Source organism: Homo sapiens, chromosome 8, assembly GCF_000001405.40.
Source record: "Homo sapiens chromosome 8, GRCh38.p14 Primary Assembly".
Taxonomy (NCBI): Eukaryota; Metazoa; Chordata; class Mammalia; order Primates; family Hominidae; genus Homo; species Homo sapiens.
The window spans coordinates 138084146-138575655 of record NC_000008.11 but is presented as its reverse complement, the minus strand read 5'-3'; the positions used below and the strand labels follow the sequence as shown (position 1 = coordinate 138575655).

The 491510-nt window shown below is 42.2% G+C and overlaps 1 protein-coding gene across 18 annotated transcripts, besides 2 other annotated features; it reads left to right on the top strand.

The window, feature by feature from the left end:
* Positions 31093-32292: an enhancer, noted in NCBI's record as "CDK7 strongly-dependent group 2 enhancer chr8:139555607-139556806 (GRCh37/hg19 assembly coordinates)". NCBI's record gives its function as "activates an origin of replication core promoter dependent on BRD2, BRD4, P300/CBP, MED14 and CDK7 cofactors, with strong dependence on CDK7, by STARR-seq in HCT116 cells {active_cell/tissue: HCT116}" and the evidence as "EXISTENCE:reporter gene assay evidence [ECO:0000049][PMID:35650434]".
* On the top strand, positions 77926-445633 carry FAM135B (family with sequence similarity 135 member B). 18 transcript variants are annotated; one of them, XM_011517061.3, is made up of 21 exons: positions 78395-78985; positions 133872-134016; positions 207654-207749; positions 264736-264815; positions 309814-309953; positions 318897-318967; positions 324642-324815; positions 332588-332714; positions 377987-378140; positions 380349-380398; positions 396966-397121; positions 398236-398309; positions 407607-407761; positions 422440-424462; positions 426958-427136; positions 429606-429697; positions 432547-432644; positions 434307-434458; positions 436560-436670; positions 438396-438509; positions 442858-445633. In XM_011517061.3, the coding sequence occupies exons 3-21, from the start codon at positions 207673-207675 to the stop codon at positions 443061-443063; spliced, it is 4233 nt and encodes a 1410-aa protein (XP_011515363.1). In that variant the 5' UTR covers positions 78395-78985; positions 133872-134016; positions 207654-207672; the 3' UTR covers positions 443064-445633. The 18 variants fall into 18 exon arrangements, with proteins under 18 accessions (NP_001349894.1, XP_011515363.1, NP_056996.2 ...); XM_011517060.3 differs by lacking the exon at positions 78395-78985 and adding an exon at positions 98228-98321; XM_017013471.2 differs by lacking the exon at positions 78395-78985 and adding an exon at positions 98228-98339 and having other exon boundaries at positions 309814-309896.
* Positions 230245-230744: an enhancer, noted in NCBI's record as "NANOG-H3K4me1 hESC enhancer chr8:139357155-139357654 (GRCh37/hg19 assembly coordinates)". NCBI's record gives its function as "activates a minimal SCP1, AML or CMV promoter by ChIP-STARR-seq in naive H9 embryonic stem cells {active_cell/tissue: H9 hESC(naive)}" and the evidence as "EXISTENCE:reporter gene assay evidence [ECO:0000049][PMID:30033119]".
* Positions 445634-491510: the final 45877 nt, after the last annotated feature.

Genomic DNA, 491510 nt, shown 5'->3' with positions numbered 1-491510 from the left:
TCTGAGTTCCTATGTATGCCCAATACTCTGCTAGCATCTTTCACAAATGTGTTTTATCAGACTCCTTCAACCACATAGTGAGGCCAATTTTATGATGAACCTTTCCACACTGTAGACACTGAAGAGGTGGAACGACATGTCTAGGAAGAAGCCCGTGCTGAGTGGAAGAGCAGGAATGGAATGCAGGCCTCCTGGCTGCAGGTCCAGAGAGGTCATCTCACCTGGGAAAAGCACTGCCTTCTCTCCAAGAATATTATGTTACCAGCACTGCCTTTCAGAAACTGGGCCATTTCCCTAAGGTGGTGTAGATTGGTTTTAAGCAGAAAAAAAAAAAGTTAAGTCAGGAAGGAGTCACTCACTTCTTCTTTCCCTCTGTGGGTCAATTAGCACTTATTCAGTGAGCACTGTTTTTCTGCTCAGCACTGAGTGAGGCCCAAGAGAACCACAAGACTTTATTGCTGCATAAAGGACCTAACAGCCCAGATGGAGAGAGGAGCTGAAGCAGCCAAGTGGTCTCTCTGGACTGGGTGACATGACTCCAGCTCCATGTGAAGGTCTGTGTTGCACACCTCTCTGCCATCCGTGGGTGTGTGTGACCAGTAATTCATTAAATGACTGCCCCTCCTGTCCTTTCCATTGTCCCTGCTAGGGCCACATGTGGATTTTATAGAAGAGGAAGCCCAGGCATGCGGGAGCAAGTGTTTAACACTCATCTGACTGGCTCCGCAGACCGGGAAGCCTTCCTAGCATAGCTGTTCCTTTACTTGCAGTCCTTCAGGTATTGGAGGACCATGGTCAAGTGGGCTCAGTGAACCACCTCTTCTCCTCCCTAAGAGGCATGCCAGAAGAGCAGTTTCCTTCCATAGTGGATGGTGGAAGTTAGGAGGAGAGATTGGGGCAGGAGATCGGTAAGCTTTGCTACAGTTTGAATGTTTTTGTACCCTCTAAAATTCATGTTGTAATGTAATCCACAATGCAAGAGTATTAGGAGATGTGGCCTTTGGGAGCCTATAGATTTATGTGGCCTCTGCCCTTATGAATGGGATTAAGTGCCCTTTGAAAGAATTTGATTGACAGAGCTGTCACCTTTTTGCCCTTCTACTTTCTGCCATGTGGGGACACAGAGTTCCTTCCTCCAGAAGATGCAGTGTACCAGGCATCATCTTGGAGGCTGAGAGCAGCCCTCATCAGACACAGAACCTGCCTGAGCCTAGACCTTAGACTCCTCAGCCTCCAGAAATGTGAGAAATAAACTTCTGCTCTTTATAAAATCCCAGACTCAGGCAATTCTAGTAAAGCTGTGCAAACAGACTAGAACAAGCCTGTTTTGAAGCCTACTCTTTGCTGATTCCTGCCGCCTTACATTCTCCTGGAAGGGCCTTCTGGGAAAAGGGGAGTTGGTAGGAGGGGATGGAGCTCCTGTCTTCCTTGCAGGGTCAGTGCCCTGGACCCTACCAGTTCACAATCAAAGGGAGAAAGCTCTTGTTTTTCAGATAAGTGAAAGTGAGAGATGGCCACTACTGTGCCTTAACCACATAAAAATATATAATCTTTAGAGTCAAGGTCTCTGATAGGTGAGCTTATTATCCACATTTTACAAATGATGACCCTGAGGCTCAGAGGAGATACCTGTTGAAGAAAAACGACCTGACCCAGTTTTCACACAGCAGTAAGCAGAGAACTCAAACTGAGGCAAGGATGTCTTTTCCCTCCAGGCAGTAGGTTACTATTGGAGTTTTTTCCCCCTTATTTTACAGTGTATGGGTGCTTGATGATAGCACTTAAAGACGATGCACTTATTCATGTATTGGAGGATGCAATTGAACACATAGCTGTGAGCTTTTCAACTGGCTTTGTGGGTTACATCCAGGAGGGCTGCCTTTGGGCTGTGTCTCTATCAGCAACCACATGATCCATAACTTACTAGAGAGGAATTTATTTCTACAACAGGCCACTGTTCTAGGCATGAGAGATACAATAGTTAAAAAATAATTATGGCTCCTTTCAAGAAAGTTTTATTCTAGCAGAGATAGGCGGTATAACTCTTAAAGACACACAGACACACAGCCAATACATAGATATTGAAAAGGGCTACTAGTAAGACAGAGTATGTTATTATGATAGAGTACTTGTCTTAGGGAGTTTGGGAAAATCTTTGAGAAGATTACGTTTGAGCTGAAACTTGGATGTTGAGAAAGAAACTAACAAGCACAAGTCTGTTGGGGAAGAGAGGGGATTTAAAACAAAGAAACAGTATATGCAAATTTCCTGTGGTAGGAAGCATCATGCCTTGTTTGAAGGGTACTGAAGAGAGCATCTGTGGGGCAAAATAAAGACAGCTGAGATTAGAAAGAGAGAGGAAACTGGTTGGGAAGGCCAGTGAGGGATGGAGTCAGGGGCTTGGATTTTATTCTAGGAGTAATTACATGGTCGAAATAATTGTGTCCCCCTACAATTCATATGCTGAAATCCAAAACCCCAAAGTGATGATATTAAGAGGTGGCAGCTGTGGAGGTGATTGGCTTATAAGCATGGAGCCCTCATGAATGGGATTAGTGCCCTTATAAAAGAAGCCCAAGGGAGCTTGTTTTCCCTTCCTCCATATTAGGATGCAGTGAGAACAGATCCCTTTATAAAGAAAGAGGCCCTTGCCAAACACCGCATCTGCCGGCACCTTGATCTTGGACTTCCAAGGCTCCAGAACTGTGAGATATAAATTTCTGTTGTTCATAAGCCACCCACTTTATGATGTTTTGTTATAGCAGCCCAAATGGACTAAGAAAAAAATGAAACACCAGCAAAAGTTTTTCAAAAGTATTCCTCTGGCAGATTTAGGGGAGCAAATTGGCAGGTGTGGGGGCCAGGTGGGAGGTGGCTGCCTGAGTCCAGGTGAGGAGGAAGGACTGGGACCAAGGTGGTGACTGTGCAGGTGGTAAAATGAGCTATTTGGGGAAGGTTTTGGAGATGCCACTGAAGAGCATTACTGATGCATGTTGTGGGGCAGGAGAGGGGTTCTTCTATATTTTGGCCTGAGCATTGGGAATACATATCTGGAGTTCAGAGAGAAGACCCAGCTAACCATGTAAATTTCAGAGTTTTTAGCATAGAGATGGTGTGATGGTCTGGATTTGGGGTTCCCCGCAAATTCTTATGTTGAATCCTAGTCCTCAACATGAGTATATTTGGAGGTGAGGCCCCTGGAAGGTGATTAGCACATGAGGATAGAGGCCTCATGAATGGCATTTAGTGCCCTGGTGAAAGAGGCCCCAGAGAGCAACCTTGCCTCCCTCCTCCATATGAGGTTACAGTGAGAGATGGCCCTTCCCAGACACCAAATCTTCCTGCCCCATTATCTTGAACTTCCCAGGCTTCAGAGCTACAAGAAATGAATTTATGTTGTATATAAGCCATCCAGTCTATGGTGGTTTGTTATAACAGCCCAAAAGGACTAAGAGACAGGGCATGTACCATCTGGCAATGGATACAATCTCTTCTCCTTATGCATTCACTCTTCAGAAAAGAGAGCTGAGCCCCAGTCCATTGCAACTCCTAGAGGTCCTAGAGGAGGAAGAATCTAAGAAAAGCTTGAAAAATATTCAAGTAAAATAGGCCGAAGCCAGCTTGGTTGGTGTCAAGCAAGCCCATAGAATAGAGTTTTTCATAAAGCAGTGAAGAGTCAGACATGTCAACTATTACTGAGCGGTTAGTGTATTATTATTCGGGGTTCTCTAGACAGACAGGACTAACAGGATAGATGTATATATGAAAGGGAGTTTGTTAAGGAGTATTGACTCACGTGATCACAAGGTGAAGTCCCACAATAGGCCATCTGCAAGCTGAGGAGCAAGGAAGTCAGTCTGAGTCCCAAAACCTCCAAAACAGGGAAGCTGACAGTGCAACCTTCAGTCTGTGACCAAAGGCCTGAGAGCCCCTGGCAAATCACTGGTGTAGGTCCAAGAGTCCAAAAGCTGAAGAACTGGGAGTCTGATGTTTGAGGGCAGGAGTATCCAGCACAGGAGAAAGATGGAGGCCAGAAGACCCAGCCAGTCTAGTCTTTCCACAGTCCTCATGCCTGCTTTTATTCTGGTCACTCTGGCAGCTTATTAGATGGTGCCTACCCAATCTGAGGATGGGTCTGTCTTTCCCAATCCACTGACTCAAATGTTAATCTCCTTTGGCAACATCCTCACAGACACACCCAGGAAGAACACTTTGCATCCTTCAATCCAATCAAGTTGACACTCAATATTCACCATCACAGTTTGGTAGGAGAACAGAGAATTGGTCCTTGACTTCAACCAGCAGGAAACCACTCATAAAGTTAATAAGGAAATTTCAGAGTCATGATAGATGTGAGGCCTAATTTAGTCACCTGGGGACACATCAAAAGTGAGAGTGTAGAGAAATTAATACAAAGAACTCCCTTAATGGGTTTTACTGGGAAGAAGAGCAGAAAGGGATGTAGGGATGGATATGTATCTATGTATCTATCTCTCTCTATATCTATATATCTCTGTGTAGATATCTATATCTATACTTGTACCTATTCAGATATACATATATCCAAATATACATATTCAAATCTAGGACCTAGGAGTGCAAATTCATTTCCTTCAGCTTTCTAGTCTTGCTTTTGTCCTCTTTCCCAAGGGTTGTCATCTGTTCCTCTGAGTCACTCTTACTAGTGAGGGTTTCCCATCTTTGTAGGCCTTGCCAGTCATTAGGGCCTTGGTTCACGTATCAAACAAAATAAAGAAGGTTAGGTGCACAGAGTTTAGGTTTCTTGCGAAGTGTGACAGCAAAGACCTTTTGAACGGTAAATGGCAGCTGATGATGGAGCATTTGGATAGACTGTTATGAGGCTATTATTCTATAGGTTAAAGCCAGTAAAAGGTTTTTTTAAGCAAGTGAGTAATGTGATTAGCTTTGTGTCTTAGAAAAGTAGTCACTTACTACATGTTAGGAAGTGATCTAATGAGTAAATGAGAGAGAGATTAAGAGAAGTTAATGAGTAAGGACATAATTGAGAGAGATTTAAACATAGAATAAAAACAGGGTAGCAGGTCATTCTAAAAACAGCTAGGAGGCTGGAGTGGAGGGGAAGAGACCTGAAGCCAATTAGGAGGCTCCTTTGAGATGGAAAATGAATGTGAGATGGAGAGATTCATTAATCCAGGTTGTCTGAAGAGCAGAGAGCTGGAGAGGCAGAGTGTGCTGGGTGTAAAAGCCTGGAGAAACAAGCCACCTTTCCCACTGGTAGAACAAGTATTTCCCGCTTCGCACCAACCTCATTAGTCAAGGACTTCTTGCCCTTTTTAAAAAAAAATTTTTTTGAGATGGATTCTCACTCTGTTGCCCAGGCTGAAGTGAAGTAGCGTGGTCTTGGCTCACTGCAACCTCTGCCTCCCGGGTTCAAGCGATTCTCCTGCCTCAGCCTCCCGAGTAGTTGGAATTACAGGTGCCTGCCACCACACCCAGCTAACTTTTTTTGTATTTTTAGTAGAGATGGGGTTTCACCATCTTGGCCAGGCTAGTCTCAAACTCCTGACCTCGAGGACCGCCTGCCTCACCCTCCCAAAGCACTGGTCTTGCCCTCTTCTCTTGCCAGTGTGACTTTTTGTCCCCAGCCTTCTCAAGCACTGAATAATCACAGCTCCCCAGTTGAGAGAGTTTCGTAAGAAGATAAATAGCATAATTACCCATGTGTCAATCCACATGATGTTATTGCACCGAGCAAACATTAACTTGAGCTGCTGCTGCTAAAACAAGATTAAAATCTAATCAGGATGTTCAAGAACTACTTGTCCTACCTTCAATTTGTGGTATGAATCATGGTTAATGTTTCTTTTTTTCCCCAATTGCTCATTATAACCTATGCCATTCACTTCAGAAATGCGATTATCCACCACAGTAGCCCCAGTTGTAAAGACCAAGTGATATTTCACATTTTTATGAGTGGAGGGGTTAAGTGTCTTTTAATAGTTCTTGTTGAGAAACTTGACCGGGAGTTGTCCTTGGTCCAGTCTAGGGGATATTCTCTTGTGCAGGGCGAGCAAGTAAAAATAGCAAGAAAAACCCTGAGCTTGCTATCCATCCAGAGCTATTGATTCAGAAACAGCAGTAGGACATCTGAAACAGGCCAGCGTTGAGGAAGAGGTTCAAGGGAGGGAGGAAGATAGGAATCCGGTAAAGAAAGAATCCTACCAGGAATGCCTTCATCTAAGAGGAAAGAACCCTGGGTCAGTCCGGGGTCCAGGGACAGCAGGAAGAATTGGAAGCTTTGACAAAAGAATAAAATGTGAAGTCCTTTAAAAAATGTTGAGTGAGTTCCCACTCTGCATGATACCTTCGGTGTTGCAGATTTAGGGATAAATGGAAAATTCACCATCCCTGTTTTGATGGAGTTTACATTCCTTAGAATAGAAAAGTCTGGAACAAGTAATTAAAAGTATGTTGAGCATTAGAAACTTATTCAGAAGTAATTCTCTTGTAGCTCAATTGTGTCTGACACCTCTTTTGAAGACTCCAGAGTTCCTATTGTCTGACTTAGCTTTCAGATAATACAGGGGCATTCTAGATACATGGCTCCACCCTTCAACAGGTAAAACATACCCACCATCCTGAATGTACTCCTGCTCACAGGCACAGACTACATTCATCCAGACCCTGGCAACACCCCTACCTGTGCTGCCAGTATCTGCCCCTCTCAGTACTCAAAGTTGCTTCATCTGAAAACGATTTAAATTCCTATTTCTTCCAGAAACTTTCTTTAAAAAATTGGGAGATCATGAACATGTTTTCTCAAGTTTTAGCTAGTTACTTCCCTCCTTCAAATGATATTTGGCACATAACACTTATTCCATTATGTGTGTCTATCTATCCATTTATCCATCTATGCATTTATGCAAACAACCACCCATTCATCCATCAATCCATTCATGCAACCACGTACCCTTTCTTCCTTCCTCCTTCCTCCCTCCCTTCCTTCCTTTCTTCCTTCCTTCCTTCCTTCCTCCCTTCCTTCCTTCTTTCCTTCCTTCCTGTCTCCCTTCGTTCCTTCTTTCCTTCCTTCCTGTCTCCCTTCGTTCCATCTATGTGTCCGTCAATCTATCTATAGAATGTTTCTACATTTGATATCTCACTTTCTTTCTACAACAACTTCCCCAGTACAGCAAGGCAGAAAAAATACAATTATCCCCATATCGCAAAGGAAGTTGGGGTCTCCAGGCCACTGCTTGGGAGAATCATTAACTATTGTTTTTAATATACCCCCAGCAAGACACTGGAATGACCAAAGATCTTGTATGAAATTTAGACCCCTTTTGTGACTTGATTGGGGGTCCCTTGTCAAACCCACGTTGTTGTCCTTTGACTTGACGCTCTGGGCAGGGTGATGAGGATTCCCTTATTTTCTGGATATGCTGGGAGCTGATTGCCTGTTCCCATAGAAGTGCCCCCAGGACCTCCCATGGTAAATTCCTGCAGGCCAGAGTTTGAATTGTAAGTCAGACTTTTTTTTTTTTTTTTTTAATGTAAAACCTGGTTAGAGCTTTCTGAAACATTAATGCTTTAATGTTTTCTAAAGTAAATTGTGAACATTCTAGGCAACATATTTTAGATCAGATCATCCCCAAACTGCTTTTATTAAAAAAAATCTGTCCTTGATGGGATGACAAACAAATGCCTAGTTCAGAGAGGTTAAGGGTGTTGCTCAAGGTCACAGCTAGTAAATAGCAAAGCAAAAATTCAAACAAAGCTCTTTTGTTTCTTTTCTTTCATGTTCTTGTGGGTCTTACTGTTCTGAATGGCAAATTTACCCAGTGGAAATGTGTATTTGATTTGTAGTTTGAATTTTCAATGCTACAGGCTTATGGCACCCACAAGTAAAGTGTGGAAATGATAGCCCAGTTCTAGAGCAGACAAATTTTGTATTCTGTTCTATGGTGGGCAAATTTCAAATTCAATGTTCCCCTACATATGGGACATTCCTGTTCTTTGGAAAATCATGTAAATAATTCTGTGCATATCATGATGACTTAACATGAATTTAAAAGGCAAAAATTGGCTTCATGATAAGCAGCATGAATATGAGCAGATAATCCAGAGTAAAGGAGGTGAAGGTTCATCGATGGCTGTGGCTCATTCTCAGACCGCATCTGGAAATGGCTGCCATTTGTGGTCACTGGTCATCAGAAGGACATACATTGCTATGCATACTCCTGAGAGCTATCAGAGGAGAGGGTCTGAGACCCAAGACAGTGAGTGATGACTGTAGAAAATGGGATTGTTTAACCTGGACAAAAAGAGGCAGGAGCTAGCAGGAGCGTGGAGCTTGAGCTTCAACAGCTTGATGGCCATTACCTTAGGAACAGATTAAAAATCATGGTGTGTGTGACTTTTGAGGGCAAGGATATACATGTACATTTTTTTGGATCAATGTAAGAAATACACGTCCAGCAACTAGAGTTGATTCGCAATAGATTAGGCTGTTTTGTGAGGAAACAATCTTCCTGATACTGCAAGTATCTAAGCAGAGCCTGGAAATCACCCAGCGTGGAGCTTTCAGTCCTGCTGAAGAACAAGACTCAATAATCTCTCCAAGGCTTAAAATGGAACCATCCCTCCTCAAGCATGAAAGAAGACAGGGTCCCAGAGTTCTCTAGCTCATGGCCAAGACTCTCCAGTGTCATTCCTCCAGCCCTCTTGTAAGACCATCTGGGCGAACCTTTCCTGCCTGAAACTTTGGTTAAGTGTCGTTACCACGGGAAGCCTGGGATGCCTGGTCATTCCTCTTCTGGACTCTCCTTCCTACTGGCCATATGTATCCTCTGATCTGATCAAAATTCTTTCCCTCTGCAGCCCCTGAAATCACCCACTCTGCCCTCTGAACTCACTGTTGTCCATCAGATGAATCTCCTATACCCTCAGTGCTTCCTCTGAACATCCCCTTTACTACCTTCCCTTACACACACACACATGGTTTCCTCTGCAGCTCTCCCCATGGTAGATGTTTTCTCCCCTAGCCTCATGCTATTAATCCTAGAGAAGGAAAGGGTGACCTTCCTTCGTGTTGCTGCTTCCGGTCTATTGTCACCTCCTCCCCTTACCTTCCCCACTAAACAAGTCTGTGAAGCACGTGTTATCAGACCCTCCCTCCATCAAGCCTTCTTGTTGTAGTCATCTTCAGATGTCCTCATTATTTGATGAGTTTAATGCTTTGTTCTCTGTTGTAATTCTTGGTAATTTCACTATCCTCATAGATGATCTTTCTAATATGTCATCCCTGGTGCTCCCTAATCCCTTCTCCTCTTATGGTCTTGATTTCCACTTTCCTTCAGTCAGTCACTCCAGTGAGACTTACTCTAGCTCTTAACTTGACAATAGTCCCCTCTCCATAGTCTCACCCTAAACATTCCACTCTCTAACCACCTCTTCCTTTCATTCAAATCCATTTTCTCCGCTGTTCCACACCCAGCAATTATTCCACTGACAGAGGTCTCCAAATCTGTTGACCCAACACTTCTCTTCTTATGAAGCTTATATTCCACAATCTATCATCATCACAGCCTCCATGCCCTGGGCCCCTTCTCCCTCATGTAACTCTCAGGAGAAAATGCCAGCTGTGTTTAGATTCTTTATTTTTCCTGTGTTCTCTGTACTTCCCCTACAACAGCTGTTCATGATAGAGAAAAATTTTAAAGTCATTCTGTTTGGTTGCCTCCTTTAAAATTAATGATCACTAATACTAGATAAACTCTCGGGGCTACCTGGCAATGCTACTTATTTTCTTTGTCTAGTCACCATCTCATATTCCTAGATGGCTGTTTTATATGCTTTCATTGCCCACAAACTTCTGACACCTTCTTCTCATCTTTGCTCTCAGATGATGTCTTTAATTTCTGTTTTATTCAAGTGATGAAACAAAAACTTCCACACACTCACCACCATAGCTAATAACCTCTTACATCTTTGCCCATCATCTCCATGTCCCCTCCTATTGCTTTGGATGAATTGACTTTGTTCTTATCCACAACGACCCTTCTACATATGCCTTAGTCCTATTTCCATTTCAAATAAAAAAGGACATTCTCCAGCTATTTCCACCTTGTCTCCTGCATTAAATATCTCCCCTCCCTTTAGACGACTTACACCAGCACGCACTACAGCATCTCCCAATTTCAAAACAATTACCACTTCTCTTGACTTCCCTATCCAGTTACTGCTCACTTTCTTTGCTCTTTTTTATAGTAAATTTCTCAAATATTCATCTATATTAATTGTATCTCAATCTGTTTTTAACATTCTCCAGTCAGCCACTATTCCAATAAAATAATTCTTGAGATGGTCATTCATTCTATCTCATTATTGATATTCCAGTGGTCAGTTCTCAATCCCCATTTCACTTAAAAAATCAGTAATGTTTGACAGATATCACAATTTTTCATGTTATTGAAAGACTGTCTTCATTCGGCTTCTAAGAAACCATCTACCTATCATGTCACTTTAATCTCTGTCTGTCCCTCTCCCTCTTCCTCTCCTTCTTGTTGCTTCTTACTCTCTTCGACCCTAAACACTGAACAGAACTCAGTTCTTAGACCCCATCTCTGTCTTTATGACCTCTTTCTTGTGTGACTTCATCCATCTCACCATCTGCAATGCCAAATGCATGCTGATGACTTCCACATTTCTGCTTCCAGCCAAGACTGAACATCATGTGCTTTTTTTCTTAACCTTATCGCATGGCATCTTCATTTGGATGTAATAAGAGGCTTTTAAAATTTAACATGCTTGAAGACAACCTTCTGATCTATTCCCATATACATGCACATATTCATGCTCTTCATACATTGTTGCCCATCTGTTTTGACCACCTCTTATCCCATTGGTGAAGAAGTGATCCTCTGCCCTAAATGGTACATGATGGCTGAACACATGCCACCCAGGACTGGGCAGATGAGACTGGCAGCAGTTTGTTAGCTGCAAATACTGACAGCCTGGGGAAGGTGCACACCACAACACCCATGCAGGGCTCTACTGGGGTTGCATTTAGGAGCAGAATAGAATAAGTAAGCGTAGGCTGTGGGAGGCAGGCTTGCAGTGATCAGAGGGATTGAAAGGTGAGCACCTGAGCATGGTGGCTCATGCCTGTAATCCCAGCACTCTGGGAGGCTGAGGTGGGTGGATCATTTGAAGTCAGGAGTTTGAGACCACCCTGGCCAACATGGTGAAACCCCGCCTCTACTAAAAATATTTTAAAAAAAATTAGCAGGGCATGGTGGCACATGCCTGTAGTTCCAGCTACTAGGAAAGCTGTGGCAGGAGAATTGCTTGAACTCAGGAGGCGAAGGTTGCAGTGAGCCGAGATTGTGCCACTGAACTCCAGCCTGGGCAACAGAGTGAGACTCCATCTCACAAAAGAAAACAAAACCAAACAACAACAAAAACAAACAAACAAACAAAAAACCAGTGAGATGCTCCCTGGCTCCTGTGGGAGGATATAATGGGCTGGCAGGGAGATGAAGCCCGTTAGTTTGAGAACCTGGTGGAGTGCAGCTGGTCCAGCTGATGGAGAACTAGCCAGTGAGGAGCCTTTTCCTCTTAGTGGCGGCATATCTGGCAGAAGCAGTGGAACTAACAGTGAGACCTTTACAGTCCTGTGGGGGCACAGAGATGTCAAAGCAACACATGGAGCACTTAGGTCTTATAGTACCATCCACATTGAACAGCTGCATCCTTCTAGTTGCTTAGGCTAAAGTCATGACGTCATTCCTGACCTCTCTTGTCCTCTGGAATTCCACATCTAATTCCTCAGCAAGTTAGCTTAATTCCCATGACAAATCTCTGAGTTAGGTTTTACTATTATTGTGTCTTGTTTTACTATTGTTGTGCAGTTTTTTTTAAACCAATAAAGTAAAAGAATAAACAAAGGCACAGAAAGGTTAGGCAGCTTACCCCAAATCCCACAGCTAGTGAATGAAAGAGCCCAATTCCAGAGTCTCCCTTTTTATCCACAAGGGTGACTGTAAGTGCTGTCACTAAAGACTTCTAGCTTTTCTCTTTTTTGAGCACAGAGTGTGATTTTATTTCCCTAAATTCCTGGAAGTTAGCCAATGCCATTGGATTCTCTTTGGTCAAAGAAATGTGAGCTGAAGTAAGCAGTGCTATTTCCTGGGCTGAGGTTTTCAGCATGTTTTAGTTGCCTCCCATTCGCCCCAGTGTTGAGGAGGGATTCCTAGCCTAAGGTTATGGGGATGGCTACACACATGACATGCAAACTGGATAAAGGAGATAAACAACATTTATTAGTCACATACACTCACAGCTCAATGGTGAGGACACTGCACGCCATGCAGAGACATAAAATGGCTACCCAGAGAACAACCAGGGGCTGTTGGGGGCAGGCTTTCTAGTAACAGGCAGGGGAAATGCCCCCTGGTCCACAGGGAGATACGATTGGCCTGTTCGAATAATTGCAGACTGGCAGGGAACTGAAACCCGCTATTCAGGATAAGCAGGAACTGTGCCTGGCCTGCATGATAAGGAGGCTGGGAGACCTTATCCAGGAGAGCAGAGTGAGGTGGGAAACATAGAATGAGGCCATTCAAGGTCCTCCTTATCTCTCCAGATGTCAAAGCAGCACATAGCATTAAGCCTTGATTTTAGCCCTAACACCTTGCAGAGCCAGTGTGGGGCTGCTTGTGCCCTTTCTACTCTTGTGATAATCATGTAAAGACACAGGGAGACAGAGTCTATGGCCCTCCCCCTGGCCGACTATGGCCTGCAGCATAGCCTCAAAGATCCAAACCAAACCAGACTCATGCTGTGAGAGAAAACTACACTTCTGGTGTCGTGACAAGCCGCCTTCTAACATGGCCCCTAGATTCCTGCCCCTACTGATTACACACCTTCTCTTAGTTATTTAATGAAACCATGGTCTAAGTGTGCTATGAAGGGATTTTGCAGTTGCAATTAAGGTCCCTAATAAGTTTGAGTTAATAAAAAGGGAGGTTATCCTGGATGGGCCTCACCTAATCAGGCAAACTTGTAAATGTGACCAGACATTTCCTGAAGACAAAGATTCAAAGTGTGGAAGGGTGTGTGGAGGGGGTCACATGGCAAGGACCTCAGAGCAGCCTCTGCAAGCTGAGAGTTGTTCTGGCTGACCACTATCAGGAAAATGAGTACCTTAGTCCTACAACCACAAGGCAATGAATTCTGAATTCTTTCAACAACCTGAAGGAGCTTCTAAACAGACCTTTCCCTAGTGGAGCTCACAGATGAGAATACAGCCCCAGTTGATAACTCAGTTTCAGTCTTGTGAATTTCTGAGCAGAGGACCCTGCTGAAATGTTCTGGACTCCTGAATGAGATGATAAATTTGCATCTTTTTAAGATGCTAACTTTGTAGTTACACAGGTTAATTTCCTATGAAGAGGTTTTGCCAGTTAATTACATCTGCAAAATCTCTTCATAGCAACACTGAAACCATGGTTTTATTAAGTAACTGGGAGAAAGTGTGTAATCAAGGAGCAGGACTCTAGGGGCCACCATGGAAAGGGGCTTGTTGCAACACCAGAAGTGTAGTTGTCTCTCACAGCATGAGTCTGGCTTGGTGTGGGTCTGAATCTGCTCTGCAAGCCATGGTCAGCTGGGGCCAGTCTGCAGACCTTGCCTCCCTGTGTCCTTCCATGATCACATTACACATTACACGGTGATATGGTTTGGTTCTGTGTCCCCACCCAAATCTCATCTCAAATTGTAATCCCCATATGTTGAGGGAGGGACCTGTAATCCCCATGCGTTGAGGGACAGAAGTGATTGCATCGTGGGGTTGGCTTCCCCCATACCGTTCTCATGATGGTGAATGAGTTCTCATGAGGTGTGATGGTTTTATAAGTGTTTGGAAGCTCTCCCTTCGCTCTTCTCTCTCCTGCTGCCTTGTGAAGAGGTGGCTGCTTCTCCTTCCACCATGATTGTAAGTTTCCTGAGGCCTCAGCCATGCAGAACTGTGAGTCAATTAAACTTCCTTTGTTTATAAATTACCCAGTCTCGGGCAGCTCTTTATAGCAGTGTGAAAATGGACTAATACACACAGAAAATAGTAAACTATAGTTGTGTTAGTTGTGCTAAGCTGAGATACGGTGTTTGGTCATGACAGTGTTACCACAGCATAACCTATTCATTTGACTGGTGAAAACATTATAAACAATTGCCTTCTCTGAAGCATTGAAAACCCTTGTAGTTATACAATAATCCAATTATTTATTTTTCCAACTAAATGGTATGCTCCACAACTTGAGGAAGACCTTGTCTGTTTTATTCACCTTTGCATCCTTAGTGTTTATCAATGAAGTTGTCACATGATGGACATTCAATAAGTGTTTGTGAAATGGACGTATGAAAGGAGATGAGAAAATCATATCCAGTAGTGGCACCAAGCAAAGATTAATCAATTCATCCTGGGTAAAGGAAGCATTCAGGGGGAAGATCACGTAAGAGGTGTGAAGAGGAGAGAGAAGGTAGACAAGATGGAGAGAGGATTCTGGGCAGAGGTGACAACACATATGGAGGGGGCTGTCAACTGCCTGTCCCATGCGAGCCTTTGACAGAAGTTGAGTAGGGCTACAGTATGTGGAGTTGGTGAAATGCAAAATTAGTTAAAGCCAGAGGCTTAGATTGTGAAAATCTGCCTGTGCTCACTGAAAACATCAACATTTTAAAAATGTCTCACCTCGTCTCTCAATGACACACTCAGAATTCCAATCCAAATAGTGAAAGCTGTCAGAAGGTAGCAAACAGTAGCAAGCAAGTGTGAAATTACAGAGCTCTTTTTCCCAATAAAAATACATAACTAGAGCTTGACAAATCATTTTAGGCCAAGATTTAAAAAAAAAAAATGTCTCAAAGCTGAAATCCTGGTAAGGACTATTTTGGTCTGACAATTGTCTGTGATGTGACACTCAAATCACTTGGGCTGCCAGGACACAAATATCTATTCCTTTGCAGTACAGTTGCTATTTCTTTTTATCTTTTCAAGACTCCAGTCTAAAACATTGAGCCTAGTCACTTGTTTTAAGGATGCACCCCCCAAGACTCATGGCTTAAAGAAAAACAATAATTTTATTCCTCTATCTCCTACCATGTGTCAGGGGATTTGCATGCATTGTCTTATGGCATCCTATTGTGCTTTGGTTTAAATGAGTCCCTCAAAGTTCATGTGTTGGAAATTTAATCCCCAATGCAACAGCATTGAAAGGTGGGATGTTTAAAACATGATTAGGTCATGTGGGCTCAACTCTCAGAAATGGATTAATGTTGTTATCTTGGGAGTGGGTTCCTGAGAAAAGTAGGAGTTTGGCCTCTTCCCTCCTCTATCCTTCTCATTCTCATCCTCTATCCTCCCAAGATGATGGAAACATAAGGCCCTCTCAAGATGCCAGTACCTTGATATTGGACTTCTCAGCCTCCAGAACTGTGAGAAACAAATGTCTTTTCTTTATAAATGTGGTATTCTGTTATAGCAACACAAAACAGATTAAGACATATTGGATCCTCTTGTATAGTTGGGAAAATAAGGGAGTGGGGAAAAATCCGACTTTCCCAAGTTGGTAGAGGGGCACACATTACACCAAGGTTTTGACTTAGGACTGATAAATTGCCAAATCCTTTTTCTTTCCACTATAGCAAACTATTCCGGAATTGTCTCTATTTAAATAATAATTTTGGATGTATGAATCATGTTTATTTTATCACACGATTTTTCTAAATATTTTGGAATAGGCAGAGTATTTTAAAGATGAAGAAATGGATTCTTGGGGATGTTAAATTCTCTATTCTCAGTCTTCTTTCGTTCGTTCCTTCCTTCCCACAGTCACTGATCATCTAAAATGGATTAGTCAATGTGCTAGACAATAAGCATTAGGAAATAAAGAATACAGTCTCTCAACTCAAGGAGCTCAGAATCAGTGGCAAAGACTGATTTAGAAAATCAGATAGTTACAGTACAAAGTGGCAAATGTTGTGATGGAAGAATGTGAAATATTTAATGGGACCACAGAAGTGGGAATAAACAACTGAGTCATGATATCAGTGAAGGTTTCAGAGGGTGGCGAGTGAGTTACAGTGGATGAATGGAGCTCTCCAAGTGGCTAAAACACATGAGGGGCTGTCCCAAGAAGAAGGAAAGGCATGCTCAGCAACAAAGACTCTTCATTCATTCACTGGTAATTTATTGACTACTTAGTATGTGTCAGAAGCTCTGTGAGGTCCCAGGGTCAGTGGTATCCTAGAGGGATGCTAGCTCCTGACCCTCAGGGAGTTGAACATACAGTCACAAAAAGGAACTGCATTAGCTTCAGGTCCTCCAAGAAACAAATGCCAATGTGGGATTAAGTGTGCAAAGATTTAGTTAGGGGAAAGGCCTCTGTGAACAAAAATAGAGAGGAAGAAGGGAGAGGCTAGAGAGCTGCAGATGGTTATATAAGTCCAATCTTGAGTGACAACAAAAGAAGAGAAGGCTGGGCAAAAGCTTCCTAGACTGCCACGTAGTCTAAATAGGGTTTGGCAGAACTGCTGGGGGTGGTCCTTGAGCCAAAGGTAGCGGTCTAAGGAGTCCTGTGTCTCCCAGGAGCAAGTTGGCTTTAGCTTTGCTTCTGTGCCCAGTTACTGGCCAGTGGGTAGTTGCCTGTTGGAGGCATGGCCTTGTTGCAAACACAATGATGGATATCAAATCACAGGAGCTGGAGCCCTAGGTCTTGCAGGGGTTCCCTGTAGTTGGAGGATAGCAAGGTGCAATTCTTATGGCCACCCTAGGGACATTAACGAAGGAACCACACAGAAGCTTGTGAGAGTCCATCCACATTAAGCACTAGGTAAAGATAGAAGGTTCTATGAAAACCTATGATGAGACTCAACCAGTGAGAAGGACAGAAAGGGCTCTCCAGGACATGACTGAGTTTAGGTAAGAAGGATTAGGCAAAGGGATGGGAATAGAATGAAGGAGGAGAATTTCAGCCAGAGAGAACTGATGCACAACGGACGCATAGAAGGAAGGATCTCATTGAAGGAACTTAAAATATGCCTGGTGGGAGCAGAGACAGCAAGGGGTGAGTGGGAGCTGAGGTTGGCAATGTAAACACTGGCCAGCCCTGCAGAACCCTGCATGCTAAGGAAAGATTTTTAGTGTCTGTTGTAAAGCAGTGAGAAACCACTGGAAGGTTATACATGTAATCAAATGTGCATTTGACAAAGAGCAAGGAAGCCAGTAGTGGCTCAGTCTGAGTCCTGAAAAGAAATTGCGTTCTTTTCTGTCAAGCTATGGAAGGAGAAGTGGGAAGATTTAGGAGTATATATCTGCCTTCATTGCTGCAAGAAGTCTCCATGTGATCTAAAAGTAGTTAGAATTAACTTTATCTGCCCACAAAATATACTTATATGAGCAATATTTAATGACACGCCAGTGAAAAGCAAGTAGACCACTGTCCCCCAGTCACCTGGCTCTCCCCCAAGGGGCAGTTGCTCTAATCTGGTTCACGTGCGTGCCTCCTTCAGAGCTGCTCCTCATATGAACAGCAGCACACCCTGGCTCCGGCACCTTATATTTTTTCACTGAATGTGTCCTAGTGATGCTGGAAGTCAACATGGTGAGGACCATTTCCACCTGCACCCTGGACACCAGCCCTCCATTATAAACCCTGGGATGCCGCGAGAGCCCAGATTTATGTCTGTGTGTGGAACACTGAGCTAGGCTCTCTTAAAGCTCTGCCTGGCCCACTTCCTGGCCTTTTTCCCTCTACCCAGATTCTATGGTTTACAGGAGGTCCCGTGGGAAGCACCGTTTCTCCTCAAATCAGCAAAGGTTGCAACATCAGCTTCCTCTCTCCAACCTGTCTTTGGTGATCTCAACCTTTATAGAAAATTAAGTCTTTGTATTCTTCCCAGAAATGGCAGAAGGATTCCCTCTGTGGCTTAGGGTAGGTGGAGGAGGCTAGGATATGGGTGAGGTGAAATAGGAAGCAATTTCTTTCCCTTCCTCTTTCTTCCCTCCCTCCTTTCTTTCATCTTTCCCTCCTTTTTTCCCCTCTTCCCAGGAGTGTTTCTTGAATACTTCCAATGTCTCAGACTTGAGTCTAGACACTAAAGACTAAAAGTACAAAAAAGACTATAGTTGACACCATAGCAGACCCCACAAATCATGCTTCTGTCCACATGGAGTTTATATTACAGTTGTGGAGAAAGACAAAAAAAATGTTTTCAGGAAATAAGTCTCCTGAAGAAAAATTAACTAGAGTAAGTGAATAACATACACCACCAAGGACTATTGTTTCAGTAAGACCAGCCAAAGAGGCATCTGAACTTTATGTTCATTGCAACACCATTCACAATTGCTGAGATATGAAAGCAACCCAGGTGTCCAACATCAAGTGAATGGATAAACTATGATTTTAAATCTATAAAGTAGTATTTCATGTCAATTTTTAATATTTCCAAGTCAAGGGCCTTGGGTTATTGAAGGTTTGATCAGAGAAGTAGGACAACAATAAGTAATGGATACTAAAGAATTTGCCATGGGATAAGACCTTTATACCATTATGGGAGCTGGTGGAGAAGCCTATGCAGGGCTGTTGTCTCAGTGACTGTCACTACAGCTCATTCAGGGCACTAGATACAATTGTATCCCATTTTAAGGGTACAAAGTATCATTTTGGCAATAGATACATTGCATCTCATTTTTTGTCTCAGTTGAAGACAAAAGCTAGACTCAAAGCAAGACAGAAAAGGACAAACTGGAATCCATAAGGCCATTCCTTCCAAGCTCAATGATTTGATGACAATACAGGAGAGCTGTGCCAAGGGGCTGCGCACATACCTGGCCCAAGACTCAGAGAAGCCTGAGGAAGTGATCTGGTGGGAGCTTTGGGAGTCATGGGCCTGTGTTCTGCCTCCAGAAGATCTCTGAGGATGTGAGCAAGCTGCCACAGAGCCTGGTGCCCCGCGGTAACCTTCAGAGCAAAACAATGGGTGCTGCTTCTCGTCCTGCTTCCAAATCCCATGGAGACTTACTATTGCAGGCCCTAGATGAGAACCAGGCAGGGAAGGGAATTCTGAAAAATGTGGCTCCTGTTTGCTGGGTTAACCCAGTACAAGTCTCCACAGACTTGCATTTATGTCTGAAGTACCTTCTTCAGAACCAAAACCAGAGGATGGAGGTCTCCAAAGAGCCACTCATAAAATTAGCTAATTAAGGGGGTTCTGTCACAGGGGAGACTATTTTGTTTCCTAGTTGGAAGCCCCTTATGCACTGTGCTTGCTGATATGGCTGGGGTTCTTGGAGCAAGCAATGAAGCTTTGGGGGATGTATTAGTCCATTCTCACGCTGCTATAAAGAACTACCTGAGACTGGGTAATTTATGCATATAATTTTACTCATAAATATTTTAAAACATTTCTTGTTAAATGGATTATTGCCTATTATTTTGTTGTCATTGTAGGTAGGGATTTCTGCATTATGTTTCCCAATTATTTGTTTCTTCTATCTTTAAAGATGATGTACTCATGAATATTGATTTTATACATCAACTTCTAAGTGAATTATCTTTTGCATTTTTTTGTTTATTCTCTTAGAATTTCCACTTTTATAACCAGCTCATCTATACATAGTAATAAATATACTTCTCTTTCAAATATTACACCCCTAATTTATACCCAGAAGTGGGATTGCTGGATCACCTGGTAATTTGATTTTTAGTTTTCTGGGGAACCCCCATACTGTTTTCTATATTCATTAATAAGCCTGATTTAATCATTCTGCATTGTAAATATATATCAAAACATTACATTGTATCCCATAAACATATACAACTCTTATTTGTCAATCAAAAATAAGATATTAAAAAATTAGAAAAAAGACTATAGTTGACACATGCCTAAATCCATGAGTCTTCAAAGAAGTGAGGTAGGTGGGATAAATACTATGCTATATACATATGTGTATACATGGTTCTGCTATCATGTTATACATGTGTTACTAAAAGTCACTGTACTATTCACAATCATAGAACAAAAATCAGAGTCACAACACTAAAAAACTTTATCAGTGACATATTAGAAAAGAAACACTGTAGCACCATTTTATATGTACAAAATGGTTAAGAAGTAATACTATAAAAATATGCTTTACATATTTATTATACTGGTTTACTGTGTATGGGTTACTGAGACGTGTAGAAGGAAGACGATCTGATAGGGGATGAGTGCCCCAGTTGGATGCCCCTATCCACAGGCTTCAGCGAGGTCAAGGACCAGGAAGGAGGTCATTGTCATACTTCCTCAAGGTGAGAAGTGGCACTGGCTCATGACAGGCTGGTGGCTGTGGAGGAGGTGAGGAGTGTGGGAATTGTGGATGCATTTGATGGTGGAGCCAATTTGATTTGTTGATGAATTGGACATGGAGTGTGGCAGAAAGGGCAGAGTTGTAGTTAATGTCAATGACAGGGAGGAGTAAATGATTTCAAGATCTTTGCACATGTTTAATCTCTAGAACAGCTCCCTTTGTTCATAAAAGGAGATGAGTTTAGCGTATAAACTCATATAGAGCAGGTCACATGGCAAAGATGCTGAGCAAGCAGGTCCTGGCATCAGGCAGGTCTGGTCTTTAAATATTCTGGATCTGGGTGACCTTGGGCAACTTATTTCATCTCCTCAGGACTCTCAATTTCTTTAGCTATAAAATAGGTCATAATAGTCTCTACCTCACATAGCTTTGACAAGGATAAAATTCAGTAATGCCATAAAGAAACAAAACTATGCCCTGCACATGGGGGGAAACACCAAAAAAAAAACCACCCACATTATAATGATTAAGATGAAAGAATTCACATTTTGTTTGAATTACCTCTTGGGACAGAGTCTGACTATCAAAAAGGGGAGACAGATTGATCTGGCAAATGCTCAGGATTGGACAAAGTATCAGGAAAATGGGTTGACTCTGTCCCTGGATAAGGCAATTTGTTTTTCTGGCATCAGTTGCATCATCTGTAAGTGCATTGTGAATCTCTATCTCATATGGGTTTGGGTGACCATCAAGTAAATACAACCCCATTTAAAGTGTCCAGCACCATGCTTGGCATATAGCACTCAATTGATGTTAGCTGACTCTTAAATTGAATGAGTATATTAGGCACTAGTCAGGGACCTTTTATGTGGTTTAATGAGAGGAACATCTTGAAACAGGATTTAAAAATCTGCACAATGTAGCCTTTTCCAAATGACCGTAATTATAATTGCTAATAACTCTGCCCTGGCATTTCCTAGAGCCATAGCCCTGTCAGGTTGAAAAAATAGTAATATTTAAAAAGATTGGTCATCAGACCTTAATATATTTATTTCACAAAGTCTTCAGGCTGCCTAGCAACCATTGAAGTTTCTATTCTTTTAAATTATTTTCCAAATGTCACCTAGTCACTAAAACCCACGTTCCATCCTGCTGGAGGAAAAAAGAGTGTTTAGTGGTTCGTGATGCTGATATTACCACTCCACTTCCCACCCTTCGTTAGGGAAACAAAATCCTGCCACAGGGAGCACTGTTGATTAGCAAGTCTCCCTCTGAATTAGTATTTTTCATCTCTGCCACGTGTCCTGTTCATACATTGATTATTTATTCTGCTTCCTAGGATGATCTCTGAATAGCACTAGAGAAAGTATTAATAAGTACCTCACATGAAAAGGTAGAAGAAACAACCCCTCAATCCTATCTGTACCTCCTTCAAGGCACCACATGGAGCTGAGGCAGAGTGGGTATTCCCAGAGCACCTGCTCAGCTCACACAAACTGAGCCCTGGAGAGAGGAGGGCCCTTGTCCGGGCAAACTTACAGATCCAGTGCCAGAATTGAGGTTAGGATTCATGCCCTTTGGCTTCCAATTTCCTAGTGTTCCTGTGATCTGTGCTGCCTTTTGGAATATGTATAGCATTTTGAGGAGCTCAGTCTTGAAGATATTTGGGCATGAAAACTCGGTGTGCACATAAGCTTCAGATATGACCACAGCATAAGCTTGTCAGGGTCGGAAAGCAGTCTAATTCATCCATCTTTACGTAACTCTGATATTGGCTGGAGCATTCCTGCAGCTTTCTAGGTAAAATTGTCTTGGCATCCCAAATTCCACAGCATGTGGAAGTCCAAAAATCTCCCCCAGCTTTAGACAAATTTATAAAAAGTGTTAACTTTCTCTTCCTCCTCTTTCCACTGGGCTCTACTTCCTTGTATTCAGTCTTGTTATTCTACTGTATTAATTCAAATATGACTCATTCCTTAATCTGTTTTCTCAGAGAAACAAAAATACACGAATTTCAACTGCAAAATACACTTCATAAGAAGAATTGGTTCTACTGAAGATCTGGGGTGGGAAGATTGATGGTGATAGCAGGAAGAACTCAGGTTGCTTGACATATCATAAATAAAATCACAGTAAATATTTGAGTTTAAAAACATTATCTTAGAGCATTGTCCCCCCAGAAATTCCACTTTAGTCTGTGCTTCTCCTAGTACAAATACTTTTGGGTACCACTGAAAGCCAGACACTAGGAGCTGAATATACAGAACAAAATAGGCAGGATTTCCCTGTTTGATAAGTTAGAATATATTTTAGGGGGCAGATTTTAAGCATCATGTAAATAGCAACACAACTGTAAATAGTTCCTAAGTCCTGGGGAGAATTCCAAGAGTGAAAAGGAGTGCACAAAATCTCTTAAGGTCTAGGCTCAGATGTAACACAAAATTCCACCATATTCTATCTTATTGTAAGTTCAGCCCATGCTCAGGGGGTAGGGAAATAGATGACACCTCTGTACAAGAGGTTCTAGCTGAGGGTCTGATTGAAAAGTGCATGGCTATAGGAACGAGTGGAGAACTGGGTGAAAATCCTAGAGTAGCTTCTTCAGAACCAAAACTAAAGGATAGAGGTCTCCAAACAGCCACTAATAAAACTGGCTAATTAAGGGGCTTCTGTCACAGGGGAAGACTATTTTGTTTCCTAGTTGGAAGCTCCTTATGCACTGGGCTTGCTGACATGGCTGAGGTTCTTGGAGCAAGCAATGAAGCTGTGGGGGATGTATTAGTCCATTCTCACACTGCTATAAAGAACTACCTAAGACTGGGTAATTTACAAAGAAAAGAGATTCAATTGACTCACAGTTCCAAGGCTTAACAGGACACATGAATGTGAGGCCTCAGGAAACTTACAATCATGGCAGACGGTGAAGGGGAAGTAAGGACCTTCTTCACATGGTTGCAGGAGAGAGAGAGGGGAGTGCTACCCACTTTTAAACAACAAGCTGTCATGAGAACTCACTCACTATCATGAGAACAGCAAGGAGGAAATCTGCCCCCATGATTCAATCTCCTTCCACCAGCCTCTTCCCCTTACAGGTGGGGATTACAATTCACGATGAGATTTGGGTTGGGACACAGCCAAACCGTGTCATTCCATCCCTGGCCCCTCCCAACTCCCATGTCCTTTTCAAATCTCAAAACACCATTATGCCTTCCCAGTAGTCCCCCAAAACTTAACTCATTCCAACATTAACTCAAAAGTCCAAGTCCAAAGTCTCATCTGAGACAGGAGAAGTCTCTTCCACCTATGAGCCTGTAAAATAAAAAACCAGCTCGTCACTTCCAAGATACAGTGGGGGCACAGGCATTGGGTAAATGTCCCCATTCCAACTGGGAGAAATTGGCCAAAACAAATGAGCTACAGGCCCCATGCAAGTCTGAAACCCAGCAGGGCAGTCATTAAATCTTAAAGCGCCAAAATAATCTCCCTTGACTCCATGTCTCACATCTGGGGCACACTGATGCAAGGGGTCAGCTCCCAAGTACTTGGGCAGGTCTGCCTCTATGGCTATGCAGGGGACAGCCCACATGGCTGCTTTCACAGGCTGGCATTGAGTGCCTGCAGCTTTTCAGGGCTCACAGTATGAACTGTTGGTGGATCTACCATTCTGGGCTCTGGAGGACAGTGGCTGTCTTCTCACAGCTCCATTAGACCATGCCTCAGTGGGAACTCTGCATGGGGTCTCCACATTTTCCCTCCTCACTGGCCTAGTAGAAGTTCTCCATGAGGGCTCTGCCCTTCCAGCAGACTTCTGCCTGGACATTCAGACATTTCCATACATTCTCTGAAATCTAGATGGAGGTTCCCAAACCTCAACTCTTGCCTTCTGTGCATGTGCAGGCCCAACACCACGTGAATCCAGACAAGGCTTGGGGCTTGCACTTTCTGAAGCCCAAGCTGTACCTTGGCCCCTTTCAGCCATGGCTGGAGCTGGAGTGGCTTGGACACAGGGTGCCATATCCTGAATACAGAGCAATGGGGCTGGGATCATGAAATCATTTTTCCCTCCTAGGCCTCTGGGCCTGTGTTGGAGAGGTTGCTGTGAAAATCTCTGAAATGCCCTGGAGACATTTTCCCCATTGTCTTGGCTATCAACATTCAGCTCCTCAGGACCTATGCAAATTTCTGCAGCTGGCTTGAATTCTTCCCTAGAAAATAGATTTGTCTTTTCTACCGTATGGTCAGGCCACAAATTTTCCAAACTTTTATGCTCTGCTTCCCTTTTAAATGTTAAGTTCCAATTTCATGCCATCTCTTTGTGAACACATATGACTGTATGCTGTTAGAAGCAGCTAAGCCACAATATGAATGCTTTGCTACTTAGAAATGTCTTTCTACTAGATACCCTAGATCATATCTCTCAAGTTCAAAGTTCCACAGATTTCTAGGGCAGGGGCAAAATGCTGCCAGTCTCTTTGCTAAAACATAGCAAGAGTGACCTTTACTCCTGTTCCCAATAAGATCTTCATCTCCATCTGAGACCACCTCAGCCTGGACTTTGCTGTCCATATCACTATCAGCATTTTGGTCACAATTATTCAACAAGTCTCCAGGAAGTTCCAAACTTTTCCACATCTTCCGGTCTTCTTCTGAGCCCTCCAAAGTGTTCCAACCTCTGCCGGTTAACCAGTTCCAAAATTGCTTGCACATTTCCAGGTATCTTTATGGCAGTACCCCACAGCCTGATATCAATTTTTTTATATTGGTCCATTCTTACACTGCTATAATGAACTACCTGAGACTAGGTAATTTATGAAGAAAAGAGGTTTTTAATTGACTCACAGTTCTGCAGGCCTAACAGGGAGCTTGATCAGGAGCCCTCCAGAAACTTACAATCATGGCAGAAGGTGAAGGGAAACCAAGGACCTTCTTCTCATGGTGGCAGAAGAGAGAGAGAGACAAAGGGAGAAGTACTGTCCACTTTCAAACAACCAGATCTTATGAAAACTCACTCACCATCATGAGAACAGCAAGGGAGAAGTCCACCTCCATGATTAAATTACCTTCCACCAGGTGCCTCCCCTGACATGTGGGGATTACAATTTGAGATGAGATTTGGGTGGGGACACAGATCCAAACCATATCAGGTGAGTCTGGTCTGGTAGCAAGTTCAGGCAGAAAAAGGAAAGAGGACCACTCTCCTCATGTTTCCATTCCCAAGAATTATAGAAATGGACCCTACCAATTCATAGGCCCCAGAGTTTGGGTCCATGATAGTGTGAGATTGGGGGTTTCAGGCTGGCTGAGGACTCCCACACATGGGGCTGACAGGTGCTTGCAGCAGTGGAATGGAGTGCACCATGAGTCAGCCTTTAGAGGGCGAACAGGAAAAAATAGGCCTGTTTGTGAGGGAAACCTGTGCAAAGGGGGAATTGTAAAGCCAATGCTTGCCTTCCTCAAGCCCATCAGCAACAATCTCATCACAGGCAATCACTTATGGAGCTCCCTGCTCTTTGCTCCTTTCCCCAAAATGAATGGGAAGGAGGTGAGGGAACACTACATTCCCTAGCCTGAACACTACATTCCCTAGCCTCCCCATCGTGTTTGTGGGGCCACTAATGAAGCACCAATTGGCTTGCACAGATAGTGGGGTAATAAGGTGGGGTGTAGGGAACCTTGAGTAGGATACGAAATAGAAGTACGAAAATGAATAGATGAGGTATAATAATTTAAACATGATGGCTTCAGTAACCAAAAATGACTAAAAATACCCTTGAACCTTACTCGGATGCTAAAAACCAAAAACAAGAACCTGAAACACAGCCCAAGGGGAAGAAAGATTTTTCACCAGAGAAAAAGTATAACTGTTTCATGTCTGTCTCCAGCATATTTAGGCTTCTTCCTAAAACTGCAACTTAATGATTATAATATCGATTATCATCATAATGATATGTCAAGAGGCTTTCCTGGGTAACATCAATCTCTTATTTTCTTCCTTTGAAATTACCTCCACGTTTATCCTCTTTAAATATCTACAGGTAGAGGCTACAGGGAATGAATGAGGACTTTTGAAATGGAATTTTATTTTTTTCTCTTACACTTCTGCTGTGAGTTTTAAGTTATCGCAAAGTAGTAGCCTTAAAATGTCTCATCTTCTGACGGTTTATCGTTAATCATAATATCCATGAGTGTCTTTCTGGAAAGAAGAGGAGGAAAGATATTTTCCCAGCAGCAGAAGAAATTAATGGAAAAAGTAGATGAATATCAAGGGAAAGATTAGTTCTGCTGGAAACAAAACAAAAAACCATTTAAGAGACAGACATGAATAAAAGGCAATGCAGGCTTTTGTGGAGAATTTAATCCACTTCTCACAAAGGAATCAAACTACAGAAGAGTGAGGACCAAGGGCATTCTTAATGAATTCATCATTTTTTGTTCATTAAAAATTTAAAGTTGATAAATACTAGATAGTTAAAGTAGTAAGTGGAATTCATTACATATAATAAACTGACACTTGAATACTTGATGTATATTGAATCTGGCTGGTGCTGATTTTCTATAAATACTAACATTTAGTGATTGTCCCTGAGCTATTCATTAAATTTCAAAAACCAATGAATAATGAATAGAAAATCCATTTGTTCATTAACTTAGAAAATAAAAAAAAATCTCCCTCCCTGTTATGTCTTTGATTAATTTGGCTTGGAAACAAGTTAGCAGGTCCATAAATATTACTTCAGGGTAGTATCTGGCTCAGGAACCACTGTTTTATGGATTTGAGAAGGGATGTGAGCCTGTCTGTACTTAATCAGTTAGAACCTGGCCTGGCAATGGTGGGCTACCTAGGACTTGATTCAAGTCAGTTTTGCTACAGTGAAGAGCTGAGGATCATCGCATAACACAGTTCAGTATGTACCTCTCTGGCAGTGCTTTAGTAAAGCATGGTCATTTTTCTAGAAGCAATTTACTGTCTTTAGTGGTGGAAATCTCCACATGGACCGGGAGTAGAAGCATATTTCAGATGCATCCAACAGATCCAGATCCAATATAGGGCACCTCTGCAGACTCCCTTTATATTTGTCGTTGCAAAGATGCCCCCATCACTTTGGCCTGGTTTAGTTTTATTAAAAACTCTTCCATTCATGCGTCTATGTATTGATCCGTCCCTGCATCTATAAATCCATTCAATAAAACAAATACTTGTGGAGAACCTGCTGTGTGCAGACACTCTTCTGAGTACTGTGAGCAGAGCCACAGACAAAATAGGCAAAGTATTTGACCCAAGGAACTTACATTCTAGTGGGGACAAATGATCAGAGAAATAAACCAGACAATTTCATATGGTGACAGATGCAAAGAAGAACACACACAGGGTTCTAGGATAACAGGGATAGACTGTACACAGACTTCAGGGCATTGTGTGGAATAGCCAGAGCCCAGAAGTGGGGAACATCAGGGCGGTCCCTTCCTCCCTCTCCAGCCAAGCTGAAAAGAGGTAGCAAAAGAGACACGGAGAGAACAAGACAGAGAGGGAGAGGGTGAAACAGGAGTCATGGGGAAAGGTTAAAGAAAGCAAGGAGATGGGATGAGAGGAGAGAACAGAGATGGGAAGCATTTCACACATTGTCCTTTTTAATTATTATGAACCAGAGAAAAGAAAATTGAATATCTGAAAGAGAAATCAGTTACTAAAGGCTAGGTAAGTAGGAGGGAACCAGAGGGGAAAACGGCTTTCAAAGGGAAGAAAACTGGACAGAAGGAGAAGGTGAAAGAGAAGTGGGGTAGTGAGGACTGAGCAAGGTGTTGAAGGGGAGCAGAAAAGGGGAGGAGAAAGGAGGGGGAAGAGAGGAGACAGAGGGAGACAGGGAGAGAGAACGGAGATAGGGAAAAAGAGAGGGAGATGGAGAGAGGAAGAGAGAGAAGGAGAGAGAGGAGAGTGAGAGGGGAAAAATGAGAGAGAGAGAGAACATGAGCACACTAGAAAAGGAAGAGTCAAGTGAGAGCTTTTAGAGAAGAAATGATAAGGGAAAATCCCAGGGAAGAGAATTATTTGGGTGGGAGATGAGAGAGTAAGAGAGGAACAAATTAAAGAGTGATGGAAAGAGAGACAGTTTATAAAAGTTAAGGAAGAAAGAAACACATAGATGTAGCAAAGGAAACACTGGGATTTAGGCAATGAGGCAAAGTAAGGGAGAGTGGGATAAAGAGAAAATGCAAATGAAAACAAGAGAGCTAAAGACTTAGAGCAAAACCAGGGGCATGGGCAGCAGCACCAGGCCATCGTTAGAACTTCCTGGGGAAGGCCCGGCATGGTGGCTCACACCTGTAATCCCAGCACTTTGGGAGGCCGAGGCGGGCAGATCACGAGGTCAGGAGATCAAGACCATCCTGGCCAACATGGTGAAACCCCATCTCTACTAAAAAAATAGAAAAAGTAGCCGGGCATGGCGGCATGTGCCTGTAATCCCAGCTACTCCTTGGGAGGCTGAGGCAGGGAGGTGGAGACTGCAGTGAGCCACTGGGGAAGGTAGGGAGGACGGAACCATAACCAGGGCCATCCCTGCTGTGCACTGTCCCCACCAACATTGTACCCCCTTTCCTGCTTCTGTCCTCTCCTCCCTAGATTATTTCTGAGTGCCCTATCTCACCCTTTCCTTTCTCCCCAAGCATGACCCTCCTGCCTTCCTGGGGCTCTGGGTTAGGCTACTTCTCCACACACCCCAGGCCCCATTCAGCCTGCATGGCTGCTGTGAGGTGGAATCAGGCACAAATTGCAAAGAAAACAATCAGAAACTTAGACTGACAGCTCCACTGGAGGCTTCCCTATGACACAGTGATATGGCTTGGATGCTTGACCCCTGTAAATCTCATGTTGAAATGATCCCTGATGTCGGAGGTGGGGCTTGGCAGGAGGTGTTTAGGTCCCAGGGATGGATCTGTCATGAATAACTTCGTGCTGTCCTCACAGTAATGAGTGGGTTTTCACTCCATTAGTTCACTCGGAACTGGTAGTTGAAAAGAGCCTGGCACTTCCTCCTCGTTCTTGATTCCTCTTTCACCATGTGATGGACTTGCTTCTGCTTCACCTTCTGCCACGAGTAAAAGCTTCCTGAGGCCTCACCAGAAGCTGAGCAGATGCTGGCACCATGTTTGTAGAGCCTGCAGAAATGAGAGCCAAATAAACCTCTTTTCTTTGTAAATTACACAGTCTCAGGTACTATTTTGTAGCAATGCAAAACAGACTCATACATGGAATTAACCTTTTCTCCAGCCACAGCGACTCATGGTCCATGCTAGAGTATCCTTTCTCCAGCCCAAAGGCTCACCAGCTGTTTCTTCATTTGTGTGGTTGCTGTCTTTCTCCACCTGCTAGGATTTCATTTTGTCTGTTGTTTGTTCACTTCTGTATCCCTAGCACCGAGACCACCACCTGGTGAAGGTCAGCTGCTTAGTAACTATACGTAGGCTAAACAACAGGAAATTCTTTCTACCTCAAGCTGGATAAGATCTAGGGTGATTTTCAGCTGGAATATCCCACCAGGCAGAATTCTAAAATGACCCTCCTCTTTAACTTGTATAGTCCCTTCTCCCAAGTGTGAACAGGACTGCAACCTGATTCTAACAAAGGGAACTTTGCAAAGCTGACGAGGTACCATGCCTGTGACTATGTTCCCTTACTTGGCAAAGGCCAAAGGGTTTCACAGACATAATGAAGGTCCATAATCAGTTGACTTTATGCTAATCCAAATGAAGGTTGTCCTGGGTGCTCATGACCTAATTGAGTTATCCCTTTAAAAGAATATCTGGAACTCAAAGACTTGTTCTCCCACTGGCCTTGAAGAAGGAGGCTTCCATCACTTATTCAGCTTCAAGGAAATAATTTTTTTCCAACAAACTGAGAGAGTCTGGAAGTGAATCTTTCCAGATGAGAAGGCAGCCCAGTCCAATCTTGTGGAGCTCTGAACTTATGCCCATACTCCTGACCCAAGCAATAGGTCAGGAGACCTATTTTAAGCCTCTAAGTTTGTGGTGATTTGTTATGAAGCAATAGAAAACTGATAACACCATTCCATTCCATGCTGTCCACTGTGAATAGGAAAAGGAGAAACTTATTTCCCATTGCAGGTCAGAAGTAGGGGAGCCATGATTCCTAGATTCTGCAAAAGAGGATATGTCAAGCTGATGGCAGGTGTATGTTATACCTAGGAATATACAGATTTTTCAAAATGTGACTTTATTCATCCCAAAGATACACATTTGTGGCCAATAATCAGTTAGAGGTGGACTGAAAAACACAGATTGTTGTTTGATAATAGCTGATAGATCTTGGTTATGACATTTCATTTTCCTGACTTTCAGTTTCCTCATCTGCTTTAAACAAGAAGAAAAGGAAAAATAAGAGTGTATTATTTTCTATGGCTGCCACAACAAAACTACCTCAAATGTAGTGGCTTAAAACACACATTCATTACCTTACTTTTCTGAAAGTTAGAAGTTGTGCATGTCTCTCGCTGGGCTAAAATTGAGATGTGGGAAGGGATGTGTGCTTTCTAGAGGAAAATCAATTTCTTTACTTTTAAAAATCATTCTCCAGCTTTTAAAAGCTGCCACACTCCTTGGCTCATGGCCCCTTCCAATATCTTCAAAGCCAGCTTCAGCAGGTGGAGCCCTTTTCACATCTTATCATGCTGACCTTGCTGCCATGTTATTGTCTCTTTCTCCAACTCTCTTTTCCTTTTTAAAGAACAATCCTGCTATGTAGGGTCCACCTGGATAATCTCCCTATTTTAAAGTTGGCTGATGAACAACCTTAATTCCCCTTTGCCATGTAATCTAGCATATCACAGCTTCCAGGGATTAGGATGTAGCCTTCTTTGGGAGTGGTATTATTCCACTTACCACATCTTACAGAATTGCTATAAGAATCAAATGAGCCATTGAAAGTCAAATGCCTTGTATAGTGTCTGGTACACACTAAGGGCTTAATAAATTGTAGCAGGCATTGCTGTCTGTGGTTTCCAAATCTGATCCTCTTATTGAACTTGGGAAGTAGGCTGCATAGGTGTTATCACCCCCATTTTATAGAAGAATGTATTGCAGCTCAGAGAGGTGATAAATCTTGCCCAAGGTTACCAGCCTGCCAGCAAGTGGAAAGGTAGGCTTTTTCAGATCTGCCACAATAGATCTTGCCTTAGAATTCTGGGGCAGGATGAAAGCAAAGTCCTGAATGACAAAGCAGTTTCTGGCTTTTAAGAAATGACTTCAAAGCCCCCAGTCGTGCCTCTCGGCCGGGCTGTGCCAAAGCTCTAATGGAAGGCATTAGTCAAATTGGAAACAGGCTGTTCTCATTAACCACAGAGGAAAACCCCATTTCACGCCCAGATGGAAAGCATCCCGCTGCTATCATCGAGCCTTGCTCCTCTTGCCTGCAGTCTCTCTGGGATTTATTCCCCGACCCTTACCTCTGGGCATTCACGGAAGACCCCACTGAGGATGTACAGCCTGAGTTTGGGAGGCACTCGGGCCATCACATGGGACTGAGCGTCCGATCCTCCATGCGCCATTCTGTGCTAACGGCAAGTTCTTGGAAGGGTTTGGAGTGTGGGCGACATGCTCACAGCGGGGCTGCAGGAACTGGGGTTTGCTGACAGCGGGATAAGTGGAGGCACCCCACTACAGTAGACACTGGGAAAGAGAAGAGAAGACAGAATCATGAAGTTTTTCACCAAATACTTCCTGAGTGCCATCTTGGGAGCTGAGCACTGGGGATGTAGAGATATTGAGACCCTGTCTTGGCCCTTAAGGAACTCACAGTCCAGTGTCCATCCAGGGCAGACAGATCTCTGTACCTAAGAAAGCCTGTGGAGGCCAGCCATCAGCTTTCCTCTTAGAGGTTATGGGGTGGTGGGTGCAAGGAAGGCAAGAAAGCACACTGGATTTATATCCAAACAATAGGTTTCAGTATCATTCTGTCATTTGAATCTCTAAACTCTGCGTGCCTGAAATGGCAATGACAGCAAGTCCCTGCAACCCTAGGTAAATGTGATGGCTGATGAGAGGGTGTGTTCCATCTTTCCAGAACCTATCTCCACTGAATTCTCTGTTGTATTCCTAGTCCCTGGAGCAGTGCCTTGCATGTTTTTCAAATGACGGAATAAAAGGAACTCCTGTGCAAACAATAACACGCTCATCAAATGCAAAGAATTTCCTAAATTTTAAAAGAAAAACTATGCACAAATTTGCATAGATAGTTCACTCTATCATTACTGAAAGCAATAAAATGTGGAAAAAACTTAATAATGATTAAATAAAAACAGGCATATACACTTGAGATATTTTGCAGGCAATTACAATTATGTTAAAAAATCTAGGCAAAGATGGAGAAAACATTTATCTTAAAAAGTAAAGAGAATAAAATGTAAATGTTAAATCTTATATACCATATTATCACTGCTGGGTAAAAAAAATTCTACAGAGTTTCTTGTCAAAATTTATAAAGAGGAAAATAAAAAGCTAAAGGAAAACATATTAAAATGTTAACAGAGTATGTTTCTGGCTGGTAAGTGAGTAATTTTATTTTCTTCTTCCTGCTTTGATGTAATTTCCAAATCTCATTAAATGAATATATATTACTTTTGGAATGGAACAAATAATGAACCCATTAAAATCATTGCAATGTTTCTTATTATGGCGTGTACAGTGAATATTTTCTTTATGCTCAGCTAACTAGGTGTTCTTATGCTCTGACTCATTGAAGATTGTACCTCCTTTACCAAGAAAATAAATTATAGACTCAACCAGTCAACCCATTAGCGTTTAGAATTCTAATCACTAGCATTTATTTGTCATTGAACAATAGCAGTTCGACATATTATCTCATTTGAGTCACAATTTCCTGCGGGGTTAGCCTTCTTTCAGTACCATAACTACTTTATTTTTGAGTTTTTCTTGTGTCCTCTCTGTACCAGGCATTGTTTGTAAGGGATTATTTTTATTCTGATAACAAACATGTGAGTAGAAAACAGAACTGATGCTCAAGAAAGTGACAGTGTCAAAATCATGAAGCTAACTGCAGGGTGCTGATATGGTTTGGCTGCGTCCCCACCCAAATCTCCACTTGAATTGTATCTCCCAGAATTCCCACGTGTTGTGGGAGGATCCAGGGGGAGGTAATTGAATCATGGGGGCTGGTCTTTCCCACGCTATTCTCGTTATAGTGAATAAGTCTCACGAGGTCTGATGGGTTTATCAGGGGTTTCCGCTTTTGCTTCCTCCTCATTCTCTCTTGCCACTGCCATATGAGAAGTGCCTTTCACTCTCTGCCATGACTGTGAGAACTTCCCCAGCCACGTGGAACTGTAAGCCCAGTTAAACCTCTTTCTTTTGTAAATTACCCAGTCTCTGGTATGTCTTTATCAGCAGCATGAAAACGGACTAATACACGTGCAGAACCAGGATTTGAACATAAACCTTTTGTCATCATTCATTCATTCATTCATTCATCCATCATTCATCTGTAAATAATGCATTTTCCCATATTTTAAAGGGCCGAATGTGTATCATGCTGAGAACTGTGTGAATTATATGAAATACCCAAGGAGATGGACTTGGTGAAGTGTCACCTCCCATCACTGTGAGCCTCTCTTGCTGCTTAGGCTGATGAGCAGCTGCCTTCCAGGAGTATTAGAGCAGGGCTCTGCCAAGTATCATAGGAACCCCTGGCTTTAGAGCCTTTCGCTGTTGCAAGATAACTTAGTAAACATCAAGATCATATGTTGGCATGACCGAGCCTAGCAAGGAGGTCTATCACTGGAATCTCAGCATCACACAGTCTTAGGGATCTGGGTCCTTAGGGAATCCTGGAGTTCCTTAGACCTGAGAATTAGACTGAATAAGACATTCCCACATTCTGGAACAGGGCCCACTCCCATGCCTACCTTGTGCTAGGTGCTGAGCTACCTCCTTATACTCACCTTCCTAGTAAATTTCCACAGCCCTATGAGGCGGGCATCATCCCCATTTTACAGATGAGAAAGGTCTGAGAGATGTGATGTGACGTGTGCAGGTTCATGGGGTCTCTAAGGGTCAGATTTGGGATCCAATCCCAAATCTGCTGGCTACAAAGCTGCTGCTCTTTTTCTCATTTCATGTGGCCTCCACCAGGCAGTGCCCCAGGGAGCATTGACCACTGGATGGCTGAGAGGATGCTGAGTGTCTCTCCAGGCATTGTAGGACAGCCCTAGCTTTGATTTCACTTGTTTGAATTTCCTGAGTTTAACCCTAATATGTAATTTTAAGAGCTACTGTTTTTCTGGCCTATTTTTGTTGGTGTGGCTTTAATTGCTGCTATTGTTTGTTTGCTTCTTGAGGGGATAAAACTGCAGGCCTTACATGGGAAGCTTTTTGATTTAATGTTGGTTCTTTGTTGTTTGGGTGCCTCCTTGCATCTGTGAAGAACCAAATCTGTTATACAACACATCACCATAGACCTCTGCACTCTTAACATCCTCATTACCACAACTCCAGATAAAGACCTTAGAAGGTTGTAGGCACTGAAAATAGTATAACGCTTTATGTGGGATTGAAATAAAAGCAGTAATAAACCATAAAAGTAAATGGAGAAAAGTCTCATTTGTTCTTATTCTGCTGCTGCTTTTGAGCATTCAGACATAAAATCTCTCCAAAAAAGTTTTTTCAAAGATTATTTTTAATGCCTCTGCTTTGCTGGTATCCCAAGCATGGAGCTAGTGTCATTAATATTGAATGATTAAACACAAATGAATTGAAAACTTCACGATATGATTTTCAATTAATTATTGTTTTGTTTGTCCCAGAATGTAGGTCAATGCGCACAGGCATGTGAGTGTCTCATACACACACACACACACACACACACACACACACACACTGGGCCAGGGCTTTCCTCCAAGGCCTTACTAAAACTCAGAATGTGCAGTTGACTTTTCACCCCAGTGCACTGTCTAAGGATCCTCTAGAAGAAGGAGATCAGAATAGATGACATATTCCTTGTAATCATAACAGTGTCTGTTGATTGAACACATGCTATGTGCTAGTCCTGGTACCAGGAACTTCTCATTCTCCAGCTCATATAGTCTCCATTACTTGCAGTAAGGGATGTGGTTATTAAGCTTTCTCGTAAGTGAGAAAATTGCAGCTCATAGAAGGAAACTTCTCACTCATGGGTGATTTCTTACCCAGCAGAGGTCCTGAGTGGGGACTTTGGGACACTAGGCCCACCCACTTTCCCTTTAAGTTCAGTGAACTCCTTCCAGCTCCCTGGGATCACAGCTTCCTCTCCTAGGCTCTCACACTTCATCTCTTTGGTGATTTCTTCTACAACACTAACTAGGGGCATCCCCCAATGGCTTCTGTCCCTTTCTTCCGTAGAATATGGGGTTGGCTAATACACTTTTTCTATAAAGAGTCAGACGCAAATAGTTAAGGATCTATGGGCCACACAGCTACTGTGACAACTACCCAACTCTGTCGCTGTAGCAGAGATGGCCAAAGTCAATCCATAAATGAATGGGTGTGGCTGTGCTCCAAGAAAGCTTTCTTCATAGAAACAGGCGACCAGCCCACTCACTATAGTTGGCTGACTTCTCTGTAGAGGGGATCACGCGATGAAGCTCTGATTGAGATGAGAGTGAGAGTCAGTGTCAGCTTCCTGCCATTTTCCTTAGAGAGGGCTGCCTCTTCTCCTTCCCTTCCTCCATTCTGTGGCCTAGAATCCAAATGCCACCATGTTGCACCGTGTGGATCACATTGCACTTTTGGTTGAGTGTGAGTTGCCAGGAGCCTGGGTCCCTGAAATCTTTGTGAATCCAAGCTGGACTGTAAGTCCTGAAATGTTTCCCTCATGACTGAATAAAATTGAGAGAAATAACTTTGCCTTTTACCAGCCACTGCCATTTTGGGTTTTCCTTCACTCAGAGCTGAACTGTATCCTAATTAATATTTGGGTGAAGCCAGGTTCACAGGTCCCCAACTTATAATGGTTCAAAAGATTTTTCCCTTTTACAATGGTGCAAAGTGTTACACATTCAGTGTGTTCCTCAACTTACAATGGGGTTATACCCAATAGATTCATCATTAATTGAAAATATCCTAAGTTGAAAATATGCTTCTATAAGTTGAGGAGCATCTGTATATGTTTTGTAGAGTCCACCTTCTTCAGATCTTTTAAACACCTAGAGTGACGTTTCGGCCATCTCTGACCTTCCAGCACCCTCTTCATGATTTCCTAAACTTCAGCTTAGCAATTGCATTTCCACATTCTCTCAGTGCCTTACAATATCCTGCCTTCCTTCCACTCTTGAACAAATATTTATAAAACATTGTATGCTGAGAGCAGCTCAAGACATCAGGGACGTAACTATAAATGAGAGAGGCACGGTACAGATTCTCGTGGAGCTGCTCTGGCAGTCCCAGGAGTGACTCCTTTCATTTTCCTACTGCTCTTGGGCTTGTCGTTTATTTATTGATCTCATTTTTTTCTTTTCATTTTTTTCCTGTTCTCCCCTTATAAAGCCTTTGCCCTCTGACCTGGGTATGGCTCTAACTCACTGTTGCATCAAAGGTTCATCTCTTTGTCCTTCTTGACCTCACTCTTTCCATACCTGTGAGCTTTATAAAACATAAACCAGACGATGTCACTCAATTGCTTAAAACCTTTCAAACACTTTCCATCACACTAAGAATAAAATTCCAAAATCCTACCACATGGCCTATAAATGCCACGCAGTGTTGGCCTAGCATAGTGTCTGATACAAAATAGGTGCTCATTAAATACTACCAAATGTTGACAAGGTAATGATGAGCTTGAAAAGGATTATCCCCAGATCTAATATGTGAGACTTTACTTTTTTCCTTTCCTTTTTCTTTTCCCTTTCCTTCCCTTCTTCCTTTCCCTTCCCTTCCTTTCTTCCCTTCTTCCCTTCCTCCCTTCCCTTCCCTTCCCTTCCCTTCCCTTCCCTTCCTTCCTTCTTCTCCACTCTCAGTTTGTGTTTATGTATGGAGGAGAACATAATTTGATGGAAAGGATGTTCCCTTCCCCTTCCCTATCCATCCGTCCTTCCTTCCTTCCTTCTTTCCTTCCTTCCTTCCTTTCTTCCTTCCTTCCTTCTCCACTCTCAGTTTGTGTTTGTGTATGAAGGAGAATATAATTTGATGGAAGAGGACGTCTTTAGGCTGAGCCACTCACTTCTTAGCTGGTGGTAGTGGTAGTAGCAAGATTTTGAACCATGGGGTCAGTGATATAGATTCTACTCTTCATGTCTGAGTGCTCCTGGGCTGGACGTTACATTCATGAGTCTTGCTCTCCTCATTTCTTAAATGGGTATGGCAATGTCTACTTCACAAGGTTAGTGGAGTAGTTAAGAAGCTCTTGTATATGTGGCACTGAGCATAGTTTCTAGCAAGAGTGGGCCCCTAACATACATCCTTCTGTGCCTCTTCTGGCTCCAGTTTCTATTCTTTTTTTTTTTTTTAAATGTTGGCAACTAAATTTTATTTTATTTTTTTATTATACCTTAAGTTTTAGGGTACATGTGCACTACGTGCAGGTTTGTTACATATGTATACATGTGCCATGTTGGTGTGCTGCACCCATTAACTCGTCATTTAGCATTAGGTATATCTCCTCATGCTATCCCTCCCCCCTCCCCCCCACCCCACAACAGGCCTCGGTGTGTGATGTTCCAGTTTCTATTCTTTATCTGCCCTTCAAGGCCGAGATGCAGCTACTTAAGCTCTCTCCAGGATGTAGCTGCTGAACAAGCTCCTCTCTGGCTTACCAAATCAATGGAGTAGGATGACTTGGAAAGACCTCCCCCTTCCCATGGAGTATACCATGAGTACCAGATCAGCCTGAGGGAGAATGGGGTATGGGAAGTAGCACTTCAATGACAGGGCTGCAAAAACCCCAGGAATCAAAACAGGTGGTTCACCTCTTTGAGTTCCTTGGGGCAGGAACTGTTAGTTACCCATCTTTGTACCCCTGTTACCTGGCACAGTGTTGAGGTTGATGCCAGTATTCCCAGGCAAGGTCACATAGGTTGAAGGCTATGCAAGTCGACAATTGCCACTCATTATTACAGACCATGGGAAAGGTGCCCTCCCAGCTGTGCAAGCCACAACCTCTGTGGCTGTCTGCTGCATCCTAGAATCAATGGTAGCAATTGTTGTTATTCCAAAGTGCTGACATTGCCTTGGGCATGGGGGATGGGGGAGCTGAACTAGAACTTGGGTTTTGCTGAGATGTTAATGCTGATGGCATGACTCACTGTGGCCCTGGCCAGGTCCATCAACTGCTCCCAATTTAATCAGATCTCAGCTCAGGGGGGGCCTTTTCCTGGCATCATCTAATGGAAAATCTCTCTTAGATCTTAATGACTTTCAGCCATGGTAACTGGAGTGCATGAGCCCATGCATTCATCTCCTATTGCTGCTGTAGCATGCTACCATGATCTTAGTGGCTTAACACAAATTTATTCTCTAACAGTTCTGGAAGTCAGAAGTTCAAAATGGGTCAGAGGGTCTGGGTTCCTTTTGGAGGCTGTCGGGAAATGTCTGTTTCTTGCCTTTTCCAGCTTCTAAAGGTCACTTGCATTTTTGATTCATGATCTTGCATTAATCCATCCTCTGCTTCTATCCTAACATCTGCTCTGATTCTCACTGTCTGACCACCCCTAGTAAGGACCTTTGTGATTACATGGAGCCCAGATATTCAGAATAATCTCCCCATCTCAAGATCATTTCACTGAATTACACTGGCAATGCTTCTTTAGCCATGCAAGGTCACATAAACAGGTTCTGAGAATTCATATGTGGATATCTTTGGGGTGGGGCATTGTACATAGCCCAACTGCCCCTCACCCTCTAACTCAAGTCAGAGGGCTCCACTTTGTTTCCCATATCCAATTTCCAGTTTAGCTTTTGTTCAAATAAATAGTTATGCAAGAGGAACAGCAAGTTGGTTTGAAATGTCAGGTGTCCGGGTGACCTACAGCTCTGAGATTACAAATCTCTTTGATTCAGAGCCTCACAATTGTCTCTCTCATGAAGTCTTCAGCAGACTGAGCATGCTGTCTTTGCCAGGCCTCTCCTCCAGAAAATAAGAGTCTAGTTCAGTGTGTCTGGGATGGGGCATGGGGCATGGGGCATGCTCATTACAATTGTAAGAACTCTAAAGGTGATCTTAGCACAAAAGGAGTTTAGAAGACAACTCTCCTTATACTGAGCATCCATATGGTTCATCTCTGAACCCCACCCTCTTGCACACCACCTCCTGGAAGAGGAAGAGGAAGAGGAAGGGGCAGGGGCGTGGGGACGCATTTACTAGAACCCACTGGATGCAGAGCACCTTGTCATACATACATAAACAATTTCACCCCCTTCTTACGACAATCTGAAGTGTTAGCATTGTCACCTCCATTCGAAAGAAAAAAGATAGGAGGTACTCAGATCTGCCTCCGAGTCACACCAAGTAAAGGGTGAAGCTGCAACGAGACCGGTATCTGTGCAAGTTAAATCATACTCTCTTTCATTCTACAGAAAACAGCAAAAATTTCAGTGGAATCTATTCCCGGGCAAGCAGACATTAAACTGAGATTCATATGTCATGTACAATAAAGTCTCTGACCAGATAACCCACTAGAGAAAATCTATGGAATAAATCATTGGGAAAATGAATTTGACTGATACAGACAGCCCATTTGTATAATGTCTGCTGAAACATGCATTATTTTCCACTCGATTATCGTCTCTTTAGCCAAAATTTTCTGAATAATTGTGTCAATTTTCCACTTTACTCATTGTGTTTAAACATAGCATGGCTTGCTGTTGCTCTCAAAAGAAAATTGGACCACAAACAACCAAGCAGAGATTAGACCCGTCATTATCTAGAAAAATGGACAGGCTGGTAAATGATGTAATTTCAGCCAAACCTGAGACCTTGATTTCATTCAGAGAATGAAGCAGCTTAATTGAAAAGCACTACTTGCAAATGAACAAAGAGGGAGTAAGAGGTAGGAGCCTGGTTGGAAATAATGGCAGGGAGCTGAGTTTCTTAACCAGGTACTTTAAATTTATTTGTAATTTCTTTAAAAATTAAGGGAACAAATGGCAGAATAATGTACCTTTAAAGTGAATGGTTAAAACCATCTGCATGGATTTCAGAAGAAGCACTGGCATAATGAAACTGTCAATTCAAGCTCATCCTAACCAGCAGTACGTATAGAAAACAATTTTTCAATACTTACACATAAGCAAAGAATGACTGCATGTCCTTGCAATGCCAGGCTGGAACATTGCCTAACAGGCATGTCCAAGGAATATCTCATTCTCTAGAGGATGTTTTCTCTGGCTTACTATTCACTTTGATTAGGCCCAGACTCTGGAGTTGCATGTTAATTTGTAGGTTTCTGCCAAGTTATGTAAGTGATTTCTTTCTGGTAAGGAAGATAACTACAAAGCTTAAGGTTTTATTGACCTATAGCATATTAACAAAACATTAAGTTTTGTCTTTAACTTAACAAATTTGCTTCATGTGAAATAAGTTTTTTCCTACAAAAACACACACACAGAGGAGGTAATATTGTTAGATGCTATTACCTCCTCTGTGTGATATACATATATATATAATTATATGTATTATTATATATGTAAACAATCTCTCTATATATAGTTTCTCTCTATATATATTTCTATATATATTCTCTATAGAAACTATATATAGTTTCTCTCTATATATTTTTCTCTATATTTTATTTATATTTATATATAAAAATAAAAATAATAAATATATAAATATATATTTACATATTTCTCTATATATATATTTTTCTCTATATATATTTTGTATATATAGAAAAACAAATATATATATTTGTTTATATAATTTATATTATTATATAATATATATTAATTATATAATATATAATATATAAATCATATATTATCATATATATTTCATATGTTATATATAATATATTTATATATTCATATATTATAGGTATATTATATGTAATAACTATATTCATATATTATATATATCATATTATATATATCATATATATATTTCAATATTATATTGAAAATAATATTTTGACAGATGGGAAACCAGTAAATTTATAGGGCTAGGTAGGTGAATCCATGCAGGAAGTAGGGTAATACAATAAAGGGTGCATTGGCCTTGGGAGGATGATGATGCAGAGTGTTTTTCTAGTGTAAAAGTCAGCCACTTATCAACTCCAGCAAATAGTTGCCAAAGAAAATTGTCATTCAAATATTAACAAATCTGATTTTTCCCAGTTAATACAAAAATTGAAATTTTTTACATAAAATTTCTTTTGCAGTACAAAACAGCCTGTCTGTTGGTGGAATTCTTCCTGTAATTCATGTATTTATAACCTGTCATCTAGTTCTGCTATGTCAGCTAAATGCTTTTCCTTGCCTCTTCTCTATGTTAATTCTCAGTTTCATAAGTCGGCCCATTTACTTCTGTGTCCACGACCATTGAATTTGTCTGCCCCATTGTCCAGAGTGACTTCATTTGCTTCCTAATGGGTATAGCTAGGGCCAGAGTTGGCATTGGACATAGTAGCCAAACTGTTGTCTTCAAAAAACACATCTAATCCTGGTCTTCCTTCTGAACTCAGTATTAAAACCCACAATGCCATCCTATTGATTTTAGGATAATGTACAAAGCCCTTGACCTGGAAGGGCAAGTCTGTTTCCAGTATTATTTCTGGCCAAGCCCATGGATGGCTGTGCTCTAGAGATGCACTCACCTTCATTGTGTTCCTCAAGCTTGGCAAGATCCAACCTACCAGGAAGCATTGACTCTTATTCCTCCCATTGTCTGGAATTCCCTATCCTACCTGCCAGCACTGGCTGACTTAGCTCCTGCTCATTTTTTAAAAACCTGAATTTAATAATCACTTCCTTTACTACGTCAATTTTACTTGCTAAATGTAGCTATAAATATATGAGACTCCCATACTTATGAGTTAGCCTTGATTAACATTTTATTATAAATCAGAAACCACAGTTTTCATTGGAAGTGTATAAGACCATTTAAAAAGATGAAAATGCAAAGCACTTAGCCATTATTCTTTGTTCAGGAAGATAAGAGAGATAGTCACAGAATTTTAGTCTGTATCTTGTCATCTTAAAGTTTAATTTCTGTCTCTTTTCTAATAGGACAAAGAACTTTCTGTTATATTCAAAGATTTATTTTTAAAAATATCTTCAGACCTATTTGCTTATAACTTTTAGATTATAAAAATTTATTTGTTGTTATGAATTATTATTGTTTATTTAATGTGGCTGTATTTGTCAAAAGAGGTTAAATTTGTTATCCATCCTTGCAATAATTAACCTGCTTACCCTGAACTCACTGTACTTATCATAAATTACTAATCATATATGAATTGCTAACTCTATTTTATTTTGTTTTTGGAGATGGAGTCTCACTCTGTTGTCCAGGCTGGAGTGTGATGGCACGATCTCAGCTTACTACAGCCTCCGCCTCTCCGGTTCAAGCGATTCCCCTGTCTTGACCTCCCAAATAGCTGGAATTAAGGCACGCGCCACCATGCCCAGCTAGTTTTTGTATTTCTCGTAGAGACAGGTTTTAACATGTTGGCTAGGCTGGTCTCAAACTCCTGACCTCAAGGGATCCGCCCACCTCGGCCTCCCAAAGTGTTAGGATTACAGGTGTGGGCCACCAAGCCCAGCCTTGAATTGCTAACTTTAAATTAACATATGAACATTATTTGAAAGCTTTCTTTCTAGCATAAGTACTAGCTAGTAAAAAGTAAAGAAAGGTCACTAACAGGTTAGTAACCAAATCTTATTATTCTACATTGAATGATTATTTCTGTCATAACCTTTCATTGTGCTTCGAGTTCCCTGTGGTAACCTTACAACTGATAGAAGAAACTTATCCAAAACTTGGAAAGCTGGCTGAGAGCGAGCAGCAAATCCTTACAGTGTCAGAATGGGGCATTTTTTTTTTTATCAAGTCCACTCAGTCATTATTTAATTATCTGGGGGAATTGACCTCTGCTTCATTTTGAAATTTGGTATTTAAGGTATCGAACTCTGTGTGGCATTTCCTTTCAACTTGTCCACCTTTGCTAGTAATGATGCAAATGACATTTGTCCTGTAGAAAAGATGACTCCAAAGGTTATGGTTTTATTACATTGTAGAACACTAACCCATTTTTTTGCTAATGCAGACAATTTATTTTCAGCAGGACTTCCTGGGGGCCATTTTGCCTACTACATGAGAAAAGTCTCTTTGATGAACGTGGCCAGATAGAGACAAACAGAACCAAATTAGGATTAAGTCCTCTCCAGGCTTCACCATGGGACTTCCTATTTACAGGAGGCAACACATTTCTATTGATTTGTGTTGTTACTTTGAAAAATATTGTTTTAAGTACTTTAAGTTGGGTACATGCAACGATGACTTTTGACTTTCACAGTGCATAGCAAATATGGTAGGAAATCTTATTGTTTGGCTTTTTAAGCAAGAGAAGTCATCAGCTACTTCTTGGCAATCATGAGAAAAATAACCTTGAATCACATCTTCATCGTTCTGCAAAGATGCACTTGACTATTCTCTTTCATGCAAGTGGAGTAAATGTCTTCTGTTGCAGGAGAAATAATATGCAAAGCTGATCACTACAGAAGGGGTGTAATGATCCGTGGAAGCAGTCCAGGTAAACTGGAGGTGATCAATAGGAATGCACGGAAGGGCCATGAAACTTCTGAAGTCAAGTGAATCTTGAAGAAATGAATAAAGCAGTCTTACTCCTTGGTCTTAAGTCAAGGTCTCACTAAGGAGGGCTGTGATGGATCGATTGTATCTTGGCCCTGATTTGTACATACCTCCCTGTTGCCCTTCCATTTGTAGTGCCCTTCCACATTGAATCTGAACTTGGGGCCACATTTTTGCTTTAGCCAAAAGAACTGTAGCAAATGTGACATTAGCAGAGATTGAAAAGCCCCTGCATATTGGGGCTTACTTCTTATTGCTCCTGGAATTCTACTGTCATGTAAACAAGCTCAGGGTAACTTGCAAGAGGACAGAACCCCTGTTGCTCCCATTACCCCCATACCCCTATAATCATAGTTAAAATTAATATCAGAGCCCCCAGAAACAGAGCTTTGTAGCTGATCTGCAGCTGTTCACAGATACGTAAGTGAACCCAGCTGAGACAAGCAAAAGAACCACTCAATTGAATCCAACTTCCCAATGCATAGACTTATAGTGGCTTTAAAGCCCTGAGTTTGAGGATGTTTTGTTATGCAGCACAAGCTAACTAATACAAGACCTACTTGTGGCATGTGGGTGGCTGAGGCTAGAATATCCCCAAGTCAGAGTCACCCTGCCACAATACTGTGCCTTGAGGAACAGAATTGTGAGCAGTAACCATGGAATCTGGAGCAGGCAGGGTTCTGGTTCAGAAAGTATACCACAACAACAACAGGCAATATTTGTCTGCTGCATGATACGGGCACCGTCTTCATCTGCTGCATTCCCTAACAACATGCAATAGTTATAGGCTGATCAGATCCAAGTTTCTTCTCCAGTTGACAGTTAAATGCAGGTTTTTAAATCCTTTGAGACCAAGTAAATACATGGATATCTAGAACATTCAACTTTGGATGAGGCAGGTTCTAATTGTACATGCAAGTATCTGAACAATAACTGAAAAAATAGAAGAGATATAACCATATCTATTCCCTGAGCATTTGGAACATGTCATACTAGCACCAAGAACTGTTATTTTATTGCATACTCTGGAAATGGAATCTTAAGTGAGACAAAAGGGGGCTTTTAAAGATTAGAGGAGGCTTTTAACTACAAATAAAAAACAGTGAGGGATGAGGAATGAGACATTCAACTTCAGGCGTATATTTAGAGGAGGAAGAAGGCTACTTTACAAATAGCTTGAACCTGTAAAAACACAGAAAGAGACATGTATTAAGAAGGTGGTGGGGGTGCAATGGAAAGAATAGGGGGATTTAGATTCAAATCCAAGTTCTGCCATTGCCAATGTGTTAATATGTATTTAGAAGAAAGATAATGAATTGATCTGAGTTTCCAGTTAGTCATTTGTAAAATAGGTTTTATGTATCTCAGCAGTGGGAATGTGACAGATTTGGAGAAAACACATATGAACATGTCACCTGTGGGGCATGGGGCAGAGCAGCTGCCCAGTTGATTTTGCTTGGAGCTGCTGCTGATGGAAGGCAACTGCATCAGGTATTTTTGCAGCAGAGAAGGGGATGTTGGTCCACAGGGTTAGAGAAGGTTTGCCTATACATAAGACAGAAGTGAGTTTAGGTTCATGGTCAGAGCCAGATAACAAAAACTCAGAGGTCAACGTATACTCAAGAGATTTTAAAGGTACAAGCCAATGACACAGGGAAAAGCAAGCGTAAAGAAGTCTTGAAGCTCAGAGATGGGTGGTGGATAAGTTCTAGAGTGGTCTCCATAATCCCTGCCTTCTGGCCCTCTTGAGTGTTGTGGGCAAGACCTGGGACTTTCTTCTAACCCAAAGAATATAGCAAAAGTGATGGGGGCGTATGTGATTCGTGCACGCGATTACATTACAGAATGTTGAAATGCCTGCTCATCTTGCAAGGAGACCGGCTCTCCCTTGTGAACTTTGAAGAACAAGTTCCCATGTTGTGAGCTGCCTCAGCAGAGGACCATGTAGCAAAGACCTAAGATAGATGGAACTCAAGTTTTTCCCCAGGGCAGCCTCAGATGAGTTGTAACTTGATTACAACCTTGTGAGATCTTGGAGCAGAGGGCCCTGCTAAACCATACTGGAGTTCCTGTCCCCACAGAAACTGTGTGATAAACATACGTTGTTTTACTCCTTTGAATTTTTGGTAATATTATTATGCAACAATAGGTTAAAAATAAATGTTTTTATGTCTAAAAGTGGGGTCCTGCCACAACAAATGCCTAAAAGTGGGAGTATTATTCAAATCAAGTAGTGAGTGGAAGATGGAAGAATTTTGCAGATCATGATATAGAAAGCCATGGACAACCTATTTTTAATCACAAACAAAATGTAATTCAGAAGCGCTTTGCCAGAAAAGGAATCAGGGTGCACAGGTGGTGGCCTTTCCTCTAGACAGTAACAATTATCATGATGTATTTGCATATTTTTTCATAATTTTAACTTGCATTTTGGATTCAGGGGATACATATGCATTTTTGTTACATGGGTATTTTGCACGATACTGAGGTTTGGGGTATAAATGATCCCATCACCCAGACAGTGAGCATAACACTTGCGTTTTTGATAGACCAGTTCTTCTTACTGAAATACATGTACATAGGTTTCATTATCATTTTAAAATGAAGAAATAGAAATGTACATAAATATAACAGACGCCAAGGCACTCGCCACTCAAGTCTAACAAAGGCGAATATTTTATTGTATTTGCTTCAGTTATTTTTTTTAAAGAAACAGTCATTACAGCTAAATTAGCAAAAGCCTTAGCTCTCATACTTTCACTTCATCTACTTCCCTAAATGCAACCATTATTCTGAAATTGTTGTGTACCATTCTCATCTATAGTTTGGACTTTTGCTACATATATATTTAGCTATAAGCCGTATCTTGTATTAGTTGGTGAGTCTGAAACTTTTCCAAAAGTGGCATTCTATTTTATAAATCTCTGATAATTTCTTCTTTTCCAACCAATAATGGATAATGTAGGCCAGTCATTTTAGCTACTTTAAAAATAATTTATATTTAAACCACAGTTTATTTCTCCATTCCTTGATTTTTTTCCCTGCATTAATGTCATTCAAATCAATTTCCTTGTGTTCTTTTGCAAGGCTGGTAGGAGTGTTAAAAAGCACAGCTGTAGTGGATAGCCTTTGCCAATACTCAGTAAAGACACATAGTCCCAAACAACTGGCAGTCTACTTGTAGGTGTCTAAACATGTCACCAAGGAGTTTTAATTTCACAAGTGATTGTTGCTTGATAGCATGTGTTGGCTAATTCCCAGAGAGATAACAACCCCAGGATTGTCTTTCTTCCTTCATTTTCTCAGTCCCCCTTTCCTCAGATTCCACCCTCCTCTCCTCCCTGTTCTTTATCCAATCTTCAGGGCTCAGTGGAAAATAAAGCACAGACACATGTGAAAGCACATAAGCTTCCGAGCACCATGTTCACAGTTTACAGTGGAGCCAACTGAGAGTCAGAGGCAAAACTTGCCCCAAATCACAAAGGCTGCAATGCACGTAAATGTTACACATAGATTTCACATCCGCAAGTGCCTAACGGGAAACCAAAACTTAGTCCATCGTCACTTCTCTAACTTTCAAAGGCTGGCTACTGAAAAGCTGGCTCACAGGAAATGCTCAACAAATGCTATTGGTATGTCGTGCCTATATGTTGTCATGACACATTATCTTCTGTTTTGTATATTTTTCAATATATATACACACATATCTACATTTATACATATGTATGTATATCTATTTATATACATACATATCTTCTTATGAACATGTTTTTAATCAGTTTTAGATATAATTCTTTGTAGTAGGAGCTTGGCCCTTGTGAGTTTCAAATCTTGTTTAAGAAAAAAAGACTGTAGCATTTTGTTGAGGAGAAAACGAATAGTAAATGCTTTTCTCTTACAGATAAAGTGTTTTTGGTTTTCCAATACTTCACCTGATCTCAAGGAATTTAGCACTTTAATGTCAGACTCTCATGAAATTGTTTATTATGTCCTTGTGGTGGGAAACTGTTAAATTGTTAGGACGAGGTGCCATCTCCAGTCTGTTGCTTTGAGACAGGTGCTACATGCCCCTCCTTTCCACCACATATCCACAGCCACACTTCCCACATTCTTGTAGACACCTACACACAATTCAGCTTTACCTTCTGAATCACTGGCACCGTAAAATTAGTGTGCGGTAAAATGACTCACTACACATGGAATGCACGAACACACTTTCACATTCCACATTTAGGAAAGACATCACTAATGAGTTTCTATTTTTCAATGAACTTTCTGAGTACTCTCAAAGTTAGTAGCCTATTGTATACTATAGGTATAGAACCTATAGTAGCCTATTGCTGGTTTTGTCATTATTTATAAATTAAATACAATCTGTGACTTATAAAAGCCATGATTTTATCTTTTCAAAGATAATATCATTTTTATAGTTTGGGAAGTCATCCATTGAGATGCCCCTGGATTCACCTGACAGAGCCAGGTAAACCGTGTTGCCAGCAATGGACACCTTAAGCCCAGGTGCATCTTTTCTTGGCTTACAGAGGTGAATTCCAAGCATAGTGAAATTTTGCTGACCCTTTGTTTTGTGACATTATTTTCTACTAATTTTGTGTTTTGTTTTTGGTTCATTGACAGCTGATAAATTTGCTTCCTATTGGTGGCAGCAATGATTGGGAATTTGGTTTTATAATCTGACCATTAGGTGGTTTCTGTAAATAGATTAGTGAAGTATAGAGGTCTATTCTCTGTTGGATGGGAAATGACAGATAATACAGTTTTTAGGCTCTTTGTGTGTCTGTTTATCTGTTTAGGCTCAAATTTAATTAAGTATTTTGTGCCCATTGGGAAGAACTGCTGTTTGATATTTGGATCTGTGAACTGTGTTTCAGTGTCTCTTGTGTCTCTTCATCTACGGCTAAAATGGAAGCTGAAAACCCAGCTCTCTCTATATACCTGTAATTCAAAAAGGACTTTACTCCTCATTATGTGCCTGGGTGATACTTTCCTAGTACTAATAAATTAGATTATGAATTTTCTTAAATTAAAGGTACTGTGTTCTGATTGGTTTATAGAGATGAAAATTTTCTCAAATAAAATGAGTATTCTTAAAATTCCTGGAAAGCATGAACATTGAAATTCAAAAACTTTAAATGTGCAAGATTTTTTTTTTTTAATCTTACTGGAACTGACTCCAGTTAACTGAAATGTTTCAAAATACAAGGAAACAATACAATTCACCATGAATTGCCATTTACATTATGAGCTCAGTTTGAGTCTCAAATATTTGTCCAGGCAAGGGCACCTCCTTGTGATTTTGCCATAGTCCAGAACCCATCAATTACCTCAAGGAATACCAACAATTCCTTAAAGTAAATTAAGGAAATTTTATTTGTATTTTAAGTAACAGTAGTATTGGTTGTTTTATTATTATCCAATATCTGAATAAGGTGCCACCTTCAAAATCTAACTCAAATAGAAATATCTTACCATATATACATATGAGATGAAGACCCCAATAGTCAACTAAAAACTTCTTGATGACAAGATTACTTAATTTTTTTTTTTTTTTGAGACGGAATCTCGCCCTGTCACCCAGGCTATGGTGCAATGGTGCGATCTTGGCTCACTGCAACTTCTGCCTCCTGAGTGAAAACAATTCTCCTAACTCAGCCTCCTGAGTAGCTGGGACTGCTATCTTCTAAATTTTATCTTTTCCTTATTCATCAAGCAGTATAGGAAACACTCAGTATTTGCAAAATTAATGGAAGATGTCCCCTAGTATGGGAGCTGTTTAATTGGTAGTAACAAAGCTCTGTACCAAACTGGTTTAAGTGAAAAGGAACCTCTATTGGGTCCTGTAATGGATAAGTCCAGGAGAGAGATATGACTTCAAACATAGTCCAATTCAGGGTCTCAGTGATGTCACTGGGTCTCTGTCTTCATTCTCAGGTATAACTTCTCTGAGTGGCTGCACAATGCCCCCAGCCCTGAGAACAAGGCAAGTCCCAAGCAAACCTCAGGGACTAAATGGGGTTATTAAGGATGGAGGAGGGATGGCTTTCCATAGCAAAGAATCCTGAGTAGGTTTAATTAAAAGCCTGTATGGAGCACACCTTATTTTTTTCTCCAAGTTGTAGTTAAATGCCTTTCTTCTGTTAAAAACTTGCTCCATCCTCTGGTGTTCTATAAAATTGTATCCTTTTCTCGCTGCTTGGGGATTATGAGATCATCTTTCTTTCTCCATGAATAGAAAATGAGAATGGCGTCAGAAGTGGGCAGCTAGCTTTTGGTGAGTATTATTTTTGCTTAAATGCTCACTTCATTTAAATTAATCCTGAAACAACCTGGTGGGAATGTACTCTTATGCCCATTTTCCAGATGAGGAAACAGGGTCAGTGAAAGATCAGACAGCTTGGAGATGGCAAAGACAGCGTTTGAAACCCGGTATATAAGGCTGCCTTTTGGGGTCCCACTCATCTTTATAGCTACAGGTCATAGTGCCTGGCACATCCCAGGAAGTCAACAAATGTTGAATGAATGGGAGGAAGGGAGGACAAGGAATCGGGATAAAAGTTAATTTTACCTTTCCAGAGTCTTTGTGCTTGTTTCCTTCTGTGTATCGAAGTCAAATGATCGCACGGTGCTTGTGTCCATTTCTTGGGTCCCGCTGTTCTTCCCAGATGCTCTCTCATAGGTACTCCTTGTGGCCCCGTAGCAGACACCCAGGTTCTGGGGCAACCCCATATCGATGGTACAAACTAGCTGTGATGTGTTCTGCTTTTGGATCTGTGTGGTGCACCCATATCCTCAGAGACAGAGCCTGCTGCAGGTGGTATGGGGGCCAACGCAATGCCGTGCTTGGGGGCCCATTCTGTAGGGAGATAGAGTTTTGTGTCCTTTTGGTGTAGATTACCAGATAAAATAGAGAACGCCCAATTAAATTGGAATTTCAGGTAACTTTTCAGTGTATTTCCCATTCATGATTTGGAGCATATTTCTATTAAAAATTATCCTTTACCTGAAATTCAAATGTGATTGGCCATCTTTATTTTTATTTTCTGTAATTGGAAATACAGAAAATATTTGCTGAGAAGGATGGATGGTGGGCTTCTTTGGGGACCCTCGGAGTCCTATCCCCAGAGATCATTTGACTCCTTCCATTCCTTTAACTGCAATCCCCTACAGGGAGCCAATTTCAGAGCCTTTCAGAGCCTTGTAGGAATTACTCCTGAGATAGCTGAGGCCTTTCCCTGAGCCCTAGGTCAGGCTGCACCTCTTATGTCACAAAGTGAAACCACTGGCTAAGACCTCGTGCCTCCGTTGTCTCTACTGCAATCCTTCTCCCACAAGGATAGAGCTTGCACAAATCTCAGAGTGTCTTGCACTCATTTCTACTCAGACATCCTGAAGGGCTCAGGGTTCTTTGCCAATAGAGGTGCAGGTTGTTCTAGGTCCTCTAGAACCTGCTTGCAACCCACCTTTATGCATACACATGTGTACTAAGCAGCCCACCTGGACAGCGCAGAGATCTTGCTCCATGCTCGCCACCTCCGTCTTGAAAATTGTCTACCCCACTGCCTTCAGCCCAAGCCTGTCCCATCCTCCCACTCCTTTTAAATACCACATGCCCTATGGAGCTTTTCAGTACTTGTTGCTCTGACGCTGCTCCCACCCAGAGCCGTGTATTTCTTCTTCGTAATTCACGTGAGAGGAAGCAATAGAGGTGCAGGTTGTCCACCTCAATGGCCTAGAACGACCTGCACCTCCCCTGGGCATCTGCAAATTTCCAACCTGCTCTCTGTCTCAGTGATATCCCAAGGGCTGCAATGGACAGGGCTAATAGCATGAGATATGTAAGTGACAGAAGGTGGGCATTTGAATCCAGATGATTCTTTTCTTGCTTCTGTTACCTGTTTTTGAGTATGGTGATTCATCTGGCTGTGACTCAGTTTTTTGTTTCATGTGTAAAATGGAGCTAATGATACCTATTACATACTATTGTGCTGAAAATTAAGTGAGACTATGTTTAAAGTGCTTGTTCATAGCTGATCCTTAAAACTCTTTTCCTTTACTCATTTCTGCCTTTTCCCCAAAGGATTTAAAGCTAGACTGTATGAGGACAATCTGTGCACTGGTCTCATGAACTTTCTGCTTCATAGTGGTGGAGATATCCCCTTGAAGATTATAAACTCTGTAACAATCTCTCCTTGCACATGACAGGTGCTTAATAAATAAAAATGGCCTTGGATGGGATATTTTCTTATACTTTTAGCTGAATAGCAGACCTCTTTTTTTTTTTTAAAAAAAAAAAGAAGCATTGGAACAATCAGTCACATGGTTTCAAATCTGTTCCACACACTCCATGGGAGATGTGATGATGTGTCAATTAAATCGTTGATTATGCAGCGAATATATAATTTTCATATTCATAAAGTAATCATCTATTATTAAGATTTCTTCTCTATTTAAATGAAAAGAATCCTTTATGTAGGAAGTTAGTAAATTGCTTTTACATTAGAAGAGATGGTATGCATTTTCTTTTAGACATCAAAATCCTAATTGGAGCCTTCACTGCTTCCAAAAATGCATTTATATGAAAGCTATTGTTTGTGGGATGGTTTGGGTTTCTGCAAAATGAAGTTGGTGAGCATGAAACCTGCTTGGAGAATGAAAAGTGCAGGTCACACACTTGAGGAGTAGAAGCTTTGAATGGGTTTCCCATCCATAAGTCTTTTTGTTCCTCAAAAGAACCCTTAAAGGTACGCAAGGCTGAGGCTACTGTCCCCATTGCCAGATGTTTTAACTGAGGACAGAGGTTGAGCTATTCTTTGGCAGTCAGGATGCCAATGAGTAGTATTCAGTATCAGTGGGGTCCTGGGGAGGGAGGTGGGGATGGGGGTTCTCATCAGCACTTGCCCTCCCAGGCCTTGCGGTGCATGGTCTCTCTGAGTTTCATTTCCCTCCTCTGTATAAATGAGAGGCTTGCACATGGCTAGTGAAGCTCAGGGTCTTGAACCTTGTAAAGGGCATGGCACTGTCAGTTATCATTGGCACAGCCAGCTCCTACTTCTGACACTCCCATCTAGTGATCTTTCCACTGGCATTCATGGTTTCCTAAAAGTCAGCCCAGGGTCTGCCGCAGAAATCATTTAGGACTTTCCCATCGTGCCTGTGCCAAGATTCCCACATCCTGCTGCTCCTGGTCTGCTCTTGGCAGCTGCTGTCCAACCTTCGTGGATGGAGCAGAAGGCCCCTGTTTATTTTGTGTAGGGCCCTCAGGTCTCAATGCTAAGCAGAGCCAGCTGTAGAGGAAGGGTCCCTCCACAGGCCCAGCACCTCCCCTGCATATCTGCAGATCTCCAACCTGCTCTCTGCTTCAGTGATATCCCAAAGGCTGCAAGGGACAGAGCCAACTTCGTGAGATACATCAGTTTTCTTAGGATGGATGAATGGATGGATGATTATTAAAATAAATGAAAGTCTAGAATACAAAAATTTGAGTCATTTGAATCAAGGTGATGTATAAAAACACATTTATTTTTGCCTGGTGATTTCTTATAGGATATTTAGAAACTGTAGAAAAAACATCATGGAGAGAATTAAAATCACCTATACTCACTGTGCCCAGAGTTTATCTTGGCTTTGTGTACTTCCACGGTGTTATGGTTTCTTTGATTAGGTTTGTACAAAAATGAGATCCCACCATAAAGTATTTCATAAATCTATTTTTTCTACTTAATAGAACATTTCCCTTTATTCTTAAATACATTTAAAGCATCACTTTAATTGTTGACTCATAGTTTATTATCTATTATTCAAACAATCTCCTCTAATATTATACATTAAAATGTTCTTCCCTGTTTGTGTTACTGCAAAGAACATAGAAATGGACATCCTTGTACTGCACAAAAGGGTTATCCATGAATTCACTGCCCTGCGTTTCACTCTGATTGAGAATTTGCAGGTAGAATCAGGAACATGAGACCTAACCAAGACTCTTTCAGAGCCTCTGGGTTATCAGAACCAGGGGGCTTCTTGAAAAAATGACTTAAAGGTTGTTTAGTGAATTTAGTCTTTCCTGACTTAACCTTGAGGTCAGACAATTTGTCTAGAAGACACAGCTAATGGTGCCTAATTTGGGTCTGTGCGGATGCATATACATGTGGGATGATAGGAAATGTCAGTTCTGACAAGTAAGCATGTATTTGCCAAACAGCAAGGGGGCAGGCATCTAGGGTGCAGGGAGCAGGTGTAGAGTGTGGCCAGGTATGGATGGCTTGAAAAATGGTGCCTTGCCCTATGTATGTGGAGAACAGACTGCATGGCACAGTGACGTAACCTGAGTCAGACGTTTAGCTGCTTTGGTTGTCATGCTAAGGAGTGTGAACTGTATCATGCCCCAGAGCAATCACCTTCTTAATAATAACTAGCATTTATAATGCAATTGCAACATACAGAGTGCTTCTGTAACTCTCATGATTCTCCCAACTGTGCTGTGTGGAAGGACTTGTCAAGGGTTACACAAACAATAAATGACCCAAATCCCCGCCTTCTGAAATCTCTTTGGTGGGCAGGGGCTGAGTGAGACACCCTCTGGTGAGCTTCCCTGCAGCACACGTGTCTGTGTCCTGGTGCCATTCCTGTTGGCTGTGACGTTCCTGTGGGTTCACGGTCAGTGCCCCCACCCAGACAATGGGCTCTTCTGTGTTCTCAGAGCCTCCCACTGTGCAGGGGACATGGCACATCCTCTGTCTAACACAGGAATAAACAAGTACATGGACATGGTATTTCCTCCTGCATTCTTTAAGTTGAAACACACCCACACACACACAGTCACTGAAATCGGCCTGTCAAATCGCTCTCCATCTATCATTCCCAGCCTCCCTCCCTGCAGCAGCAGAGACATGAGTTGCCTTCTGAGGTGCAGGCTCTGCTGTAGTGTGAGGGCAGAAGGGACTGGCAGGGGGTGTGTGTGCACTAGATACAGGGGCCACACATTGCATCATAGATGGTCAGAACTGAGACACACTTTAACACATTTTTTGCCATCCTCTTGTTCGCTGGCATGCCAAGTGTTACAAAGTCCCTGGTCCTAAAAGAAAACCACAATAATGGACAGGAACTCCACCTCCTCATGCTGACCCCATTCTCTGAGAATTGAAAGGGAGGCATGTTACTCTGTCTTGGCCATTTACCTATAGATAAGAAGGGCAGGCACTCCATGAAAAGGAAATATGGTTGGCCTTAGGATAAAGGGAGTGGGAAAAGGCCCTGGAGAATAGCAGAGGAGATCAAATGCATCCAAGCATTGTACATTATAGATACACAGAAATAAAAGTGTTTTCGAGTGTTTTGGGGTTTTCTGTACATGGAGGTGGGGCATAGATTGGGTCAAACTCAAGTCTGATCTCTTTGCCCCCAAAGAGAGGGGCTCTAACACCCAAATTATATGATGCTTTCCACTGAGCACTGCTCCATACCACAGACAGATGGGGTTGATACCTAGGTTACCATCCCCGGCTGCATTGTGGTCAGACATTAATGTCTGAGCAAAATCACATGCTGGGGTAGTATAGCAGGGATTCTTCCACTCAGTGCTCATGGGTCTGACCAATTTTGCAACAACATGAATGAACCTAAAGACATTAAACTAAGTGAAATAAGCCAGTCACAGAAAGACAAATACTACATGATGCTACTTATAGGAGGTGTTTAAAATAGTCAAACTCATGGAAGCAGAGAGTAGAATTCTATTTCCCAGAGACTAGAGGAAGGCGGCAATGAGGAGTTGTTTTTCAATGGGTATAGAGTTTCTGTTATACAAGACAAGTAAGTCCTAGAGACCTGCAGGACCACATAGTGCCTGTAGTTAACCACACGGTATTCTGGCCTTTAGAATATGTTAAAAGATAGACATCAGGTTAAGTGTTCTTACCACCCCCCCGTCAAGAAAAGTAGAGCACAGAAGAACACAAGGAAATCTTTGCAGGGGATGGATATGTTTAATATTTTGGTTGTGTTGATGGTATCAGGGTATATGCATGTGTTTAACCTCATCAAAATGGATATATTACATGTGCGCAATTTTTTGTGTGTCAAGTAGACCTTGCATGATGGTTAATTTTAGGTGTCACTTGACTGGATTAAGGAAAACCTAAATAGCCGGTAAAGCATTATTTCTGGGTGTGTCTGTGAGGGTGTTTCTGGAAGAGATTGGTATTTGAATCAGTGGTTTTGAGTAAGGAAGATCCATCCTGACCAATGTGGAAAGGCACCATCCTGTTGCCTGAGGGCCTGGATAGAACAAAAAGGCAGAGGAAAGGCTAATTTGTTCTCACCCCCTCTCTAGAGCTGGAGCACCTATCTTCTCCTCCCTTTGGCCTTCAGAACTCCACGTTTTTAGGCCTTTGAACCTGAACTGAGCCTTATTACCAGCTCCCCTGGCTCTCTGGCTTGCAGATGGCATTTCATGGAACTTCTCAGCCTCCATAATTGAATGAGCAAATTCCCTAATAAATTCTCTCCTATCTATGTATCTTTCTATCTATGTACCTATCTGTCTATCTATCATCTATCTATATATCTGTCATCTCCTATTGATTCTGTTTCTCTGGAGAATGCTAATACATCTTGATACAGCTTTTTCAAAAACCAGCTCTATGAAAAAAAATGTTACAGGGTTTGTCATTTTGCAAAAGGAGCCTGACGGTACAGCAGGCTTGTGGAACTGTGTGATGTTCCCTGCAGAATATGTGGAAAAGGTTTAAGGGGCTTCTGCTATGTATGTTACACAAACAATGGATGTTGACACGAGGATTTCATTAAACTCTAGTGACAAGGCACTGTAGTAACCATGCTGTGTCAATAGCAGCTGATATGTTTTAGCATCTGTTCTCTGCCAGAATCAGTGACAAATTCTTCTTATGGGCTTAATTAAGAGCCCCTAAAATTCATATGTAGAGGTTCTAACCTCAGAATGTGGCTGTCTTTGGAGACAAGGTCCTGTTTTTTTAGGTAGATTCTTGCTCTGTCACCCAGGCTGGAGTGCAGTGATGCAATCTCCACTCACTGCAACCACTGCCTCCCAGGTTCAAGCAATTCTCCTGCCTCAGCCTCACAAGTAACTGGGGTTACAGGTGTGTGTCACCATGCCCAGCTAATTTTTGCATTTTTAGTAGAGATGAAGTTTCACCATGTTGTCAGCTCCTGACCTCAAGTGATCCACTCGCCTCAGCCTCCCAAAGAGCTGGGATTATAGGCGTGTGATGGTTAATACTGAATGTCGAATTGATTGGATTGAAGGATGCAAAGTATTGATCTTGGGTGTGTCTGTGAGGGTGTTGCTGAAAGAGATTAACATTTGAGTCAGTGTGCTGGGGAAGGCAGACCCACCCTTAATCTGGTGGGCACTATCTAATCAGCTTCCAGTGAATAGAAAGCAGGTAGAAAAATGTGAAAAGGCGAGACTGTCCTAGCCTCCCAGCCTAGACCTTTCTCCCATGCTGGATGCTTCCTGCCCCTAAACATCAGACTCCAAGTTCCTCAGTTTTGGGACTCGGATTGGCTTTCCTTGCTCCTCAGCTTGCAGACGGCCTATTTTGGGACCTTGTGATCATGTAAGTTAATACTTAATAAACTCCCCTATATATATATATGTGTGTGTGTGTGTGTGTGTGTGTGTGTGTGTGTGTGTTATATGTTTTATATATATATAGCTGTTGTCCCTCTAGAGAACCCTGACTAATACAAGGCATGAGCCACTGGGCCCAACCAAAACTAAAAGTCGGTTTTTTGTTTGTTTGTTTGTTTGTTTTTGAGATGGAGTCTTGCTCTGTAGCCCAGGCTGGAGTGCAGTGGCACGATCTTGGCCCACTACAACCTCCTCCTTCTAGCTTCAAGCAATTATTCTGCCTCAGCCTTCCGAGAAGCTGGGACTACAGGCACCACACCCAGCTAATTTTTTGTATTTTTAGTAGGGTTGGGGTTTCACTATATTGGCCAGGCTTGTCTCAAACTCTTGACCAACAGGATCCACCTGCCTCAGCCTCCCAAAATGCTGAGATTACAGGTGTGAGCCACCACACCTGGCTTAGGAGATAAGGTCTTTAAAGAGGGAACTGAGTAAAATGAGGTCATTAGGGCAGGCCCTGCTATGGCTTGAATGTTTGTGTCCCCTACAAAATTAATGTTGAAACTTAGTCTCCATTGTGGTGGTATTAAGAGGTAAGGCCTTTTGGGTAGTGATTAAGCCATGAGGACCCAGCCTTATGAGTAGATTAGTGTCTGATTAAAGACCTGGAGGGAACTAACTTAGGCCATTTTGCCTGTCAGCTTTCTGCCATGTGAAGATGCAGCAAGATGCCGTCTTGAATCAGTGAGCCCTCTCTAGCCCTTAAACCTGCTGGAGACTTGATCTTGGACTTCCCAGCCCCCAGAACTGTGAGGAAATATGTTTCTATTCTTTATAAATTACTTGCCCTGTGGAATTTTGTTGTAGTAACACAAATGAACTAAGACAGGCTCTAAGCTAATGGGGCTGGTGTTCTCATGAGAGGAGGGAATTTAAAATACAGACCTGCACATGCAGAGGAAAGACCAGGTATGTGAGGGTCCTCATCAGGAGTCAACCTTGCTGACACCTTGATCTCAGACTTTCAGCCTCCAGACCAATGAGAAAGTAAATTTCTGTTGTTTAAGCTGCTCAGTCTGTGGTATTTGGTTATGGCAGCCCTAGCAAACTATTACAGTACTTTACCCATATTTACCCCAATTTGTCCTCCTAAGAGTACGTTACCCATATTTACCCCAATTTGTCCTCATAAGAGGAGGAAGTTTGCTGGGATGAAAAACACAGAGTTTTAGATTCTGGCTTGGTGTGAGAACTTGGAAATTCTATTGACTTCTCTCGTCTCAGTTTTCACATCTGTTTAAATAACAATAGTAACTATGATTATTATAAATGATGATTACCAAATGCTTATGTTTAAGGAGCATTTGTCATCATAACCCTGCACAGTAGGAATATTGCTGTAAATATTTAAAAACAAGGAAACTAAGGAATAGAAAGGTTCAGATCCCACTTAAGAGCATGTGGCTAGTAAATGACTTCACCTGGTGATTTACTGCAAGGGACTGGGCTAGCTGGTCAGTAAGATGCCCTCCTGCTGTCAAGTTTCTGAGTTCCAAAGCTGATGGGTACCCAACTCTGCCTCTGCTCACACTATTTTTTTCCAGTTCTCCCACTCTCGTGCCACTGTTTTTGTCTTGCAGATCCTTCCAGATTTATGCACAAAGGCTTCTCTGTTTTCTGAGTGCCAATGCCTGGCAGCCTCAACTGGATTCTGAGAGCCTTTTACAGGCTTTCCCTTAAAGCCCTACTGAGAGTCTGATTCCTATCTAATCCCTGTTTATTTCCTCTGTGTGTCTGATGTCCCCCTCCTGAGGACCCCTCAGAGACAGGGACCAGAGCCCAGGCATGTGTTACAGAGTCCCATTCAGAGGCAGTGCTCAGAAAATATTTGGTTGGATAAAGGGTAATGTAAATGGAAGGGTGCTCTTTTTACAAGGATTAACTCAGCTATGGAACTCTTGAAGTATCTTCCTCTGTAGCAGAATGAACATGAATTCTAGAACCTGGAAGGCCCAGGCTGGCATGTGAGCTGCATTTTCTTGGCCAAATTATTTCCCCTCTGAGCTTCTCTCAGTATTCATATTATTGATAATAACAACAGCAGACACATATTGAGTGCTTTCTATGGGTCAGTTATTCTTCTCAATACCTTGTGTGTAATAATTTATATAATCCTCACAGTAGCCTTATTATTATTAGTCTTTCTAGTTTATAAGTGCATGTGTTTTATGAATTATTTTATAAAATAAAAGTTCAGGGATATAAACCTTTTACAAACACTTATATGTTTTATAGTAGTTTTAAGTTTAAGGTAAAATTGAGCAGAAGATCCAGAGACATCTCATATAGTCCCCCCCTCCCTCTTGCATAGCCTTCCCCCATTATCAATGTCCTGTACCAGAGTGTTATTGCTACAGTAGATTAGTGATATGGTTTGGCTTTGTGTCCCCACCCAAATCTCATCTTGAATTGTAATCCCCAGGTGTTGAGGGAGGAACCTGTGGGAGTTGACTGGATCATGGGGACAGTTTCCCCCATACTGTTCTTGTGACAGTAAGTGCATTCTCTTGAGATCTGATGGTTTTATAAGTGTTTGGCAAGCTCCTCCTTCACTTGCTTCTCTCTCCTGCCACCATATAAGATGTTCCTGTTTTGCCTTCCACCATGATTGTAAGTTTCCTGAGACCTTTCCAGCCATGTGGAACGGTGAGTCAATTAAATCTCCTTTGTTTATAAATCACCCAATCTTGGGTAGTATCCTTATAGCAGTGTGAGAATGGGCTAATACAATGAGCCTAAATTGACACATTGTTATCATAGCATACATTACTGTTCACTCTTGGTGTTGGGCATTCCATAAGTTTGGACAAATGAATGATGATTTAACACCATTATAGTACCATACAGAGTACTTTCACTGTCCTAAAATTCCTCTGTGCTCTGCCTATTCATCCCTTCATTCTCCCTAACCCCCACCCCCAACATGCACTTTTAAGCCACAGTTGACCAGCTAGGAACTGGCAGGTTCAGAAATTACTTCTGGGTACTCAGACTCCAAATCTGTTCTCTTCGCTGTGTTCTAGTCCAAAAAAGTTGATAATCATGATGCAAGTTTAGTGAGAGAAGTAAATGAAAAAACAAAGCACTCTGAAAGAGCTCAATAGATGGCTGGCTTCCTTTCTTAGCATGCAACACAGACCCACCCTGAGGTGAACATCTGCATGCTGAAAACCTCAGTTTCTCGGTGCCTTTGAACTGAATCCACTAGACTAATGCCCCTACCTTATCCTTATTCCTTTATCAGTCGCTGGATAAATCTGCCATTTGCCTAAAGAGGAGGGAGTCTTTAGGGTTCGGAGTCTTTAGGGTTCGGGGCCTTGGCATTCTCTCCTCTGATCTGTGCCTGACTTCTGCAGGACCCACTGGTGGTCCCTGAACTGCCTCTTGAAGTAAAGGTGAACCAGGACATAGGGAGGGAGCCCCACTGAGTGCCAAATTTTCTGGAAGCCCTGAGCCAAAGTGATAAAATTCACCAGGTTTAGCCAACATTCCTGCATGAAAATATACCCTTTGCTTCTGGTTGTGGAAGTACTACAGTGATCCTTGTGAAAATATCACAGGATAGCAAGCCAAAAGTCCAGCATTTATTGGTGACATGTCTTGGAGCAAGGGGCACTACTTCTCTGCCAGTGGAGATAACAGGAACAAAATCACAGACTATGGATACAAAAGCATGCAGTAAATATTCCCTTTAAAAAAAGGTCTACAATTGCAAGGGATGTTTGTACGTAGCCAAATCTCTTGATCTCTGTGTGCTTAAGTTTTGTGGCTTGTAAAATGAGGATAACAATATCTAACTCATGGGGTAGAAGTAGGGATCAAGAAAGATGCTAAATGTGGAATGCCTCATTCAGTTCTCTCATCAATATTGGGAACTAATAAATGGATTTGTCGGAAATAGGGTAGAGGAGGAGAGACTCTCATATCATTTATATACAAATGTGCATGGGACCTGGGTCTAAACCCACAGGACGTGGGTCTAATGGCCCTATCCTCAGCACCTTAGTGGAAGCAATGTGGTGTCATGCAGGACAGGCTCACTTTGCCGATGGCTTAGGAAGGAAATACACACAAGGATCTATTGTGTTGCTGCTGGGCCCACCTAAGCCAGGAAAGAGGATGCTGCCTTAGCCAGCAGGTGTGTGTTTTCACCTCTCAGTGATGCTTCCTGGGAACTGGAAGGTCCCCTTCCCAGCCATATTTCAGTGCTCTAGCATCCTGTCATGGGGAATGTTTTCCTCACCTCCTCTTATCTGCTTGGCACTCATTCATCTAGCATCTTTTTAGATTCTGTGGAAATATCGCCTTCTCTATAGAGCCTTGCAGGCAAAGCCACCTCCTCACAAATGTCCGCAGTGTTCCTGCTACAGTGGACTGCTCGTAGTTTCTCCACAATCCACACTGCTCTACACCTCTAGGTTTCCTCTGTCTGTAATCCCACTATGCTTCCTGGAAGTGCTGATGCTTCAAGTCCAAGTTCAGATGTCACCTCCTCTGGGAATCCTCCCTTGACCTCTCAATGCAGAGTCCCAACCCAAGATCCCAGGCCAGCTTGTCTTGGCTGCCATTGCACATTTTCTGTTGCATGATGACTGCTTGTTAGCCCATGCAAGGAGTGCTCATACAGGAGCTTGAGTTGTTTTGAGTGATGAGATGTCCCTCGAGAGCTCCACAGGACAGGGCCCCCACCTTAACTGAAACCTGACTCTCCCTTGGGGATTTCTTTTCTCCTCTGCCACCTCAAGTGAATGTAGTGCTCTCTTCTGTCCCCATACTCCTGTTCTCCATGGAGCTCCAGGTCCCTGTCCCCGGCCTTCAGCAGAGGCTCTTGGAGTCTGTGCCATCTGCTCCTCCGCCCTTCACCTGCTCTCGCTCTGGCATTTGCTGGCTCAGGGGCTTGCTCTCCACCCAAAGTCCTGCTGTTTCTCTGGGAGATTTTAATGTCTCCGGAATGAGTGGCTAAACTTCCTGGCCTCTCTAGCATGTGGAATACTGGTTAAATGTCATGACTTTGGGATCAGAAAGATGTGGAATTAAATCCCATCTCAGAAATGTCCTAGCTGAGCCTGGCATACCAACTTTCTAAGCATCAGCTCTCCATCTGGAAATTAGAGATAATATTAAAGCCTACCTCATTATCCTGTTGTGAGGATTAAATTACATAACATATGTAAATTTCTTAACACTCTTTGGGGCAGACAGTAATGGCAAAATCAACCACTCACTGCAGATGCTTCTCTACAGCCCTGGCTTCACTCTATCTTGCCACAGAGTCTCCTTTCATTTCCCCTCCCATGATGTCCCTGGGTATTTACCCTAACCTTAACCCAATCCCAAACTCAGAGCACTCCACCCTGACAAGCATGTACATTCAGACCTGTTCTTTCTGATCATAGTAGCTGCATTTTTTAAAAAATTTAATTGAATTTAATTTTAAGTTCCGGCATTTTAGCGTCCTCTTTCCCTTCCACACCACCTCTTTTTACTTTAATATCACAGACACCTCCAGCCCCCACTTCCCTCATCCTCCTCCAGCTTATCACGATTCAGCTCTTCAGCCAGCATCCGATAATTACCCTAATTCATACAGTGAGCTCTCTCCACTCCAGTCCTGCTGTAGATCCTCTGGAATCCAAGCCACAGCCCAGCGACCTGCCCGTATCTGTCATATCAAGCCATCAGCCTGTGCCTGATCACCTATTCTTCTACACCAGTCCAGGTTTCCCATTTTCCTCAATCTCTGATTCCAAATCTTCCTCTCTAGCAGTAAAGCCTTCCTCAGGACCTCGCTGTTCTTTCTTCCCTCCCTCTCTTTTTCTGTACTCTCACTCTTTCTGGTTCCTTCAGTTTATAAATAGGCTCAATTTGCTTCAATCCTGGAACGTCCGTCTTCCACCTCTGGAGCTTCGCCTAATAACTATATTATAAAATTTATTATAAATTTTTAAAGAAAATTTATTAAATTTTAAAAAATAAAAATTTATTATAAATTTATTTATTATAAATTTTTCCATAAAAGCTGCGACTTTGTGACAACTTCAGGAGGAGAAAACAGAGTTAGAGAGAAGACTGAGTCGTGTCACTGCTCAGACCTACAGCAAGTATAAAATGAAGAAAGGAGCTTACATAACATGATAGAACTCAATAGGTTTTATAAATGAAGACAATGATCCAGGGAGAACCAGTGATTTATCCACTTTTACACAGCAGGTTCCTCTGTGAGGAAACTAAATCAACAATTAAATCTCTTCCTGTAAAGAAAATTTTAGAACCCCCCCCCCTAATTATTTTATAGTTAAGTACTCGAGAAGCAGATATTATTCATATTATATAAAATATTTCAAAAAAGTGAAAAAGAGAGTGTTGGTATAACTTTGATTCTACAACCAAGCAAGATTAGTAGAGTCAAGGAAAATTGTATTTGAATCTCATTCATAAACATAATATAACATTTCTAAATAAAACTGGCAGTCTAAATGGAAGTGTTTGCAAAAAGAAGGTGAATAATGACCAATTGAGGTTTATTCCAGGAATACAAATTTACATCAATATAATAAAACATATTAATGTAATCTACTCTATTCACAGAAGTGAAAAAGAAAAATCACCTACTTATCTTAATAGATGTAGAAAAGAATGGTAAAATTTCAATAATCATTTGGTACTAAAAAGTTTAGTAATATAAGAATAAAAGAAAACTTTCTTCAATCATTTATGGGTATCTACAGGTAAAATAATGGAATGATATATACAACATTGAATTGTTTAAAAGCATTCTCTTTAAAATAAAGATCAATGGGAGACTGCTCACTGTCGTCTCCTGCATTCTATGTTCAGCCAGGGACCTATGACATGAAAGACAAATCATTTGTATAAAATATGAAAAGAAGCAATCAAAACTACCATTATTCCCAGCTAACACAACTGTCTGCATAAGAAATCAAATGAATCTATAGACAAATTATTGGAATTAGTAACAGATCATAAGAATATGGCTGTCATGGTCTGAATGCCTTTGTCCTCCCTAAATTCATATGTTGAAACCTAATCCCCAAGGGTGCTGTTAAGAGAAGGGCCTTTGGGAGGTGATTAGGATATAAATGAAATTAGTGCCCTTACAAAAGAGGCTCAAGGGAGCTTGTTTTCCCTTCCGCTATGATAGGATGCAGTAAGAAGAGGTTTCTTTATAAAGAAGCCAGGCCCCCAGCCCCCACCAGACACCACATCTTCCAGCACCTTGATCTTGAACTTCCAAGCCTCCAGATATAAATTTCTGTTGTTTATAAGCTGCCAATTTCTGTTGATTATAAGCTACCAATTTTATGATATTTTGTTATATCAGTCCAAATGGACTAAGCAATAAATTTTTTTTTTTTAGAAAACTAGTGTAAGTTCTTAAGATATGTCTCTCTGGAAGATTTATAGGGTAAAGATGACAGGTGTGGGGGCCAGGTGGGAGGTGGCTGTGCAGGTGGTGAAGTGAGCTATTTGGGGAAGGTTTTTGAGGTGCCACTGAAGGGCGTAACTGTTGCAAGTTGTGAGGCAGGAGAGGGGTGCTCCTATATTTTGGCCTGAGCACTGGGTTTGGTGTTGAGACATTTGCTGAATCATAGAAGCTGTGAGTGAGGGGGATGTTGGGAAGTGGTCTGGTCGGGGACCAATAGATATGCTTTAGAACGGTTACTTTGGGACACCTGACGATTCCTAACAGGACCTCCAGGGAGTTGGTTATACATATCTAGATATCAGGGAGAAGACCCAGCTAACCATGTAAATTTCCGTTTTTAGCATAGACATGGTGCAATGGTCTGGATTGGGGACCCCTCATCAAATTCTTATGTTGAATCCTAGTCATCAGTGGGAGGACATTTGGAGGTGAGGTCCCTGGAAAGTGATTTGTTCATGAGGATGGAGGCCTCATGAATGGCATTTAGTGCCCTGGTGAAAGAGGCCCCAGAGAGCAGCCTTGCCTCCCTCCTCCGTATGAGGTTACAGTGAGAAGATGGCTCTCACCAGACATCAAATCTGCTCACCTCTTGATCGTGAATTTCTCAGACTCTGGAACTAAAAGACATACATTTCTATTGTTTATAAGCCACCCAGTTTATGACATTTTTGTATAGCAGCCTAAACAAACTGAGTAGACAGTAAAAGCCAATGCTATAGTCAGTTGCATTTCTACCTACTGATGGATAAAAAATACCTTTAAAATAGCCAGGCCAGGGCCGGATCCAGTGGCTTACTCCTGTAATCCCAGCACTTTGGGAGGCTGAGGCGGGTGGATCACGAGGTCAGGAGATCAAGGCCATCCTGGCCAACATGGTGAAACCCTGTCTCTACTAAAAATACAAAAATTAGCTGGGCGTGGTGGTGCGTGCCTGTAATCCCAGCTACTTGGGAGGCTGAGGCAGGAGAATTGCTTGAACCAGGGAGTGGGAGGTTGCAGTGAGCCAAGATGATGCTACTGCACTCCGGCCTGGTGACAGAGTGAGACTCCATCTCAAAAATAAATAAATAAATAAACAAATAAACAAATAAATAAATAAATAACTAGGCTGGTCAAGGTGACTCATGCCTTTAATCTCAGTACTTTGGGAGGCCGAGGCAGGCGGACTGCTTGAGTACAGGAGTTGGAGACCAGCCTACGCAACATGGCGGAACCCCATCTCTACTAAAAACACAAAAAATTAGCTGGGTGTGGTGGCACATGCCCGTAGTCCCAGCTACTTGGGAGGCTGAAGTGGGAGAATCATCTGATTTCAGGAAATGGAGGCTGCAGTGAGCTGTGATCACATCACTGCCCTCCAGCCTGTGCAGAGTGAGACCTTGTCTCATAAAATAAAATAGCCACAAAAAACATGGCACCTAGGTCTAAATGGAATACAATGTTTTCAAGTGGCTTAAGAAGAAAATTACAAACTTTTATTGCATTAGAAGATTGAAATAAATGTATACTCATTTTTGTAAATATGTTAGTAACCCCCAAATTGCTCTCTGTAATTATTAGAAATCTCAAAAAAGAACCCTAAATAGTGTTGTTATGAAACTTAGCAAAGCTTATTCTAAAGTTTAAAGGAAAAACACATTTTTGTCCTATTCCTTCCAGAATCCTGCAGTGGTGTGTTGTCAGGAATCACTGACATACCTGAATAAATTCTTCCTGAAGAAGAACCAGATGAGTGACAATACAGTAGGAAATAACAAGATTCATTGCAAAACTATAGTATTATGAACAGTAACATATTGTTTATAAGAGGGGAAACAAATTACACTAATGGAGCGAAATCAAGAGCCCAGAGCCAGACCCACTACACTAATGGAACAAAACAGAGAGCCCAGAGCCAGACCCTCCTTGTATGCAAACCTCGTCTGTCATAGAGTTGGTGTGGCCGATTACTCAGGGGAGCATGGCCTGGACAATGAATGGTGCTGAGTCATTGGATAGAAAAAGTAAAAATCAAAGTCCTATAATTAAAAAATAACATAGGGGAGGATCTTAATGGCTTTCATGATGAGGAAGTGTTCTTAAAAAGCAACACAAAAGCAAAGATAATGAAAAATATAAAGATCAACATATTAACACAAAGTTCTATTCATCTGAAGACATCACGGAAATGTGGATAAACAAGAACCACACATCGTGAGAAGGTATTTGAACACATAAAACCTAAAAAATACTATGACTACATAAAACACTCCTACAAACTCATAAGAAAAAGATAAATGACCCAGTAATAAACATCAGCAAAACAGCAAGCATTTCAGAGTACAGGAAACATGAATGGCCAGTAAGCACAAAAGGAGACCTGAATATCACTTACAATCAGAAACATGCAAAGAAAAACCATTTCTGCACAAAAGGCCATTTCCAATTCATTAGACTGGCAAAATCAGAGTCTGACCTTATCAGGTATTAGGAAGACACGTAGCCATGGGAACTTGTGCCCCCTGCTGATGCGAGTTTAAAATGATACAATCCTTTCAGAAAATAATGTGGGACTACCCGTACATTGGAACATGTATGTACTCTATAATTCAGCAATTGTCCTCTTAAATGCATAGAGAAAACAGGCATAAGTGTACCAAGAGGTGAATACATTAATAGTCTTAGCACCCTTATTGGAAATGTGCATGCTCAGACACATACACACACTCTCACACACACACTCACACACACACTCTCACACACACACACTCACACTCTCTCACACACTCACACTCACACGCACACTCACACACACACACACACACACACCCTCCATACTCAGAAGAAACTGAATATAGCTGTGGAATCTCATAAATTCTGGTTTATTCTTATAATGGAATATTATTCAGCAATAGCAATGAGTGAATTTAGAGTTACTACATCAACATGTCTAGCACCAAAAGAAAACATGTTCAGAAAAAAAAATTAACAGGCCTCAGAAGAATACAAATAACTTACTTCCTTTGACTAAAATAACTAAACAACCATTTTATGTGATATATACATATGGAAAAACGTAAAACATGGAACTTAATAACACAAAATTGAGAAATGTCAGAAATGTCACCTGAAGGGGGAGAGAGATGGGAATGGGATCAGGAAAGGGCACAGAGGACACTGCATAGGTACAGACTATGATCTCGTCCTGAGACTAGATTGGGTGTACTAAGTTTTAATATTGTTATAATGAAGATGTATGTGCCATCTCTGTTTATCTATCTCTCTCTCTCTCATATATATATATATATATATATATATATAGTTACATATATATGTAACTATTTTATCTGTCTGATTCATTTCATTAAAAATTTTTAATTTTGAAATTAAGTTTAAAATGTTTATTTAAGAATACCTTAAAACAATAGGAGATGTGTTTAATTACATTCAATTAGGGGAGACAGCACTGATATTGAATAAGAGTAACATATTTGAGCTGAGTTTCTTATTGAACTTGTACTTTTTTCATCTAAGGCAACAAATGTTTGCATGGAATGGAACGCATGTCTGATGACACATTAAATGTCAAAATTAGAAGGGAACTTAGTGCTTCTCTTATGAATACTGTCCCTTATATGGATGAGAAACTGAGAGAATCCACACGATTTTTCCAAGGTCACTGAGCTGATTACTAGCAGTTCTCAGTAATAGAGCCAGGCTAAGGGTTTCCTGTCTACAGTATTCTCAGGAGGTTGTTGCCTGGTCACTGAGTCTTTTATAGGTGAGCCACAAGGTGCTAGTGGCCGAGGAAGCAACACGAGACTGTAGGAGCCTGAAAGGAATGGGCCGAAGATGTACTGGATGCCCATTAGCTGCCAGACCCCATGCTGAGCCCCAGCTTGCACACTGTGGTGCCACTGAATCCCCCAGTGCACCCAGCAAGGGCAGTGCACCTACTCTATTACACAGAGGGGGAAAAAGTCTCAGAGCAAACACACATAGCAACTTTGTGCTGAAGACAAATTGCTCCCCCTTTATAATTCACCAAGGGCAGGCCTTGGAACAGGGCCTGGAGTTTCTGCAGACAGGAATGATATTGAAGACTTAAACACTTTGATCAAGAGAAGAGAGAATGCCCTGGACAACTCCCAAGGCTGTGTCCTTTATAAAAGGAAGAATTTGTTCCCAAAGTACTGTAGCCATTTAATAATTCACCAACTTAAAAGGATGAATATGTACATATATATTCATCATTTCAACTCAATAAAGAAGACATATATATTTGTAACTTTAATATATACACATCTTCTTTATTGACTTGAAAAATAATATCATTGTTTGACCATTTACTAAGGACATTTGCTTTTAATGTCATTAGGCTATCAACTCAATAGACATCCTCACCCCCTTTTCTTCAAAGTTGCTGATGTTCTCAAAGACACAAATGATTTATTTGTTACCAACTGACCTTTTTTCTTCAGTAATGAATCAAGCTCTTAGCAGTAAAGAAATGGGCATGATTAAGTGTGATAAGTAAACACAACATAATGTGCCCCCAATTCTATCAATCATTCATTACTCAAACCTTTACTGGGGCTTCCCAGAGGAGAAAATCCTGGAACTAGACTGCTAGGGTCAAATTCCATCTCTGCCACTTTCTAGCTTGGAGAAGTGCTATTAGCCAGCTATGCCGGTTTCCTTATCTGTGAAAACTCTGGATAATAACAGCACCAATCTTGTGGTATGGACATGCGAAGTCTTGGTGTCATTTTCAAGGTGATTGTCTACTGGTTTGGAAATCTGTGACTCTACCTAGATTACTCAGAATTGGCAAGTGTATGCTACATAAGCAGATAAGCCCTGACATCTCAGGGATGTGAAATTGAAATGAGAGTTAACTTCTTGCCCCGATGTGGGTCAGGCGATTGTCACTAGGAGCCTCAGAGGTAACTTCAGGGGCCCGACCTATCTCTATTTTGAAATTTGCTGTTTTATTTTGTTGCTGTTGTTGTATATTTCTTTTTTCGTTCTCATTTGCAGAGATAGAAGAGAGGGTGTGTGTGTGTGTGTGTGTCTCATGCCCACTATTTCCTCACACAAACATGTCTGCTCATTTGACCACTGACTATTGGGGAGTCATGCAGTTCCCATCTGGCTGCAAGGAGGGCTGGCAAATGCAGGTGGTTGTTCAGCTGAATTAGAGTATCTGCCATTACTGAGAACATGCCAGAGGTTAGACCTTTTTCATATAACGATTAATTCTCATGTAAAGCAGCAGAGGAGGAAGCTGAAGTTCAGGGAGATTTTATATCATGCACAAGGTCAAACAGGTAGAGAGGCTAAAGTTGGGGTCCCACTGGGTCCCTTTGATTCTACTGCCCATGTGCTTTCTTTAATTTAATTAATTAGGCATGAGCAACTCCATATCCCCATTGCACTGAAGGAGGTAAACCACTGCCAAGTTCTGCTCATGTGTGATTCTCAAAAGTAGGCATCCCTCAAGAGTGGGCAAGGCAGGTGCCCACCAAAATGCAGACAGAGTTATGGTGCTGCTGTCTGAAATATGGGAAATCTTGTGCACAGCCAGAATATGTTAAGATGTTCATTTATATTGAACTTTGTCTTAAAAAGGAAAATGATTTAGTTTCACGGATGTTTAACATAAACATTGACAGCAGCACCATAACTCTGTCTGCATTTTGGCGGGCACCTGCCTTGCCCACTCTTGAGGGATGCCTACTTTTGAGAATCACACATGAGCAGAACTTGGCAGTGGTTTACCTCCTTCAGTGCAATGGGGATATGGAGTTAGTCATGCCTAATTAATTAAATTAAATATCATAAAAATGCTGTAATTAAGCTAATCCCTGCAAAGTGGACAAATGTTTTAAAAAGACCCCTGCAAACAAATGAAATAAAACACACACACACACACACACACACACACACACACACACACACACACAGATTTAAAAAGAATGCAGGCTGGGCGCGGTGGCTCACGCCTGTAATCCCAGCACTTTGGGAGGCCGAGGCGGGCGGATCACGAGGTCAGGAGATCGAGACCATCCTGGCTAAAGCGGTGAAACCCCGTCTCTACTAAAAATACAAAAAAATTAGCCGGGCGTGGTGGTGGGCGCCTGTAGTCCCAGCTACTTGGGAGGCTGAGGCAGGAGAATGGCGTGAACCCGGGAGGCGGAGCTTGCAGTGAGCCGAGATCCCGCCACTGCACTCCAGCCTGGGCGACAGAGCGAGACTCCGTCTCAAAAAAAAAAAAAAAAAAAAAAAAAAAAAAAAGAATGCACAATGCACATGGGCCGGGTGCAGTGGCTCACGCCTGTAATCCCAGCACTTTGGGAGGCCCAGGCGGGCGGATCACGAGGTCAGGAGTTCAAGACCAGCCTGGCCAACATGGTGAAATGCTGTCTTTACTAAAAATGCAAAAATTAGCCAGGAATGGTGGCAGGCACCTGTAATCCCAGCTACTTGGGAAGCTGAAGTAAGAGAATCGCTTGAACCCAGAAGGCGGAGGTTGCAGTGAGCCGAGATCGTGCCATTGCACTCCAGCCTGGCTGACAAGAGCAAGACTGTCTAAAAAAAAAAACAAAAAAAGAAAAAAAGAATGTACATGTAATGGAAACACAAGTGAACAGAAAGAAAAAGTCAAGCAAACACATCTGCCAGGAAAGCCTTTGCCAGCCCAAACTACAATTGAAAACAGTGTTGATTCAATTATATCTACGAATATTGGCCCCTTTTCTGGTTGCGGGGAGGTCTTGCTGTATCACCCAGGCTGAAGTGCGGTGGTTCTATCACAGCTCATTGCAGTCTCAAGCTCCTGTGCTCAAGAGATCCTCTCTCCTAAGACTTCCAAGTCGTTGGTACTATAGGTAGCCACCATCATACCTAGCTAATTTGTTTTTGTTTTTGTTTTTTGTAGAAACTAGGGTCTTGCTATATTGCCCAGGCTGGTCTCAAACTCCTAACTTCAAGTGATCCTCGCTTCTCAGCCTCTTAAATTGCTTAGATAACAGGTGTGACCCATGGCACCCAGCTGATACTGGCCTATTTGAAAATATCAGTAAATTTATTTAAGTTGGTTTTATATTCATTATCTTTTACAGTAAATGATAATGCCCTTAATCTATTTTTCAGATTAGTGGTTCTCAATTTTGCTCCCCAGAGACATTGCCAATGTCTAGATACCATTTTGTTCATTGCAATTTAGGGTGAGGGAAGGTGCTACTGTTGGGCAGAGGTCAGGGAGTTTTTCAACATCCTGCAATGCATGGGGAAGCCCCCTCTGGAAGAGAATCACTGGGTCTCAACTGTCAGTAATGCTGAGGTTGAGAAACACTGTGTTAGATAATGATAGTAAGACACCTGTATAACTTATAAATGTAAACCACACAGGAAATGGAAGCCAAGCTCGAACAGAGGATGTAGGTGGTGATGCTTAGTGGGAGTAAACAGGGACTGGCTGTTCAAATCCTGGCTTGGTAAATTTTGTCAAGTTCCACACCTTCACCTGTGTTTCCTCATAACAGGCTTGTTGACCCTATGAAAGATGAAATGAGTTCCACACAAACTGTTTAGAATAGTGTCTGGTTCCTGGTAAGAACACTGCTGCCTGAGAGTTTGGCTGTAGTCACTGTTATATGTGCCCCCAAATAAAGCACTGATGGAAAGAAGTGATAAACATGGGGATACCTCTGGGCTGAACTGCTGACGAAGTATTTTCATTGAAGACCTGCCCCGAAGCATAACGAAGTCAGCCTTCTCTTAATTTCCCTTCTCACCCTCCTGTGCCAATCAAGCTGGTTCTTAGGTGAACCAATCCCTCATTTCATCAGTTAATAAAATTAAACGCAATAATCGAATGGCTGTCATAACTACATTGATGTTTAAAACAAACTTTTGATTTTTGGTTGGCTGCCACAAGTCAAATACATGATGTATTAGGCCATTTCACATTGCTGATAAAGACATATGCAAGACTGGGTAATTTATAAAGAAAAAGGTTTAATGGACTCACAGTTCCACATAGCTGGGGAGGCCTCACATTCATGGTGGAAGATGAAAGGCATGTCTTACATGGCAGCAGGCCAGAGAGAATGAGACTCAAGTGAAAGGGGTAACCCCTTATAAATCCGTTAGATCTCGTGAGACTTATTCACTATCATGAGAACGATATGGGGGAAAACCACCCCCATGATTTAATTATCTCCCACTGGGTCTCTCCCACAACATGTGGGAATTATAGGAGCTACAATTCAAGATAAGATTTGGGGACATAGCCAAACCATCTCACATGAGAAGAAAATCAACCTCAAATCTATTCAAATACTTTTTTTTTTTTTTTTTTTTTTGAGACAGAGTATCACCTTGTTGTCCAGGCTGGAGTGCAATGGTGCAATCTCTGCTCACTGCAACCTCCACCTCCTGGGTTCAAGTGATTCTCCTGCCTCAGCCCCCCGAGAAGCTGGGATTATAGGCGTGCACTGCCATGCCCAGATATATATATATTTTTTTTTTGCATTTTTAGTTGAGACAGGGTTTCACCATGTTGGCCAGGCTGGTCCCGAACTCCTGACCTCAGATGATCCACCCACCTCAGCCTTCCAAAGTGTTGGGATTACAGGCGTGAGACACCACGCCCGGCCTCAAATAACACTTTTGACATGTACTGAGAACATCCTCTGTATATTCCAAACACTGTGCTATAGTTTGAGTAAAGAAAGATAAAAAGACACAGGCCCCTTTTAAAATAACTTAATTCAAAAACTTCTCTGTCTAGTGTGGGAAATCTATTTTTATATTAAATAATTATATTACAGGCTCTGACTACGTGTGAGGTTCAGAGGCAGCTCCATGGAAGAAGGGATTAACTCTAAGGTAGGTCTGAGAAGCTTTCAGGAAGGAAGTAATAAGGAGACAGAGGTTTGAAGGATGAGTAAGAATTCATGGATGTTCTAGACATCGTGAGGCTTTCTGTGAAGTACAAACACTTGCGTGTTGCTGGACCAAATAGAGCAGGAGTCAGACCTTAGCTACCCATGAAGGCCAGACTCTGGGGCATGGAACTTATTCTGGAAGTCCAGAGTCACTCCTGAAGGATCTTAAGAGGAAGAGGATGGGATCAAAGTTGCATTTGTAAAAGGTCCACAGGAGGTATACAGAAGAGTATGAAAGGGGACAACACAAGATTTGGAGAGATCAGATAAGAAATTATTTCAGATAAGAAGCAGGATGGTCCTGGGTCAAGGTGTGGCTAGATAAGAAAGTATAACTAATAAACATGGCACCCAGACACCTCTTCTATTTCTTCAACTAATCTCAGTATTGAAAAAGATCATAATAACAGCTCACGCCTATATAGCCCTTCCTTGGTCTGAGGCAGGGTTCTAAGTTTCAATCCATTTGCATCCACATGTGTTCATTCATTTAATCTTCACAAAAAAGCTCTGAGGTCCATTTTATTATTATCCTTGTTTTAGAGAAATGGGAACCGAGATGCAATTAGGTCACACTGCATCTTTAAGGACAACAGGAAGACAGCAGCGAAGCCAGGGTTCCAGGCCTGGCAAATTGTTTCCTCTGTGTCCTTCTATTAGCGGGAAGTGAAGTTGCTCCCTCTTGGCGTCTGTTCTTCCTGAATTGTCCTCAATCTGCCGGGGTTTGCACACAGTCCAGTCCCCAGGGAAGCTGCTCGGACTTTCTCTCCGATATGTAGAGCTGTGGAGTCCGATTAGCATTTTAGGACAGTTGCTTCTTGCTGCCACAGGATGTCACCATTGAAAACCTGCCTTCTGCAGGAAGAAATGCTGGCCCACTTGGCTGTGATCCCTTGCTCACCCTGAAGGGGCTCAAGCCCCTGTGGTCCCTATGACGGAGGACAACCTCACACCACATCCTTGAAACCCACTCAGCCAAAGCATCTCAGGGGAGCTCCCCAGACTGTACCTCTCAGCACTCAATTCTTTCAAGTGGGCTCACCTTCCACCTGCAGCAGAACCAGGGCCTGGATTTGGCTTGTATCCATCTCAGAACCAGTGTCCATCTGTCCTATCTGTAACTGCTCATGCCAAAACACCATTTCTCTTGAAAGACACGTCATCACTCATGACCCCTTTTTGAAGAAGATTTTTAAAAATCTCTCAGGGATCCCCTGTCATAGATGACTCTGAGAGCTATTTACATGGTGGAATTGGCAGACGTTGGCAATTAATTCGGTTGAGGGAGATGAGAAGAGTCGAGAGAACGGGAGAGAGGGAGAGGTTAGGAAGCCTAGGATGATGGTAGGTTTCTGGCTTCTGTGATTTGATGGGCAGTGGGACATTTTCTTGGTGGGAGATAACAGTGGAGGGCTATTGCTGCTTTTGAGTCAGTTCCACCAAGGCCCAACCTGGGCAGTGGCAGAGGCTTTCCCTTCCAGACCTCCCCCAGGCCCCAGCTGTTCAGGGCCTTACCTTGCACAAGGCCCATTCATTAAGAGGACAATGGGTAAGGGGATCTCGGGGCCAACAGTGCATCACTGCAGCTGATTGATTAATGTCATGCCGGGCAGTCCATGAGCACAGTTTGAAGAAGACTTTGCAGTCATAATTCATAATACTATTTTACCACATGGGGAACAAGGATTGGGGGCATCTCTGGGGACATAGGGTCTCACTGGCACACGTTGCATGTTGCCTTTGAGGTTATTTCAAGATTCACTGAGATTCTAGTCATGGATTATATATACAGATTATGTGTATATGTATATATACACACACACATACACACACATATACACACATACGTATGTGTGTGTTTATATATATGCACATACACACTTACATATATGTGCAATTTCTTTTTGGCTTAAACATCAAAATGTTTTATAAAAGTGTATGTTGAGGTCAAGTGCAGTGGCTCCCACCTATAATCCCAGCAAGGCTGAGGCAGGAGGATCATTTGAGCCCAGGAGTTTGAGACTAGCCTGGGCAACATAGCCAGACCCCATCTCTACAAAAAATAAAAACCTTACCCAGGCATGGTGGTAGGTCTACAAAAGATAAAAAACTTTACCCAGGCATGGTGGTAGGTCTATAAAAAATAAAAACATTACCCAGGCATGGTAGTCCTACCTACTTGGAGGGGCTGAGGTGGGAAGATTGCTTGTGCCCAGGAGTTAAAGGCTGCAGTGAGTTAAGATTGTGCCACTGCACTCTAGCCTGGGTAACAAAGTAAGACCCTGTCTCAAGAAACAAAAAAATAGTGTATGTCAAAATTCTCACTCTCACTCTAACCTCGTCAACCTAGTTCTTCCACCCATCTTCACCCTCATAGCTAATAGCTACTTCTCCAAGTTTCTTACATAGCCTTCTAGCGTATTTTTATGCCAATGCAAGCAATACAAATATGTGTATCTGTCTCCTTGTTTCACAACAGTTGTCTTATTTTAATATTATCTTATTTTATCTATTCTGCACTTTGCTTTTTCACTTAATAAATCATGGAGCTGTTTTATCCAGACAATACATCCAATACAAGTAAATCCTATGCTCCTGGCATATCTCTACTGCTGGGGACTAGAAAATGCAGAGGAAAATAATGAGTGCTTGCACTGACTTTCAAAAATAAGGTTGCATAAAAATGCAATGTCAATAGCAAAATAAATGCCATATGGTTATGAACACATTTAAGAGACAAATATTGTAAAAGAAAAGCACCCATTTTCTCTATTGAGAAATTCATATTTATTTGCCATTCACCAAACATTTACTGAGGGTATGCATTGCCCTGGGCTTGCTGGGTGCTGTGGGGAGGACAAGCAGGGTAGATAGCTCAGAGCCTCCATCTGCCCAGGCCCACTATGTCAACAGCCTCCTTAGGACACCTCTTTCTGCAGCCTTAATCCCCACCCTAGCCAGCACCACACACACTTCAACTAAGGTGATCTTCCCTTCATTCCCACCCAGCCTTTCTCCTGCTTAAACTGCTTCACTGCCCTCCTCCCCACCACCTTCCCCATTCCCTTCCCATCCTAAGGGTCACATTGTCAAATTCCAACCCCTTCACTTGGATCGCAAGGCCTTTGGTGTGCAGTGCCTGCCCTGTAAACCTCACCACTCGCCTGCCTCACCTCTCCTTGCCTGCTGCTGCTAGGTTCCTGCTGTTCTGTCCTGCCTCCAGGCCTCTGTACCCTGCTCCTCTTGTCCTGGAAAGAGCAGTCTTCTCTACCCTTCACCGCCCCACTCATTTGTTCTTATACCTTTTTTTCAGGTATCTTTCCCCAATTACTTGCCCCTGCCCCCAGCCTGACAGGGTTAGAGACTCCTCCTGCCAACTGCAATTGCCTGGTTCCATTCCCTGCTTCCTCCTGGGGTGTGAGTTAGTGCAGCCCAGTCTAATGGGGGACATAGTCATCCTCTAATGCCTGGTTCCATTCCCTGCCTCCTCCTGGGTGGAGTTAGTGCAGCCGAGTCTAGTGGACGGGTCACTGGGCTTCCGAGTCCCAGTCTTGGCTCCTTCTCTAAGGCTGTTTTGTCATCTGTCACAGGCATGCCACGAGAACTTGCCAGCACAGTGGTGGTGATAATTAGAGTTCCCAATGCCCCTTAAGAATGCTCAGTAGACGGGAGCTGGCTTAACCCTCCCCAATCTTCCTCTCCCTCCTCCGTGGACAGAATCTCACACGTCTGTGAACCCCCACGTTCAGCATGAAGTGAGGAGCCCATCGGATGACGGGCCGGCTGGCTGGTTGAAGGCCACTGCTGACTTCGCATTGGAGGTATGGGTTGCTCAGCGCTTTTACCCTTTCTCAGGCATCTACTTGTTGCCTGGGCTTCTCTTCCAAGTTCAACAGTCCCCTCCCAGCCAGTTCTCCGCCGCGCCCCGCCCCCGGATATCTGCAGGGACCCTTTTCCTGCCCGAGGCCTGGGGTCTTGGCTCGAGAGGGGAGCCCCGCCGCGGGGACTGAGCATGCTCGCGCCGGTCAGTCTGGGAGGGCCGCACGCGGGGCCGCAGCCTGCGCCCTGGGCACCCGGGCGGCCGAGCGGGCGGGGTTTGGCCGCCGGGCGGCCCGCCCCGGGCTCCCATCAGGGCCTCGCGGCGGAGAGGGACCGAGGTGGGAGCGCGTGAGCCGCGCCGCCAGCCAGTCGCGCAGCGTCTACCCACGCGGTGCGCAGCGGCTGCGGAGCGGAGCCAGCGGGAGCAGCAGGGCGGGCTCTCCCGGCCGCGAGGGCGCGCGGCGCGGCGCGGAGGGTCTGGCCGCGTCCCGGCGGAGGAAGGAGAGGAGTGAGGGCGCCAGAGGTGAGCGCAGCCCGGGAGGCGCCAGCCCAGCGGCGCGGGCGCAGCCGGTCGGTCCTTGCTTTCTTGCGGCGCTGGCGGCTGCGTTCCCCCGACCGCGCTGACAGCCTCGCGTCCTGGCGCCTGCTCGCTGGGGCTGCCCGGAGGCCGCGGCCGGGCAGCTGTTGCACGGAGAGGGGGGCAGTTGCGGGGTTCCATAACCATAGCAACCGCATCAGCACCGGCGGCGGCGGGCGAGGGCAGCATCCGCTCGCTCCTCCTCCAGGCAGCCTCGCCGCGGGGACCCAACACCAGCTCGCAGGTGCTGCGGACTCCCCAGTCCGCCCGCCGCCGCCGCCGCCGCAACTGTTGGCGGCCAGAGACGGCGAAAGAGGAGAGAGAGGGACCCAGGAGCGCGGCCCCCGGGGGAGAGAGAGGGGAGCCCTGCAGTGGAGACAGGTAGGTGAGAGCGCTTCGGGGTCGGCAGCTGCAAAACTCTCTCGTCGGTGGTAGTGACGCTTCTGCAAGCGTGGTTGCCAGTTGGATGGCTTTCTGTCACGGAACAGCGATTCCGCCGCAAAATGTGGTTTATCTCCCTCGATTTTCCCCAGTCTCTCTGCCCTCCAGGTTTGCTGCACATCTGGACAGGTCTTGAGGGGATAAGAAGGGCCAGGGCTGTGAAAGGAGCGGAGAGGCTGGGTTAATGAGGGGTTCCCCCCAGGAGTCCCAGATGGAGGCTGAGGGGGCGCATGCAGACCTTGGCCATTGGGGTCCTTGGAGCCAGGGAACCCGGGGGCCAGGCTCAGGAGAAGACCGCACTGGGGTGGAGGGGACAGTGGCAGCGATTCCCTGTGATCCAGGCGAATGCACAGACCCGTTCTTCCTGTGGCTTGGCTGGGGACAGGGGTGTGCGGGGACACTGCAGCTCAGCTGTGACATGGAAAGGGACCAGCTCTTGATCTGTAGAGCCAGCTTCAAGCCCAGTCACTGGAGGGGATGTTTAGACGAGGCAAGTAGTAACTGTTATTATTTTGGGACACAGGAGTATCATGTTATTGCCGTTGACTATTAGGGATAGGATGGGAATAGAAATAAAATTTTGAGCTAGCAGTCAAGACTATGCCCTCCCCTTCTCCCCACCTCATTTCTAGCTCCCCACCCCACTTTGCCAGCAAAACAAGAATCACATCGCTCATAGTGACAATCCTTGCTCCTTGGCCACTGGCAAACTATCTCGCTTTCAGACAGCTGGAGACACCGCTTCAGTTGTCCATTTGAACCAGGGGGCATTGTTTTCCATCAGGTTATGATGCTCTTGATGTTAAGTGATGTGTCAAAGCCGAGAGGCACCTGGGCTGTCCATACAGTGTGATGGACTGTTAACTACATCTGCAGGCTGGAGAGAGGGCCAGAGCTTGGGGAGTGATTACAAACTCAGATCAGCTGGGACCAGGGCCCCGGAAGAAGGAAGATAGCATGTGAATAATTAGGGTCTGAAAGTTCGTGCATGTAGGTAAGTAGGCCTCTGAATAATATCCAGGATAGGCAGCCATTGACTTTGAAAGGGCTCTTCCTTTATATCGTGGCCTCGGGGGACAGTCTAAGTCCCAGTTAAAAGGCTATGTTCTTTAATTGGGCTTTTAATTTATGGTGTGGTTATGTTACCCAAGGGGATGTGATTTGGCCAACCTCTCATCTGGAGATTTATGTCATAATATGGATGATGTTATCAGAGCTTAGACAGATGGTTAGGTGTAGAGGAAAGTGGACCAGATTGGAGGGTCAGAAAACATGGATTTGAACTCTGATTTCCTCATGCACCTGCTGTGTGACCTTGAGTTGTTCCACCTCACTGAGGCTTCTTTCTCTCATCTGGAGAATGGGGATACTAACTAACAAGTCTTGCAGTTTACCAGGCTCAATCACAATCCAATGGGATGTGGAGAGGATGTTTGGGAAGGGCTTTTTAAAACCTGATGTCTTGTGCAAGTAAAAGGGATTATTGTTTTCTAAAGAATCTCTCTTCCTCAGATTGGCAAATCATTAAACATCCATCAACTACGAAAAGAGAGTGGAAATATTAGTCAGTGACTCACAGTGGAAACACTGTAGTCTGGTCCAAGATTCACTCAGGGCAACATAAAGAGGGCTTCTCAGGGGAAAATGCTGCATGCCATCCACCTTGCCTACAAGTGCTGAAGGTCAAGTGCTTTGCCATCAAATGCAGCACTCGTCTAGTTTGAAACAGTGAGGCCTGCTCACAATGGGTGGATTAAGTTTTTTTTTTTTTTTTACAGTATAAACAGAGATTTAGACAGAGTAGGGACTCATTTAACTGTTCACCTCGGGTTGTGGGTTTCTCGTGGGCAGGATTACTTTCATCCAACTCTGCTCTGTAATGTCAGGTGTTTACCAAATATTTGCTCAATTTGACTGAAATAGACTGAATGCTGACAGGTTGATTTTATTGCTGAAGGAATTATAATTTCTGGAAGGAACCAAGACTGTCTTATACTATTCTCTGCTCTTTTATGCCCCTGATTTTGCTCATGGTGGTGTCCCTGCCTAGAATAACAATTTCTCACTTCTTTCTTCCTTTAACAACCCAACTCAAATGCCCCTTCCTATAGGAAGCTTTCCCATATTCTCTCATGTGCTCCCACAACACTCTGGACCTCCTTTGTGATGGACTGTGCTGTGTCATCGCTTGCACACATACCTGTCCTTTCTGTTGATTTGATGCTTCCCAATGATAGGTGCCTCTCCCTATCTGACTTTGGTTGTGGCTGCAGCACCTGGTGCAGCCATGGCCATGATGAATGGTTGTTGAATGAGTGAATGAGCCTTACTTCTAACATGACCACCTGTGCAGACGTAGGCTGCAGAAAGGCCATTCCTGGCTGCTTTTGCCATCTCGGTCTGTGTGGCAAGCCTGGAGGATGCTCCATGGCTTGTTGTGCATTATTTAGGGTCAACCCACTGAGGCAAAGTGAAGGAGAACAGAAGCACATATTTTGCTTTAAAATGCTCATTTTTTTTCAAGTGGGCACTTTAGGATAACTGAAATCTGGTGTTGAATGGCCTTCATGTAACATTTGCTGAAAACATCTGATGGAATATTTTAAACTTGAAATATCTTTTTCTCGCTTCAATTTCTTTCCTTGATTTCAGCTCCAGTATAGTAAAAAAGCACAAGCATTGGATTAAGATAGCCTAGATTTAATCTCAGTTTTCAGGGTACCTGGAACTAGTGCACTTGATTGTCTTGTGCCTCAGTTTCCTCATTCATAAAGTGTGGATGTGAATACCCATCTCACAGGGATGTCGAGTTTTGGAGCGAATTAATAGCTGTGCCATAAAAGTAGTTCATTAACTGTAAAATATTAATACTCTAAGTAAATTTGTTCTTTTCCTTAATTTTCGTCCTAGAAAATGAGCAAAATCCTTGTCTAATTTCACAGCATCACATGGGCTTCAAATGCTGGCTCCTTCACTTACTAGCTCTGTGTGACCTTCAGTAAATCATTTTGCTCCCCCAGCCATCTGCCTTATCTGCATAGCATTGTAATGATAGCCACCTTTCAAGATAGATAGGCAAATGCACAGAAAGAAAAATGCCATGCCAGGCACTCAATACGTAATATCTGTAATTTGCAAATGATAGATGTAATTGCCAATAATAGAGGGTTCCAGAATTTTTTGAAATGCCCCAAATGAGTCTCCTCCCTGTATTTCACCTACAGTTCTACAAGAGAAGAAGAACTAAGAAGATGGTCATGGTCCCAACCACCAAGAACCTCCTTTGGTTACACATGGGAGACACCAGGAGGGAGCAGAATGACCTAAAGATTTAGATTCAGATTCAAGTCTGATCTTACCTGAGAGAGCTGGCAGAGATTCACGGACATCGCTAATATCTGCTGAGCTATCCAGACACTGGGTGCTCAGAAACGTCAAATGTTTCTGCTCAAACATGAATAATTTCTAGGTGGCTGCACACCCATCTCAGGAGTGACTCGTGAGGGAGATTTTAGCATCACAAAGGAAAGTGGCACTGTGAGCCTGGGATCTGTGGCCCTCCCTCCACCTCCGGTGTGGATGGAGTGGTGCTGTGATGTGCCTGGTACAGGGCATTTGCATAAGTAGCCTGCCCTGCGTCACTCATCATGCCAGACTCTGAGAATCAACTGTAGACAACACAAGGTCCTTGCCTTTCAAGAGCTTAATATGTAGTTGGGGGATCAGGCATGGAAATCGGCAAGAACAAACCAGGCAATGCCGGGGGTCTGCGGGAACAAAGAGGAGCCTCCGACATATTTCCTAGGTGGTGGCTGTCAAGGATGCCTTCTTAAAGGAGAGAGAGTCTAAGCTGAGTCTGAAGGAATCTCCACATGCAGACCTGAGGGAAGGGCAATCAGAAAGGGAGAGCAACATGCAGAGACTTGGAGACAAGAAGTAGCAAGGAAGAGAAAGGAACCGCAGGGCTGGAACAAGAGGCCAAGGGGTGAGGTGGTGTCCGTTGAGGCTTGGGAGATGGTAGGGTTACACGTTTGAGAGTTTTGCAAGCCAGTCTTTTCCTCTAACAGAAGGCCATAGGAAGTCACAGAAAGGTCTAGACCTGGGCAGGATGCTCTCCCCAGCTGTGATAGAGGCCAGGTTAGCGAGATCCAACAAAGATTTTATGGCCTCTTAGGAGGCTCTGCAGAGATGCTTGACTTCAGGTAATGAGAGGTGGGAAAAAGAGAAGGACAGAGAAGAAATAGTGTGAGAAGGAATAGTAGAGAGGAACAGAAGGAAGGTATCAGAGAAATGAACAGATTGCTTCCTATCTCACAAAAATATCAGTGAGACATTCTAGGGACCTTTGACCATTGATAGGTCAAGAGGAAGGAGGGGTCATGGTTGATACTCAGGCTTTCTTTCCATCCTCCCACCGTGAGAGAAGAAGGCAAGGACTAATAAACCAGGCTCTGAATTGATGTCCCTGCCTCTATTCTGCTTCCCAGTGTCTACTGTGCACAAGGCAGCCAGAGAGATCTTTATAAAACTAAAATCAGATTAAACTCTTTGCTCAAAGCCCTTTTGTGGTTTTCTAACTCAGAGTAAAATCTGAAGCATTTCCCATGACCTGCAACCTACACGACATTCAGCCCCTGTTCCAACCCGGCTCACCACCTTGTGACCTGGTCTCCTCCACAGCCACTCACCTCTACCCACCCTGGCCTCCTGGCTGATCTTCAGCAGCACATGCTACTCCCTCCTCCTGGGACATTCTTCTCCCTGGTAATCACTGGGTGTCCCTACTTTATTCTGGCTGCAACTCAAATGTCACCTTAGCATATCATTAGCCCACCCTTACCACCTACTTCTACAATGACAGTCTCTTATTTTGATGTTTCTTTCTTTATAGTACTTATCAATATATTACGTAGTTCACTGTTGAACTCCCACTGGTAGAACAAATCCTCTCATATAATATGCACTCAGTAAATGTTTGCTGAATGAATGAATGAATGAATGAATGAGTGAACGTAGGATTGCCTCCGTGCCAGAGTAGATGCTGGTCCCAGCATTGACTGGGAATTAGAAAATGAGGAAACGATTGAGGGAGAAACAATGACATGTTCCAAATTGTGGGTTAGAATTAAGTGACTATTTCCTACATAGCTGCAATATTCCAGGCATTACTAGGCAATTGGATAGCAAGACTACCAAGATCAAATTTCTTATGAAACATTTCTTGGGACACGGAAAACTATAGATTTATTGTTAGAGGGGTCTCCAGCTAGACACTGGAGGGTGTGGGCCTGGTTGAGTTCTGCTGTTCACTTTCTTTGTCACTTTAGACATATTCTTTCCACCCCATTCTTTAAAGTCTTGCCCTATGTTTTAATTGATGATATAGCTTTTGTTGTTGGGCTTTGTGATATAGGAAATATTTTTCTTTTCTTGTCTTTCTTTCTTTCTTTCTTTTTTTTTTTTTTTTTGAGAGAGAGTTTCGCTCTTGTTGCCTAGGCTGGGAGTGCAATGGCACGATCTCGGCTCACTGCAACCTCCACTTCCTGGGTTGAAGCGATTCTCCTGCCTCAGCCTCCCAAGTATCCGGGATTACAGGCATGTGCCACCATGCCCAGCTAATTTTGATTTTTAGTAGAGACAGAGTTTCACCACGTTGGTCAGGCTGGTCTCGAACTCTTGACCTCAAGTGATCCACCCGCCTCGGCCCCCCAAATTTCTGGGATTACAGGCATGATCCACCGCGCCTGGCCTATTTTTCTTTCTCTTCTAGAGTTTTTTCTTTAATTTCATTATATTTAGCAGACGTTGAAGTGACGTCATATTCTCTAAGTCATATTCTCAGTTACTTAGAATAACTGCAACTTACAGTCTTTAGTTTTCAGTTATTATGGGGAAGATGGGCAAGGAGAGTGAAGAGAAGAGGTGAGTGTCATCCCAGGTAGCTGGAGGGAGGTAGTGGTGGGATGAACTCTTTGCATATGGATAATCTAGAGGCAGAGTGGTGTAGGCTTCCTTTGTGGGAGTGTCTTCCTGGTGCAGCTGTTTCGACAGGAAGTTCCTGTGGTGGAAGTTCTCTTGCTAGGATGGCAGATAAGGCCCTTATCCACCCGTCTGTCTGTCTGAGCATGGCTCACTCTGTTCTCCCAACCAGGCATGCCCTCTTCCATGTCTCCAGGGCTAGGCTCACTTTCCTGATGGGCCCTGCAGGTCCCTGTGTTCCTCTCCAACACTCAGTGCAACCCTGTGGCTTGACCTTCGCAGTCTGTAGCTTTCTTGTCTAGATCTTGAGTCCCTCCTAGACTCTGTACTTATGAGATTAAGAACTAGGTTTTATCTTTTATGTGGAGTCTGGTATCTGAAAGAAAATTGGATCAAAACTTGAATACAGGTACTCTAGGGTTAACTCTGATATGAATTAGCTGTGTTCTTTAAGCAGGAACTTAACCTCCCTGGACTTCTTTTCCCAATTGTGAAATGAAGGCAGTCAACAAAAATTTTATTTCCAAAGTGCCTATTATGCCCCATCCTCTGTTATAGAAGCTTGAAGGGGGCCAAGATAAAGAAGATAATGTTTATATGCTTAAGAAGTTTATAACTTCTAAAAAAGACAAACAAGTAGAGAAGCAGTTATAATATACAGTGGCAAAGCTATGATAGAGATAAGACCTGAGAGCAGAGAAGGACACCTAACCCCACTTGGGAATGCCACGAGGGGCTTCCTGGAGGAAGAGGTATCGAATATGAGACATGAATGGAAAGTAGGAGTTACATAGATAAACGTGGGATAAGGAGTCGGGGGAGCTGTTTCACATGGAAGAAAGCCAGGGTGGAGAGCAGGGGTTGAGAGAGTATTGCAGGCAGTAGGATGTGTGGGCTCAGAGAGAGTGTGGGTGAAGAACTTGAGACAGGGGTGGGAAGCTAAAAGGCTGGAGAGGTGAGTAGAGGCTGGGTGTGCAGGCCCTTGGACACTTTGTGAATGGATTTATTCTTTATCTGGAAGCTAATGGGAGGGGTGGAAAGATCTTAAACTGGGAGATGACAGATACAAACATGCATTTTGGAATGGTCCATTCTGGTTGCAATATAAAGAATGCATTGGAGAAAAGTAAATTATACAGGAGGCATGGAGACTGGGTGGGAGTCTATTTCAGGAAATTTAGGGTACCTAGACATAAAGATGGCCCAAACCTAGGTTAAGGTAATAGAGACGGAGACAGGAGGACCAACTTGAGAAATATTCAGTCAGTAGAATCTTGACATACAGGGTCCAAGAGTGAAGAATACCTCTGCTCCAGGATGATGCTCCATTTTCTGACCTAGTCTGATGGATTGGCTTTGCTGCTGTTCACTGGCCTGGGGACACAGGGGAAAGAACAGGTTTTCAGGAGGAAATGATGAGTTCTGTTTTGAATGCGTGGAGTTTCAGGTCTCTGATGACATCCACATACATTTTAGGCAATATCAATCAAACTCAGAAAAGAGTTTGGCGGAATACACAGACTTAGGGAATCCTCAGCACGTAGATGATAACTGAGAACCTGGGAGTAGCAGTGATTGGCTAGGAGAAGTATAGAGGTAGAGGAAGCAAAGGTGTTCCTTTAGACCCACAAGGGCTACACTACTGCTCATTCAAAAAATCAAACAAACGCCGGGCGTGATGGCTCACGCCTGTAATCCCAGTACTTTGGGAGGCTGAGGCGGGCGGATCACCAGGTCAGGACCTCGAGACCATACTGGCCAACATGGTGAAACCCCATCTCTACAAAAAATACGAAAATTAGCTGGGTGTGGTGGTGCGTGCCTGTAGTCCCAGCTACTTGGGAAGCTGAGGCAGGAAAATTGCTTGAACCTGGGAGGCGAAGGTTGCAGTGAGCCGAGATTGCACCACTGCACTCCAGCCTGGCGACAGAGTGAGACTCCCTCTCACAAACAACAAACAAAAATCAAACAAAAACACTCACACACAAAAAAACAAACAAAAACGCACACTATCTGGCTTCCTCTGGCCTTAGGGATTTTTCCTTTTGTGTCTACACTGCTGGTTGGGACAGATCATCCCCTGATGTTCCTGTGGCTCACTCCCTTTCCTCACCTAAGTCCCCTCTTTGTAGTGATGTCTCTGGACAACCTAGTTAAATAACCCTGTGTAGTCTCTAGCCACCAAGCTTGCTTTTTTTTTTTTCCTCAAAAGAATTCATTATCATATCATTATCTGAAATAGTAGAGATGCATCGGTTTATTTGTTTTCTATTATCTCCTCTGCAAGATGTGACCTCCCCGGTGCAAGGACTTTGCTGTACTCATAGCTGCACAAAACCCTTAGAATAGTTCCTGACACCCATTTAGCGTGCAATAAATGTTTGTCAAAAAATAGAAGGATACATGCAGAAATCATCAATAATAAAATAATACTTTTACGTTTAAAAAGTAATAACTGCAGCCCTATTTAAGCACCATTTACAGTTCCTGGGTCAGAAGGTGGCCTTCCAGTTCAGGGGCACCTTGTAGGCTGGTTGCTTGCTGCTGGACACCTGCCCCCTAGGGATGACCTCCCCTGTCCATCTCCTCAGATGACACTGACAGGCGTCTTTTTTTTTTGTTTTTTTTGAGAGAGAGTCTCACTCTGTCTCCAAGGCTGGAGTGCAGTGGTGCGATCTCAGCTCACTGCAACCTCTGCCTCCCGGGTTCAAGCGATTCTCCTGCCTCGGCCTCCCCAGTAGCTGGGATTCCAGGTGCCCACCACCACGCCTGGCTAATTTTTTTGTATTTTTAGTAGATAAGGGATTTCCCCTTGTTGGCGAGGCTGGTCTTGAACTCCTGACCTCAAGTGATCCTCCCACCTTGGCCTCCCAAAGTGCTGGGATTATGGACATGAGCCCCTGTGCCTGGCTGACAAGTGACAAGTGTGTTTTAAACTTCAGTTGAAACAGAAAAGAAGTACCACCCCTGCCCAGCCCCTGCCCCGCCCCCACCCCCACACACACCTAGGGCTTGGATGAGAGTAGTTTGAGGAATGCAGTGGACAGCTCCCACCCACCATGCTGCTGTGAATGCACGGGTGGGTGCTGGGCCATTTACTGGGAAACAGCTCTGCTTGAGACATTAAGCATCAGATGTAAGTACAGCACCCCACTGTTCTGCTTAATCCAGAGATAAAAGCAATGTTTTCTTAGACAATTGTTCTTAACCTTAATTAAGTCCCGGATCACTTTGAGCATCTGATAAAATCTGTAGCCACTCTTCTCAGAAAAAAAAAAAGTAGTCCCATGGGGGCTGGCGGGAAGGTATGGATCTCCTAAGTCCTCCGTGACCAGCTAAGAATGCCTTTTCTGCAAGTGGGATGGGGCTGCTTTGGAGCCTGCAGATGTCCCTGCATGGACTTCACAAAGTGATTGTATTCTCTGGTGAAAACTAAAACAGCAGGTCTTCTGAGTATTAGTGAGACAGGGTCATGTAAATGAAAATCGCAACCTTTAGAGTGAGGCAGACTTTGGTTTGAATCCAAGTTCTGATTAGAGTAATCAACTTGTACCATTTTGAGAGGGACTGTTCCAGTTTGAAAACTGGCACATGTATACATATGTAACAAACCGGCACGTTGTGCACATGTACCCTAGAACTTAAAGTATAATTAAAAAAAAAAAGAAAAGAAAACTGAAAGTCCTTCATCCCAGGAACCTTCTTGGTCCTAGACAACACAGATGAGTTGGTCACCCTATTTCTGATATTTGTTAGCCAAGGGACCCTGGGCAGTTACTAGGTCTTCGTGGAGAGGTCCTGCTTACTCCACCTTAGGTCTGGTTCCTCAGATGCAGAAACTGAAATGGAGATTCTTGTGCAAGTGATTGGCTGAGCAGGTACCTTCAGTTGAAACCTCAGAGAGAGAGGGAAGCAGTATTAGACAAGGGAGAGGACAGCCATGGATATCTAGTCTCAGCCTGATGGCACAGGATGCCCTGGGACACACATGGCCCACACAGTCTTCCTCCTTGAGGCCAGGGCCCAGGCTGTTGTCACTGTAGACTCAGCTCTGGCAGCGTATCCTCCCAAGTATTTCTGGGAAAAGCAGCTCCCGTCAGCTGTGGGCAATTCTCGGAAGAACAAAGCAACTGCAGGCTGCTAGCAGCCAAAAAATCAACTGGGTGATAGAGTGCCAGCTCAGTAGAGGGGACCAGGTGGGTCAGCAGTAGCATCCACTACATTAATTAGTATTTCAATTACAGCCCTCCAGGTCTTCCTTTAAGACACACACATTCCCCAGGGCTCATTCTTTGGGACTCATATCATTCAGCCCTACTACCCTCTGATCCTCTGAAAATGCCTGTGCCCTGAGGGAATGAGTCATGAAATACTGCAAAAATGTCTCCTGAAACTTTGCCATGCTTGGAACCTGAGGAACCCTACGTGGATTTTCATCCCGACTTAGCCACTCCTTCTGCTTGTCTCTTAAAAGCATCTACTGACCAGCAAAAGTGCAACGGGATGCCAGCTACACCAGTACCTTCCAGCCTGGTGGGGTTGCATTAGCTGTTCACACATTACTCTCCACTCACTGATCATTTTGGTACCTGAAGCTTGGTTTTGTTTACCAGCCACTTCTGCAATTACCTAGGAGGCTTTCCAAGTCTAAGTAGGTGACCCCTAAACCATCCTGGATCCCACCTTCTACTCAGATAGCTTTTCTTCTACTCCCCTTAGCCACACACTCACTCACATATCATACTTGTTTTGCATTCCAGATGATCTGTCGAACATGGCCTCGTCTCTTAGCTTGCTTTTTGAGTTTTCCTACTATTGCTGTTCTTTGATTGCCTGGATTCCTCTGGCCCAGTGATCTCCCCTATTTCCCTCAGTTCTTTAGCCCTCTTTTTTATAACTCCCCTCCTTACCCACATGGGTTTCATGGTGTGGAATTTCAGCAGTACTTTTCCCAATAACCTGATTGTAACCTCAGTTTCTCCCTAGGAGATTGAAAGACTTCAATCGTGTTGCTTTAACTGTATTAACCTTAGTTCCTTTATCTCTAAAATAATGATAATACACAACCTATGAGGAATTTTTAATAAAATTTGCATAAAAATAAAATTAAACAGCTTCTATTGTAATACTTGGCACATAGTAGGAGATTAATCAATGTTTATTCTGACTAAAGGCTGATCTGTGTATGTACTTAATATCAACCAAGAGGATGGCGGATTGTCATTCCACTCTGAAAACTGAGGAACCTCGATGCGACTCTTCCTTGAATGGAAACTCTGGATGGGATGGACGAAGGGAATATCATTAGGGAAGACTCTGGGACCTTGTGTGGCTTTGGAAATGGTTATGCCTTAGGGATCTTTGAGGCCATCAACCCATGACAACACTGAGCAGTAGCTTATGTTCAGAAGTGTGACAATGAGTCATAAAAGAAAATCGAAATTACAGTCTGTAAACTCTGCTGAAATAAGAGTATAATTTCTAAAATAGATTACATCAGAAATTACTAAAATTAAATATAAAACTATTTGGTGTTTAAAGGACTTGATATTAGTTATCTGGAAAATTAATTTCTGGAGCACACATCATCTTAGCTGAGGTGTTGTTGCAAGGGGAGAGAAGGCAACTGAATTGGTGGCTTTGGTGAAACCTCGTTGATTTTAACTCAGAATATAAAATGCACTGAATAATAAATTGCATTTTTAGTTTGTTTAAAGGAAATGTATAAAGATAAGATTATCCATGGACTCTTGTGCCCAAGGTAGAATTCATCAAGCTTGGTATTTTAACAGGCCAGCTTGTGTTGGCCTTTTGGGAGAATAAAATGAATATTAATATAATTGCTTCTGAATAACAGAATGAGATTCTCCCAGGTTTCTTTTTTTTTCTTCCTTTCCCCTCTTCTTTTCAAAAGCATGTGGATGTTGGAGAAAAAGAATGATAATAAAACCATTTTTCAGCGACAGATTAACATTGAATTAGGAAGTGGTGTGCGTGAGAGGAAAAGGAAGCTCTTTCTAAGCCCCTACTATGAGCTGTAGACTGTAGAAAGTACTTCCCCAGGTGAAACTTTTATGTCATCTTCATGCAGGGCCATCATTAGCCCTAAAAAAATAAAAGCCAAGAGGGCAAAATACTGTTCACAGTCACACAGTCGCCAGAAGCTGATCCCCAAATTTGTTTGATCTCAAAACTTATTCCTTCCCGGCTGCACTGTAGATATCCCCTGTGAAGGGTATTCAAAATTCAGCTATAAATCATGAAAGTAAAACAAACCATTTCCCTCTCAGCCAATAAAGAAACCCAAATAAAACCTCAAAATACCCTATTTACTCAAGATTGCTTGCCTTTAGCCACCCAGCTGTGTGAACTTGAGAAAGGACTAGAGCTCCTGTTTAACTTGGAGGAGGGGATTTATTTGAGGATCCCTCATATCAGGTCTGCGTGAAGGGTTGCAGGCACATTTACTTGAAAAAAACTCATAGAATTAGAATCCTGCTTAGGCTAAAAAAAGAAAAAGACATCCAGAGAAATCTATGTCCTCCCTGCTTGCTCAGATGAGCAGTCAAAATATTAGGTGTTCATCCTTTCACTTTATACTTTATTGACTTTCTTGAAACAAACTGGAAAAAAGGAGCATTTACTAAAATTGCAGATCTGCTCTTTCTTATTTGTATGGCTTCATTCAGTGTCCCCCTAGATATTTTTATTCAAAATTCAGTGATTAATGTATGTGTCAAAACTCCTGGGATGCAAATGTAACGTATAGTGTATACCTAGACTGAAAATCAATATACTGCTTTAAGAGGCATCTCATTCTAAGTTAAAACTGAGACTGGATTGACACCCAGTGGAATGCAATTGAGGCTTGCATAGGGTCACTGCAGGAATGAGCAGTGTGCCCTGAGCTGGAAGTTGTCCTTGCAAGTATTTTTGGGGTCCTGATTATGGCTTCCAGGGGTACAGAGGGTGAGGTACCCCCAAAGAGGGAGCTGGTACATCTATTTATAATTTTAGCACAATATGATATTATTGCCTCTCCTGTCTCTCTCCCTCTCTCTCTGTTACACAGGCACCTGTAAACACATGTACAAACCCCACCTTCATCTGGGCAGCCTCCTCATGGATTCAGATTCACCTCAGTTGCCATCTTTTCTGAAAAGGCATTTCCCACCCCTCTGATGGTTGAATTCATTGTCTTTCTGCTCCCACAGCAGCTTGGCTAAGACCCCAGCTTGGAGGCCTGACAGCCTGTGGGTTGTGTGGTAACACGTCGCTCAAAGCCTCGCTCCTCTCCTGGTTAGCTGTGTTACCCAGGACAGGTTGCTCAGCCTCTCTGTACTTCCATTTCTTCATGTGTAAAGTTGGGATAAAAAATAAAATGGTGCCTCCTTCAAATTTTTGTTAGGATTAAAGAACAAACACAAGAAGAAATGTGGTTAGAAATGTGACCCATAGCAAGACTCAAGAAATGTTAACTTTTGCACTTTAAGCATTGATTTAAGTCCATCTCTGTTTCTTAGAGACAGTGAGATTTTTTTTTTTCAAATTTTAAATTGATTGTTCCTGAAATATAGTCTCTTCCATTTATTAAAGCAAAATTCATTGAGGCACCTAAGTCTAGGTACTATATTGGCACAGGTTTTGTAGAAAAATGTGGCTTATGGAGTCATTAAATGAATTCTTGGGTAGATGGATGGATGGGTGCATGGGTGGGTGGATGGAAGCTAAAATAGTTTAACAACATTTTTTTCTAAAAATGTGGGTATCTCAGAGTACTACTCCATGGTGAAAATGTAAAATGAAGAGACCCAATGTGAGTGGATAGGAACACTGGCTCTGAAGCCAGAAAACTGGGTTTAATCCTAACTTTGCTACTGGCATTGGTCAAGTTTGTTAACTAATCTGAGCATAAATCCTTTCATCAAACAATGCAAGAACAATATGTCTACCTAATGGAGTATTTTGAGGATTAAATGAGTTAACATATGAAAAACATTTAAACAGTGACTGGCATACTATATATAAACACTAGGAAGTGTAAGCTACTGTTACTAGGTAGGACCTGGGATTGGCTACAAAACTTGCAGGGCCAGCTGCAAAATGAAGAGGTGGAGCCCCTTGTTAAAAATTATTATTAATATCAAGATGGTAACAACAGAGCAATTAACCGAAGGGAGGGCTCTTCTAAGCATGGTATGGGATCCTCTGTGACTACATAGGGCATGCACTCATAAAGTCAACCCTGGTAGGATGCTCATTTCCCTAAATTACAGAGTCTGACAAAGATTACAGGCATCTTCTGAGCAGGCTCTTGATGGCCCTCGTGGCCACGTACTTCAACACGCTCTTCCCTATTTCCCTCTTCCCTACACTTCCTCACCCCATGCAGATACCCTATGGACCTTGTTGTTTCCCACATCTTTGGAAACCAGCAAGGTGTCACTCCTGCACGGCCTACACTCATGCCGCCTCTGCTGAAGTGGCACTTCCTTTCCATCCTCCCTCTATAGTCTGGGAATCTCTTTTGCATCTTTCAGCTGAAGCTTGGGCATGATGTGGTATGGACTCCTCTGCCCTATGTGCTGACAATGTAGCCCATACACTAATGTCCATCTCTGAACTGAACAATTCCACACCCTCCTTCTCCAGATGGTGAACTCCTCCAGGGGAGGCCATTGACTTATTTATCTTGTACTCCCATCTAATGCCTGACTATTCCAATCATTTCTTCTAAAGTTAGGTCTGGCCTTGGCACTGTTAGATGCACAAACTCATGGTAAAATGTTGGTTTCTGGAGCTGGTCTTATAGGACAATTCCCTGAAGAGGCTGGGAGAGACCAGTTGCTGGGAGAGACCAGTTGAACAGACACTGGATTTGATGGGACAGAGGCAGGAGCAAGTGGAAAGTGAAAATGATAGAGTGGAGGAGCTGTCATTCAAGCGAGAATAAAGCAATAAAGCATGACCAAAGGCTGGCTGTGTTACAGCCGCATAACTGGGGCAGGCAGTGTGGAAGCCAGCCTTGAAGGGCTAGACTCCCAGGACTATGCTAAAACATACCCAGTTCAATCACTGTCCACCTAAGGGAATGGTGCAGCCATCGGTGCTTTCACAAAAGCCTGCTCCACTGGCGTTAGCTCAGACCCACTCTCTGCCCTGCTATGCTCAGCTGTAATATGCAAGCTAATTGACCTGAAGGATGCAAACAGAGCATTTGAATTCAAAAAATCCTGTTCCAGTTTCAACTGTGCCACTCACTAGCTCTGATTTGCAAAACCTTTAACTTTTCTGAATCTGTTTTCTTGTCTGTAAAATGGAGATAACAAGACTATTTTTGTCCTAGGTGGCCTGGATGATTGACTGATGTAACCACTGCATACACAGACTTAACAAAGTGCCTGATACCATGTGACATAATTGAGAAAGAATATTTATTTTATTAGTAAATGAAATTTAATCAAGTCTATAGCATGTGCCAAGTATCATCCTGTGTGCTGCGGATGCTGTTGAGAGCAAGGCAGGCATGGTCTCTATCTCCTCAAACTTAAATTCTTTTAACAGGGAGAGTAGGGAGAAGTCAGAGGTAACAGACAGTAGTTTCTTTTTCTTTTCCCTTCTAAACAATGTGTTCAAACACATGTTCATTCAACAGACAAGGGTTTTCTCCTGTAATCTTAACAACAGTTTTATCAGATGAAAGCATTCTTACTGGTCTCTTTTCACAAATGAAGATTCTGAAGCTCAGAGAGTTGAGTGCCCTGCCAAGAGTCACAAAGATGATCAGTCTCAGAACCCAAATTCCAACTTAGAGGCATCTGATTCCAAAGCTGTTTCAGAAGGCTAACTTGTTAAATAGAGACGGACTCACAGTCCTGCAGAGCAATCAGTGCAAACTAGGACAAGTTGACTTGCTTCTCAAAATGACGAGAGATGCAGAGATCATCCTAGTGTTGTTTCATGTTGGCTTTCTTCCATTAGGAAATATTTTCTCTTTCCTTTGAATTTGTTTCTTCCACTGAACCTCTCTCATTTTTTCCTATTTCTCTCATATATTCTTTATTTCTCTTTTAGTAGAGATACTTATTTAGATTAAAAAAATCCTATTTGAGTGTGGACAACTTGAATATTGAGCCTATTTCACAGTCTGTCTTTCTCCACAGGGCTTCCACACCATAGCTGTACAATAAATGTTTATATAATTCTGCCATTAGGATTTTATTATACAACCTGATGACAACAGCCTACAGAAACAGAGCGATCCCATCATGTCAAGGTAATGATGTTTTGGAACCAGATAGATCAAAATAACTAACTTTGAGGTTTCCCCTGAGCTACTAGCACAGGCTGAGAGCTAGTCTCCAAGTTAGGCTCTCCTGAGCTGAGCACTAGTTATAAATGGCTGCTCACTTCTCTCCAGCCCTCTCTTGTCCCAGGGAGTCCCCATGGAATTCACATGAGGAAATTAAATTGTTAAGAATGGTGGAGCCAGTGCTCAACTCCCAGAGGCTCATGGACATCCAGATCCAATGAATGACCGTGTTGTTTAGCTGTGTTTGTTACTGACCCAGTCCTGCCAGCACAGTTGGCACCACTGAGAACCTCCCTGCAAAGTGGCAGCCCCAGGGCCTCACTGTGCTCAGAAACAGACTGTCTCAATGAGGAATTGAGCCTCCCTGATGGGGTAAGCCTTGGGGGATAAACATCAGGAGGTAGTTTTGTGGGAAAATTAGGTGCACAGGGATATCATTTGGTTTTTGTGTTCTTTTGTATTGAGATGTTAGAGCTCTATGTAATTTTGAAGCAAGAACAAAAGACCTAAATTTTGTTTCATTTATTTATCCAAAAAATATTAATAAGCACCTACTATAGTCCAAGTCCAGTGCTGAGGATACAAAGATACAATCATCATCATCATCCCCAAAACTAATATTTGTTGAATTTATTTTAGCAGGCATTATGTTAAGCACTTTGCATGCATTATCTATTGAATCCCTAGGGTGCCCAACTCCAGGGTTGTATGATATTGTGATATAAGAAATATAAATTTTTATTTTAGTCCTCAGTTATGGACGCAGAGCTCCTAAAACGTTTATAATTTCCTAAGTGGTAAGAGCAATAAAGATGAAAGTAGCAACTTTTGTGATTCATAACAAGCCTCTATCAACATTGTCTGAATTGATATCAATGGCGTGACTTTTGGAAAGCCCCTAGACGAGGGGAGTGGGGGCTGGTTGCCAGGGGGATCAACCATGTGATTAGAGGGTTGGAACTGCCAGACCCCCGGCCTCCCAACCTCCAGGATGGGGTGAGGAGAGGGGCTGGAAACTTAATTTATTACCAATGTCAATGATTTATTCAGTCATATCTATGTAGTGAAACTGCCATAAAAACCCACATGGACAGGGTTCAGAGGGCTCACTGGTTGGTGAACACGTGGAAGTGCTGAGAGGGTGGCTGCCTGGAGAGGGCATGGAAGTTCCACACCGCTTTCCATACCTGGCCTGATGTATCTCTTCTTTTCAGTGCTTTTTGAGTTGCATCCTTTGTTATAAAGTGATACATGTAAGTAGATGTTTTCCTGAGTTTTGCCAGCTGTTCTAAGAAATCATTAAACTTGATGAGGAGGTTGTGGGAACCTGTGACATAGAGCTGGTCAGTCAGAGGCACAGATGACAACTGGACTTCCCATTGGCATCTGAAGTTAAGGGTCTGAGCCCTTAACCTGCAGGGTCTGCACTGACCCCAGGCGGTTAGTGTCAGAATTGCTCAGTGTGCAAAACCAACACATCTGCCGGCAGAGATGTTTTATCTGTGAGTGTATTGAAAAATGGTTTGTTTTTCCCCTCCTTATGGGAAATGTCTTTTCATGTCTTCCTCAACACTCACCCAAGGGCAAGGCCCTTATTATTTGTAGCATTATATCCCTAGGGTTGTCTTATGTGGCTAACCTAGTGCCATCCCAATTTTATCCGTAGAGTTAGAGATCAGGGTCACCACTTTGGTAGGTAGAGCCAGTGTATTTAGAAGCACCCTTCAACACTATGTTGAATGTCTGATAAGGCAGGATCACTGCTCTCTGTGGTTTCAAGTTCTGGTGGAGAAGGGAGATGATAAAACAAATAATTTGGAAGTTATTTATTAATTGCTGCGACAAAAGCAACCATAGGGTGCTCTCTGGAAGTTCAGGGGAATGAGGGACTATGGAATCAAGGAAGGCTTTAAAGAGGAGGTAATATGCACCCCCATGTTGATAGGCCAGTTGGATACTTTTGGGTGAAGCTCATGGGGAAAAAGGCATTCCAAGGACAGAGAAGAACCTTTGCAAAGACAAGGACCTATAGCAAAAGACAGGGTTTTCAGGGGCGCTTGTTAACACATTTAGAATGACTAGGGCTCAGAGAGCATGTGTGACTAGTGGCAGGAGGTGGGACTGATAAGGTACACAGACCCTGAGATGCAGGGAGTGTCAGGGGGATGGGTTGGGATTTCATCTTGTTTTGGGGGAAGAAATTATGTGTAGTTTTCTTCCAGTTAACATGGGGTTCCGCTGGAATAACAAAAACCTCACGACATGGCTTATCCAAATAGGGTTTTATTTCTCTCGTGCAACAACAGATCTGGCTCATGCTGCTACTTGTGGGAAGTCGTCAAGAACCCAGGCTTCCCAGGATCTCTTCTCTGACATCTTTACTGTATGTCTGTCTTTTTCTGGTTCATGACCATGAGATCTCTGCTCTATAATCAGACATGATGTCCATATTTCTGATATATAGGAAGCAGGAAGGGTGAAGGGCAAAAGCATATGGCAGCAAAGTTTATTTCTTTGAATCAGGACAAAGTATCTTTCTCCTAATTCCATTCACTAGACTTTCACTAACATCTTCTCAGACTGAACTGGCCCTCATGGCCACCACTGACCAAAAGGGCATCTGAGGAAGTGCCTGTCTGGGTATAGGTGTCAGTTAATATCACCATTCTGTTTAGTGAGAAAAGGAGGATAGATTTTGGCTAAGAAACTAGTAGTGCCTGCTAGTGTGAGTGACAGGATCAGCTTACATTTACAAAAAATGGGATTGTCAGCCATCTAAGGTTACCATGACCTTGTAGCCATGACGATCAAGCAGCTCATAATGAGGCAACAGATAAACAAACAGATGATGAAAACATAGGGTAAGAGGGATCTGTGGTGATTTGGGAGCCAAAGGAAGGAGCTCTTCACCCAGTGTAGGGTATGGTTTGTGAAGGTATCCCTAGAGAAGGTGACTCTGCGGCTGAGCTTGAAGGAAGAGAATTGGTAGGTGACAAAGAAGAGGTAAGGACATGCAAGAAAGCTCAGGGAAAAGAGATTACATGATCCTGGCTGGCAAATGTGAATAGTTTGTTCTATTGGAGAAGGGTAAAAGGGGAGTGGGTTCTTCTTAGTCTCAACTAGACACATAGGACAACCATTGGTGACACTTGACATCTGCCAACTCAGGAATCACGGGTGTTCCTCATTAGCAAGAGCCTTTGCAGCAGCTACATGGCAAATAGCTCAGATGCAAGGAAGGACGATGTATATTGGATGGTTCAGGTTCCACATGGCTTAAAAGTCTCATGCCTTTCAGGAACCATTTCTCTCTCACAAGAACTCCATAGGCATTGCTTCTTGGTTCTTGGCTTCTTCTCTCATGCTAACTATAGGAGTCTCCATAATCGGGAAAACCCAAAGTAAGGAATCTTCATCAGGTATCTATAGTTATCCCAGTCCAGCTCCAGTCCTCTTAACAACAGGGGTCATTTTACAAGAAGCAGTACTGTTTTGTTTAAGTGATATATCTGTTTCCAGGAAAACAGCTTAGAAAATTTATCCAGTGGTCAGATTCTTAATGCACAAGGGGAAAAAAATGCTAACTGTTTGCCCAGAGCCCTTTAATTTATAGGCTAGGCTATGAAAAGCATGAAAGGAGTTTCTGAAAGTGGGTTATACTGATTATATTTTTTATTTAAAAATTATTCCTGAGTTCTGCAGGAGATTGATTCAATAGGTTCATGATGGGTTCATATGGCTAGATGAAAGGCTATTTTGTGTTTATTTCCTTTTCTGTTTTTAATAGACTTAATTTTTTAGAGTAGTTTTCAGTTCACAGTAAAATTGAAAAAAAAAAAATAGAGAGATACCCCACATCCCCCATCCCCATACATGCACAGCCCCTCATCAGCATCCACCTCACCGTGGTCCATTTCTTATAATTAATGAACCTACACTGACAAATCATTATCACCCCAAATCCATGGTTTACATCAGGGTTCACTTTGGTGTTGCACATTCTGTTGGTTTTGATAAATGTTTAATGATATGTTTCCACAATTGTAGTATCATGCAGGATAGTTTCACTGCTCTAAAAATCTTGTCCTCTGCCTTTTCATTTTTCAATCCCCCCAGACCCTTGGCAACCACTGATCATTTTACTGTCTTCATGGTTTTGCTTTTTCCAAAATATTATATAGTTAGAATCATACAGTATGTATCCTTTTCCTGTTGGCTTATTTCACTTAGTAATATACATGTAAGTTTCTTCCATGTCTTTCCATGGCTCCATAGCTTATTTCTTTTCAGTGCTGAATAACATTTCATCATCTAGACGTACCATAGTTTATTTATCCACTCTCCCACTGAAGGACATATTGGTTGCTTCCAAGTTTTGACAGTTATGAATAAAGCTACTATAAACATTCATATGCAGATTTTTGTGTGGACATAAATTCTTAACTAATTGGGTAAATGCAAAGGGCATGATTGCTGGATTGTAAGGTAGGAGTATGTTTAGTTTTGTAAGAAACAACCAATTATGTACCACTTTGCATTTCCACCAGCAATAAAAACATGTCTGTTGTTCCACATCCTCACCAGCATTTTGTGTTGCCAGTGTTTTGTTTTCAAGGTAAGAAAATACCTATACCATCAATGAGGTAAGAATTAGTGAGGTCCTGAACTAAGGCAGAGGCAGCGGATATTGAGTAACTAAATTCTAGAAATATTGCTGATTTAGAATTGACAGATCGTGGTGATAGATTGACCTTGGGTGTTGAATCTTGGCTGACTCTGAGGTTTTGGGTTGGATGACAAGATGGTAGATGGTAGTGATGCTACTTGCAGACATGGGAGAATGGAGGACAAAAACTGAAGTTTTGAGAGCTGGCAATATAGTGCCTCATTAAGAGCTCTCTATAGTCTGTGGCTTTGGGCGACGTCTGGGTTGGAAGTAGAAATTCAGGGGTTATTGATGTGAAGATTGTAGCTGAATTCATGAGATCTGATGTGACTCCCCAGTTAGAGCATTTCCTGTAGAAAGATAAAAGAAAGGGCAGGAGACAGAATTGTGGGTGGTGTGAAAACCAACTTGCAAGGGGTCAGGGAGAAAGAAGAGCCTGCAGAAACCAACAGAGTCTTGCACAAAGTTTGGTGCCTCAGTTAATAGATGCTGACTTGAACTACCCAGCTATTTCTGTCTCCCTGTTATCCTTAGCAAATATAAGCTAAGGATATACTTTCAAACTGTATATTTTTCACTAACCTAGAAGCAAAAAACAGCAAATGTTACAAAACTTGGTAACAGCACAAGGTTTTGTCCCAAAGTGAGTGATACTGAGAATGCGTGTCACAGACAGGTCTGGAAAAGCATCCTGCAAGAGGCTGACAATGAACCGGGTGGTTAAGGATTAGTAGTATGTGAATTACTTTATTCATTTACTGCTGGCAGATACTTCCTGGTGCTTACTCTGGGATGGTTGCTGTTCAGCACACTGGGAATAGAGAGGGAAGAGTCCAGACCGAACCTTCATTCCCCCAGATTCTCAGCCCTAGTGGAAGGAGTCAAACAGTACATAAATATTTACAAAATATAACAGAAAGTAAAATGCATAATGCAGTAAAGTACAAAAAGGGAAGAGGAGGCAGAGAATTGCTGCTTTAGTTAGAGTCGTTGGTTGAGCAAAGACCCAAATAAAGTTAGGATTTGAGCTGTGTGACTGTGTGTAGGAAAGGCATTCAATTCAAAGGAAAGGAGACCAGGGGATTCTCAGGATGACAACTTCAGTTCTTCACAGTAAAATCATACCTATGTCCCCAACAAGCTTGCATCTTTTATACCTGGAATAACACAGAAATAAAACTGGCATGAGGGAGGAAGTTATGATTGATCTCTACTATGTGCTGGTGTCTATACTGAACTCTTGACCTTTTCTCACTTGTTCCTTACAAACATGTATCATAAGTCATGCTGTTACTCTCATTTTGCAGGAGAGAAACTGAGGCTCAGAGAGTACATAATTTGCCCTAGGTTCCACCGTTAATGGCCGGTAGAACTGGAATGTTCGTGGGGGTCTGTCTGGCCTCAACGTCCTTACTTTTTGTTCATCCATCTATGGCATCCTCCGCAAATGACTCAGGCGACACTCCCGACTGTGTATTCCACAGGACAAATTTAAACTCGCTGCACTGCAAGGAAGGAACTAGGGCTATAATTGTTTTCTGTTGACTAGCTGACTCTACAATGGTTTTGCAAACCTCAGATAGAATCACTGAATCTATTTAAAGTTCTGCCTGAGACACGTTGATATAGTCAAATGAAAGATGGAATGCTGATCTTTATGTGGTGTGCATAACAAACAAATGTATCCCAAGGCACTCACTTGTAGTGCCAAGGTCCCCAAGGATGGCTTCTGTTTATAGTTTTATGCACACTTATACAATGCTTGGACTGAATTAAAACAATAAAATTATGATTGAAAAGTCTCTCTCTCTCTCTCTCTCTCTGTCTCTCATATGAGTGGATAAAAAATTTAACATGACTATCAATAAGTCACGAACAATTCTGTTCTTATTTGTTTTCACTATTGTATCTTAAAGCTGCTGGTGACTGGGCTGATCTCCTGATTGTTTAGCGAATTACCAGTGCATTATTCTCATTGGCAATCAATAGCTGTCTTTAGCATCTAGAGAGCCTTTAGGAAATTGCTTTTCAGGATGAGGATATTAGGCTGAATCTGGTTGGAGCAATGGCTTTTACTGCTTGGGATATTGTTTCCATTACAAAAACTACCATCTTTTAGAAGTTAGGAAGGAAATGGCTGTATGAGTTTAGAATTCTCTGAGGTATATATTTCCGTGTTACAGGAAGATGGGATCTATGTGGGAAGGAGTAGGATGAGAGATTGGAGAAGCAGCAGGGACTTTATCCCCTTATACAGGAGGGTTGTGTAAAGCATTCTAAGGATGCTGGGCTTGATTCTGTAGGCACCACGGACTCTTGAAGGATTTTTAAGTAAGGGAATGCTATGAGAAGACTTTAGATTTTTGTGAATTATTCTGGGGCAACGAGGGTGTGGCTGTCTGTTGGGTCAGGCTAGACATTAGGTCAGCATGTTTTATTCTTAGTGCTCACTTTGAGGTTCTCCTACTAGATCCTGCTTTCTCTCATTATTAATGCAAGGCCTTAAGTCGTCACGAGAAAAGCAGATCACATGATCACAGTCTAATGTGGAACAAAAGGTGGAAATGGTTTGAGTTGAGAAGAAATAATTCATCTCAGTTTATTCCTATTTTTCCAGAATGTAATAATTCATATTAATGACTGTGCTTCTGACTAGAATTCCCAATATCCACGTGCCCTATCATGGATGTGCAGGACTTATATGTGACCTCCAGATAAAATGTGCTCCATTTGTGATAAAACATGCATTCTTGGTCTTGAGGGGAGACATCAGGCGGTGTCAATCAATGCATCTGCATTAACAGACCAATCAGCAGGGACAAATCATGATACCTGCATCTACTAGCGCTCAGTCTTGAGTCCTTCTAAACGTGGGACTCCCCTCGCTGAGGCTGTCAGGCTGCCAGTGGAAACAATATGCACGTTGTGGAATGGTGCCAATTGAAATCCATAGTCTCTAAAACTTAGCTCAGTTCTTAACATTGCTGGACAACCCTTTAACACCTCCTTCCTCTACTCTTTATCTTCCACTTTTTCTCCTTCTGCTCTTTCTCTACTGGAATTTGAATTGTTCAAAATCTTCCAAATTATACCCTCCTTCCGTTGTCTACCTCCCACCACGTGTGCTCAGACCTGACAGGAGACCCACTTCACTTCCTGCACTAGGGAAACAAAATGAAACCAGAACAGCGCAGGGACTGTCCCTACATAATCTCCCTGTACTCCTGCATACCACTTCATTTGTATGTGGCTCTTCCTGGAAAGAATGGACCTCTTTCTAAGGCCAGATCCTCCCTACTCCCTCCTGTTTTGGATCTCAGCCTCCTTCTCTTCTTCAAGGAACTTGTTCCCTGTGATATTCCTTCTTACTTCAGAATGGTCAACCTCTTCCTCTATTGTAGCCCCAGTTCATTAGCTCATTAACGTATACATATTGTAGAAATTTCTCTCTCTTATCAAACCAAATGGCCATCCCTACATTCCCCCTCAACACACACTTTGTCCCCTCCTGTCTCTGTCCTCTCTCTCGGTCCTGCACACCCAGTCTTGACAAGGTTGTCTCAACTTATTGTCCTCATTTTCTCATTTATTCTTTTCCCACTGAACATGCCCTTTTGCAAATCACCAGTCTTCTAATTGCCAGTTTCACTGGAAACATTTCACTCTTTAGATCTTTGGAAGGATGCCCCTTTGCATGGTGACCAAGTTGACCATGTCTTCCTTCTGTGAATCACTTCTCTTCACTATTTTTTTCCTTGATTTCATTCTTTCCTCAATTTCCTCCTATCTGTCATATAATACTTGTTTTCATTGTGGTGTACGTTATCTCTAATTCTTTGCTTACTCCTTAAATGCTAAGTTCCTCTCTGGTATATACTTTGATCCTTTGATGTTTTTATGGTAAATGCAAATCCCAGGTGTTCTTATCTACTTCAAAGGTTTAAATTACCATAGGTTTCTCACTTTTAAATTGTGCTTGCATTTCTATAATTCCATGCATCCTGCTGGATTTCTTTAGGAGTGCATTTCAAAGCACCTTAAACTCAACAAGTTCCAAACTTACTTCTACAATCTGTCCTTCTTTGAGGTTCCTGTCTCAGTGGGTAAATGGTACTTTTGTCCATCTGTTTCCCTAAGCCAGAAGCAAAAGTCATCGTTTCCATATATGCCTGTGTCACCTTACTATCACCTGTCCATCTCTGTCCTTCTAATCTTCCTCCATCTTCATCCTTCCCTCGTGAGGCCACCATCATCTCTCAGCTCTATTGCAGTCATATTCTCTTAATGATTTCCTCATGTATGCCAGCCACACTCTGCCCCAAATCTGTGGTGCATTTGATATTCTCAGAATGGAGATGAGATCCTGCTCCTCTCACCTTTCCCTAGGAACCCCACAAGGCTTTGCAGTTTCATAAAGACTAAGAAGCATACATTTCAGCATTGTCTGTGTGCATGATAATGTGTTGCCAGCCACACTCTGCCCCAAATCTCTGGTGCATTTGATATTCTCAGAATGGAGACGATATCCTGCCCCTCTCACCTTTCTCTAGGAATCCCACAAGGCTTTGCAATTTCATGATGACTAAGAGCATACATTTCAGCATTGTCTGTGTGTATGATAATGTATTTACCTCTCAGCCCCACACAGTGCTTTCCCAAAACAGTGGCTTCCAGAGTGAGAGGCATGTATTTCAGGGAATGTTTAAGAGAGTTCATTGGAGCACAGAGAGAAAATGCTAGAACTTTCCTTTATATTGGTTTTGTATAAAATAAGTGAGAAATTGGGCTCTTTAATATTTATATTCTGCATGATTTCAGTACCCTTGCCTGTCTACTTGTCAGACGTCACATGTAGTGTGACCAGTGTCTTGAGGGAAGGGGGACTCCTAACAAAGCAAGTTGGAGTGATGTCCTCACTTGTCCTTTCAAATCCAGCTTTATTGTGACAATGCATTGTCTCTAGTACCCAGTTGTGTAGATTTGTGGATTATAATATTTAGTTTTAATTAAACAGCCTTCACAAAATGAACAAGTGACTCTGAAAGATTCCCGCAAGGAAACTGCAGATTGAAGACAATACTGATAATTACACAACGAATAGAAATCAAGTAAAAGCTTTTTTCCAGACACATCACAAGTTAAAAAACAAATTCAATCTAATTATATTTGATAATACGTTATAAAAATATCATCCGCAAGACCATCTGAACCAGGGCTTTACACTGATTCATAGCCACAGTGAGCTCCTGCCTTTAAATATACTGAGACTTAAGATATTATTTAATGTATAAATATAAAATGTACAGAGAATATAATATCTATGTCTGTGTATATGGGTGTATATGGTTTTTATACCCACCTGGTCTCATTGCCTTTCCTGGTGCATTTGTTCCTGCTCTTGTTCCTGGGCTTGTGATGTGTGTTCTAAAATGTTTAGGAGACATTTCTCTAAAGTTTTGTGTTTTCTCCTGTCTTAGGGCTCCTGCCTGAGAGTCAATGCTTCTTTCCACTCATGTCTTTTATATTTCAGTTCAGATATTATACCTTTCAAAGCAGTTTTCCTTAAGTCTTGCATTTATTTCTATAATTATTTTATTACCTCATTCACTAGCCTGCATACTCCATGTCGAGGAGAATGTGTCTGCTTTTGCTAATCTCTGGAATCCAGCCCCTAGCCCACTGGCCACCACATCCAAGGTGTTGAGTTAATAACGAATGAATGAATGGATCAGTGCATACATGTCAGCCGATGTGCTAGTTGCCTTGCATTTATTATTATATTTTCCCAATTAATGCTGCTAGCTTGAGAATGTACTGAGAGCTCTGTGTTGGGGACTGTAAATGTAAGCCTGTTAAAAAGCCAAAAATAAAATCCCCAGCCCTTCTTCTCCCCAAAATATTAATCCTTAGTTAGGTAGCATTAGCATGACAATTCAGAGAAGTTGTATCTTCTTTCTAATCTTGTATTTGTCCTGCTATGCCACCTGCCTCAAGACATATACAGTTACATAATTAATTGAGGAATCTCTAATATTTCTTGGCAGCAATCTCTGTAACCATCTCTTGGTATCAGTATAAGCCCATTGTCCAGTTGTAATAGGTGAGCTTAATGCTTTCTGTTTCCCTGATTTTTTTCTTCCTACTTTGCTTCCCTAGTTCCTAAGATGTCACACACACACCCTGCTCCTTTCTCAGGGTCCTCAATCAGCATTGGCTTTATATTAAGTTAGTTGTCACCTAAGGCACCTAGGTCTGATCAGAGATGTGCCTAGTCACTAGTTGCCTTGTAAAAAATTGTCTTCTGTTTCCTAGGTCTAATCAATCATGCTAGTTCCTTTTTAACCCTTCATCATCGAGTTCCTTAATCCCAGGAACTTGATTACCTTTCATGTTTTCTTCTTCTTTTCCAGTAACTTTCTTTCTCTCTCTCTTTCTTTCTTTCCTTTCTTTCTGAAACTTTAAAAACTGAAAATTTCAAAATTTTAAGCATTTTTTCCATTACTTTCAAAGGGAAAAACCACAATCCATCCTTCCTTCCTTCTTTCCCTCCTTCCTTCCTTCCTTTTTCTTTCTTTCTTTTTCTCTCTCTTTCTGTCTCTCTTTCTCTTTCTTGACAGAATCTTGTTCTGTCGCCCAGGCTGGAGCGCACTGGCTGTATCTTGGCTCACTGCAACCTCCGCCTCCTGGTTCAAGCAATTCTCCTGCCTCAGCCTTCCGAGTAGCTGGAATTACAGGCATGCGCCACCATGCCTGGCTAATTTTTATATTTCTAGTAGAGGCGGGGTTTCACTTTGTTGGCCAGGCTGGTCTCGAACTCTTGACCTCAGGTGATCTGCCCGCCTTGGCCTCCCAATGTGCTGGGATTACAGGCATAAGCCACCGTATCCGGCCTCCAATTTTCAATTAATATATTTATTAGGTTGGTGCAAAAGTAATTGTGGTTTTTCCCTTTGAAAGTAATGGAAAAAATACTAAAATTTTTAAATTTTCAGTTGTGATGTTTAAGAGGAGGCTCTCTGGTTAGAGCTGGCTGAATCAAAAGCAAGTTGTGACAGATACAGGAGAAATGAGGTGCCGGGTATTTAATGGGGAAATGTAAATATTGCATGTAAATTGCAACACCCTATTCAAAAAGAAAAAGGAAGAGTGATGGGTGGCAAATAAAGAAAGTTTATCAAGTGATAAACTCATAATGAAATTGATTGTCTTGGGATTGGGAGACACAAGTTGAAAGTTTCGTATTAGTGAAATATGCAGGCTTTCTTCTGTCCATAGATAGAGAGTCATGAAGAGCTAACAGCAGACTCAGAAAACGCAATAAAATTATTCCTCTCATTTGATCTCCTGACACCCATGTAAATAAAACAGGGTTAGAGGAATGGAAATGTTCCATTACTAGGTAAGGATAGCAAAAAGGGCTTTCAAATACAAATTGCCTTGGAGTTTTGACACATGTCAGGCTCTGTAAATTCCATAGAGATGTTGTTTCACAAAAATTTATTATGAAAGTTTCAGTCATCCAGAAATGTTGAAGAAAGGCATGATGAATACCCATAGTTCCTAGTCCCAGGTTTAACAATTGTTAACATTTTGTCATATTTTCTTTATCAGCGCATGAATGCCTATTTTGCATAAAATATGCATATGCATATTTTTCTAGATCATTTGAAAATAAGTTGCAGACTTTAAGACAGTATACTCTAAATACTTCGCCAGGCTTCTCCTAGGAATAAGGCATTTTTCAGTGGAACTCCAATGACATTATACTGAAGTAAATAAATGATATTTCATAATACTATTTAATGTATACTCTACATTCATAATTTCCCAATTTTTCAAGAAATTTGCTTATAGATATTTTTGAAGCAGAATCCAATCTAAGTACATGAATTTCTTTTGATGTTATATCTTTATTCTCTTTAAATCTACAACAGTCCTCCAAATTTCCCTTCTCAACACTGCACCCATAACATTGACTATTTGAGAGTGTGAGCCAGTTTGCTTATACAAATTTCCACATGTTGGAGTTGTCTGATTGTTTTCTCAAAGTGTCACTTACCATGGTTCTCTGTACCCTGTATTTCAGAAGCACTAGAAGTGAGGTCTAAGGCAATACTGTCCAATGGAACTTTCTGTGGTGATAAAACATATCCTATACACCTTGTCTGTTATGGTAACCAGTTGCCACATGTGGTTACCGAACACTTGAAATGTAGCTAGTAAAATAAAGGAAATGAATTTTTAACATTTCATTTAATTAATTTTAATGTAAGTAACCACATGTGGCTAGTGACTACCATATTTGACAACACAGGCCGAGGGCCTTCAATAAGTTAAATAGTCCAGCAACTATGCCTCCGAGATGTTTGAAATTTGGTTCCCAATTTTAAAGGTTCTTGTTCTGTTCATCCCCTGGTGAACCCTGTGGTTAGACTGAGCAGCAATTGGTATAAGATAGCATGCAGTGAATCACAGACTATGTTCTCCAATTTCTTCACATTTATAGCACAGGCCAGATGGGATCTTCCAATCGTATTTCTGGAAGACAATGATTACCTAGAACTTTTAGTGACTGATGACTGATTCGGAGTTTGTTTTTTTGAGTGAGGGGATGAATTATGGGAAAACAATCAGATAGGATGTTTTATCACCATCTTTAGTTCTGGGATCTGCTTGGGATCCCACCTTGTCACACCTCCTTAATCCATATTTCTATGTGTTCATAGTCAGCATTTCACTGATGACACAACTGCCTGATCCTGAATCATCAAAGTAAAGTTTGTATAAATTTGCTGCACTATACTTATTCAGGAAAGGAAATAAAAAACCTTTTAACCGCTGAGGTTGACGTAAAACTTTTAGCTCATCTCCTGAACTAGACGTGAAGTAAATTAAACAGAACATCCCAGCCCTCCATACAGTTAACAAAGAGCGTTAAAAATAGAGTGGGTTTTGATACATCACTCATTGCATTGGCATAGATTATTAATTTGTCCTTACTGCTCATCTTGTAAGACACAACGTCATTCTTATTTAAATTCGGTTGTTCAGTCATGAATTTCTCCAGCTAACATTAGTGAACACATTCTAGTGCCAGGCCCCCACTCTTCCACGAAAGCATCATCAGGGGACATGAGGGTGGCATCCTCCACTCTGAATCTCAGGTTCTGGATGCAGCTGCCCACCTGGTCACATTGCCTTTCCTGGTGCATTTGTTCCTGCTCTCGTCTCCTCACAGGCATCATCTCTTGGGTTTTCCAGTTTCATCTTCAGGTTTGCTTTGCTCTCAGCCTGCCACTGACCTACTTCTCTCTCCTGACCGAGATTCTGACCCACTCTCTTTAACTGGGTCACAGTGCAGCTCTCTTGCTTGCTTTGATTTGTCTTAGTTTCAGTGCCAGACAAGAGGAGTCAAGAGCAGGGTCCAGTCTGTCTTCTTGATTCAGAGGGCCTTTACCCTCCACCGCAGGCCCCTTCCAGGTCCTCTGCATATGAGCAAGACCTGGAGCTCTTGTTGGAAGAGGGAAGAACATACTGTCCAGGCTAAAGCCATAGATCAGATTTAAAAGATCAGGTGAGACCAGGCGCAGTGGCTCATGCCTGTAATCCCAGCACGTTGGGAGGCCGAGGCAGGCAGATCACCTGAGTTCAGGAGTTCGAGACCAGCCTGGCCAACACAGTGAAACCCTGTCTCTACTAAAAAAAAGTTATCTGGGTGTGAAGGCACATGCCTGTAATCCCAGCTACCTGGGAGGCTGAGGCAGTATATTCGCTTGAACCTGGGAGGCGGAGGTTGCAGTCAGCCAAGATTGTACCACTGCATACTCCAGCCTGGGCAACGGAGAGAGACTCCATCTAAAAAAAAAAAAAATCAGGTGAAACTTGCACCAAGATGTACAGCAACAAGTCAGCAGCCAGGTGAACATGAGATGAGGGCTGAGCAGGAGGCTGGGTACAAGTCACACTCAGCTGAGAGGGGAGAGGCTTTTTGCTGTTGTAGGGCTGGGCTCCTGGAGTTCTGCTGGCTGCATGCAGTTGCATTAAGCAAAGAGTGGGTTGGGCAAAGGCACAAGCCTCAAACACTTAGAGAGGCCAAAGAATGGGCATTGCATTTCTGGGTGGTGAGAAAGCATGCATGGGCACGAGAGAGGATTTTAGAGAGGCAGCTCCATCAGTGAAAAGGACAAAGCATTTGGATTTGATCAGCCCTGAGTTTCTCTTGTGGTACCACCCCTTACTTACCATATGATCTTAGGACAAAGTGACCTTGAAGCCTGAGATGCTCCATCTGTAAATTGGGGATATGATGGACTCCTTGCAGCACCTGTGAGATCTGAGTGTAGGGCCAGGTGTAGAGTGGGCACTTCATAAGCATCTACTAGGAAAGGACCATGATGGGCAATTGGCAGATGACCTTTGGGTCTAAACACCTGATACGTGCAACTTCAATGAATGTCACTCCCTTCCTTTCCCCCTACTTTGGAACTACCTAAATCAGGTCCCAGCATTGACTTGGATACCACAAGAGCCCGGCTTGGTTTGTGTATCCCTTTCTCTTCCCGCTTTTGGCTTGACAGTTTGTCTCCTGAAACAGCAGCCTCCAATTTTCTTAATTGCAAAATTGCCCTCAAGTCTGTGATTCCAGCTTGTGGCTGTTTCTTCACTAATTGTTCTTTAAATAATGAGTAACGCTGATAGTTCTTCCCAACTTCTGAATGTATTCTTCTGCATTCGCAAAAGTCTTAAAATATGGCCAGGTAAATTCAAAGTGCCAAGGTACAGAAAGACACTGTCTGTTGTGCAGAGGGCCACACTCCAGGGCCAGCGTAGGGGGCAGTGCAGCTGGGGCAGTTACTGCGGCAGTACAGAATGATTGGATGCCTTTCCTGTGAGGATATGTGCTGACTTGTTTTTCTCTTCTGATGTTCTGGGCAGTGGGCCCACTGTCATCCAGCCGCAAGGATCTCTGTTGGGATGATGGAAGAATATCCTGAAATCCTTCCATTCTGGTTTTTTCCATTTCGGAATTTCACTGTCACTTTGGCAAACCTCCTGTCTTCCTCCCTCCTTTCTTAGAATATACACTTTGTCCAGAATTCTATGGCTAATGTTTCATGTGTTCAGAAGACACCCAAGAGGACTCTGTCTATGGAGATCACTGAGGCCAGAGGGCTCAGAAATGCAAATTAAACCTCTGTTCTAAGGGGTGGGTATTGTTTTTCTCTCTTGGCATCCTGTGCCATGTGTTGGGGGGGAGGTTTTTGAGAGGTCTGGAGGTCTGAAGTTCTGGATCTGAAAGGAGGTTATTTGGTAAGCCCCACCCTAGGAACAAAGCATACAGACCAAAGAGATGTCCATTTGTGTCTCAGGAGGGAGTGAAGAATCTATCCTGAGCATCAGGTCCAAGCCGTGTATCCATCGGGCTGACATTTGCTCAGTGACGTCTCAGCCATCTCCCCATCCACCATGATAGGCTGCAACCTTCTTAAGGTCTAGGGTGGTATGCCCGTTACTGCTGTCTTCACTTCCACTGTCTAGCAGTGCCTGATGCATGGCTCTGACAGTCAAATACTACCTGATAAAGGAATGAGTGAATACGGACATTTACGTGCTCAGCCTCATTCTCCTTTTCTGTTAAAATAAATGCAAGGTACTGATAATCTCATGCAGTTGTAGACAAATGAAATGAGATCATACAACTCAAAAATGCAGCATACTTGCTATTTTAAGTGCCCTATACATGTTGGTTATTTTAATAATGGTAATTACTGCCCATCAAAGGGTTTCTTGACTAGTCGGCCTTTCTTTATATCTTCAAATCTCATTCTACTCGACCCTTCTCCTCAGGATTGCTCAGGGGTCAAGTTCAAGCCTCCTCCTTCTGAAACTTCCTTCCCTTCTGCAGCATCTTAGATTACATCTTACTACTGCTTCTCTTTTCTAACTCCCTCCCTGAAAGAGGTGCCCATACCAGCTACTTCCTCTTTCTCATTGCGCGCCTCCTGAGTTGCCATTTGGTTACAGGACCTTTGGTATTTGTGGAGCGCTTTACGTTCACCCCAGAAATTATGCCATGGTGTCCTCAAAACACCCAGACAAGCCATTTACCCAGAGGAGCTGAAGCACAGATGCTGTGGCCTGGAGGTGGTGGAGCTGGGATTCCAGGCTCTTCCTGCTTCACCATGGCTATGAAACTTCTTACAGTGGACTTTGCTCTATCTGGAGGCCCCAACACCCACCCCCTTTCCTGATACAATTCTCTCCCACCCTTCTTGAGTTCCTTGATTCAGTGGTCTCTCCCTTTTCTAACTCCTGGCTGGCCCTGTCTTTCCTACTGTCACTGCTCTAACTGTGTGTGTTCTCCTTTGAATTATAATTATTTGCTACTTGGGCTTTTCATCCCCATTAGCTTTGAAAGAATTTGAAGATACTTACCATCTCTTTTCTATCTCTCTTTCCTCCAACCTGCTTAGCAACAGAACCCGATGAAGCAAGGACTCCATATGTGCTTTTCACCAAAAATTTAGGAATAGAAACTTCCTTTTAGAACTGAGATCTTCAGTTTTATTTATTAACACAGATGTGCTGGTGGACTGGGATCATAAACGTTTTGAGTGTTGTGATGTTCTTTTGGGAATAATTTATTATTACTTCTTGGTCTTTCAATTATTATGAAAATGTAATGTAAATAGCCTGCTGTTAGTTAATTTTTGGATGAGAATACAGAGGAAGCTATAGATACTGACCACTCAGAAACATCAGAGAAGTCGTGGTTGAAACTCAGCCATGGGCTGGGCGTTGACTTTCCCCAAATCTGGACCCAGCTTCAGATTTTCTCTGGACCTCCTTCCTCTCATTTCCACGTCTTGACCTATCTTGTTTCTTTGCACCTCACGCTGGTGCTTGCCAGATGCATAATTCCCTAGCATTTTCTTTGTTATATTAAAAGGCACCAACTCCCTTTTTTTCAAATGATGTTGAACAGAAAACTCCTATGTAGAAAATGGACACAGAGAAGAGCTACTCGGGTTAAATCATGAGTTGGGGTCCTGAGCCTGGCTCAGTTGTCCTGGCATTTACCCTGCCCTCCTCTCCCCAGTGACTCCAGGTAGCATTCTAGGACCTGCACACCCTCTGGGTGAGAGTTGGAAACCCACAGCTCTGGAGTTCTTTCTTGACTCTCTTTAAAAATATGCAGTCAGCAATAAAACTGCCTCCCTTGGAGTTGACTTCATTCATAGCAGAACACTGGAACCTTTATCCCACCCTCATGAATCCTTGAAAGAACTTAGATGTAACTTGCTCTACCAAATAGGAAAGTATTCTGCACAGTTACGAAAACAAAAATAAATGCCAAGATCAATGGAACAATGTGTTGTCCCCAAATGGCCTTTGGTATATGACAAGTAGAAATCAGTAGAAAGAGAAAGAAAACAAGTATTCCACATATATGTACATATATACATATATGTGGAATACTTTTAATGTATAACATATTACATAGATATGCAATACTTTGTTTTCTTTCTTTTTCTTCTCATTTCTACTTTGTTTCTGGAAGTATTTACATTGATGGATTTATCATCATCATTATCATCATCATCATTATTATCATCATCTATCAAGCCAACCTTGGATAATTGATTCAGCTGGTCATAGAGTTGAGTCAGGCTTCTGAGAGAAGGCTGACAGCTCATCTGTGTCATTCGGGCAGGATGACAGCCACATGAATCATGCTGCTCTGGGTGGGCGGTTATTAGCAACCTTCTCCCACCCTCGTGGGTTGAACGATACAGAGAGAAGATCAGCATTTTTGAGTATGTGCTGGTTTTAAAAAGAAATCAAGGGACAGTGCCAATGTGGCTATGTCTTGTAGAGGAAGGCAGGCCTGGGTTTAAATCCCAATAGTCATGGTTGTCTGTGAGGTCCTAGGATGATTTACATAGACTACTGACGTCTGAGCTTCATTTTTTATCAGAGAGTGATCCTATTCATTTCATAGTGTTCTGTTCAGGGTTAAATGCAATATGTATAAGGAACCTTGCACAGGTGCTAAATAGCTAGCTCTACAGAATTAGAGTATTGGCTTAACATTTCATTTGCATACCTTGACATGGACTTGAAAACCAAGAGAAGTTAAATGTCAATCCTGAGGTCATGTTTAAATATGTTTGTGGTAATTTATTGTGTGTGTACTCTGCCTTCATCATGTCACTGGGCTTCTCAAATCCTCTGGAAAGGAATTTTTGTAATCTCTTCACTACAAAAAGTCATAACATCTTAGAACTGAAACAGACCTTTGCTGACATCTGGCTTTATTTCCTTATTTTACAAATGAGAATTGGTGAGTTGTTTCCTTGATGACCAGGATGCATCCCCAGCACCCTGGTCCACTTCCTGGCTCAGGTGTGTGCTTAACACCCCTGCATATCTCAGCTGCCTTGCAGTGTGAGCCAGGACTGCTGTCAGCTTAACGTAAGAGTATCCATGACTAATAGTGGCTTCAACTCCTGTTTATTTAACTAGCCTGGAAGTGACCAGTGACTGACATTAAAAAAAAGAAACTTATAACAAAGGATTAACTCCCTGTTTTTTAAATGAGCATCTGATCCTTATCTCACCGGTTCCCTTTGCTGTGGATTGGAAGAGAAAATAGGAAAACCCAAGCTGTCTGAATACAGGAGCTTTGGCTGTATGATGCCAGGCCCCGCTCTGCAGGAGTCTGAGCCCTACCTCAGTCCAGATCTGAATCAGGGTCTATAAAGAGCTGAGGTTCAGGGTGGAGTTATTCTTTGCCGTCCTTAGCTATTGCCTTGTTGTCACATTGTTGCAGTAGAATGACCACAGCTCCCAACGTCACATCTCTGTTCAGGGAAGAAGAAAAGAGGAGTGCAGCACCAGCCATTTTTCTTCCTTGTCTGTTCTTTTTTTATAGAAAAAAAAATCCTTCCAGAAGCCTCCCAGAATATTTATTCTTTTATTTCATTAGTCAAAATGGAGTCACCTAGAGGAGCATCCTGGAAGAAATGCTGGAGAATGAATAACTGTCTTCTTTTCCCCAATCTTAATAGTCTGAAGCAGGCACAAATGTATACTCTGAGGCATGGGGAGGCCTGAGAATAAACAGCTCTTGGGTTAGACAGTCCCTGCCATGTTTGGGTGAAGGCCCTGTTGGTGTGAATTGGCTCTGAGACCTTTGCCATGTCCCTTTATCTTCACTTCCAGGGTAGGTGTGTTTCACCCTCCAGGCTGCTGTTTTGCATTTGGAAGAAGGCTTTAGCTTCTGGGGCTGTGGGTGTCTCAGGCACTGCAGCATAGCACTGGGTTGTTGAACTCATAGGCTTTGAAGCCAGACAGTCTATGGAATCTTCCATTCCTGGCTGCACTGCTTACTAGCCATGTGCCTCTAAGCAAATTATGTCCCTTACCTGTGCCTCAGCGTCCTCATCTGCAAAATGTAGGTATTGTGTCTGCCTTCTAGTAATAAATGTGATAATGAGTGGAATGGATAATGAACAGAAACTGCTTAGCATGGTGTATCACCCAAAGAAAGGGCTTAAACTATTGGTACAGCAAAGAAACAATAGTTAATCCTTACAGGATGCTTCCTATGGGCCGGCCTTATTCACAGTGCTTTTGCATATATTAAATCAGATCATCCTTATCTCAAATTGAGGAGGAAAGTTCTATGGTTCTATTCATTTTACAGCTGATGGAGCAGAGTACAAGGATGGGTGAAGTAACTCCCTTAGGCTGCCTGGGATTTAAACTGATGCATTCTGGACCCAGGGTCCATGGCCAATCTCTATTTTAAAGTGACTCACAGACTTTCAGAGGGGGCCTGCTTCTTATCTCTCCAGTTCCCTTTGCCATAGCTTGGAAGAGGAAACAGGAAAACCCAAGCTCTCTGAGTATAGGAGCTTTGGCTGCACAATGCCAGGGCCCCTTCTGCAGTAGTCTGAGCCCTACCTCAGTCCAGATCTGAGTCAGGGTCTGGAAAGAGCTGAGGTTCAGGGTGGAGTTATCCTTGAAGAGGATGAGACAGAGAAAAACTGACCATTCATCATCATCATCCCGCCAGTTTGAGTATTGAATCAATACAGCCTGTGTTTCTCATGATCGCCTGGTCCTTGAGACTGTTGATAAGGCATTAGAGAGCTTCATGGTTGTTGATAATCTGAGGAACGCCCTCTCTAGTGACAGACTGTCACGGACATGGAGGATTTTTTGAAGTGCCTTTTCAATTTTATGAGTTGAGGATCCTGCAGCCCTGGAGATTTATAATTGTCCCTGCCACTGCTGCTTTGTGCCTTCTTCTAGTTTCTGCCTTGTTTATCTGGTTTTCTTCCCCCATAGTATTTTGGCAATTGTGAAAAGTGGTTCTGGAGAAGTACCAACAAATGCTCTTACTGCCCGAGAACTGACACTTTTGGAGGCTACTGATGTTTACGGCAAAATAGCCTGAGTCCTTTAATGTCCTTCTTTGATTGTTCTACCAGCTACGATTCCTGCAAATCCCTGTCATTCTTCATCACAAAGTTATAGAGGTACTATGATCATAACTTTCCCCAGTTCCTTTGGCTGTGGGCTGATTTGGGGGTGGGGAGTGGCAGTGCTGCGTGGATTCAGACGCCCAACCTCTGCTGTATTCCCTGGGCTTGCCTGTGTAGGGAATTTCACACACATGTACTGTGTGGCCACCAGTACATGCCGGCAATTTCACAAGTCAGAAATCCCACACTTCACTTTGCTTCTGCTTAAATTAGCCATGTGCTGCTGGAAAATTATCATTTGCTACTCCCTCTGAATTCAGCGTAACTTCTACAACAGCAGAGAACTAAATGAACTCCTAAATCAGCGGTCAGCGTACGTTTTTTGTAAAGGGCTAGATAGATGGTATATATTTTAGGTCATCCAGGCCATATGGTCCCTGACTCAACTACTCACCCCTGCTTTTATAGTGAGGAAGCAGCCACAGACAATACATAAATAAGTGGCTGTGACTGTGTTCCAATAAAGCTTTATTTACACAAATAGACCGTGGGCCAGAGTGATAGTAGATTTGGTACCAGGAAGGAAGCATGGAATTCTCTGGACACATGTACTCTCTTTTGGTCTAATGGCCATTCCTGCCAAATCCAGGAAATATTTTCAGATTCTTTCTACTCTGCTCCTTCTTCCCCATAGCAACCTTGACCATCTTATTTCAGGCCATAACCCTCTCACCTGGAGTATCCAAGTTTCCCACCTTACTTCAGATCTCCATCTTCTGATGTGTCATTTTGACTCCTGACAGACTACATTTATTTGTGAATTTGTTCACTTAATAAATATTGAATTCCTGACATGACAGATCACCACTGTGTTAACTCTTAAGGCTTTGAAGGTAAACAGAAAAAAGACAACATTCCCACCTTCACAGAGCTTGTAATTTAGTATGGAAATATGTAAGTATGCTACTATATGCTCATAAGAATGTATGCTTTGTTTATTTATTTATTTGAGATGGAGTCTCTTTCTGTCACCTAAGCTGGAGTGCAGCGGCGTGATCTCAGCTCACGGCAACCTCTTCCTCCCAGGTTCAAGTGATTCTCGTGTCTCAACCTCTCATGTAGCTAGACTATAGGCGTGTGCCACATCCAGCTAAGTTTTTTTCTCTCTCTTTTTTTTTTTTTTTTTGAGATGGAGTCTCGCTCTTGCCCAGGCTGGAGTGCAGTGGCGGAATCTCAGTTCACTGCAAGCTTTGCCTCCTAGGATCAAGTGATTCTCCTGCCGCAGCCTCTCGAGTAGCTGAGATTACAGGTGCCCATCAGGGCGCCTGGCTAATTTTTTGTGTGTGTTTTTAGTAGAGATGGGATTTTGCCATGCTGGCCAGGCTGGTTTTGAACTCCTGACCTCATCCGATTAGCCTGCCTCAGCCTCTGAAAGTGTTGGGATTACAGGCGTGAGCCACTATGCCTGGGCAAAAATGTGTACTTTTTATATGAAATGGATGATTGTTGTAAATCCTATAAAGCATAAAGGATGATGAAAACCCTTGTAAAGTGAAACACGAATGTCAGTTTCCTGCTGCAAAGCCTTCAGTGGCTCCCCTGTGACTGATGGAGAGTCACCAGCTCAGTGTAAACAAGGATCACCACTGGGAGTTGGTGATGCCATGCTCATCATCTACATTCTGTCTTGTGAAATTGCTAAGCCTCAGGGAGGGCTTGGGATCTGAAATTTTAGCAACCATCTGGGGTGATATTGAGGCAGTTGTATGAGTATCACACCTTGAGAAACTCTAGCCTAGACACTGTGACAATATGACCCTGCAGTGGCTCACAGTACTTTCCATGGCCTACACCATCTCCAGCCGTCTCTGCCACGGCTCTCACTCCTGCTCAGTGTTGGAGATGCCTGGTGCCATGTCCCGTTTCCCACACCTCCACACCCTTCCCTCCCTCTGTGTGTCGGCACACACTTACATCCCATGCCCCCTTCCTTTTCTTCTGGCTCCTGCTTCTCTTCCTAGGTCTAGCGTGGAGGGTTGCTGGCCATCCCTTATCCCTTCTCTTTTCTAGAGGCATTTTGCCTATTATTTTATCACCTATATTTTTAATTCCACATGTAAAGCTTTTTTTTTTTTGTTCCTTTTATTTTTCTTTCACATCTTCTTTGTTGTCCCAGTTTTGTTCTCCCCAAAGCTTCCCAGGATGATTTTCCTGGTCCTTCCCCCGTTTTATCTTTCCATGTCAGTGGTGAGAGGAACGGGGTATGACTCCAGGAAAGGAGCGTGGTTTCTGTCTCCACCATCCAGCTTTCCCTTCATTTTACTAAGTACTGATGTATATAGACCATACCAGTGAGGCCTTTGCTTTCCCTTACAATATGAATGTCCTTTTCATCTTCTCTTTGATAGAGAAAAATGTGCTTCTAAAGAGGATCAAGGGAATATGGGGAAATCACCATTTGGTATATATTTTAGTGAAGATGATTCCTAGGAAAACTTTAAAATGAGCTTGTTTTTTCCAGCTGGAGGCATAATTGTTACCTAGGAATTGATGGAGCTGCCTATAGGAGACTCAGATAAACCCACCACCCACGAGCCTCATGACCTTGTGGGCAGGGATTTCCCACTGAAGCATTAGATAATGCCTTCTCCCTAGGCTGGGAGCATGGATTATATTGAAGGAGCAAAACACAGAAGCTAAGACCCTGTCCTAACCTTGTAGTCTCCCAATGAAAATACTTCCTCCCCACTCCCTTCACCCTCTTCAGAAATGCACTTGTTTTTGGCAAATTGCAAATCTGCAGTTCAAAGATACAAAGGATTAGGATTAGGAAGATTACCTGACTTTGTAAATTGCAATTAGCTCTTAGTTCATTTTGGTGACTTCAATGTCAGTGAAGCCAAAATACTTCAGCTACATACCCAGTGATATTTGTGAGGATTTAAAGTATAAATCTGGGGATTTTCACAGTTTTGTTGTGTTTGGGTGATTGTGTCGTTCAAACCATAACAGGGGAGACCTGTTGAATCCCTGTGGGCTGCCAGTGATATGTTGGTGACTTGTTCACTCAGTCTTTCAACACATTTACTGACCACCTACTATGTGCTGACATTACATTTGGTCCTCACGTACACTTCTGAATAGATAATTTATTTTTCCCATTTGAGAGACAGAAATTGAGGCTCTGAAAAGTCATACACAAAGACAGACAGCTTGTAGGTCTGGATCTGGCATATGGAGGGTGTAGATCTGATTTCAGAACTTGTGCACATAACCACCATTCCTGGCCTTCCAAACCAATCCAGTAGGACTCAGCCACTGTAACAGCTGTCTACAGCATGAATTATGGATGAAGTCAGGTACTTAGAAACTGTACCACCATAGTGGTGATGGACCCTTTGCTGATTCCCATCTCTTTCCATCCGTTTATTCACCCATCCATCTGCCCACATACCCACCTACCCATCCATTCACAAGGAGAATAATGCTAGACAAGAAAGAACAGAGCCAGAATGTAGAAGCAGTTGATCTCTTGGGCCTAGATACTTATTTCTTCCTCAGTTGTCTCTTCCATAAAATGGGGGTTATTATAGTAATAATAAAAACCTACATTTAGGTTTGTTGTAAGGATCAGATTAGGTAATACATGGAAAGCTCTCAGAACAATGTCTGGCACTTTATAATTATTATGATATTGTTATTGTTTATTATTATTTCATCTATATTATGCTTCATTTTGCATTGTTGGCTAGAATCTTAAGAGATGCTGTCAGACCACGTACTTGGAACATGAAGAATATGAAACCCTGGTTAATTTGGACTTTAGTAACTTTGAAATCTATGACAATTGTGCAACCCAAGGTCCCAATGCAGTTTACATTTCTCCTATCCATGATGAAAGAGAATTTGCTGAGTAAACAGGCAGAGCTAGTGTAATGGCTTGGAGACATATTTAACCTCCAGAGTATTTTGGAAGGTCCTATGTGCCAGCAACATTGTATTTGTTGGATTTGAAGCAATCTTACTTTTACATTAAAATAGATCCCCCAAAGACTTTCTCTTTCTGAAGGTCACAAAATCACACTCAGTTCCCACATTTACACTCTGAATGGCTTGAATACATCTTTCTGTCAATTTCAGCTAGGTTCCCTAATTTATAAGTCAGTGCTCATCTGTTATCTTAAGATTTAAGTGAGATCATTGACTCAATACGTTTATTGAATGTCTACTACATGCCAAGCCCTGGGCTGAGGGATAATGACACGAAGGTGAGAAACTGTGGACAGAGTTCTTGTTTTCGTGGATTCTGCAGCATTGTGGGCAACATAGGCTGTGCATGAGACAAGGAGTAGATAGATGCCTGGTGCACAGTAGGTCCGCAGTAGTTAGTTGTTTCCATTCCTTCCGATTATAAGTTTAGTGGAGCTCTCTGTGTGTGAAGCCACACTAACACAAAAGTGAGACTCCTCTAGATGGACTGAAACTAAATCTATGTTTACAGAATCCTGCCTGCCTCATCAACTTTTAAAATTAAGACCTGAGTGATGGAGGAAGAAAGGGTGCAGAGTGAGGCTTCAGTACTAGCCCTGGTTCTGCACTTACTTGCTCTGCAGTATCAAGAAATATTAGAACATGTTTGGCCTCAGTTTCTTCCTCTGTTTCGTAGGTGGTTCAGATAGCTAAACTCTCAGGTTCTTTCCAGGAGAAGAGGCTGGAATTTGACAGTTATTTTGCAACCTCTGCCAGCCGCACTAAGACTATAATATCCCTCAAAAGCCATCACTTAAGGGAGGCATCTAGGGCAGTCATTTTCCATTTGACGAATGAAGGAGAAAATGGGTCACTGAAACATGGCTGTGTTCCAGTCATCCACTTCACGTGTACCTGATCCAATTTTTTGGCCGGGAGAATTGGCCTTTGAAGAGAACCTTGGCCAAGTCCATGGCTTAAACACTTAGGCTGCTTTTCAAAAGGCATTTTCAAAATTACTTTTTTTTTTTAATTTTAAAAGCAGTGGACTTAAAAGGAGTTTTTGTGCAATTACCTTCATTTTTACCTGCCTTATTCTCCTCTCCTGCATCCCGTCTGGACTAACTCAGTGACCCCCACCTGGTCCTGGGAGTCAGTGCATGAGTTGCACGCATAGCTCGACCATCTATATTACCTTGGGGAAAGCCACACACTCTCCCCAAGAGTCAGATTTCTCTTTCGTGAAATAAAGAGAGGGTAAGTTTGGCAAAAGCATAGCAAAGATCCTTCTACTTTATGAGGATTACATAATTTAATCTGACCTCACCTGATGGAGTCAGTACTATTATTATCTTCACTATGCAGGTACTGAGGCCCATCAAGTTTAAGTAACTTGGAAAATATCACAGAAATAACATGTAAGGTGCTGAGATTTGAACCTAGGCAGCCTGGCTCCAAGACCTGCTCTCTGAAAAATCATCTTCTACCATTTCTAAAAAGGGGGCTAAGAACAGCAATATGGACCCTGCTGGTTCTATGGAGTGACCTGGACTCTGGACCCTGACCCTTAACTGTATGTGGTACCCTGGCTTCTGCTTATTTTTTGGACTGGTCTGTAGCATTCTGCTACTTGAGCAAATCCCCAACTGCAAGAGAAAGCTTCTTTTTGTTTGTGGAGGTGAGGGAGTCCGGGACCAGCAGGGAATGGGCATATACTTCTCTTACGTCATGAAGATAGTCATTTTGCCTCTTTTTTTTTTTTTTTTGTCACTTGGACCTATGTGAGAGAAGACAGGGGCAGGAATTTGTTAGAGTGCCTACAGGAAATATTCTTGTATAAATAATAGGTATTTTTATATGGGATATTTATTGATAACCTATCAGCACTCCTCCAAAAGCAGCATCTGTTTGTAATGTGAACTTTTCGCAAGTGGGATTTCTGAATGCGGGGAAAAAAGCTGATGTCCCCATAGTAGGCAATGATGTTACAGAGATAATGACAACAGGCCTTAGAGTGTCTTAGCTTTTGGTCTTACAGACTTGCATCTTTCCTGAAGCTCATTTTTTACTTCTGAGTGGTGTTCTTGTGCTGTCCGGCTGCTGAGATGCCCCTCCATGATCCCCACTTCCTGATATTGTATTCTATTCATGAGCTACTAGTCTTCTCCCACATTAACCCACATAAGTCATAGGACATTGTGGAAATGACAGAGCTGAACTTCCGAGGGTAGCTCACAGAAGACGTTGTAGCTTCCTCCTTCTTCTCTTGGATCATTTCTTCTGGCCAAACCAACTGTCATGCCATGAGGACATCTAGGGAGTCTCGTGGACGGGTGCACGGGAAAACTAGGGCACCTGCCACCAACCAGCACTATCTTGCCAGACAGAGGAATGAACATTCTGAGCATGGATTCTCCAGCCCCAGTCGAGCCTTGAGATGACAGTAGCCCTAACTGACATCTTGACTGCAACTTAATGAGAGACCCTAGACTAGAGGATCCAGCTAAGCCACTTCTGAATCCCGTGTCCACAAAAACTGTGAGCTCATAAGTGGTTATTGTTTATAATTGCTGAGTATTTACATAATTTGTTAACCAGTGTAGATAATTATTACAGTGTAGTGGAAAAGACACAGAAGGATGTCTATGTAGAAGCTGAAGCTCGCGCCACTTCTTTGTGTCTTGGTGTGGACACTTTTATTTTTCCTGGGCCTCTCAATCCTACTCTTTATCTGTAGACTGTGGTCACCTCCACTTTGAAAAGCAGATTGGGGCCAGGCGAGGTGGCTCATGCCTGTAATCCCAGCACTTTGGGAGGCTGAAGTGGGTGGATCACCTGAGGTCAGGAGTTCGAGACCAGTCTGGCCAACGTGGTGAAACCCCATCTCTACTAAAACTATAAAAATTAGCCAGGTGTGGTGGAACATCTCAGCTACTTGAGAGGCTGAGGTGGAAGGATTCCTTGAGTCTGGGAGGTGGAGGTTGCAGTGAGCCGAGATCATGCCACTGCACTCCAGCCTGAGCAACAGAGCAAGACTCCATCTCAAAAAAAAAAAAAAAAAAAAAAAGCAGATTGGGTGGATGAAATAGGAAATTGTGGGTCATAGTATAATAAAATTAATATTGTTTTGTGACTTTTATGCCTACAAAGTGATAATTTTTTATTAGTGTATTTTGTCTGCATTTAAATGCAACTTAATTATAAAAATTATGAGCAAGGTGAAAAAGAATGAAGGAGGAAAATATGGGCTGTGCCATCAGCCATCATTTTTCTAATATGTTAAATCTCACAGACTATACCGCAATGTCTTGAAACATCTCTCATTCCTGTATTTACCCATTCATTTGTTCACCCATCCATCCATAAGTCCATCTTTTTACCCAATATTTTTGGACATTTATCTGTGTCAGGCACTGTTGGGGACCCTGGGTGTGGAGTGCTGAGTAGCACAGATTCCATGGCTTTAGAGGAGCACATCTGCAGTGAAAGCAAAAGAGGAGTCATTTAAAGATCAGTAAACATGCTCATAGCAAACTCTATTCCAGTTGACGGAGGAGTTAGTTGCCCTTGTACTGAACACCTCAAACCTCTATGTTCATTTGATTCCCTGTGATTTTTCACCATTCAAGCTTGTTCATAGGAAATTCTGCTGTAGGGGTTGTCCCCTTACTTTAAACATCTCCAGGTGACTCATAGGACACCTGTACTCAGCATGTATAGCTACTGTTGTTTCCTTTTCATCCTTCAAGACCTTCTCTATTTTTAGGATTTCTTCAAGTATCTTCTTGCTGTCCAAGTAACTGCCCTTTGCTAAAATCCAAGAACCATTTCAAAAACTTCTACCCTAATAACAATACGGCATATGCAACAAGAAGTGTGTCAGTCAAGGTTCTTGGTAGCAAACAAGAATGCAACTTGATCATCTTAAACAAAAAGGGAGTGGTTTGGAAGAATATGAGGGAATTGCTGAATTAGTAACATGGTAGAGATTTAGTTCAGAACTTAGCAGAAGCTGCAGGGACCCCTGAGGCTAAGGGGCAGGGTTTATAATTGGTCAAGGCTATCCCATTGAATGAGCAGGGCCTGTGTGCTAGTCTGCGGCCACTTTTTAAAAGCAGTAGAATGTCTTGGTCCAGACAGCAGACCCTGGGGCCAGACTGCCTGGATTTGGATCACAGCACTTCATATATTAGTTTTGTGATAATTGTCAAATTACTTAAACTTTATGGGCCTCAGTTTTATTATTTATGCAGTTGAGATAATAATAGTACCAATTTTATCAGGTGAGGTGTAAATTAGATAATTCACGTAGTTTAGCACAGTGTCTAGGACACAGACAGCACTCAATAAATGTCTGCATTTTTGCATCATTCCTTCAAGATTGAAGACGACTGATTGACAGAGCCTGAGTCAAATGCTAATGAGCCCTTGCTGAGTAAGGAATGAGAAGGATGTTTGGTGTCCCAAAGACCATAAAACTCAACAATAAGAAAATAACCAACCACATTAAAAAGTGAGCCAGAAATTATAACAGACACTTCACCAAAGAAAATGTAGATGGCAAATAACCATATGAAAAGAAGCTCCATATCATAGTTTATCAGATAAATGTAAATGAAAACAGCAATGAGATACCACCACACACCTATCAGAATGACCAAAATCCAGAACATCAACACCACCAAATGCTGGCAAGGGTGGAAAAAAATAGGAACTCTCATTTGTTGCTGGTGGGAATGCAAAATGATATAATCCCTGTGGAAGGCAGTTTGGCCATTCCTTACAAAACTAAGCATACTCTTACAGGCAATCCAACAAGTGTGCTCCTCAGTATTTACCCAAAGGAGTTGAAAACATATATCCACATGAAAACCTGCACATGTATGTTTATAGCAGCTTTATTCATAACTGCCAAAACTTGGAAGCAATCAAGATGTCCTTCAGTAGTTAAGTAGATAAATAAACTGTGCAGCACCCAGACAATGAAATATTCAGGGCTAAAATGAAATGAGCTGTCAAGCCATGAAAAGACATGGAGGAAACTTAAATGCATATTGCTAAGTGAAAGATACTAGCCTGAAAAGGCATAGCTTTTCCTTGACATTCTGGGCAAAGAAAAACTATGGAGACAGCAAAAATGTTAGTGGTTGTCAGCAGGTAGAGAGGGAAGAAGAGGCAGAAGGCAGGATTTTTAGGGCAGTGAAACTACTCTGTATGATACCATAATGTTGGATGCCCTCATTACCTATTTATTCAAACCCATAGATTATATAATATTTATGTATATATAGGGATTGAACCAATAGAAGATATAACATCTAGGGTTTGATGAAGAATGAATCCTAATGTGAACTCGGAACTTTGGAGGATTATGATGTGTCACTGCAGTTTCATCAGTTGTAACACATGCACCACACTGGTGAGAAATATTGATAATGGGGGATGTTCTAATGTGTGGGGACAGGGGGTTTATGGGAAATCTCTATACCTTCCTCTTAATTTTTCTGTGATCCTAAAGCTGTTTGAAAAACATAAAGTCTTAGAAAAAGAAATCTGAGCAGATTCCTCTGTAGCTTAAATAGGCTTCCAATGCACTTAGTAGAGTTTGAATCCTGAAGTTGGTCTTGGCCTTGAGTGGTGGGCCCATGACTGCTTCCCAAGTTTCCACTTAGATGACCACCCCTTCGTATTGGTTACGGCTCCTGTTTCACTACTGCCCCCCTCCCCACGTCCAGCCACTCTCACCTCAACAATTTGACAGCTCTGAGCTCCGTCCTCTCTCAGAGCCCTTCCTCCTCCTGTGGGCTCCTCTCTCTGGAACACTCCTTTCCCTCCCTTCTTGCTCCTTGGATCTCAGCTGTAATCCGGGCCAGCCTCAATCCCTTTATGGCACTTTGGAGTAGGAAAGTTTCTCCAGCACAAGCTCTCTTAGCAGCCTGTGCTTGTCTTTTATTCTACTTAATACAGTTGTAATGAATTAATTATGTATGTGAGAAGCATTTGAATGCCTTTCTCACCCATTTGTAAGTTCTTTTTCATCCTGTATCCTTGGTGCTTAGCAGATAGCAGCTACTCAGATAATTTTACATTGTGAGTAAACCTGGGCCTGATGTGGCGTCAATTTATTTATAGTAAACATATTAGATAATTGTTTAAAAGAAATGACAATTGGACTGTATCAGCAATACAATGGAAGAGATTGAAATATGTATTTAGTCTCATGAGAAAAGATCTCCCAAACAAAGATTAGTGTATAAAGAGGGGTTCCCATAAAATATAGAAGATCATCTTTTAAATCCTGGTTTTCTCTCTCCCTCTGCTCTTCTTAGTAATCTCCATGGAAACAGCTACTATCTCCCAAGAACTTTTTTTTTCTGATTCCTAGCTTTTTTTTTTTTTCCCCCTGTGTTAGGTTTTCCAGAGGAACAGAAGAAAGGTATAGGCTTGTGTGATTATGAAATCTATTTCATAATATAATATGTTAGTTTCATGATATTATTATATGAGATCAGGGATTGGCTCATGTGATTATGGAGGCTGAGAAGTCCCAAGATCTTCACTTGGTGAGCCAGAAGCCCAGGAGAGCTGATGGTGCAGCTCCAGTCCAAGTGCTGACGGGCTCAAGACCCAGGAAGAGCCGATATTTCAGTTTGAGTCTAAAGGCTGGAAATAAGTGATACTCCAGCTTTTACAGTAAGTAAAAGATCCTTGCTAACTATGTCCACTCTTATGATCTAATCTGGTGAGCTGAACCAAGGTCTCAAGCTAATCTAAGGAAAAAATGACAGACAGAAGGAGTCCACCCTTATTCTTGGAAGGGGCAGTCTTTCTGTTCTATTGGGGCCTTCAACTGATTGATGTGACCCACTTACATTAGGGAGGGCAATCTGCTTTACTCAGTCCACCAGTGCAAATGTGCATCTCATCCAAAAGTCCCCTCCCCAACACACTGGGAATAAAGTTTGACCAAATATCTGGGCACCCCGTAACCCAGGCATGTTGACCCAGAAAATCAACCATCACACCTTCCCCAAACAATTCTGACACCCACCCCAAGTACTTTTTCTTTTTTTTTTTTTTCTGACCTCTGTTTCCTTTCTCTGCTCTGTGCCATATGACTTCTCTGCTTTCTTATTTTTTTTCCTTAGATTAGCTTGAGGCCTTGATTCAGCTTGCCAAATTAGATCATAGGATCTAGTAAACAATGATCTTCTACTTCCTGTGAGAAAAGGGTGGTTTGGAGACCTAAAGAGTATGGTCACGTATGATACAGAGGATGTTCTGTGATCACTGATATTCAAAACAGCTTCCCCAGCACTCTGTCCCTTTACCCTTCTTTGTCTTCATATAACCTGAGGCTTTATTTTTTCTTTTTTTTTTTATTATTATACTTTAAGTTCTAGGGTACATGTGCAAAACATGCAGGTTTGTTGCATATGTATACATGTGCCATGTTGGTGTGCTGCACCCATTAACTTGTCATTTACATTAGGTATATCTCCTAATGCTATCCCTCCCATCCCCCAATCCCCACCCCACAACAGGCCCCGGTGTGTCATGTCCCCCTTCCTGTGTACAAGTGTTCTCATTATTCAATTCCCACCTATGAGTGAGAACATGCAGTGTTTGGTTTTTTGTCCTTGCGATAGTTTGCTGAGAACGATAGGTTCCAGCTTCATCCATGTCCCTACGAAGGACATGAACTCATCATTTTTATGGCTGCATAGTATTCCATGGTGTATATGTGCCACATTTTTTTAATCCAGTCTACCATTGTTGGACATTTGGGTTGGTTCCAAGTCTTTGCTATTGTGAATAGTGCCGCAATAAACATATGTGTGCATGTGTCTTTATAGCAGCATGATTTATAATCCTTTGGGTATATACCCAGTAATGGGATGGCTGGGTCAAATGGTATTTCTAGTTCTAGATCCCTGAGGAATCGCCACACTATCTTCCACAATGGTTGAACTAGTTTACAGTCCCACCAACAGTGTAAAAGTGTTCCCATCTCTCAACATCCTCTCCAGCACCTGTTGTTTCCTGACTTTTTAATGATCGCCATTCTAACTGGTGTGAGATGGTATCTCATTGTGGTTTTGATTTGCATTTCTCTGATGGCCAGTGATGATGAGCATTTTTTCATGTGTTTTTTGGCTGCATAAATGTCTTCTTTAGAGAAGTGTCTGTTCATATCCTTCGCCCACTTTTTGATGGGGTTGTTTGTTTTTTTCTTTAAATTTGTTTGAGTTCTCTGTAGATTCTGGATATTAGCCCTTTGTCAGATGAGTAGATTGCAAAAATTTTCTCCCATTCTGTAGGTTGCCTGTTCACTCTGATGGTAGTTTCTTTTGCTGTGCAGAAGCTCTTTAGTTTAATTAGATCCCATTTGTCAATTTTGGCTTTTGTTGCCATTGCTTTTGGTGTTTTAGACATGAAGTCCTTGCCCATGCCTGTGTCCTGAATGGTATTGCCTAGGTTTTCTTCTAGGGTTTTTATGGTTTTAGGTCTAACATGTAAGTCTTTAATCCATCTTGAATTAATTTTTGTATAAGGTGTAAGGAAGGGATCCAGTTTCAGCTTTCTACATATGGCTAGCCAGTTTTCCCTGAACGATTTATTAAATAGGGAATCCTTTCCCCATTGCTTGTTTTTCTCAGGTTTGTCAAAGATCAGATAGTTGTAGGTATGCAGTGTTACTGCTGAGGCCTCTGTTCTGTTCCATTGGTCTATATCTCTGTTTTGGTACCAGTACCATGCTGTTTTGGTTACTGTAGCCTTGTAGTGTAGTTTGAAGTCAGGTAGCGTGATGCCTCCAGCTTTGTTCTTTTGGCTTAGGATTGACTTGGCAATGCGGGCTCTTTTTTGGTTCCATATGAACTTGAAAGTAGTTTTTTCCAATTCTGTGAAGAAAGTCATTGGTAGCTTGATGGGGATGGCACTGAATCTATAAATTACCTTGGGCAATATGGCCATTTTCACGATATTGATTCTTCCTACCCATGAGCATGGAATGTTCTTCCATTTGTTTGTATCCTCTTTTATTTCATTGAGCAGTGGTTTGTAGTTCTCCTTGAAGAGGTCCTTCACATCCGTTGTAAGTTGGATTCCTAGGTATTTTATTCTCTTTGAAGCGATTGTGAATGGGAGTTCATTCATGATTTGGCTCTCTGTTTTTCCATTATTGGTGTATAAGAATGCTTGTGATTTTTGCACATTGATTTTGTATGCTGAGACTTTGCTGAAGTTGCTTATCAGCTTAAGGAGATTTTGGGCTGAGATGATGGGGTTTTCTAGATATACAATTATGTCATCTGCAAACAGGGATAATTTGACTTCCTCTTTTCCTAACTGAATACCCTTTATTTCTTTCTCCTGCCTGATTGTCCTGGCCAGAACTTCCAACACTATGTTGAATAGGAGTGGTGAGAGAGGGCATCCCTGTCTTGTGCCAGTTTTCAAAGGGAATGCTTCCTGTTCTTGTCCATTCAGTATGATATTGGCCGTGGGTTTGTCATAAATAGCTCTTATTATTTTGAGATACGTCCCATCAATACCTAATTTATTGAGAGTTTTTAGCATGAAGGGTTGTTGAATTTTGTCAAAGGCCTTTTCTGCATCTATTGAGATAATCATATGGCTTTTGTCTTTGGTTCTGTTTATATGCTAGATTACATTTATGGATTTGCATATATTGAACCAGCCTTGCATCCCAGGGATGAAGCCCACTTGATCATGGTGGATAAGCTTTTTGATGTGCTGCTGGATTTGGTTTGCCAGTATTTTATTGAGGATTTTTGCATCAATGTTCATCAAGGATATTGGTCTAAAATTCTCTTTTTTTGTTGTGTCTCTGCCAGGCTTTGGTATCAGAATGATGCTGGCCTCATAAAATGAGTTAGGGAGGATTCCCTCTTTTTCTGTTGATTGGAATAGTTTCAGAAGGAATGGTACCAGCTCCTTCTTGTACCTCTGGTAGAATTTGGCTGTGAATCCGTCTGGTCCTGGACTTTTTTTGGTTGGTAAGCTATTAATTATTGCCTCAATTTCAGAGCCTGTTATTGATCTATTCAGAGATTCAACTTCTTCCTGGTTTAGTCTTGGGAGGGTGTATGTGTCGAGGAATTTATCCATTTCTTCTAGATTTTCTAGTTTATTTGCGTAGAGGTGTTTATAGTATTCTCTGATGGTAGTTTGTATTTCTGTGGGATCGGTGGTGATATCCCCTTTATCATTTTTTATTGCGGCTATTTGATTCTTCTCTCTTTTCTTCTTTATTAGTCTTGCTAGAGGTCTATCAATTTTGTTGATCTTTTCAAAAAACCAGCTCCTGGATTCGTTGATTTTTTTGAAGGGTTTTTTGTGTCTCTATCTCCTTCAGTTCTGCTCTGATCTTAGTTATTTCTTGCCTTCTGCTAGCTTTTGAATGTGTTTGCTGTTGCTTCTCTAGTTCTTTTAATTGTGATGTTAGGGTGTCAATTTTAGATCTTTCCTGCTTTCTCTTGTGGGCATTTAGTGCTATAAATTTCCCTCTACACACTGCTTTAAATGTGTCCCAGAGATTCTGGTATGTTGTGTCTTTGTTCTCGTGGGTTTCAAAGAACATCTTTATTTCTGCCTTCATTTCATTATGTACCCAGTAGTCATTCAGGAGCAGGTTGTTCAGTTTCCATGTAGTTGAGCGGTTTTGAGTGAGTTTCTTAATCCTGAGTTCTAATTTGATTGCACTGTGGTCTGAGAGAGAGTTTGTGATAATTTCTGTTCTTTCACATTTGCTGAGGAGTGCTTTACTTCCAACTATGTGGTCAATTTTGGAATAAGTGTGGTGTGGTGCTGAGAAGAATGTATATTCTGTTGATTTGGGGTGGAGAGTTCTGTAGATGTCTATTAGGTCCGCTTGGTGCAGAGCTGAGTTCAATTCCTGGATATCCTTGTTAACTTTCTGTCTCGTTGACCTGTCTAATGTTGACAGTGGGGTGTTAAAGTTTCCCATTATTATTGTGTGGGAGCCTAAGTCTCTTTGTAGGTCTCTAAGGACTTGCTTTATGAATCTGGGTGCTCCTGTATTGGGTGCATATGTATTTAAGATGGTTAGCTCTTCCTGTTGAATTGATCCCTTTACCATTATGTAATGGCCTTCTTTGTCTCTTTGATCTTTGTTCGTTTATAATCTGTTTTATCAGAGACTAGGATTGCAACCCCTGCCCTTTTTTGTTTTCCATTTGCTTGGTAGATCTTCCTCCATCCCTTTATTTTGAGCCTATGTGTGTCTCTGCACATGAGGTAGGTTTCCTGAATACAGCACATTGATGGGTCTTGACTCTTTATCCAATTTGCCAGTCTGTGTCTTTTAATTGGAGCATTTAGCCCATTTATCTTTAAGGTTAATATTGTTATGTGTGAATTTGATCCTGTCATTATGATGTTAGCTGGCATATAACCTGCGTCTTACCTGACATAAAGTATATTTCTTTGTTGATGTTGTTGTCTCCACAACAGGAGGGTTCCATACACCCTGTCATTTGTTTGCTCTCTAATTCCCAGTATTGGGAACAGCCCTTGTCCCTCAGTCAGTGCTTAGTAAACACTTGCTGAGTGAATTAATTTGATGAATGACAATTTTGAAAATAAGGATGTCTTGGATTAACTAATTAGCAATTTTATTTGTGTGAGTTCTGCCTTTCAGGTTTGGTGTAAGATTTTGAAAAATGTCCTTTTTTTTGTTTGCTTTTGGTTTCCTGCTTTTGTGCTTCATAGTGAAAGACCCAGGTATTTAAGTGGACCCCATATAATACTGATTTCAAGAGTTCAGATCATATTTTCTGGCTCCTTTTTGGAGAATGTCTTTGGAACCCACAGGATCTGGTAAAAAGAAAGAAAAAGAGAAAAAGAAAAGAATATTTGAATGGATAGACCAGACTTCAATTTCTGTCTCAATAACCTATTATTTCTGGGATATTAATTTCCTATTTTATTTGGGGGGATTGATAAAATCTGCTTTACCCAGATGTGATGAGCAACGAGGCTTTTATGGCCTGGCATCAGGGTGGATCATGGGCTATTTCTCTCCTTTGCACACAACTCCACAAACACACAGCCTTGAGATAGGACCTACTGGGGTCTTTACATTCCATTTAATGCAAGCCTTTGGGTGAGTCCTGACTCATCAGTAGCAGCAGCCTCACTGGGGTTGTAATCCCCTGACTTATTAAAGACAAGCCATCCTCGCACACAGGGACGAGGAGGTGCAGGGATGTTCTCCTGACAACCATCACGTAGTCCTTTCTGATTTGTCAGTGGCATTGCATTAAAATTGATCCATTTCCCAAACTCCATTGCTGTCCTTGTCTTATCAAATTATAGACACAGCTAGAGCCCATCAGTCCTTCCCCCTGGGAGTGGGAACTCCTCAGCACAGCAGGGCTTTCTGATACAATGTGGTTTGCTTGGAATTCATTACTAAGGGGACTTGGTGAATTGGAGATCTATTACTTTTTACATTCTGCTTTCTGTGGAGTGCCTGGGATAACATCCTGGCTACTCTCCAGAATGTTTTTGATTGTTTTTGTGCTCCTCTCTTTCTTTCTGTTTTTATTTGCTTTGTTTTATTTTGCTTTGTGTTTGGTGGTAGAGGTCAGGTTGAGACAACACAGTAGAAAAAATAGTAACTCTAGATCTGCGAGGTCTAACCTAAGTCTTAGCTACATCCTATCACTTGACATTTTTAAACCCATTGAAAGAGGATGTTAAACAGCATTCACTTCAAAGGATGTTGTATGTGCCTGACACATAGTAGTACGTGCTCATTAAATGTTTCATGTTGAACAAATAAAATAGTAAACACAGAAATATAGACACACAACCAAACATATACATTGTGCCTATAAAAAGATATTCAACTGCCAAGGTTTTTCATATATATATATATATATATATATATATATATATATATATGGTGTCCATATTCTTCACGTTAAATTTTTTTATTTCCAAATTGAAGATGCTAGGCTAAGACAAGCTGTATTCTAGTTCTATTTCATATACCTTGGACAGATTATGTAATAGTTTAAGACCCTCAGTTTCCAACATTTGTAATATTAAAGGAGGAGATAATACAATGGTCCTTCACATCGTTTGCCTGCTGCATAAGGACTTACAGAACTTGACATACAAAATATTCAACTAACACCAATCTGCATCACTCGGTGTGTGTGTGATTTCCCAACACTTCTCTCTTTTTCCCCCTTATTTCCTCCTTCCTTCCAAATTTCTCTCTCTTTTGCTCTGTAATTATTTATTTGCTGTCTCCTCACACAGCATATTCTCTGTCATCAAGACTGCACTCTTTGAGTCTTCAGACTACCCCCTTCTCACAGCTGCTGAGGGTAAAATATCCTTGCTTCCTAGGTCCACTCATATGATCGAATTTGAATCAAGGTCTCAAGCTAATCTAAGGAAAAAAAAAAAGCAGAGAAGCTATATGGCAGAAAGCAGAGAATTGGAAGGGAAGTCACAAAAGAAGAGAACATACTTGCAGGCATTGTTTCAGGTAGTGAGTGAAATCTGCAAACAAACAGAAATTCTTTCTCTCGTGGAATGTATGTACTAACTGGAGAAAGCATTGTTTAAAAAATAAGCAAATAGGATGTCAGGCTGTGTTCAAGAGAGTGTATTTAGTTCTTCACACAATAGTGATGCTGATGGATAAAGATTTCCAGTTTGGTCTCAATCCAATAAAACACCCCCATTCAAAGTGTCATTGTCCCACTCTTTCCAACTGATGCCCTAAAGCTCACAGAAGAGACTTGTTGGGTGTGCAAATTTGGCTTTCCTCATAATTCTGCAACCTGCATAAGAAAGTTTTAGTTCTGATTTTCAGCCTTATCTTCCCTGTGACTACATGAAATAAGAGATTATTTTAGGGCTACCCCAGAAACAAACTTGTTCTCTCATCAGAGCTGAGTTGATAGACAGTCTGAAGGCTAGATCTTGTTATTTTCCTCTGTTTACTCTCCAGTGCTGTAAAAAATATCCATCCCAGCATGCTTGTATTCATCATTAACATTGTAGCCACGTGGAGCAGCCACTCGGTCATCCAAGGCACTTGCTAGAGTGAGCACTTCCTCCACTGAGGCTGGAGGGTCTACGATGACTTCACTCACATGTGTGGGGGTCTTGGTGCAGGCGCTAACTGTTCCTCTCTTTCTTTAAGGTCTGTGTTTAGTATTCTAGTGTAGGCTTTGTTACATAGTGGCAGGAACACTCCAAAATAGCAAAGTAGAAGGCTCAGGAACTCACACAGTTTCACTTCTGCATATTCAGTTACCACCCAGACCAAGGGGCATGGAAATTGGCTCTACCTCTTGAGTTGCATGTCATGAAATATCATAGCCACTTTTTCAATCAATTAGAGGAAGCCTACAGTATGAGTATATCTCAGAAATGTGATAGATTTTAAATTGATCTTGCCTTTCTAAAGATGTTTCCCATCTATACTCTGTGAGAGACACCTCTAAAATATCTCATGTCAAAAAAGTATTGGGTAAGGTGTCCAGTAACCTAGGTTTGTGGTCTGGCTCTGGAACTGATTTATGTTATCTTGTAATGATAGCAATGATGATGATTTTGGTGATGACGGTGATGGTGATTTTATTAGATATGATTTAGACAATGCAGTTAGTACTTTCATGTGCATTATTATAAATATTTAAATTCTAATTTTACCTTTTTTGGACTTTTGTATGTATTATCTGTTAAATATAAAGCCCATATTTTACTTTTGTCCTAGATATTTGTCACTATCTTGCACCCATTTCTCCCTCCTAATAGCACCCAGACATTCCTCTAGATGAATTGTCTCTTGAATGTATGCTCTTGGTTGAAAGTAACCCCAGAAATATGCCTTCTTCTGGGGTGGCTTAAGGGTTCCTGAGACATTTATTTGCAAGAGCATAGCCAAAAGCTGGGGCGATGACCTTAATATGGCCAGGAAGCTACCTCTCACCTGGAACTTTAAGTCTTAACTGAGATGAGTCAACACAAAAGAAAACATTATAGTTCCTGCAGCCCAGTGGTGGGAACCTGGTGAGCTTGTCAAGTTCTCACTGATGAGACTGGCAAGAACACCCTGATAGCTCTTAGTTCTTAGCCTTGTTCATCACACTATCTTCCCTATGATCCTCGCACCTGCACTCCAGTTCTCCAGTGGGTCCATTCTTGCACAGGTAAGCCAGGATTAGTGTTGGCATCCCAGGAACCATGACTGCTTCAGTTATCTATTGAATTACTTTAGAAGTACCTGGAGTGATGGAAAGTGCTTGGCCAAAGTTTACAAAGCCCTGTAGCCAATAACTGGTTCCAAATTTCAGGTCTGCCTTTTCTGCTCACATTTCAACATTGGACAGTCAAACTTTCTAAGCACGAATTTCTTCAGTTGTAACATGGGACACAATAATACATCCCTAGCAGAGGGGTTAGGATTAAATTAGAGAGCAGCTGTGAAGCACCTGGGAGAGCTTCTGGCACACAGTAACAGTGGAAAGTTCTGGCACTACAGTAGAAAGTTCTTTCCCTTTCTGTTAATGTTAATGCTTCATCCCCATTCACAGAGACTGGAGTATCCCTTGACTACTCCAGTCAAAGGGAAACCCAACATGACATGTTCCCTCCCCCTAGGAAATGTCCTCCTCTGATGTTATGAGGTCGGCCTATGAAGCTTTACCTTGGAGTTTGAAGATGAGACTGGTGTTTGTAACCCATGAGGACTACTGAGGTCACATGGTGTAGTGGAATGAGAATGGGATTTGGGATCAGGCAGGTCTGAATTCATACCTAATGATGACATATGTGATTAGCTGCTTAATCTTGAACGTCATTTATTGTCCTATGTGCTATGATTCTCTCATATTGACCACACAGGGCCATTATGAAATGATAATTGGTAATTTACATGCAGGTTCTTTGTAACCTAGAAGAATATTATCTTTGTACTGGAGCCTCCTCAAAGATTTTCAGGTATATACACACCAGAAACTTTGCCTTGTACAGCTCCTGGTGGATAAATGAAGGCCTTCAAATGGGCAGGAAATAATCCAATTTCCATGAAAGTTAATTGAGCTCTGTGTTTTCTAAAGGCTAATAGCCTGGTGAGAGATGTCCTGAGTCAAGCTAATGTGATGACCCACTTGTTTTTTTAGGTACCAGTTATGGAACAGAAGCCACATCTGTCACTGATAACCTGTTTGTATAGTGACCTCTTCCACCCCACCCACAAGGTTGCCATGGCAATTTTAGGTCAAGAAGATCATCCCATTGAAAGACAGGAAATGCTAAGGAGTAAAATGCAGTCCCCAGGAAACCTGGTTTTAGTCCTTGCTACATATTATTAAATGGCTGGTCCAGTATCTGGTTGGGACTACTGTGCCAGGCATCATCCTCAGGTGATGTCTGATCATCCTGGCCTGTCTTTGGCAAGAATCCAGTTCAGTGGGTTTTGCCAGAATCCTTTTACTTCTGAGGTTTTCTCTTAGTTGTTTTCCATCCTCTGATCCCTCTCTTGTTCCTTGGTTATATATTTCCCCTTGCTTGTGCTGTATTCAAAATTGAACCCAGTTTTATATTGAAGCATCTTTTCTCCTGTTTCAATAATCCAGAATAGAGTCTGTTTCTACCACTTTAACTACTGCCTAGCTCTGTTTTTTTCTTTGATAGAGCTCAGAAGTGCAATTCAAATTTGATTTGTAGATGTAGCAGCAATCAAGATTTAGCTGGTATTTGAAGACACTCATATTATCACTCTTTCTACTACCCTTTATTATATTTTTTGATTCTGCCCCACATTATTTTTGCTAAGGAAGGAGAGTTCCAGGAACTCTCATGGAGTACTTGAGACATGGCTCTTCAATAGCCACCCGGCACCTTCTCTTAGATAAGAGGTGTGAAATTATAGGAGCTCCTTCTCGCTTGAGAGCCCCTTGAGTAATAATTATTTAAAAAAAGCTGTTATAATAAAACTTTGCATTTAAATTGCCTCTTATTCTTAGGATGTCAAAGTGCTTTACAAACATGAATTGCTAGAAACCTTTTAGGTTAATTAAAATGAGCAGGTTTCCCAGACAAAGAAGGTGACTGTTTTTGTACTCTCGGGTGTTTTTACAGGTGAGCGAATTGAAGCACAAATAAGTTCTTTGACTAATCAAATAGAGATGTTCTGAGAACAGGTGATTTCAGCATTAGCACATCAACCATGCTACCAAATTTCATTGCCCTTCGGAATTATAATGACAATAATGTAGTGATTCCTGAATTCTGGTATTCTTAATAAGAATATTTGTGCTACTATTTACTGAATGGCTGCAGTAAGCCATGCATTATGCCTGGCACTGGGTTTGTGGTAGTGTGTTGTGTTCTCACAATGCCACTGTGAAATAAGTCTTATCTTCACTTTATGCTGCTGTAAGATAGGATTTATCCTCACTTTACAGCCCTGGACACTCAGTTTGAAAGCAGCTGAGCCACTTGTCACGGGTCCTGCAGCTAGGAAATGGCAGAGTGTATTAGTCCATATTCACACTGCTATGAAGAACTGCCTGAGACGGGGTAATTTATAAAGAAAATAAGTTTAATTGATTCACAGTTCAGCATGGCTGGGGAGGCCTCAGGAAGCTTACAATCATGACATAAGGGGAAGGAGAAACAAGGCACCTTCTTCACAAGGCGGCAGGAAGGAGAGGTATCGAGTGAAGGGGGAAGAGCCCCTTATAAAACCATCAGATCCCATGAGAACTCACTCATTACCACAAGAACAGCATGAGAGTAACTGCCCCCATGATCCAATTACCTCCCACCAGGTTCCTTCCATGACAGGTGGGGATTATGGGGATTATAATTCAAGATGAGTTTTGGGTAGGGACACAAAGCCTAACTATATCACAGAGCTAGGGTTTTAACCCATGTTTGTTTGATTGCTGTGTCTATATTCTTCTTCTCTACCAATATCATTACCAAACGTTATTACTTTATTCTTCTCTATTTCTAAACCCCTGAGGAATATAACACATTCCTGTCATTAAGAGAAGCTGCTGACTTGAAATGGGAGTTCAGTAATGGCAGTGAGAGGAGATGAAGTAACACCGTTGGAGGAGGTCAGAGCACAGGGTGCCTTAAAAACAAGCCACAGCATTTGGACTTTATTCTCCTTATTTATGCCATCCTGTTTATCAGTATTGATCTGCAGCACTCCAAGGTCCAAGGGACAAAGGCAAGGAAATCTCCAACCTCTCAGAATATGAGAAGATACTATAGTAAATATGTCAATAAATTTTATTCTACAACAGCTCTATGTGGCAGGTTCTCATCTCCATTGTACAGAACAAGAAATTAAGACTCAGAAATCTTAAAGGATTTGCTGAAGGTTGCATGGCCCTTATAAAATGTTACCAGCTCATTTAACTTCAAGACCTCTTCCTGCTATGCTCACACTGTTTGGAAAGTCACATTCTAATCAGACTTGATGGCTAAATCAGTCAGAATCAAATATGCCCACCTATGTTGACATGCTGTGTAAAGATTTTCTGTTCAACGTGAACACATGGTTGCAAACTGATGCCTTAGAGTCTTTGATTGTGGGAGGAGGTCCCTGGGAACACAGACTAGCCTGTCATTGCAGTTCACAGAAGGCTGGACTCAGGACCTGGTGTTCACTGGCAAAACAAGCAGACACTTTGATTCCTGCTGCCCAGTGTGAATGAATACATTTCTACAAATATTTCTGTAGAGTGAGCCACCTTTCCACATCATATGATTGTCACCCTCTCATATCACAGTGCCGCTATGCATTGCATAAAAAAAAATGCTCAGGGGTATTTTCCAGATAAATGGAAGAAGTAACCATATAAGTGTGATTTTTTTCAGCAATTTATATCCATTGATCTTACCGAGTTCTTCCCAGAGAACATCTCTTGCAGATCCGGGTTCTCTCATCGTTTTAGCATTTGCTTAGCCGCTTGTTTGCCCTTCCCAATGCCCAGTTATCACATGTAAGATAAGCATTAAATTGCATATTCCCTGTATTTCACAGTGAGTAAAAGTGAAGGATCTGGTCTCCACCTCTCCACCTCTTTTACGACACTGTTATCATAACATGAGACCCAATGGAGCACATAGGCTGTCACAGATAGTATAGTCTGAAGGTCAGGAAGGGCAGGATGGTAGAAAGCTGAAATAGCCCTGATCAAAAAGACAAGGAGAACAAGGTGGTTTTGAAATATCTGCTAAATCCAGATCCCCAGTCTTGAATCATGATTGGAATTGCTTACTTCAGTTCTATTGATAAATCAGATTTGAAGTCTCCCCTCCTTTGCTTAAGTCACCCCTTAAACAAAGGGGTGATAGGATAAAATCTGCAATTTAGAAAGACAATTTTGAGAGCAGACCAGAGGGCAAGTTGTGACCTTCAAATATGTGTTTTGATTCATTTGTATGTGTTTTTTTTAGAAATATTTATTGTAGACCTAAATTTTAGAGAATATTGAGGCCTGATGAGATAATATAATTGAAAATACAAAAACTGTTCTAAAACTATACATAACTACTTATAGATATTGCTATTGTATTTGATAAATAATAAAAGTAATATTATTGCATTCTAATAAGTAATGTAATTCAATACACTAGTAGTCTTATTGCATTTAAATACAGCAAGGCTACTGCATCATAAAGCAGTACACCTGTGGACATGTCAACATTCAGAACTTCAGCTTTCTCATCAGTAACCTGAGGATAACACTCCAAGCTTCACCATTGGTTAGGGGCATCAATGAGATGAGGTGCATTGAGGCATCATCATGGAGTTTGGCATGTGGCTTCTTTTTTTTTCTTTTTCTTTTTATTTTTTTGAGATGGAGTCTTACTCTGTCACCCAGGCTGTAGTGCAATGGAGCTATCTTGGCTCACTGCAACCTCTGCCTCCCGGGTTCAAGTAATTCTCTGCCTCAGCCTCCCAAATAGCTGGGATTACAGGCGCCTGCCACGACGTCTGGCTAATTTTTTGTATTTTTAGTAGAGATGAGGTTTCACCATCTTGGCCATAAACTCCTGACCTCGTGATCCACCCGCCTCGGCCTCCCAAAGTGCTGGGATTACAGGCGCGAGCCACCGCGCCTGGCTGGCGTGTGGCTTCAGCCACACTTGCAAGATTGAAAATATGTACATTGTCTGATAGTGGAGCAGGTAATGTGCCAGAGGAAACTTGTATTCAGTAGCAGGAGGGTAGAACTGCTCAGGGAATTACATGATCATGTCCTGGAGCTGAGAGGTGTCCAATCTGACTGGTGTCACTGTTATTAGTGACACAATACTGGCATGTACCCCCACCTACTTGAACCGTGTGCTTCATGTCAACTGTAAGAGGCTGGTGGGATTGGTATCCCCATTTCATAGACAGTGAACATATTCAGAGGTAAGTAGCTTTCCACTGTTAATGCAGTGTCCTAAGATGACAGTAAACAACAAATGACAAGGCCGTCTTGGGAAGAGCTTTGAATGTCATCTCCAAAGAGAACTGTGACATGCAGTCAGTTGGCCTAATACCATATTTTTACACTGTAGCTAGGTAAGCTGGGGAAGGGTCATTGGAAGCATATAATTTGGTGTCTGACACTCTTTAATTGAAATCCTACCTTGTGATGCTTACTAGCTGTGTGACCCCAAGCCAATAAATTGCTTATATGAGCCTTAGGTTCCTCATCTATAAAATAATGGGAACACTTACACCCACCTTGACTTTGAAAAGTGGAGAGCAGTCATGGACAGAGCAAATGCTCAGTGTGTGTCACCTTGTCACCTTCTTGTAAGCTTTCCTGATTATTCTCACTCCCAAAGAATATGAAAGCTCAGAATTGAATAAATCAAAGAGATTCAGAAACAACATTAGATTCATATTTAGACAGCAATTGATTTTTTTCTTGGGTAAGAAAAATTATACATCTGCTTCTAAAATATGAAGAGTGGTGATTATGATTCATGCACACATGATTCATAGAGAAAGCTGGAGCTAAAACACAGCTAAACTAATAATATTTTGTCCTTGTGACTAAAGCTTGTCTAAGCTTAGAATGTGTGCCCAGAGTTAGAGCAAGAATCCCAAGGGCAATGTCAATGCTGCTTTTATTTAGTAATAGTGGCATAAGCAGAAATGCTTGTTTTCCCAGAACCCATCTCCGTAAGGTGGATGCGTTTGTGTCTTCTGCAGCTGCTCCCTTCTCTTCATCCACTTGGTTTCTATGTATGGTTGATTTCTGATAATGATACTCAGAGCCAGACTTCACCCTCTCTGTCCTGGGCTATTGCCACGGGTTTTAACTAATGTCCCAACCTCTGATTTCTCTCCCTCTCCAGCAAACCCATTCTCTCTTCTTACTGGGTTGAGCTTCTTAAATCATTGGTCAGAAGTCAACTATGTGGCTAAGAAAACAAGTCATAAACTTGAACATCAAAGAGATTTGGGTAGAATCCTAGATTTATCATCTCACCATGTGAGCTTCAGCCACCTGATCTTCCTGAGCATGAATTTCATCAACTATGAAATAGAGATTACATTTATTTAATACTCTTTTAAAATTATTTTATTTATTTATTTATTTATTTATTTATTTATTTATTTATTTATTGAGACAGAATCTTGCTCTGTCATCCAGGCTGGGAGGGCAGTGGCATGATCTCTGCTCACTGCAACCTCTGCTGTCCGGGTTCAATTGATCCTCTTGCCTCAAGCCTCCTGAGTAGCTGGGACTACAGGCATGTACTACCACATCTGGCTAATTTTTGTTTTTTTAATAGAGACGGGGTTTCACCATGTTGGTCAGGCTGGTCTTGAACTCCTGACCTCAAGTGATCTGCCCTTCTCGGCCTCCCAAAGTGCTGGGATTTACAGGCATGAGCCACCGTGCCCGGCCTTAATAATCTTTTTAAATGAAGATTAAAGATATATATAAAATACCTTACACAGTTCCTGAAATATAACAAGTAATCAGTAAATCTTGTTTTCTTTTCAGTGACTCTTCATTGCTGGAAAAAGTCAGATCTAATTTTATTATGACTTTCTAGGCCTTCCACATGTGTCCTCTACCCTTTGCTATCTGTATACAGTGGACTGCTCTCCTGCCTCTTGCCTCATTGTTCTGTCTGACTTTGTATTTTCCCCGTCAGTCCTCTGGGAACAGATTTTGGATGGACAATGTTCCATTGTCATTCCTTCCTGTGTGCCTTTTGGTTGGGTACCTGGACTGTTTTACAAACATTAAGGTTTTCTGGGGCCCCGTCACCCCCCAACAAATTGAATCAAGCTGAGCCATGGATCTATACTACTGTGTCTAATTTGATGTATATTCATCAAGAATGTACTGTGTGTTCACTCTGTGTTAGATGTCATGGTACATGTGTATCGGAACCAGCTATGGTCATTGACCTTAAGGAGTTCCTATGCTAATAGAAGATGAAAGAGCAAAATATCTACCAGTTAGATTTTGCCCTCTTCTGTTAGTGATGATTAGATGGGAGGTACCTGATGCTACGGATGCTATCCCTATTTTAGGGATGTGGATAACCTGCTTAGGGCAAAATAACCTGTATAACTCTCTCTATATATCAAGCAGAAGGAGAAAAGTACCAAGATGGGTAAGATGACACACCTGGTTTGCAGGACATGGTCAAAGACTGCACAGAAGACCATGATATTAGAGACTGTTGTTTGGGAACAGGTGCAGTTTCAGCAGACAGCTTGGAGTAGTGGAGACCATGCAAGCTTTGGATCCAAAGTGTAGGAATTTGAATACCACTCTTGCTCCTTACCAGCAAGTCCCTCTATCTGGGAAGCTCTTTCACAGAACCTAAGGCCTGTTCATTCTTATCATTCAGGGCTACATTCAGGCATCATATCCTGTGAGATTCCTTCTCTGAACACGTTTTATAAAGGAACATTTTACCTTTATGCTGACTACAATCACTTTCATATCAGACACTGTTGGGGTCCAGTAGTCTCTCCTCTTTTGTGCCAACTTTGTTTATACATGTATCCCTCCTCAACACAATTTAGGGGAGAAGGAGCCTACACCCATCCCCAGGGATCGTTCTGATGGGTATTAGCCAGTTGTGCTGGTCTCCTTCCCTGCCCAGTGGCTGGTTTAGGGGAGGACACATGACACACTTCTGGCTGATGAAGTCTGGTATTGTTGGTTATCTTTGGGTGCCTCTGGGAATGATTTTGTTTTCCTCCCAAGAGAGGCATTCTTAGGAGTGGCCTTTCCTCTGGAGGATGCTCTCTTCTCTTCTTGACTCTCTGTCAATCTGAGTCTGGAGTATCTGTATTCCATCTTGCAAACCTAAAGGGACCCAGCCTTGCATGAAGCTGTAGCCTGAAGGCCACAGAATGGAAAGATGCGAGGATCCTGAGTCCCACGTGACAGCAGTGATTCAGGACATGATATTGTCTTCCTCAAAATCTTCATTTATGGGGGATAATACATTTCTCTATTGTTTAAAACAGGGATTGGAAAAAGTTTTCTGTTAAAGGCTAGATAGGAAATATTTTAAGCTTTGCAGGCCATGTGATCTGTTGGAAGTACTTGAAGATGCAATTGTCACATGAAAGCAGCCATAAAGTATATGTAAATAAATGGGTGTGGTTGTGTTCCAATAAAACTTTATTTACAAAAGCAGTTGTCAGACTAGGCCTATGGGCTGGTTTGTGGACCCCTGGTTTAAGCCATTTGAATCAGCATTATCTCGTTCTTTCAGGTGAAACCATGTCCACTAATGTATTCTCTCTTTCTTTAACCTGATTCATTTAATTAAGAGGCATATTATGAGAAATTATTTACTTGTTTGGTAGTTCAGTCTGTCTGTCACTGGAATACAAGTCCCAAGATGGCAGGGGCATGTTTTCTCTTTCCTAGCACATAAGAGAAGTTTCATTAGTGTGTAAGTGTGAGTGAGTTAGTGAATGTGTGTAAGCTAATTAATCTCTTTCAGTTTCAATTTTAGTTTGATTTTCCCCATTTTCAGTGGTTAATGATAATGTTAGCTGGAGGTGAACATAAATTCTGGTGTATACCTGTTGTCTCTATGTAAATTTCATAAGGCTTTCACTCTTAAAAGTATCCTTAGATAATTAATTATATTAATAGAAACTGTATGGAGACTTACTCTGTGTGGGCATGATATTAAGCTCATTTTATACATTATTTATTCCCTTGGGAAATTTCGTGGTGGTATTCCCATTTTAGGGATGAGGAAACTGAGGCTCAGAGGTGAAATAACCTATCCATGGACATACAGCTGATGGCAGAGCTGAAATGTTTGACTCCAAAGAACAGTTTCGTAATTATTATATTCTGGTAGATTTTATTCCCAAAGATGCCTGTAATAATATTTCCTGTCTTATCCCAGTTGCTCTTTCACAAGTTGACTTTATCACAGCCCCACTGGGAGGCAGGGTCTTTTTACCCCCGTCCTCGAACCCAGGCCAACTCTGCCACCTGGCTTAAAAAATAGAATGTGGAAGAAGTGATCCTGTTTTCCTTCCAAGTTTGAGCCTTAGGAGATTCACAACTTCCACCGTCACCTTGTGGAATGTATCCTCTTGGAGGCCAGCACCTGCCCAGCAGGAGAGAGAGGTTATGTTGAGAGAAGCACATCCCAGCCTCAGCTGAGAGCTCCCAAGCTGGATGTGGAGGTGCCCATCTGAGTTCTGCTTAAATTCCTGATCCATAGAATTGAGAGCAAACAAATCATTATTAATTTAAGCCACTGAGTTTCAGGGTGATTTTATGCATGTATATTAAAAATACATACTAATTGTCCTTGCAGTGTTCTTCTGAGCTTCGGAAGAAGCATATACCAAGCATCTTACTGGGTGTGTGGCACATAACAGGTGATCAGTAGTGACTATTGTTATCAATACAGATGGAAGTGGGAACAGCATGGGCACAGTGAGGTGTTTATGAAGCAGCAGCCGTTTGTTGCAGAGTAAGCTTCCTGAAGGATCAGGAGAAGACAGAACTGGGAAGGTGGTGAAGGCGTGGAATACCATGGGAAAAATTTACATTAAATTTGCAATCACTATAGCCCTTCTCTAGAAAGTGCTGCGTTGGCTGAAATTTCATACTTCTGGCATGCTATTAAAGAAACTCGGCATAGTAGAAAGAGTTTTGCATAAAACAAAACCAACAAAGATAGGGCCTAAAACCCATTTTCACCCTATCTTGCTGTATGACTGTATGACCTAGAATTTATCTTCTCAGGCCTCAGTCAGTTTCTTTCTCCAGTATGGTAGTTGGAGAGTGTTTCTGAAAAGGGCTTTCTGGATGTTAAAAAAACATAGTTCTAATTTTTAAAGTACCTAAGAGCAAATATCTGTTGTCAGGATAGTGCCTTTGATCTCTGCTCTGGACTGGCCGCCAACATCTCTGCCTCTGCTGTTCTACTTGTAAGCTAGTGTTTTAACCCAGCTTAAGACAAAACACAGTCATCATATTGGATTTGCAAGTAGTCATTAACAGAAAGCTGTCCTTGCTACAAGCTTGTAAAATTGCTATAAAGGAACCAGAGAAGAGGCTCTGAAAACAAATTAGCATTTCAGAGAAGCAGTTGGAGTTAGTCAGCTTTCTCATTTCTTTTGTCGTCAACAAATTGTTGTTTGCTTCCTTTACGTGCCAAGAAGGTGCAGTTAAAATAGAGTTCGTCACATGGGGCTTGGATTCAGACACGTCCCACATTTTTTCTCCAACAATGGTGGTAGCCACAAGGATAGCAGCAATAATGGTGATGATAATAAAAGCCAATTCAAGGGAGAGCTATTAACCACCTATCATATACCATGCAAGTTTTATAGGACATGGGCTCAAAGTGTGAATAGGACATGGTCCTGTACTTGTGTTACTCATAGCCTGTAGGCAAATAAATTACAGTGAAGTGAGGGTAAGTGCAGAGGTACAAATAGTGCCAGGTTTCTTAATTTTACCTAAGGAATAGGAAACCTTCCCAGACCTCATCAACTAGATCCAATGCCCCGTTATACTCTTTTAAAGATACCCATATTTTTTGTCCATAGCATTTACCACAATTGGAAATTGCATTTCAGTGTGATGCATGTGAGCACTCCCCTTCTCCCCCACTACAAAAGATAAGCTCTGAAGAACAGGGAGTATGACTTTTTATTCACCATTGAATCCCCAGTACGTTGGCCACTGCCTCCTACATAGTAGGCCCTTGGGGGCAGTTTGTGGAACGAAATAGAGGCATAAATGATCTGATAAGACTCCCCAGAGAATGAGATATTCAAATTAAATTTCGAGGTATAAATAGAAGCCTGCATCCAAAACAGCAGAAACAAAAGCAAGTCTAAAAATAACGGGCAGTTTAAAAGGAAAGTGGGACCTCATTAGCCCTTTGTTATGAATGGGCAGGGATCCCTACTAAGACTCATGAACATGTGGATCTTTAAGGAGGTAGCTTTTGTGGTGGAGGGAGCCTGGCATAAAAGTATCAAGAATCAGTGGGTTCTAAGTTTGCTTCCTGCCAACATTAGCTGGGTGAACTTGAGGGCATTGCTTGACCTCTCTGTGCTACCATTAACACACCTGCAAATTGAGGAATCATGACTCCAATTTTATGATTCCTCTGTTACACAAGATATGAGACAATGAGACAATGGCCTAGGCACTGAAATAAATCTCTGCCTTAGTACCCCAGCTGTAAACAGAGAAATCACAATTATGTTGCAAGCAGAGACAGCTTGATGTCTGGATCTATCATTCTGAAAGTTCGTAATTTCAGTAGTCAATTACTAGCTAAGATAGTTTGGGCGTTGGACTGTATACTAGCTGTGGTTTTGAGTCCCAAGTTCTGTAGGCCCTAATTGTGTAGGATAGATCTATGTATTACTTAGTCAACGGGAGACTTCATTTTCTTATTTAAAAATGGGAGGACAATGCCCAATTCCCATAGTTACTGTTAGTTTATTTTATTTTATCTTTTTCTGTTAAAAATATCAACAGACTATCAGTACTATTCCAGGGGATGATTGGATTATAAATTAACATAAAACATTTAGCCCAAAGTTTGACACCCAACTAATGGAAGCCTATTATGATCGTGGTGCTGTTATTGCTATTGGAGAAGTAGGCAAAGTATCATGGGAGTTAAAAAGAGTGAGAGGACTTTGAAGAAATAGGTACGCTTTGCACAGGTTGGTGGATGAGAATTCTGAGAAGATGGAACCATCTGGCTTGAGACCAGGTGGAGAAATCCATGGGGCATATTTGGGATGAGTAGGAAGTTTGTTATGGCAGGAATAAAAGATGTATCAATGAAGTACAGGCAATATAAATTAAAATATGGAAAATGATCAGGGAATGATGTTACATCGATTTCAACAGCAATATACAATATATTGTACATTCTAGGGCTCGATTGACATAGCTATGTTATGTAATGTGTTTAGATCTACTCTTAATAAGTGCTGCTACATGGTTTTCTAAACAATGTAGTGGCCTAACCTTAATGTAATAGCATTTACAGGACACGTTTACTCACTCACTGACCCATTACAAGTATTTATTATGCTGGCAAGTTGTTGCAGTGTTAAGTTTTCAAATTTCATTCTCACTTTCACTTAGTGAAAGTAGATATCATAATTATTGTCTCATAGGTCAAGGTTCAGAAAACTTAACTTATATTTTTGAATGATAGTTTTTGTTTCAGGATAAAAAATGAGAAATTTTGGAGAAATCAATTTAAAAGCCATGTCTCAAAATTCAGTGCCATGTAACAAACTTTTAAGTATTTTATTAAAATATACATTTGTAGAATGCATATATATATATTTGTAGAATGCATAAATATTATATATATATATATATAATCTTGATGAATTTCTTCCAACTCAAAGATTCAGTTTAACTAGCACCCAGATCAAGAAACAGAATATCACCTACACCCCCAAAACTCCCTTTTGTTCCTGTCTACACATAATCACTCCCTCTTCCCCACTACCAAAGGTATTTACAATCCTGAGTTATAACACCATAGGTTAGTTTTGACTATTTTTGAACAGGTTTATACAAACAGGATCAGACAGTATATATTTTTTCTGTTTGGCTTCTTTTGCTCAAACATTATTATGCAATTAATCCAAATTGCCATATAGAATAGTATTTTATTCTATTATATCATAATTCTTGTCTCATAAGTCAAGGTTCAGAAAACTTCATTTGTATCTTGGGAAGATAGTTTTCATTTCAGGATAAGAAAATAGGAATTTTTGGAGAAATCGAGTTAAAAGCCATATCTCAAAATTCAGTGCCATGTAAAAAATTTTTAAATATTTTAAAAGGTAGATATCATAATTCGTGTCTCATAGGTCAAGGAATATGTGTTTAGGTCTACTCTTAATAGATTCTTAATAGAATAATAATATCTTAATCCTGTCTTAATAGAATAGTATTTTATTCTCTTTGCCATGAAGTGTTTTAAAGTATGACTATACCACAATTCAATTACCCATTCTAATGAGATTTGTATAAATTATAGTATTAGATTATGATAAAAATGATAATAGCATTCTCATACATGTCTTTTAATGTATATATATACACATTATATATATGTATACATATATTATACATATATAGTATACATATGTGTATATAGTTGAGTATATCACCAAGAATGGCACAGTTGTGTAATGAGGTACATGCATGCTTAGTTTTAGTAGATATTGCTAAATAGTTTTCCAAAGTAGCCATACCAATTTACACTTCTCCAGCAATATACAAAAATTTCAGTCATTTCACATCCACATCCACACTTGGTAATCTCTGCTTTTATATTTTAGCTTAGCCATTCTGGTCAATATGAAGTGCCATATTATGATGTTATTTTGTGCTTACCAGATTACAAATGAAGTTTGATGTAGTCTTCCTTGGTACAATATTTTGATGTACAACTTGAGGCTTAGAGTTTTTTCTGGTTGTGCTTAGCATTATATATATATATACACACACACACACACACACATATGTGTATATATATATATAAAACATACATAAAACATTTTATATATGTGTGTGTGTGTATATATATATGTGTGTGTGTGTGTGTGTGTGTATATGTATGTGTGTGTATATATATATATATATATATATATATATATATATATATATATATATATGTTGGCCTGGCTGGTCTCGAACTCCTGACTTCAGGTGATCTGCCCGCCTTGGCCTCCCAAAGTGCTGAGATTACAGGCATGAGCCTCCACGACAGACCCCATAGTATATTTATATTCTCCAGTTCCTGTGAACTTTTTGCTGGTGTAAACCGAGCCTCATTCTTTTATGTGACTTCAGCACCTAGGACAGTACCTGACCAACAATTGTTTGACCAAAGTTCAGGAGAAAGCATGGTATCTACACTGAGTAAGAGTTGAAGCCAGGATGAAAAGCCAAGCCTGTCTGTATTCATTCTACTCTGAAGAGGGTGAATGAGGCTTAGCACACTCTTTCTTCTCCATTACACTAGAATCATTCCAAATGGAATGTTCATTTAAGCCAATGAGAGGAGCTGCTCTGAACAATAGGATTCTGGATGGCCACTATAGAGACCACACCTTCAAGAGCCAGAGGTGCTTTCTCTCTGGACAGTTTTATGAATACATAAGGAGGTTCTGTCCCCACTCCCTTCGCAACCGCATCTTATTGGTGAGAAGCCTTACTCAGAATAATATTTACCTTTTCACCAACTACACATGATGTTTCCAAGCAAATGCTTGTGGCCTGAAAGCTATGCTCTTTGAGATCTGGTCCTGCTTCTTATTTGCTCTGTTTGAACTTTGGTCAGATTGCTAGTGCTCTGAGTCTTTTCCATCTGTGATACTGAGCAATCTTACCCACATCAAAGGCTGCTGTAAGGATCAAATGTATCCATGTATATAATACTCAGGAGAGTTCATGGCAACAAGTGAACACCCACTCAATGCCAGCTCTTATTACTTTTAAAATATATAATGCTTGTACACATTATGGTAGCTCTTATTATGAATGGTGAAATTAAGTCAAAGATAAGGATGACCATGTGGTTGGCCCAACATGGCTTTGGGATGAATTTGTGACAGACATATTCTGAAGTGACAGATAATCAATGGAGTTGGCTGGCTCATTGAGCCTTACAAAGGCTAAATGGTAGCAATGCACTGTAATGTACTTTGAATAGCAACCTGAGGAATGAACAATATTCATAAAATTCAATGTGATGGATGGTTCAAAAAATGTCATGGTTTGTAATTTTAGAAAGCAAAGACAAAATGGAATCCTGAAAGTTTTCCCTACTCCTCATAGTGTTATTTTACCCATCAGTTTATTTATTGAGACAACAACTAAGTATCCAATAAGTAGAGGCACTAAAATCTAGTGGAATGGACAAGAGTTTTGGGGTAAGGCACATCTGAATTTGAATTCTAATGTCATTGCTTCCTAATTGTGGATCCTTGAACAAACCACATAACCTGACAGAGCCATAATTTTCTAGTGTTAAAATAGGGAGAGCACTGGGAAGTTGTAAATATTCATTGAGATAATGCATAGAAATTGCTTAGTCTGACATTTAGCACTAAGAAACTACTTTGTCAAGGGTAAATTTTAAAGTAGATACCCATTTGTGCAGATCTTTGTGCTAGAATCTAAGAAGGTATTGAAGATATATACATCTACATGTCTTTCTCACTGTTGTGGGAAGTCAGGGACCTCGAACGGAGGGACCGGCTGAAGCCATGGCAGAAGAACATAAATTGTGAAGATGTCATGGACATTTATTAGTTCCCCAAATTAATACTTTTATAATTTCTTACGCCTCTCTTTACTGCAATCTCTGAACATAAATTGTGAAGATTTCATGGACACTTATCACTTCCCCAATCAATACCCTTGTGATTTCCTATGCCTGTCTTTAATATCTTAATCCTGTCATCTCATAAGCTGAGGAGGATGTATGTCGCCTCAGGACCCTGTGATGATTGCGTTAACTGCACAAATTGTTTGTAGAGCATGTGTGTTTGAACAATATGAAATCTGGGCACCTTGAAAAAAAGAACATGATAACAGCAATGTTCAGGCAAGAGAGAAAACCTTAAACTCCAACCGCTGGTGAGCTGGGCAGAACACAGCCATATTTCTCTTCTTTCAAAAGCAAATGGGAGAAATATGGCTGAATTCTTTTTCTCAGCAAGGAACATCCCTGAGAAAGAGAATGCACCCCTGAGGGTAGGCCTCTAAAATGGCCCCCTGGGGTGCAGCCGTCTTTTATGGTCGAGCTGTAGGGATGAAATAAGCCCCAGTCTCCCATAGTGCTCCCAGGTTTATTAGGATGAGAAAATTCCCACCTAATAAATTTTGGTCAGATAGGTTGTCTGCTCTCAAACCCTGTCTCCTGATAAGATGTTATCAATGAAAATGTGTGCCCGAAACTTCATTAGCAATTTTAATTTTGCCCTGGCCCTGTGGTCCTGTGATCCCGCCCTGCCTCCATTTGCCTTGTGATATTCTATTATCTTGTGAAGCTGATGATCTCTGTGACCCACACCCTATTCATACACTCCCTCCCCTTTGAAAATCACTAATAAAAACTTGCTGGTTTTGCGGCTTGTGGGGCATCACGGAACCTACCGACATGTGATGTCTCCCCCAGACACCCAGCTTTAAAATTTCTCTCTTTTGTACTCTGTCCCTTTATTTCTCAACCTGGCTGATGCTTAGGGAAAATAGAAAAGAACCCATGTGAAATATCGGGGGTGAATTTCGCCCGATATCTGGCTGAATTTTCCCCGATATCTCCCTAAGTAGAAAGCAAAGGCTTTTTTTCCGCTAACTTTTATTTTAGGTTCAAAGGGTAAAAGTACAGATTTTTTACATAGGTAAGTTGCCCCTTGTCTGGGTTTGGCTTACAAATTATTTCATCACTCAGATACTGAGCATAGTACTCAAAAGGTAGATTTTCAATCCTCACCCCCCTCCCACTCTCTACCCTCATGTAAGCCCTGGTGTCTGTTGTTTCCCTATTATTGTACATGTGTACTCAGTGTTTAACTCCCACTTATAAGTAAGAACATGTGGTCTGTGGTTTTCTGTTCTTGTGTTAATTTGCTTAGGATAATGGCCTCCAGCTGCATCCATGTTGGCGGCAAAGAACATGATTTCATTCTCTTTTATGATTGCATCGTATTCCATGGTGTATATTGACCACATTTTCTTTATTCAGTCCACTGTTAATGGATATGTATGTAAATTACATGTCTTTTTGCTATTATGAAAAGTGCTGCAGTGAACATATGAGTATATGTGTCTTTACAGTAGAACAATTTATATTCAATTGGATATACACCCAATAATACAATTGCTGGGTTGAATGATAGCTTTTTGTTTTTGTTTTTGTTTTTGTTTTTTTCAGAAATCTGTAACCCAAACTGCTTTCTACAGTGGCTGAACTAACTTATATTACCATCAGCAGTGTATAAACATTCCTTTTTCTGTTATTTTTTGACTTTTTAATTGTAGCCATTCTGACTGGTGTGAGATGATATTGTAGTTTTGATTTGAATTTCTCTAGTGATTAGTGATGTTGAGCATTTTTTCATATGCTAGTTGGCTGCAGGTATGTCTTATTTTGAGAAGTGTCTGTTCATGTCCTTTGGCTTTTTAAAAATGGGGTTATTTGTCTTTTGCTTGTTGGTTAAAGTTTATTATGGGTTCTAGATATTAGACCCTTATTAGACAAATAGTTTGCAAATATTCTCTCCAATTCTGTAGGTTTTCTGTTTAATCTATTAATAATTTCCTTTGCTGTGCAGTAGCTTTTTAGTTTAGTGAGGTCCCACTTGCCTATTTTAGTTTTTGTTATAATTGCTTTTAGAGTCATCGTCATAAAATCTTTGTGAAGGTGGATGTCCAGAATGGTATTTCCTAGGTTTTCTTCTAGGGTTTTTATGATTTCAGGTTTTATGTTTAAGTCTTTAATCCATTTTGTGTTGACTTTTTTGTGTATGGTGAAAGGGGGAGTCCAGTTTTAATCTTCTGCTTATGGCTAGCCAGTTATCCCAGCACAATTTATTGAATAGGGAGACCTTTTCCATTGCTTGTTATTGTTGACTTTGTAGTTGTGTGGCTTTATTTCTGAGTTCTCTAACCTGTTCTGTTCCATTGGTCTATGTGTTTGTTTTTGTACACATACCATGCTGTTTTGGTTTCTGTAGCCTTGTAGTGCAGTTTGCAATTGGGTAATGTAATGCCTCTAGCTTTTTTCTTTTTCCTTAGTATTGTTTTGGCTATTCAGGCTCTTTCAGTTTCATATTAATTTTGGAATAGTTTTTTCTAATTCTATGAAAATGATATTGGTAGTTTGATAAAAATAGCATTGAATCTGTAAATTTCTTTGGACAGTATGGACATTTTAACAATGTTTATTCTTCCTATCCATAAGCATGGAATGTTTTTCTATTTGTTTGTGTCATTTCTGACTTTTTTCAGCAGTTTTTGTAATTCTTGCTGTAGAGTTCTTTGACATCCCTGGTTAGCTGTATTCTTAGGTGTTTTATTATATTTGTGACTATTGTGAATGGGATTGCATTTTTTATTTGGTTCTCAGCTTAGACATTAATTATGTATAGAAATGCTGATTTTGTACATTGACTTTTGTATCTTGAAACCATACTGAAATTGTCAGTTCTAAGAGCTTCTATACAGAGACTACGGGATTTTATAGGTGTAAAACCATATCATCTGTGAAAACAGATAGTTTGTCTTACCTTTTCCCTATTTAGATATATATTTTTTTTTGACAGAGTCTCGCTCTGTTGCCCTGGCTGGAATGCAGTGGTGCAATCGTGGCTCACTGCAAGCTCTGCCTCCCCAGTTCATGCCATTCTCCTGCCTCAGCCTCCTGAGTAGCTGGGACTACAGTTGCCTGCCACCATGCCTGGCTAATTTTTTTTGTATTTTTACTAGAGACAGGGTTTCACCGTGTTAGCCAGGATGGTCTCAATCTCCTGACCTCATGATCTGTCTGCCTCTGCCTCCCAAAGTGCTGGGATTACAGGCGTGAGCCACTGCACCCAGCCTGGATGTCTTTTATTTCTTTCTCTTGCCTTATTGCTCTGGCTAGTACTTTGAGCACTATGTTAAATAGTTGTGGTGAGATTTGGCAGCCTTGTGTGGTTCCAGTGCTCAAGGGGAATGCTTCCAGCTTTTGCCCATTCAGAATTATGTTGGCTTGTAGGTTTGCCTTAGACATCTCTTGTTATTTTGAGGTATGCTCCTTTAATTCCTAGTTTGTTTAGGGCTTTTAATATAAAGGGATGTTGAATTTCGTTGAAAGCCTTTTCTGTGCCTATTGAGATGATCATGTGTTTTTTGTTTTTAGTTCTGTTTATGTGATGAATCTCATTTATTGGTTTGTGTATGTTGAAACAACTTGTCATCCTAGGAAAAAAAGCCTACTGATCTTGGTGGGTTAGCTTTTTGATGTGCTGGTGGATTTGATTTGGTAGGAGTTTTACATCTACATTCATCAAGGATAGTGGACTGTTTTCTTTTTCTGTTGTGTCTCTGCCCAGTTTTGGTGTTATTAATAGAATGATGCTGGCCTCATAGAGTGAGTTAGAGAGGAGTCCCTACTCCTTGATGTTTTGAAAATATTTCAGTAGTTTTGGTGTCACCTGTACTGTCTATATCTGGTAAATTTTGACTGTGAATCTCTCTGATCCAGGGCTTTTTATGATTGATAGATTTTTTATTATTGATTCAGTTTTGGAATGCATTATTAGTCTCTTGAGGTGTTCAATTTCTTCCTGGTTCAGTTTTGGGAAATTTTATGTTTCCAGGAATTTTATCAATTTCTTGTAGGTTTTCTAGTTTGCATGCATAGAGGTGTTGTAATAGTCTCTGAGTGTTTTTTCTTTTTTTCTGTATTCCTGTTGGGTCAGTGGTAGTGTCCCCTTTGCCATTTCTAATTATGATTATGTGTATCTTCTCCCTTTTTTCTTTATTAGTCCAGTTAGAGGTCTATCACTATTACTTATTTTTTCAAAGAACCAGATTTTGGTTTTGTTGATCTTTTGTATATATTTTTGTATCTTGATTTCATTCACTGAATCTCAATTATGGTTATTTCTTTTCTTTTGCTAGCTTTGGAGTTCATTTGCTCTTGTTTTTCTGGTTCCCCTAGGTGTGATGTTAGGTTGTTAATTTGAGACCTTTCTGTAACTTGATGTAGGTGTTTAGCACTATTAACTTTCTAACACTGCTTTAGCTGTATCTCAGAGATTCTGGTATGTTGTATCTTTGTTTTCATTAGTTTCAAAACATTGATTTCTGTCTTAATTTCATTCTTTACCCAAAAGTTACTCAAGAGCAAATTGTTTGATTTCCATGTAATTGCATGGTTTTGAGATATCTTCTTGATATTATTATTTTTAATTGTGCTGTGGTCTGAGAACATGGATATGATTTTATTTTTAAAAATTTGTTGAGAATTGCCTTATGGCCAAATGTGTGGTTGATCTTAGAGTAGTTGCCATGTGCTGATAAGAATAATGTATATTCTGTTATTGTTGGGTGGAATGTTCTGTAGATGTCTGTTAGGTCACTTTGGTAAAGTGTCGAGTTTGGGTTCTGAATATCATTGTTAGTTTCCTGCCTTGATGATATGTCTAATACTATCAGTAGGGGGTTAAAGATTCCTATTATTATTGTGTGGCTATTTAATTGTCTTTGTAGGTCTCTAAGAACTTTTTTTATGAGTCTGGTGCTCCAATGTTGGGTGCATATGTATTTAGTATAGTTAAGTCTTCTTGTTGAGTTGAACCCTTTATCATTATGTAACACCATTCTTTGTCATTTTTTATTGTTGTTGGTTTAGAGTCTGTTTTCTCTGAAATAAGAATAGCAACCTCTGCTCTTTTCTGTTGTTTTCTGTTTGCTTGATAGATCTTTCTCCATTTCTTCACTTTGAATCTGTGGCGTCATTGCATGTGAGATGGGTCTCTTGAAGACAGCATACAGTTTGGTCTTCTTGCTTCTTTATCCATCTTGCCACTCTGTGCCTTTTAAGTGGGGCATTTAGCCTGTTTATGTTCAAGGTTAATATTCATATGTAAGGATTTAATTCTGTTATCTTATGTTAGCTAGTTATTATGTAGACTTTATTGTGTAGTTGTTGTAGTGTCAGTGCGCTATGTGCTTAAGTATGTTTTTTTTTTTTTTTTGTGGTTGGTGAGTGTTTTTTTTTTCTATGTTTAGCACTCCCTTAAGGACTTCTAGTAAGGCTGATGTGAAAAGAAAATCTTTTTCAGATCAGCAAACACTAAGATAATTGGTTACAGATTTGTTAACAAGTTCCCTTAGTGTTTGCTGGTCTGAAAAGGATTTTATTTATCCTTCATTTACGAAGCTTAGCTTTGCTAGATATAAAATTCTTGGCTGGAATTTCTTTTCTTTAAAGATGCTGAATATATGCTTTCAATCTCTTCTGTCTTGTAAGGCTTTTGCTGAGAGTTCTGCTGGTAGTCTGATGGAGATCCTTTTCTACATTATCTACCTCTTCTCTCTAGCTGCCTTTACTTTTTTTTTTCATGTTGACCTTGGAGAATCTGATGACTATGTGTCTATAACTAATTTTGAATGGTCATCTTGTATAGCATCTCGCAGTTTTCTGGATTTTCTGAATTTGTATATTGACCTTTCTAGTAAGGTTGGGGAAATTTTATGGACAATATCCTCAAATATGTTTTCAAAGTTGCTTGCTCCCTCTCTTTCTGCGATGCCAATGAGTCATAGGTTTGGTCTTTTTACATAATCCCTCATTTTCCCAAGGTTTCATTCACTTTTAAAAATTCTTTTCACTTTACTTTTGTCTGAGTTGGTTTGAAGAACCAGTATTCAAGCTCTGAGATTCTTTCATCATCTTTGTATATTCTGCTGTTAATACTTCTGATTATATTATGAAATTCTTATAGTGAGTTTTTCAGCTCTAGGAGATTACTTTTGTTCTTTCTTAAAATAGCCATTTCATCTTTCAGCTCTTATATAAATTTTATTGGATTTTTTAGATTCCTTGGATTGGGTTTCAACTTTCTCCTGAAACTTGATGATAATCATTATCATCCAGATTCTGAATTTGACGTCTGCCATTTTAGCCATTTTAGCATGGTTAAGAACCATTGCTGGGAAGTTAGGGCACTCCTTTGGAGGTAAGAAGACTGGCTTTTAGTGTCACCAGAGTTCTTATGCTTATTTTTTCTCATGTGAATGGGTTGATGTTCCTTTAATGTTTAAAATTACTGTATTTTGGGTGGGATTCTTTGATGCTTTTGACTGTGGTATAGTTTGGGCTTAGTTAATTGGCTTAATTTCTCATTGATTTCAGGGGTCCAAGGCTTAGCTCAGCACTCTTGGGCTGTGTGCACTAACTGTGGTAGTCTGGGACCAGGCCTGCATATTTTTTCTCTCTGGCCTCTCGAGGTTAAGCACCTGCTGTGTTGGAGGAGCCAAGGTGTCCCCAGTCCATTGGTAACAATACTGTCATGGGCAATGCTGGCAAGCATGCTTCAGCAGGGCAGTGGTGGGGCAGTGGCTGGTCCCATGTACACATTCATGCCAGTGGCAGCCAGGGGAGATTGTGGGCGAGTGAGCACTAGCAAAGCAGCAAGGAACGGCTGGGGGTGAGTATACACCAAAAAAGCAGCATGGGGAGAGGGTTGCTGGTGGTGAGGGCCTGCCTATGGAAGCCCTCCAGCTTTAGGCAGGTCTGCCAGTGAAAGAGCTATGGTGCAGGCCACTGGCAGGTGCCTGGGCTGGGCAGCTGAGGCTGTGTTGCAACTAGGTGCAGTCAGGCAGGGACTCTGGGATAAGCCAGCAGATGAGGACAGTCAGATCAGACTGGCCCCCTCCCATGGGAAAGATAGCCCTGCTCTGTTCAGGTCTGTCAGTCAATCAAGGCTAAAGCCAGCTAGAGGGGTATTGTGAGCCTAGGAGGATGAGCACCAATGACTGTGCTCCACTATAGTTGTTCCCAAGCCATATTCTCTAAGCTACATGCAGGCTGGAGTTCTGTCTCTGCCATCTCTCTGGGCAGTTTCCTGCCAGCTTAAATGTCCATCGGGGTTGTGGAATCTCCTGAAGCTAGGATTCTGGAGGTCCATGATGAGACTGGGCCACTCCATGCCTCTTTCACACACCTCTTCCCCAGGATCCACTCTGGGCCAGGACTGAGTCCTGGTGCTTGGCAACTCCATGCAGGGCTTCTACCTTCCTCCCCTTTTAGCCTTGCATCTGCACCCTCCCTCCATTCACTCTCTGTGCCTTCTTTCTGGAGATCTGTTTGGAGTGTGCTAATCTTCTTGATGATTTGGTATCTTGGTGGGAGAAGCTCTTCCTGTCCACATCTAGTCAGCCATCTTGCTCAAAAGTAAAATCTTTGGGAATAGGAATTATGTTTGTTTGGTTTCAGCTCAGTATCTCCAGTGCTTAGAAGAATATCTGACATACATTGGTGTATAATAACTAATTTTTGAATGAGTGAATGAGCAAGACATAAATCTGACCCTCTGGAACTTATACAGAGAAGGGGAAAAGATAGACTAAAAGGATGATAACACAAGATAAAAAGTGAGGCATTAAAATATGATTATGCATATTATTATATTTTACTCCAGCTGTATTAGACTGGATGAAATAAAACAAGTACCAAACATTGTGCAAAACAACAGGTCTTATGTATTATGTAAGTCACATGCCCTTAGGAGGTGACAACATTAATATCTCATTTTGCAAATTAAAGGTTCAGGGAGGTTAGGGAATTTGCTAAGGATCATGTAACTAGTAAGTGGCTGGTCTGTTTGACTTAAGCTCCTGTGCTTTAACCTCTCTATTGCTCTGCTTTACTATTCTCCTAGTTTTGTACTCCAAAAGTACAGAGAATTAAGATTTATTTTGTCCTGGGGGATCAAGGGAAAGTGCCATCTAAACTGTGCCTTACAAACTGAGCTGAATTTTGATACATGAGGGAGGATGAAGAAAGAGAGTCTTGCAGACTGGGCAAAAAATTGAGGACCAGGCATGAATGCTCCAAGGGAAGGGAGAGGAGGTTGTCCAAAAGGCTGCAGAGAACATTGAGGCTAGCAAAGGGCATTGAGGGAAGAACAGAGAGGGCTTTGACTGCTATGCCAAAGAAGTAGAATTTTAGTTTCTAGACACCGTGAAACCAATGGAGATATTTGATAAACACATAACCATGTGAAACATATTTCAGGAGATGGGCCTATGGGGATGTGAAGGATCAGAGCAACTTGTTACTATGTCACTGTCATTCATTCTCAGATGCTGGAGAGTATTAGGATTCCCCTTGGGGCCATATTGTCTTGATTAGCTCTTCACACTAATTAACTCCCTCTTGCCCTTCTGTCTTCCACCAATTAAATTATTGATGATCTCCTGCAAAGTCATCCTCGGCTTTTTTCCTTGGGAAGCTTCATGGGAAATGGAAAGAGTTGTAACATAAATTCAGGAGACCTGAGCTTCCCTCCTATCTCTGATGCTACTTCGCTGTGTCTGGCAGTGTCTCTCCCCATCCCTGGGTCTCAGGTTCCAAACTCTAAATTGAGAGAGCTGGCCTGGAAAGTTCCATACTGGGCAAAGACTCTATGATTAAATCATTTGTCTTTGTCACCACGAGAGCTAAACTGGGAGCTATGAGAGTGTTGTGAGGTCAGAGTCAGTTCAACATTGTGGGAAGGGAGCTGTTAATAACAGGACACCTGCTCTGGGCCAGATGCTGTGTGAGTCCCTTTACTCATGGTAACATAGCCCACCAACTTAGATTTGCAAAAATGGAGCTGTTTTTTGTAGTTGAACCTCATTTTTATTCTAATCTCCAGGCCATAGATTAACAACAACAGCAAAATCAAGAATTTCTCCTCACTTTTCTGTGAGGTTGAAACCAAGTTCTTGGATTTCCAGAGAGCTATAGTATTGGAGTTGAGAATTGAGCATGGGGATTGAGTATTTAGCTTGTGATCATTATCTTCCTCACCAGCATCCTTTGAGTTTTACATCTTCCCATAGGATCCTCAGTCATTAACTTCTCACTGCTTATCCCGAGTTGCTACTTCTGGATTCTGGACCCTTTAAGGTCCTTTGATAGGAAACCATTTGGTGCTTGGAGAACTCAGGGACCTGCTGTGTGCCCAAATTCGAATGAGGGATGAGGACACAGATCATCTCTGCACAGAGATTCCTCCATGTCATTTCATGTTTTTTTCTTTAGAATTAGGACACTCAGCCAGGTTTGAAGGTGGGGTGAGAGCATGCATGGAGCCTCTTAGTGGGGGACTGGTAAGTGCTACAGCCATCTTCACTTCCCCTTTGACTCTGTCTCAGATTCTCTTAGTCCAATCAAACTCTATCCAGTTTTTAGGTTGAAGAGTGGGGAAAAAAATTAATCAGTTAATAATCTCTTGAAGCTACTATTCATGGCCAAATTCCTGGAGTTTTGAAGTTTCAAATTCTTTGTTATTAAATTAAAATCTTACTCATTAAATTCAAAAGTCTGTTTGAAAACTTAAAATTAAGGATAAACTATTCTCTTCTTATGTCTGCAATTCTAATGCACCATCTCTTTTGGGGGGTGTTTCGGGAATGAAGAATGCCCAATGGCCCTAGATTATAGGTAGAACAGGAACAACAGTCTGTACTAGAAGAAAACATCTCTTCATGTTTCAAAGTTGTTCTCCATTCATTCCTGTGATTGCTGCTATCATCCTTTGTACAAGGTCATGCAGGCACATATGGTTCAGTTGTATGGATGAGAAAATTGAGGCTCAGTGGGTGAGCTGACTTGTCACAGGTCACAACCTAGAAAATAATATATCAGATATCCTCTATATTCATTATTTAGGTAGAAACAGAATGAACTGTCTCAAGTGCTAATGAGCTTCTTATATATTTTTTGTGCATATATATATATATATATATGTATTTGTGTGTGAACAGGGGAACTTAAGCATATTGTATTTATTAAATTATCACACACATTCTTTGGTCTCAAAAGTCATTGATCTGTAGACATTTCCAAGGTTGTAGAACTTTGGACACTTCATGCTCTCACTCTTGAAAATAAGGTTGATGTTAGAGGTGGGATATTGGGAAGTGAAGGGTGTAGGCCTAGCCAAGGCAAGAGGGGAGGTGAAAAATGCTTGTCACCCACCCCCCCAGGTTTATTCTGCACGTTTTACCATGTCATCTCATAAGCTCTGAAGTGCTAGAGGAGGAGGGCCAGATTGTCTGCCTTGCTGAACTGCACTGATAACAGCAAACTGGGTGCAGGCTGAATATGGAACTGGTTGAAAGAGTGTGAGTTTTTATTCCAGTCACCCTAACTTTCAACACAGAATTGAGTAGCTTTCAGATTTATGTTGAAATTGTCAGCACGACATTCAAGGGAAAATTGGTTTTAGTCATTCTTCTTGCTTTATTGGATTTATTCATTCATTCAATGAAGAGTATTAAGCACTGAAGGTGTTAGATGAATATACTATGGTTGTTGTTCCAGCAAAGTTTATAATGTTTTTTATGAAAAATGAATAAGGCAGTCAGATGTTCTAGTTTCTTCTGAGATCTCAGAGAAGGAACACTTCGTCCAAAGGGAGGTTTTTAGAGAAGGCTTCCTAAGTTGCTGGATGAGACAAACTTTAAAGTGGTATCATTAAAAATACATAATAATTAACTAGAAATTTGGATGCTATTTGTGGCAGGGGGAGTAGATGAGCAAAGACTTGGAAGTATGAAAGGGTGATGAGACAGGGGAACTCTACACTGGAAAGTACCAATAAGGAATGAAGAGCAAGGGAGGGAATGGGTGGAAGGAGTTACAGGAGAGTGAGTTAGGAGGGAAAAACTTCATCAATTCTATTTGAAACTTGTTCACTGAACTGCTTTGTGTCTTCCATTTTGTTATCTTCTCTCATGAAGATAAGAAAGAGGCTATAAGAACAAAATAAAAATATAGGGAATTATAAAACTTTCAAATTAAAAGGAATACGGTCCGGGTCACTCAACCATACAGAGAAGAGGCTTGATAGTTTCACTGACTGAGCATCTCTGATGTATTAGACAATGTCCATCCTAGCTTAGATTGCCCAGAAATCACAGCCCAACAAAGGCTTCTGCACATGCAGTTTTGGGAGATGTGATCCCAGGGAGCAGGAGAGAGAGTCAGGAAGCAAATCATGGAAGGAGAGATTGCTGATGCAAGTGTTGCCAGGTGGCTGTCTCTGTAGGTATTGTTGCATACTTTCACAGTTACCATACAACAGTTCCTGAAAAGCAGTAAGAAATGTATCTCAGGATGCCATTTCCAGGAAAAAGGAAAGGGGAAATCATGTATTATCCATTGTTCCATTGCCCTCTGGTCAAAGATTTGCACCATAGCAAGTTAACTTATCTGCAAAATAGACATGCGTGGGTGCAAGGCAGGTGGGAGGAGACAGGTACAATATAAGACAGAAGCAAAGTCGGACCAGATTCCACCTGCATGAAGGTGACTGGAGCCCAAGCAAGACTGGTCACCTCAAAGATAACTGGATTCGGAGCCAGGTGAGTCCCAGAGGACCTGAAGAAGTGTGTTGGAAGAATCTGATGTGAACACTTTATTAGTCTTCTCTGCTGTGTAACAAATTACCCCCCAAGGTTAGCAGCTTGAAACAAAAACGTTTATTTTGTCACAATGTCTGTGATCAGGAATCTGGGTGTGACTTAGCTGGATTATCTGCCTGAGTCTCTGACTAAGCTGCAATTAATGTGTTGCCTGGGGCTGCAGTCCTCTTAAGAAGGACTCACTTCCTTTTTCTTTTGTTTCTTTAAATAATTTCAGCTTTTATGTTAGATTCAAGGGGTACATTTGCAGATTTGTTGCATGAGTATATTGCATGATGCTGAGGCTGGGGATACAAATGATCCCATCACCCAGGTAGCGGGCATAGTATCTAAGAGTTGGTTTTTCAGCCCTTGCCCTCCTTCCCGACTGCCCCTTCTAGTAGTCCCCACTGTCTATTGTTGCAATTTTTATGTCCATGTCTAACCAATGTTTAGCTCCAACTTATAAGTGAGAACATACGGTATTTGGTTTTTTGTTCCTGCATTAATTTGCTTAGGAAAATGGCCTCCAGCTGCATCCATGTGGCTGCAAAGGACATGATTTTGTTTCTTTATGGCTGCAGAGTATTTCATGACACATATGTACATTTTCTTTATTCAGTCCACCACTGATGGGCACCTAGGATGACTCTATGTCTTTGTTATTATGAATAGTACTGCTATGAACATACAAGTACATTCTGGATATTAGCCCTTTGTCAGATGAGTAGGTTGCGAAAATTTTCTCCCATTCTGTAGGTTGCCTGTTCACTCTGATGGTAGTTTCTTTTGCTGTGCAGAAGCTTTTTAGTTTAATTAGATCCCATTTGTCAATTTTGGCTTTTGTTGCCATTGCTTTTGGTGTTTTAGTCATGAAGTCCTTACCCATGCCTATGTCCTGAATGGTAATGCCTAGGTTTTCTTCTAGGGTTTTTATGGTTTTAGGTCAAACGTTTAAGTCTTTAATCCATCTTGAATTGATTTTCGTATAAGGTGTAAGGAAGGGATCCAGTTTCAGCTTTCTACATATGGCTAGCCAGTTTTCCCAGCACCATTTATTAAATAGGGAATCCTTTCCCCGTTGCTTGTTTTTCTCAGGTTTGTCATCAGATAGTTGTAGATATGTGGCATTATTTCTGAGGGCTCTGTTCTGTTCCATTGATCTATATCTCTGTTTCGGTACCAGTACCATGCTGTTTTGGTTACTGTAGCCTTGTAGTATAGTTTGAAGTGAGGTAGAGTGATGCCTCCAGCTTTGTTCTTTTGGCTTAGGATTGACTTGGTGACGTGGGCTCTTTTTTGGTTCCATATGAACTTTAAAGTAGTTTTTTCCAATTCTGTGAAGAAAGTCATTGGTAGCTTGATGGGGATGGCATTGAATCTGTAAATTACCTTCGGCAGTATGGCCATTTTCATGATATAGATTCTTCCTACCCATGAGCATGGAATGTTCTTCCATTTGTTTGTATCCTCTTTTATTTCCTTGAGCAGTGGTTTGTAGTTCTCCTTGAAGAGGTCCTTCACATCCCTTGTAAGTTGGATTCCTAGGTATTTTATTCTCTTTGAAGCAATTGTGAATGGGAGTTCACTCATGATTTGGCTCTCTGTTTGTCTGTTGTTGGCGTATAAGTACACGTATGTTTTTGGTAAAATGATTTATTTTCTTTCAGATATTTACCCAGTAATGGGATTGCTGGGTAGAATGGTAGTTCTGTTTTATATTCTTTGGGAAATCTCCAACCGCTTTCCACAGTGGCTGAGGTAATTTACATTTCCACCAGCAGTGTATGAGCGAATGCTTTTCTCCACAGCCTTGCCAACATCTGTTGTTTTTTGACTTTTTAATAATAGCCATTCTGACTGGTGTAAGATAGTATCTCATTATGGTTTCGGTTTATGTTTCTCTGATGATTAGCGATGTTGAGCATTTTGTCCTAAGTTCACTCAAATTGCTGTGGGTAGGATTCTGTTCCCACAGGCTGTTGTCTGGAAGCTTCCCTCAGTCCCTTGGCTATATCGCCAGTTCCATAAGGCAGTTTACAACATGGCACTTGCCTTTCATCTGACCAAGCAAGAGAGATCAAGCAAGGTAGAAGCCAGAATCCTTAGGATCACACAAGGGCATCGACACCAGGAACAGGGCTCACTGGGGCTATCTTAGAAGCAGCCTGCTACACAAACTGCATTGCATTTGGGAATCAGGGAAGTCTCAGGGGTGTGGTCATTTTATGCCACCAAGGACTTCACCTCAGAGTCTTTTCAACCTCTCCTCCTCCTGGAGCCCTTCCTGGTAATATGTAAGCCCCACTTAGAAAAATATCTGCTTTCTCTAAGTCAGCCTTTACAGTGGCAGCTCCAGGCACCATCCTGTCCTTGCTGCAGAACCTTTTCACTCTCACCAGCAGTATAAAATATTGACAGTGTCTCATTCAACTGTGAAAGGCAATGCAATGACAGTTTAGAATGTGGGCCCTGAAGCTGAACTTTGGGGTTCAAGTCCTAGCTTTATGACCTTGGTCAACTCTCAGACTTCCATATCCTCTTCTTGCATACATCACTTTTTTTTTTTTTTTTTTTTTTTGAGACGGAGTCTTACTCTGTCGCCCAGGCTGGAGTGGAGTGCAATGGCGCGATCTCGGTTCACTGCAAGCTCCGCCTCTTGAGTTCATGCCATTCTACTGCCTCAGCCTCCCAAGTAGCTGGGACTACAAGCGCCCACCACCATGCCTGACTAATTTTTTGTATTTTTAGTGGAGACACGGTTTCACCACGTTAGCCAGGATGGTCTTGATCTTCTGACCTCATGATCCACCCACCTCGGCCTCCCAAAGTGCTGGGATTACAGGCATGAGCCAACATGCCCAGTCTGCTCTTTACTTTATTGTCCTTCCTAGGTGATGCAATTTTTACAAATTAAAGGTTTGTGGCAACCCTGCCTCCAGCAAGTCTATTGGCACCTTTTATTTTTTTCCAACAGCATGTGCTCACTTTGTGTCTCTGTGTCCCATTTTGCTGATTCTCACAATTTTCATACCTTTTCATTATTTTTATGTCTGCTGCGGTGATCCATGATTAGTCTTCTTTGATGTTACTATTGTAATTGTTTTGGCTGCCATGAAGCATGCCCATGTAAGACCGTGAACTTAATTGATAAATGTCGTGTGTGTTCTGACTGCTCCACCTACCGGCCCTTCCCCCATCTTTCTCCTCTCGTTGGCCCTCCCTAATCCTGGAGACACAACAATACTGAAAATCGGCCAATTAATAACCCTACAGTGTCCTCTAAGTGGACAAGTGAAAGGAAGTGTCGCATGTTTCTCGCTTTAAACTAAAAGCTAGAAATGATTAAGCTTTGTGAGGAAGGCATGTCAAAAGCTGAGATCAACTGAAAGCTAGGCCTCTTTTGCCAAACAGTAGTCAAGTTGTAAATATAAGGGAAAAGGTCTTGAAGAACATTTAAAATCACTTTTTCAGTTAACAGATGAAAAGCAAGCAAAATAGCCTAATCGCTGAAATGGAGAAAGTTTTTGTGGTTTGAATAGAAGACCAAACAAGCCACAGCATTCCTGATATGTTTTGGCTCTGTGTCCCTACCCAAATCTCATCTCAGATTGTAACCCCACGTGTCAAGAGAGGGACCTGGTGAGAGGTAACTGGATCATGGGGGTGATTTCCCCCATGCTGTTCTCATGGTAGTGAGGGAGTCCTTATGAGATCCGATGGTTTAAAAGTGGCAGTTCCCCTGTGCTCTTGCTCTCTCTCCTGCTTCCATGTAAGCCGTGCTTTGCTTCCCCTTCACCTTCTGCCATGATTGTAAGTTTCCTAAGGCCCCCCAGCCATGCAAGACTGTGAGTCAATTAAACCTATTTTGATCATAAATTATCCAGTCTCAGGTAGTATATTTATGACACTGTGAGAATGGACTAAAAAATTCCCTTAAGTAGAAGCAAAATCCAGAGCAAGGCCCTAACTCTTTTCAATTCTATAGTGGCTGAGAGAGGTGAGAAAGCTGCAGAAAAAAATTTGGAAGCCAGCAGAGGTTGATTAATGAGGGTTTAACGAAAGAAACCATCTCTATAACATTAAACTGCAAGGTGAAGGAACAAGTACTGATATAGAAGCTGCAGCAAGTTATCAGTTAGAAGTTAGAAGATCTAGCTGAAATCACTGATGAAGGTGGCTACCCTAAGGAACAGATTTTCAGTGTAGATATAAACAGCCTTATAGAGGAAAAAGATGCCATAAAAACCTTTGATAACTAGAGAGGAGAAGTCATTGCCTGGCTTCAAAGCTTCCAAGGCTGACGTCTTTTGTTAGGGGCTATTGCAGCTGATGACTTTAAGTTGAAGCCAATATTCATTTCCCGTTCCAAAAATCCTAGGGTCCTTAAGAATTACACTAAATCTACTCTGCCTGTGCTCTAGAAATGGAACAACAAAGCCTGGATTACAGCACATCTATTTATAGTATGGTTTACTGAATATTTAAGGCCAGTGTTGAAACCTACGGCTCAGAAAGTAAAAAAAGATTCCTCTAAGAATATTACTACTCCCATTTGTCAATTTTGGCTTTTGTTGCCATTGCTTTTGGTGTTTTAGACATGAAGTCCTTGCCCATGCCTATGTCCTGAATGGTAGTGCCTAGGTTTTCTTCTAGGGTTTTTATGGTTTCAGGTCTAACATTTAAGTCTTTAATCCATCTTGAATTAATTTTCGTATAAGGTGTAAGGAAGGGATCCAGTTTCAGCTTTCTAAATATGGCTAGCCAGTTTTCCCAGCACCATTTATTAAATAGGGAATCCTTTCCCCACTGCTTGTTTTTCTCAGGTTTGTCAAAGATCAGATAGTTGTAGGTATGCAGCATTATTTCTGAGGGCTCTGTTCTGTTCCATTGATCTATGTCACTGTTTTGGTACCAGTACCATGCTGTTTTGGTTACTGTAGCCTTGTAGTATAGTTTGAAGTCAGGTAGCGTGATGCCTCCGGCTTTGTTCTTTTGGCTTAGGATTGACTTGGCGATGTGGGCTCTTTTTTGGTTCCATATGAACTTTAAAGTAGTTTTTTCCAATTCAGTGAAGAAAGTCATTGGTAGCTTGATGGGGATGGCATTGAACCTATAAATTACCTTGGGCAGTATGGCCATTTTCACGATATTGATTCTTCCTACCCATGAGCATGGAATGTTCTTCCATTTGTTTGTGTCCTCTTTTATTTCATTGAGCAGTGGTTTGTAGTTCTCCTTGAAGAGGTCCTTCACGTCCCTTGTAAGTTGGATTCCTGGGTATTTTATTCTCTTTGAAGCAATTGTGAATGGGAGTTCACTCATGATTTGGCTCTCTGTTTGTCTGTTATTGATGTATAAGAATGCTTGTGATTTTTGTACATTGATTTTGTATCCTGAGACTCTGCTGAAGTTGCTTATCAGCTTAAGGAGATTTTGGGCTGAGACATTGGGGTTTTCTAGATATACAATCATGTCGTCTGCAAACAGGGACAATTTGACTTCCTCTTTTCCTAATTGAATACCCTTTATTTCCTTCTGCCTAATTGCCCTGGCCAGAACTTCCAACACTATGTTGAATAGGAGTGGTGAGAGAGGGCATCCCTGTCTTGTGCCAGTTTTCAAAGGGAATGCTTCCAGTTTTTGCCCATTCAGTATGATTTTGGCTGTGAGTTTGTCATACATAGCTCTGATTATTTCGAGATACGTCCCATCAATACCTAATTTATTGAGAGTTTTTAGCATGAACGGTTGTTGAATTTTGTCAAAGGCCTTTTCTGCATCTATTGAGATAATCATGTGGTTTTTGTCTTCGGTTCTGTTTATATGCTGGATTACATTTATTGATTTGCATGTATTGAACCAGCCTTGCATCCCAGGGATGAAGCCCACTTGATCATGGTGGATAAGCTTTTTGATGTGCTGCTGGATTCTGTTTGCCAGTATTTTATTGAGGATTTTTGCATCAATGTTCATCAAGGATATTTGTCTAAAATTCTCTTTTTTGGTTGTGTCTCTGCCCGGCTTTGGTATCAGGATGATGCTGGCCTCATAAAATAAGTTAGGGAGGATTCCCTCTTTTTCTATTGATTGGAATAGTTTCAGAAGGAATGGTACCAGTTCCTCCCTGTACCTCTGGTAGAATTCAGCTGTGAATCCATCTGCTCCTAGACTCTTTTTGGTTGGTAAGCTATTGATTATTGCCACAATTTCAGATCCAAAATTGACAAATGGGATCTAATTAAACTAAAGAGCTTCTGCACAGCAAAAGAAACTACCATCGGAGTGAACAGGCAACCTACAAAATGGGAGAAAATTTTCGCAACCTACTCATCTGACAAAGGGCTGATATCCAGAATCTACAATGAACTCAAACAAATTTACAAGAAAGGAGCAAACAACCCCCATCAAAAAGTAGGCAAAGGATATGAACCGACACTTCTCAAAAGAAGACATTTATGCAGCCAAAAGACACATGAAAAAATGCTCATCATCACTGGCCATCAGAGAAATGCAAATCAAAACCACAATGAGACACCATCTCACACCAGTTAGAATGGCAAACATTAAAAAGTCAGGAAACAACAGGTGCTGGAGAGGATGTGGAGAAATAGGAACACTTTTACACTGTTGGTGGGACTGTAAACTAGTTCAACCATTGTGGAAGTCAGTGTGGCGATTCCTCAGGGATCTAGAACTAGAAGTACCATTTGTCCCAGCCATCCCATTACTGGGTATATACCCAAAGGACTATAAATCATGTTGCTATAAAGACACATACACACGTATGTTTATTGTGGCACTATTCACAATAGCAAAGATTTGGAACCAACCCAAATGTCTAACAATGATAGACTGCATTAAGAAAATGTGGCACATATACACCATGGAATACTATGCAGCCATGAAAAATGATGAGTTCATGTCCTTTGTGGGGACATGGATGAAATTGGAAATCTTCATTCTCAGTAAACTATCGGAAGGACAGAAAACCAAACACCGCATGTTCTCACTCATAGGTGGGAATAGAACAATGAGAACACATGGACACAGGAAGGGGAACATCACACTCTGGGGACTGTTGTGGGGTGGGGGGAGGGATAACATTAGGAGATATACCTAATGCTAAATGACGAGTTAATGGGTGCAGCACACCAGCATGGCACATGTATACATATGTAACTAACCTGCACATTGTGCACTTGTACCCTAAAACTTAAAGTATAATAATAAGAAGAAAAAAAAAAGAAAAAAAAAGAATATTACTACTCATTGAAAATGCACCTGTTCACCCAAGCACTCTGATGGAGATTAATTTGTTTTCAAGCCTGCTAGCACAACATCAATTCTGAAACCCGTGGATCAGGGGGTAATTTTGACTTTCAAGTTTTATTATTTAAGAAATACATTTAGTGAGGCTATAGCTGCAATAGGTAGTGATTCCTCTACTGGATTTGGGAAAAGTAAATTGAAAACTTTCTGGAAAGGATTCATAATTTTAGCTGCCATTAAGAACATTGGTGATTCATGGGAGGAGGTAAAAATATCAACGTTAACAGAACTTTGGACGAAGTTAATAGCAACCCTCATGGATGACTTTAAGAGGTTCAAGACTTCAGTGGAAGAAGTAACTGTAGATGTGTTAGAAGTAGAAAGATAACTACAATTAGAAGTGGAGCCTGAAGATGTGACTGAACTGCTACAATCTCATGATAAAACTTTGATGGATGAGAAGTTGCTTCTTATGAGCGAGCAAAGAAAGTGGTGTCTTGAGATGAACTGTACTCCTGGTGAAGTCGTTGTCATTGTTGAAATGACAACAGAGGATTTAAAATATTCTATAATCTTAGTTGATAAGGCAGCTGTAGGATTTGGGAGGATTTACTCTAATTCTGAAAAACGTTCTACTTTGGGTAAAATGTTAGCAAGCATGCTATCACATGCTACAGAGAGATCTTTCATGAAAGGAAGGGTCCAATGACATGGCAAACTTCATTGTTGTCTTATTTTAAGAATTTGTCACAGTCACCTTAACCTTCAGCAACTATTACCCCGATCAGTCAGCAGCCATCAACATTGAGGCAAGACTCTCCATCAGCAAAAGATATGGCTCACTGAAGGTTCAGATGATTATTATAATTTTTTAGCAATAACATAGTTTTAAATAAGATGTGTGCATTTTTTTAATTAAACATAATGGCATTGCACACTTAATAGACTACATTATAGTGCGAACATAACTTTTATATGCACTGAGAAACCAAAAAAATCCATGAATAGTTATTTTTATTATTTATTTATTTTATTTAAGTAGCAAATATTTAGTGATATTTGCTTTATTGTGGTGGTCTGGCACTGAACCTGCAACATCACCAAGGTATACCTATAATTGAATATAAGAAAATCACTCAAAATGGTGTAAGATTACCTATAATTTTCTTTGTGTATCCTGTTCCTAGGATTTCTCAACCTTAATACTATTGTTGTGCAAGTACTTCCCTATTCATGTTAGGATGTTTATCCACACATCTGTCTTCTACACACTAAATGCTGATGGCTCCCTCCAGTATTGAAAATTAAAAAATGTTTTCAGACATTGCTGGCAAAGTTGCCTCCGACATCTAGTTGAGAACCTCTGCCTCATACCAATGAACAGCTTAGAAAATTTGCTGCATGAAACACTGGAGGAACACTGAGGTGTAGGTCTTTGGGGGAGGGGAATGGGCAGATAACCATTCAGAAGAGGCACAGAATGTGCTAAAGGGACCAAGTTTTCAGGGTTGCTCTGCCTAGAGCAAAAGGTCATGGTCCAGCCCCACTCTCCATTGGTATTGGGATGCCTTGTCAACCTTCTCTAGCTCAGTTTTCTTATCTGCAGAGCAGAGATAAACATTTATGAATTTTTTATAGATTGTTATAAGGATTAAATCAAATAATCCCTGTGTAACAATATGAGGAAACTTTATATTTCATAGCAGCAGACTCCTTTTTGTATGAAGAACTCTATGTTGTTGAGAATCAACAATTTGGTGACCTGTTTGAATGAACCCTCCCAATAGACTTGACTTGGATATCATGAATGATATCCGGGTTGTTCTCCAAGGTTGGTGATGGGTCTGTCTACCTGCAGGGCTGGTTCTCTCACGTAAAAGCATGGGAATGGAAGGTGAGAGGGCTTTGTCTGGACATTTGAAGGGTTGAATGGGAAGAGGGAGAGAAGGGGTTTGCCTCTGGAAAGGAACTGGTAAGGAGTTGTCTCATTGGATCATCAGTATGTTTTGCTGTGGAGTAAGTGAGATAAATATTTTCTCATTTTAGTTCAGGATGCTATAACAAATACCATAGACAGGATGGCTTAAACAGCAAACACTTATTTCTCACAGTTCTGAGGCTGGGGTCTCCACGATCAAGGTACGAGCTGATTTGCCATTTAGTAAGGGCCTGCTTCAGTTTGCAGATGGCCGTCTTTTTGCTGTGTCCTCACGTGGCAGAGAGAAAGATCATCTCTTTCATGTCTCTTCTTGTAAGGTCACTCATCTCCCTTGAGAGTTTCCACCTTCATGATCTAATGGCCTCCCCAAAACTCCACCTCCAAAAACCATCACATCAGGGGTTAGGGCTTTACCATGTGAATTGTTTGGAAAACACAAACATTCAGTCCATAGTGCTCATTTCCTCACAAATTCTAATTTAACTTGCATTATTCACTTTTGCACTGGGATGATAACCTTGGTAGTGTAGTATAGTGACTGAGAACAGCAGTTCTGGAGTCAGAATGCCACAGTGAATTCCAGTCCTGTCCCTTCCTACTTTTGGACCTTGGCCAAGTTATTTACTCTCTTTGTATCTTGGTTTTATCATCTTCAACAGGGAGCACCTACTTCTCTGCATAGAGGTGAGTTAATGTAGGGGAATCACTGAATGCAAGGTCTGGTCCCAGAGTCTCTGGCTATGTTGTTTATAATGGTTATTTGAGGGTGCAGACATAACAGAATTGTGGGTTTTGCCTGAGGTGAGCTACAGTAAACAGAAGCCATCTGGTCCTTACACACCTGGGTCAAAAACATCAAGAGCTGAGCACAGAATCAGAAATGAACATTCTTCCCAGTTAACTTCTTGAATGTGGATTCTATTTCCCACGAAAAACTGAGAAATCCCTTGTCATTAAGTGCCCTGACTTCATAGGCCTTTATACAATACCAGAAATACCCTTTGTGTTTCACGCCCAAGGGAAGGAAGGATTGAGTCTGTTGAAAAGGCAGTGTTCCAGGTACTGCTGAGTCTGCGGATTTCTAAGCCCCCAGTGATTTTGGAGTTGACCTGCAGCTATTCCTTCTCTTTGTTTTCTCTGCGTAAGAGCCCTTTTGCCCGTGGAACTTCAGCACCAGTTCTCACTCTCTGTCTCTGTCTGTCTCCACCTCCCACCCTCCTCACACACACACACAGACACACACACACCAGGGACAGGCATACAGTAGACAGTGGTAACTCTTTGTAAGCGGACTGGTATCTGAGCAGAATAAATATCTGTGGAGAGCAGAGCTTACCTGGGAAAACCATGCCTGAGTTCCCAGAATGCTGATACTTTCTGTGATGATCCACTTAAGCCAGACCGTTCTCAGAAATGATGGGGTGAGTTTGGTATCATAGCTTTACCCTAAAATGTATTACCCAGGAGTGGTATTTCTTGCCCATCAGTCACATTCATCACTGGCTCTTAAGAAAGGAAATGCAATTGGTTGTTATCTCTGTAGGAAAATATTGCATTGAACAGACAGATTCTCATCCATTGCTTTTCCAGGTCCCATTGCTATGTCAGCTGAGGTTAAAAGGCCATTTTTCTTTCTTATTTGTTGAAGGCTGAGAAAATAGATATGAGATTGTCACTGGGACCAGCATTTGGCTCATAACCTGGGCTGGTAAACAGATGGGTTTCTTTTAAGCACGTGGCTGTCACTGACTGGGAAAGAAAGGCGACGTGAGTGCCCTGTGCCTCCTGTGTGCCTGCTCAGGGTTTCCACAGTTACACCACCTTGGTCTTCATTGGTAGGACAGAAATAGCACAGAAAGCAACCAAGTCTCAGAAAGTTTTAATGATTTTAAGGTTGCAGTGATGGTAGATCAGCTTAGATCAGCTTTTCTCAAAGAGTATAACATAGACAATCAGTCCAGGTAATAACCTACAAAATAATAATTCCATAATTAAGGGAGCTAGGGAGACATTCTGCACTAGTCCTGCTTAGAGTATTACAGAGGGAATCATCATCTCAAAGGCTCTGAGAAGTCCTGCAATCTAGACATTTGACCTAACATGTCCCAAACTTGGTTGAGCATGGAAGCTTCTTTTGATATAATCCCAGTTAATATTTTATATAAAAGCTTGCCTAGGTTTATAATTTTGTAAATAAATGCCCAATTAGAGGATTGCTAAGCCTCTCCCTTTGAATCCCAAACATTTTGTGAATTTCTAAGTTGTTTCTTAAGTGCACAGTCCTTTGCAATCTTATCAGAGATCTTAAAATGGTTGATGGTTCAGTTTCAGCAAAGTCATCAAACTGTAGGAAATAAATTGCATATAGTCTTGCAGTGTTTTCAAACCTTATTTGGAGACACTATTTCTCATACATTTTGGTGTTTTGGAACACAGACCTATTGTATGGATTTTGGAGTAGTTTAAAATTAGGGGGATGGGACACTTCCCTACGTGTAGAGTGAGGCAGTGGGTAGCTCAAGGAGGAAATGGCTCTGGCAGCCTTGAAAGGTAGCACATTCCCTGTCTTGGATGGGTTTAAACAAAGGCTGAGCAACAATGTGCTAAGGGAATACAGGGGATTCCTCAGCTTGCATCAGGCAGCTCCTTCCACACTTGGGATTCTGCTAGGAGAGTAGGAGTCTGACCTACTTTTCACTGACTCATCTCTTCAGTCCTCCTCCTCTCATCTTCCCTTCCTCCCACATCATTCTAATGGTGGTGGGTGGAGGGTGAGACTGGGATAAACTGGGAGAGATCCTGAGATCTTAGACTATGGGAATGACCAGGCTTCAAGTCTATCACCCAGTCTCTGGTCCCTCTGTTGATCCACGGCACTGCATTCTGCTCTCCACTTATTCCAGAAGGGCTCTTTGGTAGCAGGTCATTCTAGACAGGGGCTGGAGTAAGCGACTGAATCAATTGCCTTGCATCTGTTGGCCTGGGACACTCCATTTCTCCTGCCCCCTCCAAGCAGGAATATCTGAGGAGCGACTCTGGCTTCAGCATTAGCCAGGCTCCCTTGGCAGATTTCAGACAGAATCCCAGCCAAGCCTTGCTGTGGGGGCTTCCAGCACACCCAAAGCCCGAGCTCCAGAGAGATTCAGGGATCTCATTCACACCAACATCCATTCCCCCATCTGAAATTTATTGAGTCTTCATACAGTGCCAAACACTCTGCAGGGGGCCTGGGACTGGTTAGCTAGATAGTTTCAAAGGATGACGATATATATTCATGGCTCCTCCTTATAGCCTTGCCAAGGGTATGCTCTTCCTACAAGGCCAGGTAAGCTCAGGGATACCTTCTGCAATTATGGCTTTTGTTGTATTTCCATATTATGTCCTCTGATGCTGGGGTTGGGTGGGTCTGACATGAATATTTTGATCATGAATTCTGACGTGAATGTGATTCTTCACCAGAAAGCTTATGTCAGTCATTTTCAAAGTATCCATCAGCCTGGGGAGTTATTAGGTAGGGGCTATTGTTCATTCTATTATTTAGTATTAACTGGAGACTCTGTGTGCTTAGCATTGTTCTAGGAAGTGGTGATATAGAAATAAAATCATCGTGTTCATTTTTCTAAATATTAGCCTTTTTTCCCAAGGGAACTCTTGCAGAGAACCCCCATCTATAAAATCTAAAGAAGGCTTGGTCTGTTGACAGTGGGGGTGGTAAAGCCCCAAGACCCACCCATATGGTTTTCCTGTGTTCCTTCAGTGAATCCTAAAAAATGCCTCGCTTCTGCCCTGGGGTTTAAGGGACACTATCTGAAAACCACTTATTTTGGTAGGAAATGGTTGGGGGGAGATTAGAGCTCACTCTCTATTCTAGATTGACTAGATTTGAATACTGCTCTGCTGAATAGCTGGAATAATCTGTCTCATCCTTGATCACCTCATTTGTAAATGGAAAGCGACAATAAGTCACATCTTATAGGGTTGCTGTGGGTTGGATAATCATATAATATATGGTTCAAAGCCAGACACTTCTGAGAATTAATGGGGATGCTATTATTAATTCAGCTAGGAAGCTAGGACACTAGATATTAACTGAGACTGTCCCAGGGAAAAAAAGGCATATGGATTAATTAGAATGATGCAATGCTATGAGAACCCTAAATCAGGGGTCTTAAAAATATATATTATTATTCTTACTCCTGTTATTCTTTTATTAATGAGAAGACAGGCTAATTTTGCATAAGCAAGGTATTGTGGTAGAATGAGCTCTGTTCTAGAATCCTAATGGTCTGGATTCAAGTCCTGATTACAGGGTTATATTCGTCTCCTGGTCAATCTTTGAGCAAGAGTTTGTCAAATAATTTTCCAGATTCTGTATTAGGGGAAATAGAGGCTGGGAAGGGGCAGGTAAGGTTGAGGACTAAATATATATGAAGACCGAGTATCTCACTACCTTCTTGTTAGGGTCTGACCGCTGACATCTCAATAGCTATTTCAACATCTTTTCATCATAGGCTTAAAACCATTGCCTCAACATTGCCTTAAAATTAGTCGATGCCCCCCTCTTTGGAGGAATGCATCTCAACCTTTCTGTTCTCTGCTCCCTATGCCACTTCCTCCCACATGCAGCTTCTAATGTCTGCATTCTTTCCAAATCAAACTGTCATTGCACACCCAGGGGTTGGGTCTACAGGTTGATGAGCCAAACCCTTCTCTCTGGAGTGTCTGAATGTGGCTGATTTCTATTAAAGCCCAGGGCTCACTCTTCCGTGCACTGTGTGCATCTGTGCCTGGTTCCCCGAGGCCTGCAGGGGTGGGAAAGGAAGGTAATAAGGTTTTGACTTGTAAATTGAGCAGATTTAATATGAAATCATCTGTAGAATATCTGCTATTTTTAGCAACTTCCTTTTGGCTACAGGTACACTCTTATACCCTTGAAAATCCAGTCACTGCCTCCTCTTTCCTCTTGGTCTTTTTACCTGCACAGACTGAATGAGCCCCTCTGGGGGTCAAGCACCTTGCTGGGGAGTCCCACGCATGGTGCCATAACTCCTCTGGGCTCTGATGGGTGCTGGGTGGTGGTGCCATTTCCATTTTACAGAAGGCGTGAAGCAGCTTCCCCAAGGTCACACAGTCTTTGAACAGACGAGCCAGGATGCAGGACCATGGCCTCCCTCTGTGTCTATATCATCTGGGACCGGAGGGAGTTTACATTCAGAAGGTCCAGGAGAGCTCCCGCTGCCCTGGCTGAAGGTGTGCAAAGGTGCTGGAAGCTGGGGTGCACTTTCTGACACTGTGAGAACAGATGTGGTGTCAGGAGAAGGGAATCTCCACCTGGCTGGTCAGGCCACTCCTAGAGGGGCATGAATCCTTCCTTGCAGGCACACCAGGGCTGCCCTGGGCAAGGAAGGGATGGCGACACCTTGTTCTCCAAGGCTGGAGGACCCGAACATGAGCCATCACCAAAGGAAAATGTTCTAGGGACGGGAGCTCTGACTTCAAACTCCTGGAGCTCTGTCCATGGGAGAAAGAGGCTTAATCTGTGGAGTCTATGCCAACATGTGGAGCCCAGGGAGTGGCAGGTAGCCTTGATGTCACTGCTAAGATATAAGATGATACAGCTAATTAATAATATGGATAGCTAATTATTTTTAGAGTCAACAGCAATTATTTTCACTGAGTTATGGGATGTGTGCATAACATACTACAAGTACGTATGCTATTAGAGATGAAATTTAACTGAGAAGAAATTTACATAATATGAAATCAACTATTTAAAGTGTACAATGTATTGGCATTTAACGCATTCACGATGTTGTATAACCATCACCTCTGTGTACTTTTAAGACATTTTTATCACTCTAAAAGGAAACCTCATACCCCTTAAGCGGTCGGTGTCCATGGCCCTGGGCTTACCCATCCTGGACATTTCATACACATAAAATCATGCAACACAGAACCTTCTCTGCTGACTTCTTTCACTTAGAATGATGTGTTCAAGGTTCATGTCTGTTGTGGGTGGTTTTGTGCCCTGGAATCTGGCTCCAGATTTCTGTGAAACATTTCGTCTGTCACGGAGCCCAGCCTTCCGTAGGCTCACAGATGCTTGTGATACCTGAATCTACTAAAGCAGCTCATCCGGTTCTTGGGCAGCTCAGGACTGGGACTGACTACCTGGTTAGGTGGTTAACTGCTTTACAGCCTGAGGGATGCACACCTGGCTCCCATCATTGCTAGCTGTGGTGTTGGACAAATTAGTCAAGGAACCCTGATTTTATACATTTTTTAGTTTGCTTCCTTAGACTCTCTAGTTCTGTGATGGAATGAGCCACATTTGTCTTATGGATACATAATTAGGGGCACGTGTGTCCTTTGAAGCAGAAGCAGGTGCTGTCTGGGGATAGGTCTAGGGGAAGGTAACCAGATGGGCTTCCTTATTTGCAAAGCCACACAGGCTGCTCTGTGCGTGGGGAGATGGGGCCAGTGGAGTCAGTGGCCCTGCAGCTGTGGGTGAGGTTTTCCTGAGCGAGGTAAAGTGAACAGATTAAAAGACTTCAGGGAAGATCTGCATCCCAATTATTAGGCACTTCTCCATGTACTATTGGCCAGATGTCTTTCCTGCCAGGGGCTTCAATGTCCTTACCTTTAATCATTGTTGTTATACACACAATTGCTGTAAAATTTCGATCAATAACTAAACACATCCATAGACAAATATTTATCAGGCATTCGCTCACAGATGCCAGGAGGAAGGACAGAGTGAGCCTGCTATGCCTTGTCCCCTTTTCACACCACTCTTGCCCTGAGTCATTGGAATTCAGTGGATCAGATGGAGCCTGAACGTCATCAAGAAGGTATTGACGGAGCTTTATATGGGCTTTACAACAAAGCTGGGAAGTGGCTGTCAGTGTTCTCACTGCATCCCTTTTCCTTCTTTTATTCACTCTTTATGTCTATGCAGCCTGCCACACGCTGGCCACTGCTTTGCTCCATGCAGACACGGTCAAGGATGTGCACAGGGCTTACATTTCAGTGGGGAAGACTGCAGCAAATGGGGCCCTCAGAGGTTCTGTACCCCAAGGCCACAGAGCCAGTAAGGGGAAGCGCTGGTCTTCTTGTCCTGGTCTCACCCCAAAGCTCATGCTCTTTCCAGGAAGAAAAGATGTGCTTTCGTTACACAGATGGGTAAATTGAGGCACATAAACAGGAAAATACTTGACATAAGTTCACCCCAGGGAAGCCTGGTGATGAAGGTTACAACCCTGATGCCCAGACTCCTGTTTGTAAGATAGCAGCCGAGTAATTCATCCATTTGTGGAACATGTGCTATAACACAAAAACTGTTCAAGGGAGTTTGCAGATTATTTTAATCACCACAGACATATAAAGAAGGTAGCTATTATTCTCGCTTTGCAGATAATTAACAGCAGAGACCATGAAGTTAAACAATGTGCCTAATGTCCTACCTTTGTTAAGTAGTGGAGAAGTTGTCAAAACTAAGGTCTTTAAGAGTCTAGAATCTTTCTGCTTTCTGCCCCCAAAGTACAGAGATTGGCAATCCTCTTTTACCTTTGCATATCCAGGGCTGAGCATATTATTTGGCACATAATATGTGGTTGATAAATATTTTGCATGGGACACTTGTGCCCAAGGAGACCCACTTGGGACCTAGAAAGACTAAATTAATCCCATCTTTGCACAGTTGCAAATCTGTAATCTAATAGGGCTGTATCTCAGAGATGTTAGGAGATAGTGCAAAGGTCACCCAGGTGGTAAGTAGCCGATGGTGGATACAGACTCAGGTGTCTCAGTTTTTCCCTTTCCCCCATAGCTCCTTTGGTTCTGTAGCTCTCTGGCTCACAGTGGAGAACATCTGCAATGCAAACTAGGAGAAGACCTCCATAACCAAGCAGGTGCGGCGTCTCCCAGCCAGGCTCCTGCTATTTTGGGGCTGGCAGTTCTGCTGGGAATTCCTCAGAGGACCCAGAGACTGTGGAGGGGCTACAGAGGAGAGATAATGACAGGGTTGTGCAGGCAAATTTATTATATAAGTGGAGACATTTAAATATAATTAATGTAACTGCAGTCTTATTAGATAAGTAGCACTTGGGATTCAGAGCTTGTTTCTCTCACAGGCGTGGAGAAAGGCAAAGGCATTAACTCACTGCATTGGCAATGACCCACTGGCCAGCAGGGGCTGGGTTAAACAGAGTGCAGTGGAAAAGGATGGAAACAAGGAGAAAAATGGAAGTCAAGAGAAGGGACACAAGTGACCCAATCATGTCCATTAAATGATTTGCCTCTGATGGCTGTGTGTTCCCCTCCCTTTGGCCCCTGAATCTGTCATCCTATTTCCTGAAGCTGCTGCTTCCTTACGTGTACCCAGCTGGCAATTAACTCGAGTGCTGCTGCTTACACGGACAGCTCAGTTGCCTAGACCTAAGCTGGGATCTGTCTCCTTCCACCAGTAGCAGTGGGTCCCAGGACATCATAGTCAGTCTGAGCCTGTGTCTTCAGTAAAGTAGGAACACAAACTCACACAGGCCTGTTGTGGGGTCGAGAGAACTCATGCAGAGGACTCAGAACATGGGAGAGACTCCACACATATATGACATTCACGGAAGTCAGATCACCAAGGTCACCTGCCTCAGTGAAATGAGACCACCACAGGTAGAATAACTGGTCTAAAGCGCTCTTCGAGTTTGCACAAGAGCAGGCAGTAGAGTATATTGGCAAGACCTGAATAATTAATTAGTCTCACCATCCTGGGTCCAAATCCCAGCTCTAACTCTGTTCTCTATTACTGGCTAAGAGACTTAGCCTACCTAAACCTCTGTGCTCTCATCAGTCAAATGGGGAGAAGAGTGACTGCTCTCAGAATTAATGGGGGATTGAAGGAGATGATGTGGTACAGCACATGACCCAGTGCCTGCCACATGTAAACTTGATAAATACTGGCCCATTATTATCCAGCCTCAGCTCAGGAGCTGGTGGCCCATGGGACAAACACACCCTGCAGGCAGATTTTGCATGGACTCCAGAGGTTTTGAAAAATGTCTAAATTCATTCTCAACATTGATATGAGGGTATGTCCCCTAGGAAATTAGTGATCTGTCTTCTTCTGAGAAATAGACCAGGCACCCCCAACTTTGCTGAAGGACCACAGTCCCTGGGACTCAGGGGTGCTGTCCTCTTAGTCAAGGCACAGATTCCACAGCCCATCACATGAACCAAAGTGTCCTGTTTGCTCAGGCATGCCAGCTGCTTGGTTCCCAACTGCCCCCAAACCCCACTTTATAAAAGAAGAAACTGAGGCACGGGGTTGTGGCTGGCTCTTAGGCATATGGAGTGCTTGTGGAAGGCCTGGGTTCCAGATATGGGTGTTACAAATCCTCGATCAGAATGTTTGTTCTGTCTTACTGTTGGTCTGTCCATCCATCCCCTCAACAGGCTTTATGTGGCACACACTGCCCAGGACCTCAGCATCTAGGAGAGACTCATGCAGAGATCATGTGAAGGAGCAGAGGACAGTGGGGGTGCTAAGCATGGGCTCCGTGAGGGCAGGAAAGTAAACTGCCTGAAGGCTCCAGCCTGAGACTACTGCAGTTATATTTCCATTCAGCATTATTATTGACATCTCTATAACTGTTTCAGGCAAAAAGGGCTTTTCTGTTCATGCATCTGTACCCCTCCCCCAGCCCGTAAGCTAAGCTGCAGGAAGTAAGTTCACTCTGCACAGAGAGGACCTAGCACCATTTATGGCACATGGAATACTCTTAAATTTTTTTTTTTTTTTTCACTAAAACAGTGTCCTAGAGTGTATCCCCACCTTGGAGACTGACATAAATGCCAGCATGTTAAAGTTTGTGAGAAGTCCTATAGGAGCAAAGATTACCCTTTTAAATCTGGTGATTCCAGAATTTTTTTGAAATTGTCACTTGAATTTTTTGAAAGAGTCACTTGACTCTGTTGGGAAGAAACACCTGATGTGGTTTGGCTCTATGTCCCCAACCAAATCTCATCTTGAATTGTACACCCATAATTCCCACGTGTTGTGGGAGGGACCCACTGGGAGATAATTGATTCATGGGGGCAGGTCTTTCCCATGCTGTTCTGGTGATAGTAAGTCTCATGAGATCTGATGGCTTTATAAGGCAGAGGTTTTCTGCACAAGCTCTCTTTGCCTGCCGCCATCCATGTAAGACGTGACTTGCTCCTCCTCACCTTCCGCCATGATTGTGAGGCTTCCCCAGCCATGCAGAACTTTAAGTCCAATTAAAACTCTTTCTTTTGTAAATTGCCCAGTCTCGGTTATGCCTTTATCAGCAGCATGAAAACAGACTAATACAACACCGATTAAGGAGTATTCTCAGAACACAGTCTGGGAGGTAGTTTCTAATTCTTCCCCATAGGCTGGAGTGGAAGTACAGGGATAGAGAGACTGGCAGGAGGAAGAGAAGCCCCTGAGTAGTGGTCCCTAGCTCCTGCTAGGACCCTGCTGGACTAATGTAATTCCATGCCCCCGGCACAGTTGAAAAAGAGTAAAAGAGTACCTAGATGCTCAGAAGACACTAAGTTACTTGTCTAAGGTCACAAAGCTCAAGGGTGGAGAGGATTTAAACTCAGGTCTAATTCTAAAGCATTGTTCTTTTTTCATTTTGACTTAGAAAAATCCCGACAGAGTAGCTAGACTCTGTGACTTAAAGGAGAAGGTGAGGGGGTGGGGAGAGGTGGACAGGTTGATTGCAGTATTCACAGTGATCCAAGCTCCAGAAAGGACTTTTGTGGGTCTTGGGGACCTGCAACAAATACAGGATTTACTCAGCTCCTGCTTTAAAATATATCCCCCTCACTTTTCCCTTGCAACTGCTGGCTTCATTCACACTTTAGTGTGAATTACTCCAATTAGCTATTATCTTCACAGGAAGCAAAGTGCTACTTAGTCTTCTGGCCTGGAGAGTTCCCTGAAGCAAGCCTAGAGATACATGCAAGTTGGGAGTAGAAGCTAGATTTGGGTGGGAGGGGCTCCCGGGCCTGGGGCCAGAAGATGCAAGAGCAGTTTGCAAAGGCAGTTTCAAAGACTGGAAAGGGAAATGTTTAGTCAAATGAGATGGTTACATTCCAGACGTTATCTGAATGTGTGACATTCAACATGCCAGGTGTTTCCATATGTTATTTGGTTCCATGCAATTAATGAATTAATATTGAGTCTTATGCCTTACCCTGCCCTACCTCATGAGCTAGGTGCTCATCTGACCTGTGGTCAAAGAGGTGAGAGAGACCCATCCTCCTCTAGGCAGTGTTTACTTACCTGGAGACCAGATGGCCTAGTGATGAGCAGCTGGGGATCACAGCCAGGCTGCCTTGGTTCCAATTCCGCTTTGTTACTGATTTAGCTGTGTGACCCTCAGGCAAGTTGCATAACCTGTCTGTGCCTCATAACCTGTCTGTAAATGGGGATGATGATAATAATACCTACTGTATGGAGCTGTTAGGAAGGTTAAATTAATTATATACAAACCTTAGAACAGTGCCTGACATGGAGGGAATGCTTAGTAAATATTAGTCTATGTGATCATTACAGTACAAGAATGACTAAGGGAAGGTTAGACACAAGCTTAGGTGGTGCAGGGGTGGATGGCCCACCAGCTAGCCTGCTCCTTTCAGAGGGCAGCTGGCTTGAGAAGTCATCTGGAGGGAGAAGTAGGTGCTTGCAGGTTGAAGAGCTTAGGTCAAGGCCAGAAAAACCCTGCAGGGCTAGGGAGGAGCGAATTATGAAATGGCTTGACTGTTCTGGAAACCAGGAAGATCTATGTGAGGCTGGTGGATGGGAGAAGTGGATGGAGAAGCTGGGAGGTGAATGGAGGTGAAAGGAGGGAGCTGGGACTGAGGGGAGATCATGCTGGAGGATAGGGGAGAGGCCAGTCCTGGGGGCTCTGTAGCCCTGGATCCTCCTCTGTAAAATGGGAATAACGCCCCCCACTGGCAATAAGACAGTGTAAGTGAGCAAGCAGCAGAGGGGCCTGCCACCCTGCATTTCACCAGTCTCTCTGATCTGGGACCAGAAACAAGGAGCTCAGCCTTAATGGGAGGACAGGGATTCCAGGGCTGCAGGGAAGGGAGCAGTCGGGTGGTGGTGGGGGTGGTGGGAGGCAGCCCCTGCACTTGGGAGCAGGGTGACTCTCGGGTTTGGAAGTGATCTGCTGCTGCCCTGAATACTCCCATTCTTCATCTTGGGAAGTAGCTTCCTGGACGATTCATCCTCTGTGTACCTGGAAACTTTTGCTTTCCCTGGGTAGCACCTGTTGCGTCGTGGTACGGTAAACAGTTGCTTCCTATCTTCTCCAAAGTGTACATTTCTGAAGGGCAGAGTTTCCAAATTGCAAATTTGCTATCCCCAGAGCTCAGCTCTGCTTCTAACACTGCCATAGAGTGCTGCAGAAGGAGACAAAATGGAAAAGGCCTGTCTAGAGCTGACCGCATCCCCACCTTCCTCTGCCTTCTGCTTTTGCTCTCTGTACACTAGAATATCAGTGATGGATGGACATGCACACATTTAGTGAATGGCTGATTTCTTCATTAGTGAACACAGCTGTGTTGAATGAGGACTTATTTATTCATTCAATTTCCATAAATATTTATCTTGTACCTACTCTGCACTGGAGATACAGTGGTGATAGGACAACAAGATAAAGTATAGGACACTATATTAGTCCCTTTTCATGGTGCTGATAAAGATAGACCTGAGACTAGGTAATTTATAAAGAAAAAGAGGTGTGATGGACTCACAGTTCCATGTGGGTGGGGAGGCCTCACAATCATGGCAGAAGGCAAAAGGCACATCTTACATGACGGCAGACAAGAGAGAATGAGAACCAAGCAAAAAGGGGTTTCCCCTTATAAAACCAACAGCTCTCCTGGGACTTATTCACTACCATGAAAACAGCTGGGGGAAACCGCCCCTATGATTCATGTGAACCTCCCACCAGTTCCCTCCCACAACACATAGGAGTTATGGGAGCTACAATTCGAGATGAGATTTGGGTGGGGACAAGGCCGGGCGATATCAGACACCCAGTTAAATGTGCATTTGAGACAAAGAGAAATATTAGAGTTTTGAGTACAAGTATGTCCCCAAATATTCCATTATTGGTCATATTTTTATTTGCTAAGTCTGGAAATCCTAAATGGTGAACAAGATAAACAAGGTTGGTTCTAATGGGTGTTTGCAGGCATTAAACATAAATACATAAGAACATACACATGTAATGATTAAGTGCAAAGCAGATAAGTACAATAAGGCATCCTTATTCTGGCAGCTATTTCCTAGGCCCTCTAACTACTTTAGGGCTGACTTGTTCAGGAAGGGAATTTCCAGAAGAGGGTAAGAGAGAAGGACTTGATTTCGTCCCCTTTTGTGGTGGTAAAACACACATAACACAAACACAATTGGATCCATTTTAAAGTGAACGATTCAGTAGCTTTCAGCATATCCGCAATATTGTCCAACTATCACCACTATGCAGTCTCAAAATATTTCATCATCTCAGAAGGAAATCTTATTTGCATGAGAAATCACTCTTCATTCTCCCCTTTTCCCCTAGCCCCTGTCTGCTCTCTGTCTGTATGGATTTGTCTTGGTCAGGATATCTATTATGAATGAAATCATACAGTGTTTGTCCTTTTGTGTTTGGCTTCTTTCACTTAGCATAATTTTGCAAGGCTCATCTGTGTTGTAACATGTATTAAAACTTCACACTTTTGATGGCTGAATAATATCCTACTGCACGAATATTTTTGATTTATCCATTTTGATTTATCCATTTATCAGTTGATGGCCATTTCCTTCATTTCTGCCACTTGTCTATTGTGAATAATGCTGCTACGAACAATTATTTGTGTAAAAGTTTTTGTTTTAACAATGGTTTCACTTCTCTTGTGTATACATACCCAGAATGGGATTGCTGGGTCGTGTGGTAATTCTAGGTTTAATTCATTGAGGTGCCATCAAACTGATTTCCATATTGACTGTTGCATCATTCCATATTCCCACCAACAATGTATAAGGGCTCCAATGTCTTTACATTCTTGTCAGCACTTGTTATTTTCCATTTAAATTATGGCCATCCTAGTGGCTATGAAGTGATATCTCATTGTGTGTGTGTTGTATGTGAAAAGACTTTATTTTTAAGAGCAGTTTTAGGTTCACATCAAAATAGAATGGAAGATACAGAGATTTCCCATTTACCCCCTGACTCCACACCTGTATGACCTTTCTATCAAGATATTTCAGAGGGGGGATATATATATATAAAACAAATAGACCTACACTGACACATCATTATCACCCAAAGTCCACAGTTCACATTGGGATGCACTCGTGGTGTTGAATACTCTAACATTATATGGGTTTGAGCAGAAGTGTTGACATATATTAACCATTGTAATGTCCTACTGAGTACTTTCACTGCCCTAAGAATCCTCTGTCCTCTGCCTGTTCACTGCTTCCTATTTCTTAAATCTTTGGTCACCACTCATCTTCTTACTGTCTAGGTTGTTTCATCTTCTACAACATCATATATTTGGAATCATATGGTATATAGCATTTTCAGATTGGCATTTTTTCACTTTACTAATATGCATGTAAGGTGCCTCCATGCCTCGACATGGCTTGATAGCTCATTTATTCTTACTGCTGAATAATACTCCATTGTCAGGATAGACAGTGGTTTATTTATTCATTCTCCCACTGAAGGATATTTGAGTTGCTTCCGAGTTTTGGTAGTTATGAATAAGCTGCTGTAAACATCTATTTGCAGGTTTTTGTGTAGACATGTTTTCAACTGCTTTGGGTAGGTACTGGGGAGCACAATTACTGGATCTTATAGTAAGAGTATATTTCATTTCATACAAAACTGTCAAAATGTCTTCCAAAGTGGCTATACCATTTTGCATTCCCACCAGCAGTGAATGAGTTTCTATTACTCCACATGTTTGCCATCATTTGGTATTGTTAGTCTCCTGGATTTTGGCACTTCTAATCGACATGTAGTGGGGTCTCATTGTTGTTTTCTTTTGCATTTTCCTGGTGATGTGTGATGTGGAACATCTTTTCATATGCTTATTTGCCATCTGTGTGTCTTTTTGTGCTGAGGGGTTTGTTAAGGTCTCGGCCCACTTTTTAATCGGGGTATCTCATTGTGGTTTTAATTTGCATTCCCCTCATGACTAATGATGTTGAGCCTCTTTTCATGTACCTGTTGGCCATTTGCGTATCCTCTTAGGAGAACTTTAATTTTATTAAAAGGGTGATAGGAAGCCAATGGGATTTTGTAACCAGAGAATTGTGTGATATGATTTTCATATTAATAGATCCTCTAGCTTCTGGGTAGAGGATGGAGGAGGCAGGGAGACCACTAGTGAAGGTATTTTAGGAGTAGGGAGAGAGATGACTGGGACTTGAGAGTAAGTGGTTCATGATTCTGTGATTATTCTCTCTGGCACTGGGTACCTGGGTATACCATGCCACCCATGAACCTTAGTAATCCCCTCTGTGGAATTGGGTAATAACAGCGCTGTGTCTAGGATTAAGTGGGACTATGACTTTGGAGAACCTACTCTGGGTGTGGCACATAACAGGAGCTCCAAGAAATAGGAGTCCCAACCCTCAGCACTTTCAGGATAGGCTGGGTCTCAAAGTCCAATGGGAGAATGTGAGGTTCTGGATTCATTGATGTTAGGTCATCTTCTTTCTGCTGGTCTGGAGAGAATGAGCAAAAGGAGAAAAGAGAGGAAGGTGGGGTGGAGAGGTGGGCTTATCTGAACTGCATTTGCTTCTTTCTCTATATGTCTACTGGATGGACTCCCCGTCATCTCAAATCCACACAGCACTAGGAGGCGTGTGTACTGCTGGAAGTAGGTAGCTGCAGGTGGCTGCAGGGAGGTGCTAATCTTGTGAGACCTGGACCTAGTTCAGGTGTTTCCCTTTAGAGCCAGGACTTAAGAAGTCTGGCCTGCTCTCACCTCTTCCCTCCCTACTCAGCCAACTCCATAGTACTTGGCTGGTCTGTGCAACTATAATGTTAATTGCCATCATTTAGTGAACTGTTTGCCATTTTTCCTTAATTTCCAAATATCAAATAACACTTTGTATATGAATACATATGTCAGATTAAATGGGAGATAAATCTCACAGATACTCAGCTTTTATAGGGCTTGGGTCCTGTGGGGCAGTCCCTGTGTCCCTCTATACCTTCAAGAGATGAAGAAATGATTGGGCCCCTGTATGATCCTGTGGCAGGCGTTCTGTATAGGCACCATATAGCACTCATTGTAGTGTATGATCATTATCTCGTCATACTTCCCTGTCTTGAACTCCCGTCTCATTCATGCCTGTCTCCCTAACACCCAGTTTGGCGGTTGACACATGCTTGGCCTTTCATTAATATTAACATTTGCTCACGGATTGAATGAAGCAGCGGTCTCATCATGACCAGGGAGGTGTTTGTCTGAGCAGCCTTTGCTGAGATATTGATAAAGGAAGATTGTTTTAAAAAATTAAAAAGCATAAGTTCATGATTAATTCATGCCAAAAATAGGTTGTGCATTGTCATTTTATAAAGATTAATATCTAGGCCAGTATAAAGTGTAATAAAGTGTACTACTTCAAATTCATTCTATACCACAGTTGAAGGCAACTCCTAGAATCCCTAATGCTGTTGGGACTTCCTTCATCTTCCATTCTTTTCTTCCAGCCCTCCAAGACTCTAGCACAACTTGGGCCCATGTCTTCCAAGAGCTCATCAGCTCCTTCTTTTCACTGGCTAGGGGCATCGTAACTCAGTTTTTTCTGTCATGGAACCATCAATAGTTTTATTACCTGGTGGCTTGAGGGAACTGAGGCTGTCTCCTTCTCTCCTTCAGCATCAATTTTCTTCCACAAAAACATGGATATTTTCATGTTGATATGTGAGGTTAGGTTGTTGTTTGGTTGTTTGTTTGTTGGTTTTTGTTTTTGTTTTTTTTTTTGTTTTTTTGAGATGGAGTTTCCCTCTTGTTGCTCAGGCTGAAGTGCAATGGTGTGATCTCAGCTAATTGCAACCTCTACCTTCCAGGTTCAAGTGATTCTTCTGCCTCAGCCTCCTGAGTAGCTGAGATTACAGGTGCGCACCACCACGCCCAGCTACTTTTTTATTTTTAGTAGAGTGGAGGTTTCACCGTGTCAGGCTGGTCTCGAACTCTTGACCTCAGGTGATCCACCTGCCTTGGGCTCCCAAAGGGCTGGAATTACAGGCATGAGCCACGTGCCTGGCTGGGTTAGGTTTTGAAGATAAAATGAAATAAAATGTTGGAGTACCCAGTATCGTATTTGTTCTAAAAGTCTGGCCCGTTTCCTTCTATGTGTCCTTTGTGCCTTTTGCTTTATTTTGTTATTGTTTTTGTTTTTTTGAGCTCGCTCTGTCACCCAGACTGGTGTGCACTGGTGCCATCTCAGCTCACTGCAACTGCTGTCTCCTGGGTTCAAGCAATTCTCCTGCCTCAGCCTCCAGAGTAGCTGGGATTACAGGCACCCACCACCATGCCTGGCTAATTTTTGTGTTTTTTAGTAGACACAGTGTTTCACCATGTTGGCCAGGCTGGTCTAGAACTTCTGACCTCAAGCAATCCACCTGTCTCAGCCTCCCAAAGTGCTGGAATTACAGGCATGAGCCACCTCGCCAGGCCCCTTTTGCTTTAAATATGTTCTTTCTCAATGTTCAACTCCTAAATCCTACGATTTCTTTAAGACTGGGCTCAATGTTTACCTTTAGTTCAATCGGCAAATATTTATGGAGTGCTGTGTGGGGGTTGAGCCCTGTGCTGTCCCCTGGGGATAGAGCATGCCAGGGACAAACGAGGTGCAGCTTTCCTGGAGGTAATATTCTGAGAGAGGACATGAAAATCAAGTAGATAATTCCGTGGAGTGGTTGATACCCCAACTATCATAAGACAGTGATATACTGGAAAGCAACTGAGAGGAGAGAAGAGGCTACTTGAGGAAATGACAATGGAGCAGAGATCAGTAAGGAAAATTGAGGAGCAGCTCTGAGCAGTTGTCAGAAAGGCCCTTTGAGGCAAGTGGATGGTCAAGGCCAAAAGCCTCAGGCATATCTGAGCTGGGGGAAACGGAGTGAGGAGCAGTAAGGAGAGCTGTTTGCTGGGGCATCTTAGGGGAAGGGGGTTATCCACAGGAGAGCTGGGAAGCAGATTATATCAGACTGCGTTGGCCGATGTGAGGGCATGAAACTCATTAACTGAAGGAACGAGAGGTCGCTGGAGGATGACATGATTGGAGGTACTTCTAAGAAAGGTCTCCCATCCCCTCTGCTGCTGAGTGAAGAAGGGATTGTGGAGGGAGGGGAAGAAGAGTAGCAGAGATGCAGTGTGGGGGCTTGTGTCCTCTAGGTGGTGAGACTTGGAGTCAGGAGGTGACCAATTGCTAGCCCCTAAACAGATTTTGGAGCTAAAAACATCAGGGCTTTCTAAAGCCTTTCCTATGTTTCCTTCCATGGCTGCATCTCTCCCTTCTCTAAACCACTCACATACACACACACACAGGTGCACACACACACATACTCACACACGTACACTGTCTCTCTCTCTCTGTAGTTACTTGGCAGAAAACCCAATGTCTCTGCTATGCTTGGGAGCAGATAGTCTTGCCCCATCACAGCCTGTGACCTATTGCAGTAGAGCCTCTGCCAGTCTGGGTTCTTGAGTCACTGGAGTCTGGTCATTGCACCTCTTCCTCTCTGCACAAATCCGCAGGCTGAACTCTGGAAGCCGGGCACATAATAGGCCCCCAATACATCTATTTAGCAAATGGGTAAATAAATAAATAAATAAATAAATAAATAAATAAATAAATGGAGCCTATGGGGCCTAGGTTACCACTAGGCAACCACTAGCCTCCCAGACTAAAGGGGAGGAAGTGATGTTAGGTGCATAACACCCTTGATGGGTTCAGTCACTTTGGGTAGGCCCGGCCCATTGCAACAGTCAGACATCAAGCTAATCCTGCATGCAGTGAGTGGAATGGTATCAATGCAGGCAGCTATGCTATGCACCGGACATCCAGCTGTGTGGGAGCTGAGATTGTGTCCATGTGGCTCATTTCTGTGTCTACAGCTCCTGGAATAGTGCCTTAGGCATCCTGACCAGGCAGGGCACATTGGCTGTATAGACAATGAAGATGGACATTCCAAAACAGGGGAGAACAGGATGAACTTGGAGCATGGGAAGGCTTAACAGAGGAGGGGCACCTCTGGGCGGCTAGGAAAAGATTCAGAGGGAGGAAGCAGGTGCCAGGACAATGGGCACCAAAGGGAATGGGAACCAAGACAGAGGATGGGCGTGGTCTCCTTTGTCAAATGTAAGGAACCCAGTTTGATTGGAACGGTGTTTATACAGCAATGGTCAGGGAGGAGGAAGAAACAAACCAACAAATGTGTCTATTACCTTTTAAGAATAAAAAATCAGAGTGTCAAGAAGAATCATGCAGAGATTAAGTCACAGAGATGGCCTTCCTTAACATCAGTTGCCGCTCACACACAAAAAACGATGTTCTTTGATGACTTCTCATGTTGAGTTTTGAAGATTAAACGAAAGAAGCATTGAAGTATCCAGTATCATGGTGTTTAAGGTTTTGCCTCTGTGGTTTCCTCTTCCCTTTATTCTATTACTCCCATTCTCATTTTTATATAAATTATGAATAGAAATAACTGGGAAAACAGAAACAGAGCAGAATGCTTGGGATCCCACCAACCTCTACATCAGCTATCATGCATCTATTCCCTTTGTGCCAGATGGCACTTAGGTATCCTTAATCGCTAACCTTTCCCTGCTAGATATGTGTGTTTTTACAGATAAGGAAAACTGACCACATTAAGCTACTGACCTCCAGTTTGCACAGAAATACACATTGCATTTGGGATTCGAACCAAAGCATGTCTGGCTTTAAAGACTCTCAGTTGAAGGTCCAAGAAAAAGTGAGGACACTGGGTACCCCTGGACATCAGAGCTCCTGGGCCTGAGCCTCAGGAATCATCTGAGGAGCTGGAGGAGATCGTTAACCTCACTGACATGTAGATAAGTAGTTGACAGTGCAGCAAGGGACACTTTTGAGGTTGGGAATAATGGAGATACTCTATGATCATTCAAATGAATGAACTTTGTTGAGCCTGGGATTTGATCTGGCCCCTTTCCCAGTGGATATGTCCAGGCCAGACGTATGCCTACAATCACTCCTGTTTCCATCCTCTCTATCCATCTTCTGTCCTCTAGGTTTCCTCTCCATCATCCTGGGGCAACTTCTTGCCAGCAAGATTATGCCTGCAGGACAGGTTTTGAAGGAAAAATTCAATATGAAATTAACCCTGTTCATTCATTACAAGGGAGGGGGTCGGGTATTTCTAACTCTGCATGAAAGCGTTATTGTTTTTTTCTAAATTGCAATTCATTGAGTGTCTATTGCCATCACAATAGGACGTTAAGAATAGTAGCAGCTACTCTGAGTGCTCTCTGGGTGCCAGGTGCCACACTATGCACTTTATGTATAAATTCTTTGGTTTTTCACAGTTATCCTGTGCAGAGTCCCTATGCACAGATGAGAAAACTGAGAAATAAAGGCACCACACAAAAGCAGGGATTAATAAAGAACAGGACTAGTGGCCATGAAAGTTTGGTGCCAGACTTTGCCCTTTGCTGTGCACTGAGCTGCCTCTCCATGTCCTGCTGTGGTTTACTCACCCCAAACCCCCCATATCCCTGTGAGACTATGAGCCGACCACTGAACCCTCAAGAGAGGCCTTCCCAGTGAGGTTCACACCCCTGGAGGTGCTGTAGCCCTGGAGAAAGAGGAGCCCCTCAGGAGGATTGGCATTAAGCAGAGCACAGGGAAGACGGATTACCCTAGTTCCTCTGGCTCCCGAGAAATTTTAGAAACCATTGTTTAAGACCATCGTTAAGGCCCTCCGTATCTTGATATCTTGTCCCTACTTAGTTTTCCATTTTGGCTGGGAGGAGGGCAGGCCTTGGAGTGTGTGAGAAGGTTGGGAATGGAGGCTTGCACATCTTGTGGGTGGTCAATGTGGGAACACGGTGACGTGGGCTGAGTCATGGCTGCACTTGTGAAGCTAATGACAGATGCTAAACAAAATTGGATCCCAAACCACCGTGACCAGGGCACAAACAGATAGCATGTCTGAAATGCCAGCCTTGACTCATGTGTGGGAGCCTTGCATCTTGCGTTCACCTCCTCTCCTGTTTATGTTGTGGCATCAGGAAGGATAAATAGAGGACTCATCTGCAGTTGAGACACCACCCGTTACTGCATCCTTCCCCCGACACTGGCTTCTCTGTGGGATTCTGTCAGGCACGATGAATTGTACACACCTCCCTCCTCTCCTCAGTGGACATATGCAGAGGACAAAAGGAGCTCAAAGATGCATTCAAAATAAGACGGGTATAATTCTATCAGTCTTAATGTCCTAAGTAGGAGCTGATTCCAAGTGCCCCAGAAAACTTTGATCAGAAAGGAGAGTAATGGGTTTATTCAGTCATTCATATGTGCATTTTCTCTTGCATTTGTTTAGTCTTTCATTCCTTCTCCTGTTTGTCCCACAGATGTGATTCCATACCTATTCTCTGCCATGTTTCTTGCTAGACTCCATGGCTGTCCTTCAATTTATGGAGCTCACAGCCTAACCTGAAAATAAAGATGCTTTCAGAGCATAACCTATTCAGGGCTATTTTGACATGCACAAGGCAAGGTTGGGGGCTTCTGTTAGGGAGGGCGGTGGCATGGCTGTTCGGGGAGGGCTTCCTGGAAAAGCTAGATTGGACATTTAAGGATGGGGAGCTTGTCAGGTAGAGAGGTGCAAGGTGGGCCCTCCAGTGGAGATAATAGCTTGAACAAAGGTATAATAAAACCATATTTAGAGGTAGTGGAGCACTTTGATGAGAGTATTTTGAGAGGGTTTGTTTGTGGTAGTGGTGACACAGCGAGGGAAGAAGGGCCTAGAGTTGGAAGCATCTGTTTCATGCTAAGGATTTAGATTATGATCAGATTAAATATGCATCAGTGCTGCACTTGAAAGAGGGCTGGGTCTGTTTTGCAGAGTCTTGCAGAGCTCATACTCTAAGGACCCGGATATCTCAGGTCATGGTTTTTCTCTCAGATGGTTGTGCAACAACCGCCCAAACCATGCAAATGTTCTGTTTTTTTTTGTTTGTTTGTTTTTTGTGCATGTGTGTGTTTTGTTGCTCTAATATGAGGGCCTGAGCTCTGTGATCTCTGAGCTTCCTGTAAGATCTAAAGTTCTGATACCCTGATGTTATCCATTACCCGATGTCTGCATGTTAAGAGGAAGGAAGTGGGTATAACTGAGATTCATCAGTGTCTCAGAACTTTAGATCTTATAGGAAGATCTAAAGTTAGATTTTGTTGTTTGTTACTTTTTTTTTCCAACCTCTTGGGGTTCTTTCTGTGATCAGATGAAATCATGGATGTAAAAACTTTGACCACCAAGAATTTAAAGATCAACGGGCTACAAATCTGGAGACAGGGGTCCTGAGGACATTTGTTCTGTGATTATGGGCAAACCACTCCCTTTTCTGGGCCTCAAATGTCGTATCTGTGTAAGGAGCGGGTGGACAAGGTGGTGGTAGGGACCACTGGATCACTATGCTTTGATGCGTGAGGTATTAAAACCTATATAGTGGCCAGGCATGGTGGCTCATACCTGTAATTCCAGCACTTTGGGAGGCTGAGGTGGGCAGATCACCTGAGGCCAGGAGTTTGAGACCAGCCTGGCCAACATGGCAAAACCCCATCTCCACTAATATAAAAACTAGCCAGGCGTGGTGGCAGGCACCTGTAATCCCAGTTACTCAGAGGCTGAGGCAGGAGAATCGCTTAAGCCCAGGAGGCGGAGGTTGCTGTGAGCCAAGATCGCACCACTACGCTCCAGCTTGGGTGGCAGAGCAAGACTCTGTCTCAAAAAAAGAAAGAAAGAAAGAAAAGAAAAGAAAAGAAAAAAAGAAAGAAACCCATATGGTGCTACTGACCTCAAAGGGGTCACTACAGAGACACCACTCACCACTGATACTAAGCCTGCTGATGCCTTCATGTGATTCAACTTGAATTGGGTGCGGTGCACTGCCGTTCTGCAAATGAAATGCTCTTGAAACATTTATAGCCATTAATAAATGCAGAACCTTAAAATTAGATGGTGTGATATTCATAGACTCTCAAGACTGTCAGGAAGCATAGAGGATGTCTACTCAAGGCTCAATCCCAAAGCAGGAATCCCGTCTTCAGCTCCTGGGGCAGACTTGGCATCTGCGACGTTCTTCCAGGGACAGGGAATCAGTGCCTTTCAGGGAAGGTGTATTTGCTCTCAAGTTATGTCTATTATTGCATTGAAACCTCCCCCAACCTCAATGAATGTGAGGTGCTATTCTTCCCTGTCTGAATTAAGTTTCTCAAGGAGGAGAGATGCAACTTCTGTCTCCCTCAGGTCCCAGAGAAGATGGGAACCTACATCTGAACCAGCCTTGTTGGCTGTGGGCTCGGTATCCAGTATGCTTCCCCCAAGCTTGGAGTCCTGGTACCTGGGCCCTGGACGTTGCCTATGTCTTTCCCTAGCAACTCAGCTTCATCCAGGTTATCCTGTGGTTCACTCCAGGCTGGATTTCTTTGAATATTTAAGCTCATCTTTGTTATGCAAAATTTTTATTGCACAACATACAGATGTTTTATTGTTATTATTAGTTATTCTAATATTAGCATTATACACTATATATTGAAAAGCCATAATGTTACTAAAAAAAAATATACATTTATGTTGATCTTCCCAAAAGTGAATCACTACTAAGTAGATAGATATTACTATAGTAGGATTACAGATGTGGAAAATGGGAGCACTAAAATTCGATTAGGGTAACCCGTAAAATGGTCAGAATGTGAACCAGATTTGGCAGCCCTGAAGCCCCTGCTCTTTCCATGATTTGACATTGCCTCTCCAAAAAAAGAACTTGGAGACAGTATGCTCCTTGTTGTATGTGCTTATGTACACACACACACTTAGGAGTCTGTTTGTGTGCATGTGTTTCAGTAAGTGGAAAGAGAGAGAAATTGCCACTCACTGTGGTCCCAAGTTTGACTTCTCAGTGAGTGTCACCAGAGCTTCCAGCACTGGCAGAAAGGGAAAAGGCTCCATGCCTGAGAGCTGCAAATAGTGATGGCATTGGCTGCTGCTCCCTTAATAGAGCTTCCTCATCTTTGGTACTTCAAGCCCTCTGCCTGAGTTTATGAGTCAGTTATCTTTTTATGAGATTGTGAAATCTTATGTGCCTGCAAGCCTGGATTTTAAAATGCTGCCTAAGCTAAGGGGGACATAGAATCTCAAAGAAAACAGGAACTTGGCATTGTGTGGGATGCTTCTATTTGCACTGTCTTCAGATGTGAAAAAAAAAAAGCAAACATACACAGCCGGTTTTGATTTCTATATTGAAGGAAAGAAAATACTTTTCAACATTAAGGGGGTGAATGCCTGGGGCTGCATTTTCTATGGTAGGTGAGGGTCAGAGATGTGATTTCTAGCCTCCCCTCTGCTCCTAATCAGCAGGGAGGCCCTGAAGAACCTCAGAGTTGGTGAGGGTGTAGGTAACTCATTGGTGGAAGGGGATTATCATTCCTCTCCTGCCATTGCTACAGAACTGTTTTTAGGTTTGCTTCTTTATCATACTAGCTTATACTTATTAAGCATTTATCATATGCCAGACTCCAAAGCAACTTGCAGTTGGGGAAACTGAGGCACAGAGAGATTAAATTCTTGCTCCAAGACTGCACAGCTGCTGAGGGGTTGGCCTCTGTATTGCTTGGACTGGCCAGCTCCCAGAAGGCTGACCCAGTGGGTCTCAGCCACCACCAGTAGGTGCTCCTGCCTTCTTTGTGCATCTTTATGTCAGGGTATTTATCCTTGTGGACCACAGTTGTGACTTGACTTTCTCTGCTCAGGTCCTATCTGTGTCTTCCAATGGCCCAGGTCGATGGCTCAGATTTCCTGTGTCCCTGCTATGAGAAGTTGGCCCCAATTCTGCATGTAAACAGGCTTAGAGATGTTATGTGACTTGTCCAAGTTTCCACACAGAAGTGAGACCCAAGATTGGGAGTCAAATGTGGATGAGATGCTCTCACAGCAAGAAAGAGTGCTTAGGGGATCCTCCCTTCTTAATGAAGAAGTGCCAGTTTTCCATCTCTAATAAGATTGTTTGCCTGGAACACTGAGCAGATATTCCCTGCAGTGATCACGGTAGGCAACAAGAGTTATTACGTTGTTAGAATGGCTGCATGCAGTAAATCCCCTGGGGAGAAGGACATCACTGAATGCAGATACATGCTTTCGAGAGTAATTTCTGCTGCTTCTTTTGGACCCTAGAGAAAAGGCAGCACATTCTCACAGGGTAATCTGGGTTTGAGTATGGCTATCTCAAGAACTTGCTAGGTCATGTGTGCTCTGGTATCCTGCTCTGATTTCTGCCAAAACTCATTGAAATTTCATTGTTATTAGCAGTGTTGAAATGTGGAACCTTTAAAAGATGAATAGAGTAATGGTGTTATGGAGGGAGTGGGTTAGTTATCTCCAGACTGGGTTTGTTATGAAAGGGAGTTTGGTCCAGTTTCCTCTCTGTCTTCAGTGTTCTTTTGTGCCTTCAGTCCTTCTACCATGGACAGGGGAACACCAGATGCTCTGCTCTTGGACTTCCCAGCCTCCACAACCATGAGCCAAATAACCTTCTGTTCTTTGTAAATTATACAGTCTGTGGTATTCTGTTATAGCAGCAGAAAACAGACTGAGGTAGATCCCTTCTCTATTCTCACAATATTCCTCTGTACATGAGAGGTCTCTTCCTGAGCCTTTCCCATCTCCTATAGTGCAATTCTGTAATACACAATCGTTTGAGAACAGTAATGTTTTCCCTTTTCATAAAGTAAATGCTGATATATAGTTAGATCAAATTATTATCATTTAATCTTTCAAAGACCATATACTCTGAAGATTCACGTTTTAAAGAAAAATTGCATTTCAAAAGAAAACATGTTTGTGAAATAATTTTTTCCCAAGCAAAATCTAATGAGGTATTGGAATTATGATATTTCTTCAAAACAGTTTTAATATTTTATCCAACATTCTCAGAGGCAACTGAGAATGCTCTAGTACATTTAAAAAATGTAAATAACTAATTAAACATTTTGGTATATTGTGATGAAAAGTGCAAACATTTACTCAGGCATCTACAAATGCCAGAACCTCTAAAGTTAAGATGGGGGCCTAGTTCTTTAGGTCTGGATATGAGGGACCTTTTGAATTTCTGCCATCTATGTTGAAGGTGGAAATAAAAATAGTGATTGCTACTGATGATGAGTGACTGACAGTTTTGTAGGCAATGACTGAAGCTCTTTATATATGTGATTATCTTTAATCCTCAGTGCCACCCTAATGCATTGATGTTCTCCGTGGTACTTTGTACAGAGATGGAATCTTTGAAAGATCACATGTTGTGGAACTAAAGGAAATAGATTAAAGCTCAGTTTTGGCATGGGAGGGAGGATAAAGCATTGTGCCTGGAGAAGTAAGAAGTTGATGGAGTATACAATGCCTCTTGAATCATGGTAAGGGCCAGAGAAACCACTGAAAACTTTTGAGATAAGCAGAACTTGAGCTTCTTGGTGCTCGAGATCTGCCTCTGCAGTGAGAGGGTGGAGAATACACAGAAGGTGATGAAGCTGGAGCAGAGAGAGGCACATGGAAGAGGTGGGAATATTCAGGAAAGAGGATGCTGATCAGCATTCCTAGGGTGATGGCTTTGGAGGCGGAGATAAGAAGTTGAATTTGAGGAGCTAATGATAGTGAGAACTGACAACTAATTGTCTTTGTGAGGAAGGGAGAAGAAGGACTGGGCCCTGGGCCAGGTGCAATGGTTCATGTCTGTAATCCTAGCACTTTGGGAGGCTGAGGTGGGCGGATCACTTGGGGTCAGGAGTTCGAGACCAGCCTGGCCAACACAGTGAAACCCTGTCTCTACTAAAAATATAAAAATTAGCCAGGAATCACTTGAACCCAGGAGGCGGAGGTTGCAGTGAGCCGAGATCATGCCACCTCACTCCAGCTTGGGCGACAGAGTGAGTCTCCATTTCAAAACAAAACAAAACAAAACAAGCAAAAAAATAAGGACTGAAGGCTGAACCCAGTTGATGCCCAGACAACCGGGTAAGTGACGACAGTCTTCCACAATTTTGAGGTCTCTCCAGATTCCTTTAATGCAAGGGGGAATGCCATCTCCTTGCCCTGTTACTGGGAGAAAGACCTGCAGGTCACAATTTTGGAATAGAGAAGAAAGACTTCCCCCCATCCCTACCATGTTGCCTAGTTTTGAATGTCTTTGAATACACCATTCTGGATAATGATGATGAAAAACTGGAGGGAAACCAACACACATGCCAAAAGAAAAGGCTCAGTGAAATATGATGATGAGAGTAAAAAGAAAATTCAAAATGAAACACTCATACAATTAACTAGATATATTAACATTTATTCTAGGTGGCTTCGACTTTACGTGTTATGGAAGGGCTGGGTCTGACATCTGTTGTCAACCTTCTGTGTTACCTGTTGGGGATAAAGATTTATTCGTTGTTTTACAGAGGAGGAGACTGAGGTTTAGGGAGTTTTGTAACTTTAGGTAGATTGTAACATTGATATCTGGATCCTGGCTGGTCTATCCCAAAACCTGACCTACATACACACATATACACACACACACACAAACACACAGAGAGAGACTATAGAGGCTCCATTCCAGGTGCCACCTAGACTCTCTGCATTTTACATGGTACTTCGTAAATCTAGACAATTTTTGTAGCTCTAAAAGAAAAGGAATTTGATTTTTGACAAAACAATCAGCTCATATTTCTTCTCAGAAGTGATTTCTTGTCCTCTTTCGGCCACACAAATGGGGCATAGATGCATTCTGCTAGTCCCTGGCTCAGCTATCAGCTACATGTGCAGTTTTTTTTTTGCCAGAGCTGGCATTACAGGCAGATGCAGCAGCAGGCTCAGACTTTAGCCTTTGTGTTCCTAGATCCTGTCTTGGAGCCTGATTAGGAGGTCTGAGTGTAGGACACAATAATCTGGGGTTGTTGTTGTTGTTGTTGTTGTTGTTGTTGTTAATTTTCCCAGGTTGTTCTTTTGTGGGAAGTTCTTGGAACAAATGTTGGGAAAAACTGGTTTACCCAGAGTGTGGTTGCTGATGTGCTGTGGATGGAGATCTGAATCATGTCCTGCCCTCCTCCTAAGCATGATGCATGTTGACACCTCTCAGTGCACTCATCACTGTGCATCCTCAGAACCCTGTGCCTGGACTCAGCCCGACAGAAGTGGAGAAAGGGCTTTCTTGGACAGCCCCTTTTCGGATACCTCTAATGACAAAGAACTTGCTTTTTCTGCCATAACCAACATCACTGTTTCAACCCTTAGAGCCTCCGGTCTTAGTTTCTGTTGCTTTGTTTTCCTTGCTGAATTCTGTTCCTCTTCCATATTCACACTCTGGCCTAGAGTCTGTTGTCTGGTGTTACCATTTATTCCTTAGTTCCATAGTATTTGTGAACCTCTACTACTTACCAGATGCCAGGTTAGGAATGGAGTGCTTAGAAATTCATAAACAGACAATTACTCCTTTTTAGGGGCTTATAGCCCAGTCATCTCCTTCTTCAAGGAAGAAAAGTAACATGCTATGTTTCCAAAATATTTTTCTGTACTTTAACAATATCCTATTGACAATGAGAACATTTTTAATACTCTACAAAAGTCAGTTTAATTAGTTACCATTCTGTATCATCCTCTGAGGTAGGTGTTTCCCTCCAAGTACAGATGCAGAAGCCTGGACTTACTGGGGAACCTGCCCCAAGAGTCACGTAGGTTCTTTTCTATTTTCCCTAAGCATCAGCTGGGTTGAGAAATAAAGGGACAGAGTACAAAAGAGAGAAATTTTAAAGCTGGGCGTCCGAGGGAGACATCACATGTCAATAGGTTGTGTGATGCCCTGCAAGACGCAAAACCAGTAAGTTTTTATTAGGGATTTTTTTTAAAGGGGAGGGAGTGTACGAATAGGGTGTGTGTCACAAAGATCACATGCTTCACAAGGTAATAGAATATCACAAGGCAAATGGAGGCAGGGCGAGATCACAGGACCACAGGACAGGGGTGAAATTAAAATTGCTAATGAAGTTTCAGGCACCATTGTCATTTGATAACATCTTATCAGGAGACAGGGTTTGAGAGCAACCGGTCTGACCAAAATTTATTAGGTGAGAATTTCCTCTTCCTAATAAGCCTGGGAGCGCTACGGGAGACTGGGGCTTATTTCGTCCCTACATACAGTCTCGACCATAGAAGACGGCCACACCCAAGGGGGCCATTTTAGAGACTCACCCTCAGGGGCACATTCTCTTTCTCAGGGATGTTCCTTGCTGAGAAAAAGAATTCAGCAATATTTCTCCCATTTGCTTTTGAAAGAAGAGAAATATGGCTCTGTTCCGCCCAGCTCACCAGTGGTCAGAGTTTAAGGTTATCTCTCTTATTCCCTGAACATTGCTGTTATTCTGTTCTTTTTTCAAGGAGCCCAGATTTCATATTGTTCAAACACATATGCTCTACAATTTGTGCAGTTAACGCAATTATCACAGGGTCCTGAGGCGACATACATCCTCCTCGGCTTACGAGATGACAGGATTAAGAGATTAAAGTAAAGACAGGCATAGGAAATCACAGGGGTATTGATTGGGGAAGTGATAAGTGTCCATGAAATCTTCACAATTTATGTTTAGAGATTGCAGTAAAGACAGGCATAAGAAATTATAAAAGTATTAATTTGGGGAACTAATAAATGTCCATGAAATCTTCACAATCCACTTTCTTCTGCCATGGCTTCAGCCGGTCCCTCCATTTGGGGTCCCTGACTTCCCACAACATGGACTCAAAGAGATGAAGTGATGTCCTAGTCAACCTATTAAGTGGCAGAAATCAAATCTGAACTGAGGTTTTGTGACATCACCTTCTGGTCCTCTAGCCTAACCTCTGCCTCTTTTTTTCCTCATCAATCAAATACAAACATTGCCTGCCCGAAGGTAATGGGATCTTAGAACCTTGTGGACAAGGGGAATTTAATTGTCATTTAAACTCAAGGCAGGGTTTAAATGCCAGAAAAGTGGGACCTCATCCTTTGTCTGCATACTCCCAGTGATGGGGGGAGTTCATTGCTTCATAACGTGGACTGGTCCATTGTTGGGCAGCTGGGATGGCTAGAAAGCTCCCAGCACAGGGCAGGTCAGTAAGGGGCACTTGATCAAGATTTTTTTTTTAGTGAGTGAAAACCAAACAAGGCTGTAATTTCACTGCATTTTCTTTTACCCTGTCTCCTAGTTATGTCTTCTGTAACAAAGCTAAACATAGTCTGCGCGTATTGAAAGGTTATTACATGCCAGTCTCTATTCTGAGTGCCTTATGTATGTTAATAGTTTTAATTATTGCAGTACTCCAGGAAGTAGGTATTATTATTGTCCTCACTTTACAAACAAGGAAAATGAGGCCCAGGAAGATAATAATGACTCCAAGGTCACCCAGGGCCATTGAGACCCAGGCGTCTGGTTCTGGAGCCTGTATGTATATTGCTTTAGAGATAGGCTGTTCTCTCCAGTGTCCACAAGGAAGGCTAATCTGATGATGCCTGTGTTAATCTCTAGACATAGGCTTCAGGGGCCTTCCCATCCTGCCCCTCCCTCCATCCTCTTCTCTAGGCATGTTTGCCTAAAATGTGGTGCACCAGGGGCAAACTGTCTGTACGCAGGTGTAAGCTGTGGGTGTTGCTGCCTGAGTGAGGACCAGGCAGTAACTAGGGTTCCAGGGAGGTTACACAGTGAAGGGCAGTACCAAGGGCAGGTGTGCCGACTTCAGGTGAGCTGAGGTTGAGATGACCTGCTGTGGTTACTCTCTTCACTTTCTGAACAGAACAGATCTGCACTGATGACCCTAGACTGAGGCATGGCAAAGGCCTCCTCATTCAGAAGCCAGCCTTCCCAGGGAGGCCGTACCTGAGTGCCAAAGACCCAGGTCCCCCCTCTTCCTGAGCCGTCATCACTGTCATTGTGATTGTCACTGGATCACCCTTTCCCAGTCCCTGAGCATCATGAGGGCAAGGTCTGCTCGTAAGCATCATGTGCTTTAGAGTGCCAGAGTGCCTGGACACACAGCTTTCAGGAAGTACAGGTTTGAAGGTGAGCTTTTCAGAGGCACACCAAATGCAGCAGAATGACTGAATTCACTAGAATGGTGGGTGGCACTGGTTGTAGTAGGAAGTTAGTGCAGAGAAGATGTCTGTGGTGTGTGTGCACATGGTGCCGGTGTATTTCGGGTTGGGTATATTGTGTGTATGGTACATGCTCATGTTGGGGGTGAGTGCTGGTTTTTCTGATGTTTCGTGGGAGGTTCTTGGAACAAATACTGGGGAAAATTGGTCTACCCAAGGTGTGGTTGCTGATGTGCTGGAGATGGAGATCTGAATCATGTCCTGCCCTCTTCCTGAGCATGATGTATGCTGACACTTCTCACTGCACTCATCACGATACATTCTCAGAAACTTGCACCTGAACTCAGTCCTACAGAGGCAGAGAACGGACTTTCCTGGACAGTCTTTTCAGCACCCAGTGTGTGCTGGGTATGTGTCATGGGCATCTTGTGTGTGTGATGAAGATTTGTGTGTGTGTGTTTTATCAATGCATATTGTATGTATCTGTGTGTTTGTGTGTATGAGTGTGATGTGTGTGTTAGGTATGTGTCATGGGTCTATTGTTTGCATATGTCATAAGTATGTTCCAACAATATGCCAGACACTATATTAAACACTTTGAATGCTGTCTCCCTACTGATCATGAAGACACTTTTATAGGGTAGGTACTCTTGCTCTTCACCTCTTAGCAATGAGGGACAGAGAAGTTAAGGAATGGATCCAAGGTCATGCAGCTCACAAGAAACCAAGTTAACTCAGGTCTGGTTAATGCTAAAACCCTTGTCTTTAGGCCAGTGGTTCTCAAATTAGTGTTTGCACCTAAATTCCCTGGGGAACTTGTGAAAACACAGATCCCTGAAACTCACCTGTGGAGTTTCTGACTGAGTAGGTCTGGTGTGGGACTCAAGACTTGGTTTTCATAACACAGTGTTGCTGATGCCACTGGTCTGAGGACCACACCTGAAAACCACTGCTCTGATAGCTTCCCACTAATCTTCAGATGGAAAGAGAAGGGGAGAAGGTTGGGACCAAGACAAATGGCTCTAGATTTCTGACCACAAAGTGGACCAAGGATGTTACCAGCAAAATCAACACAGAGTTTTAAAAGTATTTTACATGGGGCAGAGCATGGTGGTTCATGCCTGTAATCCCAGCACTTTGGGAGGCCGAGGTGGGCAGATCACGAGGTCAGGAGATCGAGACCATCCTGGCTAACACAGTGAAGCCCCGTCTCTACTAAAAATACGAAAAATTAGCCAGGCGTGGTGGTGGGTGCCTGTAGTCCCAGCTACTCGGGAGGCTGAGGCAGGAGAATGGTGGGAACTGGGGAGGCGAGCTTGCAGTGAGCCGAGATGGAGCCACTGCACTCCAGCCTGGGTGACAGTGCGAGACTCCATCTCAAAAACAAACAAACAAACAAACAAAAACCAAAATTATTTTACATGGGAACTCATCTTCCTCACTGCATTATGGGTGTTTGGTTATAATGCCTAACATGCTATTTTAAAGGAAAAGGCAATTTCCCACCAAGAAGCTGTGTCTGTGTTTACAAGTTCCAAAACTCTATCCCATTCATCCTGAACAACAGCATGGTATGGTGCATCTTTCAAGGAGAAAAGAATGTTCTGTGTGGTATTCTCCATGCGTTAAATATTGTCTTCTAAATATTAACTCTACCCCAAAACATGGTCCCAGCCATTCTGCCAGTAAGTGCAGGAGATGGAAAACCCAGGCTCCTGGATAGGCACTCTTTGCCTGAACAGCACCACTGTCTGTGTGGCTCGGGGCCAATACTACTCATGCAGAGGGCTTTTGAGGATTGTGTGAAGTCATGCATGGAACCCCCATCAGTGTGTAGTAGATGGTAGGCTGGCACTCTTGGGGTGCATTGTTCCTGCTCTCCCTTTGTCTCTCTTTCTAGATATTCTCCTCCCCAGGATCAGAGATCAGGAGGGGAACTGGGGATAATGGAAAGCCGACAACCCCAAGAAAGGAGTCACATGGTTTTACCAGCTCTGAGTTTTTGCAGGATTCAGACTGAGTGGGGTGATGAGAAAATGAGGACAATGCAGCTGTTGATGTTTAATGTGATTATGAAGGGAAGCACAGGGTGGCTTCCATTTGCTTGCCCCTCCATCCGGCTTTGATTGGAAATGACTTGGGATTAAAATTGAGCCTCGGGTTCTGACCTTGACTGGCTCGGGTGTGTTGGGCAGGGCCAGGGTGCACCTCCATGGCTCTTCATTGGGAAATGGGTTTTTGGCACATTTTGTGAGCCAGGCCTTTCCATGTTTGCCAGATTGAAATTCTGTCTTGCAGAATTTATAGAGGTTGGTTCTGAGGATTTTAATTTGGTATGCAGCCTTCTGAATCTCTAGAAATATTTCCCGGATGAAACATTTGCCTGAGCTGAGATGCAGTTAAGGCCCAGTTAATCCTCCTGCTGTTATCTGTGGGATCTGGCCTAGCCTGACCCTGTTAACTGCAGTGAGGTTGCACTCTGAACCACAAGAATGGTCTGGTCCCTGAGGCATCTGGGGGCAGTAAGAGGGGCTTTGGAAGGAGACCCAAGTGTGAATCACCAGTTGCCAGGTGACAGAGCCATGTGTTCCCTTCCTTTCCCCTCTCCTCCTTCTCTCTCATTCTCTCCCTTCCCAGAGGTCATACCAGGTCTTGAGATCCTGCTAGGTGCCAGGTATATTGCAAGTCATTACCTCTTATCCTATCGGGAGTCTACTCAGTATCTTGCATTATCCCTGTTGTTTGTGGTAGTAAACAGGCTTGGAGAATGGGAGGATCTTACCAAAGGCCACACCACCAGCACATTCCAGAGTTAGAAAGTGGCTCCAGGTCAGAGCTTCTCTGGTCCTTTTTTCTTGCATGCAAAATGGGGCAAGAATAATACAAAATTCTTGTTGGAAAAAATCAGGCAACTTACATGGAATACTTTATGCAACACCAAGAATATAGTAGGTGCCCAATACAACTAAGCTTCTTTCCCTTTCATCACATTCCTGGTATCTAGATGCTTTCATATTCTCAGAAAACCCAACCTGCTTTAAATGTACCTCTCGGTTTATTTCTCATCCTAGACTTGGACTGTTTTAATGTTTTTTTCCTCCCATCTTTTCCATTCAACCATCTTGTTACTGACCCCCAGTAACAGCTAATTGGAAAATTAGCAACCTGTCAAGTTGGGTTAAACATCTACCTGGCAGCAGCACCCACATGCTCTATGTGCCACGCTTGATATTGCTCCAGCCATCTTCAGTCTTTAGAGACTGCATTTATAATATCAATGATAAAATCATTTTAAATTATTATTAACAATGGTAGCAAAAACTTATTCAGTATTTACTACACAAATGACCGTGCAGAGTGCTCAATGTGGCATATTTATTCTCTCTTTCCACCATTTATCAATGTTATGTGCTATTACCAGTCCTCACGTTACAGATGAGAACACTGAAGATGGGAGAAGTTAAGTGACTTGCTCAAGGTCACACAGCTGGAAAGCGGTAGAGCAAGGATTCTTGTGCCTTTGGCCATGAAGGATGTGCTCTCGGCCGGGATGTTGTTGTCTCCATGGTACTGACAGATAGGAAAGGGCAGGGGACCAGCTCAGCTTTGGAGTTAGGACACCTGGGTCTAACTCCTGGCCCTTCCAGGTAGAAGCTGTGACAGTAGGCAAGTCATTTTGTCTCTCTGTGTCTTTTTCCATAAAAGGAACCCTGAGTGGTGACGTTCAGTGGACACACGCTACTCCTGTTGGTCCTGTTGGTCAGATTGGTTTCCTGTTGTAAAAGCCAGGTTCTTTCTGAGTGGCTGATGTGATCTCAAACTGTTAATTTCTCTCTTGTTTTTCAGGTAATGAGCCAAAAAGATCATGTCTGAAATACAAGGAACGGTTGAGTTTTCGGTAGAGCTACATAAATTTTATAATGTGGATCTCTTTCAGAGAGGGTAAGTATGCTTTACAATTTGTGTGTGTGTGTGTGTGTGTGTGTGTTGTTTGTTTCTTTCCGTGGAAGAAGGTGGAGGTGGGGAAGTCAGATTATAGGAAATTTGGGACTAACGAAGAAAAGATTTTCATTGTGTTTTCTTGCCAAGTCAAAAATCCAAACCTTTATTGCATCTGAAAATAAACCACATATTGACAGAGACTAGAAAGTGCTAATTCATCTCCTCCCCCTGCACTCCCTTCTACCTACTCTCTTCTTGGTGGCTCTTTCTAATACATATGTCAATTTTAACGGGAAGTGAATTGATGGAAAATGAAGCTTGCCTGTGTAGCTGTGGTAAAAAGGAGTCAGTGTGTTCAATACTGATGCTGATGCAGGCCATTACTTCAAAACCACGTATTGTAACACTTGTGCCTAGATCTTTCAAAAACTGATAAGGTTGGTATTTGCAAACATCAATTCATATAACTGAAGTATAATGCTTTCATCTTTTTGAGGATGCAGTCTGAATTTGGCATTTCACGTGCAGGTGATATCAGTAAATCCTCATGATAGACTTACCTCCAAGGCTCATTGTAAGTAATCAAGATGTGAAATGGTTATATAAGAAACCAAACACAGATGTGAACTACATGTCTTCATGATGATTGCTACTACTTTTGACATGTTACTGACACACAAAAAGCAAAGTTAATAGAAATTGAATTAAGTGTCCAATTAACAGCGCAAATTAGTACAGAAAACAAGGGGTATCTATCCATTTGCTTTTGTTGCATAACGAACTTTTCTAAAACTTAATGGCTTAAAAACAACAACTTAGTTTAGCTCATGAGTAAGCAGTTTGGACTGGGCTCAGCTGGGCGGTTCTACTGAGTTAGATGTGGCTTGGATGATCTCACTGGGCTCGCTCACAGGTCTGGGGCTCCCAGCTGGGCTGTTGTGGTTCTCCTTGTGGCCTCTCATCCTCCAGCAGGCTTGGGCTATCAAGAGGGGAAATACACAAAATCTCCTGTTGTTCAGTCTTGGAATTTGCATAAAGTTGTTTTTCTAATACATTCCACTGACCAAAGCAAGTCACAAGGCCAGTCCAGCTTTAAAATGAAGAAATAGATACCATCTCTAGATAGAAGACTAAGACTCAATGTACATTTTAATAATCTACCTCCAAGATTAGACTCCAGTTGTGAAAAGACAACCCTGAGTTTAATGCTTCAAGTGCCTCTTGTGTGCTATGGCCCCTACTTACTTAAGGATGAAATTCAGTGAGGCTGAGTGGTTTTGGCAGGTGACCTGAACTCCAGGCAGTGAGAAGAATGGGAAATGGTTCTGAGATCAGCTTTCTGTTTCAGGGAAGGAGGCATATGAGGAGGGGTTTTGGGCAGCATTCACAGAGGCTGAGCTTTAATGAGGCAAAGGTCTGTGCATCCTTCTGGAAGTCCTCTTGCCATTGGTCCACCTCTCATTTGATCAGAAGTCACATTGTATATTGATAGGAGCCCTGGGCTTGGGGCCAGTACTCCTGAGTCCAGGCTGTGCTACTGCTTCAGGAGCTCCTTTGGCACCACTCCACTCTGCTTTTCAGGTTCACGTTTACAAGAAAAGCAAGCGATTTTGATAATGTCAGGTTTCCATCATGGTATTAGACATTTTTCTTGTTTGTCTTTTCCTGACTTTTCATAACAAACCGTAGAACTAAGCAGTATTATCTTCATTTACCAGATAGATAACTTGGGATTAGGGAAGTAGAACAGTACATAGCTCTAACATAGCAGAGTGAGGAGCTGAAGCTAAGTTTCTCTCATTCAAAATCATGTATTATTTTATATTATTTTATTATTTAAGGTGCAAAGTGGGCTGCATTCTCCCCAGGGTGCACAAGACAGCCATCAGGATGTGGAAAGAAAGTATTAGAACGTCTATTTACAATTGCTTTGGTGAAAAAGAAAAAAAAAATGGAAATCAAGCTTCACTAATAATTAGAATCCAGATTGATGTGGAGGACCTTGCTGTTTCTGTATGGCAGAATCCCGTTCAGTAACTTAGGTCTCAAGAGCAAAGAGGGAGTTTGTAACACAGACTGACATTGCAAAATACTGCAGTGTGCAACTGGCCAGTTACATACAGCTCTAAATTGATTTCTAGTTTTAACTTCACTAAGCCTCATATCGTTGGTTATGAAGAGTTAGGAAAAGACAAATAGAAAAATGTCTAATACCATGATGAATCATGAATTGAAGATAATATTAATAATGGAAGCATACTAAATACCAGGAAATGCCAGAACCAACCACATTTATCCTACTTCTTACAAAAGCCTATTGATACACACAGTAAAAATTAAAGATGATAAGCTAATCTATCTAACAATAAGTAGAGAGTGATTTAGTTATATTTTAAAAACTATTTGATATATAGACTTGTAAGCATAAATACTTACAATGCACCTTATTCTAAATGGATATTGGGCCTTGAGATATTGACAGTCTTACACAAAATAATCACCGTTAACAAAATATTTCAAAATAACACATCCAATAGACCCTTGTTGAGTTGTTAAAAAGCTTGAAAAATGAGGATAAAAATCATCACCTATTCAGCAAGCCTAGGATACTCTTCCCTTTTTTCTAGATCAGTATGTTTTTGGGAAGCATCTCGTTTATCCATGCTCACCACTAAAGTCTCATATTGAATTAGGATAAACTAAAACCAGAACTTGGAACCACTCTAATGTTTTTTGGGAGAACAAAAATGCTACGTGATCAGCCAGGCATGGTGACTCACGCCTGTAATCCCAGCACTTTGGGAGGCTGAGACAGGTGGATCACTTGAGTTTGGGAGTTTGAGACGAGCCTGGCCAACATGGTGAAAGTCCATCTCTACCAAAAATTCAAAAATCACCTGAGAGTGGTGGCGGGCACTTGTAATTTCAGCTACTTGGGAGGCCTAGGCAGGAGAACTGCTTGAACCAGGAGGTGGAGGTTGTAGTGAGCTGAGATTGTGCTACTGCACTCTAGCCTGGGTGACACAGCGAGACTCCATCTCAGAAAAAAACCCAAAATGTTATGTGATCTATTAATATATAAAATATCTATTTTTAAAACATGGATTATTATATCCTTCTCTCTCTTTAAAAAACCTTTTTCTATATTTGTAATGCATATTATATATGAGGATAATTGTACATGTATAGTATTTATAAATAAATATACATATATTGGGGTTTTATACTCAAGAATGGTTTTACAGATAAGCATGCAAATCATTAATAGTTGGAGACCACTCGCCCAGAAGATTAGGAATATTCTTACAAGCTTCTAGCTCTTAAGGCTAGCATTTCACGGTTTTAAGGAAGGTGCGTATTTAGGCACATACTTCAGATGTGGATGAGGGCATAATCTTATGACTACATATGCTTGAGGGTCACTTGATTGCAGTTACTTCTATGGACAGGTCTGAGCGTGGTTTTGGTGAAGTGAATTAGACCTCTCAGGTGGATGCACACTGTTTTGTAATGATGTCTCACATCTCTACGGTCTCATCAGCAACAAAACCTTGCACTTGTTAACCACCAGCCTCCTAGATCCTGCCTTTGGGCAGCTGTGGACAGACTGGGCATGATGCCAACCAGGATTCTGCATTTGCCGGGGGTGTTCCTGACAGGCATGATCCCTGATGCTCAAGTGCTAAGTATTTTTCTCCTCTGAGTCCCACAGGAGCTATGCTTAAAATGAAGTGTAATTACTTTATCCAGCAAGTGTTCCATGGAGAGGGCATGGCTACAATCCAAGCCTGGTGTGCAAGGTGGGGCCCCAGGGTAGCTTCTGAAGAAAAGCAAATGGTCTTCTGACATTAGTAAGGAGAAGAAATGTAGATTTTGGGGAAGTTGGTTCCTTTTTGGGGTGCGAGGATGTGTGATTAAATGTGTGCTCTACAAGGTCTTTGGGATGGTAAAAATTAGAGTTGGGGATTGCAAGAGAGGGAGAGTACCCTTTCTCAGACTGAGCCTGACTGTGGTCTTCCAAGTTCCACCTCATTTACATAGTTTATGAGAAATATCTCCTCCATCCAAATGTTGCAGCTCATTGTTACATAGCTGGCCAGAAAGAAACCTCCCCTCCAGTTTTTATAAGATGCTATGTTGGAAGCATAAAGATAAAGAAGAAAGAATATTGCCTGATAATTTGTCCTGATCAGGGAGTTCCTTGCTTCTACCACATTTATATTCATGGGTGTTTGTTCCAGTCTGAGAATGCACACTGCCTTGTAATGATGTTGGCTTTGAGCGAACAGTCAACATGCCTTCATCCAAAGTCTATATGGACTGACACAAATTCTCAAAGGGAAAACTTTTCCTCAAACCAGTCATCAAGAATCATACGATATCACCCCCACATTCAGCAGTAAGACTCATGCTGACAAAAAGTCAGGGGCAGGGAAGTACTGAGGACCTGGCTTTGGGGTCAGACCTTAATTTGAAGCCATGGTCTGCCATTTTTGAGCTCTGAGGACTTGGAAACTTCCCCCAACCCAACATTGTATGGCCTGTAAAATGGTGGTGACAAAGTCTGTCTTGTGGGGCAATCTGAAAGTTTACGGCATTAATTAATATAGGCAGAGAAGGTAGTAGGGTACTTTGTATCTAGCAGATGCCAACTAAATTTTCACTACTACAAGTACAGCCTTGTCTCTAACCTGTCATTAACACTATTAATGGAGTTACTACCCAAAAAGGTTGTCATGACCACCTTGCTTCCCTCTTTAAAACCCTCCCAGTTTCTTTTTGCTCTCACTCATCAGACAATTCTTGGCCCTCTTCCCCCTAGCATCTCTCTTGAAAATTCTATGCTATACAAGTTCCAGCTCAGTATAACCTCCTCTCCCAACCATTTCTGCATATTGACATTTAGCTATTGTGTTCACCCCAGATTTTTGGAATCCGTAGCTTTTCCATATTCCTAAGGCACATCTGTACATGCTTTATTTGGTCATCTACTCATTCCCAAGGACACTAGTTGGCATATGGTATTGCTTTCAGCTCTAGAAACACTAAGATGAAAAGATAGAGCCCCTGCCATTGAGGTGTTTACCAGCTAATGAGAGAGGCTGACATATACATAGAAAATGACCATCAGTTCAAATATTTCAGTAAATCTTGAAGTTATTTTTACAGGGTATGTGTATCCCAATTAGATAACAATAATAAGTAATCGTACCATGTGTCATACCATTTATACATTATCCAATTTATCCTCGAAACGTCCCCAAGACTCTCTATAACTTCTGTGGCATGAAGAAACCAAGGCCTCAAGCTAAGTTTTTTGCCCAAGTACACACAGCTGACAAATGAGAAGGTCAGAACATCTGACTTCAAGCAGTATGTGCTATCCACCTTGCAACATCTTCTTCACATCTTAGAAGGTGACTTGAGGTTGTGGAAACAGCTATAAGTCATTCAGACCAAAGTCTCATAAATTAAAGGGTCACTCAACCAATGGCTGTCAGTGAAGACTCGCATGTGCACCATAGTCCATGCACAATACTACTTGAGGAGATGATCAGATGAATGGTCCCTACCATCACCAAATTGTGTAATGGTATTTGGTAAAAAAAAAAAAAAAAAAAAAGATATGGGGGTGGGGGATGGTGAGAGGGAGGTGGGGCTGGTTAATGGGTATAAAAGAAATTAGAAAGAATAAGTCCTGCTATTTGATAGCACAACAGAGTGACTATAGTCAATAATAATTATACATTTAAAAATAGCTAAAAGAGGGTGATTGGATTGTTTATAACACAAAGGATAAATACGCTTGAGGAGATGAATACTCTCTTCTCCATGAGGTGATTATTATGCGTTGCATGCCTATATTAAAACATCTTATGTGCCCCATAAATATCTGTACCTACTATGTACCCACAAAAATTAAAACTAAAATTTAAAATCAGGAAAAAAAGAAAATGGCCATCATATGCATGGTAGATGCTTGTCACTGAGACAGACTGGGGATACTATGAAGAAACAGAGAAGGAGGAATGCAGTCTCTAGGCAGAGTCAGAACAGATGTCTCGGAGTGAAATAACAGCAGAGCTGTCACTTTAAGGATGGATGTGGGTCAGCCCGACAAGGGACCTGGATATCAGAATGCTGAGCCCACCTGAAAGACCAAAGATGACAACTCATGGTTAAAGTGAAGAGTAAGAGTGGGGGAGTGGGCGGAGGTGAGAGGATTTATGAATTTATTTATTGCAGCATACTTTTTATTAGACTTGGAGATGTAGGGATGTGAGTGTCAACTGCCACAGACTTTCTAGACTGCGGAAGAGGAAACTGCAAAAAAGGAATGTTAGAGATGTAAAGTGTGGCTTTGCCTTCTTCTCTGTCAATGTGAGCTTCTTCAGAGTAAAGATCTGATCTTATTTGACTTTGCATTGCCAGTGCCCAGCATAGGGTCTAGTGCGTACTGGGAGAAAAATTGTAGCTTATCTTTCATTGTATTGAACTTCCTGTTTCTTCTTTCAAAATTTATTCAATTACAGATGAGTCACATGGATCTTCATTAAATGATAGTAATAGAAGATGATTCCAAATTCCTAACGTTCTATTTAAATCAATGCTGCTCAAATGGTGGCTCACGGACCAGCAGCATCCCCATCAGCTGGGAACACATTAGAAATGGAAATTCTTGGCTGGGCGAGGTGGCTCACACCTGTAATCCCAGCTTTGGGAGGCTGAGGAGGGTGGATTGCCTGAGGTCAGGAGTTCGAGACAAGTCTGGCCAACATGGTGAAACCCTGTCTCTACTAAAAATACAAAAAAATTAGCTGGACATGGTGGCATGCACCTATAATCCCAGCTACTCGGGAGACTGAGGCAGGGGAATTGCTTGAACCAGGGAAGTGGAGGTTGCAGTGAACTGAGATTGTGCCACTGCACTCCTGCCTGGGCAACAGAGTGAGACTTCATCTGAAAAAAAAAAAAAAAGAAGAAATGGAAATTCTTGGCCCTGGTCTCAGACCTACTGAGTCAGAATCATCTCTGGTTGAGGGGCTTAGGAGACCGTGTTTTAATATGTTCCCTGGGTGACTCTGGTTGAAGACCACTGCTGAAAGAGTTCCTGTGAAAATCTCAAACTTCATCATGTACTAGAAGTTCCTGGAAAACTGAAATTTTCATCCTCCAGACCAACTAAGTAAAAAAAATCTTCACAGTGGGACCGAGGTGTCAGCACTTGCTAAAGTTCCCGAGGTAATTCCAAGGTTGGAAATGATGGGATTAAGGCTAAGTGAAGATTGCACAGGCCAAGTAATCTCAGCCTCTCTTTGCTAGCCTCTTTATTATAAAGAAAATGAGACCCTGACTTCTACTTTCATAACCAGATTGCGAAGCCTCCTCTTCCCCAATAGGACACTGGATCTTAACTCCATTTATGCATTCTTCTGCTGTGGAAATTCCAGAGACTTTGTGTTAGCTTTCCAGCTTGGTGCTAGTGGTGAGAAAGCAGGAGGAATGGTCTTATTTTCATATGCAATACTTTTCCCCCAAGGAAATACTTTCTAAGTGAACAATTAATTATAAAACTCATTACATAGATATTTGTTAATCATCAGTATATCCATAACTCATTTGTATCTATTTACAAGAGCATGAACCTGCATTTCTAATATTGTTAGCTGAAATGGAGCTAACATTTGTCCTTGACAATGAATTCAAATTTGGTTTTAAATATTAATTCAGACAAAACTCTAAATCAAACTGATTTTCTTTCCGAGTAAGATTTTTCATTGTTTGATGTTGAGATTCATCCCCTGTCTTTCTTCCTCTCCTTCTTTACATATCATTTAGGAGATTTTCTCCCCAGTGGCTTTAGATGATTTTACTGAGAAATTCTGTTCTCATCCACAGAACAGTCTCACAAAAAGGACCTATAATCAGTATTATCAGAGCTGATGTAAAAGTGTGAAGGCTCATAGAAATGTTAGGATTGAAATCTCCTTTGAACGTACTCACCTGCCTTTTCTCTACCAAAGTGGAAATGGTTGAGTTGAAAGTCAAGTGCTTCCTGAAAGACAATGTCATCTTGTGTTTCTACCTGATGTGTCCCATCACTGCCTAATGCCCAGCGACATCCAGCTCCCCTGTGAAGTTAGCTAACTAGCCCTAATGTGCCTTAATAGACTCAGAAATACAATTATCTTTGCTTGCCAGTGATTAATTGATTTGTCTGGTTCTGTCAGAAACAATCTTTTTTCCCCACTTCTCTTATTAAAATATGTTGAGATCCTTTTCATTCATTCCCACACTTTTGAAAGTGAGTGGGAATTATAAATATTTGAGAGCTGCATTGAGTGTTCAGCTTTGCTTGACTAAGAAACAACTGTTAGAGAGCTGGGCAGTCAGCATGCAGGTGAACCTTCAAGTTTAACATTACGACAGCTTTGACAATGGTGCATTTGTGAAGGTAGAGTGTCCACCATGATGAATGGTAGGTGGGTATGATTTGGACACACCACAGAAGCAGTGGATTTAATGCATCATTCCAGTCTCATGACTTTTCAGTTGTTCAAGCCAATCCATTCCTTTTATTTTTGTTAAAGCCAGTTTGATGTAGGATATTGATCACTTACAGTCAGTGTTTCATCTAGCACAAAGGGGTAGGTAGCCTTGTTCATCTCTGAGTCTTTTTTTCTCTAAAATTCCATAAATATTATTTTAATAACAATTTTACATCCCCCTTTCATACAATGACATTATTATCATTGTTCCTATGATGAGTGAATAGACTTCAGTTACCCAAGTGCTTATGTAGATGAACATTCTGGATTATTTTTTGGACAAATCCACATTCCTGTTAATGATTGCCCTGTCCTATTTTTTTTTCTCAATTTACCTTTTAATCTGTGACTTCATGAGCCTGCTGCTTTGAGCCTTTTATCCTCTTAACCCCTGGCTGAGGACAGGCTCAGCAGGTGTATAAAGAAAAGCTCTTTCTAGGGGACCGGACATTGACCTGCTGAGATTTAAAATGCCTCTGGTGAGCTCAGAGCCACCCACAGGGCCCAGATACTTCCTGGTGGAATCAAAGGCAGAGCAGAATGCCACTGGGAAGTGTGGTCCTTTCTAGTTTTGTGCTGTAAAAGAACTCTGTACTCTAAAGGTACTTGACGGTTCTCACTGAGGTCTCTTAAGTAGAGTAAAAGGTCATGTGGCCATGAAGGTAGGATAATAGAAAATCAGAGACATTTAAGAGACACATATCCTGGTTCTAATTTCATTTATTCTATTATTAGCAGGGTACCCATGGGCAAGTTATTAAAATTTTTAAATCTCACTTTCTTCATTTGTTTTGCAGAATCTATTAAATGTCCATGAGGTGATATTTGTAAAGCACCTAGTAAAATAGAGGCCCAGGTTTTACAGTACAAGCCAAGAGGACCCAAGCCCTCTATGGACTACTCCATTGATTGTAATTGAGACTCTGAACCAAACATCCTCAGCTGGTCAGTGCCAGGGCTAGAACAGACTGTCGATCTGGTCAAGCTCTGAATGTATGTTCCTCTCTACATTTTATGCAGGTACTTTATACTTATTCCAGCTAATTCCTCAGGAAGGGGTCTTCTTGCCACTTAAAAACTTAATTGATATGGTTTGGCTGTGTCCCCACCCAAATACCATCTTGAATTTTAGCTCCCATAATCACCATGTGTTGTGGGAAGAACCTGGTGGGAGGTAATTGAATCATGGGGGCAGATTTTTCTTGGGCTTTTCTCGTGGTAGTGAATAAGTTTCATGAGAGCTGATGATTTTAAAAAGGGTAGTTCCCCTACACATGCTCTCTTGCCTGCTGCCAGGTAAGATGTACCTTTGCTCCTTTTTCACCTTCTGCCATGATTGTAAGTCCTCGCCAGCCATGTGGAGCTGTGAGTTCATTAAATTACCCAGTCTTGGGTATTTCTTCATAGCAGTATGAAAATGGGTTAATATACTAACGGACACCATGTTTATTCCTATCGGCTTCAATAGGATAAATCACATTTTCTCTTTTTTACTTTACATCTGAGATCTACAAAGTGAAAATGCCACGTTTCTAAAGAAATGATAGCTGTAGGGACACTAGGGAAATATAGTCAATAAAATATACTAAACTCTAGAATGTTTCTTTCCTAGAAGTTTTTTGAGTAGATCTTGGGCCAGAGGAGGTATAAGAAAGAGAGTGGGATCCTTCACTGCTCTTGTTTTTTTTTCCCATGAATTGTCAGATATTGCTCAAAAGCAGTTTTAAATGTATTCCTTTAGATATCTTCATTTTAAACTTTCAGTTGCACACATATATGTATCTGTGTATGTTTATAGTTCTGATTACATAAATATGCATACTGTGGAAATAAGAAAAAGTACAAAGAAAAATGTCATCATATTCTTTCACTAGGCACAAACTATTTTATATTCACATGTATTTTCCTTCACAAAAATGTAGTGTATAAGTTACTCTCTGTTTTTCTCACTTTCCAAGTTATAAACATTTTCAATAACCCTACATATTTTTACAACATAATTAATAACTACACAGAATTCCATCATGTGATTCTATTATAATTTATTTAACCAATGCTGTATTTTTGGACATTTCACTTGTTTTATAGTTTTAGTTTTAATATTATAATGCATTTAAGAGCATTTTATAAATGGGGGAAAAACATGTTGCTATGCAACAGTAGCACAAATTTTCATAATTTCATTATTTAAAATTGTCTTTTTTTCTTTAGGAAACTATTCTCTATTGATAATATAAATAATATGCTCTAAAAATGAATACATCTTGCTGCTTGTCTTGCTTTGTAGTCCAGGTTAATGTTCATGAAGATTCATATTCTCTTTGATCAAACTCTTCTATCATTGAACAAGGTGAGGGAGGAAATGATCTTTGACTTAATTGTCCTCATATACTCCCAAATCTCTTCTGCTCCACCCCTTCTAAAACCTCTGCAAAAGACATTTCACAAAGCTTAGAAGAATTAAACATAGATTAAGAAACTTCATGGTATTAGGTAATGGATCTGCACTTTTTAAGTGAGAGGAGTTTTCATAAACAGAAAATGTCTACAAATCTTCCATTCAGCTGATGTAAGGGTTTCCGTGGCTCCACAGACCCCAGCCATTGACACTCAGGTAGCTGAGTTACTGTTTAGAAACTTTTGGAAAAACGGAAGACACCATTGGAGGCTGTTCTGATGTCCTTCCTCAAAGTAGGGAGATCTTTGCTTTCACCATCATACATTGTGTTCTCAGACCAAGTAAAATTTGGTGTTTTATTTGAAAAAATCACTTCACCATCATTGGGTGAAACTGTCTTTTATGTCTCAACCCAATGGAGTTAACCAGAATTCTTTGGAGAAGAAAAATTTTGAAATTCTGTGTTATTACAAATAACCTCATGTAATTCTCACAATTCTACAAGGAATATTGTATTATCCCTAAATCATAGAGGAAGCAGAGGCTCACATGGGTTCAATATCTGCCCTGGTTTTGAACGTTCTGCAAGTGGCCACTTGAAAGAATTCATTCTTGGATGCCTAGACTCTAGCGTTCACATACTCTTATGTTTTCTCTCACTCGCTGGCTCTCTCTTTCTCTCTCTCTCTCTCTCTTTCCCTTTCTGTCTCTACCATGCCCCCCTCAACACACCATTTTAGTCCTTTTGTGCTGCTATAACAAAATGCCTGAAACTGGGTAATTTGCAAATGGCATACACTTATTTTCTCACAGTTCTGGAGACTGGAAAGTCCAAGATCAAGATACCAGCATTTGATGCCTGGTGAGGGCCCTAGTGCTGTGTCCTTACATGATAGAAGGGGCAAATGCTGCCCTGTCACATGGTGGAAAGTGGAAGGGAGAAAAAGCTTAAGCTAGTTCCCTCCAGGCCTTTTATAAGTCACTCATCCACTCATGAGGACAAAGCCCTAATTACTTAATCACATTCCAAAGGGCCTCACCTCTTAACACCGTTAGGAGGGCATTAGGTTTCAACATACAGTTTAGAGGGGACACATTCTTACCATAGTGCCACAGTGCATATTTTGTTTTATTTGGCTCACACAAGGGCATTCAAATGTTGTGATGTCTTTCTCCCCCTATTTCTTAAATGCTATGCACTGCTGCAAACAGTGAATTTATAGAGCGGTACTCTCAGGAGGAAATTATACTCAGACTTCCCTTTCTCACTGCTTGGCACCTGCCAGGGTCTCTTCCTTGAATAACGAGAAGATAATGTGGGTTTTGAGAACTGAATCCTTCCAGCCAATGACTGACAGGCGTGAGAGATACTTTCTTAACCAACTGCACTCACATTTCCATAATAAAAGTTTAGTCTCCAAATAGAGTCCTCAGAAGTGATCATGGTCCCCTTTTTCTCCTTCCTTAAAAGAGAGTGAATGATTTTTTTGTCCTTGTGATAGTTTGCTGAGAATAATGGTTTCCAGCTTCATCCATGTCCCTACAAAGGACATGAACTCACCATTTTTTATGGCTTCATAGTATTCCATGGTGTATATGTGCCACATTTTCTTAATCCAGTCTATCATTGTTGGACATTTGGGTTGGTTCCAAGTCTTTGCCGTTGTGAGTAGTGCCGCAGTAAACATAGGTGTGCATGTGTCTTTATAGCAGCATGATTTATATTCCTTTGGGTGTATACCCAGTAATGGGATGGCTGGGTCAAATGGTATTTCTAGTTCTAGATCTCTGAGGAATCGCTACATTGTCTTCCACAATGGTTGAACTAGCTTACAGTCCCACCAACAGTGTAAAAGTGTTCCTATTTCTCTGTGGAAATTGAACAATGAGAACACTTGGACACAGGAAGGGGAACATCACACACCGGGGCCTGCTGTAGGGTGGGAGGAAGGGGGAGGGATAGCATTAGGAGATATACCTAATGTAAATGACGAGTTAATGGGTGCAGCACACCAACATGGCACATGTATACATATGTAACAAACCTGCATGTTGTGCACATGTACCCTAGAAAAAAAGAGAGTGAATGAGAAAAGAGTCCCCTTTGGCTCACTCACTTCTTGCCGATGTTTTCCTCCTCAAAAGGAATGTGTGATGTTTCTCCCATGGCATTTTCATACAAATCCCCCCTTGAAAGATAAACCTCAGGGTCATTTTCCTTCGTTTATTGATTTACAGACTGTCATCAATTTGCTCATTTAGGAGACCTTGAGCTCTTGCTCTTGTTGGCTCTATCCTAAGAATTCTGGGCAGAGCAATGAGAAAGACACAATTGTGAACTCAAGTTGCTCCTGATACAGTGTAAGAGAGACAGGTGGAAGTCAAGAAAGTGATGTCAGAAATGGAAGTTAAACATGGACAAGATGTTGATGGAGGACAGAGAACTCCCAAAACGCCCACCCAGGAGGTATCAGGATGGGTTACTTGGAAGAGAGGGCATTCACAAGCCAGATAAAGACTGGAAGGGGGTCTCAGGCATTGAGAAGGTATGCACAAAGGTACAGAAATGGAAAAGGGCATGTCATCTCCTGGGTAGTGCTAGGGTTTTCAAGAGTACTGCATACAAGTGTTTTGTTTTGTTTTGTTTTTGATAGAGTAGGAGGGATGGGGCTAGCCAGATTCCAGGGAGATTGATCATGAAGGGTGTGTGTGTCCCCTTCTGGAGCTGGGATTGTATCTATAGATAAAGGAAGACTATGAAACAATTTGAGTAAGGGAGTTGCTTGATTGTATGTGTAACAGAAATGACACATTAGAATCAAAGAGGATGACAGCTGGCGTGGGGAGAAATTATTAAAGAGGTGAAGGTAGCTCAGAAGGAGAATAATTGAGGACTGCTGAGGTAATGGAATGAAAAGAATTGGTGTTTTTGCATTGTGTTGAGGGGAAGGGAAAAGTTGCAGTGATGGTTAAGAAGTTCCCTTGGGTGAATTAGTCAATAAAGCTGAAGGAGAAGAGGATCAAGCAGCAAGAGGAGTTGATGTGAGTTTATAGGTCTAAAGGCAATGGGATATCTGAGTGCAGAGGCCAGGTGAGAATCTGGGCTGGGATTCATCAGCTCATAACCGTAATTGAGCTTGGCTGAAATCACTCAGTGACTATACAACACTAGCACAGGTGTGTGAGCTCAGACTGTGCCAGGAGTTTTTACTGTATCAACTCACTTGATGCCATCCATAGACCTGTGAGATAGGTATTATTTCACAGATAAGTACACTGAAGCCCAAGGTCACTTGGCCACCCTATGACAGGGTTTGGATTCATAGCTGTTTGTCTCCAGAGCCAGTATTATGAAGTCTAAATTTTATTTTGTTGGTAAGACCAGACTCTAAAGAGAAAATTCACAATTTATATATATTTGAAGGTGAAGAAACTTGCAAAAGAGTCTCAGCTAGAGCTATTGGAGAGATGCAAGGAAAATTAGGAAAAACAATTCAAAGAATCAAAGAAATGTGAGAGCCAGAAGGTGGGAGCATCCCAAGGCTAAATGTTGCAGAGGAATCAAGGGTATAAGGACCAAAAAGGATCCTGATATCAGCTCAGGAGTCAAGAATAGCCTTTGCAAAAATAATTTGTCTATATGATGAGAGCAGCAGCCAGAGAGCCTTGTGTGCAAATATGGATGAGAACTGATCCTGAGAGGAAAATCTCACCATGTGCTTGGGGGAGCTGACATATAAACCCGGTTTTACTACTCAATATGGTCGGAGACAGAGAAGGCTTCCTAGAGGAGGTAGAAAAGCATGCATAGGAGTTTGGACTTTCTCTCCTAGGAATGGTACAGAAGGTGTGAGTGTGGAATGTTTCAAGTAGGGGAGTGATGTGATCGGATATGGGTCAGAACATCATTTGGCTGAAGTGTGAAGAGCAGATTGTAGCAGGGAGAGGCATTGCCTGCCTAGAACATAGTTGGCACTCACATATTTTAATTCACATTTATTGGATGAGGTGTCTTATGTTAGCTGGCTATTGATGAAGGAGACATGTACTGAGCAGTGTGACAAAGTTCCTACTGCACTCCAAATCCTATTGATGAGTAGTTTCTGAGATGTTGGGGTTAGGTTTATATAAAACTTAAGTCTCACTACTGATTTCTCTCTTCCCTGAATTAGGGAGCTATAGAACCATAAGAAACAGTAATGGAATGGAACCAATGTACTTTATTTATAGCTGGGAACATTCTCAATACCCTCCTAGTGGGGGGCATTGAGGAAAACAGATTGAGCAATAAGTGTAAGACATAGGCATGGATGCCAAAATGGGATTTCTTTCTGTCTCCCTCCACCCTAACTGAGATAAATCTTTAGACTCAAGTGTTTAGAGACAGAGGGTCAGGGAGAGTGAAAGGAGAGAAGATGAATGGATGCCTGGCTCCCAGGAGGAACCCAAGGTCCATCAGCCAAGTTTTGTTTACTGAATACAAGGGAAAAACAGAAGCTAGTCATAAGACTGTGCATGGTTCTTGATATTTTTTGTTTATTTATAATATTTACAAGGTGATGTTTATTTTAGACAGTTGTACACATCTATGGGGTACACCTGATATTTTGATACATGCATACAATGTATAATGATCAAACTGAAGTAATTGGGATACACATCACCTCAAACATTTATCATTCAGATTTGATATTTAAAGCAATTAACCCCCTACTTATTATTAAAATGCATCCCAGTAAAAATCTTGGCCTTTAAACAGTCAAATTGGCAAAGCTTCATTGCCTGGGTGAAACTGTTTCATGGGTTTAAACACTGTCTGGGTGCCAATGGTTTCCCAATGTCTGTAATCAGTCAGCCTTCATGTGGCCCCTTCTAGACCTAGAGTATTATGCACAGAGCATTATGTCAGTGTTTCCAAGGTTCCATACAGGATCAGTCAGAAAAGTACTTAGTTAATAAAAAAATAATCTGGTCGAACGTAGTGGCTTACACCTGTAATCCCAGCACTTTGGGAGGCCGAGGCGGACAGATCACCTGAGGTGAGGAGTTCAAGACCAATCTGGTCAACATGGTGAAACCCTTTCTGTACTAAAAATACAAAAATTAGCTGGGCATGGTAGCACATGCCTGTAGTCCCAGCTACTGGGAAGACTGAGGCAGGAGAATTGCTTGAACCTGGGAGGCAGAAGTTGCCATGAGGTGAGATTGTACCACTGCGCTCCAGCCTGAGCAACAGAGTGAGATTCCATCTTAAAAAAAAAAAAAAAAAAAAAAAAGATCTGCCCTAAGCATGTAGGAATTTGTGGTGTCTTGGTTTTCTAGGGTTGCTGTTACAAAGTATCCAAAACTGGGTGTATGAAGCAACAGAAATGTGTTGTGTCACAGTTGTTGGGTCTAGAGGTCTGAAATCAAGGTGTAAGTGGCATTTCTTCTTTCTCAGGACTGCGAGGATCCGTTCCATGCCTTTATCCTGGCTTCTGGTGTCTTTTCTGTTAATCTCTGATGTGCCTTGGCTTTTCAGTGCATTACTACAGTTTCTGCCTTCACCTTCACATAGTGTTCTACCTGTCTCTTCACAGGATCTTCCCTCTGCACATCAGCCTCTGTGTCCAAACTTCCCCTTTTATAAGGACACCAGTCAGATTGGATCAGGGACCACCCTAATGGCCTTGTTTTAACTCTATTGGGCTTTCTTAGACTCTATAAAGACCCTGTTTCCAAATAATGCCACATTCTGAGGTACTAGGAGTTAGGACTTGAGCATATCTCTTTGAAGGGGACACAATTCAGCCTGTACAGGTGACATCTGCTAGTTTTGTGTAGAGGGAACACAATTTGGAAAAGCATAAAAAGGCATGCCTTATATGTGAAGTAACAAAATTTTGGGTAGATTCTGTATGGATTTTGTCAGGACTGAAGGGGGTTTCCCATAATGTAAGACTTTCAGGGCTAAGACCATGAAAGTCCCAGGCAAACTGCATTGAGTTGGTCACCCTAGGGTTACATGGTGAATGATGACTTTGGGGAGGTAAGCAGGTTATATGGCAACGACATTAGATATGAAGACCATGGACATTATCTGGTGGTGGGTAGGCACCACAAGGTATACAAGGCAATAGGAATGACAAGTATACAGGTATAAAATGTGGAAGTTCTGGGAATTAGCTTATATATCACACAGCTTAGCTTCCTTAATGTATGAATAAGGAAACAGGGCATAGGAAAAAGAAGCTTTGCCTTCAATAGATAAACAGCTGGGAGGTGGAAGAATCCTCTCAGAATCTCAGCTTTCTGATTCCTAATCAAGGCCTTTTCTGTTTCACAACCAAATATTCCAGTGTATTCAATGGAACATTAGTCCTTCAGATACAGCCTACAATATCTCTCTCTTGGGATTTTTACAGCAGCAATATTTCTCCACGTGTGTCACAGATGTGTGTGTGTGTGTGTGTGTGTGTGTGTTGTAGAAAACCTATTTACAATTCCTGATTCTAGTGTCCCAGTGAGCATCTCTTGGAGAATGGTTATTTTCCCCAAGCCACCTCCTTTCATGCATCAAAAGGATTGATTTGCAAAATTGTCCTAAGCTGGATTTGATTAGAGGGTTGGAATGGTTGGTTGCCTTGTGCCCTTGTCTATTGGCCTCCTTTTGAATAACGGCATGGGAATGTTGACTTAGGTGAAAGAACGGGATAGTATGTTTTGCTGTCTGTTTACATGAAGCACTTCATGTAACATATTCTGGGTTTCATCTTTGAAATATCATGAGAATGAGGAAACTTCTCAGATGAGTACACAAAGGAAATCCAAAGGAGTTTGCTTGGGGACTGGGATTTGGGTCCTGGCATCTGATATCAGAGTGACTGAGTGTAGTCTTTACTTCAGGACATCTGAGCGATGGTGGTCATGGCCAAGGTACTTAATCTCTCTCATCTGAACATGGAGAATAACGATAGAGTCCACCTCACAGGTCTTTTGTGGACAAAAAATTGTGTGTATTGTTCTCAATAAATTTTAGCTATGTGGATATTCTTGATCATCATCATGAAGATGTTTATCCCATAATTTGTCTGAGGGAACACTATGGCAGGTGAATGGTATGTCCGGGATTGAAACCTGAATCTGGCTCACTGCAGAACTTATGGATTCTTGAACATGCTTTCCATTTCTGGCTCTGCTTTGCTCATCTCAGCCTGCAGAAAAGTGGGCCTGTATGAGCCACAAAACTACCTCTATTGAGAGTTTGTCTGTCCATCCATCTATCCTCACACATAAGTATTCATTCATTCACTCATTCACTCATTCATTCATTCATCTATTTTATCTCTCATCATACACATATCAAATATGTCATTTGTGGCCAGCCGTATGTCAAATGTTGGGGAATTTAAGAAAGAAAGAAAAAGTGAAAAAGAAAGAACCAGCCTTCCTTAATCCCTACTATATCCTGCTATATCCTAGGGATTGTGCTAGACATTTTATCTACATCATTTCGTTTAATTATCCTGGAGAAGCAGATACTATCTGTTCTGTTTTACACATGAGTAAACAGCCTTCAACAGAGTAAAGCAAAATAACTTACTTGAAGCCATGCAGGGTACTCTGTGAAGGGTGCAGGATCCTGTTCCAAGTCTGTCTCACTTCCAAGTCTACATTCTTTCTCCAAAGGCATGGAGTTTCCCTTCCAAAACACATGTTCTGGGTCCCTATTCCCAAACAGCTCCCAACCTTATTGAACAGTGAAGAAGTGAGGAGGCACAGAGGTACATCCTTTGCTTTTGTTGCTGCTACTTCACAAGGGGCATTAGCCCAGGTGAACTGAAGGGGGTTTCCTGGAATGTAAGACTTTCAGTGCTAAGACCACGAAAGTCCCAGGCAAACTGCAATGAGTTGGTCACCCTAGGGTTACATGGTGAATGATGACTTTTGGATGACCTCCTGCCTGCCCATTTTGGCTGGCCTCATCTAGTCTGGTGCCAGAGGGGCCTGGGCCCTGGCCACAACTCTCTGCTCCAGACAGATCTCTGGGCTTCCCCATCCATGTTTAAAGTCCAGGACACTGGGCACGTGTTGACAAACCTGGGCACTCTAAGCCTGGCCAATTATGCCCCAACCATGTCCTAAAAGAAGTAATTAAATGAATTGGAGATGAGTCAGAGCTGTGCAAGCACAATTTTGTGATCACAAATGGTTTCCCAGGAAGATCAATTGGATTCACTCTTAGTTTCTCTTAAGTCCAGAACTAAGACTGAAAGTGAAAAGAAGGTAGATTTTAAAGGTTCACTACCAGAAACTGTTTTCTAATGAATTGTCCTCAATGAAAAGGGTTGTTGTGGGCAGTCATTAGTGTCCTTACCAGAAGAAGATGTGTTAATATAGTTGGGAGTCTAGGAAAGCTACTGCCAGGGAAGAAAATGGTGAAGGATTGAGTCACAGGTCTTAAAGCATTGTTGTTTATAAAGTGTTTATTTTCTTTTGTCGTGTTGAATTTTATAAAGCAAACCGATGTATAAAAGAGGAAAAAAGGCCAGGTGCGGTGGCTCACGCCTGTAATCTCCGCACTTTGGGAGGCCGAGGTGGGCGGATCACCTGAGGTCAGGAGTTCGAGACCAGCCTGCCCAACATGGAGAAACCCTGTCTCTACTAAAAATACAAAAATTAGCGGGGTGTGGTGGTGCATGCCTGTAATCTCAGCTACTCGGAAGGCTGAGACAGGAAAATTGCTTGAACCTGGGAAGTGGAGGTTGCGGTGAGCCGAGATGGAGCCATTGCACTCCAGCCTGGGCAACAAGAGTGAAATTCCTTCTCAAAAAAAAAAAAAAAAAAAAAAAAGAGGAGGAAAAAGAAGAACTAATCTGATTGTTGTTGCATGGGGGGCAACTTTGAGCCTTCTCCTTGGAACATGAGGACCTCATTGTACATATTTGAACCACTGGGATAACAACAGTAAAAATAGTCATAGTAGAATTAGCCAACAGTCACTGAACATTTACTGTGAGCTTGGTACTCTTCCAGACTTCATATTTATTATCTCATTTATTTCTTAACCTCATGAAATCAGGACTATAATTCTACCTCCGTTTTGTAGGTAAGGGAACCAAGACACAGAAGCATGATGTAACTTACTCGAGGTAACCCTGCTGGTCTGAGGCAGAGCTTGGCTGCCCGTTGTGAGATCAGATTGGGGAATCTCTAAGGTCATATTGATCCCTACCAGTCTGATTGTCCTAGAACAGGTGTGATTGGCTCAGGCCCTGACTTTCCGTCCTCTGGAGATCAGCAAGCAGAGTGATGATGGTAGGTGACTGACGACTGCAACTTGTATCATCTTAAGAATAAAAATAAAAAATCTCAAGGGGTTATGAGAGGGCTGTTAATTATAAAAGCAGCAGACTGTCTTTGTGTGCAATCCTGACTGGGCACCATTCCTTTTGGCTGTTTCCTTCTTGTGATCTTTCAGAAGCTTGGGTTTCCATGCACTACGCTCATGCAGAGGTGACCTGTGGGACTTTTAAGCCTCAGTGTCATAGGCTATGATGCCAGGGTTAAGGATCCCAGACTTCTATAAGCATTGCCATCTCTTTTGTTCTCTCACTTTGAGGCTCAGCCAATGACAGGCTCATGGATCATTGATACCACAGGAAGGGATGATTTGTGTTGTGAAGTGCAGAGCTCCATTTCCAGCCTTTCATATAGAAAGCATCGAGACCCATGACTTAGGTGGATTAGGACATGATGTTACTGAGACATTCTGTCAAGTCCCATTCCCTGAGTGAGGAGCCAGGTCCTCCTGGGGAAGACACTCTCCTACTCACACCTGCCTTCATTCATTCATTCATTCATTCATTCATTCTTCCTTTTGTTCATTCCTCCATTCATTCTTCCTTTTGTTCATGTATTTATTCACTTACCAAACTGTAATTGATACCTATGTACCAATCAGGGTGCTAGATATTAGTGACCAAGAAGTGAAAACACAAAATCTTTTTCTCGGGCTTCTAAAGCCTCATGATAGAAACAGACACATATTATCATACAATGTGATTATAATGGACATTGGTGAGTGCTTGCTACCTGCCAGGCCTTCAGTTGAACATTTCACATGATATAATTTTTTATTTTCTTCAACATTTATTTTAAGTTCCAGGGTACATGTGCAGGGTGTGAAGCTTTGTTACATAGGTAAATGTGTGCCACAGTGGTGTACTGCACAGATCAACCCATCACCTAGGTATTAAGCCCAGTGTTCATTGGCTATTCTTCCTGATATTCTCCCCGTCACCACCTCTGACCCCCCGACAGGCCCCAGTGTGTCATTCCCCCTATGTGTCCATGTGTTCTCATTGCTCAGCTCCCACTTATAAGTGAGAACGTGTGATGTCTGATTTTCTATTTCTGTGTTAGTTTGCTGAGGATAACAGCTTCCAGCTCCATCCACGTCCCTGCAAAGGACATGATCTCCTTCCTTTTTATGGCTGCATAGTATTTCATGGTATATATGTAACACATTTTCTTTACCCAGTCTATCATTGATTGGCATTTGGGTTGATTCCACGTCTTTGCTATTGGGAATAGTGCTGCATTTGTGAACTGCTATTGTGAACAAACATGTGCATGTACCTTTATAATAGAATGATTTATATTTCCTTGGTTGTATGCCCAGTAATGGGATTGCTGGGTCAAATGGTATTTCTGGCTGTAGATCTTTGAGGAATTGCCACACTGTCTTCCACAATGGTTGAACTAATGTACATTCCCACCAACAGTGTAAAAGTGTTCCTTTTTATCTGCAACCTTGCCAGCACCTGTTGTTTTTGACTTTTTAATAATCACCATTCTGACTGGCGTGAGATGGTATCTCATTGTGGTTTTGATTTGCATTTCTCTAATCAGTGATGTTGAGCTTGTTTTCATGTGTTTGTTGGTCACATGAATGTCTTCTTTTGAGAAGTGTCTGTTCACGTCCTTTGCCCAGTTTTTAATGGGGTTGTTTTTTTCTTGTAAATTTATTTAAGTTCCTTGTAGACTCTGGATATTAGACCTTTGTCAGATGGATGGATTGCAAAACATATAACTTAATCATAGAACACAGGCAAGTCCTGTCCACATCCACCTTCTCAGATGGAGAAACTGAGGCAGTAGAGATCATCATGCAGGATGTTATGGGAGCCCTTCCAAGGCAGAGTCTGATTTTCCTTTGGCGAATTCAGGAATGACTGAAAGTCATGGTCAGAAGATACTCTCCCCTCCTCTCAGTTTTGGGATGTCCATTGTCGTCGCCACATGGCTGGGTGGTTTGGGGGCAGTGAGTGGCTTCAGATAGAGTTGGACAGGAGACTGAGTTAATATCACAGAGTCCTCACATACCATGTCAAAGGGGCTTGAACAAATGGGTTGGGGTACCACACTGGCAAAACAAGGGTTTCCACTGTGATTATGGTGGCTGACTTGCAGTCAGTCTACTGCCCACCCTGTCCGTTTAGAATTACCCGGAGTTACATAGACTCTGTTACCTCCAAGCTTTGCCCCTGGCCCTGCTGCTGCTACAAGCACTCTTTCCATCTGCAGTGTTCTCTCGCCAACTCCTGCTCATGCCTTTTGTCTCTGCTCAGATGTCACTTATTTCAGGAAACTTTCTGACGGCTGATCCTGTTTGAGGAGCCTCCCCCATGCTCTCCTTTGTCCTACCACTTATGCTAATCACCTCACTGTGACACAGCAGGGCCTTGCAGCCAGGTCTCATCCATCAACTCCTCTGTTTCCTGGGCTTGCCACTCAGGCTGGCACAGAATGAGGCTCAGCCAAAGCTTGTTGAAAAGTTACCTGAGCTGGGCTGAACTATTCTGACCCTCATCCTCCACTTATCCAACAGTAAAACAGTATTTATTGTCAACTGCATTGCTGACACAGTGCTGGATGCTGCTTTCATGGTTATGACCCAAACAGAACAGTCCCTGCTCTTCCGGAGCATCAGTCCCGTGGGAGAACAAGCATAAAACCCAAACTCCCTTTTCCAAGTGGATCATTCAGTTTGAAATACATGCTATGATGTAAAGTGCAGGTGGCCATAGAAAGTGTAGCAAGAAGCCAGGCGCGGTGGCTCACGCCTGTAATCCCAGCACTTTGGGAGTCCGAGGCAGGCAGATCACGAGGTCAGGAGATCGAGACCATCCTGGCTAACACGGTGAAACCCCGTCTCTACTAAAAATACAAAAAATTAGCTGGGTGTGGTTGCAGGCACCTGTAGTCCCAGCTATTCGGGAGGCTGAGGCAGGCGAATGTCATGAACCTGGGAGGCGGAGATTGCAGTGAGCTGAGATCGCGCCACTGCACTCCAGCCTGGGCGACAGAGCGAGACTCCTTAACAAAAAAAAAAAAAAAAGAAAGAAAGAAAGTGTAGCAAGAGACTCCTAATTTAGACTGAGGGTTCGGAAAAGCGTCTTTGAGGACGTAACATTTAACAGGAGACCTGAAGGTTAATTAAGAAATAGCCAAGCGCAGGTGGGAGGAAAAAGGCCAAAGGAAGGGCAGTCGTGCAACCCCGAGGTGGGGACAGATTATTTCAGAAAATGAAGTGAGGCCACCATGGCTGCTGGAGAGGCGAGCTGGCGCCGGGTTACGATGGGCTGTGATTCTCTGTTGGGCATCTTTCATTGCACTGCATTGGCCACCTTGCCATTGAGAATTACAGGCAGCCCCACAGGACTGAACCCCAGAGTCATTCTTGACATGGTATCTTCTCCCTTGACACTTCTTATCTTTTGTAAATCCTCAGGCAATGATTTTGGCTCACATTCGTAAGATACCTCAAATCCTGCAGCTCTTCTCAGCATCTTCACTGCTGCCGTCCAGTCTAAGCCACTGTCCTCTCTCACCTGGATGCCTGTCACTGCCTCTCCCTAGCCTCCGTCTGCCTCCCTCCTCATCCCATTCTCATCAGCACAGCAGCCAGAGGTGCTGGAGGGAGTATAACTAAATGGCACAAGCCTCGAAGATCTGCATTGGGTGAAAGGGTCAGGCAGCAATGATCTGGAAGGGCCATGGAAAGAAAGGAGCTCCTAAACCCCCCTCCTGTCCAGTGGTGTTTCAGATAAGAGGAAACAACCAAACCAGTGCACTGCAGGGGGCTGCAGAGAGCCAGAGTCCTCAGGGAATGCAGGTTTTCTTTATCTCAGGCAGGGAGATGCAAGAATATTTGGAGACATTTTCTGATTATGAGGTGGGAGTTCCAGGGGACACAGTAGACACGTTTGGGAGGTGATGGAATGGTTGTGGACTTAGTCAAGGGCAAGGAAGAACGTGGGGTGCTTGTGTGGTAGAAGGTACCTGGCCAGGGCAGGGCCTTCCCCTTGGGCACTGGCGGTGAAAGCAGGGTATGATAAGCCAAAGTTCATCACATTCATTTTACCGTGTTGGCTGTGGCTCAGTGTAAGAGGTGAAGACAGTTCCTGCAGCTTCAGTTCAGCCATCCATGGCTGTCAACAGAGACCAGAGGTGGGACAGAGTTAGCTCTGGAGACTTTCAGAGTCCTGAGGCCCTTTTAAGATCCACCTGTGGTCTGGAGGTCAAGCTTTGTGCCTGAAAAGCTGAGATCAGAGTGTCTTTGCCTGGGTTTGGCTGTTCTTGACAGCTATAGTGTATAGCAGTGTCTGCATGTGTCTTCCTGCCTGCACGTCTCTAGAGCTGGGAAACCCAAGGCTTCATGAGAGCCAATTCCCCCATTGAACAGCTCTGTGGTCAGAAAGCTGTGCTTCAGTGGGGCAGCCACCTTCTACCTTCCAGCCCTTAGTTCTGGATTTTCCTTTGAGCTTTATCAGGACTCCAAGTCTTTCAAGCTCTAAGAGCCTCAGTTTCTTCAACTATTCGTCATGGGACAAGCTTTTAAAGAATAAATAAATAAATGAATGCGTATTTTAAGAATCAGTGTACTTCTATTGAAGCATGGAATGTAAGGAAGAAAATGTCACTGATATATCAATATACAGACCTCATTATACTCAGTTCTGAATTCACTATACCTAGCATACAGCTGGGGCCATGGGATTTGTGCATGCATGTTTGGATGCACACGTGTTTGGGTATGCATAGCTGTTTACACATATGTTTGTGGGCATACATGCTTGTGTGCTGACATGTCTATGGGGATGCATAGTTGTGTGCATATGTGTTTGTGGGCATGCATGCTTAATTAAACAAATGAGCAAGCAGGAATATCTGAACTCGGTTGTACAGCACTGAAGGCCTTGGACATTGGAGGGGGCCTGTGGCATCTTTCTTCTTCATGTCCCTTCTCCCAAGTGAAACTTGAATTATCCACCTCATTATGCCATACGTGAAGTTTCTACTGAGTGTCATAATCTCTTGCTCAATGGTCAACTCAGGTATCCTCCTCTCTCCCAGGGGTCTACATGGATATGTTCTAAGAACCATTTGAGTGCCAAAGGCCCTTTAAAATCACCTGAAGGGCTCTTGGTCGCAAGCACAGTTTAAAGCACCTTCCCTTTTCTCTGGTCTGAAAGGAGGCTGTGCCTTCTGCCTTTGCAGCTGCCTTTGCTGATTTTGAGGCCAAAGCAGCAATGAAACTTCCTGACTGCTGGGGAGATGAGGAGGTTCTGGGATGAGTCCTTAATTACTTTGTGTCATCAGAAGGGTCATTCCACCTCTCTGGTTCATTTTCTCTATCTGTCACTCATGCCTGGATTACTCCCTTGAGAGTGCTCTAGAATTGAATCATGGTTCTGTCTCACTCTAGCTGAAGGGTTGGTTTAATCTCTTTGAGCTCAGTCTGCCTGTATTTCCCTATATTATAAGAAAACCTATTTCATGGTGTTTTGTGGGGATAAAATGGGTGAAGAGATGTGGAGATCTTAGCAGAGTGCTTGACGCCTAGTAGGTGTTTCTAGCAGTAATTAATGACAGGGTTAAATGATTGGCAGAGTGCTTTTCGTATCTGCTGGCTTGAGAGCACCAAAACTTGGTCCAGGACTTAAGTGACTTTTACTCCCTGCACCTAAAATAGTATATAGAGTAGTGTGTAGTATAAACGTGTTAAAGGCTTATTAGTGAACTTCTGGGGAGATGAGGAGGTTGACTAAGCATTCCTTTCCTTTCATGGGGAGGTCAGTGTTCCCCCTGCTGAGAGGGTCCTTGTGTGCTGGATTAAGACATTTGTCTTTATGCTTTTGGGAAAGAAAAGGGTGATTGCAGGGGACAGGCATCTAATTATGTGTGAGGGCAATGGATTGGAGTTAGGAGAGGCTTACAGTAGAGAGACGATTCCAGGGGATTCTTGCAGTGGCCCAAGTCTTCATTCATTCATTCACTTTACCAAAAACCTTTTTAATTTTTTTCAATTTTGGTAAAATATGCATAATATAAAATAAATCATTTTAGCCATTTTAAATGTACAATTCTTTGGTCTTCATAAGTACATTCACATTGTTGTGGAACCATCACCATGATCCATCTCCAGAACTTTTAAAGCTTCCCCAGCTGAAACTCTGAACCCACTAAACACTAACTATTTTAACTAACCCAGTTCCTGCCTTTCTCCCTGCCCTGGCAACCACCATTCAACTTTGTATCTCTATGAATTTGATTATGCAAGGAACCTCATAGGAGAGGAATAATACAGTATTTGTTTATCCTTTTGTGACTGGCTTATTTTGCTTGGCAACAATGTCCTCAAGGTTAATTTATGTTGTAGCTGTGTCAGAATTTCCTTCCATTTTAAGGCTGAATACTGTTCCATTGTATGGGCATGCCGCACATTATCCAGTCATCTGGTGATGGACATTTGTGTTGCTTCTACCTTTTGGCTATTGCGAAGAATGCTGCAGTGAACATGAGTATGCAAAATCTGTGTGAGTCTCTTATTCTACTTCTTCTGGGTTTATACCCAGTCCTAAACAATTCTTGAGTACTTTGTTTCAGTTTCTCTCCTAGGTGCTGGGAACAGGGAGTACTAGACAGTGAGACAGTGTTCCTATACTAGGAAAGTGCTCCGTCTTGTGGGATGAACAAAAGCACATTCATGTAACACAGGGAGGTGGAGCTGGATTTGGAGAGCATGCGGGGGCTGAGAGTCCCAAGAGAAAGAAGGGCCATTTACCACTGCCAAGAAAGTGAACCTTGAACCAGCCCTTCAAGGATGAGTGGATGCACGAGGCACAGAGAGAGTTGAGGTACAGGGAGCCTCAGGGGCATGGGCTGACTCATCCAAGGATGTGGGAAGCATGCAGGAGGGAGGAGGGGATGGATGTGGGAGAGCTGGACCACGAGGAACCCTATGTGCCAGGCTGAGGAGCTGGGATGCTGGCCAGCAGGAGGGTTCTAAGAGCAGGTCGGCATCATAGCTAGTACTCAATGCCTAGGTCAGGAATGATGAACAGGACATGGGTGCTGGAGCCTGGCCCTCCTGGGTTAACTCCTAGCTGTGTGGCCAGGACCCATCATCCTCTCTCCGTCTATGTCAGCGTACTGTTTGTGGATGATAATAAGGATGACAGCATGGACATAAGGATGTGGGTAATGTGGATACTAATCATATCCATGTGAACAGGGCAGTCATGAGGATTTAGTGAGACACTTTAAGTAAAATGCTTCACACAGGCCTGGAGCATAGATGAGTGCTCCCTGATCGTTTCCTGTTCTATTTCTTTCTTTCTTTCTGTTTGTATCGTTCGTATTGTTCTGGTGTGGCATTATTATTTTAGAAGGCTCTCTCTAGCAGTGACAGTGGGGAACATGAATTATGATGGGGCTTTCAGAAATCCAGGGTGCAGAGATGTTCTGGATGTGAGTTTTGGACCTCGCTGCAGTTATTCCAGACTTTTCTGTGACCTGCTCTCCATAGACAGCTGAGTCGTGTGCTTCGGGAAGGACTGCAGTCCTGCCAGATGATGACAAAGGAGTTCTTGCAGCTCCCAACCCATCCCGGGATGATGAACCAGGCCTGGCGTCCAGGGATCACAAATTAGATATGAGGAATTCAGATGGAGGGGCTGTGCCCACTGCAGGCTGGACCGGATGGGGGTGGGGATAAAGCACAGCCCCCACGCTTCCACTCCCCCATCAGCTCTTCCTCTCCATCCTGATGAACAGGAAGCGACGGAACCCCTCTCTTTGGAGTCCAGCCCTGCAGAGGACACTCAGGTGGCCTAACAGAGGGGGCTGGGTTGGGGATGTGAGTGAGGGAGGCTTTCCTGTAACAAGAAGCAAGGAGGAATTGTGTTTAAATTGTTCTAGCACTTTAACTCTGTGATGCTGCAGCTCTCAGCTGATGGAATGCTCTAATTCTAATCACCATATGCACATATGCAAAAAAACTGTGACACATATGCAATCTGTGTCCCAGTTTTGTCAAAGGCCAGTGCAGTTTTCTAGCCTCCCCAATCCATTCTCCTTTTTTCTGATGTCACGAAAGCATGGTAGAAATGGCAGGTGTCACTTTTCCTGACTCTAATACATCCCTGGCATTCTGCCCAGCTTCAGGGAAGAAGAGAGGAGAATGGGTATGTGTGGGGGGTGGTGGGGGAGGAGTTCAGGGAAAATAGTTTACATTGGAGATTTTAAAATATATATATATATATATATATATATTTAGTTAGTTTTTTAAACAGGATGCAACTGACTTATCAAATCTGAGTAAATGCCACCTAACTAGCAAACATTTGTATGATTATTTAGGTTTTTTTTTAAATTATACTTTAAATTTTAGGGTACACGTGCACAACGTGCAGGTTAGTTACATATGTATACATGTGCCATGTTGGTGTACTGCACCCATTAACTCATCATTTAACATTAGGTGTATCTCCTAATGCTATCCCTGCCCCCTCCCCCACCCCATGACAGGCCCCGGTGTGTGATGTTCCCTTTCCTGTGTCCAAGTGTTCTCATTGTTCAATTCCTACCTATGAGTGAGAACATGCGGTGTTTGGTTTTTTGTCCTTGCGATAGTTTGCTGAGAATGATGGTTTCCAGCTTCATCCATGTCCCTACAAAGGACATGAACTCATCATTTTTTATGGCTGCATAGTATTCCATGGTGTATATGTGCCACATTTTCTTAATCCAGTCTACCATTGTTGGACATTTGGGTTGGTTCCAAGTCTTTGCTATTGTGAGTAGTGCCACAATAAACATAGATGTGCATGTGTCTTTATAGCAGCATGATTTATAATCCTTTGGGTATATACCCAGTAGTGGGATGGCTGAGTCAAATGGTATTTCTAGTTCTAGATCCCTGAGGAATCGCCACACTGACTTCCACAATGGTTGAACTAGTTTACAGTCCCACCAACAGTGTAAAAGTGTTCCTATTTCTCCACATCCTCTCCAGCACCTGTTGTTTCCTGACTTTTTAATGATCGCCATTCTAACTGGTGTGAGATGGTATCTCATTGTGGTTTTGATTTGCATTTCTCTGATGGCCAGTGATGATGAGCATTTTTTCATGTGTCTTTTGGCTGCATAAATGTCTTCTTTTGAGAAGTGTCTGTTTATATCCTTTGCCCACTTTTTGATGGGGTTGTTTGTTTTTTTCTTGTAAATTTGTTTGAGTTCATTGTAGATTCTGGGTATTAGCCCTTTGTCAGATGAGTAGATTGCAAAAATTTTCTCCCATTTTGTAGGTTGCCTGTTCACTCTGATGGTAGTTTCTTTTGCTGTGCAGAAGCTCTTTAGTTTAATTAGAACCCATTTGTCAATTTTGGCTTTTGTTGCCATTGCTTTTGGTGTTTTAGACATGAAGTCCTTGCCTATGCCTATGTCCTGAATGGTATTGCCTAGGTTTTCTTCTAGGGTTTTTATGGTTTCAGGTCTAACATTTAAGTCTTTAATACATCTTGAATTAATTTTTGTATAAGGTTTAAGGAAGGGATCCAGTTTCAGCTTTCTACATGTGGCTAGCCAGTTTTCCCAGCACCATTTATTAAATAGGGAATCCTTTCCCCATTTCTTGTATTTGTCAGTTTTGTCAAAGATCAGATGGTTGTAGATATGCGGCATTATTTCTGAGGGCTCTCTTCTGTTCCATTGGTCTATATCTCTGTTTTGGTACCAGTACCATGCTGTTTTGGTTACTGTAGCCTTGCAGTATAGTTTGAAGTCAGGTAGCATGATGCCTCCAGCTTTGTTCTTTTGGCTTAGGATTGATTTGGCAATGCGGGCTCTTTTTTGATTCCATATGAACTTTAAAGTAGTTTTTTCCAATTCTGTGAAGAAAGTCATTGGTAGCTTGATGGGGATGGCATTGAATCTATAAATTACCTTGGGCAGTTTGGCCATTTTCACAATATTGATTCTTCCTACCCATGAGCATGGAATGTTCTTCCATTTGTTTGTGTCTTCTTTTATTTCATTGAGCAGTGGTTTGTAGTTCTTCTTGAAGAGATCCTTCACATCCCTTGTAAGTTGGATTCCTGGGTATTTTATTCTCTTTGAAGCAATTGTGAATGGGAGTTCACTCATGATTTGGCCCTCTGTTTGTCTGCTATTGGTGTATAAGAATGCTTGTGATTTTTGTACATTGATTTTGTATCCTGAGACTTTGCTGAAGTTGACTATCAGCTTAAGGAGATTTTGGGCTGAGACAGTGGGGTTTTCTAGATATACAATGATGTCATCTGCAAACAGGGACAATTTGACTTCCTCTTTTCCTAATTGAATACCCTTTATTTCCTTCTCCTGCCTAATTGCCCTGGCCAGAACTTCCAACACTATGTTGAATAGGAGTGGTGAGAGAGGGCATCCCTGTCTTGTGCCAGTTTTCAAAGGGAATGCTTCCAGTTTTTGCCCATTCAGTATGATATTGTCTGTGGGTTTGTCATAGATAGCTCTTATTATTTTGAGATACGTCCCATCAATACCTAATTTATTGAGAGTTTTTAGCATGAAGGGTTGTTGAATTTTGTCAAAGGCCTTTTCTGCATCTGTTGAGATAATCATATGGTTTTTGTCTTTGGTTCTGTTTATATGCTGGATTACGTTTATTGATTTGCCTATGTTGAACCAGCCTTGCATCCCAGGGATGAAGCCCACTTGATCATGGTGGATAAGCTTTTTGATGTGCTGCTGGATTCGGTTTGCCAGTATTTTATTGAGGATTTTTGCATCGATGTTCATCAGGGATATTTGTCTAAAATTCTCTTTTTTTGTTGTGTCTCTGCCAGGCTTTGGTATCAGGATGATGCTGGCCTCATAAAATGAGTTAGGGAGGATTCCCTCTTTTTCTATTAATTGTAATAATTTCAGAAGGAATGGTAGCAGCTCCTCCTTGTACCTCTGGTGGAATTTGGCTGTGAATCCATCTGGTCCTGGACTTTTTTTGGTTGGTAAGCTATTAGTTATTGCCTCAATTTGAGAGCCTGTTTTTGGTCTATTCAGAGATTCAACTTCTTCCTGGTTTAGTCTTGGGAGGGTGTATGTGTCGAGGAATGTATCCATTTCTTCTAGATTTTCTAGTTTATTTGCGTAGAGGTGTTTATAGTATTCTCTGATGGTAGTTTTTATTTCTGTGGGATCAGTGGTGATATCCCCTTTGTTATTTTTTATTGCGTCTATTTGATTCTTCTTTCTTTTCTTCTTTATTAGTCTTGCTAGAGGTCTATCAATTTTGTTGGTCTTTTCAAAAAACCAGCTCCTGGATTCATTGATTTTTTGAAGGGCTTTTTATGTCTCTATTTCCTTCAGTTCTGCTCTGATCTTAGTTATTTCTTGCCTTCTGCTAGCTTTTGAATGTGTTTGCTCTTGCTTCTCTAGTTCTTTTAATTGTGATGTTAGGGTGTCAATTTTAGATCTTTCCTGCTTTCTCTTGTGGGCATTTAGTGCTATAAATTTCCCTCTACACACTGCTTTGAATGTGTCCCAGAGATTCTGGTATGTTGTGTCTTTGTTCTCGTGGGTTTCAAAGAACATCTTTATTTCTGCCTTCATTTCATTATGTACCCAGTAGTCATTCAGGAGCAGGTTGTTCAGTTTCCATGTAGTTGAGCGGTTTTGAGTGAGTTTCTTAATCCTGAGTTCTAGTTTGATTGCACTGTGGTCTGAGAGACAGTTTGTGATAATTTCTGTTCTTTCACATTTGCTGAGGAGTGCTTTACTTCCAACTATGTGGTCAATTTTGGAATAAGTGTGGTGTGGTGCTGAGAAGAGTGTATATTCTGTTGATTTGGGGTGGAGAGTTCTGTAGATGTCTATTAGGTCTGCTTGGTGCAGAGCTGAGCTCAATTCCTGGATATCCTTGTTAACTTTCTGTCTCGTTGAACTGTCTAATGTTGACAGTGGGGTGTTAAAGTCTCCCATTATTATTGTTTGGGAGCCTAAGTCTCTTTGTAGTCTCTAAGTACTTGCTTTATGAATCTGGGTGCTCCTGTATTGGGTGCATATATATTTAGGATAGTTAGATCTTCTTGTTGAATTGATCCCTTTACCATTATGTAATGGACTTCTTTGTCTCTTTTGATCTTTGTTGGTTTAAAGTCTGTTTTATCTGAGACTAGGATTGCAACCCCTGCCTTTTTTTGTTTTCCATTTTCTTTGTAGATAATTTGTATGACTATTTAGGGTTTTAAAATTACGTATGCCATATTGCACAACTCTTTTAATTTACACAAAGAAAATAATAAGATGATGAGGGTGCTGGGCGAGAAGAATGAGGAATCGTTTTAAGTACTGAGTGCAGCGGGTTCTTCCTCTCACCTCTGTGGGACTCTGAAAATCCCTCGAGTTCTCCGATGGGCATGGGATTCCCAAGAACAGACTCCTTTTCAGAATCCTGCCCTGTAGGTCATGTCTAGAGCTGGGCATGGCACTTTCTGATATCTGTATTACATTTGAGACATTTGTGCTGTTGAACAAAAAATCACAGTATACTCATTTAAACAAACTAGAAAATGCAGAATAAGAAAAAATGTATTCCTCAGAATCATTACCAAAGTTTTAGAAAATGTAGACTTTTCTTCTGCATGCATAAGGATTATAAATGCATTGATGTCAGCATTTTAAACAAAAATAAGATTCTGCTGGACACACTGAATCCTTTACCTTTTTCTGATTGCTTATGAACAATTGAGTAGTTCTGTTGTAAAGACACATGTATGCGTATGTTCACTGCAGCACTATTCGCAATAGCAAAGAGATGGAATCAACCTAAATGCCCATCAATGGTAGATTGGATAAAGAAAATGTGGTTCATATACACCGTAGAATACTATGCAGCCATAAAAAAGAACAAGATCATGTTCTTTGCAGGGACATGGATGGAGCTGGGGGCCATTATTCATACCAAACTAATGCAGGAATAGAAAACCAAATACCACATGTTCTCACTTATAAGTAGAAGTTAGATGATGAGAATATGTGGACACGTAGAGGGGAACACGATACACTGGGCCCTATGGGAAGGTAGAGGTTGGGAGTGGGAAGAATATCAGGAAAAATAACTAATGGGTACTGGGCTTAATACCATGGTGATGAAATAATCTGTGGGACAAATCCCCATGATACAAGTTTTCCTGTGTAACAAACCTGCACATGTAACCCTGAACTTAAAATAAAAGTTTTTAAAAAAGAAAACAAAGAAACAAAACAAGTGAATAAGTGAATATTTGCTAAGGGGGTTCTACAGCCACTTGCTGTAGGCCAAAGTCTGAGCGATGTGGGTATGTAGAAGTATTGCCAGAGCAAGCAATTCTAGCCCCACCCTTCTGTCGTGGGTCAATAAGAGAGAGATGGGGCCGGACATGGTGTCTCATGCCTGTAATCCCAGCACTTTGGGAGGCCAAGGAGGGTGGATCACCTGAGGTCAGGAGTTTGAGACCAGCCTGGCAAACATGGCAAAACCCCGTCTCTACTAAAAATACAGAAATTATCTGGGCATAGTGTTGTGTGCATGTAATCCCAGCTACTCGGGAGGCTGAGGCAGAAGAATCACTTGAACCTGGGAGGCAGATGTTGCAGTGATCCAAGATCATGCCACTGCACTCCAGCCTGGGAGACAGAGCGAGACTCCTCCGTTCCCCCCTCCCCTCAAATAAAAGAGACATGGAGGTCAGGATCAGGAGGTCAGTGGTTAGATTCTGGCCACTAAAATGGATCATGCACTCATTCCTCAAATAAGTAGGTTGAACAGTCTGCAGTTATCAGTCAAGCAACAGTTCTCGTAGCAAGGAGCTCACAGTCTGAATCAGGATCTTGGGTTAAGCAGATATTAATTGTTAATTAATATCTTATAAATCCTTTCTCAATTCATGTCTTGAGGGACTGCTGGATGTTAGGCACTGTGCTGGGATTTTGGACAGAAAGAAGGAGCATGATATGACTCTTGCTGTCAAAGTGCTCAGGTCTAGCTAAGGAAAACCTGCCTGGAAATCAAGCAGTGGTGATGTGGTATTATCTTTAGAAAACAGTGGGGAGCCCCCGGCCCTTAGACAACAGAGGATGGGCAATGCCTATTCTGCTGGACGTCAGGGAAGGCTTCCCATGAGGTCAGGGAGGGAGCCTTTTAGGGGAGTGGCATGTGCAAAGATGTGGAAATGTGGAAGGGCATGATGCATTTGCACACCAGCAACACAGCATACCTGGTACAAAGGCAGATGCCTAGGGAGTAGGAAGCAAGTGACCAAGATGCTATCAGAAAATAGGATGAAAGACCCAACCTCAGAGACAGAGCCTAGTAAAAGGCAGATGCCACTGTGTTGAGCAAACAGGGTCCGAGGTTTAGTTGTCCCAGGGCAAGTGTTGCAGGGCTCTGTGGAGATGATCTTTGTTGCATGAATTGGTTTTGAGGCTAATCCCTACACAGCACAGAAGGTTCCTGACTGGATGTTCCTTTATCTCTTCACAAGTCACTAAGCCAGAATCTCCTTTGATTTAATAACATTCTAAATGTGATTTTTTTCCCAAATATTTTAAGGTTGGTTGGAGGACTGTTAATCTAAAATACAAGCGTGTGTGTGTGTGTGTGTGTGTGTGCGCTTTCCAAATCCCAGCTGTGTAGTCCTCTGTTAGGATTGTTAGGGGAGGACAGCACCCTGGTCAGCACTCTCTCAGCACAAAACACCCAACCCTGCTTTATGTGAGGTCATCTCACTTCCACCAACTCCCTGAAGAAGCACCACACAGATGTTGAGAAAGCGCCGCCAGCTGTTTCGTTTGGGTGTAACTCAACAACTTTCATTTCTTCTCTGGTGCGTTAGGACTCATGTCAAAATGGTTTAGAGTTGCGTAGGCCCCTAAATCCTGCCCGGGTTTCCTGCACTCCGTGTTCACTCTTCTCCTTCCCCCTAAATGCACCACACGCCCCTGCTTTTCACCGGGTTTCTCCTCACCTGTCACAGTGGGGAGCCTCATCATCCACCCGTTTGCTTGAATGGAGGTGAGATGGAGGGGTAGTGAGGAAGAGTGTGATCTTTGCAACCAGGTCTAGGTCCAAATCCCAGGTCTACTAAATCCACACGTGACTTTGTTTTACCTTGAATTTCAGGTTCATCTTCTGAAAATTGGGATATGGCATCTTAATTGTATGACTGGGAGGGCTGAATGATATAATTTATGTGCAGTGTCCATTAAAGTAATTGCAGTATTGTAGCAAACGCAAATATTTTTTCCTCCCCAAGAGAAAGCCCTCGGTGATCTCCTAAGAGTGGCAACATCTTTCTAAAACTGGAAGCAGAGATCATCATGGGCCATGGAAATTGGCTCATGAAGAAGCGGGTGTCCACATAGCCTTACCTGGTCCTGATGCAATGCAAGCATGACCTTTCCTTGAAGACCAAAGGAACTACTCTTGGACTGAAGATGAAGTATCCTCTGGTCTCCAGGGGATGTACTATCCTAAGCCTTGGACTCAGAGCCAGATGATCCAGGTGTAAACCCAAACCAAACAAGAATGTAAACCAAATAAGAATGTAGCACTGGGTTTCATAACATAAGTAGTTCAGTCTTTTCATTTGGGGAATTTACTCAGAGAGTCCTGGAGACATTAACTGACTTGCCTAAGGTCACATGTGGATTGGTGTTAGGGGTGGTTCTGGGACCTTTTGACCATATCACCTGGGGGCTCTCCATTCGCAGAAGAGCAGCCCATCATGGACACAACAGGGCCAGATGCTCAGGCCCATCTAAGAGTTCTCACAGAATCCTTTTCCAAATCCTAGATAAATGTATTTGGATTATTTTACTCCAACTTTATTTAGCCTGTTATAAAAGAAGTAGAAACTAAACTAACCAAACAAGCAAAATGCAGGCTTTGGGGATGCTACTGTTCACCCCAGAGAAAAGACTTTATTTCAGTCCTCCACTAATTAGTCATCAGGTGAGGTTGCTAAGAGTTGACTGTGTTGTGCTTATCTTTGGAAGACCTTTCTGTAGTGTAGGGTTTTGTGGCTCAAAGAGTCTGACAGACCTTAGTTTTAAACCCAGCCTCACCACTGTTTTACTGTACGGCTTGGAGAAGTCAGTCAACTTCTCTGGACCTCTTTCCTCATCTATAATCTGGGATAATGACTATTTTCAGACCTGTTTTTAAAAAGGAATTAATCTATTTTCTGTCATCCTAAAAATAGAAGAGCCATTATATTCCTTGAAGCCTTGTATCATAAAAGAAACTATTTGGGGTTTACACATTATTGATAAAAATGCTGCGAAGACCTTTGATTAGCAACTTGAATGCCTGAGTCAGATGACGAAATACACACCCAAATATATTTCTTTTCCAAATAATGTGTCTGTGATTGGAGCCATTCATTAGTCAGTACTTCATGTTTTTGGAACTTTGCATTAAGTTGGAAATTGTTTCCTAGCACCTACCATATGTGGCATGCCAGGGAGGCAGGACTAAAAATAATGCATTTTTGGGAGGCCAAGGCAGGTGGATCACCTGAAGTCGGGAGTTCAAGATCAGCCTGACCAACATGGAGAAACCCCATCTCTACTAAAAATACAAAATTAGCTGGGTGCGGTGGTGCATGCCTGTAATCCCAGCTACTCGGGAGGCTGAGGCAGGAGAATCGCTTGAACCCTGGAGGCGGAGATTGAAGTGAGCTGAGATCATGCCACTGTACTCCAGCCTGGGCAACAAGAGTGAAACTCCATCTCAAAAAAAAAAAAAATGTACATTTATATGAGAGTGGCCGACAGCTTATTCTGGAGATCATTGATTGCCTGAAATGTGGGACCTTCCAAAATATAGTCCTGCTCAGAAAAAGTGCAGAGGGGAGGTAATGAGAGCACAGGGTTGTAAGAGTGGTTGGAGCTGCCTTGGATCCTGCTTGGCTAATTATCAGTATCACAGCTTAGGGAAAAGCCACTTAACCTCTGTGAGTTGACTTCCTTCATTAATAATCTGAGGATGAGCATGCTTAGGGGGTTTGCTGAAGTCTAGAGATAAGGTGTCCTCCTGGACTCGGCGGCAGCACAGGGCAGTGATTCCATGCTTGGTAGCCAGCAGTTGTACTATTTTTATTTGAAAAGGGCAGTGCCTTTGAGCAAGAAAAGTTTCAGCAAGATTGTTATCCTGAGATGAGTATTCTTTGTGGGCCTGCCATGTGCCTGTGGATTCAGAGGTGTCTGGACTTTTCTAGGCTCTGTTCTTGCAGAACTTGGGTGTTTGCTTTTCCCGGTACTCAAAGACAAAGAAAGCCCAGGGAAATGGTGGCTTTCTGTCCACCAGAGACTGACATTGCCCTGAACCACATAAAGCAGCAGCCACAACTTTGAACTCACGACACTTTGATTACAGGTTAAGGAAGACATATAAGAAAAGGCAATTGATAGTAAAAATAAGCAGCCAGTGCTTTACTTCAGAAATAAGAGCAGCCGCCTGGGCATTATCGTCAGGAAAAGGTATGAGTGAGGAGTGAGTTGGGGTGGGAAGGGGAGACTGGAGAGACTGGGCAAGAACAAGCCCATCAGACAGCTTGCCACTAACTAGCTGGTTGAGAGCATGCCCAGATGCAAGCCAGCATTCTTATGTTCTGTTCAACATAACTTTATCAAGCAGTCTCTGCATTCTTTTCTTAAACATTGGGACTCTCTCCCTTCTCCCTTCTATTCAATTCGTTAATATTTATATAGTGACATCTATCAAACTTCCTGACCCAGATCTTCTTACATGGAACCCAGGGCTTTTTCTGGAGCTATAATAATGTTTGAATTAATATTAACAACTATAACCAAAGTTGCAGTAGCTTACCAGATGTGGGACTGAGTTCTCCCACCTACTGCTTCGTGAACCCTCACAACAAAGCTGTGAGGTGAGTTTACAGCTTCCCCATGTCTGTCTAACCGCAGAATCCTCACTCTACCTGCTCCTCACTTCAGCCAGTGAGGAGTTCTGCAAAGACAATTTGCTGCATGTGTGATCTTTTGGTTAAAACACACTCCCCCATTGTAATTACAGAATACATCTCCTAGTCAAATGGAGCCAAGGGAACTTTTTTGTTGTTGTTCTGCCTGAACAGTTTTGCAGAAATAAAGATTTGATTGATGAGGAAATGGAAATTCCTACACACATAATGAAATCCCTTGAAATCTCCAGAATGACTTCAGACACCTGGGAGTTTTCATATCAAAAAGCAATTAAGAGACACAGGGAGCCAAGAGAGGGAATCATGATTCAGGGTTATGATGGTTTATTCTCAAAAGAGACACATGCTGGTGGAAGGAGCTGGAAATTGGTCAGAGATCTTTTCTGTGACAAAACAGTTGGTGAGTGTGTTTGTTCCTCTATCGTCTCTCTCTCTCCATTTCTCTCTACCTGTCTTTCCATCTGCCCATCCATCCATCTGTATCTCCTATTTACCTACCCAACATCTACTTATCTCTGTCCCTCACTGTCTGCTTTTCAATCGATCACCTATGTGGCTGTTTGTTTATGGAGTTTTCGGTGGCCTACTTTACCTGTCATTGTAGCCCATGCATAAACCGTTACTTGTACTATATTATTTGTGGGTGTTTTGTTTGTTTCCAAAGGAAACAGAGGAGAACATGACATCATCCAAAAGGATAAGTTAGGCATCATGCATTTTCTGAGTACATACAGTATATACATGCACCTTGCATCAAATAGTCTCATAACTATTGAAGACTTTCTCTGGGCTGTGGCAAACTTTTGTATGTCTCCCTCACTCAACCTTATGAATTGGATCTTTGATCATCTGCATGTTACAGAGGAGGGAATAGTAGCTCACAGAAGTTAAGTAACTTTCCTAAGCTGGGAGGTGATGACTCAAACCTAGCTCTGTTTGATTTCACAGTTGATTCCCTTAACCACTACACTTATATCCTCTGGTGAAAGGTAGCTCGGTCCATCTATTTTTATAGTAACACTTATTAGAGTAAATGGTTGGGAAGGAAATGTCTGTTTGCACTTCCTTGTTACCCATCCCATACTCTGGCCAAGGTCAACTCCCCAGGGTTCCTACAATGCTCTCTAGGACTTGCCCTCCCGCATTTCCCCAAGCTGTTCCTCCACCTTAGCCATTTATGCCTAGTGTTCCATTATTGGAAAGCTAAGCATGTGGGAGTTATTTATGTCCTGCTGCTCAAGGTCATCGCCAAGGTCTGATCACAAAATTTCAAAAAATTGCAACCTCAGGCATAAATAGGTTAAATGCTGTCCCGGCTTCCCCAGCCTGGTCAAGACCTACCTGTTCTTAGGAGTGAGCCAAAATGACATGTAAGCTTCATCAGCATTCATTTAGAGTTGTAAAATGGGTGAAACCTGAATAAGTCAGGTGAGCTCATGTGTAGAGATATGCAACATGCACAAAATTTCTTTACAGGGCATCTCTGTCTACCAGCATCTCAATCATCTCTGGGTCATGGCCTACATTCTAAAACTGAAGAAGTATGCTGGGGTTCTCCAAGGAATATAAAAACACTGAATGCAGTTTTAGGCTTGTTCCCCGAGACAAGAATGATAATAAGGCCCTGATGAAAATTACTGACATCAAAGATAGCAATTTTTGCTCCAGCCATTTTGCTGTTTTTATTGGCTTTGTACTCTTGGCTATTTCTTGCAATATGAAGTCTCTCTCATATGTTCTACTACCTTGTAGGGACTTTTAGTTTTAAATTTGCTTCTTCCTTAAATCAACTCCTGTCTTCTACTAAAGGCAATCTGTTCCCACTCTGAGCTAACCTCACTCTTTTTCTTACCCCCTTGGAAGTCCTGAGGGGTTTCCTATGATTACGATTATAATTTGTGAAATTGGTTTTGTTCTCTGTTAGACTGTAAGCTCCTCCAAGTCAGGGACTAGTCCATCATTCCTTCTTGTGTTCTCAGCCACTGTTTTGGTGCCTTGTCCTCAGCAATGTTCAATTTACAGTTGAGCATAGCTGAGCAGCAAGAATTTGAATGATGTGGACACAAAGCTTGCAATGGCTTTTTCCATCACGATTACTGGCATGACTTGTGAATGTTTGCACTCTTCATGCTATTATGGGTCATTTTATGTACCCAAGTGACATTTCAGTGGGTAGCCATTATGTATGACTTGACAAATTTTGAGAATATTTTTGTCTTTGGAGTTTCATAACCATGACCTTGCATCCCAGTTTTTCTTGTAAGCTACAGTCTATGAGCAAGATAATTTTTGTTCCGAACTTCAGGTTCCTCATAGGAATATTGGAGGAGGAATATTGAAAGAATCTTTTTTGAATATTGTCCAGATAGAATGTGACAATGAATGTAAATCACCAACAGTCTTGCCTGACACACGGTTGACTTGCAAGAACTGGTGGCTTCCTTTGTTTTCACTCTGATATTCTGCTTATTATTGATATTTACAGAGTACCTGAAAGGAACAATAAGGTAACAGGAACAATCAGGTAACAGCCTACTTGTAGAAAGTATTTTCTTATCACTTCATATTAATATATATCCTAGAATTAAATTGTGTTCAATTATATGGGTATAATGAATTGGATGATGGGCCAACATTAGCAGTCATGAGATCTAGCACAGACTTTGCAAATCTTTGGAAGACTTCTTCCCCTTTTCTGTGTCTACTTTCCATTAGCAACATATGAATGTCATAATTATAATAATAATTAAATTACAGTTTTAGAAGGACTTGGTGCTTACTGTGTCTCCTACACTGTACCAGGTGTTGTACGTGTCTTATCTCATTTCTTCCCCATAAAAAATGTTAACATGAGAAACCAAATGCTCAGAGAGGTAAAATGAATTGTTTGGAGTCATGCACCATTAGTAAACTGCAAATCCAGCATTTAAAACCTGGTCTTTCTGAGCACCTGGATTCTATCATATGTTTTCACTTCATGCCTTTGATCCTTCTGCATGAAAGACTTGTGAGTTGTTTTGCTTTTCAACTCTTCTCCCACCTTCTGACTGCTTGGAACTGGTTGCAGGTTCTGGTTTTGCCAATCAGAAAAATTCTCTCTGCAGAAACTCCTGTCACAGTGTGATATTGCACGACAAATTTTCTGGTCTGAGGTTTTAAATTACTCGTGACATTTCAAGCTGTGCAAGTCGCTTGAAGGCCTGCTTTAACCAAGCTCATTTAATCAACCCATACAAATGCAAAGAAAATCAAATGCTCCCTTGAATCCAAAGGGAAGAGGACTGACACCTGTTGTGCATCCACTGTATCTGACATCTTGTAATGATGTTTCATATTGGCTCTCTAGAAGGAACTTTCGTTTTACCTGCAAATGGTACCTCCCTGGATGACAGACCAGCAGCAGCAACTTCTTTGAGCACAACATTGACACATGGCCACTCATGCAAACTAGAACCCCATCTGGGCTGACTCATTAGATAGGAACAACAGGTCCATCAGCCCATATGAATAAAAGCAGCAAAGGGAGATGCAGGGATGGGGAAGCACTTTTCAGTTTCCCAGCAGCTCAGCAATCTCATATTTTTTTTATATACAGTCACTCCAACTAAGCTACTTGTGTTGCTGGTCTGAGTTCCTTAAGGGGTCTCCTTCTAGGAGTACAGACATTTGCTGATGAATGTATTTAGGGTAGATATGCAAAGATAACCATAGCAGTAATAATACCCACCATTCGTTAAAGCTCAGTTTTGCTATACACACATTGATTTTGATTTCTATATCAACTCCAGAAGATAACTGAAATCTTCATTTGCAAATGAGAAAACTGAAGCTCAGAGAGTTAGTTTGCTTTAAGTTGACACAAAAAGCACCATTAGGGTTGTTGCCAATGCTGTTCACTTGCTTTGTTTTGTTTTAATATGAACGAGAAGAGGAGGCAATGGGAGAAGTTATAGCCATTCTGTTCAGACTTCCAAGTTTATGTACAAAAGGCATACATTTTATAGAGGTCATTCTTCCCTGCAGCTTGTAAGAGCTTAATTAGCTAGCTTTATTCAATGAGGATTCTTTGAGCAATATATATATATTTCCTGAAGGCTCAACAGTTTGAGTCCAACCCAACAGTAATTTTCTTGAAATCTTTCCAGATCGCCCATTTACTTCCTCTGTTTGGGTTTCAGATTTCCTTTGGTTAACAGAATGGAGCGGTGGTGGTGATGGAAGGAGGTGGAGCAGTGGTGCTGATAGATGTGTAAAAACTGGCTCTTCAAAACAAAGATTTATGATGTTTGTCCATTTGCATGCTATAAATACTCCCACCAAGGCCAATTTCAAGATACCAATGTGAAGTTAAAGCACCTGAAGGCGTGCACAATCAGCATGCAGCAACTATTTTTGGGCTTCTGCGGAGGCTCCATTTAAACACAATTTGATTGGACAAATGTTTATTAAGTGCCTACAACTCAGTGTTTTCATTTATAGCTTTGATATTTGTTATGTAACTTAAATTTTCTGATTTTTTTTTAATCTAAGGGGGTTAATGATTTCTAGGGAATCCTCTAGCCCTCAGAGGAGACACAGTGTCTAAAATGAGAAAGAAAGAAGAATATGGGCTTTGAAATCAGACTGTGTTGTTTGAATCCTGACTCTACTACTTATCCTGGGAAAGTTCATTTTTCCTTGAATTTTCTTTTATGTAAAATGATTGAACAGTACTTAATGCAAAGAGAATTTGTATGCATTAGCTAAGCAGTTACATGTAAGTTGCTTTTCAGCTTCCTGTAGATAAAACCAGGACTTTTAATTAATTCTTCCCCCGGTCAGGATAGGGTGTATTGTATAGTCGTTACGAGCACACACTCACAAATCAGATTTCTTGGGCTTGAGTCTCAGGCTCTCCAATTTACAAGTTGCAGAAACTTGGAAAAATAGTTTACCTTCTCTCAATCTTACCTTGTTTTTCTGAAAGGATATTAATATTTGTTTCCACCATACAGGGATGGTTTTGATGATTACATGAGATGATCTAGGAGCGGTGAGCATAGTGGTTGGAACACTGTCAGGTATCAAAGTAATAGGTGCTGATTATTCTTTCCATTCTGAGTTTCTGTGGTTTTGGTAATTGAGGGAAATCACTGGTTTGATATTTTTAAACATTTCCTGTGGCAAGAAGAAATAATTTTGTTTGGACTTTTAAGATTCTGCAAAAATGGCAAATGGCTTTACCCTTTGTCATTACTACTTTTTAGAGGTGAGTGGTCTGGCTGGAAATGTTTACTTTCTTTTAAGGAATTCCTCAATTATTTAAAAGAAATTGAAGAATAAATGCTATCTAATACTACGTAGATCTCTTACCTGACTTAGGAGTCATGTGACTGCAGGAGTTTGAAAAACCTTACTTCCTTAGCTGTATATGGGAATGACAATGTACAATTCATAGAATTTTCATCAGAATTAAATGTGATCTCTCGTAATGTGGATGCCACATAGTGCTAGACACAAAGGATTGAAAAATGGCAGAAAATGCAACTAGTTTATAGTTGGCTGGGACACGGGGATTTGCAGTTTCCGCTTTTGACCACTTACTACCCTCAAGTTTCCTGGACAGATATGTGCACAGAGAATTAAGAAAGAAGTGCTTTCCTGTCACCTGTGGCTTTGGCCCCAAGCCCTGTTGGAGAATACCAAGGAGTTAGGTTCAGCCACATGAAGACAGCCTTTGTTTTCCATTAAGGAACCTTCAATTATGGTATATAAAAAATATCTGCTTTACTTCTACACAAAAGTCCAACCTAGATTCTTACCTTTTAATGGCTCTTATGCAAGGCAAAGCTGAGTTTTCCATTTTCAGAAAAAAAAGGCAGTGAGAGAAGTCAGACTGTCTGTGTCAACTCTTCTGAATTTTCACCTACACAAAGTATGGCCCAGGAGGGTCCTGCAATCAGATCCCACAGTAAGAAGTGTATTTGGCTTCAAATAATCAAGCATATAACTTACCCTGTGCTTAACTAGCACAAGATACCACAAGAAACACAGAAGTAGACAGCACAACCATGTCACCAGGGACAGTAAGGACTCAGACTTCTCCTTCTGCTCTTCCATCCTTAGCAAATGGCTTTTTAATACTCATGGCTGGAGAAAGCCTGCTTTAACAACCACAATTATATTTTTGGATATATTCACAAATTGAGAGATGAGACAAACAGCCCAAGGGTCATTTCCTGTCTGCTTTACCTGCCAATGTGCACTTTTATTTCATTAGCCAAGAGGGGGTCATGAGGTTTCTCCTAGCTGCAAGGGAGTCAGCAAAGGGTGGGTATTTTTAGGTAGGTATAGTAATTCCCCTGAGAAAACCTGGCTTTGCTTTGTAAGGAAAGAGAAGTTTAGGGATAGTGAGCAGGAAATTCAGCATGAGCCACATAGAACCTTCTGGGTCAATAAGGAGAATGCGGGTAGAGAAATGCAGAGGATCATCACAGTAAACATTGGTGGAATCTGAATGAATTATTATATTGTGATTATATCAAAGTATCCAGACAAGTTCTGCTGAAATATTGGAGTGGACTTTCCTTGGAAAAGTATGTCAGTAATTGCCATTGAGGCCAATAAAATGCAACAGAATGGTTCATAGTCCTACAGTGGTGGGCGCATACTGTCAACCTATGAGTGCATACTGTGTAGTAAAAATATATTAGTCATTTCATAGGTTTTTTGTTTCTTATCTTTTGGAACACCAAGGCCTCTTTTATTGGCAGGACTTTGCAGGCCTTCCTGCTAGGGCGGAGTTTCACCTCCGCATCACAGTGTCTTCCCTTGTCAGGTGGGGGCTAGCTATGTGAGGCTGGGATTCCAGATGGTGCCAGGTGTCCTGCTGGCAAAGAGACTGGGAAGAGCAGTGTGACAGCTCATTAGGTGAGGTCTAGGCAAATGGCAGTTCTTCATAAAGATGGAGGTAGGGCAGGTTATGTTTATCATACCTGGCCATATAAGAAAATATTTCACCTCTCTAGTTATTTATAAATCCTCGTGCAATTTCCCCATAGCTGACTATCATTAGATTATGGGGCATTAGCTTTTTTAAAGGAGAGAAAGCCACTGATTGCATTATTGCTGATTCTGTCATGGTGTCCCACTCTTAGGACAAGACCGAGGACAGGACTGCCAGTATTTAATCGGGCTTTTCAGAACTCACTGGAAAAACCTACAGTATCAAGCAATCTGGAGTTACTTTTGACTCTAAATTGACTCAGCCTTTTGGGGAACAATATAGCACAGGAGAGGGTCTCCTCCCCTAGCCAGACCAGAGGAAGCTTAGCTCATATCCTGATCCTCTGCCAACTTGCCCTTAAGTAGGCACCACACTTGTCAGGTGTGGGGCAGAGGAGCTGTTTTGAGTCTCCACTAACACTGCTTATAGAAATGTGTACATGCTTTATGGGAAGCTGTGATCATGGCTACCATTTACAGAGTCCCTGCCATATGCAATGTTTTCACTATCATTTAAAAATAAAGTTCCCCTGCACATTCATATCACAGTGTATACTTTAAACATAAGGGAACTGAGCCTCTGCAAGTTTTGAATCCTTGGGAATTTGAGTCTATGTCTGCCTGTCTCCATTGTTCCTTCCGTGGTTCCCTCCTGAAGCTCATGTAGACAAGACCGGTTTTGAGAGAGTCATGCTCACACTTTCCAGTGACCTTTGCTGGCAGTCACAGCATGTGCAGCTCTCTTGTAATTCCTGAGGTGCAAGCAAGGACACTTCACTCCTCTTCACAGGGACCTCGACACTTGGGTGAACAGACAGAAAGAGGGGAGTCATTCCATTATCATGTGACAAGTGTGATGCTGGGTGCCCAAGGTGCCTTCATAAAGCCATCTTCATCATCATTGTTTTTATTATACCTATTATTAAAAGCACTCATTTAGACTCAATACTTGCCAGGCATTATAAGCACTTTGCATATTACAAATCATTTAATCCTTATAATGGCACTATGAGGAAAATTACTGTCATTACTATCCCCATTTATACCTGAGGACCTTGAGCACAGGGACACTGTGACAGTGATTTATTCAAGGTCACACAGTCAGAGGCAGGCAGATTTTCAGAGCTTACCCTCTTAATCAAAATGCTATATTGCTTCACAAGTCTCAAAGATAATTTTCGCCCAGACGTGTGGGCACACCCATATCATAGCCTACCATTTACATCTTGAGTGTGCTGTTTGGTATAATCATATACTGTATCCCGCAGGCATCCCTGAAACGTGTCCCACCAAAAGCATCATGCCTTCTCCCAGCTTCATCCCAGCTGTGATGCCAGAGGATAGACTGGGATCATGGAAGTGGGAGGCTGTGTCTCACACATGTCTTAGGGAATAGCAATGAAGACATTATATCTTTAATGAAATATGGGGTTGAGCATCATGCCATGCCCATGCTTGCCATGGATGCTCCTGTTCCTGCCTCACAATAATTCTGCAAGGCTGGTACCAGTATGGCTTTCCTCGCCCATGAGGAAAGAGAGGCTCAGGGAGGGAAAGTTACTAGCGTTAAGTTTTCCAACCTTGCTTTGCGGACCTGGGTGTTCAGACTCCAGAGTGTCTGTGTTTGACTTTTCATAATAATGATTTGTATTTTAGGTCATGTCAGATGTCCCTGAGTCAGAGCGGTTGTTTCATGCTATACTGCTATGAAAAATGATTTTGACAAAATGTCACAGATTTCTGTATTCCCATTATAGAATATTACTCCTCATTTTACAAAAGTTGCATGTGGATTCTTTATCACTCACAGAATTGTATAGTAGGATTGAATTGTAGAACACCATTGTTTGGGGAAATCTTTATTTTTAGAATTTTCACTTATTCATTCCTTCACCTGGCATTTATTGAATGCCAACCACATCAGTCCTCTTTTAGTTTCTGGGGATACAGAGATGAATGGTGCATGGCTTGTCTCCTTCAGTGGCTGGTGGTAATGGATATTTCTCTAATCAACTGAGAACAGATGTTCATTAGTTGCTTTTCTCTCTCTGGCACAGCTGTGAGACCTCTAAGGAATACAAAAGAAGTAAATAGTAGCATTCTTGTTCTCAAGGTGCTTTTGAGAAAACAATGAAATACATGAAACGAGAGACGATATTAGAAAATTAGTGATCAGAGCGAGAATCCAGCTGGGCCCCTGTGATAAGAGTGATGAGGAAATTGAGGTGGGCTTATAACGTTAAAGCACCTGGCTTTGCCTTCCCTAAAATAAGCTTGGTGCTAGCCAAATGGCCCTGCATTTTAATCCCTAAACTATCCATTGACTAGCTATGTGACTGTGGGCAAATTACCTAACTTCTCTGAGTCACAATTTGTGTGTTGTTAACGTGAGGATATTTATTCCCATCTGTTGGTTTTGTCATGAGGAGGAAATTTGAAAGCCTGTATTCATTAGTTTACAATTACTGCTATAATATATTGCCATAACCTAAGTGGCTTAAAACAACATAACATTATTATCTTAGAATTCTGCAGGTTAGAATTCTGAAATGTGGGCTAAAGTCAGTATTCCTGCTGGATTGTATTACTGCGTGGAGGCGCTAGAGGAGTCTCCATGCAGTAGAAGAGTCTGTTTCTTTATCTTTTCCAGTTTATAGAGGCTGCCTGCATCCCTTGGCTGGTGATCAGCAATGGCTGGTCACGTCTTTCTCACATTGCACTACTCTGTCCCTCTCTCTCTGTCTCTTGCCTCCTTCTTTCTCTTATAAGGAAAAGACTCTTGTGATTGCATTGAGTATACCCATGAAGTTTAGAATAATCTCCAAATTTCAAGGCCAGCTGATTAACAGCTTTAATTTCATCTGCAACCTTAATTCTGTTTTGCCCAACATATTTACAGGTTCTGAACATTAGGAGGTGTATGTCAGGGGTTGGGGGGTATTATTATGCCTACCAAATTATGTAAAGGGCATAGTTTAGTGCCAGTCATACAGAGGGAAATCAATAAAGGATGACTATTTTTGTTACTATATCCCAGAAGGAGTTCTGTGCAAATCTAGGCTACTGAAACACAACAGCATACTGCCTGAAGTTTTCCACATCCTAGCTTCTTTCCCCATTCTGATGAAACCAATGGCCCATCTTATTTTGCCATTTGATAATTCTCCAACAATTTAAGCAAACTGCTCCTTTCTTTATGATAACTTACTTGACCCCAGGTAGTAGGAGATGGCTCTAAGATGGTTAAAAGATACTTGGAGGCCGGGCCAGTGGCTCTCGCCTGTAATCCTAGCACTTTGGGAGGCCAAGGCAGGGAGATCACCTGAGGTCAGGAGTTCAAGACCAGTCTGGCCAACATGGTGAAACCCCGTCTCTACTAAAAATACAAAAATTAGCTGAGTGTGGTAGCCTGCTCCTGTAATCCCAGCTAGTTGGGAGGCTGAGGCAGGAGAATTGCTTGAACCTGGGAGGCAGAGGTTGCAGTGAGCCAAGATTGCGCCACTGCACTCCAGCCTGGGTGACAGAGCAAGACTCTGTCTCAAAACAAACAAACAAACAACAACAACAAAAAAAAAAAACTTGTAGATTTACTTACTGAGTCTGTGAACTTGCACAAATCTTTATCACTAAATGTTAATTTTCCCATCTTTAAGACAGAAATCATAGTAAGTACATTAAAGACATCCTATGGGGATCAAACAGTATCTTGCACATCATATATGAATATGTGGTTTGTGGATTTATGACTTGGTAGAAATTTCCCATGAGATAAAAGGAAATTACTAAAGCAGTTTTAGCATTCTGTTTAATCAGGACAGAACCTGAATGGGTCAACCTAATTGAAATGTAAACTTTCACCCTATTCCTATAAAGTATCTGAAGTTCAATATAATTAAGTTCTTGAAGTAAGATTCAGTAGCATCAAGGGCTTTTAAGAAACAATTCAAAAGCACTTTGGAATCAGCCATAAAAGAGACGTAGCTATACAACAAAATGTGCTTCCTATGAGGGGTATCAGGGAAAAGGAAACACCCATCTCTGGAGTTAGAATCCTGGTTGCCCTTTGCCAACTCTGTGGCTTCGGATAACTGGTTAGATCTTTCCAATGGCTCAATGCCTTCCTTCATTTACCCTTGAGCTGCTACTTGCTTTCACATAGGATTTGTGGGGGATCAACCAAGATTGCATATATGGAAGTTGCTAGTACAGGTCCTGCCACATAAATGCTTAATAAATCTTGAGCATAGCTGTAACCACTTCAAGTGCAGTGGGATGGGAGAGGGATGCATAGCCCCTGGCAATGACTGACTCATTGTATTAATATGTTCAGAGAAGGCACCCTTACAATGTGACAGTTGGTGGCGGTGCTGATGGGATTCATGTCCCTTTCCTTCTTCATGAAATTACTGAAATACATAGATCTTTTATTAAAGAAATACTAAAAGTAACATCTTGTATTTGTGTCAATCAGGGTTTGCCAATTATTGGCCCATGAGGATTGAGTCTGCAAATGTGTTTTATCTTGTTGACACAGTGCTTTATTGCTAACGTTGTGGCCATGGCTGCCGCTGCTAATTGTTTTTACTATTGCTGATGTTGCTGTTGTCATTGCCATTGATTTGTGAACAAATATTTAGCATTTTAAAGATGTTTTATTACAAAATTAAATTTCTGTCTTCCCCTGAAAAACTGAAAGATCTAGCAACACGCAGTCAATGTTTCTGCGGGGTCGTAATAAGCCACTGCTAAGTAGCAGCTGCTCCTGTGGCCAAGGCGGCCACTGCTGCCCTCACACAGAGGCACATGTCATGGTCATTTGTAAATGTGCTTCCACTGGGATTTTCTGATGGTAGGTTATTGTTTCTTGTCCCGTATATCCATCGAAAGCAGAAAATAAAAAGATAGATTTGGTGGAACCTAAGGTTTTCTTACAATTTCATTTTTGTAATTTGCCTGGCCCCTGTAGGCGTTTGCGTTTTCTCCAGTTGGTATGGAGCCTTATCCTTTCCAATAGATCCAGTCACTGTGATTTTCCTGTTGAACAGGACAGATGCCTTTTATGTTTTTCAATTAAATGCTTTATTTTGAGTTAGTTGTAGAATCACATGCAGTTTTAAGAAGTAGTACAGAGACATCTCATATAATGTTTATCTAGTTTCCTTAATGGTAGTATCTTGTAATGCTATGGTACAATTTCACAGTCAGGATATTGATATGGACAGTCAGGATACAAATTATTTTCATCACCACGTGGATCTCACATTTTATGTTGCTCTTTGATAGCCACACCCGCTTGCCTCTCTCTCCCATCCACTCCCCAACCCCTGGCAGCCACTAATCTGTATTATATTTTCATAATTTTGCAACTTTAAACTTGCCATGTAAATGGAAATATACACCTTTTTCAAATTAGCTTATTTTGCTGAGCACAACTGTGTGGAGATCCATCCAGATTGTTCTGTGTATGAGTTGTTCATTCTTATTTATTGAGGAGTAGTTTCCACAGTTTATTCATTTACTAAAGGACATCTGGGTTGTTTCAGTTTTTAGTATTGTGGATAAAGCTTCTCTAAACATTTTGAACAAGTTCTTGCATAAGTAAGTTTTTATTTCTCTAAGAGAAATGCCTAGGAGGGCAATTGTTGGGTTGTTTGACAGTTGTATGTTTAATTTTTTTTTTTTTTTGAGATGGAGTCTTGCTCTGTCCCCCAGGCTAGAGTGCAGTGGTGCGGTCACGGCTCACTGCAAGCTCCGCCTCCCAGGTTCACGCCATTCTCCTGCCTCAGCCTCCTGAGTAGCTGGGACTACAGGCGCCCACCACCACGCCCGGCTTACTTTTTCTATTTTTAGTAGAGACGGGGTTTCACCGTGTTAGCCAGGATGGTCTCCATCTCCTGATCTCGTGATCTACCTGCCTTGGCCTCCCAAAGTGGTGGGATTACAGGCGTGAGCCACCACGCCCGGCCGTATGTTTAATTTTTAAAGAAGCTAGCTAACGTTTTCCAGAGTGGCTGTTCCATTTTACATTTCCACCAGCAATGTGTGAGTGATCCACTTTGCCTGCATAATTGCCAGTATCTGGTGTTGTCAATGTTTTTTATTTTAGTCATTTTGATGAGTGAATTGTAGCATCTCATTGTGGTTTTTTTTGTTTTTTGTTTTTTGTTTTTTGAGACGGAGTCTCGTTCTGTCGCCCAGGCGGGAGTGCTGTGGCGCGATCTCCGCTCACTGCAAGCTCCGCCTTCCGGGTTCACGCCATTCTCCCGCCTCAGCCTCCCGAGTAGCTGGGACTACAGGCGCCCGCCACTGCGCCTGGCTAATTTTTTGTATTTTTAGTAGAGACGGGGTTTCACCATGGTCTCGATCTCCTGACCTCGTGATCCGCCCGCCTCGGCCTCCCAAAGTGCTGGGATTACAGGCGTGAGCCACCGCGCCCGGCCTCATTGTGGTTTTAATTAGTATTTTGTCTGATGATGTTGAATATCTTTTTTAAACATTTATTTTATTGTATGTATTTAAAGTATACAACATGATGTTTTGATAAACAAATATACAGTGAAATGATCATTATATGTGAGCAGAGTAGCACATCTACTGTCTTCCAAAGTGGCATTCTTTTTTTATTTTAAATTTTTCTGTGGTAAGTACATCTAAAATCTGTTCTCTTAGCAAATTTCAGTATATAATACAATATTATTAACTATAATCCTCCGGCTGTACATTAGATCTCTAAACTTATTTATACTATATATCTGCAAGTTTATACTCTTTGACCTACATTTCCCCATTTCTTCTTTCTTTCCCTTCTCCGTTCCCGGTAACTATCATCCTATTCTCTCTTTCTGCGTGTTTGACTTCCTTTTTTAAAAATGTTCTACATGTAAGTGAGATCATGTATTTTTTTTTCTGTATCTGGCTTATTTCACTTAAGCATAATGTTCTTCAGTTTCATCCATGTTGTTGATAATGGAAGTATCTTCTTTTTTTTTTAAAGGCTGAATAACATTCCATTGTTTGAGTGCATGTGTATGTGTGTGTGTGTGTACATTGATATGTATTCCACAGTTTATTCATTGATTCATTGCTGGGCACTTATGTTGTTTCTGTATCTGGGCTATTGTGACTAATGCCGCAATGAAGGTGGAGGTGCAGATCTCTCCATGAGGTGCTGACTTTGACGTCCTGTTGGTATACATGAGCAGAGGGGGTTTCTGGGTCATATGGCAATTTTATTTTTACTTTTTTGAGTAACCTCCATGTTATTTTTCATAATGGCTATACCAATTTACATTCTTATCAGAAAAGAATACAAGGGTTTTCTTTTCTCCACATTCTCATCAACACTGGTTATTTCTTGTCTTTGTCATGATAACTGTCCTAAAATGTATGAGGTGACATGTTGTTGTGGTTTTGATTTGTGTTTCCCTGGTGATTAGTAACATTGAGTACTTTTTCACAAACGTGTTGGTAATTTGAATGTTTTCTTTGGAAAAATGTGTATTCAGGTCCTTTGTCCTTTTAAATTGGATTATTATTATTATTATTACTGCTATTGAGTTGCATGATTTTCTTATACATTTTGAATACTAATCCCTTATCAGACATATTGTTTGCAAATATTTTCTTTTGATTGTAAGTGGCCATTTTACCTTGTTCATTTTTCTTTTTTCTCAAGATTGTATTATAGCTGTTTAATATCTTTTGTGGTTCCATACATATTTTAGAACTATTTTCTCTATTTGTATAAAAAATGCCCTTCGAATTTTTTTTTTTTTTTTTTTTTTTGAGGTAAGGTCTCCGCCTGACAACCAGGCTGGAGTGCAGTGTTGTGATTTCAGCTCACTTCCTCTTCAACCTCCTGTTCTCAAGTGATTTTCCCACCTCAGCCCTTCAAGTAACTGAGACTACAGACTACAGGCATCTGCCACCACACCCAGCTAATTTATTTATTTATTTATTTATTTATTTATTGTAGGGATGGGGTCTCCATATATTGCCTAGCCTGGGCTCAAGCAATTCTCCAGCCTCGGCCTCCGAAAGTGCTGGGATTACAGGCATGAGCCACCACTCCTGACCTGGCATTTTAATAGAGACTGCATTGATACTCTGTTTTGCTTTTTGTGTATGAACATTTGAGCATCTTTTCATGAGCTTGTTTGCCCTCTGTGTGTCCCCTTTGGTGAAATTTTTCTTGCGTTTGCCCACTTTTTAATTGGTGTGTTTGTTTTTACTACTGAGTTCCAAGAGTTCTTTATATATCCTAGATAATAGTCCTTTGTCAGATAGTCAATTCTCAATATTTACAGTAGTATGTTCTGTAAAGTCACCGTGAACACTGAATTAACAAATGCTGAACCACTGTTCCTGGGGGAAATAGAGGGTTAGGTTCCTGTGAGCCTCTGGTCACATTTCTGCCAAACTGATCAATAAATAATCTTGTTTTATGTGTTTCTGTTTAAAGATACCCCACACTTAATATGTACTGTTGATTCATTACCATTGATCTCAGTCAGCAGCACTGTAACTCATAGCTGAGTGAAGCTCATCTAACACACATCCTTTCTCCATGGGGCACATCACAGCATTCCTGCCCTTAGGAACACTAGACAGCCCTTTAGTACTATGCCTGGGGTCCATCTCAAACAGTGGAACACCAACAAAAAGCAAAGAGTACACAAATATGTGAGACTAAATAAATTGCAAAAGGGATACTTGTTTTTAGTATTGCTTAACCTCAGTTGGGCACCCGAGTGTCAGAAGATTCAAACTTTTTACCACTGTGTTCATGTCTGTGAATGACCACAAAGGTGCTGTGAGTGTTGCATTTGGGGCTAAAACAAATTTTTTTGAGTAAACAAATTCCCAAATACAGAATACACAGATACTGAGGTCCACTGCATGTGATTTGCAACTATTTTTTCCCACATTGTAGCTTGTATCTTAACAGTGTCTTTCATAGCACAAAAGTGTTTAGTTTTAATGAACTAAAATTTATCTGCGGGGTACAGTGCCTCACACCTGTAATCCCAGCACTTTGGGGAGCCGAAGTGGGAGGATCACTTGAGACCAGGAGTTTGATGCCAGCCTGGGCGACATAGCAAGACCTCATCTCTCAAAATAAACAAACAAGCAAACAAACAAACAAAATTTATTATGTTTTTCTTTTATGGTTCATGTTCTCTGTACCAAGTCTAAAAACTCTTTGCTTAATTCTGTGTTTAGAATATGTTTTAGGCCAGGCACGGTGGCTCACGCCTGTAATCCCAGCACTTTGGGAGGCCAAGGCAGGTGGATTGCCTGAGGTCAGGAGTTCGAGACCAGCCTGGCCTACATGGTGAAACGCAGTTGCTACTAAAAATAAAAAAATTAGCTGGGAATGGTGGTGGGTACCTGTGATCCCAGCTACTTGGGAGGCTGAGGCAGGAGAATCACTTGAACCCGGGAGACGGAAGTTGCAGTGAGCCGAGATCGCACCACTGCACTCCAGCCTGGGTGACAGAGTGAGACTCTGTCTCAAAGAAAGAAAAAATGAATAATTTTAAAACTTTTCTCTGTTTCCTAATAGTTTTATATTTTTCATTTAAGTCCACAATCTAGTTTGAGTTATTAATAGTTTCTTTATAAGATATGAAATTAAAGTTGAGGTTTGTTTGTTGGTAGTGGCTGTTATTTTGTCTATGGATAGCCAATTGCTTCAGGACAACTTATTTTAAAAGGCGATCTCTGCTCCATTGAATTGCTTTTGCACCTTTGTGAAAATCACATGGGCATATGTATGCCCTCATTACTGCGGGGTGGTGGGTGGAGGTCCAGGCTCCCCACATGGTCTCCACTTCAACTGAACAGGTGGGGTTCTCTTTGCCATCTGTTAGGGATGGAAGCCTGGCTCCCTGCTGAAGTCCTTCTCTTGGCAGGTTGGGTGGGGATGCAGTGTTTTCATGCAGTCTGGGGATGGCGGCTGTCTAGACTTCCCACTTTGCCTTTGCTGGTGTGGGTGGAGGTGGGCCCACAGTGTTTTCTGTTTCTTGACTGGAGTAGACAGCTGTTGCCTAAAAGTTTTCTGTCTTGCTAGGCTGTTCTCTTCCTGATCCTTCGGCTGGAGGGAGAGGGCTTTTTTTTGTATAATTTTCTTGTTGGTGGCTATTAGCTTTTCTGGCTTCTTGGCTTCTCCAGTATCCAGTCTGGGATATATGAGGAAACAGGAAATGCAGAAGCCTCACCAGCATGTCTCTCCTTGGGTCCTGAGGTTCCTAACCTGTCTGCTTTCCTCTCTACCTTGAAGCATCTTCATTTGCTTGTTTTCTGTATACAGTTAGAGCTTTTGTTGTGCTTAGTGAGAAAAATAGGGTAAAGTATGTCTGTCACTTCATCTTTCTGGAAACAGAAGTCATAGCAGGTACTTTTGAAAAATACTCATTTTGGCCGGGCATGGTGGCTTATGTCTGTAATCCCAGCACTTTGGGAGGCTGAGGCAGGTGGATCATGAGGTCAGGAGTTCAAGACCAGACTGACCAACATGGTGAAACCCCGTCTCTACTAAAAATACAAAAATTAGCCAGGCGTGGTGGTGCGTGCCTCTAGTCCCAGCTACGTGGGAGGCTGAGGCAGAAGAATTGCTTGAACCCAGGAGGCAGATGTTGTAGTTAGCTGAGATCATACCACTATATGCCTGCCTGGGAGACACAGCAAGATGCCATCTCAATATATATATATTCATTTTACAGATACAGGAACAAGTTCAGAGAAGTTATGTGATGTACTTAAAGTCACACAGCTGGAAATGTGTCACTCATGCTGCAGCTATGAATCCAGCGCCAGTGCCCTTTTCTCTTCATTTTTGTTCATCATTTATACATTAAAAACAAGCAAGAGACTGCCAGCAGAAACATTCTACGAGTGTATGTGCAGTGCAAGGATGTCAATAGCAGGGTGCTCGCCCAGCTATGAGCTCAATGAGCCACAGGAGACTGATGTGTTCATGGTCCATTTTCCTTATATTTCACTTTGGTTTATTCACATTCCATTTCACAATGGGTTTCAAATCAGTAAAAGAAGAGAACAATGATGATGCCAGAAATGTCCTCAAATGCTTACAAGCAAAAAGTCATTAATTGCAAAGCACAGAACTTCAAAAGATGCTTCTGTACTTGGGGCAAAAGAGGGCACATTAGAGAGTTAACTGACATCAGGAGAACCTGCACATTGTCCTGAAATGGTGGAATTTGAAAATGGGAGTGCTATGTTAAAATTAAGGAAGGTGAAATACACAGGGAAAAGTGCATTTGGCAACACTTCCAAGAATAACTCAGTGGCTGTGTTACTAAAGGAAGTGGTTTTTGTGTTGCAATATGATAGAAACTCAATTTATAGATGGATTCTCCACTGTGCGTAAATAACCTACTTTCCTATAACAATAACCTTTCTTGACTAAATAAAACCCACACCTCTTAATGAAACTGTGTCACATGACCCATCTCTTTCTTTTCTCTATTCCCATCACCTCCAACCTTGTTCAGTCTTGTGTGATCTCAAGTGAACTCAACTTCCAATCTCCAACACTGCCCCGTCACTTCCCTCTCCAACTCTGCTGATAAAATGCATTTCTCATTGATGCCAGATGATTGTGCATGCTGCCAAGAAACTTCCCTGATTTCCTATGGCTTTCAGGATTAATTCTAGGTATTTTTAGAAGTCAACGTTAAGAAGGCTGATCTTCAGCACCCTGTCCTCTTCTCTTTTCTTAGGTATTACCAGATCCGAGTGACCTTGAAGGTGTCTTCAAGGATCCCCCACAGACTGAGTGCCTCCATCGCTGGGCAGACAGGTGAGCAGAAGAATGGCAATGGGGCACTTGCCCCCAATGGCGAACCTCCCTTTGTCACTGCTCGCCAGGGCACAGCAGAGTGCAAGGCATGTAGACATACTCAGTCAATCTGTGGTGAATGTTGGATGGCGAATTTTGGAAATGGAAACCAACAGTTGGAGGTGGCCATATGTGTACATTGTGGCAAGGGGAACCTGGCTTAAGAAAAATACACTTTCCCAGGAACAGCCAGTATTTGGAGATAAACTGGCTGTGGAGGGTTGGTTAAAGTCAAGTCAGGGAGGACGCTGGTAGGAAATGACATCCAGCAAGTGGGTAGAGAAGCCTGTTAAAGGGAACCTGGGAATCAACTAGGTACAGAGGACTGAGTGAGTAGGCGGTGTCGGTGGCACTTTTCATACACCTTGAGGGGTCCAAGAGCAGTGCTCCCAGCTTGAGGAGAAGGATTGCCAAGGACAACTCAGATCCTGATCTTGAGAAGGCTGGAGTACAAAGTGGGTAACCAGGGCTCTGAGCAGGTAGTCTATCACAGAGTGTTGAGTCAGAAAAAGAGAACTTACCATGCCAGAAATAAAGACAGACATAATATTAACTAGTAGAGCTATTAGGAGTTTGCATTAGTAAATTTGGGAGGACTGTGTAGACTAGCTAGACCTTAAGAAGAAGGAGAGGCTGAGTGCAGTGGCTCATGCCTATAATCCCAGCACTTTGGGAGGCCAAGGTGGGCAGATCACCTGAGGTCAGGAGTTTGAGACCAGCCTGGTCAACAAGGTGAAACCCTGCCTATACTAAAAATACAAAAAAATTAGCCAGGCATGGTGGCGGGCGCCTGCAATCTCAGTACCCAGGAGGCTGAGGCAGGAGAATCACTTAAACCTGGGAGGTGGAGGTGGCAGTGAGCCAAGATTGTGCCACTGCACTGCACTCCACTCCAGCCTGGGTGACAGAGTGGAGCTCCAAAAAAAAAAAAAAAAAAAAAAAAGTAGAAAGACTTAAAGAGTAGGGTAGAGGGTAGGGAGCATTAAAGTAAACAGACAGAGCTGTGCAAAATCTGTTTAATTATAAAGTACGAGTAGCCAAGAATGTTGTAGAAATCCAGTTCAGTAGAGCTAAGAGTACTGGTCATAGCTACACTTCATATAATTCACTTGGAATTTGCAACGTGTTATGGTGAGAGGAATCACATGCAATTGAATACCCACAAGTCAGGAAAGTAGATGTGGTGGTCTGCTTAAATTTACCATGGAAGACATCTGGAGGGGGACCTGGTTCCCCAGGCCACATGATAGAACATGAGAAGAGGCCTGTGGTTTCAGAGCAATAGGATAACTCAAGTCTGTGATCTACAAAAGGAAAGACACTGATGGCCACTGGCTTCTCCCTTGCCTCTGAGCAGAGTGAAGCATTAAATAACAGTCAAGTTGCCGTATTTCCAAGGTGTTCCTCCTCTTTCCCTCCACCCCTCTCTCCTGGGAAGGAATCAGGCATCTGATAAGTAGGCCACCCATTCTTCTAGGTCCAGTGTAGATCCAGAGTGATTTAAGAATCCAGTAGTTCCCTCCTTTCCTATCATCCTGTGCTTCACCCCTTCCCCACCCTACCTTCCAACAGAAGAAGGTCCCTGATGTCCACAGAGAGAGCAGGGGATTTGGACCCTGCCCTGCGTGAACCAGTGTCCATATGTGTACATTGGATAATAACATGAGCAGCTTGAACTTTAGTTTCCTGAAATATGAGGATAAAAATGCATTCTTCATAGATATTTGTCTTAGAAATTATAAATAAAAAGGACACTTTCTATTTCACAGAGGTTCTAAATATACATATGTCAGAACAAGAACCAGCACAAGGTAAGTAGCCAGTTAGTCCTACCTGTGGTCATGTCATCAGGGGTTTGAGGAACCTGCTCTCAGGGTCAAGGTAAAAGCCTCGGAGAGGAGACCTAGAAGTGAAGCAGAAATAACACCACAGCCAACCTGATGAAAGCCATGCCCAGGCTCCCGTCAAGGACTCTGCTTCTTCCTTGTGACTGTGGACAACAGGAGCTTGGGTCCTGTCACCGGATGAGCCATCTTTTGGAGCTGGCAGGCGCCAGCTGTGAGGACCAGAGGGCTGCAGGATGCTCAGTGGTTGGCAGAGCCCAGCGAGTAATGGGGGAAGAGAAGGGCTTGAGATAGTGCTGCACAGAGACAAAGAAAATAAAAAAAAAACTATTTTCTTTTCTAGTATAGTTTAACAGAAGAATAATTATGATGAAGTTGGTATGCCTTGAGCTTTACAGTAGCACACTGTTTAGAACAGAATATTAACACAGTGGCCAGCAATAATTTACAATGAGATTGTGCCCCAGGTGAGGGATGTGCAGAATTTGTATTTCTTCTTCAAGGTGAATTTTCCAATTATACTATTTTTGGTTAGAGACCGCTGCATTATGAAGCACTCCAAAACTTGTGACTTTTAACAATGGCTTATTCTTTTATAATGTTTTGAGTTAGCCAGCCTAGGCTGGGGACATTTATGCACTACCTTCAGCTGAGATCTCAGCTGAGGATGGAGCAGCCAAGATGGCTTCACTCATCTGTGTCTGACCCCTTGGTTGGAGTGGCTGCACCAGATGAGCGACAGCTGGGCTTCTGTCTCCAGTTGGGTGGTCAGACTTCTTACATGATAGCTGAGTTCCTCAGAGAGAAAATGAAGAGGATTCCAGGCCACTTAAGGGCTAGATGGAGACTGGCCCAGGGTTGCTTCCTCCACAGTTCATTGTTCAGGGCAGGTGACAAGGCCAGCCCCAGGGGAACGGAAATAGACTCTCGCCGTTCATTGGAAGCACTGTCTGCATGTACAGTGATGGGAGGAAACTCTGGCAGTCCTATTTCTGGCCAACTATCCAAACATATTTTCCATTATCTGTATGCATTTCTGACGGGAAAAAAGAAAAATATATCTTTAGGCAAAAATATAGCATATTGGAAGAGAACCAGGAGGAGTGAAAACATTTGGACTTTAATGATGTCTTTGATACTCAGTATTTGAATGATCTTGTTGGAATAAATGATTTCATTTGGCTGTTTTGTTCCATGTATCTCTCTTTTTTTTTTTTTTTTTTTTACCACAATGGGGATAGTCATACCTTTTGCCTAGGGTTTCAGAGAGGATTTGAGGACATGATGACAAAGCCCCTAGCATAGTGCTTGATACAAAATGGGAAAAATAAAATGCAGCTGTTATTATTAATATTATCAGTTAATAAAAAGTCTTACCATTCAAGGGAAGTCAAGCATTCAAGGGAAGCTTGCAGGTGGAACCAACAGAAGTGTTCCTAAGGCAGAGGTGACAGAAGGGATATTTAAACAGGGTGATTTGATGTAAGTGAGACAGAGGGCCCTCATAGCATGGGTGAAGGGGTGCTGTATTAGTCTGTTTTCATGCTGCTGATAAAGACATACGCAAGACTGGGCCATTTACATAATAAAAGGTTTAATTAGACTTATAGTTCTGCACGGGTGGGGAAACCTCACAATCACCAGGGAAGGCAAGAAGGAACAAGTCACATCTTACATGGATGGCAGCAGGCAAATAGAGACAGAGTTTGTATAGGAGAACTCCTCTTTTTAAAACTCAGATCTCATGAGACCTATTCACTATCACAATAACAGCATGGGAAATACTTGCCTCCATGATTCAGTTACCTCCCACTGGGTCCCTCCCACAACATGTGGGAATTCAAGATGAGATTTGGGTGGGGACATAGCAAAACCATGTCAGGTGCCAAGGTTAAACAGGAGGGATGTTGCTGAACATTCAGTGTGAAGGTAAGATGGGAAGATGGACATCGATGGACGATAAGAGAGTGGGATACAGGAATGGCTGGGACAACCAGCTCAGGACCAAGACTGTGACCAGCAGCATTTGCTAATCTCTGTGTCCACAATGGCCTTAAAGAATGATACAGCCTGTGGCCAGGTGAGGTGGCTCACACCTGTAATCCCAGCACTTTGGGAGGCCGAGGCAGGCAGATCACCTGAGGTCAGGAGTTCAGGACCAGCCTGGCCAACATGGCAAAAGCCCATCTCTACTAAAAATAGAAAAAATTAGCCAGGCGTGGTGGTGCACACCTGTAGTCCCGGCTACTTGGGGGACTGAGACAGGAGAATTGCTTGAACCCGGGAGGCAGAGGTTGCAGTGAGCAGAGATCGCGCCACTGCTCTCCAGCCTGGGTGACAGAGTGAGACTCTGTCTCAAAAAAAAAAAAAAAAGAATGATACACTGTGACAGGCTTTTTGTATTATTGCTGCATTCCTGTGGACCCTTAGAGAGACGAGGTCTAAACATTCAAGGGAAAGCCAGGTTGTACAGTCTCATCTGGTAGTTTCCTTTTCTTTCTTTTTTTTTTTTCTTTTTTTTTCGAGACGGAGTCTTGCTCAGTCTCCCAGACTGGAGTGTAGTGGTGCAATCTCGGCTCACCACAACCTCCACCTTTCGGGTTCAAATGATTCCCCTGCCTCAGCCTCCCAAGTGTCTGGGATTACAGGTGTGTGCCACCATGCCTGGTTAATTTTCATATTTTTAGTAGAGATGGAGTTTTACCATGTTGGCCAGGCTGGTCTTGCACTCCTGACCTCAAGTGATCTGCCCGCCTCAGCCTCCCAAAGTGCTGGTATTACAGGCGTGAGCCACCACGCCTGGCCTCATCTAATAGTTTCTAAGAGGAGGCCTGCCAATAGGATGTGGCTTGCCAACAGCTAGTTATGCAGATAGAACAGAACATAAATTTTTCTTAGTAAAAGTGTGATGGGGATTTTCAGAAACTTCATTGTGTGTCTCAGTACTCAAATTGAATGCTACTTTCACTATTCTTTGTAGTAATCATAAGACATAACATATACACACACAAACATACATGCATATGTATACATATACATGCATGTGTGTATATAATTTCAAGTGGTCTTCCTATACATATAAATGTCTATACATATAAATATATACATGTATATATATGTGTGTATGTATAATTGATTTGGTCTGTCTTATTTCTAACATGCTCACTTATTATACTTGTCAGTCAAGCATATGACATTTGGATCAAAACTGATATTTATCTGAGTTCAACAAATTTTTCAGATGCCTCCTACAAGCCAGAAATTGTACTATGCCCTGAGAAATACAAAGATGAATGTTAATTAATTGAATGTGAGAGTTCAGGTATTCCAGGAAGATAAAACAGGTGTAAGACATTTTAAAATGTAATTATGCTTTCTTCAAAGGCTTGCTTATGTTTTGCGGGTCTCAGATTTGTTTTTTTCTTTTGAGTTCAGGGTTACAAATAATTGGTATGTCCATGTCTGTGTGAACAGATGTTAAATATACTTAGCCTTGGCTCTTTTCTTCCACCAAAATGTTGCTATTTAATATATTCTACAGCCTCTTCCTACCTAGAGATGTTATTTTTTTCCCTTAGGGGGCTGATCAGTTGAATCATGCTTGGGAGCGGGGTCTGTTCAAGTCGAGTGAGGCTGCAGCAAATGATTAGGCACAAAACAGGCATCTACTAGTCATTGCTCATCAAAGCAAGAGAAAAGATAGCACAGTAAATTGTGGAAACATATAAAAATTGCCATCATTAGTTTTTGTAATGTTTTGAGAGGTAATTTCCATTTCCATTAAGTAGAAGCATTTAAGAGTTTTACCATGTAGAGGGCGGGGGACCGACATTTATTCTTCAAATGAATCAATCTAATTTCTTTTCAGGGTCCATTAAAGCACCTAAATATCAAATATGTCTGTTTTCATGGAGAATTCTAAGCAGGTAAAACACTGCAGCCCCCAGGCTCTAAGTACCAGCCTGGGGCCACAGAAGAGCCTACCCAGGGCCGGCAGGGTGGCCGGCAGGGTGGGTGGCAGAGTGGCCTTCCTGATTAAGCGAAGCACTTAAAAGGGGCTCTTCCATCTTTTTGGCTTCCAGGCAGGTCACAGCAGTCAACTCAGAAATGCCAAGCCCAGGGCCCTTTCCTTCCACTTCGAGCAGGCCAGGAATCTGCTCTGTCAGGGACGTGGGTGACCACCCCACTTCCTTTGGGCCAAGCCAGCATTGCCACTGTATCCTTTGTCCTTGAGATTGTGCCATGATACCTGCTGGCCAACTAGGGCCCTCCTTCAGGAGCTTCCATCAGTCTCCGTGCAGTCTTGTGCCTTGACTCATCTCAGCTCCTGTTTTTGCAGTTCCTTCAACTTTGAATGCCTACCCCTTCCTTTTTCTTTCTTTCCCACCTCTCCTCCCAATGGACTTATAGAAAGAATGCATGCAGCCTTCAACGACCAGGTGGTCTAAGGGCAGTCTCCTGCCCCTGTCAGAATTAATAGTTACTCAACTGAACGTCCTTCGCACAAACTATAGGCATGCAGCACGTAGCCCCTTCCACACCCCACCTGCATTTCTGTGCTTCTTCTACACTATTTTAATGTGTTTCCAGTCCCCAGAACCTGGGGCTTCCCTGTGGAGGACCACTCCCAGACAACAGGAAGCATTTTGTCCAATAATTAAACTTTCCTGGGAGTTTGAATCCCATCATCCCCCATCCTCACCCCAACCCTTGCTGCGAACAAATGGCTACTAACACAGGGTCATGGAAACCCAGCTCCCTTGTCTCAGGATGGGAGGTAAGGCTCACTCCCAAGTTGCCTGATGGGCTGAAGTGCCCTTCTCAGGACCTCTGAAATGTACCCAGGCCTGTCTTCCTCTCTTTCCCTACCCTGGTTCTCCATTCCCCATCTGGGTCTCACTGACAGCACACCCATCATAAGTTATTTAACAATACATCGTTTTCTGCTGCCTTAGCATCTGTGTCCAAAAGCTGCTAAAAATAGTATAGCAATTAGGAAGTAGGGTTTGAAGTTGGCCAAACCTGAGTCCACCCAGGTTCTTGTAGCCCTGAACCAGTAGCTTCTGTGCCACTCTTCAGCTCTCTATAAATGGGAATAGCAATGATAGGAATGACCCTGTAGAAATGTTTGAAGGATCAGTGCAGGTAACATATGTGGGTACTCGATAGATTTCCTGTCCTGTTGGGAGCCCACATACGCATGGATTCTCATGCACAGGTGCACGCACCAGGACACCACAGCCTTGCACCACCCCCTGCCACATCTGGCAGGAATAATCTCTTAGAAATCACATTTGTTGTGATTTCTTTTCTTTTTAAATTGGGATTAGCATAGTGGCTACTTCTTTATTTTTTTATTTTACTTTAAGTTCTGGGATACATGTGCAGAACGTGCAGGTTTGTTACATAGGCATGCATGGGCCATGGTGGTTTGCCGCACCTACCAACCCATCTCCAGGTTTTAAGCCCCGCATACATTAGGTATTTATCCTAATGCTCTCCCTCCCCTTGCCCCCTGCCCCCTGACAGGCCCTGGTGTGTGATGCTCCCCTCCCTGTGTCCATGTGTTCTCATTGTTCAACTCCCACTTATGAGTGAGAGCATGCAGTGTTTGGTTTTCTGTTTTTGTGTTAGTTTCCTGAGAATGATGGCTTCCAGCTTCATCCATGATCCTGCAAAGGACATGAATTCATTCTTTTTTATGGCTGCATAATACTCCATGGTGTATATGTGCCTCATTTTCTTTATCCAGTCTATCATTGATGGGCATTTGGGTTGGTTCCAAGTCTTTGCTATTGTAAATAGTGCTGCGATAAACACACATGTGCATGTGTCTTTATAGTAGAATGATTTATAATCCTTTGGATATACACCCAGTAATGGGATTGCTAGGGCAAATGGTATTTCTGGTTCTAGATCCTTGAGGAATTGCCACACTGTCTTCCACAATGGTTGAACTAATTTACACTCCTACCAACAGTGTAAAAGCGTTCCTATTTGTCCACAACCTCTCCAGCATCTGTTGTTTCCTGACTTTTTAATAATCCCCATTCTAACTGGCACGTGTTGTGATTTCTGTTAAGATACTTACCCAGCATAAAATTCTACTTTTGACAGTTTGCTGTGTATGAGGCGCTGTTGACAGCGAGCTTGGTGGCTGGCGCTACTTTCATGGGGCCCAAAGACCAGGGTGTGGACAGAGAGATTGTGTGGCAATTACAACGTGAGCGATGTGGGCTTGGGAGGGGGGAGGCCCCAGGGACTCAGGGCTCAGGAGGGCCTCCTTGGCAAGGTGCCCTCTTTTGTGAGGCACAACTGACTTGTGGTGTCCTGATTTCTGGTGCAGGTCATCAAGGCAAATCTTCATCTGCTCAAAATGAGAAGGGTCCCCCCAGCAGATCTTTATGACTTTGGCTCACTTGGAGTCAACAGCCCTGCCCTGCATTCGTTCCCTAGGGGATAAGGCTCCAGGGTCCCCTGGTTAGCTTGACTACCTTCTTCTTGCTCAGGCAGTGGCATTAACAGCTGCTGCATGGGAAACTTCACCCAGTACAATGAGTTTTAAGCAAACAAATCTAGGGATGAGGGACAAGTGGAGGGCCCCTGAAGCATGCATCCAGAGATGTAGCACAAGGCTTCAGAGGGGCTCGCCTTGTGGGTGGAAGAGAGAACAACCTCTGTCTCTAGAGTACCACTTACACAGATTCTAGAATCAGAAGCCTGGGCCCGCATTCACACTGGATGACCTCGGACTCCTCACCCCCCTCCTTGGAATTCATTTTTCTTCTCTGTAAAATGGGAATAATAATAATAATAATAATAACACTTCCTTCATGTGGTTTTTGTGAGAATTAAAAATGTCACACTGAAAAGGGAGTCCGACATGAGGAACCCTCATCAACACTGGCTATTTTAGTTTTATAACAGAAGGTGGGGAAGTTGCATGGACTGGAATGTTAGTCCTGACGGAGTTTTACTTGTTCAAAGCTTCTTGAGGGCCTCCTGTGTGCCAGGCACTGGTCCAGAGCTCTCTCTGAACCCTGAGATGCCCAGCTGCGATGTTGTCTTCCACAGCACGGAACTGTTCTTGTACCAAAGGTTTCAAGCAGGGGTTCAGCATGGTATGAGGCCATGCACAATGAAAAGGGCGTTATAAAATTGTGTGCATCTATTTGGAGTCATCCAGGTCTTTTTAACATGAGAAAGCTTTTTTGTTCTTTTGATACTTAGAGATATAAGTTAATCTTTCATGAGGAAGGTGATGCTAAGATGCACACTCCAAGTTGTTGGCACCATGTTGCTTTCTTCAATGCTGGCTGGCTGGTGCCTAGCAGAGGGCCTGGGGCAGAGTAGGCATCTCATGTGTATTTGTTGAATGAGTGGATGAAAAGCCACATCTGAAGACAGAGCTCGGAGCAAAGAACAAAAGGAAGTGGAAAGCTGAATGTCATGCCGTTAGGAAAAAAAAGAAAATTGAGCTCTTGAAGGCCAGGCAAAATAGGCTGTTTAGGTAGAAAGAATATCAGTGGAACACCATGCTGTTTAGAGTTCTCATAGTCATTAAAGCGTTACTTAAAGAAAAAAAATCCTGATTGTTTGGAGAAAACAAAGTAACCAAAAGAGGCAAGACGACCGCTTTCTGTTTTGGTCAGAAGGTTTCTGATAGACTAAGAATGAAGTATGATGCCTGGCATTTGAGTTATCCTCATGGAAAATATTTAGGATCAGTGTGGGGAGAACTGTTCTGTACCCCCTCAAACCACAGCATGTGGGTCCACATCGCATAGTGCAGAGTTCCTCAATGTGTGGCCCAAGGTCCTGACTCACAGAATCCCATGGGCATTTGCTAAGGTCAGTTTCTTGATCCTGACTCCCAGATCTCCTAAGTCAAAATTTAAAAGTAAAATAAGGCCGGGTGCAGTGGCTCATGCCTTAATCCCAGCACTTTGGGAGGCCGAGGTGGGCAGATCACAAAGTCGAGAGATGGAGACCATCCTGGACAACATGGTGAAACCCCGCCCTTACTAAAAATACAAAAAATTAGCTGGGCGTGTTGGTGCATGCCTATAGTCCCAGCTACTCGGGAGACTGAGGCAGGAGAATCGCTTGAACCTGGGAGGTGGAGGTTATAGTGAGCTGAGAAAGTGCCACTGCACTCTAGCCTGGCAACAGAGCGAGACTCAGTCTCTAAAAAAAAAAAAAAAAAAAAAAAAGTGGATAAAATGGCACGGGAAGAAAATATTGAAGAGGAAATTCACATGGGGCTGCACAAGATAAATTCTTTGCTCTCCTAGAACCTTGGAATTCTAAAATTGTAGCTAATAGGTTGATACTAATGATGGATAATTACATGATTTAGTCTTTTCTTCTTGGTGGCTTAACAGTTATAAGAAGAAATTCTGTAGTCTTAATGCTTTAAATGTGAAAGCCACATCTTTGAGGACCTTTGCAGCAGAGGACTTTGATTCTTGACCTGCTCACAGATGCATTTTCATTGGGTGCTGGTGGAAAGCACTGTAATCTTGAAAAGGAACAGATTTTATTTCTGAGCTAGGGAAGCTGTTAGGCAAATGGAATACTGGTTGCCATAAACGGCAGGAGGGCAGTCTCCAGGCTCTGCTGAATGTATACCTTGGCTAGGCCACAGGCTCGTTTTTAACCATGAGTATTAACTTGTGGATTTTTTTTTTTAATTATTCCCAAGGAACACACAGTGGGAGGGACACGGGTATAAGGACCTCTGAAATGTGAAATGAGAAAGGGGAGTGTTCTCAGGGTAACAGTCCTGCTCACAGAGATTCCATACACCCCACACTGGATCCCTTAGAGCCCTTTAAAAAATAGTGCCTGTAATCCCAGCTACTCGGGAGGCTGAAGCACAAGAATCACTTGAACCCGGGATGTGGAGGCTGCAGTGAGCCGAGATCTTGCCACCGCACTCCAGCCTGGGCGATAGAGCGAGATTCCGTCTCAAATAAATAAATAAATAAATAAATACCACTCTCACTTTTGGTGATCCCACTTCCTAGCAATTATATTAAAATATACCAATTTTAATTATATTAAAATTTCCCACAAATGAATCAGATAAATATGTATTATTTTTCTACAACACGTGTTTTCAAAATTAGTTACCTCCTGGTAACTAACTCTTTATTCATAAGCATTTGTGATTTTTCTGCATACTTAAGAAATGTTACAAAGTAAGAAAAGCTACCTACAAGGTCTCTGCAAATGCACTGACATTTTCATAGAGACTCATGAGACCAATGGACTATCATTTTGAGGAAATTCAATTAAGCATTATTAATTTTGACTCTGCAGCTTAATTTTTATATTTGGATCGTGGGTGTGTGTGTGTGTGTGTGTGTATGTGTGTATGTGTATGTATACATGCATGCGTATCTCAACCATTCCCTAAGCCACTGGGCAGCTTGCAGACTCCAGGTAGCCTGCCGTTGGCAGCCAAGGCAAACACAAATAAAATGGTGAGGCCTGGTGAGTGGGTGTCAGTTCTGGTGGAGTTGGGTCCACCTCTGCTGGGCTCATTGTTGTTTGGAGGGGGGAGTTCATCTGCATAATAAAAACATGAAATTTTCTCTTTCCTCATTTAAGAATTACTTTTCATGATAGTGGATGAATTGGGCCTTCTTTGATAGGCAACAGATAGTCAAGGATTATTAGGAGGTAACTAATTTTGAAAACACATGTTGTAGAAAATAATACATATTTCTCTGACTCATTTGTGGGAAATTTTAATATAATTAAAATTGGGTATATTTTAATATAATTGCTAGGAAGCGGGATCACCAAAAGTTAGAGTGTTTTTTTATTTTTTATTTTTATTTTATTTATTTATTTATTTATTTATTTATTTATTTATTTATTTATTTATTTTGAGACTGAATCTCACTCTATCGCCCAGGCTGGAGTGCGGTGGCGCGATCTCGGCTCATTGCAACCTCCGCATCCCGGGTTCAAGTGATTCTTGTGCCTCAGCCTCCCGAGTAGCTGGGATTACAGGCACCGTTTTTGAAATGGCTCTAAGGGACCCAGTGTGGGGTGTATAGAATCTCTGTGAGCAGGACTGTTACCCTGAGAACACTCCCCTTTCTCATTTTGCATTTCAGAGGTCCTGATACCCCTGTCCCTCCCATTGTGTGTTCCTTGGGAATAGTTTTTTAAAAATCCACAAGTTAATACTCATAGTCAAAAATGAGCCTATGGCCTAGCCAAGGTATAATAAGAGGTGGGGTCAGGGTTCTAACTCAGACAGTCTGGCTTGTCACTATTATATTATTGTATCCTGTAAACCATGAGAAAAAAAATCCAGACTTCTTAACAGGTCCTGGTTCGCTTGGGGTCATCTCATTGCTGGGTTCCTCTTACACTTATCTTCTATCCCTCTTCCCTGTCACTCTTATTCATTCTTGAATGCACCAAGTTCATTCCCAATTCAGAGCTTCTGAACTTGGGTATGTTTTTGTCTGGCACTTGGTGATTTCTCTCCCAATCTTTGTCTAGCTTGTTTCCTTAATTAATTCAGGTCTTTGCTCAAATGTCACCTTCTGAGAGAGGAATTCTTGCTCAGTTTTTTCTTTGAATAGATTGTCTGTTTCACTTGTTGATACGCAAGTCCTTACTCTTTTTTTCTTTAGGTGACTTCAGTTAATTTATTATATATGGGCTTAGTTATTTTTCGTCTGCATCTCCTCTTGAATTTAATAATAATGTTACTTTCAGCAGATCACTCCTACTGAGTGGTGTTTACATGCCAGGAGTTATTTGTAATATTTCATATGTATGCTGTACTTAACTCATCACATCTTCCCTATGTGATAAGTTATATGAATAGGTCCCTGTTTTGCAGAAGGGGAAATTTAGGTGTAGAGAAAGCCACTGACTTGCCCAAGGCTCTCCAAGTATTAAGTCGTGGAGGTAGGATTCAAGTCCAGATGGTCCAGCTCCCGGGTCTGGGCAAGTGTTGTTTGTTCCCTTCTGTGCCCGTGGTGTTGGGAACAGGACCTGTGGCAAGCATCTGCTGAAGGAGGGAATTCGCTCTGTTGATAAATGGCCCTGCCATGCAGCTGGCCCAGCAAGATGGACCTGAGCTTCATCCTGACCCCCTTATCCACCCTCACTTCTGCCTCTAATCAAAATTTTAAGTCCTATCCATCAGAGCTGTCTTCCTTCTTGGATGTTCAGCTTCCCCTTGTGCCCCTGGCACTGCCTGATGCAGAACCAGATTCCTTCCTTTGCTCAGCATCCTCACTATCCTCCTTCTCTTCATACTCCCAGCTCTCATTGGACGTTCACACTGATGCAGCAGTGACAAGATTAGACTTTTAGGGGTCTTTCAGACAGTGTTCCACGGACTGACCTCTAGGTTAACTACACACATGTTATTTCAGTTGCTTTTCTTAAATATGTTACATGTTTTAAAAAATGCAATGAATGAAATGTTTGTCTTATTATTTTAGTAAATATTTATACAGTGAAGACCTATTTTAGGAATATAACTTCTAGTGTCTGGGTTCAAATCCTGGCTCCACCTCTAAAATGGTGAGACTTTGGGCAAGCGCCCAGTGCCTTAGTTTCTGCATATGAGCATGATAGCAGGAGTAGACCCTGTCTCGTGGGGTCATGTTGCAGATTTACTTAGGTCATGCAAGCCCTTGTCACGGAATTAATATTCAAACGGCAGCGGCTCTGCCTGTCCTTCTCACCGTCATGGACTCGTGCTATATTTCTTAGCTGTTTTTGTGTAGACTTCCTTTCTTTCCATATTTCAACTCTGTGGCATTGAGGGAGTGACGTAGCAGATGCATACGTCTGATCACGTGACATGATGCAAGCAGACATGCCCCTCCATAGCACCTGTACATGAGGGGCCCAGATGCCAGGCCTGGCTGGGTCACATCGCTCAGCACAGAGTTGTGCAATGACATGAGAACAGATGGCATCCCAGGTCATGACAAATTGGGCTATGTGTGATTTCAGTGCTTACCCTGAGCTCCCCATACCTCTCATTCGGCTTTAGTATTCATGAGGAAGGGAGTGTGAACATTTGCTAGATAAAGTAATGGGACTTTGAAACAATAATTGATCCCAAATTTTTATTAAAAAAATCAATTTTAGGGTTTTTGAATAATAGCAAGAGAAATAGTTACCCTGGGGGGTAAAAATGAATAGCAGAGCCAAAGATTTTGAAAAGGGATGGGATGAATCAAATATATATCACACAAAATACGTATGTACAAACAGTGATGCTTGTAGATGTTAGATATACTCTATCTTATGCTGTCAGAAAAATAAAAAACTCCTTATCTAAGGCTCCATAGCTCTTGATTTCTAACTTGCATGTCAACCAGAATAGCTTCATGGTTTCACTGATTTTCTTCAGCAAATGCTACCCATTTGGACTATATAAACTAAATTATTTTCATAAAATTATGTTTGTCTGCTTTACAGATTAGACTTCCATGTAAGATTGAGTTGGGGGGCTGGGAAAGAAGGAGCTCCATTGCCTAAAAATAATTCAATATAATAAAATGCATAAACAGCCCAGCACCGGGGACTCAGCTGGTTCGTTGGAAGATCTGAACTGATGTTAATTCATGTGGAGTCACCAGCAGATACACAGAGGTTAAAGCCAGATGGGAGGATAAGTTTGAAGGTGGAGATTCTGTGAAATTTGAAAGGAAGCCAGCCGAGGCCTTCTGAGGCTGTGTGAACATTCAGGGGTGGGCAGATAAAAACAAGTTGATGAGGATGCCTGAGGAGGAATAGCCAGAGAATTAAGAGGAAAAGACAAGAACCAGAGAGGATTTCAAAGAAGTCTCAGTCCACAGTGAAAAAAGCTATAGAGAGGCATTTGATATAGACTAAAAAGCATTCATTAGCAGCAAATATCTGAGCCTTATTTTCAAGGTCTCTGAAATAAAACTTTTGAAATCATCCCGGATGCATGCCTTCACTCAGGCTGGACTGCTTTCTGTTTCTTTCAGGTAGAGGCTGCCTTTGCTTGTTCTGTGACACCTGACAAATGTGCTTTTGCCCCTCAATTTTTTTATTTATTTCCTACCAGATCATCAAATTCTGCAGCTCAATTTTCCACTCCCACTTACACAAAGCCTTTTATCTTCCAGGCAGGAATAATCTTGCTTTAAAAGACATAATCTTTCCTTAATATTTCATCTGAACATTCCTTTCTGCTTCCTAACCATGGGTTTGTGCAGATCACAGATTGGCCATCTCTGCTAATGTACACGAGAAGATAGGATGCTTGCATGTGTCTCCCTCTGTCTCCCCTCTGCTTTGCCTCCTCACGCCTTCATTTCCTTCAGAACTCTGCTCACAGGCTACTCCCTGCAGGAAGTGCCCCTCGTCCTGGCTGGCAGGCACCTCTGTTTTGTGGCAATCAGGACTTTAAGTGTGCATGTATTTGTGTAAAAAATATCCAGTTCCTCCCTTGGCCCCTGCAGATTCAAACTCAGTGAAGTCAGGGACTATGTTTTATTCCTCTCTCTTCCCAACACAGGATCCAGTTCCAAAGCCTAGTATTCATCAAGGCCGGCACCCATATTCTGTAGATAAGGAGATGTTGGCTCTCTGCAAAGTTGTAGCACAAAAGAGTCAATGTCAAAGTCACCGAGAGAACCAACATGATGGGTTCCCAGACCAGTGCCTTTCCTAGCAGTTTAGATGATTCCTTTCTCCTTTTTGCACAGATGGAGGAATCTGCCCCTCAGTAGGAGTCTTTATGAGCTAGACGTCAGCCCTTCCTGTGCTTGTGCATTGAGGAGCCTGGGCAAGGGATTCCTACCCAAAAAAAAAAAAAAAAAAAAAAAAAAAAGCACCAGCAAGGGTGGTATTGACATTTGAATCAGGAATGTGTGAGGAATTATCTCTCATGACCCAGCTCTTCTATGTGGCCAGTTTACCTTCATTGAGAACAGACTCTGAAGATTATTGCCTTGAAGTATTTGACTATGAACCAGAGGAAATAGACTTATATGGGAAATACAGCAGAGTTTCAGGGCCAAAGGAATTTAAAGATTAAATGGGAAACTTGCAGATGCAGAGTCATGAAATGAATTGATTAAGGTCACTAGTCAGTAGCAAAGCTGGTATTCTGACTCAGGAACATGAAATCTAAAGACACTTTCACCTTAAACAGGTTTCTTTTTTTGTTTTATCATGAGAAAGAACTTCTGTTTCTTTGCAGTTTGAATGGTCAGGAATTTATTTAAGATCCCAGAGATAATTTTTCAATTAATATCTTTTTAATGTTATGGATTGTAAATATGTTGCTATTTCATTAATTATGTTAAGAGCTAAACCTTTTAAATTACCTCAGAGTTTTCCATTTAATGCATGTGGTGCGATTTCTTTAACCATTCTCCTTATATTGAATATGATTTCAATGTCATTTCTTATGAATGATGATGTGGACAGCTTTTTGGTTTGTTTTGTTTTTCTAGCTTTATTGAGGTATAATTGACATAAAAATTGCATATTTTTAAGGTCTACCACTTTTTAATTTTATTTTAAAAATATTTTTTATTTAAGTAGCTTTTGGGGTACGGTGGTTTTTGATGATATGGATGAATTATATAGTGGTGAAGTCTGAGATTTTAGCATACCCATCACCCAAGTATTGTACATGGTACCCAGCGTGCAATTTTTTATCTTTCACCCCCTTCCACTCTCCTCTTTCTGATTCTCCAAAGTCCATTATACCACACTGCATACCTTTCCATACCCACAGTCTAGCTCCCACTTATAAGAACATACAGTATTTGGTTTTCCATTCCTGAGTTACTTCAGTTAGAATAATGGCCTCCAACTCCACCTGAGTTATTGCAAAATACATCATTTTATTCTTTTTATGGCTGAGTAGTATTCCATGGTGTGGATATAGCATATTTTCTTTACCTACTCATTGGTTGATGGACACTTAGTTTGGTTCCATATCTTTGCAATTGTGAATTGTGCTGCAATAAACATACACATGCAGGTGCATTTTTTAATATAATGACTTCTTTCTGTTTGGGTGGATACCCACCACTGGGATTGTTGGGTCAAACGGTAGGCCTACTTTTAGTTCTTTAAGAAATCTCCATACTGTTTTCCATAGAGTTTGTACTAATTTACATTCCCACCAGCAGTGTATAGCATTTCCTTTTCACCATATCCATGCCAACATCTACTGTTTTTTGACTTTTTAATAATATTCATTCTTGCAGGGGTAAGGTGGTATCTCATTGTAGTTTTAATTTGCATTTCCCTGATGATTAGTTACATTGAGCATTTTTGCATATGTTCGTTGGCCATTTGTGTATCTTCTTTTGAGAAATGTCTATTCGTGTCATTTGCCCACTTTTTGATGGGATTTTTTTTCTCACTAATTTGTTTGAGCTCCTTGTAGATTCTGGATATTAGTCCTTTGTCAAATGCAGAGTTTGCAAATGTTTTCTCCCATTCTGTAAGTTGTCTGTTTACTTTGATGGTTATTTATTTTGTTGTACAGAAGCTTTTTAGCTTAATTAGGACTCATCTATTTATCTTTGTTTTTGTAACATTTGTGTTTGGGTTCTTTGTCATAAAGTCTTTGCATAGGCCAATGTCCAGAAGAGTTTTTCCTAGGTTGTCTTCAAGAATTGTTCTGATTTCAGGACTTAGATTTAAGTCTTTGACTCATCTTGAGTTGATTTTTGTATAAGGTGAGAGATAAGGATTGATCCAGTTTCATTCTTCTACCTGTGGCTATCCAGTTTTCCCATCATCAATTATTAATAAGGATGTTTTTCCCCAATTTATTTTTTGTAGGCTTTGCTGAAGATCAGTTAGTTGTAAATTTGGCTTTATTTCTGAGTTCTCTATTCTTTTCCACTAGTCTGTATGTCTGCTTTTATAGCAGTACCATCCTGATTTGGAACTATAGACTTGTAGTATAATTTGAAGCCAGGTAATGTGATTCCTCTAGATTTGTTCTTCATGCTTAGGATAGCTTGGGCTATTCATGTTCTTTTTTGGTTCCACATGAAGTTTAGGATTTTTTTTTCTAATTCTGTGAAAGATGACGGTATTTTGATAGGAATTGCATTGAATCTGTAGATTGCTCTGGGCAGTTTCAAATGGTCATTTTCAAATATTGAAATGGTCATTTTCACGATATTGAGCTTTCCAATCCATGACATGAGATGTGTTTCCATTTATTAAGGTCTGCAATGTGATGATTTGATATATGTGTGTATTGTAAAATAATTACCACCCCATTGGCTATTTGGACTCTTTTATGAATTTTATATGAACTCAATATGAATTTTAAAACAATTTTTCTAGTTCTGTGAAGAATATCAATGGTAGTTTTAATAGGAATAGCATTTAATCTCTAAATGGTTTTGGGCAGTATGTCCATTTTAATGATATTGATTCTTCCTATCCATAAGCATGGAATGTTTTTCCCTTTGTTTGTGTTCTTTTTGCACAAGATTGCTTTGGCTATTTGAGGTCTTTTGTGGTGTCATATGAAGTTTAGTTCTTTTTTCTATTTATGTGAAAAATACTGAAATTTTGTAAGGGCTTACATCAAATCTATAGGTTGCTTTAAATGGCATGGACATTTTAACAATATTAATTCTTTTAATCCACGAACATGAGCTATCTTTACATGTATCTGTGCCCTTTTCAGTTTCTTTCATTAGTGTCTTATATTTTCAGTGTATAGATCATTTACCACCTTGATTAAATTTGTCCCTAAGTATTTTATTGTTTTTGTAGCTACTATACATGGGATTGCTTTATTGATTTCTTTCTGAGGTATTTGTTGTTAGCATACAGAAACACAACTGATTTTTTAATGTTGATTTTGTATCCTTCATCTTTACTAAATTTTTTTATTCATCCTAACAGTTTTTTGATGGAATTTTTAGGCTTCTCTGTATATGAGATCATGTCATCTGCCAACAGAAACAACTTTACCTCTTCCTTTAAAATACGGAGGCCCTTTTCATCTTGTTTAATTTCTTTGGCTAAGCCTTTCCATACTGTGTTCAACTGAAGTGGTAATAATGGACACCCTTGTTTTGTTCCTGATCTTAGAGGAAAAGCTTTCAGCTTTTCACCATTGAGTATGATGTTAGCTGTAGGCTTGAAATATATGATCTTTATTCTTTCTTCTATACCTAATTTGTTGAGAATTTTTATCATGAAAGGATGTTGAATTTTGTCAAATGCTTTTTTGCATCTATTGAGATGATGATATGGTTTTTGTCTTTCATTCTGTTGATATGCTGTATTATATTTACAGATGTTCATGTGTTGAACATCCTTGCATCTGAGTAGATTCTACTTGATTATGACATATGATCCTTTTAATGTGCTGTTGAATTAGGCTTGCTAGTATTTTGATCAAAATATTTGCATCTATGTTCATCAGATATATTGGTCTATATATTTTTTTCTTGGATGGCCTTATCTTGTTTTGGTATCAAGGTAATGCTGGCCTCAAAAAATGAGTTTGGAAGTGTTACCTCCTATCCTATTTTTTTGGAAGAGTTTGAGAAGGATCGAAATTCATTCTTGTATAAATGCTTGTGTGATGGTCATTTTATGCCTAAGTTCTGCCAGTGTCTTTGTCTCTTGCCTTAGAAATATCTTCCATTAGTCAAATGCCTGGTCAATAAATATGCTTATAGGTGACTTTTGAGGTTCCAATCTTTCACTAAGACATGCTATTCTATTAGTCTAAATATAGCTACCTTGATCCAGCCAGTTTTCAGTCAACCTGTTTGTTCAGATTCAGGCTATTGTCAGCTAGCTCTGCATGTGGTGTTTTTGAAAAGTTTCAAAGAGCTGGTAGTAGATATTTGATAATTTTTCAGATCCCAAGAACATACGCCAGGGTATGGAGATGCAGAAAGTCCCCTTCCAGGTCCCTGAGCCTCCTGGTCACTCATCTATGGCAGGCAGCATGACATAGTGAGAACTGGGCAGGAGTTAGAGGCAGGAGAGGCTCAATCTCCATGGCTGATTGTGTATGTTTGCTCCCTTGCCTGGATTTTGGGCTTCATGAGAACAAGGGATAGCAGGATCTTAAACAAGTCAATCAAAATGTCTCAGCTGCAGTCTCCTCATCTCATGCGAACACCTGCTTCCTAAATCCGTGTTAGCACCAACATCTTCCTCCCACTTTTGCTTTCCCAACCCACCCCAATACCCTTGCAACCAAATCCCTGCACTAAGTCTCTCTCTGCTCAAAATATCCAGAGCAGGTTCTGCTCCCATAACCCAACACTGCTACAATGAGAAAATAAACCATCAGGAGTAAAAATCAAAATAAATAAGTTACAACAGAATCAAATTGGATTTTTCAAAACCAAGTTTCTATTTCTCAAGTGGGGTCTTTCCTCATGAAATCAAGAGAAAATAACAATAATTCAAGCAAACAAAACACACACACATACACACATACCCTAACATTTCAGGAAGAAAAAAGGCAAAAGTTAAAGATAGACACATTGAGACCGCTAAGTTCTTATTTTAAAGAAAGAAAATCTGGGCATTCACTGCTCTAAAGGGACTGAGAGGTGACATGGCTAAGGCATGGATTCAACCTTCTTTGTATCGTTTCTCTTCTGATTGAAATCCAGCTCACCCTCCCAGCCTTCATGAATCCCCCTCTTCAGAATCACTGAGTCCTTGCTCCTCTAACAGATATCTCCGACCGCACCTTCACTTCCTTAGCTCTGCCTTCCCTGCCAAGGGTGGGCAGGCTCAGAAGTTCAAGTATCCTTACCCAGCTCATAAGGGGGACTCGGTGATGATTCATGATGTGGACCCCCCATGCAAAGCTCTATTGAGCACTCACTGAGAGGCAACCCTCTGTTTTTCAATGCTCATCTCAAGGCTCTGGAGAATGTCTTCCTGACACAGTGTTTTTAGGCTCCACATTTGGCCTGGCATGATTTGACAACTACGTTTCCTGTTTGTGATGTTCTCACCTTGATATAGTTGATGATCTGTCATGTCACAGGCAACTCTGATGGTGCCACTGGGTGTGTTGCCACTTGAGTATTGGATGCACCTTAATCACTAAATGAGATAAAAATGAAAACAAGCAACAACAACAAAAGTCCCTTTTGCTTGCACTCAGCAAAGACATCCAACTCCCAGGATGATTGGGATGATTGGGATGGACAGGAACATGGGTGGCAACGTAATATGCTGGTGGCTTTAGGGGGCTCAGCCTCCTAGATAAGACATAACTGGGGCAAAAGAGAAATGCAACCACAGATTCCAAAAGTAGGTCTATAAAGAGAGGTCTTAATGGTGTGTTAGTAAACAGTGCTGAGGAGTTAGTTGAAGTATACACAGGATGACTCTGAAAAAATGCAAGTTTCCTCCTTGCGCTAAGCGGGTCTCCTGGGAAGATACCACCGAGCTGGAACCACTTCTGAGAAATGTCCAGGGCCACAGCTTTGGGGCTAAAGCAGACAGAAGTGGAGTGAGGGAGTGCAAGCCCCAGCAGAGCTCAGTGAATGAGTTTATTGATTGAGTAACTGAACAATTCATTTGTCACTGCATCAGTCCCTCAGTCAGTAAAGATTCTTCCTTCAACAATTCTGAGGGGCAAAGATGAGGCAGAGAATGAGAAGAATATTCTCCATTATTCAGAGATTGTGATTCCTATTGGGTGGGCATACATGGCAATTGTAAACTCACACATCCTGATGGCAGAGGCTTGGACAACCTGTCTGCAAGAATCTCTCTCTTTTATTTTACAAAAAGGAAAATAGAGGTTTCCATCTACAGAGAAACTGGACCTGTGGCCAAGGAAATGAAGATAAAATGTCCAGAGGAAAACCGGGCTAACAGTGGGTAATGAGAGACTTGTCAGGGAGGTGTGGAGAAAGCAGAAAAGCAAATACATTGTGTTTTCAGATGAAACTGGCTGGGCAGGACCCTGTTTTAGGCAGACTTCCAGCCTGCATAGGCAAGCGTTGTCATCAGAAGGACATCTGTGTATACTGCAGACCTACTGGGTGCACTTAACATTTCCAGGCACTGCTCCAAAGCTCAGCAAGTTAGATCATCTTTAATACATGCTCTAGAACATTTTTTAGGAGATTTTATTAATGGGTGGTTTGTTTTTGAGGAATTTTATCTTTTTGCTTTCTCCTTAAAAGAAAATTATCTTCTTAAAAGAAAAATACTTTGATCTGCTTGTACTCTTTCTTCATCATAAATTATTTTGATTATCGAAATGGACCTGGCTGACAAGGCTTCTCCAGCCCAGCACTGCCTGTCTCTTTGGCATCAACTCACCCTGGCATGTGACAGCCCAGTGGACTTCCTCCGTTTCCTCAACATCTCCTGCTTTCTCTTACCTGCACACCTTGCCAGGAACTTTCTCCTTGGCATGATCATTCCCTGTCTCTGCTTTTCCCTCTGTCTCCCCCACCTTCCTTTCCTCCAGATCCCTCAGAATGTTTTATAAACCTAGAAGGGCTTCCCTAGCTCTGAAACCTTGCCCTGCACACTTCCCTCACAGCACCCCGGATATCCCCAAGGCCACATCTACTGCATGCCTCTTTTCTCTTTTTCTCAGGTAGATTTGCACCTTTGTATAATAGAAATGACTCCTTAATGTCCATTTATTCAATGACAGATTATAAAACTTCCTAGTCTGGTAATTTGATGTACCTCTTGGTCACCACCATCTTCTCTTGTTGTGCTTGGTACAAACTGGGCACTCAGTAATAATTTATTTCATGAATGAATGAACAAACCTTATTGGTTTCCCTCAGCATGCACGAGGTCTTATAATGAGAGGTGGGATAATAAACGAACCAACACTGATTGGTTATTTCCTTAATGTTGTTTTTGTACTAATTTTGCTACATAAGTGATAATTATGTGGTAATTTCATTACTTCCTTCATTTGGTTATATAATAGGACAAAATGCTCCTTGAGCATGTTACAAATAAGGCTAAAGACATAATGGATTATTACCGGAATCCAAGACCTAAAGAAACCATTGCTAACTTGTTGGTATGTATTATCTGCATTTCTTACTGTGCGTCAGTGACTAATAGGTAACGTGTAGATTTTGGTTTTTGTACTTTAACACAGTCTGTCCGTATGTACTACTGGGAACAGTGGTGTCTTGCAGCCAGCTTGTGTTACTCACAAGAGCTGACTGTGGACATCCCATCTCCTTTAGTGACTTCATTTCAGTAGCTTTAAATTGGCCATGGTGGGGCTGTGTGTGCCAGGAAATCAGCAAACACTGCAAATCAGGTCTGTTTGGGGGAAGCCAGTTGTTAAACATGTCCTAGCCTGCCACTGTTTGGGGACTTTTCCAAGTGATGATGATTCTGTAACCATTTCTGTCCATGCCTCTTTGTGAAAACATGTGAAAGGTTTCTCTAAGGGAGATACCAAGCAGCCACATGGCTGAAGTAGTCATAGGGTATGCAGATTTGAAAAAAAAAAAAAAAAAAAAAGACTTCCAAAATGTACTTCAAAGTGTCAGTTTCAACTTCCACTAGCAGTTTATGGAAATATTTATTTATTGAAACCAATCAAGAAGGGTAAAATATAGCACTGTTTTAGTTTACATTTCCCTAATTACTAAGGAGGTTGACCATCTTCTCATGTTTATTGGCTATTTTTGTCTTCCCTTTCATGAATCTCCCATCTACAACTTTTGCTTCTTTTTCTTTGAATAATTTACTCCTTCATTATATAATTTTATTTCCTGTCTTCTGCCAACCACATCTTTGATGACAATTTTTGGGTATATCATGTAGAAAATGTCTTCCCGTAGTCTGTAGCTTGTCTTTTAAGTTTGTTTTAGGCAGTTTTTGTCATACAGACATTTTACACTTTGAAGTTTAGTGTATTGAAGCTTTTGCCTGTAAGCTTGTTTAAAATGGTCTTTCCTACTCATGTAAATATTCTTCCCAACTGCTCGATGCTGTAGCTAACATTCTCTTTTGCAGGTGGAAGAACTGAGGTTCAGGGAAGTAAACTGGTGGGCCTGGGATTTGTGTTCAGGCCTCATTGGCTCCAATATCATGGTGTGCTTGAGCCATAGCCCCAGGCTACTGTCAGCATGGAACCTCGGGGGTCCCTCATGAGTGACTCTCCTCCCGAGGCTCCCTGCTGACTGAGTGTGCCTTGGATGTCCATTTTGTAATTGGACATGTTTCAAACACACAGAAATCTCCTGCTGGAGTCTTGGGCCTTAAAATGGCACCAGGACAACTCTTTTCCCCACGTGTCTCACCTCTAGTCCATGAGCAATGCTTCCTTTGCCTCAACAAATTCTAAATATCTGAGCATATCCTGATGCATTAGCCTTCCTCTTGTTGCCTGGGATTGCCTTAGCTTTCTGAGGAGTGAAATATCCCTGTGCCTCTGGTCCCCAAACATGGGAATCTATACCAAGCTTTCTGAGTAGGCCGTCTATACGTGGATAAAAGGAGGCGATACTTCTTTGATCTCCTCCATTGGAGATGGTGTAAACAGAGACTGCATAGCAAAAGCTCTCTCCAAACATCTGCATATGTCTTCTTTCCAAAATGCTTTAATCTCCTTCTACCTGACACCATGTTCCTCCACTAACCTGACCCAGGGGTCCAAGAGCCATGGTTTTCACCCACTCCTTTGTGAGCTCTGCTTCTGAATCTGCTCCCTCACATTGGTTTGCAGAGTCTGTTCTCGTATCTATCCAGCCACAGTTTATATAAATGCCTATTTTTATTGTTATATAACAGGTCCTTCCCTATCTACAACTTAAGTGTTCTATATTTTCTTCTATTTTTATTTATTTTTTAACATTCATGGCACTAGAATGGAATGGTTACTTGAGTGTTTTGTGGGTTTTATGTTTTTGTTTTTGTTTCTGTTTTTGTTTTTCTATAGTGTAAGTTCTATGAAGACAGGAACTCCGTTCTCTTCACTGCCATAACTCTAGTGCCTGGTGTATCTCAGTTACTCAATACTTAAGTTTTGAGCCAATGGACAGATAGGCGGATTCAAAGATAAGCAGATGAATGAAGAATCTCACATCACTTCCACACTCCATTTTAGGAACCTTTTGCTTTCACCTAAATCCTGTTCGAAAGCTTCACCTGAGCAAACATTCTGCAGTATTGATGGCTTTGGTTTAGAGCAATTCAGGTCAATATTGTTAAAGTTTAAGACACAATAAAAGTCATGACTCTGGGAAATTAATGCTCTTGTTTAACTCCCTTGAAGTAAGTGTACTTTGCTCAGCTCTCTGAAATATGTGCCAATGGCTGACCCGTATTTTCATGGATTGGTAGTAATGGCACTAATAAATTTCTCTTGACTATACAACTGAATGCACTGGGCACTGTGCTAGATTTTTTGTTGATATTATTGTATACGTCCTCATAACAATCTGTAGAGAAAGGTATCTCTGTCGCTACAGAAGGAACCTGGATCTCAGAGAGTTTAAAAATCAGTAGAGCCAAGGCCAGGCGTAGTGGCTCATGCCTGTAATCCCAGCACTTTGGGAGGCCGAGGTGGGCGTATAACCTGAGGTCAAGAGTTCAAGACCAGCCTGGCCAACATGGTGAAACCCTGTCTCTACTGAAAATACAAAAATTAGCCGGGCATGTTGATGGGTGCCTGTAATTCCAGCTACCCAGGAGGCTAAGGCAGGAGAATCACTTGAACCCAGAAGGCAGAGGTTGCGGTGAGTCGAGATTGCACCACTGCACTCCAGTCTGGGTGACAGAGTGAGACTCTGTCTCAAAAAAAAAAAAAAAAAAAAAAAAAAAAAATTAGTAGAGCCAATATATGTTTTCCAGTTTGATTTTTAATTTCATTTCATCAAGTGAATACTTTGACTTCTCTATATTTTTATTATTTTTTGTAATGGTCCGATGAGAAGGAAATGCTTTGAAAATGGTCAATGAGTTAATGCCTTTATAATTTCATTCAAAATTAATACTATTTTTTTAAAGTTCCACATTCAGCCAATATCTGTTGAGCAACTGGGTGCTAAACAGTGTATTAGATCTGTTTGAGCCAAACAAACCTCCCTTTACAGAGGCCTTAGTTTAATACAAAAGGCAGTTACTATGTAAATAATAACACAAAGGTATTTCTACACCACTAGCTTGTATCCAGTTGCACAGACACACCACTAAGAGGTATGTCTGACCACGTTAAGGAGATTAGGGAAGACTTTCCAGGGAGGAAGAGATGCCTGAACTGAGAGGTGAGGGGCGAGTTGAAGCCTCTGGGTCCACAAGGAAGGGAAATGCCATTCCAAGCAGAGGGAACAGCATGGGCAAAGGTAGCTTGTGACAGGGAGGGGCTGGCAGGCCAGGGAGGCTGGAGAACAGTGAGCTGGAAGGAGTTGGATCCTGGAGTGATATGGAGATGGAGGGGTGGGAGAAAGCAAAACTGGCTTTGAGAAATACATTAGGATTTTTTTTTCTTTATCCTAAGTGGAGTGGAAAGATGCTGAAGGGCTTCGGGCCGGGAGCAACTTGATCCATTTTGCATATTGAAAAGATTCTTCTCAGACAAAACTGTGGAGAAAGTCTGCACAGGAGTCGGGCTGAGCAGAAGGAAGGCCACTGGGCAGAGTGGTCCAGGAGTGAGGCAAGGAGAGCACGGACAAGGTTGTGGTGGGTGATTGAGAGGGAGAGAATTGGAATTACTTGTTGAGGGATTACACATGGAAAGTGAGAGAAAAGGATTTATTGAAGGTGACCCTCAGATTTTTGCCGTATGCAAGAGGTTAGATTATAGGGTCATTCACTAAAATATTTTTTAATTCTCTTTTTCTAGTAGTGATAAAAAGTTTTTTTTAACAGATTTTATTTTTTAGAGCAGTTTATATTGACTGAAAAATTGAGGGGAAGGTCCAGAGATTTCCCGTATACCACCCACACCCTATACACACATATGCATGCTCAGTTTTGTCCAGCTCACTGTTCTCCAGCTCCCTGGCCTGCCAGCCCCTCCCTGTCACAAGCTACCTTCGCCCATGCTGTTCCCTCTGCTTGGAATGGCATTTCCCTTCCCTGTGGACCCAGAAGCTTCAACTCACTCCTCACCTCTCAGTTCAGGCATCTCTTCCTCCCTGGAAAGTCTTCCCTAATCTCCTTAACATGGTCAGACATACCTCTTAGTGGTGTGTCTGTGCAACTGATTACAAGCTAGTGGTGCAGAAATACCTTTGTGTGATTATTTACATAGTAACTGCCTTTCGTATTCGACTAAGGCCTCCCCCATTATCAACATCTCCCATTAGAGCGGAACATTTGTTACATTGGTGCATCATTATCACCCAAAGTCCCAAGTTTATATTAGGGTTCATTCTTGGTGTTGTACATTCTGTGGGTTTGCACAAATATGTAATGACACATATCCACCATTAGAGGATCATGCAGAATAGTTTCACTGCCCTAAAAATCCTCTGAGCTTTGCCTATTAATCCCTCCACCTCCCTTAACCCTGAAAAACCACTATTTTTTTTTTTTACTGTATCCATAGTTTTGTCTTTTTCAGAATGTCATATAGTTAGAATCATGAGTACTTAGCCCTTTAGATTGACTTATTTCAATTAGTAATAAGTATTTACATTTTTTCCATCTTTTTATGGCCCAACGGCTCATTTCGTTTTGGTTCTGAATAATATTCCATTGTATGGACGTACCACAGTTTATTTATCCAGTCACCTCCTGAAGGACGTCTTGGTTGCTTCCAGGTTTTGGCAATTATGAATAAAACTGCTATGAACTTTGGGAGGCTGAGGTGGGCGGGTCACGAGGTCAAGAGAGTGAGACCATCCTGGCCAATGTGGTGAAACCCCGTCTCTACTAAAAATACAAAAATTAGCTGGGCATGGTGGCACGTGCCTGTAATCCCAGCTACTCAGGAGACTGAGGCGGGAAAATCACTTGAACCCAGGAGGCGGAGGTTGCAGTAAGCCGAGATCACACCACTGCACTGTAGCCTGGTGACAGAGTGAGACTCTGTCTCAAAAACAAACAAACAAAAAACAAACTGCTATGAACTTTTATGTGTGGGTTTCTACATAGACTTGTGTCTTCATCTCCTTTGGGTAAATGCCAAGGAGTGCAACTGCTGGATCACATGGTAAGATGTTGCATAGTTTTGTAAGAAACCACCAAACGATCTCCCAAAGTGTCTGTGCCCTTTTCCGTTCCCACATGTCGTGAATGAGAGTTATTGTTGTTACCCCACACCTTTGCTAGCATTTGGTATTATCAGAGTTTCGAATTTTAGCCACTCTAATAGGTGTGTAACAGTATCTCGCTGTTTTAAGTTTGCATTTCCCTGATGACATATGATGTGGAATAACCTTTCATATGCTTATTTGCCATTCCTGTATCTTCTTGGCGAGGTGTCTGTTAAGATATTTGGCTCATTTTTTAATTGGGTTGTTTGTTTTCTCATTGTTAAGTTTTAAGATCTTTAAAATATACTGTAGATAACATTCCATTATCAAATATGCCTTTTGTAAACATTTTCTTCTAGCCTGTGGCTTGTCTTTCCATGTTCTTGGCAATGATTTTTTTCTGAGCAGAAAATTTTAATTTTAATGAAATCTAGCTTATCAGTTCTTCTCTTTTTCAGGAACTGTGCCTTAGGTGTCATAACTAAAAACTCATTACCAGACCCAAGGAAATCTAAATATTTCTCTGTATTATCTTCTGGGATGGTAGATTACTTTTGAACATGTTAAATGTATGGTATCTTTGAAAATCTAAGCATAAAATTTGAAGTAGCCAATTTAACTTATAGATCTTGAGCTTAGAGGAAAAATCTGTTTTAGAGACATAATTTTCATTAAGCGGCTATGTCCTAGATGTCATTTTATGTGTAGGACTTGGAAAATGCACAAAATAGGCAGATTTTCTGCTCTCATGTTGCTTACATTACGGTTGGAAAAGAAGATAATCAGCTGGGCACAATGGTGCATGCCTGTAGTTCCAGCTACTCAGGAGGCTGAGGCAGGAGGATCCTTTGAGCCCAGGAGGTTGAGCCTGCAGTGAGCCATTAATGTGCCACTGCACTCCAGCCTGAGCAACAGAGTGAGACCCTGTCTCTAAAATAATTTAAAAATTTTTTAAAAAGGAAGATAATCAGTATAACACAAACAGTAATATGTGCCATGAGATAAAATAAACCACCCTAATGGGGATAGAAAGTGACATTGGAGTGGGGAAAGGCATGCCAATTTACAGGGAGGTGACCCTTATAAGGAGAGAGAGAAAAGCTATCAGAGGGTCAAGAGGAAAAATAGTGAAGCTTCATTTCACGGCGGCCAAGGGAGGGTATTTCAAGGGGGAGGAGTGGAACAACATTGGAGAATACTGCAAAGAATCCAAGTATAATGTGGACTAAAAATTTCCTCGAGCTTTTAGAAACATGTAGGACACTATTTACCTCAATAGGATTTTTTTTTTTTAAACTGATGCTAAGGGGACGGAAATCAGATCTGGGATAATGAAGAGTGAGTAGAGCAATGGAGAAATGAAAACAGCCAGTAGAGACATCCTTTAGGTAAGTTGGTTGCCACCCAACCAAGGTATCTAGGAAGAGCTGCGAGATTTGACTTCTGTGTATATTTTATTTCTAATGAGAGAATGGTGAATATATTTCAACATTATTGGGACGAATCTGGTTTAGGAGGAAATGTTGGATATGTAAAATAAAATAGGAAAAATAGTTGAAACACTCTAGTTGCAAGCAGACATGGAGGATCTCCAGGGACTATAGTAGTTTAATCAACTTGAGCAATCTGCCTATTTTACAGCCTTCAGCCTGTTTTTTTTCCACCTAAAATCCTGTGTGGAATGTAATCACCTAATTGGGTGGAAGCAGCTCCCGACAGCCCTGGCAACTTGTAGATGAACTTGAGTGAACTTTCTTGGTTACCATGCTAAAGCCTCCACCCCCGGAGGAGCTGTAGCCTCATTATCATAACATGCAACCTCTGTGCTTCTGTGCTGGCATGATGACTCACTGTGTCTGCACCTCTGAGCCCCCTCCTCTGCATGCGATGATGCACCCTCTCCCCTTTCCACCACCCCAAAAAACCCTCCTGTCACTTTCCCTTGGGGAGACACTGCTTGGAAAATACTCCTAGTGCTCTCCTCCCTTGTGACAAGTGATGTAACTCCTATCGATCCAAACCTGTGCTCTTGTGGAGATTTGTCTGTTACTTGCCAGGCAAATGAACCCCATTCTTTTTTGGGTAACACAGTCATTAAAAAGTTTGCTTTTTCCAAGCACTGTGCCAAGTTCTGTGGCTGCTGGGATGAACCACAGCACTACTGAACTCTAAGGAACTCATACAGACATGCAAATAAACAGCCGCATAATAGCAAGAGATGATGAGGAAGGTGGAGGAATGAATGCTTGGTCACGGGGATAAGTGCTCCTTGTGCTCAGCCCCCAGCAGCATATAAAGGGCCAGCCGATTGTGGCCCTGGAGCCTAAACAGCAAACTTGGTGGTTGCCTCTGCACCATAATGTTGACTGGAAGGTAAATGAGCCCAGGAGAACAGGCCATCTGGTAGTTGAATCTAAAGCTGCAAAAAGTGCTTCTGAGGATGCAGGCCTAGGTGTTCACTGATACTAGAGCCAACGGGCTAAGCCTTGGCTGACACTCAATCAGGTGACACTACAACTTTCAGATAGTGGATGTAGAATTTTCTCAGACACAAGGAGTCAAGAGAGCCCCTTGGAAATAGTTTTTTGGTACCCTAGTAAGCATCAGGGCAGTTGGGGGTAGCAGAGAGGGCCGTGGGTGCAGCGGGTAGATTCGGGATTCCACTGCTGGTCCTTGGTTGGATTCTCCATCTCTCTGAGGCCCCAGTTCCTATTTGTGAAATGCGTTTATAAAACTACATGACTTTCTTTTAGCTCCCAGTCCCCATATTGGTTGCATGAGTTTTCAGATATAGGAGTGAGTACTCAGCCTTCTTTTGGGGATAAGCAAGTTCCCCAGACTAACACTCAAGTGCTCATTTGGCAACTTTTTGAGCATCTATTTTATTTAAAGTACTGATCTAGGTCACAGGGAAGAGACTCAAGTGATTGCTTAATGTCTATGCCCTTAAGTAGCTTACAGAACAATAGAGGGTGAGAGGGAGTAGGTGGGTGGCAATAAGGTGACTCTAAGATGGGTAAAATAGGAGGTGGACTCTGTGAGACACAGGAAAGGTGTAAAGCTAGATGAATAAACAGGCGGAAGATATGTGTTTTTAATAATAACGATGGGCATCTTTGTCTTATCTAATCTTTCATGATTACTTTATATGTGAAGATAATTATTCTCAGAAAGGATAAATGATTTGCAAGTGCATGGAAAGCCTGAACTTAAATAAAGATCAGTCTGAGTCAGAGCCTGTGCAGCTTATAAGTGCTAAATTCTGCCTTCCAGTTGGGAAGATCTTCATAGAAGAGGTAGCATTTAAGAGGTCACTGAGAAACAGGCAGACTTTTGAGGTGAGGATGATGCTATCAATTCAATAAAAAAGACTAATTATGTGCCTCTTATGTCAAGCACCTTACTAGAATCCTAGAGCTCACTGGTGAGTTGTGTACTTTTCCGTCTTGGAGAAGCCCACAGTCTGGTTACAGAAAGACACACAGAACTGCTGCTCGGAGGAACAAGTATTCTACAAGAGCTGGTGCAAAATGCTGTGGAAACAGACGAGGGAGCAATTACTCTGCCTGTGGCACTGAGGGAAGAACTTCTGAGGAAAGGAAAAATACACAGTCTTTATGGATGAGAAGAAGAAAGTGGAAAAAAGAATGTCAGAGGAACAGAACATTCAAAAAAGATTTACGGATTGGTCATTTGGGCAAGCAGTGTGATAGGACTTCTGAGAATTATCAATAATTAACCAGGTCTAATCAGCAAGAAGCTTAGATTTGGCATGGTGGAAATCACTATGAGCCAGGACCAACCCTCCTTCTCCCCAAAAGTCAAGGAAGTAATTAAAACACTGAACAATATTGCTCGTGTATAGTGAGTCACAGGCATTGATTTGTATCATCTCATTTGATACTCACAACAACCCTGTGATTAGATATTATAGCTCCATTTTACAGAAAATGAAGTTTTTTAAGAAAAAATCATGTTCTCCAGACTGGCCAACGTGGCGAAACCCCCTCTCTACTAAAAATACAAAAATTTAGCTGGGTGTGGTGGTGGGCACCTATAGTCCCAGCTACTTGGGAGGCTGAGGTAGGAAAATCGCTTGAACTGGGAGGTGGAAGTTGCAGTGAGCCAAGATGGTGCCACTGCACTCCAGCCTGGGCGACAGAGCAAGACTCTGCCTCAAAAAAAAAAAAAAAAAAAAAAAAAAAATCATGTTCTTATAATAGGAAAAATTATGAACCTTTCAGTTCTCCCCCAGTACCACAGTGGTCTAAAGCAGCACTGTCACATCCCTCAAGTCATCCTGCCCCATCTGTTTAATTGAGCAAACACATATTGCTTTTGAGGATGTAGGCATAGGTGTTCATTGACACGAGAGCTAACTGGCTAAGCCTTGGCTGACACCCATGCAGATGACACTGTGACTTTCAGGTAGTGGATGTAGAATTTTCTCAGACACAAGGGGTCAAAAGAGCCTTCTGAAAGTTGCAGTATCACCTGGCTGGGTGTCAGGCCAAGGCTTAGCCAGTTAGCTCTCGTGTCAATGAACACCTAGATCTACATCCTCGGCAGCAATTTTTGCAGCTTAGATTCAACTACCAGATGACCTGTTCTCCTATGCTCATTTATTGTCACATCAACGTCTTGGTGCAGAGGCAAGCATGAAAGTTTGTTTAGGCACCAGGGGCACCATCAGCCAGCCCTCTATACGTTGCTGGGGGCTGAGCACAAGGGGCATATACCTGCTGTGGGGTCAAAGGGCAAGATTCAACAGGTGACACTAATGAGGAAATCATAACATTTATTCAAGAGAGGAGAATAATATTGGGGATTCTTCAAAAGCAAGGAGCATCTTGTGTCTACTTATCCTGCAAGGTCCCTGGAATTCTCAGTATTTCTGATGAATGGAGTGTGTGTATTGGAGGGATGCATGGAAGAGATGGACAGCATCTTCTGCCTGCCGAGTGTTGTTGAGCAGTAAATGCATATGATCCAGAGGTGAGAATATTCACACTACTCTGGGACAGGCAGAGAAAGCTTGCTGAAAGCGTGACAGTTTGAAATGTGTGGGATCTTGCATCATTTCTCAAGGCCCTACTCCCTGAAGTGTCAGCACCAATAAGTGTGTGGTTACCATACACTGGCTATGCCTGAGACTGGTCCAATTGTTGACTCGAGCTAAGGGGCTTACATGCAGAAGTTCAGATAAAGAAACATTCCAGAACTTGGTTGAAATGTGCGGTTAAAACCCTTCTGTTCTGCATTTGCTGTGTAGAGTTGAAAGTTAATTACTTGACCCAGCCAGGGCCAAGTCTGAGTCAAGGTGACCCATCAGAAACCAGGTCACCCATTGGCCTGGGACTCTGAGGTATGCAGGCAACTGGAAGAGTGCATGGGTATCAAGGACTAAGGAGGTTTGAGCTGGAGAGAGGGAACCTCTCCCTGAAGGAATTCCCGTGTCCATGCACAGACAGACTGTGTATCTGCAGTATTTGGCACAATGTATTAGCAGCAGAGAGAGGAGCTGAATAAGGGAAGGAAAAATGTCAGCTGCAAGAGCCTCTGCTGTCCTGGAGGACAGGAGCTCAGGTCACTCTGAGCTGCCACTGGAGTCTAGAAGGAGAATAAATGAGGTGAAAAGCTGTGAAGCTAAGAAGACAAAACTCGAGCTGCAGACACAGGTCTTGGCAGGACTGACCTGTGCATGGCATGGGGATACCTTGCTCATTTTAACCAGGGGCAATATTCAGCCAGTGCATCTGATAGGAGCAGTTGTTATAACAAGCACTGCTCTGAGCTTTCCAAGTCCTCCCTCCCAGACTACAGTGGCCAGTTACCTTGGCCCCCATTCCAGACCCTCACCTTCTCTATCATTCATAGCTAGAGGATTTACACCAGGGCAGCCGGTGACCTGCAGGCCCTGCTCACCGCCCTGCCTGGCAGGCATTCGGACTAGGTACTCTCTGTGCTCCCCAATTTTGAATATCCTGCCCTGCTCCAGACTGCAAGTGCAACCCTGGTGTGTGGGTGTGTGCCCTAATGGACAGAAGGGAGGGGACCAAGAGAGGAAAGGGGAGACAGTACAGATGAGAATGTGCTGTGGTGGAGACAGCTCATTCAGCGCTTGGGTTGGAGGGTGCCTCAGAACTTGGAGGGAGTTGGAGGGACTGAGGCTATGATCTGTTTCTGGACTGGCTGGGCTTATCTTAGCCTCTGGAGTGGGCAGGCCCTGCTGGAGGGATCTGCCATCTCTGTGGAAAACAAAGGCAGAGCAACCACCTGTTCTCCCCTAATCAGCAGTGACTCTGGGGCTCCCTGCTATTTTTTGTAGTCGCAACTCCGCCCTATATTCTGTGACCTCCAACTAAGGCCAAGGCCACGGTGGACTAGCAAACAGCTCTGTGCTCCTTGGCACATCCTGGAGACCGTGACTGGGTGGGGACACTGCAGCTCTGACAAATATTTGATTAGCTGCAATTGCGACTATACTTAGTTCTCCTAGGGAAGCATATGGGGAGGCAGATGGTTCAGGAAAGCCTGAATCACATCAACAAGGCTCTTTGCCTCCAATTTGCTGAGTCTCCTGATGACTTATTAGCAGGACGGGTTTCAGGATTTGAAGGTGGGGCCTTGGCTGTACCCTTCTCAGAAAGCCCCATGTTGTGCATTCTGGGCATCCTTTGTGCTGGCCTTTTGCAAGGGAACCTGGATCGATGTGGACTCTGGGTCATCATGAGGACATAGCGGGAAATAGAGACAGCCTCAGTGAGCTAACTGCTCTGTCCAAGATTCAGCTCACCTCCACAAATGTTACTACACCCACTGCCAAGTTCTCTGTGATCAGGCCACTTGGAGCTTTGGTCAGTCATGCATTCTATAAATATTTGCCGGGCCGGGATACAGCACAAAGCGTCAGCTCTGTGTTCAGTCCTCACTATGGCTGCAGCTCCCACACTCATCATTTAGGGCCAATTAACCATAGTAAAGACTTTAGATTTCATTCTAAGCGCCAGGAGGGGATAATGGCGTCTGGTTTATATTTATTCATTTTATTTACTTTTTTTTTTAGAGACAAACTCTCGTTCTGTCACCTAGGCCAGAGTGTGGTGGCAAGATCATGGCTCACTGCAGCCTCGAATTCCTGGGCTCAAGAGATCTTCCAACCTCAGCTTTCTGAGTAGTTAGGATTATAGGCACACACCACGGTGCCCAGCTAATTTTATATATTCACAAAAAAAATTATAGCGATAGGGTCTCACTGTGTTACCCAGGCTGGTCTTGAACTCCTGGCCTCAAGTGATCCTCCCACCTTGGCCTCCTGAAGTTCTGGGATTGTAAGAATGAGTCATCGTGCCTGGCCAACATCTAGTTTATATTTTATATTAGTAGACAAATAGGTGGTAAGAGCAGAAGCAAAAAGTAAGGTTTTCAGTATGCAATATTGAGAGAACATTTTTTGAAAGAGATAGGAAGGATTCGATTTGTCAGAACCATGTTTTGGGTGTGAATCCACAGGATGTGCTGTTGCGGGAAGTCAGGGACCCCAAACAGAGGGACCGGCTGAAGCCATGGCAGAAGAATGTGGATTGTGTAGATTTCATGGACATTTATTAGTTCTCCAAATTAATACTTTTATAATTTCTTATGCCTGTCTTTACTGCATTCTCTAAACACAAATTGTAAAGATTTCATGGACACTTATCACTTCCCCAATCAATACCCTTGTGATTTCCTATGCCTGTCTTTACTTTAATCTCTCAATCCTGTCAGCTGAGGAGGATGTATATCGCCTCAGGACCCTGTAATAATTGCATTAACTGCACAAATTGTACATCGTGTGTTTGAGCAATATGAAATGTGGGCACCTTAAAAAAAAAAAGAACAGGATAATAGCAATTGTTCAGGGAATAAGAGAGATAACCTTAAACTCTGACCGCCGGTGAGCCGGGTGGAACAGATCCACATTTCTCTTCTTTCAAAAGCAAATGGGAGAAATATTGCTGAATTCTTTTTCTCAGCATGGAACATCCCTGAGAAAGAGAATGTGCAGCTGGGGGTAGGTCTCTGAACTGGCTCCCCTGGGCGTGGTCGTCTCTTATGGTTGAGACTGCAGAGGTGAAATAGACTCCAGTCTCCCATAGCGCTCCCAGGCTTATTAGGAAGAGGAAATTCCCGCCTAATAAATTTTGGTGAGACCGGTTGGTCTCAAAACCCTGTCTCCTGATAAGATGTCATCAATGACAATGGTGCCTGAAACTTCATTAGCAATTTTAATTTTGCCTCCGTCCTGTGGTCCTGTGATCTCGCCCTGCCTCCACTTGCCTTGTGATATTCTATTACCTTGTAAAGTACTTGATGTCTGTGACCCACACCTATTCACACATTCCCTCCCCTTTTGAAACTCCCTAATAAAAACTTGCTGGTTTTTGCCACTTGTGGGGCATCACGGAACCTACTGACATGTGATGTCTCCCCCAGATGCCCAGCTTTAAAATTTCTCTCTTTTGTACTCTGTCCCTTTATTTCTCAAGCTGGCCGATGCTTAAGGAAAATAGAAAAGAACCTACGTGAATATCGGGGCAGGTTCCCCGATAATGTGCCGATGATTGGATAGAGGAAGTGAGTGGAAAAGAGGAATTTAATGACAAGGAAGTATTTCACTAGTATGGGTAAGACAGGAGGAGGAACATATTTGGGAAATATAATCAAAGGTTCTGTACTGGAAACAGAGGGTTCTGATCTTTATTTGACATCAAAGAAATCACATCAAGCGGTGAAGGATCAGGCCCACTCAGGAGAGAGATAGGGCTGGCATTATACATTTGAGAGTGCTCAGCTTGTAGGTGGCGTAGAGAGCCTTGAAAGCCTTGGAAATGATGCTAGGGAAGGAGCACAGCTAGTAACGGAGAAAATAATTGGGACCATGACCTAGGGTTCTACAACACAGAGAGGTGGGAAGTGCAGGAGGAGCCTAGGAATCCAGAAGGGGCAGGAGTGAGTGAGAGAGAAACTGAAGAGCTGCAAGAGCTGGAAGAACAGGCGAGGTGGGCATGAGGCATCATCTGGCTCCCCAGTGTAGTCGGATTGTTGTTGTCATTTTTGCCTGTAAAAGAACTAAGGCCAGTGGAGTTGAAATCTCACCCAGCATCTCCCAGCTAGTAAGCAGGGAGATGCTCCATGCTCCATTCAGGCAGTGCCCACTGCCCTGGGCCAAGCCTGCTTTCTTCATAGTGTCAAAGGGTAATTAAAGATTCCCTTTGGCTGGAGGCGGTGGCTCACACCTGTAATCCCAACACTCTGGGAAGCCAAGGTGGGCGGATCACGAGGTCAGGAGTCTGAGATCAGCCTGACTAACATGGTGAAACACCGTCTCTACTAAAAATACAAAAATTAGCCGGGCATGGTGGCATGCACCTGTAATCCCAGCTACTCAGGAGGCTGAGGCAGGAGAATCACTTGAACCCTGGAGGTGGAGGTTGCAGTGAGCCAAGATCACGCCACTGCACTCCAGCCTGGGCTACAGAGTGAGACTCCATCTCAAAAACAAAACAAAACAAAAAAAGATTATTTTCCACTCCTCACTTCCACTGAGACTTCTACTAATATCTGGTAAAATTCTATGCTGGATAATTTGTAATAGCCATGTCAGCTCCACACTCCTATTAATCCAGCAGCATGTTTATTCACTCCATTTGTCTGAGCCCCTATTATATGTTACATCTTGTACCAGGTACTTTCATAGGTCATCTCGTAAAACCCTCAAAACCCTGAAACAGTATTGCTCTTCCATCCCCAGTTCACAGATGAGGAAACTGAGGCTTACACTGGGTAAGTTCTTTGTTCACAGGTATACAGTGTATAAATGGCAGAGCTGAGAGTAAACCCATGTCTTTTAACTCAAATCTATGTGCCTACACAAGCATGAGGTACAACGCCATACACTGGACTCTGTTATTGAAATCCAAACTGAAATACCTGAGACCACTCAGCAGTTATGACCAATCGAAGGAAATCCAGTGGGTTTCTGTGTTGAGCAACTAAAGTGTACTAGAGGCAACACACTGGCCTTTTACTTTTGAGATTATAGAGCAATACATGTTATTAGATAATAAAGTGTTATCAAGTGCTGGCCTTACTGGGCTTATTCTAATAGTAGGTCACAATGGTTTATAATTAAGTAATTAAGCCCACTCAGTGTTGATGAGAGAATGCTTCCTGTTAAATAGCAGCAACAGCCTTTCTCATTTTCAGTAGGTTAAATGGTGCTTTTTAGTGGGCTCTTTAGTTTAGTTGCCCTCTTACAAATAGGACTTTCTGCCAGAGCATGGTATCTGCTTTGTAAGTTGAGTTTTCTTGTAGAGTAGGCTAGGAGTCAGAAATTCTGGATATTAGAACTATCACAAACTAGAACTATAACAAACATTGGGTAACTTCCAAAAGTCATATCCCTCCATTTTTGTATTTATTAATAAATTGATTGGTGGATTGATTCGCTAAATATTTGAGTGTTACTGATATGCAAAGCCTTTTGTTCTGTCATTCTCAGATTTTTTTTATTAAACAGAAATTGATGGATAGTGCATTTGAAGTGAGGAGAGAAAAAGTTGGGAAATACTGTACTAAATGTTGAATAAGATTCCTCATCATTGTTTTATCTTTACCAGTGACAGAATTATGTCTAACATATTGCCTGTGTGGTTGTTGAGTTAAATAATGAATGAATGAATAAACAAATTAAGGAGTAAAATTAAAAAAAAAAAACATTTGGAGTCATCATTGTACCATCAACTATATTTGACATTGAGGATGTAACAATTTCTATGATCATTAGTTTCCTCATGAATAAAATGAAAACTCATATACCCAAGACCATACTCAACGATGTAAGGAACATAAAGTATCTAGAATTTAGACCAGTAAATCTCAGGCTAGCTTTAATTGAGCAATTTGCAATTAACAAAACCATTTTGTATGTATTATATATTATAGAAAAGTGACTTTTCCAATCATATAATTAATAAATAACATCTATGATCAAACTCAGTTTGTTTTACATAATTTGCCGCCTCAATCAGAATTTTAAATTAGCCTATATAAGGCATTCTGACTAATGCAACGTGTGTGGAAAGATGAAACATTCATTTACACAAGGAGATGTCTGTGGAGTCGGACAATGATGGGAATATTCATTCGCTATTCCACAGACACAGGTGTAAAACATAGATGTCCCAAAAGGAACCCTGTGAGTGTTCAATGCTGAATCCCAATGTTTTGCCCAAGACCTAGTGCATAGCAGGTGATTAGTAAATATTCAATGAATGAATAAACACATTTTATAGCAAAAACATACAAACATAATAATCTAAAATTATAGGTGAGGCATAAACTTATGTCCATGTGCATGAAAACAAAATATCCAATACTCCATGTGCAGCAGGGTACTTTAAGTAGAAAACAAGAAAAATGTTTTATATTCTTTGAGATAGAAATAAAAATGACAACCAAAATACAACTCTTTATTGATGTGTCACCAATTTGATATGCTTCAAAAATTGAAGGTACAAGCAGAATTGCATCTCTTCAGATATTTCAAGTAAGTGCTTGTAGATCTCAATGCCCTGTTAGCAGAAATGCCACTTACTTTTCCCATGTCACATCATCCAAGAAGCCCTGGGCTGACACAATGAAGTGTGGTCATTTTCTGAATGCTAGTTTAGGATAGAAATGAATCTCATCAGTCCCTTGCTGCTGGGGCATCTCATTGGCACACAGGGTCTCTATTGAAGCATAGGTCTTTAGAATTTAGAGGAAGCTTGAGGGTGTTCAAAAGTGAACCCTTTGCTGCTCCAGTTATCTGCACAGGCCACTAGGGCCTCCACCCTGAGCTCCCAGGTTATAACTCATTAGAAACTGCTATGATTTAAACGTTTGTCCCCTCCAAAATGTGTGTGGAAGCTTTAATTGCCATTGTAACAGTTTTGAGGTGAGAACTGTAAGAGGTGTTTGGGCCATGAGGGCTTTACCCTACTGGGTGTGATTCCTGCCTTTGTAAAAGGGCAAGTTCAGCTCACTTTTGTCTCTTGGCCTTTCTGCCTTTTGCAATGGGATGATGCAGAAATAAGGCCTTTGCCAGATGCAAGCACCCTGATATTGGACTTCCCAGCCTCCAGAACTGTGAGCCAATCAAATTTTGTGCATTATGAATTACTTAGTCTGTGCTATTGTGTTATTGCAGCACACAGTGAACCAAGATATTGCTCTTGACAGCACAATCTTTGTTTCAGGTTAGGTGGGTCCTCATCTTTCCAGCTCACAATGTAGCCAAACCAACCTTCTACCCATGAAGCCCTGAGCATTTCTGAACATCCAGAGTTGTCATTCTGGGCCCCAGCTTTTCTCAAGATAGCTTCATTTCTGGGAACAGGTTGTGCTGTGTGATTGACACTAGTATCACCTTGGTTGGGAAGGGTCTGTCCCAGTCCAACAGTATCCCTGATTTTCAACCTTAAGAAAAGTCATCAAGACCATGGTTGCCTATCTCCCAGGAGTTCCTGGTTTCTTATCCATATTTTTCCACTTGCCCTCCAGTGATGGGCTCTCCAGGAAAGTAGCAACCTTGGGGGAGTCTCAAGAAGTCATGTATTGGACCTCCCTACCCTGGCATTGAAGGCTCGATGACCCTGTGAGCTAGGCAGCACATGCTCAACTACAGGAAATTATTCTGGTCCTTCTCTGGAAAAACAATGAATACCTTTTTCAAAGTGGCTTTCTCTTCTGCCTATTGCTTACAATCTTTGGAAAAAAAATAAAGTTTGGCTTCAGGGTGACTTTCTGTCCTTCCCGTTCCTAGAAAGGGTCCGAAAATTCACCCTACCTGAAGAGTCTTAATCGTTGTCATCTTCAATCTATGAAGAAATCTGTTTGGATTTTGATAATTTTTCAGTAAAAAACATACTTCTTCACTCACCATTTTGCCTAAGCCTCACATTCATTATGGAAATTAAGTAAGGCATGATTCTTGTCTCATTGGAGCTCGGATTCTGTAGTCCTGCCTAAGGCCACACAGCTGGAAAGTGGGGACAAGTCTAGAACTTATATTTCCCTTACTACAGGAGCATTTTCTAAACCATATGAAAACCAACATTGTGACTTTGAGGAACCCATAGTCTAATGGGGCTTTTCCACTTCTGTTGGCTCTAATATGTTGGAAGATTCTCTGAGTATATCCTGAGTTTAAAGGAATTCACACAGTCCAGACCTCAGCCAGCTGGCTTCAGGCCTGGGGAATTGAAAGGGTTGTCTTCTGGTGTTTGGGCACAGAACTGATTCTTTGGGAATCTCCTACATGCAGGCAGAGCCATGGCTATGTTCTTGGAATGAGATTGAGGTTTAGTCCACAAGTAGATGGTCCCTAAGGGTGCTGTTGGTTTGAGCATTGGGCATAGAGTCCCTGTCAGAAGAATAATACCTGTATTTTGTATTCCACACTCACAGATCCCTCTGGGGCTGCTGGGAACTCCAGCTGAGGGAATGTCATCATTTAAGGTTTAAACATTTAAAGGTGCATAGATCTATAAAGTATCAATATCATTCATTTTGTGGGGGGAGAAGAAGAAACTACAGCACCTAAAAGTCTTTTTTTCTCTTGCCATCTGGCCTGAAATTCTGTGTTAAGTTGTTTGGAACGTATTCTTTGTGCAGCTGAAACCTGAAGAGTTCCTCTTACCTCCTCTGCTGTATTCTCTTTTCTCTGCTCCCCTCCTCTTTTTCTTTCACATTCCCTTTCCTTCTTCCACCCATTTTCTTTTCATCTCTTTTTTCCCCTTAAAGTTTCAACTCTTGTTATGCGTGGTACCAAGGCTGACACCCACAAAAGAAGAAGACAGATATGTAGGAAGACTCTAGTCTACACCTTCTCATTGGACCCCTTGAGTAGAAATCTTGTTGCCTAAAAATACATAAAAATACTCTAAAATGAAAAGTGGCTATTTACCACATAGCTAGGAAAGACTGCCATCCCAAAGTATGAGTTAGTCTTTAAGGGCAGAGAGAGTATGTACTTTTGCTGTCTCTGGGTGCTGATTTCACCAGCAAGGAGGAGTGAGGATAGTGGGTCGGGTATCCAGATGTGGATTGTTGTTGAAGAAGGGAAAATCCCAATGGGAATGAAGCAGGGAGTGTTGTCCCAGTGATCTCCACAATCCCAGGGAAGTGTCTTGCGATTGGTGAGCCTTCCCTTGTAAAAAAAGACACCTGTTCTATGCGATGCCCTATTTAACAGTGGTGAGGAGTTGACCCAGAAAGCCTCCTAAGGTATGAAAAATGCCTTATCCCAGGCTTAATGGGTCACCTCGGGATTTGGTGACTTTCAGTAAATACCCATTAAGCCCTGTGGTCTGTTTGCCAATCTGCTCAAATTCAGAGGCGCTTAATCTCCCATAAAAATGTGGCCAATGATAATATATTCAACAGAAAGTACTCAGAAGTTTCTCTGCAAACACAATTAAAAAATCATCATACTGTATATTGTATGCCCAGAGCGTGCCTGGTCTTAGGAGCTTGATCTATTTTATCCTCTTTGTGTCCACAGTGATCCCACAAGGTCAGTGTGGCTGTGTCCATTTCTCACATGGAAAGCTGCTGTTACAAGAGGTGATGTCACTTGCCCAAGACAGCAAGTGATTGAACTGTTTTGCTGGCTGACCCTCCTGGTGGCAGACGGCTCAGGGCTGCTCTGACCTTCAGGGTATTCACCCCATCCACCCGCTGCCACATTGTCATTCTGGCTTATAGATCAGTGGGGCCTAGACAGTGATAGAGAAAGAGCTAGTGTAGCAAGTAAAAACAGAGAGGCATCTGCACACATGAATCATTTTTATTTAATAGCCGCATCAATTTGAATACAGCAGGTCTAAATAGAACTGCATTAGGCCAGTAATTTTATTGCCTTCATGACAAAGTGCAAATTAGAGCAGGCACATCTGAGTAGCCTTGGAAACAACCTGGCATTTTACATATTTTGTATTCCTTGCTCAGAAGCTACAAGGTAGGTGTTTGTTTAGATGTGACTGCATTGGGAGGTGACTGTGATCCTGTGTCCCTGTTTCAAAGAACTCTTTGACTCATCCAGAGACAGTGTACAAGGTACTTAGGATTTTTCTTTGCTAGTTGGGCTGTTTTTTTTTTTTTTTTCTTGGCTCCCATTTCAGTCAAACTAATTCTTTCAGTACTGTTTTATAGAGTCCCCACCCTTTGCTAGGAAATAGATGCATTTTATTCTTTCACTGGAGACTTCATTTTCTCTCTTACTAAAGAGGTAGATGTGAGGATGAATCTACACAATGCTTCATTATATAGCAATGCTCCATCTCAGTCTGCTAACAAAATGCCATAAACTGGGTGCCTTATTGACCACAGAAATGTATTTTTCACAGTTCTAGAGATTGGAAGTTTGAGATCAGGATGCCAGCATGGTCAGGTTCTGGTGAGGGTCCTTTTCCAGGTTTGCAGAGTGATGACTTCTCTCATTGTATCCTTGCATGGTGGGAAAGGTGAGGGGAACAGACCTCTGGCCTCTTTTTATAAGGGCATTAATCCCATATATGAGAACTCTACCCTTAGGATGTAATTACCTCCTGAAGGCTCCTCCTCCAAATATAATCACATTGGTGAAAGATATGCATCTTGGGGAGACATAAACATTCATAACAAGTGCATATTTAGGCACCTGCCTCTGCTTTGAGCCTTTGTCTCTTCATCTGGTGTAAAATTTACCTTATGGGTTTGTTATGATAATTAAGGAAAGTAACCACAATTGAAAAGCACTTTAGAACTTGTAAAATGCCATATAGTTGTTCCCTATTATAAATAGGTAATCAATAGGTAATCATTGCCTTATACAAATATTAGTATTATTTACTTTAGTATGTATATATACGCATATGTATGTGCGTGTGTGTATGTGTGTGTATGTGTGTGTGTGTGTATATATATGTATTTACATGTATATCCAACTGTATAGTTCATGTGTGAAGTAATTTGGAGGAGTTCGTCCATTTGTTCCCCCACAATAACCCTGGGCAGTGCTATTTATTTTAGAATAATATATATATATGTATATATACGTATATATATACACATATATACATATATATACATATACATATATATACACACACATATATTTTTTACACGTATCTCCAACTGTATAGTTTATGTGTTAAGTAATTTGGAGGAGTTCACCCATTTGTTCCCCCAAATAACCCTGGACAGTGGAAGCATTGCATAGATTTGTCTTGTTGAAATATAACTTAACTTTGAAGTACCGTTTAGGGATATAGTATATCTAGAATGCACTGGAGGATACAGAGCTAAACCAATTCCTTTAAAACTTGATATACAGCATAATAGGATTAGCACATTTTCCTAAAACGCAAGACAGAGTGTTCTCATGACATGCATGATGTGCAAGCAGCACCTTTGAGAAGGGAGAGACTCTATGGGCACTAGGAAGTCCTTGTAGAAGGAAGGGTGTTTTCTGTCTTTTACTCCCCGTTCTTCTCCTCATTGTTTCTGGGAGAGGAGGTTTATGGAATGCTTCACAGAGAAGGGGACAGGTGAACAGGTGAGAAGTTGAGCAGGCACTGCATAGCAGCCCAGGAGCATTGCCCACGGCATGAGTGACTTAGCCAAGATTTTATCGCTTGTAAGGGATGGAACAAGGTTTTTCTGAGATACCAGCCTGACTCAATAAACAGAAACATTCATATGGTGAGGTCTCATTTACTGTGATTTTAAGCTTTGGAAATTGGAAGGCAGCTTGGGGCCATTAGCCTACTTGAGCAGGAAAGACACCTGACAGGGCTGCAGGTACAGGACAGTATTGGAGTTCATGGGTTCCTACTGATTCTTGTTTTGCAGAGAGCAGCAGCCTGCATTCAGCCTGTGTCCATGACAGCACCGTGCACAGCCGGGTCTTTCAGATCTTATACCGGAATGAAGAGGTACCCATAAATGATGCTGTGGTCTTCCGAGTTCATTTACTCTTGGGTGGTGAAAGGGTAAGTCATGAATCTACCACCAGCCACAAGTAGCTGTTCCCTATCATGGCTGTTCTCTCTCATTGCTAGGTAAATGTTGAAAGAAGAAGGTATGGGTTTACTTTGAAATCTGACAGAGATTAGTGCTTTTAGTGCACTCATGCACTTATTTATGTATTCGTTGTTTTACTCATTTTTTTATTCATATATTTGCTTGTTCCATGTAGTCTCAAGTGCAAACAGTCTCCATTGACTCATTTACTGGGTCTCTTCTTCCCTCCTCATTTGCCCAGTTGCACATCTGTTCAGGCCCTCTGTCAATGAGTCAAGCAGCAGGTGGTTTTGAGTAACTACTTTTTGCAGGGCTCTATGTGGGACCCTTGGGTAAGGGACAGAACCGGAGAAGGCAGCAGGAACTCTACCTTGAAAGGGTTGATAATTTTGCAGGAAAACAGATATATAAGCAAACACCTTGGCAGGTGATGTGAGAAATGATCTCTGTGGAGATGACAAAGCTGGGTTCATCAAGGCTTACACAAAAGAGCTGGCCTCAGATGCACATGCTGAATTCACCAGAGAAAGAAAGAGGAAGGGCATCGAACAAGGGGAAACAGCATCATTGCAAGCCCCGAGGCCTTGGGGAGCTCGCTTTATTAGTTGGAAACTTGATTGAAAATTTCCTATTCATCAGATTAACAAATTTCAAAGGAATATCTGAAGCTCAAACTTTTGATCTGCCTCCCCCAGCCTCACTGAAGTGTACCTGTTGCCATATTCGAGCTGATTTTTTTCTGCTAGAATATATCGAGAATTATATGAAAGAGTATTCCTATTTTAGGAAGTTCTAATTAGAAATCCCCTACTTGCATTCCTCATGTGGTGTGCACAACAGCTCCTATTGGGCATCTATTATCTTTCTCCTCTCAGGCTTCTTGGCTTTTTGTCCACATCTTTTGTTATCTAGGTAGTGACCAGATTCCTCTTTGTGGCTAAAATTGAAAAGCTGTCACTCATTCTTTATTCCTTAACCTATCTATTCTTTCAAAAATTTATTGAGTACTCACTAAGCACCTACTATGTGCTGGAGGTAAAAATAGTGAACATGACATATCTCTGGCATTTTGGACTTGTTTTCTAATATTAGATCAATATATCACAATGTAATTAAATAAATCGATCATGCATATTCTATTACTGAGCCTTCTCACTGCTACATACTCAGCTCCCTAGTCTCTGAGACACACTCATGAGGGAGATAAGAGTATAGGAGTTTGCACCCTCACTGGAGGCCCCGTGAAGCTACAACTGTACCCAAAGTGGAAGAGACCTCATGATGGTCCTGCTGTGCAAGACTGGCTGTTGTCTCATGACAGATACTCAGATAGTGAGAATGTCAAGAACTCAGCACAACCTTCAACACAACCTTCACCCAAGATGATTATTCCCTGGAGGACAAGTGACAGACAGAAGAGGCCTCCCAGAGAAGCCAATGCAGAACTGAGACCCAACTGCGGAGGAAGATTCAGGCATGCCATGAGCTCAGGGAGATATCAGCTCTGGAGGAGAGCACAGTAAGGACAAAGAGCCTGAGGTGGGAATGACATTGGGGTGTTTCAGGAAAAGCACTAAGGCTGAGGTGACTTGCACAGAGAGGGAGGGGAAAGGAGCAGGAGATGAAGATGGAGCAGGGAGGCCCAGCATTGTGGGCCATGATAGGGAATTTAGGGCTTATTCTTGGGCAATAGAAATCCACTGATTTTGTTAGAAGGGTGCAATGGCACAATTTTTATTTTAGAATTTTGTCGTCCCTCTCCCAGTCTGCAAGCTCCACAGGATTGTATCTCTCTTTGCATCCTGAGTGCCCTAGTAGCCATAGGACTACACTGTGGATACCCAACATGGAGTGAATGACTTAGTTGTTGAATGAATGAATTTAACTTGTAATCCCTTCTTTTTAGGCTCTTTGCAAGCTATTCTTTCCAAACAGGGATGAGCATCCACCATGTGCCCTGTTTGATGGCCCTTGACTCTCTATATCATGTCCAGACCACAGTTGCCTGCTTCAATACCTCAAGAAACACACACCTCACTCATTGGAGCCTTCAGTTAACCTGACCCTGTCTCCCTTATGCCATCACAGTGACTGCAAATACTTGATCTGAAATCAAAATTTAAAAGAACAAATGAAACTCCTATTAGCCATGCTGGCTAGCTTTCGACTACTTGGCCGTTTCCCCTCTCTGCTGTCCCACCTGCTATGTGCCCCAAGAGACTGGCTGCAAGAACTGCTCAGTCGTGTCTTTACCTTTTGGTTTCCATTGAGTTCAGCCTATGAGAGCTTCTGCAAGTGACTACGAGGAGAATGGGTCCAGACTGTTCACTCCCCAGGCTCCTTCCCTGCAGGGTCCTGGAGGGTTGGCTGTGTCCGGCGGTGTGCTGGAGCCTGCTTATATCAGCTTTTGATAGCCACGGGTACGGACCACTTTCCAACTCCTTATTTAGCGACTTCACATTCATAGCTTGATGAAAACATTTACACCGGAGAAACTGCCAATGCTACAAAACAGTGTTTTGTTTTTTTTTAATTTTAATTTTTCTTCAGAGAGCCAGTTGTTAAACCTTTGCCAGCATACCATTTGCTGTGTCCTTCTTCCAAAGGCCCCAGCTCCAGTCACGGAGACACACTCCATGTAGCTTTCTCTCCAGTTCTGATAACCGCTGTCTCTGCTTGACTCTTCAGGCCTAGGATGATAAGGAAGTCCCGTAGTTACTAACCTTGAGAACTCAGCCATTGTTAGTTGCTTTTTTTTTTTTTTTTTTCTGAGACAGAGTCTCCCACTGTCGCTCAGGCTGGAGTGCAGTGGCATGATCTCAGCTCACTGCAACCTCCGCCTCTTGGGTTCAAGTGATTCTCCTGTCTCAGCCTCCTGAGTAGCTGGGATTACAGTGGCCCGCCACCATGCCCGGCTAATTTTTTTTGTATTTTTAGTAGAGACAAGGTTTCACTATGTTGGCCAGGCTGGTCTTGAACCCCTGACCTCGCGATCCACCCGCCTCAGCCTCCCAAAGTGCTGGGATTACAGGTGTGAGCCACCGCGCCCAGCCGTTAGTTGCTTTTTCTAAATCTTCCACACACTTTGTAAATCACCCCTTTGATAAACTGTACCTGGAGTCCTCATGTTGAGTGTATCCTCTAATTCCTTCCTGGACTCAAGTTAATACCTTTAGTTTAGGAAACAATACCATTAGGTTGCCTAGAGTGGTAATAAACTCCCAGTTAAACAGACTGCAAGCTCAAGGTCCACTTCCCCAAATCCCAATAAGAAAACAATGCTCCATTTTTTCCCGTGGGCCTTTGCCCTTGGGACATTGATCTCAAAGAGCTACCCTGGCAGAGTGCTAATGACAAACCAGTGATGGAGGCTGGGTTTGGGCATTATTCAGGTATCCTGGCCATTGCTCCATCTTAATTCCGTCAGAGAATTGTTCTTGTCCCTGACAATTTAAAGCCTTCAAGTTTGACCTTCCCAACCCTCAACCTTAGGTCGTGTGAGGTTGTAGCCAGCCTTAGTTCTCAAGTTGAATGGGGAGTCTATTTCACATTACATGTTGTTTTCTTCTTCCTATCAAATTTCTTTTCTCTGTAAGCTAATAAATTATTATTGTGTTGGGGGTAATCCATATGGCAGCAAACAATGGCACAGCTAATTGTTATATACAAATCAGGGATAATAAAAGTTAATTGGATATGTCTGTAAACACTGTATATTTGGAATGGATGCATTTCCAGTTAGTATCAGTCTGCTTATGACAACCAAAACACTGCTGATAGCCAGTTGGCCAGAAATTATGTTCACGGATGCACATAGACATCATTGTGAACAACAGACATTTATGAAATGCCTATTCATCAAACACATGATTCCATGTGCTATAAGAAATTCAGACATGAAGATTCAGTTGTGCAATGAGGTCACAGATAAGTACAAGAGATGACCATGGACAGAACTAATCACAAGTTAAGGTGTACGAGGAGATGTTATAATAACAGTTGCAAAGAGTGAGTCTGGAGGTAGTGTGTGTATTTTATTTATATACTCTGCGTAATCCCACAGAAGATTTGGGAAGCCTTACAAAATGCATAGAATAGTAAAAAGAAAAGTTAGCAATGGAATGGGGCAGAGTGGAGGAAAAATACATACAGGAAAATAAAGGCTGGGGTAAATGTATTGGACCAAAATGCACAAACACCCTCTGGATATTTGATAGTGGTGACCCATGTATTTAGTGCTAAGCTCCTAGCAGGCAAAGCAAAGAAGAAGATACAATTATTAACAACAAAATGCTTGCCACTCTGAGGAAGAAGAGGAAAAGATTACATATGAAACACATTTTATGAGCAAGATTGCATTTTCGTAGGCTTAAAAAGGAAAAGCATTTTCCAAAGTGTGATTCCTTGGTGCACCGGCATCACAGTCCCCTGGCAGTACTCATACAAAATGCAGATTCGTGAGCCCAGGCCAGACCTGGTGATTCAGACAGAGGTGGGCTTGTTTTTTTCTTTTTCTTTTTTTTTTTTGCTGGAAGCAGAAAGGGGGCTGAGTTGATTCAGAGTTTTTGGATAAGTAGAAAAATGGGCACGATTTCCACAGTAACCAGTTGTTAAGAGCTCCTGAGACAGAAGACAGCAAGGCCCATAAAAAGCAGTAAAGTAGAAGGCAGATTTGGGAAAGAAAGCATTGTTGCTAAGGGGCTAGAAACTGGCAGGGACACAAAGCTAGAGAGGAAGGTTGAGGACACAGCACGGAGAGCCACAGAGACTCCGCCAAAGGTCATATTTTTCCTTTTTAAAGGTAGGAGTCTCCTTCAGGACAGAAGGAGGAGACCTGGCATTTAGAAAGGTCAGTCTGGCAATAATATAGAAAGTGGGGCCCAGGAGACCAAGGGCATACAGGCAGTTGCTGCTATAGTGCATGGTGTCTTGGTGAGCATCATGGCAGAGGTCGTAACTGTGTAAATGGAAACTGTGTGAGTGGAAAGGGTGAGCTGCCTGGCCACCAAGTGCAGCCCTTAGGACTGGGTTCAGGTTGAGCATTGGCAGGCATCATGTAGAGAGGAATGATAAATGGAAGTTGACTCTAAGATTTGGCCATGAAATGGGCTTGGAGTTACTGATACTCCAGGGTAGTTGGGAGAAGAAAAGCTTCTACTAGGGAGTGAAAGGAGTTCAGGATGAGTTATAAGAACAGTCACAAGGATCTTAGCACTAACAGCAGAGGCAGTGCCCCTTTCGCGGGGGCACTAGCTGTGGGGGGTCTGTTCCTGCAAGCCCGTGATTCGGCGATGGATGAATAAACATACACTGACACAGATATTCTGCTCTGCCAGTCCAGCTGAGGGGCCCAGCGGCTTACAGGCTCCAAGCTGAGTTCTGTAAACAGTTGCGACTCAGCCCTGGTCAGTTAGTGAGGCTCATATTTATTCAGTAAGACTAATTAACAAAAGTTATGAGTAAACACCACTAGAGGGTAAAGATTAAAGGCCAGGTTCTCAGGCCTAAAGCAAACACAGTTTGTGGGTAATAAACTTCTGCTGACCCCTGAGTAGGAGGCAGTAAAGTATCCCTAGTAGGACAAAGGTTAGTCTTAAGCCCATATAAGTAAACAGGTTAGTAAGATAAACTTCCCATGTTCCTTTGTACTTGCACCCTAATCTTTCTGGCTCCTGCAAAGAGACCCTGGCTGCCTTCAGCCAAGCAATCTGAAGCTACGCAAACTCTCAGGCCTTCCAAGAGAGTTTTTGACTATTACTATAGCTATCTTTAATATTTTTCCCACCAGCCTGATTGAACTCCAACAAACAGCATCTTATACCTATAAGGTATGTGCTGTATGGCAGGCACTGTGCTGATTTTTTTGTCTGGAATACCTCATTGAATTATTGCAACAAGGTGATGAGGTGTTTTACTACTCCTGTTTTACAGATGAGGATACAGTGACTTAGAGAAGGCGTTTATCTAAAGTCATACCACCCGGAAGTCGTAGAGCCAGGGTTTGAACCTGGGCCGTCCGATCACAAAGTCTGTGTTTGTGACCAGTGTGCAGGATGGGCACTATGTGAGGCTGATAGAGGAATGTGTCCCTCCTGTGGCCAGCCCCCATGGTTGAAAATGACAGCAATAATAATAGCTAACCTTTGTTGAGAATTGTCAGTTCAGTTGTGAACAAAGCCCTTTGTGTACGTTTTTAAATTTTAGTTCACACGATAACAATGCTTTGCAAGTAGGTGTAATTATTTTACTCCCATTTTATGGATGAGAAAACAACAGAGAGGTTGATTGGCCCCAGGTCTCATAGATATGAAATGATAGAACTAAGAGTCGTACACGTGTATCTGGGTTTCAGAAGCTGCCCTCTTAGCCATCACGCTGTGACAAAGCTCAAGTTAGTAGCTAAGAATGGAGGAGAAAACAAGAGAGTCACCATTATGAGTTGAAACCAAGCAGTGAGAGAACGTCCAATCTAGAACACACATGTGACCATGGGAGAAGGCCAAAGAAATGGAGCCCTTGACAGCATTTGGGATGTGGGACTCTCACTAGCTGAGTTTGGGAAAATGCCTTTACCACAGGGAGCCTCAGTTTCCTCATGTGTAAATGCAGGACAGTCTTTCCTAACTCATAGTTTTATCCACATTAAATAAAATAGTATATGTATAATGATAATTTATTACCTGCCAAATAATAACTCTTCTGTAAATGCTAGCTTCTTATATTATTTCTACTAGTTTGCAAAACTGCTTCCTGGTCGTGAGATAAATGACCCTTGAAAGGAGATGATGACTCTAATTGAGATAAGGCAGAATAAAGGAAAATCATTGTGTGTATGGTGTGTGTGTGTGTGTGTGTGTGTGTGTGTGTGGTGTGTGTGTCTTTTTGAAGGGAGGGGTAGGAAGTCAACAACCAACCATGAAATAAATGTTTAGAAAAGGCAGTGACTTCATTCTGGAATATCTTGCAAATAAGATTCATTAAAGCATTGTAAAGTCATAGCCCAGCTCAATTTAGCCACAGCTTATCCAGGAGAATGATTTCTCTCCCAGTTCCTAAGGAAATTGCAGCAAGTTTAAAATTGGAGTTTACTTTGAATTTTCATTACCCAGGCATATGCGTGCTCAGAAGGTAGTTGGGAAGCTTACTTTGCCAGTCTCTCTTCCTGGTGACAAGAGGCTGCAGTGCTTTCCTTGTGTATTTGAGGCTAGATTCATGATTATGCAAAACAAAGCTAGGAAAGGAAGTTATTTATAGCACTTGGATTCAGCAAAATGTTAACTTTTAAATGCTTTTTTTAAATAACAAATTTTAAACCCTGGAGACCTAAAGATAAATTCCATCTGTATATCTCTCCATGAATTATGCTTAACCAGGAATACATTTCCAAAGAGATCTTTGGTTAAGAGATTTCCATCCCAGGAAGATGAGATTCTTGCAAAGAAACAAAAACCAAAAAAGGTGGGGATTGGGAAAGAGCTTTATTTATTCCGCAAAGATGCATTGATACTTTCTATGCAGCAGACACTATTTCTGGAGCAAGGGATCAAGAATGAATTAAAACTAGTCTCTCTCTTAATCATATAAGGATTACTGGGGACACTACACAAGAAAATAGCCAGGGGCTTTTAGCTGCAGGCCAAATGCGTGTCAGTGAATACTGTGAATGGTGGTAGACGGGACAGCAATTACCTGATCTGAACAGTTTCCAAATGAGTTTCTAAATGCCAGCCCAGCACTCCCAAGTCCAGGGTTTTGTTTTGTTTTGTTTTGTTTTATTTTTTTTTTTATTTTTTATTTTTTGTAGAAGCTGAAAACCCGTAATACAAATATGAAATTGCCTGAATTGTAAATGTTTGCAATTTGTTCAAAACATTTTCAAAAATACTATGGGGTCTAAACAAGACACATCAGCAGACAATACTTGGCTCACAGGCTTCCAGGTTGTAACACTGCCTCCAAAATTGTAATAGGCACCGTTAAATACCAAGATAGACAAGACATGGGCTTTGTGGTTACGGATGAAAAGGGCTTCATCCTGCCTGTGAATGAGGAGGAGACCAAGTCCTATCACAGGTGTGCAGAACTGACGCTGGGTTGACCTCTGAGTAGAGGTGGTGGCGAGATCTGGTATTTAGCAAGTAATGCCCCCTTGAGTTGGGGGTGATGTGAGAAAAAGAGAACTAGGGGTACCATCTTCCAGGTGTATATGAGAAACTGACACGAAGAATAAAGATTCCTGTGTTTAAAAAGCATGTTTTTTTTTTCTTAAAGCAAAGGACAAAAGCAGCCATGAGTAGGACATAAAATGCCAGTGTCTTAAAGTGACAATGGTTAAATACAATGGATTTCAAGACAAAAATGAAGAAGCTGCTTTCTTATGAAGCTGGGACGCCTGAAGAAGTGACCACTTTCCCAAACATGAGCTTCCTCCTCTGGACACGTGGGCAATGGTGCCTGCCCTGAGAGGATGCCTGAGGGTTAGAGATGACATTGCTCTGACTTAATCCCATTGCTAGCCAAGTGGGATTTCACTGCGAGTTCACTGCTCCATCCTTCCCAGAGCAGGTGCTACAGAACACTTTACTCTTGCCCCAGATGGGATTCTAGATCAAATCCAAATGAGATTCTCAAAAGCCCTGCAAAAAGGAAACTTGTTTAGCATTTTTTTTGCAAACTGACTTCTCCCAAACTGGGTATGTATATCCCTTCTATTTTTCTTTTTGTGTAATACTCTCAGATATCCTGTTCACCCAGAACTCCATGAAACATGCATGGAAATTCTGCTTTCAGCATAAATGACATTGATTTTTGGACAAGATAGTGTTTCTCTACTTTGGGAAGTAGACCAGCTAAGTATTTCATTTGGACAAGATTTGACTCCTGAAATCCCTTGGACTTTGTTTCTTTTGCAGATGGAAGACGCACTGAGTGAAGTAGATTTTCAACTCAAGGTGGATCTGCACTTTACGGACAGTGAACAGCAGTGAGTGTCATGGAAATTATTGAATTGTAGTAGCACAGTGCTCTCCTCCCCGCTTCCCCACTCTTGGGATAGCCTCATAGCCTTGAACCTCAGAACGTCTCTCAGATCAGCATCTCCTGATAAGCTGCAATGTCCCTGACTCAGGGGTGCGGGCTAAGAAAGTTTGTGTGGTCATTTCAAACCACATACGTTTTAGTCAGGCAGCTCAAATGCATACACAGAAATCTCATAACTTATTGGCTTTACTAACTGGCACTTTCTCATGTCTGACACCTTCACACATCTTACAATGTGATAGAAATTGGGGGTTTTAGATTAATGACCCTATGAGGCTACAAATGGCAAATCCCCTTCTGAGTCAAAGGAGATTCTTCCAGGATTCTACATCTTTGTGCGACATATCTGCTATTATGTTTCAACTCTGAAACTTGAAACTCCATTTATCTATAACCTGCTCATTAAATGCAGGAGGCAACTTTCTTCTTTCTTGGAACTGCTTTCTTTTAGCTTGTTCTGTGACCTCTTCTTCCTACCCTGGGCTGAGCTGTCAGGCCAACTAAGCTGGGATATTTCAGCTAATAAGTAAGTCATCCTTTTTTAGGTATGAAAAGTCCAGTGAAGTATAATACCAGAACTCTAAACCTCATCCATTGTATAACTTCTTTCTGTTGCCTCCTTTCTCTACCTCACCTCCAGATCCAGGCTTCCCTAGGGTAGAAAACTCCCAGTGTAGGAACAGGGCATGGTAGGGGGCTTCATATCCCCCCTTTCTTTCCCACTGCAGTTTGCAGGCTTTGCAGGGTCAGGCACAGTAAGGAGGGGAACAGTGGAGGAAAGGGTAGGGGTTCAGTTGTAAGTGCGATTGTCATATGGTAAACCCTGAACTGCCCTTAGGATGTTCTTGTGAATTCCTTAGAAAGAGACTGCTTAGGTACCCCCTGGCCAGAAGACAGTCACACAGCCCCATCCCTGCAGTTATCTGATGTAGTGATGCCTCACAATAGCTGGGTGACTCATTCCTTGCAGTTAGCTCTTTGGGGGTGGATACTTTTCCAAAGCACACACATCTGGCCCATGGGAAAAGGACACAGACACTTTAACCCTCATTCCACATATGTGGAGAACCTCCTCTGCCAAGCCTGCTCGTTCTTGTTTAGACCAGTCCAGCCACCCTCAGCTTCTCTCCTGATGGCCTTTGCAGAATGAGTTGAGCACCAGGAACTGCATTCCCACTGTTCTAGGGGAGACAGGGCAATCTCCCTTGAAGACCTCCTCCCTTGGCTTAGGCAAAGGGAGGAAATCTCCTTCTTTCTCTGTTAGCAGAATCTCAGCACACACTGACCACTATCTGCAAATTAAAGTCAATTCTCACTTCTGGTTTCTGTAACCTCTCCAACAAATGTTTCCCCTTTTCCTTTGGAGAATGGGGAATTGGGAAGCTGATGAGCCAATGCTGGCAGAACTGTTCCCTTTATCCCTTCAAAGTTCAGACTTGGCCAGGGGCAGTGGCTCATGCCTGCTATCCCAGCACCTTGGCAGGCTGAGGTGGAAAGATTGCTTGAGCCCAGGAGTTCAAGGTTACAGTGCGTCCTGATTGTACCACTGCACTCCAGCCTGGGTGACAGAGCAAGACTGTGTCTCAAAAAAAAAAAAAAAAAAAAAGTTCAGATTTCTTCTCAGAACTTCTTCCCCTTCTCAAGGACTGTCCTGTCTCTGAAATCTGTCTAATCCATTATGGGACTGTTCATAACATGGGCAGCTGAGTCCAAGGGGATTTGAACCAAAGATGGATGTCTACTGAAGTGTCAGGGACTTGATCATGTATGGGAATTGAGAAGGGGCATCCGCTGATGTCTTGCCTGGTACCTGGGCTGGCAGGAGTATCTACCTTGTTCGTGCCACAGTCTGGGTTCAACTTCACAGATGCCTCACTTTTGTCTCTATCTGGACCCCAGTCCTCTGGCCACCTGCTTTTCTCATTACATCTGCTTTCTCCTTAGCAGGATAGTGTAGAGACTTGAGGAATCCTACCTGCTTCATCCCATTGCCAGGACTTGTTCTAGCACCATACTGAACTCAGAAGCCCTAAAAGAGGCTGGCCTTCTTCCCAAGCTATAAACTCAGAAGTAAAGCCCTGACTTTATTGTGCTCCTATTTTCCCCTAACCATCTGGGGTTTCTGTCATTAACGCCTCCATTAACCCACCCCGCCCTATCACTCTGTTCCACTTCCTTCCAAGACATTCATTCATAGCTTTATGGTAGACATTTCCAATTCATCACAGAACCCTGCTGCTAACTCCAAGCTCAGCCTAGAAATCAGCCTCCAACCTGCCCTCCATGTGATAAGTCACAGTGTATACAGTACATGAGACCTTCTGTTCAACAAAACAGTAGTTAATGGAGAGCCTTTATACAGGAGATTGGTTTATTCAAAGTGTGTAAAACTCAACAACTATAAAACATTGGAGAAGTCCCCACACTTTCATAAATCTCAGTAGTTTCAGTTACAAAATAGATGTCATTATAGAATACATACCTCATAGGTCTGTCTGATGATTAAGAGAGACAATATATGTAATAGGCCAAGTACGCAATCTGATGAATAAATGTCTTCTTCCTCTTTATGGCTTCCTAGTTGGAAGTGAGGCCAGGCTTCAATGTGTTGCTTCCTCTCCTGAGCACTTAATAATAATCAGAGCAAGGGATTTCATGAACTATAAGATTAGCTAAGAGGAACAGGAAGCCAGAGGCTGGGAAAGATTGAAAATGCCACATTTTTTAATTTTCATAAATTGAGTTTAAGGATGACAAGGCATCTGTGGCATATCCTGGGGTGGACATTAGGCTCTGAAACATGACCAAATCATCTGGCCTCTTTAGCATCAGGTAAGTCTGGGTGGGAACAAAATGGAGAAGCAGAGCCTCTCATATGAGGGACGGAAGAGCTTGTGAAATTTGTCTTGTCTGGCGGCTCTCAATGCAGGCAGGAGGATTCTGACCCCTGGAGACATGTGGCCATGCCCAGAGACATGTTTGGTTGTCACAGCTCGGGAGGATGCTTGAGGGGAGATGTGAGCAACAATAAGGGCGGGGCTTCACTTCTGACTTTATAGATCAGAAAGAAGGCCAACCTCTTCTAGGGCCTTAGAACAAGTCCCAGGGATGGTGTGAAGCAGACAGGATTGTCACACTTAGATATTGCCATCTAGTGAGTAAAGGCCAGAGATGCTGCTTCACATCGTAGAGTGCACAAATCAGCAGTGCCCCCTCCCACCACAAGAAAGCATGATTCAGTCCCCAAAGTCAATGTTATGAGGTGAGGAAACCCTGCTTTATCCTAACCTCATATTTGTACTTGTTACTCTGCAAAGACCCATCAGAACCTGTTTGCACAGGGATGGGGAGCTCACTCCTTCACGTCATGGCCCATTCTGCCCTGAATAGTTCTGCTGATCGGGAAATTCTTCTTTATTTCAAGGAACAATTCATCCCTGTGCATCTGCCCTCAGTAGACTTCAGTTTTATCTCTTGTGACCACCCAGACAAATCCCAAGTCTGGATGGCAGTTTAGAAAAGAAGCCTTCTTGGCCAGGCAAGGTGGCTCGCACCTGTAATCCCAGCCCTTTGGGAGGCCAAGGCAGGAGGATCACTTGAGGTTAGGAATTCGAGACCAGCCTGCCCAACATGGTGAAACCCCATCTCTACTGAAAAATACAAAAATTAGCTGGGCGTGGTGGTGCACACTTGTAATCCCAGCTACTTGGGAGGGTGAGGTGGGACAATTGCTTGAACCCAGGAGGCAGAGGTTGCAGTGAGCCGAGATTATGCCACTGCACTCCAGCCTGGCAGCCTGGGTGACAGAGTGAGACTCCATCTCCAAAAACTAAAACAGAAACCTTGTTTATATCATCTCCAGGTTAAATACTAGGGCTCTTTCTGTGTGTGTTTTTTGTTTGTTTAATTTTTTTGTTTGCTTTATTTCCCTTATAAGAACTCAGACACTCTCCTATCAGTGCAGTCAAGTTTATCACCATCATTTCAGAGCTTAGAGACCTCCCTGCACCACCACCAGGACCTAAGTTTTAGCTCCATTTTGGATATATCTATTTCAGAGCACAGGAGAGCTACCACCTCTCCATTCTTAATTCTTTACTCTTACTAATGTGGCTTAAATTCTTGTTAACATTTTTGCCATCTTTGCGACACTGACATGTATTTAACCTCCTGTTGTTCAAGCCCTAGGGTTATATCTGTGATTCTTGGGAACCTGTGTCTGACTGGATTCAAAGCAATAGTGAGCAGTAACTCAGAAACAACTGTGAATCAGGAAGACCTGGTCCAAGATTACATTTTTGCCTTGTGGCTTTGATTAACTCTTGTTGGCTTTACTTCCTTTTCTACAAACAGAATAATGCCAATAAATACCTCCTGTGATTGCCATACAGAGTAAAGGGGAAAGTACCATGTTCAGTTCATAATAAGCTCTCAACAAATTGTAGCCTGAATTAAAAAGAATGTAAATGTTAACACCTTGCTGAGATTCATGGCCTAGACCCTTCACCCTCTCCCCGACAGGTTTCTTTCTGGTACCAGGGGACCATTATTCATATTCAATCTATGGAGTCACCCTGAGCTCTAAAAATTTAGCTGGCTATTTCACTTGGCCTTTGTTTGCGCACAAGGAACAAGGGTTTCAAGGAAGCAAAGCCTATGGTGTTGGGTCTTAAGAGACTGCTCCCTTCATCTCGCCCTTTCTGTGCTTCATTTCCTTATCTATGGATGGAGGACAAGCATTTCCTCTCTGCTCTTCTCATGAAAGATGCTCCTCCCAGGTTTCCCTTGTGGTCTGCTTCAGAGAAATTTGCCCAGCCCAAATGACTGGTTCTCAGGATTTGAGATTAGCACTGGGTCCTCCTGGGGGCGAACGTGGCCCCAGGTTTTATTTAGGCAACAACCAATGTTCTTTTAATCACCAAAGATGCTGTTGGGTCGTGTGCCAGTTGGTTTAATCTCTTAGACTCAGATACATGTCAATTACAAAATATTGGAGCAGACATTGGGGAATCCTTGATGAAACTAGTCAGACTATCTAAGCATTGTGCTTTGGGAGTCATTCATTCTTTTGTTCGTTCAGTCAGTCAGTTGTTCATTTTAATTCGTATTTATATTCTCAATACCTGCCAGATACTAGGCTAGGTATTGGGACTATAAAGACGCATTAGTCATAGTCCCTTAAGAGGTAGGAATCTGTTAGAAAACACAGGGTCACACAGTCAGTGCAGCGTTATGAGGAGAGCACTGGACATCTGGGCATCTGTTGGGGAGATAAAGAAGTGGAAAAAGTAGGAGGCTTCAATGTTGAAGAGTCTTTAAAAGCTAGTCTGGGCTTCTTATCCATCACTGACACATGAACTTGATGTCCGTGACAGTGGAGCATGTCACCAGATCTGTTGTGTAGCAGCTGTGTGATATCTAGTGATACCTGTGAGCCATGGTTTTCTCATCTGCCAATGGTGGGAAAAATGATTTCTACCAGGCAGAGCATTTGCAGGATTGAACGAGATGATGTATGCATGGTGCTTGGCCCATGGAGAGGCTTAATACAGACATGCTAGGAGGACAGCAGGGGCAACCCACCATTTCTCACGTGAGCTCACATGCTTGCCTTCTAGGTTGAGGGATGTGGCTGGGGCACCGATGGTCAGCAGCCGAACGCTTGGCCTGCACTTCCACCCCCGGAATGGTCTGCACCACCAGGTCCCGGTCATGTTCGACTATTTCCACCTGTCTGTGATCTCGGTGACCGTCCATGCTGCCCTGGTGGCTCTGCAGCAGCCATTGATCAGGTATGAAGTTCAGAGGCAGCCCTGATATGTGGGAGCCACCTTCCATTGCAGGTGTGGTAGAGGGGCAGGGAGTTTTCCAGGAGAGATCAGCACACGCAAGGGAGTTTCTCTAAGGCTGCAGGTTTAAGCTTTGGGCCTCACTGAGGAGCATGCGAGAGAGGAAGGAGGAGGTCCCAAAGGGAGACTGGTGTGGAACCCGGAAGTCGAAAACCTGCAAACTATGGCTTACACCAGGAAGACTTGGAGTCTGGCTTCACATTTTTCTAACTGTGCCTTCTTTGAGAAGTCATCTAATGTTCCTGAGCCACATAATCCTCTATGACAGGAACACTAATGTGTGTCCCATCTACGTAAGATTTTAGTGAATCTCAAATGAAGATGGTACCAGGCACATGTTAGGGGCTTAGTTTTCTTTTTCTTCCCCAAGTTGTTATTTGTTCAAATGTAGAAGGTTCATTCATTTGTTTGTTTGTTTATTTACTTATATGAGATGGAGTCTTGCTCTTGTTGCCCAGGCTGGAGTACAATGGCACCACCTCGGCTTGCTGCAACCTCTGGTTCCTGGGTTTAAGCAATTCTCCTACCTCAGCCTCCCGAGTGGCTGGGATTACAGGCACCCGCCACCACGCCCAGCTAATTTTTGTATTTTTAGTAGAGACGGGGTTTCACCATGTTGGCCAGGCTGGTCTCAAACTCCTGACCTCAGGTGATCCACCCTCCTTGGCTTCTCAAAGTGCTGGGATTACAGGCGTGAGCCACCACACCCAGCCCATTCATATGGTTTGATTCTTCCCTTCAGTGAATTTTCCCAGAACATGTTCCAGATCATGTGAAGCACTGAGGTTCTATGAATGCCCCAAGTAGAGGGACAGAACTGACAGCATCTAGCATATTGTACCATGCTCACCTGTCTTCATATCTACTCCCAGCATGGCCAGATAGGTGCATGAAATAATTTCAAAACATTACACATGCACATGGGCAAAAGTTCCACGTGTGCAATGTTTATGCGTAGAATGTTGCAGCATGGTGTTTCCAAAAGGGATCTTTCCTGATTTCCCTTTTCTGAATGGCTTCTCAGTGCTGACAGTTTAGGTGCATGTACAGGAGACTAGAATTTTCACTACGTTTGCTGTTCTTGTCCTGAAGCCCCTGTTCTCTGCTGGGGTCAGAGAGTAGGAAATTAGTTACCCAATCTGACCCATGCCACGTGACCAGGAGCTGCTGCCCCTGAAGGTGTGATCCAGTGACCACGCCCATCTGCTGGGTTCCTTTCCTGGCTCCATTATTCTTTCATTCAATGGGTATTTACTGGGGGCCTGCTGTGCTCTAGGGAAAGTGTAAGTGAATATGCAGTACATTCTACTATGGAATATAAAAATACTGTGGAATACATCTTTCCCTCAGTGAGTTCACAGTCCAGTGAAGTGGGCCCATTCGCATATATGAAATTATAATATGGTAAATGCCGTTGTGGTAGAGTTTGGTAGAAAATGTTACAAGATTCACAGTTATAGAAACAAAGGACAGCAGACCTGACCTTGGGAAGTGACAGGAGACATAGAATCCAGAAAGCAACAGAGAGTACTATCATCCTGTGAAGAATATTCCCACAGGATATTCCCTAGCTGCTAATGCACTCCAAGGCTTGGCAAATCACATCCTCAACACAGAGTTAAGGGCATGATCTGTCTGCCCTCTGCGAGGTGAGGCTAGTAAGGTCAGGTCCTGGGATTAGCAGGCTGTCTCTGCTGAAGATGAGGCAAGAGAAGGTGACAGACAGCCTGGGGTAGGAAAGGCAGAGCTTCCTGCAGTGGATTCTGGGGCCCTAGGATCAAATTGTTCTTTCATCGGCTGGAGTCAAGACCATCTTATCATCTAGCCCTACCACTTACTTTTTGGGGATCCTTGGATAAGTCACCTAACTTTTCTAGCATCTGTTTCAACATATAAGTCAATGAATGAGTCAAAGGAACTTTCATTTATTTTATTTTACTTTTATTGTTTTTTTTTTTTTGAGACAGCGTCTCACTCTGTCTGTCACCCAGGCTAGAGTGCAGTGATGCAAATTCAGCTCACTGCAACCTCTGCCAACTGGGCTCAAGTGATCCTCCTGCCTCAGCTACCCAAGTAGCTGGGACTACAGGCAGGAGCCGTCATGCTTGGCTAATTTTTGTATTTTTTGTAGAGACAGGGTTTCACCAAGTTGCTCATACTGGTCTCAAATTCCTGAGGTCAAGCAATCCACACACCTCAGCCTCCCAAAGTACTAGGATTATAGGTGTGAGCCACTGCACCCAGCCGAAATTTTTTAAAAATGAGATGTGATACTAACCCGACAGGGATGATGAGGAGGTGCAATGGGATGAAGTATATAGTGCTGCATGTGGTGAAAACATGCTTGCTTCAAGGTGGGTGTCACTAAGCTTTAGCCACTTCTAGAGAGGCCATGTCTGGAAGCTCTGAGATAAATCAAGTCTGGCATCATTAAAGTCTCAGAGTGTGGCAGAAACACATATAGACCAAACTGTAATTCTGAGCAATACCTGTTAAGCAAGGGATGTGGGAACCCAGTGTAGGGTAGGAATTAAAGGGATGGTTTTTAGGATTAGACAAACCCATGTTGCAAATCTGAGCCCCCTGCTTGTTAACTCTGTTAGCTTGAGCATGTGAGTTTCAGTTTCGGTACATACCAGAAAGCTTTTAGAATGATTAAATGAGACAGCACATGTAAAAGCCTTGGCCATTCATTCAGTCGATTTTTATTTAGCACCTCCCATATTCCAAGCCCTCACCTAGGCCTCATGTCTAGCACATAATAAGCATTTAGTGAATGCTATGTAATTGTTAGCATGGGAAAGAAGCAATTCTACTTCAGGGACATGAGAGAAATCTTTCTAGAAGAAACATCCTTTGTGCTACATCCAGAGGATAAGAGACTGTGACAGTGAAAAGTGAATTTGGGATGGTAAATTGGAGTTATAGTTTAATACAGTAATTAATGGCACATTAAGGAATTGAGAATTTGTTTATTGTATAAAAAGGAGGCACTGAAGGTTTTGAGCAGTAGAGTTACCTGGTAAGATCTATGTTTTGTAAAGACTCCAGCAGCTTTGAGTTGGTTAGACTGGAAGTTACATCAGATTGGAGGCCGGTTTGGTGATGCAAAGTGTTTATGCCAACCGAAAGGGCAGAGAGCAAGTGTATTAGTCTGTTCTCACTCTGCTATGAAGAAAGAACTGACAGTGGGTAATGTATAAAGGAAAGAGGTTTAACTGACTCACAGTTCCACAGGGCTGGGGAGGCCTCAGGAAACATACAGTCATGGTGGAAGTGGAAGTAAACACATCCTTCTTCACATGCCAGCATCAAAGAGAAGTGCTGAGCAAAAGGATAAAAGGCCCTTATAAAACCATCAGATCTTGTGAGCACTCACTCACTATCACAAGAACAGCATGGAGGTAACTGCCCTCATGATTCAGTTACCTCCCACCAGATCCCTCCCACCACATGTGAGGATTATGGAAACTACAATTCAAGATGAGCTTTGGGTAGAGACATAGCCAAACCATATCATTCCACCCTAATCCTTCCCAAATCTCATGCCCTTGCGTTTCAAAACACAATCATGCCTTTCTAACAGTCCCTCAAAGTCTTAATTCATTCCAGCATTAACCCAAAAGTCCAAGTCCGAAGTCTCATCTGAGACAAGGCAAGTCCCTTCTGCCTATGAGCCTGCAAAATCAAAAGCAAGTTGGTTATTTCCTAGATACATTGGGGGTACAGGCATTGGGTAAATACAGCTGTTCCAAGTGGGAGAAGTTGGCCAAAACAAAGGGGCTACAGGCCCCATGCAAGTCCAAAATCTAATAAGGCAGTAATTAAATCTTAAAGCTCTGAAATAATCCCCTTTGACTCCATGTCTCACATCCAGGCCGTGCTGATGCAAGAGATGGGCTCCCATGGCCTTGGGTAGCTGTGCCCCTTGACTTTGCAGGGTACAGTCCCCTCTACTGGCTGCTTTCATGGGCTGATGTTGAGTGTGGCTTTTCCAGGTGCATGGTGCAAGCTATTGGTGGATCTACCATTCTGGAGTCTGGGGGATGGTGGCCCTCTTCTCATAGCTCCATTAGGCAGTGTCCCAGTGGGGACTCTGTGTGGGGGTTCTGACCCTATATTTCCCTTCTGCACTGCCCTAGCAGAGATTCTCCATGAGGGGTCTGCTCCTGCAGCAAACTTCTGCCTGGACATCCAGGAGTTTCCATATAGCCTCTGAAATCTAGGTGGATTCCCAAACCTCAATTCTTGACTTCTGTGCACCTGCAGGCTCAACATCAAGTAGAGGCTTCCAAGGCTTGAGGCTCGCACCCTCTGAAGCCGTGGGCTGAGCTATACCTTGGCCCCTTTTAGCCACAACTGGAGCAGCTGGAACACAGGGCACCAAGTCCCTAGGCTGTGCACAGCAAGGGGGCCCTGGTCCCAGGCCCTCAAAACCATTCTTTCTTCCTGGGCCTCTGGGCCTGTGATGGGAGGGGCTTCCATGAAGGTCTCTGACATGCCCTAGAGACATTTTCCCCATTTCCTTGGTGATTAACATTGGGTCCCTCATTACTTATGCAAATTTCTGCAGCAGGCTTGAGTTTCTTTCCAGAAAATGGATTTTTCTTTTTTATTGCATCATCAGGCTGCAAATTTTCCAAACTTTTGTGCTCTGCTCCCTCTTGAAAGCTTTGCTGCTTAGAAATTTCTTCCACCAGATACCCTAAATCATCTCTCTCAAGTTCAAAATTCCACAGATCTCTAGGGAAGGGGCAAAATGTTGTCTTTGCTAAAGCATAGCAAGAATCATCTTTGTTCCAGTTCCCAAGAAGTTCCTCATCTCCATCTGAGACACCTCAGCTTGGACTTCATTGCCCATATCACTATCAGCAATTTGGTTAAAACCATTCAACACGTCTCTAGAAAGTTCCAAACTTTACCACATCTTCCTGTCTTCTGAGCCCTCCAAGTTTCTAGGAAATTCCAAACTTTCTCACATTTTCCTATCTTCCTCTGAGCCCTTCAAACTGTTCCAACCTCTGCCTGTTACTCAGTTCTAAAGTCACTCCCACATTTTTGGGTGTCCTTATAGCAACACCCCACTCTCTGTGTTACCAATTTACTGTATTAGTCCATTCTTATGCTGCTGTGAAGAAATACCCAAGATTGGGTAATTAATAAAGAAAAGAGGTTTAATTGATTCACAGTTCTGCGGGGCAGAGGTGGCCTCAGGAAACTTACAATCATGGTGGAAGGGGAGGCAAACATGTCCTTCTGCACATGGCGGCAGCAAGGAGAAGTGCTGAGCAAATGGGGGAAAGCCCCTTATAAAACCATCAGATCTCATGAGAACTCACTCACTAGCAGGAGAACAGCATGGAGGTAACCACCCCCATGATTCAATTACCTCTCACTGGATCCCTCCCACAACATGTGGGTATTACAAAAACTACAATTCAAGATGAGATTTGGGTGGGGACACAGTGAAACCATATTAGCAGGCTTCACTCCCATTTTATAATGGGGTCCCTGATACTATTCTATTGAGAATTTGGGAATCTTAGAAATCTTAGTAAAATGTTTAACCTTCCGACAGAAAGAGTCTTTTGCAAGTTTGTCTGCAGCAACCTTGCTGGAGTGAAACACAGACAGAAATTCACAGTAAGGGCTAGACTTCTTCAGGGTTGGGGGTAAAAATAGAATTGTCTTCTGTCCTCTGGATTTTGCAGAAAGAACTTCTATCAGTTGGATCACAGCAGCTGGAAACAAAGGGAACCCTTTAAGTTTGTGGGAAATACCTGTCAAATAGGGCAAGCACTAGCTTTTCCAGAAAAGCAGTTTTTCACAGCATCAGTTAAACACAATTATCATGAAATAGGTGTGAAATTAACATTTAACCTCCAAAACCCCTTAGCCTTCACTAAAACAAGCTGAAGCAAAGAATCCAATTTTTAACCCCCAAATGGATATGATTGGATTTCACTTGAGGGATTCAGATCCACCAGAAAAGCTAATTAAGACCACCCTTAAGTAAATAACAAGTTATTTTAGTTATTAATTTGCAGTCTGTCCAGTGAATGTGCCAGGAGTATTCACATAGACACTTTATACTTTTCTTCTGGAATGTTCCTTCTATCCATCTTATAGCTAAATTAGAGAGTTGCTTCAACTTGCAATTGAAAACAAATCAGAACAATGATTCTATTTTATTATATGTGTGGTATTAGCAACAGATAGCTCCTAGCATTGATGGAAGCCTTGCTGCTTGCCAGACACTGTACTGGAAGCTGCCTCTGGCTTATCCCATGGGACCCCAACAACCACCAAATGGCTAGGGTGCTGGTATCAAACCTTCTGACAGGGAGAAGCAGAGTTAGGGAGATTAAAAACTTGCCTCAGGTCACACAGCCTTTAGGGAGTTGAACCCTGAGAGGCTGGATTTATTGCCCCCTCACTGCTTGACCATACTCTGAGGATCATCTCTGGACACATTCTTTTCACCTCGTTTGCATCATAAATTGCTCTCCTGCACACACTGGCCTGAGTTTTCCTGCATTGTATTACATCTATTGGTTTCCTTTGCTCTTTAGACAAATGTCTTTAAGGTGAAGGCTGTGCCTCAATCATCTTATCATCGTAGCACCTAACCCACTGCCTGGCATATGGTATGGGCCTAATAAATATTTGAATAAATGAATTAAACATAAATATAATGCTAAATTTATTTTCCTGTCAATATTTTAAGCAGGAACCTGGATCTCTTGGATTAAGCCCTTCCACAAATGTTTCTTGAGCACCCATAGTGAAGATGATGAAGATGATGTCACCTGGGGCTATTTATTGTCAAGACCCTCTTTGCCATCAGAGACTTTAAATTTTACTGAGGGACTAAAACATGCCTAGAATATAGTATCCACAATATGACAAAACATCCATTAGAAAAGAAATGAAACAGAAGAGATCTAAAAAAGAATATGAGTATAAGTGAACATTACTGGTATATCAATTGATGAAAATCAAACAGGTAAAGATAGAGGAAGATGATCATAAACTCAAATATGATAAATTTGAATAATCACACATCTTTTCCTAATCTCCTTTGATCCTGAAATTGATCATTGCCATCACAATATGTCCATTAATCTTTGGATTGCAGAGCTGGGCAGGAACTGCACATTTGTGAGCTGAGCAGGTTATGGTCTTCCCAATTAGCGTTGACACAGCGAGTGCTTTCTGGCTTATGACAGTCTTTGACATCGTATTAGACTCTCATGCGGATCATGGAGGAAGATGTTTTATGCTTTTCCACAGAAGAAAAGAGGTCCAGGGAGGGAGGAGTTGGTGGAAGGAGCAGGGACAGGACTCAGACCTTGTCTGGTCAGAGTTGCCCCTGAAATTTTCGGAGCCCATGCCACCTTCCCCTCTAGTGATATAAGCTTGGAGCTCTGCTTCAGTGTTTCTTACAGGTATGTTGTTGGCATTTAGGGTGGGCATTTACATGCACACATTGTAGGATGTGTATCATCATTGACTTTCAAGCTTACGTGCCAGTTGTACCCTCTTTATCATCAAAATATCCACAAATGTCACATGCAAACACTCCCTAGGGGGTGAACTACTCCTAAATGACTTATCCCAAATGCTTCACAGGAACACTCCTCAAAGGGGCTGAGTTAATGGCACCATCACTTTCTTTACCTCCTTTTTCACCCTTTCAATTATCTTTTGTTTAGTTTTACTCGTCCAGGAAGAGGCTCCTGGCTTGGTAAAGGTGGCCCAGACACCGGACAAGAACAGTCTATCATTTCTCTGGAAAACTTGGTCTTTGGAGCTGGGTACTGCAAGCCGACTTCCTCAGAGGTAAGGCCTGTGTGGGGCAGTTGCTTCAAAACTTTCAAACTTTACTTTGCAGAGTGTATGTTCTATGAGATTCATGCTTCTTTGAAACATCCCCTTCAGAGATTTTTGCTAATTTGACCCTTCCTTTCACCATCTTCCCACCCCTTGTTTTTATCACTACAAGCTCTATCAGACATATTTCTAAGGCCAAGCCCTGGGATAGATACAGGGAATATGGTCTTCATATGATACTTGTTATATGTGGTCTCTTGGAAGAATATGGTTCTCTGTAGGTCAGGAGGCTGTGCTGTGAGGGGGCCACTCAGACTATGTGATAACGTTGAAGGCCATGTCTGGTTTCAAAACCTGGCTCCCGCTTTCATTTGTGCACTCTCTGAACATCAGTTTTCCCACCTGTAGAGTGGGCTCCCCAATAGCTAATAATCTCATGGAGTGTTATATGTACCCAAATGTTGTAATAAATGTAAAGTTCCTAGCCCGGTATCCAATACTCACTAGCTGCTAACTAAATATGCATATCCTGTCCTTCCCCTTGTTCTTTTATCCTAGGAAACATCCCCTGCTCTTCTGTGATGTGCAGGGCTTTAACCACACAGGGTATGATTCTGCTCATATTTCTCCCAAGCCAGTATATGCTATGTTTTTATTAGTGGCCTACTCATAAATAAACAGCCTGTATTATTCAGGGTTCTCCAGAGAAACAGGACCAATACAGCCAATAGAACACACACACACACACACACACACACACACACACACACACACACACACACACAAAGAGATTTATCATAAGTAATTGACTCACATGATTTTGAAGGCTGAGAAGCCCCCAAATCTTCAGTCAGCAAGCTGGAGACCCAAGAGTGCAGGTGGTATCATTCCAGTCCAAGGCTAAAGGCCTCAGAACCAGGAAAGCTAGTGTTATAAGGCCCCTTGCAAGTCTAAGTCCAAAGGCAGGAGAAAACTGATGTCCCAGATCAAAGACAATAAATAAGAGAGACAGTTTTCTCTCACTCAGTCTTTTTGTCCTATTCAGGCCCTCAATGGATTGGATAAGGCCTATTCATGTTGGAGAGGGCTATCTGCTTTATTCAATTGACCAGTTCATCCAGACATACCCTCACAGGCTTACCTAGAATAATGTTCAACCAAACGTCTGGGCACCTTGTGGCCCAAGTAAGATGACACGTAAAAGTAACTGTCACATTAATAGTAACTATCACTACTAATTTCTGAGTAGCCCACATTATAAGTGTGATAAACTGTCCATGCCCAGTCAGCCCCGCAAAAGAGGTGTTCTATCCTCCTATACAGTCAGGCTCTGTGCACAGACTGTTCAGAATATTAGGTAATGCACTCAGCTGGCTCTCCTGTGATGTTATCTTTGCTAGCTCTGAGACCCAGCCAGGAGGTCTGGTGGCAAAAGCTGCCCAACTCATGTCTTCATCTTGTCCAAGCTGCTGTGTCACATGATTTTATGGTCCTGAGAAGCAAAGAAAAGAGTTGTCAAGAACCTGCTGAGGGGACCTGAAGCCAGAATGGGGTTCTGTGCCATGGAAGGAGCAGATTTTAGAGCCAAATAAGACCAGTTCCAGGGTAGACTCCGGTGACTTGTAGATGCAGAACTTCAGTCAACCACTGAGCTTCTCAGAACCTGACGTCCTTAGCACTGACGCAGGGCCCAGCACATAGGAAGTGAATGAGTAAGAAAGCGAGTGGAAAGCAGTGAGCCCTGTAGCATGTCATTGGACTGTCCCTGCTGTGGGTCCTTTGCTACAGGACCATCACTGAGGCAAAGCTCCCCGTGGTCGGCCGAAGCCTTTGCTGTGACTACATCACAGTTCAGCTTCTCCCTATGTCCAGTCTTCCTTCCTTCAGCCCCCACGTGGGCTGGCACCCAGAGTTTCAGTAGACCCCATTGTAGAGACTGAAGAGTCTCAGAGCCAGTGCTGGCCCTCAGAACGTCAGAATCTACTGCCTGAAAATCTTCCACTCAAACTCTGTTTTCCAGGGAATGTGGCCTGGGGCGTTAGGGAATGTCAGTGGTCACAGATCAATTCAAAACACTTTCAACACTCATCTCCCAAGCCAAGGGCCTTTGCTGAGGCTGCCACAGGAGGTTGTGAAGATGATTATGAGAAGGTTTCTGTCCTGAGGGACTCTGATGTGCAACTCCCTGTACACCCTCCAAGACTTTGTCAGGTGCCACCACTAATATGAAAGTACTCTCTGATTTCTTAAAAAGAAATACTTTCTCTTCAATTCTCTAGGCATTTCTGTCCTTCCTCCACTGGGCTCTGAGTGGCTGGGAATAGAAACCAACTCATTCAGCTCCCCATCCCTAGGGCCAGCACCATGCCTGCCATACTCAGTGCTCAATAAAAGTGTGGGGAATGAATGATACAAATGTGTGAATCATATTCATGTAGGAAGCTGAGAAGCAAGACACTGAGGCCACACAGACCATTCATTGCTTCACACGGCAGGAGCCAGTAACCAAATGGGAGGCAGCTGTGGAGTGAGGGGCATCTCTGCTGACGTGTGTGTGCCCAGCTCAGAACGTTAGACCTGGTATGAAGTGGGATGGAATGGCACACATGATAGACCATTTCAGTCCACCAGACTCTGTTACAAATGACATATCTGAGCACGGCCCAGCCAAATTTCTATCTCGGAGACTGTTACAATGCGGTAGAAAGCAGACTCTGGTTACAAATGCCTCCTATGATAAATGCTATGTGGCTTGGGGGAACTCATTCACTCTTGTGGAAACTTAGTTTTCTTTTCTTTTCTTTTTATACTTTAAGTTCTAGGGTACATGTGCACAATGTGCAGGTTTGTTACATATGTATACATGTGCCATGTTGGTGTGCTACACCCATTAATTCGTCATTTACACTAGGTATATCTCCTAATGCTATCCCTCCCCCCTCCCCCACCCCATGACAGGCCCTGGTGTGTGATGTTCCCCTTCCTGTGTCCAAGTGTTCTCATTGTTCAATTCCTACCTATGAGTGAGAACATGCGGTGTTTGGTTTTTTGTCCTTGCAATAGTTTGCTAAGAATGATGGTTTCCAGCTTCATCCATGTCCCTACAAAGGACAGGAACTCATCCTTTTTTATGGCTGCATAGTATTCCATGGTGTATGTGTTCCACATTTTCTTAATCCAGTCTATCATTGATGGACATTTGGGTTGGTTCCAAGTCTTTGCTATTGTGAATAGTGCCGCAGTGAACATACATGTGCATGTGTCTTTATAGCAGCATGATTTATAATCCTTTGGGTATATACCCAGTAATGGGATGGCTGGGTCAAATGGTATTTCTAGTTCTAGATCCTTGAGGAATTGCCACACTGTCTTCCACAAATGTTGAACTAGTTAAACTAAAGAGCTTCTGCACAGCAAAAGAAACTACCATCAGAGTGAACAGGCAACCTACAGAATGGGAGAAAAATTTTGCAATCTACTCATCTGACAAAGGGCTAAAATCCAGAATCTACAAAGAACTCAAACAAATTTACAAGAAAAAAACAACCCCATCAACAAGTGGGTGAAGGATATGAACAGACACTTCTCAAAAGAAGACATTTATGCAGCCAATAGACACATGAAAAAATGCTCATCATCACTGGCCATCAGAGAAATGCAAATCAAAACCACAATGAAATACCATCTCACACCAGTTAGAATTGCACTCATTAAAAAGTCAGGAAACAACAGGTGCTGGAGAGGATGTGGAGAAACAGGAACACTTTTACACTGTTGGTGGGACTGGGAAACTTAGTTTTCTTAACTGTGAAATGGGATCACATCTACCTTCTAGGGAGGATTTCAGAAGTTAATATGTATAAAAACATCACAGAAATAGACTTAGGCCCATGATACAGTATAGCATTTTCTTTTTATTTCTCTTCTTGGCTATTTTTGGGGATGTGTGTCAAAGCAGACATCCCTGTCTTTGACCAGACTCAGATAAAATGGTTTATTTGTGAGTGCTTAGCTTTGAACTTGCTCATGGAGTTTAGCTCAATGGGTTATTTTCAGGACTTGATTCTTTTCCTGTGCATTTTCCATTTGAGTCCCATCCAATTATGCAGATTCAGTGCTGTGCACCCACCCTGTGCCTTCCCACCAGACAAGTGCTGCCAAGCAAAGAATAAAATCCACTCCCTCCACCTCCCCTGGGAGCTTTGTATCCAAATCCCTGAGAAGCCCAGCGCATTAACAAATAACATTGGAATCCGCACAGATTGTAGCATCAGCTGGAAGGATTAGAGAACAGGTGTTCCCTTCAAAATAAGCCTTTCCTTGCAGAGACATTTGCAAAACTGGACTTTCATAGCAATACGAGCTGATTGGCGTAAAAAATCACAGGGAGGTAAGGGTTGCTGAGACAGGCCATGTCTTTTTCTCATTAGCCCTGGCCCCTCTCCCCTCGTGGCCTCTTTTCTTTCCTACAGCACCTTTGACATCTAGACATTCCACATTTAGAGTTGGTGGAGCAAGCGCTTATGTTCCCTCTGCATCTGAAACCAGCAGCTTCACACTAGGGGAATTATTTACCCTCTTTGACTCTTGGCTTATCAGTCAAAGGATATACTAATGCCTGGCTCACAGGGTTGCTGAGAGGATTAAATGAAATAAGCTTATAAAGGCCTTGAGCATACAGCCTGACACAAACATGCCCAGTAAAAACCTCCTGCTGATATTATTTTTTTCTGTCATTTATCCACATAATTAAATCAAATCTTCCTCCAAGAGCTTCAATGCAGCCTTGTGGTGAGACATTGAGTGAAGAGTCTGCCACGTGGTTTTCCTCAGTGCCAACCTGCTGTGTGACCTTGGGCCAGGCACCTACCCTTCTGGGTCTCAGTTTCTCAAGGTATAGAGAGATAATTGGATATGATCATCCCCGAGGCCTCCTTTAGCCTTTTGTGTGCTGCTTTTACTGTGATATCCCTGACACTGCCTGGTCCAGTTGGGGGCAGCTGGCACATGCTCGATGTATTAGTTTCTCCCGAGTAACAGAACCAATAAGTTGTATATGTGTGTTTGTGAATGTGTATGTGTGTGTATATTTTAGATTTTAAGAAATTGGGTCATGCACTTGTGGAGGCTGGCAAGTCTAAAGTCTACAGGGTAGGCTGGCAGGCTGGAGACCCAGGGAAGAGTTGCCATCCAAGTTGAATGCAGTCTGCTGGCAGAATTTCTTTTTCTTTGGGGAAAGTCAGTCTTTTTCTACTGAAAGGTCTTCAACTGACTGAACAGGGCCCACCCATACGACTGAGGGTTATCTGCTTTACTCAAAGTCTAATGAATTAAATATTAATTTCCTCTAAAAGATGCCTTCACAGAAACATCTGTAATGTTGGACCAAATACCTGGGTTTTGTGAACTGGCAAGGTTGAGACATAAATAGCCATCACAGCTGATGAATACTCAGGCTCTGACAGACCGTCATTAAAGATCAAGGATTCAGGCTGGGCACTGTGGCTCACGCCTGTAGTCCCAGCACTTTGGGAGGCCGAGGCGGGCAGATCACCAAAGGTCAGGAGTTCAAGAACAGCCTGGCCAACATGGAGAAACCCCGTCTCTACTAAAAATACAAAAATTAGCTGGATGTGTTGGCGGGCATCTGTAATCCCAGCTACTCAGGAGGCTGAGGCAGAAGAATCACTTGAACCCTGGAGGCGGAGGTTGCAGTGAGCTGAGATTGTACCACTGCACTCCAGCCTGGGTGACAGAGTGAAACTCTGTCTCCAACAAAAAAAAAAAAAAAAAAAAAAAATCAAGGATCCAGTTACTCAGAGTGAGGTGCACCCTGTTCTTCCCCAAGGAAGGCTGCACACCACTTTTCTTCTCACTGACATAAGGAGGGCTGTTCCGTCATCCGACGGAGGAATGGCAGCCTGGTGGGAAGACACGGACTTTAGGGAGATTTCTTTGTCTTCAGATCTCCATTTCCTTGGGCAGAGGCTTTAGTACATGTGCTCATTTATTTATCTATCAGCCATTTATTTAGCCCCTACTGTGTGCTAGGATCTGTGAGCTGCAGGGACTAAGACAATGAATAAAACTCAGTGCCAACCCTTAATGGATCCTGTGATCCATTCACCATGTTGTACATGAAACAAAGGAATAATTAAAAATTACACATTTCACCATAGTGTGAAAAGCATGTTATTGATCATTTCGAATCACATTTTTGAACATCTACTTTACATCAAATATGCTGGTAAGCCACTTATGTGCATGGACTTCTTCAATTCACAGAATGGCCCTTTCATACTTCCTTTTACAAATGAAGACATTGAGACTGGGAGAGTTTAAGTATGTCACTGCTGCCACACAGCTGAGCAGGGACCAAGCTGGAGTTTTAAATCAGTGAGCCTGATGCCATCTCCTCATCCCCATCATTAACCATGATGTGAATGTTTAACCAAAGAAGGTTGTGATACCTTTCGTCCTTCTTTGGAAGGATGTGATAATATTCTAGTGTGTATGTGGGGATGTGTGTGTGTGTGTGTGTGTGTGTGTGTATGTGTGTGTGTTCTTTATCCATTTATTCATTGATGGACATTTAAGTGGTTTCCATATTTTGGCTTTTGTGAATAATGCGCCAATGAACGTGGGAGTGCCAATTTCTCTTGGAAATCCTGATTTCAAATATGTTGGATATATATCCAGAAGTGGGACTCTAGACTCTAAGCTCCACCAGAGCAGGGTGCGTTTCTGATTTATTTACCTATGTATGCCTGGCACGTGACATATGGCCACGAAGCCTTTGTTGAGTAAATGAGTGTTGGATGCCTTGGAATCTGAGAACATCTGAACGCAGAAGAACAAAGGAACTTACAGATAGAGTGTCCGGCATTTGACTTTCCCAACAGACCTGTTTCCAGCCTGCACATTGAGCCTCCCAGTTCCTTGGCTCACCCGTGGAGATCATAGGTTTGGCCTTGCAGTGGGGAGCACCTTTCTCTGAGATGAGTGTGCTGGCCAACAAAGTGAAATCCTCCTTCCTTTGTTTTACTTAGAAGATGGTTTCCCAGACAGAGGAGTGCATGTCATTGAGAAAACGTACAAGGTTGCCACTCTGAAGCTGTCTTTAAGTCGAATTGCAGAGAATCGTAGAACAGTATCTTCCTCAGAGTGGGTAATGCTCACACTGGACAAGAGGATGTGCTTAGCTTTATAAGGCTCCCACCATGCCGAGCCTTGTGCCATGACAGCCCCTTCTCCTCTGATGGGAGGTGTGTGTCTGGCAGGGCAGGGTGGGGAGGGGGAAACTGAGGCACAGAGCTGCCTCTCAGGCAGAAATCTTATTTCTTCTAAGTAGGCTCTTCTTCTTATTCTCTTATACCCATTTCTATTGGATTCTTTGCACTTTGCCCTTGCTTTGAATATGCCCTTGCTTGTTACTGTGAACACCCTCATATTCTTTTCATGAGGATGTAGTCACATACGTAAGACACAGACATGCATAATTATCATTAAACATGACATTATGTTGTCTCTAGACAGGACATCTCTTTGAGCAGAGATACTGCCATTGGTTTATTCACTAATCAAACATTAATCAAGCATTAACTCTGTCTCAGGCACTGTGCAAGGGGTTTGTGATGCAGCAATGGAAATGACAAGTCTTCATCCCAGCCTGGTGTAGCATCTTCATTTCTAGAGCCCTTGGTGCTCATTAGTTTCTGACACATTGTGGGTGTCAGTCAGTGCTGAGTCAATAAGTGAGGTGAGGAGATAGAGACTTACATCTTCTTATATCTACAATGAGTGGCCACTGTAGATGTAGCCATCAGACATAATAGGCACAGTGGCTAGGGTCTACAGTACTTTTTAAGGACCAAAGGAAAGTTTTGATTTCTTTTAAAATCAGAAAAAGATAAGGAATATGGTCCAGTCTGAATTATAGTCACCTTTATACAAACAGGTGCAAAAATACAATTTTAAATACTTGTTTTATGGATGAAGGAGGCCTATGGAGGCAAAGGTGCCTGGGGCCCACAAAAGTCATAATTCAGCTCTGAGAGCAATTATTATTATCCCTCATTATCGTCTCCTGATTATAGACATAGAAAAACTGAGCCCAGTGAGCCTGGAGGACTTCCCCAAGGCTTGAAGATGTGAACCTAGAACTGAGTCCTCTCTGGCCCCAGGCTTTACTAACACTCATTGCAGCAGCATGTCTGCCTATACACGGAGTGTGCCACAAGGACATTTGTACACTGATGAAGTAGCTGAATACAAGAGGCGCCACTGTTTGACATTTTTAAATAATATGCTTTAAGGTTAACTACCTAGAGAAGGACCAAAGTTACCAGAAAAAAATGTTTTTCAGGTTCATCCCTGTGGTTACATGTGGCAGGATTTCATTCTTTATTAAGACAGAATAATATTCCAGTGTGTATGTATATACAGATATGTTTTTCTTCATCCACTCATTCACTGATAGACATGTAACTTGTTTCCATATCTTAGCTATTGTGAATGATGCTGCAATGAACAAGGGAGTGCAGATTTCTCTTGGAGATCCTGATTTCAAATATTTTGGATATATATTCAGAAATGGGATTTCTGGATCACATAATAATTATATTTTTAGCAATTTGAGAAGCCGCCATATTGTTTTTCATAGTGGCTGCACTATTCTACATTTCTATCAATGTTGTACAATGATTCAAATTTCTCCATGTTCTTTTCAATACTTATCTTTTATACTGTTGTCAACACATCTTTTTTTTACAAGATAAGTGTTGACAAGTTTAATTCATTTGAGTCTTTTAATGCAAAAGTCAGCAGTATTGCTTACTTATACACCATCCTTTTTATTAATGAAAATTGCCTTGTTCCATGTCATCAGCCTTCTGATGCCTTGCTCCTTACCAGTATTTCTAGGCATGATGAGAGATGTCACGTGATGACAATGAGGTGTGAATTGATATCTCATTTTGTTTTTTATTTGCACTTCCTTAATAATTAGTGATGCTGAGTATCATTTCATATGCCCATTTGCCATTTGTATGTCTTCTTTGGATAAATGACTATTCAAGTCCTTTGCCAATTTTAAAAATCAAGTTTATTTATTTATTTATTTGTTGTTGTTGTTGTTGAATTGTAGGAGTTCCTTATGTATTTTGGATATTAACCCCTTATTGGATATGTGGTTTGCAAATATTTTTCTTCCATTCTGCAGGTTGCATTTTCACTCTGTTGATTGTTTCCTTTGCAGTGCAGATACTTTTTAGTTTTGTGTAGTCCTGCTCATCTATTTTTGCTTTCCTTGCTGTTCATTTGGTGTCATATCCAAGAAATCATTGCCAAGATTAATGTCATGAAGCATTCCCCTTATGTTTTCTTCTAGGAGTTTTACAGTTTTGGGTCTGACGTTTAAGTGTTTAATCCATTTGAGTTGATTGTTGTATATGGTGTAAGATATTGGTACAATGTCATTCTTTTATGTGTGGATATCCAGTTTTCCCATCATCATTTGTTGCGGAGGCAGCCATTTTCCCATTGTGTGCTCTTAACACCTTATCCAAGATCAGTTGTATATGAGTTGGTTCATTTCTTAGTTTTCTATTATTATGTTAAAACCACTTTATTGAGGTATGAGTGGCATAAAACCTATACATATTTAGCGTCTACAATTTGGTGAGTTTAGATGGGCTTGCAATTTGATTCAGTTGGTCTATATATCTGCTTTTATGCTGTTACCATACTGTTTTAATTACTGTAGCTCTGCAATATATTTTGAAATCAGGAAGTGTGATGCCTGCAGCTTTGTACTTCTTTCTCAAGTTTGCTTTGGCTATTTGAGATCATTTGTAATTCCATATGAATTTTAGGACTATGCTCAGTGACATCAACTAGTCACAGAACAACAAATACTACAGGATTCCACTCATAGGAGGTATCTAATATAGTCAAGCTCATAGAAAAAGATAGTATAATAGTGGTTGACAGTGGTGAAGAGGAAAGTGGGAGGTTGCTGTTCAATGGGTGTAAAATTTTAGTTATATGGGATGGATAAATTCTAGATATCTGCTGTACAACATTGTGCCTATATTAAAAATACTGTATTGAACACTTACAATTTTGTTAAGAGGATAGATTTCAAATTAAAAGTTTTTACTGGCATTTTAAAAAATGAAATAAAAAATAAGTTACCAAGAAAACATAAAAACACAAGTTATTTAAAGAAAAAAGTTTTATAGTTAAAAAACTGTACTTCATAACTTTTACTATTTTAAGAATTAAGATGTCAAGCACTTTTGCACTTTCCCCCATTAAAATTACAAAATTTTAAAATTTATCTTTTAAATGATTGCTTGATTTAATAAAATCCTGCAAGATAAATACAAGTTGCCATACCATACACACACTAAGGGGGGCTTTGAGTAAATGGTGCATTACATCAATCTGCATATGAATCCAACATATTTCCACAGTTCATTTTCATGAATCATATAAATCAATAAAAATGGTTCTTTAATGCAAAGGTCTACAGTATTGCTAAATTATAGACCACCCTAGTTTATTACTGAAAATTGCCTTGTTCCACATTGTCTGCCTTCTGAAGCCATGCTCCACACCAGTATTTCTGGGCATGATGGAGATGTCACATGGTGACAATGAGGCACTGGAATTCCTTCCCAGACAGTCCAGGGCTCCCCCCCACTATGTCCTTGGTGCCCAGCATGGCTCATGGTGCATGACAGACATGAAGTAGATACATACTGAGTGAGTACAAGGTGACAGAGCAGCAGGGCATAGAGCAAGAATAGTGGCCTTGGAGTAAGGAAACCTGGTAGGGCTAATCTTGGGTTTTCCCATGGATTAACTGTGAGAGCTTGAGTGAGCCGTTTAACCATTCAGATCCTTTGTTTCTTCTTCTTTTCTTAATGGGAAGATGAAATCTTCTTAACCTATAAGATTTGTCTGGGACTCAGGAAGGGTAAGGTATTTCCCCTTTGGGGAATCCCTTTCTCCCCACCCTCTTTTTTCTCCTTTCCCCATTCTTCCACCCAGGGATGCCGTGATGGTGACATTACAAACCCATGGATCTTGTAACATAAGTATGTTAGGTAAATGTAGTGAGCATTTATTTATGTTTGGCTCTCGGCTGGATATTTTTAATATGCCTCCTCACACCTTCCTGAATATACTCACATTATATAGTTGAAGAAACTAGAGCTCTAATAACTTAAGCAAATTGGCCAGGATCAGACAGCTCCTGGCAGGGTTGGATGTGACTCCAGATCTGACTGTGTCCAACACTTGTCTTTTGTCCACTTTGAGTCACTTTTCACCTGCTCACCTCCTTTCATATTCCTGGTAAGTTGGAAGCCATATCTGTCACATTCTGCACCTAGCACGGAGTCATCAGAGAAATAGGTATCTCCTTAATAAAATGTTATATTAGTGTTTGCTCTTTTTTGCAGTTAGTGAAGCTGAGTCTAAGCCATTTATTTTGCACTGATATGATGTGGACAACGGTTATGTTAAACCCCTCAGGTGTGAGGATGAGTGTGTTGGTGGTGAACAAGTCTGCCTGGTCCCTACTCTCACGGAGTTTACAAATTAGCTATTTAAAAAAGTCTTGAGGACAGGAGCAGTGGCTCACACCTGTAATCCCAGCACTTTGGGAGGTTGAGGTAGGCAAATTGCTTGAGTTCAGGAGTTTGAGACCAGCCTGGCCAACAAGACAAAACCCTGTATCTACTAAAAATATTAAAGTTAGTTGGGTGTGGTGGCATGAACCTGTAGTCCCAGCAGCACTGGGAGGCTGAGGCAGGAGAATTGCTTGAACCCCGTTGCAGTGAGCTGAGATTGCACCACTACACTCCAGCCTGGGTGACAGAGCAAGACTCCATCTCAAAATAAATAAATACTAAACAAATATAAAACAAAATAAAAATAAAATAATAAAATAAATTAGAAATTCTTGAAAAAGTAACTTCATGTAACCTGCACATGAAGAGCCAAGCAACAAAGCAGATTTTAAAACTTTGAATGTGTTTACTAGGAGACCAGAAACAGATAGATTGACAGCCTAATCAGTTTTTTAAACAAAATTATATTGTCAAGGAAACTACCAACTTGGACTCCAAGAATATTTGACTCTTTAAGACTGTTATCAACCCTTTGGCCTCTGGTGCTGTAGGGCAAGAGGTAGGCTTTAAAAAACATATAGTCCCCAAAGTGTCATGTTCCCACTGTCTACCTCAGAACATTCCAATAAGAATAAGAATAATGGTGAACAGTCTCCTAGAAGGAGACTCAGCGGGCACAGCTTACGTGAGTCCAGGGGCATGGAACAAGGAATTCCAACCAGCAGCAGAATTTGTGTCTAACCATGAGTCCATTCCCAGCTGCAGTAGAGGGCTTTCAATTTGCCTTCCCAGCAGCATTTGAGAACTACTGTAGACCCATGGCTGCTATGAGTGAGGCTTTTCTCTATTCCTCCTAATGGGAGTGATTTTGTCAGTTATCCTCTTATTTTTCTAGTATTGTACATTCTGAAGGGTAGTGAATTTATATGTCCAGGTCTTAGGTTGTTGGACGTAAAAGAGTCACCTCCAGACCTAATGCCAACCCAGCACCCATCACTCAGGGATTCTGCAGTTTCAGTATGGAGCTGGGACTTCATGAGCCTAGGGCTGCTCCCCTTGAATGTGGTTACTCTAGGTGTGGAAAAAGAGTGAAATAGATTGTGGCTGATCAGAATGACCGTGGTGGCAGAGATTGGCTGTATTCCCATTTCATCTTTACATGCACAATTGAAGACCCATTTCTGAGCCTTTCTTGTAGTTAGTTTGGGGTCATGTGTCTGGACTCTAGCCAGTGGATACATATCTCATCCCTGAAAAATATTTTATGTGCTACTCTCCACCTCTTTCTGTGGTGCCTTTGGAAGGTTCTATGGTTTGGCTGTGTGTCCACACCCGAATCTCACTTTGAATTGTAATAATCCCAAAGTGTCAAGGGCAGGTCCAGGTGGAGATAATTGAACCATGAGGGTGGCTTCCTCCATGCTGTTCTTGTGATAGTGAGTGAGTGCTCACGAGAGCTGATGGTTTTATAAGGGTCTTCCCCGTTCTCTCAGCACTCATTCTCTCTCCTGTCACCCTGAGAAGAGGTGCCATTTGCCATGATTGTAAGTTTCTTGAGGCCTCCCCAGCCATGTGAAACTGGGAGTCAATTAAACCTCTTTCCTTTCTCAATTACCCAGTCTCGGGCAGTTCTTTATAGCAGCATGAGAACAGACTAATACAGAAGGTGTGTGTTAAAGGTGGCAGCATCACAAAATGGAAGGGCTGAAACACTGACTCCCTGCTTTTCGTAAAACTGCCCACAAAGGCTGCCTTTTCCACAGTGATAACTCAGCTTTTGTGTTGTTACACACTGAGAGTTTAGGGTCGTTTGTTACTTCAGCACTGTCTAACCTACTGTGACTATAACTATGGGTCTCTGGGGAAAGGCGCCCTAGATGAAAGGACCATATTTATTGAAGACTGGGAGTCTGATGTGCAAGACATCATTAACATCTGTATTATAGTCTTGAGACTGTGTATGCTTTGTGAGCTTTAATGGGAGATGGGTCAGATCATAGAAGGTGTCCAATGCCACGCCCAGACACACTTGGAGATGAGTCCTTCAGACTCAGGTTCTAGCAGGCCCCATGAAGAAGGTGCCAAAGAGTAGGACACAGCAGGGGCAATGCATGGAGGGAAGATGCAATGGTGTAAACCTCATAAAACTCCTTAAATGACTGCTCTTAGTAATGAAGACAGCCAGAAACTGACCAAACAGCATTGTGCTGACAGCATTGCCGATTTCCATGTGAGTGTGGTGTACACACGCACACACACACACACACACGTGTGAGTGTTCATATAGGGAAACACGGGCGCTTCGCAGGAGGGATAAAGCAGTCAATGCAAAAGCGGCTGTGCTCTGTTTGGAACCCAATCAGCAGACTAACAGGTTACTTCATACCTATTTACTGGATACCCCTGCTTCTCTGTCCCCAGTCTGAAATTGTAGCTGGCCCAGGAAGAACAGATGCTGCAGCCGGATGGCTGGAGAGAATCCTGGGAACCAGGGGGCATCAGGGCCTTGCACTGCATTGCAGGCAGCGCTTGCAAGCCTTGCTGTCCTCTTCCTGTCTTCCTCCTTTTCCTAAGTCCCATGCTGGCCTGATGATACTGCTTGAGGTTTAAGAGGAAGAAAAGTCAATTCCGAAGAGCAACCAGAAGTTGTGGGGTATATGACATACACTCCCAGTAAGCCGGCTCAGGGGAATCTGTCGTTCAGCTCAGCCTGTGAAACCTACCTTGTCAAACACAGGTCCGCTCCCCACCAACATATGTCTCTCAAGCTCCACACCCTCAAAGATCTCCTTGTATTCTTTAACATAGGAATAAACATCAGAAGTGCAACAAATTTGCACTTCTTAGCAGCTCAGTAGTGGTAAACAACCTTGAATATGGTGTCAGGGAATAGGCAGAAAACACCCGCTCCTGCAGCTGGGGGTGATGCAATAGTTATTAACCAGGAGTGCACATCACAATCCTCTGGGGAGTCTCTTAAATTATGCAAACCTCAGCCCTACACCTAAAGATTCCGATTCAGCCCAGCGAGAGTGAAGTTTGGATAGCAGTAAAAAAAAATATTACCCCATGATTCTGATGTCTACCTCCAACTGAGGTCTCTTGGAATGGTCCAAAAGGGATAGACTTGGGAGTCAAACACGTAGGTCCAAATTTAGTCCTAGTCACCCTAGTCCTTGATTTCATCATTTAACCTCTTTGAGCTACAGACAATGCACACATAAAGTGCCCAAGACAGGGTCAGAATGCAGTCACATGCATGGCTCAGAAACGGATGCTTTTCTGTGTGTATGAAGAAGGCAGTAGAAGCTATAATGTACAACCTTCTGCATATTCTATTAGGTTGCCTTGATAGCAGGATTAAAGATGTACTGCAGAGACATATGACAATATGCAGTTATTTTTTCATTGCAGTTCACCTTGCAATTATGCAAGATGAATAAGTTCTAGAAATCTGTTGTACAACATAATGCCTAGAGCTAACAATACTGTATTGTACACTTAAAAATTTGTTGAGAGAGCAGACCTCATATTAAGTGGTCTTACCAAAAAACAACTACCACCACCACCACCAAAAAAAAAAAAAAAAAAAAAAAAGAGAGACAAAATTAAAACACACCAGAAAGCACAAGGAAACTTCTAGATGTGATGGATGTGACTGTTTCCTTGATTGGGGTGATGGTGTCATGAACATGTGCATATGCCCAGACTCACCAAACTGTATACATTAAGCTTGTGCAGTTTTTGTATGTCAGTTATACCCCAATAAAGCTATCAATAATAAATTTAAGAAAACAAGTAACAGGACTCTCATAGCATGCCAAACGTAGGAGCAGTTGTATGCCTGGAGTTTTGCTAATTGGAGTAAAAAATTCTGGATCCAAGGCAGGTCCCAGCAGGGCTGGATAGGATCCTATTCATGAATGTCCCTACTAATGTGCCATTGTCAACTGCGTGGGCTGCCCTTGATTTGCAGATTCATTTTGTATTTAATTATTTCGCTCCACCACTCCCAAATAGCTGACTTTGTTATTATTTCCCAGAAAACACTTTTAAAGAGGATAATTGGTTTGACTAGGGCAAAGATGAGCATCCATATTTGAGCAGAGGTTTTAGCAACAGCCATGTCAAAGGTCACTGGACATCCTAGGGATTAGCTGCCCTTGGGTCACGTGCCTGCCCTGATCTGATCAGTTGTGAACTTGGGAGCTGGGGCCACATGGAAAAGAACATATCTTTCCTGCTGAAGGCAGGACAGTTTGTCATGGAGCATGCTCTGGAGAGGCCAGGCTCTGTATAGAAAGCCCTGAGTTAGGGCTGGGTGTGGTGGCTCACGCCTGCAATCCCAGCATTTTGGGAGGCTGAAGCAGGCAGATCATTTGAGGTCAGGAGTTTGAGACCAGCCTGGCCAACATGGTGAAACCTCATCTCTACTAAAAATATAAAAATTAGCTCGGTGTGGTGGCACACGCCTTTAATCCCAGCACTTTGGGAGGCTGAGGTGGGCAGATCACTTGAGGTTAGGAGTTTGAGACTAGCCTGGCCAACATGGTGAAACCCCACCTCTAATAAAAATATAAAAATTAGCTGGGCATGGTGGTGCATGCCTGTAATCCCAGCTACTTGAGAGGCTGAGGCAGGAGAATAGCTTGAACCTGGGAGGTGGTGGTTGCAGTGAGCTGACATCACACTACTGCACTCCAGCCTCCACTACCGACAGAGTGAGCCTCCATCTCAAAAACAAAACAAACACACACAAAAAGCCCTGAGTTAGCCAGGCTCTGTGCAACCACAGGGCCTTTGCACATGCTGCACACACTTCCTGGACAACCCCTACTCTTTGGCGTTACTCATCCTTCAGATCAGTTTAAACGTGAATTCCTTGGGAGAGCTTTTCCTGACTCCTAGGTTTGTCAGGTTCCTTTAGCATACATTGTAACAGAATTCTGTTCCTTTCCTTTTGTGCATTTGTCTTAGTTTACAACAGTGACTCTGTGTTCTATGAGGGCAGGTTTCAAAGATGTTCTTGTTCATCATGGTGTCTCCATGACCTACCATAGTGTTCAACATAAACTAATGCTCAATATTTGTTTGCAGAATCAATGAAAAAAAAAATGACATGCGCGCACACACACACACACACACACACACACACACACACGGTGGGTCCCCAGAAAATTGTATTTTTTTAGAACTTCAAGGTACTTTATCTGCTAATTTTTCTTGATGACTTGTTATATAAGATAATAAGAATAATAAGTTATCCACCTCTAAAACTGGGCTCTAATACTATTTCCTTATAAACTCTCTCCTCTTCTAATTAAACATGAATTCCAGGTTCTGCTAGGCCCCTATGGAATGAGCATACACCTTCAATATAACTGAAATTTACTCCTCCCTCCTCTGGGCATAGTATACAGATCTCCTTTACAGGAACCATGCACCACCACCCTGCCAGCTGCTATGAGGGTTGGTGTTGAAAGCTCAGAACTTCACCCATCCCTGCTCACAACTCATGACTGCCTGACACCTGGGTGTGGAAGACTGCCCACCCCTTGTCTCAAGTTTAACCCAATTATTAGTAGAAAATACATCCTTGCTTAGCTTCTGCCCTGACCTAACTTGGTCCCTCAATCATTTTCTCCTAAGAGCAGTGCCTTATTAAACTATGTGGACCTTAATCTATGTGTCTGACTCTGATGTAAGACCATTTGTCCTCCAACAGTGTAGGTGTCTATTCTCTGCCCAACCCCTGCACAACACACACACACACACCTACACAGCACCTGAGAATTGAAAAAGTTTTTTTCTTTTTCTTCTTTGTTTTTGTTTTTTTTGTTTTTTTGTTTTTTTTTTGTTTTTTTGGCTTAAATAGCAGACATTTATTTCTCACAGTCTTGGAGACTGAGAAGTCAAAGATCAAGGCACCTACAAGCCCAGTGTCTGGTGAGGGCTCTCTTCCTGGCTTGCAGATGGCTACCTTCTTGTTGTACCTTCACATGGCAGAGAGCAAAGAGAGATCCATATCTTTCCTATTTTGTTGTTCTTCAATCTAATTTTCTTTCTATTTATTTTTTAGTTGACAAATAATAATTGCATATTTTTGTAGGATACAGTGTAATTCTTTTGATCTATGTATACTTTGTATAGATTAAATCAAGCTAATTAACATATCTATCTAATCTGTCACTCACCAACTTATCCTTTACTTTGTGGTAAGAATGTTTAAAATCTATTTTGTAGCAATTTTGAAATATACATTATCATTAACTGTGGTCACCATGCAGTGCAATAGATCATTAAAACTTATTCCTTCAGGCTAACTGAAACTTTGTTATCCTTGAACCAATTTGTCCTTTTTTTTCCATCCCCGCCTTTCCTGTTCTCCCCACCTCTGCCCAGCCAGTCTCTAATAAACACCTTTCTATTTCTGTTTCTACAAGTTTGACTTTTTTTAGATTCCACATATAACTGAGATCGTGCAGGATTTGTGTATTCTGTGTCTGGCCTATTTAATAATGTCCTTCAGGGTATTAACCTCATCATGAGGGTCCCATCCTCATGACCTAATCCAACTCTAATGACTTTCCAAAGGCCTTACCTCCGAATAAGACTTCAACATACGAACTTTGGGGAGACACAAACATCAAGTCCATAACATATGCTAACCAGATAATAGTTGTATTTTAACTGTTTAGGTATAGCTACAGTGTAGTACTATTCTTCCATGCTAGTTGTTACTCAATGATGTGGAACCTTTAGTCACATATATCTTTAAAAATGTTAGGCGGAGGTTGCAGTGAGCCGAGATCGGGCCTCTGCATTCCAGCCTGGGCGACAGAGCAAGACTCTGTCTCAAAAAAAATAAATAAATAAAAATGTTTTGGTCTTGGTTCTCTCTAGCCCCTCTTGCGTTGTCTGTGTGCGTGTGCATGTGTGCATGCATGAGTTCTGCTCTGTATTTGATGCTGGATGACTTTCTGCATTGTTCCATCTCAGCTGGACACCTATGCCTTCCTGAATGTGCTAACTACAGAGTGCTGTCAATTCTTTGGTCTGCAATTATCAATGTTCTTCAACCGTGGTATTTCCCTAGCTTTAGCTTTTTTATTTTTATCTTTTTCAACTTTTACTTTAGGTTCAGGGGGCACATGTGCAGCTTTGTTACCTGGGTATATTGCATGATACTGAGGTTTGGGGTACAGTTGATCCTGTCACCCAGGTACTGAGCATAGTATGCAACAGTTAATTTTTCAACCCTTGCCCCCCACCCCCGTCCTCTAGTAATCCCCAGTTTCTATTCTTACCATCTTTATATCCATGTGTACCCAATGTTTAGCTCCCACTTAAAAGTGAGAACATGTGACATTTCTCTGTTCCTGTGTTAATTTGCTTAGGATAATGGCCTCCAGCTGCATCCATGTTGCTGCAAAGAAAATAATTTTGTGATTTTTTATGGCTGCATAGTATTCCACGTTGTATATGGACCTCATGTTGTTTATCTAATCCATCATTGATGGCACTTAGGTTGATTCCGTGTCTTTGCTCTTGTGAATAGTGCTGCGAAGAACATGTGAGTTTAACACATTTCTGCAATACTAGTGCACAATGCTCTGAGTAAGATATGTGTCTGTCATTGTTTAATACTCAATGAACTTAGAGTCTTGGCCACCTCTATCCTTCAATCCATGCCAAAGGATCCTTAAGAACACATGATCTTTCTCAGTTTCCCACTTGTTTGTAGGCTGCTTCCTATGCCTGGGATACCCTTCAGGATCCTCTTTATCTTAGGAATTCTTGTTGCTCCTACAGGACTCTGCACAAGCATTCTTTCCTCCAAAGTCCTAATCTACTTCCCACCCTCTTGCCTGACTCCTGGCTGGTTTAGGAGGCCCTTCTTTGGGACCCAAATATCTTTTTGCTCACTCCTATCATTTCAACGGTTACAGTTCATTGTCACTGCTTATTTTCTTGCCAGTCTCTGTAGTCAAGAGCTCCTGGACTACAAGTGTTGGGTGAAGTAGTTTATTCTTCACTGTACATTTCCAGACTAACAGGCTTCTCATAAATGGGCCCTGGTGGAATAGTCATTGCCACATGGATTTTGTTGTTCTCTCCTGTTTAACCCCGTGATAACCCTTAGAGGGAGAAATCACCACTGACATTTCGGAACAAGAAAACGGAGGTTCAGAAATAGAAACTAACTGTTCCTGTGTGACACAAGTAGAGAAGCTACAGAAGACCAGTGTGGCAGACACCCTCTAACACCTGTGTACCTAATCTTGGAATCTGAACATGAAAAGGACCCAGTTCACAGTTGGAGGAGGCTCATGTCCCCGACAGTAGCCTCCTACACAGCCAAGCCTTGTCCATTCCATTGTCTCAGCCCTACCTGCAGTTGCAGAAGGCAATGTGTCTTTCTCCTAAATGTAGGGTAAAGACTCTGAACTGTCTGTACTCACAGTTGTCCTTCTTGAGAAAATATAATCCATAATTTAAGAATAATTATTCATTGAGCAGTTAAAGACATGTCATGGGTTGCTTTTCAGAATCTTTTTTAAAAATTCATTTTGTTTTTTTGACTCTAAGGAATATCCTGGGCTCAGAATTAAAAAAAAAAAAAAAAAAAAAAACACCACCAACAAAAATCCTACAAACAAACAAACAAAAAACCCCACCACATCTAAATATAACTATTCTACTTACTAGCTTTTGTCTTTGAGCAAGTTACTGAACCTCTTCAGCCTGGTCAGTAAAATAACAGTTATATTTGTCCCCTTCTTTAATATATTCAGTAACTTTGGGCCACCCTGCTATATTCAATGGACTGTGTGAATCATTGGTAAAACTGCAGTGAATAAAACAGATGATATCCTGGCTTTATGGACAGACAGGGCTTTGGTGGGGAAGTTTTTCTTTGGGGAGGGGGCATATATAGAATAAATAGATAATTGCACCAATTAGTTATGAGTTGCAATTGTGATAAGAGTTAAGAAGCAGTGGGCAGGCGATTGCCATTCAACCCCCTTTCTGTCATCCTGTTATACCCCTTTTATCTGCCACTACCTGCTCCTCCTCCTGTATCTGCCTTTTCTCTCCAGGCATCTCTCTCCTTACTTACATGGCTTCTCTGTTTATCCCCTTACCTCTCAGTTGTCCTTCTGTTTCTCCATCTTTCTCGGCTTCCCGTCTCTCTCTCTCTCCATCTCCTCTTTTCTGTCTTCCACATCTCCACCTCCCACTCTCTACATCATCTTCTTTCTCTTTGCACCTGTCCTTGCTGAGAACTCTATCATTGCTGCCGTTTCTGAATTAGTTTCTACTGATTGATTTTTCTCTTTACATGTATTTCGTTTCCCTGCTTATTTGTATGCCTAGTAGTTTTGTATTCAATGATAGGCATTGTGGTTTTATATTTTTCAGGGCTGGATATGTGTGGGTGTGTGCGCATGTGCGTGTGTGTGCACACTCATATATACATATGCATTCTTTAGCTTTGTAATTGGATGTGGTTAAGTTACTTGGAATCTGATCTTTCCAAAGCTTGCTTTTTAAGATTTGTTCGGTGGGATCAGAGCAGCTTTTACTCTAGGCTAATTTTACCCAATCACTGAGGTAATCTCCTTCTGAGTTTTCTCCTCAATATTCCATGAATTATGAGGTTTTTCATTCTGATACGTCAGTTAATTCTCAGTCCTGGGTGAGCTCTGGGAATTGTTTCCTTGGCTCTCCTATTCAGTACTCTGTCCTGTGAACTCTAGCCCACCTAAACTCCCTGCAATTTGCATTCTGTCTTCTCAAATCTGAGAGTAATATGGTTTGAATCCGTGTCCTCACCAAATCTCATGTTGAATTCTAATCCCCAGTGTTGGAGGTGGGGCCTGCTGAGAGGTGATTGGATCATGAGGGCAGAGTTCTCATGAATGATTTGGCACCATCCCCCTTGGTGCTGTATAGTGAGTGAGTTCTCAGGAGATCTGGTTGTTTGAAAGCGTGTGACACTTCCCTGCTCTCTCTATTGCTCCTACTCCTGCCATCTAAGAGGTGCCTGCTTCTCCTTCTCCTTCTTCCATGATTGTACGTTTCCTGAGGCTTCCCCAGAAACAGAAGCCAGTATGCTTCCTGGGCAGCCTGCAGAACCATGAGCCAATTAAACCTCTTTTCTTTCTAAATTACCCAGTCTCAGGCATTTCTTTCTAGCAATGCAAGAAAAGACTAATACAAAGAGTCAGCTAGAAATTTCCTGGGTTTCATCTTTCTGCATCATGGCCCAGAAACTCCCTTCAGGAAGTATATTAGAATAAACAATAGTAGGTCTCACTTCGTTTTTAGTCTATGCAGCCTGATATCCAAAGCCTGAAAAACTTGCTCAGCTGTCTTATCTATATTTTAGTTATTTCACGTGGGTGAGTACATTTGTTTCTCCTTGTTGGCTGAGGCAGTGGTCCCTTGCTTCTTACTCTCCTTTTTATATGAGACTTTTGAACATTTATATATGTGCAGTTAGTTGTTGTTCTATTTCCTATTTTCTTATAAACCATGAGATGAAATTTACACTGGCAATATGAACACAGGACTCGAAATAGTTGGGGGGAGTTCTTGTGGTATAGAAGTGATAGCCGTTTTCAATTTTGTTATCACCACCACTAGCATCATTACCATCCCCCTCACCCTCTTCTTCATCAATACTTACCAAGCACTTACAATGCGTTAGATATGCTTCTAGGCTCTTTGCATTTATTTACTCATTTAAATGAAGTGTCCACCTATAAGGCAGGTCATTAATAATCTCATTTTTAAGATGAAGAAACTGAAGCCCAGAAAGGTCAAGGAACCAGCTGGTAAGCAGTCGTGCAGGACACACACCTGGGAAGTGTGGCTTCAGAGGCTCCAGGCTCAACAACGATGCTTTTTGCCTCTCACTAGCAGTTGATGCGTAGGACCTTCCCAAGGTGCCCCAGAGGAGAGGGTGGTACTTCAGCTGCTGATTAGAGTGACATTTGAATTACACTTGCCTAGGGCTCAGAAAGAAACAGCAAGCCTATCCTCGACTCCTGGCTAGAAAGGTGACCCAATCAAGAGAATACTTCTTGAAATACTGTCACCTTTTGGCAACCCAAGCATTTCAAGTTATATACCTGCTTTAGTTCTCACCATGGGGCACTGGACCCAGATTGCTTATGCTCTGCTCTCTGCTTTGTTAAGTTCTGCACATGAGCACGTGTGTGTGTGTGTGTGTGTGTGTGTGTGATTTTAGGCAAATCACCCTATTTGTGTATGAGTTAAAGCATTTGTAAAATAGAAATAATATTAACAAGAACAATCAGTATGTTTGGGGTGAGAAAAAAATGAGTTAATATATTAAAATCCATGAGATAATCCAGGGCAGGAGGTCAGCCTTTCATTAGCTGTTGTCTATGAATAGTTCATATGAATTGCTTATCACAAGCACCTGTGCATCTGTTTCTGTTTCTACCAGAACATGAGTTCCTAGAGGGAAAGAGCTGACTAGTAAAAACACATTTGGATTATTCCAAGGGAGAACCTGATCCGTGCTAATGCAATAGGAAATGGGGGAGGGAGGTAAAGTGAGTCATTTAAGAGGTAAAGTGAGTCATTTAAGAGAGAGAATGAACACGTCTGGGTGAGAGGGAAAGAACATACAAGGATGACCCTGGTTTTCTGTTTTAACTAGTGGAGGAATAGGAAGGCCTGGTCCATTTGGTATCTTAGACCATGCTTCTTTGTTATTTTCTCAATCCCCATCTCAAATATTTACGCAGATTTTATGATCCTCACTGGGTGATTGCCGAGTGGCCTTCCTTAATTCACTGGGGTTCTGGGCATTTATTGGTACCTGGTGGACTTCTGTGAAATGACTAAAGGCAGCAAATCAACCCCTACGATGAAAGCTGCCAGGGACAGGTTCCAGGTTTAACAATGTTAGAAGTTACAGGAGATCTAGGAATTGTGATCCTTTCTTCTAAAATATCAACCTGTTCTCCCCATCAGTGTCATTTTCTTTTCTCCCTGAAAAATAAGCAAAACCAAAGGCGTATTTGAAACTCCCCACTTCCTATCTCCCATGTTACGCATAATTGAATATATTTTACAGTTTCTATCATCTTGAAAAATCACTTTTCAAATATTGAAATAATAAAAGATCCATCTATGAACAGTAGTGAAGATAGTACCTTCTGTTTCCATGGAGACCAAATTACTAGTGTTCAGATGTGTGGTTATTAATGGCAGTTACAGATACAGCTCTCACTGGGTTAGCCAGGTAAGTAGGCACATGATATTTATCATCACCTGCAAATGCATTCAACTCATTTCAACCTAATTTTATTGTTGGAATTTTAGAAATAGTTTTATTTTCTATTTTGGTTCAATTTCATTTTCTTGCGGAGTATTTTACTGGTGCCTGGTAAGCAGTTTCCTGGCTGCGTTGCCTTGTCTGATGGGACAACATTCTATTCATAAATCTCTCTCTCTCTCTTTCTCTCCCTCTCTCTCTCTCTCTCTCTCTCTCTCTCTCTCTCTCTGTGTGTGTGTGTGCGTGTAAGTTTGGGAGGAGCAGGGCATTGAACAGGGTCTCTAGAGTGGCCTGTAGCAAACCTTAGAAGGCAAGAAATCCACTGCCCATGTAAAAAGAAAGGAGGAGGGATATCTATTGAGCAACTCTGTGCTGTATATTCAGTTTTTGCAAACATCATCTTTTTAACTTTTCTAACATCCATGAACATTTCTAAGTATGAGTCCCACTCTGTAAAGGAGCAAACAGGGGATCTGAGACGCCAGGAATCTTTTCTAAGGGAAATTATTAGAGCTCAAATTGTAACCCATGTCTATAATTCTGAACTCTTCACTATTTTCTATATTGGTATTGCACTAAATTAATATGTGATTGTGAGCAGGACATATTGCTATCCCCATGTGACTTCTATGGTCGTTCTCATGATTAATGTGTAGAGTGATTGACTTATGGTAAATATTGAATAAATGGTAGCTCTCATCTTTTTCCTTCTCCTGCTTTTATTTTTCTCACTATTTTTAGTAGAGCTTTAATTAGAAGTAATAGAAGTAGAATTATTTCTATCTTTGCTCATATGCACAGACATTTTTTGGTTAATTCAAGAACTGCATCTACATGGATTCCATTTTTATTTTCCCCTAAAGTCTCATTGCTCACACATTTGGAAGTCATCTTAGTTATCATGTTTCCATAAATACTAAATTTTCACCCATTAAAGTCTACCAATTATACTTAGTGTGAAGAGGTGGGAGTTAAATATGACTTCCATTAATAGTTTCATTGTTTGGAAGACAGAGGTAATTTTTGATACAGAAATAAGAATTCCTTACATTTATGAGATGGCCTAAAAGAATCCCTCCAGTATCTTGTCTTCATCCCATGGCTGTTTCATAGTAACATTCAACTTTTTCTCTTCCTACTTTGTCTCCACTGCTACAAAAACTCCGTGAAGGAAAGGACCAGGTAGTTCATGAACACTGATACATCCTCAGCGCCTCACGCATAGGAGGAAACTCACTGAATGCTGTTGTATAAAGAAATATATCGGCCGGGCATGGTGGCTCACGCCTGTAATCCCAGCACTTTGGTAAGCTGAGGCGAGCGGATCACAAGGTCAGGAGATTGAGACCATCCTGGCTAACATGGTGAAACCCCGTCTCTACTAAAAATACAAAAAAATTAGCTGGGTGTGGCGGTGGGCGCCTGTAGTCCCAGCTACTCGGGAGGCTGAGGCAGGAGAATGGTGTGAACCTGGGAGGCGGAGCTTGCAGTGAGCCGAGATCGTGCCACTGCACTCCAGCCTGGACCACAGAGGGAGACTCCATCTCAAAAAAAAAAAAAAAAGAAATATATCAGAGAACAAATGAATAGCCTCACATGGAAGGCTAGAGGCAAGAGATATTTTTTTCCCATCTTACAGAGAACAATGTTGGAATTCCAAATTACTTCTTCCCACTCTTAAGCTAAGAACTTTTTCAGTTATACCATTTTGTTGTCTAGATATGACTATCCAGAAGTATATTGATAATTCTAGCCATGAAGCACATTATTTCATTTAGTTACTATTTACATAAATATAGATTCTGAACAAAATTTCCAGACTCTTGACCTAAGTGGGCATATTCGTCAGGCATTAGATAATGGTGATGATGCTGTTGATGATGGTGGTGATGATGCTGGTCATTTTGGTGACAGGCAATGCTTACATAGATTATCTCACTTATCCCTCGCAGCTTCGAGGTGACTATTATTATACTATCATGTGCATCAGGAAACCAAGGCAACAAGGGTTTCTATTTGACCAAAGTCGCATAACCATACAGTGAAGAAGCTGGTAGACTCCACAGCCCAAAGCCCTGGAAAGCTCTGTAGCCTACTTATTATGTGTCCTCATGCCTCGTTTCCCCTTTTATAAGATGGTTAGGATTGTAGCTGTCTTTCAAGAACATGGGTTAGGCTATATGAATATGCTTATTGCAAAGACTACCAAGTCAAAGATTCCTGTGGATTAATCAGAGTTTAGAGAGCAGGTTTTCACTCTCTAATGAGCAACCCATCACTGGCTCTTAAATGGGGCTTAGAAACAGTAATACTTTCCAACCACCAACTTGTTCATAAACACATCAGACGACTTCAGGTATTTATTGCCCAAATGAGTGAGAAAGGCAGCACATCAGATGACTGACTTTTTGAAGCTTTCTCTTGGCCATTCTTTAGGATTCAGAATGAATGTTCCTGGCTCAGACAGGCATTACCCAGCACCCCTTACCTGCATCCTTTCCCTTTCTCCATTAGTGCAATGCCAATCTCACTGCAGACAGTTGTCTGTCTTCACTACAGGCTGAAGGCCTGGTGAAGGCAGAAATGTCTGCCTTCATGCTATAACCTTCAGCATCTGTGTAAGCACCTAGAACTCAATAAATATCATGAGTGTGAATGTTATTAAAAGATAGTCTGAGGAAAGCTTATCTCAGAATTGATCAGATGTGTCCTCTTCTATCTAGCTATCCTCCAACGGTTCTAAGTCTTATTGGTAGTGTCTTCATAAAAATTGTTATTGTAGTTATTTAGATTTTAATTGGCAACCAGCAACTCACTGCCACCATTCCACTGCAGATCTTCTATTCCTGGAGTTGATATGACAAGGAAACCCTATTGGAACCAAGTCTTCAGATTGTTCCATGTGCAGACAGGCTCCTTGTCTGTAGGTGTAGTAGCATGTACACTGTACTGTTCACTGTAACATAGTTTGTTCTGGTATTTGTTATTGGAAATGAATATCGCTTCCACTGACTTTTACCATCCCCTCGGACTCATTAATTGCTTTCTCTGGGTAGCACAGAGAATCCTGTTCTATGCTGATCTCATTCTCATTCCCGAGAGAATGTCCAAAGAAACTGATGCTTGCTCATGGCTGCCAGAATATCTTCTGGGGGCTTCTCTAATCTTTGCGTGGCATCACTTGTAGGATCTGAGCCATTCATGGGTGGGAGGAGGGTGCGGAGAATGGAGTGCCCATGCAACCTTCCCAAAGTGCCTTAGTTGTACTTTCTGACAATTATTATTGATGTATCAATTAATGCAACATGATTTGGGGGTTCTATAATGTTCTGTCTGTGCCAAAGCACTTTCATCCTCTTGTTTCATTTAATATTTCTGATAACGCCTCTGCAACTTGCTAACTTCTGTCATAGAATGGAAGCCTGAGGCTCAGAGACTGAAAGTGACTTGCCTAGGATTGTTCATCTAGTAAATATTAGATGCTAGATTCAAGATTCCAAGTCTAATGTTCTCTTTGCTATGTAATAGTTATTTCCAGGGATCATGGTGGTGAGTTTATAGATATAAGGGAAATGGCTCTATGGCCAACATTCAGATCAGAGTCCATACTTTCAATTAATAGAATAATATCAGTTAAAATATTATTTTGAGTATTTACTATTTTCTATCTCCCATATTAAGTTCTTGCACACGTTATCTAATTTGCTCTTCACTAGCACCCTACCAGGAATCTATTAGTTTTCCCTCATTTTACAGATAAGGTAACTTAGGCATAGAGAGATAACTAACTGGCCCAAGATTAGGTAGATTGTGGATGGTGGTTCTAGGGTTTGAGCCCAGGCTGTTAGACTCTAGATATTTAATCATGTCTAGATATTTAATCATGTCCATCTTCATGGGATCTAAAACTTTTTGAAAAATCTGTGTTGTCTGAGTCACTGGAAACCTCAGAATTATCCCCGATCCCTTCTTCTCTCTTATGTCTACGTTAGTGACTGATTTCTACAAACTGTGTCTTTGCTTTTTTTGCCTCTTCCCCTTCTTCCACTGCCTGCAAATATGTCCTAATTCCTTCTTATCCAGACAGTGCACAGACTCCCAACTTACTTATTTTTTTCTGATCCTCTTCCCTCTGCTCCATCTTCACCTAAGGCTAATTTGAGGTGCTGAATCTTACATGCATCATCATGACAAATAAGAGAGACCTTCATACTGCTTTATGCCTCTGAGTCTAAGCTCAGCTTCAACCTTGTACTTTCTGCTAGAATCGTATCAATTTTATTTTTCCCTTCCGCAGTAGGTTTTTCCTTATCTAGGTGCCTGGAATTTTCACCTATGTGTCCATCTGGCTAACTATGTATTTTAGACAACAGGATTATTTTTTACATGGTGTTTTTCTTGACTGACCCCAGAATGATGCAGACATCTTTATTTGTGCTGCAATAGCATTTATGTATAAATTTATCATAGCACTTATCAGACTCCTAAAATCATTAGTCTGTGTGCTCCCTCACATGCTAAACTGCAAAGATCTTGAACCCAAAGTCATACACAAATAATATTTTCATTTTCTAGTAGAGTTCAGCTTGGTGCCTAGTCCAGAAACAATGCCCAATAAGTGATTCTTGAATAAATGCATACATGCACCATGTTAAGCATACTATGTGTGTGTATTATGCTTAATTCTAAAATATGGCTATTCATAGTAACACAAATCATAATTATTCTTGATAGAACTGTTTATTACCTTTGCATAGAAATAGTAAGAGTATTTGAGTCGGGGATATGGCAGAGCAGTTCCCAAGAGGAGATAGACTCTCATTTCCTGGGATCTCTGTTGAAAAAAAGCCAGGGGCAATTACCTGGCTGTCTGCGCAATGGATTTGGTAACGTGAAGGCATAGAATATAGACTCAGTTGTGTTGGGATGGGAGACTGGTGTCAGGGACAGAACAGGCTGGATTTGGAGAAATTAGGTCAACACGAAACCACAGGAGGATGATCAGGCTTTGGTCCCTGGGTTAGAAAGGCCCCCACAAAGCCATCCTGAACACCACCAAAAGTTATGTTGAGTCCAGTTGGGTTGAGAGCAGACTTCCAGCCACAAGTCTTCAGGGCTACAGAAGCTCTCCTATCCATCAGGCTCTCCTGTTCATTGTGGGAGCCTCCTTGATACTGTCCTCTAAGTGGGTTCCAGCCTAGCGGAGCTTGCTGCTTCCCCTCTACTTCTAAGTGAGTTCATTGGACTTTCCCTCCTTTGTACAACCCCCCAGTCCATTTTCATTTATTTTTACCTCTTGCATCATTCTAGTGTTTAAATCCATCCTTCTCTTGCTTAAATCTATAAACAGCAATTTGCAAGGGAGATAAACTTTCTCCACATCTGATCCTTAACAAGCTAAAATTCTATCTCCAAAAGCTATTTCTGCCAGATCTGAGAGCCAAGTCTTAAAGCAGTCAAAGACATCAAGTTAAAAAAAAAAAAAAAAGAAATTACATAAAATTGAAAACAACACACGGAATTTAGCCATCCTCTCCCATTCCTCCATCTGTTTGTCTCCTGTAACTCTGGACTGTGGTCTAATTATGAGGGAAAATGAGATGACATGCTGTTGGCATTATAACGATATTAATAGAAAGAATTAACACTAATAATGACAATAATACTTATTACTTAATTCACCGTGGCTACTATTTACGTAGTGATCGTACGGTGCACTTAATACATATCAGTCATTTAATTTATTCTAAGTTTAATCTTTTCAACAATCATATCCAGTAGGTGGTATCTCATTCCAATATTGTTTTTGTAGTTCTATTCAGCATTTTCACATGAAGGCAGGAACTCTCAGGAGTCACTTCTTAGCCATGATCTCAGAGTTTACAATTTACAAAGCCAGTATCTGAATCTAAGTGGACCCCGATGGGATGGTGGAGCTCATGCTCATTTCATTTAACAGACAATGTCTCACATTTTAAAAAATATTACACATAGTGATTCTTTAGTAATTTTTAAGAAACGTGTACACATTAAATTGGAGACTAGTAATTTTTTTTAAAAAATCGGACCTTCAAGCCACATTATAAAAGTAAAGACATTCATCAGAAAGGTGTTTATGGTTTTATAATGATCTGACAACTAAATTGCTTGTTCAGTTTGAGTTGTGTAATGTTGTTCCCAATTAGATTAAATATTAAGAATCCAATTTGCCAACTGCTAACAAAATTGCTGAACATTGCACACAGTCAGGGGAATTGCTTTTAATGAAGAACAAATGGAAGTAAAATGCTAGAAAATGAAAGTGCCATCTATAAATGTTTTAATAGATAGATTCAGCATTTTCAAATGTGGATTGTTAAGTATTCTCCACACTGGAATGATGTGTTGACTTCAGTTGCCTTAATTAAAGAATCTGCTGTCTGCAGAGTCATTGTGAGCAAATCCAATTGTGAAATAGCCTATGCATATCATCTGTCTATAATCCTGAAAAGCAAAAGGCAGAGGGGCAGCTGTGTTTGTGAGACTGCAGGAAAAGGAGGCTTTAGTTCCCTCTTATTTCCTTTTTCCCTCTTATTTCCTTTTTGTGCCTCAGTCTCTTCAGAGCAGGGAAAAGCGGGGCAATATTTGTATAGTACGGTTGCCAGTGTGATGGCCAGCAACATCACTCTATCTGCTGAGTCCTCTAAAGCATCCCTCTTTCTACTTTAGAGTTCTTCCTGATGACCATCACTCCCCCTACACCTGCAGTGAGGGCTGCATACCTGTCTTCTATGTACTCTTAGCACAAATACCTATTTTGTGCCAGGTGTCCATCCTTTGTCAGACTCTCCCTTAAGCACCATGGTTACATTATCTGCCCTAGTTGCTCCTCACCACGTTGCTAATAGGTAATTGCTATTATTATTGCTATTTTATTGTATTTATTTATTTGAGACAATGTCTTTCTGTCACCAAGGGTGGAGTGCAGTGGCTCCATCTCAGCTCACTGCAACCTCCACCTCCCAGGTTCAGGTGATTGCCCTGCCTCAGCCTCCCGAGTAGCTGAGATTACAGGTGTGCACCATTACGCCTGGCTAATTTTTGTATTTTTAGTAGAGACGAGGTTTCACCATGTTGACCAGGCTGGTCTTCAACTCCTGACCTCGGGTGATCCACCTGCCTCAGCCTCCCAAAGTGCTGGGATTACAGGAGTGAGCCACCATGCCCAGACTTATAATTGCTATTTTATAGTGGAGGCAATAAATGATTGCAGAAGTGCTGCATATACATCCATGGTATAAGCCATATAGAAGGTGTTCACAGCATTCAGCAGTGTACTAGCAGATAACAAACAGTCAATAAGTGCAGAGCAGCATTAAATAGAAGTCAAATGCCCTAGTCTCAATTTTAGAATGTTGCAATGCAATATCAATACTGTCACTTCAGCATGGCCATATGTTTAACAACTTGATCTTAAACCCTATGCAAATGCAGCTACCAAAACCATGCAATGACATTTGAATGTAACATGGTTGTTGATATGATCCAAATTTTACTGAAAATTTGCTCAGATTATTTTTGAGCTATTAATGTTGATAAATGATTTTGTAGGAAACTGTTGATTCTTGACACTGTCTGAGAGATCCACCCCTCTGTCGGTGCATCTGTAGAACGGGACTAGTAGTAATACAAACCCTATAGAGTTGATCTTAAAGTCCCAGGTAAACGATGATTTATTATGCAAATACTATTATTTTGGTTTCTATGATTGCTGTAGTTATTTAAATAAAAACCAGACCTATTTTGAGCTGCTTTCCTAAAGAATTAAATATTCTTATATGACAGGGTCCACTAAGTGGTCTCCCATGTCGTTTAGTGATCCCTTAGAATAGCCTGATCTGTTTTCTGCAGGAGCCAAGAGAGAGCTAACATTAGCACGGAGCATCTTTTATAGAATGGCAAAATTGGTGGTGATTAGGAGCATGGCTCTGGGATCAGGTACACCTCATTCAAATCACAGCCATGCCCCATACTGATGGTCCAATTTTGAGACAGAAAGGCCACTTCTGCTTCCCCACCCCACACTGAATATGATTCTGAATGCCCTGTGAGGCTCAGGTAAGGAAGTTTATGAGGGGCTACATGGGTGTGTGTATGCTTGGTATCAGAACATAGAATATGTTTCCTATGCTTGTTTGTTCTGATACACTTTCTGGATTCCCTACAGAATGCACCATATGTAGAAAGCCTATTGATATCGTTTGACTCTGTGTCTGCACCCAAATCTCATGTCGAATTATAATTCCCAATGTTAGGGGGAGGGACCTGGTGGGAAGTGATTGGATCATGGGGATGGATTTCTCCCATGCTGTTCTCATGATAGTGAGTTCTCACAAGATTTGATGGTTTAGAAGTGTGTGGTGCTTCCCTCCCTTACTCTCTCTGTCTCTTCTGCCACGATGTGAAGAAAGTGCTTGCTTCCCCTTCACCTTCCACCATGATTGTAAATTTCCTGAGTCCCCCCAGTCATGCTTCCTGTTAAGCCTGCCAAACTTTGAGTCAATTAAACCTCTTTTCTTCATAAATTACCCAGTCTCAGGGAGTTTGTTATAGCAATGCAAGAACGAACTAATACACCCATCAAGAATACTAGGGGGAGAGACAAAGACCAAATTCATACAAGAGATCTTAGAACTCACAATAAGAGACTCATAGCTGCTGACTCTGTGCCTGCCCCAGTGTCAGCTGGAGGAATTTAATGCCTTGTATAATTAAAATCAGAAAAGCATAAAATTTTAAATCTCTAAGGCACCATAGTGAACCGCTGTAACTTTCAAAGTAGAGACAGACACAATGGTCACAATGTCCAGAGGCACTGAGACTGATAGCTTACTTATTCTGCAGACATGTCTAATTTGATGATCTTGGACTAGCCTCTCAGAGATGGGAGTAATCATTGCTTGACCCTTCACACTCTACATAATTAATCTTATTTATCTGATGGCCATTTCTTCTTACTCTTGCTATTTTCATTATCTCTTTTCTCATTGTCTTGCCCTCAGTTGAGAAGCCACCTTTCTATTTGGGGACTTTAATTCTGGTGAATTCAGAATAGTCCCATGTGGGATAAAGAGCTTGGCTTTTGAGCCAGGCTGTGCTATTTTGGAATTCTACATTTGTATCTTAGCAAATGTGGGACTAGGGGCCATTGACTTAACCTCTCTGGGCCCATTCCACTTATGTAAAATTTATACCATGATTACAACTTTCCTAAGGGTTTGAGGGACCAGAAACCAGAGCCAGTGAGAAGCCAGAGTCACAGAGAAAGGCCTCCCTGTATCTCCCTGAAGGGCACACTATCACATGGTTTGGACATAGCTAATATGTTGCTAGTTTCCTAGGAATTGATTCTTGATCAACATGCTATGCCTGGCTCTCCATGACCTGACCTGAATCAGTCTGTCCATTGAGCTTCATCTCCTGCTTCTCTCCTGGACTCTGGCAGCCCACATCTGGCAGCCCACATTCTGTCTCCCTGCACTTTGTTATTTTACTCACTCTATGCCCTTGTTTATGATGGCTTCTGTGCTTGTCACGCCCTCCTCTTATTCCTTATGTATCTACCTATGCCTTCAAGATCCAACTGCAGCAGCATCTGTCCAGAAAGCCTTTTTCTACCCCTACGTGTTAAATGCCTCTGTGTGCCCTATGTCACACTCTCTACATCCTGTGGTTTCCTCTGGTATCATACTTACCATATTGTGCTGCAATTATGTGTTTGTGACCCAGATTTCTTCATTTTGGGTATATTCTCCTCCAGGTGAGGACAGTATTCATTAACCTCTAGACCTCAAGTGTTCACCGCAGTGATGGGCACACAGGAACCACCAAAAAAACCCAGCAATTAGGATCATGATGATAAATGGGACTGACCCCATTGATTGCTGAGGAATATATAGAAACCCAACCACAATGCTTCTAATATGAAAATATAGTTCTCTAAAGTCAAACAGATTAATAACAACAACTTATGTATTCATGCAACATGTATCATAGGTATTAAGGTAATTTATAAGATGGTTATGAATTATTCATAGTCAATATATCAACTTATCTAACTAATAATGAGATTTTTTTTTAAAAGTTCTGAATAGGTCAAAATCTCTTGGCAATATAAGAATTGACTAATTTACTAGTTTACTAAATAAAATATCACTTAAGTACACCAGTGGAAGGATTCATATGAAATTCCTACCAATAATAATCATAATCAGAAGACTAATGTTTGTCATGCTTTATGATGGCAAAGAACTCTTTCCCCTTTATCCTCACTCTTGCCCTCTGAGGGCAGCAAAGTCTCTGTCCAAAGGGAGGAGCAAAGCCTGGACTTGACCCTGGATCTTTCCTCTAATTCTACATCTGCTGATGTTTTTGTGGGACTCTGTTTCTTTGCCTCACAAAATATATTTTTAAAAATCACCTTGCAATCATTTTGAAATAAACGGGATCAGAAAGAATATTTTTTAAAAATGCTGATAAAACAACACTTAGAAACAGAGAGGAAAGAAAACAATATTTAGGAATAAGAAATGAAAACTATGAGCAAAAAGATTGCTGAGGTCTGATTTTCAGCCACATAATTCATACCTGCCTTCTGGATCACAATGGAATAGCTAAGACTTCCAGAGGTATTCATTTAGTCTAATCATTTTCAAACTTTTTCTTTTTTTAATTTTTAGAATCCAGCATATAAAACTGCTATAAACGAAACAGACTTGTTGAAATGGGAACACCACTCACTGACCTATTCGAACCCTCTACCCAGCACTGACGGACTCTCCTGTGTGCCACCCCCAACCTCAATTCCTGAGCACCCTGGGTGATAGGAGGCTTCTGAGGCAGTCTGTCCACAGTGGAGTGGTGGTAACCTCAGTGGCCTCATCATCCAAGGAGATGGAATCTGAAGTTGGGTGTGAAGCAGCACTGAAAAACAATACCTTCTTTTCCCCAAATGAGTGCTGAACCAATTGGATAGGACAAATTGCAGATTTTTGTTTATGTCTTTGGGCAAAAAGATACATGAGTCGTGAGCCCTGGATTTAAATACTTACCCACCCTGGTATGGCAGTGCTATCAGCTACCAGCCTCCCTTGCAGGATGCCTCCTTCACCAGGCTACCCCAGGGCCGAGAGTGATGGAGATTGACGCCTTTGAGGGAGAACAAGGCAGACCTGTTTCTTATTCAAAACTCAACATTTGCCCAATAAATGGGCAGAGAAAGGCCAGGATTATTATGCTAATGGGTGTCCCTCCGTGTTGAAAAGACTTTAAGAGTGGAAAATTAGCCTTCTCACCCACAGTATGTGCCTTCCTATGACATCCATCCATTGGCTCTAGCTCCACTCTGTGGGATCTTATGCAATGAACTGTCCCTCAGGAGCCTTCAGAAAGCTGAAGGCATCTCTCAAGCTTCACAGAGACCCTCATCTTCTTAAAGTATTGTTTCAGGTGGGGCGCGGTGACTCATGCCTGTAATCCCAGCATTTTGGGAGGCCAAGGTGGGCAGATCATTTGAGGTCGGGAGTTCAAGACCAGCCTGACCAACATGATGAAACTCCATCTCTACTAAAAAATACAAAAATTAGCCTGGTGTGGTGATGGGAGCCTGTAATCCCAGCTAGTTGGGAGGCTGGGACACTTGAACCCAGGAGGCAGAGGTTGCAGTGGGCTGAAATTATACCACTGAGCTCCAGCCTGGGCAACAAAGCGAGACAAGTCTCAAAAAAAAAAAAAAAAAAAAGTATTGTTTCAGTCAACTGCACAGAGTTATTGCCGTCTATGTAAAAGTAGCTGAGAATAGAAGATGATCAATATTTTCTCCCTGATTTCCATGAGGGACACAGTAATACAACAAATTTATAGAAGGAGAGGAACACAAAACTGAGTTTATTTCGCATGTGGACAGAGCCATATAGATGTGTCTGTGATCACTCAACACTCGCTTGTAGGATCCTTTGATGCTGGAGCCATGCATAGGTGGAGAGGATGCTGGAGTTGTGGGTAGGTGGAGGGGATGCTGGAGTTGTGGGTAGGGGGAGGGGATGCTGAAGTTGTGTGTAGGTGGAGGGGATGATAGAGCTGTGGGTAGGTGGAGGGGATGATAGAGCTGTGTGTAGGTGGAGAGGATGCTGGAGTTGTGTGTAGGTGGAGGGGATGATAGAGTTGTGTGTAGGTGGAGGGGATGCTGGAATTGTGTGTAGGTGGAGGGGATGATACAGTTGTGTGTAGGTAGAGGGGATGATAGAGCTGTGCGTAGATGGAGGGGATGATAGAGTTATGGGTAGGTGGAGGGGATGCTGGAGTTCTGTGTAGGTGGAGGGGATGATAGAGTTGTGTGTAGGTGGAGGGGATGCTGGAGTTGTGTGTAGGTAGAGGGGATGATAGAGTTGTGTGTAGGTGGAGGGGATGCTGGAGTTGTGTGTAGATGGAGGGGATGATAGAGCTGTGGGTAGGTCGAGGGGATGATAGAGCTGTGTGTAGGTGGAGGGGATGCTGGAGTTGTGTGTAGATGGAGGGGATGATAGAGCTGTGTGTAGGTGGAGGGGACGATAGAGCTGTGTGTAGGTGGAGGGGATGATAGAGTTGTGGGTAGGTGGAGGGGATGCTGGAGTTGTGGGTAGGTGGAGGGGATGATAGAGCTGTGGGTAGGTGGAGGGGATGATAGAGCTGTGCGTAGGTGGAGGGGATGATAGAGCTGTGTGTAGGTGGAGGGGATGAGAGAGCTGTGTGTAGGTGGAGGGGATGAGAGAGCTGTGGGTAGTGAAGGGGATGCTGGAGCCTTGCAGAGGTGGAGGTGATACTGAACTGTGCGTGGGTGGAGGTGCTGCTGGCCTGTGTGTAGGTGGAGGTGATGCTGGAGCCCTGGGTATGTGGAGAGGATGCTGAACTATGCATAGATGGCGGGGATGCTGGAGCTGTGTGTATGTGAAGGGGATGCTGGAGTCTTGCATAGGTCGAGGTGATGCTGAGCTGTGTGTAGGTGGAGGTGCTGCTGGAGCTGTGTGAACGGGGAGGGCAGCAAGTACATACATGCATAATGGAACAGATACCTGGGTCAGAACATGACCTTGACCAGGTTTCTCAATTGCCTTCCCACTCCTAGGCCCACCCCTCAGTTCCAGCCCAGCAGCTTCTGCTCCTTTTTTCTCATTCTCAGATACACTCTGTGGAATGTCAATGAGGAGACAACATTGGTACCTTTGACTCCAATGGTATTAATAGAAAAAGTCATTTTTGAATTTTATATTTTAAATTTTTGGTGAGAAATATTTGCAGTTCAACTCAAAGCTGGTCACCACAATCCAGAGTACTGGGACACATAATTTAGGTATTACTGACTAAAAGCTCAGCAATTTGTGGCTGACAGAGAAGGTATTAAAGAGCCGGAAAGGTAAGTGATTTTCCCAGATTGCAGCTAGTTAGCAGCAAAGCTACAGCTGGCACAAGAGGCTTTGCTTTTCTTTGTAATTGATGAAGCTGGTTTCCTTTTTAAACCTGGACCCTGGCCTGAGTTAGAAGTTCAACTCGACTGTTTCCTGGATGTGTGAACACAGGCAAACTATCTAAACTGCCTGAAGCTCAGTTCAAAGAGGAAGTTCAGCATCGAGATGAAAAAGTCTGGGGGCTTCCAGCACCACATCATGTCTGGATTCTTGATCTGCCACTTTCTTGCCATTGAGACCTGCAAACATTATTTACCCTTTTAAGGTTCAGTTTTCCACTCTCCAAAATGGGTGTGAGTACTCAGACTCATTGCATAGAGTTGGCAAGAGAATTAAATGCTTAATACACATAAAGCACTTAATTCCTGACATTTAAGAGTCAAATAATAAGTGTTAGCTGTTTTTTATGATGATACTGTTTTCTTATCAGTGAAAATGGGATAATAATGTAAAACTCACTGAATCACCAAGAAGAGGAATCCAGGAACTAAGAATAGTACCAGGCACACAGCAGACATATCATGAACACTAGACTGTTAGTAGCATTATAGATTTTGAAGTCTGCTAAACCTAACATTTCTTTTTTCAATAAACCTCTGGAATATTAGAAGCCAATTCCATTTATGCATTCTTCCATAATTGTAACACAAACAATGCATTGATATTTCTCGGTTAAAAAATATGTCTTGCTTTTATGGGTCTGTTTGAATCATGTTGAAAAGTTATCAGTGTTTATCCCAGGCAAAGTTAAAATCAGGTTACATACATATTCCATATAAAGCATAAACAAGTATATTTATATAGGACATAAATTTCTATAGCATGATTATTATTGTAATCTAGGAAATCCTAATCCAAATCCCAAAATTGTGTGAATGTTCCACGATTCCAAAGTAGGAGGCGGTGAGGGTAAGCTGGACCCTGAGGCCAGGCCTCTATACATCAAGTCTACACTGTCGTGCCATTGCAGTGCCCTGTAGAGGATGCTATGACTCACTCATTCATTCATTCATTCACTCTTTCTCTGTGTATTCAGTGAAATCTAGGTGCCAATTGTTTCAGTTTCAAAGACAACCTGAAAAATAAAACTAAAAAGTAAAAATGTCTTTTTACTCCCAAAGTGTTCAGGGAGTATTGGAATGAGAGGTACAGGAAGAACTGGTCTAATGAAGTATGCATGAGGAGGGGATGATTGGAGAAAGTCACAGAGGAGGTGACATTTGACCTGCATCTTGGTGATGTGTAGGGTTAATTCAGAAAGACATTTCCAACGGCAAGAGCATAGGCCCTAAAGAGAAGTGCCACTAAAGCTCTGGAGGAAAACAAGAGATAGCAGGTGAGTCTGGAAATGTGATGCATTAAGGCAGCAGTCCCCAAACCTGGGACACAGACAGGTACTGGCCTGTGGCCTGTTAGGAACTGGGCTGCATAGTAGGAGGTGAGTGACAGGTGAGCCAGTGAAGCTTCATGTGTATTTACAGCCACTCTCCATCACTCACATTACCACCTGAGCTCTACATCCTGTCAGGTCAGTGGTGGCATTCGATTCTCGAGCATGAACCCTGTTGTGAACTGTACATGGGAGGGATCTAGGTTGCCCATTCCTTATGAGAATCTAATACCTGATGATCTGTCACTGTCTCCCATCACCCCCAGATGGGACCATCTAGTTCCAGAAAAACAAGCTCAGGGCTATCACTGACTCTACATTATGGTGAATCGTATATTACAATGTAATAATAATAGAAATAAAGTGTACAATAAATGTAATGCTCTTGAATCATCCCAAAACCATCCCCCATACCTTCGGTTCATGGAAAAATTGTCTTCCATGAAACGAGTCCCTGGTGCCAAAAAGGAGGGGGACTACTGCTTTAAGGTGTAAAGTCCTTGAATGGCACACAAAAGAATTCGAACTTTCTCTTACAAACAGTGGATGATGATATGACCCACTTGCACAGACAGGAGCGGCAGGTGGAAGGTAAGATCAGAACAGCAAGACACGTTAGATGGATATGTTTAATAATTCACGTAAGCAATAGAGACAGCTCAACCTGGGGCAGAGATAAGAGAATTTGAGAGGTAGAACCATCAAGACGTTCTGACAGGTGCTCAAAGTGAGAACGAAGTCTGGAATCTAGAAGAATCTGTTTTGTTCTTGGGTGTTGGGCAAAGTGGGGTCCATTCAGGAAGACCAGAGGGAAAAGAAGGATCTAGTGAGCTCCATGTAAGATGGTTTTGTGACAGCTTGGGAAGCCATCCAATCAGAAGTTTAGACAATAGACATCTAGAGCCCAGTGCAGGAATTAGATGTAGAGACATAGATTTGAGAGACATTTGCATAAAGGAAAGAGTTGATAACAAGCTAAGCTATGTCTGATTTGTATATATACTCTGTTAGGAAATAAAGGAATTAGAAAGTAAAACATCTTATCTAACAGTTATCAAGTACTAAACTGTAAACAAAGCACTCCATAAGCATTTTAACTAACTTTATCCTGACTTTCCTCATTAGGAAACTGGCACTTCCTATGTTAAAGGTCTAGCTCAGGCAACCTGCTAGTGAGGGAGCCATCCGTGAGTGAGGTACAGGCCTATTTGATTCCAGATTCTGCCTTCAAACCAAACTGTGTCCCTGCGGAGTTCCCCACTAAGTTAAAATTCATTCTTAGGCTTCTGAGTGGATCACTGTTGAATCTTAAGCTGCACCATCCATAGACACGTTCACCGAGGCCATCAATGAGCGTGTAAGCAAAAGTTCCTCTTAGTGTGCACTGACTTTACACTGGAGCATTACATAAGTCTGCATTTTGCTGGAATAATCTCATTTAATCCCTAATAGCAACCCTCTGATGCTGATTTCAGGACTGTGCCCTCTTTTCAGGTGATGCACCTGCTGTGTGGGGAGGGGAAGAAACCTCCCCAAGGTGACATTGGTAGTAAGTGGGAAAGCAAAAACGAAGACTAATTGGGCATGGCTCATGCCTGGAATCCCACTACTTTTGAGAGGCTGAGGAGAGAGGATCACTTAAACCCAGAAGTTCAAAACCAGCCTGGGCAACATCGTGAAACCTCATCTCTACAAAAAAATTAAAACATTAGCCAAGTGTGATGGTGCATGCCTGTAGTCCCAGCTACTCAGGAGACTGGAGTGGAAGGATCACTTGCTCTTAGGAGGCCGAGGCTGCAATGAGCCATGATTGCGCCACTGTACTCCAACCTGGGTAACAAAGCAAGGCCTTATCTCAAGCAAAACAAAAAAAAAAAAACAGACTGTTTGCCCTGTATCTCTTGTTGCAGACTCCATATTTAACCATACAAATATTTTCCCATTTGCAGTGGACTTACTTCAGTCTCAGAAGGGGAGAGGTGCCTTTTTTTTTTTTTTTGAGACAGAGTTTCATTCTTGTTGCCCAGGCTGGAGTGCAATGGCGTGATCTTTGCTCACCGCAACCTCCACCTCTCAGGTTCAAGCGATTCTCCTGCCTCAGCCTCCTGAGTAGCTGGGATTACAGGCATGTGCCACCACGCCTGACTAATTTTGCATTTTTAGCAGAGAGGGAGTTTCTCCATGTTGGTAAGGCTGGTCTCGAACTCCCGACCTCCTGTGATCTGCCCGCCTCGGCCTCCCAAAGTGCTGGGATTACAGGCCTGAGCCACTGCACTCAGTGGAGAGGTGCCTATTTTTTGTCCTGCTTCTGTTGTGGGGTAGGCCCAGGCCAGGGACCTTCTATTTGCCAGTTCATTCACAATGTAATGATCTGCCTGCCTGCTTGATTCTCGTTTTATTATTTAGGGGTTTCATTTCAGATTGCTGAAGAGTGTTGCTAAAATGTTACTGCTTTGTGCTAGGGAAAATGGCGCAGGGTTTTTCAATGCTCTTCATGCAATTCTAATGGAGGCACACTGGCCCGTCCACTCTGACACCGACTCTGCAGGTCTGCCCGACTGACTAATGGGATTTTCTGCAGTATATCGCACAGCTTCAAAAAGTCGTGCTGCTGAGCAATTTATGAAGAATGGAAGTTTTTTTGTTTTGTTTAGTTTATAATACTCTCTAGCCGTATATTTTTTTTTCAGGATTTCTCTTTGGATTAGCATTTTGACTTATTATTATTTCAATAATCATGCTGAATCAGCCTTGCGACGATTCCCCAAAGTTTTCTTAAAGTGTCCCTTGAAAAATCTCTATGACATTGGCATCTAGTTTTAAAAGTCAAACTTGATAAGAGACTTCATAGATTCCTTGCTACCTTTAATGTGTCCTGAAGCTTTGCAGAATGAGACCAAGGTGGTGAGACAGTGGCAGGTAGCGGGACCTGAAAATGGGATTCTAAGGACCGCTTGAAGTCAGCTGGGGATTCATGACTACTGTATTTGGTGCCTTTGTTAATCCCCTTTCTGCTTTCATTTCTGCTTAGTCACAGCTGTCAGAGACACTGCAGGACTTGAATGCCTCAGTCAAAGCAAGCGGAGCTTTGTCTAGCATGTGCTCTCTGCCAGGCCTGGTTTCAGAGGCAGGTGTGGCATGCTGAGAAAGGACAAGCTCGCATCAGCCCTGAATCCTGAGAAACAAAATTTCTGCTGCTGGCAAGCAGAGTGACCTTGCACATGTCACTCAGTTCTTTGAGCCATAGTCTTTTGATCTATGAAATGGAAATAAGAATTTCTATTATTATTGTTTGATCTAATCAGAAAGAATTCCAATATTTGGTGATAAAAGCAAGGAACAGAGAAATGTCCAGAGCATTCTCCAACTTATAAGTGTGTCAGTGCATGTTTTCAAGACATACACACATATAGCAAGCGTGTATACATATACAAAAGCATAGATGGGTAGTATTCCAGAAGAATCTACAAGAAAAAAATTATTAGGCTGGGGGGAATGGGACACTTCATGTTGTGTTTACTTTGATGATATTGATGGGGTTTTGTTTGTTTCACCGTATTTATATTCTATTTTGAAAATCAAAATAAGAGTATCGGCCTTTCATGGTACTTGCTGAAGATCAAAAGAGATAAAGTACAATAGGACTATCTAGATGCTTCATTAAGCAGTGGCTTCCTTCCTGCTCCACAGATCTAACTGGTCTGATGTGCTCCGTGCTGCATACAAGCCCTCCTAGACTTTCTACAGCCATACTGGCTTCTCTGTATTAAACCTTAATATAATAGGAAAGTTGTAGAAATGTGAATATATGGGTTACCCTGAATGCCTGGTGAGCACAGACAGGGCAGTTGGTTGAGTTTTCTGGTTCCAAAATGGACAAGTCTTCTGATTTCAAACGTTGCTGAATGTCTTAAGTTCAAATCAGAAAGAATTTGACAAGCTTTTAATCCAAGGCCAGACTTCAGAGCTGAGAAATGCAAGCCATGGAGGGTAAAGTTCTACAGAGGGTCTCTTCCCTGTACTCTGTGGTGTGATGTCCAGCCCTACCTTCAGACCTGAGCCATTCATTCCTCACACTACTGGGAATGTTGGTGGTCCACAGCAATTGGCTAAGTATGGAGACTGCCCTGTCTGGAGAGAGCTGCTCCCGCAAGGTTACACTTCCCTGCTAGGGTGATAGGGTTTGGCTCTGTGTCCCAACCCACATCTGATCTCGAACTGTAATCCCCATGTGTCAAGGGAAGAACCTGTAATCCCCACATGTCGAGGGAGGAGGTGATTGGATCATTGGGGCAGTTTCCCCCTCTGCTGTTCTCATGATAGTGAGTTCTCATGAGATCTTATGGTTTTAGAAGTGTTTGGAAGTTCCTTCTTTGCATTTCTCTCTCCTCATGCCATGTAATATGTGCCTGCTTCCCCTTCCTTCATGACTGTAAGTTTCCTGAGGCCTCCCCAGCTATGGAGACCTGTGAGTCAATTAAACGCCTTTCCTTTATAAATTACCCAGTCTCACGTATTTCTTTATAGCACTGTGAAAACGAACTAATACATAGGGTAACCCACACCAAGTACTGACCAGTGAATGGGTACAGAGACCTGGTCCTTGCCCCAAGGCCGGGTAACTCTGCAGGCCCAGCACTCCCCATGGCATCAGCTGAGGTCTCCGTTGTACCTGCAGGACAATGCAATGCAGTTCCTCCACCCATCCTGCTTTACAGCTGCACAGATATTGCTCCTGAGAGCACAACCCAGTGACCCTCTCCTGGTTTCTCATAGTCTCTCACCTAAGACAGTCTCAGAGGTATATGGCAGCAGGCCTGAGACTTCTATCCAAGTTTTCAAATTGGTAGCACCCTGCATCACACATGACAATCATTGTGGTACGGTGGTTAGAGAGGGTATAATAGTGCCCGTCATTATCTGCCTATACAACACCCTTGGGAGTGCAGATGATGTACAGACGTGTGTCGACTCCAGGAGACTTGCCCACCCACATTGGATCAACTCAGCCCTCTTGGATGGCAGCTAGGAGAAAGGAGACCAAGCAAGGCAGAAGGATCTCCAGTCATTGGCTGTGCAGACTCACTCGCAAAAGCCAAGGGTGAAATGCCACCAATTCCTCACCTGGCGTTTCTTCCAGCAGGCAGACAAGGTGGCCTGGGAACATGAAGAGCCACGGCCTCCTCCCGTCACGGCCATGTGAACAGTAGATGGGCACGAGCATACTACTCAAGGACTCCCATCTCTGTGCCCAGGCCTTTTCCCACACGATTCCTTTCTCTGCTCTAAGAACAAATCTCTTTGAAATTCACCTCAGGACATCCTTCTCTGTTGAGTTGGCAAGAAAAAAACTGTCCTGTTCCTTCCTTTTCATCATGCCTAGGTCTCCAAGTGCACTGTAGACTTAGGTGTCTTTTCCTCATTGGACAAATTACTTTGTAATTGTACCAGTTTAATCCATTCTATTTCTACAAACAAAATATAATGTACAGTGTTCTGACACTGCATGCTCACATGCAGAGCTGTTTACAGGTGTGCTTTCAGCATTGGTTACTTAACCTCACAACTTCTTTCTACATTACGATGACACTTTCTTTTCCTCCTTTTCAGCACGACCTACTGCTCACCCACCTGCTACAAGGGTCTTTCTAAATTTCTTCTCTCTGCAAAGGAGCCCACAGCCACCTGTCCCATGGCCTCTATAGTGCACCCTGCAGTAGTGGGGAAAGAAGGTTTGTGTATTAGTCCATTCTCAGGCTGCTAATAAAGACATACCCAAGGCTGGGTAATTTATAAAGGAAAGAGGTTTAATGGACTCACAGTTCCACATGGCTAGGGAGCCTTCACAATCATGGTAGAAGGTGAAGGATGAGCAAAGTCATGTCTTACATGGTGGCAGGCAAGAGAGCATGTGCAGGGGAACTGCCCTTTATAAAACCATCAGATCTCATAAGACTTATTCACTATCATGAGAACAGCATGGAAAAACCCCGCCCCCGTGATTCAATTACCTCCCACTGGGTCCCTCCCATGACATGTGGAGATTATTACAATTCAAGGTGAGACTTGGGTGGGAACACAGAGCCAAACCATATCAGCTTGTAAGTGGGGCCACTCGATTGTCTCAAACCTGTGAGGCCAATGTCCTCATCACCTTCATGATCATTCGTTATTATTGTTGCTATTTTATTATTTTAATTTGAATATAAGACAAAGGTGTGGCAGATTTCAGTGTTGTCTTGCCTGGAGGGATAAAGAAGCAATTCCAGCTCAGGACTCTCTTTTTCCTGGAATCTTCAACCATGTTCCAGTTTTACTCAGGATGGGGTCTGCTTCCTTCCCTGAACCTCCAAACATTTTGTGAATGTTGGTGCGGGTGGATGGAGCATCACAGCCCTGTGCTGCCTGGGCCAGGTGCAATATTCCTCAGCCTCTGTTTCTGTTTCACCCCTTAGGGAAGCTTCTACATCACCTCTGAGAACTGCATGCAGCACGCACACAAGTGGCACCGAGACCTGTGCCTGTTGCTCCTCCACGCTTACCGGGGTCTCCGTCTCCACTTCCTGGTGATCATGCGGGACATCCCAGAGCTGCCACACACGGAGCTGGGTAAGGGCCCAGGACAGGGGCAAGCCCATCCCAGCAGCTCATGTGCCTCCTCCACACAAGGGATGGGGAAAAGCTGGCATGCTTTTGTAAATGTCACAGGAATAACCCTGGTCCAGGTAGGTTTGGGCTGTGATTTTTATTATTCTACCAGGAGAGGATCTGGGAAATGCAAATGCAGTAAGAGAAGACACATGTTCCTCAAGGCACATTCATTCACTCATGCATTCATCTGCCAGACATCTATTGAGTACCTATTACACACCTGCCACTCCACTGCATAATTTTAGGTTGCTTTCTAGAGGAAAATGCTGGTTTATAGCCTTTTCTTAATTAAGCTGTAATTATGGAATTGTAACTTACAAGAGTGTAAAACAATCCTCATAAAAACTATATATATACACACACACACACACACACACACACACACACACACACACACATATGCATACATATATGCTTGAGCTGGATGATTATAGAAACTTCTTAGTATCCATTACATTTGGTTATCTGGGGATCAGTTGATTTTTGCACATGGATTTTCCAAAGATGAGACATCATGGAAATCAGTGGGCTTGAATCTCTGTTGATTGACAGACGATGGACCTGAAGCTCAGAGAGGTAAAAGCGTTGCTCAGCATCACACAGTAATGTGTGGCAGAACCATGACAGCTCAGGGATCCTGTGCTGATGCCTTGGGGCAGGGTCCTTTGTGTCATGTCCCACTCAGTAAAAATAGGTGATATGTTCTGGCTCTGCTCAAAGTTCTCTAATAAGGCCTCATTGACTCTAGAACAGAGGCGAAGTCCCCAGCTTGCTTTTCAACGATAACACCCATTTCAACATTAGAACCCTGCTGGGTACATTGACTTCCCTATATGTACCCCTAGACCTCAACTGCTGAGATAACTGTGGTTTTGACTGGGTCAATGGCCTTGTTCATTGTTCATTGCTGCACTGAAATCATCACGTAAAAAATTTATTTGCATGTTTTGCTTCCCAAATAGACTGAGGTCTTTAAGAGCTGATTCCCCTCAGATCCCTGCCACACTCTCTCCGGTATGTAGAGTAAAGGAGTAGGTACAGGGTTATAGTTGTTGAATTGAATCTGGAGCCTTCTTACTATAAGCTTTGTCAGCTCTCACATCATATACAAATCCTGTACTCAGGCACTACTCTTTGAATCATGCAATCACTGAATTTTTTCAAGTTCAAATCTTATGCATGCAGGAATGACCTGCACAGAATCAGAGTGACTTTATATAGCTCAAATGAAAAATGGAGATTTTTCAGTAGCAGTTGGATTCCTGATACAACTTTTTATATTATATTTTATCCAAAGGAGCTGAATTTATTTGTTCATTCACACCCTCATCATATTTTACTGGACATGTACTATGTGTCAGATATTGTGCTAGACACTGAGGATACATAGCCGTGACTAATGTATCAATAGTTCATTTTGCCTTGCGGGGTTCAGGGACCTGAGGTCAGCGGTGAAGTAGAGAGGTGTCTACTAATTAGGTCATCAGCAAGGACCGTAAGCTGCTAAGGGATTGTTTCCACTCAGCTAGGCAAGCATGCTTTAATTAAAATCCATGCCAGAGCCGTGTGCAAATGACTGACCACAGCATCATGGAACCAGAGGAAAGTTCAAACCCAGTCACAACTGTGACCATTAAAACAAATAGCCAGAGGCCACCTGGTTTCTGCTGATAAGATGGCCACATTCTTCAGTATCAGAGCTGGTGGAGCTGAGCAGGAGGTTCTCAGGGCTTCTGATATTTTATCTGTAAGATAGAGATTCAAATCCATCTTCCATATATGATGCACAGATGTATACCTGTGTGTGTGTGTGTTTGTGTGTGTGTGTGTGTGTGTGTGTACCTGCAAAAACAGAAATAAACGTGGAATCTCTCTGGGCCACACAAAGTGCTGTATGAATTTGGGATGTACTGCTTCTCATAACCGTGTGCATGAGGTGATATTGGCTTTTATCTAGTGCTCAGTCCAGTCCATGGCTCCAATCAGGTTCATTCTCCTGATAAGCACAGTCCCTTTAGGAAGTTAGAATAGGTAGAAGGTCCTCAGCAATGTGTTTGTCTCTGTGACGTTAATGCCAATGTGAAACTTTTGCTTTTTCATTTAATTAGCAACTGCTGCATTTCAGTGTGGGTTCATTTAATCACACAGTTTATTTTTTCTTTCTAGAGGCCCTTGCTGTTGAAGAAACACTTTCTCAGCTGTGCTCAGAGCTACAGGTAATTGGAGAACTGGCGCTGGGGTCTGAATGAATGGCAGTAGTTTTGCAAGGCAAATGCAGTTGCTTGCTTGCTGTAAAAAACAGAAGTGAAAAGACACCACTTGTAACTTCACTCTAGATACCAAGCTGGAGAAATATTCTTACATTCTGTTACCCTACATCACTGTGTTCTATAAGTATGTGCCTTGCTAGATATTTTGGAAAAACTAAACATGTTAACAGATTTTTGTTTCCCCGAAGCTTAGGCTACACATATGTATTTGTCCATTACCCATCCATTGAACAAACGTTTGTTGACTGGTTAACTCAGTGCTTCTCACTGTGGATGACAGAATCTTGTACCTGTGCACAGATGGCCTCAGACATGGCAGGGAGGCTAGAGTCAGTGATGATCATGAAAACAGTCACATGCATTTGCCAACAAAGCCTCATCAAGCGTGCATTAAGAGTAAAGGCTGAATAAATATTTGACAAATGCATGCTGCTGCTATTTACAATCTCTGGAACACTTTTACATCCCCCTTGTGTTAGATATCTGGGTGGGTACTCTTATTTCTCTATGAAGAAGAGGCAAATCAAGATTGGAAAGAAGTCTATACCAGGGTGACTAACACAGCTAATCAGTACTAGAAGCAGGACTCAAAGTCTCATCCCCCAAACTGACACCTCTGTCTGTTAAACCAGTGTTTCTCAACTTTGTCTGTACATTAGAATCATCCTTGGAACTTTAATGATGCATCTTTGCCTGAGCCTGGGCATACAAACTGGCTGAAACAGAGTATCTGGGATTGGAGTTCAGATACTGTGTTTTTATTCAAAGCTCCCCAGATGAATATTATGTGCAGCCAGGGTTGAGCACCCCTGCTTTAGGGCATGTTACAAAGTTAGTAAAATCCAGTCTCACAGTGAATGCAGAGGAGATCCCTGGAGAGGGCGGAATGCGGAGGCAGAGACAGAGGAGGGTGTTGGGAGCCTAGAGCTGGAGGGCCTTTGGGGAGGGGCTGTTGGACGGCAGCCTGGGAGAAGGGGTGGGACTTGGCTTGTAGCGATAACAGGGAAACACATGCCAAGCACTGATTATCAAAAATGCAGGGCCAGCAGACTGTAGGAGGGCAACACAGGAGTCCATTTAGAGAGTGTGTAAAGGCCACTGAGACGAGTCAAAGGCCTAATGTCCACACTTGGGGGCTCATATGCTCCGACTCTGCTGCAGCATTGACGGTGTGTGGATGAGCGGGCAGCTGGGTAGACAGGAGGCCCTGGGCTCTAGATGGCTACAGCTCTCATCCTTCCCCGAGTGAGCCTCAAGGCAGCCACTGTGTTAGGCAGGGGCCAGAAGCGTCAAAGCCATGCTGGCGTGGGTTTAAATCCAGGCTCTGAGCTTCTCCTTGGAGCAGCTGTGGGACCTGAGACAATGGGCTCACCCTCTGGGGCCTGGGATTCCTCATCTACATAGTAGGTTTGTTCTGAGGGGACCGCTAGAGAGCTCACGCAAGGACCCTCCTAAGTGCTCTGCTCATGGGGTCTGCTCTTCTCTGGTGAGATGGCCTCTCCTTCCAGGGCTGGCTCGGGCTGCCTCAGGCTCCATCCCCTGAGGGCCTGGCCGGAGCCACGTACCTGTGGAGGTGCAGCTCAGCATCCCAAGGGGAAACTGCTTTACTCTGTAAATTATCAGAAATTTAGTTTTAGCAATTGAAACAACAACAAGGAACACAGGAACAGGCAGCTTTCCAACTCGGCTTTTCCATTTCCCATCACGAGATCAGGCTGAAGAGCTGATTCGTGACTATTTGTCAATACGCCCACTCTCTTTCCTTCTGGGTGTGGCCTGCAGGTTCTCCGTGTTGTTTTCTGTGCCTGTTATGTTCAGGTTTCCAGGAGTCTCTCTTCCCTAGTCCGGGATCACCATAGCACCAGCATCACCGACTTATATTTAATCAGCAGGGATTCTCAGCCTGGCACAGTTCTAAGTGCTTGTCAGTATAATCCCCTTTAATCTTTCTATAGCCCCTGAGATTTCACCATTACCAAAGCATTTGTCCAAAGTCATCTGGTAAGTGGTGGGAGGAATCGGTGCTCACATGCAGCAGGCCTTCTGCCTCCAGAGCCCCAGCTGTGCGGTCGTGAGGGCAGGCAGGGACCACTGCCTGTTTTCTCCTTATACGTCACGTGGTGGTGGGTGGTGGCTAGTGGGTGGTAGTGATGGAGAATCCTGTATTGCAAAGATTATGCACGTCGGAGCCAGGGAGACATGGCTTTGAATTCTCTACCTACTCACTGTGTGACTTTAGGCAAGTTGCTTAATCTTTATGAACCTCGATGTTCTTATCTGTAAATGGGGATAAAAATGAATCTGTTTTCACCGATACAACCACCCAATGGGTTCATTTTACCCACTGCCTAGACAGAGCTCATTTAGCAAGACGGGGATAGCAATAGAGAAAGAGTAATTCATGCAGAGCCAGCTGTACAGAAGCCCTGAGTTTTATTGTTACTCAAATCAGTCTCCCCAGGCATTTGGGGATCTGAGTTTTTAAGAATAATTTGCTGAGTAGGGGCCAGTGAGTCAGGAGTGCTGATTGGTTGGGTTGGCGATGAGTCCAACTGTCCTCTTGCGCTGAGTCTGTTCCTGGGTGAGGGCCACAAGACCAGATGAGCGAGTTTATCAATCTGGGTGATACCAACTGATCCGTCAAGTGCAGGGTCTGCAAATATCTCGAGCACTGATCTTAGGTTTTACAATAGTGATATTATTCCACAGAAGCAATTTGAGGAGGGTCAGAATCTTGTAGCCTCCAGCTGCATGACTCCTAAGCCATCATTTCGAAGATTTTGGCTAATTTGATAGTCTTACAAAGGCAGTCTAGTTCACCAGGCAAGAAGGGGGTTTGTGTTGGGAAAGCGCTGCTATCTTTGTTTCAAACTGTAAAGCAAGTTCCTCCTAAAGGTAGTATGGCCTATGCCCAGGAATGAACAAGGACAGCTTGGAGGTTAGAATCAAGAAGGAAGTGGTTAGTTCAGGTCTCTTTCACCATCTCAGTTATAATTTTGCAATGGTGGTTTCATTGATGCCTTTTTCTCTTAGCCAGTAAGCTGGCACATTGGCTAGTTGCCTGGCTACATTGTGTGGATTTTCTCATGCAATTGATAAAACAATTCTATAAGATAAGCCATCACATTCTGTTCAGTGGACGAAGAAACAGGGCTTGACTCACACCCTGACTAAAGCCACAGTGCCGGCAAGCAGAACAGGGTGAGGCTGCTGGTCCCTGTGACGCTGAGCCCTCCCCAGTGTGATGCAAGCCCAGGAGGCAGCATCGGTGCAGGGAATAGAGATGAAGTCCATGAGGTCTGGCCCTGTGCAGTAAATGCAGAAAATGCAAACCATCATGTCTGGTGCAAGTATTTATCAAATGATGGGGGCTTTGGCTTGTCATTTTTTGTGGTCATAAAGTAGAGTTTGGTGATACTCATGCCTTTGGCAGGGAATATGGTTAAATGTCCAGGTTCCTTTTGTCTTCGTGGCAAAAAGGATCAACGTTTTCCTGGGAACGACTGCCATTCATCTTTTGGCCCATGAGAATTTTTATTAATTTCACAAACATTTCCCAAGCCCCCAGTGCTTCCCAGATCCGGTGTTCTTCAGGTCTCAACCATGGGGACTCAGTGGTGACCCCTTGCTCATGCAGCACATAGCCTAGGGAGGTGATTTGTTCACTCTGGAACTTCTACTGCTTAGAAGGGCTCCTGGCACCTAGAAGCTCCGAATAAATGCTAGAATGAATGGATGGACAGTAGAAAAGGTGAGGAAATGACTGACCCTGGAGCCACTAATGTCATACCCTTGAGGCTATTGGCCCATCTACAAAAGGAGCTTGGACTCAATATGTTCATTTACTGATCCAATGGACCAGTGTGTGGTATTGTCCTGCGTTATGTGTCACCTCAAAAGTAGTGGGTGAAGGCTTCTGCCCAGACTGCAGGGCACAGTCCTGAATCAGCCAGCTGGCTGTCCAGCATTGGGCAGGCCATAGGAGAATGAAGTGGGGTCACAGGTGCACAGTGCTCAGAACAGAGCTTGGGGCAAAATGCCGCCACCAGTGTCACTGCTGTCCTTGACATTGTTCTCCTATTCCATGGGCCTGGTGTTGATGAAGAGAGTCAAACTCCATAAAATATTAGAGGAGATTTATTCTGAGCCAAATATGAGTGACCATGGCTCATGACACAGCCCCAGAAGATCCTGAGAACACGTGCCCAAGGTGGTCAGGCTATAGCTTGGTTTTTTGCAGTTTAGGGAGACATAAGACATCAGTCAGTACATGTAAGATCTGCATTGGTTTGGTCCAAAAAGGTGGGGCAACTCAAAGCTGGGGGAGCAAGGCTTCCAGATCATAGGTAGATTCAAAGATTTTCTGATTGGCAATAGGTTGAAAGAGGTTATCTAAAGACCTGGAATCAATACAAGGGAGTCTGGGTTAAGATAAGGGGTGGTGAAGACCAAGTTCTTATTACGCAGATGAAGGTCTTTAGATAGCAGGCTTCAGAGAGAATAGATGGTAAATGTTTCTTGTAAGACTTAAAAAGGTGCCAGACTCTTAGTTAATTCTCTTCCACATCAGAAAAACAACAACAACTACAACAAAAACATAAAGGGAAGGAGATTCTCTATACAATGTAGATTTTCGCTTAAAGACGCAGCTTTGCAGGGTTCTTCCAAAATATGTTAAATAACTATATCTTAGGGTAAAATACTTCAGTTTCTTTCAAGGGCCTGCTGTCTGTTGTGTTGGTATTTTCTTGCTACAAGGAGTCTGTTTTGTCAGTCTTAAGCCCTCTGTTTTAACATTATAATTTGCTGGTCAGCTGTGCCTGAATTCCAAAGGGAGGAAGGTATACTGAGGCATGTCCAGCCAACCATTCCTATCATGGCCTGACTAGTGCTTCAGGTTTGCATCTGAATGCCCCTGACCAAGAGGAGGGGTTCATTCAGTAAGTTTGGGGGCTTAGAATTTTATTTTTGATCTACAGTGGTGAGGGTTGTGGATGTGGCCATTGCAGGTGTAATTGGCTGGGGCTGGCATTGCAGGTGCTAAGAGAATTTACCAAGACAGTCATAGGTAAAGAAAGGCAGGTTTATTAAAGTACGAAGGTATGAAGATAAGTTGCAAGGGTACCACAGGCAGCGGAGCAGACGAGGGGCTGTCTGCAAAGAGTCAGAGACTGGAGGGAAGTTTAAAAGGGCCATGCTGGAAGGGCTCCATGCAGATAAGGTTGTGCTGCTGGGGCTATATGCAGAACAAGGTATTTGGGAAAAGATGTTGTGCCAGCAGGTTGTCTGTGATTAGCCATGTCTCAAAACAATTGTTCTCCCGCATCTGGGACCCCTTCCTTGTTGTTGCTGACTTATCTTATTAGGACTCCACAATGGATACAGGTACCGTATTGAAGCAGGAAATTTTCCCTAACCCCTTCGTGGGCAGGAACTGGAGCGTAGGCACTGGAGCTAGCTGGCTGCTTCTGCACCAGCAGGGGCAAACTCCACTCACTCAAACCCATTGAGCTCAACCCCTCACAGGAGGTGAGCAGGTACAGGAGCTGGGGTGAGTACTTTGGGATGCTCAGAGGGGCAAAAGTCCATGTGGGCCTCACAGCAGCATCTAGAGGGGAGTACCCATGACCCCCAAAGTCCCAGAAGGAGTGTTACAGTCAGTGCTCTTTTAGCTTTGCCATGTGCGGATGGCTTAAGTGTTAACAGCTCAGTTAACACTTTTTCGCATGAGGTGGTTGCTTTCCGCCAATGAGGGCAGACGGTAAAACAGCCTTTTGCATCCACACCTGTGGTACGCGAGCTCTTGTTTGGCATCCAGGAAAAATGAGGTTGAAGTGATTGAAGGATGGTGAATGAATTGAAGAGTGGTGAATGCGGAGGCTTGCATTGCTGATGAAAGTGGCTCTCAGTGGGAAGGGGAGCTGGAAAGGGCATGGAGCGGGAAGATAATCTTCCCTCAGGGTTTGGCCATCCCCAGCCAGATGCCTCTGCGAAGCAACGCTGTCAAGCCATCCTTCTGAAGTCAAGCTGCTTCTCTCCAGCGTGCAACCATAGTCTCTGGGGAGGCATCCAGCTGCTTCTCCTCTTCTCCTCTCTCTGTTGGTATAGCCTGTTGGTTTTTATGGGCATAGGATGGGGGGTGGGGCAGGCCATGGATGGTTTTGAATAAGGCAACATTCAAGCAGGAAAACAGAAATGCATGTTCTTACTTTGGGCAGCAGTTCCAGGACTGAGGGTGGGGCCCTTGCCAGGACCTTCCCTCTTCTGCCCAGAATTTTCCTGTCTCCTGTCCCTGTCAGTATGTGGTAGAGGGATCCCAGGTTGATGTGTCACTAAGTCTACCCAGGAAAAGGCTGACTCCAGTGGACCTGAGAGAGGAGGCTAGGTTGCAGCCAAGCCTGGAGAGAATACGGAGCCTCTCTTCTGTTTGCACAAAGGCGGTAGATGGAACCTGGAAGCAGCAAGGCGTGAGGTGCAAGGCTGTGCTTGTGGAACAGTGGGCAGGGCTGCAGGAAGGCAGGGCATGGGATGACTGAGGCTCTGTGGAGAGATCCCAGGCTTATAGTGAACAGGCCTGTGTGCCCCAGGCACCACGGAGCTGAAACACATTCCCAAGTCACAGAGAGCCATGAGGAAGGAGGCTGACAAGCTGTGTAGAGAAAGGAACTACTAGGATTTGTCTGTATCCACAGACACTTTGACACCAAATGCGTGGAGGCTTTCCTCACACCAACAACCTTGCCAACTCTCTGACATGAGCTGGATGTCCAGTGATCCAATTCAAACTCAATCCTGTCTACCTGGGTTCAGCATTAGATCCCACTGGTTAGGGGTGCAGCCCCATAAGACAGGCCTCACTTGAGGTGCAGGTTGTGAGTCCTGGGCCTGCAGTACTTCTGACCAATCAGCTTTACATCAGGGATTCCTATGATGCCCTCCTCTAGGTTAATAATTTGGTGAATGGCTCAGAGAACTCAGGAAGCCCTTTTCTTACTATACCTGTTCTATGATAAAGAATATTGCAAAGAGTGCTGATGCACAGCCAGATGAAGAGTTCCACAGGGCGAGGTTTGCAAGGAACCCAAGTGCAGAGACCTCTCACCTGTAGAGCTCCTCCTAGCAGTTGAAGGCGTCCTCAGCTGTACACCATCCTCCTAGCAGGTGAGTGTCCTCACCTGTACACCATCCTCCTAGCAGGTGAAGGCATTCACTAACCCAGAACCTCTCTAAGACCCATCCCTTAAAGGTTTTATGGAGGTTCCCTGATATTAGACACAATTGATTAAATCATTGGCCATTGTTGATTAGCTCAGTCCCCAGCCCCTCTCCTTTCTCCAGAGATCGGGGCCGGGCTCAAAGTCCCAACTCTCCAATCATGGATTGGTCTTTCTGGCAAACAGCCTCTACCCTAAAGCTATCTAAAGGTCTGTCAAGAGTCACCTCATTGGCACAGGCTCAATTAGCATATGTTTGAAAGGAATTTATGAATAACAAAAGATGTTCCTATGACTTCAGAAATGTCAAGGGTTTTATTAATAGAAGCTCTGTGACAGAAACTGTGGAGAGAGATATGTATGTATGTGTATGTATATATATCATATGGGGGCTAGAGGCTCTTGGCCCCTAAAGACCCAATTTCCCAGTGAGTTACAGAAACTTACACACCACCTTAAGGTTACAGAAAGATGGGGGCTTAGATTCTGGCAAACCAGGTTATGGGAGGGAGAGAAGAGGCTTGGCCAGCCAAGGTGGCCTTGTTGTGTAGATGAAGTCTCTCTCACAGAGAATAGGTGGCACATGTTCATTTTCAGACTTTTAAAGGTGTGGAACTCTCCATCCCTCCTGGATCTTGGGAAAGGCATGAAAAAGGGAGGGAGCCTGGCTTCATTATTAGAGGTTCTCTGCAGATACGAATTTTTCCCACTTAAGGCAGTTTTGCAAGATCACTTCTGCCTGGTGGCCAAGCAGCAGCCTTTTCAAAACATGTCAAAGAAATATGTTTGGGAGTAAGAAATTTTAATTTCCTTCCATCACAATACCATACAAGGAAAGGGAGTGAATCTTGAGGCAGGAACTGATGATTAAGGTTAACTGCAGTCACTGCAACAATGACAATACCAACATACCTGGCCTAGGGAATGCTGGCTCCCTGCCCATGGTTCACCAGGCTCTATCCTTGCTGCAGCCCTGGGAGTACAAGGAGGGAGGTACTCAAGTATCCCCAGTCATTTTGCTTTAAATGGACACAGAGAAATGTGGCTTCCTTAAAGTCCACGAATCACCAAGGGGTGGGCCCAGGGCCTAAACACAAGGCCACCTGTATTCCATTGCAGTGCTATCTTGTCTGTTTCCCACAATGGTTCTAGTGGGAGATTCAGGGGTTAGGACGCAGGCTGCCAATGACTTGATCAAGTATATTTTATGAGAGGTCAACTAATTGCCTTCCTCTTCTAGGGCGGTGCCCCAAGCTGCAGGACTACCGGCTCTTGGTTTTGAGTGACTGCATTGCCACAGGCTTTACTTTATACAAAGCAACTAAATTAGCCAACTGCTGCACGGATGTGGCTGGATGAAGAGGGTGGAAAGGGTGTATGGGGGTGTGCTTCCGCCTACTCCTTGGTTTGGTAAAGAATTGGCCGGTCATTGCAATGGAAGAAACAACACCCGCTTCCCAAAAATCCCTGAAGAGCAAGCTAAGTCAGCAGCACTGTTTAGAGGTAGAGCATCGCCAGCTCCTGGTCTCCCCCACTCCTGCCAGTGGTGGGGGTGGGAAGGTGTTTTGGGCGATTTAAAGCAATTTGAAGACATAGAGCTCTGCAGTAATGGAGTGATGTGGATGAATCTTTACTCCATACAATTCTTATAAATGTTTACTTAGCATCTACTGTGTGCTGACCACTGGACTATTCATTGGTTATACAAAGATGGAAGATACCAAGCAGGACTTACTTGCAGCTCAATGAGAAATAGATTTGTTCACAGATAAGGTGGACCCTGCTGATGTGGTCAGTACTGGAACCAGGGAGCGAGAGGTGAGGGGCTGCAGGAGCAAGGAGGAGCGGGCACCTTATCTTGCCTGGGGAGGCCGGCATGGAGCCTGGGACATTGCCCTGAAGGAGTGGGGGGTGTCAGACACCAGTCAGGGAAGGACCCTCAGGGCAGAGGGAACAGCCGTGCAAAGCCCAGGGTAAGGGCCCACCAGACTGAAGCAGCGTGGGTACTTGGGTCCCACCTAGGTGGAGCTCAGGTGGGGATGCAGGGCAGGCTGGAGAGGGGAGTTGGAGCAGTTGGTGAAGACCCCTGCTGTGAAGCCTGATTAGGAAGTGGGGTGTACTCCTCACAGAGGACCTGCAGGTTCTAATGAAACTCAGACATGTGCTTTGGTACAAACAAGTTCAACACATGCTGAGTATCAACTGGAGAGCAATGTTGCTGTTGTTGTTTAATTTGTTATAATACAGCAACGGAGGTTTTCTATAACACAAGAGAATTCCCTGGTTGCCCCCCAGTAAACTTCTGGGAGATCCCAAATTGTCACGTAGTCTTTCCCAGAGCTATACCCTCCTAGCAGGGACTACTAATGATAAGTACAGTTACTAAGCATCAGTGAGCAGCTTCTGACTGTGGGCAGCCTGTTTTGTTGGTTTTGGGGAGTGGCGGAGATTGCGTATTTGGGGTTTGTTTCTTTCATTTGTTTGTTTGCTTTGACCAGTCCTCTTGTCAGAGGGTCTTTAAATGCATTGTTTCATTTAACATCCTTTTGAAGTCCGTGATTCTAGAGGACACTCAGATCCCATGAGGCCCAGTGGCTTCTCGAGTTTCTGCTGTGAAGGAGCTGATCTCAAATTCAAGGGGGTAAAGAGCATAAGAGGCACTCCGGGACACTATCTACCTTCCAACAATGAGTGAAGGAAAGCCATTCCTAGAAACTGAGCACCTAGTCTGCACTGGTCCCATTGATTAGTATGTTACATGTGTGCTCCATGGGTCCTCGTTTTGATGCTGTGATGTAGGTTTTATTAGGCCTGATTCCTAGTGGGGAAACTAAAGCTTTGGGGACTGGCTGTCCACTGTGGTCACTGTTACCTCTCCTTTCCCTGTCCCGCAGGTCAGGGAATTCCTGGCGCTAGGACTTCACAGCACTAACTCTAGAGGGCGACTCTGAGCTTATTGAGAGCCTGCCCAGGGCAGCCCAGAACACCAAGCTCAGCTGGAGGCAGCTGGTTTGAGAAAAACCAATTTCTCTTTCCAATTTTAGAACTTCTCACACTTTAATGTGCACATGAATTACCTGGGGATCTTGTTAAAATGTGCATTCTGATTCTTTTGAGCTGAGGTGGGGCAAGAGATTCTGCAATTCCCACTAGTTCCCTGGAGATGATGGTGCAGCTGGGATATCGTGTATGGCGGTTTGAATAGTGTGTGTTTGAACTCTAAACCTTCACTGGGGGTCGCCCTTTAGGTGGACATCCAGCAGGCACATAGCTGTCTCCTGGTCCCCCTCTGCCATGCCGTGAAGCTGGACACAGGGTTCAACTCTTCTCTGCCCGGTCTTTTCTGCAGCAGTGCACACAGAGCATCTCTCCAGAGGTTCCAGGGGCCTTGGCAGCAATACCCAGACTGCCTTCCTATGGCCCGTCCCATGGAATGGGAAAGCTTCTGGGCCCAGTGAGACCTCACCACATGTCAGGATCACTCTTCACAGGGACTTCTTCTGTAACCACAAGGCCCCGTATGGGGGAGCCCTTGTCTGACTCATCTTTTGCGTCGCACATCCTCCCATACAGAGTGTGCTGCAGGAAGCATGGAAACCAACACAGGGACAACTCTCACTGTCCTGGTTACAAGCTCCTGCTAGTTCCTGTTCACCTGCAGGATGAAGGCCTGATTGCTTAGGATGGAAGTCAAAGCCAAGGACATGTGATGCTCCTCTCACCTGTCCCTGAGGTGCCCCAGCCCTCCTGCACACCTTGTATTTCAGACCTTCAGGGGGCAAAAACAGTATCTTTCTGCAAGCTATGGCCTCTGCCCGGGCTATCCCATCTCACCTTGTTTTTATTCCTGACACAATCCTCATCAGCCTGCAAAGCCCAAACCAAAGGCTGACTTCTCAGGAAACCATCTGAGATCCTGGGATCTGAGAGCTCCCGGTGAGCTCCTGTGTTTCATGGTGCCTTGCTCCATCCCAGCCATGGCTCAGTTTAGTTTAAGGATTTGTGTTACTTTGTTCCTGCTCCACTGAGCCGTGAATTCCTGCATAGAAGGGACTGAGTTCTATTTATATTTGGAGGCTGTTATGAAAACATACTAAGCGTGCTAAATATTTGCTGAAGCAAAACTGCAAAACGTGTCTCCAAATAGCACCAGGTAGAGAATAGATCCCAAAGTAATTATCAAACTGAACTCAACAAGATGTTGGATTTCATTTTTCATTGATAGAAAGTCTCCCGGAACAACTTGAATTTTCTTTCATCCACGTCACCCTTGGTCCAAAGTCATGTAAGTGGATGCACTTGCAGAACTATTGCTATGCTGTTGTTATAAAAATCCTTGAACATCGGAAGGAAAAATAAATTCTCAATGAAGGGGGTATTAAGTGAATCCCATGCCAGAAGTCTCCAGGTATATCCTGTGAGTTTAAAGAGTCTGATACATGCAAAGTTTGCAGGAGATTCCTCCTGTCGTCTGCAAATATATATTGAAGCGAGTTGAGCAGACCTGTGAGCATGCTGTTGTAATACATGCAGTGGTACAGGGGCCAGCATGCAGGTCTACACAGCATGTAGAGGGGTTAATGAGAGGCTGCATTGCTTGGCAACTAAACAGAGCTTTGGAGCTGGACTTCCTGGGTCCAGACATTGCCTCCCACTTACTATCTGTAATCTTGGGCATGTTGCTCCACCTTCAAGTGCCTTAGTTACTCCATCCATAAATTAAGACTGATAATATTAGATTTATGGGTAGGATTACTATAAGGATTAAGTAATTAAGTACATTAAAATTTCTGCAAAGCTCTTGGCACACAGTGCCTTGTAACTCTCAATTGTCAGTGTTGCCATTGTTATTCTTAGACCGCCCCCCCACCCCCCTTGTATATGTAGGAGAGGGCACCTGGGTGGATGGCACTGAACTGAGATCTAAAACAGGAGTGGACATCGCAGGTGTGTGTGTGCCTGAGTGTGTATGCACACAAGGTGTTGGGGAGGGATTCTGGATGAAGATGAGGACATGCACGAAGGCAGGGGTTGTGACCAAGCAGGGGTTTGCAACCCTGGCTGCCCATTACAATCACCTGGGAAAACTTTACAAAGGTTTAATGTTTAGGCCACACCCTCAGAGAATCTGAGACGGGCCCAGACATTGGTGGACTTATAGCCTCCTAGTGATTCCGATGGGCAACCATAATTGAGGACCAGTGAGAGAGCGCGGTTTGTTCATGGAATGTAAAGCAGGCTTCTCTTGACTTAATGTCTATTCACCTTGAAGATGTAATGTAAGTATCACCTCCTCCAGGAAGCCTTCCATGACCTTTCTACAGTACTCAGTATATATCTCTTGCACAGTAGTTTACAAGTATATTATAATTATCTAATTAAATAGCTATAACACGATCATACACCTCTTCCTGGACTGTATGCATTTATGTTTGGCTCCCCAGAGCTCGGCACACCGCTGGGACAGAACCAGCACTCAGTTGGCAGAGCAAGGGAGTAGGGGAGTGAACAAAGGTGCTTGGTTAGCACCCAGGTGACGAGGGTGAAAGTGTGGCAGGCGTGGATGGCAGGGCCTTTTTTCAGGGAGTTTCAGCTATGACAGCTCTGGGCTGCAGCTGCCTCTTTGTTAGTGTAAAGGGCCTCCTCGGTCTCTGGAAAAAACCCTTCCAAGCTCGCCATCTGTGATTGCACAGGCTCGGGCATCTGTGGAGTAGAAAAGTCCTCTTGTGGCTTAATTAGAAGCTTCTTTAACCTTATCTAAAGCCATTTCTATAATCAACTTGAGGCAACATAATCCTCCCAAAGACACATTTAATGAATAGCTTTTCTTTTTTCTCTTGTTCACTCTGGTGGCGGAGCTCAGGATTCGTGCTGTGTTTGCCGGTGCCACTGTGGTGGCAGCGTGGTAGTGGTGCTGTGAGTGAGGGAACAAGGAGGCCGGGAGAGGCAGTCTGAGTTCCGGAGGCCTGGGACACCTCCCACGGACACCGAGCCACCTATTCATTTTGTAAAGAGTCACTGACCCTCACTCTCTATCAGCTGTTGTGCTGGGGCTGGGAATAGTGAGAAGGCTGAAGCTCAAAATGCAGGGGATGTAGGAAGTGAAGCCAGCAACATGTGGGTGGAGGTGCTATGAGTGGTGCCCGTGCAGGTCAAGTAGACGTCAAGAAGGATCTTAGACTTACACGCGGAGCATTGGAGAAGGTTCAGAAGAGTCATCAGAAGCAATATGGACTGTGTGTGGACTCTCTGAATTTAAAACAAAAGTTGAAATTATTTAGAGAAAAAAAAAAGAAACAAGGAGACACAAAATTGGCTTCTGAAATGGTTACCTGGTAGAGGACAGACAAGTCCATAGTGATGAAAAGAAGAAGAAAGGAAACTGGAAGGTGACGGGGGAAGGTGCGCAGGGAGACCAGCAGCCTGAACAAGGGCCTGGGATTGGAGAGGACCAGGTGTGTGTGCAGCCCACTGCCAGCAGGTTGGTATGGCTGGGAACGGGAGTGCACTGGGCCAGGATGGGAAGTGGGCAGAGGTGAGGTGGGGGGCATTTTCAGGAGCAGTTGTGCCACGTGCTGATGCATAAGGTTGGGTCTTATTAGTGAGAGGCACTGGTTCAAGAATCTATATAGAAGTCACTTACAGTTCATCCAAAAGCCTCACTCTCTAGCCAGGAGGTTTTGTAATGACTGACCCTGTCCGCCATATTCCCCATTCAACTTTTACTTTTCTTTTCTTCTTTATTTTTTTGAAACGGAGTCTCACTCTGTCTCCAGGCTGGAGTGTAGTGGTGCGATCTCGGCTCACTGCAACCTCTGCTTCCCAGGTTCAAGCAATTCTCCTGCCTCAGCCTCCCGATTAGCTGGGACTATAGGCACCTGCCACCATGCCCGGCTATTTTTTTTTTATTTTTAGTAGAGACAGGGTTTTACCATGTCGGCCAGGATGGTCTCGTTCTCTTGACCTCGTGATCCGCCTGCCTCAGCCTCCCAAAGTTCTGGGATTACAGGTATGAGCCACCATGCCCGGCCCCAGTTTTTACTTAACACTTTTGACCATGATGTATGGGAATGGGCCAAGAATGGCCATTCCCTGTTTGACCCCTGCCTGCCCCAGAGCCAGTGCTGGAAGTAAAGCTTCCATCAGAAGAAAATGCAGGCGATTCCCTCATTTTGGGGTTTCATAGCTTGTGTCATCATCACAGACTTATCTTACCTTTTGGAAGAAGTAGCTCAGAGATGATGCTGTGGCTGAATGATGTTCTGTATCTGGAAGCAAGTCATCCATGATAAAGCAAAAATATGCAACATTTACAGAACCTTACTGTGTGCCAAACTCCTCCTTCCCTCTTTCTTACTCTTGGATGTCTCACTTTACCCAATTGGTCTCTATCTAGCACTAGTCTTCAGTCTAAGAATAGCAGAAGAAAATTCCAGCATTTCAAGCTAGGCATTGGACTTGGATCTCCTCATATTTTACACCCAAAAGCAGTAATTTGTTTTGCATACTCACTTTACAGATGGGAAAACTGAGGCACAGGGCAACGAAGAGAAAGGAATGGGATTGGATGTGGCTATGGCTGTGTGTCCCTGGTCTATTGTGCATAGTAGAAAGCTCCGCGGCACTTTTAATTGTTAACTCACATTAATGAGTGGAAATATCCACCATTGAACAAAGCTCCCTACGGACAGAGACCCTCTCTTGTTCATCTCTGAGTTCTCTCTTATTCTAAACATGTGCCTGGGATTAAATGCTTGAATAAGTGAGGAAGCTTAGAGGTCAGTGACAGGCTTTGGCAACTGGCTTCCTGCCATCCTCAGAGATGTGACCTCTCTTCTCACCTCTCCAGAATTCGAGTTACTCCCCCAAAAGATGGTTCTCCTGGTATTAAACTGTAGCTATCTAAAGCATTTCTGTCCAAAGGGTCTTCTCCCAAAGCCTCTAGGCCCTTTCTAGTCTAACTCCTCTACATTTTAGTTAATGTAACCAGGAATCTCCCGTAAGAAATGTGGAGTGAAGCCAGGTGTGATGGCTCATACGTGTAATCCCAACACTCTGAAGCAGGTGGATCACTTGAGCCCAGGAGTTCGAGACCAGCCTGGGCAACACAGTGAGACCCCGTCTCTACAAAAAGTTGTCTGGGTGCAGTGGCATGCACCTGTAGTCCCAGCCAGAGGTTGAGATTGGAGGATTGCTGGAGCCCAGGAATTCGAGGCTGCAGTGAGCCATGATCACACCACTGCACTCCAGCCTGGGTGACAGAGCGAGACCCTGTCACTAAAAGAAAAACAAAAACAAATGTGGAGTAGTGTGAGGAGGATGGTGGAGAAAAGCTATGGAGCACCTATCGTGCATGAATTGCCTCAGTCCTCAGGTGCTTTGAGGTTACAGAGATGCTGTCTTCTCTCAGGACGTTTTTTAAACACTTACTATGCGAAGGTGACATGGTGATGTGGCTTCATAGTCATACATCCCTTCCATTGAATCCCTGCTGTATGTGAGGTTGGGCATTCTTTTACTGACTTTCATTTCACTTTCTGTAATTGGATGGCCACAGTAACTCTACCAAAGGGTATCTGGCAGGATTAGATAGGGAGCACCGTCAAATGCCTAGTACTCTACCTTACACATAGGAGATAGTGATGATTGGAAGTTATAACTGCTGTGAAGTACTGCGTCCAGAATTTGATGGGATACAGAGTAGAGTCCAGTAGATGGATCTGGGGTACCTTGAAGAGTTTGGGGAGAATGTGAGTAAAAGGTTTCCAGCTGGGGCAACTGTGAAGACGTCATAAAGCAAGTGTTGTTGGCTCTGGGCATTGAAAAGTAGGGTGAATTGAGTTTTGTGGTGATGGGATTAGAAGGCTTGGATAGAAAAGTTGAAAGGGGATATCCAGGATAAACGAAGAGCGAGGGAAAACATTCAAGGTGCAAGATGTTTATGGAAATCTAAGAGTAAGCTGTACTCAGAACATACATGAAAGTAAAATGAAATGGAAAAGATATACTGGGACTAGGTAGTGGGCAATCTTGCCTGCTAGACTAAGGGCTTTGGATGTTTTTCTATAGATAGGAACTACCTCAATAATTTATTGTTGCCATTGCTGTCTTAGCTTCCAGATCAAACGTGATAACATGATCCTATAGTACTATGAGTTGTAATATATAATACTACAGATGTACAGAGAAAGGAGAGTGCTTTATTGAAAACAGAAAAGTCAGTAAAGACTTCAGGAAGAAGACTGCTCCTGACTTCATGGAGTCAGGAGCCTTGAATACCACCTTTTTTGCCTCTCCAGATGTTGAACAATCCAGAGAAGATCGCTGAGCAGATAAGCAAGGATCTGGCCTGGCTCACGTCCCACATGATGACTCTGTGGACCCAGTTCCTGGACACAGTCACTCTGCACTCCCAAGTGACCACTTATCTCACCCAGGAACACCACACCCTGAGGGTGAGTGGCCAACTGCTGTGCATTCTCTGATCACATGCATTTGATTTCTTTGGAGGAACCTTTATGAGAATTAGATCAAGCATTAGGATTGGCCTCTAGATCTTCGTGCTTTCGTGTCTCTACCATGACCGTGCAGGGTGGCGTTGTGAACTTCCTTAGCCTCTCAGGCCTTTGCTGTGTCATTCATAGAATACTTGCCTTGGCAATCTCAGAGGATTTCAGAGCCTATCACAAGAAATATTAAAAGTATTTTGGAAAAAGTGCTTTTCTTTTTTTTTTTTTTCTTTGAGATGGTGTCTCGCTCTGTCACCCAGACTGGAGTGCAGTGGTGCAATCTCCGCTCACTGCAATCTCCACCTCCCTGATTCAAGCAATTCCCCTGCCTCAGCCTCCCGAGTAGCTGGGATTACAGGCTCACACCACCACACCCGACTAATTTTTTTTGTATTTTTAGTAGAGATGGGGTTTCACCATGTTGACTAGACTGGTCTCGAACTCCTGACCTCAGGCAATCTGCCCGCCTCAGCCTCCCAGAGTGCTGGGATTACAGGCATGAGCCACTGCACCAGCTGAAAAAGTGCTTTTTAATGTAAGACATTGCTCTCTGTGTGTTTCTCTGCCACCAGCTTAGGTACATATGGGTAGGTGCTGATGCATAACTAAATATGCTGGTATTTAGATCAACATCTAGTTAGAACAAGATGACAAAACATATGAAGATCAGAGTCCACAAAATGTTCAGAGAACATACATGACTGGGTTTGGGAATTCTATTTCATCTGCATTTATTTATGGACCCTGTTCACAGAGGTCTTATATTCTAGTAGAATAAATAAGACCTCAAGTTAAACACAATAGCAAAAGCAATGCAAGAACAGATTCATAGACTGCATTCACGTGTGTTCATAAACCAAGTGTGGGCTAAGAGCTCTGAAGGAGAGAGATCAGTTTGGAGGAATGTGAAGACTGTTGATTCAGAACCTTCAGGTCAGGGGCCTGGCTCTCTTCCTATTAGGAAATATCATTCATCTTTTTGAGCCTCAATTAAAAAAAAAGAAAGTGCAGGTAATACCTACCTAAAGAATTGAACTGTTTACATTGTTTTATTCTGCAGGTCCGAAGGTTTTCTGAGGCCTTCTTTTACATGGAGCACCAAAAACTTGCAGTCCTGACATTTCAGGAGAATCTGTAAGTATCCATTGCATGCCCACTTCATCCCTAAAAGCAGCCACCCAAGACATGCTGTTCAAAGTTACTCTTCACTTTCTCACTGGAAGTGAAGGAGAGAAGTCTGCCCACCTCTGCACTTTCTGTCTGCATTTCCTCTGCAGGCAAAAGAGTCAGACAGATTGCAGAGTGGGGAGCTGGCAGGTGGCAGAGAAGGTCACCAGCCAAAATTTTCTTTCATTGAGTATCATGGTTTTGTAGACAGAATCAAGGCACCCTAGGTCCCTGAAGACATCTGTGCTGAGTCCTCTGCGAAATGAATTAGAAGCAGGTGGTGTGGCCTCAAACTATGTCAGAAAAAACACAGAATTTGCCTTAGACTCTGTGGTAGCTATGAAATGCATTCAGCATAAGAATTAAGTCTGAACTACGTAATTAGGAGGGCTGATGAATTGCTAAGTTTGCCTTCTTCCAGAAAAAAAATTGAAAGGTACTCAAGGCAGTGAGAGGGTTGAGGGAGGATGAGGTCACTGTCTCATAGATTCCCAGGTGAGTGGGAGTAGAGAATCTTCCAATATGTTTTGTCCTCTGGTCCACAGTCCAAGGGTTTCTTTTTGCTTCCAAATGATACGTTCACCTCAAACATTAAATGTGGATGGAAAGATGCTTGAGATGCCATAGCAAAAATAGAAGGAGAAACACATGAGACCCATCCATCACTCAAGATGGACGTGGAGACTTTTTCACCTTTCTCATTAGAATCCTGTTTTCTCCCCACAATTCATTCTGTTTGGAAAGTACAATGACATTCACGGCTTGTCTCATGGATTCTGCAAGTAAGGGGGTGGCACCAAGGAAAGCACAGCTGCGTGTTGAAATGACAAGTCTAGGAATTTCTACGGTCATTCACTCACTCATTAATTCTTTTATCCCAGTGGCCAGCTAGAGCTGGGAGAATATATTTTCTAGAATTAAAAACAGAGAAGAGCTAATCTGACAAATACAAACATAACCGTGAGGGTCACTGAGAAAAATATTGCATATCAAGATCCCTGCAGGAAATCTTCTTTCCAGAGTTACTGCAACAATAGGTAAACCTTCGATTGTGGAGCCATGGTTGCATTCTCAAGCAGTGTGAGCACACACAGAGGAGACAGACTCAAAGACAACTGCTCTCCTGGAAGAGCTTTGCAACACTGACCCCCTGTACAAACCACAGATGACCCAGCACTCAGATTACATGGGTTCAAGACCCTGTTCCTGCATTTATTAGCAGTTGGTCCTTGAGAGAGTTATGTTTCTGTCCTTCTTGTTTTTTTCTCACCCCCATCCAGTCTCAGCTTCCTTATCCACACAGTGGGTAAGACAGCAATTGTGAGGACATAATGGGCATGTCCATGCACATGGAACACACGGAGCTAGCCACAGACTCTGCTCAGAAAGTGTTAGAAGGTGACTGATGAAGTAAGCGAATGTGTATTGTCCACATAGGAGTGGAAATACAGCAATAATATAGTAAAGGTGCTGTATACATGGGTCACTCATCCTAGTGAGGAAACAGGCAAGACATAAATTATATAATTTCAAGTTTTGACAAGTGGAAGAAAAAAGCAAGATAAGAACATAGAAAATGAAGAGAAATGGGGTAGTAATCTCATAAATGTTTAGCCACCAGCTTTCAGAAGAGGAAAAACAGACAAAGGACAAACTGCCTTTCGTAGTGTCTGCTGATTTCTTCTGTGCAAATGTTTTCACAATGGCCAGTTTCAAGCTACCACTGTGCTATCACTGAATATGGAATTGGGAAGAGATGTGCACAGTTAGCTCTTGCAAACCAGCGTGAATGGGCTCCAAGGCAACACTGAGTAGAAGAGAAAGTCTGTTTTAGCCAAAGCGATAAGAAAAAGTCTTTTTGAAGATGTGACATTTGAACAGTGTCTGGGGTTACAGCAAGCCATGCCATGACATACAAGAATATTGTTTAGGTAGACAGAATAGTTGTCATAAAGATTCTGATATGGAAACACAATGTGTTTAAAGATCAGCAAGAAGGCAAGTGTAGCTAGAATAGAATGAGAAAGTAGGAGAGGGGAGGGAGGGAGGGCCAGAGGGCAGTAGGGACCAGTCCATGTGGGGCCTTGTCAGCCAGGAAAAGACTTTGGATTGTGTACTGTGGTAATTATGGTTAATGCTTTTGTTTTTCTTTTACCAGCAAATGACTATGGGCCTTGGCATTTCAAATCTTATATACACGATTTGAAATCTTAATTCTGTAACTTGTAATGCTTGTGACATCAAACTAGTTACTGAACTTCTTATATCTAATTTTTTTAGGTGTAAAGGGAAGAGTCCTTCATTCAATAACTAATGTATTTAGTGTTGACTGTGTTAGTTAGGTCTTCACTATGTTGAGTGCTGGATATTCAACAGTGAATAAAACAGACAAATCCACTATCTCATTAAGCTTATATTTTGGTGATGGAAGGCCTACAAGTACATAGATATGATATGCTAAGTGGTAAGGAGTGCTATGGGGAAACATGCATCGCTGTGAGAGGAACAGAGAGTCCTAGTTCATGAATTGTCACAGAAGGTCTGCTGGAGAAGGTGATGGTTGAGTGGAGATCTGAATCAGATGGGAGACGGAGCTCTCCAGATCCCTAGGAGATTGTAATGTTTATCCTCTGAGTGACTTTAGAGATTAGAGAATGTTGTAAGCATTCAGTAAATAGTAGACATTAACAAAAAACATAAATCATAGACTAAGATAAGCGAGATACTACTCAGGAGAAAGTAAACTTTTTGCCAGGTCATCAAGAATAAGAAGAGCTGTAAAACAGAGGGAGAATTTCATTTCAGACTGAGAAGATTGCTAGAGAAAAGGTACAAAGTGCTGTGAAGAGAAGTGAGGCTTACTGTGAGATAGTGAAGAGGGGCTATGCAGGGCTGGCACCTGTGCGTTAACGTGGTTCTGCACACCTGGAGGTCAGAGCTGGAGAAAGGTAGTCACCCCGGGGAGGTCATGCGGCTTACATAAGGCAGCAGCGCACTCCCAAATCAGGATGGACATGAGGCAATGTAGGTGACGGCACAGGTGAAACTCAGCTGTCAAGACCCATCTTGTTCGAGCTCAGATTAAATTGTGTTTCTCAAACAATGGGTCACAATCGTTTAGTGGACAGTGAAATCAACCTAGTGTATTTGGAACAGTGCTTCTTAAATGAAATAGGATAGGATAGGAGGGAGTAGGAAAGGACAGGGCAAGGCAGAATAGATGGTATGAGGAAGGACTGTCTGCTGAAACTTTTGCTTCAGTGTGTGTGTTTCTGGGAGTATGTGATTGCACTGGGTTGCCATGGAAATGAAGACCATCTTTCGCCACGGGTCACAATTTTTAAAAAGTGTTAACAAATAATCTAGAATTGACCAGTAGCAAGGGTGTGTTTTATTGTTCCTCTTCTCTGTTTTACCAATGTCTAGCTAGTGCTTTTCACACAGCAAAGAGGTATTGGGTGAAAGTTTGCTGAGGAATGAATGTGGAAGTGGTGATGGAAAAGAAGGTCTACACCGATGTATTCATTTTCATAACAATAGTAATGAGATATCACTCTGACTTTTGCATTTCCTGTGTTAATTGTAAGTTTTAACTTTTCAAAAGGAATTCATTCTAAGACATGCTATGTCCGTAGGGTTGACCACAATAGGCATTTTACCTGGTGCCAATAAATAGGCATTTATTCATGGTGCTTAGTCTATTGAAACTACTCTGATCAGAAACTGAGTGCGTTACATGCTTTGGCTCGTTTAATGTTCACATGAACTCTATGAGGTAGGTACTATTATTCTCCCCACTTTAAAGAAGAAGAAACTAGGGAAACCTGGGCTCAGAGAGGTTAAGTAACTTATCTTAGACCACACAGCCAGCAAGCGACACAAGCATGGATCTGTTGGAGCCCAGAGGCCACACTCATAACCTCCTTGCTTTGGCTTCTCTGTGCACTGTTGAGCCATCATCTTAAAGAACACATGATAAGAAATAAAGTGAAATGCAGATTTTTGAACCTCTAAAACAGAAGTGTTCTTATGCTTTCGCTCTGTATTCCTGGAGTCAGGGTTACAGTCCGACAGCATAAGCCCGGACTCAGGTAAACCTGACGTTGAAACAAAAAGGAGATGAACCAGGTCCTGTATGTTTCAGGAGACTCTTTCCCTATGTGCCGCACAGAATACCCCAAATAAAATCCAGGGATTCTGCCTGAATGCTCAGAATGGGAGTGTCTCTGCCTACTGTGCAAACAACTGGTTTCCAAGCAAAGCCCGCTCCCCTAGAGTGTCATTTAGAAAGATGAGGAGGTGACCATGTGCTGAACAGGGGCCATGCACGCTCAGACACAGGTGTGCAAGGCCGACCTATGCAGGCTGCATTCCAGGCTTGTCTCTCCCCACTTGTGTGGCTTCTGCCATGGGTGAGGTAGGGGAGGAGTGGGCAGGGAGGGGAATGGGAGGTGACAGTTTGAAAAGGCAAAGGCAGAGTTCAGATTCCTGTTGGGATCCTCTTGATGATAAGGAATGAGGATTTCTTATTTACTTAATGCTACCCTTAGTTGCTAATGTATTTATTTACTCAGCTCCCTTTCTCCTTCCCTTCCTCCCTCCCTCTGCATAATTATTCGTCATCCATTATATCCAGGAACTGATCTGGGGACTTTCTATACAATGAATTAAAAAGCTAACAAGGTAGACAAGGTCTCTGCCCTCACTGGACGGAGAAGACAATAAATAAATTTGCAGATAAGCAAGAAAATTAAAGATGGGGCTAAAGAACCGGGTAATAGAAAGTTCCTGATTTGACCAAGTAGGACCAGTGGCTCTCTAAAGTAGGGTGTTAAAGGAGAACAGTTCAGAGAAGGTGACATTTATACTCACTGAGGTCTGAGGGTGGGAAGCAGCCCAGGAGGACAGTGCATTACAGGTGGAGGTAACAGCCAGGGCAAAGGCCCTGAGGCCAGACACAGCCTGAATGCTGCACCAAAGATCTAGGAGAACGTCAGTGGGGCTGGAGGGCAGTGTGTGAAGAGGAAGGTGGAGGAGTTACAGGGATGGCAGGGGTGGGAGTCATTCAGAGCCTTGGAGAGTCAGAAATCAAGATTCACTCCCAGTTGTGCTAATAATAAACTCAACTCCAACTCCAACTCCACATTCTCCCTGCAGTTTGCTTAATTCAGAGAGAAAGTTGTTTTTCCCTTTAAATATTGTTCAAATATTGTTGCCTTTAAATTGACCTTTCTCAGCCTATCCCTCTTTATTCTCCACAGAACACCAGAAAACACATACACGTAAACATGCACTTGTGCATGCAGCAATAACATTCCCATATATGCACCATGCATGCACCCAGCTACACTCGTATGCACACACATGCACACCTCCACCTGTATAAACACAGATATGTCCATGTAAACACATGTGCACTTGCATACACTCAGGAAAACATACATGCACACATGCCACACCCGTAACCACATGCCTGCATACACCACACATGTAAAGAAACCCACTATCTCACGGACTCCCTGCCTGGTCAGACTGATCATTCTAAAACACAGATGAGGCTGTGGCCCTTCTTGGCCTATTGGTCTTCACTGCTTCCTCATTGCCCACATAGAGTCCAGACTCAAAAAGTGCTCGGGACCTTCCTGCTGCAGCCTCAGCCGTCTGAACCACTCTTGCAGAGCTCCCTAGTTCCCTGCATATGCCATGTTGATTAATTTTATTGATTTAACAAGTATGTTTTAGTCAAATACTGTTCACTGTATGGGAGGCATTGTCTAAGGCACTTGGGATATGCATCATTGAACAAAACAGCATGTGTTGGAAGACAGGTGCTAAACAATAAGCATTATGAATCAATCAGTTATGCAGCATGATGGAAGGTGATAGGCATTGTAAAAACACAGAGCAGGGTAAGTGGACATCACAACTGCCTTTGGTTGAGCTGAGTGGGGTGGATTGTGGTGTTTCCTAACTGTGATCTTTGCCATGGAGGGGAGAGCATCCCTGCCTGGAACACTTCTCCCCGACTTGCTTCAGTCAATTAGCACCTGGTAATTTTTGTTACCAGGATCTGTTTTTGTCAGCGTTCTCCAGAGAGACAGAACCCATAGGATATACATGGAGAGAGAGAGATGAGAAGAAATATATTAGGACAATTGGCTCAGTTTATTGTGGAGACCAAGAAGTCCCATGATGGGCCTTCTGCAAGCTGGAGGACCAAGGGAGCTGGCAGCGTGGCTCAGGCCAGGTTGGAATTCCTCAGAACCAAGGAAGCTGATGGTGGCCAAAGGCCTGGGAGCGCATGGAGTGCAGAGGGTGTTGTTGAGAGTCCCAGAGTCCAAGAGCTGGAGAACCTGGAGTTCTGACATCTAAGGGCAGGGGAAGAGCATTCCAGACCCAAGAGAGAGTGAGAGATGAATGTGCCTTTCCTCTGCTTTTCATTTCATCCGGGACCCAACTAATTGGATGGTGCCACCCACATTAAGGGTAGATCTTCCCCACTCAATCCCACAATTTGCATGCCAGTCTCCTCCAGAGACACCCTCACAGACACCCCTGAGGCAGCCCAGTCATTCTAATCCACACTAAACCACCTACATTTCCCTTTCAGCAGAAGAATTGAGAATAATCCATGCAGTGTTTAAGAATGTATAGTGCTTTACCAGCTATATAGGGAATCACATAATCCAATCATGGTGACATCCAAAATCAACCATCACAAATCCACCCCTTGTCAACTTGGCACCCATTCGCATTTCTTAAACCACATTTAATCTTCAAATAAAGATAGTGGGCCGGGCGCGGTGGCTCACGCCTGTAATCCCAGTAGTTTGGGAGGCCTAGGTGGGCAGATCACCTGAGGTCGGGAGTTCAAGACCAGCCTGACCAACACGGAAAAACCCTGTCCCTACTAAAAATACAAAATTAGCCAGGTGTGATGGCACCTGCCTGTAATCCCAGCTACTTGGGAGCCTGAGGCAGGAAAATCGCATGAACCCAGGAGGTGGAGGTTGCGGTGAGCCGAGATTGTGCCATTGCACTCCAGCCTGGGCAACAAGAGCGAAACTCTGTCTCAAAAAAAAAAAAAAAAAAAAAAGATAGTAACAGTGTCTTAGTTACAACTTGCATGACACAACTATCCTGCAACTTCCTCCAGACAGCCACACTGCACTGGCTGTGCATCAAATTTAAGGATGGCAGGGAAGCTTCTCCCATGAGGCCTGCCTAGCAAAACCTTGCAGTTGCCTATGGTTGGGTCTGAGAAGTCATGCACAGGATTTTGGCCTAGAGCCAGACTCCTCAGTTTCCTGCAATCAGAGATAGGCGCTGATTCCTATGTACCCTTTAGCATTTTCAGTCAGTTTTTCAACACTTGCTAGGCATTGCTTTAGGTACTTGGTCACATTCACGAAAGCCCTGTGCTCAAGAAGCTGCATTTCCCTAGATCACAGCCTGCATAACATAACTTAGACCAGACTCTCCCACACCTGTCCTGCTATATTGCTTAATCGCTTGTTTTTTTCATGAATGTTGGCTTGTTCGACCTAAAATCAAGCTGCAATCCTCTAGGTGTACTTCCCAGCCTGTGCACACCAGCCTAAGTTCACAGGTGCTCAGCATATTTTCTAATAAAACCAAAACTGGTCCAGAAGTTCCAGATTCAGAAGGTGGCAAAAGGTACAGAATTGAGTGCAATAAAACTCCATTTAAACACTCAGATGAGAATATTTAAAGAGTTAAATATGCTGAGAAGAATATTTAAAGAGTTAAATATGCTGAGAAGAATATTTAAAGAGTTAAATATTCCGAGAAGAACATTTAAAGAGTTAAATAATCCGAGAAGAACATTTAAAGAGTTAAATATTCAGAGAACATTTAAAGAGTTAAATATTCAGAGAACATTTAAAGAGTTAAATATTCAGAGAAGAACATTTAAAGAGTTAAATATTCAGAGAAGAACATTTAAAGAGTTAAATATTCAGAGAAGAACATTTAAAGAGTTAAATATTCCGAGAATTCAGAGTTATGAAGTTGTAGCAGCCTTCAGGGCTTTGATGAAGAGAAAATAACCCTTCCCTTGTGGTGGGTTAAGATCCAATTGAAAAATGAGAAGGAAACAAAATATACATATTTAATATGTATATTAAATAGATATGTATATGAAATCATAGTTAATATGTAAATTCACTATGTATATTATATGAAATATACATACATAAATATTATATATTTCCATACATTTATCTTCATTGCATCTGTTACTGAGAATGCTGAGTTTGAGAATTTGCTTTGAGTCTGTGCAGAGTTTCACAGCTACAAAGCTCTTCTACAGGCAGCTGGTCTACAAGACTGGAGAAGGGGGGCTTCCAGAGGCCGAGCTGCTCCAACAAGAGTGATGGACAGACACACATAATCTAGCTCTGCAAGCTCAAGTCTTCCCAAAACTCATAGACTCCGTAAGGCTCCTTCTTCCCTTGAGGGAAGAGTGATTGAGTTGGCATGGAAAAAAATGATGAAATGTTCATGCTTTTTCCTTTATAGAGTAAAATAAACTCTTCCCCTACTGTAGAAACTTGATGAGAAGGGAATACACACTTTCTACCACCCCAGCCTTCGAATTAGGAATGGTGATTATTCCAAACTCTGGAATTGAATTCCTGTTGATGGAAGGATATATATGTCATAAAGAAAGAATATGGGACATTTTTTCTTCATCTTACAGGGGAAACCAAAAAATATGGCCCTTGATCTAGGGAAATTTATACCTTCATCCAGGATGCCACTATCCATGTAATAATCAATAGAAAAGGTATTTTAGATAGGTTTTAATTCAAATATGCCAAAATATGACCAGATCCTAAGTGGTCTAAGAAGTAAGAAAAGAGTAAAAGATACATACATTTACATTTTTTTCAAAATGCTAATTTAAAATTTCTAAATTTCTAGTCATTTAAAAACTCAGCTTGCTTTCCACTAATGTGGTATTTATTATATTCCACTAAAATGGTCGATGATAAATACTCTTGTCAAGTTTCTGCTAATCCTACAATCCATGTCCTCTAACTTCAGCACCTCAGCCAGTTCCAAAACAAAGCAGACTATGGCTCTGGGGGCTAAGTAGGTGGGTGGAAGAAAAGGATGATGGGCAGACAATTGCCAGAGTCAGCTGAGAACCGAGTATTTTCCCGGGATTAGGAAGAGGGGGCAACGGTTTGGAAACCTCTGACTCTTCCCTGGACGCTCACCCTGCCATGTGCTCCCCAGGATACAGACGCACAGCCAGCTGTCCCTGGATATCCGGAACTCGGAGTACCTCACTAGCATGCCCCCGCTGCCTGCAGAGTGCCTGGACATCGACGGCGATTGGAACACCCTGCCGGTGATCTTTGAGGACAGATACGTGGACTGCCCTGCGACAGGTTTGTCTGTTTTGTTTTGGAAAGACTCAGGAATAAGGCTTTCCAGTGGGATTCTGACAATGGCACAGTTTGTTTATATTCCAGCAAAAGTGAGACCAAATTAATGAAGGATTATGTCAGTTCATAGAGAGGAAACAAAGTAATGGTTTGAAATGACTTTGTTTCCATGAAATAGACAAAACGATCTAACAAAATAACCATGAAAGACTTCCTCCCTGACTCCTTCTGGAGTGGAATTATACGTAGTGCTTCAGCGTTTTCACCTGCAAAATGGGCACCACAGCCTGCCCACCCCCACACCAGAGTGACATGAAAGTCAGATGAAGATTCTTTCTTATCTCAAATGTGCCATTCAAATAAATATGATTTCCAGGTGAACTTTAAAGGCATTGGGCCAAAGGCTGGACGCCGTGGCTCGCGCCTGTAATCCCAGCACTTTGGGAGGCCGAGGTGGGCAGATCAACTGAGGTCAGGAGTTCAAGACCAGCCTGGCCAAAATGGAGAAACCCCATCTCTACTAAAAATACAAAAATGAGCTGGGCGTGGTGGCGGACACCTGTAATCCCAGCTACTTGGGAGGCTGAGGCAGGAGGATCGCTTGATCCCAAGAGGCAGAGGTTGCAGTGAACCGAGATCTCGCCATCGCATTCCAGCCTGGGCAACAAAGCAAGACTCCATCCCCTCAAAATAAAAAAATAATAATAACAAATAAAGGCATTGGCCATTTGGGCAACTGTCTGTATGGAGTTAGCACATTATCCCCCTGTCTGCTTGGGTGTTTTTTCTCCAGGTATTTTGATTTCCCCCCATGGTCTACAGCTGTGCACATTAGGTGAATTGGTGTGTATACATCATCCTGGTCAGAGTGAGTGTGGGTATGTGTGAGTGCGCCCTGAGATGGGATGGTGTCTTGTCCAGGGCTGAGTCCTACAATGGGATGGTATCTTCTCCAGGCTGATTTGTTTTCCTGAACCAACAGGAAAGGGTAAAGTATGGAAGCACTCAGCGAGCTACCATATTCCTGATTGATTGTGAACTACAGGTTGGTAGGATGTGCTCCTTACAATTTCACTTTGCAGACATTTATTCTTTGATCTAACCCACCACCACTACAACTGCCGTCACTCATCGAGTCACCAAATACTGGGAAAATCATTATTTGTTTTTATTAATTGTTCTTAAATGTATGTATATCTCAGATTTACTTCAGGGTTTAATATTAGAAGTGTTTTAAGTCTGTAAGTTTAATGATGTTTTGGGGATCAGAAATATGCCATAGGAACTTAGCTCTTGTTTATATCAATTAGCCTATGGTAAAACTGGTTCTGTTATACATCCTTTTAATTGTGTTATAGGTCAGTGTTTCCAGCAACCTACTGATGATGTTAAATGAGGACTTACCGTATATGGATTAATAGATGAATGATTCATTTCAGGAGGAAAAGATCACATGTTTGTGTGTATTGTTTGTGTATATGTATCCAGAGTGCAACCTGTTTTGCTGCTTTCACACATGCTTTCACACAGAGTTTGTTAATGGACTGAGAGGTCAAGTGGGGAGTGGGCAAGAGGTCAAGGCTCGTTTCTTGTCCTGCCCCACGGCCCTGCTCCTGGAAACCCAACAAGCTAAATTGTCCTGTGTCCCTTCGAGGATCAGAAAAACATCAGGCTCTGTGCTGGAGGTTTTGGGTGTTTTATCTCTTTAATCCTATAAACAACCTCACAAACTCAATGCCACAGAGAGAATCTGAGGCACTAAGTATAAGCATGTATTAAAGATCACAAGGCTTATTAAAGCCGACGTTCAACGCCAACTCTGATTCCAAAGTCTGTGCTCTGCCTCGCTGTCTGTGCAAGTTTTAAATCATCATGTTTAGGTGCCCATCATTTAAATGATGCTTTAAAATGGCTAAATTTCAAAGATTCTGCTACCTGAGACTTGTAGGATATTTTAAAAATCCAAGTGACTTCCAAGGGCAGTGCAACCTTGCAAATATACGGTTATTTGGTTCTCAGTTATACCCTGACATCTAGTGTCAGTATAGTGTATGGCAGTTATAAAGTGTACAGGCCAGAGAGCCTCCAAACCAACTGGTCAAAACAAGTTTAAAACATGACACTGAGACGTTTTCTTCTGTGAGGTGTGTGTGTGCATGTATGTATGTGTGTTTGCATATATATGTATGTGTATGTATGCATACATAGGTATGCATGTATATTAATATGTAAGTGCATCTTCATTAGAGTTACATGATTTAACTACAGAGAATCTGAACTGTTGGAGAAGAAATTTAAATTAATCGCCCACTAGCAGATCCTCTAGTATTATCATTATTAGGTTTTGTTGCAGATTGTCTTCCAGTCTTTTTTTCTGCACATATTAACATACATTCTTGTGAATATGAATCTCAGTCCCTCAACTCACAGGTGAAGTTATAACACATATCTCTATTTTTTTAATAAATTAGTTCCCTTGGCCAGTCACAGTGGCTCACACCTGTAATCTCTGCACTTTGGGAGGCTGAGGCGGGTGGATCACCTGAGGTCGGGAGTTCGAGACCAGCCTGACTAACATGAAGACACCCCATCTCTTCTAAAAATACAAAATTAGCCGTGTGTGGTGGCACATGCCTGTAATCCCAGCTACTCGGGAGGCTGAGGCAGGAGAATCGCTTGAACCTGGGAGGCAGAGGTTGTGATGAGCCTAGATCCCGCCATTGCACTCCAGCCTGGCCAACAAGAGTGAAACTCCGTCTCAAAAAAAAAAAAAAATCAATTAAATAAATAAATAAATTCATTCCCTCTCTGCGCCTCCATCCTGCAATATCAGCTGGAAAATCAACCTCAGTCTTTCTGGGGCTTCTCTGCTCACTCCTTTCTCACCACCTCTCACGTCAGTGCCCTGGAGTCAAACAGCAACAAGACATGGTTGCAGAAGATCTTTCTAAGATTGTCCGAACGTGTGGTTCCTCTAATCCATTGGTTATCCATATTTATGTTGTGAATCCCAAAAACCTGAGATAGGTCTTAGTTAATTTAGAAAGTTTATTTTGCTGAGGTTGAGGACATGCACCCGTGACACAGCCTCAGGAGGTCCTGACGACATGTACCCAAGGTGGTCAGAGCACAGCTTGGTTTTATGCATTTTAGGGAGACATGAGACATCAATCAAGATACATAAGATGAACTCTGGTTCAGTGTGGAAAGACGGGACAATTCTAAGCGGGGAGGGGGCTTTCAGGTAATGGATAGATAAGAGACAGATGGTTGTATTCTTTTGAGTTTCTGATGAGCCTCTCCAAAGGAGGTAATCAGATATGCATTTATCTCAGTGAGCAGAGGGGTAGCTTTGAATAGAATGGGAGGCAGGTTTGCCTTAAGCAGTTCCCAGCTTGGCTTTTCCCTTTAGCTTAGTGATTTTGGGGGCCTCAAGATATTTTCCTTTCACAATGTCATATTTTAGGACCAGCCTCTCTTTGCAGCTTCTGTGTTGAGCTTGAGGCTGGGACTCCGGCACAGTGCAGGTGCACTCATCTTCCTGGAAGAACAAAGGCAGTCACTCTCAGAGGCGGGTCTCTCTTCTCCAGGCTTCTCTCCATGGACCTCTGACCTGAGCCTTCTCTATCCCTCAGACTACTTTTACAGAAATATCTGTACCCCTTCTCCATACTGGAAGCTTTTCTTGAACTCCTTGATCTCTCACAAAGCATTTTGATGATTCTTTAACCCCAGATCAAAAGCATGAGTGATAAAGAACTATTTTCTCTTCCCTCAAGAACCCAGTGACCTTAATACTTACGCCTTGCCATGACGTTATCAGATACAATTATATTCCATTCTTCTAGTGTAAGGAAAAAAGGGAAATAAAAGATTTCCATTTCTATGTTAAAATAATAGCATTTGCTGGGCATGGTGGCTCACACCTGTAGTCCAAGCTTCTCGAGAGGCTGAGGTGGGAGGTTTGCTTGAGCCCAGGAGTTTGAGGCTACAGTGAGCTGTGACCGTGCCTCCTGTCACTGAACTCCAGCCTGGGTGACAGGTGAGACCCTGTCTCTAAAAGGAAAAAACAACTAACAAAAGCCATAATAGCATTTGTTCATGGTCTGTGACAATAGCATTTGTTCATGGTGTATTAGTATGTTCTCATGCTGTTGATAAAGACATACCCAAGACTGGGTAACTTATAAAGAAAAAGAGGTTTAATGGACTCACAGTTCCACGTGGCTAGGGAGGCATCACACGGTGGAAGGTGAAACGCACGTCTTACATGGCAGCAGGCAAAGAGAGAATGAGAGCCAAGTGAAAGGGTTTTCCCTTTATAAAACCATCAGATCTTGTGAGGTGTATTCACGAGCACGAGAACAGATGGGGGAAACTGCCCCCATGATTCAATTAAGTCCCACCAGGTCCCTCCCACAACATATGGGAATTAAGGGAGCTGCAATTCAAGATAAGGTTTGGGTGGGGACACAGCCAAACCATATCACATGGCCTAAACATGTGCCATGTGCCAGGCACGCTGCAATATCTGTCTTTGTCTCTGCTCCCCCAACACCCACACCATGCCTCTCTATCCCAAGACAATTGGGAGGTTCGCCTAAAGCCTGAAGAGTTAGCCAGATTGTCAGATTGTCTGGTTTTGAGTCTTTCCCCCTAACAATTATTAACCGTGTGAAATTGGGCAAAAGGGGTTGTAATTTCTCCTCCAGGGGATTGCTGTGACTAGTGGATTGATCAGTCCATAAAACACTTAAAAGAGCAACTGGCATAAAGGCATTCTGAATGCACGTTAACTAACACTATTCATTAGTATTTGACTCTAAATCCATTCTCTTTCAATTAGATCTTCTGCTACTTTCATTTTTCTATAGTTGCAATAGTGAAACTAATTATTTGCTATTTTGGCAACTGACTTACTTTCTGCACTTTCTGTTTCCTGTCTTAACTGTCTGTGATGAATCTGATAAAATTTTTTTTTAATTCCAAGAATCTATGACCTGTGGTATAAAGACCAGATGACTCATTTATACAAGGCATTCAAGTTTTTCTATGGCGTGGGTTCTCTCTCTCTGTCTGACGTCATACACCCCATACCTCACTCTTGTTCCATCCACGTGGGAATGAACCAAAGCTGGAGCAGAGTGTGCCCAGCCTTCTGGGCCTTTGCCCATGCTGCTCCCTGTGCTTAGTGTGGCTCATTCCCACCTTTTCTGAAGAAGCTCATTTCATATTCCCCAGCAGTCCCATTCTTTTTTCATTTTTTAAAGACTTTTTAAAAGAGATTTCAGGTTCCCAGTAAAGGAAAATAAAGAGGAAGGTGCAGAGATTTCCTACATACCTCCTGTGCCCTCACATGCATAGCCTTCTTCATTATCAACATCTCCTACCTGAGTGGTGCCTTTGTTACAGCAGATGAACCTCTACTGACGTGTCATTATCACCCAAAGTTCCTAGTTTGCACGAGGGTTCCTTCTTTATGTTGCACATTCTATATGGGTTTGGACAGACGTATAATGAGTGACGTGCATCCACTCTTATAGTATCATACACAGTAGTTCCATTGCTCGAAAAATCCTCTGTGCTTAGCCTATTTATCCTGCCTTCTCCCCCGTGCCTGGCAACCACTGGTGTTTTTACTATCTTCATAGGTTTGCCATAGTCCACATTATTTTGGCAGAAGAGATAGCTGTATCTGTATATGTTTCCCAATATTTTGCAAATCCCTTAAAGGCAGAGCCTGGTTCACTGTTATAACTAGTACTCACTTTCCCTCCTCCTAAGCCACTGCCTAGGATAGGGATTTTTCACATAGAATATGTCAAAGTACTGTGTGTGGGACTAAATGATATTGAAGCAAATTTTTTCAAACCAATGCAAACAATAATGAGCTTATTATTATTTGTTTTGTTGGAATTCTGTTCTATTCTCAATTCATCACCTATGTACTAGCCATGATGCTAGCCTTGGGGCTATAGAAATTCACAAAACACCAACTCTTCTCTCTAGACTTGACAACAGATGCACAAACAGATCATAGTATGGCAATAGGATATATCACACTGCATGTAAGTAGAAGGGAGGCTCGGAATTTCTTAGAGAAGGTCTAACTTGCGGTAGGTCGTGGGAAGGGTATTGTAGAGAGAGGCAAGTTTGTTCACAGTTTCTTAAGGTGCAAAGAATGCGCCCTGGTAAGGAAGAGATCCGTTATTTCCTTGCTGCAATCATAAACTTCATTCAAAGGCATCATGTCTTAATGCTTCCTGCAGTTAGCTATGTAGTGTCTCAGTGGTTTACTTCATGGTCACATTCAATAGTGATTGCATTGATTTAACTTCTGCTAAGACCATGTGGAGGATTTAAACTTTTTAAAGAAAATAAAAATCCAGTCCTTTTTTTTGTTTGGTGTATATGTAAATTGAATAATATGTCACACGACTATTTCATGACAGCCATGATACAGACAGACATGAGAGGTTATTGTTTTTGTCCAGTTACGAATTCTTAGAAAGGAGGGAGGCAGAGAGAAAGAGAAAGAGGGAGAGAGAAGAAAGGGAAGAAGAGATAAGAGATTGAGAAGAGATTGAGAGAGATAATGGCTTACCTAAATAAAAATAGGAAAAGATCATCTTTGGCTCCCCACCATCTGATTATGAAGATCACAATGGTTCTGGGAGCTTTCCTGTGGTCTGAGTGCCACAAAGGAGAGTTTCTCTGAATAGAATTCAAGCTTGGCAGTATTTTTCTGAGAAAGTAGAAATCTGTCTTCCCCAGGTGTAACATCATCTTGTATCATAACTCTACTTTGATTTATGACTGTAGAGCATGAAGTTTATTTTGAATCTTCCCATTGTAGAGTTGAGCAAAGTGACCTCTAATAGGATAATAGCTTATCTAAGTTCCATAGTTGTCCAAGGTCTCATCGCTGGTAAATGGCAATGTCAGAATTGAAAATCAGGCTTTTCTGGCTCTAAAGCTGTCTTTTACTCTGTAAGTATTGTGCATAAGATGGAGAAATGCTTTGATATTTACAAATGGGGATTATTACACATACTTTGATAAGTTAAAACTTAATGGATGACAGGTTTTGACAGCTTTTTGTTTGTGCAGTGCAGTTCTGACGCTAACTACCCAGAGATCAAACTTCACCATCTAAGGGCACAATCCTTGATGAACTTGACCTTTAAATATCAGACACCAGGCTGGGTGTGGTGGCTCACGCCTGTAATCCTAGCACTTTGGGAGGCCGAGGCGGGTGGATTGCCTGAGCTCAGGAGTTCGAGACCAGCCTGGGCAACATGGTGAAACCCCATCTCCACTAAAATACAAAAAAAAAAAAAAATGAGCTGGGCATGGTGGCATGTGCCTGTAATCCCAGCTACTTGGGAGGCTGAGACAGGAGAAACACTTGAACCTGGGAGGTGGAGATTGCAGTGAGTCAAGATGGAGACACTGCACTCCAGCCTGTGCCACAGAACGAGACTCCATCTCAAAAGAAAAAATAAATAAATAAATAAATAAATAAAACCAGACACCAGCTCAGGGGTTCCCAGGCCACCCATATACTGAACAACTGGCTATAAATTGTGGGTTTCCATAAGCCTTCAGGTTCAATAATTTGTTAGAATGACTCCCAGAACTCAGGAAAGCGTCATAAATTTGATCGCATTTTTATTATACAAGTAACATCCAGTCAAAAAGGAGATCCATAGGATGAGGTCTGAGGGGTCTCAGACATAAACCTTCTGTGCCCTCAGGACTTACCACCCCCCAGGCACACCAGTCTGTGTCATCACTAGAGACACTCATCTAAGCCTCAGAATTCAGAGTGTTTATCGGGGGTTAATTGTAACCAAAATCAATCTCCAGGCCACTCTTTCCCAGAAATCAGGCTAGTATTACTTGACTGAATGTCTTAACTCTCTAGTCACATGATTGGTCTTTCCAGCATGGCCAACCTCTATCCTGAACTAACTTATTAGCATATAGTGTTTAAGCATGCATCATGAGTCCCTGGTTAGCATAAATTATCAAGACCCCATAAATACCAAAGACACTCTTTATCATTTGAGAAATTCTAAGAATCCAGAGAGTATCTCTTAGGAATTAGGAATGAAAAAAAGCCAAATTCTTTTTTTTAAAATTATACTTTAAGTTCTAGGGTACAAGTGCACAATGTGCAGGTTTGTTACATATGTATACATGTGCCATGTTGGTGTGCTGCACCCATTAAGTCATCATTTACATTAGGTATATATTGCCTAATGCTATCCCTCCCCCCTCCCCCCACCCCACGACAGGCCCTGGTGTGTGGTGCTACCCACCCTGTGTCCAGGTGTTCTCATTGTTCAATTCCTATCTATGAGTGAGAACATGTGGTGTTTGGTTTTCTGTCCTTGCGATAGTTTGCTCAGAATGATAGTTTCCAGCTTCATCCATGTCCCTACAAAGGACATGAATTCATCCTTTTTTATGGATGCATAGTATTCCATGGTGTATATGTGCCACATTTTCTTCATCCAGTCTATCATTGATGGACATTTGGGTTGGTTCCAAGTCTTTCCTATTGCGAATAGTGCCGCAATAAACATATGTGTGCATGTGTCTTTTTTTTTTTTTGAGACGGAGTCTCGCTCTGTCGCCCAGGCCGGACTGCAGACTGCAGTGGCGCAATCTCGGCTCACTGCAAGCTCCGCTTCCCGGGTTCACGCCATTCTCCTGCCTCAGCCTCCCGAGTAGCTGGGACTACAGGCACCCGCCACCGCGCCCGGCTAATTTTTTGTATTTTTAGTAGAGACGGGGTTTCACCTTGTTAGCCAGGATGGTCTCGATCTCCTGACCTCATGATCCACCCGCCTCGGCCTCCCAAAGTGCTGGGATTACAGGCGTGAGCCACCACGCCCGGCCGTGCATGTGTCTTTATAGCAGCATGATTTATAATCCTTTGGGTGTATATCCAGTAATGGTTTGGCTGGGTCAAATGGTATTTCTAGTTCTAGATCCTTGAGGAATCGCCACACTGTCTTTCACAATGGTTGAGCTAGTTTACAGTCCTACCAACAGTGTAAAAGTGTTCCTATTTCTCCACATCCTCTCCAGCACCTGTTGTTTCCTGACGTTTTAATGATCACCATTCTAACTGGTGTGAGATGGTATCTCATTGTGGTTTTGATTTGCATTTCTCTGATGGCCAGTGATGATGAACATTTTTTCATGTGTCTGTTGGCTGCATAAATGTCTTCTTTTGAGAAGTGTCTGTTCATACCCTTTGCCCACTTTTTGATGGGGTTGTTTGATTTTTTCTTGTAAATTTGTTTAAGTTCTTTGTAGATTCTTGATCTTAGCCCTTTGTCAGAAGGGTAGATTATAAAAATTTTCTCCCATTCTGTAGGTTGCCTGTTCACTCTGATGGTAGTTTCTTTTGCTGTGCAGAAGCTCTTTAGTTTAATTTGTCAATTTTGGCTTTTGTTGCCATTGCTTTTGGTGTTTTAGTCATGAAGTCCTTGCACATGTCTATGTCCTGAATGGTATTGCCTAGGTTTTCTTCTAGGGTTTTTATGGTTTTAGGTCTAACATTTAAGTCTTTAATCCATCTTGAATTAATTTTTGTATAAGGTGTAAGGAAGGGATCCATTTTCAGCTTTTATACATATGGCTAGCCAGTTTTCCCAGCACCATTTATTTAAAAAGGGAATCCTTTACCCATTTCTTGTTTTTGTCAGATTTGTCAAAGATCAGATGGTTGTAGATGTGTGGTATTATTTCTGAGGGTTCTGTTCTGTTCCATTGGTCTATATCTCTGTTTTAGTACCAGTACCTTGCTGTTTTGGTTACTGTAGCCTTGTACTATAGCTTGAAGTCAGGTAGTGTGATGCCTCCAGCTTTGTTCTTTTGTCTTAGGATTGACTTGGCAATGCGGGCTCCTTTTTGGTTCCCTATGAACTTTAAAGTAGTTTTTTCCAATTCTGTGAAGAAAGTCATTGGTAGCTTGATGAGGGTGGCATTGAATCTATAAATTACCTTGGGCATTATGGCCATTTTCACAATATTGATTCTTCCTATCCATGAGCATGGAATGTTCTTCCATTTGTTTATGTCCTCTTTTATTTCATTGAGCAGTGGTTTGTAGTTTCTCCTTGAAGAGATCCTACATGTCCCTTGTAAGTTGGATTCCTAAGTATTTTATTCTCTTTGAAGCAATTGTGAATGGGAGTTCACTCATGATTTGGCTCTCTGTTTGTCTGTTATTGGTGTGTAGGAATGTTTGTGATTTTTGCACATTGATTTTGTATACTGAGACTTTGCTGAAGGTGCTTATCAGCTTCAGGAGATTTTGGGCTGAGACAATGGGGTTTTCTAAATATACAATCATGTCATCTGCAAACAGAGACAATTTGACTTCCTCTTTTCCTAATTGAATACCCTTTATTTATTTCTCCTGCCTGATTGCCTTGGCCAGAACTTCCAACACCATGTTGAGTAGGAGTGGTGAGAGAAGGCATCCCTGTCTTATGCCAGTTTTCAAAGGGAATGCTTCCAGTTTTTGCCCATTCAGTATGATAGTGGCTGTGGGTTTGTCATAAATAGCTCTTATTATTTTGAGATATGTCCCATCAATACCTAGTTTATTGAGAATTTTTAGCATGAAGTGCTGTTGAATTTTGTCAAAGGCCTTTTCTGCATCTATTGAGATAATCATGTGGTTTTTGTCCTTGGTTCTGTTTGTATGATGAATTACGTTTATTGATTTGCATATGTTGAACCAGCCTTGCATCCCAGGGATGAAGCCAACTTGATCGTGGTGGATAAGCTTTTTGATGTGCTGCTGGATTCTGTTTGCCAGTATTTTATTGAGGATTTTTGCATTGATGTTTATCAGGAATATTGGTCTAAAATTCTCTTTTTTCGATGTGTCTCTGCCAGGCTTTGGTATCAGGATGATGCTGGCCTCATAAAATGAGTTAGGGAGGATTCCCTCTTTTTCTATTGATTGGAATAGTTTCAGAAGGAATGGTACCAGCTCCTCCTTGTACCTCTGGTGGAATTTGGCTGTGAATCCGTCTGGTCCTGGACTTTTTTGGTTGGTAGGCTATTAATCACTGCCTCAATTTCAGAGCCTGTTATTGATCTATTCAGAGATTCAGCTTCTTCCTGGTTTAGTCTTGGGAGGGTGTATGTGTCCAGGAATTTATCCATTTCTTCTATATTTTCTAGTTTATTTGCGTAGAGGTGTTTTTAGTATTCTCTGATGGTAGTTTGTATTTCTGTGGGATTGGTGGTGATATCCCCTTTATCATTTTTTATTGTGTCTATTTGATTCTTCTCTCTTTTCTTCTTTATTAGTCTTCCTAGAGGTCTATCAATTTTGTTGATCTTTTCAAAAAAACAACTCCTGGATTCGTTGATTTTTTTGAAGGGTTTTTTGTGTCTCTATCTCCTTCAGTTCTGCTCTGATCTTACTTATTTCTTGCCTTCTGCTAGCTTTTGAATGTGTTTGCTCTTGCTTCTCTAGTTCTTTTAAGTGTGATGTTAGGGTGATTATTTTAGATCTTTCCTGCTTTCTCTTGTGGGCATTTAGTGCTATGAATTTCCCTCTACACACTGCTTAAATGTGTCCCAGAGATTCTGGTATGTTGTGTCTTTGTTCTCATGGGTTTCAAAGAACATCTTTATTTCTGCCTTCATTTCATTATGAACCCAGTAGTCATTCAGGAGCAGGTTGTTCAGTTTCCATGTAGTTGAGCGGTTTTGAGTGAGTTTCTTAATCCTGAGTTCTAATTTGATTGCACTATGGTCTGAGAGACAGTTTGTTATAATTTCTGTTCTTTTACATTTGCTGAGGAGTGCTTTACTTCCATCTATTTGGTCAGTTTTGGAATAAGTGTGATGTAGTGCTGAGAAGAATGTATATTCTGTTGATTTGGGGTGGAGAGTTCTGTAGATGTCTATTAGGTCTGCTTGGTGCAGAGCCGAGTTCAAGTTCTGGATATCCTTGTTAACTTTCTGTCTCGTTCATCTGTCTAATATTGACAGTGGGGTATTAAAATCTCCCACTATTATTGTGTGGGAGCCTAAGTCTCTTTGTAGGTCTCTAAGGACTTGCTTTATGAATCTGGGTGCTCCTGTATTGGGTGCATATATATTTAGGACAGTTAGATCTTCTTGTGGAATTGATCCCTTTACCATTATGTAATGGCTTTCTTTGTCTTTTTTGGTCTTTGTTGGTTTAAAGCCTGTTTTATCAGAGACTAGGATTGCAACCCCTGTTTTTTTTTGTTTTCCATTTGCTTGGTAGATCTTCCTCCATCCCTTTATTTTGAGCCTATGTGTGTCTCTGCACATGAGATGGGTCTCCTGAATACAGCACACTGATGGGTCTTGACTCTTTATCCAATTTGCCAGTCTGTGTCTTTTAATTGGAGCATTTAGCCCATTTACATTTAAGTTTAATATTCTTATGTGTGAATTTGATCCTGTCATTATGATGTTAGCTGGTTATTTTGCTCGTTAGTTGATGCAGCTTCTTCCCAGCATCGATGGTCTTTACAATTTGGCATGTGTTTGCAGTGGCTGGTACTGGTTGTTCCTTTCCATGTTTAGTGCTTCCTTCAGGAGCTCTTGTAAGGCAGGCCTGGTGGTGACAAAATCTCTCAGCATTTGCTTGTCTGTAAAGGATTTTATTTCTCCTTCACTTATGAAGCTTACTTTGGCTGGATATGAAATTCTGGGTTGAAAGTTCTTTTCTTTAAGAATGTTGAATATTGGTCCCCACTCTCTTCTGGCTTGTAGAGTTGTTGCTGAGAGATCCACTGTTAGTCTGATGGGCTTCCCTTTGTGGGTAACCCAATCTTTCTCTCTGGCTGCCCTTAACATTTTTTCCTTCATTTCAACTTTGGTGAATCTGATAATTATGTGTCTTGGAGTTGCTCTTCTCAAGGAATATCTTTGTGGAGTTCTCTGTATTTCCTGAATTTGAATGTTGGCCTGCCTTGTTAGGTTGGGGAAGTTCTCCTGAATAATATCCTGAACAGTGTTTTCCAACTTGGTTCCATTCTCCTCGTCACTTTCAGGTACACGAATTAGATGTATATTTGGTCTTTTCACATAGTCCCGTATTTCTTGGAGGCTTTGTTCATTTCTTTTTACTCTTTTTTTCTCTAAACTTCTCTTTTCACTTCATTTCATTCATTTGATCTTCAATCACTGATGCCCTTTCTTCCACTTGATTGAATCGGCTACTCAAGCTTGTGCATGTGTCATGTAGTTCTCATGCCATGGTTTTCAGCTCCTTCAGGTCATTTAAGGTCTTCTCTATGCTGTTTATTCTAGTTAGCCATTTGTCTAATCTTTTTTCAAGGTTTTTACCTTCTTTATGGAGGGTTTGAACATCCTCCTTTGGCCTGGAGAAGTTTGTTATTACCGATCATCTGAAGCGTACTTCCGTCAACTCCTCAAAGTCATTCTCCATCCAACTTTGTTCTGTTGCTGGTGAAGAGCTGTGTTCCTTTGGAGGAGAAGAGGCACTCTGATTTTTAGAATTTTCAGCTTTTCTGCTCTGGTTTCTCCCCATCTTTGTGGTTTTATCTACCTTTGGTCTTTGATGATGGTGACGTACAGATGGGTTTTGGTGTGGATGTCCTTTCTGTTTGTTAGTTTTCCTTCTAACAGTCAGGACCCTCAGCTGCAGGTCTTTTGGAGTTTGCTGGAGGTCCACTCCAGATCCTGTTTGCCTGGGTATCACCAGTGGAGGCTGCAGAACAGCAAATATTACAGAACAGCAAATGTTGCTGCCTGATCCTTCCACTGGAAGCTTCGTCTCAGAGGGGCACCCAGCTGTGTGAGGTGTCAGTCAGTGCCTACTGGGAGGTGTCTCCTAGTTAGGCTACTCGGGGGTCAGGGACCCACTTGAGGAGGCAGTCTGTCTGTTCTCAGATTTCAAACTCCGTGCTGGGAGAACCACTACTCTCTTCAAAGCTGTCAGACAGGGAAGTTTTAGTCTGCAGAAGTTTCTGCTGCCTTTTGTTCAGCTATGCCCTGCCCCGAGAGGTGGAGTCTACAGAGGCAGGCAGGCCTCCTTTAGCTGTGGTGGGCTCCACCCAGTTTGAGCTTCCTGGCCACTTTGTTTACCTACTCAAGCCTCAGCAATGGTGGACACCCCTCCCCCAGCCTCGCTGCTGCCTTGCAGTTCGATCTCAGACTGCTGTGCTAGCAGTGAGCTAGGCTTCATGGGTGTAGGACCCTCCAAGCCAGGTGCGGGATATAATCTCCTGGTGTGCCGTTTGCTAACACAGTTGGAAAAGTGCAGTATTAGGGTGGGAGTGTCCTGATTTTCCAGGTACCATCTATCATGGCTTCCCTTGGCTAGGAAAGGGAATGCCCTGACCCCTTGCACTTCCTGGGTGAGGTGATGCCCCGCCCTGCTTTGTCTCACACTCCGTGGGCTGCACTCACTGTCCAACAAGTCCCAATGAGATGGACCCGGTACCTCACTTGGAAATGCAGAAATCACCCGTCTTCTGCATCGCTCACACTGGGAGCTGTAGACTGGAGCTCTTCCTATTCTCCCATCTTCGAACCGAGTCCACATAGCTAAATTCTTTATTATACAGTTAGACATTTGGATAACTTGTAAACACAGATTCTTACACTATAATATAATTTTCTTTCTTTTTTTTTTGTAGGGCATAACTTGAGTGTTTATCCTAATTTTGATGTTCCAGTGACAAGTCCTACAATAATGAATCTGAAAGACAAGGAAGATAACTGTATGGTAAATAGCAATTTATCTTTTAGGGAAGACCTTGTCTTGTCTACCATAAAACCATCCCAAATGGATTCTGATGAAGAAGTTATAAGGTGTCCAGAGCCAGGTGAGAATGTGGCCACACAAAATCATATGGACATGTGCTCTGAATCTCAGGTGTATATATCAATTGGTGAATTTCAAAACAAAGCAGGTGTGCCTGAAGATGAATGTTGGACTGGCCAAACATCTGATGCTGGGACATATCCAGTGGCAGATGTGGATACTTCTAGAAGGAGTCCAGGTCCAGAGGATGGACAGGCCCCAGTGCTGACCTACATTGACGTAAAATCTAGCAATAAGAACCCCTCCAGAGCTGAACCCCTGGTGGCCTTCAATGCTCAGCATGAGAGTAGGAGCTCTAGAGATAAGTATGGATTAGACAGGACTGGGCTAAGCAAAGTGGTAGTAGGTGGAAGCCACCAAAATGCCATCTCTTCAGACAAAACAACTCTCCATGAATTAAGTACTCTAGGAAAGGGAATAGATCAAGAGGGGAAGATGGTGCTGCTAAGCTTGAAACTCACCCCCTCTGAGCCCTGTGATCCACTAAGTTCTACCCTGAGGGAGCCCTTAGATATTAGGTCTTCCCTAAAGGACTCTCACACAGAAGAGCAGGAGGAACTCTCAGTGCTATCCGGGGTCATCAAGAGATCTTCATCCATCATATCTGATTCAGGCATTGAGAGTGAGCCAAGCTCCGTCGCCTGGTCAGAGGCCCGAAGCAGGGCTCTGGAGTTGCCCAGTGATCGGGAAGTCTTGCACCCGTTTGTTCGAAGACATGCCCTCCACCGGAACTCCCTAGAGGGTGGACACACAGAAAGTAACACAAGTTTGCCAAGCGGCATCCAGGCTTCTCTCACCTCCATTAGCTCTTTACCTTTTGAGGAGGATGAGCGGGAGGTGGCACTCACTAAGTTAACCAAGTCTGTATCTGCTCCCCACATCAGTAGCCCAGAGGAGGCTGCTGAAGATGCGGACACCAAGCAGCAAGATGGAGGTTTTGCTGAACCTTCAGATATGCACAGCAAGAGCCAAGGTTCCCCAGGATCTTGCTCTCAACTTTGTGGTGACTCTGGAACAGATGCTGGAGCAGACCATCCCCTGGTGGAGATAGTTTTAGATGCTGACAACCAGCAGGGCCCCGGATACATAGACATCCCCAAAGGGAAAGGGAAGCAGTTTGATGCTCAAGGACACTGTCTTCCTGATGGCAGGACTGAGAACACTCCAGGTGTTGAAACCAAAGGTCTTAATTTAAAAATACCACGCGTCATAGCACTTGAAAACCCCAGGACCAGATCTCTTCATAGAGCACTTGAGGAAACCCCAAAGGGCATGCCTAAAGACTTGAATGTGGGTCAGCAAGCTCTTTCCAACAGTGGCATCTCAGAGGTTGAGGGTCTCTCTCAACATCAGGTGCCTGAATTGAGCTGTACGTCAGCTGCTGATGCCATCAACAGGAACTCAACAGGCCAGCAAAGCCAAAGCGGTTCACCTTGCATTATGGATGACACAGCATTTAATAGAGGAGTGAATGCCTTCCCGGAGGCTAAACATAAAGCAGGCACTGTGTGCCCCACTGTGACCCATTCCGTTCATTCCCAGGTTTTGAAAAACCAAGAGCTGAAGGCAGGCACTTCCATCATGGGGTCCCATCTGACTTCTGCAGAGACCTTTACTCTGGACAGCCTGAAGGCTGTGGAGGTTGTGAACTTATCTGTGTCTTGCACTGCCACCTGTCTCCCTTTCTCATCTGTGCCCAAGGAGACCCCTGCCAGGGCTGGATTCTCTTCCAAACAGACCCTGTTTCCCATCACCCATCAGCCTTTGGGATCCTTTGGAGTTGTTTCTACCCATTCCAGCACGTTGGATGAGGAAGTCAGTGAGAGGATGTTTAGGTAAGCTGGCTGACGGGCTTACCTTTCCCACAACAGTCTTTTAGATTTTTCCACATATTTCTCCATTTCATGCATACTGTTTCAAAATTTAGATATCTGTGATTTTCTGATTTAAATAAGGTAATATACCATATTATAGATAATATATCATATATATTTAATTCATATCATAGGAATTTAAAATGCAGAATACTGAAAGGAAGTAAAAATGGTCAATAAGTCTACCTTCAAATGTAACCACTGTGTATATTCTTCTGCATTTCTTCTATGTGAATCTATATTGATTTATGCTTTTTATACAAAAATTAGACCATTCTGTACAAATGGCAATTGTAAATGTTTAATTTAATAATATATTAGAAATATCTTTCTATGTTTATAAATCTATGTTTGCATCATCATTGTAATGATTACACAATATTCTATTGCATGAATATACCATGACTTATTAACCAAATTCTTTACAAATGAACCTTTAAATTTTGTTCAACTATTTATTTATTTATTTATTTATTTATTTATTTATTGAGACAGAGTCTCACTCTGTCGCCAGGCTGGAGTGCAGTGACGCAATCTCTGCTCACTGCAGCCTCCGCCTGCTGGGTTCAAGTGATTCTCCTGCCTCAGCATCCCAAGCAGCTGGGACTACAGGCACCCACCACCACACCCAGCTAATTTTTGTACTTTTAGTAGAGACGGGGTTTCACCATGTTGGCTAGGATGGTCTCGATCTCTTGACCTCGTGATCTACCCGCCTGGGCCTCCCAAAGTGCTGGGATTACAGGCATGAGCCACAGTACCCCGCCAATTTTGTTCAATTTTTATTACGAATATTATAACTCTCTTATGAATATCATTGTACCTCTACCTTTTCATGTTTTGAAAGGGGAGTTCTTTGAGAGCCTTTGGGGAATACAATTCTTCACCAGATTTGACTCCCAAGCACCCTTTAACATTGTGGGGCTTCTAAGTTTACCTTTGTAATGCCAGAATTCATTTCCTCATCCTTGTATTGGGTTTGTATTCATATTGCTCTCCCATCTATAAACTATATATCTGATTATGTATATAATAGAATCATTTTGTCAAAACATCCCATCTTCTTTACCCTTTTGCAAAATGCTAAAGAGTTACATATTAACGGTGTCTCCAAAAGAAATTGCCACAGGCAGGTAAACATTGGATTTTTGTTTTATAAAGAATGTTAACTACCTATCATATGGTACTTGTCATTAATTCCATGAGTACACAGCAGACATAGTAGATGCTGTCCAGTGCCTGCCTGGTCAGGGTTTCCCTTGCTTTTATTGTACCTGCAGTCTAACGGAGAGACAGACACATGAGAGAAGTAGATGAGGGCAGTGACTGGGTAAATATGATGTTTCATGTGCGCGTGGTGGAGCCAAAAGGAGAAGCACCTAATTTGGCTTGGGGAAATGGGTGTGAATAGGGATAGCAGCCAGGCAAAGCTTCCTAGAGAAGATGGCATCTACTCTGAGAAGAAAATATGAGACAATGATGGTGATGATGATGATGATGATGATGAGGCTAATAACAGATAATAACAAGAAATAGTGAGTGTCAAATTTGAGATTCTGACCTTGGCAGTCTGACTCCAGAGTCCAGTCCCCTAACCATCATCTTGCCAGGTAACCAGACAAAGAGCATCATAGCTAAGTGAGAAAGGCATTTCAGGCACACAGGCCCTCAGGCACCAAGGCATGGAAGTAAAGCCAAGTCATGTAGTTCATGCAGAGAATTATAAGAAATGTGTTATTTGTGGAGGCTGGGAGTGGTGAGGAGTGGTGCTAGAGAAGCAGGGGAAGGCCAAGCCATGGAGGGCCTGGGTGTCAATCAAGTCAAGAAGCTTTCACTTTTTAAAGATTGCATGGGGCCTTGGAGCTGGGTAGAATCTTTGATGTCCTGTCACTCTGTCTCCTGTTCAATGCAGGAATCACATAAGCATCTGCAGAACCAAAACCCATAGAAGCTTCGGGGTTTTTTTGTTTTTGGTTTTCTCTTTTTAAAATTTTATTTATTTATTTATTTATTTATTTTTTTATTATTATACTTTAAGTTTTAGGGTACATGTGCACAACATGCAGGTTTGTTACATATGTATACATGTGCCATGTTGGTGTGCTGCACCCATTAACTCGTCATTTACGTTAGGTATATCTCCTAATGCTATCCCTCCTCCCTCCCCCCACCCCACAACAGTCCCCGGTGTGCGATGTTCCCCTTCCTGTGTCCAAGTGTTCTCATTGTTCAATTCCCACCTATGAGTGAGAACATGCGGTGTTTGGTTTTTATAGAGTGCTTTCCTGCCTCCTTGTTCAGAACAAAGCTTCACTCACTAGCATGTTCCCTGGGGGCTCAAGTCAGCTTTGCCACTCAGCAGGCACTTTGCTTGTGGGTGCTCAGCCCTTCTACATACCAGCCCAGCTCATTTCCTGTTCAACATGAAGTACACAGCTTGGCTTGTGATTAATTAGTGTATTCTCCAGTTTTTATCAGGCCAAAGAAAAATTTAAAAAAGAACTGAAGATTGAAGGATTTCTGTACAGTGACTTAACTGTACTAGCTTCTGATATACCATATTTCCCACCAGAGGAAGAGGAAGAAAATTTGGAAGATGGAATTCACCTGGTTGTCTGTGTCCATGGCCTGGATGGTGAGTTCTAAAACAAGTTTTCTTCCCAAATTCTGTCATATATACAACTTATAATATTTATGTATTAATTTAGATGAGGTATTCATTCAACAGAATGTTCAATTAGCAACTGTGGAATGACAGTAATTATGATGAATCTAAGGAAATGGTATGGCTTGCTGTTGAAGAAAATATCTCTCTGTCACAAAAAACCTGTTAAGTAAATAAAATACATGAATGAATGAATAAATGTAGCGAAGGAGTGAATGGAATAAATCAATACATAAATAAATGGAATAAATGATGAATACAATGAGTGTCAAAGTGAAAGAAAGAATGGAGTGAATGAATTAATGAAATTAATGTATTATGGGAATGAATATATTAATGAAGTGCATGAATACAGTAATTTGAATCCATGAATTCATGGAATTCATGAGTCAATACAATGGTCTGAATAAAGGAAGAAATGGAGAAGAATGAATAAATGTATTCATTTTGAGGAGCTCAGGTTAGTGGCCCAGACTATCTTGCTACCTATGTTTATTTACCTCCCACTTATAGGATACCTTTTGTATACCAGGGACTTTGCTAGGTTCTGGGATTTGCAGGAACAAAAAAACTTTCTCACTCATCAGCTCGATGTCATGCATGACCAGTCTGTTCCTCTCATGTATATGACACTAAAGTAAAATGAGATAAGACTCTCAATAACTTTGTTAAAATAAGAAATCGGATCAGGTTATAGGCAATTTTTTTTTCCATCATGCATGTGAAAGATGAGGAATGTTATAAAGATAGAGCTGCTTCACCCCTTTTGTACTGTCAGAAAACGGAGCCATAGATCACATTATCAACTGGGCAACAAGTCATGAAAACCACAACCGATACCAAGCATAGGGTGCTTTGGAAGATGACTTCTCTAGTTCAAGGTGCATATGTCTAAACTCTGCAGAATTTTCAGGATCCACTTGTTCAAATTCAATTTCCAAGGGCTTATTTGTATTAACAGAGAGCGGAGCACATTGATAACAGTTATGAATATTTACACAACTCTTCATGTTGTACAAAAACCTCAAGATTCGTATTCTTATAAATGTTCTCAGTTTATTAATAACACCTTATTAAATCATATTTTCTGAGAAAATTTTAAGTTGCAGAAAGTTCTCTTTCCCTCAGTAGCTGAAGGAGAGGGGGCCATTTCTACCCATTACTTAACACTTAATGCTGAATATAAACACTTGCAGCTTTTTTTTTTTTCCTAAGGCAGGCCCTGGCATATCATTAGGGAACTTTAAACAATAGAAACAGTGGGACCAAAGAGCCTAATTTTACTGACAAAAATGAAAGAGGGAATGAATAATAATTAACCTCATAACACAAAATGCACAGATTTCCTTTAAAAAAATGACCATTTTATGACTGTGACTCTACAAGTTTGGGCATGTACTCTGACAGGCCACCAACATAGGGGGCGTATGGGCATATCTGAGTCATCCTTAAGCATTAGAGATAACTCCAAACACCTGGACTTCCCCCAATTCCGTGTGGCACTTTCACCCTCCTTTGAATCATTGGGTAGTTTCATAAAGAATGATATTTGTCACTCACAGTTAACAAACTATTTTGGAACTATGACCTGTGGGGTATATTTACATGACAAAGTAGGTAATTTATATATCCAAATACCCAGCTTCTAACTTTCAACTGTACAGGGAACTTTTAAGAAATAGGACAAAAATTTATTAAGACACAATTGAACCCCTACGGCCAGCATTAAATTTATGCCTCACTATACTTCATATAAACCTTATTCTGTCGTAGTAAATCCATTTTTTTTTCACATGACTTTTATTTTGGGAATGCATTTCCTGTATTCTTTGTGCCTTGATAACCTTGCATTCTTAACCTTTCATTCCTCTGCCCCGATGGCCACTGCTGTGCCTCCGTAGAGCTTGCTCTGCCATGTCTCTTGTTCCCAAGAGACAGTCCTATTCTATTTAGATAACTGTGCCATGATTGGCCAGTTGGGAGGTAGGGAGGCTTGCAGATTACCTAGAAAAGGCAGCACTAGATAGTCTTCCTTTTAAGTAAGTAACTGAAGATGGGGCTCGTATGAGTCGCATTGTGCCCCATCAGCCATTCGAAAGAACTGCTTGCAAAATGGAATTTGCTGTGGAAGAAGGGGAGGTGGTGTATCTCCCACTGTTCCTGTATGCAGAGTGTTCACAAGCCACATGCTCACAGATCAGGGATAACTCTATCGAGGTGGGACCGCTAGAAAGAACCAGACTCTGAGTGTGGGGGGCCAAGGGGTAACAGGAGAGCCGGGGTTTCTAGCTGTTTTAGTTGTTTATATTATCTACTTAACCAAAAGTGACAAAACCCAGTAGAAATGGGGAAAGAGGGAGAGAGAAAGAAATTCCTCGTGTGTCAACCTTTTATATGACTAACTACGGGACTGGGATGGGGGTTATCTGTCATTTTTAGGGAACAGTGCAGACCTCCGGCTGGTAAAGACTTTCATAGAACTGGGGCTCCCTGGAGGAAAACTGGACTTCCTAATGTCTGAAAAGAATCAGGTATGATGATACAAATATCAGAACTGGAAGAACCCTGGATGCATGCTTATATGAGCCTCCTAAATGCACCATGATAATTTATGGACACACACAGATAGGAGGAGACCTTGAAAAGAGATGCTGGCCAGGCATTTGGATGGGTTGGAAAGAAGAGACTGTTTTATTTCGGGAGGGAGAGGAAACGGTAAGAAATGAGAACATGTGTATCGGTTGACGGGAGCCTTTGCCCTCACAGGGCATTAGGGTGGGTGGCAAGTGAGAGCATCAATTATTTGGATAATGACTCCCTTCCTAACTGTTGGCGCTCAGTTCTGCTGCCTTTACTTGGGCACCTGCTCTATACAAAGTTGTGCACCATGCAGTACACAGAGGTATAGATGTTGACGGAGAGAGAAGAGAATGACTTTTTGGAGCATCTGAGTACTCCGTACCTGTTTCCCCATTTTATCTTCATGGCAGTTCTATCACACATTGATACCACCATCTCCTCACAGGACAGGGAACACAGCTTCTGGGAGTTAGGCAGGGTCCATGTCAGGCTGTGCTGGAGAGGAGGATACTATATATGATCTCCAGGAAGGTAATTCCTGTGTGCACCCAACTTTAATACGTGAACAAATCTGATGCAGTATTCAGAGAGGATGGCTGGGCGCGGTGGCTCGCACCTATAATCCCAGCATTTTGGGAAGCCAAAGCAGTGAGATCGCTTGAGCCTAGGAGTTCAAAAACAGCCTGGGCAACAAAGTGAGACCCTTTCTCTCCAAAAAATACAAAAATTAGCTTGGTGTGATGGTGTGTGCCTGTATTCCCAGCTACTTGGGAGGCTGAGGTGGGAGGATCACATGAGCCCAAGGAGGTCAAGGTTGCAGTGAACTGTGATTGCACCACTGCACTCCAGCCTGGGTGAAAGAGCAAGACCCTGTCTCAAAAAATAAAATAAAACTAAACTAAACTAAACTAAAATAAAATAGGATAACCAGGCCAGTCAGAGGAGGGAGCAGGGAAGTGAGTGAGCAGCACTTGCTCACTTTGTGTTTGTGATTTGTGCTAGTGAGGTTTTCTTTTCAGGGAAGATAAGAATTGTTAGCAAGAGAGATCTGGTGAGGAAGTAATCCTTCCGGGTGTGCACATCCAGCAACTCTCTGATGCGGCTTCATGGCTGCTGGGTTCAACCTGGAAACCTCAGGTCTTTAGAGCTGGACCTTTACACAATTCACTTAATTGCAGGAGTTGGCCACTCAGTACTGATTATGCACTCATTGTTGTTACTTTTTGAAAGTTGTCTCATCAGCAGGTCCACTTGCAGTATATGTTAATATAGATTTAAACGCCTTGGCTGGGGAGTTCCTGATATTACTTTTTAAACCTACTGTGATTTCCAAAGCATAGCTCATCATGGTCAACTCAGGCCTCATAATTATAGCCACTTGTTTAAATAATGTATATGTTGAATTAACATTTTATAGATGAGGAAATAGGCTCTGAAAAGTTAGAGAAAAAAAAGCAGCATCTCTATTAGGTATATTTTACCTATTTTTGTTTGTTTTTGAAATGGAGTCTCGCTCTGTCACCCAGGCTGGAGTGCAATGGTGCGATCTCAGCTCACTGCGACCTCCACCTCCTGGGTTCAGGCGATTCTCCTGCCTCAGCCTCCTGAACTACAGGTGCGTGCCATCACGCCCGGCTAATTTTTTGTAGTTTTAGTAGAGATGGGGCTTCACCATGTTAGCCAGGATGATCTTGGTCTCCTGACTTCGTGATCTGCCTGCTTTGGCCTCCCAAAGTGCTGTGTTTACAGGCATGGGCCACTGCGCCTGGCCTATTTTACCTAATTTTTAACATGGCACTAAGGAGGTGGTGACACTATCCCCCTGTAATAAATAAGGAGACTGAGGTTTAGATGGGAAGCAACAGGTCCAGGGCACAGATCCCATAAGCAGAAGAGCTTATGGTTCTCTCTTGTTCCAGGAAGTCTTAGCAGTATGCTTTATTCTCTCGCGCCTCAAAGCTCATTGGATGGCAGGTGACAGAGACTCGTAAAGGTCTTCTCTTCACCACTCCTATCCTCCAACACGTACTCCTTTCTTCACAGGATAGACATTTGTGAGACATCCTATTCACTTTTCCTAGCTCTTGGCAGCCCATGGTGTTATAGACAGCTCCACATATGAGGAACTTTTCAAACATTTTTGGATATTGGCCCCAAATCTATTTCTCTTTGACTCTAATTCATGTTTCTAAAAGTTAGTCCTTGAGGTTATAGAAACCAATCTAATATATCTTCCTTGTTGCTGCCCTTCAAATATTCAAGGACATGTGTGGCATTCCTCCTCTTCCTTTGATCTCCTGGATCCTTCAACCATCCATCCTAAGACGTGGGTGACTTTACGATCCTTCCCAAAGCTGACTGCATACTCTAAAGGCTATGCCACAGAAAGGGCAGGGCCTTTGGATTCAGGCCTGTCTTGGTGTGAACGCTGGGTCATGTGAGGTGAATAGGCGGCCTCCCCTCCCAGAGTCTATTTCCTCCTCTGTGAAGCAGGGGCAGCAATCCCAGTGTCACGCTGACACGCCAGGCACGTGGTGTGGCAGTCGGCACCACAAGCTTGCTACTTCAGTGTCAGCCACCCTCCCAGCTGAGCGTTCCTGAGCATCTCCATGTTTCTTTCTTAGAGCCCCAGTCTGTGGGCCTTTTGTCCTGAAGTCATATCTTATCCTGTAGCCGTAACATCAGAGGTAGGCACATCCCCAGTAGGCGCCACAGTGTTTAGTGGAAGAACACAGGCTGTGCACAAAGCCCAGCCCCCGCCACAACCATACCCAACACCTGTTCCTCTCTCTTCTTCCAGATGGACACATTTGCAGATTTTGATACTATGACGGATCGGTTATTGGATGAAATCATTCAACACATTCAGTTGTACAACCTCTCCATATCCCGAATTAGGTAAAAGGAAACCACAGGTAGTTAATGCTGGGGGAAGAGGGGGGACATTTTTGAGTGTTTGCTGTATAAAAGCAATAATATGATGCCTTCTGTATACCACTGAGCTAAGCTAACTTGTGACTTTTAATAAATTACTTTTAAAGCAGAAGTAAGTACCAGGTCTGGCGTACACATTCATCTCTGCCATAGTTTGTGTCAGGGAGAATAAAAATTTTGTAGTTCTGTAGAAAGAGTCTTGGACTTAAAACAAAAATTCCTAGGTTTGAATTCTTGTTCTAACACTCACAAGTTGGAATCTTGTTTCTTGCCATGTACCAGATATATAACCTTTTGCAAGGTTTCTAAACCTCTAAACCTCTGTTTTCTTATCTATTAAGAGGAACTAGCACTGAGATGATGTTTGAAAAAGGCCGGGCGCGGTGGCTCACACCTGTAATCCCAGCACTTTGGGAGGCTGAGGCGGGCGGATCACGAGGTCAGGAGATCGAGACCATCCTGGCTAACACAGGGAAACCCCATCTCTACTAAAAACACAAAAATATTAGCTGGGAGTGGTGGCGGGCACCTGCAGTCCCAGCTACTCAGGAGGCTGACGCAGGAGAATGGCGTGAACCTGGGAGGCAGAGCTTGCAGTGAGCCGAGATTATTGCGCCACTGCACTCCAGCCTGGGCGACAGAGTGAGACTCCATCTCAAAAAAAAAAAAAAAAAAAAAAAAAAAAAAGAAGAAGCAGAATGAGTTGCCCACCCCAAAGAGAGAGTTTCAATCAGCACTACTTTTATTCTTACACTGTACCAAATGTTTCAGTGACGACAGTGCTAGTAAGCAGCTTGCATTTTTCATGCAATTGAATATGTAGACATAGTGCTAATCCCTTGATATACATTATCCCATTTAGTCTTCATATACAAAATATTACTTCTTTATTCCACAAATGAAGCCTATAGAGGTTAGATTTTTAAAAAAAAGAATAAAAGAAAAGCTAGGTGAGGCAGTTTCATAGGGTGACACTGATTTCTTTTCTTGGATGGTTTTATGCTCATCATGAGTAGAGGTGGGGAGGTATAGCCTCTCATATAATAGGCTCTCAATAAATAAGTATTTAACTTGAGAATAATGATTCATTGAACACGTGGGCCTGTGAGTAGCAGTATGGCTGGAGCAGAGCCTGCAGGAGGGGGTCTAACAGCATGGGCTGTGAGCAGGTGGTTCAATATATACACAGCGGGTGAAGGAGAGGATGAATGGCATTGTGAGGCCATCCGTATATGAATGGCCTCCCAAGCAGGATAAGGACTTGGGACTTGATCCTGTGAATGACCAGGAGATTTCAATGCTCAGAGGTGCATTTCAGGAAGGACCTTCCCTTCCCCCAGGTGGAATTAAAGCAGGCTGCTCTAGCAGCATGAAGCTGGCTGAAATGCCCACACTTCTCCCCTGACTGGGCACAAAGCTCCCATTCACAAAGACCCCATCTCAGGCTTCTCATGGCCAGTGTTTTGAAACCTGATGAGGTTGAGTTGGCAGTCCCTGTTCTCTTTGCCAGTTCCCCTACATTCAGTGGGAGGTGGAGAACAATGGCCCCTGATGCTTCCAGCACTGCACTCTTGGGCAGCAGCATTCACCGTCACACTCATGGGTACCCCTTCTGTTTCTCCACAGCTTCATTGGCCATTCTCTTGGCAACATCATCATCCGATCGGTCCTCACACGGCCCCGGTTCCGGTATTACCTCAACAAACTCCACACGTTCCTGTCACTCTCTGGGCCTCACCTGGGAACCCTGTACAACAACAGCACCCTGGTTAGTACAGGTAAGATTCTTCTAGGACTCGTCATTCCTCAGAATTAATCTGGGGCCTCTGGGGCGTGAAACCGGGCACAGGTACTTCCACTTGGAACCCTGTGACTGTGCAGTCTTTTCCAAGCATGGCATGGAGGGAGGAGTCCTGGCCTTAGAGGTGTGGCCCTTGTGTCTGGGGGCTGAGTGAGGTGACACTAGATGTTTTCCAGGATCATTTCTGCCTTCAAATTTCTGTGAAAAAAAGGCAATGTCTCTGGGGTCCTGGTTGGAAAAGACTGACAAGACACGGTGTTGTGATGAAGAGAACAGGGACTCTGAATCAGGCCACCTGCATGACAAACCTGTGGTTAAGTCCTGACCAGGACACTTGAGGGAGACTGTGGCCTAGACATTTAATCTCTGTGCTCCTCAGTCTTCCTGTTTGTAAAATGGAGGTTATGTGTGTGTGTATCTGTGTTTGTGTATATGTATGTATACATATATGTATGTGTACAAGCATGTACACAATGTAAGTATGTATACATATATATGGTGTGTAGGTGCATATGTGCATATGTGTATCATAGAATTGTTGAAGATTACACAGGGGAAGGAAATAAGGTTGACTAACATCTATGGGAGGTTAAATATATCAGCAAGAGTCAGACAAAGAAGGACCTCGACTGACTCCAGAATATGTTAGACTTACCCTGTAGACCTTGTAGATACTACTCATGAGATTTTACTGAGGAGGTGACATGGTTTGGTGTATGGAAGCCCAAGGAGGGCATTGAGTTTTATATGTAATAACAAATCGTTTATTAAATCATGTTCTTAACAACTACCTCAGTAGTCCCTGATTGTTCAAACCCATTATGTGGCATTAGGGTCACCCCTGATAAGCTTCCTTGTCCCTGCAATCTTCCAGGCCTCTGCCACTGTCCCCTGTCCTCTCCCACACTAACGTTGTTTCCTCATGGCCTGGTCAGTTTAGTTAGTTTGCTTTTAAGTTATTTTATGGCATACTTGTGAACATGAGTTATCCGACACAATGGCACATAACAAATGGAAGTCCTTTCCTCTGCACTCTGTCTTTCCTCCCAAACCAAGGAAGCCATTCTTTGGACAGAAACAAATTTGTTAAACTACATTTTTCCCCCACAGTTATAAAGGAATCTTGCAGCATCATAAAATATTTTTTAAAAAGACAGACTTTACCAATAATATCTCCAATCTAGCATATCCAGAGTAATTTTATATATTTCATTCTACTTATCTTTGTGCACACACATTGACGTAGCAGTCAGTGTAATATATGTACATACCATAGCTTGCTTATTTCCTTGTGTTTCTATCAGATTAATTTGCTTGTTGTGGTTATGTAATCCTTACACTCATCAATGTTAGTGTTTGCCTAAGCTTAGCTAAACGCATGAGATTTTTGTTGTTGTTGTTGTTTTTTGAGAGAGAGTCTTGCTTTTGTCGCCCAGGCTGGAATGCAATGGTGCAATCTCGACTCACTGCAAGCTCTGCCTCCCAGGTTCAAGCAATTCTTCTGCCTCAGCCTCCCAAGTAGCTGGGATTACAGGTGCCTGCCACCATGCCTGGCTAATTTTTTAATAGAGTCGGGATTTCACCATTTTATCCAGGCTGGTCTCGAACTCCTGACCTCAGGTGATCCACCCGCCTCGGTCTGCCAAAGTGCTGGGATTACAGGCATGAGCCACCATGCCCAGCCAACAGATGAGTTGTGAAGTGAGACATTTATTTTAGCTTTACTGTATCCTAAATGTATCTGTAAGGATCATTTTATATTCTTTTCGCATTGAAAATTATTACCCTAGGCTTCTTTTTCGGAAGGAGATTGACTGGATTGAAGAGTGTGGGTAGTTTCTTACTCCGAAGGCTGTTGTCCTGTCATCATTTTTGCAGGATGATTTAAGTCCTTTCCACCAGTACGTGAGAGGACAAATTTACCTCTAACTTCCCAACTATTTGCTAGTATGCCTACTTCTCTCTTATTTTCAAGTTAACTAAAATTCAGTTTAACGTTCATCTCACCAAAATTCCATCCCAGTTAGTTTTTGTTTTGTTTTGTGTTTTTGATTTTTATTTTGTTTTTGTCTTCCTAGGCTTATGGCTCATGCAGAAACTGAAGAAATCCGGGTCTCTACTGCAGCTGACCTTCAGGGATAATGCTGATTTGCGCAAATGTTTCCTCTACCAACTAAGCCAAAAAACAGGTCAGTGGTTTCCCCCACAGCTGCAGTTATGAGTTTGAGCTTGGGATTCAACTCCTGAGACACAAATGAGATATAATGCTACATTGATTCACTCACAGAAGGGCCTAGTCAGGAGGCCCAGCACTCAAAGCCTCTTTGGCTCATTGGGAGGCCAACAGCTACCAGGAACTCAGCTCCTCTTGCCCATTGCCCATATGGCACGTGAGAGATTGAGCCAAGGTGTGTGTAAGATCATTTCAATAGCCAGAAGCTGTAGCTTCCACTTTGTGCCAGTTTTTCAATGTTCTCATTGCATAGGCCTAAGATCTGTGTGCCAGCTTCACCCAGGTACAGGCCCATCTACAAAAAAGGCAGATGCAACATTTTCCACTGATGTTGACTGTGCAGTGGGAGACGGGGGTCATTGTCAGGCAGGCCTGCTATGATACCTGCACCCTCTCTCTGTCATGTGGAAGTGCATAGAGGTGTTGAAGACCCTACCTGCTACATGGGAATGTCCACAGAGGACAGCAGTAATGGTGATCATTGCCGAGTGGTCCCCATGTCCAGTCGGCGAGTGGAGCAGCTGACTGATTGCCCTGCTCAGTCCCACCACACAAGCTGGCCTGGCCCAGGGTCTGTTCTTGGTCACAATCTTCCACCGTCCTGTAAACACTGACTCTGCTGATCCCTCTGTGCCTGTGAATCTGGTGTAGCCACGGGCTCATCTGTGAGCCTGGCTGAGTTCCTTTCCTACTTTCTGCCTCTGTGTGTTGAGTTGAGCTCTTAGAGCTATCTCCTGTGGAGGAGGAGGAGGGAGGCAGGGCTTGGCAGAAGAAGGTGGGACTGCAGTGTGATCACTGTAGAGTCCATCAGGGGTGCAGGAGCTGGGGTGGCCCTGGAGAGCTGTCCTGAAGGAAGGGGAGGGGCTGACCATTACACCTTTGTCTTCCTCGCCCATGTATTGGCCAGCTGTTGAAGTAGGCTGCCCCCAATGTGTGATGTCTGATGAGGGGACCCACACTTCAGTAGGGCACACATAGCTAAGAGCTGACAGCCGCCCACCCAGCAGGATCTGGGGAATGAGAAGGACAGTCTCAGTACAGATGGAGTGTCCGGGTAGTCTGCAGTGCTCAGGAAGTTCACGATGGGCTCTGAGGCCTGCAGGGATACACTGTGATGTTTAATTTGAAGGGTCCCTCTGTCTGCATTGTGGGGACAGATTGCAGGAAGGCAAGACTGGCTGCAGAGAGGTGAGTTCTGAGGCTGTTTTCCTAAAGCATGGGACGTGGTGAAGGCTGGAATTAGGAGAGGTGCTGGAGTTGAGGAGGAAGAACAAGATAGTCAGACTGACTTTTCCTTATGAACCCCTTAATATTTCTATCCCCAAAAGGCTTTTTTGGTCCCATTCTAGTTGCTTATTTCTCTGTGTCCAGAGTAGCTTTCTGTGTGTCTCCTTAGCTTTCATGGCTGATGAGAGCAGGCTTCATCTCCCCTCACAAACGCAAAGCCCCTGCTTAGTGACTTCTTTTCTCAACCTCCCATAGGCCCCCGCGATACCTCTATGCCATCTGCTGTGCATTGTTAAACCTCAGGACAGAATGTCCTTGTGTGATGACACTAGTGTGTGGTGTGTCAACATTTTTTCTCTCTATAGGACAAGTCTGGAAATTTGTGCAAATTTCCAGAGGGTGTTGAAGTTGAAACTACCTGGGTAAAAAGCACTCATCTGGCTAATTTTTACAGGGCTGCAGTATTTTAAAAACGTCGTGCTGGTTGCTTCTCCCCAAGACCGTTATGTGCCATTTCATTCAGCCAGGATTGAAATGTGTAAAACTGCCCTCAAAGACAGACACACAGGTAAGCTACATTTAATTTTTGCTCAGGGACTTTCTAATTTGAAAAGCAAAAGTAAATTCATGGAATTGACTGCCTATTGGGAACACCTGGGCTATAGGTTTAGTGCTGCATTTATCTTAGCTTAGTGATAGGACAAACATAGCTCATCTCGATGTTACTGTGCCAGATCCTTCCTTTGTGTAATAAACAGTCACATGTTTATTAGATTATGAAACTTCTGTTCAGTCCTATTGTGTGCCAGCCACTGAAATTGATGACTGGGATGTATAATTCAATGAGACAGGCCCTGCCCTCAAGGGGCACATTGTCTAGTTGGAGCCTCGACAAGTAATAGCAATGAGAGTAAAATGTGATAAGTCAAAAAATAAAATAATGCCTAAGGCATTAAGGCAGCCCAGAAGTGGAACAGGACATAGGACAGAGTCAGACGAGGATCCCTGGAGATGACAATGAGTTAGGTTTTAAAGGATAGGTAGGAATTTTCCAGACAATCAAGATGGATGTGGGCTGGCATTTGTGGTTTCCTTTGGTTAATTTGTTTAATTGTTTTTTTTTAAAAACATGTTTTTAGCTTTTAATTTTGAAACAATTTTATACTCAAAAAATGTTGCAACAACAGTACAAAAAATTCCTGCATACGTTTCACTCTGATGCCCAATATTAGCATCTTACATAACCATTGTACCATTATCAAAATCAGAAAATTAATACTGATTCAATATTATTATCTAATTTCTAGACCTTATCTAAATTATGTCAGTGTCCACTAATGTCCCCTTTCTCTTCCAGAATCCAATCTAATTTGTATATTTCTATGTCAGGCATATTGATTATTTTTTAAGTAAATAGTAGTTTTGTTATATTTTAAGGTACTATCAAAAAATAGTGTACCAAAGGTCCAAAGATTTGGTGCTAATATATAATTGGGTCTATTCCAAATTTTCCCTGGTATCTAGAAAATCCAACAGGAATTTTGATGAAAAAATTTTTAAAAATTAGTTTTAATACATAAAATAGCATTGTGTTTTATACCATCTAGTATATGTAATGAAAAGTAACACAGGGCATATTCTAAAATGATTCTTTTTTTCTGATTAAAAACATTATAGAATATTTGAAAAAGTCAAACTCATTTACATAATTTATGATCCTTTCTAACTCCACCTCTATCACTACCTACTTTTCGTGTTCTTCTAGTCTGTCTCTTCATGTGTGTTCATGATAAATGTTATAATTTTGTGTCATGATTTGATTTAGAGTAATATAGTTATTTGTCCATGTTAATAAAATATCATAAATACAAACACATTTTAATAATTATAGACTATATGCATATACCATAATTTAACAACTTCTCAATTACTGCACATAGAGCTTGCTTCTGGAAGGTTTCCTTTTTAGTTATTATGTGATGAAAGACTTTGCATGTGTAAACTTTTAATACATCTATGGTATTTCATTAAAATCGATTTCTAGTAGTGGTATTATTGGAGGAAAATGTTAATGAGTTACTACTCTTAAAGTTTTTTGCCAAATTCCCTTCTAAAATATTGATACCAGCAACACGTGTACTGTTAGAGTATATTCGTGCCTGCCTATCTCACTCTACTGTCTCTCAGATTAAATATTAATTTAAAGATATTTGCTTATAATTTTTCAGCCTGAATTTTTAAATATTGATGCTTTTTTATGTATATTTTTAATCCATTTTTAAATATTTTCTAATTGCCCATGGGACATCATTATATGCTAAGACCTGTGACAATAAATAAAGAGTCAATGATCTGGTTTTCAGTTCAGACTTGACTAAACATAGCTGTGGTCAATAGACAGCCAAACTGTTTCTTTGTGCAGGGATTTGCTAATTTTCCTTGCCTACTTTCTTGTCTCCCTGACATAGAGAAATATTTTTGTTGACATTTCAACCTTGGTAAAGCCTTAAGAACAGAGTTCAACAACTATGGTCCACAAGCCAAATTCAACCCATCTCTCATTTTGTAAATAAAGTTTTATTGAAACATAGCCACACCCATCATTTACATATTGTATATGGCTGCTTTCACGCTAGAATTCAGAATTATGTTGAGTAGTTACACTGCGCGTCCTGGAAAGCCTTAAATATTTACAGAGAAAGTCTGACAACTCCTGCTCTAGCATAGCAAATTGTATTTATTATGGGCCGGGCACAATTCATGCGCTTTGCTTATCTTATTTGATATTCACAATGGCCATTTAAGGAAAAGGGAGTGTATCTTCAAAGGATATTAATATATGACTTAAATTGATTAATCTTCCTGTTAGTCATCTTAAGAAAAAATCGCCCTCTCTTTTGTTAAACTTATATTTTCTGTTACATTTTTACACGGACATCAAAGAAGTGTGGCTTAATTGGTGAATTAAACAGATTGGGAGACTTGATATGAAGTTTAGTTTATACATGATTATCACTTTTTTTTTTCTGGAAGAAGTACCAATATTTTTATTTTTCAAAAATTCTGAAATAAAATACCTCTCAACCTCTCTGACTTCACATAACCTTCCAATTTATTCTCTACATTGTCATGTAGATAATTTGCCCCTATCCCAAAAGTCCATCAATTTAAAAACAGTGCTGTATTTGAGAAAACATATAAGAGTTTGCTATAAATGTTAAAAAATATACCAGTGATTGCCTCCAGGGCTTATGAAACCAATCAAGGTCTCAGCAGAAAATGATCTGGTTGAGTAATCACTACATTTTGAGTGACTTTTTTCTTTAAATAAATGACCTTCTGACCTTTATTGCATATACAATTTAAACAAATTATGGTATTTGTGTAACAATATATGCTTCTATTTCCATTTATTGGCAACATTTATTCATTATTCTTGTTATTACATAATATTCACATACATCATTTAAAAAATATTATTACGTAATGTTCATAAACATCATTTTAAAGGAGCACAGAATTGTTTAGCCCACAAAGCATGGTTTACTTAACTATTCCTCTGATGCTGAATTTGGCTGACCTCCCTTTTCCCTTGGAAGGACTATTTCATACATAAAATTACTGTGGCATAACCTCACATCATATTATTGCCTGTTGTAATGACCGCTACTCTAAGACATTAATGGGCTCTTGGGAATGACCATACCATTTGTTTTAACCCCAAATTCTTTTTAGCTGAATTGACATGGCTACAACGAAATCCCTAATTATTTCAATTTCACGTTACAATTCCCTTTACGTCAAAGCTCCTACCAAGACCCTAAGAAGGGGGGGAAAAGAAACACCCCCAAATACATACCCCATGCGTGATGGGGGGGTCCAGCTGTCCATCCCAGTCTGGGAAAGCAGACCTCTAAGTACTCTCCCCTGCTGATAACTGGAGGGAAAAGGAAAACGGTGTTGAGTTCCTTCACGTGGCATGAGAGAGTGTCCAGAGTGAGGCTGTGGACTGTTAAACTCAGAATAAGCTCTCTTTCATCATCCAAAGTGACTGCTCTACTGGCTTTGTAAAACAGACCCGGTTGTTTGGAGTGGGTACCCAGAAGCTCACCTGACTTACAACTTCCAATTACTGTCTCCCCAGTTGGTCAAAAGTAAAATATCCCAGCTCTCAGGATCATTCCAGAAAGTGTCTGTCAATGATACAAAAGTTGTCATAAACAGTTTTTCAGAAAAGAAGAACACAGGGCTGGGAGATATGAATCGTAGATCCAGGTGTGCAAATCTATCTATTGTTCAGCAATTCAATTGCACTGCATGGCTCCAAGACCTCCATGGCCTGAAGCAAAATTGCAACTGTGTCACTTTCAGGTGGAAACAGTCAATTCAGACTAACAATTGTAAAAACAAAACAAACCAACATAAAGAAAACTGCATTCTCCTTCTTTGGAATCAGAGGAGTCGGGTGAAATGCCACATGGCTTCCATTATGCATGACATCAGAAAATGTCTGCTTTCAATTCTCTATTGAGCTGTGTTTCCAACCCCCAAGATCCCCTGAAATAGAACTTGAAACTCTGAGGGTCCTCTCTGGTGTTGGCCTCCTTCTCTGCTACCCTGCTGGGAGGTACAGCTATTATTGAGAAACACGAACACTGCTATCATAACTTCCGGTGCATGGGTTCATAAAGCCGCTATTAGGAATCCCCTTCTGACTTCTGGCTATTGTCATCTGACTAGAAAAAGAGAACTTTGATTTTATTTCATATTAATTTCACTAACATTAGGAAGAGGTTGGAAACTGCTGTATAACAGGTCTGCCCAGGAACAGAATTTCGACACACATCTAGTGATGTTCTCTAGATTCCACTGCTAATTTCTGCACCAGCTTCATGTCCTTCTTCCCCACTTTACAGGGCCAGTTTATGCAGAAATGATCAACAACCTCCTGGGCCCTCTGGTTGAAGCCAAGGACTGCACTTTAATCCGACACAACGTGTTCCACGCCCTGCCCAACACTGCCAACACCCTGATCGGCCGAGCCGCTCACATCGCTGTGCTGGATTCAGAACTCTTCCTGGAGAAGTTTTTCTTGGTGGCAGGACTCAACTACTTCAAGTAGTGGCTTTGAGGGAGCAGGTCTTTGGTAATGCTTACGATCGGTGGAGAGCTTTAGCTGAGACCTGCTTTTACAGACCTCACCATTTCAGAATGAAGCTTCAACAGCATTGGGGGACGGAGGCTCGGGTGGAACCTGACATGAGAGGTGCTTTTGTTTTGGAGATTCGAGAAAGCTGAGCAAATAGACTAAATGACAACAAACTTTGCTTGAATTTGTATAGTTACCTGGAGTGTCATTCAAGATGTTTTCTAGGAAAAATATGAGAGAATAAACAGAATACTTGGGAGTTGGTGAGCTCCCCTTGCTAGCCACTACTGGCTTACTGAGAGATTACTCCAATTTAACTAGACTTGCCGAATATGTTACTAGCTTATAGCTTTATCATTTCTGATTAAGTGCACACAAGCATTTCAGAACTCAGGTTAATCTCTGTGCAGCAGTGGAACATATTTGTGTAAATAGAATCCTCAATAGATTCAAATGTGTCAGTTGTTCAAGAAAATGTGATGCCCATATTCATATTCTCTCCTCATGTTTTCTAAACAAGGGAGCAAGGAATGTGTTACAAATCCCAGTTCTATTTCATAACAGCAGTGAGCAGGGTGACTTAAGGTAAAGAGGGATAAAGGTGACACTATTGGTAAATACAAGTTTGTTACAAAGAAACATGACTCTAGGGACATACTGAACTATGAATAGTTGCTCCACCTACTTCCCCAGAATTCTTCTATGCAGAGCCCTGATCCACAAATTATTTTAGTGATTGCTTACATCTTTGTCTGTAGTAGGGAACACTGAGTGAGACTAACCTAGCAGAAGGGGGCACTGAGATGAATGCACACACGTGTGAAGCTCCTGCTGATACACTTCCAAAGACATGCTATGTTAGCATTTGATGCAATTGCAAAAAATTAAATCCATTAAAGTGGCCAGCTGCTTCTCCTCTCCATGGAAGGAGGAAAACATCTAAATGGAGGAGTGCTGGATTAAAACCTCAGGGGAGCTCTAAGAAGGGTGCTGGCTATCTTTCAATAGAAATGTCTTCTTGCCTTAGGAAAATAAAGGGCTAGGAAAGGTCACTGCGTTGATAAAAACCAATAGACGACAGGGACAAAAGTGAGATCAGATAGGAGGAGAACAACCAGACTGAAGACTCAACATAAGCTGTTATTGGTAAGTGACTCAAAGGGGAGTTTTGAAAATTACCAGGATGTTTAATAGTCAGGTCTCAAAGACTGAGTATGTTGTATGGGCTAAAGTAAGCCTAAAGAATCATTTCGTTGTATGGAAGAGATGAATGAACCTGGACAGTAGGGATAAGTAAGACAGGAGCCTAATCTTTTGGAGATGAAAGCTCCTGCTTCTGCAAAAATCCCTTCTGAAGTGTGGAAACGCATCTAGGACCAGGGTTCTCAATACCTAGACCATGACTCTAGGTCACTGATGCCATGGTAACAAAACCAAGTAAATCTAAGCTCATTTGAGAATTTTAGATCCTCTTATGTTAACAATGTGACTTTGAAAAATAAAAGCAGACCATGGGAATGAGTCCAGATGGGCAGCTTTGCAGGAGTGTAGACATGTGGTATTCTTTTGAAGAAAGAGAGGGTCGTTGAGGGAGAGTTGAATGTCTTGCAAAGGCAGAGTTCCACACAATGGATTTAGGGTTTCTCAGTGAGTCCTTTCTAAATGCTTGTTATATCCTGGTCATAATGCATATGGGTTCACTGAGTCCTCTGGTCACTTTCCACTGGGGATTTTTATCTGAGCTCCCGAGTCAGAGCTGGGCATAGACTCTGGTTCTTCATGAGGAGTGCTGTATTTGCTCTGTAACCTGGGAGACATTTGTTCCCTAGTCGTGCAGCACATGGTATTGTGTTTCCTGACCTAGGCAAGTGCCCATGCTCAGTACAGAACCATAAGTTGGTAGCAGCTTCTCCTTTCTGGCCAAATGATGGGCCCTGTCCCTCTGATGAGTGCATTTCATGTTGTGTTTCCAATTTTCATCAGCAATGTTCGTCATTCCCTGGTCCTTTGAAAGACTGTGTAGCCCGCGGTTATGGAGCCGGGATGAATCTGATGATCATCATCTTCTCCAATAACCAGATGCCATTTTTAACTTCAATATGCTGTCTGGACATAGTGAGAACTAATGGCAATAAACGTCCAGCTGCATGGTGCACCTCTTTTTTATAGGGGTGCTCTGCTGTCTTTGTAAACCCTCTCTGGCCTCTGAGCATCTATTATAATTGTGTAGAAAGTACATCTCTATATTGTAAATAAGAGTGTCGAGTGTTGCGTGTCATGCCTCATTTGAAAAGGCTTTTTTATGTCTCTTTCTATTGAAATATAGATATCGAATATATAAATATATATACATAAAATATATATAAATATATATTATGTAAAACAGGGACATTCTATTATTGATTGTAAAAATTATAAACAAAATGCCTGCCAAGATAATGGTCTTGTATGTCTTCATTCTCTGCGTAATTTTTGTTTTTGTTTTTATGATTTGTTGTTTCCCAAAATGAGTTAGAAATAAAAATGCCCAATATTGAGATTAATTGGAATTTGTTGTTTATAAGCCAAATAAATCCAGGGAAGCAGGTATGAACCCAAAGTCATCTTGTAGCAAAACAAATACCCCAATGGCAGTTTGAAAGCAGAGGGAGTGCTGTGAACCTGAGAGAAGGTGAAGACGGAAAAGCCCCCTGTTGGCTTCCACAATTCACAGGTATCTACTGAGCAGCTTCCATCCATCTGTGCCAGATGGGAGCACAGAGGTAAAATGCACAGTCCATGCTGACCAGGAACTCCAGGGAGATCCGGTCTTATCATCACAATGGGATATAACAAAAGCGCTAAGGAAGGCCGGGGCTGGTGCTCCTTGGTCCTAGGTATCCACTCCTTATTGCCTGGGGAAGGCCAGGAAGGAAGCGTTGAGAGTGAGACTTGAAAGGTGAGACTATTTACCTTGCACAGCCCGTCACCCCAGTGTGCACTCTTCCATTATATCATTCATTCATTCATCTGGCGAGTTTGTCTTGAGGACCTACTCTGTGCCAGGGATGCATTGGTAAAACTTAGTAGCTTACCATCTAGCAAGGAACACAGCTGATCAAATGGGAAATCGAAGTGGGTGGCCCCACAGAAGGGGTATGGTTCTGTGTGTGCTCAGAGCAGGGGCATCCACCTACAGCAGGGATGTGGGGTAGAGATGGTCAGGAAAGGCCTTTGGGAGGGTTTGGTGTCTAAGCCGAGACCCGAAGGCTGAGTAGGAGCCGGCTCGGCGAAGGTGGGTTATGTGGATCCCTCCAAGAGGGACAGAATGAGCAGAGGGCTTCAGGCGAGAGCTGAGGGCTGGGAACCTTTGACCACTGCAAAGGCAGATGGAGAATATGGTTGAGCACAAAAGTAGCAAAACAGAGGTGTGAGAAGTCAGCTGCCATGCAGGATTTTCTTCTTCTATCAGGAGGAAATTTCCATTGTTAACACTAGCAGGACAATTTCCACTTGGTAAGGAGAGCCCCTGGGAGAGCAAGGCCTGCCCCTGCCATCATGTGTCGCTCCATGCTTCACCCTCTGCTAGAGATCTGATCCCTCCTGTCTTGGGAGAAGTCCAGCCACATCCTCCACCATCACTCATTTCTGAAATTTTCTTTTGAGAAGCATAGTAGACATGTCTGCTGGGCTTCTCATGGAGAAAAACTGTAACAAATGGCATTATATAAACAGGCTAAGAAGAGGGAATAGTCATTTGGTTAAAATTTTTTTTTTTAATGCATGGAAGCAATAAAGTGAAATTCTTGTATTGGTATTTAAGGTGATCACACAAGCTGCTTTTGATCATAAAAATTTTATAAAGAAAGTTATTCAATCCTCAGCTTACAGTTAAGCAGTCTGCAGCCCCCACAAGCTTGGGGTAACTTAGTCAAAACTATAGTCCTTCCTTCGGCCACAAATGTTTCCTAATAGCCTGGCACAAGCCAGGTGTTGGTCGTAAAGCTAAAATAAAATAAAATAATCTTCCCATCCTGATGGAGGGTATACATGCAAGGGGAAAGTAGACAGAGAGCAGAAAGTTATAGGCACAGTGAGTGTGGCCAAGCCCATGTCCAGAAGGAGCTTTGGGAGAAACCAACAGGGAGATCACCCATGTAGTACATGAATGGCAAAGAACACACTATAAATAATGGCACATAACCAAGGTGTTTCTGTAAAGAAGAAAAATAGCCTTTAAAAGTGCTAGGAGGCGAACAAGTGTTCAGCTGGCTCTCGCTGTGTAAGATGATGGCATCTCTCTCTACGCACATGGCTACTTATTTGAAAGCTTGCATTCAGGTATTTGCAAGCTCCTGAATGTAATTGCTACTTTTTTTCCCCCATGCCATTAGCTTTGGTTTCACAGCATATATTTCTGAGCATTAGAAATAACCAGGGCTGCTAGGGACAGTTGTGGGGGTCCTGAAGGAAAAAAGAAGTGTGGCCATGGCAAAGAACACATAGAACAACAATTACGCTTTCTGTTAATTTTCTCGCAAGGCACCCATCCCAATATAGCATTACACGCTAGCATCTGGATCATTTTATTTCAATTGTTCACTCACTTATTTGTTACATGTTTTATTGAACATCTATTTTGTGTTGGGTACTGTACTAGGAAATCATGTCATCCTAGACACTAGAAGGATCTGGGGTAATGATAAAACTGAGTGTTTTACTTTTTTTTTCTTTTTTTTGAGACGGAGTCTGGATCCGTCACCAGGCTGGTGTGCAGTGGCACGATCTTGGCTCACTGCAACCTCCACCTCCCGGGTTCAAGTGATTCTCCTGCCTCAGCCTCCTGGGTAGCTGGGACTACAGGCGCATGCCACCACGCCCGGCTAATTTTTGTATTTTTAGTAGAGACGGGGTTTCACCTTGTTTCCCAGGCTGGTCGCAAACTCCTGAGCTCAGGCAATCTGCCTGCCTTGGTCTTCCAAAGTGGTGGGATTACGGACGTGAGCCACCTCACCCGGCCGTGTTTTACTTTTAACTGTTGGTGTCTAAAATAATGAATATCAGAATTGGAAGAGGAAAAATGGGCTGCTTCATATAGACTGTATCTGATGTCTATATCCTGAACTGTGCATTTCCAGCTTCACTTGACCAGACAGGTCTTGATCTATATATGACAAAGCACGGTCATTGTGGTGACATTATATACAATATTGTGTATAGACACACACACACGCACACGCACATATACTCTCTAAATGAAGAGAAACCACCATGGAGATTTTTCAAACTCTTTAAGGTGGCTTTCTCGGGATTTCTGTGCTTTTTCCTCCCTTTCTGCCTTTATTTATCAATTTTACCTTTTTCTTTACTTGTTTCTAGCTTGATTTTCCATGGCACCTGGGCAATTATGTGTGATGTTAATTAAGTTTCAGTAGAAAACACTATGGACAATTTGGAAAAGTGGAACTCTCTCCAGAGCTTTTTATGTTCAATGGAAATAATATAGTATTCAATAATACAGAGTTTTCAGTGCACAAACCCTGTAATAATCCATTTTAATTATTGGGAAAAGGATCCCAGTGACTTCTGTTACAGAAGAGAAAGAGCAGAATATATAGAACTGAGCTTTTAGATCAAATGTAAATGTATGGGTGTTGCTGAATAGTGTTTTGCGAATCATTAAACCAGGTTATTTCTCTATATTTGATCTCTTTATGACCAAATTATAAAGACTGTGTGTATCATTGTTTCATAGATGTAGTTGTGATTACAGTACTTTAGAAAAACAGTCCTCAAACCTCAAACTTTGTGTCATCACAGAATCAGAAACTTTTACAACTAAAACAAACATGGACTCTTGTCCATCTAACTTTTAACAAATGAAGAAGAACAAAAATGGAAATAATTTACAATATTCAAATTTGTTGGTTAGATTTTTGCATATATAGTTTCATTTAATCCCACACAACATATAAATGATGCTGGGAGAAGTCAAGTAACTTGCCTACAATTACACAGTTTAGCAGTGGTAGAGTCAAGATTTGAACTTCTAGCCTTCATTTTATCTTTTATTCTATGATTTTTCCAACCCAGAGAGTTACTTAATTGTAAAAGTCACATGTCTTGTGAAAATCAAAGCCAGAGTTCAAGTCCACATCTCCTAAACCATAACCTTTTGAGCCTTCTATTATAATATATTCTTATATGAGACATCTACATAACCAATAAATTAAACAGCAAGAAAAACTTAGTGGCAAAGGTAGTTATATAAAGCATTGTCAACAGTGTAGTTGGATGAACTGTTGCATTCTTTGCTGATCATTTATGTTTCTCAAGATTCTCTTTTCTCCTAGTAACCTGGAGTTCCTTTTCCAAAACCACACACCTTTCTTTCCACAGCTGTCCCAGGCCATGTTCTTCCTTCCATACATTATCTCCTTCTGCAACTCTCACGTTGCAGTGCCTGATCGTATTCATCCAGGATTCATTCCCTTTACCATAGGGTTTGAATCTACAATAAATGGTTCCTAGATTGCAGATTCCTGCTTCCGGATGAATTTGAGCTCAGTGCCTTGCCATCAGAGCTAGGTTTTCTCACGTTCCCATAAGCCCACTCTTTTCTCATTTCTCATCACATTTTTATCTGTGTCTCTATAGATCTCTCACATACGAATATTTTTTCCTCAAGGGCAGAAACCATGTCTAATTCTTCCAGTACACCTGATCCTGCACACGCTGCCTGACACAGAGTGGGTGTTCAATGTGTCTTTGCTGAAAGGGTCAGTCCTTTGAAAGCTCATGTTTTCTTTCCAGCCCCTCATGTCATCCACAGCAACTGTTGCTAATGCAGAGTTTGACATTGGCTCGTGTTTACTCTCTAAGCTTCTGAATTTGCAAGAGAAGAGGAGTTTCTTCAGACATCACAGTGGAATTTCGTGTAGTGGGAAGCATCATTCTATCTTTAGGCCTCAGTTTCCTTGGAAAGGCTTGGAAATACCTAATTGAAAGGTAGTTCAGGGGTGCAAACAACATAGGAAAAGTAGAGATCTGGAACAATGCCTTTTACAGAGTGAGCATTGAAAAGCTTGGTGAGTGGCTTGGGAATGTTTTATAGCAAAAGGTTGGTTATAGGGAAGTATCTTTGAAATAAACACATTAAGAGATTTCTTACATGGCTTTAAAGTGATTCATACATGATGGCTTAAGGAAGATTACTTGGTTTGAAACTTTAGCCTTAAGCTTCCATCAGAACATTCCACTGTGACTCCACAAGCTTCCAGACTGGACGTTTTCAGGTCTATTCAGTGCATTATTGAATGATCTATGTCATAAAACTATTTTTCTGTTTAGGGTATATTGTACACCATTGTTGAGAGTTGAGGAAAGGCTGCAGCTTGACACATAGCTGAGAGCAGTATTACATCTAATTTAAGGTGTTTGAAAGATTTAATTCTGTAAATGTCACTCAGAATCCTTTGTATTGCATCAAACTGCAAAGACATATTGAAATGTCCTTTAGCCCAAGGTTAAACTTATTGCATATGGCAAAATACCCTGCTTATTTTTCTTGCCCTGAGAAAGAAAACTGAATAATAATCAAGGTGCATCTGATAACCTATTCCTATATCTTTGCATATATATATATATACACACACACATATATTTCCTTTTAAATAGTAGACTTCACTTGATCCCCAAATGCTATCTTCTCTACATACAACTTAACATGAAAGTCTGTGATTTGATTTTCATTTACAATTTTCCCATAACTCATATTAAATACATTTAGTTTTTAAAACGTTTAGTCTCTGCTTAGCTCTGTGCTAAGCATTGGTGGTTACAGAAATTAATTAGATGTGACTTTGCTATTCAATAATTTATAATCTAGTTGGGGGAGAGGATGGCTGCATTCATAGTGCAGGATAGATTAATGAGGCAAGAGAGCAAGCGGGAAACATTGAGACTAATATCATCCTGATATCGATAAAAGCAAATCACATCCCTGGTATTGGGGTTTGGGCTTCTCATCTGGGTCTGGAAGCAGAAATCCAGTCCAGATGCGATGCTGCCATGACATCAGCCACACCATTCGTGTAGGATTTCAATGCTCCATTGGGCCATCCCTAGATCAGTGCCAAGATAGGGAATGTATAAAAACAGAAGGTGACAGGGGCAGATTACAAACCAGTTCGTCAAGAAGCACCTCCTCCTGTCTGTAATACAAAGTCTGGATACTCAGTAAACAACCTTTACATTTTTCCAAATTAATAGACAAAACCAGATTATTGAATAAAAGGCACACCAATAGTGTCCATAAGCATGCCCATGCTTAGACTTGGCCAAGGGGACCAGCCTGTGGCTTCTGTTTATTGATCACACAGGGCAGGGCTGTGTAATTTCTATTATTTTATTTTTATTTTCAAATGTGACCTCCTACATTGTAGAAGGCAAAGAGAGGCAGGGTCTTTTGTCATGGTCTCTTTATCTGAAAAAGAAACAATGTATAGCTTGATGCCACTGTGAATCCTAATGCGTATTCTGGTGACAATATCTGTATACAATAATTACAATCTCCTGCACTCTTGCAAATTGTCGGTAAAACAGCCACTATAGTAATTACAAAGTCATTAGTGCCAATACAATTCTACTATTTTTCTACATTTGTTTTTTGGTTGGCATTTCGTGTTACTTGTGATGTGTATTAGTGACAAACAACAACAATAAAAGAAAATCCTTTGACTTTCTTTTGCCAAGACCTTGTGTTTATGGAATGCACAGTAGCCACTCTAGGAGTGCAGTCAGGGCTGAAGGAGTTATTTCGACATTTCGTCAGAGGATACATGGCACATGGCTGTTATTTTTGGGAGGCACCCTTTAGAAAGGACCTGGGGTATCCTGACTTTTTAATGATCGCCATTCTAACTGGTAGCAAAGACTTGGAAGCAACCCAAATGTCCAACAATGATAGACTGGATTAAGAAAATATGGCACATATACAACATGGAATACTATGCAGCCATAAAAAACGATGAGTTCATGTCCTTTGTAGGGACATGGATGAAGCTGGAAACCGTCATTCTCAGCAAACTATCACAAGGACAAAAAAACAAACACCACAAGTTCTCAATCATAGGTGGGAATTGAACAATGAGAACACTTGGACACAGCAATGAGAACATCACACACCGGGGCCTGTTGTGGGGTGGGGGGAGGGGGAGGGATAGCATTAGGAGGTATACCTAATGTAAATGACGAGTTAATGGGTGCAGCACACCAACATGGCACATGTATACATATGTAACAAACCTGCACGTTGTGCACATGTACCGTAGAACTTAAAGTATAATAAATATAAATAAATAAATAAATATATATATATATATATATATATATGTAGAGAGAGAGAGAGAGAGAGAGAGAGAGAGAAAGGATCTGGGGTATCCTGGAGTGGCTGACAGAATCGGAGAGAACTCGTAACCGGACCCTTGGAGGATTGGGTCAGGGAATGGGATGTGTCATTTAGTAAACTAAAGACCTGGTCTTCATCTCTATATTCAGTGCACCCTGATTACTCGGAGTTTCTAACAATCAAAGCTGCTCATCCAAAGTGCACCTGGAAGAATAGGCTCTGGTCTCTAGATAGTGGCTTTGCTGAATGTGTCTAGTTGACTGGAAGAAGCACGCAATGGGAATGTCTAATACATTGTTTCCCGCTGTCCTGAAAGGCCAGTCATGATGAGCATCTGTCCACTGCCCATTTCCAATAGAAACCACCCATGATTACAACCCCTGCTAGGAAAGGAGGCCCTGGGCTATTCTGTCTGTCCCTGTGGCATGGTGTCTACATCACTTGACCCTACCTCCACTGACTGTAGCTCATAGGACCAGGGATGGGTAACTGAGCCATGCGCAGAGCTTCCATAGACCAGTCAATGACCTGTGATAGACAGACAGGTAGAACAGGAATGGAGAAAACTGGCCACACTCTTAAGGATATCTCCAGAAGCTAAACTGGAGAATGCAGTGAGCATCAGGTTTGTGTAGTAGGAGGAGCAAAAGGTAATCAATCTGAACATGTGTCTGAGTCACTGTCAAGTGGAAGCAGGGAGCTAGTGAGAGGTGGCTCCGACTGCAGAGGGGGCAATGAGGTGACTGGCCCCTGCAGCTTCCTTAGATCCCTAACTTCTGTCTCTGTGAGATCACGAGAAACCATAGTCCTGTGTCTTCTCAGTGGCACCAAGGATTTTGTATCTGAGTGATATGTAGGGTTCTCGAACAAGGAGAGTTCAAAATCATGTGAATTACAGTAAAAGGTGGTAGCTCAAACTGTCTGTTTAAACACATATACTTACCCATTTTAAGTTTTTTTTTTTTCTTTTTCTCTTTTTTTTTTAATTTGTTTTTTTAATTATACTTTAAGTTTTAGGGTACACGTGCACATTGTGCAGGTTAGTTACATACGTATACATGTGCCATGCTGGTGTACTGCACCCACAAACTCATCATTTAGCATTAGGTATATCTCCCAATGCTATCCCTCCCCCCTCCCCCACCCCACAACAGTCCCCAGAGTGTGATGTTCCCCTTCCTGTGTCCATGTGATCTCATTGTTCAATTCCCACCTATGAGTGAGAATATGCGGTGTTTGGTTTTTTGTTCTTGCGATAGTTTACTGAGAATGATGATTTCCAATTTCATCCATGTCCCTACAAAGGACATGAACTCATCATTTTTTATGGCTGCATAGTATTCCATGGTGTATATGTGCCACATTTTCTTAATCCAGTCTATCATTGTTGGACATTTGGGTTGGTTCCAAGTTTTTGCTATTGTGAATAATGCTGCAATAAACATACGTGTGCATGTGTCTTTATAGCAGCATGATTTATAGTCCTTTGGGTATATACGCAGTAATGGGATGGCTGGGTCAAATGGTATTTCTAGTTCTAGATCCCTGAGGAATCACCACACTGACTTCCACAATGGTTGAACTAGTTTAGAGTCCCACCAACAGTGTAAAAGTGTTCCTATTTCTCCACATCCTCTCCAGCACCTGTTGTTTCCTGACTTTTTAATGATTGCCATTCTAACTGGTGTGAGATGGTATCTCATTGTGGTTTTGATTTGCATTTCTCAATGGCCAGTGATGATGAGCATTTTTTCATGTGTTTTTTGGCTGCATAAATGTCTTCTTTAGAGAAGTGTCTGTTCATATCCTTCACCCACTTGTTGATGGGGTTGTTTGTTTTTTTCTTTAAATTTGTTTGAGTTCATTGTAGATTCTGGATATTAGCCCTTTGTCAGATGAGTAGGTTGCGAAAATTTTCTCCCATTTTGTAGGTTGCCTGTTCACTTTGATGGTAGTTTCTTTTGCTGTGCAGAAGCTCGTTAGTTTAATTAGATCCCATTTGTCAATTTTGTCTTTTGTTGCCATTGCTTTTGGTGTTTTAGTCATGAAGTCCTTGCCCATGCCTATGTCCTGAATGGTAATGCCTAGGTTTTCTTCTAGGGTTTTTATGGTTTTAGGTCTAACGTTTAAGTCTTTAACCCATCATGAATTGATTTTTGTATAAGGTGTAAGGAAGGGATCCATTTTCAGCTTTCTGCATATGGCTAGCCAGTTTTCCCAGCACCATTTATTAAATGGGGAATCCTTTCCCCAATGCTTGTTTTTCTCAGGTTTGTCAAAGATCAGATAGTTGTAGATATGCGGCATTATTTCTGAGGGCTCTGTTCTGTTCCGTTGATCTGTATCTCTGTTTTGGTACCAGTACCATGCTGTTTTGGTTACTGTAGCCTTGTAGTATAGTTTGAAGTCAGGTAGCGTGATGCCTCCAGCTTTGTTCTTTTGGCTTAGGATTGACTTGGTGATGCGGGCTCTTTTTTGGTTCCCTATGAACTTTAAAGTAGTTTTTTCCAATTCTGTGAAGAAAGGCATTGGTAGCTTGATGGGGATGGCATTGAATCTGTAAATTACCTTGGGCAGTATGGCCATTTTCACAATATTGATTCTTCCTATCCATAAGCATGGAATGTTCTTCCATTTGTTTGTATCCTCTTTTATTTCCTTGAGCAGTGGTTTGTAGTTCTCCTTGAAGAGGTCCTTCACATCCCTTGTAAGTTGGATTCCTAGGTATTTTATTCTCTTTGAAGCAATTGTGAATGGGAGTTCACTCATGATTTGGCTCTCTGTTTGTCTGTTGTTGGTGTATAGGAATGCTTGTGATTTTTGCACATTGATTTTGTATCTTGAGACTTTGCTGCAGTTGCTTATCGGCTTAAGGAGATTTTGGGCTGAGACAATGGGGTTTTCTAGATATACAATCATGTCGTCTGCAAACAGGGACAATTTGACTTCCTCTTTTCCTAATTGAATACCCTTTATTTCCTTCTCCTGCCTAATTGCCCTGGCCAGAACTTCCAACACTATGTTGAATAGGAGTGGTGAGAGAGGGCATCCCTGTCTTGTGCCAGTTTTCAAAGGGAATGCTTCCAGTTTTTGCCCATTCAGTATGATATTGGCTATGGGTTTGTCATAGATAGTTCTTATTATTTTGAAATATGTCCCATCAATACCTAATTTATTGAGAGTTTTTAGCATGAAGGGTTGTTGAATTTTGTCAAAGACCTTTTCTGCATCTATTGAGATAATCGTGTGGTTTTTGTCTTTGGCTCTGTTTATATGATGGATTACATTTATGGATTTGCGTATATTAAACCAGCCTTGCATCCCAGGGATGAAGCCCACTTGATCATGGTGGATAAGCTTTTTGATGTGCTGCTGGATTCTGTTTGCCAGTATTTTATTGAGGATTTTTGCATCAATGTTCATCAAGGATATTGGTCTAAAATTCTCTTTTATCGTTGTGTCTCTGCCCGGCTTTGGTATCAGAATGATGCTGGCCTCATAAAATAAGTTAGGGAGGATTCCCTCTTTTTCTATTGATTGGGATAGTTTCAGAAGGAATGGTACCAGTTCCTCCTTGTACCAGTGGTAGAATTCGGCTGTGAATCCATCTGGTCCTGGACTCTTTTTGGTTGGTAAGCTATTGATTATTGCCACAATTTCAGATCCTGTTATTAGTCTATTCAGAGATTCAAATTCTTCCTGGTTTAGTCTTGGGAGGGTGTATGTGTCGAGGAATTTATCCATTTCTTCTAGATTTTCTAGTTTATTTGCGTAGAGGTGTTTGTAGTATTCTCTGATGGTAGTTTGTATTTCTGTGGGATCGGTGGTGATATCCCCTTTATCATTTTTTATTGCATCTGTTTGATTCTTCTCTCTTTTTTTCTTTATTAGTCTTGCTAGTGGTCTATCAATTTTGTTGATCCCTTCAAAAAACCAGCTCCTGGATTCATTAATTTTTTGAAGGGTTTTTTGTGTCTCGATTTCCTTCAGTTCTGCTCTGATTTTAGTTATTTCTTGCCTTCTGCTAGCTTTTGAATGTGTTTGCTCTTGCTTTTCTAGTTCTTTTAATTGTGATGTTAGGGTGTCAATTTTAGATCTTTCCTGCTTTCTCTTGTGGGCATTTAGTGCTATAAATTTCCCTCTACACACTGCTTTGAATGCGTCCCAGAGATTCTGGTATGTTGTGTCTTTGTTCTCGTTGGCTTCAAAGAACATCTTTATTTCTGCCTTCATTTCATTATGTACCCAGTAGTCATTCAGGAGCAGGTTGTTCAGTTTCCATGTAGTTGAGCGGTTTTGAGTGAGATTCTTAATCCTGAGTTCTAGTTTGATTGCACTGTGGTCTGAGAGATAGTTTGTTATAATGTCTGTTCTTTTACATTTGCTGAGGAGAGCTTTACTTCCAAGCATGTGGTCAATTTTGGAATAGGTGTGGCGTGGTGCTGAAAAAAATGTATATTCTGTTGATTTGGGGTGGAGAGTTCTGTAGATGTCTATTAGGTCCGCTTGGTGCAGAGCTGAGTTCAATTCCTGGGTATCCTTGTTGACTGTCTGTCTCGTTGATCTGTCTAATGTTGACAGTGGGGTGTTAAAGTCTCCCATTATTAATGTGTGGGAGTCTAAGTCTCTTTGTAGGTCACTCAGGACTTGCTTTATGAATCTGGGTGCTCCTGTATTGGGTGCATATCTATTTAGGATAGTTAGCTCTTCTTGTTGAATTGATCCCTTTACCATTATGTAACAGCCTTCTTTGTCTCTTTTGATCTTTGTTGGTTTAAAGTCTGTTTTATCAGAGACTAGGATTGCAACCCCTGCCTTTTTTTGTTTTCCATTTGCTTGGTAGATCTTCCTCCATCCCTTTATTTGGAGCCTATGTGTGTCCCTGCACGTGAGATGGATTTCCTGAATACAGCACACTGATGGGTCTTGACTCTTTATCCAATTTGCCAGTCTGTGTCTTTTAATTGAAGCATTTAGTCCATTTACATTTAAAGTTAATAGTGTTATGTGCGAATTTGATCCTGTCATTATGATGTTAGCTGGTTATTTTGCTCGTTAGTTGATGCAGTTTCTTCCTAGTCTTGATGGTCTTTACATTTTGGCATGAATTTGCAGTGGCTGGTACTGGTTGTTCCTTTCCATGTTTAGCGCTTCCTTCAGGAGCTCTTTTAGGGCAGGCCTGGTGGTGACAAAATCTCTCAGCATTTGCTTGTCCGTAAAGGATTTTATTTCTCCTTCACTTATGAAGCTTACTTTGGCTGGATATGAAATTCTGGGTTGAAAATTCTTTTCTTTAAGAATGTTGAATATTGGTCCCCACTCTCTTCTGGCTTGTAGGGTTTCTGCTGAGAGATCCGCTGTTAGTCTGATGGGCTTCCCTTTGAGGGTAACCCGACCTTTCTCTCTGGCTGCCCTTAACATTTTTTCCTTCATTTCAACTTTGCTGAATCTGACAATTATGTGTCTTGGAGTTGCTCTTCTCGAGGAGTATCTTTGTGGCGTTCTCTGTATTTCCTGAATCTGAACGTTGGCCTGCCTTGCTAGATTGGGGAAATTCTGCTGGATAATATCCTGCAGAGTGTTTTCCAACTTGGTTCCATTCTCCCCATCATTTTCAGGTACACGAATCAGAGGTAGATTTGGTCTTTTCACATAGTCCCATATTTCTTGGAGGCTTTGCTTGTTTCTTTTTATTGTTTGTTCTCTATACTTTCCTTCTCGCTTCATTTCATTCATTTCATCTTCCATGGCTGATACCCTTTCTTCCAGTTGATCGCATCAGCTCCTGAGACTTCTGCATTCTTCATGTAGTTCTCGAGCCTTGGTTTTCAGCTCCATCAGCTCCTTTAAGCACTTCTCTGTATTGGTTATTCTAGTTATACATTCTTCTGAATTTTTTTCAAAGTTTTCAACTTCTTTGCCTTTGGTTTGAATGTCCTCCCGTAGCTCAGAGTAATTTGATCGTCTGAAGCCTTCTTCTCTCAGCTCATCAAAGTCATTCTCCGTCCAGCTTTGTTCTGTTGCTGGTGAGGAGCTGTGTTCCTTTGGAGGAGGAGAGGCGCTCTGATTTTTAGAGTTTCCAGTTTTTCTGCTCTGTTTTTTCCCCATCTTTGTGGTTTTATCTACTTTTGGTCTTTGATGATGGTGATGTACAGATGGGTTTTTGGTGTGGATGTCCTTTCTGTTTGTTAGTTTTCCTTCTAACAGAGAGGACCCTCAGCTGCAGGTCTGTTGGAGTACCCTGCCGTGTGAGGTGTCAGTGTGCCCCTGCTGGAGGGTGCCTCCCAATCAGGCTGCTCAGGGGTCAGGGGTCAGGGACCCACTTGAGGAGGCAGTCTGCCCGTTCTCAGATCTCCAGCTGCGTACTGGGAGAACCCCTGCTCTCTTCAAAGCTGTCAGACAGGGACATTTAAGTCTGCAGAAGTTACTGCTGTCTTTTTGTTTGTCTGTGCCCTGCCCCCAGAGGTGGAGCCTACAGAGGCAGGCAGGCCTCCTTGAGCTGTGGTGGGCTCTGCCCAGTTCGAGCTTCCCCGCTGCTTTGTTTACCTAATCAAGCCTGGGCAATGGCGGGCGCCCCTCCCCCAGCCTCGCTGCCGCCTTGCAGTTTGATCTCAGACTGCTGTGCTAGCAATCAGCGAGACTCCGTGGGGTAGGACCCTCCCAGCCAGGTGCGGGATATAATCTTGTGGTGCGCCGTTTTTTAAGCCCGTCGGAAAAACGCAGTATTCGGGTGGGAGTGACCCGATTTTCCAGGTGCTGTCCATCACCCCTTTCTTTGATTAGGAAAGGGAACTCCCTGACCCCTTGCGCTTCCCGAGTGAGGCAATGCCTCGCCCTGCTTCGGCTCGCGCACGGTGCACGCACCCACTGACCTGTGCCCACTGTCTGGCACTCCCTAGTGAGATGAACCCGGTACCTCAGATGGAAATGCAGAAATCACCCGTCTTCTGCGACGCTCAGGCTGGGAGCTGTAGACTGGAGCTGTTCCTATTTGGCCATCTTGGCTCCTCCCAACTTAAGTTTTTTTTTAAAGCCGTTTACATACGTGTTTCAGTCTAGTTTGTGAAATAGAGAAGGCAAATATTGTTTCCCCAAATTTAGACAGAGACAATCTGAGATTCAGGGAAGCTTAAGAAATCAATCCCCTATTTCCAAGACAATTATGGACAAAAAGACTTAAAGGTGGCTCTAATCTTATCCAAATATTTTGAGAGTCTACAGAACCTGAAATTGATGTATAAAGTGCTGCATAAAGACACACTGTGCTGTTATCACAGGTGACAAATGATGCATGTGCTGATTCTCCTCTTAGGTCCTTACCAAGCTCTGTGAGCCAAGCCCATCTGATGGGTGAGGTGCAGAGTTTAAGTGTTTGACCAAGATTGTGTTACCAGTAAATGGACAACACCAGCATTCCCTCTCCAATCTTCTCTCTAGGTCTAGTAGTGTTTTCCATTCAAATGTTCATGGAGATGCAGTCGAAGTTACTTTTATAGTGGCTGCTGCCTACAAACAGCATCCCCAGGGAAGGACAATAGGTCTTGATGGGGAAGTAGGAGGGCCCTAAGCACCGAGTGCATGGAGGGCAGATGTGAGGGACACTTTGAACCAATTCCACAATTTGCCTCAGGCCTTCTGTTTTAGAAATCCTTAAGTCACTGAGTAAACGTGACATGCAAGGATGTGTGCAGGGGCAAAGAGGTGCAAGACAGCAGGCCAGGCACTTTCTTAATCCTACAAGCCAGTGTCGTGATCCACATCTTACAGCTGAGGGGATTGTGCTCCAGCAACTGGACTTCACAATGGAGCTTGGGTTGATCTCTGAGGCTCTTCATCTTCCCTACATCATTGTCAGCCAGACCTGGATTCAACTGACCCCTTGTAACTTCTCCCACCTAATCTACCTCATTCTCCTGTGCCCCTCCTACTTCCTCTTCATCTTCTCCTGTCCAGGCATGGAGCTTGTTTGCTGGTCCTTGAGCACCTGAGCGTGCTACTGCCTCAAGGCATTTTCACGGCAGTTCCCTCTCCTGGATGCTCCTCCTCCAGGGAGCAGCAAGGCACACTCCTCTGTATTCTGATCTTCATTTCACAGTCCTTCTCAGCCAGGATTTTCCTGAACCTCTGATAAAACATCTCACTGCTCCCCATCTCTGCCCCAGAAGCTTCAGAGCCTTCTTCCCGCTTCATCTTTTCTCCTTGGCATTTACCACCGTCCACCTTACTACCTGTCTTATTCATCTTATTGGTTGTTGGTCTTTCCTCTCTAGGGTGCCGGCTCCATGGCTCCATGAAGGCAGGCGGTTTGTTTTGTTTTTGTGGCCTGCTTTCCACTTCTGAATTCCAGTGCCCTGGCACTTAGGCCATCTATTAAAAATGTGATGATGAATGAATGAATGAAAACGTGTCTGACTCACAGTAAGTGAATATTGGCTAACAAATCCCTAAGCCCGAGTTCCTTTTTGCTAGAGCACACCCCCACCTCCCTACCTGAAGCATCCGTCTTGAACTGGTTCTATCTAACTAAGCACAGGGATCCTCTCCAGTGCTGTCTGATTATCCACCTCTTCCACCCAAGGGAAACACACTATTGCAGCCTATGGCTGGAAATGTAACCTACAGGGAGAGCCTCCCTGGGTTTTATGCCTGGGGCAGAGACAGGAATTCACAGGGCCTGCAGAGGGCGCCCAAAGCCCAGCAAATAGCGGAACTCTCACGGAAGTTCAGAGGACTGGAGCTCCTGCTTCCTAACGCTCTCTGCTTGGAATTTGAGCCAGAAAAAGAGAAGACGGTGTGTTAGTCCGTTCTTACACTGCTAATAAAGACATACCGGGACTGGGTAATTGATCAAGGAAAGAGGTTTAATTGACTCACAGTTCCACATGGCTGGGGAGGCCTCACAATCATGGTGGAAGGCAGGTGAGGAGCAAAGGCACGGATGGCAGGCAAGAGAGCTTTGTGCAGGGAAACTCCCATTTAGAAAACTGTCATATCTCATGAGACTTATTCACTACCACGAGAACAGCATGGGGGAAACCGCCCCCTTGATTCAATTACCTCCCGCAACATGTTGGAATTATGGAGGCTACAATTCAAGGTGAGATTTGGGTGGGGACACAGCCAAATTGTATCATTTGGGATTTGTTCTTTGGATACAAGAGAGGAGCATGGAAGTTAAGAAGTTAGAATCAGCGAGGTGCAGCATGATGTCTTAGAATTTTTAGCTAGGATTAGCATGATGAATGAATTTACTCCAGTTCAATCCTCAAACTGTTACTGAGGGATATTGTGTGCCAGCCATCGGTCTAGGAATGGGACTCCGTGTAGGAATAGCATGCCCCCCTTACCTGATTCTGGCTTTTTATTCAGTTACCAGCTAGAAAGTTGCCTCCTTAGAAAGAGATGTGCAGGTTCTCCTCTGAAAGATGGTATTCAATAGTTGCATTTAAAGAGAACTCTGTTGCTGTCTGTAGGGGCAATGATGTAATCCACAGGAGTTCTGTGGGAACCATTTATTCTTTCAATAAACAAATATTTATTGAGAACCTATAATGTCCCAGGCTGTGTTATAAGCACTTGAGATGATCGGTTGCCCAAACAGAAAAGATCCCTGCTTTGATGAAACTTATATTCTAGTGAGGGAGTTATACATTGACAACAAACAATAAATGAAGAAGGGTGATTGATTTTTGTTATACTATGTACTCCAGGAAGTTCTCCCAGCTGACCAGAATTGGATTTCTTTTTTCCTCTCTCTTCTCTGTAATATTCTTTATCTGTGTCACAGTCCACACCATGCTGGTCCCAATAATATTATTGATCAACCCCTTTAAATCAACCTTTCTTCACTTTTCTTATCTATAAAACAGTAGCAATAACTCTGTCTGCCCTGTGTATCTTACACAGTTTCAGGGAAACCCAGATCCACATTTCTTAGCCAATGACCTCGGCCCTCTTTGTCCTTTACTTTTCTCTTGGAGGCCTCTGCTAATCTGTCCCCATGGGATTCCCGGAGGGGTGCTAAGGTTGCCTGATCCAGTTGCTCCAAGATCATGGACAGAGTCAGAGAATGAAAAAAGACAGACATTTGCATAGAAATAAGCAGGTAAGGCAAATTTATCCCCCAAATCTACCCCTTTTAGGTCTGCAATGCCCACCCCCCCCCCGCCCATTAAAAATATTGCGTAAAATACTATTTCATTCAAACCTCACAGACAGCTGTCAACTTTGCAAAACAGTTGCCAGCTTGGCATTGTATTAACACTGAGGATGGGTGAGCAACAGTTTTGTGCTTGTGTAAACAAAGACACATTGTAACCCCTTCCCCTGTCTCCACCCCCACTTGAGGGAACTGGAGTCTCCATCTGCAGACTCAGAAAACTACTGTGCCTTAGGAGGACGCCCTCCAGACTCCCCTGAACATCATTCCCTACTCAGACAAGTCTCCAAAGTCTTTACATGTGTGAAACATTGTTGACATTCTTGCCTCTTGAGCTATTCTGTAAATATGAATGCTTCTTTGTTACTTTCCCATTATTCCTGTAGAGAAACTGGGACCCAAAGATAATGCAAGGTGATATAATGTGCAAAGAGCTCTAGGGATATAGAGGCAAGGAGCAATGATGCTTAGGGGAGGTGGGGTGGGGGAGTTATAATGAGGGGGAGATTTGGCTGGATTGTGAACAAAGATCCAGAGTTTTCCAGATAGAGGATGGAGGGAGGAGGAGCAGGCAAAGCAAACAGCCTGTGCAAAGGCACGGGTACAGGTGTGCAGGAATGCGTCTGGGGACTGACGAGGGCTGCCTTATGCTGAGGGAGGAGGGAGGCTTTGGGGTAGGTCCTGGCTGCATGTGAAATTAGAAGAGCATCATAAGCACAATTTTCTGAACTGGAATAGGACGAGTGAATGGATATTATAGGTCGCAAATCCACGTTACAGAGCTTATGCAATAAAATGCTTAATATGCAATAAAACTCTAAAGTGCACAGCAAATCGACGCTAAAAGCTTAGGACATGATGGATGGCATCAGTCTGACCATTGCTGGGTCAATTCTGATGGCCATATGGGAGCAGGCTGAATGCCAGCCGCTAGAGCAGGGGACTGTCAGGGCACATTGCATAATTCTAAGAACAACTATGATCTAGTGTTGAGTGTTTTTATTGTGTGTACATTTTTAAGTGATATTAGTTATAAAAACTGATATTATTACATGCTAAGAACTCTGCCTAGCACCATGCATGTGACACAGCTTGCTGAAAATGGTGAAAAGCTGACGTAGCACCACAAACCCATCTCTAACCAGTCAAAGGCAGTTGGATACCAAAATCCCCGGTGGGACGCCTGGTGCATGCAATTGCTGGCCCAGTGCCTGTCAAATAATCAGCCCAGACATGGCTAGGTAACCAACAACACTAAGAGATTGGTGCTTTGCTAAAGTGGATCAAAGGTAGCATGCAGGGACTTTAGTTTTAAAGAATGTATTCTACTTCTCCCCCACTGACTCTGATCTCCCAGGGCTTTGGTTCCTGAAGGGATGGGGCCTCCTGTTGCTAGTAAAATTTCTATCAATACCATTCTTGTTTCACTCTCTTAGTCTATTTCTTTAAACACAGGCATCATGCCATATAGTCCTCAAAACCCCATGAAATACGTATGAATATTACTTCCATTTTATTGATGCAGAAACAGAAACTTGGAGAGTAATTTGCCGACAACACACAGCTGACAGGGAGACCAGGACACCAGCACTTAACGTCAGGGAGTCTGGGCCAAAGTCTTTGTTCTTAGAGAAATACCACACTGCCAGCATCAATTCCCCTCTGTTATCTTTTTATTGTTCCTCTTTATTTACTTTTATTTCAATGAATTAGCTTATTCCAAAGAGAATATTACAGGCATAGTCATTTGACAGATGGGGTGTAGGGAGAGAAATGGCAGGGTCATGGAGGGAAATGACCTACTACTCACTGTTTCCAAAGGTAAAAATAATTGACTAAAGTTTCCTGAAGATCTGCTCTGTTCAGCAACACTAATATCAATTCCTTCTTTCCTTAGACTACAGAGACATTGGTGTTTTTAGAGCTGGTAGTTCCCCTTAAAATCATCAGTTCAATCACTTTATTTTACCAATGAGAAAACTGAGGCTCAGAAAGGGCACCTCAGTTGCTCCAGGACACACGGTTCAGTGACCTAATCTACAGGATACCAGGAGATTTGCCCCCAGCCCCATACTGGTAGCACCACTCCCTGCGTCCCTTTGTATATATGTGTGGTATTTATTAACAGCTTCTAAGCCAGGAGGTTTTACTCTTGCTTCTCCATCAGGAGGCTGGGGGTTGCTTTTGTTCCGAATCTCCTTTCCTCTACCCATCTCATAAAAAAAAAAAAAAAAAATGATATCCCCTCCGCCAAAAAAAACAAAAAACCGAAACAAACAAAACAAAACTTATGTCTGGCTCAGGAACAGAATAACTTTTCCTCATATTTTAATCAGTAGGCTCTCTAAGTCCTTTTAAATTGACACCAGTTGTTAGACTAATTCTCATTAAACCCTGGGCATGTAGGTTGAACGTTAATATTTGCTTTTTGGCTTCATATCATCTTCATTTCCCCCAATAATATATTTTCCAATAAGTGAAACGGAAAAAGCTTTTGGCCATGTTTCCTTTCCCATGCCCTTTTCCACCTTGCCCTCACTTCTGCCCACTCCATGGGGCCCATGGAGGCTTCTCCGCCTGCATGGAGGATGGTAATTAAAGATGAGTCAGAGTAATTGGAAATGGATCTTGGGCTCAGAACATCAAGGGAAAATAAAATCTGTCCTTGCATTTATAAAAAAAGCTCATTTCACAGACATCATTTAAAGATATACATGAAAAACATCACCTCCTGTTAAAAAAAAAAAATCTTTAATGGCTTCTCATTGCTCTTAGGGAAAATCATCTAAGTTTCTGCTGAGATCTGAGCACAATCATGACCCAGCCTGGTGTAAGCTCTGATTCTTTTGCTTACCGTTAAATCTCCCAGAACCCAGCACAGTGTCTGGATCATGAATTGTATGTGTTGTTATTATTCATTCATTCACTGTCTACTATGAACCTACTTTGTGCTAGGCGTTGAGGATGGAGGGGGGCTAAACAATCTTGGAGACTCCCTCAGTCAAGTGTGCACGTCGCATCCCAAGAGTGGAGACTTCTGGAATGATGAGTAAGGAGCTCAGTGGACTTTATCCCCAGCACAACCACAACTTCTCTGGTGAGAATTATTTTAAAAAATCATCAGAATTTCAAAAACAAATTTGCACCAAATTAAGTAGGGAAGAAAGAGTTTATTCAAGGCCATTGCAATAGAGGAGCGAGGCCAGGACTCAGTCAGAGCTGAACTTTGCTGAAACAAAAGGCAGGAAGGACTTCAAGTGCTGGAGTGTGAAGGAGATCATGGGCCATCTGTGTTTGTCAATTGATTTTACTCAAGAAAAGTAAACATTTTCACCTTATGACAGGAGGGAGTCCAACAACTTGGAGCAATGCACTCACCAAAGTCAGGCTCCCACCTTGTAGCAGAGGCTGGGAGAAAGGGACGGTACTTCTGTGACGATTGTGTTGCAAAGAGATGGTTCCCAGGGTCCGGAGATAGACAGTTCTGGGTTGTGAAACTGACAAAAGGCTTGGTAAGAGATTTATATCACAGGGGCTCGGAGAAATAATGCACAATTAATAGTTTTCTAAAGTAAATATTCCAAGAAAAGAGAGTCCAAGGGTCCTAGAGGCAGGAAGAAGCCTGTCTAAAGTTTAGTCAAGGTGGTGAGGAAAATGTGAGGGCTGTCTTGGAAGTTGTCCTAAGGGCATACTAAAATGGAGAAACAGTCATTCAAGAAAATGTACTAACTCTCAGTGAGAACAGTGGAAGCCTGTGACATTTGAGCCCGACACTGCTTCACTGCTCGCATCAAGGTCCATGTTACAGAAGTTCTATCTTGGCACATTCAGCCGAGGAGATGGGCTTCCTCTCCCTCAGTTCCAGTCTGGGCTATGCTTTCACTGTGGAAGGGGCAGGCTGCCTTGTGATGTAGAGACTCCATTTCCAACAACCATGTAACCTTGGGAAAAGACTCTAAGCTCCAGAGGAGAACAAAGAGCACTCACCACCATGATTGTAGCCTTGGGAGGGCTTGAGAGCCTTGTTAGGCCATGCCTGACTTCTGACCCATGGAAGTTGTTAGATAATAGATGTGTGTTGTTTTAAGCCCCTAAAAATGTGATCATTTTATGGTGCTCTCTGACCTACTACATCACTCCTTCTTTTACATCCACGTTACAGATCAAGCATCTGCAACTCACAAAAGGAGCTCGCCAAAAGTCGTAGAGCCAACAAGAAGGGCCAGAATGGGGGTGGGGGTGGGCGGGGTATTCCTTTTCTTCCAATCTGAGGATTTCCTGGTTTTCCAAGCAATCTCACATCTGCGCGGCTTTCTACTGATTCTTGCAAAAACTTTGTGTGGTGGCAAAGTAAGGGCTGCTATTGTGAGTATTAAAGGATTGATAGTTGAGAGAAGTGAGGCTCCTAGAGGCTTGGGGATTCATCTAAGGCGGCATCTCTGGCTCTAATATTGTTACCTGCACCATCTTCCCCATCACAATTCTTTTGTTGGGATTAGGAATGTGGGATTTGGTTGAGCAGTGAAAAAGCAGTCTTGGAAATCTATAAAATTCTGACTTCTGAAGGCAACTGACATCACCACTGGGGATGATGATTGCTCAAACTAATTTTGGATAGCAGGATGATAAGTTTCTACATCTGGAAAATTCAAAAAATAATGTCTTCTTAATCTCCTGCATAAATTTCATCAACATCTCCTTTGTCACTGAAAAGAGTCTGAAGAAGAAAAAGAAAAAACTCATAATGTTATGTGTATTTAATTTAGATTTTATGAGCTTCTGATTTGCCCTTCTTTAAGTCAGAAGAGCTATGAGGAACTCTGCTGTTCTTGCCAGCGTATTTGGTAAAATGAATTTTAAAAGACATAACAGGTCTTGCACCTAATTGAATGAGTGCATTTGCAGAGATTGAGCTGATCAACCTATGCAAGAAGACAGACCTGGGGCGAATCCTAACTCTCTCTCTGAGTGGCAGAGTGAGCAAGTGGCTTAACCATTACTGAGTCCTGTTAGAAAATGAGGGCAATAATAACTACTACATAGTTGGGTGGAGGTTTATGCGAGATGTCATTCGGTAGATATTTGTTTAGCTGAACTATACGTATTTGGCACAATACTTAGTACAAAGCATATTTCTCACTAATATTAATTGTGCTTTTCACATGTTCTTCTACCCAGAATACTTATCTGTTTATAAAATCAGAATTTTTTATTCTTTCTTCCTCAAAATTGCTCCTACTCCAGTGTTCACTGTTCCAGTAAATGAACCAACACAGATCTAGATGCGCAAGCCCAATGCCCAGGAAACCTTTCCTGCCTCTCTCTCCTCACTGGTCCATAGTCATTGCTTTATTAAGTCCTCTGACACCTCCATCACAACATATCCCAAATTCAATGACTCCTCACCATTTTCATGGGTCTATCCTAGTTCAAACTACCATCATTGTTGGTTTGGATCAATGCAAGAGTCTCTCAATGATTCTCTCCACCTTCCTGCTTGACCTAATTCACTCATTCTCTTGAAGTGGTCATACATATCACTCCCTCTTTAAAACTCCAGTGAGGCTGGGTGCAGTGGCTCACGCCTGTAATCCCAGCACTTTGGGAGGCTGAGGTGGGCGGATCACAAGGTCAGGAGATCAAGACCATCCTGATTAACATGGTGAAACCCCGTCTCTACTAAAAATACAAAAAATTAGCCGGGCATGGTGGCACATGCCTGTAATCCCAGATACTCAGGAGGCTGAGGAGAATAGCTTGAACCAGGGAGGCAGAGGTTGCAGTGCCATTGCACTCCAGCCTGGTGACAGAGCAAGGCTCTGTCTTAAGAAAAAAACAAAAAAACAAAAAAACTCCCAGTGACTTTATATTTTGGTTGGAATAAAGCCCCTTATCCTAGCTTTTTGGATCATATTTGGCCTGGTCCTTGTGCACTGCTGTGCCCTCTTCTGACCCTTCCTGGCTTTCCTCTCCGCCACACAGAACACACCCACACCATTCCCACCCCAGAGCCTTTGCCTGGGACATGGGAATGATTTTATGGCAGGTTCCTCTTTGATATTTAGGTTCTGCTTAACTTTACCTCCTCAGAGAAGCGTGTGACCACCCACCCTAAAGTTATTATCTGTGCCCCTGGGATTATTCTCTGTCTAGCACTCATAATCACATGAATATTGTGGTTTATTTTTTAATCACTGTCCTTCTCTTCCAACTAGAAAGTAAATTTTATCAAAGCCAGCATCTTGTCTGTTTTGTTCATCTCTACCGAAGGCATTTAAAAAAGTACACAGCATTGCATAGACATAGAATACATATTTATAGAATAACTCGTCTACCTTCAAAAGTGGAGCCCGACTTTTTTTTTTTTTTTTTTTTGAGATGGAGTCTCACTCTCTCACCAGGCTGGAGTGCAGTGGCGTGATCTCAGCTTACTGCAAGCTCCACCTCCCGGGTTCAAGTGATTCTCCTGCCTCAGCCTCCCGAGTAGCTAGGGCTACAGGCGTGCGCCACCATGCCTAGCTAATTTTTGTATGTTTAGTAGAGATGGGGTTTCACCATGTTGGCCAGGATGATCTTGATCTCTGGACCTCGTGATCTGCCTGCTTCAGCCTCCCAAAGTGCTGGGATTACAGGCGTGAGCCACCGAGCCCGGCCTAGAGCCAGACTTGAACGTTGCTACACCACACTCTAAGATGCTCCAAGGTGAGCCTAAGCCACCTGTTTATGTTCTCATTTAATGTGGTGTCTGAACAAGGTGAATCTCTGAGATTTGCATTAAAAATATATGTGCCTGTGCAATTATACTTTTCTCCATTAGAGGAAAGTCTACGGCTTTTTAAAATTTGTCCTTTAAAGGGCCTCGCACAATGCCCCAAACAGTGCAGGGCAGCTATTTGAGCTGGACAAGCTATAGTGCACAAGGGTCTCTAAACATCCAGGAAATAAATTGTTTTATATCATTTGGCCCCTTGCCTGTGGAAGTTGGAAATGAAAACAAAGCTATTCAAAGCAAAAAACAAATAAAAAACCTTAATGTTCTCATTGAATAATGTTTCTTCTTGAAAAATGCTATCACAGCAATAAAATGTTCAAGCCAAATAAGCACATTATTTGTGCACACATTTTGCATTAATAGCAAATCAGTCACTTCAAGCCCCTATTGAATAAATGTTAACAAATATTTAAAGACTGTCGGTTTGAACAGCACCAAATAATTGCCCTCTTCAGTGCAACTCCTTTTCTGCATCCAGCTGACTTCCTTCTTTCTATCTCTAGGTGGGGCCATGGGGCCCTGACCTCCCATTGCCCTCCTGGAAAGACCAAGTCTATTGCTACTTTCCAGGACTAACCCCATCCTGCAGCAAGAGATATGTAACCAGCTGCCTTACCTTAAATGCAGTGGTTCCCAAACTTGCTGGAAGATAAGAATCACTGGGTGAGATTATTAAAAACACATGCTCCTGGCCTTTGTAAATATCCAACATAAGATCATAGCTTTATCTCCTTCACCAAGCAACTGAGTTCAATGAAAACCATCCTTTCTTCTAACCAAGTAATTCTCAAACCTGACTGTACATTAAAATCATCATGAAGAAACTGGTAAAAACCCTGATGGCTCCTCCTTACCCCAAATCAATTCGATCAGAATGTCCCATGTACCATATGTTTTCAAATGTCCACAGTGATTCTGCTGTGCAGCAGAGTTGGGAATCACCGTGTCTGACCCTGATGTGATACTTCAAGCCTGATGACTGTTTTTTAATCATTCATTAATTTACTTATTCATACTTTCATTTATTCACTCATTCATACCTTCATTTATCATTCACCTCAAGTGCTTTGTATGCAGACTCTTTTAAAAATGTATCTGTGAGACCTCAGACATGTGACTTAACCCCTCTAAGAATCAGTTGCCTCATGTAGACTTTTGGGACAAAGACACTCACCTACATTGCTAAATTGTTGTGAGGGTTTATTGAGATAAAATATGAAAAGCAGTGGGTGAATAATAAGTGCTCAATAGATGATGGTTATGAAATTATTCATTTATTCTACAAAACATATGTGAAGCACCCTCTAGGCGCCAGGCTCTCTGCTTGGCTCTGTGCTTATTGCAAATCTAAAATTCTCAAACAATATGTTCCATGGTTGCCAGCATCCTCAAACTTGCAAATATCAAGACAGATTACCATGTCTCCCAGAAAATGTCATACACTACAACTGAGAAGAGTGACCCACTCCAACCATCTGATGATACTCTTGACTAGGAGAAGCACTCTCAGAAAAATACGGATGGTTTCAGATTCTGCCTGGAAAAGCATCTTTCTCTCTTCTGTTTCATGGACATGTCTTTGTCACCTCCTGACTTCCTTGCAGATATCTTCCCTTAGAGAATGAAGAGTGGATGATGGCCCCACATCATGAGTTGGCCACATTCTGGAATTTTTCTTCCGTAATTTCTCTCAAGATTCTTCTGTGTCTCCAATGTTTACTTGAACAGTTTCACAATCAGTATTTGTGGATTTATTCAACAAGAGAACTTAGGCTCTGTCAAATCTGTTTGTCCCTCTAGTTAACAGTTTTCTATCCTAACTCTCTGGGCTCTCCTATTTTTTTTTTCTTTTGAGTTTCGCTAGTACTAAATTTTGTCTTTCTTTCCCCAGCCATAAATAAACAGGCTGGAGGCAATTGGGCGGGGCAACACTTCTCACTCTGCTTCTCTGTTCAGTTCCCCTAAGTTCTGAGGGATGAATGCATCAACTACTCCCACCAGGCTCGCATGAAGAGCATGTATTTACCAGCGGTCTGTACTGACAAACACTGGGCTAATTCACTGCCCTCATTTGTCTGTTCCTTTACTCAGCTCCTTCTACCTTGACCTCCAGACAATCTGGCCCTACATGGATTTTGACTTATTTTTATCAAATGCAGAGAGGCAGGGTGACTGGCCACATGGCCCTTCTCCACTGGACCTCTGAGTGTCTACCTCAATGCTGAAAACATTAATTCCTCCCCAAGTGTCTCTTGGGAAATGCTCTCTATGAAAAGTGAAGAAATCATGCTGGCTGCTTCTACGTAGACCTAATGTCTTTCTTAACACACGTTCTCTATTTCTCCTACTTTTACAAATCTATACATTATGGTATGTCTATTCTCAAGAACTCCAAACTGTGCCCACAATAGTCAGCAGTTGATTGGCCCTGCGGGGGTTCCTATGTGCTCCCTGGGGCTCCTGCAGACACACGGAGAGGGGGACGCTACCTGGTGGCGCTGTGTTCACTGTTAGCTACAGTGACTCACCCACCCTCCAGGCACCGCGTTTGTTCCAAGGCAAGAATTTAGTTATCCTCTCAATCATTCATTCACCCATTAAAAAAAATCTTTATGGAGAATCTCTTCAGTGGCACATACTGTGACAGGTACAGGAGATAGTAAATCAGGCAGGAGCACTGCCTTAAAGGTACTTGGAGTCGTATAGAGAAGATAAATATGGGATAAGATAAATTGCAGTGCAGTGCGATGAAAACAAAGTAGAGAGATGTCAAAGGTGAAAAATGGTGCAGTGGAAGAGGTAGGACAGGCTGTCTGGGGCAGGGAGGAACATCTCAAAGAAGTGATGCTCCAGTGTTGAGTGTTTTATTAGGTCTCAACATGGAGAAAATAAAACATTCCAGGAAGAGAAGTTGTCTTTGCAAGCACTACACTTAGTATTCATTCACTCACTCATTCAACAGTTATTTATTAAACAGCAGGAATGAACAAAACAGAAAAGAAAAATTTCCTGTTCTCATGGAATATACATACTCATAATGTTTCAGATGTTATAACTAGATCGAAATGATTGAAGAACAACATATGAAAAGGCAAAAGTATTAGATGGAGCTGACCCTCGAGAGAGGGATCACAGAAGGGTTTGAGTGACAGCTTGGCATTTTGGCGCCATTTTGTATAACAGCGTTCTTCAACCTTGGTACTATGGAGAGACTTGACTGGACAATTCTTCCTTTCTTCCTTGTGGGAGCTGTCCTGTGCACTGTAGAGTATTTAGCAGCATTTCTGGCTTCTACCCACTAGATGTCAGTAGCAACCTCTCCCCAATTTATGACAACCAAAAACATCTCCAGACATTACCAGATGTATCCTGGGGGACAAAACTGCTCCCATAGAGAAACACTTTCATTCACTGATTCATTGAATATTTGCTAAGACTTACCTCTTAGAGTAAACCAATGAGAAATTTTAACGTGAAGAAACAACAGTATGTTGATCCTCCTTGTTCCGGGCCTCAGAACAGAGAACATCATTCCTCATTGCCTTTCAGATGGAATTTCATGGGTGAAGCAGAATGTATAAGAAACGAATGAAAAGCAGAAACACTTTGCAGGTGCATTTGTGGGCCCTTAGATGCCTAGCCTTCATCAGGATGCTTTCCAAGGAGTTGAAAAGCTACAGCAATCTCTCATCACTGTGGTTTTATCTTCACAAAACGGCAAAATATAGCCTCAGTCTGAAGGGCTAAAAGGTAGATGTATAATGTAGTGAAAAATTATCCATGACTTTCAAGTTCTTTTAATGATGCGATTTGTGATGGTTAGGACTTCCCCTTGGGGTTTCTTTCCTCTCTGATATCAGTGAATGCCAATCAGCTTAATTGTTCCATTTAGCATCCTATTACTTTCCATTGGGAGCCCACATAGTACTCATCTCCTTAATTAACTGGCAATCGGTTTGAAAATAGGGTAACTCAGGTGCACCCAAGTCTTCCATTACCACCAAAACTTTAGCAATACCAGCTTAGAATTCCTTCCTGAGAAAGAAAGCTATGTGGCCGAGTTCCCACTCGACATCATACCTTGGAGGGCTCCAAAGCATCTTCAATTCAGCACATGCCAAGCTCTCCTCCTGATCCTCCATCCTTCTGATTTACCTCCTCTAGCTTTCTCAGTCTCAGTAAATGGTGCCATTATCCATCCAGATTCTGAACCTGAAGAACCTCAGAATCACTCTTGACAACCCCCTTTCTGATTTTCCATGTCCCCTCTATCACAAGGACCGCTGCTATCACCTCCTTAACATCCCTCGAATCAATGACCACATCTCCTCACATCCTTTGGCCACCCACTGTGTTCTCAGTACCTAGCCTGGTGTTTGGCATGAGGTAAGTCTTAGCAAATATTCAATGAATCAGCGAATGAAAGACCAGACTCATCTCTCTATGCCAACTGCACCACATATTGTTTATGTCTTTAAGTTGAAAAGAGATAGAAAAATAGGTGAATGGAAAACTGGAGATTCAGGATCTCCAATTCTCAATCAACACTCAATCAGCCACCAGTGTTTCCTAAGATGCATATGCCAAGTGGATATGCCTGATTGTTCCAGCCTTGGCTACTTTCCCACATGCTTTTAAGAACCATCTAATCATACTGCGCTGGCTGGTGTGGGTGTGCACCAGGAGGACTCCATTGCAGCTCTGGCCTATGATCTGGATGAAAATCACAATTTTTCACAGGCCTTAGCTGCGCCCCAGGACTCCCATATCATCCAGTCATGTAGGAAAAACCAAGTGAGATAATCTAATCAAAGAGATAAGAGGTTGTCCTGCCATGACTATGCCAAATGTCATGCCCAGTGTTAGGTTCCAGGCCATGCTGAGTTCCGAAGAGAGTGGGTGGATGGGTGGCAGATAGCTGAAAGAACACTCAGGTTGTGTGGGGGGGTGCGGCATAGGCAGGTGAAAGATGGCTTTATTCAGCTGCTCTCTCATCAGCAGCTCTCTCACATGGTCTGTTTCTGTCTCAGCTGTCTGCTCCCTTCTCAGCAGCCGGCTCTGCAGTTCATGCAGCTCCCATGCACAGCTGCATGGCCAGCTCTCCCTATAGGGTCAGCAGTTTAACTCTTTCTCTCTCCAAGTATGAGCCACTGTGCCTGAGCCATGCCATGCCATGCTGTATGTATAGCGTCAGCAGGGCAGTTATACCTTTTTCAAACAATAGTGGCTCTGAGCCAAGTATGAGATTATACAAACAGGTTATATACCAAGTGGCGATATGCGCCTGCGCTCCAAACTCACGGAGTGGTGCAGGATGTTTACTTCAGCCTATTCTTGACCAAAGCACATCCATGTACCTTACAGAGGTTGAGTAGGAATCTGAATCCCAAAAGATTAGGACCATAGAAATAGCATTTGAGGGTGAATTGCATGTTTCCTCGACTCCCAGAGATGCAAGAACCACTGAGAAAGGGGAAAGGCTTACCCTGCACACCCCCGCCCATAGCCTTTGGTACGGCATATGCTGGGTGGGGGTAAAAAGTTTTAGTCAGATGATCATAGAAGTTTATCAGGGCAGAGTCAGAGAAGGACAGGTGTGCCCCATAATAATCCATGAGTTACCTTATGCATGTTTTCATGCTCTGCCTAAGGCTAGGATCACCCAGATCCCCAAACTGACTATTCCCTGATAAAGCCCAAGATTTTATCTGTCTCCCACCCCAACACAGCAAAAGCCCCATTAGCAAGTTACCTTGCTCCCAGTAACGTCACTGAGGAATCACATCCTTGTTCCTTGATATGATTTGGCTGTGTCCCCACCCAAATCTCATCTTGAATTGTAATCTCCATAATCTCCCCACATCATGGGGGAGACCCAGTGGGAGGTAATTGAATAATAGGGGGATTTCCCCATGTTGTTCTCATGATAGTGAATGAGTTTTCATGAGATCTGATGGTTTTATAAGCGTCTGGCATTTCCCCTGCTGGCACTCGTTCTTTCTCCTGCCTCCCTGTGAAGAGGTGCCTTCCACCATGATTGTAAGTTACCTGAGGCCTCTCCAGCAACATGGAACTGTGAGTCAATTAAACCTCTTTCTTTTATAAATTACCTAGTCTAGGGTATTTCTTCATAGCAGTGTGAGAATGGACTAATACATTCCTTATTAAAGTTTCCACTTCTGGAGCTTTAGTTTGTATGGTGTGTAGTGATGAGAGCAGTTTAAATATCTCCTTTGGTTATCGGAGTTTACACAAACATCTCTTTTCTGACCACTTTAACTCGTAGACCTAGGATAAGCTGGAAGGACAGAAAGCTGAGTGTTGGCAATATGCAATTAAATCAAACAGAATTCCAGTTCCACAAAGCCAACACTTCTGAGCACAGCCTCTGAGCAGGAAGAGCACTGTGACAGGCACTGAAGTTGGCATCCAGATGAGCAGATGATATGAGGTTGTGCCCCCTCCTCTGGGAACTCACTGCTCAAGACTGATAAACATGCACAGGGAACCACCCTGGTAATGGGGAGGCCACAAGAGGTTTCTGGCTAAGTCACATATGACAGTTTAGGACAGGATTTCTCAACCTCAGCACTACTGGCATTTTGGACTGGATTATTTCTTCTGTGGGGGTCTGTCCTGCACATTACAGGATGTCTAGCAGTGTTACTGACTTCTACCCACAAGATGACCTGTCCCAATTGTGACAACCAGAAATGTCTTTAGGTATGCTAAATGTCTTAATCCACCTTGGATTGAGAACCACTGGGCTCAGATGAAGTTAATTCTAACTGAGATAAAAAAGATGGATTTGGGCTTGACTTAGAAAGCAGTGATTTATTTCTACAGGCACATCATGAAGAGAAGAGCACCTCTGGGAAGGGACATTTGTTGAGCAAAGGCCTGGAGGACAGAGACTGGAGAGTTTGTGCTGGGAAAGTTCCTGGTGTGGTTTGATGGGACAGTACTTTGGTTAAGGAATCCTTGGGTCTGAACGTGAAGAGTTAGAAACACAACGTTCATGACTCTGGATTTCATTCAATCCCACAACTGGACAGATAGCAATTTTTATTTTCCAATTTTCCCAGAAAAGTAATCCAAGTTATGCAGAGGTTAAGTCCTATCCCAAAGCAATGTAGGCAGCAGTGGGCTTCTCCTGCATCTCCCGTGTCTGGGAATAAAATGATTGCCTTTGGGTGGAGCATCTGAGGTCTTGGATCACCTGGTTGTCTAGTCAGGTTACTGAAAAGTGAGGGGACCCAAAAAGAGCTAAATGATTTATGATGTGACGAAACAGCAAAGGTCTCCTGTGTTTTTCACGCATACATAAATTGGGAAAAAGGACATTTTCCCAATGTCCTGTGGTGCGATCTCGGCTCACTGCAACCTCTGCCTCCTGGGTTCAAGCGATTCTCCTGCCTCAGCTTCCCAAGTATCCGGACTACAGGTGCGTGCCACCATGCCCGGCTAATTTTTTTTTTGTATTTTTAGTAGAGACAAGGTTTCACCGTGTTAGCCAGGATGGTCTCTATCTCCTGACCTGGTGATCCGCCCGCTTCGGCCTCCCAAAGTGTTGGGATTACAGGCGAGTCACCGCGCCCTGCCGGAAAAAAGGACTTTGATGGAATGGGAAACCGAGTCCCAAAACCCTCATTGGCATCCCCCAGCTTCTTGTGGAACAGAAATTTAGAGGTAGAAAGAGGTTGGGAGGGAAAAGGCGGACTCCTTTTCACAAAGCTTATTTTACCAAATGTCTCCATAGACTGTACATGCTGCTGACTGTCTAATGAGGCACAGATTGAAGATGGCTAAAAACTCTTGTAGTGAAACCAGGGTGATGATGCCCAGAGGCACGGTGAGGAAATTCCTCTAATTGCAATTTTAGTTATTATCAACATGCTCCCATACTGCAGGGATAACTGCCAGAGAGCTGTTCTTACTTTCCCTCTCCAATCTCCAGGTCTTTTAGAAAAACAGGAAACCGGCTGGGCGCGGTGGCTCACGCCTGTAATCCCAACACTTTGGGAGGCCGAGACGGGTGGATCACGGGGTCAGGAGATCGAGACCATCCTGGCTAACACGGTGAAACCCCGTCTCTACTAAAAATACAAAAAAATTAGCCGGGCGTAGTGGCGGGCGCCTGTAGTCCCAGCTACTCGGGAGGCTGAGGCAGGAGAATGGCGTGAACCCGGGAGGCGGAGCTTGCAGTGAGCTGAGATCGCGCCACTGCACTCCAGCCTGGACTCCAGCCTGGGCGACAGAGCGAGACTCCGTCTCAAAAAAAAAAAGAAAAACAGGAAACCTGGAGCCATCACCAACTTTAAGACCAAGGATAGGCCTGCTTTTCTTTAGAATTTTAGCATCCCACCATTTTACAGAGACAATAATATGTGGCAGGCCTTGGGTTAAAATGATTCCTGCATGCACTTTGCTAATACTACTAATATAATCATCACTATTAACATTGATGGCTTACTACATGCCAGATACCGTCATAAATATTTAATATGCATTAATAATCATATTGAACATTTGGGGGTATATTTAGTGTCAGACACTATGTTACATACTATATACCTTAAATTAACTAAATTTTTAAAATAATTCTGTGGGATGAATATTATTGTCAGACTCTATGTACAGGTAAAATACAGGCTTGGAGAAGTTAAATGACTTGCTCAAAGTCACAGCTATCATGAGAAAAAGTAAAAATTCAATGTTTGTTTAAACCTTGTGCTGTTAATCCCTGAAAGCGGCCTGAGAGTACCAAGTGCTTTGAAGCAGCAGAGTCTGACACTTAACAAATGCACGAGCCATAAGCTCAATGAAGTTTTACGATATTTTTTTGTAAAAAACTTTTTACAACTTTGACACAAATACACTAAACCTAGATTGAACAATAGAACAGAAACTCCTGTCTCTTTCCTATCACTATAAATTCCTGAGGCTATTACGGTCCCAATGCCTGTTACCACTGATTATTTTTGCCTGATTTTACACTTCACCTTATTACCCCTTCTTTGTTTGCATTCCTTCGCTCAACTTCATTTTTGTAAAATTCATCCCTATTGTGTATTGTGGAAAACCAATCATTCTTATCACATTCCACTGTATGAATATATGACCATTTTACTTATCTATCTTTAGACTTACATTCTGGTTGTTTCCACATTTGAGTGTTAAGAGTAGTGTTGCTATGAACACTTTTGCACATGACTTTTGGTGCACTTATGGGTACATTTCTGTAGGTATATACTAGGCATGAAATTATTGAGTAAAGGGTATTTATGTTTTCACCTTTGGTAGACACTGCCAACAGTTTTTCGAAGTGGTTGTACCAATTTGTACCATTTGTATTAGCATATGAAGGTTCCAGTTACGCCATTACTTTACAACAGTTGACATTGTCGGTCTTTTAAAAGTGTAGATATTCTAGCGATTGGGTAATGGTATCTTATTATGGTTTAAATTTGAATTTCTCTGATCACTAAACAAATTGAATATATGTTCCCATATTCATGGGTCACTTTAATATTCTCTTTTTTATTTTGCATCTTTTAAAATTGTGTTTACATTTTTCTCATTGATTTGAGGAATCAATGAGATTCCTCATGAGAATCTTACATGTCATCTTTGTAGATTTTATACTTGTTCCAGGATTTATATTTGTATTATCCTAATGATGTTCTTTGATAAAGTTCAATTTATCAAACATATATTTTATTGTTGTAGCTTATTGCATTCTATTTGAAAAATCTTTATCCTATTCCAATGCTGTGAAGATATTTTACTGTTCTCTTCTAAACTTACGCATTTCACTTTCACAGTAAACTTCTAAGTTTATCCTAAATTAATTTATTTCAGTCCTAAAGTAGAAATAAAAATTCTTTTTTCCATTTAATATCTTCTGACAGCAGTATTTATTTAAAAATTCATTTTCTCCCCATTGTTCTTAGTGTATCTTTTCATGAATCAAATGATCATACATGTGATGTCTGTTTTTGAACTTTGTTTAGTTCTATAGTTCATACTTGCACAAATAACACAATGTTATAATCACTGTGGCTTTATAATGTCTTACTCTCTGCTAATAAGTCATCCAACCTTGTTTCTGTTTATGTGTAGCTCTTACTGTTCCTTTGCATGCTTGTATATATTTTACAATTAACTTATTCATTTTCATTGGAAACAAAACCAAAAATATCAGGAGATGATTAGGATCACCCTAAATCTGTTGTCCAAATTATGTAACATTGGCATATTTTTAATAGTGATTCTTCTAGTCTATTAACAGAATATATTTCCCCTTTTATTTGTTTTATTTAATTCTTCTCCTTTGTGTTTTGTAGTGTTGTGAAAGATGTCTTGCATGCCATTTATTGGATTTATTACTATTTGACATTTTAGTTCTATTTTAAATGGCATTTTAAAATGCATTATTGATATAATTTTGATGGAATATGGAAATACAATTGAGTTTTTTATATGAATTTGCCTTCAGCAACTTGTTAAGTTCATTTATTAATTTTAAAGGGTGGCTGTCAACATCCTTGTTTTTATTTTTGTAATTACATAATCTGCAAATAGCAACACTTTGTTTCTTCCTTTTCCTTTCAAAGATTTCCCATTTTAATACTTTTTTTGGATAGGATACAGAATATTTCATAGATAATATTTATTAAGAAAGATTGTTTTTATTCACTATAAATTGGTTTCTATTCAAATAGTGTTGACATTTATAAAACGATTTTTCTCCATCTACTGTGATAATCATATAATTTGTATTTATTGTGTTAATATTGTAAATTATATTAATTTTCAATTACTAAGACTTTTCTGAAATAAGCTTAATGAGATTGAAAAATAGTATATCCTCATTTTACTATATGTCAATTAGATATCAATTTTACATTAATAACTCATTGAAGATTTTTGGATTCATGTGTAAGAGAGAAATTGGCTAAGACTTTTCATTTTTTTTTTTTGTTATTTTCCTTTCAGGTTTCCGTATCAAAGTTTTGCTAGGGCCTCATGATGCAAGTCGAGAATTTTTCTTTTTTTCTCATTCTCTGGGAAAAGAAAAGAAAACACTGCATGACATTAATGTTGCGTTATTTTTTTTTTCTACAAATACTTCTAAAAGTGCAAGGGTCAAGCCATTTATTCCTGAAGATCTTCTCCTGTGCATTTTTCAAGTATTTAATGTATACGATTATTCAGATTTTTGTTTCAGTTTCAGGAAAGATGTGTTTTTATAGTAACTCATCTATTTTATCCGAATTTTAAAATGTTTGACTTATATACGTTAATAAGTTATTCATATTTTGTGTATTTTAATTTCTATAGGATATGGAATGCTGTCTCCTTTTATCATTCTTTGTATTCTCTTGAATGTTCTCTGTTTCTTACTTCGAAGGTATAACTTTGTTCATAAAGTTTCTCATTATACTGTTCATCTACGAAGGATCTATAGAGATGTTTTCTCTTTTATTCCTGATATTGGCAACTTGTTTATTCTTTCTTTTATTCTTATTTAGTCTGGCTAATGATTTAGCATTTTATTGAGCTTTTCAAAGAACTACCTTTTTTTCCCATTGTTTTTCAAAATTTTTCTTTTTGCAATTTTATGGATTTCTGCCTTTCATTATTTTCTTTCTCTACTTAATTATTCTTCTAGTTCTTTAGAATTGAAGCCTATATCACTGATTTGAGAATGATCTTCCTTTCTAATATAAAAATTTAATGTTGTAAATGTCTCTTTAAACATTGCTGTAGCTATATCCTACATGTTTTACTGTCATATTTTAATTGCAACTTCAAACATTTTTGATTGTCCTTTTCACTTTTTATTTCATCCCTGAATTATTTATAAGTGTGTTGTTAAGTTTTCAATTTTTTCCATTTTTAAAAAATTTTTAATTTTCATGGGTATTGATTTGATTTGGCTCTGTATCCCCACCAAAATCTTATCTGGAATTGTAATCCCTACAAGTCTCAGGAGGAGCCTGGTGGTAGGTGATCGAATCTGGGGATGTACTTGCCACTTGTCCCTTGCTGTTGTTGTGATAGTGAGTTCTCACGAGATCTGGTTGTTTGAAAGTGTGTGGCACTTCACCCCCACCTCACCTCCCCCACTGACCCCTGTCTCTCCCCTGCTCCACCATGGCAAGACCTGCATTTATGTAAAATGCTGATAGTGATATGGACACTGAAGTCCAGGCTGAGGTGGTCTCAGATGGCGATGAGGAACTTATTGGGAACTGGAACAAAGATCACTCTTGCTATGCTTTAGCAAAGAGACTGGCAGCATTGTGCTCCTGATCTAGGGAATCTGTGGAACTTTGAAATTGAGAGAGATAATTTAGGGTATCTGGCAGAAATTTGTAAGCAGCAAAGCATTCAAGATGTGACCTGGCTTTTGCTGAAATTGCAGAGTCCTGTGCATTCACAAAAAGATTATTTGAAACTGGAACTTTTGTTTAAAAGGGAAGCAGAGCATAAAAGTTTGGAAAATTTGCAGCCTGACCATGTGATAGAAAAGAAAAGCCCATTTTCTGGGGAGAAATTCAAACCAGTTGCAAAAATTTGCATAAGTAATGAGGAGTTGAATGTTCATAGCCAAGACAATGGGGAAAGTGACTCTAGGCCATGTCAGAGACCTTCCTGGCAGCACCTCCCATCAGAGGCCCAGGGGCCTAGGAGGGAAAAATGGTTCTGGGGGCCAGGCCCAGGGCTCAACTGCTCTGTGCAGCCTCAGGACATGATGCCCTGCAGCCCAGCCACTTCAGCTGTGGCTAAAGGGGCCAAGGTGCAGCCCAGGCCATGGCTTCCTAGGATGGAAGCCCCAAGCTTTGGCAGCTTCCACATGGTGTTGAGTCTGTGGGTACATAGATGTTAAGAGTTGAGGTTTGAGAACCTCTGCCTAAATTACAGAGGATGTGTAGAAACATCTGGATGTCCAGGCTGATATCTGCTGCAGGGGTGACACCCTTAAGGAGAACCTCTGTTAAGGCAGTATGAAAGGCAAATGTGGGTTTGGAGACTGGTGACAGTGTCCCCAGTGGGGTATTGCCTACTGGAACTATCAGAAGAGGGCTACTGTCTTCCAGAACCCAGAATGGTAGACCCACCAACAGCTTGCACTGTGCACCTGGAAAAGTTGCAGGCACTCAATGCCAGCCGTGAAAGCAGCTGCAGGGTTTGTACCCTGCAGAGCCAAAGGGGTGGAGCTGCCCAAGGCTTTGGGAGCCCACCCCTTGAATCAGAGGGCCCTGGATGTGAAACATGGAGTTAAAGGAGATTATTTTGGAACTTTAAAATTTAATGATTGCCATGCTGGGTTTCAGCCTTGCATGGGGCCTGTAGCCCCTTTGTTTTGGCTAATTTCTCTGCATCAGATTTCTTTTACTTAAAGTTTGCAATGTATATCTTATCCCATGCTTTACTTGTAACCTATACACATCTTTATGTTTAAGGTGTTATTTTTTGTTTTTGTTTGTGTGTGTGTATGTTTGAGATGATATGTAGTTTGGCCTTGTTGCTATCTAAACTGAAAATATCTATCTTTTAATTGATGTATTTAGAGCATTTACATTTAATATAATTATGGGTATATTCGATTTTAAATATACCATCTTGTTAGTTATTGTTTTGTATTTGCTTCATCCACTTTTTGTTTTTTGTTTTTCATTTTTCTGTTTTTTAATTAATCAGATATATTTATAACTTTATTTTATCTCCATTATTGGCATAATCTATCTATCTATCTATCTATCTATCTATCTATCTATCTATCTACCTACCTACCTACCTTTGATTTTTAATGGTTATCCTATAGCTTTAAAATACCTTTTCAATTCATTATGGCCTACCTTTAAAAGATCCAGGAATCTGACTACCGTGTATATATCTAAAATAAAGGAAATCAGTATTTAGAAAAGATATTTTCACTCTTATGTTTGTTTTCTACAGCACTATTCACAGTAGCCAAAATATGGTTTCAGACTAAGTGCCATCAACAGATGAATGGATAAAGAAAATATGGTACATATGCACAATGGAATATTATTAAGCCATAAAAAATAACAAAATCCTGTCATTTGCAGTAATATGGATGGAACTATAGGTCATTATGTTAAGTGAAATAAGCCAGACACAGAAAGACAAATATTACATGTTCTGACTACATGTGGGAGCTAAAAATGTATATCTCAAAAAGAGAATAGATTGGTGGTTACCAGAAGCTCAAAAGGGTGAAGAGAAGTTAACTAATGGATATAAAAATAAAGTTAGATAAGATAAATGAGACTTAGTGTTCAATAGATCAGTAGAGTGATCATAGTTAACAATAATCTGTTTTATATTTCAAAATAGGAGCAAATAATCTGAATGTTTCCAGCATAAAGAAAAGAAAAATGCTTAAGGTGATGGTTATCTCAGTTACTCCAATTTGATCACATTATGTGAATATATCAAAATATCACATGTACCTAGAAGATATATACATCTGTTATGTATCAATAAAAATAATATAAAACTTCATGTAAAATGTTGAAACCTTATAGTCTTATAAGAATATAATTTCAGTCACCTCTATCTTTTGTTCTATTTTTGCTATGCGTTTCTCTCTACATATGTTCTACAGCTACAATCCATTTGTACTATTTTTGCTTTAGACAATTATCCTTTAGAATCTTTTTAAAGGAGAAATGCTTTTATGTTTATCTTGTTTCCAGGTCGTTAGTTTATTTATGTAAATCTACTTTTAGTCTTGTATCATATTGTTTGTGCTTGAATATGTTTTTAAAAGATTCCTCGTAACATAATTCTGCCAGTTTTAAGTTTTGTGAGATTTAGTTGATTTGTTTGAATTTTTCTTTATTTTTGAAAGGTATTTTTACTGGACTTCGAATTTTGAATTGAGAGTTTTATTCTAAATGACAACTATCTATTTTCCCAAATATTTACCCATTTTCCATTCTTTTTGTCTTTTTTCTACATTTTTGTGTTTCCTTTTGGGTCATTTGACTTTTGATTAAATCGTATCTTCTGGAATTCATTTAGTGTAAATCTGATGGAAATTAAATTAATACTTTGTATGGAAATGTCTTTATCTCCTCCTTTGAGAATAATTTTATTGGATATATCATTTCAGTATTTGTTTGTTTGTTGTCTTCCAGCATTTTGAAGACATGTTCTCTTGTCTTTTGGCTTTCATCATTTCTGTTGATAAGTTCTATATCGCTGATATTGTAGATTCTTTAAAGGTATTGAATCAGTTCTTGTATTTTGTTTTTATTTTTTTAACTGAATGCTTACGAGATTACCTCCATGATTTACGTTTACAAGACTACTACTAAAATAACCCCATTGTGATTTACTTGCTTTATTTATTTGCCTTGGGGCTCACAGTAATTCTAGAATTTCTGGCTTGAGTCATTTGTCAGTTTGGGACAATTCTTAGCCAATATCCCCTCAAATATTTATTCTCCCTTATATTATCATTCTTCCCTCTGGGCATTTATTTTACATGCACTGAATCTTTCTATTATGTTTTATGTATCTCTTGTGTTTTTATGTTTCTGTCTCCTTTGCTCTCCATTTTTGAGATATTTCTAACTGACCATTTTCCAGCTCATGAATGTTCTTTGCAGCCATGCCCAACAAATTGTTTGACCCGAGTTAAGCTGTACATTTTACTTATGAATTTGTCATTGTTAAGATTTTTATTTGATTTTTTGTACAGATGCCAAATTTCTAAAGATTTTCATCAACATTATAATAAATTATTTTAAAGTCCATGCTTGAGATCTCCAATATCTAAGTTACATATGCATCCGTTCTATTTTCTTTTTTTTTTAAGCATGAGTCCTGTTGAGTGTGTCTAAAATAATTGCTGAACATTGTGGAGGTTCTGCATACTGGTATCTTTCTCTTTAGAACATTTTCTTTATCTTTGTATATAGCAGTGGATCAGATCTCCTCAATCCACCCAAGGACTGAACAGGTTTGAAACTGCTTAGTAGTCTTTGTAAGGCTTGCGCTTCCTCTATTTTACCACTCCTAGAATTTAGTCCTCCAGAGGTGCTAATTTAGAGTGAGGGATATTTCTTAGGGATCTTTCTTAGTGGGTCTTGGGTTGCAATTACAGTTTTTCCTCCATAGCGACATTTATAAAAAACTCTGTTCTGTTTTTCAGCTGCTTTCTGAGTGACTTCTTAGTCTCTTGGGCTGTTCAATTGGGTGGCAAATGCTGCAAGGGAAAAACTGGCAAATAGTGTTGAGTTTAATTTTCTGCTTCACCATCTCAGGGTTTTGTTTTTAATGCTGGTTCTTGTAACCTTAAACCCTGACATTTTTCTTCCCAGCCCAGTGAGATTACCTAAGGTCTGGTGGGTTCTCAGGCTTTTACGATCTATCCCTCTACCTAACTTCTTAGTTTTCTGCCTAAACACAAGAATCACTAAATTTCTCAGCCAAAAAGCAACATGCAGATGTTGGGCTCAACTCAATGAGCTTCTATATTCTCCTTTCCTCGATAATTTGGCTCTTCACTTCTTAGTTGTTGAGCAGCTCCTAAAAGCCTTTAAAAGATATGTTTCTGTTGTTGTATTTTATGTTTTCATACTTTTTTTGGTGGAGATATGGTTTTGCTGTAATTTTCTCTAGCACAGCTGGAAGCTAGGCATAGTTTATTAATCCATGGTATTGATACAATATCCAACATACAGTAGATAACTAATTATATACATACATGTGTATTCAATTAATTTCCTCACTGTTTAGTAAGGGATGTACATCTAAACAAATAAAATAAGATACAGCATGCTAACACTTTATGATAGGGCATGTGCAAGATAGAGTTATGGCAAAGGGAGTAATGAACCACTCCACCGGAGGTTGTTGTTGGGTCAGAAATTCATAACAAAGGGAAAGGTATTGCGTCTGGATCTTAAAAGATAAATAACGGTGCTCCAGTCAGACAAATGTGTGAAAGAAACATCCCAGAAGACAGGGAAGTATGTGTAAAACTCCAAAGGTTTAATGTGCCACTGTGCTTTAAGGAAGCTCTAATTTGATCTGATTTTATCTTCTGTGGTGGGTTAATCAACAGTGAATTACTTGAACGATTTTTATTAGGGGAGTCATTGGTTCAAATTTATATGCCTAGAAAAATACTAGCAATAAATACCTCAGAATTTCGCAGTAGTTACTGATAAGATAGAGTGTATGGGTGATTTATTTATGCACAGTTATGGGCTGCATAACAATGTTTTGATTAAAGATGGACCACAAATATGATGGTGGTCTCATAAAATTATATTGGAGCTGAAAAATTCCTATCTCCTAGTGACTTCCTCGCCATCGTAATGTTGTACCACACGCGTCACACACGTTTATGATGATGCTGGTGAAAGTAAGACTACTGTGTTGCCAGTCCTATGAAAGTATCATGCATACAATTATGTATGGTATTTAATACTTGATCATGATAATAAGCAACTATATTGTTGGTTTATGTATTTACTATACTGTGTCATTTTTAAATCTATATTTTAGAGTGTACTTCTTTTAGTTATATATTAAAAAGTAAACTGTAAAACAGCCTCAGGCAGGTCCCTCAGGAGGTATTACAGAAGAAGGCATTGTTACCTAAGAGATGACAGCTTCATGCATGTTATTGCCCCTGAAGACCTTCCAGTGGGACGAGGTGTGGGGGCAAAAGACAGTGATGTGGATGGTCCTGAGCCTGGGTGGGCCTCAGCTAGTGTGTGTCTGTGGCTTAGTTTTCAACAAAAGCATTTAAAAAGTTAAAAAAATGATTTTGACAATAAAAATGCTTATAGAATAAGTATACAAAGAAAGAAAATATAGTTTTACAGCTACACAATGTATTTGTGTTTTCAGTGAAGTGTTATTACAAGAGCTAAAAAGTTAAAAAAATAAAGTTTGTAAAGTAAAAGTTACAGTAACCTAAGGTTAACTTATTATTGAAGAGAAATTTTAATAAATTTAACGTAGCCTAAGTGTACAGCTTTGATAAACTCTACAGGAATGTACAGTAATGGTCCAGGCCTTCATGTTCACTTGGCATTTACTCCCTGACTCACCCAGACCAACTTCCAATTCAGCAAGCCCCATTCATAGTAAGTGCTTCCTATGAGTGTACCATTTTTATCTATTATATTTTTTACTGTACCTTTTCTATGTTTAATAGACAAATACTTATCATTGTGTTATAATTGCCTATAATATTCTGTACAGTAATATGCTGTACAGATTTGTAGCCTACATATTATATAACCTAGGTGTGTAGTAGGCTACAACATCCAGATTTGTGTAAGTATACTCTATGATGTTCTCACAATTACAATATTGGCTAATAGCACATTTCTCAGAATGTATCCCTATTGTTGAGTGATGCATGACTGTTTTTGTGAAAGTGCTAACATTTGTACAATGAATATATATAGCTCTTATAATCAGGTAACCAGCGATAGAGACATATGGAGTGCATTCAGTGGATAATGACTAGGGGATATTTTCCACTGAATTAATTGAATGGAATTCCCAAATATAAACTCTTATTTTAGGTCTAGAGTTCAGTTCATCACTGTCTTTCTTAACTTTTCAAAGAAAGAATATACTCTCAAATGCAGAAGTCTTTTTTCACCAAGGCTTTTATTTATGGGCCACTGAGACTTTCTTTACATAATTTTTTGCCTTGACTCGACTCCTTTTAGGGTTGGTCATTTATAAAGACTCCAGAAAAGGATTTCTCAGAGGGAACTGCTGAATGGACTGAAAATTACTGGTGAGTCTCTTGGCTATGATTTGTTCAATACATTTCATCTTTGTCATAATAAACACCTACACAGCATATTGTTTTCTTAGCAAATGCATTGTTCTAAAGTAAGTGAAGAAGCCATTTCAGAAATACTTCATAGCTATAATGGGAACAGATGTTTACCATTGAACCATAGAATGCTGCATTGAAGGCAGTGCTTCTCAACCTTGCTGCTTTATCATGGCGTTTCTAACAAGACATTTTAGACACTGTTTTTCTTACTACTCCCATAAAATTTAAATCCCCCAGATATATCATGATATATCTGTTTAGTACAATATGATTATTTGTGCTTTATACACAGAAGAACACGGTTTTCTCCCCCTTCACCTATAACCAATTTCCATTCCCTTAAGAATGATATTGTCAATATTGAGAATACATGATGGAACGGCACACCCAAGGGAGAGGGAATACCATCATTATCATTATGGGCCAATGAGCTTTTTAAGGCATGAAGAGGAGATGAATAATATCAAAAGAATAATGCTGTCCCTATGTGTTATCAGATAAAATAAGCTGAGGAAAATAAATAAAACCTTTATTTCTGTTTTTTTTGTTTTTTTGTTTTTTGACAGAGTCTCTGTCGCCTGGGCTGGAGTGCAGTGGCACAATCACGGCTCTTTGCAGCCTCCACTTCCCAGGTTCAAACGATCCTTCTGCTTCAGCCTACCACGTAGCTGGGATTATAGGCACCTGCCACCATGCCCGGCTAATTTCTGTATTTTTAGCAGAGACAGAGTTTCACCATGTTGGTCAGGCTGGTCTCGAACTCCTGAGCTCAGGTGATCTGCCCACCTTGGCCTCCCAAAGTGCTGGGATTACAGGTGACAGAGCATGGAGGAGGATGTAAAAAAAATTTTTTTTTTTTGAGGCGGAGTCTCGCTCTGTTGCCCAGGCTGGAGTGCAGTGGCTCAATCTCAGGTCACTGCAACCTCTGCCTCCTAGGTTCAAGAGATTCTCCTGCTTCAGCCTCCCGAGTAACTGGGATTACAGGGGCCCACCACCATGCCCAGCTAACGAGCCACTGCGCCTGGCCAATAAAACCTTTCTTTAGGAAATCAAAATTTAACACAACTTGTGTTAGTTAAGGCAAAGAAGTCCAGCCAAATAAAATCCAATGTTTTACTTGTTTATCATAATCTTATTCCTCATGTCACAGTCCTGGACAAAGGTTTCTCTTGGCACGTATGGCCCTCCTCCGTAAGTCATTCAGGAATCTAGGATAATAGCATCTTTTCTATCTTTAATGCTTGACTTCTATGGCTAGGCTACATAGCCAGGAAGGTGACAGAGCATGGAGGAGGATGTAAAAAAAATTTTTTTTTTTTTTTTGAGACGGAGTCTCACTCTGTTGCCCAGGCTGCAGTGCAGTGGCTCAATCTCAGGTCACTGCAACCTCTGCCTCCTAGGTTCAAGAGATTCTCCTGCCTCAGCCTCCCGAGTAACTGGGATTACAGGGGCCCACCACCATGCGCAGCTAATTTTTGTTATTTTTAGTAGAGACGGGGTTTCGCTATGTTGGCCAGGCTGGTCTTGAACGCCTGACCTCAGGTGATCCACTGGGCTTGCCCTCCAAAAGCGCTGGGATTACAGGCATGAGCCACTGTGCCTGGCCTAGAATATTTTTATGTACTAGGAAGGCTGGGAAGTAGTACACGCCACATCTGCCAAAACTTCAGCAGCTAGAAGTCAGAGTCATGGTGATGTGTCTGGAATTGGTGGGATCTAGGTCTCACTGACTTCAAGAATGAAGCTGTGGACCCTTGCGGTAAGTGTTACAGCTCTTAAGGTGGCGCATCTGGAGCTTGTTCCTTTTGATGCTCAGATGTGTTCAGAGTTTCTTCCTTCTGGTGGGTTCGTGGTCTCGCTGGCTCAGGAGTGAAGCTGCAGACCTTCGCAGTGAGTGTTATAGCTCTTAAGGTGGCGCGTCTGGAGTTGTTCCTTCTGATGTTCGGATGTGTTCGGAGTTTCTTCCTTCTGGTGGGTTCGTGGTCTCCCTGGCTCAGGAGTGAAGCTGTAGACCTTCCCCGTGAGTGTTACAGCTCTTAAGGCAGCACATCTGGAGTTGTTCGTTCCTCCCAGTGGGCTCGTGGTCTTGCTGGCTTCAGGAGTGAAGCTGCAGACCTTCATGGTGAGTGTTACAGCTCATAACTCTAGTTTGAGGGCAGTGTGGACCCAAAGAGTGAGCAGTAGCAAGATTTATTGCAAAGAGCGAAAGAACAAAGCAACCACACTGTGGAAGGGGACCCCACCGGGTTGCCACTGCTGGCTCAGGCAACCTGTTTTTATTCTCTTATCTGGCCCCACCCACATCCTGCTGATTGGTAGAGGCGAGTGGCCTGTTTTGACAGGGTGCTGATTGGTGCGTTTACAATCCCTGAGCTAGACACAAAGGTTCTCCATTTCCCCACCAGATTAGCTAGATACAGAGTGTCCACACAAAGGTTCTCCAAGACCCCACCAGAGTAGCTAGATACAGAGTGTTGATTGGTGCATTCACAAACCCTGAGCTAGACACAGGGTGCTGATTGGTGCATTTACAATCCCTGAGCTAGACACAAAGGTTTTCCACTTCCCCACCAGATTAGCTAGATACAGAGTGTCCACACAAAGGTTCTCCAAGGCCCCACCAGAGTAGCTAGATACAGTGTTGATTGGTGCATTCACAAACCCTGAGCTAGACACAGGGTGCTGATTGGTGTGTTTACAAACCTTGAGCTAGATACAGAGTGCCGATTGGTGTATTTACAATCCCTGAGCTAGACATAAAGGTTCTCCACCTCCCCACCAGGCTCAGGAGCCCAGCTGGCTTCACCCAGTGGATCCCGCACCCACCGGGGCTGCAGATGGAGCTGCCTGCCAGTCCCGCGCCGTGCGCCTGCACTCCTCAGCCCTTGGGTGGTTGATGGGACTTGGCGCCATGGAGCAGGGGGCGGCGCTCGTCAGGCAGGCTCCGGCGGCACAGGAGCCCACGGAGCGGGTGGGAGGCTCAGGCATGGCGGGCTGCAGGTCCCGAGCCCTGCCCCGCGGGAAGGCAGCTAAGGCCCTACGAGAAATCGAGCGCAGCGCCGGTGGGCTGGCACTGCTGGGGGACCCAGTACACCCTCGGTAGCCGCTGGCCCGGGTGCTAAGCCCCTCATTGCCCGGGGCCGGCAGGGCCGGCCGGCTGCTCCAAGTGCGGGGCCCGCCAAGCCCACGCCCACCCGGAACTCCAGCTGGCTCGTAAGCGCCGCGCGCAGCCCCGGTTCCCGCTC

Bases quoted from the DNA above. Each gene is read 5' to 3' on its own strand.
- FAM135B (XM_011517062.2), top strand. From the start codon at position 207,673: ATGTCTGAAATACAAGGAACGGTTGAGTTTTCGGTAGAGCTACATAAA. The intron at 207,750-264,735 runs GTAAGTATGCTT...CTCTTTTCTTAG, and splicing joins GTGGATCTCTTTCAGAGAGG to GTATTACCAGATCCGAGTGA. The intron at 424,463-426,957 runs GTAAGCTGGCTG...GTGATTAATTAG, and splicing joins GTCAGTGAGAGGATGTTTAG to TGTATTCTCCAGTTTTTATC.